The 573,421-nt window shown below is 51.3% G+C and overlaps 8 protein-coding genes across 23 annotated transcripts; 5 read left to right on the top strand and 3 right to left on the bottom strand.

Annotated features, from left to right (window-relative positions):
* The first annotated feature begins 17,719 nt into the window (after positions 1 to 17,719).
* Positions 17,720 to 45,417, top strand: CCDC6 (coiled-coil domain containing 6). 2 transcript variants are annotated; one of them, XM_078875544.1, is made up of 9 exons: positions 17,720 to 18,055; positions 28,081 to 28,230; positions 28,691 to 28,819; positions 29,300 to 29,403; positions 29,746 to 29,909; positions 31,733 to 31,889; positions 39,822 to 39,922; positions 41,282 to 41,403; positions 43,040 to 45,417. In XM_078875544.1, the coding sequence occupies exons 1-9, from the start codon at positions 17,765 to 17,767 to the stop codon at positions 43,157 to 43,159; spliced, it is 1,338 nt and encodes a 445-aa protein (XP_078731670.1). In that variant the 5' UTR covers positions 17,720 to 17,764; the 3' UTR covers positions 43,160 to 45,417. The 2 variants fall into 2 exon arrangements, with proteins under 2 accessions (XP_078731670.1, XP_078731671.1); XM_078875545.1 differs by having other exon boundaries at positions 17,721 to 18,055; positions 41,285 to 41,403.
* A 35,252-nt stretch (positions 45,418 to 80,669) lies between these two features.
* LOC144946615 (myozenin-2-like) lies at positions 80,670 to 104,242 on the top strand. The gene is made up of 6 exons (XM_078875630.1): positions 80,670 to 80,748; positions 92,868 to 92,971; positions 94,978 to 95,126; positions 96,356 to 96,485; positions 103,317 to 103,494; positions 103,653 to 104,242. The coding sequence occupies exons 2-6, from the start codon at positions 92,890 to 92,892 to the stop codon at positions 103,897 to 103,899; spliced, it is 786 nt and encodes a 261-aa protein (XP_078731756.1). The 5' UTR covers positions 80,670 to 80,748; positions 92,868 to 92,889; the 3' UTR covers positions 103,900 to 104,242.
* Positions 104,243 to 112,520: 8,278 nt separating this feature from the next.
* On the bottom strand, positions 112,521 to 152,954 carry RBM22 (RNA binding motif protein 22). Its single transcript, XM_078875555.1, has 11 exons — positions 152,853 to 152,954; positions 136,980 to 137,033; positions 135,873 to 135,902; positions 134,811 to 134,943; positions 129,279 to 129,379; positions 128,485 to 128,657; positions 127,882 to 128,082; positions 126,844 to 127,008; positions 120,412 to 120,509; positions 117,207 to 117,365; positions 112,521 to 115,267 (listed from the first exon to the last, which is right to left on the bottom strand). Exons 1-11 carry the CDS (start codon positions 152,904 to 152,906, stop codon positions 115,131 to 115,133), a joined length of 1,305 nt encoding a protein of 434 aa, XP_078731681.1. The 5' UTR covers positions 152,907 to 152,954; the 3' UTR covers positions 112,521 to 115,130.
* Positions 152,955 to 161,770: 8,816 nt separating this feature from the next.
* Positions 161,771 to 390,905, top strand: LOC144946545 (uncharacterized). 13 transcript variants are annotated; one of them, XM_078875541.1, is made up of 24 exons: positions 161,772 to 162,084; positions 216,186 to 216,309; positions 226,306 to 226,435; positions 295,287 to 296,616; positions 311,124 to 311,302; positions 315,710 to 315,802; positions 319,532 to 319,666; positions 320,269 to 320,382; positions 326,390 to 326,472; positions 333,662 to 333,770; positions 348,586 to 348,735; positions 350,569 to 350,718; positions 356,040 to 356,208; positions 370,270 to 370,566; positions 371,161 to 371,298; positions 371,786 to 372,463; positions 373,547 to 373,721; positions 375,939 to 376,057; positions 381,355 to 381,504; positions 381,709 to 381,831; positions 384,397 to 384,502; positions 385,793 to 387,348; positions 387,963 to 388,062; positions 388,320 to 390,905. In XM_078875541.1, the coding sequence occupies exons 5-24, from the start codon at positions 311,126 to 311,128 to the stop codon at positions 388,378 to 388,380; spliced, it is 4,683 nt and encodes a 1,560-aa protein (XP_078731667.1). In that variant the 5' UTR covers positions 161,772 to 162,084; positions 216,186 to 216,309; positions 226,306 to 226,435; positions 295,287 to 296,616; positions 311,124 to 311,125; the 3' UTR covers positions 388,381 to 390,905. The 13 variants fall into 13 exon arrangements, with proteins under 13 accessions (XP_078731669.1, XP_078731667.1, XP_078731656.1 ...); XM_078875530.1 differs by having other exon boundaries at positions 370,219 to 370,566; XM_078875539.1 differs by having other exon boundaries at positions 370,219 to 370,566; positions 388,232 to 388,346.
* A 6,698-nt stretch (positions 390,906 to 397,603) lies between these two features.
* MRPL1 (mitochondrial ribosomal protein L1) lies at positions 397,604 to 412,998 on the bottom strand. The gene is made up of 9 exons (XM_078875528.1): positions 412,961 to 412,998; positions 411,445 to 411,568; positions 410,120 to 410,381; positions 408,120 to 408,203; positions 406,318 to 406,389; positions 404,846 to 404,960; positions 403,191 to 403,291; positions 402,596 to 402,677; positions 397,604 to 401,434 (listed from the first exon to the last, which is right to left on the bottom strand). Exons 1-9 carry the CDS (start codon positions 412,989 to 412,991, stop codon positions 401,244 to 401,246), a joined length of 1,062 nt encoding a protein of 353 aa, XP_078731654.1. The 5' UTR covers positions 412,992 to 412,998; the 3' UTR covers positions 397,604 to 401,243.
* An 8,586-nt stretch (positions 412,999 to 421,584) lies between these two features.
* LOC144946543 (CCR4-NOT transcription complex subunit 6-like) lies at positions 421,585 to 481,163 on the top strand. Of its 2 annotated transcripts, XM_078875526.1 has the most exons (13): positions 421,585 to 421,704; positions 448,784 to 448,872; positions 449,967 to 450,088; positions 458,763 to 458,949; positions 460,598 to 460,683; positions 461,016 to 461,105; positions 463,234 to 463,308; positions 464,579 to 464,736; positions 467,168 to 467,322; positions 467,949 to 468,103; positions 469,220 to 469,465; positions 470,722 to 470,921; positions 471,622 to 481,163. In XM_078875526.1, the coding sequence occupies exons 3-13, from the start codon at positions 449,977 to 449,979 to the stop codon at positions 471,883 to 471,885; spliced, it is 1,728 nt and encodes a 575-aa protein (XP_078731652.1). In that variant the 5' UTR covers positions 421,585 to 421,704; positions 448,784 to 448,872; positions 449,967 to 449,976; the 3' UTR covers positions 471,886 to 481,163. The 2 variants fall into 2 exon arrangements, with proteins under 2 accessions (XP_078731652.1, XP_078731653.1); XM_078875527.1 differs by lacking the exons at positions 448,784 to 448,872; positions 449,967 to 450,088 and having other exon boundaries at positions 421,604 to 421,704.
* A 17,225-nt stretch (positions 481,164 to 498,388) lies between these two features.
* SEC31A (SEC31 homolog A, COPII component) lies at positions 498,389 to 535,907 on the top strand. Of its 2 annotated transcripts, none has more exons than XM_078875524.1 (28): positions 498,389 to 498,585; positions 502,076 to 502,172; positions 502,323 to 502,446; positions 504,442 to 504,634; positions 505,582 to 505,677; positions 508,416 to 508,556; positions 509,061 to 509,203; positions 510,426 to 510,525; positions 511,662 to 511,823; positions 512,545 to 512,703; positions 513,044 to 513,130; positions 513,448 to 513,588; positions 514,816 to 514,890; positions 515,373 to 515,441; positions 516,609 to 516,750; positions 517,325 to 517,503; positions 519,306 to 519,432; positions 520,750 to 520,895; positions 521,714 to 521,884; positions 522,512 to 522,793; positions 523,443 to 523,518; positions 524,197 to 524,391; positions 525,640 to 525,993; positions 527,968 to 528,029; positions 528,992 to 529,141; positions 529,907 to 530,026; positions 531,466 to 531,537; positions 533,321 to 535,907. In XM_078875524.1, exons 2-28 carry the CDS (start codon positions 502,094 to 502,096, stop codon positions 533,498 to 533,500), a joined length of 3,825 nt encoding a protein of 1,274 aa, XP_078731650.1. In that variant the 5' UTR covers positions 498,389 to 498,585; positions 502,076 to 502,093; the 3' UTR covers positions 533,501 to 535,907. The 2 variants fall into 2 exon arrangements, with proteins under 2 accessions (XP_078731650.1, XP_078731649.1); XM_078875523.1 differs by having other exon boundaries at positions 527,965 to 528,029.
* A 2,134-nt stretch (positions 535,908 to 538,041) lies between these two features.
* On the bottom strand, positions 538,042 to 560,392 carry LOC144946541 (protein Wnt-8b-like). The gene is made up of 6 exons (XM_078875525.1): positions 559,999 to 560,392; positions 556,105 to 556,138; positions 553,087 to 553,264; positions 548,914 to 549,042; positions 546,391 to 546,536; positions 538,042 to 540,281 (listed from the first exon to the last, which is right to left on the bottom strand). The coding sequence occupies exons 1-6, from the start codon at positions 560,088 to 560,090 to the stop codon at positions 539,541 to 539,543; spliced, it is 1,320 nt and encodes a 439-aa protein (XP_078731651.1). The 5' UTR covers positions 560,091 to 560,392; the 3' UTR covers positions 538,042 to 539,540.
* Between the last annotated feature and the right edge of the window lie 13,029 nt (positions 560,393 to 573,421).

Raw genomic sequence — 573,421 nt, 5'->3', positions numbered from 1 at the left:
TGTATATTGTGTAGATAGTGTTTTACGCATAAATTGTAAACCTTTTCACGTGTTTATGGTTGCTTTACATGATAACATGTCACCTGTCCTGTTCATGTAACACTTTAAAATCAGCAAAAGGGTTATATAAATAAAATGTATTATGAAACAAAAGGCAACAAACGATTATGTATATATATATAAGTACATAGTTTAGTCTTTATTCAGTGTCTACTCGGCGCTTCTTGGCTTGTCTCTTGTATTCATTACATGGAGCATCTCGTGTCACTGTCCAGCAATAGTCTGCAAGCATTGATGAACTCCATTTGCCCTGATAGCGTTTCCCCATTGTCGCAATGTCCTGGTGACATCGCTCGCCATGCTCGTCGCTCGCTGCTCTGCAGTTTGGTGGGATAAATCGAGATGAGATGCCTTGAGGTTTTACACCAACTCCCTGTAGTTGTCTGCTTTGTTGTTTCCGAGAAAATGTGTTGAGACTTAACTGGAAGACTTTCCATGCCGTCTTTTCCCTGCCATGCAGTGCACTGTAAAATGCATCATCTCGAAGAAGTTCACGAATTTGAGGACCAACAAAGACACCTTCCTTCATCTTAGCTTCACTTAACCTTGGACATTTTCCACGGAGGTACTTGAAAGCTGCTTGTGTTTTGTCCATGGCTTTGACAAGGTTCTTCATCAGACCCAGGTTGATGTGTAAGGGTGGTAACATAATCTTCCTTTATTCAACAAGTGGTGGATGCTGAACACTTTTCCTCCCAGGCTCCAATGACTGTCGGAGTGGCTTCTCCCTTGCGACTCTTTGGCTGCCCCCATGCAGGCAGCCATTTAAAAAAAAAAAGTAAATCTTAAACATGATTGATCGTAAACATAATTGATGAAATGTGGCAGGGAATGTCGTGGTAACAACGTGTACAACAGTAAAACTGTGTTGTTAAAGAATAACTACGGGAGACAAAAAACTAAACAGACGCAGTTTATTCCATCACATATTTTGTTTATTTAAGTCAGAATGTGTTTGTCATCTGTGTGTATACCAACGGCTGTGTTTGTGTACAATCAGCTGTGCGTGCGATGCGGCTCTCGAACTATTTTGGTCAAACACAAAACACAAAAAAGTGTCTCTTCTTTTTTTAAAAATTGCCGATTCTCTGCTCTGGAGAGTCACCCGATCCCAGATTCGGGGCGCAAACAAAATGTACAATCATGAATTGTACTTGAGGACACAAAACCTGGAAACATCACCAAGGAGATTAAACAGCGAAGACTGCAATGGCTATAGAGCCCATCTTCTAAGAATTTAACAGAACCGCGTCCCTAGCATTGCCCTGAGATGGACGACTTCGGGCAAAAAAGCACCTGCCGAAGAACCGTCGCCGAAGATCTTAGGTTAACCTCACGTGGGGTGAGGCACAGCATGGAGCCAAGGACAGGCACAGATGGAGAGAGCTCATTGTAGCCATATGTCCATCGGGGATGAAGAGGAGTAAGTAAGACTCGGGGCACATGTTTCCTCCCAAACGTGAGCCGTATTTTCACCAAATGTCATCACGAAGCTGCTCACCACATTATTATTACTATTAATAACCGCACACGGCACGGTTCAAAAACAACCCGGGTTTATTCAACTCGATCTCCCGGTTCTGAATCTGGTGTCAATTTTCACGTCGGATATGAGAATCAAACCAAACTAAAATATAACAACAGCAGCATCAACAACAAAAATAATAACCTGTCGCAGACGCTGAGACCCAATAGGAAGAAGGCACGGGTGGTTCACGATCTTGTGATGCCGCCGCCACGAAGCCGTTCGGCAGGCGCCCAAACCCCCGACTTCGCCACCACCAAGCAACGGAGCCAACCCCGCGTCCCCCTCACCTCACCTCACACGAACACACCCGCACGCATTCCCCCCCCCCCATAGAGCTCCGAGGGGAGGTCACCTGGCCGACCGGTTTTTATCCGAGAAACCCCTATCGGGGTTAACTCTCACGGTTTCCGGCGATCAGGGAATTGGACGACCTCCCCCGTGCTACGTTGCGCCGCGGCGCTGCGACCAGCCGTAATATGGTGTGGTCGCGGCATGGGGCATTCGGCCACCGCGGTTGAGGTGCATTTTCCCCCCACACACACCCCCACGGGTCGACGGGGCAAGCAGGGGAGGGACGGGACAGCACGAATAGCGGGACCGCAGGAGCTGTTGCGCATAGTCATGGAGGGTTGGGATAATTACGCTTGAGCGCGCAGGCACCATTGTTAGGGGAGTTTAAGGATAAGGCTATTAGTATAAATAATTGGGAGAGGGGAGGCGCGCGAGGAGCCATGCACAGCTTCCCACGACGGGCCTTTGTGATGGACACCGCCGCATAAACTGCGATAATGGGGGGGGGGCCTGCGTGAGAAAGGGATTGATTGGAATTTGCGCCGCGCAGGTTGAGCATTAATTAGCATATCAAAAGCGCCCGGAACGGCGGTGCGCATGCGAGAGGGTCGCGAGCCTATTGTCCAGAGTCGCATTCCCTTTGAGGTGGGGAGGGTAAATGGGGAGCGCAAAGGGGAAATCGCTCTCTTGCTCCGAGAAGCCAACGTCCAGGACGGCCCCAGCTCTGCCCTCCGGACGTCCGTGCGACGTGTCGAGGCGAGCAGCGAGGAAAACCCACGGAACGTCGAGTGCCTCAAACCGTGAGTAAGGAGGTAAAAGTGTTTCGTGAACGATAAATAGGGAATAGGTTCCGGGTTAGTAGAGTAGGCAGCCTCGTCGATTCATACTGACTCAACAACCAGTCCCACGTAGCAGACAATAAATCATTAATAGCTGATCGTGGCCTCGTGTGATCTCGTGTTATAAGTGTGAACGCGTGTGGTACTGTGTATGCGTAAGCTCGCGGCGTGCGTAATCAGCGTACCCCCGGTGCGCGATCATAACGTGAGCGGCGAGGGTTGAGTGAGTGCCGCGCAGAGCTGTGTGTGGGTGTGCGCGTGCGTAATTAAACATGCCTACTACGCGGACCCGCGGGGGAGGGGAATCCTGGAGCGACGGCTCTCACCCCATGGGTGAAGAACGCAGCAGCGGTTCGCCTAGCAGCGAGGGGGCGAGTAATGAGGTTAACCCGGCCGTTAGGGGTACCGAGGGAGGGATCGCGGGGGCTAGCGACCCTCACATATTGGTGTCAGAAGCGGGACGATCCCCCGCACCCCCAAGGGAAAGAGGCCCCCCAACCCAGATTAAAATCAAATGCACATTTACGGGCAAAGGAATTCCAACATGGAAATCGTTTGCCCGCAGCATCAGGGGGGCGAAAAAGGTTAATGGGTGGTCAGATGAGGAGGCGTTGCAGCAGTTAGAGCTACATTTAGATGGGCGGGCAGCTGACTTTGTGGAAGCTTTGCCCGCAAGCGCACAAAATCAGTGGGAAAAATTAATGTGCGAACTCGAACGACGCTTCGGCGCCTATGACGAGGAGGATGCGCAGACGGCCTTAGAGGCACGCCGCCGCCAACCCGGCGAAGATCTACGAGATTACGCCGAGGATGTGCGCATGTTGACCCAGCTCGCGTACCCAGAGTACGAGGCAAAAATAATTGAGGGCCTCGCCGCCGGTAAAATCCAGCGATATTTGGCACGCACCCCGTGGTGGCAGCCAAATGTAGACGGTGCACGACTCTCCTTTAACACCCTCGTCGAGCGCGCGCGCAAATGCGAGAAACTCTCGGGTGAGCGCGCGCAGCCTCGAGGGAGGGGACGAGAGTGCGCCGTAGCGAGCCTACTCTCCGACGAGGAGGAAGAGCTCGCCATTGCAGTAAGGGGACGGGCAAGGGAGCCCCAGAGACCCAGCGAAACAACTCCGGGGTGGGTAGCTGGGTTACAGACCGGCATGGGAGATATTGCTAGCCAGGTACACCAAGTACGCGAGGAAGCAAATAAAAATGTGAAGACCCTCCAGTCTGAGATGGGTGAACTACGCTCGACAGTAGGGGGACTAGCCGGGAGGGTGTCCCAATTAGAGTCCGATGTGGGGCAACTGCGTACTGGGGGAGGGAGAGGGAGCGGACAGGGGACCCGCTACGGAACCGCCCCCCCTCCCCGGGCATGTTATATGTGCGATCGCCGAGGGCATCTAGTGAGAGACTGTCCTGAAATCACCCGAGCTCGGCAGGCGCGGGGGTTAAACTCCAACGCCTCCTAGTGAGCGGACCAACTAGGGGTGCAATCGACGCGGTCCCGATACAAATAGACGATAATGAGAATAATGGCGAGCGAGTGATCTCCACACAGGTTCCAGCAACAACGCCCACGGAAACGGTGACTCCTGGCGACTGGCTACGGGAGCTGGTGGCGGGGATCACGGGGGCCACGTCGCTGGTGGAAGGGGAGGTTAACGGAGTGCGTACCCGAATCCTGCTAGACACGGGGGCGGTGGCCTCGCTCGTGAGCGCAGCGCACTGCAGCGCGATCGGGGTCGACGTGCGTCACCTGCAGGCACCGGACCGCGCGCTGCACACGGCGAGCGGAGCCGGAATGGGGCTGCTGGGGAGAGCCACCCTAGAGGTCCGCATAGGCAGTCAGGTGTGCACCCAGGAGTTCTACGTGTCGAGTGCGTTGTGTCACGAGTGTATCGCAGGTACCGACCTCTTAGAACGGCTGGGACTCAACGTGCAACCCCGCCAGCGATGCGCCACCATGGAGAGCAACGGCGAGCGGATACCGTTCTTGGGACGAGAACCGACGCGCCCCCGCTTCGCACCTGTGGCCGCTATCCTGGCGACGGCAGTCACCATCGGCCCGCTCACCGAGATGCTGGTGCCGGTGGCAACATTCCCCACCGACCCCGCGCTCCGACCATCAGGAGAGGTAATGCTAACTCCTCACCCGGAGTTGGCAAAACGGTATGGGATAGTGGGATCCGCCACGTTGGTAAACGCAGATGGGGACCGATTGTTTATGCGGATGTTTAACCCCCACAATACCCCAGCGATACTGCGACGGCGCACCCCGATAGCCACCGTACACCCCCTGCACGCACGCCACTCTAACGACTCGGTATTCGCACTCTGGGCGGAGGACCCCGGGCGTTCTGAGGGTGACCAGGACCTGGCCTGGCGAGTCGGCCCGACTCCCCGAGCCGAGGTCGTTCCCCTGCTCGACGCGTTACATGTACCATGGGCGGATGTACCTAAGGGAGAGGCCGATCGGCTGCGCGAGTTACTGCGGGAGTATGCCGACGTATTCAGTGAACACGACTCGGACGTGGGTCGGACCGATCTTGTTAAGCACCAAATTGACACCGGTGCAGCCCGACCCATCAAACTCCCTGCATACCGAGTGGGCGCACCCGAACGCACCCAGATCAAAGAGGCGGTTGAGGACATGCTTCGCGATAACATAATTCAGCCCTCGGCGAGCCCCTGGTCAGCCCCAGTGGTACTAGTAACGAAAAAGGATGGGTCAACCCGGTTCTGCGTCGATTACCGTAAACTGAACGCAGTCACGCTCGGCGACGCCTTCCCCATACCCCGGATCGACGACACTTTTGACAGCCTCGCCGGAGCGCGATATTTTTCCACCCTCGATCTCGCGTCCGGGTACTGGCAGGTGGAGATGGCGGAGGAGGATCGGCCGAAAACCGCATTCACCACCCCGATGGGACTATTCGAGTTTCGAGTACTCCCGTTCGGACTCACCAATGCACCCGCGACGTTCCAGCGGCTGATGGAGTTGGTGATGCGGGGTTTGCAATGGGAACAGTGCCTGATTTACTTGGACGATGTGATCGTGTTCAGTAGATCTTTGTCTGAGCATTGGTCCAGGCTACGAGAGGTGTTCCAGCGACTGCGAGCGGCTCATCTCAAGCTCAAGCCACGTAAGTGTTACATCGCACAACGCGAGGTGGGGTACCTCGGGCATCGCGTCAGCGAGGCAGGCGTGCGTACCGATCCGGAGAAGGTACGCGCCGTAGTGGAGTGGCCACGGCCAAGGAATCTGACGGAGATCAGATCATTTTTGGGGCTCGCCACCTATTATCGTCGATTTGTAAAGGGATTCAGCGAGATTGCACGCCCCCTCACCCAACTCACCTCCCCTAAGCACCCCTATCAGTGGACGGGGGCCTGCCAGACGGCCTTCACCACTCTCAAAGACCACCTCACCCATGCCCCCACCCTCGCTTTCCCCGATTTTACCACCGATTTTATTTTGGACACCGACGCCTGCAGCAGCGGGCTGGGCGCGGTGTTGTCACAGGTACAGGATGGGACAGAACGTGTCATCGCGTACGCCAGCCGGACCTTGAGTGGGGCCGAGCTGAACTATTGCGTGACCCGCCAAGAGTTGTACGCCGTGATTTTCGCATGCAAACAGTTCCGGCCGTATTTGTACGGCAGGAGATGTCGCGTACGCACTGACCATTATGCTTTGCAGTTCCTTCTTACATTCAAGGAGCCGCGGGGGCAGATGGCCCGGTGGTTGGCGCAGTTGCAGGAGTACAACCTGCAAATCGAGTATCGGGCTGGCCGGACGCATGCAAACGCGGACGCCTTGTCGAGGCGACCCACGGTGTACGCCGAGACAAGGGCGGAGGAGGCCTGCCCGTGTTTCACGGGGGGACGCTGCCGGCAGGCAACGGACCCCCGAGCGGCCGCGGCCACTGACCCCCCCCCCAGCGAGAGAGAGTGCAGTGTGCGCCACAGAGGCCCTCACAGGTGGCACCGAGGATCCCGTCGACCGCCCGGCAAGCGCGGGACCCGCGGCTCGGGACCCGATCGGACGGATCCAGGAGGACGTCGGCTGCGCCTTCCCGGGCCTGAACGACGAGCAGCTGAGACAGACCCAGCAGCGAGATCCCGATCTGGCGGCAGTGGAGGCGGCCCTGCGGGAGGAAAAGAGCGCCCTACCAGGACCCTGGAGCGGTTTGTATGCCCGGTTGTGTGTGCAGAACGGAGTGGTACGGGAGTTAACCGAGGCCGGCCAGCCGGGGTGCATCTGTGTTCCTGCCCAGGTGCGACCCCAGCTGCTACGGCTGGTGCATGACCACCCACTCGGGGGCCACGATGGGGAACGACGCACGCGAGAGACCCTGCGTCGCCAGTATCTCTGGCCCAAATTGGCACAAGACGTGGCGGCCTGGGTACAGGGCTGCCGCGCCTGTCAGCAGTGCGGGCCGAAACCGGCACGATACCAGGTACCCCTAAGGCCGTTCCGCGTCAGCCGCACGAATCAGCTGGTCGGGATCGATCTACAGGGGCCATTCCCACGATCCCATCGAGGCAACCGGTATATTCTAGTCGCAGTAGAGTATTTCACCCGCTACCCCGTGGCAGTGGCCATCCCTGATAAAACGGCCTTGGTGGTGGCCCGGGCATTCGTGGAACATTACGTACTCAAGCACGGGATCCCAGAACGAGTCCTCACCGACCAGGGTAGCGAGTTCGAGGCCGAGCTGTTCCAGGCACTGTGCCGAGAATTCGGAATCCAGAAGGACCGAACCACAGCGTACCACCCCCAGGCGAATGGTATGGTAGAACGCATGAATCAGACCCTAGCGGGGAAACTCAAACGTATGGCGGCTGCAAATCAACGGGATTGGGACGAACACCTCCCCTACGCCCTTTTCGCCTACGCCACCACCGTACACACGTCGACGGGGCAAACCCCGTTTTTAATGATGTTCGGCCGTGAGTCTCGTTTACCCGCAGATCTGCTATTCGGCGTCCCTTCCCCCCAGCCGGAGGAGGGAAGCCGCCCCGTGGAACACCTGTTGGAGACCCTGCGAGAAGCCCGAGGCCGAGCATACCCGCAAGGGGAAGCCGCGCATCGGCGGCAGGAACAGGGCACCCGACCCCGCATGGAACCCCCCTTATTCCTGACAGGTGCTAAGGTGTGGCTACACACCCCTCGCATCGGGGCCGGGCAGGTGGGGAAACTGACGACCTACTGGCGGGGACCCTGGACCGTGGTGCGGCAGATATCCCCCTGGACGGTACTAATCTATGGCGGGGAGAGGGATCGAGAGACGGTGGTCAACGTCCGCCGCTTAAAACCGTGGAAAGCGGCCCCGGCGAGAGAGGACCCCGTCACCCGAAGGCCCCGAAATCCCGGAGTACCCGCACCCCTCGTGTTGGGGGGCCTCGCACACTACATGGGCCCCGTCGGGCCCCCGAGACGCCCCGATCCAGTCCGGAGAAGACGCGGACGACGGCCACTAAACCCTTCCGCTGCTGAGTTTGTGCCCCAGCCCACAGGTGCCGGAGGACGGGGAGAGCCGCTGGAGTGGAGGAGGAGACCGCCGCAGGAGCTACAGAGGACGGAACCACCCGCCCCGAGGCCAGCCACCAGGTCCGGACGGATCCCCCGGACCCCGCAACGTTTCCTCGTGGGCGCGGCCCAAGCGAGGTGCTCCAGTCAACCCGGGACGGGGACTGGCACCTCGGGGGGCTATGTGATGCCGCCGCCACGAAGCCGTTCGGCAGGCGCCCAAACCCCCGACTTCGCCACCACCAAGCAACGGAGCCAACCCCGCGTCCCCCTCACCTCACCTCACACGAACACACCCGCACGCATTCCCCCCCCCCCATAGAGCTCCGAGGGGAGGTCACCTGGCCGACCGGTTTTTATCCGAGAAACCCCTATCGGGGTTAACTCTCACGGTTTCCGGCGATCAGGGAATTGGACGACCTCCCCCGTGCTACGTTGCGCCGCGGCGCTGCGACCAGCCGTAATATGGTGTGGTCGCGGCATGGGGCATTCGGCCACCGCGGTTGAGGTGCATTTTCCCCCCACACACACCCCCACGGGTCGACGGGGCAAGCAGGGGAGGGACGGGACAGCACGAATAGCGGGACCGCAGGAGCTGTTGCGCATAGTCATGGAGGGTTGGGATAATTACGCTTGAGCGCGCAGGCACCATTGTTAGGGGAGTTTAAGGATAAGGCTATTAGTATAAATAATTGGGAGAGGGGAGGCGCGCGAGGAGCCATGCACAGCTTCCCACGACGGGCCTTTGTGATGGACACCGCCGCATAAACTGCGATAATGGGGGGGGGGCCTGCGTGAGAAAGGGATTGATTGGAATTTGCGCCGCGCAGGTTGAGCATTAATTAGCATATCAAAAGCGCCCGGAACGGCGGTGCGCATGCGAGAGGGTCGCGAGCCTATTGTCCAGAGTCGCATTCCCTTTGAGGTGGGGAGGGTAAATGGGGAGCGCAAAGGGGAAATCGCTCTCTTGCTCCGAGAAGCCAACGTCCAGGACGGCCCCAGCTCTGCCCTCCGGACGTCCGTGCGACGTGTCGAGGCGAGCAGCGAGGAAAACCCACGGAACGTCGAGTGCCTCAAACCGTGAGTAAGGAGGTAAAAGTGTTTCGTGAACGATAAATAGGGAATAGGTTCCGGGTTAGTAGAGTAGGCAGCCTCGTCGATTCATACTGACTCAACAACCAGTCCCACGTAGCAGACAATAAATCATTAATAGCTGATCGTGGCCTCGTGTGATCTCGTGTTATAAGTGTGAACGCGTGTGGTACTGTGTATGCGTAAGCTCGCGGCGTGCGTAATCAGCGTACCCCCGGTGCGCGATCATAACGTGAGCGGCGAGGGTTGAGTGAGTGCCGCGCAGAGCTGTGTGTGGGTGTGCGCGTGCGTAATTAAACATGCCTACTACGCGGACCCGCGGGGGAGGGGAATCCTGGAGCGACGGCTCTCACCCCATGGGTGAAGAACGCAGCAGCGGTTCGCCTAGCAGCGAGGGGGCGAGTAATGAGGTTAACCCGGCCGTTAGGGGTACCGAGGGAGGGATCGCGGGGGCTAGCGACCCTCACAATCTTTCACAACCTCTCGGAGTGATGCCCACCGCGAGACGCGCGGTTATTGCTCGCGCCCAGAGAGGGCCCGGTCCAAGCATCGAGAGAGGTCAAAGGTCTCGCCCCTTGTGGCCGCCTGTCCACTTCGAGTCTGCACAGTGGCCACACGCCGCTGCGCTCGGTGTTTCTGCTCAGGAGCGGTCACCTCCACTCAACTTGACCTGTTCCTTCTGCTCCCCTTGGGAAAATCGAATCGATGGCATTCCGTTTGTGCCCGGGGCCAGTCTGGCTGCGGCTGTCAGCTGCCATTTTTCTTTCTATCAGCAGCCGCTGTCCAGGGGTCACGTTCAGGCGAGGCCGCGCGCCGTCGCTGTTTCTCTGTCGGCTGTGGTAACCCCCACCCTGCCTCTGTGCCGACGTTGGCAGACCGAGATGGGGCGGCGTTCGCCTCTGCCTGGGTGGTTTGTTGGCGGTTTTCCCATTGTCTCAGAGCTAAGCTGGGTTGGCAAAACGCGAGAATTGGACGGTGGTGGCAGGCAACAGCACCTGAATTAACGTTTGTCCTGCGATTATCTTGTCTCCTTTCGTGTATTATTGATGGGTTTTGTGTTTCACCAAAGCTGCAAACGCACGCTCTTTAATTTCACAAGGAAAAAAAATATTGTATGTGGCCTTGTTATGCTGACTGCTGCGGCACGTATGAGCGCGTATGTGCGCAGACCGATCATCTAAACCGGTCATGGATCTCCGCTAGGTCGACTCAGCCTCAAATGAGTACTGTACCTGCTGCGGTGTGTCAACATCGCCACTGGGGAGACAAAGGTGACCGGACGTGGTGATGACCACCCAGCCCCTCGTGTGCCATGTAGGCCTTCATTGGATGTCCGCGAACAGCACTTGCCCCAAAAGTCTGTTAAGGCCAGAGCTGTCCTCTCTAGGACACGGCGAATCTGGGCGACTGCCCCGGGCCCCGTGGTTTTTTTGGGGGGGGGGCGCTTCAACGTCACGGTGTCAGATGTAATACTTCCCGTTTAGCTTGAAGAGGTCGAGGGGCCCACACGGTGGCATTTGCCCCGGGCCCCGCACCCCCTATGGACGGCCCTCATTCTAATGCCTATATGGGGGTCGTTGTCTTTGTGCAGACCGAGGCCATGTGAAACACAACGTTCTCTTTACAACACCAGTAGGGTATATAATTATACTCTAAAGACAAGTTCATGTTGTCGAGGAAATGTGGGAGAGATGTTATCGACACGGGCTTCCACATTGTGGCCCAACGTCCATTGCTTTCATCTGAATAGATCACATAACTGTGCCGTCGATGTGGTCGTTCATGTTGACAACATTCATGAGCACAGTTGCCCTGTTACAGACAGAGCACTGCTATGTAGAGTATGCTTAAAACATACACTGTTAATTTACAAGCTTAAGGTTGACAATGAACCAGAAAGTCACCGAACAATACAATAAACATTATTTGAAAGGTCACGGTGGCGAGATGTTAACTACCTCGCCTGGCATACAGGAGGTTGTGGGGTCCCTGACGCTTGCTGTATATTTGGAGTTTGCGTGTCTCTCTCCCCGTGGTCACGTGGAGTTTTCTCCAGATCCTCCGGTTTATCCCTCCACATTTAGAAACATGCGTTTAGAGTATTTGGCTGCTATACATTTCCATATAAGCCACTTCATTGGGTTATCATTTGTAGAAAGGTCACTTCTGAATAAGAACTATGCAGCTCAGAGAGCTTTACATGGTAAAATAAAAAATAGTTTAGTTTTAAATGGTTTAGTTTATTTATTCAACCATTTTAATTATTGATGATTGTTTATTATGCGTGTGGGAGGAAATGGAAACACTCGCAGAAAACCCACGCGTGCGAGGAAGCAACACTATCCCTGTGTAGTGAGTTCAACTGAGCCGCAGACGTAGACTTGGAGGCAACACATTTATTTAACTTCAACACACGGGTAACTTCCCCTTAACAGAATAGCAACCTGTGGTGGTGACCACCAGGCTAACTACACTAATTATAACGTAACTAGCTACTACGGACCGGGATCAACAGCTCGGGTCCAGGTCCACGTGTTGGAGACTTGTTATACGTAGAACGTAGACGAAGGTTTCTTTCAGGATGAACAACAACAACCCTGGTCCCTCCCGGGACACGGCTTATATTCTCTTGCGGCCTGGCTGGCTCCGCGCTTAGCCACGACCACCTTCCAGATTTCTCGGGAAGGATCTGGATCACAACCACGTGACCCCCCTAGCCCCCACCTGGGGCCCCTTTGTAGACTTAACTGGTCACGTGTCCACTCGGGTCAACCAGAGTGCCATGGCCTTTAGTAACCTCATTCCTACGGCCGGCACTCCCACACCCTATTCTGTAGGATTGGCAATGCACGCCAGGCGTGGTGCCATCCAGCGCTATCAATCAGCACTCACTAAGCCCCTCTAGGGCCGGTACTGCACCCGGCCCATCGTGGTGTCCGCGATGTCATTACACCGCACGCCGTGCCTCCCTAGGGCCGGCACTGCACAGTGACATCCCGCGATGTTACTACAGCTGTACAGTTGGTAGCAGATGACGGTAAGTCCACTTGCTATACTGCCTTGTATGTATGTGTGTATGTTGAACCTCTTTCACACCATACGTAGCCAACCGTGCGAATCGGAGGTACGGGGGAAGGACAACAAACTAAACACAAAAGGCAATTCTAAAAAAAAATCTATATTTAAAAGTGCATAGTTCCTAATGTCGGAAGGAAGAGCGTTCCAGACGGCCGCAGAAGCGCATCTGAACGTGAGCGATGCAGTGACCGTCTTTGTGCAAATGCTAGCCAAAACCGGCTGCGAGGATGACCAGAGGTCGCGTGATGGTTTATGCTCCGAGACGAGATCAGTGATGTCGTCCACAACACCCACGGGAAGAGATTTCACAACATCTGTGTGATCCACCAACCCTCACCTTCAAAGTGCTGTTCAATCTTTCTGTAACCTATATTGTAATTGCCCTGTGATCAGTCCAAAAATAATCTGCCTGAGCCGACTCACGCTACGGGGAGTTAATGATTTTACATTGATTAATGTTCGTGCAATATTTTCCATTTCTCATGTAATTATGACACGGTGGTTTGTGTCCTGATTTATATTCACTTAATTGCTGCAACTTTATTTTGTTGTAATTTTGGTCACTTTGGTGACTCTAGGTCGGTCACTGCATCGCACTCAGATGCGCTTCTGTGGTCGTCTGGAACGCGCTTCCTTCTGATATTCGGAAGCCACTGGAGCTATGCACTTTTAAATAATCTAGATAGAACTGCATTTTGTGTTTAGTGTGTTCTCCTTCCCCCGCATCTCCGCTTAGCACGGTTGGCTACGTACGGTGCAAAAGAAGTTCAACACACATACAGGGCACTCTTGCAAACGGTTAAACAAAGAAAACTTGACCTCAAACGTGAACTCTGAACACAGCTTTAACTCTTATCCGAGTCAAATGAAAGGGACGAGTTCGCTACGGACAGAGCTGGAGAACCGTCTCCACCACCGAATAGGACTTTTAAACAACTTTTGGCGAGCAACCACACACCACAACAACACACAAGTCACCACTGCACTTGTACCAGGCTCGGTGCACCTTGAGGCGATCACATGAAGTGTCGAAGGCTCACTGCTGGCAGGTCACGCAACAGACCAAGGTGTCACACGTTGACTGAGATGACTGGCAGATGCAGCACCTGCGCTCCCCACTATATCACCTTGCTACGTTTTAGCCGCCCGGTACTCTGATCGTTTTTTTTAGCCTCGCTCCTCTTGCCCTCCGTTGTTGCCGGGGGGCGACTGCCTCCAACTGCTCAGTAGCGTCCTTCACGAGCCTCCTCCTCCTCCTCAACAGAGGGTGATCTTCACACCACTGATACCAACCAGTCTTCGGCAAGTCCACTCAGCTCCACATACTTCTGTACCACATCAGTTAATCTCTTCTCTAGCTCATGCCGCGCCCGTTTTGCCCCCTCTAACAGAAGCTGATTGGGCATGCGGTGGCTGAGAATGTGGGCTACGTGACCCAGCCAATGCATCCTTGCCTGCCGGAGGAGCTCACTGGAACACTCACTTGGATGTTGTGACATAGCGCTGATTGTTGTACAGCAGCTGCAACTGCAGCTGGGCACTTAGCGTACACACCGTTGAGGAGATACACGGTGTGTATGCCGACAGGGCGGAGGAACTGGGGCAAGAGTCACGGTAGACCTCGTGGGGAAGCCCCTGGAACCCTCTGGTGGGTTCCAGAAGAGAGGCGTGGCGAGGGCGGAGCCAAGCCCCGCCGAGGGGAATAAAAGCAGCAGAGAGCGAGAGCTCTGGGCTGCCGGTTCTGGGAGTGGACTCGTCTCGTCGTCGCTGCCGCCTTCGCCCGATCATTGCGTGACCGGACAGTTGTTGGCTGTCCCGGTCGACGCCATTGGTGCAACGCGGACAGGGTCGTGTCTGGGACGGGTCGTACTGCAGCGTGGTCGTGAGAGAGAGGAGGCCCGAATTGGTGGCGTGAACCCGATACTAAAAGGGGAGGACGGTGCCTCCTGCGACTACCTCGTCTCCGACTGAGTGTGTGTGCGACGCACGCCAACCGCACGCACACACAAGCCTCGAGCGAGAACGAAGAAGAGATGCACGACACTACACGTACATACATCTCAGTCGCTCATACCACGACAAGAGGCTACTTTGACACTTGCAGGGCCTCATCATGACAGTAATGTCATCAGCAAATGTCTATCCACTGCTGGATGAAGGCCTCTCGACGACGTTGCCATCCCTCGGGGTACGCTGCTGAAACCACCATCTCGCTGCGTCACGTGAATTGACCTCGCCGTGCTTGTGAATGAGACATTTGGTCTTCGGCTGCGGTTCATTGTTCGCCATGATCAGCCCACTGCTGGATGAGGGCCTCGGGTCGTCTCGACGGTCCACGCGTTCTCTCAAGGACACGAGTTTGTTGGATGGTACTTGCCTGACCTCTCGTGGTAAAACACTTTAGTGCCTGATGGGAATAATGACAAATAAATACAGAATATTACTGTTATTCTTCAGTTGTTATTTGGAGGGACAGATCTGTGGAGGTGTCTGTCTGCTTATTTATGAAGTACGGGACAAATATGATGTGAACACTTTATTCCAACCACAGTTCAAACTAACTGGGTAGTTCATCCCATCATCGCCATAAATCAGGCATGATCAATCCACTGCCGGATGAGGGCCTCCCCAAGCCTTCCGCCACCAGACCCACCCGAGCACATAGGACTGTACCAACCCAATGGATTATGCGGGGTGAAATATTCCCATCAATGCAAATAAAATACAATCTCAATCGATCGCATTTAGGTACCCACCTGTATTACAATTCCTTCAGTAACAGGCGAAGCCGTCATGAAACCCAGTGTATGCGTTAATTGAACTCGACTTTAGCTTTGGCTATCGATTTGTTGATCATTCCAACACACATGTTGTGAAGAAGAGCCGAGGCCCGAAACGTCACCTGTGATGTATTTCACTTTAAGGCCACACACACAGTGTTATTATTGGCACACAAACATAGGGTGTAGTTGACACATTGTAATGATTGATACAGGGTGTGATTATTGAGACTGCGATTATTGATAGTGATTATTGACACACACACTGTCATTATTCCACGTTGCGCAAGCGTAGATAATGGAGGTCATAAATGTGGCAGAAAAAGACCCGAAGTTTCATGTGGAGCGACAGGCCAGGTAGCTGCTACACAGCGTTACGCTGCTGATCAAACGATGCCACGCGACAAACCAGAGCTGGTCATAAGCACCCTACCCTGGTACGGAAACTTATCCACTCTCTACACAACTGCCCCATCAGTGATGGGGTGGAATTTTTTTTATGACGCAATATTTCCCAGGCAGGCGATTAGTTTTGGTGGGAATTATAGTAAGGCCCTACTTCCCTCTTCGTGGCACGCTCCAGGTTCAGCAGCAGAAACTCCAACTCCTCAAAGATCAGCAGTCACCAGATGATCAGCATACGGTGCATAATATCGTTGACCAATAGGTAGCAATCTCTTAATCGAACTCGTGTATCGATCAGCGTCCAATTGTATATGTAGCAGATACCAGTTCCTCTGGTACAGCCATGGGAAGCTTTACGAACTACGTGGTCGAAAAAGACGTTAAATAATAGGGAGCCAGAGGTCATCCCTGTCGCACCCCAAGGTGAACGGGGATTCCCGGCCACGTAGCTTTTTACCCGGGCCTGCCCACCACCACGAAGGTCCTTAATGGTTGTGAGCAGAGTCAGGAATCCCAAAAACACGAAGAACAGCCCTGGCCTACTGAATAATAATATTTATATATATACTGGAGGAATCTGATGAGCTATAAAGCTTGTTTTACAGACGTCCAGGAGGGGCGGGTCAGGTTACAACAACGAACAATACAACAAGGCAATAGGAGTTCAAATTAAATAAAGGTAAGCAAAATAACAGATTAAAGAGGCTTATGATCGTATCATAGGCTGTGACCAGGTAAATAAAGCAGAGACGGAGGTCCCGTTGACATTACTTACACGTCTTCTGTAGCAGACGGACAGAGATTTTTGACACACACGCGGTGTGATTGACACACGGTGTGATTATTGGCAGAGGTGTGGACTCGAGTCATGTGACTTGGACTCGAGTCAGACTCGAGTCATGAATTTGATGACTTGCGACTCGACTTGGACTTGCATAACAATGACTTTGTCCCACCTATGAGATGTGGACTCGAGTCATGTGACTTGGACTCGAGTCAGACTCGAGTCATGAATTTGATGACTTGCGACTCGACTTGGACTTGCATAACAATGACTTTGTCCCACCTCTGATTATTGGCAGTGTGATTATACACACAATTGATAGTGATTATTGACACACGGTGTGATTATTCACCGTGATTGTACACACACAATTTATTGATTTGAAGCTTTCGTGACTGCAGGAATCCATACTCTTTGGTTCTTTCGGTAAAGTCACGTGGGTAGACAAAATTAAAGAAAACACGACGTTTCGGTCGCAACACAAGCGGCCGTCTTCAGGTGAGTTTGTCTGTAGGGGTTCGGCACGGGAGGCGGCCGCTTGTGTTGCGAGCGAAACGTCGTGGGTTTTATTTATTATTGTTCTGCCTACGTGACTTTACCGAAAGAACCAGAGAGTACATAATTTATTATCGATACATTGTGATTATTGACACCCATGGTGTGTTTGACGCAATTATGATTGACACACGGTGTGATTATTGGCAGTGTGATTATTCACACACACCATTGATTATAGATACATTGTGATTATTCATACACACCATTGATTATAGATACATTGTGATTATTCATACACACCATTTATTATAGTGTGATTATTCATACACACCATTGATTATAGATACATTGTGATTATTCATACACACCATTGACTATAGATACATTGTGATTATTCATACACACCATTGATTATAGATACAGTGTGATTATTCATACACACCATTGATTATAGATACATTGTGATTATTGACGCAGTATGACTGTGCTTGACACATCGTTACGTAATTGACACACGGTGATGGATTAATCGATTGCTTTCAATCGATAATCGCTGTGTCGCTCGATCACCGATCGTCCAGCAGTAATCGCCTAAATCAAATCGATAAAAAAAATCGATCGTCTCGACACCCAACGCTTCGTTATTCGCGTCACAAGGCACGCGCCCTCTCCCGCGCGAATCGCGGGCACCGATTCCTGGCACTTCGACACCTAAAATCGCACAGCGGATCGATTCTCGCCCCCGTCAACGCAGCCTCGACGGTGGCGCCCACCCCCCCGGAAGAATCGATTCACGGGATTGTTCGCACAACGCGGCTAAGTCTGCGGCGTTGGTCGGATCGATCCGGAGGTGACGTCACGCGGCGGCTCGGAGACGACATGGCGGACAGCGCGAGCGAGAGCGACACGGACGGCGGCGGTGGCGGCGGCGTTGGAGGAGTCGGAGGAGGTGGAGGAGGAGGAGCAGGCGGCGGCGGAGGTGGTGTAGGAGGTGGTGGAGGAGGAGGAGGGAAGGGCGCCCTCCTCCAGCGCCTCGAGGAGCTCGGCAACCGCATCGCGTCCCTGCAGCAGGAGAACAAGGTGCTGAAGATTGAGCTGGAGACGTACAAGCTCAAGTGCAAGGCGCTGCAGGAGGAGAACAAGGAGCTGCGCAGGGCCAGCGTGACCATCGTGAGTCGCGGGCACGGGTGGCGGCGGTGGTGGTGGCGGCGGTGGCGGCAGGAGACGACGGGAGATGGTGGGGACCGGGGTGGGAGGGGATGAGGTGGAGATGATAGAAGCATGACGGAGGAAGGGAAGATGATGATGGTGGTGGTGATGGTAAGGTGGTGGTGGTGATGGTAAGGTGATGGTGGTGGTGATGGTAAGGTGATGATGATGGTGGTGGTAATGATGGTGGTGGTGGTGATGGTAAGGTGGTGGTGGTGATGGTAAGGTGGTGATGGTAAGGTGGTGGTGGTGATGGTGGTGGTGATGGTAAGGTGATGATGGTGGTGGTGATGGTGGTGGTGATAACGGGGGGGTGTGAGAGAGACGATGGAGACGTGGGATGGGAGAGAAGGGAGGTGAGGATGTTCAGAAAGGGGGAGAGTCGAGACATGGAAGGGAGAGGTAGGAAGAGTGGAGAGATTGGAGGAGTGGAAGGAAAAGTGGGGAGATGGATAAGTGAGATCCTATTTACTATTTTATATTTGTATTTTACTGGGTAAGGCCCACTAAGCTTTTGAGCGTTTTTTCAGAAGCGACCTGGCCACAAATGATAACCCAATGGCGTGGATTATCACGTGGAAGTTTCTAGCAGCCAAATACTCTAAACGCATGTTTCTAAATGTGGAGGGGGGGAAAACAGCAGGCGTCAGATGTATACCAGGCGAGGTAGTTAACATCTCGGATAACTGAGAGGAGGCAGAAGAGAAAAGAGGTTGAAGTGAGCAAAAGGAAAGAGCAGAACTGGGCCCTACCCCTGATTATCATCGTCATCACATCTCAATGTGACTCAGTCATCACCGTTACCCTGGCCTTCGGACGGTTATGCCTCGAGCTCACAGTTCTCGCTCCGTAAGATGGCTCCAGTGTACGCTTGCTTGCCTGCTTTCATACAGATGAGATAATGATTACGATTTATCTAGCGGTATGAATGTTGGCACACTAACCGGTAAGCCAATTATGCGTTAATGAATGGCTATGGACTCCATTGCCTGCTTGGCTGTGTTCATATACTCGCCCTGAGTAGGTCAGCATAATATAAACATTTGTCTGCAGACGTTTCGCTGCCCTTTGCCTCTTGCTAAGGTCACAACTTGTTGGGTTTTTTCACACACTCCAAAGCTCTAGTTCTATCACATGTGAACACCCACACGTTGTGGTTCGATGTTGGTGCCTGGGGCCTTGTCAACCTGCTTCCACCTGGTTCCCCTCCTCCCTGCACATTGTGCACCACGCACAAAGACAACAACCGCTGGTGTTCCACGAAACCACAGGAGGTCACGGGGCGAGACCCCAGGTGTTATTATGGCCCGACTGAGAGAGGGTGGCCTGGCAGAGGAGTGGTCAGCACCTCGCACAGACGTCCATCCCACCCGCAGCCTGCCTCCCAGCAAGGAGCAAGCAGCTCGGCGCGTGACTCTCCCATGTGAAGCGCAAAATCTGTCCGTGGCCACCATGTGTTGCGCAGAAATGTTTATAGGTTTTAAACAAATGCTCGCCACGGTCTGCCGCCTGCCCGCTCCATGCATTTTCAAGCGTGCCACGAATCTGACTCATCATCGACACTGGGCCTCGCTCGCCCACACAAGTGGTTTCGCTCGACAGGGCTCAGCCGACGCTCCCCGTTTTCGGTACGTAGAAGAAGACCCGGCTCGGTGGATCAGTTTCCATCGAAAATTATTCAACTCAATTAGAGCACAGAGATCCATCACATGCCCCACCCTCCCTCCCCCTTCCCCACGTGACAGCATTTCCCTGCCCTAAATTAACCACCGGTAAGACTCCTCTCAGAGTAAAAAAATTGACAGTGCGGAAGCCCTCGTCGCGCTTCGCACAAACGTTATCGCGCTCGGAGCTGCGCGTGCAAAGTGAATAGCCGGACCGGGATTCGGGCAAGTTGCAGCCGTGCCAGTGTGTAAAACCAACAGACAGGCACGACTGTCTGTCCGATTTACACACTGGATTTATCCCGGCCCGTGATTGGATGCCCCCGTGCCGGCTTTACGATGCATGTCGGAACGAGCATGTGCCCGTTTTTTTCTCTGTCGTTGTGCCAGCGGTGGCTGTGGTGAGCGGCGTGTAGTGGAGTGGGTCATTGCGAGCTCATCTCGCCCTGATCTTTTCTCTGCTCGTGCGAGCGGAGCCAGCCGTCTGGCTCGCTGCCGACTCATCATAAATGTCGTAAATTCTGGTGGAGCCCCGGCGGTAATAACTCGTGTCGACATATTTACACCGGTGCTGAATTAAAACTGGCAATGTACTCGTGAAAAATAATCAACCGCTGGCAAAATCTCAGTGTAAAAAATCGAGAGTGCCGCTGATGGATTTGTGGAACTTTAGCAACTTCCAAATGATTAGTGAGGAAACGTGTTTGGTGCGTGTATGACATTGTGCGGAAGTGTAGCTGTCAGCACGCTGCGCAACGAACCCGGTGACCCGAGTTCAATTCCCACCCAAGGCCACCAACACCAGTGACGATTATCTGAACCGGTCCTGGGCCTCGCCTAGGTCGACTTACCTTCAAATGACTAACTGTTGCGCTTTGTAAATATTGCCACTGCAGCGACTGCAATCGGGCATGGTACTGGCCACCCACCCCCTGGTGTGCCATGCTGGCCTTCATAGGTGCTCGTTAACAGCACTTGCCCCAAAAGTCTATTGAGGCCATGGGGGGGATCTTTGTCTTGTCTTTAACGTGAAATAAGTTGGGGTGAGTTAAGGCTAGAGAGAGCGCATGAACACCAAACATTTTGAAGAGTGTTCCTCCCCACACAGCTGGGAGGCATTGTTAGCAGGACACATGGATATTCCTCGGTAGCACAGCCAGTGAACTTGGTGCGTGGCACATGCCTGTAATTCGGCGCTGGAGGCGAGGTTGGTGGATCAAGTGCAGACTAATCTCAATCTGTCCCATCTCTATTTGATAGATTGTTGCCCCCTCGCACGTGTGGGTTTTCTCTGGGTGCTCTGGGTTCCTCCCACATGTATAAACACTTGTTATTAATTGGCTTAAAACATCTTAATCTATGCGCCTCCATGTGTCACGGATTGCGCAGCATCATGTGATGTATTTACATGATTGACGCGACTATATGAAAATTGATTCTTACTAGAGTTATTGATTCGTTATTTGTAACCTGCATTTTTACATCGATAATTTTTGGAAGCTGCCCTATTCTGGGTTATTTAAAGCGGTTGCTAATTCACTATCGATGTTTTTTATTGGAAGATCTTCCTACGGATGGCCGCATGATAAGGATTTCCAGCTTTTAATTTCTACACAGCGCTTAAATGCCTGCAGCACTTGACCATCATAATTAGTATTTGCACAGTGTGCACCGTGATGGAGGATCATGTGCAAATATCATGTAATACAAACTCCCACCCCTTCACGGATATTTTTTGTCAGTCCAATATTTGTTGAACATGCTGATAAGACCCCCAAGATCAAAACTGGTCCAGGGTTTTGCTCTTTAAACCAGCGTGGCCGTTAAGCAAGCGTCCAGTCACCAAATGCACAAAAAAACCCCAACACAGTAAATCTGGTCTGAGCTTAATTCGGATAAATTCCAACTGAGAACTAAAACTATATCAGTGTGACTGGCATGCTATGTACCTCGCTCTCTTGTACAGAGCGATTGGGACCAGAGGTCTCAGAGGTGGCTCTGTGCTAGCCGCCTCCACGGGCCGTTCTCCAACACAAAGGGTCGCACTGCTGTGGGAGAAATATGAATGGCTTCTTTGGACGTGACACTGATAGCCAAGTCAGGATATATACTTTTCTATACTTTGTACTCTCATCATGTTTTTGTATTGGTTGTCGTTGTAACGTTCTGACCCGCCCATACTGGACATCTGTGAAAAAAGAGCTCTGTAGCTCATCGGATTCCTCCAGCCTCAATAAATATTCTGATTCTGATGAGCATAATATTGGGAGTGTGGGCGGAAAAGGAAAAAGAGAACACGAGTGCGCTAGGCCTGGGCCGACGATGCCAGGGTCCACGTTTTTGTCTGCAAGAGCCACGGAGTTTGTGCAGGTCGGTTCCCATCACCCACTGCTCCTCGCAAAGGGGGATGAGGTTGATCACTAGGAAGGTTACTTTTTAACAAAGGTTAACATAGCCTGCGGTTGAAGTCATATTTATCTAAGTTAACTCTGCCTGTGCGTTTAATGCCACTGGGAAGTTAAACTTGAGGTCGCACGGTGGAATGTTTCTCGCGAGCACCTCGGAAATTGCAGCACGGATCAGGGAGTGAGACCAGGCACCGGATTCTGGGATCAGTTTCGGCATGGCCGGGTTGATACGGCATCAGACATCGAATGATGTATGTGTGTATGTTGAACTTCTTTCGCACTGTACGTAGCCAACCGCACTATTTGGAGGTGTGGGGGAAGGACGACAAACTATATACAAAAAGCAGTTCTAAAGAAATGAGTTGTCAATCTCGATTTAAAAATGCATGGCTCAGTGGCTTCCTAAGTTTGGAAGGAACATAATTCCAGGTGGCCACAGAAGTGCATCTGAAAGCGCCCGATCCAGTGACCATCATTTTTGATGGCTAGCCAAAAGCCGCTGCGAGGATGACCGGGGCTCGCGTGACAGTTTATGCTCCTTGACGAGATCAGCAAGGTATTGTTTGTTAATTTGTTGCAAGCACTTTGTGTCATGAGTGCGACCTTATAAAGTATTCGTTTGGCAACCGGAAGCCCGTGCAGCTCAGCGAGCACTGGATCCGTCCATGGTCAGATCTTGCGGTCAGTGGGTCTTCTTCATCGCACATTGATGTGCTGTAAAGAAGCTCATTGATGTGCTATTAAGAAAGGCTCCCCTTCGTCCCCAGCGATTCACAAATCATTGTCCTGGTTTGGATTCAATAATTAATTATTTTTGTCTTTTGTGTATGTTCCTTGTTTGTCCTGTCTCATTTGTACAGTTAGTTTTGTTCACTCCATTAGAATGCTTCATGAGATTATCATTTGCATGTTGTTTGCATAAAATCATAAATGATTGTTGCATCATTACATCCCGAGCCAGTGGCTATATAAATGGTGTAATAAAAATCCGTAATTCCTCTATATCAGCTCTGCACAAGGCCTGTTGCCCGAAACATATCACTACCAATGGTGATAGAGATTTGTATTTTCGGCCTGTGTTTGCTCACCGCTGCCAAAAGAGTCCCTGAAACGTTACATCCGTGATTTATATGGAATTATCTGTGTGACCCAGTGTCGTCGGGGTCATGATAACAACCGTTAAGCCTGTTGCCAAGGCAAGCCATTATTGTATGGTCACAAAACCTGGCAACCTGAAGCACCAACTCAACTCATTATTCTTGCGGCAGTTGCTGGAGTCCTTGTAAGAGGCAGGTGTTGTGAAGCCCTGAAGCGGCAGAAGGGGGGGGGCGGCATCTCTTCGCCTGGAATGACCTCGGGGCCGTTTGACGGTTGTAGACCGCGTCTCTGCAGCGGGCTGATGATTTTTCATTGAAATCTACTTAACAAGGGATAGCGGGCGGCGTGCAGAATCGATACCCGCGCGCATTGTGCGCTGACTCGCGGCGCAAGCCGCTTTAAAAATAGATCTCTGGCAGGTTGGCTGTTGGTTTACAAAGGCATGTTCATACCGGTATTAATCTGAGCCCAGCGGATTATCTTGCTGATCGTTTCCGCAGATATTTGTTGGTGGCAGATTTCGCGAATGGTCAAGTCTGTCCGGTAATACATTAATAAAAATAGATTTATCTTCTGCCTTGTTAAGAGTTTTAGTGCATTCCTCCATTGTGTGTGTGGGCTTTTTCCGTGCACCCTGGTTTCCATCCACACTAAGTACGAATTATTTTAATCTTCCTCCGTTATATTTCTCTTGTTGTTGATGTCTCGTCAACACAAAAACATCTCCATGCTATGACTGTTTTATGCGCACGGCAATACGTATCTTGTAGTCCTGAGAGCTAGAAGTATTCCAAAATTAACCAAAAACTACATTTAATATGTATTAATGTGCAATCATTTCTAAGGTAGCCGAGACCATTAACTCGCTAACCTTGGGAGCCTGGTTTAAGCTCAAGAGTCATCTGTCCACCTCTGAACAATCATCCTTGGGGCTCGGTGAGGCTTTCGTGGGAACAAATTACGGCTCGATTAATTGGAATAACTTCTGCTGCACACCGGGGCAGAGCGGTGGCGTAGTGGTTCATGCAATCCGAGTTCAATTCCCAGCCACAACTGACATTGGTGGCGAGCGATAGCTGAACCGGATTGTAACGTCCCCTTCACCGACCCTCGCTGACCAGCGTGGTGAAGTATGCTCAAACAACCCCCATCACAGGCTCGGCGTGGAGAGGCCTTAGTCCAGCAGTGGATTGACAAAGCTGATGTTAATTCGTTGGGGACAGACACTGCTAATGCTGTAGATGCCAATCAGTAAGCAATTTTGAGTTAAATCTAAAAACTTACCTTTTTAAACTTTTATAGCAGTGGTCGGGAACCTATGGCTCGCGAGCCATATATGGCTCTTCCGGTGACGGCATATGGCTCCCAGACAATTTTGAGTTGAAAAAAATAATAATAAAATTCATAAATAAAAAAAAATCAGTTTGGAACTGATTTTAAAATACTTGTGATATTGCTTAATAATACTGTGTCATTTTAAAGTAAACAGAAATTAGTTTTGAAGATAAATTTCACGGGTCCCGTGACCCGTGGGTCGGGTCGGGAACCAATGGCTCGCGAGCATGTCACGGGTCATTGTAAAGGTGAAGAAATCCATTTGATCAGATAGCCAGGCTGCGTGGACAGAAGAATTTGCATTTGTGGAGAGAGCAGGATCTGCGGTATGTCTAATATGCAATGATAAAATTGCATCGATGAAACGGTCAAATATAAAGCGGCACTTCGATACACACCATGCTTCATTTGCATCGAAATATCCAGCGGGGGACAGCAGGAAAAAGACATGCGAAGAGCTACAGCGGAGAGTGCAGACGAGTCAGCAGCAACTACGTGTGTGGACCAAGCAAGGTGACGGGAATTCCGCTAGCTTTGCAGGTGCTTTGGCAATAGTAAGGAATGGAAAGCCATTCACAGATGGCGAGTATGCCAAAACATTCATGCTTGATGTGGCCAATGAACTGTTTGATGACTTCCCAAATAAAGACAAGATAATCAAACGAATAAAAGACATGCCTCTGTCAGCAAGAACTGTTCACGATCGTAGCATCATGATGGCAAATCAAGTCGAGGAAACAAATAAAGGACATAAACGCCGGGACATACTTTTCTCTCGCGTTAGATGAGTCAACAGATGTTAGCCATCTATCTCAGTTCAGTATAATTGCCAGGTATGCTGCAGGTGACACACTGCGTGAGGAAAGCTTGGCTGTTTTGCCAATGAAAGGGACAACAAGAGGAGAGGATTTATTCACGTCTTTCATGGAGTTTGCTAAAGAAAAAAAACTACCGATGGATACACTTATTTCTGTCTGTACTGATGGTGCACCCTGTATGTTGGGGAAGAACAAAGGATTTGTAGCGCTTCTCCGTGAACATGAAAAGAGAGCCATCCTAAGTTTTCATTGCATCCTGCACCAGGATGCGCTTTGCGCTCAGACGTGTGGCCAGGAGCTTGGTGAGGTGATGTCGCTGGTCATTCGAGTGGTCAACTTTATTGTTGCCCGAGCTTTAAATGATCGCCAGTTTAAAGCTCTGTTAGAAGAAGTTGGGAATCATTATCCCTGTCTGCTTTTACACAGCAACGTGCGTTGGTTGTCAAGGGGGAAGGTGCTCAGCCGTTTTGCAGCTTGCCTGAGTGAAATCCGGACTTTTCTTGAAATGAAAGGCGTCAAGCATCCTGAACTAGACAACACTGACTGGCTCCTGCAGTTTCACTATCTCGTGGACATAATTGGCCATCTGAACCAGCTCAATGTGAAAATGCAAGGTATTGGAAATACAATATCATCCCTTCAACAAGCAGTGTTTGCATTTGAAAGCAAGCTGGAAGTCTTTCTCAGGGACATTGAAACAGGTCGTCTTCTGCACTTTGAAAGACTGTGACAAATTATAGATGCATGCTTAGCAAGTGACTCCACTCAAAATCTGGATCTCCAGCAGCTAGCTGGCTTTACGTCCAATCTCCTGCAGTCATTCAAAGCACGTTTTGGAGAATTTCGTGCGCGCACTGGTCTTTTCAAGTTCATCACTCATCCACATGAGTGTGCAGTGGACAAAGTCGACCTGACATGCATCCCCGGGGTCTCTATCTGAGATTTTGAGCTGGAAGTTGCTGACCTGAAGGCATCAGACATGTGGATGAGTAAGTTCAATTCACTTAATCGAGAGTTGGAAAGTCTTGCGCGACAGCGAGCAGAGCTGGCGAGGGAACACAAGTGGACAGAAATAAAAAATCTTCAACCTGAAGACCAGCTGATTCTTAAAACTTGGAACGAGCTTCCTGTGACATACCACACAATGCAGCATGTGAGTATTGCCGTATTGACCATGTTTGGCTCTACATATGCATGTGAGCAGTCCTTCTCGCATATGAGGAACATTAAGACCAACCTACGCTCACGTTTAACTAATGGAAGCCTCAACGCCTGCATGAAGCTCAACCTCACCACGTATGAACCATACTACAAGGCCATCAGCAAAACCATGCAGCACCAGAAGTCGCATTAAAAGTAAGACATATTTAATTTATTATATGTTAAAAAATACTATATGGCTCTCAATGAAATATATTTAGAAATATTTGGCTTTTATGGCTCTCCCAGTCAAAAAGGTTCCCGACCCCTGTTTTATAGTGTTACTTTTTTCATATGCCTTCGATAGCAATTTATTATAATGCAATTTAGTTTTGTACGGAAATTGCTTTTGTTTTTGCGATTTAGTCTTTTAACAATGTTTTCTTTTATCTGTACAGCACTTTGAATTGCATCTTTTGCACGAAATAGTGCTATAGAAATAAAGACTTGATTGATTGATAAAAAGTGGGCTTTACCTGGTAAGGTAAAAGTAGTTAAGTATTATTTGTATATTTTTTTGTATTGTTCGTTGTTGTAACGTTATGATTCGCCCATACTGGACGGCTTTAAAAAAGAGCTTTACAGCTCATCGGATTCCTTCGGTATAAATATTCTGAAACACATGACCCTGTTGTTTTGTTTTGAAATCCTTTATATTAAGTTCGCGTGCGTGCTTGCTTGCTTGCTTAGGACCGTGCAAATCTTTCGGTCGTTTTTTAACCCACTTCCCGTGATCCAATCGAGCTGACATTTTCTACACAGACTCGTTGTGCCAGACAATTATTGTTCGTGAAAAAAAATTCCCAAAATTTTACACTTTTTAGGCAAAAAAATTTTTATTTTACATATATTCAAATAGAACGCATTCTTTGGCTGAACGTCAGAGTGTAAGAGCCCAGAGCGTAACCCCTCCACAGGCCGTGGCGGAGTAGCGCAGTTGGTAGCGCCCTCGCTTCCCATGCCAAAGGTCGCGGGATCGATCCCCGCGTCCTCCACAGGCGAATATATTTGTAAATCCTTTATATTAAGTTTGCTTGCTTGCTTAGGACTGTGCAAATCTTTCGCTCGTTTTTTAACCCACTTCCCGTGATCCAATCGAGCTGACATTTTCCACACAGACTCGTTGTGTGTGACAATAAATTTTCGTGGAAAAAAAATCCAAAATTTTACACTGTTTAGGGAAAACAAATTAAATATTTAATTACCAATTGCTTAATGGTGGCAGACAATCATCTGACGCATAGGTGGCAGCCATCTCAAGCCAGATGACGAGACGACTCTAGCCGCCACGCATATAAAGGATTTATAGTGAAAAACTTTCTTTTTACGGGTTTACTTGTTACTTCTGCTGGAACCTTCGGATGATATATCCCCGTGAATGAGATGGCACCCACTGGCCATCACCACCGTTTTTCTGAGTCTCCCATTCCCGTTTGTCTCCCCTCCTCCTCCTGTGTCCGCAGCAAGCACGTGCCGAGCAGGAGGAGGAGTTCATCAGCAATACGCTCTTCAAGAAGATCCAAGCGCTCAAGAAGGAGAAGGAGACGCTGGCCATGAACTACGAGCAGGAGGAGGAGTTCCTGACCAACGAGCTCTCGCGCAAACTCATGCAGGTGTGGTGGGGCGCCCCTTCGCTCGGCTGCGTTCCGTCGCCGTGGAGACACGGCTTGCAATTTACCAAGGAGTTCGCGTCAAACTAGCACCCGTATCTAACAGGGAGGGTCCTGGCCCTTAAGCATCTGGGGGTTCGCCAGCATTGGTTCGAGCGAGCCGGACGTTTTTCGCTGGAGCTAAAGCTCGATGGGTGCATGCGTCCCTCTGTGTGCCCATTTGTCACTCTCTATATGCACGTGTTACTCTGTGTGTATCCACATGTCACTGTGTATATGCACGTGTTACTCTGTGTGTATCCATGTTTCACTGTGTATATGCACGTGTCACACCACCCTGTCAGTGTGCCGTGCCGGCCATAATGGGTGCTCGCCAACAGGACTTGCCCTAATAGTCTGTCAAAGACAATACGGGGGATCTTTGCCTGTTGTATGTGTGTGTGAACATGCTGCACACTCGCAGTTGAGGCAGGAGAAGGCCGAACTGGAGCAGACCCTGGAGCAGGAGCAGGAGTTCCAGATCAACAAGCTGATGAAGAAGATCCGCAAGCTGGAGAGCGAGACACTCACCAAGCAGCAGACCCTGGAGCAGGTACCCCCCCACTCCCCGCCTGTATCCCCCCTACCCTCTCCATCCCCCCCCCCCCCCCGCTACCAGAGACTCTGCCCCATTTATACAGCAGCATCTTTCTGTGGTTACCAACCATGGTGCACGCAGTGTTCACCGGCTTAATTTACGAATGGAAAAGATTGGTGAACACCTCCGTGAGCGCCTTTTTACTGCAGCCCTCATCGCTTTGCCTTGGCAGCTCCTGGCTTTGTCTCCTGAATGCACCCAGAGTGAGATTTTGACTACGGTGAAAAATCATCTCGTGTTGCCGCCCCTCACTTTTGGAACGAGCTCACTTCCTGGTATAGCTCATCGGATTTATCCACGATAAATAAAGATTCTACCTGGTAAAATAAAAATAGTTAAATAGTTCTGCGGCAGACACCACACAAGGCGCCCCCCCCCCCCCGCCATGTTGGTTTGACGGCGTTTGCTCTCTCTGTGCGTGTGTGGCTGGAAAAGTTGCGGCGCGAGAAGATCGATCTGGAGAACACGTTGGAGCAGGAGCAGGAGGCCCTGGTGAACCGGCTGTGGAAGCGCATGGATCGCTTGGAGGCTGAGAAGCGGTGAGTGGTCACGCGGTCAGCGTCGTCGTTATCACATCGTCCAGCGAGTCACCGTACCCAGCGATGCGATGGATCATCGCGATGTGGGACTGCGATTCCGTTAAAGTTAAGATCCTTGTTTGTAAAAAAAAATTGGTCTTTTTTTCATTGTACTCCATTAACCTTCGTCATAAATCCTACGTTCGTTAATGCTCACAACCCAGTGGCAGCGCTCGCAGCGAGTGACGGCGCTCACTGCGAGCGACGGGGCTCGCCGTGGCGATGCTCGCGGCGCTCGCCGTGACGATGCTCGCGGCGGCGATGTTCGTGGCGATGCTAGCGACTCCCGCTGCAATCCCCCAGGATCCTGCAGGAGAAGCTGGAGCAGCCCGTGTCAGCTCCGCCGTCCCCGCAGGAGGTCTCCATGGAGACGTCGGAGACCCCCGAGAACCTGATGCGCCACATCCGCTTCCTGCGGCACGAGGTGGACCGCCTCAAGAAACAGCTGAGGGCCAACCAGGTGCAACGTACGTACCACCGACGCCAAACGTTCAGACCAGTGATACAACACCACGGTAGACGTTTTCCCGCCCAGCCCTCTTGTCAGTCCACTGCTGGTTGAGAGTCCCCTCTCCGCGCCATGCAGCTTGTGGCAGTTAGTTTACTGTCACCTCACGTCCCTTTAACCGCATTGTACTCATTTGTGTGTTTATTCGTAACGTTATTGGTGGTGAGATGGTGACTCCCTCACCTGATATGCAGCCGGTCGGGGGTTTTATCCCAAACCTGACGATGCGTGTTTATTTGGAGTTTGCATAATCTCCAGGTCCTCTGCTTTTTCGCTCCACATTTAGAAACATGCATTTAGATTATTTGGCTGCTATAAATTCCCACAAGCTAAACCACTTCCTTGAGCTATCATTTGCGGCCAGGTTATTTCTGAAAAAGAATCTATATAGCTCAGTGGGCCTTATCTTGAAAAATTAAAAATAATTTAGTTTCATCATTTAGTTTATATCGATCTCTGGGTGTCTGGTTGACACCTTAAACCTTATCGCGCACGAGATATAATGACGCATGGAGCGTAGTAAATGGTGCATAACTGCTGAGTGTGCAGGCGGTGCAATCGCACCGGGGCCTATGGGCCGGAGGGGCCCAAGCGCCAGGTCACAAAGTGGGCAGATGGGGGGGGGGGGGGCGGGGGGCGGTTGCCCATTTCATTCCAGGGCCCATGCCAACCACGCTAATATGCCAGTCATGGTGTGTAAGCTACGCAATATGCCAGTCATTCTGTAGTGAGTCCAACTGAGTCGCAGACGTTGTTCCTTTTAGAGGCAACACTTTTATTTGTAACACAAAGGGGCAACTGCCCCTTCGCCAGATACAGCCTAGGGTGGTGACCACCCAGCTAACTACCCTATACAGAGGAGTTACTGCTACGAAGGGTGGGGCCCTCACTCGGGTCCGCGACCACGTGTTGATGCCTTGTAGGACGTAGAGCTTCCAGCTTGAGACGTAGAACTTCCAGCTTGTAGAATGCAGCGACCCAGGTCCTTCTCAGGGACCCGCCTTATATCCCCCCACGGGTTGGGACCGCTCCGCCCCTGGCCCCGTCCGCCTTCTTGAGCCTTCTAGCTCCCCCTCGATCCCTCTCGAGAGCTCTCCCCGGACACGTGATCACCCCCTAGTCCCCCCACCTGGGGGCTTCTCTGTGGACACTCCGGATCACATGTTTGCAGGGTCAACCAGAGTGCCATGGCCCGAGGCAACCCTGTCCTTGGGCTGACACTCTCCCGCTTTCCCTTGTGGGAGACCGCACTGCACGCTATGCGTCGTGCCTGCGCTATCCCAGTGCTCACCAAGCCCCGCTAGGGCTGGTACTACACCCACCACGGGGTGTACGCGATGGAAATGCATCGCACGCCACGGCCCTTCTGGGCCGGCACCATACAGTGACATCCCTGATGTCACTACAATTCTATCCCAGTCACACTATGCCAGCCACACGATGCCAGGCACGCTATGCCAGTGACAAAAAAGATATTTGAGGTTAAGCGCTCCGAACCCCGTGGCCCCGAGTTCATTTCCTGCTCACGGCCAACACCAGTGATGATTGAGCCTCAATTGAGTACCTGGTGCAGTGTGTAAACATCGCCGGGCGTGGTGCTGGCCACCCACCCCTCGCGTACCGTGATGGCCTTCATAGCTGCTCGCTAACAGCACTTACCCCAACAGTCTGTTAAGGTTATACGGGGGATCTTTGCCTTTGTTTAGTACGTGCGTACGTGTGCGTGCATCATGTGCATACGTGCGTGTTCCCGTGTACGTCCGTGTGTACGTCGGCATGCAGACTCGGAGAAGATGGCGCAGTACCTGGAGGAAGAGCGCCACATGCGAGAGGAAAACCTGCGTCTCCAGCGCAAGCTGCAGCGCGAGATGGAACGGCGCGAGGCGCTCTGCCGCCAGCTCTCCGAGAGCGAGTCCAGCCTGGAGATGGACGACGAGAGGTGCAGGGGGGCGAGCGTCGTGTGATGAGCCACCACCCCTGCTAAACAGTTTTCAACTCTAAATCATCACCTTCAAATTGATACACCCCCAAATGTGTTGTTCGTGTGAGGTTCGCTAACTTTTTGCCTTGCCCAACAACAGATAAAATGTCTCCATGTGCGCGTGTGCCGCGCGTGTGCCGCGCGTGTTCCGCGCTCGTTCCGCGTTCGTTCACGCTCGTGCCGTGCTCGTGCCCAGCACGTGCCGCGCTCGTGCGATGTAGAGCAGGCATCTCGCCATGCAGTTACCCGGCTGGCTTTGCTCCGCCCTCCATCATGAATCATCGCACACATCACCTGGAATGTGTGCCCCATTACATCAGACCTCAGAAGCTAAGCTGTGGTTTAGGCTGTTGAGTATTTAAATGGTTTTGTGCAGCTGCATGAGGTAATGCAGGTTACTGTGGGGCTACGTGTCAGTGTAGCCACATCCATTATTCTACTGCTGCTATATGCTTTCACATCTATGCTCCCCATCATCACCAACCCACACTGATTAGCATGGCAATGTATAGTCAAACAACTCCTTACGATCCACATGGCTCAGGGAGACCTTCCTACAGCAGTGGATTGAGCAATGAGGCTGGTCTGGTGAGCCCTGGCTTGAATGCAGTTGAGCAGTGGTGGCCAATACACCAATTACACCGAGCACTGTAATATATTCTAATGGTATTCTTGGTTCTTTCGGTAAAGTCACGTAAATAGAAAAACAAAAAAATCTAAAAAATGTTTTTTTTATAAAATGAAAATAATACAAATAAAATAGTAATAATAAATAGAAAATAATAGAAGCAAAAAACCCACGACGTTTCAGTCGCAACACAAGCAGTCTTTTTTGTTTTTCTATTTACGTGACTTTACCGAAAGAACCAAAATCTATTCTAATGGCTTTCAACGGGCTCCACCATCCTCCAAGAAGTGAGCACCAACATTTACCCGGATGTAACCCTGTAATATACTGCGGACAAATTACTAGTGCCATTTATTGGTAGAAGTTATCATTTTCTTGGTTCTTTCGGTAAAGTCACGTAGAAGGGAAGTAATAAAATAATAAAAATAAAAACATAATAAAACAATTCTCACGACGTTTCGGCCACAACGCAAGCAGCCGTCCTCAGGCGAAGAATGAGAACATTATCAAGCTAGGAGCTTATATAGGTGTTGCGAGGAGGAGCGCCTTAACAAAAGAATGTGCATATGAAGAGGAATTTAGCATACCAATGGACAATGCGTAGGAGGTGGGCGGAGGGGTTTCAAAGTCCCATTATGCCCATGCCATTATGCAGGATCAACAGCACCACGGGGGGGCGCAAGGAACAGCGTTAATAAAGGAAAGGAATGTTAGTGATATGTAGCTGCATTTACCAAACAACCACGTAGAAAACCAAAGTAAAAACTACATAAAAAAAAACTAAAATATAAACTGAAACTTACTATACTCTACAATAAGCTGAGTTACTAACAACAAATAATAAATTACAATTCTACGTCGTAAGAAGTATATAATATACTTCCATCTAAACTTTATTCTCTTAGCATATACAGTACTATATACTGCCATAGATAAACCCAACATTAAATTATATACTGTATTCCTGTAAACCACCCTATACTTTATACATTTTAATATAACACTATGTATTATTCAACTCACCCTAATGTGTATCGAAATGGTTTATTACGTCCTTCCAATGATTGCTAAGCCTGAATCCATCTTCTCGGTTAAAATTGTCTCTGTGTTTGTATATGTGAATCGCCTCATGAACGAATCTCTCATGATAGCCAGATGGCTTGCAGAGAACCTCCGTCTTGGAGAAGTCAATGTCATGTGAGCCCACTGAGTTGTAACAGTGGTCTGCCACGGCTGAGGTGTTTGTCCTACCGTGTTTTAGATCAGCTTTATGTTCACGAATGCGGTCTGAGACGTGTCGTTTGGTTTCCCCAATGTAACTGCTACCACAGAGGCAACTTAGTTTGTAGACGCCAGGGTACTGTATGTCTGGAATCACATCTTTTACAGATGGTACCAGATCACGGATTTTATGTACTGTGTTGAATCGGACCTGGATCTTGTGTTTAATCAGGATTTTGGAGATCTTTTTTGTGACCCCAGCAATGTAGGGTAAGGTGATGGTCTTGAAAGGCTCCTCAACAGGATCTTTCTTGATGGTTGGAGTGATGGCTTTGCGGATTGTGTAGTCGGAGTAACCATTAGCCTTAAGAGCTTGGCGTACGTGTTTGAGTTCACTGGAAATGTGTTCATGGTCGGAGATGCATTGGGCTCTATGATATAGAGTCTTGATGAGGGAATTCTTCTGGGATGGATGGTGGTGGGAATCCGGTTTTAGATAAGCATCCGTGTGGGTGGCTTTCCTGTAGACAGAGTGGCTCATTGAACCATCAGGTCTCCTTTTGATTAGGACATCCAAAAAGGGTAGCTTGCCATCATTTTCGACTTCCATGGTGAATCTGATGGCTGGGTGTATGGAATTGATGTGGTCGAGAAATTGGTCTAGAGCAGGCCGGCCATGTGGCCAGATGACAAAAGTGTCGTCTACGTACCTCTTCCATAAGGTCGGGCGTAGAGTGGCAGTCTGGATGGCGTCCGTCTCAAATTTCTCCATGAAGATGTTGGCTACAACCGGAGATAGGGGGGAGCCCATTGGGGTGCCCTCAATTTGCTTGTAGAAGGTTCCATTCCAGGTGAAGTATGTATTGGTTAAGCAGTGTCTCACCAGGGGGGGTACCCCAGCATTTAGTCCTTGATGAACCAAGTCTTCAATGATTGCGATGGTGTCAGGCACAGGCACCTTGGTGAACAAGGAAACCACATCAAAACTGACAAGCAGGTCGTCTGGGGACAGGGCAATCCCCTTGATTGTCGATACCAGGTCAGTAGAGTTTAGTACTGCAGAGGTGGTTTTTCCAGTGAAAGGCCGTAGGATTTCGGACAAAAAACGAGCCAGTTTGTAAGTGGGGGAGTTGATAGTAGAGACAATGGGACGAAGAGGTGTATCTTTATGTATCTTTGGCAAGCCGTACAATCTTGGTGGCCTGGCTGCAGAAGGTTTCAACGAGAACTGTTTGGTCTGATCAATTAATGCGGTTGAAGCAGAAATGATGTTGTTGGTTTTGGAGACGAGGCTGTTGGTGGGGTCTCTTTTTATTTTTGTATAGCTGCCATCGTTGAGTAGTTCTTGAATTTTGTTGTTGTATTCTATTTTGTCCATGATGACAGTGGCATTGCCTTTGTCGGCTGAGAGGATGACAATGTCATCCCTCTTTTTTAATTGAGCTAATTCAAAACGCTCATCTTTGCTGATGTTGCTAGCTGGCATCTTAGCGTTTTTGAGGGTTACAGAGATTTCAGATCTTGCTACGTCTGCAGCGATGTGACTCAAGCCCTTGAGAGCTACATCTACTCGAGCAATTATATCATTAACTGGTATGTGTCTAGGTGTGACTGCAAAGTTTAGTCCTTTAGCTAAAACGGATTTCAAACCTTCAGAAATAGGACTGTTACTGCGATTAATTACGACTTTGTTAACATCTAGCTTTTCAATGTGTGGGTCCGGTTTCTTGTTTGAGAGGCGGTTGAATTTGGAAATCAAGTTGTCCTTACATTTAGTCGACATAGCGGCAGCTGAAGAGGCAGTCATTTTTTCCACGTGTTCCCAATCCGATGTGGACATTGTTGCACTCAAAGATAAGTGTGATTTGTAGAGTGTCTTGTCTAACTGATCTAGTTCGGTGCGCGTAAGTCTGATTTTCTCTGAGATAAGAGCTAAGCTAGTTCTAGACAGAATTCGTTTCGCATTAGAAGAAGTTACAGCAGCAGATGTTAGTGTAAATGCGTTTGGTATTACCTTAGAGTCGCGGCATCTCTTCAGAAAGGTGAGAGACTCGATTAGCTGAGCCTTCTTATCCCGGAGCTTGTTGAAGGATCTCAAAGTTATGTGGAAACCCTCCCCGTAGAGGCGGTTAAATTTCGATTTAAAGCTTTCGTGACTGCAGGGATCCATCTTCTTGGTTCTTTCGGTAAAGTCACGTAGAAGGGAAGTAATAAAATAATTAACGCTGTTCCTTGCGCCCCCCCGTGGTGCTGTTGATCCTGCATTATGCATGGGCATAATGGGACGTTGAAACCCCTCCGCCCACCTCCTACGCATTGTCCATTGGTATGCTAAATTCCTCTTCATATGCACATTCTTTTGTTAAGGCGCTCCTCCTCGCAACACCTATATAAGCTCCTAGCTTGATAATGTTCTCATTCTTCGCCTGAGGACGGCTGCTTGCGTTGTGGCCGAAACGTCGTGAGAATTGTTTTATTTTATTATGTTTTTATTTTTATTATTTTATTACTTCCCTTCTACGTGACTTTACCGAAAGAACCAAGAAGATGGATCCCTGCAGTCACGAAAGCTTTAAATCGAAATTTAACCGCCTCTACGGGGAGGGTTTCCACATAACTTTGAGATCCTTCAACAAGCTCCGGGATAAGAAGGCTCAGCTAATCGAGTCTCTCACCTTTCTGAAGAGATGCCGCGACTCTAAGGTAATACCAAACGCATTTACACTAACATCTGCTGCTGTAACTTCTTCTAATGCGAAACGAATTCTGTCTAGAACTAGCTTAGCTCTTATCTCAGAGAAAATCAGACTTACGCGCACCGAACTAGATCAGTTAGACAAGACACTCTACAAATCACACTTATCTTTGAGTGCAACAATGTCCACATCGGATTGGGAACACGTGGAAAAAATGACTGCCTCTTCAGCTGCCGCTATGTCGACTAAATGTAAGGACAACTTGATTTCCAAATTCAACCGCCTCTCAAACAAGAAACCGGACCCACACATTGAAAAGCTAGATGTTAACAAAGTCGTAATTAATCGCAGTAACAGTCCTATTTCTGAAGGTTTGAAATCCGTTTTAGCTAAAGGACTAAACTTTGCAGTCACACCTAGACACATACCAGTTAATGATATAATTGCTCGAGTAGATGTAGCTCTCAAGGGCTTGAATCACATCGCTGCAGACGTAGCAAGATCTGAAATCTCTGTAACCCTCAAAAACGCTAAGATGCCAGCTAGCAACATCAGCAAAGATGAGCGTTTTGAATTAGCTCAATTAAAAAAGAGGGATGACATTGTCATCCTCTCAGCCGACAAAGGCAATGCCACTGTCATCATGGACAAAATAGAATACAACAACAAAATTCAAGAACTACTCAACGATGGCAGCTATACAAAAATAAAAAGAGACCCCACCAACAGCCTCGTCTCCAAAACCAACAACATCATTTCTGCTTCAACCGCATTAATTGATCAGACCAAACAGTTCTCGTTGAAACCTTCTGCAGCCAGGCCACCAAGATTGTACGGCTTGCCAAAGATACATAAAGAAGATACACCTCTTCGTCCCATTGTCTCTACTATCAACTCCCCCACTTACAAACTGGCTCGTTTTTTGTCCGAAATCCTACGGCCTTTCACTGGAAAAACCACCTCTGCAGTACTAAACTCTACTGACCTGGTATCGACAATCAAGGGGATTGCCCTGTCCCCAGACGACCTGCTTGTCAGTTTTGATGTGGTTTCCTTGTTCACCAAGGTGCCTGTGCCTGACACCATCGCAATCATTGAAGACTTGGTTCATCAAGGACTAAATGCTGGGGTACCCCCCCTGGTGAGACACTGCTTAACCAATACATACTTCACCTGGAATGGAACCTTCTACAAGCAAATTGAGGGCACCCCAATGGGCTCCCCCCTATCTCCGGTTGTAGCCAACATCTTCATGGAGAAATTTGAGACGGACGCCATCCAGACTGCCACTCTACGCCCGACCTTATGGAAGAGGTACGTAGACGACACTTTTGTCATCTGGCCACATGGCCGGCCTGCTCTAGACCAATTTCTCGACCACATCAATTCCATACACCCAGCCATCAGATTCACCATGGAAGTCGAAAATGATGGCAAGCTACCCTTTTTGGATGTCCTAATCAAAAGGAGACCTGATGGTTCAATGAGCCACTCTGTCTACAGGAAAGCCACCCACACGGATGCTTATCTAAAACCGGATTCCCACCACCATCCATCCCAGAAGAATTCCCTCATCAAGACTCTATATCATAGAGCCCAATGCATCTCCGACCATGAACACATTTCCAGTGAACTCAAACACGTACGCCAAGCTCTTAAGGCTAATGGTTACTCCGACTACACAATCCGCAAAGCCATCACTCCAACCATCAAGAAAGATCCTGTTGAGGAGCCTTTCAAGACCATCACCTTACCCTACATTGCTGGGGTCACAAAAAAGATCTCCAAAATCCTGATTAAACACAAGATCCAGGTCCGATTCAACACAGTACATAAAATCCGTGATCTGGTACCATCTGTAAAAGATGTGATTCCAGACATACAGTACCCTGGCGTCTACAAACTAAGTTGCCTCTGTGGTAGCAGTTACATTGGGGAAACCAAACGACACGTCTCAGACCGCATTCGTGAACATAAAGCTGATCTAAAACACGGTAGGACAAACACCTCAGCCGTGGCAGACCACTGTTACAACTCAGTGGGCTCACATGACATTGACTTCTCCAAGACGGAGGTTCTCTGCAAGCCATCTGGCTATCATGAGAGATTCGTTCATGAGGCGATTCACATATACAAACACAGAGACAATTTTAACCGAGAAGATGGATTCAGGCTTAGCAATCATTGGAAGGACGTAATAAACCATTTCGATACACATTAGGGTGAGTTGAATAATACATAGTGTTATATTAAAATGTATAAAGTATAGGGTGGTTTACAGGAATACAGTATATAATTTAATGTTGGGTTTATCTATGGCAGTATATAGTACTGTATATGCTAAGAGAATAAAGTTTAGATGGAAGTATATTATATACTTCTTACGACGTAGAATTGTAATTTATTATTTGTTGTTAGTAACTCAGCTTATTGTAGAGTATAGTAAGTTTCAGTTTATATTTTAGTTTTTTTTTATGTAGTTTTTACTTTGGTTTTCTACGTGGTTGTTTGGTAAATGCAGCTACATATCACTAACATTCCTTTCCTTTATTAACGCTGTTCCTTGCGCCCCCCCGTGGTGCTGTTGATCCTGCATAATGGCATGGGCATAATGGGACTTTGAAACCCCTCCGCCCACCTCCTACGCATTGTCCATTGGTATGCTAAATTCCTCTTCATATGCACATTCTTTTGTTAAGGTGCTCCTCCTCGCAACACCTATATAAGCTCCTAGCTTGATAATGTTCTCATTCTTCGCCTGAGGACGGCTGCTTGCGTTGTGGCCGAAACGTCGTGAGAATTGTTTTATTATGTTTTTATTTTTATTATTTTATTACTTCCCTTCTACGTGACTTTACCGAAAGAACCAAGAAGATGGATCCCTGCAGTCACGAAAGCTTTAAATCGAAAAATAGAAGTTATCATTGTTTGAATGTGTAAAGTTTTCGTTGGGGATTTTTTTGTTGCCATCAGCCATGACGAAAATTGTTGTCTGCTTATGTCAGTGTTCATTCTGTCCCGGGTTTAACAAACATATTTAGCGATCATCCACCCGTGGATTGCGATCCACGTGTTGGCCAAGTGACACAACACACTGTTGAGGCAAGTGCTGTTAGTGAGCAGCACCTATAAAGGCCTGCATGGCACACAAAGTGGTGGGTGGCCATCACCACATGTGACACACACACGCACAGGGACCCGTAACTGGCACTGCACTGGGGAAGTAGTGGCAAAGCCATTGCCGAGAGATGCCACCTGCTCGCTTGCTCGTTTGTTCGTTACGCGGCTGCCACTAACTACCGCTTAATGCGGTGGTGGCGGTGCTCGCGTGACCACGTCTGACAGACACTTCAACGAGCTGGCCTCGCAGGGCATCCGCCCCCGCACCGTGAGCAGCCCTGTGCCCTATGCGTCGTCGCCCAGCCACAGCCGGCCCATCTCTCCCGGTGAGAAGCGCTCGTCCCCGCGTGCTCGCTCGGTGCCCCCTTTCGTCTGCGGCGTACCGATAGATAACGCACACCCGGTGTGTCAACGCGCGCTCAGAAGTCGCTCGCACCGTGGTTCCCGGCAACTGTAAGATGATAACTCCCTTGCCTGGTATACAGGAGGTCGTGGGTTCGATCCCGACCCTGATGCCTGCTGTCTATTTGTAGTTTGCATGTTCTCCCCGTGGTCAAGTAGATTTTTGTCCAGGTCCTCCGGTTTTCCCCTCCACATGAAAAAACACTCTTTAAGAGTATTTGGCCGCTATAAATTCCCATGTGATGAGCAACTTTGTTGACCTCTCATTTGTGGCCAGGTGGCTTCTGCAAAAGAGCTGCATAGCTCGGTTTAGTTTTATTATCATCAGACATGGCCAAACCACTGATGGATGAAGGCCTCTGCACAGGAGCTGATCTCCTTGCTCCATCTCCTCGGCAGGTGTCCTCTCACATGCATTCTCCTTTTTGCAGATAGTTTTATGAACGTCAAACAAACTAATTGGCAAAGTATTATTGGAATACCAACTGTGTTTCGTGTAACCAGTGCTGTTTGTCACCAATTAAATTATTTCAAGCGTACACATTGACACCATTTCAGCTCACATGTGCGGTGGAAGGGTCAAACACCGTCCCGTGACTGTATACGACATGGAATGGAGCGGTGATGCAGCGGTTAGTGCACCGAGCTATAAATCCGGAGGCTTTGGGTTTGATTCCCGGCCATGGCTAACATCAGTGGTGAGTGGTATCTGAACTGGTCTTGGGTGCCCCCTCCACCAACCTGCACTGACCAGCATGGTGAAGCATGGGCAAGTGATCCTCGTAACAGACACCGCATTGTGGGAAGGAAGCCCTTATTCAGAAGTAGGTTGACAATGTGCCGTGAAATATCCCTGTTGTTTTATACACAGCACTTTCAAAATGTCAAGCACCAATATATAACCCATTGACGCATCTATGACTTTAATAATGCCGAAACAAGTAGAGACACACCCAAGGTTGTGTTCATGACCTGCTGCCTCTGGCTAAACAGTTTCTAAAACTCTCGCAAAAACGTACGTGCCATTGGGATGTTTTTGAAAGTTTTATGGAACTGCCCAATAACAACTACTATTTCTCTGTGCATGCTTGTGCCTGTGTGTACGTGTTTGTACGTGCCTCTGTGTGTGTCGGTATGTGCCTGTGTGTGTCGCTTGTGTGTGTCGGTACGTACCTGTGTGTGTCTGTACGTGCCTGTGTGTGTCTCTTGTGTGTGCCTGTCTGTACGTGTCGGTACGTACCTGTGTGTGTCTGTATGCGTCTGTGTGCTGGTGCCGTGTGGAGCAGGCATCTCGCTGTGCAGCCACCCGGCCGGCTTCACTCCACCCTCCACGCTCAGCCGCTCCACGCCGCCCGCCCACCACCTCCCACCCGGCCTGCACGGCCCAACGGGCCAGGGCATGCCTGTATGTAAACACACACACACGATCGCGCATGTACAGAGCAAGACAGAGACCCCCCCATATAGCCTCCACAGACTGCTGGGCCAAGTGCCTGCTAATGAGCACCTATGAAGGCCAGCACCGCGCATTGTCTCCCGAGTGCTGATGTTTACACATCGCAACAGTGACAGAGTTGACCTCGGGGGTGCCCGGGTCCAGTCAAATATTCATCACAAATATTCTTTGGCCGTGAGCGGAAATCGAACTCGGGTTGCTGGGTTAGAGGCGCAGTATGCCAACCACCGCTTCCCACACGCACAAAGACAAACGCACGTGCATTATAGCAAGGGCGGTTGCACGTTGTTGAATGTACGTGTCAGACACTTTAAGGATGTGGGTCAGCATTCATTCAATGAAGTTGCGCCTTCTGCTCCCATGATGTGGAGCTCCTTGCCCCCAGCCATCTGTGCTATTGGCTCCCAGAGGTTTTTTCCTCTGCCTACTTTCTACACCGCATCTGCGGTACATCTCCTTCATGAATATAAAATTAAAGACAAGTTGTTGTGATTGTGACCATGCAACACAAACTGTGGACTAAAGGAGGAGGAGGAATAGCAAAACTACACAGTCTCTCCTGAAGCCATCATTGGCCTTTAGCTCCTGACCATATTGGCTAAAGCAAAAATAGAAGTACATTTGGATGCTCTATTAAAAAATTGCATTGTAGTGGTGGTGTATTTTTCCTTGGACGTGATACATCACCCAATTAGTGCTGTGATTTAGACGCGACAGTTCATCATTCATCCTTAATAAGGGAGGAGAAAGTCTTACAGAATACCGTGGTGGTGGTGTCAGACGTACTCGGACGGACCTCACTTTTCATCCACGTGGTGGCGATGATGCATTCCGTTTTGTCTGCACGTAAAACCATCGATCTTACTCTCCCAAGAGCCACACCTCATGAATCTATAAATAATTATCTTTAAATTGACATCACGCACATATTACCAGGATGTTGTGAATGTGTAGAAATGCCCAATAATATACACACTTGTTTATAAATGTTTTGCGTAACCCGAACACATTGTTTGAAAACCATCTCCTTAACTCCTGGTGGTGGTGCGTGCTTGCGATGCAACACAAGAATTGCGAAACTCCCATACGCTCCAAGCTGTGAGGTGGTCAGGAAAGGTTTGTGAACCCGAGTGAGTCCTGTGCGTGGAGTTGCTCAGGGTACTCCTCCCACACGCAAAAAGCTATTCGAAAAGGAGCTATCTAAGCATTCCAGGGGAGGTCCCTCCTGAAATTGAGACTGTATCTTGGAAAGAGGAATAGCATTGTTACAGCTATTGTAAAGAGATTGAGCGATGAAATTGGCTCGTTCAGGTGCCAAACAAAATGTTGCATCACAAAACCTTGAAAGATGGCGATGGCTCGGAGAGGCCTTCATCCAGCAGTGGATTTATCATGGCCAATAATGATGATTAATAATAGATTAATAATAGTTCTCATCACAGCTCGTTCAGTATCGTATCAACTAATGAGTGCCAGTTCACTGATCATTACCCTCTCACCTCTTTGTACCCTTCCACCAATAACCCTCGACCCCTGTGAACCCATCCGCCCCCTCCCTTTGACCTCGTGACTCGATGGACCGCAGCGCCCGTCTCCGAAACGCGGGAGCAGCCCCGACCGCTTCAAGCGCCCGACTCCGCCGCCATCGCCCAACACCTCGAGCAGCAGCAGCCAGGCGCCGCCACCCCCGCCGCCCCAGCAGTGAAGCCGCCCCCGGCGAGCTGCACGGCCCTTTCTCCGGCCACCGCAACCACAACTCCCACCGCTCCCGTCGCTCTCGCCGCTGCCGCTCCCAAAACGCCGATTTCCGGAATGGAGTGGCTTCACCAGCGGCTGCGGTGCCGCCACGTTTTGGTTCGGAGTTTCCAGGTTGCGTGCGGTGGGTTAGCGATCGATCTTTCACCGTTTTCCTTTTGCGTTGTTTATTTTTTTGTCGCCGTTATCCGCGTGTGATTTTCTTTGGCCGCTCTCGAACCGTAACCGTTTAGTTTTGGGGCTGGCGAAGTCTCGTGGCAGCGTCCGCGTAGATTATAGCGGCTCGCACCGGTCAGCACCACCGCCCCTGCTTGTAGCGCGAGCAGGTTCCTTCTAGGCAAGCAAGGATGCGGCCTAGTGCCGCCCCCTGTATTGTTCGGCCCGGCTGGAGCCTGACTGTCTAGGCCTTGCTTCGGGCGTTCCCCAACACGTCCCGTCAACCGTCCTATTTGCTGCTTGCACTGTGACACGTGTGTGGCTTGATTTTGTTTTCATTTTCTCTTTTGGCTGTCGAATAAGCATGTCTAACATAATCATTTTTGTACATGGTTTTTTGTTTTAACAGACGTGATAGTCCGTCGGTGAAACATTAGGTGGCGTGGTTTGTGAGCAGCGTTGTGCGTGTTAGCTCTTCATCTCAGCGTGATTCGTGTAATTCCGTTTGACCTGTTGAACGTAAATGTGATCGTGTTAAGCAGCGAAAAACAAAAATTCAATGCTTTATTTGCCTAATCAGTGGAGTGAGTCGTTGAATGTACACTATCTGAGCACTAACCGTCAGACTAGGAAAACCCGCAAAGGGACAGTATGAAGAAAACACGCTCGAGGTTTAAACTTCCCGTAGAGAATCATTGTTTTTGGAAACCCAGTGCTTCTGTGTACTGCATGCCAACCATACAGAGGAGTTGGGCAAGAACCCCTTGAGATGCGACCTCTTGCAAGCGAGACCTGAGAAACCCAACTCACTCTTTTCCCTGATGCTATATTCGTAGATAATTTTTAAAGCGCGGTTATCGGGCTGTGGCACACAATGATCAACAATTTGCGGACGATGTCACAGGGTCTCTCTTGCACACTTTACGGCAGACGGCGCACTTTGGGAACGTTAATCCCTCACCACGCTGTGTGGATGCGGGAACCGGCGGCGCCACTGCTACCGTCCCCGGTGGCGAAGTACGCCCACCGCTAAGCCACCCAGCGGATGCCAAAAATCCTTCCCCCTCTGTCCCGGTTAAACTGTTTAGACTGTCCGGGATTGTGAGCAACCGCTGTGGACAAGGGGATGGTCTGCCCATTTCACTTTCCTGTTTTGTCGAAGAAACGTCCACCTTCGCCGCACTTGGGGGACACAAAAACTCTGGCAGTCGTTCGCACTACAATTGACCTTGCTAGGGTCAGCGGGGGTGACCCAGCGACAAAAATGGGGCATGCGGGGGTGGGGAGGGGGGTCACTGGAACTTGTAACTGGCGCCAAATAAATTGGGGTGTGGAAAATCCTCAAGTCATCGCCGTGGCCCCCCAAAAAGACGAGTGGAGCGTGTTTGTGTTTACGAGCGGCCATCTGGAACGCTTGTAGGTGACTTGTGCAGGTGGCCGCTTCGTAGCAGCTGTGGGAAGGGACCTTGCTTGAAAGTAGAGCTTCTAAAAATCTCGAGGCCTGCCTGCGTCCGATATTTTCACGAAGCGTGCGTTCCGGACAGCTCGCGTTCACTTGTTTACACTGCTGCTGCCGTTATTGTTTACAGAAAAATAACGTGGTTTGGTATTTGAGAAGTGATGGCCGTTTTTTTTCCCGTCTTTCCCTGAATGAAACGTAATGACCCGACACTCTGGCCAATGGTTTAACAGAAGACAGCTCGTCAAATGAGAATAATCTTTCGTTCGAGTCTAGCTGTCGCGAAAGCGGCAACAATTTGTGGTGGACAGCTTAGAGGTTTCTTTTTGTGTGTGCTCGCGATTCTAAAAAACTTTTCTCCCAAGTATTATTACTTGTTAATTCTTTAGTATTAGTACGAAGCAGAGCATTCTCACATAACGGTATTTTTTTAAAGACAGGAATAAATATACAATAGCAAACAGAAACCATGATTTTTCCCTAAGAGTGCAAACGGCCTTTTGTTCAGCTGCAGCAAATGTCGGACGCAGGTGTGACAATAGATTTATCTCGTCTTTTGCGAATGAATGTTGTGATTAAAGCCTTGCACCTAGTTTCCACGATGTCCTGACGCTTTGGTGAAGCCAGTGTTGGTGTTGCGAGCCGTCATTCCCACGCGGCTCTCGGGACGCGCCTCGCCAATGTTGCATAAACCGCCGGGAGTCGAGGCTTTCATTTCGAACGGCGGGGGGACAAAATCGCGGGAGCGCGTTACGGGAACCCCCGGCTTCCAGCGTACGACGCATTGTTACCCGCGGGCCGCGGCAATGGCACAAAGACGGCGGTGGTTGTGTCGACAGACCAAATTGAGGGCGCGCGCCCCACCTCGCGTGCGTGCGTGCATTGCCACACGCCGCACGCATCGCGGTGCAAGCTTTGCTCTGCCCCTCGGGCGTACGGAAGTCTCCCCCGTGACCGCGGGCTGCGGAGCACCTGGCTTAAATCGTGCCGCGCGTCATCTGCGCCGGTACGTCTCGCTCGGACACCGGGAGCCCGGGTTTCTTTGCTTTCGACCCCCGGAGGCGTGGGGTGGCGGCGATTACGAGTGAGCGAGCCTCATCCCGTCGGGAATGCCTCGTTCCACCCAGACGGCGGCTCGTGTTACCTCCTCCGTTAATGATGGTCCCGTGTGCACGCACGCTCCCCCAAGACCTCGTCCGCCACGCTCACTTCATCGCTTTCGTCTCCCGTTTTTTAGCTTTGCGCTTGTTTGCGCCATGTGCTGTTGCCTAAGCCTGCTGTAGCGGCATGCGGGGTCGTGTGTTGGTGGGCCAGCGGGGAGGAGGACGGGTATTTCCCGTTGTTTCTGTCACAGCTCCTGTCGATGAGGTTGAAGGAGAAGGCAGTTGTAAAGAGAGCGAAAATAGATAATTAAAGTTGGTTTATATATCAGAGGCAAAGGGGCCTTTAATCCCGCTGTTACGTTGATTTTTGACAAAGTATGGACAATCTGGCCGAAATGTATTGGCAACTTTGGCTCATTTATGTGAAGTCTGGATAGGAGCTGCCTTTGTGCTAAAAAAAATGATTGGATGAAATATCCTTTACATCAGCGCAATGTGGCATCAAGATTTACTTTAATCCATTTGCCCTTGTTTGAAAAATAGTCGAGTTAATTTAGTGTGTGCGGGTTAATCTCATGAGCCTGAATAAAAAAAAATCGTCAAAATATTTCTACTTTATTTAGTTGTATTGTGTTTGGATTTTCTGCAGATCAAGTCCTTGGCAAGTCGAGCTTGTAACGAACGGTGGAGTCCGAGTGACTAGCAGAGTCTCCGGGAGGAAGTAGCTGGCTGTGTGGGCCATAGAGTTGGAACAATAAGAGTAATTGAGTACGTTTGGTATTGGCGCTTTCAGTCTTATAGCGCAGGGCTTTTACAGAGGAAAGTTCTGTGTTTCACAGGCACAGTCTGAAGATGTTTCATAACCGGGGATGATATGTAATCCCAAATGAGTAATTTCCAGTGTCACTTTCTCTACGTCCATGCCACCATCCACTGGATCACTTTGTTAACCTTAACGATCAATCGTTAGGGTTGTGGAACGTGATGCAGAGTGTTTTGTGCCCACCTGTGCCACCATACTCCCCCTGTCCCACTACCCATGATCCTGGCTGATTTGTCTGCATCTCAGAGCGAGCTGCAGGCAAGAGTCTTAGTCGCCAGCCAGAAGTAAAATTAATTCATTTCATGCACACAAGAGCCTCCAGACATGCAACACACTGTCACATTGATGTCTTGCTTTCTCTTTTTCTTTGATCGTGGCGTTCTTATTGTAGTCGTTTTCTTCTTCAAATAATCAAATATAGCTGACGTGTTGAATACAGCATACCTCGCGATTTCCTGTACAACTAATAATCCCGAATGGCACCCAAAGCAGTTGCTTCAGCGTTGTATGAGACTGAAATCCCCAGCGCCGACTCCCACGTTTTACACGTCTCGCAGTCGAGCACGACATCGGGGAGCTGTTTCCACACAGCCTCGAATACGGAGATGGTACCCTGGGCCAGACTCCATATGAGACCTCTTCAGTAGGCCCTGCTACGGCAGTGGGACACAACTTCCGGTAGCCTCAAGCAGCAGGTCAACCGAACCGAGCCAGGCTACCTTGGTGGGCAGCAGAGGCCAATCTTGAGAGGAGGGCCTACCTTTGGGGGGGGGTGACCCTCTTCCAAATGTCATCCTTAAAATGGGCGCAAGTGCTTGGGGTTGGGGGGGGGCTCTCTTAGAGGGCATCCCAGTGCAGGGCAGGTGGCTATCGCACACGGAGATGAGCATCAACCTGGAGCTGCGGCCCTTCGTCATGCCCACCCTCGCATTCGGCAGAAAGGGATTCTCATCCTGTGACAACACAACCGCAATGGCGATGGTGAACCGCCGGGATTCGCCCCCCAGCCCTCCGGTATCGCTCTCTCAATGACGGGAGGCTTGGCAACTCCTGTGTTGGGCGGAGAGGCACCATGGGCCTGTCACCTAGGCCGGGACAAAGAATGTGGTCGCAATACGCGCTAAGCCAATGGTTGCTCGATCTGGCGGAATGGACGTTGCATGTAGAGGTGTCTGACGGTTTAGTTCGTTTGTCATAGACCTCTTTGTGTCGGAGACCAACCATTGTTCTGCAAGCGATTCCTGTTCCCCGCTGCAGTTGCTACTGATGCTGTCAGGGTACCCTGGACCGGAGAAGGTCTCTACGCCTTTCCTCCGTGGTCCCTCATTCCGAAGGCCGTGGCCAAGATAAGGAGGGAAACAGGGAATCCGTGGTGATGATAGCCCTGCATTAGAACAGGCAGCACTTGAACTAAGAAGAGGCCCTCCGTGGCTCCTCTCAGATCGGGGACAATCTGCTTCTGCACTGTGAGGTTTATTGCCCAAAACGTTTGGCGTTTTCAACTGACTGCCTGGACGTTCAAAGGATAAGATTTACCTGCGAGGGTTTCTCCAAGACTCCCTACTGACGGCAAGGAGAGCCAGCCTCCACAGGCAAGGTTTCTATCAAGCCATTGAAGCTCCGTGTCTTGTTAGTGTGTCAGAGCTGGGCAGGACTCACTTTCACGCGAGATCTCAGCCATTGCCAGTCAATTGCAGGCGGGAGTTTGAGGACAGCAGGTCAGCTGCATCTGTTGAAGTGCGACTGTTGGTAATTTCCGCCTTTGACGATCCTGTACACGGCGTACCAGTGGGTCTGCACTGGTGCGGTCTCGGCTCCCGAGGGCTATGGCTCTGGAGAGGCCTGTGCGACCAGCTTTGGTGGCCCCTTGGGATCTGGCTTGTGTTGGACGCCCTTGTGCGCTCACCATTCGAGCCAATGACCACGCCGTCTGAACGATAATTCCTCTTTACATTAGCTATTTGCCTTGTGTCCATTGCCTCTGCCAGAAGGGTGAGCGAGTTACAGGCTTTTTTGGACTATCTCCCCCTATGTGGATTTCCAGGCTGCCGACCAGGTCATTCTGAGTTGACTGGACAGGCAGAGAGATCTTCACACGTTGGACGTGGCAAGGGCCCTATAATTGTCCATACAAATGTAATAAACGACTTCCACGACGACTCTTGACTGGTGCCTTTTTATTAACATAATTTTTGCACAGCTCCGCTCCTCCGAATATTTCCCCTGCTCACTGCCGTGGACGAGCCGTTCTCTTGGTCCCACTGTCGAGGTTCGCCTCCCTCTCTCTCCGATCCCGCCGCCGTCTGGCGGCGTGCCGGGAGGAGAGGCGAGCTTCGCTGGGGATCCGCCACGTGGTTAATGGCGAGGAGAGGTTGAGCAGCGACGCAGTCCGGACCGAGGCTTCCCGCACCGACCTCGAGTCCTCCCCTGCCTCTGCTGATTTTCCTCTCGGCGGAGCTATGCTCCGCCTCTAGCCACGCCCCCTCGTGGAACCTTCGCCATGGTTCCCGAACGTTCCCACTGACTCCGCTAGGTACCTTTGGCCCAGATATATCCCCGCTTAGGATTGGATCACGGTTACCCGATAGTGGCCGTGCAGTTACCCGTTGTCGCCCGCTAGTTGGCGCTCTCTCAGTACACAAAGGAGACAACCGAACTGGCGAGGATGCCGCCGTTCTGTATGGGAATGCCGTCAGGGGTAATGCGGCCACAGGGTCCGGGTTTCGATTTCTGTTCGACTAAAGAATGTGTTTGTGTTGCATTTGTATGTGTTGGCCAAGAAGGACCCCCCCCCCATGGTCTGGGAGCCCATTCCACGAGAGCGGTAGCGACATTGTGGGCTAGGGCATTCAACGTGGCGTTGGATGCCATTTGCAGGGCAGCGACTTCGAAGTCGCAGCACAAGTTTGTAAGCCACTCCAGGCTGTATACACAGCATTTATTTCCGCTGCTATTTCAGGAGTGGCCTGCCTGTCCCTTCTCTGTTTAACAACTTTGGTATTGTTGGTAATTGTTAAGATTAACGAAGTGACGAATCGACGGTGGCATGGACGCACAGAAAAAAAGGTGTTTGCGTCTTGGTAAAAACTGGTTTCTCTGGTCCACTGGGCTCCCTCTCATATTTTAGTTTCGGCTACTCTTATGATGAGGAGACTTTGTCAGGGGGGTGTATCAAGTTGATGAACTGGTGAGTGATCTGGTCGTTCGGTTCGTGCCCTTACCTTCGTTTTCAGTGGAACATTTTCACTTTACGCTTTGTGGAGTCTTCACTGCACCTTTTTCAGTGTCTGACTACTCTCTTCCCGTCCTCTGCTCCACGTGGTTCCTCGTGTTCGCGGAGTGAGGGAATAACAATGTTAGTGTTTTCCCTCTACATAAAAAAAAATATTGGCTTTGCTGAAAGTAGAGAGGCTCATGGGTAGCGGGCAGGGGAAGTAAGGTGGCAGGGGCGGGCAATATGTACTCGCCCCAAACATCTGCATCACGTTACGTAGCCCAAACTGAATTGCTAATTCTTAATATGAACTAAGTGGATAGTGGCATGGATCAGAGATATTTTTTTTACAAAGGTACAAAACCTTACCTTAAAATGTTGATTATGATGCCGGCACACCTGCTCCTTTCGAATGACATCACGTCCAGTTGGACAGATATCCACGTGTGTCACGGTTAATGCAACAGCAGCAGCAGTATTAAACCGTGCCGGCCTGCCAGATTACAACTGCGGAAGCGCAGCAACGAGCGGCAAACGCGCCACCGCCGCCCGCCAAGTGCCACGACGGCAACGTTCACAAGCGACTCGGGAACGAGAGCGCACGCGATGAAATCAACGCGGTGCCACGTTCCCGCGCACCGTGCATCGGGACTCGCGGAACGCGGTCGCTGTGGCAGAAACGAGGCCTCCTCTGGGTTTGGAGCCGCGTCACCCTGTGCGCGGATGTGTGCGAGCCTCTCTCTGACGGTTTGTGCTGTCAAGCTGACAAATAAAGTGTTTGTTCTCACAGCAGTCCCCGTCGTTCTCGTCAGCCTTTGTTGCCGCGCGCGTGTGAAGCGGGTGTCTCCCTGACTGCGCCGAGTCTCGTCAGATCCTGTCACGTCTCGAGAGAAAACCGGGGTTGATCCCGGTTCGTGCTTGAATGGGATCGTCATAGTCGGCCATGATCTAGCTACTGCTTAATGAAGGCCTCTCTAAGTCTTTGCCATATAATGGGCCTACGATGAAACCATTAGGGCATAAGCACCAGACGCAAACTGATATGATCGCTCCATCTCCACGGGGGATGAACCCTCTGGCATTTTCTCTCCATTAGTCTCTACTGACCATCAACCCTTCCAGCGACGCGTTCCTACCCAACCCCACTATTCTCAAACAGTCGAATATGTCGTCCCTAATGCACGTGAATCCCTCTTGATATTGCCTGGCTAATACCTGGTGTTGGTGTGGCCAGCTCTGGCAGTGCAGCGGTGGATTCTTGAACCTCTTGTGCATATGAGAGAAGCTTTGAGCGTGACCTCTGTCTCTCTCCACCTGCTTTCCCCAGGCACTCCGGCTCGCTCTGGCGTGCCCACCAAGTCAGCTCAGTTGTTGGTGGCGCGCCGGCTCCTCGCCGCGTGGCTGCTGCCTTCCAGCTCTCGTCGGCGATTGTGAGGCGCAATTGGCACCAACGACGTCGACGAAATAAAAACAAAACGTCGAAATCTCCGAGCGTTCGCGGAGTTGTGACGCTGTCCGATTGCAACGGACGCGTGAACGGTTAAGGGACCGTCCATAAATGACGTCACGCGATTTTGGACGAATTTTGACCCCCCCCCCTTCGTCGCACGGCGTCGCAAAAAGTCAGACCCCCACCCCCTCAAATATGACGTCACAAAGCTCTGCCCCCCCATTGTAGTGCGTATTTAATGTGGCGCTGCACTCTGATGTTGTAGGAGAAAACATTAAAACGTCTATTTAAGTAGAACGTGTTGTCTATATTTATTTAAAGTTGCGCATTTTTATGTGACGTCATGTTTCTCAAACTCCCCTCGTCACACATCGTCACAAATGTCTGACCCCCCCCCCCCCAGGTGTCATTTATGGACGGCCTCTAATGCGGCGTGAGAGCAACACCATCGGTGACCTTTCGTGCGGCACTCGCAGCCTCTTTCAGGTGCAGCAGTCGTCGGGGAATTGCCCCCCCCCCCCAAACTATTTACATCAAACATCCCCCGTATAGCCTCACACGAGGGAGTGGGTGACCAGCATCACGCTCGGCCGCATGTCTCCCCAGTGGCGATGTTTACACACCGCACCAGGTACTCATTTTAGGCTGAGTCTACCTAGGAGAATCCCAGATGCGGTTCAGAGAATCGTCACTGGTGTTGGCCGTGAGCGGGAATCTAATTCGGGTCACCGAGTTTGTAGCGCAGCGTGGTGCTAACCACTGCACTACCGCTCCCCACCTCATCCACATCCCTTTACACACCACGTGTTGTGCTCAACCCCTCATCGTGATGTAGTACAGTCCTCGTCAACACGGTTGTCGACACGGTTGTCAAGACGCGGTCGTGAAAAGTTCCGCGTTAACCGAAAAACGTGTTCAGCGAAAACATTTTCCCCATAAATAAAGTAAAGATAACGTTCGGCGAGATACGATGTACGCACAATGAGGTGGCAGGACAAATAACTGACGGTACGCGGTCGTGTACCGTATCATTCCACGTACTCTGTTAGACTGCTCGGCCACGCAGCGCAAGAAAGTAGTTCGTCGTCGACCGCTCAGAAACCGCGTTATAACGGGCGCGTTCCGCGTTATGACGGGCGTTGTTTCCTCCTAGAGCGTGTAGGCCGTGACCTGCTACATTCGCACAGCGCAACCTCGCGCCGTGACATCGTCTCTCATTACAGCCGCGGGCGCCTTCTTCACAGCTCTTGATTGCGTCTCTAACGGCGTGGCTACAATGTGAGAAGCTGATGGCAGTGACTGAAGGGGGACATCTCTCACTCGGGACTTCTTCACAGCCGCCAGAGACAAATCAGACGGCGGTGTTGCAGCCGTTTCTAATGAGAAACAACTTCAAATGTGATCCGCATTAGGCGCATTAGGCAATTCACGTTGAATGAATCATTATATATTTTAAAATGTAACGCAATAAAACAATTTGCGGAAAGTTGTTTTATTTGAAAATTCATTTCTCATCTCCAAGTGCCCCCTAGTGGACGAACCGCGCCTGCCGGAGCCTCCGTTGTGTTTACACCACGTGCACCTTGCTCCTCGTTAGAGGGCACCACTCGCGTTTAATAAATGTACAGGGAGGAGACTTCAATGCACAATAACGTTACAGTGTTTAGAGTCACGCAGTGACATGCACATTGTACCCCCAGTGTTGTTTTATTGGTGAGAACTGCGCTACGAATCCGACGACCCGAGTTCGATTCCTGCTCACGGCGAACACCAGTGATGATTATCTGAAACGGATCTTTGGCCTCCCCTAGGTCGACTTAGCCTCAAAGTGAGCCTTACCGAGTAAAATAAAATACAAATAGTTTAGAGAGTAGTTTAAACAGGTTTAGTAAATGAGCACCTGGTGCGGTGTGTGAACATCGCCACTGGGGAGACAAATGCGGCTGGGCGTGGTGCTGGCCACCCAAGAGCCCATCGTGTGCCATTCCGACCTGCATAGGGGCCGTCCATAAATGACGTCACGCACCTAAGGGGGGGGGGGTCAGACATTTGTGACGATGTGTGACGAGGGGGGGGGGGGGTTGAGACATGTGACGTCACATCAAAATACGCAACTTTAAATAAATATAAACACGTTCTACTTAATTAAATAGACTTTTAAATAAATGTTTTCTCCTACAACATCAGGGTGCAGCGCCACATTAAATACGCACTACAATGACAATAGTTTAAAGCGATTTGAAGCATGATTTATTTTTTGTGGGGGGGGGGGGGCAGAGCTTTGTGACGTCATATTTGAGGGGGGTTTGACTTTTTGTGACGCCGTGTGACGAAGGGGGTGGGGCTCAAAAAACGTCCATAAATCGCGTGACGTCATTTATGGACGGCCCCATAGGTGCGACTCGCGAGCAGCACTTGCCCCCAACAAGGCTGTTCAGGCGATTACGGGGGGGGGGGGGGGGTAATTACAATGATTGTCTCCGTTGTTTTTATGATGTTGCTGTGAAGAGGGCTGTCGCTAGGTGGCAGTCTAACACAACATGACACTCGAGGCGAGGCACGGTCGAACAACAGCACAAGGAAGGAGCTGTACGATGTTTTGGATCTTGTATTTTGGACTCGAAACAAGATATCGAGGCGTATTTCAAAATCAATATAAAATGTATCGAGCCGTTATTTCATGCCGCATCTTAGGGAACTGTTTTTCGGACCGTGCCAATGCTGTATACGGCAAAGAATCTATAAGGTACGAAATCACGGCACGAGCAAGCTTATAGTAATATTGTTTTGCTTGATTTATTATTGTTAAAAGTCCCTTACGCTTTAAAAAAAGATTCTGTAAACATATCTGATTTTTTTGCTCGAATTTATACAAAAAAAGCATTTACATCCAAAATCGCATCACTTATCATCCGTTATCAAGGATGAGTGGCATTTTGAGAAAGGAAACTTCGCCTGCCGTTACAGTTTTAGATAACCGATGTGTTGCATTATTTTAAGCCGCCTTTAAAAACAAGAGAGTACAATGATTACCAGAAATTAAGAAGCTTAGCTTCCCATGAAGTGATCAACGGAGTTGGTACGAAAGAATACCGCGCTATCATATCGTACCGTGCTTGATTAAACAATTTCGTACTGTATTTAAGAACCACAAAAAAACCGTACCTTACTGTAATTTCGTACCGTACCGGACTGTCACCCTTGGCCTTAATCCAGCAGTGGATTGGCCAAATGGCTGTGCGCAGTATGAAACATGAGCGTCAATATTCCACACACTTTTCACGGATAACATCTCAGATTCAATATCAAAACACCGCGGAAAGAAATCAATCCCTTTTCAAATAAACGCAAGATGCCAATATACGCACCGATCCCCCCCCACCGAAGCTTTGCGTTGTGTTGTCATGGGAGGCTCAAGTCGGGCCGTGCCACAGCGATCAGAGAGCGCCGCTGTCCCCCAAATCCGGGACGCGCAAAGCGGCGCTAAAAGGACCCCTTCACGAACACATTTTGACTCGACGGCGCCAGCAACACCGCCATCTCCCGGAGCGCCAAATCACGTCCATAGATGAGCGCTGCACGGGTTGTTGTTGTCGTCTCATTGTGCTCCCCCCCCCCCCTCCTCTAATTCTGACCCCCATCACTTAATTTCCTAGGGGGGTGCATCCACGATTCACGAGTCGGGGATGGATGGGGGTGGGGCGGGCTTGGCTCTCACAAGAGGTTGGGGAATCACTGTTCTCTCTCTATCGAGAGGAGGATGGAGATAGCCCACGGCAGCACCGCAGTGGCGAAGTTCACGGCGTTATCAGCACAGGGTGTGGTGTTGTCGGTCAGGTGGGGCCCCCGATATTTGATTTGTCTCGCACACTTGCACATGGGTTCTTATACATCAAGGCTGCAAAAAAAAAGCAAAGATTCCCCGCTCTGCCTTAACAGACTGTTGGGGCAGGTGCTGTTAAGCGAGCACATATGAAGACCGGCATGGTACACGAGGGGTTGGGTGACCAGCACCACGCCCGGCCACCTTTGTCTCCCCAGTGGTGATGATTTTTACACACCGCACCAGGTACGTATTTGAGGCTGAGTCTACCTAGGGGAGGCCCAGAACCGATTAAAATAATCGTTTCTGATGTTGGCCGTGAGCGAACTCGAGTCGCCGGGTTTGTAGCGCAGCGCGCTAACCACTACACTCTTTCCTAATCACAACGTTACGCTGTACTCCGCCTTCGCAAAATAAGTGTCGTCGTTCTTTTACACTGTTGATGAAAGCAAATCTCATGGTGGTTGTCAAGGGGGCTCCAACACGTAGCTTTGGCCCCACGCCCGTTCCATGACTGCGACACTGGGAACCACAACTCCGTGTCCCGCCAGCCCGCATCGCCACCACCGCCACCCAGCACTGGGCGCATCGTTTACACAGCGCGTGGACAGGCGTCGAAACGAGATCTAGGGCGCTGAGCTCGTGCTGGTGGTGGGAGTGAAGACCCGAACCCGACCGCGTCGTTCCGCCAGGAACCAGGTGCAAGTGGAGTAGCGGCGCGTAGTCTCTCTATATATATGGGCGCCACGGTGGCTATGAGATGTTAACTACCTCGCCTGGTATGCAGGAGGTCGTGGGGTCGATTCCGACCCTGACGCCTGCTGTTGTATATTTGGAGTGGTCGCGTGGATCTATCTCTGGGTCCTCCGGTTTTTCCCTCCACATTTAGAAACGTGGGTTTAGAGTATTTGGCTGCTATGCATTTGCACGTGATGAGCCATTTCGTTGAGCTATCATTTGTGACCAGGTCACTTCTGCAAGAGAGCTATACAGCTCAGTGCGCCTTACCTGGTAAAATTAAAAAAATATATAGTCAAATATATATATAATGCACAAGTGCAGAACCCTACATAGGAGGATTCTGTGAATATACATACCAAGTGTGTGTGTATATACCACACATTGCATCCCATTGCGAGCCCTGCGCATAGGCATAGGCCACGGGTTTTTTTGTTTCCTAGGCGACTGTGGTAACAGACACCGGCAATCTGCGCAAAGCCGGCCGGCAGAGTCCAGCCGGGTCGCCACCGAACAGCATCGCCCGTGCCGAGGTCAACGGAATTGGGCCCCATTCTGACATTGCGTCCAAGCAGGTAGATAGGGCTCCATTAGGGGGTCTGGATTTCCCGGTGGAAGCCTCTTACACGGGACAACGCTCGGACAAATCGCCATTTCATTCGCGATTCTGGCCCACGTCTGGAATTGGGCTCGATCTGCATTCGGGGCGGGAGGAATTGGCCATGCGAAGTGCAGCGGAATCGCCGTTTACAATCCCATTCGAATTAAATGAGCATTTAACATGGTAATCGCCCACAGAGGAATCGTGATGCATGTGGGAATCAACGATGGGTGGGATCGTAGGAATGGAATACGATTCCTGGGTGGATATCTCCTTCATAAATGGAACGGTCGGTGACTCCACCAAACTGCAAGTGCGGTGAGGTGCAAACCATCAGGAGTGTATAACTGACGACTGCCCCATAACAACGCGCGTACTCTGGTGGAACTAGAGGTCTCCACTCAGCTTCCACTCTGGATGCTGTGGAGTAGCTCACGACGTTAAACCTACAATTGTAGCCCTGCTGCGGCTTTGTGTCAAGCACCGTACGCGCTAAGAAGTCGACGTTTGCGATTCCTGCAGCAATCGAGCAGCTCCACTGGTGATGCCGTGGTGGCTGGATGTTAATTTCCTTGCCTGGTATGCAGGCGGTCGTGGGTTCGATCTTGACCCTGACGCCTACTGTATATGTGGAGTTTCCGTGGTTCTCTCTCCCCGTAGTCGTGTCGGTTTTTCTCCAGGTCCTCCGATTTTTTTCCCTCCACATTTATAAACATGCGTGTAGAGTATTTGGCTGCGACGATACATTTTCCGAAGGTCACTTCTTTTGTCGCCAGATCGCTTCTGAAAAAAAAGCGCTAGATAACTCAGTGGGCCATACCTGGCAAAATAAAAATAGTTTTAGAGATCAGGTTGTCTGGTGAGTGAGTCCGTGCTGTTTGTGTGTGTGCGTGTGGGGAAAGGTAGTGTAGCGGTTAGTGCGCTGCGCTACGAACCCGGCGACCCGGGTTCGATTCCCGCTCACGGCCACCAACACCGGTGACGATTATCTGAACCGGTCCTGGGCCTCCCCTGGATCGACTTAGCCTCCAATGAGTACCTGATGCGATGTGTAAACGTGGCCACTGGAGAGACAAAGGCGGTCGGGCGTGGTGCTGGCCACCCACCCCCTCATGTGCCATTCCGGCCTTCATAGGTCCTCGCTAACAGCACTTGCCCCAACAGTTTGTTAAGGCTACACGGGGGCTCTTTGTTTGTGGGCGCGTGTGAAGCGTGCGCACGACGCGTGACCGTCACGAATGCATGCGCGCGCGCGCGCCCCGTCTGTGCGTGAGTCGCGACGCTCCTGGGAATCGTCCAAGTTTAACGTTTAAATTTATCATGAAAACTTTCCCCCAATCTCCCCCTGCCCCCCCTCTTCTGCAGTCATTGGTGACCGGGCTGAGACCATCAACCCATGAATCTGGCTCGTTGAAATCCACATTCCAACCCAGGATCTCAGCACGAGAGTTGCCACCCAGGCGGGTCTGACCCCCACAGAGTGGTCCGCGAATCGGGCATCTGCGTTCGCTTGGTGGGAACTGATTTGTCCCGATGTTAGTGGTTGGTCCCGCACGATCCCTGCAACAGAGGAATTCAAGGAGACTGGAGCAAACGCTCGAGCCTCTGATTGGTTCGGGCACGGGGAGCAAGAGGAGGTTTTGCCGGAACGTTCAAAAGGGAAAATAGCTTGGAGGGTTGCTGTGAGTGTCGGGTTGGAACGATGAGGCCACGTGGGGGTGAGAGAGGATGACGATTGGTGGACGACGGAGTGCGACGAGGGGCAGATACAGGAGGAGGTTACAAGACGGAGCGGGTGGTGGAGTTGGGGGCGTTGTGGGAGAGAGAGAGCGAGGATGACGGTGTGGACCCGTGCCGTGAAAAATAAAGACATTACCTTGTGGATAATTATTAGTATTATCCTTTCAATAATGCCAATAATTTCCATTTCTTTTTGCCAGGCGCCTTCCACTAACGTCTCAAGGCGCCTTATAAGAATAAGGAAAGGGCCAAGAGAGACGGAGAAGCTCATTGGAATCAACCGACGTAAGAAGATGTAGCTTTAAGACGAGACTTAAACGTCTCCTAACTCGCGGATGAACGAATCTCTAATGGCAGGGAATTCCACAACCGCGGCGTATCCACGGCAAGAGGCCGGTATCGTTGCGCGGAACTTTGCGACAGTCCACAACTGCACGGCTTCGATCGCTGTGTACCTGGTGCCGGCTGAGAAATCCGTCTATTGGTCTGCGCTGGGAAAGCAGGCGGCCCCAGTATTCAAGTTTCAAGTTGCATTTATTAGGTATATCCCTGTGAGCTATGTGGCTCTTGAGTCGGGTGCAACCGCAACAAACAAAATATGAACGGAGAACATCTTAAAGCGACGACGCGCAACTGAAACATCCTGGATAAACCAGAAAATCTTCCAAAAAAACGTATTACAACTCTGTGTGCAATAAGACCAATGTGATGCATGTCAAACAATAACAACCATGAGACAATTTAAATTAACCATATGTTTTCGAAATCAGTAAGTTTCGGACGAGACCCGGCTGCTCAGCGCTCGTGTTGCCACGGCCCTCGTGGCTTTGGTGAACTCCCACATAACGAGAGAGGAGACGGAGGGGCCCTGGCACGCGTGCGGAATCCGGGTCGCGCGCCTGGACACACGGTTCCCGCGCCGCACGGACGCCTCCCAAAATATCCTTGGACGCGTGGGCGCGTGGGCACGACCTCCACACGGTGCCGGGGCGAGGTGGGCGCGGGCGGGGGGGCTGCGGGGAGCCCGGGGGAGTTGGGGGCGTGGTGGTCTGGCCACGTTAGGGCCGTCCCTGACAGGCCGTCACTTCCACCTCCGATGATTGCGCGGTCACGGACGGTGGAGGGGACGGCGGTGGGGGCAGTGGAGCACGCGGGTCACGGTGCCGGCGAACGCGCGCGCGTGGCCTCTCTTCCGACAATTTCTCGCGTGACCCGGTTGCCACCTGTCCCGGTCCCCCCTCCCCCCCCCCCCGGAATGGGCACGTCTCCCGGAACGTCGCGTCTCGTTCATAGGCACGCCGGTTGTCGTTAACGGTTCCTATCTCGTCCAGGGTGGGTGGCTCAGTACCCAAAATAACATGGACTCGACACAATGCGTGTGACTCGCCAGCCTTGTGTGTGACAGAGACAGGGCGAAGATCACCCGTGCAGCCTGAACAGACTTTCGGGGCAAGTGCTGTTAGCGAGCACCTATGAAGGCCGGCACGGCACACGAGCGAGTGGGTGGCCAGCACCACGCCCGGCCACCTTTGTCTCCCCAGTGGCGATGTTTACGCACCGCATCAGGTACTCATTTGAGGCTGAGTCGACCTAGGGGAGGCCCAGGACCGGTTCAGATAATCGTCACCGGTGTTGGTGACCGGGAATTGAAATCGGGTCGCCCGGTTCGTAACGGAGCGGTAGCCACGCCCCCACATTGTGACGCCCCACGCCGCGTGCGTCACGTGGCCTCGTGCACAAGTTGGTGTGCTCATCGTCCGTCTGTCGACGTTCATCCACGCCATCGCTTCCTCCACACTGTCGCGGAGAATCTGACTTCGCGAACCCATTTCGGGGCGTACTCAGCAACGCCACGTGCAGTCGCGGTGGCGAGGTGTTATCTCCCTCCAGTGCCATATGAAGCAAGTGCGGGCCCTGTAGTATATGTTATAAAGGGGCTCTAAATAAAAAAAAAACACGTAAAGATTAAAAACATACATTTTCAACTTGCATAGTAAGGTAATTGTATTTTTTTCATTTGCTATACAGGTAGATAATACGACAAATCGCTAACGTTAAACATCCAGTCGTTCATAAAAGTTGAAGGCAGTTTAGTGCTATATTAATAGAGCAAGTGCAGAATCACTGAACTGGAATTGATAGCTTGAAAGCATTTAGGGGCCATCCATTTAGTCCGTACACATGGAGGGGGGAGGGGGGGTTAACTCAAATGCGTTCGCTTGAGTATGGGGGGGTCTACTGACAATGTACGCATAGGAAACGGGGGTGGGGGGTGTGAAGCCTCGATAATAATTTGTCTACATTGGCCTTCAAATGAGTGAGATAGTCCGGCGGTGGACTCTCTGTTTGCTAAAATACGTTAATGATTACTCCTTGATCGTTTCTGCGTGGATTAAATATCGGCCGTTCTATAGTATTCGGAGGGGGGGGGGTGCGTCAGGCGTACGAAAGCAGGTGGGGGGGGGGGTAAAAAGTCCGCGTGCGTACAGGGAGGGGGGAGGGGTCAAGTTTTGATAAAATTTGCGTACCTACTGAATGGATGGCCACTTCGCGCGGGGCCCTTGAAAGTCAGGGGCCCGTAGCACATGATACTTATGCTACTAGGATCATTCGGAACTGTCTCCGTCGTGAGGACATCCACATGGGGTAGAAGCATGTCTCACAGGCACAGGGTCAATGTGTGGTCGCGAGCGGTGTGTAATAACGTTGCTGGAAGAATAAAAAAACAGCGAGGTTTCAACTTCCCTGGCAGTGCCGAGAGATTTCCCCCGGGAGAGCAGAAGCCGCCTTAACAAAGAGGTGCGACCCGGGAGGAAAACCCGGACGGGTGGCGAGTCGAGGTGAGAGGCGAGACTTGGGAAGACTCGAGTCACGTGCACAGTGCCGATTCTCCCAGTAGCTACTACTACTAGCTACTACTACATGTGTAGTCGCTACTACAGCTACGACAGTAGCTACTACTACTCGTGGAGTAGCTACTACTACATGTGTGTCGTAGCTACTACAGCTACTACACACGTGTAGTAGCTACTACAGCTACGACATGTGTAATGCGAGCAAGGACAGGGTGGGTGCTGCCTCCGCAACACTCACGCGGGCCGGAGTATTATGGGAGGTGGAGCCTGGTCGTCGGGGTGAGTGGGGGTGGAGTCAGGGTCACGTGAGGAGGAGGAGGAGTCAGGGTCACGTGAGGAGGAGGATATAGGGTGAGAACCGGAAGGGGATCGGGAGTCGAGAGAGAGTGAAGATAGGAGAAGCCACGCAGGGTGCTGGCGGAGGAGTGGCACCAATTGCCACGTGGTCGGAGTCACGGCACCGTTGGCCAGCGGTGTACGTGGAGCAGCGGAGTGGCTGCAGAGTGTGCGGGGCACACGGAGCAGCAGAGTGGCTGCAGAGTGTGCGGAGTCACACGGAGCAGCGGGGCAGCTGCAGAGTGTGCGGGGCACATGGGCAGCGGTGTGGCTGCAGAGAGAGCGGAGGACTCGAACGGCGTGTGGGGCACGCGACGGAAGAGGTGCGGGTCCGACCGGGGACATCGCGGGGTGCGAGACAAGAACCCAATAAAGGACAGACGAAGACCTACATCGCCTAAGAGTCCTTTATTACATTGGAGTCAGAAGTGAGACGGCATGTCGAAACAGCTCAAAAAAAAGAACATACCTGCACTATCGTCTGCACCATCTTCTGAAGACGACGACGATCTTTCTCCGGCGGTGGCGCTACCGACGATGGAAGGTGGAGGCGACGCATGGACGGGCGACGCGCCGGGAGTGCAAGATGTTACCGGCTCAGCAGGACCGTCTGCTTTGATGGGCGCCGAGGAGGGATGGCGACACGTGGCGGCCCAACTTGAGTCACTGAGGGCTGTTTTGACGCAGTTGTGCACCCTGGTGACGCCGACCACGAGTCCGGGGAGGCCAAGCGGGGAGCATCCGAGTGGGGCCTTGCTGACGCTTCCCGCCCTCTCCAACACGCGGCACGAAGCCGCCATCTTCGGCCTGGTCGGGGAGGAACGGCGGGAAGCCGCCATCTTGCTGCCTCCACTGTGAGAAGCCGCCATCTTGGGCGTGGTCGGGGACGAACGACGGGGAGCCGCCATTTTGGACACGTTGCAGAGTGACGCCATCTTGTCGCTGCCGCATGGATCACCATCGGCGGATGACGGCGGCGTGGGGACCCGCAGCCATTGTCTAATGACTGTGAAAGAGTTCTCCATTGGCGGAGATTGGAGCGCATTCGCCTGCCATTTTCAAGCAGCGGTACGATCCGCAAAAAGGACGGATGCGGAAGCCTTGGAGGTCTTGCCAACGCTCCTTGATGACGAGTCCATCAGGTTCGTCCGCTCCATCAAGGCCGTGAAGAAGACGACGCTAAAGGGGGTGTTTGAAGAAATGGCAGAGGCTTATGAGCCTCCGGACGATGCACATCGCAGGTTCTTGCAGCGGCAACGGGCACCTGAAGAATCGCCGGTGGCATTCCGGGGCACTGTGATGGAGCTAGCTATGGCCGCGTATCCGGAGACGGAGCCCAACTTGCTGGAGCCCCTGATATTGGGTAAAATGTTGGAGTTATCCAGGGATTTGGGCATCCCCATGCCGGTGTGCGGCCATGATAAGTTGACGTCCCGGATGGCGGCTAAGTGCCTGGATGCCCAATTCAACCTTCGCCGGTGGAAACAGGTGACGGCTTGGACGGGGAACCCCACCGTCGAAGGCAGTGCAACAGGGTGGGACCCGAAGAAGGCCGTCTATGTTCGGGACGAGAGGGGTCCTGAGGAGCTGACGGCGGCATCTACCCAGTGGCCCGCTCGAGGGGGAGCGGGGTTGCGCTCCGGGCCGCCGGCGCGGGAGGGCCAAGACAGAGGGGGTGCTGCACGGCGAGCCGACTTGGCGTGTTTCCGCTGCGGCCGTAAGGGCCACTTCGCCAGAGAATGTTGGGCTCGCATTCGGCAGCCGCCCCAGCAGGAGGCCTCGGTCACGGACGCGACGCGGCAGGACCACCCACGACAGGCAAGTCGGTACGCATCAGACACCCGGCAAAGCCTGTCATCTCATGCATCACCATCGCCATGCGGGCCGGGTGCCATTACTAACGGGGGGGCGCTCAGTAATCCGCGTCGCTCTCTGACGCAGTGGCGGAAATTGGCACGACGGGTGGTTGCGGCCGCAACTGGGTCGTCGACCTTGCCGGGTTCGATCCAAGGGCTCGACGTACGCATTTTGGTGGACTCGGGTGCGTCCGCGACTATTATCTCCGACGTAATATTCCATCTCTTGTCCATTCTGCCGGGGCGGGTGCGGCCGGTTTACGACTCTTGCATAGCGGCGAACGGGAGTAGTATGGGCATTGTGGGTCAGGTGGACGCCAGTATATCGGTTGGGGGTGTTTCGGCTTCAGGGACCGTGTTGATTTCCAGGTCCCTCGCGGTACCCTGTTTGTTGGGGACCGATTTCCTGGCCAAGATGCCCATTCAAATAAGGGTGGATCATAATTGTTTCGAATTGCCGGGGGGTCGGCAAATTTCATTCTTGCCGTCACCCTGGGGCCAGTCAGCTCCTGACCGTCAGGTACAGGCGCTGTCCGAGGTATCGGTGGATATTCCGCCTGGCTCGCAGATGTTTATTCCGCTGCGGTATCGGAAACCGGTGCCTGGAATCGAGGGTGCGGCGGGTGTTTTGTTATCACCGTCCACTGCTATAACGGGTGGCTTGACGCTGGTCGGGGCACAGACGATTGTCCGGCCGGGTCAACCTCCGTTTTTACAAGTGTTGAATGGGAGCGCGGATGATGTTGTTGTACCGGCCGGAATGGTTTTGGCTCACGCTACGACTGCTTTCACGAGCCATGATGATCAGGGCCGCCGGGGCCTTGTAGGGGGGGTATCGGCCTCCACGTCACAGGACGATCGATGAGAGTTGACCAACCGTCTGGCCAATTGGCACGATGGTTGGAAACCCTGCAGGAATTTTCGTTCGAAATTCAGTATCGGAAGGGGTCGCGTCACGCGAACGCGGACGCACTCTCCAGATTGCCGCAGGGGTCCCCTTGCGCTTGCGCGTCAGGCACAAATCGGTGCACGCGGGTTCCGCTACCCCCTCAGCTTGTTGTGTCCGCTGTCGAGGTGCCCGAGGCTCCCGTATGCCCGGGACCGGCTGATGGGGTTTTGAACCTGCCGTGTTCGGTTTGGGTTCGCGAGCAATTGCTCGATGAGTCGCTGGGAGCCTTGCGGGGTCGGGCTACGAAGGGGACGGGGGGACCGCTGTCCGGTGGGACGCCAGGAGCCGCTCTCCGGGATGGGTTGCTGATGTGGAGGGAAGGGTTGCACGATCGCTGACGTCTGGTGGTGCCGTCGTCGTTACGGTACGAGTTGGTTCGGACTCTGCATTCCGAGACGTTGTTACATCTCGGGGTGCAGAAAACCTTGTTGACGTTGCAGCGGGACTACTTCTGGCACGGCATGACGACTGATGTCATCGGGCACATTCGGGCGTGCCCTGACTGTGCCCGGCGGAAGCCGCCTAAACACCCATATGTTCCGCCAGTGCAAGTCCATACAGGTGTCTCGGATTAACAAGTTGGTGGCGTTGGATATTTTGGGGCCCTTCCCGCCGTCCGCTCGGGGGAATACATTTTTGCTGGTCGGGGTGGAATATCTTTCCCGCTGGGCGATGGCTTGGCCCTTACCCGACCAGTCGGCGGCGTCTATCATGGACGCGTTCCTGTTCGGATATGTAATGGACAAAGGGGCGCCGGAAAGGTTGCTCACGGACCAAGGGCGAAATTTTTCTTCAAAATTATTGGCCGAGGTGTGTGCTGCACTGGGGACCAAGAAGGTTCGGTTGTCTCCCTACCACCTGCAAACGGATGGGATGGTGGACCCTGTCGGCCATGCTCTGTCACACGGTTAGCGAAAAGCAGGCTGATTGGGATTTGCATATCCCTGGGGTGCTCTCCGCATACTGGATGACGCCTCATGCGTCGACGGGGTACTCACCTTTTTTTTTATGTACGGCCGCGAGAATGTTCCGCTGGTGGACGTGCAGCTGGGTACGGGGGCGAAGGGTCCTGTTAAGCCTCTCCCGGAGTACATTCAGGACGCTGTTCGTCGCGTGGCAGAGGCACGGGAGGGGGCCCGATTGGCTACGGCCAAGACCCAGGGTGGGCGCTGCCTCTCACGCGGGCCGGAGTATTAGGGGAGGTGGAGCCTGGTCGTCGGGGTGAGTGGGGGCAGAGTCAAAGAAGAGATCAGCACACCAGGCCCACCTGGCCCAACCATCCTGCCCGCACAAAAAAGCAGCCTTCCGCCTGGAATGCAGCACCCTCCAGCGCAAGCTTCGAGAAATTCAAAACGAGTGGTGGACCAACCTCGCAGTAAAACTCAGGTTTGCGCTGGTACTGGCGACTACAGGGGATTCTACGAAGCTCTAAAAGCGGTATATGGCCCCTCGTACCAAATCCTGAGCCCCCTGCGGAGTGCAGACGGGAAAGAACGGCTCACCGAAAAGGACTCAATCCTGAACCGCTGGTCTGAGCACTTCTACACGCTCTTCAATGCTAGCCGCTGAGTCCAAGAACCATCGATTGCCCGCATCCCACAACAACCAGTGAAAACCGAACTGGATGTGGCACCAACATTACAAGAGATTGAGGAAGCAATTAAACAGCTGAAGAGAAGGTAAAGCTGCAGGAGTTGATGGCATCCCTCCTGAAGTATGGAAGAACGGAGGCCCAGCACTGCACACCAAACTCCATGAATTATTTGTCCTGCTGCTGGGAGCAGGGTAAACTCCCTCAAGACCTCAAAGATGCAGTCATCATCACCCTGTACAAGAACAAAGGGGAGAAATCAGACTGTTCCAATTATCGTGGCATAACACTTCTGTCCGTCGCCGGCAAAATCCTCGCAAGAGTACTGCTGAATAGACTGGTACCCGTAATAGCTGAAGATCACCTCCCAGAGACCCAGTGTGGCTTCAGAGCCAACCGGGGAACCACAGACATGGTGTTTGTCCTGAGGCAGATTCAGGAGAAGTGCCGGGAGCAAAACAAAGCGCTGTACGTCACCTTTGTGGACCTGACAAAAGCGTTTGACACCGTGAGCAGGCAGGGACTTTGGAAAATCCTGGAAAAGCTAGGCTGCCCACCGAAGTTCCTCATCATGATCGTCCAGCTTCATAAAAACCAGCTTGAACGAGTCAGACATAGCAACGATCTCTCGCAGCCCTTCCCTATTGCAAACGGCGTGAAACAGGGCTGTGTTCTTGCTCCCACGCTGTTCACCATTTTGTTCAGCATGATGCTCCAGCAGGCCACAGAGGACCTCGACGACGCTGATGGCGTATATATCCGTTTTCGTCTCGATGGGAGCGTGTTCAACCTCAGGCGTTTGCAGGCCCACACAAAGACCATGGAGCAACTGATCAGGGAGCTGCTGTTTGCTGACGATGCCGCCCTCCTTGCTCACACAGAGGCAGCTATGCAGCGAATTACGTCCTGTTTCGCGAAAACAGCTCAGATCTTCGGTCTTGAAGTCAGCCTGAGGAAGACTGAAGTTCTTCATCAGCCCGCACCCCATGAGGAGCACCATCCACCAAGCCTCTTCATTGAACAAACAGAACTGAAAGCTGTCCACCAATTCAGCTGCTTGGGATCCGTGATTTCGTCTGACGCCAAGATCGACAACGAAGTCGACAACAGGCTGGCTAAGGCAAACAGTGCATTCGGCAGACTATACAAACGTGTCTGGAACAACAGCAACCTTAAAAGAGACACGATGGTCAACGTCTACAAAGCTGTTGTGCTGACCACTCTCCTGTATGGCGCTGAGTCCTGGGTCATGTACCGTCGTCACCTGAGTCTCCTCGAGCGTTTCCATCAGCGCTGCCTCCGCACAATCTTCAATATTCACTGGAGTGACTTCGTCGCCAACACTGAAGTCCTCGAGTCAGCGGAGGTCATCAGCATCGAGGCCATGGTCCTCAAGATTACAGCTTCGTTGGGCAGGGCACATCGCCAGGATGGAGAACCACCGCTTACCTAAGATTCTGCTGTATGGGGAACTGTCCTCTGGCCATCGCGACATAGGGGCACCACGAAAGCGATACAAAGACTCCCTGAAGAAGTCCATCACTGCTTGCTGCATCGATCACCGTCAGTGGGCAACACAAGCAGCTGATCGCAACTCCTGGCGGCACACAGTCCACCAGGCCACCTCCTTTTTCGAAGATACCCGCAGGGCCCGTATGGTGGACAAAAGGAGAAGGAGGAAGAACCATGATCCCTCAGCACCCATCCCAGATCAGACCTATACTTGCAGCTGTTGTGGCAGGACCTGCTTGTCCCGCATATGCCTCTTCAGCCACCAGCGTGCCTGCAGAAGACGTGGATGTCCTTCCTATATCTTCGTTCGCGAAGCCAAGCCATGATGAGGGGGGGGGGTATTACTATAGTACTATACTGCCTTCAAATTGTATGAACGACTGGGTGTTTAAGGTTAGCGATTTGTTGTATTGTAGGGGTGTCAGGGGAAGGATTCCCACCAATAGATGGGTTAGTGGGAGGGGTGATCGAGGAGATATAAGGAGAGAACGGGCGGGAAGAGGGGGCCTTTGGCGGGAACGAGATGGGGACGGCTGGGGACAGGTGTGAATGGAAGAAAAGGAATAAAGGACGAGACCCCTGCAATCTCGTGTCGGCTCCCCTTTACATTTGGTGGCAGCGGTGGGATCCGAATGGCTACAAAGAAGAATCCTCGCGGGAGGGAGCCGAGGGAGGAGGAAGCAGGGGCCGGGGATCCTTCCCATCCTGGGCAACAAGGGGGCCTGCTGTCAGAAGCAGCAGAAGGGGGCCCGGATCGCCTGGAGGATCGCATGGAGGACCGCATGGCCCGCGTGGAGAGGGCGCTCCAGGAGCTATTGCAGAGGCTCCCTATGGGGGGCCCGCCGGCACCGGGACCCCCACCCCCACGCGTACTATGGGAGGAGAGGCCACGGGACCCGGAGGCCGACCAGCCGGCCGGGCAGGAGCCGCAACCAACCTCGTCACGCCAGCCGCCGCCGCTCCCGCCAAAACCCCCAGGGCTAAACACCCAACATGGAGAGCAGGTGGCCGGACGGCCGCGTCGGCTGGGGCCCGTCGACAAGTTTGTGGCTGAGGAAGAAGATTGGGAGGGGTTTGTCCGCCGATTCGAGGCTGCCTTCCACGCTCTCGAGTGGACAGACGAAGAGGCACTACGAGCGCTGCCATCCGTTCTGGGCAAAGAAGCACTCTCCTCTTACACCTCCCTTCCCTCGCACAGCAAGTCCACGCTACAGGCGGCCTACGAGGCTTTGGGGGAGATCTATTGCCCGGCAGAAGGAGCCTTTAAACGGTTCCAGGATCGCCAGCGAGGGGCTAAAGAATCCCCTTTAGCCTACAGGGGTGCGCTGCTCGTGTTGGCGAGGAGAGCTTTCCCTCGCCTGGCTGAAGAAGCACTCGAGGACCTCGTGGTCGAGCACCTCATCGCCTACGCTTGCCGCGCCGGCGTTGTAATGCCCGTGGTGACGCCGGAGGAACGCACCTCGCTGTGGGCTGCCCGGACCATCCAAGCCCACGAGCAGGTCATGGGCCGGGCGCCACCCGTGGGCCCGGTGGCTGGCGCGGCGGGGGGGAACAGCCGAGCCGTTGCCGCGGCGCTACTGGGTCCAGCGACACTAACCGCCGAACCTGCACCGTCGCCACAGGCTGCCTGTGGGGCAGCTGGGAACGGACCGCCGACGTCTGAGACGGAGTCATCGCTGCGGGAGGTTTACGCGGTGATCCGGGGACTGGCGGAGCAGAGGGACCAGGGACGCGACCAGCCGCCGCGTCGCTGGCAGCCGCCTCTACAACATCGCGCTGAGCCCCCCCGACGGAACGCCCCGTGGGTCTGTCACCGTTGTGGTCGAGAGGGGGTGCCGCACGGAGCCGGAGGCCGCCAACGTCACCTGGAACCCGCCGGGGCCGAACGCCGACAGGATCCAGGCGAGTGACGCCGTCCCACCCGGCCTCTCGGTCAGGCCGAGTAATTACAATCCCGACGCCGCGAACTCACCTGGAGTCTCCTCGGGGTGGGCGCCAGTGGTGTCGTTTCCCGGTCCCCACTGTCCTGGTCGGGGGAAGGGGATAGCGCCGGGGCCTGTGAGTGCATCGCGACCAGAAGTGGCGTCGCGACCCGGAGTGGCGTCGCGAACGGACGTGACGTTGCATCCGGAAGTGACGTCGCGGCCGAAAGTGGTGTTGCGGATCGCGCCGGGAATTGCGCCGGGGCCGTGGACCGCGCCGGGAATCGCGCCGGGGCCGGGGACCGCGTCGGGGATCGCGCCGAGGCCGGGGACCGCGCCGGGAGTCGCGCCGAGGCCGGGAGGGACGTCGCGGGCGGAGGTGACGTCGCGGGCAGAGGTGACGTCGCGGGCGGAGGTGACGTCGCGGGCGGAGGTGACGTCGCGGGCGGACGTGACGTCGCGGGCGGAGGTGACGTCGCGGGCGGAGGTGACGTCGCGGGCGGACGTGACGTCGCGGGCGGAGGTGACGTCGCGGGCGGAAGTGACGTCGATGCCGGGCGTGGCGTCGCGGGCGGGCGTGACGTCGCGGGCGGGCGGGGTTTCGCGGGCGGGCGTGACGTCGCGGGCGGGCGTGGGTTCGCGGGCGGGCGTGACGTCGCCGGCGGGTGTGACGTCACCGGTTACCTGGGACGCCGGCGAGTTGCCAGGGGCAACGGGCCGGGGGCGGAGGCAGCCCACACGATTGACATTGCGCCCTGGAGCAGTTCCACGGCCCGCCTCGCCACCGCTTTGCGGCAGAGCGAGACGGAACCAGGGGGACCACGCCCCCGTGACAAAGGAAAGGGAGGGGAGAAGGGAGGGGCTCACGGGAAGGTCCACCGCCCAGTCCCCACTGCCCCCTACAATGGGGGGGCCCCCCCACACCACAAGGGGGGCCCATCCTACGTCACCAAGGGGGGGCAATTTGCACCACATAGAGAGCCCAGCCCGCAACCCAGGGGTAAGCCCACACTATGTAACAAGGGCGCGTTCACCCTGCTGCGACGCACTCCAACGGGAGGAACCCCATCTTCAGTCCATCCACATCCATCCCCCATCATTTCACCATGCACCACAGGATAACGAGACGCCGCCTGGTCAGTGGCCGGACTCAGCCACACAATGGAGGAAGCTGGCAAGGCGGGTGGTAGCGGCCACGTCAGGAACCTCGGTCCTGGTCGGTGAAATCGCGGGAGTGTCGGCACGTATCTTGGTGGATACGGGGGCATCAGCCACGATCATCTCGAGCACCATGCATGAGATGCTGCCGGATAAAATCCGACCTTTAGTCCCCGTCAAGACAACGTTCATTGCAGCAAATGGAGGCAGCATGGGCTTCCTGGGCCAGGTTGAAGCCCCGATACAGATTGGGCAGCTTTCGGTAGCAGGACCCATCCTTGTCTCCGCAACGTTGCCCGTACCCTGCCTGTTGGGGACGGACTTTCTGAGGCGGATGCCAATGAAAATCGATCTGGCCAATGGGCGGGTGGAAGTCCAGGGAACGCATTTCCATTTCCTAAAGGCGGAGTGGGGCCAGCCGGGGTGTACCCTACGTGCAGGCTCTGGTCAGTAAGTCTGTCTCCATTCCCCCGGCAGCCCAGATGCTGGTTCCGCTGCAATATCGGTCCCCCCTCGTGACAGCCCGACCAGACTCACCCATCCTGGTGTCTCCGGCGTCAGCAGCCATGGATCGCCATGCGCTGGTGGGAGCCGAAACTATTGTACAGAGGAACCAGCATCTGTTCATTCAGGTGCTGAACACCTCCGATAGAACAGCGACGGTGCAGGAGGGAACAGTTCTGGCCCACGTTAGTCCCTTGTCACTAGGAGCCCCAGGGACAGAGCCCGAGCTTGTAGGCAGCATCAGCCAGTCCGAGGACAGAGGGGCCAAATCGTGGATGGACCAGCTGGCGGGGCCTGAGCCGGGATTGCCGCCCGACCAGAAACAGCAGCTGCACTCGTTATTGCAGGAGTTCTTGGACGTGTTCAGCCGGGGACCGTTCGACCTAGGGCGCACAAATCTGTCACAGCACCACATCAACACGGGAGATGCCGCACCCCTGCGCCAAAACACATATAGAATGAGCCCAATGGAAAAAGGGCACATTCAACAAGCGGTGCAGGAGATGCTGCGGGCCGACGTAATTTCTCCATCCTCGAGTCCCTGGGGGGCACCGGTGGTCCTAGTCAAGAAGTCAGATGGGTCACTGAGATTCTGTGTGGACTTCCGACGCCTCAATGCCGTCACGCTGGCCGATGCATATCCCCTACCACGTATCGACGACTCATTGGATGCACTGGCGGGAGCAAAATTTTTCAGTACGCTGGATTTATTGTCCGGGTTCTGGCAGGTCCCACTAGACGCGGACTCCCGGCCTAAAACAGCGTTCCGGACACCACAGGGCCTGTTCGAGTTCAACTGCCTGCCTATGGGCCTCCAGACTGCGCCGGCAACGTTCCAACGCATAATGGAGTTGGCCTTAGCAGGCCTCCAATGGGAAACGTGCCTCATCTACCTGGATGACGTCATTGTTTTCAGCCGATCATTCGAGGAACACATTGACCGATTACGTCAGGTGTTCCTGCGGATCCGGAACGCGAACTTGAAGCTCAAGCCGTCGAAGTGCCACCTTATGCAGTCGTCGGTACGCTACTTGGGCCACGTCGTCAGTGAGTCTGGAGTGGCTACAGACCCGGAAAAGACGGCCTGCGTGAGGGCCTGGGCTGTTCCCACAACGGTTCCGGAGGTACGCCGGTTTGTGGGTTTCGTTTCTTACTACCGCCGGTTTGTGCCCAACTTCGCAACCATTGCCAAGCCCTTGCACGTGTTGACGGCGAAGAACCAGAGGTTTTATTGGGGCCCTCTGGAGGAAGAGGCATTCCAGCAGCTGCGCTCACGTCTGACAGATGCACCACCATTGGCCTTTCCGGATTTTGGCCTCCCCTTTATCCTGGACATGGACGCCAGCGACGTGGGCATCGGCAGTGTTTTGTCGCAAGTCCAGCAGGGTCGGGAGGTGGTTATCGCCTATGGTAGTCGCGTGCTTTCATCAGCGGAGCAGCGCTACTGCGTCACACGTAGGGAACTCCTGGCAGTCGTTCACTTTGTGCAGCAATTCCGACCCAACCTGTATGGTCGCAAATTTACGGTCCGCACTGACCACGCGGCCTTGCAGTATTCGCTCCACATCGACCAGCCTTCGGGCCAGCTGGCCAGATGGATAGAGCGCCTGCAGGAGTACAGGTACCAAGTAGTGCATCGCAAAGGGACCAGACATGCCAACGCAGACGCATTGTCCCGACTGGCGCCCCAGGGCCCTTGTGCATGCACCACAGGCGGGGCACGCTGCAAGGAGGCGAGGCCGGAGGGGACGGTCATCGCTCCCTTACGCACGGCGGAGGGCGCACAGGGTGAGGTCCAGCTGACCGACCACGACCTGGGGCTGACCTTGGACGATTGGAGATGGCTACAGCTGGAGGAAGCCCCACTGCGAACATTACGCGCCTCAGCAGAGGCAGGGGGGGAGGAGTACATCGTATGGGAGGATCTCCTCATGCGATGGGACCCGACAGGGCGCCGGCGATGCCTGGTAGTTCCGGAGTCGCTGCGTCAACAATTGGTTATGGACGTACACGGCCGCCAGCTGCTGCACCTGGCGGGGCGGAAGACACTGTACACATTACAGGGTCGGTACTTTTGGCCAGGTATGACCGCTGACGTGCATCGATGGGTCGCTACCTGCGTCGAATGTGCGCGGCGAAAGCCGCCACCCCGGGTAAGCCGGGCGCCCCTACAGCCCATCACGGTGACCAGGGTCAACGAATTGGTTGCGTTGGACATCCTGGGACCGCTGCCGGTCACGCCACGGGGAAATAAATACCTGTTGGTCGGAGTCGAGTACTGCACGAGGTGGCCGATGGCGTGGGCCCTCCCGGACCAAACGGCACAGACCATCGCCGATGCCTTCGTGGGAGGCTATGTCCTTGATAAGGGGGCACCGGAGCGGTTGCTCACGGATCAGGGCAGGAATTTCTCCTCACAGCTATTGAAGGACGTCTGCTCTATCCTGGGCACTAAAAAGGTCCGAACATCTCCATATCATCCCCAGGCCGATGGGATGGTAGAACGGCTTAACCGCACCATAGCGGCCATGCTGTCCCAAGTGGTGGACGAAAACCATTCCGACTGGGACCTCCACATTCCATCGGTCTTAGCGGCGTACAGGGTGGCCCCACACGCGGCGACGGGGTTCTCGCCGTTTTTCCTGATGTACGGACGGGATCCCGTTCCGCCTATTGAGGTGCAGCTGACGGACATTCCTGCAAGAGCCGACGCATGGCCGAAGGCACTAAAGACCTCCCTCATTTATTTGAGAGAGGCCCGCCAAGCAGCCAAGGCCGCATCGGCCAAGAGCCAAGAGAGTAATGTATGGATACGGGAGAGGACAGTGACAGCCAAGCCCTTTAAAGTCGGGGACCAGGCATGGCTACACTGTCCTCAGGTGCCGGTTGGCCTCTCACCAAAGCTGCACCGACCCTGGAAAGGGCCGGTCGAGGTCATTAAAGCACTCCGACCGCAGTGCGTCCAGGTCCAACTGGGTAAGCGACGATGGTTTGTACACCCCACCCGCCTTAAGCCATACATCTCTCCACCGTCATCTTCACCAACATCACCACCAACATCATCATCATCCCTACCCAGGCCAAGGTCGCCGACCACCACACGCCGACCGGCAGGGGGTTCGGTGCCCTGTGTTCCCTTGTCACCTACAGCACCCCCTGTGAGGCCTGACGGAGCGGCAGCACGAGCGGGGGCCGGAGAGACAGCGGCGCCAGGCAAGGCGACACCGGCACCACCGAACCAGGGACCGCGACGAGAGGGCCTTCGAAGGAGGGGGCCGCCACGGTCATCTGCTGCCTGTGGATGTCCGGGCTGTTGCGGGATGCTGGCTGGAGACCTGGGCAGGCCGCGCAATTGATTCGTTGTGTTATATTGCATTGTATGGTTGTGGGGGGGGGTAAGGGCTGTCGTCACTGTCAGTGGTGGGAGGCATGGGGAGACTTAAATGGTCCATGTGGGAGGCAGAACCGAGGACGGTTATTTTTTCTCCGGGGGGGGGGGGGGGGGGGGTGATGTAGGGGTGTCAGGGGAAGGATTCCCACCAATAGATGGGTTAGTGGGAGGGGTGATCGAGGAGATATAAGGAGAGAACGGGCGGGAAGAGGGGGCCTTTGGCGGGAACGAGATGGGGACGGCTGGGGACAGGTGTGAATGGAAGAAAAGGAATAAAGGACGAGACCCCTGCAATCTCGTGTCGGCTCCCCTTTACAGTATTATCCGGCAATATAGCAAATGAACAAAGTACAATTACTTCACTATGCAAGCAAAAAAATTGTGTTTTAATACTTGTGTGTGTTTTATTTAAGGCCCCTTGATGCTACAGGCCCCGTCCTAGTAAACTATCACGGTACTGGCCGTGAGTTTGCGGTATGATGTGCGCACGCTGGCCCCGCTCAGAGCCACGGAGCGCGGCGTGACGATCGGAGGTCAGGGCCCTGAGGGACGTCCCTCACCCCGAGGCCGGGTCCACAGCCCTGCGGTGACGCCGAGGGTGGCAGCCGGTACACGCGGGGGTCTCAGTGAGTCTCTCTCCCCTCTGGGTGACTCAGTGAGTCTCTCTCCCCTCTGGGGGTCTCAGTGAGTCTCTCTTCCCTCTGGGTGACTCAGTGAGACTCTCTCCCCTCTAGGTGTCTCAGTGGAGACTCTCTTCCCTCTGGGTGTCTCAGTGGAGACTCTCTCCCCTCTGGGTGTCTCAGTGAGACTCTCTCCCCTCTGGGGGTCTCAGTGGAGACTCTCTCCCCTCTGGGTGTCTCAGTGAGACTCTCTCCCCTCTGGGTGTCTCAGTGAGTCTCTCTCCCCTCTGGGTGTCTCAGTGAGACTCTCTCCCCTCTGGGTGTCTCAGTGAAACTCTCTCCCCTCTGGGTGTCTCAGTGAGACTCTCTCCCCTCTGGGTGTCTCAGTGGAGACTCTCTCCCCTCTGGGTGTCTCAGTGAGACTCTCTCCCCTCTGGGGGTCTCAGTGGAGACTCTCTCCCCTCTGGGTGTCTCAGTGAGACTCTCTCCCCTCTGGGTGTCTCAGTGAGTCTCTCTCCCCTCTGGGTTTCTCAGTGAGACTCTCTCCCCTCTGGGTGTCTCAGTGAAACTCTCTCCCCTCTGGATGTCTCAGTGAGTCTTTCTCCCCTCTGGGTGTCTCAGTAGAGACTATCTCCCCTCTGGGTGTCTCAGTGAGACTCTCTCCCCTCTGGGTGTCTCAGTGAGTCTCTCTCCCCTCTGGGGGTCTCAGTGAGACTCTCTCCCCTCTGGGTGTCTCAGTAGAGACTATCTCCCCTCTCAGTGTCTCAGTATGTACCTTGAACTTCTTTCGCACCGTACGTAGTCAGTTCCACTGAGCCTCTGTGGTTCCCCACTTCCCGCGTCTCCACTGCCCATCACACGGGGGCGCCTGCGATCCGTGCCTAAGCCTCCGTGTATCTCCCCGCGTCTCCCCGCGTCTCTCTCTCTGCCGTGCATCTCCCCATGGGCCCCGTGCCTCTGCCTGGCTCACAAAGGGGCCGTGCTGAATCTCAGTCGTCGGTCAGTGCCGTGCTCTCTCGCCGTCCCCTCCTGCGGGTCTGAGCCGCTGCCTCCAGCCGCTGCGTCCAGCCGCTGTCGTCCTCGTCCACGCTTCAGCGCCTGTCGATGATTATCGTGAATATTCGGCGCCTGTCGCTGATTGACAACGATCGTCGTGAACACGTGCCCACACTGGAGGAATGCGATGAGCTGTAACGTTTTTTGCCACAGGCGTCCAGGAGTTTGGCGAAATCCCGTGGGGTGGTTAACGACATCATAAGCTCAGGGTGCGGGGGGGGGGCAATCGGTGGAGTGGGGCCCCAATATTTTATTTGGCGTAGTTTTTTAAATGCGAGTGACTTTAAAATATAATGTGGAACGTAAATTAAAGCATTTTCATTCAAATACATTTAAATTTAAACCGCGTTTTAAATAATTACTGTTCTTGTTTTTACACCGTTGTTGAAAACAAATTTCGTGCTGGTTGTCAGGGGGGTCCCCGACTCGTCGCTTTGTCCGCCAGCTGAGAGAATCCCCACACGAGGGGGGGGGGAGACAACTTGGCTTCTCTGGGCCCACAGCTCGCAGGAGCCACCGCGCCTACAACACCTGGCAAGCCCTGGTCGTGGTGGTGACGATGCTGGTGGTGGTCGCCCCTCATCTACGTTGCAACCAGGCACAAACTTGCTGAGCTCTTGAGAGCCGGTGAGAGATGTGGGCGCATTAAGGGCGGTTATGTCACAGGGGGTGCGGGCGTATGCAGCCGTAGTCATTGCATCTGTGTGAAGAGGTGCTGCCCGCTAACAGCACTTGCCCCAACAGTCTGTTAAAGGATATACGGGGAACATTTGTCTTTGTGTATGCGTCTATGTGGGGAGCGGTAGTGTTGCGGTTAGCGCGCTGCGCGGCGAACCGGGGTTTGATTCCCGCTCACGGTCAACACCCAGTGACGATTATCTGAACCGGCCCTGGGCCTCCCCTATAGGTTGGCTCAGCCTCAAATGAATACCTGGTGCAGTGTGTGAACATCGCTACTGGGGAAACAAAGGCGGCCGGGCATGGTGCTGGCCACCCACCCCCTCGTGTGCCGTTCCGGCCTTCATAGGTGCGACTCGCTAACAGCAGTTGCACCTACAGTCTGTTGAGACGATACGGGGGATCTTTGTTTCGTATCTGGCTGTGTGTATTTGGCTGCGTGTACGTGACTATGTGTGTGTTTGTATCTGGCTGTGTGGCTGCGTGTGTGTGTATCTTGCTGTGTGTGTATCTGGCTATGTGTGTGTGTGTGTATCTGGCTGTGTGGCTATGTGTGTGTGTGTATATCATTCAGGAGGTCCGGTGGACCGGCTCTGGCTCCTTCCACCATGAGGGGTGGACAGTCCTCTACTCGGGGCAGGAGACTGCCAAACAACATGGTGTGGCTCTTCTTCTGAACAAAAGAATGAAGGGGGCGTGGGAGCGTGTCGGTGAGGTGTGGGAAGCTGTAAGCCCCAGGCTACTTTTGGCTCGCCTTCCCATCAACCAGAGGCGAGGAGTGGTGAGACGAACATCCGTGGAGGGATGCAGGCAAAGCCGATGAGTCAGATGCCTTCTATGACCGCCTGTCACAGGTGCTGGCTAAAGTGGCCCCTCGGGATAGATTCATCTTGTTGGGTGACTTCAATGCTCGAGTTGGTCATGATGCTGGCACCAGGTCTGGAGTGATTGGAAGGCATGGGCCAGATGAGCTCAATAACAACAATAGGAGGCTGCTAGATTTTTGTGCAGCCCATGGGCTTGTAATTACCAACACACTGTTCCGGCATCGGCGCATCCACACAACATCATGGATACATGCCGGGTCCAAGCAAGAACATCTGCTGGACTACATAGTGACGGACCAGTGGATGCGAGCCCATGTTCTTGACACCAGGACCTACCGTGGAGCTGATCTACCCTCTGACCATCAACTAGTCATCTGTAAGATGCGCCTGCCATTCTTCCACTCCGGTGGTGGGTGTACACCCAAGACCCCATTCAAACCTAAGGTGGCCTGATCTCAGCTAGCTGATGAAAGTGCAAGCGAGAATTTCATCATCGCTTGCGGCTGGGGTTGGCATCGTCCCCCACTCCTCCAGATGTCGATGGCAAATGGGTGAGGTTTAGGACTGTGACTCAGGCAGCTGCAATGGCTGCTTTGGGTACGCGGTCCAGACCTACCCAGAGACCCTGGCTGACAGAGGAAGTGTTCAAGCTGGCCGAGAAAAAGCGACAGGCCCACTCTCTTCAGCTACAGCATCCCACGTCGGAGAATGAGGATTACCGCAGCCTTCGCTCGGAGGTTCGGAGAGCCGTGAGGCGCTGTAAGGATGGGTGGTGGTCGGGGGTTGCTAAGGAGATGAAGTCTGCCTCAATGGCCCGCGATCACAAATCCCTATTTAATTCCATCAAAAAAGTAACCTGCAGCGCCACACCTATTACCATCATTAGGGGGGAAAACGGTGATCCAATCTCCGACTCCCAGGAACAGGTTTGCAGATTTGCTGAGCATGTCTGTGAAGTCCTGGGGGAGGGGAAATCCCTCCATATGGAAAACATCGTGGGACAAAGTGGGGATGACCCTGCTGAGGCTGTGGTGCCTCAAATATTGGAAGAGGAAGTCACCCCCTGTGAGTGGCTGTCTGAGGTGCCATCTGTTGAGGAAGTACTGAAGGCGATCCAGAGTCTGAGACCAGGAAAGGCACCGGGCAGAGATGTTCTCCTAAGCTAAATTCTGAGGGAGGGTGGCGTTTGTGCACAGACTGCCCTACATGACATCACAACAGTCTGGACCACTGGACGGGTTCCGCAGAACTGGAAGGATGCCCTGGAGGCCCCCCTCTTTAAGAAGGGGGACCGCACAGACTGTAACAACTACAGGGGCATCTCACTCCTCAGTGTGCCGGGAAAGGTCCTGGCAAGGATTATTCAACATCGCCTTGCTAGGCACGCTGAGGAGAGGCTTGCAGAGCCCCAATGCGGTTTCAGGAAAGGGCGGTCCTGCACAGATGCCATATTTTCTGTCCGTCTGCTACAGCAGAGGTGTAGGGAATTCCAACAAGACCGACATCTCTGCTTTATTGACCTGGTCAAGGCCTATGATACCATCAGTGGGCCTTGGCTCTGGGTTGTTCTTCGTGCTTTCGGAGTCCCTGACCCTCTGCTCACGATCATTAAGGACCTTCATGATGGTGAGCGGCCCCCGGTTAAAAATACATACACCTTGGGGTGCAACAGGGATGTCCTCTGGCTCCCACATTATTTAACATCTATTTTGACCACGTATTTCGTGAAGCCTTCAATAGCTGTACCGGAAAAATTTCCATTTGGTACAGATATAATGGGAGGCTTATCGATGTACGGGTGCGGTCAAGGGATGGCTCCATATTGGTCAACCACGTTATGTATGCCGATGATTTGGTAATTGCTGCTCATTCAGAGGAGGAGTTAGAAACGCTGCTGCTGGAACTGGAGCGTGCCACTAAGAGGTGGGGCCTTACCATCAGCCCCACCAAAACTAAGCACCTGCCTGGGTATGTTGTACCATCGGACACTCCACCCCCACAACTCCCAATCGGTGATGGGGCAGTAGTGGAGAGAGTGGAGAATTTCTCATACCTGGGCAGTGTGCTCATGACTGGCTCCGGTTTAACAGCAGAGGTCTCACTCCGAATCAGTCGAGCGGCAATATCTTTTCATCGGTTGCGTGACGCTGTGTGGAAGCTACCTGGTCTATCCATCCGCACGAAGCTTCAGGTCTTCTCGGCCACGGTCACTCCCTCCCTTCTCTACGCTTGCGAAACGTGGACCCCCCTAATGGAGCATCTTCGCCGGTTAGAAACATTTAGGCTGGCCTGCCTATGATCCATCCTGGGTTTAACCAGGCTGGATTGTGTGAGGAGCTAACAAATCCTTGAAAGATCTGGGAAAAGTCCCATCGGCGAGCTCCTGCGGCAGGCAAGGCTGCGTTGGCTGGGTCATGTAGCCCGCATGCCCAGCCACCGCATGCCTAAACAGCTTTTGTTCGGCCGGATTGAGGGGGCTAAACGGACGCGGCACGGGCTAGAGAAGAGATGGAGTGAAGTGGTACAGGAGGATGTGGAGCTTAGTGGACTTGCCGATGACTGGTACCAGCGGTGTCAAGATCGGCCTCTGTGGAGGAGGGTCGTGAAGGACGCCACTGAGCAGTTGGAGGTAGTCGCCCTCCAACAACAACGGAGGGCGGTGGAGCGATGCTCACAACAACGAGCGGAGCGCCGGGTGGATAAAGCACAGCAAGGTGGCACAGTAGGGGGCACAGGTGGTGCATCAGCCAGTCGTCTCAGTCAGTCGACCCGTGGAACCTGGGTCTGCCCCGTGACCTCCTGCCTGCGGGCGTTCGACACTTCACGTGGCCTCAAGGTGCACATGGCCTGGCACAAGCGTTGTGGTGACGTCACCGCCACTTAGTGGCGAATGGCGGTTGTTGTTGTGTGTGTGTCTAGCTGTGTGGCTATGTTTGTGTGTGTATCTGGCTGTGTGTGTGTGTATCTGGCTGTGTGTGTGTGTATCTGGCTGTGTGGCTATGTGTGTGGGGGGTGGGGTAGGGTCGTCTGTGCTTGTCCCTGGCCGCCCACAGCCCAAGGGCACTCACTCACTCCACACTCCCCACTCCGCACTCGCTGGCAGCACGACACCACCTCTCCCCGCCACTCGCGTCCGTCTCCCGGCACCAGCAAGAGGGCCCCGCCACACCGCTCCAGGTACCGCGCGCTCAGAACCAACGCCGCATCTCTAACACGCTTGCACGAACACCTCATGCGCTAACCCCCCGTGCACACAGGTCAGTCGTGTGAATGAGTTCTGAAGTGACCACGAACTCCACTCGGACGGCATCGCTCAAGCTGACACCCCTGGGCTGCCCCACAGCTGCCCCCGGCAGCCCCACAGCTGCCCCCTCCTCTAGCTGCCCCGGCTGCTCCCCCCTAGCTGCCCCTGGGTGCCGCCTGGCTGCCCCCTCCCCTAACTGCCCTCAGCTGCCTCACAGCTGCCCCTCCTAGCTGCCCCCCAAACTTCCCCAGCTGTCCCCCCTTAACTGCCCCCACAAGCTGCCCTCGCTAGATACCCCCTAGCTGCCCCCCTTAACTGTCCCCAGCTGCCCCCACAAGCTGCCCCCCCTCGATACCCCCCTAGCTGCCCCCCCCTTGATGCCCCCGGCTGCCCCACAGCTGCCCCCCGTCGATACCCCCCCTAGCTGCCCCCCTTAACTGCCCCCAGCTGCCCCCACCAGCTGCCCCCCCCCCTCGATAACTGTCTCCGGCTGCCCTCCAGCTGCCCCCGAGTTGTCATGCGAGAAGGAGAAACGCTGCGATCCGTCCTCGTGTGCGGACTATGTGCAATGCGTTGAACTTACCCCCTGTAAAATCATGCGATGGTTGTTGTTGTTGTGGTGTTGTTGTTCGAACATTTATTAAGTTGCCCAGGAGAGTCTCATTGAGTCTCACGAGTCGTTTGCAGGAGGGTCCTGCCGATTGTTTCACAGTCGGCGAGCAATGATCGCCTCCTCTCGTGTAATATGTGTACATTGCGGTGTCGTTTTTTAAATCCGGAAAACGAAATTGGCACCCCCTAACGCCTGCCGGCACACAGAGGACCGACTTTTGCGAATGACCTCACTGCGTCTATGACATCCGCCGTGATCGAAGCAGACGACGACGAGGCGTAGCCTTAACGACGGTTAATACACCCACACGTATTAATCGGGGCGGCCTGCCCGATTCGAACCGCGAACCTCTGCAACGCGCGGGCAACACGCACCCGCCGGGTCGTGTCGCAGAGCGCGTGTGAGTGAGTGAGTCAGTGAGTGAGTGAGTCAGTGAGTGTGTGAGTGTAGTGAGTGAGTGAGTCAGTCAGTGAGTGAGTGAGTCAGTGAGTGAGTCAGTGAGTCAGTCAGTGAGTGAGTCAGTGCGTGAGTGAGTGTGTAAGTGAGTGAGTGTGTGAGTGAGTGTTCATGGACTCCTATGTGAGTGAGTGTGTGAGTGTGTGAGTGAGTCAGTGTTCATGGACTCCAATAGGAGTGAGTGAGTGTGTGAGTGAGTGAGTTTTCATGGACTCCTAAAACACTGGAGTTATTTTCTCGCTAGCGCAGCTGTGTCGGTGACTTTGCAGGCAGGCCACAACACAGTAGCCAGAGAGAGAGAGTGAGTGTGTGTGTGGTCTACACGACTGGTTCCATCACGCGACGAGACACGGAGTGTACGAAGACTCCGCGCAGTGTGTGTGCAGGATACTGAGTCGAGTCAGATTGAGATGCGGCCCAGTTGGGCTCAGCAAGCCGAGGTCATACGAGACCCTCGAGTTTAATTCCCGGCCAGGGTCAATTCATTATCATTCTGATCAACCTGAACAACATTGTCATATGCATTAATCATCATCATTATCATCATCACCATCATCACTGTCACCGTCATGGCCATCATCGCTGTCATCTCTGTCATCACCATCATCAGTCTCTCCGAGGTTGGGGAGTAACTTCACCGCAGTGGTGGCATGACACGAGGATGCACTTGGCCCTGTCATAGTAACGCGAGCTTCTCGCCAATCCCAGGAAAGTCGGTGGTGTTAGCAGCGTTCATTGAAGGTCGACAAGATCATTCCAGAGTAACGTGGAGTTTCCACCATGTGGTGGTGGAAAGCCAACAATGCTGGTGCTGATTAGGAAGAGGGTAGACTGGGCACTCTAGTAATGTGGAGTGTCCACCACTTGCTCAGGGCCAGCAACGGATCTGAGACTCAGACCATTGCTCAAGGGAGACTCTTTAACTTTGTTACGAAAACATTATCTCACAACTTTTTTGACTACAAATATATCTCCACTATGTAACAATTTACCGTGTGCCAAGTTAATAAATGTGATCTAAACACGACAGGAAGGAAATTTAACGTCTCTTAAATCGCCACGGTTGAATAATGAATCGTCATCCCTCAAGCAGCCTCATGGGTCTTGCCGAGTAGCATTTCCCGCCAGAGATTATGTACACCCCGGCAGAACGCGTGCAGGGGAATCGAATCTTCACTCGCCACCAAACCGGTCCAAGGGGGAGCAACACGCCAACCCAGCGTCCTCCACTCTGACACAACCCCTGAAAGGACGACAACAACAACAGCAATTCGGACTTATAGAGGAGCGCTCTTCATCCAGGGATCGCACAATGATCGTGAATGAACACATTGCGGACAAATATCTTACGCTTACGATATGAACACAATGATGAGATATGAACACGATGATGCGATGGAAGGCAAGAGGACACCGTGGAGTGCACGGGGACATCGCGTCCGTGGTTCCCAACAGCCACTGTGACCCTGTGGGGGCGATGGTCTCTTGTCACCCACCGACAAACGTTTCCGCCGATGAAGGTGAATGAGCATAGCCTCTGGTAAAGCTGCACCATGCACGCGGGAGCAGGTTCCACGGGACCATGTTCCACGGGACCAGGGTTCTGTGGGACCAGGTTCCACCGGAACCGCTTAAGGGTGAGGCTCATAAGTTCCAGCACATTGGCTCTCTACTTGCTTGGCTCAATATTTAACTGGGCTTCCATGGGGGGGTTGCATCCCCTCCCGTACATAAAAAAAAGCGGGGAGAACCACCCGGTAGAGGCATGAGGGGCCATCCTATATGCCGCAAGAACACCCGGAACGTGTCGGTCCCAATCGGACTGTGCCTCGTTAACTTGTTGGCGCAACATGGACGTAAGGGTCCTATGTAAACGCTCTACCAATTCTGTCAGTCTGGGGATGGTAGGGCGAAGTTCCAATTATCTTTGTCCCTAACAAATCACATACCTCTTGTAACAATTTAGAAGAAAATTTTCGACCCTGGTCCATGAGGAGACGTTCCGAAGCCCCTTTATCCAATACATAACCATACAGGAACGCATTCGTAATGGACGCCGCCGACTGATCCCGCAGGGGCCATGCCACCGGCCACCGCGACAGGTACTCTACCCCTACCAGCAAAAATTTATTTCCCCTCAGAGTGGTGGGAAATGGCCCGAGGATGTCGAGGGCAACGAGCTCATTTCCATGGGACATCTCAATAGATTGCAACGGTGGTCGGTTCAGCCTCGGCGGGGGCTTCCGGTAAGCACATTGTGGACGTCTTCCAAGATCCTGGGCCAAAAGAAGTCGCGCTTCAACGTAGACAACGTTTTCTGCACCCCTAGGTGCATCACTCGTACATGGGCAGCTCTCGTTACCCTACCCCACAGAGCAGCTGGCTGTACCTCCGTATCCCAGCGCATTAGTAGCCCATCTCGGAGGACCACGGGGGACATACCCCCTGGACCTTTCCTGTTGCTTGGCGTACCAACTCGGCGCCGTATTTTCAGTAAGGAGGCGTCCTTCGCCTGGAGGCACCCCCATTCCTCATGTGTAAGCCCAATAGTATTATCGCGTGCCACCCCCGTTACGGGTGGCGGAGCATCCACCTGCTTACAATGGCCGGTGCCCATCAAACATGCGCACTGGCTCTTCGGCGATAACTGTGACAGAGCGTCCGCATTACAGTGGCGCAACCCTTTCCTATAGGTGACTACGAACGAATAATCTTGCAGAATTTCAAACCATCGCGAGAGTTGTGCAAACGGCTAGTGAACTCGTAGCGCATATTGCATAGCCGCGTGATCTGTGCGTACCATGAACTTCCTACCATAGAGGTACGGGCGGTACTGCTGTACAAAGTGCACGATAGCCAATAACTCGTGGCGTGTAACACAATAGCGCTGCTCTGCGGGGGACAGTACCCAACTAATGTAAGCGACTACGCTCTCCACCGCGTTCTCCACCTGCGACAATACGGCGCCGATCCTGGAATCACTGGCATCCGTATCCAACATAAATGGCAAGGAGAAATCGTGGTATCGACGGTGGGGTGCATTCAAGAGGCTGTCGCGCAGCGCAACAAATGCGGCCTCCTTCCCCTACTGAAACCTCTGGCCTTTTGACATAAGAGCGTGGAGCAGCTTCGCGATCGTCGCAAACCCGGGCATGAAGCGGCGGTAATACGACGCGAACCCTACAAAACTGCCGACCTCACCCACCGACGTGGGAGTTGGCCATTTATGCACACAGGCAGTTTTGTCAGGGTCCGTGGCGATCCCAGACTCATGAACAATGTGACCCAGGTAGCGAACCGACTTTTGCAAAGGTAATATTTCTGCGGCTTGAATTTCAAATAAGCCGCCTGCATTTTGACAAATACCACACGCAACTGCTGCAGATGTTCCCGGAACGTGCTTCCAAGGACAGTCACGTGATCCAAGTAGATCAGACATGAATCCCATTGGAGCCCCGACAGTACCAACTCCATAAGTCGCTGGAACGTGGCCGGAGCTGAGTGAAGCCCCATCGGAAGGCAGTTAAATTGAAACAGCCCTTGCGGTATCCGGAACGCAGTTTTTGGTTTGGAACTTTCATCCAGGGGCAACTGCCAAAACCCTGACAAGAGATCCAGGGTGGAGAAAAACCGTGCGCCCGACAGGGCATCCAACGAATCGTCCATCCATGGGAGAGGATACGCATCCGCCACAGAGACTTCATTTAATTTCTGAAAATCCACACAAAATCGCAAACTCCCGTCCTTCTTTTCAACCAGAATGGGAGCTCCCCACGGACTGGTTGATGGGGAGATTATATTATATCAGCGGCCAACATCTCATCGACCGCCTGACGAGTATGTTCCTTCTCCTTCGGACTAAACCGAAATTAGTTCTGATGAATGGGAACGGCGTTACCCATATCGATATAGTGACGCATCAAGGACGTATGGCCCACATCGAATTTACCCTTACTAAATACATCGGAGAATTCCTGAAGCAATGCCCGCAACTTGCCCCTCTGCTCCCATGACAAATTCGAATTACCCGCACACAACGGATCCATCCATGAATCATCCAACGCCGCATCCCGCTCAACCGCAACCACGACCCGAGTGGTTACATCATCCGTCTCACAACACGCAGCCGTCGCGTGGGCCAACACCGTATCCGCCTTATGACTGCGGTACCTAGTTTAATACTTGCAGGAAGGGCTCCTGATCCCCCCTCACTATCGTCTGGGCCCCTATCAAGGCGAGACCATGAACCGCTCTATTTGAAGGGGTTAAATGAACCCCACCCCCAGTAATTTCCTGGTCGAGCCACTTCCGCAGCCTCAAGGGTATGACCATCTGTACACCCGGGGGAACCCTAACAGTTTCACGCACCAGGGCCCGAACCACAGCGTTCGCCATACACAACCCAGTCACGGGTCATGTGAACTGAAGTCACGGGTCATGTGAAGTGACGTCACGGGTCGTGTGAAGTGACGTCACGGGGCGTGTGAAATGAAGTCACGGGGCGTGTGAAGTGACGTCACGGGTTGTGTAAAGTGACGTCAAGAGGCGTGTAAAGTGATGTCAAGGGGCATGTGAAGTGACGTCATGGGTCATGTGAAGTGACGTCACGGGTCGTGTAAAGTGAAGTCACGGGGCGTGTGAAGTGACGTCACGGGGCGTGTGAAGTGACGCCACGGGGCGTGTGAAGTGAAGTCACGGGGCGTGTGAAGTGACGTCACGGGGCGTGTGAAGTGACGTCACGGGGCGTGTGAAGTGACGTCACGGGGCGTGTGAAGTGACATCACGGGGCGTGTGAGGTGACGTCACGGGGCGTGTGAGGTGACGTCACGGGGCGTGTGAAGTGACATCACGGGGCGTGTGAAGTGACGTCACGGAGCGTGTGAAGTGAAGTCACGCGCCGGACCACGAGCCACAGGTTCTTCACCCCTGGTGAGACGATGGCATCATGGCCACCCCCCACGCTCTATGGCCGTGGTGCAGGAGGGCGCTTGGCGTGGGCCCTGGAGCAAGGAATTCAATGGGGGGGGGCAGCCGCTGGTTGATTTAGAGGAGGGCAGTGGGGGGGGTGGTCATTGATGGGGAGGCGCGGCCCCAAATCTGCGGCGGGGTCACGGCCCGGGGCTGACTCCCTCGTGTCGGCGCAGTGCGAGAGCTCTGGCAGGGAGAGAGGGGTGGGGGGGAGGGGTGAGGGGTGAGGCTATTTTGAGAGATGGGCCACGGCATCTCTCCGTGTCCACTCTGCGCTCTCTCCCCCTGGCACATTCTCCACTCCCCCCCCGCATTGTCTCTCGCAACGCCCTCCCTGCCGGCTTCTCACCTGTGGTGCACCCATCGCTCGCTCGCTCTACATCTCTGTGCGTTCTCCCCGCCTTTACATCTATCTGCGTAAGCAATGTCTGCCCGCTTTTCCGACGTATCTGTTGGTCGTTAACGACCTCGCCTGGTATACAGGAGGGTTTCATCCTGACAATGGCCCCCTCCACATTGACAAACGTACGTTTCCAGTATTTGGATGCTTACACATTTCCACATTATAAGCCACTTCGTTGAGCTATCTTCTGTGGCCAGGTCTTATCTGAGAAAGAGCTATATAGCTCAGGGGGCCTTACCTAGTAAATTAAAAAAAATAGTTTAGTTTAGTCTGCTTTTCTGCATGCCCTCCGCTATCCGCCTCTGTCTTTTGTGCCGAGCTGCGAGACAGAGAGAGCCAAGTTCATGTATTAAGTATAGCCCTGTGAGCCATGCGGCTCTTAAGTCGAGTGCAACCGCAACAAACAAAATATGAACACAGAACATCTTAAAGCAACGACGCGTAACAGAAACATCCTGGAATAAACCAGCAAATATATAAAAAAACGCATTAAAACGCTGTGTGCAAAAATCCCAATGTGGTGAAAGTCAACAATAACCATAAGACAATTTAGATTAACCATATGTTTTCGAATCACCAAAATAAAGCTATAAAAACAATGTAACAACAGTAATCATAGGAACTGTGATTAAAAAATTAACAATAAACGATATACATAACACGTACGACCAAACTTGCAGCCATAGCTGGCAGCATGACACTTCCAGTGTATGATGTGTGAGTGAGTCAGTGGTAGTGTGAGTGAGTGTATGATGTGTGAGTGAGTCAGTGTATGATGTGTGAGTGAGTCAGTGTATGATGTGTGAGTCAGTGGTAGTGTGAGTGAGTGTATGATGTGTGAGTGAGTCAGTGGTAGTGTGAGTGAGTGTATGATGTGTGAGTGAGTGTATGATGAGTGAGTGTATGATGTGTGAGTGAGTGAGTGTATGATGTGTGAGTGAGTGAGTGTGTAATAAAAGACTCGGACGCTTCTCTCTGTCCTGTGTCCTTTATTTGGGTTCGATCTCTTTTCCCTCACGGTACTCCCCTATATACTCTCCACTCTGCAGCCCCAGGCTGCTGTCGCTCACGTAGCCCAAACTCCCTCCTAGCAGCCCCACCGCTGTCACGTCGTGCAGACCCCTGCTGCCGACTCCTCCCTTGCAGACCCGCTGCTCTCTGCAGCCTCCTCACTGCTCCTCCTGCCCCGGGGTCGGTCACCGTTGGCCGACGGTGCCGATCCTCGTGGCTCGGGTGTGTGGCGACCTCGCCACTCTCTCTCACCCTTCGCCCTGCGTGGCCTCTCACTTTTCCCAGTCCCCGATCACTCCCGACTGCTTCCGGTTACCCCCCTTATAGACCCTTACCCTCTCCCCCACGTGACGTAACTCCTCCCCCCATGACATCACTTCCGGGAGGTCGTTTACGCCCGCATTACACCACCCTCCCCCGTAGAGAAAATCCAGCCGACCTCGGCTGAACACAACTCTAATAAGCAATGCGAGCGAACACGACCGAATACGAAAAAGGACACAGAACACACGATAATATACGGAAAGAACAAGAACACAACACAATAATTAACGAAATGTGAGGGATTTCGAGCGGGTGCGGGTCGCCGGGCCGTCCCGGACGGTCGGTGGCCCTCCCGCCGAGCGGGAACGTGGCAGGGTTTTAAGAGCGACAGGCTGAAGTTCGTCTGTCGCTATTGGAGGCCTGGCAACGTCCCGGTCCCCTATTTCCGAAGGCGCAGCATCAGAGGCGTCCCGCGATCGTGTCCGCGGCGGGGTAGGAAGGGCTGCGGGCCTCAAAGGTTCCGCAGCCGTGGTAGGCGCACCCCGAGCTGGGTCTGCTTTCCCCTGCCGCGTCACGGCCGGCTCGTCTGTGAAAGGCACGACAGGCGCTCTAGCAAAGTCAGCAGGCGCAGGCAAGGGCGAGTCGGCAGCAACAGACCCCGGCAAGGCAACCTCAGGAGATGACGCATCCGGTCGAGGGGCCACGTATGGTTTCAACCGAGATGTATGGACGAACCAACGCCGAGAACCAAACCGAACACGCGCCGACTGTGGGTTGGGAACCTCGATGAGGCGAACCGGCCCTTGCCATGGCTTATGTAATTTAGGAGAGGTACCTGGCCGCACCTGTGGACAATGGAGCCAGGCCAGGTCCCCCGTTTTCCAAGGGCATTCCCCTTTTGAACGTCGCGCACACCGCTCGTTCCGAGCCTGGGCTTTGGCCGTAGCCATGCGAGCCTCCACCCGCGCTTCAGTGACTCGGCGAACGGTGTCCTGAATGTAATCAGGAAGAGGCTTGACAGGTCCCCTCGCCTCGGTTCCCAACTGTTCATTAATCGGCGGTACGTTTTCACGACCGTACATTAGAAAAAACGGTGAATATCCTGTAGCCGCATGCGGCGTCATCCGGTACGCTGAAAGCACCCCAGGGATATGCAAATCCCAATCCGATTGTTTTTCACTAACCGTATGGCACATGGCGGACAGGGTCCGATTAAGCCGTTCCACCATACCATCCGTTTGTGGGTGGTAGGGAGATGTCCGTATTTTTTTTGTACCCAGCGCCGCACACACCTCCCCCAACAATTTGGAGGAAAAATTCCGGCCTTGGTCTGTAAGGAGCCTCTCCGGCGCCCCTTTGTCCATAACATACCCAAAAAGAAAGGTGTCCGTGATAGACGCCGCTGACTGGTCAGGCAAAGGCCAGGCCACCGGCCAGCGGGAGAGGTACTCCACCCCTACCAGCAAATATTTATTTTCCCTAGCGGATGGCGAAAAGGGTCCCAAAATATCTAACGCCACCAACTCATTAACTCGAGACACCTGGATGGATTGTATCGGCGGTACATATGGATGTTTAGGCGGCTTACGGCGGGCACAATCGGGACACGCGCGAACGTGCCCGACGACATCCGTCGTCATGCCGTGCCAATAGTAGTCTCGCTGCAGCGTCAATAGCGTCTTCTGCACCCCCAGATGTAAAAGCGTGTCACAATGCAGAGTCCTAATCAATTCGTACCGCAATGATGCCGCTACAACCAGACGCCAGCGTTCCTGCATCCCTTCCCTCCACATCAGCAAGCCATCACGGAGAGCGGTTTCCGGCACGCCGCCCGCACAGAGTCGCCCACTCCCCTTGACAGGCCGCTTACGTAACGTTACCAAGGAATCATCCAACATCTGGTCTCCGAATGGAGGCGTGGGTTCGAACCCCACTTCTGACACCAGTGTAATAAAAGACTCGGACGCTTCTCTCTGTCCTGTGTCCTTTATTTGGGTTCGATCTCTTTTCCCTCACGGTACTCCCCTATATACTCTCCACTCTGCAGCCCCAGGCTGCTGTCGCTCACGTAGCCCAAACTCCCTCCTAGCAGCCCCGCCGCTGTCACGTCGTACAGACCCCTGCTGCCGACTCCTCCCTTGCAGACCCGCTGCTCTCTGCAGCCTCCTCGCTGTTCCTCCTGCCCCGGGGTCGGTCACCGTTGGCCGACGGTGCCGATCCTCGTGGCTCGGGTGTGTGGCGACCTCACCACTCTCTCTCACCCTTCGCCCTGCGTGGCCTCTCACTTTTCCCAGTCCCCGATCACTCCCGACTGCTTCCGGTTACCCCCCTTATAGACCCTTACCCTCTCCCCCACGTGACGTAACTCCTCCCCCCATGACGTCACTTCCGGGAGGTCGTTTACGCCCGCATTACAAGTGTATGATGAGTGAGTGTATGATGTTATGAGTGAGTCAGTGTCGGCTCCCTCTGCTCGCGCCTCTTGCCCACCACAAGCGGCCAGCCGCTGGGAGCGCGCGCCTCAGGCGGCCATCTTTTTTTTCATCACGCCCCCCCCCCCCCCGGCTCCGTCGGCCCCCCCCCCCCGGCTCCCTCGGCCCCCTCACAAACGGCCCCGCCAGCCGCTGCTGGGAGCGCGCGCCTCAGGCGGCCATCTTGCTCGCACTCTGTACAGGGAATGAGCCATGGCCGCCTTGGCCCAATATTGGCCACAAACACGACACTGAGAAGCACTGTCGTTAGTCGTGACACAGATGATTATTATTAACACTTTTTTTTATCAGGTAATGGCCCACTGAGCTAGAGCTGTTTTTCAGAAGCGACTTGGCCGCGAATGACGGCATTTATAGCAGCCCAAATCCTCTAAACGCGTGATGATTCTCAATGTGGAAGGAAAAACAGGAGGTCCCGAAGACAAGTCCGCACCACCACGGGGAGAATAAAATTTAACTGCTGCACATTTTGTTGCCACCAAGACATTCCATAGTGACCTGTTTCCTGTCTTATTTAATCAATTAATTATCTTTTTCAGAAGCGACCTGGCCACAAATGGTCGTCCAACGAAGTGACTTACAAGGTGGAAATGTATAGCGGAACATGCAAACTGCAAATATACAGCAGGCGTCAGGATCGAACACACGACCTCCTGTATACCACACGACCTCCTGTATACCAGGCGAGGTAGTTAACATCTCCTGGCCACTGTAGCGCCCTCACTGGCCCAACCGAGCCGAGTCTTCACGGCACGAGGGGTTTTTTCCCACTGCCTATTGTGAATGTCACCAGAGCCGCGAACAAATTGTGATGAGCAGTGGGGGAGGGGTTGGGCCCTGTTCATCCATACACTACTCATTGGCGAATCTGCGCTCTACTTCGCTAATTCATCAACCCCATAGTATCAATCCAAAGAAACCCAAGGCGTCCATCGAATTGCCTGTTAGCTATCCCAAGAATAGGAATAGGTGACAGAACGACCTTGTTTCCTGCCTCGATTGACAACAATGTCCCTTCCAAAAACATCCTGAAGCAGACGATTAGTGGTGGATATACAGCAAACTGCATTTGCCAATGTGATTTGTAACTTTAATCCTTGGCCGTGTATCGATAGTACAATTTGAATGTGCCATTGTATTGAGGGACTGTGTGTTGTGGTCTTAGTGTGGTCTGGGACTATTCTTGCTCCAAAGCTTGGGAGTCGATGTTACTTATGCAATTTAAACTTATATACTTTATATATTTTACGTATTTATTTTTAGATATTTGCTTTCGATTCCTATACTCTGCACGCCTATCATGTTGTTGTATTGTTTGCAGTTGTAACTTTCTGACCCACCTCTACTGGAGATCTGTGAAAAGAGCTTCATAGCTCATCGTATTTCTCCAGGATAAATAATGATTAGGATGATTCTGTTATAACGCCGGTCTCACAAAGACGCCTGAATAGGTGCGTGCTCTAACAGCACTTACCCCAGCGGTTCTGTGCAGGCTATATGGGGGATCTTCGTCTTTGTTGTATGCATGTTGAAGTTCGTTCGCACTGTACAACAAACTAAACACAAAAAGCAGCAGTTGTAAAGAAATTCGTTTTCCATCTAGACGTAAAAGTGCATACCTCCAGCGGCTTCCTAATTTCGGAAGGAAGAGCGTTCCAGACGGCCGCAGAAGCGCATCTGCACGCGGGCGATGCGGTGACCACCGCCTTTGTCCGATGGCCATAGTCAAACGCCGCCACCTCCTACGCTGCTGCGAGGATGAGCGGAGTTCGCATGATGGTTGATGCTGCATGGCGAGATCAGCGAAGGTGTTGCGGTTCCGTGCGTGCGTTGCGGTGTCCACAGGCAGGCGACCTCGACTCGCAGGATGGACACCGCGTTCGATGACAGCGTCACCAAGGAGAGGAAGAGACAGGCGCAGATGATCGCCCGGGGCCTGCAGGGCGACGGTGAGCAGCCTCTGGGGCCTGGGTTCAACCCCTGGCCTGGTCCTCCTCCTCCTTCTTTGAAAGTTTGGCCGACCCTCTGCTCTCGGCCACGTCACTCTGGGCCACATTACCACCCTGACAGGCACGATGAACTTTACTGTGAGAGATGGCGATACGACCACGCGTGCATATTGCAGCGATTTGTCACGTGAACCCAGTGAACTGCGGTGCGGAGCCCACGAAGCATTCGATTGAACCCATAGGCCATTTTTACACGGAACAACAACATAAAAACATTGCTGAAAAATAGACCTCACATGCGCGTGTAAGTATTATGGTCATAATTCCGTTTAGGCTGTTATTGCGGATTCCTCTCAGCCAACGTTAACGATGAAACCACATCGAGACCACTCGAGCACTTTCACCGCTCGATTGGATCGCACTGTGCACTGCGACCGCATAATGAGAACAGCGGCCTTATTGGGGGCATCAATATCCGGAGCGTGAACATTCATGCCGCTGCAATATTGAAACGGCGGATGAGCTTCGCTCTCGGTGAGACACAGCAGCCTGCCCAGCGTGTGGTGTGGAACTCGCGTCGCAGAGAAGAGAATTCACGCGCCTCGAGACAGCGATAATCGCCTGGGCAGAGGGCGCAGCGGCTCCGACTCTCGGCAGGGGCGCCTTTTGGCTCAGCGTCGAACAGAGACGGTCACCGCATCGCGCGCTTTTAGATGCGCTCCTTGCGGCCGTCTGGAACGGTCTCTCTTCCGATATTAGGAACTATGCACTTTTAAATCATCGTCTAAATTGAAAACCCATTTGTTAAGAACTGCTTTTTTCGTGTTTAGTTTGTTGTCCTTCCCCCGCACCTCCGATTAGCACGGTTGGCTACGTACGGTGCGAAAGGTCAACATACATACACCTGGGTTTATTCGAGTCAACTTAAAATGCACAGAATATTTTAAAGAAAACAAAACACATTTAACCGCAGACTAACTGTAACAATACTTTATTTAAGATGCGAACTAAGTCTCAGTGAAGAATTAGATTTTGCCTACATTATATATATTTTAATTATACGAGGAAGGGGACGCAAGGTGACTCGATGGGCAACCAGAGTCAGCGGAGAGAGGCCGTGGTGACATTGATGCAACACGGCCCAATTAAAAACACTGACCACGGGTTTCGTCAAACGCCGCTCCTCAACTCACTCGAGTGGCCTGCAGACAGAGGTCGTGGTGTGCGGCAATGCCTCACCACTCCCGCGACTTTGCGCAGTGCCCGCGCTATGCGAAGGGACGGATGACGATATCGATGATGAATCCACAACAGCTGCTGCAGCCACATCGGGGTTTGTAACGTGACGCCCTTTCGCCTCCGTGTTTCCAAACGCGGCCCAGTCGAACCACCACCACCGTGGCATCACCAATGCGGATGTGATGGGGACCTCTCCCTCCGTGACCACCTTCCCCCGGTATCCCCTCCCACCCTCCGTGGCCCCCTCCCTCCGTGACTCCCACCCTCCGTGGCCCCCTGCCTCCTGGATTTCTCACATGGATCCTGATCAAGGGCGCTACACGGTACGCAGCAGGTCAGGGGTTCGATCCTAACCCTGACGCCTGCTGTGTATTTGTAGTTTGCGTGTCTCTCCCCCCGTGGTCACGTGGATTTTTCTCCAGGTCCTCCGGTTTTTCCCTACACATTTGTAGAGAAATTGGGCTGCTATAAATGTCCACGTGATGATAAGCCACTTGGTTGAGCTATAATCTGTGGCCAGGTCGCTTCTGAATAAGAAGCTAATGGCTCAGTGTGCCTCACCTGGTAAGATACATTGTTTAGTTTTATTGATATATATGGAAGTGATTTGTTTACCTTTCCTATACTTTGCACTCCTGTGTTGTAACGTTCTGACCCTCCCCGACTTGGAAATCTGTAAAAAAAAAAAGATCTTTACAGATCATTGGATTCCTCCTCCAGTATAAATAAATATTCTGATTTTGATATTCTGACATCTCCGTCTCTAGATGCAGATGAGGACCTGGGCAAGAAGATCAGCGTGCCCAAGGAGATCATGCTGGAGGAGCTGTCGCTGCACTCCAACAGGGGCTCACAGATGTTCCAGCGGAGGCAGAGGAGGGTGGAGAAGTTCACCTACGAGACGATTGCCAGCGAGGTGGGCACAAGAGCAGCTCGCCCCAGCGGGAGCCGAGTGGCACACGAGTGTAGCCCACAGGGAGTAGCCGATCGGAGCGTTGGGTAAAGCGTGGGGACATAAGGGGGCTCCCACCCTCCGAGTCTTCGGAGACAGCCGGCCCGGCGTGGAAGAGTAGGCCCATCGACTCAGTAAGAGGGACTTGTTCAATCACAGAGAGTTATAACCAGGAGGCTACCGTGATATATAAGTGAGTGACCCTGTGCGAATCACGCGCGTAAATCCCAGCACAGCGACGCCTGCGATGGGGAGCCACTCGGAGTGAGTTCTGGCTCGAATGAGAGCGTCAGAGTCATCGGTGTTCCGTCTCCAGTCGACAGCCCTGCAGAGCCAGTGGTGGTAATTCCACGCTCCCATCATTAGGGTGGGTCGACCACAGGGCAACCGCCGTTTGACTTCCCTGTAAAAATGGTACCGATTTTATCGACCGCCGCGGAGGGGTGACGTGCCGAGTCAACCCCCAACCAGGACTTGAACTCGCCACCTTTCCCACTGCGAGCCGCTCGCTCTACCGCTGAACCAACCGGCTGACCTAAGTTGGTGTAGAATGTAGGATGATATCATATTAACGATTATGTTGTCTGCACATTCAAGCCTTTATTTACCCAGGAAAGCGTCGCCGAGTCTCGACGCTCACCTTCAGCAGGGCAATGCTTGGGACGTTTGGCCAATTCCTTCAAAGCGATTTCCCAACTCGGATGAGCATTGAAGCATCCCGCGCTTATCCCCCGCTCACAGCCCTGCAGAGCCGGCGGTGAAGATTCCCCTTCCATGGAACAATGTGGCCGGTTCGCGCCCAAAAGGAAAAAATGTTGCGAAAACCCACAAACCCCTCTGGTTGCGAGCGACTCTGGGTGCAGCGGTGGCTAGGAGATGTTAACTGCCTCGCCTGGTATGCAAGAGGTCGTGGGTTCGATCCCGACCCTGACGCCTGCTGTATATTTGGTAGTTTGCGTGTTCCTCTCCATGTCCTCCGTTTAGAGTATTTGGCTGCTATATATTTCCACACCGTAAGCCGCTTCGTTGGGCGATCATTTGTGGCCAGGTCCCTTCTGAAAAAGAGCTAAAATGAAAAAAAAAATGTAGTTTAAAATAAACAGGCGATGTCCTCCACCCGCTTCATGGACACGGCGTGAGAGAGAGCGGCCGTGGTCACGCCGTGCCGCCCCCCGCGTCCGTGCCGCGTGCAGGCCTGCGTGGACGGCCAGGACGGAGAGCTGGTGGCGGGAGAGCCGCTGGGCTCGGGCCACGTGAACGGGGGCACAGATGGAGGCACCGTGAGCAACCAGGACGGCACCGACCCGGACGCCCTCGCCCCAGGTGAGGCTCGGAGAGTCGCGAGGGTCGCGGCGGTGGCCGACGCCACGCGTCGCCCTCGCTCCCTCCGTTCCACGGGATTCCCATAGAAGGGGCGCAGTCGACAACCGACCAGCTGGGCTTGGTGTTACACCACCACCGCTGCTACCACTGCCACCATCACCACAGTCACTACCACTGCCACCACCGCCACAACAACCGCCAATCACCACTAAGTGGCGGTGACGTCACCACGACGCTTGTGCCAGGCGATGTGCATGTTGAGGCCACGTGAAGTGTCGAACGCCTGCTGGCAGGAGGTCAAGGAACAGACCCAGTTGCCACGGGTCGACTGACCGAGATGACTGGCTGATGCACCACCTGTGCCCCCGACTGTGCCAACTTGCTGTGCTTTCGCCACCCGGCGCTCCGCTTGTTGTTGTGAGCACCGCTCCTCCGCCCTCCGTTGTTGTTGGAGAACGACTGCCTCCAACTGCCCAGTAGCGTCCTTCACGAGCCTCCTCCACAGAGGCCGATCTTGACACCGCTGGTACCAGTCATCGGCAAGTCCACTCAGCTCCACATCCTCCTGTACCACATCACTCCATCTCTTCTCTAGCCCGTGCCACGCCCGTTTAGCCCCCTCTATCTGGCCGAACAAAAGCTGTTTAGGCATGCGGTGGCTGGGCATACGGGCTACATGACCCAGCCAACGGAGCATTGCCTGCCGGAGGAGCTCACCGATGGGACTTTGTCCAGATCTTTAAAGGACTTGTGAGCTCCTCACATAATCCTGCCTGATTAAACCCAGGATGGATCGAAGGCAGGCCAGCCTAAATATGTTATAACCAGCAAAGATGTTCCATTAGGGGGTCCACGTTTGGCAAGCCTAGAGAAGGAAGGGAATGACTGTGGCCGAGAATACCTGAAGCTTCGTGCGGTGCGACAGACCAGGTAGCTTCCACACAGCGTCACGCAACCGATGAAAAGATAATACCGCTCGACTGATTCGGAGTAAGGACTCTGCTGTAATACTCGAGCCGGTCATTAGCACAATGCCCAGGTATGGGAAACTCTCCACTCTCTCCACAACTGTCCCATCACCAATTGGGAGTTGTGGGGGTGGAATGTCCGATGGTACAAAATACCCAGGCAGGTGCTTAGTTTTGGTGGGGCTGATGGTAAGGCCCCACCTCTAAGTGGCAAGCTCCAGGTTCAGCAGCAGCTCCTCCAACTCCTCCTCTGAGTCAGCAGTAATTACCAGATCTTCGACATACGTAACATGGTTGACCAAGAGGGAGCCATCCCTTGACCGCACCCGGGCATCGATCAGCCTCCCATTGTATCTGTACCAGATGGAAATTCCTCCGGTACAGCCATCGAAGGCTTCACGAACTACGTGGTCGAAATAGATGTTAAATAATGTGGGAGCCAGAGGACATCCCTGTCGCACCCCAAGGTGAACAGGGAATGGCTCCAACTCCCGGCCACGTAGTTTTACCCGGGCCTGTTCACCATCGTGAAGGTCCTTAATGATCGTGAGCAGAGGGTGAGGGACTCCGAAAGCACGAAGAACAACCCAGAGCCCGGGCCAACACCTCTGCTGTAGCAGGCGGACAAAATATATGGCATCTATGCAGGACCGCCCTTTCCTGAAACCGCATTGGACTCCGCAAGCCTCTCCCCAGAGTGCCTAGCAAGGCGATGTTGAAAAATCCTTGCCAGGACCTTTCCCGGCACACCGAGGAGTGAGATACCCCTGTAGTTGTTGCAGTCTGTGTGGTCCCCCTTCTTAAAGAGGGCGACCACCAGGGAATCCTTCCAATCCTGCGGAACCCGTCCAGTGGTCCAGACTGTTGTTATGATGTCATGTAGGACAGTCTGTGCACAAACTCCACCCTCCCTCAGCATTTTGCTTGGGAGATCATCTCTGCCCGGTGCCTTTCCTGGTCTCAGAATCTGGATCGTACTTCCTCAACAGATGGCACGTCAGCCAGCCACTCACAGGGGGCGATTTCTTCCAATATTTGAGGCACCGCAGCCTCAGCAGGGTCATCCCCACGATGTTTTCTAGGCTGAGGGATTTCCCCTCCCCCAGGACCTCAGAAATGCTCAGTAAATCCGCAAACCAGTTCCTGGGGGTCGGATAATGGATCACCGTTCTTTCCCCTAATGATGGTAATAGGTGTGGCGCTGCAAGTAATTTTTTTTATGGAGTTAAAGAGCGATTTGTGATCGCGGGCCATTGAGGCAGACTCCATCTCCTCAGAAACCCGCGACCACCACCCATCCTTGCAGCGCCTCACGGCTCTCTGAACCTCCGCCACCACTGCTACCACCAATGCCACCACTGCCACCATCATTGTCACCACCACCGCCACGACTGTCACCACCGCCAACGCTGCTACCACCACCACTACCACCACCACCGCCACCACCATCACCACCTCTATCACCACCGTCTGGCTTTGGGTCTTCCCTTTGCCACACATTTGGCGCATCCTTCAAGGAACCAATCTTAAACTCTCACCCCCACCATGTGATTGATCTACAGAGCAGCACGAATTAGCATGGTTGGCTACATACGGTGCATGAATGTATGTATGTTGAACTTCTTTTGCAGCATATGTAGCCAACCACGCTAATTGTCGGTACGTAAGAAGTTCAACGTACATACACAACCTCAGGTAGTCACGTGACCTCTTCTCCCGGTCAAATGTATCTAGAATTGGGGAGGTAAACGTATCACAATAGGCAACGGTGCCGCAACTTATTGCCCTAGAATCGCCTGAACGAATCACCGCCTCGAGGCCGTCACAGGAGACGATCTCGGGATCTCTGCCCCCGTGCTCCGGTGAGCGAGGAGACGCCGTCACGGAACTTGGCATTTGACGGTCGGCCTTGCAATTAGCCGTGAGCACGACGCTGATGACCGAGGCCGTGATGGAGCTCCGGGCCCCAACGTCCGTCGGCTGAGTGGGCGGGCGGGCGGGCGAGGTCGGGGCCGGGGCCGGGGTCGTTGAGGTCGCATGCAAGGCCACATCGACGTTGTTATGAACGGCCAACGTCACCGAGCGGTCGAGTGTGTGCGAGGGATAACGGAGCGCGCATTCAATATTCGCGCCGTGGCTCTCACAGCGACGGGCAGGCGCTGCTGCTGCGGTTGACAGGCGTGGTCTGTGGTAGGGGCGATGTTGCCGTGCGCGATCTCAATTGAGTAACACAAATCTTAGCAACTATGGACCGTGACGCCAGCGCACAATATGCAATAGCGAATGACGTCACGGGATCTCTAACGTCCACTGTGAGTGAAGCGGCGCATAGCATTTGACGGTGAATGCACAGACAGCACAGTGACATCCAGGGTGGCCCATCAGATTCCAACCGCGAACGTCTGCAACAAGCTAAAATGAAACTATTTTTTGTATTTTACCAGGTAAGGCCCACCGAGCTATGTAGCTCATTTTCAGAAGCGATCCGGCCACAAATGATAGCTCAACCAAGTAGCTTATCGATTTAAAGCTTTCGTGACTGCAGGGATTCATCTTCTTGGTTCTTTTGATAAAGTCACGTAGAAGGGAAATAATAAAATAATAAACATAATAAAATAATTCTCACGACGTTTCGGCCACAACGCAAGCAGCCGTCCTCAGGTGAGGAACATGTCTGTCGGAAAGACAGCGTCTGAATGAAATACCACCAGGCTTGGAGCGTATATTTAAGCTGGGTTGGAGGGGGAAGATCGCCTTGACAAAATAATTTGCATATCAAGAGGAATTTAGCATATTTATGGGAAATGCAGATATGGGATTAGTCATTACTTGTGGAATGCGTAGGAGGTGGGCGGGGGGTTTCAAAGTCATAATATGCCCGTGCATTATGCAGGATTAGCAGCATCAAAGGGAAGGAGTAGTGTTAGCATTAATAAAGGGAAGGAATGTTAATAGTATGGAGCTGCAGCAACTAATATGCTTATAGACTATACATTGTAATATTACACTATGTATTATTCTACCCACCCTACTGTATACCACACTGCTGTATATTCACTATACAATTACGATACTATATATTACCATATACATTGTATTAAACATTACACTTTTATACTATTTATTATTATACAATCTGCTATACACTATACCATTGACCGTCGCGTGAAAGGTACTAAGAGGAAGCAACGAAATATGTCAATGGGAGAGTGGTGGTAGGAGACTTGCAGCGGAGCAAAGAATCCATTCTCTGCGGAGAATAAAATATATATAGTCAATGCCAGTGAGTGGACTGCGGTCTGAAAGTCACCATAAACGGGAACACAATCAGTTAAGATCCGAAATGGTTTATTACGTCCTTCCAATGATTGCTGAGCCAGAATCCATCTTCTCGGTTGAAATTGTCTCTGTGTTTGTACATGTGGATCGCCTCATGAACGAATCTCTCATGGTAGCCAGATGGCTTGCAGAGAACCTCTGTCTTGGAGAAGTCAATGTCATGTCAGCCCACTGAATTGTAACAGTGATCTGCCATGGCTGAGGTGTTTGTCCTACCGTGTTTCAGGTCTGCTTTATGTTCACGGATCCGGTCCGTTTTGATGTGGTTTCCTTATTCACCAAAGTTCCTGTACCTGACACCATCGCAATCATTGAAGACTTGGTTCATCAAGGTCTGAATACTGGGTTACCCCTCCTGGTGAGACACTGCTTAATCAATACATACTTCACCTGGAATGGAACTTTCTACAAACAAACTGAGGGCACCCTAATGGGCTCCCCCTATCTCCGGTTGTAGCCAACGTTTTCATGGAGAAATTTGAGACTGACGCCATCCAGACTGCCACTCTACGCCCGACCTTATGGAAGAGGTACATAGATGACACTTGTGTCATCTGGCCACATGGCCGGCCTGTACTAGACCAATTCCTCGACCACATCAATTCCATACACCCAGCCATCAGATTCACCATGGAAGTCGAAAAAGATGGCAAGCTACCCTTTTTGGATGTCCCAATTAAAAGGAGACCTGATGGTTCAATGTGCCACTCTGTCTACAGGAAAGCCACCCATACGGATGCTTACCTAAAACCGGATTCCCACCACCATCCATCCCAGAAGAATTCCCTCATCAAGACTCTACACCATAGAGCCCAATGCATCTCCGACCAGGAATACATTGCCAGTGAACTCAAGCACGTACGCCAAACTCTTAAGGCTAATGGTTACTCCGACTACACAATCCACAAAGCCATCACTCCAACCATCAAGAAGGATCCTGTTGAGGAGCCTTTCAAAACCATCACCTTACCCTACATTGCTGGGGTCACAAAAAAGATCTCCAAAATCCTGATTAAACACAAGATCCAGGTCTGATTCAACACAGTACATAAAATCCGTGATCTGGTCCCGTCTGTAAAAGATGTGGTTCCAGACATACAGTACCCTGGCGTCTACAAACTAAGTTGCCTCTGTGGTAGCAGTTACATTGGAGAAACCAAACGACATGTCTCGGACCGCATCCGTGAACATAAAGCAGACCTGAAACACGGTAGGACAAACACCTCAGCCACGGCAGATCACTGTTACAATTCAGTGGGCTCACATGATATTGACTTCTCCAAGACAGAGGTTCTCTGCAAGCCACCTGGCTACCATGAGAGATTCGTTCATGAGGCGATCCACATATACAAACACAGAAACAATTTCAACCGAGAAGATGGATTCTGGCTCAGCAATCATTGGAAGGACGTAATAAACCATTTCGGATCTTAACTGATTGTGTTCCCGTTTACGGTGACTTTCAGACCGCAGTCCACTCACTGGCATTGACTATATATCTTTTATTCTCCGCAGAGAATGGATTCTTTGCTCCGCTGCAAGTCCCCTATCACCACTCTCCCATTGACATATTTCGTTGCTTCCTCTTAGTACCTTTCACGCGACGGTCAATGGTACAGTGTATAGCAGATTGTATAATAATAAATAGTATAAAAGTGTAATGTTTAATACAATGTATAAGGTAATATATAGTATCGTAATTGTATAGTGACTATACAGCAGTGTGGTATACAGTAGGGTGGGTAGAATAATACATAGTGTAATATTACAATGTATAGTCTATAAGCATATTAGTTGCTGCAGCTCCATACTATTAACATTCCTTCCCTTTATTAATGCTAACACTACTCCCTCCCTTTGATGCTGCTAATCCTGCATAATGCACGGGCATATTATGACTTTGAAACCCCCCGGCCACCTCCTACGCATTCCACAAGTAATGACTAATCCCATATCTGCATTTCCCATAAATATGCTAAATTCCTATTGATATGCAAATTATTTTGTCAAGGCGCTCTTCCCCCTCCAATCCAGCTTAAATATACGCTCCAAGCCTGGTGGTGTTTCATTCAGACGCTGTCTTTCCGTTAGACATGTTCTTCACCTGAGGACGGCTGCTTGCGTTGTGGCCGAAACGTCGTGAGAATTATTTTATTATGTTTTATTTGTATTATTTTATTATTTCCCTTCTACGTGACTTTACCGAAAGAACCAAGAAGAAGTAGCTTATCATCACGTAGAAATGTATAGCAGTCAAATACTCTAAATGCGTGAAGCTTATTCTAAATGTAGAGGGAAAAAACCTGGATAAAAATCCACGTTGCCACGGTGAGAGAGACATGCAAACTCCAAATATACAACATGCATCAGGATCAGAATCGAACTCACAACCTCCTGTATACCAGGTAAGGTAGTTTACATCTCGCTACCGTAGCGCCCCAAGCGGTTAACGCGCCCTCGACCGCGCCTCTGACGGTTCGGGCGCCGCGCCACTCACTCCGTCGCCTCCTCCCGCGTGCCCCAGGCCACGCGGCTCCCGGGCAGCAGCCGGAGCCGTTCAACATCACGGCCATGCCACGCATCTACCGCTCGCCCTGGGAGCAGGCCATCGGCGACGACCCCGAGCTGCTCGCCTCCGTCCATCCCAGCATGGCCCAGCCGGGGCCGGCAGCCGACAAGGCGAGCTTCAAGAGCTTCAACAGGTAACGGGCGCGGTGGCGGCATGGCCATTGAGTGCGGGGGTGGTGCAATCGCACCGGAGGGAACCCCTCCGTCATCTTTGCCCCCCTCGTGTACCCCGACCGACCGTCTCTCTCTTTTCCCGTCGTCCGGTGGACGTGCGGTCTCCGTGGCGACGCAGGCTGGCCACGCCGTACGGCGGCTTTGAGAACGCGTCACAAGTCACCGTGTTCCACATGCCCAAGCTGGAGCTGCCGCCCCTGGAGCCGTCCTCCGACGGGGGCTTCCTCGGGTCCGATGGGCTCACGGCGCGGCCCACCTTCAACCGCACGCCGCAGGGCTGGAGCGGGCCCAGCGGGGAGCTCAGCCTGGGCATCAACCTGGAGCTTGCCCCCTTCGGAGACGGCTCCGAGTCCGAGGACCTGTAGGGTCGGCGAGCGAGAGCGACGACGACGTCGTCATCATCATGGTCTCACAGTCATCAACCGGCCAGTCGATCCAACCGTGAAGGCCTCCCCCCCCCCGGCCGCCGCCACCTCTCACGGGTCTGGGCTCGTGCCCGACCCTGCGGGGCTCTCTGCTGATGGAGAGAGTCACGTCATTGAGAGGCGAAGTCAGAAAACGGGCGATAACGCCTCCTTCCCCACACATCTGTCCCTCCACATAAACAAAAAAAACACCTTTTTTTCATATCCAATCAGCCGCACAGCCCTCTGGGAGTGCATCATTGTCAGCAGCATTGGTTTAGCATAAGCAAAACTCTGGACCGGTTTTGACACGCAGTCTCATCGGCAGAGCAAAGCTTCCTTGAACCTGATGAGATTTGTAAAAAAATACTTCATATATGTTGTTTTACATCAAGGGATGTATATGGGAAGGAGGCGAATTGTCTGCTCATTTTATTTTATTCATTGTATTTTTGCACGATGAGGCTCGTGATGATTGTCATGATGGCCGCGTGATTCGACATCGATCGCAATCGGTGATCAGATTTAAAAACCCAAAACGAAATAGCAGCGCTAATTAAATTAATTACTCATGACGCTCACAAAAACCCTGAGAAGCCAGAGCAAGCGACACCTTCACCGGCCTCGCAGCTCCGCAGTCCCAGTAAGCAGGCCTTAATTAGATCTCTCATTCTGCTTTAACGAGATCCGATGAATACAGATTCCAACGAGTAATTGAGAGTGTCAGACAATTAATCGTAACTTATTTAAGCAGCTTGTAGAAATGTAATCGGGTTAACTAACGAGAGCCGCCGTATCAGCCGAGCGTGCCGCGGGTTGTATCTGCGAGCGTCTGTACCGCGGGTGATCGTGCGTTATTAAAACCGTGTTGAACAAAATCGGGTCACGCACGCGTTCACAAACACGCAGTCACGCATTTATGTGCCGCATGGATCCCTGTGAGGCTGTTGCACCGCTGGAAGCTGAACGAGCGACGCTTTCCCCTCTCTCTCCCGCTCTCTCTCCTTGCTCTCCCTTTCTCTATCCCTCGCTCTCTCCCCCTTCCTCTCTCCCTGTCTCTCGTATGGGCCGCCGTTTCGAATGTTCCTCCAGATGTCGCGATCCATCGCTCCGAGAATATGTAAGATGATATATTCACAATAACCACCGTAGCCACCACCGCCGCCGCCGCCACCGCCGCCACCGCCCCAGGACCACCGGCCTCCTGCTGGATAGGCCGTTCCACGTCGTCGAGCGCGATCATCTGTGAAGTAAATGGAGTGGCCACTCTAAAGCGACGTTCGTGTTGTGAATCGAGCTGCTGGCCTCCGACGATGATGAGAAGGGGCGTTCGAGTGCCGCCGCTTGTGCCACCGCTCGTGCCCATGGGGACCGCTCGCCGTGGCCACAAGTAGGCGGCCGCTGCCCGGTGGACGTTGCCGATTGGCGGGCGTGAGTCACCCCAGTTTCTACTCCGCGGAGGAAGCTCCCAAAACCTCTGATTAGCACAGTTGGCTACGTATGGTGAAAAAGAAGTTCAACATATAAACATGCATACAGGGCCTCGCATTGACGTTTCTGGAAGTTCTTCGTGACGACAGTAGCCACGCTTCAAATTCACCCCCTAGGGCCACATGTTGACATAAATACAGAGTATGTATATAAATAAACACTCACATCTGAAAACAAAAAGAGAATGTGATTTGCAAACATCAAATCGTGGTAGAATGCGCCGAGGCCAAGGGATGGCAGTAGGGAATGGGATTGGTGAATCCATCTGAGCAGAGCATTGAGTGTTGACTACCTCATATGCAGAGGCTTTCCCCGGCTACTCCGGCTAACTCCCACATGCCACTCAATTACAGATCTCGCCGGACATCAACATGCAGGACACTCCTGCGTCTTAAGACTCAGCCAAGTTGTCTCACTAATGCAATTAAATTCCATTATCTTTCGATTTAAAGCTTTCGTGACTGCAGGGATTCATCTTATTGGTTCTTTCGGTAAAGTCACGTAGAAGGGAAGTAATAAAATAATTTTAGACTCTGTCTTATCGACAGACATGTTCTTCACCTGAGGACGGCTGCTTGCGTTGTGGCCGAAACGTCGTGAGAATTATTTTATCATGTTTTATTTTTATTATTTTATTACTTCCCTTCCATTATCTTATTTACAAAACACACACATTTACATTTACAGAAGGCATGAATGTATGAATTGAAACAGAAGTAGTTATTTTTCCCCACAGCAAGTGGTAAATACAAAAACACGTTCCCCACCGCCATGGATCGCTTCGAGCTAATGGCCTCTGAAGTCACACACGGAGCACGTGACATTACAAAAGGCTGCTGAGCCAATCACGGTGGGTTTCCTGTTTTAAGTTGGAAGGTGGAAATGTTGCTAGTGTGCACCGACACCTCTCATCTTTCCTCTGTTCACAGATTTCCTCAGAGGGTTTTTATTCAAAATCGAGGCCCTCCACACAAGTTCTTTCCCACTTGACCTTCTAGGCCTTTTGGGCCTTTGTTAGCTTCACCGGTTCCTTCACCGGTTCGGCCTGGCAGCGGTCTCTCTGTCTGTCGCGCTGTGTCTTTCAGCCGAGATGGCTTCAGTCCCGTCTAGTATTTTGTGCAGAAAATATAACAAAATCTCAAAATAACAATGTAAAAGCTACGTTTGTAGATATACAGTGCCTCGCTTTTTCCTCAGGATTGCTCACGCGGCTCTCAATTTGTTCAGGCAACAAAACATCGCCTGCCCAAGGCAGCAACAACCACGGACGGACATTTCCAACAACGTTTGCGACGGAGCAATTCCTCTCCCGGCAAAAAAGTAACGAAACCCTTCCCCCAACCAGCGGCAAAAACAAAACGGCCACTCGTAATGCAGGCGGCGTAACGGGGAAATAAAAATATAGACGCCGCGGGCCACAATTGCCCGTGCGACGATACCGTTCCAAACGCTCAGATTAGGCCGCCTCTCAGCGTGACCACACAACCGGCCGGTCACAATAAAAAAAAACACGCCGCTATCACGAGGCGCCTTTCATTTACGAGTGGAGTCGGACGCGGCCCGTTCGGTATCACGTCAAGGCCCACGGAGGAGTGCTTTAAACGGCCGCGCAGCGGCACTTTCTATAATTAAACGCGCGCGCTTCAAATTCCTTGCGTGGAATCGCGATGCTGTTAAAAAAAAAAACTTAGACAAAGCCCCCCCCCTTCCCCCCGGCCGGATGGCTCCGGTGAGCCCCCAATTTAACGGCGTACGTGCCGCTGTCCGTGCACAAAGGCCAAAACGCAAACGGCGAACACCTGTCCGCCATCCGTCCGCGCAACGAGCCGAGGGACACGCAGAGCCCATTCCCTTGCCACCGTCGGTCGCAACCGAGCGTAGACGAGCAGCAGGAGCAGTTCGTTGCAATTAATTGCAACTAATTGGACGCCACGGTGGCTAGGAGATGTTAACTACCTCGCCTGGTACACAAGAGGTCGTGGGTTCGATCCCGACCCTGACACCTTCTGTATATTTGGAGTTTGCACTTCCCCGTGGTCGTGTGGATTTTTCCCAGGGTCCTCCGGTTTTCCCCTCCACATTTAGAAACAACATGCGTTTGGAGTAATTTGGCTGCTATACATTTCCACACGATAAGCCACTTTGTTGAGTTTTAGGCAGGTCGCTTCTGTAAAAGAGCTGCATAGTTCAGTCGGCCTCACCTGGTAAAATAAAAAATATAAAAGTTTCGTTTTAGTTTAATTGGAGAAGCGACAAGTTCAGGATGGTCGTGCGCATGCACACGCACGGATTACGGAACGCTTTCCGACGTGTGTTCGTCCGTGAGTGGAGGCATTTCATTAAGAGGCACGGAAACTGGCAGGACGCCGTCATGGCAAAAGAAAAGTAATTACAGTGGTGCCTCTTTGCTTTCGCCTCGACATATTTTGGGGAACCTTTTGACACAACGTGGCCAGCTTTCCCATCATGAGGAGTCCCTTATAGCAAACACAACGTTAGACTCAAGTTCAACTCACATTGAATCATCTTTACAAGATTTATCATCTGCAACCCCCACCCCCTACATTACAGACGGACAGAACAAACGCAGCAAAGCAAAGCCTATGACCTCACTTGAAAGCACGGGCAAGAGTAGCCACAGCGGTTTTGCACAACGACAGCAGCCGTGGTTGCGCGAATGATTGAACGAGGCGAGGCGGACAGCGGCAGAGGTGGCGACAGTGGGAGATGTGAAAAGACGGAAAGTATTCCCGCGCCACGGAGCTAAAAATTCACGCGGCGATTACGACACGGGGACCCGTCCTTGCAGCGCGACGGGCACAGATGGCCCTGGGTGAGGCAAGAGGTCAGGCAAGAAGTCACCCGCTCGGCACCGACCTCGTTGTCGTCGAGGCGACAGTTCAATTCCGGCCACAGCCGCCGGCCACTTTCTGCGGGGACATTAACCGCAGCGTGCCGCCCCGCTGCAAGGCGCAGGTTAAAAAAGGTGAAAGAATCCCGTGACATCATTCGCAGGAGGTCACCGCGTGTCTCGGCGTCACCCGGTTAATTCAAACCGAGTTGGCTACAATGCCGGCAAAACTCGGGAGCAGATCAAACCGGAACAGCGGTGACGCCGGGCGTAATCAGCAGCGCGCAGATCTGCACCGTAATTAGCAGCGACAGCAGCTGGTGCCGGAGCGAGTTAAAGGCATAGGGGCCATTGGGCAGTAGGAAGGGGCTCTCGGACACCCAGGGCTCATACTTTATTTATGTTTACCAAGAACCCGACCGTAACCATCCTTCGGGAGGTATCCACGAGGACCAAACGCGCAGTGAACCAAGGCATCACTTTCTCGTTTGAGACATACAGGGGAAGGTTGGATCCGCCACCCCGACACCGCGGGGGTGACGATCATGTGCGGCATATTTATAAGGCTGGGGGAAGAAGAGGGAAGAAAAATAAATGCAATGTCCGGGTCTAACCAACTTGCTTTGACAGGTAGAGGATATATCACCGGCTTCCACACCTCCGATTAGCACGGTCCATTACCTACGGTGCGAAAGAAGTTCAACATACATACATACACACTCGTTTTCCCTTGAGAACAACGATCAGCCTGAGTTTGCGGGAGCGCGGTGGCGTCCGAAGTCCATTACCCACCACACGGGCCCCCGTTTGTCCGGCTATTCGTGCCGGGTTACCCATCGTTCACGCCTCACCCACGCATAGGTGCTGGCCAAGTCATCACGTGCGGCTCAGGCTGCAGTGTCCGGTTTACCGTGTGGCGCAGTTACGTGCTTTCAGACGTGTGGGTCATAAGAATAATCAAGTGTCTTTTTTTCTCCTTCGTCAGTTTATCACACCAAGTTAGACATAAATCATTAAAACACCGCGCTGGTGTCAGGTTACTCGGATGGAACCGACTTTTTCATCCGCGCTGGGGCAGGTGACGACTGCATTCAGCCCCGTGTGCACGTCAAACTGTCGCCGGATTTCACAAGCGGCTCACACCCCCTTCTGAATTCTAGAGATAATCGCCTTCAAATTGGCATCCCGAACGTCAGAATCAGAATCACGACTTGGGACTGGAAGGATCCGATGACCTTCAAAGGTAATTTTCAGTGATGTCCTGAAGGGTTCGGGTCAGAAAGTTACAACGACGAGCGATACAAAAACCAACAGGATTGCAAAGTATAGGGAAGCTAAGCAAGTCGCTAAATAATACATAAATAAAATATATAAGTGGAAATTGCATAGTGCATACATTCCTGACGATTTATCAACACAAAATGCAATCTTGGCCAAGGCAGCAAAGCAAAAAAAACAGTCCCAGACCACACCAAGACAACGCAGTCCCTCACTAAAATTGCACGTAAATAAACTGAACTATCGATATATGTGTGATGATCAAAGTTAACGAGGGAGAGTTTGATTTTTATTGCGAATTTGCCTGTTTTGTGGAACTGCCCAATCGTAAACGCACCCTCACTCAACACCCAACGCATCGTTCGCAAACTGTCGGGCTGGCAGAGTGGCTACGCTGCAAGATCCAGCGCTGTGGGAGGCAGCAGCGAGGGTTGTGGATCGCACACATATATGGTGAATATCCCTTGCCGTGGGTGTAGAGGAGCCATAACCCTCGCTCTTCCAGGGAGAACAAAAAAAATTAACCCGTAAAAACAAAGTTTTTCACTATAAATCCTTTATATGCGTGGCGGCTAGAGTCCTCTCGTCCTCTGGCTTGAGATGGCTGCCACCTATGGGTCAGATGATTGCCTGGCAGCATTAAGCAATTGGTAAGTAAATATAATTGTTTTTTTCCTAAAAAGTGTAAAATTTTGCAATTTTTTTCACGAAAATTAATTGCCACGCACAACGAGTCTGTGTGGAAAATGTCAGCTCGATTGGATCACGGGAAGTGGGTTAAAAAAAGACCGAAAGATTTGCACGGTCGTAAGCGCGCAAGCAAACTTAATATAAAGGATTTAAATAAAAAACGACCGAAAGATTTGCACGGTCGTAAGCGCGCAAGCAAGCAAGCAAGCGAACTTAATATAAAGGATTTAAAAAAACGTGGACTCCACCTGTTCCATCTGTACGAAATGTCCCCCCCCCACACACACGCGGGTGTTTCCCCCGGGATGTCTGCTTTCCTTTGAATCTGCTCTGGGCACTTTTTCAATCATCACCTTCGGACTATTGACATTCCTCGTCCTCGAAGACGCTCATGGAACCATGAGCCGCATGTAAAGCATCACCGTGGTAAAGAAATCGTTCTCACAGTCCATTCATTCCCACCAGAGGACCTTCCAACAGATGCAGCACTCTCACCTCTCGTAGGCCTAACAACTATGTTAGCAAAAGTGTTAGCAACGTCGAGCTGTATGGCCGAAACGTCCCCCCCCCCCCATGTTCCGGAAAAAGACGTCATTAGGTAAACTGTGTGGAGCCGAGACACCGCGTTTGGCGAGGTTTTCCTGTACCAAGGACATACCGTACTAACGCCATCTATTGGTAGAAATGAGTTTATAATGTATGCATTATCGGGGATTTCTATTTGCCATCAGTCGTAACGCAAATTGTGTCTGCTTAAGTTAGCGTTTGTTTTGACCTGTCCTGAGATCCACAGCAAAATATTTTGCCGTCCACCCGTGGAAAGCGATCCACGTATTGTCCACCGCTGGGTTACAATTGCTCAGTGGGACGCGAGCTTCCATCACTGCCCATCACTTCTCTCGGATCAATGTTCTTCTTTCGTATGGCTGATGTAGATGCAGCGCAACTACAATTTCACATTCGGGTGTTCAAGCCAGATAACCCCATCAGGAGCAGCAGAGTATCATCGCTGTGATGTCTCCTTCGTATTTGCGGATCGGGCATTGCGTCGTTACATGTTGTATGATGACCACAGTCGCACACTAGAGATTTTTTTTTTCATTTGTGCATCAGGTATCGACATCTGCCATGGTTTGAGGATGCGGTTTAGGGTGGACCCAGTGATCTTTTGGGTTGGGTCTTACACAAAATGTTTGTTAATTATTTTAAACTCCATTCAGCTCTCTCAATTAGGTGCTAAGTCAGCAGCGGTTGTCTTAAGATTGCCCACAACGTGGCAACGTGGAATATATCCAACGGGTGCAACTATAAAACGCGCGCACTCTCTGCTTCACGGCGGACGTTAAAGATCACACGGTGTCATTCTAAGAAGCGCAAGCCACTGTGGACCGGCAGAACGGTCATAATTTGAAGAAAAAAGCTACCCACAAATTTCTTAATTGGGTAATGTAGCAATCGTAGGGCCACGCTGCAAAAACTTGGCAGGACCGCTCCCGAAATAAAGTTAATACGGTGAGGCTTTTCTGGGTAACAGAGCTGAATTAAAGGGAATAAAAAAATGATGATTAACCCCGACTTGAAGAATTAGCCCCATTAGCCTTCTTTCTATGACACATCCAGTGTATACGCTGTTCTGCACAGAATAACGAAGACTTGGAGGCTAACCCACACCAGGGGAAGAAGCAGTGTTTAGGAATTGTTTCTCTACCACTGACCACACACACACACATACCATTACATCAGTAACAAATAAGATGTGCAGTGTTATCATATTAAGAAACGTTTCTGAATGAAAACTGGTTGTAAAAAATTACAACCTGTATGTTTACTGCATTGCCAACTGGGTCGTTTAAATCTATTAGCAGCTGAACAGCATTGACAGCAGGGGGGGGGGGTGAAACATCTATCTTTACTGACCAGGCTACAATTACAAAAGGATAAGATCCGCGTATTTGGTGAATGATAATGAAAATAAATCATCCAAACGTTCCGTACATCTACCTTTGGGGATTTCAGAATGCACTTTACCTTTCTCAAGGAAATGTGCTTTTGTATTTGAGAGTTGGGAGATAGGAGGAAGCAGTAAGTTTGACTTGCAAGAGAAGCACGTTGGGGTTCTGCTGGAAGCAAATTAGGTTTTGACCCGAAAATGTTTCTTGCCTGGCTACGAGCAACATTACCACCGGTGCTCGGCGTGCCATGCCGAGAAATTTCACCGCGTTTTGTTACGCTGCCAAAACGTAGTAAACAAAGTGGCGCACACGATCCGTCAGGGCACGTTTATTTTGAAAGGTGTCGTTTATTACTTAGACGCCAAGAGAACCTGAAAAATAATCTGGAAAATGATGGGGCATCGCACGCAGTTACAAAAAACTACTTTGCGCGGAAAGGTTCTAAAATCAGAGCGAGCGGGACAATGTAAAAACAAAAAAAAAGTATTTTGAATCAAACGTGACACATAACAAGCTTGGCTCACGCTAGGCCTCCCCGAATCGCACCATGGGCAAAAACCACGCGTTTGTGCCAATTGTTTTTGGAGGATAAAAAAAAGACCAAATGGACAGAAAAATCAACGGGATTTGGCCATTTCCGTCAAATATTGGCACAAACTGCCTTTCCACCAACGCGTATACAATTCAGTCAACTGTTCTTACATCGTACAAAAACAACTACGGGAATGCGACGTCTGTTAGTAGTTTTAATCTGGTTATGGGGGAACACAAAATCCGATTGAGAAGAAGCGACGTATTTGGTTTCACCCAAGTTTATTATGGTAAGGATTAGGCCACGGTGTCGCGGTGGAACGGTGGTTAGCACGCTGAACAATGAACTGGGGCGACCAGAGTAAGATTCCCAGCCATGTCCAACGTTCGAAATATCACAAACTCGTGGGCTTTCACCGAACACGCCTGGCAATTAGGATTAAACCCAGGATATATCAGTGGTGCCGACTCTGCGTCTCTCCATGGGCAATGGGCATCACCCTGAGCCACGTGGCCAACCAACGTTCCCTGCGGATCGGCGAGTGCCGTGCAAGCTCACCCGTACGTACAATCGTGGCACGCGCGGCTCGGCACGAATCCAGAGCCAAGCGAGCAACGTCGTGGAGTGCGGATAAAACGCTCGCACTTGTTGTCAGGCGTGTGGCCCGGTTTGATAACGGAACAAAATCATTAAACGCAAATACAAAGTTAAGGCGCTTTATCCCAATATTGGAAGATCCCGACACGAGCTTACAAAGCCAGCATAAAGTAAAGGTCTCTATTGAACATATGCTTCGAATAATAAAAAAAAACACCCAGACATTTTCGTAAATACGTGTTTAAACGAACACGTTACAAACTCTTTTTTGACTTGCTTTACAATATAGCGTGCGTTTTCACGGGCCGCCGCCATCGCACGCCACCCAGCAACGACGACCTGCCTGCTGTCACGTGGGGCCCCTTGCTGCTGATGCTGCAACATGCTTGACGTTTACCTGGGCCGCAGCCTCCTGGCCGCGGAGCAGCACTGGCCAGAGACCACGCAAGCAGCGAAGCAGACAGCTGCAGCTGTAGCCAACTCCGATCAAAACGGTGAACGCAAGCGGAGGAGAGAAAAGCGCTGCGGCATGAGCGATGGGACGGTGGTGCGGGAGTGGTAGTGCAGTGCAACGCTGCTTCACCACAGCCAAACACAGGCTGCGCATACACTCGCACGCTCGCTACGGTGAGAGAGCTCCACTCACAAGATTAAGCCTACAGGTTCAAAGCCCAGTCGGGGGTCAACACGGCGCATCATTTCTGCGGGGTGAATAAAATAAGAACAGTCTGTTCTCCTATAACGCATGGTGTTTACATCACGTGAATTGGATATAATGCGATGAATGTATTAAGGGACCACTTTTTTATAACGCGGGATGCGAATTGGATATAACGCGATCGAGTGAACAGAACTACGCCGCGCGAGTAGGAATAAGTGGTTGTACGGCTGCCGCGGCGTAGCATCACACACGCGAGGAATCCTGGATGCTTCTCGACGCTACACATCTGCAAACGCATCTCACGTGTTATCGCGGACTGTGCTTTACCCCTATATCATTTATTATAATGCGATTTCTCCATAACACGGTGTTCTTCAGGAGCACAACCACCTCGTTAGAGGAGAACAGAGTGTATCACTTTGTGGTAAGTCAACAGTGGTAAAGTATGACCAAATAGTTAAACAACCCGCGGTCCTAATAAAAAAACAGGCCCTGTCATAGGAATGTGGAATATCCACGACTGGCTTAAAGCCACCAATGCAGACGATTGCTGTGTCAGCGCCTACTTCAGAAGAGAGATGCAGACCTTTCACAAATTATTCCAAAATTGAACGAGTGCCAGTTGTGTGCATCGAGTCCAGCTTCAGTTTTATGCATAATCCATTTCCGGAGTTTTCTTAGTTATTGGTGCCGGTGCCGTTAGGAATAAGCTGAATGGTCAGTAAACTTGCAGCCCTTGAAGTTATTTTATCAATAACCACACTTGCAGTGGTAGTTTGGAAAACAGCTGACAGACTGCATTAAAAATGCAAACAGGACTAAATTGCGCACAACTGATGGGGAGACTTTGACTGGACGTTCCATTGCAGCGTCGCTGCCGAGACATCTTACGAAGCAGATCGTGAAGAAGTTGTTGGCATTGGGGGACAGATTTCCGAGACACAGATGCGAGATATGTCCACAAAGATAATATGGGCAGGCGAGCGTGTGCAAGATGGCGGGGAGGGCCGATTGCCGGGACAGGCATTGGAGTGGTCTCCACGAGTTTGCCGACCAGAGCAAACACCGAAAGCAGAATGGGCGGGATATTGTGAGGGCAGATCTTGGAGGCGGCGACGACGGCTGATCTTGTGGAGACAGTCACTGCTGGGATTTCCCCCCTCCGCCCGTGTGGGCCCCCATGCGGTGAGGGTCCTGCGAGGGATAGTGAATGGGCACGGGGCCCCTCATGAACAGCGGCGGAGGAATCGGAGGCAGGAATCCGCCAGGGCCGAACCCTGGGAACACACGGGACACACACGGAGATTCTTCACTTACCCGCTGTACAAAGCTGTCATGCGAGCGCTGGTTAAAGGCCGGCACACGGCACAAGGGGCCGGTATAAACAAACTCGAGCGCCGTGGTGGCGCGACGTTAACTCCCTCGCCTGATATGCAGGAGGTCGTGGGTTCGAGTTTGCATCTCCCAATGGTTATGTGGATTTTTCCCTGGGTCCTCCGGTTTTTCTCTTCACATTTAGAATCAACATGCATTCAGAGTATTTGGCTGCTGTACATTTCCACACGAGCCACTTCGTCGTTGAGCTCTCATTTGTGGCCAGGTCGCTTCTAAACAAAGAGGCATATAGCTCAGTGGGGCTTACCTGGTAAAACAGAGTAAAACACACACATTAGTTTTAATTTCGAATACTTGGACACATATCAACGTGTCTCAAGAGTACTGCCTTCATTAAGCCGAGGGGATCCCTAATGACACAGGCCTGCAAGTCGGAAGGAGTCTACGTTACGTTAACCACCGCGCTTCACCGCTCGCAGAAGCAGGTCATTGTGGCGTGTCAAAGCAAGAAACCTTTTAAAGGATTGTTTAAAAATGGATGTTGCTTAACAACTTTGGTTCTTTTGAAGCCTCCCGACCCTTGCCAAAGAGAAGGCAGATGTCAAGAGTCTCTCAAGGGGTAGAAGAGAGGACACTAACAGTGCTGCGGGTCTCTCGTCTCAACCGCACGAGTGAATCTCAGCGGTCTCTCGTCTTAAATCCAAGTAAACACAAGCAGGCCATTTCGCCTCCTTCCCATGTTTGTCTCCCCACATCAAAAGTAATACAAGTTTTTTTCGACATCCCATTGGCTGCACAGCCTTCTGGGAGTCCACATACATATAGATATTTTTTAAGCAGGAGTAGTTGAATACAGCTCTGGACCGGTTTTCGACAGTGCCACATCGGTGGAGTTGGGTTTACTTAAACGAATGCTGGTTAACTGCCAGGTGCTTATAGGAGAAGACCCCACTCTGTTAGGAACGAGTCCTAGCTCGACGCAAAACAAAAAAATAACACGACAAGAACAACTAACGACGCATCTTTGCATTGAAAGTAATGAATGGACCACAGCGGTCTGTCAGCTGGCGGCTCAACGTAGGGCAACGACCGTATGAGCGGTCTCCCTCGCTCAAGAACCAAACGCATCTCGGTGTTTACGCTGAGGTCTACGAATTGGGACGAATCGATGGGGGAGTGTGGGGGGTCTGCGGGCAGGAATCAGAATCCGGTAAGAGAGATGGAGTGGGGGGGGTGCACTTAGGTGACCAAGTGAGCTGCTCCCCCCTGTCCTCATGCCCGCCACCGTCACCACCACCACCGACCCCCCACCCCCCGGGCATGCGACGCGCCACTAATGGGCACTATTCATAGCTCGCCCAGCGCCAATTAAATAACCCATGGCGTGAGTGCACCATGTGGGCATCTGGCATGCCTGGAACACACGAGGGGATCCTCGCAGCCAATGCATTTTCATAGTTTATATCAGAGGCAACGATCCCGTTTAGTGCCATGGACGGCAGGAAAACTGCTGTTAGCGAGCACCTGTTAGAGGACAAGACGGTAACGCCGAGGGAATGTTGGTGCGCGAAGCACCAGGGCCCGCGCCAAGAACGCTATGGCCCTGAGTGATCGGGCTGGGTGTTCTCGCGGTAATACTGCGATTCCGGTGCTGGGCGGTCGAGTGCTCATACTGGCTGTTGTTTAGTAAGCGCTATGTAGTCTAGCACGATCACATGGCCTAATAGCAGCAGACACAACACATTCACAGCACAACCCAACGGCTCCTTCGTCAGCTGTCCTCGTACACCACCGACCCGGTCACCAACGCCCAGGCCGCGATCGCCTCCCCCCCCACCCCCAAGCGTGCTGAGCGAGCGAGACACGTGGGGGGCTCCTTACCCGGGGGCATGGAGCCCATTGCGGGTGGTGGTGGCAGCCTCATGCCCATGAGGGGGGGCGGTGGGGGCAGGGACACGGCCGGGGGCAGGTTGAAGTAATTCGCCTCCGTCTGCTCCTCGCCAGACTCTCCTCCGCTCATCGGGGGCAGCGGCGGCAGCGCTGTAAAGGCACAGACGCAAAGCGCTCACGCGACAAACAAAGACAAAGATCCCCCCCCATGTAGCCTTCACCAAGCTGTCAGGGGCAAGTGCTGTTAGCGAGTGGGCAGCCGGCACTACGGCATCTTTGTAAATGGACTTTTATTGATTTAGCTCGGCGCGGTTGTATTTTGCAATGCACAGGTGATGCACGTCTCAAACCAAACCAGAAAACCAACTTTGTTTAAGCGAGGCAGCAACTCGACCCCCTTCGTTGCACAATTACCGTGGTCAAAAAATACACAGCGTCTCTTTGCCCACATTGCCCGATGGCCACGCGTGCAACTGCTCATCTCCAGCAGCAGGCTGGGGCCAGCGGTGAAATACTCCCATCATCGCCATGGCAGGGTCCAGCATATATAATGCGAGCCAATTCGCATTATGCAAATTTAACTTATCTGTGACCCCCTCCCGCCCCTTCCCGCATCCCCCGTTCAGTCATTGCGAGCAAGAGGCATCGCACCGTGCGTTATTTATTAAGTTCGGCGCGGTTGTATTTTCGGCCTGCGCCTTTCTGCACCGCTGCCAAGCCCACAAAGCCTAGCCCCTCCGACGTTTCATTGGCCGCTAATTCAGTCGAGCGCCGAGCCGGAGAGGCTGACGCAAACGCGTGACATTTCTGTGGCAAGCCGATCCGCCGTCTCGTCCGCGCAGGTGAAGAGAACCGTGGGCCGCCCTCTAAGCACGTGGGGCTAAGCCCCGGTTAATCGATCCCGCGCAACGCTGGCCGGTCGGGCCGGTTTGGGGGAATATCCAGAGCGAAACAAAAACGGGGGGTGGGGGCCTTTTTTCACTCGCTCCGTGCGTTCAGCAAGCCAAAGGCACAATCGGGCATAATTGGTGGAAAATGTTAAATATATCTCCGAATTAAAATTTAAAGTAGGTTTTCTTTCCAGGCTGCCGGGAACGCAGCAGCTGCGGCTGTTCCGCTGCGGCGCACGCGGATCCTTGAGATGAGCGCGCGCGTGCCAAGCCGCGTGGGCAGCTGCGGGGCCCCCCCAGCCGGGGCTCCGTGCGCCCTGCAGAGATGGCACGGCCGCCGGTGGGGGTCGGGGTGACTTGGGGGGGGGCTCGTGTCAGGTGTGTGCGCACCCCCACATCAAGCCGACGCTCGTACATTTGACGCAAGGGTAGGGGGGACCTAACGACTCTTCCCCCATTCGGTCGATCAGAATAACAGTTTCGTCTGATCCATGCAGTGTTCAACCAACGCGCTCACTCAATGTCCCACCCACGCAAGACAAAGGTTCCCCGTACAGCCTTTAACAGACTCTTGGGACGAGTGTTGTTAGCAAGTAACTGCTATGAAGGCCGACAGGGCATACGAGGGGGTGGTTGGCGAACACCACTCCTGGACACTTTTGTCTCCCCAGTGCTGATGTTTACACACTGCACCATGGACTCATTTAAGACCGAGTCGACCTAGGGGAGGTCCAGGACCGGTTCAAATATTCGCGACTGTTATTGGTCGTGAGTGTGATTCGAACTCGCGTCGTTTGCTGGTTTCGTAGTAGAGTGCACTAACCACACTCACTCACGAACCCACATATCCATTCACCCGCAGACTCCCCACACTCGCAAGGTCACCTCACTTCCCTTTCTGTGTCTTCCCTCGCACCGCTCCACTTTGGAATTCCCTGCCATCATTGTCTCTTTCTCCCCAAGTTCTTATCACAATAATAACCTAACTCAAGAAGAGTGTTTCACTCTGATCTATCAGCACTTTGCTTGAGCCGTTTGTTGCTGGCTGTTTGACGGGTTGTATTTTTGGGCCTTGTGCTCAGCAACTGCTCTGAAGAAAAAACCCTGCATGAATTAAGAACGAGCAGTGATGCAACGTATGAGTTCCAAGGTGGCGAGATGTTATCTCCCTCGCCCGGTTTGCAGGAGGTAATGGGTTCGATCCGGACCCCGACATCTGTATATTTGGAATTTTCATGTTCTCCCTGAAACATGCGTTTAGATTATTTGGCTGCTATGAATTTCCATGTGATAAGTCACCATCTTTCGTGGCCAGTTCACTTCCAAAAAGAGAGCTAATAGCTCAGTGGGCTTTATCTGGTAAAAAAAAAAAGTTTAATTTAGCATAGATCGGAACAAAAGCTGAAAAGTGTACAAAGCAGTGTGGGGAGGCACGTGCAGCAAATTATGCCGAGTCATTGGAAGAGTGACATGTGGATTACAAACGCACACGCACATTAGAGACAACACACTGGCCGTTTACAGAAGAGATTGGGCTTGGGCAGGACACGTCACGGCTGGAGGTGGATGTGAAGGCTAAGTGTCACACGGGCCGTTTCGCAACAGGTTGAAGTCTTATCAAGTTTAAAGTTTGGTGATAAAAGAGGCCCATGAGCCAACCACCTGGATAGTGCCAAATCTCGTCAGGTCTTAGAAGCTAAGCAGGCTTTTGTGCTTGAACATTGTTTGGAAGGACGACCACTTTACACAACTAGTATGATAGGCTGCTGTATGGCTACATCGTGGGCAGGAGAGGACAGTGCAACAATATCCACTGACCAGAGTGAAGTACGGTCAAAGAAACCCCCACGACCAACACAGCATGCGGCGACCCTCATCCAGCAGTGCATTGACAAAGAGCTGCACATGGTCGAGACTAACGACAAAGTGGCAGCCAAAGGAGGGCACAGCTAAATGGAGCGAGCGGCCTCCCCATTGGGTGGAGTTTCACTGAGGGAGTCGACCAGCGGTCGAGGTTGCAGGTGTGGAGGACGCGGGAATGGAACGAGAGCGGAGAGAGAGAGAGATCCGTTGTCGGGCTTCACTCCATTGCACAGCTCCAGCACCGTGCAGCCTTCCTGTCGCATCACGTACCCACTGTGTCACGCTATGCGATGTGCGCTGCTGTTCTGTGCGCCTTCTAATGTGCTTCTGCTTTGTGTAGCTCTAGCGTGTGCCACTGTGCCATGGTGCTGCTATACTTTGTACTGTTAAGTCTGTGTGCACTGTTCGACGCTGCGCCATTTACTGCTGTATGAACAGCGTACCTCCCGGCAGGCCCGGTACAGGCTCTAGCCTGGCTCCCGTATCCGTCATGGTCTTGCCAGCCCTGATCTCCTCCCGTGGTCTCGGTGCTCCCTGCGACCTGCAAGGAGAGATTGGGAAACACACACATCATAGAGACGATGACAATGATGATGTAATTTAATCCATGACATTGTCACTGAACCACAAGATGTTTCTCAGAACAGTCCCGCATTGCGAAGTTTGGCCAAATAATTTGAATGAGCGTTTTTGCTTGCGCGAGAAAGCCCACTTGCTGTGCTGCCATCTTCCTGGTCACCGTGCGGCCCGGTGGAATTTAGTTCCACAAACTACAATTAAACACAGCAGGAAGAACACTCCTCACTCGACGGACATCTGAAAACTCGACAGAAATCGACATTTAACGACTCGTGAAACTTAACAGGCGTGAAGGTCAAGAGGTCATCACAGCCAATACCAACGATGCCATCAGACCACTGCTTCATTCCCGCTGCCCATTCCCACATTAACTGTGGTCAACATCTGCTCTCAGAGGTCTGCTCTTAAAATATTCCACCACATGGTCAGCTTCAGACATCCCGCATCTGGCTGCTGTTGACATGATGCGAGCAGATGTTACGATGAATCATTAAAAAAGGTACATATCACATCGACTCCCAAGACTCCCTTTTCAGGAGGGTCGAGCATCGGGATGTTTGACCGATTGGTCTTGCAATGAGTGCTTTGCGAGCGCGAGGGAAATCTGTGCGCACAATCAACACAAATGACAGAAATAGAAGGAACCCACTTGTTTGCACTGCCAACTGCTGGCCAACACACAGTGACCTCTGGTGCAAACATCCAACGGTCCTGCCTCCAACGTAGTACTTGATCACATACACACACACGGCACCAAATACCCAGTGTTTCCACCTCCTTCAGGATGAATTCTCAACGGCGAGAAATAACCCTCGGATCTCCCTGGGACTGCGCCCGAATCCTTGCCAGGCTGCAAGAGAGTGAGGTCGCGCCACCCTTGGGAGAAGACGGAGGTGGCAGCAGCGGCTGGCGTCACTCGCCGCTGATACGCTCAATGGCGTCGCCACCGGTCACTTTCTTTTGGCGATCGTGGCCGTAAAGTTTTCCGAGGGCCTTCCCGGCGGGACAGAGTAATGAGGGGGGGGAGGGGGTGGCGCTCCTTCAACGGGAAGCAGCGTTTGAGAGAACGAGCTCCGTGGTGGGCGTGCGCGAAAAGTCGTGGAGGGGGTCGTTTAGCGTATTTAAAAGTAACGCACGTTTGCAGGTGGACACGAAGGCTACGTGTCCCACCGGCAATCTGGAAAAAAGGTTAAAATCTGTTCAAGTTTTAAGTTTGGTGATAAAAGTGGCCCATGAGCCAATCACTTGGAATGTGCCCCATCTCATCAGATCTTATAAGCTCAGCAGAATGGAGCCTGGACAGAGCTTGGAAGGATGACCACCAAACACAACTGGTATTATAGGCTGCTGTGTGGCTACGGAGTGAGCAGCAGAGGGCATTGCAGCAAAATCCACTGACCAGTGAGCAGTAAGCTGACAAAAACCCCCACGACACACACGGCATGGGGCGATCCCCATGCAGCAGTCCATTGACAAAGGACTGCACATGTGCATGAAGATGTAGGAAGGTCACCCTTTACAACAACTCAACCTCGGACGGCTCCAATGAGAGCCAAGACAAATATCGTCAGGTGACTGACGCACGGAGAACCACTGCTCCTTGGAGAACACGATGAGGCTATGCGGAGGGCACAGTAAGAGACGGCTCTACAAAAACGCCGCTTGTGTGCCCCGTATTTTTTGGTCGCAGTCTTAATTAGCGCGGGCGACATAGGATGTTACGGTACAGCCCGCGTGGGCATTTCACGAAGCCGCAGCAGAGGGATCAGCAAGCTGTGGGGGATGGAACGCACGGTGTCATCGCAGCTTCCGCTGAGCAATAAACGGTAACCAGCCAGTCGTGTCAAGGATCCCGTGCGCGACCGGGCCATCGGCCGCCGCCGCCACCGGTGGGGAATTCGCAAGCGGCCCGCCGGTGTCGCGCTACACGGGTGGCTTTCGGCCTTTTTAGGAGTGTGCACCCAGCTGATAAGGACGATCTCCCCCGCAGAGCCCGTGACGGATAGCCGTGTCACGGAGCGCTCAAAGTGATTGGGGGAAGCCAAGTCAGCGGCGCGCAAGACGGGCAGAGTGCTGCAGATTCCATGGACCCCTCCCCCCGCACCGCGCGCTAATAGACCCATCGCCACCTGTTGGTCCCTTAGCGCTTGGGTTAGGGTCTCATGTAAATCCATTTGCACATGGTGTACATCTAATACGGTCTCAAAATCCTGCCCATGAAATTTCCTTTATTGTTATGATAATAATAACTATAATGTACAGCCCTTTATAAATACACTGCTGGATGAGGACTTCCCTATGCCGTATCGGTTATGGGGGTTGTTTGGCCATCATTCGTCATGCTGGTCGGTATGGGATGGAAGAGGGGAAGGAAAGCCGCTTGTGATTATGCGATGACAAAGGGCAATGAAACTAACCCGGCCCGTGTACAGGTGTCAGATGGCTTGCTGCATCGCAAGACTGAGAAGTGGTCACAACTTGGGGAGGAACTTCATCCAACAGGCAGATAGATCATGGCTAATGAAGACAATTCGAAGCACGAATCCCAGGTCCAGAAATTAATTTCAATCGGTGAATCGTGTGAGGTTTTAATCCATCGGGTCCTGCCGACTACTCGCAGAGCAACATCTTTATTGTAAGGACCCGCGCCCGACCATTGGACCACACCGAACGAGACTGATACTTTCACTCGTGACCTTTAAACTGCATGTGCGCTCCGACAGCGCCGCCCAGTCAGGCCAACATCACCACGGCATGGCGACAACTTAACAGCCCGATGATTTCCCACTCTCCGGCCGGGGGCGAGCGACGGCAGAGCCGCAGCGTTAGCTCCCCCCCTTGGCACCTCCGTGGAATGAGAAGCGCAAGAAATATGCCCCGCTCAGCGATATCAAAAAATAGGGGCAAGATCCGAACGAATCGGCCTTCCCGAGTCAGCAGGAATCCGAAAATAAGCGGCATTCGGAAGACGCAAGACGGCCGGGGCACATGTTCGCCATACATCACCCGCCGGGTGGAGCTGCGTCTCTTGCAGGGGTCTGTGTGCCGCCCGCCCGCCCACCCGCCCGCCTGCCCGCACACGGGGCGCGCTATTCTGCTGACCAAGGTCGGCAGGTCAGCGCATTCGCATCGTGCGAGGAGCCCGCGTCGCAGCAGTCTCACCAAACCCGGTTTTGGCCGGCGCCGGTGACAACAGAGCTTTAGCCAAATTTGTGCCAACACTGCAGAAGGATTTTCCATCAGGATTCTGGTCACGCACTTCGATGTCTGGTTTTAAGCCAAGACTCGGTCGTGTACGTCCACGTAAGTACATGCACGTGGAGAGAATCATCGGCCACCACGGGTATCCAGTGAGCCACTTGCATGTGGTGGGGGTAGAGTGTGGGTAGATCCACCTCTTCCAACGTGTTCTGGTCAATGTAGAAGAGTAGGCCAAGTTTGCTTTACTGGAAGCTCTTACGCCAGCAGTTGCATAAACAAGCATTTTCAGCACTACACCTTTCTCGACATGTACAGCTCATTGTAAATCCACTGTTGGATGATGGCCCTCACCACACCGTGCGGGTCAGTGGTTATTTGACCATACTTCACCACACCGGTCAGTGCGAGTTGGTAAAGGCGGGGAGCACAGACATTGTAGCACAATACAACAGATGATTATACTGCACTGCCCTCCTTGCTACCTATAACGTAGCCCTGCATATATCAAAGTCAGTTGAGTGTACGTCATTATAAATGCAGATATGCGAATAGATTAACATCACCACAAAATCACTCAACAATCACACCCACCCCACCCCTATACGATTGCTCGAGGCAAGTGCAGTTAAAGAGGCATTAAGAAAGGGTGAAGTGGCCAGCACTGCAAGCAACCGATCTAAAATAAGTAGTAGCTATGTGCTGACTTTTTGCAAAGTCAACCTTAGAGGCACCCATACCAAGCACACACACACCAATTGCCAATGGTGTTGGGTAGGGCTCAGGATGGAAACCAGGTTAGTGGGCTCACAACGCCGGCGGCACTAGACAATGGTCAAGCATTTGACAGCCTAACCACACACACAACCAGCGTACACACTTCACCTATGAAGGCCGCCACGGCACACAAGGGAGTGTGTGGCCAACACCACGCCCAGCCACCTCGTGGCGATGTTTACACATCACACGAGGTACTCCGAGTCGACCTGGGGAGGCCCAGGACCGCTTCAAATAATCGGGTCGCTGGGTTTGTAGCGCAGCACACTAACCGCTACACTATCGCACACCAGATCACAATACACACACACACGTGTTTGTTTCCACTGCTCAGTGTGGGTTGGCCACAACATCACCCCCACTGATGTTAGCCTTGGCTGGAATTTAAACCCAGGTCACAGAGTTCACAGTGGAGTGCGCCAACTGCTGCGCCACCGCTCCCGCTCACTCGGCAAAGAAAAGGATGTAAATGAGCGCCCGCACCGCGGGATGTTGCCTGCTCGTGACGCAGCGGAGCGAACATTTCGCCGAGCGGCATCGTCGCGTATCAACTGCTGACGATTAAACCCTGCAGGAGTATGCCGTCTGTTGCCGGCCACTCGGCGTTTTGGGCCTTGGGGCCTGGACTCAGCAACTATGGTAAAAAACAAATCTAAGAATAATGAACGTGCTATTGACGCTCTCCAGCTGACAGGACGGCTCTGCAGCATCAGCGCTTCATCGATTGCGGCCGCGTATTAAACTGCGGTGCTGCCACAAAGCGGCAGCAAGATGTTAACTACCTCGCCTGGAAAACAGTAGGTCGTGTTCTTAGGTTTTTTCAGTAAAGTCACGTAGGTAAAAACATTAAAAAGTAAAATAAAATAAAATTAAAATCACGACGTTTCGGAGGCAACACAAGCTTCCGTCTTCAGGTGGTACCGTCACAGCCACGACAGCTGTATCAAGTAAATGAGAGATTGCAGGAGTTACCACCTGCAGACGGAAGCTTGTGTTGCCTCCGAAACGTCGTGATTTTTATTTTTATTTTATTTAATTTTACTTTTTAATGTTTTTACCTACGTGACTTTACCGAAAAAACCTAAGAATATGAATCATTGCAGTCACGAAAGCTTAAAATCTAGAACAGTAGGTCGTGGTTTCGATCTCGACCTTGACGCCTGCTGTATATTTGGAGTCTGCACGTTCTCCCCCCGTGGTCACGTGAATTTTTCCCCGGATCCTCTGTTTTTTCCCACCACATTTAGAAACGTGCGCTTAGAGCTTACGAGTATTTGGCTGCTAGAAATGTCCACATGATAAGCCACTTAATTGGGCTATCAATTGTGGCCAGCTCACTTCTGAAAATGAGCTAATAGCTCAGCGGGCTTTACCTGGTAAAATAAAAAAGTTTAGTTTTATAGTTTTAGCACTTCAGGAAGTTGAACGAACGCACGACAATTCCAGCTCGCGGTTTCGCAAGAAAGTCGTCAACATGTAGCGCGTGTTAATTAACAGATGCTAATGGCATGTGGATGCGCAATCTTTCTCGGCCGTTGACGACGTCTGTCGCATCAGTGTTCGCGCGTCTGTAAGCGCGTTCACGTGAAAAGCCCGGGCGGTCTTGTGGAACAGTAGATTAAGATTTGTATCCATCAACCTGAAGGTGAAACAGGAGGAGAAAATGGGCCCAATGGGACTCATTTTCTCTTCCGAATGTGAGACCAGGACCAGGGGCCCATCACCACAGTCACCTGAGCACGACACTAACCAGCCCCCGCAGTCTTCTCCACACAACATTGTGTAAATTCAATTACGCCGACATCCTTTATCTAAGCAGGTAACATCTTTAACTGTCATACACACCAGTTACGGATGACCCTGCGCCAACAATTGTAAATGTGTCGGTTTTAATGCACTGCGTGTCAATTAAACATTTTACTATTTACAAAGAGTGCTTTAAAACACAAGAAAAAGTAACAGAACCTGTTACGTGTTCTATCCTGGCATGTGTTTGTTATAGATCCAGAAAAGACTCGATGAATATCACAATTTTTTTCGGACAGTCCTGCTCGGCACGGTTGTCCAATTCTCTCCGAATTCAGTTCCTGAAGAGGCTCCTACAACACGTGGGGAGAACCGTCGGCCATCGCGCCGCAAAGCACAAACACACGGCAGCAGGACCCCAAAAAATACGCAAGTCAGGAGAGTGACGCAGCCCGAGCGCAAAGGGCCTGCGCGGTGGCGAACTCGAGCGGAGTTCCGCAGAGTCCGGGGACAAGGCCGGGGGGAGATCATGCGACCATGACGTGGCACATGCCGGAGTAGGCGGCGCGACCCACCTGCCCCACTTGATGTTGAGGCGCCGCCCGTTGATGATGAGCTTGTTGAAGGACTTGTCGGCCGCCTGCTCGGCGGAGTGCCGTGTCGTGAACTGTACGAAGGCGCACTGCTGGCGCGGCACCACCGTCACGCTGCGCAGCTCCCCAAACTGGTAGAAGTGGTTCCTGTGCACGACAAAAGCCACCGTGATAACTCAGCACCGACGCCCTCCGTCTCTCAGTGGAGGGGCAGGTGAGCGGAGAACCCACGGCCCCTGCAAATCATTGAATCCTCACCCGGATTTCACCCTGCAATCTTCTTTAGTACGGCCAATGACGAGAGACTCGCTTGGAGTCTATGGAGATATGGCCACTCCATTGCAGAGTCTGAGAGTTGGTGAACTGTGAATAAATCCATCTGAGAGCCGCCTTCATGCCTAATAACCCGGGCAGTGCGAAGGAAAACGGTCCATGGTTTGGAGGTCGGCTCTTTAATGCAAGTCAGGTACTCCAACCACATGAGTGCCCGTTCAGATTGAAAGGTAAAGCCCAATACCTATTGACAAATTATTTTACCCAAAGAGCAAAAGCTGAATGGAAAATGCAGGCCAAATAATAAACATATTGTATCGTGAGGATGAAGACTGTTTATAACTCTTCCTTCTTATTATATTATTTTACATCTATAGAGCACCTTTCTTCAAGTCACCCTAAAAAGATCTTAATGAATGCGAAAGTTCAACACATCAAGGGCAATGGATATGGCTCGAAGGCAGTGATGTCACACTCTCCTCTCAATTAATTGAGAGGAGAATTAATTGAGAGGAGAGTGTGGCAGGCGTAGAGTGGGAGATAGGAGACAGATAATCAGGTGGAGGGGGAGATAGGAAAGGGAGGTGGAGCGGGAGAGAGCAGAGGGAGGCAGATAGATTGTGTGGGACTGGTTGACGGGAGTGCTCGGAGGTGAGAGTGCCGGGCGGAGTAGTGGGCGAGAAGAGAGGAAGGGAGGATGGTGGACCACATGGGGACACGTTGGTGGAGTGGGAGCGAGCGACTGACCGCAGCTGCGTCTCTCCGATGGAGTCGTCGAGGCCGCCCACGTAGAGCGTGGTGATGGTGCGGTCGCTGGGCAGGTCGAGGCGCGGCATGCTGGACGCACGCCGCAGCAGCTTGTCGGCCACGGGGTCGTTGATGCCATAGTAGCGGTCCTTGATGTTCTGGTCAGCCAGGGGGTCGTCCGGATCCGTCGGCTTCTCATGCCTGTGGGGGGAGCATGTGGCGGGCACACGCGCGGCATGAAGAACCACCGTATTCAGCCTGTTAGTGAGCACCTATTAAGGCCGGAACGACATACGAGGGGATGGGTGGTCAACACCACGCACGGCCGCCTATAGCTACCCAGTGCTGGTGTTTACACATTGCACCAAGTACTCGTTTACGGCCGAGTCAACCTAGGGGAGGGCACGGGACCTGCTCAAATGTTCTTGGTCGCGAGTGAGAATCAAACTCGGGTCGCAGGGTTCGTAGTGCGGTGCAATAACCACTGCGCCACCGCTCAATGCACAGGCATGCACTCGATTGCCAACTCAAGAGAAAACTCGTCACTTTTTTTGTTTAAGCCCAACCGCTCTTGCCCGTCGTAGCCACGCGGGCGGCACTCACCGGTAGGGGCACTCCTCCCCGCGCTTGCACTCGCCCTTCACCCAAAAAGAGCAGATGTGCGGGCGGTTGCGCTTGTAGTAGGGCGTGGTGCGCGCCAGTTTGAGCAGCATGTCACTGGGCGCCTGCGCTTTGCCCAGCGAGCCCACGGGCGTCGTGCCGTCAGAGTTCTGGATCTGCCACGCGGGGTCGCAGGGTCACAGAGAAGGGCGGAGGCACTGTCACCGTGTTCCCCGTAACGGCCGTGTGGCGGCGCGTCAGTTCATCGGGTGACGACGAGATCGTTACGCGCAAGATGGACACACCAAGTCGCGTATGTTCCGTCACTTGTGATTTATATATATAACGAGACAGGGTGGCACACACAAGGCAAACAGGGCAAATCGAGCAAATAAAGAAAAACATTCGTTAATAGAGTAGCGAACCTCATTGGTTACAAACCACCTGATTGGAGTAAAACGTTATATTAATGTACAATGCGTTACATTTTACCGTACTTCACCACATGAGTTGTTAAAGGTGGGGAGCATAGAAGCGCAGTACAACAATGTATTTTGATGCAGACCCGCATTAATAATAAACGAACAGCAGAGTCGGAGGTCGCATGGGCCACGGGGCTTGTGGGTCTCGCCCTGAGGGCTACCTCCGATTAGTGCAGTTGGCAACGCACATAATTCAGGTTTTTTGGGTTACATCATGATGTAACTCAAAAAACCTGTATAATGGATGATATTGGTCGTGAAGGCCTATGTGTTAAACTGGCTACGCACAGTGAGAAAGAAGTACAAGATACATACCTCGCGCTCCATGTTCTGCGTGTAGTACTCCTTGTTGACGTCCGACTTGGGCATCTCGTCCTTGAGGGCCAGGGCCGAGTCTCGAACCTGCACAGGCAGACCTGGAAAGAAGCAGCACGCGCGCACGGCGGCACCCATCAGCGTTCGAGATCAACCAAGTATCTGGTGAATTTGTTAAACCAGCTGAGAATTCAAAGAGAGCCAGATGAGTCATTTGCAAGAGTAATCTGGCAAAGTGAACGGTAACTCATGTGCACCGTCTCTGTACAATACAAAGACTTAGGAAGGAACACACATACATAAAGGGAAACCACATCGGAGCTGAAGGGAACCGCTGAGCAGAAACGATAGAAGAGTGGGTGTCTCACCGAGACACCCAGAGGGAGAAAGAAGGAGAGTCTCACTGAGACACCGAGACATGCCGAGTATCTCACTGAGACACACACAGGGGAGAGAGTCTCCACTGAGACACCCAGAGGGGAGAGAGTCTCACTGAGACACCCAGAGGGGAGAGAGTCTCACTGAGACACCCAGAGGGGAGAGAGTCTCACTGAGACACCCAGAGGGGAGAGAGTCTCACTGCGACACCCAGAGGGGAGAGAGTCTCACTGCGACACCCAGAGGGGAGAGAGTCTCACTGAGACACCCAGAGGGGAGAGAGACTCACTGAGACACCCAGAGGGGAGAGAGTCTCACTTAGACATCCATAGGGGACAGAGTCTCACTGAGACATACACAGGGGAGAGAGTCTCCGCTGAGACACCCAGAGGGGAGAGAGTCTCACTGAGACACCCAGAGGGGAGAGAGTCTCCACTGAGACACCCAGAGGGGAGAGAGTCTCACTGAGTCACCCAGAGGGGAGAGAGTCACACCGAGTCACCCAGAGGGGAGAGAGTCTCACCGAGTCACCCAGAGGGGACAGAGTCTCACTGAGACACCCAGAGGGGAGAGAGTCTCACTGAGTCACCCAGAGGGGAGAGAGTCACACCGAGTCACCCAGAGGGGAGAGAGTCTCACCGAGTCACCCAGAGGGGACAGAGTCTCACTGAGACATACACAGGGGAGAAAGTCTCCGCTGAGACACCCAGAGGGGAGAGAGTCTCACTGAGACACCCAGAGGGGAGAGAGTCTCACTGAGACCCCCAGAGGGGAGAGAGTCTCACTGAGACACCCAGAGGGGATAAGTGCCTCACTCCCTGAACCCAGGAAACAGCACCCCCTACTGCTCCTGTAGGGGACAGCAATTCCCACCAAGCAACGATCACCGCTCGCTGCGGTGCCATAATCCTTAACACTCTTACCCAAAGCATAGCCGAGCTACACACCTGCTAAACTTAAAAACACGCGGCCAGCTCCGATTACAAAGAGCTTGGAGCAAAGAGCGTGCGCAACCTAACACCGGCCCCCACACGCTGCTGCAGGGAGCCCTCCGATAAAGCCGGAAATGCTTAACGAGCCGGCAACTCTTCTGGTGAAGCTCCCAGCTCGTTAACCCGAGCGTGTCAGGGCAAATGCACGCCCCGGTTCCTTTTTTTTGTTTTACGGTCGACATTGATTTGCAAATATATGTGGCTCTGGGCGGCTCCGGCGCAAGCACGTTGGATGCGGTGACACTTTTGCGAAACTTCATCGGTGGTCTTCATACAGATAGACTGGCCCCAGCCATATCAATGTGGAACTTCCACCACTTCAAACAGAGACGAGCACCGATGCTTGCTCGTTCGAGCTGGGAGTTCGACGGTGCCGCTCGTTGCAAATTACTTAGACAAGTGGTGCACACGGTGCACGAATGAATAAAGTGAAAGATACCCGCAAGCTAGCAAGGGTTCCTCCACAGTTTGGCGCCAACGATGTTCGGCCTTTGTGAAAATGAGGTTGCGTCTGATTAACCACAGAGCACCCCTTCCACCGTCTGCGAACTCCAGGCAGTGCTTTGCTACACTCAAGAGTCCAGAACAACGGGAAATTTCTTAAGAATCTACAACGCGCCGGTGTTTCCGCAGGATTACTGCTGAATAGTTGTGTTAGGGAAACATTATTAGGCTGCATGTTTTCCACTATGGCATCCTGTTTTGCCTGATACAAGTTAATCATTGTCAAGTTGTTTTTAAATTCTACATACATACATTTATATGCTGTTCCTGTATAAGCAAGGTCCCACTTCTAAATAAAGGACCAATGAGGGTGATGACTTCCCACAAAATGGTACTTCATGTATCTGTGCACTGCAGAATGATTGGCTGCTGAAAGAAAAAGGTGATCCCCAAACAAAATTGGATCAGCGCTCATCTCTATTGGTCGCAGCCGTGCCAGAGACCAGTCTATCTATAAAACAACCACAGATGGAGAAATTGTGGTCTACATCCAGTGTACAATGCACAACCTTCTCTCTCCCTCACTGACCGTGAGAAATCTGCCTCTTTCAAAGCTTTCTCAAGAGGCACGAAGGGCAGGGGGGGGGGCACGTGACTCTGGACTGCTGCCACGTTAGGGGGCGAATCCAATTATAAATTAACAGCGGCCGGCCCTCCCGAAGCAGTCAAAACGGCCGGCTCCTTATCGCCGATGCCAGCAGTGTGCCAAAGCAAATACTGCCGCTACGTGCCCAATCAGGTCAGGATCCGTGTTCCGGCCTAAAACAACGGCGCCACGGTGATGGAGAGTGTTGGCCTGGCCAGTGGCCTGGTATGTGGCCAAGCTCTTAGCTACTGGCCTAGCTAGTGGCTAAAATCGTGGTTCATGGTCCGTCTCGTAGCCTTTGTGGCGTCTTGGCGAGTGAGCGAAGTTAGCGGCTAATGGGCTAACGAGTAGCCTGGCTAGTGACCCAAGTCAGCGGCGAATGGCGTGTCTATTGGCCAAGGTAGTGGCTAGTGGCCTTCAGCAGTGGCTAAGCTAACAGCTAATCGCTTGGTCAGTGGTCAGGCCCAAAGAGTTATAATGTTTCCCTGTTCAAATAAGCAAAAGGGCAATGCGCATCTTTGTGACAGCCCCAAGCCAGTGGTGGAAGTTCCAGAGTCTCTGGGTACAGGGTAATCTATCCACAGGGTAACCATCGCCCCCACTCCCCACAAAGTGGAACTCACTGTTGGCACCAGAAAGCCAATTGGCGAAGTCAACCTCCAACGGAGATTTTAAATTAAAGGCTTTTACGATTTAAAAGTTTTTTTTTACTCATGAATGACAAATCTAAACCTGTATCGGACAATTCGAGACAGCCATGGGGAGATTCTACAAATTAAAAGCTCTTTGTAGTTTGAGTTACATTATATTTAACGGTGTCTCAATCCAATTGAAGACCTACTGGCTGCTGCAATGCACAATGCGTTGGTGCCCTGGTCACGTAGGGGGCGAGCTATTCCACTTGCTGGTTCTACAGATTCTCAAAGGTGCCACCGATGATGGCTGTATTTAAACGCCATCTTAAGTTCGCTCACGCGACGCAGAGTCAGAAGCTAAAGAATAGGTTTTACCCTTTTTGGCAATAAAACAGGTGTTAAGATGTTCAAACACCAAATATAAACCGTTGTCAAGGAATAATGTCTGCATTAACCACACGTATTTGTGAACATGCAAACAAAAAAACATCCTCTGATAAGACATGCATTGTCTTTGAAACTGATTGGTCTACACCAGACACCCTTCTTTAGGGCCTAGTCTCACCAGTGTCAGACCAGAGAATTAAACGGGAAGTGTCAGAAGCATTACAAATTTGGGAAAAGTCTCGCAAAACTCGGCGACTGAATCTTACGGTCGGATAACAGGTCGCAGCCCAAAACTGCCACCGTCCGGAACGGTCAGCACATGTGTCGCCCATGGGCAACAGGTTTAAAACCATCGCTATTACTGCCATCAAACCCATTAATACCACTGCTGGCAAACATCCCAAGAGTTGCTTTTTTTTAATGCACGAACATAAACCCTAATAAGTTATAAAATCCTCACCAGTCACTGAGCGCTTAGAAGCGATCATGAAATCAGGGGCACAACTTTCCCAACGCGCCAGCCGGAATGTAATCATTAATGAGATTTACATCGTTACACGTTGTATTCACATCTATGCATTCCTAAGATTTGCAGAGTGTTTGCCATCCCTTTCCAGGTCTCCAATCCATTTTAACATTTTACAAAGCATTTCAGAGAGCACCGGGACAGTTAGTGCTGTGCTACAATGCTCAACGCACATTCAGGAGGTTGACAATTCGAATTCTGGCCGAGTGTCAACTGCACCCATAATCCCAAAGAAAGCTCACAAAATGAGTACCATATTGCGAGCAATCAACAGAGACAACATCGTACGGACAGAATGGCCTTTTCCATAAGAATGTGGAATTGCCGCTGCTGGCTCAAGGCCATCAATCAAGATAAGTAATCCATGAGAGTTGCTTGCAGTTTATTTATTTAAACCCATGGATGTTGTGTCCTGTGCGACACTGAGGCAATGATGCATGCCAATATGATAGAGGACACGTGACCAAGCGCTTAGAGCAGGGTTCCTCAACTCCAGTGCTCACGATCCCCCATGCTCCACCGCCTTTTAGTCCCTACCAATGTTCTCTACCAGGATTCAATTTAAGTCCCTGCGCACTGTACACACGACGTCATAACGTGTGATGCATACTTCCGCATCTCTAGCACGGCGGGTGCTACGGTTTGTGGTTGGAGAAAGGCCCGCGGAAGCGTATATCATAGAGCTACCTCTGGCATTCCTTTAAGTGCCCTCTGATCCACACAGCAGGAAGGCAGCACTTTCCCACCTGCCCTGCCACCGTGAGTAATGTACGTCGCATGAATGTCAAGGCGATGGATTTCATTCTCAGAGCTGGAATTAATCCCCACATGCAGAGATAACAGTTAGGCTCATGGGCAGTGGGCAGAAGGAACGAGGCAGGGGTGGTGGACACACAGTGCCCGTCCCAAGAACTCTCTCTGCATGACGTCCCATGACCCTAACAGAATTTGATCATTAATTGTTAAGATAAACTAAGTGAGCAGTGGACGGCGGCATGGACGCAGAGAAACCTAATTTAACTCAATGTTTTATGTGTGGTCTATGGTGACTGGGTTGACACCCGGTCACCATAGCTAACTACTAAACTTTTTATTTTACCAGGTAAAGCGCTTTTTGATAAGCGACCTGTCCACAATTAATAGCTCAACGAAGTGGATTATCATGTGGAAATGTATAGCAGCCAAATACTCTAAACGCATGTTTCTAAATGTGGAGAGAAAAACGGGAGGACCCGGAGAAAGGCCAACGTGACCACAGGGAAAACACGCAAATTCCAAATATAATGGTAGCAGGGTCAGGATCAAACCCACAACCTCCTGCACAAGACCAGGCGAGGTAGTTAACATTTCACCACCGCGGCGAGATGTTAACTTACACTTGAGGACCTGGTTTAATCACGGGCGTTGGCTAAAAAAAACCTGGATTGGAAGCAGGATCCTCGGCGGTGCCGGTTCAGCGTCTCGGACCTCTGGCTGGGCCAACTGGCCGCCTGGTTGGCTCGTTAACAAGTGGCTGAGACTCACCGTACTCCAGGTCGAGGAGGCACGTCTGGCACACGTTCTTCATCTTGCTGCATGTCTGGCACACCTCGGTCTTCTTGAAGCGCATGCGTGCGCCGGGGCAGTAGCGGAACACCGTGAATGGGCGGCAGCAGATCTAGAGGGGCAGAGCCGGGCAACGATCATGCAACGATCACGCGACGATTATTCTGTAATCATGTGACGATCACTTGACGATCACGCGATGATCAAGCACCAATCATGTGACAATCACGTGACTATTATTATAATATCTTATGATGATCACATGATGATCATGTTATGATCACGCGACAATCACGCAAGATCGTGCACCAATGATGTGACGATCATGTGACAATCGTGTGACAATCATGTCATGATCACATGACGATCAATCTATAATCATGTGATGATCACGCCATAATCATGTGAAGATCACCACTCGCTAAGAGGACAATGCAGCCGAATACAGTAGGCAACTTCAATACAACTTGGATAAACAAAACAATGTGCAAAGATGCGGCTTCTAAATTTGAAATCTCAAAACTCTGTAGAGAAACGGTGAAAATATTGATTTTGGGGAGGCAATTATAGGGCTCTATTTCAGCCTAAAGATCTCTATTTGAGAGGCTATGGCTTTCTGTGTGAGTTTATGGGTCTCTCTGTTGGTTTACGCTTCTCTGTGCCAGTCTACGGGCCTCTGCAGGGCGTTTTTCGACACCACCGCAATTCGAGACACAGCACAGAAACACATGGCTCTATTTATTATACAGAGAGGGGCACAGTTGGTCACGGGTGGGGCGAAGAGGAAGGTCTCAAGCCTGGACTTGAATGGGGGCAAGAGGCGACAGCACGGACGACTGGAGGAAAGGAGTTCCAGACGGTGTGGGGGTGGCAGAGGTGAATGAGGGACCACCTCCCAGTGGGTACACCGATTTAGATGCACGCCCGAGTTGTGCCCCAGGCTTCGTGAATGAGACATGTGAACTTTATTGGGCTGCACGGCGAGGTTCAAATGCACCGCTTACACCAAGCCCACGAGAACAATGAGCATCACGCACTTACTTTGCATTCCTTCCCATACTTTTCTTTGGTCTGAAAGAGACGCACAGAGAACACCATGGCATTAATTAACTTTGCAATAAAACAATAACTTTGCAATAAAACAATCAAATGACTCGGGGCACGAGCAGTAGAGATGGGAAATGAAGCCACGTAGTGCAAGACGTCACTACCATCTGATTGAGCACTTCAATCGTCCAGCAGTGGCTTGAGAACGGCTCATGACAACCACAACAATAACGAGGCCAAGTGGCTGGAAAGGACAGGTGGATAAGGGAATGCAAGTCACACTGCTGAAATTCTCGGTTCAAATCCCAGTCAGGCAACTGTGACTAAACCTGGTTTGAGTGTAATGGGTTGAATGAAAAAAAGGGCATGTGTCCCAGTATACACTTAGCAAAAATAAATAATGACTAAATTTGAATCATCAATAACCAATAGCAACATCGCCCCATACTGAGAAGCAAATGCCCATTTGCAAGTCAGCGCCGTGTCACCTTCCACTGGGCAGGGACAGCTGTCACAAGGGCCCCCCCCCTCCTCTCTCACCCCATAGGCTAAAAAGGATAAACGACAGCATGATCGCCGAAACTAAAACTGTTAAAATCTAAACTATTTTTACTTTACCAGGTAAAGCCAACTGAGCTATATAGCCCTTTTTCAAAAGTGACCTAGTCACAAATGATAGCTCAACGAAATGTAAATGTATAGCAGCTAAATACTCTGAACGCATGTTTCTAAATGTGGAGGCAAAGACCGGAGGACTCGGAGAAAAATACACACAACTATGGGGAGAGACACATGCAAACTCCAAATATATATGTGTCAGGGTTGGGATCGAACCCCGACGTCCTGAAAACCAGGCGAGGTAGTTAACATCTCGCTACCATGCAGAGATGTTAACTGAAAAGGAGACATGTCAAAACATAAACAAGGAAATATCTCCAAACTCATGTGAACAGGGATACCCTTTAAACTTGAGTTTAGCTGGACACACATCTGTACAGGGCCGATGCGTCAGCTGCACGGTGGGTGGCTCCACGCCGCCTCAGAAGGAGAAGCGAGGCGGTGGATGCGGTCAATTCCCGCGGCACGCTCTCGCCGACTCACCATGCGGATGTACGGGTTTTCTCCGAGACACGTTTGGCACAGAATCGGAAACTCCTGCAACGACAAGAAAACCCATGGGTTGGCCATGCGCGACGGCGTGCTCTTTTGAGGCCTGGGGTGGCGGCATCGTGACATTTCTCCGTGCAGGGCCCCCTGCCCATCATCGTCGAGCCGATCTTTATTTGGCACAATAACAAGTCGTGTTGATTTCACAAAGCTGGAAGTTTAACAGAGGAATGTAATGAGGCACGTGATTGAGGAGCTGGCATTTCAACACGTCTGATTAAATCAAGCCTAATTGAATGTCAGGGTGTCGAGTCTAATGTGCTAATGTTATTTGAATTATTTTTTCGTCCAAGATTGTGCACGAGCGTCACGTTCTCAAGACACAAAGCAAAGGAGAGTTGCCTATTCCAAACTCTCTCAGCAGGCAGCGCAAACACCTCGCGAGGTCGGACGGACGGACAGACGTGACGTCACTAACGTCGCTCAACTCGCCGATCGTCACGAGAGATTTTTAAACTTCGCGGCAAATCACGCACAGCATGGAAAGTAACGGGCGGCGCGTGCGGAGATCCTCTGCAGGGGGAATAGCCGTCGGTGAGACTCAAGGACAAGGCGCTATCCCCAATGCAAAGAAGTACAATGCAGCTGCTGCTCTTGGCCTCTCTGCTGACAACTGAATGTCGCAGCGGTGTGGTGAAGCGTGCGACGCGGAGGAGCGAGCGGAGATCACCGCGTGCGCGAGCGCGTGGGCGGCACAAGGGTCACAGCACAGCTGGAACTATGGCTTCTCACGGTCAATATTCATCAATTTATACTGTTACCACTGAAATAATTGGGGGGGGCAGGGTGGGGGGTGCTGATATTGATAACGTCAATAGCGCGGGCCTCATTAAGCTGCCAGTTCGGCGTTTGCTGGTTAACAGGGTTGCGGGTTTGATTCACGCCGAGACGAGAGAATTGTTTGGCGTTGCGCGAGCCGGTGGGTCAGAAGAGGCTAAAGGCGAAGCAGCCACGTGTGGGACACGCACGCACCTGTGATTCAGTGCTCTCGAAGCAAGGGCTGGTGGATCACATAGACTTGTGTCAAATGGTCCCCGACCCATAACTCCAATGGCTTTCCCGTAATAATAACAATAAACACAATTTATAATGCACGCTTATTTCGTGAATCGGACGTAATGTTCCATCGAGAACTCGGGAGGCAGAATATCAGATTTCACAATCTCTCAAACAACCTGAACAATTAAGAGTCTGAACAGGCGTGAGCCTGAACAGGTGAGAGTGTAGACAGATAAGAGCTTTGAGCTACTGCTTGAAGATGGATGATGCTGCTTGGATGCTGCTGCGTGTGCGTGCGCAGCAGTGGGAGAGAGTTACAGACGGCTGCTGCCGATGCAGCTACGGTGAAGCGCTGCTCAGCCAGGACAGCGCTGGTTCTGGGTATGATGAGCAGGCTGTTAGACGGGCTCCGTAGGACGTGGCGGTGTGCTGTGAATCAGTGATGTGAGAAGGGTAGAGGAGGGGTATGGTGGGAGACTTTAACAAAGAGCTCAATGGCATAGGATGGCGATGTTGTGCTGTGATTCGATGGGGAGCCAGTGGAAGATTTTTAGCGTAGCAATGGAAGCCATGTGGCCGTGCCAAATGCTGATTACGTCTTTGTGTTGAGCACGTGGTTGTCTGTGAGAATGAGGAGTCCAAGGAGATACCGAAATCCAGTGCTGTCACCCATTCAGGTTGCTAGCCGCTGAAGTCATGACGTTTTTTTTTCTTGTTGTTCCATACTGTTCCAGTTCTGTTGTAATGTGCACCGATGCCTACTTTATTCAGGGTGATATTGGCAAGTAAAATACAAATTGATTGATTGACTGTAAGGTTGAGGTACAATTGGCCAGGTTGAGTCGGCCATGAGCGGAGGTTAGTCAATTATAAATGAGTGTCAGAGGTAAGAGTGATTGTTTATCCTGTGACTATTGAATATATGACCAATTGTAGACTGGTAACAGGACACAACCCAGGACAGATCCCTGAGAGCCACTCGCAGTGAATGTGAGGACCGGGGTTGAGGTCTTGCCAGTACTGCGAGGGCGAGGTGCTCGAGGATTTGAGAGAAAGGCCAGTGCCCCTTTTTTAACTATTTCTAGCTAAGCTGAACTTTAAATGCATTAGCTCCGTCTGTCTGCTACATGGGGTCGTGGTAACTTTCGTGAAGACGACACAATATCATTGAAATGTTGGTGTGAAATTGCGCGACTATTAGGGGACTCACGCGTTAATAAAAAAAAACGGCCACCCTTAGTGGCAGAAGACCCCGGGGTGAAGCGGATATAAGCGTGTTAGGGCGTTGATGCAACAAGCCACACGCACCCGCCTCCCCGCGTCGTCACGAAGCGTGACATCACGCATCCTGCGCCATGTAACATCGTGTCGCGGTGCGGCTCGCTAAATTACAACTTGGAGCAAGGACCAATGCATTTCAGAGTGCTCCGTGTCACATGCACGATTCGTCTCCCTCGTTCGTTTGGATGCGTACAGCACTAGCAGGTGCGTCGCCGTGACGCGCCCACAAAGCGACGGAATGTGCGATGGTCTTGGACGAACGTCGCGAGGTGGGGGGGGGGTCATGCGTGCCGCGTCCGTCATCCGAATAGCACGGTGCCAACGGCCAACTCCGTCAATCGGGGCGACGCTCCCGGTGCCACGTTGACGAGGACCGAAGACGCAGCTAACGACCAAGCACGGACTCTACATTGGGGCCAAATCAACAAATACACTCCCTCCAAACGTCTGTCATTCCAAAAATAAACTATTATGAAATATATTTTCTACACATGCCATCAGCCACATGGCTTTCTAGGGAGTACATAATTTCAGCAGCAATGGTTCAATACAAACAAAACCTGGACCGGTATCGACATACGTAGTCTCATCAGCAGGGCTAGGCTTGCGTCAACAAATGCTGATGAACTGCAAATGTTAAAAGGCAAGGGCCATCTTCTGTGAGACATGGGTCCAAGTTGGATGTAGTCAATGGGGAGTCTGTAAGTTACAAACCAGGCGGATAGCTCTATTTAACTACTTAAAATCCACTGACATAACTTACACCACCTTAGTAAATCCACTGCTAGATGCAGGCCTCCCCATGCCGTGTCGGTTTTGGTGACTTGTTTGACCATACATCACCACGCTGGTCTATAAGCGCTGGATTGGTTCAGATATCGGTCAAAACCAATGTTAGCTTCAGCCCAGAATCGACCTAAGGTCAATGGGTTCATGGAGTCGCGAACTGACCACTGCACCACCGCTGCACCACTGTGTAGATTATTTTAGTCCAAGTCATCAGCTCAGCAAGTCAAAGCCATATTCTGCACATTCATTCATTGCAAGTCCATCATCACTATAAACTGCAGAAACTGGGGTTAGTTAGTTATTGTCGAATCAAATTATGAATACATTTGTTATCCGCGCCGTTCTTACAGCGTAAGGTGATCAAGGAAGGAAGATGCCGTGTGGTACAGATGAGAAGACTGCAGCAGTTTCGCAGTAGGTGCCAATGTCTCGAAACATTTTGCTGGTAAAATAACAAATTGGCCCGATTTCGACCATGATGTCATGGGGGTCTTTAACATCCACCACGCAGCATGCAGCTCTTAGTATTCTACGGTTAATGCACACGACTGTAAACAACCATGGCGGCCCTGCCGGATTCGAACCCGCGACTCACGGCACCGAGCGCCAGGCCAAGGCATCGCCGCCACCGACGTCAACCGGCTAAACGAGCCCAGCTGCGAGAGGGCCATCACTCACGGCACAACCGGCATCACGGCGGAAGGCTACGGAGTAGCTGTGCCGCCCCCCCACAGCTAAATTAGGCCACCGCGGGGCCATCTGTGTTGCGCGAATTCTCCGCGCCATACATTAGGACACTGATTTTCTGTCACTGCCAAGGTGCAATCGCGTTTTGAGATTGTCAAGTCCCATTATTTTCAATTTCCCTCGTTTAAACAATGCGGTAAATTCCACAGTGAGGGTCCACAGGGGGGTGGGTGCGGGGTGGAGAAATTGCCGCAACCAGTGATTTTGCTGTGGCGCCGTCGACGATAAAAATATGAAGCCAACGCGCAACTGAGATTGTCATTTACCGACTGATTGCCATTAAGTAATTCTCTGGAGCATGGGGTGCTTTGGAAAATGTTTACACCGACAAAACATATATATGAGTGTGTATCGAGAGACAGAATACGTTGCCGTTTCAGAAAATTACCGTGGAGTAGAAATATCTGCGAGTGGAGCCAAACAATGCACTTGTCACATTGTAACAGGCCTGAGAAAATCGGCCACAGCGGAGATGGAACAATGAAATCAGCTCGTGTACAGGTGCTAGGTGGATTGTTACATGATATTTGGCTTGGGGAAGCCTTAATCTAGCATTGAATTGCTCCTGACTGATGATGATGATGGTTATGACAATGATGATTAGCACATTTCACCAAGAGGCCGTATCGTGCAATTGATATTACGTTTGCTACTTTACTTTTTTGAAAGAAAACAAATCCACTTCTGAAAACTTGTGAAGAAGAGGTCAGCGTGTTTTTTACATTCAAAACTTAATTAGGGGCAAATCAGTCACACTGAGTAAACACAAAGAACATGTTTTACACGAGAAATGCACAAATCCCTCGAGAGGCACCGCTACGAAGGCCGAGGCTATTTTAAGTTTATTTATTTCATTTGCGGTATTTCTCTTTTTTTATATATATGGACGAGTTATTTTCGGCGCAGTCAATAATTTTTGGAATTCAGAATATCACTGCTCTCTATTTGCACTTAGTGTTTAAGCGAGAGTGGCATGTTGAAAGGGAGATGCTGTTTATTGCAAGGAAAGAGTTTCACTGTGAGGGGTAAATAATACAAAAACCAATCTAGATTTGAAGTTTTCGTGACTGCAGGGATCCATATTCTTTGGTTCTTTCGGTAAAGTCACGTAGGAATAAAATTAAATAAATTAAATCACGACGTTTCAATCGCAACACAAGCTATCATCATCAGGTGGGAAAACCACATGACTTTACCGAACGAACCAAAGAATAATACAAAAAACGACGACCGCTATCCTGTCCGCCATTGGGTTCAAGACTTATTTTATAGAGAGAAGATATTAGGCCACTTTTGGCGTTCATAAAAAAAGTGTTTATTTTTTAAAAAATATTTTGCAGCAATCGCAAAGACAAGTCTCACCTGGTCTTAAGGAAAATAAAATAATTATAAATTACCAGAGGTCTGGTGATTGTTTTGCATGTGCGTGTTAGATGGGGAGCAAGTGCCGTGGTTTTGCACGCTGTGCTATGGAACCTGCAGACCCGAGTTCAGTTCCCGCTCACGGCAAATACCGGTGACGATTATCTGAACGGGTTCAATGAGCACTTGGTGCGGTGTGTAAATATCAGAACTGGGGATACAAAGGTGGCTGGGCATGGTGCTGGCTAACAAGCCCTCGTGCCATGCCAGCCAGCCAGCCAGCCAACCAAAGATGCTGGCTAACAGCACATTGCACCAACAATCTGTTAAAGACTATACGGGAAATCATTGCTTTGTGTCTCTGAAAGAGAGGAGTCGGGCCTCTGTAAGCCCTGGACATTAACCCAGAAATCCAATCATGCTGGACGTGCCTTACATCGTGCTCATCAAGAGTGTCAGCACACATGTATTCATCAACTGCTCTCCACAAGAGAGTTCCACAACTTCAGGCGTACATCTTACACTAAAACTGCGGGTAATCATCAAGTGTCTCTTTAATCGGGCAATAGCATGTCAACCAATTAAGGCTGTAATCCACACAGAAAACGGATTGTCGGCCTTCCTTGATAAGGGACAAGTGCTCATAAAATACTGCGGTGGTATCGGACTTGACAAATTGACCTTTCCACAATAATAATAATAATAGCGCCGTAGCATGGCAAGCTATTACCAGGGCGCTGTGGGATGGACACAGTTTGGTGTGCACGTATGTATATGAAACCATTAACCTATTCCATAAAATAAACATTTTCTCAACCTACGGACAATTACTGTTGAATGGCACCAAATACGTATTATTCGTTTTTTCTTCTAATTTTTACTGCAAGGTTTTTTTTTTATGAATGAGCTAACCTGCCCCGCCGGTGACTTAGCCCAAAGTGGTATTCAAGTTCCCAGCCATCACTGCGACGTGAGGATGGGCCCCGATGATACATCGAAAGGGAGAAGAGGTGAGTGATGATCAGCCCTTGTGGATGAGGTTTCACCAAGCCCACTTCATAAACTCCATGCCTATCGCTCTAAATTCCTGTAATAATCGTCCATTTAGAATAAATCAATTGCATTAGTCACCATTAAATTATCTCTGGGGATCAATCCCCCTATTAATATCGAGGCGAGGGGCTTAATGGGATGCCAATAGGTTGGGGTTGAAATATGTCAATTTGTTTTTATTTACCATTTCAATTATAACGAATAGTCAACAAAGACAGCAGAGACCTGCAGAGAGATATTGATTAACGATGATGACTTTTTCAGGTAAATGAACGTGGCTGCATCTCAATTATAACCCTTGCCATATTCTCTCGAGATTATCACGGACCGAAAAGTAATACGCACATCAAAATCCTGAGGTCATTTCGAGAGAAAAAACTGTGCTATCAACAACAGTACAATTCTTCAAGAAGATGATTATGAATGTGCAGCTTTCAAGTGGGTTGAGATGCCTTATAAAAAATCAGATTGACACATTTTTAGCAGCCTATAACAAACCAGAATCATATGTATTTATACTGGAGGAATCCGATGAGCTATAAAGCTCTTTTTCACCGATTTCCTATTTGTGCATGCTGGTCACCAACCACCATTCAGGTTCAACGCCTGCTTAGCTTGCACGATCTGACGAGACGGAGTGGATTATGGATTATCTGGTCACAGCGTTGGGGCTGCAAGGCAACGGAGCACAATCCATCGCTGCCCTGTACGATGCTCTCACGTGATCCCGCGTCAATGCTCCCAACCTTCACCAACCCGCACGGACCGGCATCGTGAAGCATGGCCAATTAACCCCGATGGCCCGCACCGCGTCGAGAAACGTTCATCCAGCAGTGGTGCAACAATACGTGGCCGTACAGGCCCCCCCACCCCCACCAGTCCCCCGACAATTCATTTTAAGTGGAAATTGATTGAATAGCTGATGAGTGGCCAGCTTCACGAGGGGAATTAAGGCTGCTCGTAAACACGTCTGCAGGAGCTCCTCAGCTACCAAGTAGCGGCCATCAGTTGCACAAAGACTGGGCTCTTCAACTGGAGGCACACGGGCAGCACATGGACGCTGACAACTCATGGAGTGCCCCACAAGGGAGATTTGGCTGGCTGAGACTCACAGGGACAAAGGGGGTACACAGACGAGTGAAATGAACACGAGAAAACAAGAGAGCAAGATGAGAGCTCCAGAAGAGATGAAGATTAGCGAGGTGTCATAACATCTGTACGTGTGACACCATGACGTTCAGACATGTGGTCCTGCCAGTACATGCTAAGTTTTGTTCGGTGCACTGAGAGATCGGGAAACCTGCGGCGGAGCATTTAAGCCAACTCGGTTGGCTCCTCACACATGCGCAGTTTTGCACCTGTGAACAGAAGACGACCGTCACACTACGTGAAGCAGAATGAAACGTACAAAGGTACACCTTGCGAAATTGTATCATCAGCAATAACCAGAACTTGCCTGTTTTTTTTTGTCCCCCCCCCCTCTTAAGTTGTTAACTCAATCTTATGAGACTTAATCTCCAAGGTTAGTGCACAAGCAATGCTCGCACCACTCTTTAAAACTGCAGAGGTTGCAAGGCTGCCAAGCAATGTCCATTAAATATTAATGGTTACATGTGAGAGACAGTGGCCTGATTGTGCAGTTCATCATCCAGCAGTGGATTTATCATTGCCGAGCATTTGGCGCTGCTCATCTGCATTGCTGGAATGGTGGCGCGTTGGGTTTGGGCACTGAGTAATCGAGTTCGACTCAAAACCAAGGCTAACAACATCAGTGGCAGGTGATATCTGAACCAATCCTGGCTACCACACACCCCCTCACCTTCACCAACCCAGTGACCAGTGTGGTGAAGTATGGTCAAACAACTCCCATGACTGTCACGTAATAGGGAGGCCTTCATCCAGCAGTGGATTGATAAAGGGCTGTAAATTAGATTACATCTGCATGGGTAACCCAAGTCAGTCTCGTCAATTCCAATTCCTATGCCGTGGACGGGTCTATACGTAGGAATCATTGCGCCATTTGCACAAAGCAAATGCCTCGTTTCATCGACGCCGCAGGGATGATGGGCATGGTAGCAGCACCGAATGGGATTTGAACTCACACATAATCTCACAAGGAGCTGTGGAGCTCTGCCGCAGACACCTCCGATGCAGGATATTTACATTCAGACGTAAAAAAAAAATCATAATTGACTCCATCTGCAAATTAAGAAAAGTGCTTGCTATGTTTAATTGAAATAAATGAGTTATGTTTAAAATTGATTTGCTACTCACCAATCTGTGGAAATGAGAGCGGTGTTGACAGTAATGACTGGAATATCTTACTCGCAACCTGCTATAGGCTCTTTGAAGACATCATCTGTGACATTCCCGTGAGATGAAGAGAGCGTGGATAACATCATAATGATGTACACGCGCAGCACAGTTGTCGATCCACTGCTGGATGATGGCACCTCCCCACACCGTGAGAGTCGTGGGGGTTATTTGAAAATACTTCGCCACGCTAAACAGTGTGGATTGGTGAACACGGTGAGCGAATAAATCAGCAGAGAGGTACGGTACAACGACGGATGTCGCTGCACTGTCCTCTACTGCCCACATTGTTGCCTTGCAACAGCCTACAACATCCATTTTAATACATGTTGACTGCCCATCCAAGCATTATCCAGGTTCAACTTTTCTCAGCTTTTGAAATCTGACGCTATCGGGCATTTCTGGGTGATCTGCTCATAGTCATCCGGAAGATGAATGCATTTAAATAAAATTAATTATAAAAGCGCAATGCACTTAATTTGGGAAAAATTCCAGCTCCGAGAATTAAAACTTCTGTTTAGCCCTACAACGAACCTCACTCTCATATAGAGAGTGAGTGGAGAGTGCTACCCTCTACTGTGTGGACAGAAGGTCACTGTGGTTCTCAGAGGTAGGTATCTGCTTCCGCGGGCAGTCCTCTAATACAAAAGGTCGCACTGCTCTGCGGGAGCTCCAAGTGGATTATTTTTCTGGTGGCGACGCGACGCCAATGGCGCAATCGGAATAACCTTAGGGAACGAGACAAATAAATATACATTGTGCAAAGGCAAATGTCTGGTGGATGAAAACGAGACTCATTTCACCATCCTCCATTATTTCCATGATACCCTTTTCCAGGAGACAATTGCACCCAGAAAATAAATTGAGACAATTGTTACTGGCAAGATTTCAAACTGGAGGGTGGTGTGGGAGGTAAAACGAAACAAAAGCACATTGTTAATTACAAAGATATTCTCAGCCTGGTTGTAATTTCTCAACATTTTCCCGTGCAATTATCTCTATACCACTTCTCTTTCAACTGCGTAACCCCCCGGTCAAGCGTCGGCCGGTTGCTTTGTATAAACGTTTCTAACCGCGACACCCCACGGTTAGAAACACGACAGATCCTGCAAAATGGTCCCCGGTGACCCTTAGTCAGCGCCGTCGCCGTGGTCGGCGCTGCAATGACACGGCGGGGCACCTTCATTGTTTGTATGTAGAACTTTTTTCACACCGTATGTAGCCAACCATGCTAATCGGAGGTGTGGGGAAGAGCAACAAATTAAACATAAAAAGCAGTTAAAGAAATTAGTTTTCCATCTAGATTTAAAAGTGCAAAGCTCTAGTGGCTTCCGAATATTAGAAGGAAGAGCGTTCCAGATGTCCGCAGAAGCGCATCTGAAAGTGCGTGATACGGTGACCGCCTTTTGTACAATGCAGAGCCAAAAAGCCGACCCCCGCAAATGTGATCAACGCGAGCGCGGCACCGATAATAATACGCGCACTTGCACATTTCCGCTGGAGGCAACGCCACTGTATATGCATGCTGTGAAAGCTACGACACGACTGCCCCGATGGCCAATTCACTTTGCTCCACAAGAAGTTTGGCGGACGCTGTCATAGGGCACGCCTGGGTCACACCGAGATCGCACGTCAGCGTCGTCGGGCATGATTTACACCGTGCGCCACCCATGCACGTAGCACATCTCCAGGTGGCAAAACAAAGCAGGACTTGTGATTAAGCACAAGAGCATAATTCAGAGAGGAAGTAATGGCAGGAAAAATACGATTTGCTAACACAATTCAGACTAACAGAGCTCTGGTTCCCAGCCTGTCTGGGCCCGTGGACCACTGTGGACCCTAAACCATTTCTTACGGACCACCATGCAATAATGCTTAGCGGTTTTGTGTAAAACATAGTATCTGTAACAGTTCTGCAGGCTGCTTCCCACGACCTAGCAGACCATAGATCGGGAACCACTGGTATGGACAATATTGTATGTAGAACTTATTTCACACCATGCGTAGCCAACTGCGCTAATCGGAGGTGTGGAAGGACAAGAATATTCGTGAACAAGAGAAAACTAAAATGAAAAGCGAAACATGCTCGAGACTATGCTCTATTTGTATTGTGTGACAACCACTTGCTGGGCTAACAAGGCAACACGGTAAGTTGGTTGCTGACCCATTGATGTCGATTTCTTTTCTACAACTCCATCCTTCCTATTCATGGCTTTTCCCCCCATAAACACGACTGTTCTCCCACAAGCAAACAACCACAATAAGAGATGGGTAAAAAAATCCCACGGAGAACTAAGGTCTTTCCATAGTTTGTGTCTACAATAAATGTTTTGCATTTGCTTTACCCTGTGGAGTGGTGGTGGAGTGGTTTACGCACAACTCTTCTCTTCCCGATGGCACGAGTTCAGTTCCCGACCATGGCTAATACCAGTCAGGGGAGAAAGATATCTGAACTGGTGACCAACATGGTTAACTATGGTCAAACAAGGCCCACGACCGACAGGGCATGAGGACGCCTTCATAAAGCTGTGGAATGACAAAGGGCTGTAAATAATTGTATTTCTTACCACGGGTGGGTGTCTCGTCTTAATCGGTATAAAAATTCAACGCAATTTACAGTGACGTCGTTGCATACTGTGGATAGTTTTCCTTTGAGGACAGTGTTAGTGATGAATGTGTGGAGTTTTTGTGAGTTGTGCTTAAGCACCAATGCCGACTGCAGCAACACAAAAACATGTTATGGTTACAGATGAGAGGTATTCATCTACTCCAGGCTGAAGTGTAGCGTAGAAGGTAAAACCTGGAGTATAGATTTAGGGTGACTCTGAATGTGTGTTTAAAATAATCTATCACACTGCTAATGTTTTTATTAAGAATTATGGCATCGTAAATGTAGTGTAATTAATTATATCCATTACCGCTTGCCAAAAAATATTTATTTCCGCAGAGTATTTGAACGGATAAAAAATATACAGACGCTTAAAATCACCGTGTCCAAGAATAGAGTTGTATTTCCAAGATATGTGCTAATATTTATGGGGACCACCGTATTTAAACAGTTCTTTACAAGATACCACTAAATCATAAATCTTTAAACAAATAAAATTTTACTTATGCTTAATATAGGTTTTTTTGTTGGTTAGATCGCGTAAATATGAATGTGTTGTTAAACCAGATTGTAAATGTTGTGGCTTTGCTCTCCAACACACCGGTGTACTGTACTAGTAATGAATTGCAATCTTCTGTTTACGTGATAAACCTTATTAATTGGCTCTGTCTGTGGTGGCGGGTTCAACAACATTTTTATTTAGGCGATCAAACCCAAAATAACATATTATGGATATTGGTGACGAAAGCCGACGTGTTTTACTTATGCTATCAATGTCACATCATGAGGCCAAGGCATTTACATTTGGCTCTTTCACAATGAGCGGTGGTCCACTTTGCATTAAGAGAAAGATCCTGGAAATTATGCTGAAAAACTACTTCCAACGTCCCTCAACGGGTCTCTCCGTCCTTACAAGACACGACTTCTTCAGGATGCCTGCAAACAAGTGTTAGTCATTCATGAAACCCAAAAATATAGTTCTCAGGACAAGATTGATAACAGTAATTTCCAGCCCTTCGTCAATCCACTGCTGGATGAAGGCCTCCCAATGCCGTGTCGATCATGGGAGCAGTTTGACCATATTTCCACCAAACTGCTCAGTTTGAGTTGATGAGATTTCAGAACCAGTTTTAAGATTACTTGCCAGTGATGTTCGCCAGGGCTGGAAATTTAACTTGGCTTCCTTGGTTCATAGCACTGTGCGCTAACCACTGCATCGCCATTCAACCCTATAGTTGGAATATACGCAATTCATTTTGAAATAGAAATGTAAAACATTTTTGCCTAGTCATTAGTATTTAGGCTGAGCTCATCAACTCGTTATAATTGAGAATGCATTTTCAATCACTGATGGATGAAACTCCAACTCAAACCCAGGCTCTCTGCAGGGCCTGCCCAGCACCCTGACAGGGTGTTAGTCCCCCCCTGTACACACATAGAGCCATCCCTCCCCCTCGTTAAATTCATTCCTGATTTGAAGATATGAATTTGTATGTATCTGCATAGTTTCCAAAATGTTGACAATTTTACAAGAAAAAAAAAAGCCAAGCATTATGAATCAATTAACATTTAAATTGGTAGGGCCACAGCAATAAAGCTGACACAACAAAATATGTTTAATCTCCTGTGTCATTAATTCCATTACGCGGGATATTTCCATGCAAAAATGCCGATGCATAAATCCATGTCTAAGTAGGCACTTTAAATAGCATAACAGTTATGAGCTGAATAACAGTTTTTTGTTTGTGTATTTCCACCAACTATATTGCAACTTTCTATACAACGTGCACGGTGTTAAAGACATAGTTCTGTCTCTTTGAAATTGTAAAGAAAAGTAAGAGGGGGCTTTGGCAGGACAAGTTGCTCGAGACCAGCAGGCAAGAACAACGATGGCGTGGCAGCCACGGGAGGGACGCGTGCCCTGTGAGGACATCCACCGCAGAGATAGAGAGATGAAATCAGCTCATGTGCAGGTGGACTTGTACACCGCAGGTCAATGAGAGCAGGTAAAAGCTTGGGGAGGCCTTCATCCAACAATATACTGATGCCTGCTGCTGATGATATACTGCAACTGTGCTTTCAGTATCAAGGAAAATATAAACATACTTTATGGGATTCCCCAAATACATAAGCCACTCTGTAAATTGGGAAACCAAGTTTAAGTGATATCACAGCCCTTTGTCTGACATCCTTCAAGGATATATCTTTCCAGAACTCTCACTGATCTATTCAGCTCTCTCCTCACCTGTACAGATTATAAAGGACAGATTAGAGTATGATTTGTTACGTGCAAGTCCAATTCGTAGTGACTGGGCTGAGACCATAAAACTCCCTGCACAAGACAATGTGGTTTTAATGACAGGAGGAGGCTGCCTTATTTGAACCCATGAACTCAGTGGTTGGCTCTGCAATCTCACCCACATCATTTCACATTAAAGTAAAGTGAAAAGGACTATTATATAAATCTGCTTAGACTATCGCCATGTGTACACGTGTGTTTTATGTGCAGCCAAATATGGCAGAAGAGTTATGCTTAGTTCAATCATGAAACATTTGGGTGCTACTAAATATATTAGCCTGAAGGTTGTTTTATGCTGTCTAGCATGTGCCAAAACCCTTCCACATTTACATAAACTGTGCTGTATCCTTTCTCCCTCACCAGACCCATTGCTCGTCAGCTGCTCCCTGCCGCGTAACCTTGATCAGTTAAGTATCCCGCGGAGTTGTGAGTCAAAACGTTGATTTATGAACTGCACAGTGACCTATTCAAATCCATCGTTCACAACTCGCACAGAAAAAGCTGGTACGTCGTGTACTGTGTACACACAATAGGGAGTATCTGGGAGCATGGGCATAAAATAAATACCTCTGTACATGACGTGACCAAAGATCGAATTTCATGCTACACTCCCACTGTTGTAGGGGAAGATATGTGACCATAGGTCATTGCGGGTTGAAGAAAACATCAATTCTCAAACTTACGCAGGTGAAAAACATAATTTTGCCTGTTAAGAAACAAGTGGGCTTGGGTAGGACACGTCGTTAGAAGGTATTATGTCGGGCGGGCGAGAATATCAACTGAGATGCAGGGGAGAACATTCTCGAGAATTCCCTCCGCAGAGGGAGCGATGAGTCACTTATGTACATTTACTGGATCGACTATTGTATTGCAGGCATTCATCCAGCAGACGATAGATCATGGCTTATGATGATGCGGTATACGAGTTGAATGCATGGCTTTGGGAGCTCATAATGGCCATGTCAGAGCACTGGGCTGGCACTCGTAAGATCCCAGGACTGGCACCTGGCTAGCTGACCCGACTGAGCCAAAGTGTTGCGTGATGAGGGTTCAGTGGTCTCTGCCTCGTGCACAGTCACCACTGACGGCATTATAAACCCACACCAAGCGATTTATGCAGAAATTGGCTCAGTTCACCTTTGAGGGCCTCAAATCAGCAAATACAAGTGTTGACCTGAAATCTTTATAACTGAACTGTGGCCGAGCAGAAAGATGTCACTATTGTCACAATTAAATATGTCGTAGGCATACGGCAGAAACATTTAAATTTACATTTAATATTTCACATGTCGTCAGCAATGCTTGTCACGCACGACCTTTGAATCGCAAGCATTTGTGGTTAAGAAGTTGGTCATGATTTCTGGGATAGAGATGCCCAACTCGTGTGGTAATGTGGGTAATTCTGATAATGGGAACGACACTTTTTTTTACTCGCGTTACCTGTCCATGGAAACGAGGGTTCATGATTTACACACAGCTCGTCATCACTCCGAATTGCAAAATCCTAGTAGGACCGTCCTGAAAATAGTCTTGAGACTCACTGAGGCTTTTCTAGATAAACAAGCGAACGAAAAGAATACTGGAGGCCAGTCTCAATAGTGTTGTTGAACTTCTTTAGCACCGTACGTAGCCAACCGAACTAATTGTAGGGCATCAACTGCTGCAACTCAAAACGTGTGGCTGCTAAAACGACCAAAAGGGAAAGTGGGTCCACTGCTGAATGTTCAAAACCAGTTGATGAAGTTCCAAATTATTGTGGGCGTGACAGACTTCACCTCCACAGGACCACTCTTGGAATTATTAATTTGCGGAAAGCGAATTAGAATCATCACGTAGAGATGGCTCACGGAGAGAGCAACGAGTGGAGGAAGAGATCCCAGGGGGCGGCAGACTTCACGTGAGTTGGAATACTGCGAGGAGAGACGCAGCATCGGTGCGATACCAGCCGGGAGATAACGCGCTCGCTTCTGCCAGCAGCAGAGAATGGACGCGCCAGCCAAGTCGAATGGCAGGCCGCGAGCGGTGGGGTAAAGTGTGGGTTTACGCCCGCTCCTTTCCGACACGTCTGGTCAACGTGGAAGAGTAGACCAAACACCACCTCTCGTGGAGGTCCTCCCGCCAGCAGCGGTGCGAGCGAGCAGCTGCAGGGCAGCACCTTTAACAAACGTTGACACGCTCAGTGGCCGGCGCACGCAATCTAGGCGAGCCGGGCGTCGGTTTGCGACTTAGGCCCCAACCCACCCCATCCACCACACAACGCCGCGCTGCGGAGGAACGCGCCGGGCGCGCAACGCGACCACGCGGCGCGCAACGCGACCACGCGGCGCGCTAACTATCGCGTCCCCCGCGCTCCTACCGCGTCCTCCCAGTTCTGCCGGTTGTAGGTGTTGGAGCTCAGGGACATCGACATCTTGGCGGAGCTTGCGCGGCCTTGTCCCAGAAACCACGGCGGCTTCACTTTCCCCACAGCGCATGCGCGAAGAAGAGGCGCGCGCCGATTGGTCGAACAGGCGCGTACACGCGCCTCGCCGATTGGTCCACTGCCGCCGGCTTTACTAATGAACTGGGAAATTGAGGCCCCTCCCCCTCCAACCCCCCAGGTGTTGTAGGAAATACAAACAGAGATCCGGACAGGAAACGTTAGGGAGCGTGGGACGATTCCTCGACTCAACACATTGTGGAATCGATTAGTCCATTTTCATCAAATGGTTCGGTCAGTGTCCAACGATTATTTCCAGGTGGTTTTATATAATTTATTTGCGATTGGTTAATCCCGCAGACGGTACAGTATAGATGCTTTACCTGCACGGCATAAACAAAATTTGTTTCTGGAATCGATTCGTGAAATCGCGAGGGAATCGTTATCAGCCTGACACATGGAGAGCACGTGGGCACTTGACTTCGAGACGAGGGATTTCAAACCTTCTTCTGTGTTGTGTATGATATGTACAATGTGTCGGTGCTGTATTGGAGGAGGAAATAGTCGATTTAATTTCCCATCAGCCATTATTTATCCACTGCTGCACCTCCCAAACCGTCTCCAAACCTTACAAGTCTTGCGATGGAACGATCCAATTTGGCTGCACCTGCGCCCGATTTGAATCTCTCTTCCGTGGATGACCTCTCGGACGTGTTTCTCCCCTTTGGCTGCCACTCCGTCGGTTGTCTCGACCAAGAAGTCTATAAATATGGAACGTTGGGCCAACGGTACCAACCACGTGCCAACGTTGGCCCGACGTTGCATGTTTACTGGGAATCTGTGATATTCTTGGGTGTTTCAACCGTGGTAACTGATATGAATTAGTGATGGCGTGAGGGGTTACCAGAGCGACGCTCACAACAACGAGCGGGGCGCCTAAAGCGAAGAGAGATGGCAGTGCGGAGCACAGTTGGTGCATATGTCAGCCATCCCAGTCACTCAACCGATGGCACCTGGGTCTGTTCTGTGACACGCCAGCGGGCTTCCGACACTGAACGTGGCCTCAGTGTGGCACAAGCGCCGTGGTGACGCCACCGCCATTAAGTTAACGGCAGTTTTGTATATATAACCCATCTTAAAAACAAGATGTTCAGGTAGTGCTCACATCCGCTAGCTCTGCGGTGGAAATTCCACATTACTTTGGCAGGAACCAATGGAAAGGTCATTAATACAATATTTAATAATTGCACATGATGACTGCCCGATTCTACAATGCACACACTGAGAAAAAGTATGACAATCATTCGGAATGCGCCCGATCTCAGAAGCTAAGCATGGGCCGGGCTCGCATCGTGCTTGGTTGGACGTATGACCACGCACGCCACGTGGCGTTTTCCAGAGGCGGCTGCGGGGCTTCCGTGTTGCTCAGCAGAGGGCAGTGCAGCAAACACATTGTGCTGTACCGCTATGCTCCCACGTGTGTGGCCCCCAGCCTTCACCAACCCTCACTGCTGACCAGCGTGGTGAAGCACTGTTTGCTAAAATAATCCTCAAGACCCGCCCTCATCCAGTAGTGGATTGTAAATGTTTCTTTTATTTGTGAAATATATCACGTGGACGAACCACTTGAGATGGAACATCTCGTTTGCAAGGGTGTCCAGGGATTTACATGTCCTGTACTCTATATGTAAATAAAGAGCAAGGGTTTAGAACAGTTTAAGCCCGAGACAAAATCAGACTTTTCACAAAAGTGTCGCAGATAACACGAGGGCCGCCAGGCCGTTCGCTCGATTTACTGATGGCACCGATGTATGCGTATTGATGAGGCCGAGTGAACCCTGGCCAGGATATGAACTCAATGAGAGAGATATCATCAGCGTCGTTATGTATAATATGATTTTGCGCCAAAATCGGACAAGTATCGAACAAAGAGGGCCTTTGTCTATGCATGGTGGTCCAGATGTCTTGTGACCTCCAATTACTTGCATATTCATTTCTGTTTTAAATAAACCTTCCTTTAAAATGTTTTACGTTTAACATAATTAAATAAGGGGTCACAAAACATCTGGACTGCTCTATACACATCTGGCATTGTACCAAAATTGGTTTTAAGCGAGCCTGACCCTGCTGAAAAGAAACTGAAAGTCGAAACCGATCCAGGGACTGCTTGAGCTGGAACAATGCTGCTGAAATGATGCACTTCCAGAGGCTGTGTGGTTGGTGGATGTGTAAGCAAGGATTTTGTTTGTGGACTGGCAGATTTATTAAGGAGGAAAATTGCGCACTTAATTCATGACGGAAGCGTGGTGGTAGTAACACAGCTTAACTGGTCTGGGTGCGATTCCCATCCGCTCCGGATATTGGGCTCCCTTCTTTTGCATGGGTTTCCTCCGCGTTATCCCAGTTCCCTCCCACAGCTAAAAAGAGACAAATATCCCGCGTCTAGACTAAACAGGCTATTGGGGCAAGTGCTGGTTAGTGAGCACCTACGAAGGCTGGAACGGCACACGAGGGGTGGGTGGCCAGCACCACGACCGACCGCCTTTGTCTCCCTAGTGGCGATATCTACACATCGCACATAAAACCCCCAATATATAAAATCGAACTGGTGTTAGCCATACATCCTAAAGCATAAAATTGCCTGCAAATCACGAAATTGTGATTACCTTACATTACAAAAAAAAGTTTAGACTCGGGGAGATTTTCTTGCGTAAGCGTCATAATAAGAATAACAATGACCAGTTGAGCTCGAGTCTGACTCGCCAAGCAGGTATTTAGTCACCAAACACGTCTCGTGGAATGTCTTCCTCTTCGACTTGCAGCTCGCAAACATCCTGCCCTCGGTGGCAGCTTGACTCGCCCAAACCAGCGCGGCCAGATTCCTCGAATTCGCGAATTAACGCCGCGTGCTGATTGGCCTCAGCAAGAGGCGAAGATGTGCTGGCGCTCTTTCAGCGGAGCAGCTGAACCACATTGTGAGACGGTGATCACCGGCATCATCCACAGCCCCTCTGGATGAACGTATCACGCTGGACTTAAACGCTCGGGTGAAGATCGCCAATGGAATAAAGGCGTTCGCGTCTTCCTGGGCGAAATAACTGGTAAGTCAAGGATATTATGTAATGGCTGTGTTTCCTTTAGCTACCGAGATTTTGCCTTTGATGTGTTTGGTCATTGTGTGGAATGAGTGTCAGATGAACTCTTTTTTTACGCGTTGCTGAACACAGGCCCAAAGGCTCGTGTGTTTATCGACCAACAACACACAGCACTCTCATAGATGTATTGTACTGTGGTAGATATGAGTTGATGTTTATTCAGTTGAGCAAGGTTATAAGATGTTGGTTGGGGAAAACAGTAAATGGGCTGGAATTCATAAACGAAGACCATTTTCAACGAGTCAAAAAAAGTCAAAATTTTCGTTGTCAACTCGGTGATCTAAGGTCTATTCACTGCTGGATGAAGGCCTCCAGGCCGTCACCACGTATCCACGGTAAACGTGTAATCGGACAGCCGGTGTGTCTTCTTCTAAAATGTGGCGACTGTCCTGTAATGTTAATGTCCCACAAAACTCATTTTCAACCTGAGGAAGCATGCATGAAACGGAGTCTTGACCAGCGTTTGAACTCCGATTGATTGCTGGAACGCTAACCAAAGTGTTCCTACCCAGGCAGGGTTTCAGTAGTTCTTAAAACTCTTTTGCGTGTACTTTAAGTGTATATAATGAAGTTATATAAACGTGCTCATTTGACAGGAAGGACTCTTATGCAAACATTCGGAGCACACCGTAGAAAACCCCACCAACTTTCTTACCAAATTATCAATGCGTTTGTATTGTGGTTGCAGAAATACGCATGGGATCGCGTGACATGCACGTTGGCCCAAAAGTTAGGGCACATTGGGTTACAATTATTTTAACAAATCACATAGGGTGGTTCAATTTATTTCAACAAATGTTAAAACTGACTTCCATTAATGCATGCGTGAATTCTCTTTTGAAATTAATGTAGGAGTTGTTTTAAGAATAGAGATGTAATCTTTAAACGTTCATAAAGTATGTGTTGCTTCAATTCATTCAGTTTCTTGGTTGAGTTTTGTAAACGATGGATTTGAGGTGACCCACAGGAAGAAGAAGAAAAATAGATGTGAATAGAATATTACCTTAAAAAAAGAAGCAATTCAATGTTTTATGCCAGCGTTAAAATACATTAAATAACCCTGTGTATCCTGGCTTTTTGGCCACCCTCTTTAAAGTGGGACAAAGGCGCCGCCCTGCAATTGCTCACTCACGCCACTGCTGGTGGAATGGCGTCCAATGGAGGGAGCCCTTTGCGAACTCCTCTAGAGGGCATTCAGCCCAATCTTCCACGCTTGCCAGACGTGTTGGAAGAGGTGGGAGAATACCCACACTTTAACCCACCATACGCCAACAACCTGCTGCTGATCGACCAACCAAAACTATATAGCATCGCATTTATAACGTAGTCTTCTGCTTCTATACTTCCGCGTTTATTCTCCTGGCCTTGACTGTCCTGGGCTGACCGGCATGGTGAAGTATAGTAAAATAGCCCTCACGACCCGCATGGCCTAGGGATGCCTTCATCCAGCAGTGGATTGACAATGGGATGTGTCTACACATGTGTAGTAGGTTCGAATTAGGTGCACACACACGCAACTTGGAGGCAACACTATTTATTAAACGGTAAATAATATAACACTCTACATGAGGTGGTGACCACCTTCCTCAACTCACTAACACTCTGGAACACGACACAGACTGGACCAGGCAGGCAACGGCCTGCCTGGCCCAGGACGACGACTCGGGACTTGACGACCGAAGATGTCTTCACCTTGGAGTACAGTCCAACAGCCGCCTCGCTCTGCGTTCACACCACGCTTATATTTGGTTTGGCGTGGCTGGCTCCGCCCCGGCGTGGCTGGCTCTCTTCAGGCCACGCCTCCCTTCCCAGGACACGCCTCACTTCCCCCACCTCTGGGAGGGTCCGGATCCCTCCACCACGCGACCCCCCAGGCACCCCCTTGGGGCCCCCAGCCTTCGTACGGGCCGACACAGTAGTGACCTTTCTCTGTCACTACACATGTAATGCCATTGCCATTTGGTACTGTCATTAGTGGGAGCTGTAATAATGTAATTTGTAACGCGACATAGCACATAATTTCAGACAAATGACCGCAGAAGAACTTGGCATCCAGAGGTCATCGGTTCAATTCCATCTCCCGGCGCGGCAGTTGAACTCGCGGTGAAAGTTTCTTAAATCTGCCTCTGTCCGCTCAGCAGTATCAATGGGATCACCACAGTCAGATCGAATGGTAGGCCGCATGTCGTGGGGTAAAGAATCAGATTCGGAATCTTTATTTAGACTTGAAGAATCCGAAAAGCGAAGAAGCTCTTTTTAGAGATATCCAGTAGGGGCGGGTCAGAAAGTAACAACAGAATGTTTTTTTTTTAATAGAAAGGAGTACAACGTGTATCGGAAAGCTAAGCAAGTTACTCAATAAAAAGAAAGTATACAAGTGCAATTGCATCAGTGTACATACATCAATTCGTGCCGAAACTTCAACACCAAATGCAATCTTGTGAAAGGCAGCAACACAAAAAACAACACACATACCCTAAATAAAATTGCACATTAAACTTTAACTATCGATGCATGGGTAAGGTTCAAAGTCACAAATCACACATGTGCTTGTATGCAGCACTAATATTCTGCTTCAGAATATTTTTTAAGGAAGATTTATGTTAAGGGAGGAAACAAGGCTGTTCCAAAAGTTGGTGCTGCAGCGGCAAAGGCTTTCTCACCTATTCCAATTCTTGTTCTTGGGTTTGACAATAAGGTTAATGAATTAGTAGCCGAGTATAGTATAGCACAGATTTGCCAATAAGGATTTTATGAACAGAGCCCAATGTAGACGTATTCTTATTCTCGCTACGAACCCGGCGACCCGAGTTCGATTCCCGCTCACGGCCACCACCGGTGACGATTGTTTGAACCGCTCCTGGGCCTCCCCTAGGTCGACTCAGCCTCAAACGAGTAACTGGTGTGGTGTGTGAACATCGCCACGGAGGTGAAGCCGGGTAGTAACGCTAGCACGTTCCTTCGGAGTGGGCAGGTAGGAACTTGGTTGGACAGCGCATTCGTGCACGACAGACAAATATGCACGACAGACAAATAATCCCTGGTAGGCAGTGTGGAACCTGTTGTTCCTACCTGTATGAGTAGCCGATCTGTAAGTAGCGAACATTAGTCAAAAAGTGATAGAATTAACAATGTGCAGGCGCAATCGAATGGGAAAACAATGTGTTTTCCGAGATAAAAACCCTATTTTGATGTGATTTTTCTTTGAGGTGTGATCCGCATGGGGTTGGAATGTAAGTTTTGAATCAATCAGTAAACCAAAGTGTTTGAAGTACTGGACTACGTTTGTTCAATGATGTTGTTCCTGATATCCTTAATGGGTGAAGGGATTTGTGTTTGAAGACAATAGCATGATCTTGGGTTTTTGGAATTTGAGAGCAATTCTATTGATTACAATTGATATTGAATTAAGCCGAAATCGTGTTGGAGATTGTTTGACTTCGTTTGGAGATTTACCCAATACTAGCAGGACAGTGTCGTCAGAAAAGAGATTTCATTCTGAGTGATTTAAGTTTAGTCCAAGATTGTTTAAATATAAGAACAGAACTGGACCCAACACGGAACCTTTTGGAACACCCTTTGTTATTTTAATATTTGTGGATGGCTGGCGTACGGTGTGAAAAAGTTCAACGTTCATACTATGCCCCTTTTGGCAACGTTCTGAGAGGTAACTCCGAATCCATTTTATTGTACTGTCTGAAAATAGCTCAGTGGGGTTTAAAATGTATTAATTTTATAAAATACAATAAATGTATTATATTTGTATATTTTATTGGTGATTTGCTTACCTTTCGTATACTTTCCACACTTATTGTCTATTGTTTTGTATTGTTTGTTATTGTACTTTTCTGACCCGCCCCTACTCGACATGTATTAAAAAGAGTTTTATAGCTCATCGATTCCTCCAAAATAAATATTATGATTCTGAAATTCTTCTTGACCAAGAGTGGGTACGCCCACCTCTTCCAACGCGTGGGAAGAGTAGACCAAATACACTCTCCAGCTCGCTTAGTGGAGGCGTTTCCGCCGGAAGAAGCGTGACCAAGCACTTGCAACTTGAGCTTCACGATCTCTGCTGCCACTACAGGGGCGCGTTCCATTGCAACGTGGGACTTGTGTTGTCGTGACGTCATCATGCACGGCGGGGTTGGTGACGTCAGGGAAGCGCATGTGGAGCTATGACGTAATGCGGGTGGGAAGTTAGCTGCGTCACGGGGAGGGATCTCGTGCCGATGCCGCACGTCGAGCACGTGCTCCCCACGTGGTGAGGCTACCCCGAGCCGACAGCTCGTGACCGACTGGGTTCGGTCACCACTGATTGATTAAACGGGGTTTTTCTTTGGTTGAAACTGCGTTGTAAAGTATGCATCTCCCGGGCATCTGAAAAATAGCTCCGTAGCGCATTGGATACCTCCAGGATAAAGATTCTGCATCAGCACATGTAAACGCATCAATGTTGTGAAAGGCCATTTCCCGAAACTTAAATAGGTACACCGCAGTTAATTGCGGTGGGGTAAGGTGTGAGTACACGTATGTAAAAACGTGGATTTCGAATAATCGGTCGCATTAGGAAAGCATGTAAAAGAGTAACGGTTATTGTTATAGGCCCGTTTGAAAAAATGTATGGGCCTTGTCAAAAATATACATCTCCGTATTGTATATACTGTTATTTTACCTTTCTTTTATATTCACTTATTTCCAGCTCCTTGTCAATCCACATCTGGGGGTTGTTTTACCATACGTACGGGTCAAAATCTTAATATGTATTTATCCTGAAGAAATCCGATGTCCTATGAAGCTCTTTCACACGTCCAAGGTCGATGGAGGCGTGGCGAAGACCCGGTGATCACCCACCACTGACGTTAGCTGTGCTCAGGAATCTTCGTGCAGAGCCAGTTAAAAACCACTGCGCCACCGCTCATGCCACAAAAATACTTTATTAAATGTCTACGGATCGAAGTGAATTGGGCCCCACGTGGCTCTCTCCACCCGCCGGGCGCTCACCCCGCCCCTCACGTAACTACGCCCCCCTTTAGGCCACGCCCACCCACTTACCCCGCTCCGCCCTCACCCCCCTTCGCCCCACTGCTATTGCCCCTCCAGCCCCCTCCGCTTTCTCGCCTCTCCCACCTTAATATAACCCCCTCCCCATGCTATTGGGGGCACATCTTATATCGGCTTCCTTCTATTGCACCCCCCCCCCCAACTGTTTCTTCTTCTCCCGTATGGGGGATGTTAGATGCAGGGCAACAAGGACAAGTTGAGGTGGCGAAGCCAGGCAGACACAGCCGCGCCTGGGGAAGTCGAGCGGAGCGCCGTCCCACGGCTCCTTGCGCCGTCCCACGGCTCCTTGCGCCGTCCCACGGCTCCTTGCGCCGTCCCACGGCTCCTTGCGCGTGTGCGGATGGGGGGAGGGGGTAGTGTCGTGACAACGTTCAACTCGCCCCACCCCGCCCCCCTAACCCCCTCGTCCACGCCCCGCCCACTTCGCCCGTAGCCCCGCCTCCCGGAGGGGTGAGTGGGGGGGGATTTGTGAGTGGGGGGGGATTTGTGAGTGGGGGGGGGTGGGGGATTTGTGAGTGGGGGGTTGTGAGTGGGGGGGGTGTGAGTGGAGGGGTGAGTGGGGGGTTGTGAGTGGGGGGGGGCGTGGGGGATTTGTGAGTGGGGGGGGTGTGAGTGGGGGGGGGGTTTGCGGGTGGTGGGGATTTGTGGGTGGGGGGGTGTGAAGATCACGTGACGCGTGGCGAGGGTCGGGGCCGCGCGCGCGCGCGTGCTGAGTGGCGGCGCGGACGCAGAGCGGAGCGAGGAGCGCGGCGGCAGCAGCAGCAGCAGTCACCGGCTGCGCGTCCCCCCCCTCACAAACAACAGCAGCAACCACGTCGGTCAAAACACAACACGAACAACAACAGCAATGCCGCTGCCCACGTGAGGGATGTGCCCGTCCGTGGCCGAGACGTGGAGGTGAAGCGGTATTGGGGCTGCTGCGGGTTCTTTACGTGCGGCGTCTCTCTCAGGTGAGCGAGCGAGCGAGACGGGTTGCGAGTGAGCCCCCAGCTGCTCCTGCTGCTGCTGGTGGGTTGTTGTTGTGGTTGTTGTTGTGGTTGTTGTTGTTGTGATCTCGCGAGTTGGCCGCATCGCTGCGAGTGGAGGGGAGCCGCGCGCCGATCGCCTCTCGCCGAGTTTAGATTCCCTAGCGCGCATCGGAGTTGCCCGCGAGAGGCGAGCGCGCGAGTGCGCGCGCCCCTCTCTCGATCACGTGACGCACCCCTCGGCCAATCGCGGCGCGAGCTCCAGCCCGCCCCGCAGCCGATGCGCGCTACCAAATCTGAGGCGCCTCGCGTGGCCCTTTAAACCTCCCCCCCACCCACCCCGTGTCCCTTTAAGAGGGGCCCGAGGCGCCTTTAAAGCGGAGCTCCTTTAACGCGGAACGCGTTCACCAACGCAGCGCACCGCGTACACGAGCACTCTCCGTGGCACGCAAAGAGCAACGCAAGGTTGTAATCGAGCCCCCCCCCCGCGTGTGAAGATAACGCGTCTGGTGCAAGCCGCTAAAGCGGAGGCAGTGAGACACGGGGGGGGGGGTGCTGCTGGTGTTGCGGTCCCTCTGCTGAACACCGCGGAGTTGCCGGCAATGTTCTTGGCGCCGCATTCCTTTTTCATTCGTTCGCGGCGCCGATTTGCGATTTGCAATGAATCGTTGCAAGTTGAACGAGAGCGGCGGGGAGCTTTGAAACTGGCGCCGGGGACCGTCCCCACGTCTCCAGAACGCGCCTCGAGCGAGTTCGCCGTGGCGCTGCGGGGTTGCTAAGACCGCGCAGTGGGTTTCTTGGCTTCTTTTTGATTTCTCATTCAATCGCCGCCGCTGCTGCGAGTGCGGATTACACTGCGGCCACTCGAGTTATGTAAGTTTATTTTTAATTGACAGGTTTTTTTAAATAACATTTTACATCACTCGCCAAGTGTTGACGCCATCTCTCCAAACCGCGCCGGGGTGAGCAGAGGGATTAGCAGAGGGGGTCCATGGTCGCTCCCCGTCGTGTGTCGTAGTTTCAGTAACGCAGCAGCACTCTCATCCGATGCCGAGTACTGCTGCAGTGTGCCCGTGGCGTGCCCCGTGGCCGTGCCCTCTTCTCTGTCGAGATGCACAGCTGATGGCTGTCGGGCTTTTGCTCGTCGTAACCTGCTCAGTGCCACCCAAGCTCCCTGTTGTAGTGCGGTTCTTTGAGTAACAGAGTCGTCGCTCGTTTGGGGGGGTGCTGGGGGCGATTTCGAGAGGGGTTTTCGTGCTCGCGACTGAGCCGGCTCGTGGCAAGCCGCGGGGTGGGAGGCAGCGCTGGGGGGGTGGCTCCAAGCCAGCAGTGGCGAGACCCGTGGTTGATTCTAATCATCACGAGCGCATTGCTAGCAGCTTGCCGCGTCTGTTAACGCGTCTCATTTACGAGCCCCGCGGTTTTGGGGATTTGGATTTAATTTGAGGATGCAGTGTGTTTGAGGAGGGGAGCGGTGGCGCAGTGATTAGCGAACTGCGCTATGAACCAAAGGGGCCCCGAGTTAAATGTTCCCGGCCACGGCTAAACCTCGGTGACGAGTGGTGGTGATGTCTCGAAAACGGTGCTGGGTTCCCCTTACACCCCATTCCACCGAGCCGCGTTGCTCATCGTGATGATGGTATTGTCAAATAAACCACCACCACGCCTGACACGGCATGGGGATGATGCCTTCATCCAGCAGCGGATTTACACAGGGCCCGCAGGTCAACGATGCGATGTGGGTTGCTTGGAGCCAGCCTGGCCGGCCTGCGTGGTTATTAATGACCGCACCGTGTGTGGTGGTGGTGGTTGCGATGATGGGCGCTTATGCAATTCCTCACGCGCCCTTCGCGGGCAGGTTGTGCGTGAAGTGAGGCCGTGATTTGATGGCGCGCTGCAGTGCGTGTGTTGAGACGGAGTTTAATTAGCGTGAGAAAAGAGAGCGAGCGGCTGTGGTGTTGCTTGGGTCTTGCGTTTTAAACGAGACGAATCAAACCACTCTAATCCTAACAACTTAACATCCCCGGTCATACGTCTTAAGTAATCTCAACGTGACACTCCTAATGCCCCTGGCATGTTCCTTGAACACAGTCATCTTCGCCCCAACCCCTATTCTTAGCCACCAGCACCATGAAGCCTCGTCATAATCCTTATAATACCCACCATCACATAACTCTCAATCATAACACCCCCACCTTTATCCACCAGCACGCACCATAGCCTAGCACAGATCCTAAATCATAACATTCATGCACCTGGCTCAAAGGTACATCCGTCTATCTCACACGCAACCCTTTAACTGCCTTAATAGAGTTAAAGGTTAAACTTTATTGTATTTTATGTGGTCTGGACGGGTATGTGCTTCTGACGCAGTTATCAGGCTGGCGTTGCAGTTTATTATCAAAACAGATGTGGGGGAATTGCTTTGGGCTACACACGAGGCTTGCACCTGCAGAGCGACCGCTTTGACCGTGTTACGTCGTGGGGCCCGATCGGAGGAAGACTTGGACAAATTCTTTGTCAACATTTGTCCGCTTCCCCCCCCAGGGGACGCCACTTGGGCCATGCCCTTGAGAGAGAGAGACGCGGTTTGATTGCGGCGGCGCGCTTCGTGCTGAACCGCGGGACTGCGTGTTGCGAATGTCGCACCGTCAAACCACTGCGTTCGTAATCGATCACAAGAGAGTTTTGCCACCCTAGTGCTCGCAATCTTTGTCACGTCTCTCGCTAGAGCGGAACAGCGCATCGGCCGCGCTTCTTAAGATCGTCAAATTGTATTATGATGGCAAACGGCCGTGAGATTTGTCCACCAAGTTTCGTGGTTGGGAGTTTGCGTCGGGGGTAAGGGCAAAATTGTTATTGCTGCACACTCATTGGTACAGTCATAATGCCACAACTGGCAGCAGCCCAGTGTCCCTGGCGTGACGCCAGTAGCATAGTCACCCATACAGTAACAATCGCCCCTGCTGAGAGCTCATACACAAGACACCTCTGTGCCCTGTGCCAGCAGAAATTGCAGTGGCAGTGACTTATTCTGTTTTCATCAATTCAATTAAATTCCCCTTCTTTAAGCCTCCTGTGAGCTCATAGACATTCATGATTTATTGTGCAAGGGAGAATAGGGTGGCGGTATTTACGCATTTGCAGCCGTCCATATTTTTGCAGTTTAGTTGTAGGTATTTTGCAGTTGGCAGAGGTGCGTAATAGCTTAATCCTGCAAACGGCATACCATCTGTAATGTCCATATTTCAGCCGAGCGCTTGGTGTGCTTTGGTAATTACCTGGCAAAGGTAAAACTGGCCCCATCGGCGGTATTGAACCAGACACGCTGTGCAATGGCCAAGTGATGAACACACAGAATGGTTTGGAACCCGGCCACGTGATCCAAAGCGGTCCGTTTTGATGTTGGAAGATCCACTACCGAATTTCTCGTTTCCACAGCCACAGGCAGCCCGGTCGCTGCTGGCCCAGGAGCGGCACCAGCGCCCAGTCTGCATCCCCATGCTCCACGAGCCACAGGGCTACGTGAGCACGACCCCACTTGTCCAGTGTCTTCCCTCCATCTCTTCAGCCGGGGCTGAGGGTCAGGAATCAATCGTTAAAAATAAATATATTGCTTTTATAAGTAGGCGTGGGCTCGGTTTTACTTTCAAGTTTAATATTTACTTTTTATAATTTTCCTCCACGTGTTTTGATTTCTGCTGGGACGTTAAACAGAGCGTGCGGCGTAATGGTGCGCGTATCGCGTCCACGTGGACCCTGGTGACATCACGACAGCCTCCGTTGTCGGCCCAGATCCTTGCCCTATGGCTGGAGTTGAGTTAAGAACCAACCTGATGCGGGACTCGCTGGGACCAGATCTGCCCAGGAGAGCCAGCAGGGGGAACATGGGGGGCTGAGAAATCCAACCAGGAGCCAGCACCTTATCAGCCCAGCTCCCTCTGCCCATAGCAACGGGACCTCGTCCTCCCACTCGAGCTGAGCTGGCCCAGAGCCAAGACTGTCCCTCGTCCTCCCTGGGTGGCCCCATCCCTTTCCATTGCCCCCACTTTCTTCTCTCTCCTTTCTTTTCCTCATACCCCTGTGACCTAGTGAATCAAGCCTTGAATTTGCACACCTACATTGAGCATGAATACCAATCGTGGTGGTACTTGGGACATGTGTTTTTCAAAATGCTACGTCAAAATAAATGTATGGTAGGGTTGCCTAGATCTCTCTGCGGTTTAAGTACGAATGCAAATAAAGTACGTGTACGCTGTTGTGTTTTAAAATCGCACGATTACACAGTTTTCAAAAGGACACACGTTCACAAAACCATTGAAACAATCCCACTCGCTGGCGTTAAGCATAACACTATGCATAATTAAAGTCAGCAAAATGACGCACAGCCTTGCTGCGTTACGCCTGCTCGCCGCGCAGTGGCTTCCAATTCATTTGCTCCATTAATTTACAAAATAAATGTGGTGCCGTATCGCTGCCGAAAATAAATGCATCTGTTTTTTTTCCCTGCGGTCGGCGAGCAATGCGTAATGATAACTCCTCTGCAAATTTATTTTTTTGCTGCTCGGAATAAAACCACGCGCCTATGGTTTTCTTAGCGTTTTACTCGAGTGTGTTTGTAAGTCTATTAAAAGGAACGACAACAAAGGGGCGGGCGGTGCTCTGTTTTAAGCTGCGCAAACGTCTCCAGTAAATGTCCCCGGTTTAACTAGCCGTGTCTGTAGCCATTAACGCTCCGCGGAGTCGCTAACTACCGTTTAACTAAATGGCCTCCGCCTCGCGTAGAACGGAGGGGCGACCTCCCCGCTGACTTTGTTTTCACATTTAGCCCTCCCGGTGAAATTCCGGTGGTTCTAAAAAGGGGCCAATGTCCAAAAGTGTTCGGTTTTCATCTCTCGAACGAGTATTCTGGCAGTTTAACTTTGAATTGACATTGGACGTGCGTGCATGTGTGTGTGTCTGTGAGCTTCATCTGCCAGCGCAGCCAGTGCTGTGTCAGATGCACATTGGTAGGTCGCTCGTCACAATTATTTAAAACAACTGTCACTTTCGTTACGTAAACTGTGCACTGTGTTTGTGGCTAAGTTGGGTAACTGTAGCAACGATCCATATGCCCTTTGTTGTCAACATTTAAACTGTGAATCCTTTCCTGGCCACAGCCAGAGGCCCCCCCCAACATCTTCGATGACATCAGCACATTTGTAGGTGATGTTCGTGTGTGACGGGGGGGGGGAGTCTTAAATGGCCTCGTAAAATTAAAAACGAAACAATTCCCTGCCTAATGCGAAGCCGGTGCTCGTTTATCAGCCGTGTGCTGCTTCCCGCTTGGAGGTGTTCGATGCACAGTGAGGAGTTTGTGCATTCGCTTCGCAGTGAGGAGATCAACTCGGCTCGTTATCCATCTGGATTCGATAAATTGAGTCTCACTTGGTGAGAAATCAACAGTGGTCGTTGCATGGATAGACTGGCCGAACACCCCGAGTGTGTACATTTCCACCACTGGCTCGGAGCCAGCAACAGAGATGAACACCACTCGAAGCTTCTTGTTCCGGGAGGGGGAATGCTTGGAATTGACGTGAGCCATCCGGAGCTAGCGCTGGTCTTGATGTCTGTCACGTTGCTGAGATGTGAATGACCTTATGTGGTTCCAAGTCGAGTGAAACGTGATGTTGACTACAGTCAAGTACAGCATTGACCTTTTCACTGTCAAGTCGGGCCAAAGTCAAAGTGTGTCCTGGCTCAAATGAGTGTGATGTGGAGCTTCATGTCCCTTGGCAGCCCCGAGTTGGCGGTGGAAATTCCACAATCCTATGGCAGAGGCCAGAAGCCTTGGCGGTGCGCCACTGTTGTTCGCTGTCAGCGGTGGATCGAGCGGACGAGGGCTTACAGATCCGTGCGTGATCGTGTTTCGCCGAGCTGATGGCCAGGAAAGTGGGGGTCGTTTAGCAGTAGGGTTCAGATGGGGATAACAACAAGCTGGCCTCATGTTCACTTGCATGGTTGTGTGTGTAATGGATTTCCACTGCGACATTGTCGCGGTTAAAGGTTTTTATTTTTTTTGCTAACGGAATAAAATGGCACCCGGTTGATGTTGGTTTCATCTTCCTGAAAGAGAGGCGCTCCGCGAACGCTTTTTTTTTATGCTCCGTCACGCTCGCCGCGGTGTCTCTCCATAAATAGTTTTTTTTTGTTCCGGGTGTTGGTGCGGCGGCGGTCTTCGTCTCGAGCCCGTGAACGTGGCACGACCGGGGAATAGCGTCGCTTCCGCTTCTCATCCACTTTTAGATAAGGTGTTGCGTCTGTCCTTGAATTCGCCCCGCCATTCTAGTTCCGCCGTTCTGTGATCAGAGAAAACCCGGCTACTCTAAGGAGGTGCTTTGTTTCTCCTCCGTACTTTGCTTTCGTGCGTGCGTGCGGAATCGGCCAGAGTGGAGAAATGGATAAGACAAACAGTCGCAGTCAACGAAACGCGCGACTGCGGGTGCCAACGTCAGCAGTGGCTGACGTGATGAATGCACATCGTTGGCAAAAACTGTTAATCATTCAATTAATGGTGTTGACCGCACCTTGCCGTCGGCGCTTCACAAACCCAGTTTTTTGTGCTTGGCTCGGTGGATCGGATTGTTCACATTTTTCAGTCCTGTCTCTACCTCCCCGCTTCTGTTTGTGTGCTGCATTGACGATCGCAAGCGCCCTGCTGTAGAATATCGTACAGAAAAAGGCGCCTTTGCCCAAATGCAGATCCCTCGTCTCGGTTGCAAAGAAGGCGGCAGATGTCGTCATGTGGGAATGGCTGTTATTCTTATTTATGTTTCGGTGCTGCGACAAAGGGCTCGAGTTATAATATAATCAGAACGTTGCAAGTTCACGTCCCGATTGAGGGTCAACTCCCCCCACCATTCTTACAGGGTTAATTAAAAGAATACCATTTTGCGGGAAAGCCACCATTGATCCTCCCACGAATAAGCTGGCACTCGCCATAGGAACATGAAATTTTCAACAACGCCGTAGGGACACCAATGGACGTGAGGGAAGTGAGTTCGCCACGGGTTCTTCTGCATGCATGACGACACTGAAATAAACATACGCGAGGGTAATATTTAAATGTGGTGTTTTTGACTGCGACAGAATAGCCTCCTGCAAACAACAATCACAATAATAACACGCCCGCTGTACAGTAAACTGGCGACTGCGTGCAAGCCGGTTTGGTAGTGGGGCACGCCAACAACCTGAGGGCCATGTGGCCTCTGCAAACCGGAGTAGCAGGCGCAGGACGGCGTTGTGGCGCTCGAAGGGGCCTGCAGTGGTGAGGTGCTCGTGTCTGCCACACGTCTGTGATGCCACAGGAACACGGCTGCCTTAACCCCCTGTCCCCTCATTAGACTTCGCCAGAGTTTCAATAAAGGCTGTGCCCTTCATGTCATGCGGGATTTGTAGAAAGGTGAGGTGTGAGCAGCAGGCGTGTAATGATCGATTTGTATCCGTTCTTACGATCACGATACACGCATTGATTAGTCCCGTGTTGAGAGAATAGATGCGCTGTGATTCATGCAAAATTCTACACACGTTTTACTTCAGGGCTGATACGGTACAATATGGATTTCTATCGCATTTAAATGGGACCACATCTCAAGATGCGGCACAGGAACGGCAGGAATATTTATGACAGTGTGCGTGGAAGGCAGTAGAGGAGAGGCTGGAGCTCGTGTGGCGAGCACGCAGAGTGAGACGAGAGGCAGGGGTGAATCCATGAAAGATTTTGACGACAAGATGCAGGAGCTGGACAAATTACAAAAAGACTTCGCACAACGACACGATTTCTAGACAAAAGAGATTTTGTTCTACAATCGAATCAAGGCTGACTCGTGACCAATTGATCAAATCGGGGGGGGGGGGCAGTTTCAAGCTAGTGAACCATTATGTACCTGCTGGCCCGAGAGCTCTCATCCATCGTCCGCTTTCAGAATGGACCCCGCCACCACACACGCTCTGCCGTGTCCGCTCTCCGAGGCGTGCGAGAGAAGATGGGGTCCACGGTGCCGCCGGGTGACAGTAGCTGGTGGAAGGAGAATCAGCGACGCCGTCTCTAAAATTGTTACTGCCGCTGACATTTCGGCGGGGCGCGCTGGTCGCCCAGCCGAGCGTTGCCCTCGCAGGGCAAATGGGGGGGGGGGGGCCCTTTGCTGCTGGCGCGAGGGCACTCGGCCGGCATTAAAAGGGCCTTTCACGCGGCGCAGCCTTATGGGAAGCGGTGCTGCCATTTAATAACAACACTCGGCCTCCCGCCGACGGGCGGTTGCGGTCGCGTTGGCTATTGTGCACTGACAAATGATGTGACATTAAATAAGACGCACGGAAAAGCCCCTTTAATCTTTAATCTGTCGGGCCAGTCGAGGTCGGCGAACGCACTCGTTTAATTCCGCGTAACGCTGAGGGTCGGCTGTTTTGGGGCGTTATTGTTGCGTCCCGAGCCTGCGAGAGAGGGCGGCTCGCTTGAGGAGACCTTCATCTAGCAGTGGACAGATCATGGCTGTCATTTACACTTTATTCTAACGGCGCACATCTGATAAGCTGCACTGAAAACTCGCAGTGCACGTTTACGTTACGATGCAATTTGCTTGTGTGATTTAGTTTTAAGCCATTGCATTATTCCAGGAGCATCTAAGAGGGAGGGACAACTGCTCGGTGGTCAGGGGGATATTTTACAAATGTTTCACGGTGTTAATCAACAACAGCATTTTTGAGTTGAGAAGGGGAACCGACTGGGGCAGGGAGAATGGCGGGTTACAGTATCGGGTTGAGATAAGAGAGGCGTTTGGGGGAGGTGGCAGTGCTTGCTGCACGGCAGAGAGGAGGAGGAGGAGGCTCTTGGACTTGAGCCAGGCTTCACCCACGCAGACGCATCGTCCTGCTGCCGTAGCTTGCCTGAAAGTGAAAGGTGCAGCCCTGCAAGTTACGCGGTGGCGAGACGTTATCTCCGTTGACTGGTACGCAGGAAGTCCGTGGGTTTGATCCCGGCCCGTAACGATTATTGTTGTATATGTGGAGTTCGTGTGTTTTCTCTCTCTCTCTCCGTGATGGTCGTGTAGATTTTTCTCTAGGTCCTCCGGTTTTACCCTCCGCATTTAGAATCGTCATGCGTTTAGAATATTCGCACGCGACTATACATTCTCACGTGATTATATAAGCCACTTTTATGTGCTATCATATGTGGCAGGTCAACTGTGAAAAAGAGCTCAAGCTTTACCTCGTGAAATAAAATGGTTAGTTTATGCTATGACTGGTGTAAGGGTCCTCACTAGCAGGAGCGCTAGAAACCCGCTCTGTTCGGTATTTTGGCCTCTGCTTTCTAGCTGTCCAGACGGTTTTTAAAGAGATTGGAGTACCCACACTTGACCCCACCACACTGGTTGATTAACCGTGCCATACCCATATTACACTGCAGGGTGGACAGAGGTGAGAGGATTTTGATATCTTGCGCCATTGTTGCGACTGCCACTCCTGGGGATGGAATCAAACGAGCGACCTCTCCGAATTGCAAGTCCAGCGCACTAACCATGACGCCACCGTGGCGCAGCTTTGCAGAGCCGCTCGTGAACGCTCGCCAGCCGGAGCGGCCTTGTGTCTCTCCGCCGAGCCGGGGCCCACGGTGCGTGCACCGATCAGATCGGCGGCGCTGCGTGCGAGGAGTTGAACGAGTGGAATTGTTCCTGCCGATTGTCAGGCTTTGAGCAAAACCTATTGATGCCATGTAACCAAGTTCCATGTGCCTGGGGTTAATGCCGTGCGTCGGCTCCCGCACGCACAGATGAACACCAAGTCCCCCCCACCCCCCCCCCCCAGTGGGGCAAGTGCTTTTAGCGAGCACCTTTGAAGGCCAGCACAGCACAGAAGGGGGTGGGTGGCCAACGCCATGCCTGGCCACCTTTGTCTCCCTAGTGGCGATGTTTACACACTGCACCAAGTACTAATTTTAGGCTGAGTCGACCTAGGGGAGGCCCGGAACCTGTTTACATAATCGTCACTGGTTTTGGCCGTGAGCGGGAATCGAACTCGGGTCGCCGGGTTCGTATTGCTGCGCGCTAATCGCTAACTGCCGTTCACCACTAAGTAGCAGTGATGTCACCACTAAGTGATGGTACAGTCATCATGTGCAATTATTTAATATTGTATTAATAATATTCCCATTGGTTACTGCCAAAGTAAAGTAGAATTTCCACCACTGGGCTAAGCACTATCTGAATACACATTTGAGCAGGGAGACCAAATGTCTTATTTTTGAGATTGGTTATATGTACACCGTTATTCGTGCTTGTGTCATGCTAGGCGCATTTTGAGGCCACGTGAAGTGTCGATGGCCCACTGGCAGGAGGTCATGGAACAGACCAAGGTGCCTTAAATTGACTGAATGCTATGACTGGCAGACGCACCAAGTGGATTCCCCACTATGCCAACTCTCTGCGCTTTAGCCACCTGGCGCTCTGCTCCTTGTTGTGAGCGTCGCTCCTCTGCCCTCCATTGTTGGTGAAGGGCATCTGCCTCCAACTACCCAACAGCGTCCTTCATGAACCTCCACAAATGCCGATCTTGACACTGCTGGTACTAGTCATCGGCAATTAAAATCCGCACCACATCCTTCTGTACCACATCAGTCCATATTTTCTCTAGTCCGTGCTGTGCCCATTTAGCTCCATTTATCCAGCCGAACAGATGCTGCTTGGGCATGCGTTGGCTGGACATGCGGGCTACATAACCCAGGCACCGCAGCCTCACTTTCTGGAGTAGCTCACTGATGGGACTGTGTCCAGCTCTTTCCAGGATCCATGAACTCGCACAATCCAGTATGGTTAAACCCAGGATGGATCGTAGGCAGGCCAGCCGGAATGTTTCAAACCGGCACAGATGTTCCTTTTAGAGGGCTCCACGTTTGGCACAGACACACAGACACACACACAGACACACACCTGCATATATAAACGTACGCAGCCCCTGACGATCCCCAGAGGTACCCATTACCTCGTGCCTGTGCTCGTTCTCAGATGCTGTGAAAGTTATGTTTTGGAAGTGAGCCCAATATAAATGCATTATTTATGCCAGGAACATAGGGAACTTTCTCATTTTTGCTTTTGCGTTGGGTATGTCACAAAAGCACCGACAACGAATCAGCCTCGGATGCGTTATGTCACAGCAAAGAAAATCCCGTCTTCTTGTGTTGTCCTGGGCAAGTGTTTTCCGCTTAACAATTTACGCTGCAGGAGTGTTTGTGTCATTGATGCTGCTGGTGGCATTGTGAGGGTTTTCCATTATTAATGGGGGTAGAGTTTTAAGGCATCTGGGCAGCCGTGTGTGAAAGTGGCTGGGCGGTAGGTGTGCCGTTTAGCTCAGGCTGTGGTGACGTAACACTTTTGTAGATTACCTTTGACTGCTCTTACTATGAATGTTTCAGATTACACCGATAAAACGTTGGCAAATTGGATTTTAAGAGCGGTCCCAAGATTTAATGTCGATGGCACCGCTAATGCATACGTCCTGCTTAATATTTAACATGAGCATTCGATTCATGAAAACTTGCCAAAAGCACTTTTCATTCTCATGACTTGGGTTCATTTTATTCACAGTCAACAAGCTTTATAGTTGTCTTCCTGCTAGCGTTTGGTGGCCTTAAGTCTCTGGTGCGAACTCCACATTCTTTTGACAGGGCTCACCATGTCCATAGGGCAACCACTGTTCATCTCGCCGACTGGTCCCCATGTTGTTGCCCCCAGGTTGGGGACAACCAGCCGAGCTGGATCCTGAGCCGACTTGAATCCTAACTAGGACCCGCGCGACCTTCGCGAGCCGAGCGCCGTCGCAGCACGGCCGGCTTTCTCCCACCGGGTCGCGGAGTCTCCGTTGTGCAGATTGATAATAATGCGCGGTGGGGCGGAGCCTGCGGCGAGCGACCGCGTGTGGGCGGTGGCTTCATCTCGCAGAGTGCAGCGCCGAGACCGTGGTGCGCCCGCGAGCTGAGAGCGTGCGCACGTGTGCTCGTCGCGAGAAAACGTCCGCTTGCCTAATCGGTGGCCTGTAAACTTGGAGCGAGGGTCGTCGCACACGCACAGAGGCAACTCATCCCGTTGCACAGTCACAACTCATCCCGTCACACACAGTGACAACTCATCCCATTGCACATCATAATTGATTTGTTTCACTCTCTGTTTGCGCTACTCTGTGATTAAGACCTGGTTACGCTCGGCCAGGGTTCTTCAACTTGTGGTCCATGGGCCAGCGGTGGCCTGCCAGGCCACCAGTTTAGGTAGGTGCTTGGTGGAGCTCTGACCCATGGAGAGATGTGACTCAATGGGACATATAGTTTCACAATTTCAAAGGTCATAGAGGGCCTCTTGTCTGAAGCGGTTATTTCGTGATGTCGCTGCAACGGGCAGATTCATCCCATTGTAGTCGGCGTACCGGAAGTTCCACAGCACTGAGGTGGCGCTACTAAAGGTCACCGATGATCTCTACAAGATCCTGGATGACCAGTGCGCCGCAGCGTTGGTTGCCCTCGATCTCTCGGCCGCCTTCGACACCATCAAGCACGAGATACTCATCGGGTGGCTATAGTAAAGGTTCAGTTTATCAGGTACGGCGCTGTGGTAGATTGAGTCATACCTACCCGGTCGGTCACAGTTCATCAAGCTGGGTGACGAACAGTTACCGCCAATGCCGTGCCTGGTTGGCGTACAACAGGAGTCTGTCCTTGGGCCCTTCCTATTTTCAACCTGTGTCATTCATCATACAGGGTTTTTTGGGTAAGATCGCATAAATAAAATTGTGTCGTTTAACCCGCCAATTAGTAAGGTTTGTCACGTAAACAGAACATGCCAATTCGTTACTCGTACGGCACGCCGGGTGTGTTGGAGAGTAAATCCACATTTACACAACATGTGGATTTACTCTCCAACACACCGGTGTGAAAAGGAGTTCAACATGCATACATAGCTTAGTGAGATGAAAGATAAACAAGAGAGAGTGAGAGATTAGAAATCTGTAGGTACTAGAAAGATTAGTGAGATGCAAACCGGATTAACAAGAAAGAAATGAGACCTTTGCAGACGAGAGATACAGATTAGTGGTCACGCACAGCTGTAACGATGTCCCTGCTCCATGTGACGCCATATCATCGTATATGTGGCATGTGATGTCATTTGGCTCTGCCAGCAAACGCTGATTTTATTATGTGGTCTGCCAAAATAATATCGCTGAAGAACCCTGAACCAGGTAATTTTCCTGGGGTGCCGTTGTCTGAAAAGGTATATCTGCCAGCCGACATTCCTTCATTTGTAGGGCTGTTACGGAGGGGCTGTATGTGTAGGGCTGTATGCATGGGATCACACGGGAAACAAGCACAGGGGGCGGGGCTCCGTGAGTGCTAACGGGGAGGTGCCCGCAACGATGTCCGCACCGGGCAGCCTGGGGGGTTGCCCGGAGTTGTGATCCTCTGAGGGGTATAAAGGGGGATGAGCCAGAGAGATCGGGGCTCAGTATTAGGATGAAGGAGGAAGACTGAAGATCGTCTAGCTAGAAGCCCTGGACTCCCCTGGGACGCCGCCCTTGTCAGGGCCGCGCAGGACCGAGCCAGCGGCGTGGTCCCGTGAACCAGAGTTAGTCTCTGGGACTCCGGGTACCGTAGCCCGACTAACCAGTGTCGGGCCAGACAGCCTCCCCTAGCCCATTAGTGGAGGATTCAGAGGCAGGTCAGGGGTAGCTAGCGGAGTATCCCCAGCTATCCGGGTGAGGGGGCCGATACCCCCTCTAGTGCTGTCCTGTTGTGACCACTTGTACAAATAAATATACGTGTGCCTCAACCTCGGTGTCAAGCGTCCTCAACGGTACTTCACATTCATTACTAGTTAAGTGGGGACTGGAGTTGGCATTTACTTGTTCCTATAGGTGTGTGTTAGGCAACTTGAGACTTAATCGACCACGTGTGTCGCATGCAAACGCACACTACATCATTTGCAGTCATGTCATTTTAAACACTGTCAAATCCATCCATAGGCGATAACGGAGTACCACTTGTAGCAGATCAACAGTGGTTGGGCCCATGGAAAGACTGGTATCTGTCATGAGAATGTGGAATGTCGACCACTTGCTCCGATGCAAGGGGGGAGGGGTGGGGGCAGTGGAGAAGAGTGCTGACTTTTTCAGCACGGTTGGCTACGTACGGTGCCAAGGAAGTTGCACATAGATACATACAAGCAGAGGCTGCACACTGGCTGCTGTTTGGCAACCCTTCCCCTCGCACACACCCAGGATGCAGTTAATTACATGCATTATGTAAATTAAGAAGGCGTCGGTCCCATCACCGAAATAGAATAATATTTGGCCCTTCAGCCAAATCTCAGAACAATGCGCCTTGCTAGCTTTGCGTTAAAACCACGCAGACCCTGGACTGGTTTTGCCTTTCATTGACACTCATCAGCAGCCTGTTAAATGAATACTACTGGATAGCTTGTTACAGTCTGCACAGTAGTCATTAATCCCTTCCCTTTCGGATGATGTACATCATCGGAACAGAACGAGAAGAAAAACTAAAATAAAATAATTTTATCGGCACCGAGGCTCCCAAAAGGCCATGTGGGAGGGCGTGTGACACAGTTTGGTGCCAGCTAACGTAGAGTGCGGAAAGGGAAAAGGATTAATTTGACATCAGTATTCCAGCTCGGAGGCCTTATCCAACACATGAGCAAGTTTACTCATCTGCATCGGTGAAGAGAACGTAAGCTAGACGATGTGGTATGATAGAACCTGAAAGGATAATTATTTTTCTGATTTATTATTACACGCATTTTCCAAAGAAAGCCTCACCGACTCTCAAGACTCCTTTTCAGGAGGGTCTTGATGAGTTTTCACAGTAGGCGGGGCGATGTTGCTGCTGTGTGTAATCTCCAATTGAGTAATTTCTAGGTACATTTTCGGCATTGGAATGTTTTGGCCAATATCATGAGACATTGGAAAGTGGAGGAAGTCCGTGCAGAACAGGGGGAGAGCATCCGAACTCCGACACGGACAGATAGGCGCCCGTGTCAGGAATCGAGCCCAGGACCTCTTCCTGCTTGGCACAAGCGTTAGCACTTAGCTGCCGAGCAGGACCTCGGCAAAATAAAAAAAATCGCGGTGCGTGCAAGTTAGTTCTCTAGTCTGGCAACCACGTGGGTTTTCACGTCTCCGGGAGCTTCCGCGGAGGTTAACGTTTTATCTGTGTGCCTTGGCTTTTGATAGCCAAAGTGCGTCGTGGAAAAATGTGAACACTGCCATTTTTGGAAGGTGGTGGGCGCAGCATTGGCACGTTGGGCATGTCGCGTCCGTAAAGCGTGCAGCGATTTAGATAACTCTGATGAAGTGTAGCTACAATCCAGGTGCCTTGAAGTTCAGACTCTGCTTTCATGATTTTAAATGTGCAGTGTCTGACAGCAGGTGCGTTGGTATGACTGTGCTAAGTCTTTTTTAATAAACATGGGCTATATCTAATCGATTTGAAAGGTGAGCATTTGCAGTTTTGACGTTTGATTGCTGCAGTGTGATAGAATACCCCAATGAGTACTTCACAGTTTCGACTAAATACAGTGCAGCAGTACATGTAACCGTATGCGGTGCAGCAGTTGATGCATCGAGATGAAAACCGGGAGTCATGAGTTAGATTCCCTGCGGTAGCTGGCGTCGGCATCGAGTGCTCTCTGAACCCCCACCACAGAGCCACACTGACCAACCGGGTGAAGTATGATCACACAACCACCAGATCACATGGCATGAGGATGCCTTAATCCAGCAGTGGATTGACAAAATAATGTAAAATGTGATTTCGGCGAAAACCTATTGAAATTCACAAGGTAAAATGCTTTAAACTCGAAAAGTTGCGACTTTAAATCCCAGATGGGATTTGACTACTCACTTAGTGGGAAGGCACCAGCTACTCGCCTTCGGAGAGAATGGCTTTGTCATCGGAATGTAGAATTTCCACCACTAGCCGAGGCCTACGGCACTGTCGTCTCATACGAGGCTGAGCCGGTCCTCGCTTTCCCGTCGTTGGGATAAATCGCCACACTATTGTAATTGTTCACGAATGTGGGTATTTGTAATTACAAATTTCACTGGTTGCATGCGTGTATTTGTATGTATTTTGAACTGCTTTTACACCGTACGTAGCCAACCGTGCTAATCGGAGGTGCGGCCGAAGGACAGAAAACTAAACACAAAAAGCATTTCTAAAGAAATGCGTTTTCAATATAGATTTAAAAGTGCATAGCTCCAGTGGCTTGCTAATATCGAAAGGAACAGCGTTCCAGATGTCTGTAGAAGCGCATCTGAACGCGCGCCAAAAGCCGCTGCTGCTAGGATGACCTGGAGTTCGCGTGATGATGGTTTATGTTCCTTGACAAGATCAGCGAGGTATTTGTGTGGTTCATTTGTGGCACGCGTGACGGCGGTGGCACGACTGGGGTTTTGGTGGTGGTGGGGGGCCCACGGCAGGATGCCGCTAAATCAGCGCGCAAGTTGGGGGCGGCGCGAGGTCGAGCTCCCGGGCCTGGCTCGGCGCGTCGGCCACGCCATCTCGGCCGTAGGCGCTGATTTACCGCTCGGCCGTCCAATTAAGGGGAATGCTTCTCTGTGGTCGCTGTGCACCTGCGGGGGGGCGCTACGGCCGCCCTCGCAGCTGCGGGGGCGCGCGGTGCGGCGGCCTGCTCCCTGCCCCCCTCCTTGAGCCCCCGGCACTCACCCCGGGGTGAGGTACAGCGATAGAGCTCACACTGCCATGAGTGTGTTTATATTTCCTCACACACACCTATTGAACTTCCGCTATAGCCCCACGCAGACTGTTGGGGGGCAAGTGCTGTTTGCGAGCACCTGTGAAGGCCGGCATGGCGCACGATGGCGTGGGTGGCCAGCGCCACACCCGTCTGCCTTTTTTTTCCGAGTGGAGATATTTACAAACCGCATCAGGTACTCATTTGAGGCCGAGTCGACGTAGAGGAGGCTTAGGACCGTTAGCGGGAACGGAACTCGGGTCGCCAGGTTCGAAGCGCGGCACACTAACCTCTGCGCCACCACTCTACATGCGCACGCACACACGTACACCCAGACGGATGGGTCGTTTTCAGTGGAAGCATAATGAATGAATAGTGCTTGTTGACTTAACGCCCACGCTTCAAGCTGCATTGCGTTATATGAAGCGTGTGCGTGGCACGAGTGGAATGTTATTTTCAATCAGCGTTTGAGTGGTTGTATTTAGCATTAAGCCGTGCGGGGTTCTCGTGTCTGGCCTGATTTATAGGAGCCGGCATACCGTGTTAAACAAGCGAGATGTACTATTTAAAATTAGAGACGTGCAGCGATTCGCTCCTTCCTTCCTCTGTTCCGCTTCATTTGTTACGGCCTTGTTCGCTCCACTTGCCTAACTAATATTAGCAAAATAATCTGCATAAATTGTAAATAATGGATTCTCACATGCACGATTGCATGTGTGTGTGTCATAAGCTTAAGAATACATTTCCGTCGACGAATCAGCGACTCGCTACATGTCTGAACAGTCTCTACGGCCCAGCGTGCAACTCTCTCCCCTAGGGCCTGCCCGGATCCCTCGCATACAAACTCCACATGGACCAGAGTTCTGCTGGTAGACTCCTTTGAATTATTCCTAATTTATTCGACCATAGAGGGATAAAGTGCCATCTTGACCAAACTACTGGAATTTAAACTCTGGCCAAAAACCAAATCATCCCTAAATGCGCTCGGATCGGAGGAAGCTAAGGAGGTTTTACGTGGGACTAAGCAGAGGGCAGTGCAGAAAATACATTGTTGTGCTGTACTTTTATGCTGCCCACCCTCACCGACCCGGACCAAGCAGTGTGTGGTTAACTGTTGGTAAAATAACACCACCACTATCCTGAAGGCGTGATGAGAGGGCCATGAATTGCCAAGAGAGCCGTGCTCTCGCGTGTGTGCGCGGTTACAAGTGCAGTGCACGCCTGCAAGGTAACTGGCATGAAATAGTGCCCCCCTCTACGCCGTCGTGCAGTATGCGACACGGATTCGATGCAAGTCTGCTTTGTAGTTTATATTGGGGCACGCTGGTTTTAAATGAAAATGGTGCCACACGGTTTAGCTGTGTAAAATCCATGTTCTATTGCATCGTGTGATTGCATTAATACAAGTTTAAAGAACCCAACATTGGATGCACAACCTATATAAAACATGCGACTGAAGAATGCTGAAACTTTTTTAAAGCAAATTTTAGTCCTTAAAAAAAAGGTTAATTTATTTTATGGCCCGAACACAAATTTGGTCAAATTGATCTGGAAGGGTTGAGGGTTTCCACTTGGACCATCCAGGAGCTCGCGTCTGTGTTTGGGCGGCAGTAGATCTGCACCGAGATCTCGTACCGGTGTTGTGCTGAACTTTATTACAATGGACTACTGCATAGTTTTGATGGACTTAGGGGGGACTGAGTTAATAGGTCTGAGATTTCTCTGTGGGAAAGATGGGGACCATAATTAAGGTCACAATATGAAGGTTCATGCCGGCTACATTTTCATCCCTAAGCAGGTTTCTCCGCTGCATGTTGCTCGGTTTGTCTCTTTCTCTCTCGTCTTCAAGCTGCCGCTGCTGACGCGGCGTGAAATCCCGGCTTCGTACAGAATCGTGGTTGCCTGTCTGTGCGGCCTGGTGTGGCTCGTTCCTGCACGCACCACTTTCGCTTTGTTGTTCGTGGTAAACTTTGCCCCAAATGGGCCGTTTCCTCCTTACGTGTTTTGTCTCTCACCATCTGGGCTACTCACGGCGTGTCACTGTGAGTTCCTCGTCTCTCGGCTTGCCGCTTCACCGCCCCCGCGCTTTGGGGAAACGCGCTTCCGAATTCAAGCATAGCCCCGCCGTGCTTCCCGGTGTTCCGAGACCTTTAGTAACCGCACAGTGTAGTGCAGGCATCAACACTTGTCAGAGAAATGTTCTGATTGCCTTCCATTTCCTTGCCACCCAGCGCAACCCCTGAGCCTAATTGCTTGTGATGGGCCGTTGGCTTCGTAACAAGCACACCCGCGTTTGCGGCTCGCCGGAATCGCATTAGACTCCTTAGAATTGGGTTCAACACTGTATTGATGAGCGGTGCTGAATGGCCTCTACTCGGCAAATTTAGGAATCGTTTTAATTGTGCTGATGTTCCTTTCTGATCACTCCTGTGCGTGCGTGTGTGCTTTTTTTTTTAACGCGGCGAGTGTCGAATCCGTTCGCACGCGTTCGCATTTACGCACGAGCACACTCGTGGGATTTACTAGCGCTCGGTTTGTTCTGGCGCTCACGTGCACAGCGCACGCGCGTATCTGCGCGTATATTCGCACGCTCTCGTTTCAAGTAGGCGGTGGGAAGCGAGGTTGCACGTTGTGTGCGGTGGCTCATCATGCGCACGCACACACACGCGTGCATATGCACACACACACACGCGTGTATATGCACGCTCTCGTTTCAAGTAGGCGGTGGGAAGCGAGGTTGCACGTTGTGCGGTGGCTTAGAGGGAAGATGCAATCCGAGGAATAAACCGAGTGAGTTCGTGGAGAGCTCGCCTCGTGCACTCCTACTGGGTGGGGTTGGGGAGGGCCTGGTGGTGGGGGGGGCGCCTTGTTTTGAGTGTTTCTCAATCGTCGCAGGTTGATTTAACGTTGCCGGTGGCTTGTCTAAAGTTGCGTAACATTTGTATGCTCGCAAGCTTTCGAGCATGCAAATGTTTGAGACGTCAAAGGTGCAACTTATTTAAGGCGAATGCACACAATGTGTGTTTTTATATATATTTCTTTACAAAAGTAACCGTAGTTTACATATGGGTGTTTTGTGTGGACTTTCTTTTAAGAGTTCTCCACCATTGCGTACACATGACTGCGCTGGTGTGGGCGTATGTATGTACGGTACGTATATATGTCGAACCTCTTTCGCACCGTACGAGAGCCAACCGTGCTAATTGCAGGTGCAGGTGTGGTGCAGCTGATGAGTAGCTGTGGCATGTGTGTAGGTGAGGAGTAAGTGGGGTGTGCACAGCGCTTCTCCTGTACGTGCAAACCAGGCTGTGCTTCCTGATCCGGCGCCTGCACAAGTTTGAAGCTCCGTTAATGAGGATTAAAAAAAGACATCCACTCGTCCTCGTCTCCGTCATGACGGCTCTTTGCTCCCATCCCGAAACGGTGTCGATGTCGCTCCTCGCTCGCAGCGCCAGCCCCGATCTCGCGCGTGTACATTGAAACATTGCATTTGTTGCGTTAAAGGTATGTGCATTGGGTAACATTCACAGAGGCGAAAGCTTGATGAGGGAAGTTTCTGGAGGTGGTCAGGGATGTTGGGAAAGAGGCTAAGAGGCAGAGAAAGGAAATATTCTGCCTGACGACTTGACAGAAGGACGAAAGCCACGCAGTGACATGAAAAAGAAAACTCCCGTTGGTTGGCCCTGAGCCAGTGGTGGAAATTCCACATGTCTTTGGAAAGGGTGAATATCTCCATGAGACCAGCCCCTGCCGACTTCCTCCGACAGAGTTGTGCTCAGCCTTGAGAAGACGAAGAACCAAGTTGGTCCTGCACTGAAATATTAAATCGCAACAATCTGATTGTGGGTTGAAGCACTCTAACCGCTGCGTCGCCCCGCCAGGGAGACCGAATCAATGGAAGCCAAAATGCAAATGCGACGCGAAACAAAACGCGGCGCTCCGCGCACTTTCTCTGGCGCCCGCTGGGGTCCCTCCTGCTGGGCTGTGGTTCGCGTGCCGGCTAAGGTCACCCGACACCCTGTACACGAAGCGGCTCGGAGCCGCGGCTCGGAGCCGGCCGGGCGCGTTGGCTGCTCGCGGCGAGAGCAAGAGGAGGAGGGCTCTCGCCGATTCCTCACGCGCCCCGTCGTGCGGCCGCTGTTGCTGCTGCAACGCCGTGGCGCGCACTGTATACCACGGTGTGCTTCGCGGTGTAAACATATGAATAAATCATCGCCATTGTCAGCCCCAAAGCCGGTTCTACGTCCTCGCTGCGCGATTGAGCCCAGAGGTGATAGGGGGTGGTGATGGCGGGGTTGTAGGGGTGTGGGGTTGCAGTTTGGCCCCCTGCAGGAATCCATCGAGGGACAATTTATTAATTACCGGGGCAATCTTTTCAAATTTAGCACGGGGCCGCCTGCTGTTATTGTGAATGGCGTGCGTAGTGCGATCCTGCGTGCCCTCGCGAGCTAGCAGATGGTGCCCTCTCTGTAATGTTCCTTTGGAGGGTCGTCGGGGGGGACCTGTGCTGGGTTTGAACCGGTGACCCTGGACCCGGAGGCGATCGTGCCGACTTTTAACCCAGCCACCCCGAAGTGTTGGCGGAGAAATAAAAAACATAGCGGATCACGCCCCTGGGAAACATAGGACCACCAGAACATTTGAGGGCTTTATGCCACTTGCCGCTTCGATTCGGTGATAACCATGTTCCTGTACAGATAGTCATTCATGTATCGGTGAATGATTGCCTCCCGGTGGGAGAGAGAGGCTGGTACAGCGCACAGCACAATGAACCTGGCAAACTCGGTTAATTTCCCAGCCATGGCCGGCGTCGGTGGTCAGCAATATCTAAATCGGTCCAGGGTCCTCCTTCACCGACCTGCACTGACCAGCGTGGGCGCTGAGCCGGCAACTGCCCTGACCGACATGTGGGAGACGCTGTGGATTAACCTGGGGTTGTAGATGGAGTGTTCCCATTGCCGCAGGTGTATGGATTACATCCCCGTTGCTGCTTAGGTTCCGACATGCTGTACACTGCCACCAAACACAGATTTTGTATTAAAAGTAAATTTTTCGAATTTTCTAGGGATTCCGAATATCAGGCAGGATGTATTTCCACCGGCAGCATTGGCTGTTTAGCATCGGTTTGCTCTTCAGAGGGCAGTGTTTTCCTTCGCAGAACTCCCGATAACAAGGGAGCCTCACGTCACGTGGTCTGATAACCTTCGCTGGTTTGTCTTTTCCTTTACGGCGAGACTTCTCGTTCTCGAGCTGCGCGGATGTGAGAAGAGTCGTCGTGTGAGCTCTGCTGAATCGTCTTCAGAGCTGGTCTACTCCAAATTAGGTGCAAATCCCAAATCTCCACCGTGATTTTATTGCACATTTATTGGCGGTGTGGCAGAGGCTGTCGACTCCCCCCCCTCTTGTGAGAGAAGCCCGATTTGTATACAGAGGTCCTCACCCCACGGTCTCTGTAGCGGTGGCTCGCTGCTCTCGCGAATGCACCTCTCCCCCCTTGAGACGAGCAGCCAGCTCGTGTGTATCCCGTAAACCTTACTTGCTCTGGCAGGGTAGAAGTAATAATAATAATGATTAAAAACAAATTCGAGGCATGCTCTTCCCACTCTTGTGTATCTTAATTGCACCGAGTTATTTTGAGGCTTGAGATGTAAATGCTGGGCATTCTGGGAGAGGAGGAGGCATGCATCTCATTCACTGGAATGTCCGCCCCCTAGAGGGAAAGGACACTTGACAAATTAGCCACTTAAGGGACTATTTTTTGCCTCGGTCCTAAAGTCTTTGCGTGACCTTTAGTGCGATGCTGCCCCAGGTCAACTGGGGTCATTATCAAAGCGTGGTATTAGCCGTAATGACCGCTCATTGGGAGAGGCCATGGGAGGGGCAGGGGGGGAGGGAGGGATATAGGAACTTCTCAAAGTGGAGGGTGGTCCTGAATTGTCAGGTTTGCTTTTTAAGTGGGAGCCCCATTATTTAATAATAAAAGCATGCAATGTATTTCATGTGGAGAAATATCAATGAAATTCAAAATTTTTGAGGATCTCAAGGGGGGCCACATGCGATTGCCCCCCCCACCCATCGCACCCGACTTGGATCCGCCACTGATGGACCATCGCTTATGGTTAACCTCTTAACGGAAATGATACTTTAGCTGGATTGTATCACTATATCTCACTTACGCTTTCTCTGTAAATGCGCATTAAAATAAGCAACAGATTTGTTAAGAACGGAATGTGGATTGCATGAAGGGCTGCTACTTATAGAGGGCGCCGATCCATCCTCGGCATACAAAGACAAAGATATCCCGTATAGCCTTAAAAGACTGTTGGGGAAAGTGCCGTTCGCGAGCACCTCTGAAGGCCGGTACGGCACACGAGGTTTGGGTGGTCAGTGCCACGCCCGATCGCCTTTGTCTCCCCCAGTGGTGATGTTCACACATTGCACCAGGTGCTCATTTGAGGCTGAGTCGACCTGGGAGCGACCCAGGACCGGTTCAAATAATTGTCAGTGGTGTTGGCAGTGAGCGGGAATCAAACTTGAGTCGCGAGTTTGTAGCATGGCGCGCTAACCGCTGCACTACTGCTCCTGACACAGACACACAGCCACTGTTGGTTTGTCATCCCGGGATTGTATATTGCTACATTTTAATATATACAGACATAGAACACACGCCGCGTAACTGGTGTTGACCAAGCATCCCAAAGCTGAAAAAATACCTGCAAATTACTCATTTAGGATTTAAACTTGGCAACATTTCCCCCAACTGCGTTATCTTGGTAGGACCCTCCTGAAACAAGTCTTGAGACTCTGTGAGGTTTACGCAAGTAAACAAGTTAAATAAATAAAATAACTCTCCCTGCACCCCACCTTACCGCGATTTGATAAATTATCCTAATTTTGGGTCACGATTGCATTCATGAATCAATTATTTAATTTTGTCCCGTTTTGATCAATTCCATCTGTTCCGGAAGCCCGAAAATCCAGCATTTGCATAAAACGAGCAGCAAGTGTTTCGTGTGCAGGAGAAACGGATGAGCTAGAGAAAGCCCTCCAGCACAGAGAGGAAGGGCACACAGAGCTGGCGCCACAGTGACGAGATGTTAACTACCTCGCCTGGTATACAGGAGGTCATGGGTTTGATCCCAACTATGACGCCTGTTGTGTATTTGGAGTTTGCGTGTTCTCCCCGTGGTCATGTGGATTTTTCTCCGGGTCTTCTGTTTTTTCGCTCCACCTTTATGAACGTGCTTTTAAAGTATTTTGGCTCCGAAAATTTGTGACCAGGTCACTTCTGAAAACGAGCTCTATAGCTCAGTGGGCCTTACCTGGTCAAACAAAAATTAAAATTTTTGTTGTTTAGTTTATAGCTTACACACACGGAGCCCCAAACCTATCTTTCTGTACTGCCGCTATCCTCTGCCCATCTCGCATTTGTGGGTTTCGGAGATCTACGTGATCCACCAACCCTTGTCCTCCACAGTGTGGGATTGTAGGCGAGTGTCACCATCCTCAATAGCATACGTACATCAGTAACGTCCGAATGTTAAATTTTAGCATCGTCTGTTTAAACGAGCATTGGGGCGGTGCTCTTCTCCTGTTTTATTGCCCTTAGCCAGTGGTGGAAATTCTACATTTTAATGCCGGGTTAGGTCTCTCCAACGTACAACTGCTGTTGACTTCCCCTCAAAGTGGTACAGATTGTATCTACCCCGAAGGGGTGATGGGGTATGTGAAACTTAACCCCCAACCTGGATGTGAAATCGCAACCTTCATATGTGGAAATTCCATATTCCCGCGGCAGGGCCCTCTGTGTTGATGGCATGTGCGTGCTGTTTACGTAAAGCAGCGCATGCACCTGTGCGAACGCCAGAGTACGGTGATGGTGAAAGCGCAGTCGCCGCGTAGCGTAGGGGGTACGGGTTAAATACATGCGGCTTGACAGTCGGATGCGAATAATGCTTTTCTCACAGCTGAGTGCAAATGTGAGCGGGGTTCATTGTGTCGGCGCAGGGGGGGGGGCAGGGGGGCCTCCGTGTGGCCCCTCTGCCCATGCGTGCCCACCACAAAAATCTGTGCAGCAAGCAAGTCTCACCGGGGAAGGGCGGGGCGGGGGAGAACGACAAAGCAAAATCGATGAACACACTTACTGAATTGGACAGGGGCAATCGATACTCGCTTTAATGAGTGGATACTGCATGTCCAGTCCGGGGGACAAGGGTGTTTACTCAGCTGGAAATCTTAGCGCGCCTAATGCCGACTTCTCGGCAGGGAAATTGATGCTTATTTATTTGGTGCGTCTCATTTATTTATGTGCGCCCGTCTCCGTCCCCGTCCATTCACTTGGGCTGCAGGGGCGGGTGACGCCGCTCGCTCGCCCCACCGCCCCCGTCTCCCGCCGAGGCCGAATTGGGGTCTGTCCGCGGCGTCGATGCCGGGTCCAGGTGCTGGCCACACAACGCACGGGACGGGAGCGCCTTGCGATGCTTCAAGGAAGATGCAATCCCCCCCCCCCCAAAACAAAAAAACACCCGAGCAAACAAAAACAGCGTTTATCTTGTAGATTACGCAACTTAGGCTGTCGTGTGTCTCGGCACTGCGGGGGCCGTGTTGGGCGTTTTGAAGATGTTGTTAACGAGGAGAGGAAGAAAGACCGCTTGCGAGGTGCAGTCGGGCTTGCCCGCCGTCTCGCGAGGTCAAGGGTGTTGACTTCATTGAATGTGCGGCAGTGACATCACCGGGCGTGACGAGTGAAGCGCAGCTGGGAGCTTGCGGCCTGGGCCCGTGGCTCTCACTGCGTCTGGTGTGGCGGACTCCCCCCCCCGACCCCTCCCCCCACCAAGCAATACCACTGATCCCCCTTGACCCTCGACAGCCCAAAAACACGAGTGCGAGTACGGCATTAGTTTAATGTTGTGTAGTCGTGTGTTCCGTGGAAGCGAGGCATTAGTTTAATGTTGTGTATTCGTGTATTCTGTGTGTATGTTTGTTGATCTTTCAATACCGTACGTAGCCAACCGTGCTTATCGGAGGTGACACCGATGTTCTTCGTGAGCTTTCAAAATTTCTCTCGCACGGTATTTACGCCGCAGCCTGCGTCCTCCTGAAAGGCGAGGGGGGCGAGGTGGGTCTCGCCCCACATGTTGTGATGTGCTAGCCCACGTGTATTTTTACACGACGAGAGCTGTTTGGTGTTTGTGCGTGGTGTCCTCATCATAAACAAACGCATCCGATCCTGGACCCGGCATCGGCAGAGAACCATGTTTCTATCTCTCTTTTACCAGTGTCGTCTTTTTTTTTTAAACAGTTGCTGGGCACAGGCCCAAAGGCCTCCAACACGCCCAAGCAGCCAGCAACAGGCAGCACCGTCGCATTTTTTTTTTCGTGATAAAATCGGAGGCGTAACACTGAGCAAGGTTTATGCGAGCTTGGGACAGGAGTAGATGGGAGGCAAACCTTGCCCCCAGAGTGCAGCAAACAGGTGCCAGCGATCGGGACAATGAGCACGCTATTGCCGTGCGTGAGCGTTTCCCCCTTCCCCCCCATCTGCCCCCTGTTAAACCCCCTACTGGGGGGCCCCATCTCGAAGCCGAGTGGAATGGCTCCTCTTTCTCAACCACTGGCCAGATACACTTTCGCCCAGAGAAGACGCAGCGCGGCCGCCGCCGTTGCCCCTCCGTTCGTTGATTCGCTCGGTGAAGCGGCGATAACCACGGTGGCATAGATGTTTACTACCTCGCATGATATGCAGGAGGTTGTGGGTTCGATCCCGACCCTGACGCCCATATTTTTGGAGTTTGCGTATCTCTCTCGCCTTGGTCGCATGGCTTCTTCTCCGGATCCTCCGATTTTTTTTCCCCCAACAATTAGAATCAACATGCGTTTAGAGTGTTCGCTGCTGTAAATTTCCGCATGAAAAGCCACTGATTTGTGATAGCCAGGTCGCTTCAAAAAAAGAGCTGTGCAGCTCAGTGGCACCTTATCTGGTAAAATAAGAATTAGTGTGGAGTTTAAAAAAAAACCAGCGCGCGTGCTTGGAGGTGGCGGAGCAGAGAGTGGACGACGAGAGGGAGCTCGGGCACTGAGATGTCGTGGTTCCGCCAAATCAGCTACTGGCTACGGAGGGAAGAGGTGGGACGAAATAAGAGGTGGTAACTTGCACCGTGCTGATTTATTTAATGGTAATCATTGAGGGGCATGTGTATATATATACACCGTGGCTTTATAGCCACGAGAACGGCATTTTATTTGTGGTGACCGTGGTTTACGCCAGCCCATATCCTGGTGGTTTTGAGCGAGCAAGCTTTACTCGCGTGATACTTGGGAATTGGGACTAGCTCGTACCGCGGCAATATCAGTTCGATGTGAAGCATAGGTACGACGGATAATGTAGATCGGCCTATGTTCTCGAGATGGTGTAGGAATGTGTTTCTGCCCTGCTTTGTGATTCTTTCAATTGTCACAGTTCAGTGTCATGATTGTATTTCAGAATGAATTGTTTATTTTTCTCCCGTTGTGGTGATTGCAAGGTTCATTTATTGTTTGTCCCCAAACCGTCTTTGCGTGTCTCGGCGACTAACAGCGGTTCCGCGCCCTTTCCGTGTTTGCCAGGCTTCTCCATTCAAATTCAAATTGAGTTGTTACACGCTGCACGTTCCTGGTGATGGCTAAACATGTCCCACCTGATGAACAAGAGTGTTAATTCAAATTTCGCGCACCTCTGCTTAGCTCGGTTGGCTACGTATGATGCGAAAGAGGTTCTACCTACATACATGTTGGTTGTGGTGGATACTGTGTGGTAGATTGCTCGCTTACGCCACTTCAGGTGGAAGGGCCTCCACTAGAGGGAGCTCTAAACAGACCCTCTCTAGGGGTATTTGACCTTCTCTTCCACGTTGGCCGGATATCTCATAGGAGGTGGGGGTTGTGGGGGCGGGGTAACCATGCTTTGTATTTGAGCCTCGTGGCCGACTCGGGGAGCCAGCGCCACCAATGTGTCGGAACACGGAGTCGGCTCTGCTGTGAATTCCCCGCGTTTAGTGCGCTATTCTCTCACTAAGGACCGGTGAAGCAGCAAGGTTTCCTCGCCATGCCACCATCACTCGGACGTCCCCCCAGTGGACAAACCCAAACCGGAACACGTGACTGGCCAGATCTCACATCCCATATATATAAAGCGTATAAGTAGGGAGCTAATGCATCTGAACCTATTGTCAATGTGTTGTGTTTCTGATTTGTATATATATCGCAGCAGGTGATAATAAAGTGTGCACAGAAGCACGGAGAGAAATGCACGCTTGGGATTACAGAGAATGGAATAACGAGTGGATCACTGAGAGCGTACTCATGTTAGAAACATCGTATTGGCTGCTAAGGGAAGACTTTTGACCTCCACACGACGTTTCACGGCTGGACGGAATGGTGGCCGGTGGTCGAGACAAACGACGGTGAGAGGGGGATGTCCACCTCGGAGATGGAGCTGTGAAATCAGCTCTCGCGTGCAGGGGCCCGGGTACATTGTTGCATCATGTGACTGCGGTAAATGGGGATGGCGCGGGGGGAAACCGATATCCAGCAGTGGACACACGGCTTGCGACGTGCGTGCGCTGCTTTTGTTGATAGAGCAATACTGTGGTGATATGCACTGTTGGGAAGCAACGCGTTGTTCATGTCGCGATTCTGGAAGCAGTGCGGGTGATCGCGCCACGGTAGATAAGATAGGAGGCTCGCATTCACGATAAAGAACAACCCGGACAGCAGTGCCCGCACCGGAACACGTCGTCATGCGCCGTGTGATGTACTCATTCAAACGCGCACGTGTCATGCTGGGTTCGTTTTTTTAAGCTTGGTAACCATTTCAACATATGAGCATGTGAATATCTAACTGGGCTTTAGCGGCCCTGCCGTGGCGGCCCAGCCTCCCCGGCGGGGGTACCTCCATTCAGGCGGGGGGGGGGGGGTGACGTGGGCCCGCTGGTAACCCAGCGGTGGCGCTGCTTTGTTGCAGAGATTTGCAGTTCGAATCCGGCAGCCGTCCCTGGTTATTACTGTGGGGGTATTAACTATTTAACCCTTTCCCATTCTGACTCTAAGCTGCCGGGTAGGTCCCATTCACTGCTGAATCTCGGAACGTGCAAGCGGTTAGCGTTATTTTTAGAGACGTAGCGCTGCTGTTTTTAAATAAATCGTACTCGGTACAGAGAACTGTAGCGACACGACCGTTCTTTATGATCCCTGGTGCCAAACTGTGCCACGTGCCTTCCCGCATGGCCTTGTGGGAGCCTCAGTACCAATACAATTATTTCATTTTATTTTTTATTCAGTTTTTGTTCTGATGACGTACACTAACATCATTGGAACAGAATCGTAAAAAAAACTGATGACGTAAACATGTCATCAGAATGGGGAAAGGGTTAATATGATGCACCGTCTGCTCTGCAGAATCGACGTTAAAGATCCCCAGGTATCATTCGACATGAGTAGGCCATTGTGTGCCGGTTCCTGTGTCCACAAAGAGGTGAGATAGTTGCAGATTAAATGTATAGATTGGTGAGAAATGAGATAAATGCGAGCCGCGTCCCTGACTCCGCAGTTACTCCATGCATCTCCAGTGCCGTTGTTGGCGCCCCCTTCTAGCTCGACACCTGACCACACAGCGAGCGGCGTCTGCGCGTGACCCTGCAGCCACTGTGACGGTTGCTCCGAAGCCATCGTTAGCGAGCGTTGGGTCACGGGGAGTTTGGCGGTGGGGGGTTGTGAGAGGTGAGAGGAAAAGACACGGCACTGAGACGAGTGGTGCGAGCGAGGCGGCGGAGAGACTGTATGGAGATGTACGGGGTGAGAGAGTAGCTGTTGAAGAGAGAGATTTACGGCCTCGGACAGGAAGTGAGGGTGAAAGAGGAGCGGCGTAAGAGAGGTGGACAGCTTGAAGAACATGCATTTTTATTGCATGAAGTAATGCTCTCTGATGCAACGATCTCCACGGTCTAACGGTCTGTTCCTGCTGGTCTTTGAACACCCTTAGGTCAAGGTGTCACAGCATGGTTTTATAAACGTATATGTTTTAACCCGAACGCCATGGTTGCATTTGTTTTTTTGCGATTGTACAATTGTAGGTCATTTTGCGGCGGTCCCTTGTACTCGTTTCACAAGCCTTGCCTTCAGTTGCAAGGGAACAATTGTGGTGGTGAAATTAGTCCAATTCCCATACAACAGACTTTTGCCTTGGAACAATGCATAATGAAATGTGCAATTTGTCGCATTCTAAAAGTTGATTCCGATTAAGCCATCGGCGTCATGCTCATAACAGTGCGAGCTCTCGTGCCAAAAAATGACCGATGGAAGCGGATACCAAAGAGCTACCTCAGATCCCTTCAAGTGACCGCTGATCCACACAGAGGAGAGGGATGCACTTCCCCACCTGCTGTGGCCACTGAGAGCATGTTTGTGACGTGACGGTCAACATGATCCATTCATTTCTCTCAACTGGAACCAAGCCAGTACCATAAATTGATGTCGGATCCTTTTGTTAGTTCAGTTGTGAGCAGGCTTGAACCATCAACTCCAGTACACTTGAGAAGAAAGTTTAATCGCTGGCTCAGTGCCTGACACCTGGATTTGAACCCTGGATCTTGGCCCTGTCAGCCCGGCGCTCTCTGACCTCTGAGCCACCCGGAGACCTTGGCCAGACCGTTGTAAACTCTGTTGCGCCGTCTCGTTACGAGCTGTCGGAACAAGCCGGCAAGGGCCGCATTAGAGGGGACCGCATGCTGGCGAGCATATAACCGTATAACCGAGGCACGGCTTGTAAACATTCCTGGGCCCCGAGGCCAAAGCCATTTCATGATCGCGCTGCAATAACAAGACGGCGTCTCCATCGCGTCACTGCCCGTTTCCCGCCGTCGGACACTTGTGGAAAAGAGTTTTGTAGCTGACCGTATTCCTGCAGGCTAAATAAAGATTCTGATTCTGGTTAGTTGCGCACACCGAACGTGTGGGGGAGATGCGGCCGTGGCTCGCCGCCTCGACATTCTTTGCTATTATTAGCAGCCTTTTATTTTACTTTCATTTTTTTCCTGTTGAGCTGTTAATTAAATATTCTACATCTCCTGGGTGTGAAGTCCCACCGCTGTGGCAAGAGAAGCTAATTTTATCACCGTTGAGCACTTGGAAAACGGAGCGCTCTCTATCCGCACGGCCACCCTTCCCCCAACAGCGACGGAAGTGACTTGGCCAACGCATTTGTAATAGGTCGCAGGGAATACTGGGTAGAGGAGGGGTTAGTTGAACACCACGTGGGCTTTTGCGACCAATATTATTCGTAATAAAGGTAATTTTTTGGGGTTAGATCACGGAAATGTCAATGTGTCGTGAACCCACAACCACCCGACATGGCCAATTAGTAAAAGATTGTTACGTAACCAAAACGTGCCAATTGGTTACTACTTGAGCACACCGGTTGTGTGTTGGAGAGTAAACCCGCAACATTTACAATTTGAGTACGATGTTTCGCTGGCGATTTACAACCAGCGTCATGAGCACTGGCGGAGCCAGTGGGGGGGGGGGGTGGCACGTGCCCCCCCAATGATCCAATCGAAATCCCCAATTTCGATCAGATCATTGAGGTTTATTAGTAATAAATCGGCATTTTGCGACCCCCACTGCCACTGTGTAGCATATTATTACGCGCCAGGGACTCTGAGATGATAGGACGATAGTCTGAGTCCATAATTGGCAATAAGTAACGGCAAAGCAGTTATAAGTGACTCACATAATTGTGTGCAGTTACCTTTCCAGTATACGGCTTCCTTGAAAGCATTCACCTTCAGCGAGCGCGATGCCGATCACACAACGCGGTTCGAATTCGACCCTCATTCGATGGCTGCGCCATGCCGCACACGCGTCGAATAAAAAGCAAGGGACAAGTCCTTACTTACAACTCCTATAATTTTTCATTGCTGGAGGGGTTGCCCCCCCCTACCTGAACATCCTGGCTCCCCCATTGGTTATGAGGCAAATTGCCATAATTGAAGCAGGTTGTAACCGCGTGCCATGCGTGCAGTGCGTCATAAAATATGTAAATATTTCGCTCGTTTCCATCGCGCGTCCGAAGTGAGTCGATCCCACGTGTGTTTGCGGTTTCTAAGCTGGTCGACTTGACGAGACAAATACAACCCCCACCCATGGCCCGCTTTCAAATTTGTTATATTGATGAGTGGCTGTGTTGGCAAATCCTGCATGTAAATTGCAGAGCGTCGACACTGAGGTGGACGAGATTTGTACCGTAATTTTTAATGCTCGACTTCGGATGAGGATTAAGGTTTACGGAGAAACTTTACAATAGCAGAAGTAGTTTTATAACCCCCCCCCCCCTTCGGTAGGAGACCCATCAAAGCATTTTTGGATATCTTCTCTCCGTTTGGGAATCCTGTAGCTGGCAGGCGTGCCAAATGAACTGTGCGTGCATTACTCAGGACTCAAGTAACATCCATCTAACGATTTATCTACACCGCGGTTTGAAGAAACTGCTTCGATTCAATCCGAGAAGCAATTATGATAATCATATTTTGTCTCGTTTTAGCGTCTCGTTTGTATTGTCCATCCGTTATTTCAGTTGCTGCATGCAGAGTACCTTATTTGTGCCATTGGTCTTTGTGTGAAACGTTTATACTTTTTAAAATCTAATTTGCATAGACGTTAAATGATTAATTATCCAACACTCCTGCCAGCCCACTTTATTTCGGTGCTGATGTTACAAATGTTATGCTGAGTCAACCTAGGGGAGGGGGGCTCAGAACCGGGTTCAGATATCACCCGTCGCTGATGTTGGCCTTGGCCAGGAATCGATCCCAGGTCGCCAGGTTCGTAGCGCGGTGCGCCAAACTCCCGCATCGCCGCCCCCCCCCCTTACTTAGACGTACGTAGTGACACACGGACGCACGCACACACGCACGCACGTAAACATACACTCGCAGACCCTCGCACCGTAACAGATTCACACACACACAACGTGGCCGTCGTGGACCGATGAAAGCAGCATTGGCGCGCGGCTACACACCGGGCAGTCCGTACCACTGGTGGTAATGTATCTCCGTGGCTCTCCTGCCGTGCACTGTAAGCTCGTTGGAATTTGAGATTGCTCGAACAGAATGCACTTAGCGTGATTAAGCCGTATAATACGTGTGTTTTTAAACGGTATCAACGGTATAAATGGTACATTCAGCAATTCTGCCGACGCCACCGGCGTGCCTCCCTCCTAAACCCCCGGCCAAATGAGGAGCTCGCCGATTAATTGGATGAGAGGTGCCGTCGAGGCGATTCAGTCAAACGGCGCTCGTTTTGCGCGCGCTGGCAACGGTGGCGGCGGCGGCAGCGGCGGTAGCGGCGTAACGACGGGGGGTGCGACGGCACACCCGGTGAGACGGCTTCGCGTCTTGCTCGTCTGTCGCGTGCGGCGCTTTTGACGGCTCGAAACGCTGACGGCGGCGGCGAGGAAATGCGAAAAGTGGGGGCTCTGCGAAGCCCGTAATTGCAGGGCGCCCCGCGTGCCTGCTCTTTAATTGATGGTTGTGGAATTAAGAGGAGCGCGCCTGCGCTCATTAGATGGTGAATGATAAGCCAATGAAATTAGGCGCGGGCTTGATGGACTGGGCGTGCGTGCGTGCCTGTGCTTCATCGCCTGAAACAAACAGGCACGCTCGACGCTTTGGCGTCGGAATTAACTCGCGGAAAGAAAAAAAACGCCCGCGATGTGGTAATAATTATTATTATTTAGCCACCGCAGGCAGAACAAAAAGGGAAGGTGGGGGGGACATGAAATGACTGTCGGAGATTTTAATTCTCTCGAGTCGACGCTCCCGTCAACACGTTTTGTCATCGTGGCCGGGCGAATAAAGCTCGCGCGCGTGGCGCGGTAGGCACGCAGCGCCCGCGCAGTTAGACGACGGTGCTTGTCGGGTATTGTCGGAGTATTGTAACGATCAAAGTGGAGGGTGTGACGGTCGTCTGTCGTGCGGGGAGGAGGGGAGACACCCACGCGATCCAACGTGTATTGGGTTCTGTTTGTAATTGGCACGTGCTCGTGGGCAGCCCTCGTCTCCATCCACCGCTGGATGCGCGGCCTCCCCCGCGCCGTGCGGGTCGCTGGGGGTTGGTTTTGATCGTGCTTCGCCACGCCGATCGGTGCGGATGGGTGAAAGTGTTGAGCGCAGATTGGTGGGGAGTGAGTAGGAGGTTACAGCGCAGCAATGGGTGTTGCGGCTGCGCTTGTCCACCGTGCTGACAGCGTAGCCCCCGTGCGGCAGCCGTTGGTGGCCGATCTGGGTCGTCAACCCCCCCTCCACCTGGGAGCCGCTTTAATCACGGGGGGCTGCCACCACCTCGATCGGCCGTTCATTCATCAGGCGTCGTCGGCGAAGGACCGTTGCGCCAAACGCGCGACCTCTTGCGACAGCATTCGCATAAACTGCTCTTGGCGCCGTACACCGGCGTCTCGGGTGATTTTGTTTGATCCACGGATCGCGGCGGGGGGGGGGCGCCGTTCCTTTGAGGTATGCGGTCCGCTTCGAACGTCGGCCGCCAACTGAAGTGTGCAATGAGCCGGAGTTTGCGCATCGAGGTGGTGCGCCGGTGTCCACGAAGTGACAGCCGGATCTCGGCACTGAGCCACCCGGCCGCCCCTCAGTGTTTCTTTTTACTGAATTAACTGAGAGGGGACAAGGAGACTGCACGCCAAGATCGGTTTTAAGGCGCTGGAGGAGAGTCTCCACAAAGTCACCGTCGTTTGCCACACTCAAGTATTTGCCCGCACGCTTTCTACCCGTTTACGAGGTCGAGTTGATCGGCGAAATTAATTTGCGAGGCGAATGTGCCGTGCTGGGCGACTGAGGGGCGCATCGCAGCAACACCGGCGCTCCGCCGTGAGCATCCCGCGAATGACGACAACGACGGCGGAGTTTCCCGGCCTTGCAATTTCACCGCCGCCAAATACGCGCCGTGCAGTGGAGGGTCTCTGGGAAGGCCCCCCCCCGAACCGGCAGAACGTCGCCGCAGCCCGGGCGGGGACCGTCGTCGCCTTTTTAATGGACAGCCACAAGTGGGAGCCGACGCAATCATTGGCCGTGGTGTCGCTCGATGGGTCGGGCTCGTGCACAGGGACACGCGGAATTGGAAACCCGTTCGTTAATTCCACTTCTTCCCCGCGGCCCGGAGCGGCCAGTGCGTCACTAGCTGTTTTTTTTTACTTCCTTTGACACGCGGCCCCTTTGCGTGTGGTTATGTCACTGTCTGTCACTCCCTTGTCATGCAACTGGGAATAACAAAACAAAAAAATACATGCCTCCAAAAATAGCCTCGCACAATGCCTCGCTCGCTCGCAGCACGCGGACGGACGAGTGGACGAGAGACAAATAAAGTGGGACAGATGGATGTCCCTAACTTGTGAAAGCGCCCCCATTCTCCGACATCCCCCCCCCACCCACCGTGCCTTTGCAGGGCTTCCCAGTGGCGCTGCCTGGGCACTGTGTGTGCGCTGTGTGGGCGCTGTGTGGGTGCTGTGTGGGCGCTGCCTGGGTGCTGTGGGCGCTGTGTGGGTGCTGTGTGGGCGCTGTGTGTGTGCTGTGGGCACTGTGTGGGTGCTGTGTGGGCGCTGTGTGTGCGCTGTGTGGGTGCTGTGTGGGTGCTGCCTGGGCACTGTGTGTGCGCTGTGTGTGTGCTGTGTGGGTGCTGTGTGGGCGCTGTGGGCGCTGTGTGCGCTGTGGGCGCGCTGTGTGGGCGCTGTGGGCGCGCTGTGTGCGCGCTGTGTGGGCGCTGTGGGCGCGCTGTGTGGGCGCTGTGTGTGCGCTGTGTGGGCGCTGTGTCGGCGCTGTGTGGGCGCTGTGTGTGCGCTGCGTGGGCGCTGTGTGCGCGCTGTGTGCGCGCTGTGTGTGCGCTGTGTGTGCGCTGTGTGTGCGCTGTGTGTGGGTGCTGTGTGTGTGCTGCCTGGGCGCTGTGTGTGCGCTGTGTGTCTGCGCTGTGTGTGCGCTGTGTGTGGGTGCTGTGTGTGTGCTGCCTGGGCGCTGTGTGTGCGCTGTGTGGGCGCTGTGTCAGCACTGTGTGTGCGCTGTGTGGGCGCTGTGTGTGCGCTGTGTGTGTGCGCGCTGTGTGTGCGCTGTGTGGGCGCTGTGTGTGCGCTGTGTGTGTGCGCTGTGTGGGCGCTGTGTGGGCTCTGTGTCAGCGCTGTGTGTGCGCTGTGTGGGCGCTGTGTCGGCGCTGTGTCGGCGCTGTGTGGGCGCTGTGTGCGCGCTGTGTGTGCGCTGTGTCAGCGCTGTGTGTGCGCTGTGTGGGCGCTGTGTGTGCGCTGTGTGTGCGCTGTGTGTGTGCGCTGTGTGGGCGCTGTGTGGGCCCCGTGTGGGCGCTGTGTGTGCGCTGTGTGTGCGCTGTGTGGGTGCTGTGTGTGTGCTGCCTGGGCGCTGTGTGTGCGCTGTGTGTGCGCTGTGTGTGCGCTGTGTGGGCGCTGTGTGGGCGCTGTGTGTGCTGTGTGGGTGCTGTGTGTGTGCTGCCTGGGCGCTGTGTGTGCGCTGTGTGGGCGCTGCCTGGGCGCTGCCTGTGTGCGCTGTGTGGGCGCTGCCTGGGCGCTGCCTGTGTGCTGTGTGTGCGCTGTGTGTGCGCTGTGTGGGCGCTGTGTGGGTGCTGTGTGGGCGCTGTGGGCGCTGTGTGGGCGCTGTGTGTGCGCTGTGTGGGCGCTGTGTGGGCGCTGTGTGGGCGCTGTGTGGGCGCTGTGTGGGCGCTGTGTGTGCGCTGTGTGGGCGCTGTGTGGGCTGTGTGGGCTCTGTGGGCGCTGTGTGTGAGTGCTGTGTGGGCGCTGTTTGTGGGCGCTGTGTGTGTGCACTGTGTGTGCGCTGTGTGTGGGCGCTGTGGGCGCTGTGTGTGGGCGCTGTGTGTGGGCGCTGTGTGTGGGCGCTGTGTGTGGGCGCTGTGTGTGGGCGCTGTGTGTGGGCGCTGTGTGTGGGCGCTGTGTGTGGGCGCTGCCTGGGCGCTGTGTGTGCTGTGTGTGTGCTGTGTGTGCGCTGTGTGTGCGCTGTGTGTGCGCTGTGTGTGCGCTGTGTGGGTGCTGTGTGGGTGCTGTGTGGGCGCTGTGGGCGCTGTGGGCGCTGTGTGTGCGCTGTGTGGGCGCTGTGTGGGCGCTGTGTGGGCGCTGTGTGGGCGCTGTGTGGGCGCTGTGTGGGCGCTGTGTGTGCGCTGTGTGTGCGCTGTGTGTGCGCTGTGTGTGCGCTGTGTGTGCGCTGTGTGGGCGCTGTGTGGGCGCTGTGGGCGCTGTGTGTGTGCTGTGTGGACGCTGTGTGTGCGCTGTGTGTGCGCTGTGTGTGCGCTGTGTGTGCGCTGTGTGTGCGCTGTGTGTGCGCTGTGTGGGCGCTGTGTGGGCGCTGTGTGGGCGCTGTGTGTGCGCTGTGTGTGCGCTGTGTGTGCGCTGTGTGTGCGCTGTGTGTGCGCTGTGTGGGCGCTGTGTGTGCGCTGTGTGTGCGCTGTGTGGGCGCTGTGTGTGCGCTGTGTGTGCGCTGTGTGTGCGCTGTGTGTGCGCTGTGTGGGCGCTGTGTGTGCGCTGTGTGGGCGCTGTGTGGGCGCTGTGTGTGCGCTGTGTGTGTGCGCTGTGTGTGTGCGCTGTGTGGGCGCTGTGTGGGCGCTGTGTGGGCGCTGTGTGGGTGCTGTGTGTGTGCTGCCTGGGCACTGTGTGGGCGCTGCGTATGTGCTGTGTGGGCGCTGCGTGTGCGCTGCGTGTGTGCTGTGTCGGCGCTGCGTGTGCGCTGTGTGGGCGCTGTGTGGGCGCTGTGTGTGCTGTGTGTGTGCTGTGTGTGTGCTGTGTGTGTGCTGTGTGGGTGCTGTGTGTGCGCTGTGTGTGCGCTGTGTGTGCGCTGTGTGTGCGCTGTGTGTGCGCTGTGTGTGCGCTGTGTGTGCGCTGTGTGGGCGCTGTGTGGGCGCTGTGTGCGTGCTGTGTGTGCGCTGTGTGGGCGCTGTGTGGGCGCTGTGTGGGCGCTGTGTGGGCGCTGTGTGGGCGCTGTGTGGGCGCTGTGTGGGTGCTGTGTGGGCGCTGTGTGTGCGCTGTGTGTGCGCTGTGTGTGCGCTGTGTGTGCGCTGTGTGGGCGCTGTGTGGGCGCTGTGTGGGCGCTGTGTGGGCGCTGTGTGTGTGCTGTGTGGGTGCTGTGTGTGTGCTGTGTGTGTGCTGTGTGTGTGCTGTGTGTGTGCTGTGTGGGTGCTGTGTGGGTGCTGTGGGTGCTGTGTGTGTGCTGTGACTGTGCTGTGTGGGCGCTGTGACTGTCGTGTAGGTGTGGGCACGGATCAAGTGTTTTGGGTAATGATAAGAACAATGATTTAGTTTTTAAAAGGGTTTGCCCTCCTATCCCTGACGCACGTATACTTGGAGTTTGCGTGTTCTCCCCGTGGTCATGTGGATTTTTTCCGGGTCCTTTGGTATTTCCCTCCACGTTTAGAAACAACACGCGTTCAGAGTATTTGGTTGCTATAAATTTACACGTGATAAGCCACTTCGTTGATTTATCATTTGTGGCCAGGTCACTTCTTAAAAAGGGTTATATAGCTCAAAATGTGCCTTACCTGACGAAATAAAAATAGTTTAGTTTAGTCAGGCTGAGGCGTCTCAGAGCCATTAACACGTGATAAGAGACTTAAATCGCGTCTCGCCTGAAACATCGAAAGGGTTGCCCCCAGGGGTACTTGTCCCCTTGGGAAGAAGGTGAGTGGCTTGCAATCGAGCACGAGTCTGGCGGTAGGGGGCGGTGATTGCTGCTACGCGTGCGTCATCCCAATTGAGTAGCTGAAGAATCGTGACGGTATTGTGTGGTCCCTGCATGGGCACTCTGCGACTGCTTGTAGCCACCGTGTGAGTATGTTAGAAGTTATTGGAGTTGTTTATGGGCACTGGACCCAGCGTGACCGTCGTGTGTTCGTCGTGCTTGTGTTGTATGTATGGGTGTTAAACTTCTTTCGCGCCGTACGTAGTCAACCGTGCTAATTGGAGGTGTGGTTGTGTGGGCATCGTGGGTATCATTCATACATCACATTTGTACACTGCACTATGCGGGTATCGTGTGCGTTCATCGCACGTGTGTGCTGCGTGGGTATTGCGTGCGTACATGTGTGTGCACCGTGTGGTCACCGCGCGGGCAGCGCGCAGGTGTGCGCGGTGGGCAGCACCCCGACACCGTGTGGGCATTGCGTGCGTGTACACTGTTGTTTGCACCGTGGCGTACTCTGCGTGGGCATCGCGCGGACACTGCGAGCCGTCGGGGTGGCGCGGCGCCAGCGAAGGCAGCGTGGGCGCCGCTGCGTTTGTGCGCGAACTGATGACGAAGCGTTTGCGCCCGAGCGATCTGGTTTTTTCCAGATTTCATTTTTGCTCCCCACCACCCCCCCCCCCTTTGTCTGAGAGAATGCTTTGCTGGCATAAAACACAAAAAAAGGTGCGATGCAGGAATGCGGGAAGGTTACCACGAGCGAAGGAGCGAGCGCCGCGAGAGGCTGGCGCTGCGCTAAAGTGGAGCGGGCGCGGAGGGCGCGTGCTGAGAAATGCACAAACCCCTTGCGCTCGCACAAAAACCAACTCGGGACTTCCCGAGGGGGCGGGCGGATTCGTGGCTCCCCGGGGCTCGCCGCGGCGTCCTCGCCAACGCGGTTGCGCTGTGTACAATGCTGCCTCCTAAGAAGTCCCCCCCCCCACCCCCCCACCACTGCCGTGCTCAATGAGCATCTCTCCTGCTCGTGGTCACGGGGCGCCGGCTCGTGTTGACAGGGGCCTGGTCACTCTCAATGGGCAAGCAACCGTCGACTTCCCACAGAGTGGCGAAATGATTTATTCACACCACAAGGGATGATGAGTCGAGGTGACTCCCAGGACGGTATTTAAACTCGCGGGCTCACAGGTTATGAGGCAAGTACACCGCTAAATTTATTTATTAATTTTATTATTATGCCTGCACTTGTTTGCCCAGAAATCCCTCGCCTAGTCTCCAGGAACTTCTTCAGTCGTCTCGTGCCAAGTGCTTGCAGTCGAGCGCCACGTTGCTGCCGTACGTACGCCCAATCGTGTCGTTTGCAGTAAATCTTGTCAGTAGTGGGATGTTTTAGCAATACCACTTTACATTGTCTGGTCGAGTTTAGCTCCGGGAAGAAACTGGAGAATCTGGAGAAACGCCGCTGGAGTTGGGAATTCGAGCCCAGGCTCTGGTTTTGCTGCGAGACGCGAGCATTGCGAGAGCGCTTGCCACCCTGCTGCGAGAGGAAGGGATTTAATCTTGCCACCTCGCGCAATAGTGGCACGAGTGCTGTGTCTGACCAAAGCACATGGCATGGCGTATCTGTTCCCCTCCTCGCTGTTGTTTAGGATTCTGCCATGTCCACCGGCTTGCAGCTGGTCGGTATTAACTGTGCGGTGGCGCAGCGGTCGTGCGCTGAGCTATGAACCCTGGTGGCTGACCTGAGTTTGATTTCCAAGCACGGTTCACGTCAGTGGCAAGCCATTTCTGAACTTGTCCTCGGATGCTCCCTTCACCAAACCGCCCTGACCAGCGTGGTGAAGTATGGTCAAAACAAATGCACAAACTGACACCATGTTCGGAGATCCAGATGTGACTTTTTTTTTGTCCAATTTTATTTTTGTGCTTCATTGCTTTTTTTATTTATTTGTTTTGCTTTCGTCTTTTTGGTGAAGCCCGGTCACTCTTGCAAAGGACTTTCTTGAGACTGACTCATCCTGGTCCCTTGAGTTCTCCTCTGATTCCACAAAATAAACTTGAAACTGAGCAGTGGATGGACAAAGGATTGTAGATTATTATTGCGTATATAATGTGGAAATCGGTTGGTGTGCAGGTGATGGATGGATTGTTGGATCGCAAGGCTATTTGGTTGTGAGAGGTGCTGGCTGCTTGTGGAGGCCTTAAACCAGCAGTGCCTGTTTATGCAGGGGAACGCTTTGACGCATGTGTGTGTGTTTAGTTTCATGTGCGCTACGAACCCGGCGACCAGAGTTCGATTATACCTAACAGGCAACATCGGTGATGATTATCTGAACCATTCCTGGGCCTTTTTGAGGTTGACTCTGCCTCAAATAAGTGCCTGGTATGGTGTGTAAGCATCGCTGTACCGGCCTTCGTAGGTGCTCTCTAACAGCACTTTCCCCAGCAGTCTGTTAAGGCTGCGGGGGGGGGGGCGATCTTTGTCTTGGCTTCACGTGCCATGGTGGCATCGAGGTGCACACTGAGAAATCAACGCTTGTCAACGACTTGCGGAGCCCCACGGCGGCCGATTTGGAGAGGGGCCTGAACTTGCCCACGTGACCGTCCTCCAGGCCCGACCTCTCGCGGGCTGACCTTGTTGACGTCCAGCACTGCAATTTTTAACTCGACTCTTTTTTATTTTACCAGGTAAGGCCCATTGAGCAATATCGTGCTCTATCAGAAGCGACCTGGCGATCACAAACGAGAGCTCAACGAAGTGGCTCATTGCGTGGAAATTTCTAGCAGCGCGATGTTGATTCTAAATGTGGATGGGAAAAAATTGGGGAACCCAGAGAAAAATCCACATGACCAGGGGCAGAGAGAGAGAGACATTCAAACTCCAAATATACAGCAGGCGTCAGGGTCGGGATCAAACCCACAACCTCTTTGTGTATACCAGGCGAGGTGGTTAACTTCTCGCCACCGTGATGCCCATGACAGCAGCGGCTGCACCACTGTGCTGCCGCGCTCGTGGCAAGTGCGCTTCTCGCAATCCTCTCAGGCTTTGCAGCCAACGTCGCCGCGTGACGGAGTACTCGCATTTTAATAATTCAGGATTATCAGATCCGCGCACGTTACGTAAACGCACATGATGTGAAACGAAACGGATTTGCTGTACTGTGGAGGCAAAAAGAAAATCGTCAGCAGCTGGCCCAGGCTTTTGACTGAAAAAGAATTGTGGTCAGCAACCTCTCTCTTTTAATTCCGAATTCAATTCAATTGATTGTCCTTAATTTGACCATGGTGAGCCTCTGCCTTATACACACGATCATTTTCGGCGTGAGAGCTGGGGCAGGCAGTGGTTATGTAAAGACGGTCATTATTACTGCGGGATAATTATGAATCCGGACAGGGGGCACGGCGGTTAGAGCCATCGACTCGGACTCAGGAGTTGAAATATCGGCCGTGGTGTCAGCTCATCTCCATTATCTCTCTCCGGGATTGATAAACGTTGTACCACTTTGGGGGAAGTCGACCGTAGTTGTCCTGTGGAGAGATCGGCCTCTTGCCGTGAGAATGTAAAGTTTCCACCGCTGGTGTAGGCACTTCGATTTGATTCACAGCATTATCAAAGCAGTATTAATAATCCCGGGCCAATGATTTTATTTCCGTTTTTCTTGTGGATAAATTCTGATTGTTGACGCTGGCAGGCATCGGTCTACGCTTGCAATCGGTTTCAACAGATCTCAAATGACAGCTTCAGAACAAGGGTGGTAGCTTTGTAAATAACTCTTCAACTTAGTTGTGGTCACTTTAATATAATCTGTTAAAGGTGAATTTCGTTTGCTTTCACAAGTCCTATGAAAGTGAACGTCCTTTGTTTGAATGTATCTCAGTGAGTCTGGAGGGACCCCCTTCCTTCTTCACCCAGCCCTCCGTGCCATCAACTCCCTGCCTCTATTCACATCCAGACTCAAGACCTTCCTTCCCTCACCCTGCCTGCGTCCGGCTGTCAATGTCTACTAAGGAAACACGCTCATTGCATCCGTGCGTACAGCATCTTGAGAACCTGGGTGTACATTGAGGCTGCGTAGCTGTACTTTGTGTTCGTTGTTCTGATGTGTGGTGCGTCTTGTAGGGGGCAAGGCGGTGGGTGGGGGTCACGTGTGTAGTGGTGCGTCTTGTAGGGGGTGAGGCGGTGGGTGGGTGTCACGTGTGTAGTGGTGCATCTTGTAGGGGGCGAGGCGGTGGGTGGGTGTCACGTGTGTAGTGGTGCATCTCGTAGGGGGCGAGGCGGTGGGTGGGGGTCACGTGTGTCGTGTTGCCTCTTGTAGGGAGCGAGGCGGTGGGTGGGGGTCACGTGTGTCGTGGTGCGTCTTGTAGGGGGCGAGGCAGTGTGTGGGGGTCACGTGTGTCGTGGTGCCTCTTGTAGGGGGCGAGGCAGTGTGTGGGGGTCACGTGTGTCGTGGTGCCTCTTGTAGGGGGCGAGGCGGTGGGTGGGGGTCACGTGTGTCGTGGTGCGTCTTGTAGGGAGCGAGGCGGTGGGTGGGGGTCACGTGTGTAGTGGTGCTTCTTGTAGGGGGGGTCACGTGTGTCGTGGTGCCTCTTGTAGGGGGCGAGGCGGTGGGTGGGGGTCACGTGTGGCGTGGTGCTTCTTGTAGGGGGCGAGGCGGTGGGTGGGGGTCACGTGTGTAGTGGCTTTCTCTTTCCTGACGCGGGTTGTACAGTTTTTAGGGGTCGTTGATCGCAGTGTGTTTACGCTCGTGCTAAACCTTTGGACTTCATCAGCGGCGGGCGACCTGGCATTTGGCAGGCGGGTGTCCACAAGAGCCGAGCGCCCCATTTGTTGAAGGAGATCCTCGGATCTACGCACCTCTTGAGCCCCGCAATGAAACCACGCGGCCCATTTTGATTTGCTCGCCACAACGGCAAGCGGCTCTCGATCTCGTGTGCGACTCATCTGGTTATTGCGCCAGCCGAATGGCTGCGTGTGCGTTTTTCACGTCGGTCTCTGCACCCTGAATTTTCTGGGTGATATTTTCCAGCCGTGATGGCACGCCTCTCACCCATAGCGCTTGGGATATAGGGTCGGTGGATAACGGGGAGACCTTTGTGAGTGTGCGAGACGCTCGTCTCTAGGGCAATAGAGGTGGTTGTTAGAAAGCAGTACAGAAAGTAGGATGATGGGTTCAGATATGTGTGTGTGTTTATTCTCATCAATCTCCTTGCTTGTGTGGGTTTTCTCCTGTCACACTGGTTTCCTCCCAAAAGGTGCATGAGAAGGAATTGGACAAACGACCCCGGTGACCCGAGCTAAATTCCCGTTCACGGCAAACTCCAGTGACGATTATCTAAACCGGTCCTAGGCCTTCCCTAGGTTGACTCGGCCTCAACCGAGTACCTCGTGCAGTGTGTAAACATTGCCACTAAGGGAGACAAAGGTGGCCGGGCGTGGTTCTGACCACCTACCCCCTCGTGTGCCATTGCCGGCCTTCATAGGCGCTACTGGCTAACAGCACTTGCTCCTCCAGTTCGTTAGAGGCAACACGGGGGGGGGGGTCGGCTCGATCCGTCGTCCGTCCAGCCGGCGATCGAGTGATTGCTCTCGCCCAGGAGAATGTGGAATTTCAACGCTGGCTTGGCGCCACCAATGGAGATGGGGCACTGCCTCACATTCGTTGCAGCAGGGAGACGATTTGTTCTTGACTTTTATATTTTTGTCTCTTTCCACGCAATTTCTACAACATCCATGAACGTGATCTTGCCTGAGCCGCATGCTCAGAATCAGAATATTTTTACTGGAGGAATCCGATGAGCTACACAGCTCTTTTTCACAGATGTCGCAGGAGGGGCGGTTTAGAACGTGACAACAACAAACACGATAAGAGTGCAAAGTGCAGGGAAGGTCAACAAATCGCGGGCTCACGGGCCGCGTATGCACACCAGGCCGGCGTCAGTGCAACGTTCGTCACCCATCGGTCAAATTGATCGTTCTAACCGTCAGCTCGGGAATTTTGCCAAATTAAGTGGAGAATTTATTTTTGTTGGTTCGGCACAGCGGTGACCGGGCAGAGTCATGATCTCAGCATTGGCGACTCGGCATACTGACCCCTACACTCGTGACCTCTGAACCACCCAGCTACCAAGCGAGGTTTGTTTTTTCATTATACAAGTGCAGTTGATCGAGAACACACACATTCAATAATTAACATCATCGAGTCAATTTGGTAGCTTTTATGTTCCCGTATTAAAACGGTAAGATGACGTTTACCATTTCGAAAGTGACATGATGATGAGTGCAATATATTTATTGAGAATATTGACATCAACTGCACGATCTCAGAAGCAACCCGAGCGTGGCGGGATCGAGAAAACCCCTCTCGTCCGCCCTGTCCACGCAAAGACAAACTCATTACTGTCTAAGTGCCACCGTACAGTGGCCCACTCAAGCAAATGAGCTGCAAGCATCAGTCATGTGACGGCGCTGTTACTCGTCCATCGCGAGCCCAGCCGCTGTTCGAGAAAACAACCAAACCATGGCCAGAAACTGCCCCGGATCGAGAAAGGCACAGATGGGGCTCCTCGCAACGGCATTTGAAAAATAAGCGGCCCTGCAGAAAGAGGAGCTTCCTCCTTTCTTGCGGCTGCACATTCCGGTGCCTCCAGACACTTTCCTTTCCCTCCGCTGCTTTTTTTACTTCGCTGCAAGAGCCCGAACTACAGCCAAATTGAGTTCAAATACCCATTTTGTGGTGCATTAATCACCGACGGGGATGAGGCAAGCCGGGCCGTGCTGGGGACAAACGTATTCGATGCTGTGGATTTATGCCCGCGCCGGGCACGGCCTCACGGCCTCAAACCGAACGGCGCGGAGTTGCTGGCCCTGCACACCCACGGGGCGTGGCGCCGGGGGCAGTGGGGGGGGTATTTCACGCAAGCCCCGTCCCCTTATCTTCATCCCCATATCTTCATCCCCTTCGCTTCGTCCCGTTAGTTTTGTCCCCTTAGTTTCCTTCTCTTCGCCTCATCCCCTTCACCTTTGCCGCCTTGCGACGCATCCACAAAAGCCGCAACGCTCGCGTTGCCCTCTCGTGGCCGCTCTGGGGAGCGGCTGCGACACAGTCCGCGTGCACCTGCGGGCCGTAGCCCCCCCGGCAGTGGCTACAATGGGGAGATTGTTGTCGGTGCCGTGTGAGAGCTGCGGGCAAACGGGCGGGGGGCGGGGGCGCCTGGAGTTCCACTCGGCTTGCCTCGTTCCCTGTCCTGATCACATAGCGACCACCGCGACGGTTGAACGGTTGAACCCCTGCGCTGGGAGTTACACGACCCTGGAATGCACTACCGCACTAAAACACATGTTGTGAGGAAAGAACACTGTAACGCTGTGATATAATAATAGTTAAGCCCTTGAAATCCACGGCTTGCGTCATTGCGTAATCCCAGGACTGGCATCAGACGTGATCTCTTATGCACGCCGACCTACGTCACCATCGTTGGCCGTGGTCAGTCCACTGCTGGATGGCGGAAGGCCTCTCCCAAGCCACCGCTGCCTCCCCTTCACGGTCCCACGATGTAAGCAATCCACTCGGCAGCTGCGCCCGTAAATCCATTTACCGACTTGTATAAAGTAACACCGACAATAGCGATCACTTTAGTGAACCAAGAAGTGCAAACCAAAACTAAACCTGATATGTGAAGCAGCAGCAGCAGCAGCTGGCTAATGATGTTGGAGTAATGAGGCTCTCGCGCACTCTCGGCACAGGTGACTGATAGCCGCGTGCCGCTGTCAAGCGAGGGAGTCGTGCGCGTCACCCGCGTGGCCGCATCGTGTGCCGTGCCCTGGCTGCGTTCCGTTTGCCAAATGAGCCGGCCGCGCTCGCGTCCGCCGCTGCCATGTGCCCTGAGCAGATTACAAACAAATTCTGCTGGTGGGTGATGCGTTGGGCCGTTAGGTTCCTCCGAGGGTCCGGCGTGGCATGCTGGGGAGAAACCCGACGTGATGGGTGGAGAGAGGCCTGCTGGAGCTTTATCATCGTCCGGTTCGGCCATCAACCCGAACCGCGATATATCCCTGTGGTGGTTACATGCAGCGATACGCACAGAGAATCGCCGCGACGTTTTGAAGCCTTGTCCGGCGCAACGGCCGCACCCTTCGTGTTGGACATGGCTCTTGTGGCTCGTGCGAGCGCTGCTGCTGCTCGATGGTCGGCGAGCGTGGAGGCGCCACCTTGAACATTTCCATCAACGACTGTCGGGCGGCCATCCACAAACGAACCACACGATACCTCGCTGATCTCGTCACGGAGCATGAACTATCGCGTGAACTCCGGTCATCCTCGCAGCAGCAGCGGCTTTTGTGGTTCGCCATCGAACAAAGATGGTCACCGCATCGCGCGCTTTCAGATGCGCTTCAGCGGCCGACTGCAACGCTCTTCCTTCCGACATTCGGAAGCCACTGGAGCTATGTACATTAAAATGTTCTAGATTTAAAACTAATTTATTTATAACTGCTTCTTGTGTTTAGTTTGTTCTTCCACTGCACTTGAGATTAGCACGGTTGATTACATACAGTGCGAAGCCAACCATACATACTCCTCTCAGCTCAACCAAGCATGGAGCATCCGAGCCAGTGGGGGAGGGGAGGGGCGGGGGAAATTCCACATTCTTGTGGCCGGGAACCAGGCTTGCCGTGCAACAATCACCTTTGATGGGAAGGGGAAGGCGTAGCCCTGCAAGTGCTTGCTCGTGCCACCCAACACAGCCGATTTAGTAAGGTTTGTCACATAAACAGAACATGCTGATTCGTTAACTAGTTCAGCACACTGGTGTGTTGGTAGAGCAAACCCACGACCTATAATTCCAGTATAACGTTTGGCCGGTGTAATTACAACCGTCCTCATCAGGCGACAGCCAGAATTGTGGAGAAATCCTCTTATTTCGATCTCCTGTTTGTTACATGTCTGTTGACAGGCTGGGGGGGGACGTTCCTTCTCGGTGGATTTTCCAGGTGAAATATTTTAATAAATGAAATGGCATAACAGAGAGAAGCCCCCTCCACAAGAGGGTATTTTGGGCCACCCTTCTCGGGTTGGCCATGCATCTTGGAACAAGGTGGGGGGGGGTGGGCATGGAGGGAATACCCACGCTCCACACCTACGCTCTACCCCCACGCTCCACCCCCACTCTCTACCCCCACGCTCCACCCCCACGCTCTACCCCCATGCTCCACCCCCACGCTCTACCCCCATGCTCCACCCCCACGCTCTACCCCCATGCTCCACCCCCAGTCTCTACCCCCACGCTCCACCCCCACGCTCTACCCCCATGCTCCACCCCCACGCTCTACCCCCATGCTCCACCCCCACGCTCTACCCCCATGCTCCACCCCCACTCTCTACCCCCACGCTCCACCCCCACGCTCTACCCCCATGCTCCACCCCCACGCTCTACCCCCATGCTCCACCCCCACGCTCTACCCCCATGCTCCACCCCCACGCTCTACCCCCATGCTCCACCCCCACTCTCTACCCCCACGCTCCACCCCCACGCTCTACCCCCATGCTCCACCCCCACGCTCTACCCCCATGCTCCACCCCCACTCTCTACCCCCACGCTCCACCCCCACGCTCTACCCCCATGCTCCACCCCCACTCTCTACCCCCACGTTCTACCCCCGCGCTCCACCCCCACTCTCTACCCCCACGCTCCACCCCCACGCTCTACCCCCACGTTCTACCCCCGCGCTCCACCCCCACTCTCTACCCCCACGCTCCACCCCCGCACTCTACCCCCACGCTCCACCCCCACGCTCTACCCCCATGCTCCACCCCCACGCTCTACCCCCATGCTCCACCCCCACGCTCCACCCCCACGTTCTACCCCCGCGCTCTACCCCCGTGCTTTCCCCCGCGCTCCACCCCCGTGCTCCACCTCCACGCTCCACCCCCACGCTCCACCCCCCATGCTCCACCCCCATGCTCCACCCCCACGCTCCACTCCCACGCTCCACCCCCACGCTCTCCCCCCGCGCTCCACCCCCACGCTCCACCCCCACGCTCCACCCCCACGCTCCACCCCCACGCTCCACCCCCACGCTCTCCCCCCGCGCTCCACCCCCACGCTCCACCCCCACGCTCCACCCCCACGCTCCACCCCCACGCTCCACCCCCGCGCTCCACCCCCACGCTCTACCCCCACGCTCTACCCCCACGCTTCACCCCCACGCTCTACCCCCACGCTCCACCCCCACGCTCCACCCCAACGCTCCACCCCCACACTCCATCCCCACGCTCCACCCCCGCGCTTTCCCCCGTGCTCCACCCCCACGCTCCACCCCCACGCTCCACCCCCACGCTCCACCCCCACGCTCCACCCCCACGCTCCACCCCCACGCTCTACCCCCACGCTCCACCCCCACGCTCCACCCCCACGCTCCACCCCCACGCTCCACCCCCACGCTCCACCCCCACGCTCCACCCCCACGCTCCACCCCCACGCTCTACCCCCACGCTCTACTCCCGCGCTCTACCCCCGCGCTCTACCCCCGCACTCTACCCCCGCGCTCTACCCCCACCGCATGCGTCGTGGCAGCAGCATCTACTCTAGACATGGGGTGGGGGGTATGGGTGGGGGGCTGATGCAACTGGCAGAAAAAAGAAATGCGTACGTCCTTGGTCGAGAGACTGCCAATACGGATTGTGTTGCGAATTGTATCGCACGTGAAGCAATGGAGCCCGCGTCGGTTTCTCCCAAACCGAGGGCGATTTTATCCCAACAGGACTCTTAATGGGGCCGAGTAAACGACGGCGTCGGCCGGCGAGTGAGGTGGGCGCCCTGTTTGCGCTCGCTAGATTATTGACGAGCCATTCCTACTAGCGTGGCGTGCGTTGCTTCACTTGACAATTATCCTCGTAAAATATACACAGGCCATGCGTGCGCTCGACACGAGTGCAGCGGTGGGGTCTAATAATAGCCCTCGGTGCTGTGACCCAACAATAGATTGAGGACCGGCTGGGCTGTGCAGGAGCGAGAGAGAGAGTGCGAGCGAGAGAAAAAAAAAATATTCCTGCGAAATTTCCATCGTCCGCGGAGACGATCCACCGGCCCCTTTTCTCGCTGTGAGGGTCCCACAGAGCCTAGCAGCGTAACCGCAGTGAACGCAATTAACCAACAATAATGGCCATGTAGCAAAGGGGTCCTGGCTCAATGGCGGCACGGATTTGTCTACAGTTTCACCTTGTGACCTCTTACAAGGGCAGCGCCGTAATCATGGCCACTGTATTTTTCCAAAGACGCTCCGGTAGGCCGCGCGCGGTTAACGCATCATCGGCTTTTAAGGGCGCCCTGTTGTAAAACTATTAGCGGAGAACTGCCCTCTGCACCCCAGTAGTGTCAAGCAGCCTGTGCCGTTTTATCTGTTACCCCTTGATTATGTGGGTGAAGGTGTGAGCGCGTGGTGATTGACTGCCTTGCTGCGTGCGTGCGTGTGGGGAACTGGGGAGTGGTGGCGTGCGCGGTGGTTATCGCGCTGCGCTACAAACACGACGGCCCCAGTTCGATGGCCAACACCAGTTGAGATTATCTGAACATGTTCTTGGCCTCCCCTAAGTCGACTCCGCCTAAAACGAGTACCTGGTGCGATGTGTAAATGTCGCCAGTTGGGAGACAAAGGCGGTAGGGCATGGTGCTGGCCACACACACCCCCTCGTGTGCCCTGGAAGGCCTTCATAGGTACTCGCTCACAGCACTTGCCCCAAAGATCTGTTCGGGCTATACAGGGGATCTTTGTCTTGTGTGGGGAAGTGGATCTGCCCCCTGTGCTCGCGTGAGTATCCACCCAGGTTCACGTCGGGTGGCACGGGGGGTGGCACGAGTGGCGTGACGACACTTGTGCCACACTGCAAGATGAAGAGGGGGCCTGGATTTGATTGACTCGGGCCCTCGATGTTTGTACATTCTTCCCTTGGTCTGCATTGGGCTTCCTCTGGGTTCTCGGGTTTCCTCCCATAGCTAGGGCAAATATGCAAATGTTGAAAGATTACCTGCAAATTACTGGATTGCGAGTGTGCATAGCACCATCGCTCCTTACTGCAGAACTATTCCTGAAAATTAGTCTTGAGGCTCATTGAGGCTGTTGTGGATAAGCAAGCGATCTAATCATAATAATCATGATAATAAATAATAAAATAACGAATACGTACATGCATCTCTATGTTGTAACACTTACCGAGCCATATTTTACGTGAGCTCTGGCTATGAAAACATTCATAGGTCTGTTTAATCAATCCCAGCCTGGGATTGAAGCCCCCATTAGGGTGACTTCTTATCTCCAACCACAACAGCGGGACACGGTGCCAAAGCACAAAGCCTTGGCTCGTTCCACCACACTGGCCAAGGCGCGTGCACGAGGGCCTTTGAAGAAACCGGATTCCCTGCACTCCTTCCAACCGACTCTTTCCTCCGCAGCAAAAACAGAGTTCGGTGCACGTTCGCCCCCTTTCTTCTTTGAAGGGCAGACGACAGGCAGAATAGTGCATCCCCTGCGATTGCCTGCTCGTGCCACTACTGGCGGAAGGGGCCTCCACTAGAGGGAGCCCTAAAGGGTATTGGGTCGACTCGTCCACGGTCCGCAGTTAATTATCGTGCCCCAACGCCGCAGTCGCACGTGTGTCCGGTTATCAGGCACGTGGTGATGATGAGGTGAGGTGGTTGCCCGGTGTGTAGCCCTGGTGAGGTCCTCCACGGTGCGTTGCTCCCACATGAGCCGACAGGCCAAGGGGATGCTCTGTGATCTCGTCATGGAGAATAAACCATCACGCGAACTCCGGTCATTTGCGGTGGCTTTTTGTTGGTCATAGAACTAAGACGGTCACCGCAACGCGCGCTTTCAGATGCGCTTCTGCGGCCGTCTGGAAATGCTCTTCCTTCTGATATTAGGAAGCCACTGGAGCTTTGCTCTTTTAAATCATCCATATTGAAAACTCATTACTTTAGAACTGCTCGTGTTTAGATTGTTGTCCTTCCACCGCACTCCAATTAGCACGTATAACTATGTACGGTGCCAAAGACGTTCATCATACATGCGTACATGATCTGCGTCTCACCAGAAGTCACATGGGTGTCAGTGTCGATGGAATGGCCCCACTGCCGCGGGTTGACCCTTGGAGCGGCCCACTCCCGTTCGGAGGGTGATGTAAGCAAGGCCAGGTCAACGGCAGTGAAGTGTTGAGCGGCTGTCGTCGACGAGCGTCGTGATGTCCCTGGTTCTCGTGGCGAGCTGCGATCACCACATTTCCAAGTCGTGTGGCCGTCTGCGGGGTGTTTTTCCCACTTGTTTCGTTATGGCTCGGAAGCTTTGACTCTGCCACGTTGGGAAGAGGTGTGGGAGGAGTAACCCACTGTTAACCCTGCCACGCTTGACTTGCCGACGGCTAAACTGTGGTGAAACCCGTTTATGCCGCTTGGTAGAAAGTTGCACAACGGTTTAAACTGCCGTAGATTCGGCAACCCTTTGGATTGGAAACCGGTGATATTTTCATTTTAATATCAATGCAGCAATGGCCGCCATGAATCCCCCCCCCCATATGCTGAGTGCCACCACGTCGTACCGTGCATCACCGCGTGACCTAGCCCGGGCCTGCAAGCCCCAGCCCCATCATCATCCATCCGCGAGGTCCATAAAACGAGTACCACTTTTGTGCGAAGTCAACGTTGGTTGTCCTACAGTGGGTCTCGCAACTGTCATAGAAACGAGGAATTTCCGCCACGTTATCGGGGCTGTAAACTGGAGAGATGATCACCGACTCTATGCTTCCCTTGAGCAGGAGGAATCACTTGGACGTGATTTTAACCCTTTCCCGTTCTGAGACGTCTGCATGTTGCAGGGTGGTTGGCCCGTTCACCACTGAATCTTGGAACGCGCAAGCGGTTAGCGTTTATTTTATTTGGAGAGGCGTAGCGCCGTTGTTTTTAAAGACAATGTACTCACCACATAGAACTGTAGCGACACGACAGCACTCTGTGATAGCTGGCATCAAACTGTGCCACACGCCCTCCTGCATGGCCCTTTACTTCCGATTGTGTTTGGATTCGATTGGATTCCGTTGGGATGACGTGAGCGTTCGTAATCGGATTAGAATCGGAAGAAAACTGACGACGCACACGTACGTACGTACGTCATTGGAACGGGGAAGGGGTTAAACTGGCGGTAGACAGAACCGTAATGTGCAGCCGAGTTGCACAACTCAAAAGCGGCGCTCGGTTTGTCCCGCGAGCCGCCTTTTGTGCCGCCGTAACAGACGTGGGGGGGGGGTAGAGGGTGCGGGGGGGATGGGGCCACCCGACTCTCTGCGGGCCCCCAGGGCCACTCCGGCACAGCCCAGGCCGCGCTTATTTACCGCGGCGCGTGCAGGAAATTGCGCGCTTGTTTTACTCGCCCGCTGGGGCAGTAAGATCCTGCATTTTATTTGCCCGAGACTAAAATTTCATTGCCCGAGAATTTTGACGAGCCGTGAAACAGGACGGTTGCACGCGTGCTGACTGCATAATAATTTGTTGTTGTGGTGTTGTTTTAATTTGTGCGTGTTTGTGTACTCGATGACCTACAAATGTGTTTATTCGGGCGGAAGTTTATCTCCAGTCTTAATACTGGCGATGGAAACGGGGATTTGAACGAGCGGTACAGGAGAGTTCTGCTTCTCCGAGTAATGTGGAGGACGCCTACCCCGGGTTCCAGTTGCCTGCGCTAACTATCCGGAGCTTCGCTTGGTTACCGGGGGTTTGGACCCCAGGTAAACCTGGATAACTGGCGTTTTCGCTCGTCTTACTCCAGTTTATCCGGGGGTGTTTACCCCTGATTACTGGGAGAGCGACATGGCATGTGTGCGACGTCATCAGGAATGGGTGTTGTGTCAGTGGCGACTGGCATGGGTGGAAGGCGACAGACAGCCTTGTCACGGCTGCACACTGCACTCACACTGCTGCACTCCTCCTCCAGAGGGGATGGGGTGCAGCGGTGAGCACGGCTGCATGGCTTCATTGTGCATGCATACTGCTGCACAACCCCAGAGGTGGAGGGAGTGCAGCAGCGGGCAGAGCTGCACACTGCCGCACACCTCCTCTATGGGGCACGCCACCTCCTGCACACCACCTCCACAATGGGTTTGTTCTGCTGTAGTTAAGTTGAGGAATTCTTTGTCTATATTATTCGGGTCGAGGCGAGGTATTGCTTGGATAGGTGACCACTGCACATCAGGTCGCTATAGGCTGCTGTGGAGCTACGTGCTCGGCAGCAGAGGGGAGAGCGGCGGAATCCATCGCGCCACTGTACTTCTTTGTTCCCGCATCCCCATGGCTCCCTTGCCTTCACCAACCCACGCTGACCGCTCGTCGTGATTTTTCGTCAAAAACATCCCACGCCCTGCATCGCATGGCGAGGTCCTCCCTCCGCAGTGGAGTGACTGAAGGGGCTGTACGCGCGATTTTCTCTGGCCAGGTGGCACTGTGGTCACGAGTTCAAGGCCATTTTTGCCCCTGCTATGGGAATGAGGAATCTTCACCAGATGTTTCTTTAACAGCTGTGTTGCTCCTTTCCCTGCAGAACTCACTGGGTGGCTGTGACGGGAATCAAACCCTCGCCTCCTCGACCAAGCGGATCCACCTCTTCCAGGAGTCGAACCGAGTTTCTACGCTGTGGGGCTCGTGCGCCGCCTGTTAATAGAGAGGTGAGCACGAATACATTCGCTTGAGTCGAGTTATTGTGATTTATCATCATCATTATGCTCGTTATCCACCAAAGCCTCGCAGAGTCTCAAGACGCTCTTTCAGGAGGCTCCTGCCAAGTTTTCTCAGCAGGGGCGGGGTCGCTGCCGAGCGTAAACGCCATTTGAGTAAATTGCCAACAGTTCTTCAGCTTTGGGATGTTTGGTCAATACCGGTTACATTCCATGGATTTTTTGTTGTTTTTAATCTGTGGGAGGAAACCGGAGAACCTTGGAGTAAACCCACGCAGAACAGGCTGTAGAGAAAGTATGGATTCCACGCAGAAATGCACCCGAGTCTGGAATCGAACCTAGGTTCAACTCGGGCCCCTTGTTGCTGTGAGGACTACGCCGCCGACTCCCTGCCATGCTTGTTGAGTTTGCACGGTGGAGGCTTGCATGGCCGGTCACCATGTTTACACGCGGCAGTCGCACACAAAGACAAAGACCCCCCACCGTAACAAGTGCTGTTAGCGAGCACCGATGAAGGCCGGCACAGCACACGAGGGGGTGGGTTCCAAACACCACGCCCGACCGCCTTTGTCTCCCCAGTGGCAATGTTTTTACACATCGCAGCAGGTGATTATTTGAGGCTGAGTCGACCTAGGGGAGGCCTAAGACCAGTTCAGATAATTGTCACTGGCTGTGTTGGCCGTGAGCAGAAATCGATCTTTGGTCGCTGGGTTTGTAGCGCAGCGCGCTATAACAACTGCACTGCTACTCCCCACACACACGCGTACATGTACACACGCACACACCGTGCGTTCGACTTTTTCATATTTACCCCCCCCCCCCCCCCTAAGGTGGAAGTGAAGCTGGCAAATGAGCTCTATGCAGCGTTGTGAAAAATGCGCAAGAGCCCGCGGCTTACAGGGAGGAGGGGGTTTGGAGGAATCGATACTGCCCTCTGTGGATGTGTGTGGTGGTGGGATCCTCGGTGTGAACTCCAGCAGGGTCTAGCTATTCGCAGGCGGGGTTGGTGGGTCACGCAAAGATCACGGTGCATTACATTCCCAAACCACGAGGCAGCCAGGAAGTGGCAGTAAAGCAAGTGGGTTTGTGAATCTGTCGGGCAACCTTTGGGTGTTAATAATAAGAACAATCCCTTAAAATATATGATGGTTCATGGGAGGTGGCAGTGGTTTAGGAAGGCCTTTGTCCAGCTGTAGATTTGAACGTGGCTGTTGAGAGTGATGATCAGACACGATGGGGTTTCTCCAGGCATGCCCAGGTTTGCTCTCAAACACAAAACACTCGTGAAGGAGAAATTGGGCAAACGTTTAAAAAATTACCATCCTGCTGAAAATTGGTCTCCGTCGCTGGGTTGATTGCGCGCATTCCTCTGTCCATTGCATCACCTCTTCACCCCCCCTGCCCCCACAAGTCAATTAAATCCACGTATAGCAAACATTTCTCTTGAAAAGCGTGAGCCCCAGGTCTCTTCCAAAAGGAGATTCAGTGTCTCAATGGTCTTATCGCCCACTCGTGTGCTGGACGTTACGTTGTTATGTATGTTGAACTTCTTTTCCACCATACGCAGCCAACTGTGCATATCGGGAGGCGCTCAGGAGAAGCGAGCGCCCATCTCCCTGCTCACGCGGGGGGGGGGGAGGGGGGGGCTTTGTCGTCTCGCCTCCATTGGCGGCAAGGAGCCAGCAGGCGCGCGCTTTCACAACAAAGTTATTTTAACAGCCGTTGTTCCCGTTCGGCTCCTAAAATATTTGTCTTGAAAATATTTTTCATATTTTGGAGCTGAAACATTTCAATATGCCAGTCCGTTGAACCTCTCCCGTGCAGGCATCCGACTTCTTGCGCACAAAGTTACTGTGCTGCCGGTACGACGGGGGTGTTTTTCTGTGTCCCGCCACATGGAGTTGGGGTTGGTGGATCACGCAGCGGTAGAGCTGTCGAGTGTCCTCTTGGGCTCGTTCACTCCTTTTGGCTGCCATTCCGTCGTTAATTTGGAGTCCGCTGGCCTCGCACAATGAGCAACCATTCGCAATTACCGCTGAGCTACGTGACCGGGAATCAAACTGATGTTGCCGAGATGTCAGCGGCTGATGTGGTGGCACGGTGGTAACACTCGTGCCTCGTGGGGTAAGAAGAACCTAGGTTCGATGCCCGACTCGGGGCTCCCTTTCTGTGTTGATTTTGTAGTGTTTTCTCTCACTGTTCTGCATGGGTTTCCTCTGGGGTTTCTGGTTTCCGAGCAGAAACCATGCAACGGGTATGGGACAAGACGTCCCAATGCTGAAAAATTACCGGAAAATTAGCTTTCAACACGTAGGCTTTAGCGACCAATATTATTCATTGCTCGATGAAGCTGGATGTAATTGCCAGAGAAATATCCTACTGACATTGTAAATGTTATGGCTTTACTCTCCAACACACCGGTGGGCTGACATGGTAACTAATTGTTTTGTTTACGGGACGAGCCTTACTAATTGGCTGCGTCGGGTTGTGTTGGGTTAACGACACATTTTTTTACATAAAAAACGTTCCTTTATTATGAATGTCTGAAAAATACTCAATTGGGACTACATTCAGCAGCAACATCGATCGCATCCTTCATATGAAAGCTTGTCAGGACCCTCCTGAAAATGAGTCTTGAGATACTTGGCGAGGCTTTAACCGGGCGAGCAAGGTGGCGGGAGCGGGCGACCGTGAGCACGGTACTCGTCCGTTTCTCCTCCCCCACGACCGGCCGGGGCCGCTGAGCTTCGCCGCGAATTGATCGGACGTGTTTGCGCATCATCCTCGGCTGATGAACGACTCCTGAAGTTCATTGCAAATAAATCACTGGAACGCGTCGCGTCAATTCCACCCCGGGAGTGCGCTCGTTCGCTCGTTCGCTCGTTCGCTCGTTCGCCGCCGCCGTGGCTGCGGCCGCGGCCGCTGCGCCTCGCTCGGCGGAACGTGTCCTCGTTATTTATGTAATATCAATACGCTGACAAAAAGCCCCAAAATGACTTATACATTCCGGCCGCTATCTGCCCGCCGTTCTAAATAATGAACCAGCCCGCTGATTGAGCTGTGCGCGTGGCTTAATTTATTATTTTAAAAATCTATTTTGCCATAGCGGCGCACGGGCTTAGAGGTTTCATGGGAGCAATGGTCGGTGTTGCGGCGGCGGGCGGTTGTGGCGAGCTGGTGGCGATGCCCGCGTGGGGTTTAAGATCGGGCGGCTTGTGCGCGTGTCACGTGTTACCTAACCGCCGCTTGTTTACGTTGCTCGTGGAGCACGGCGCTCGCACGTTGGCCCTCTGAGCCAGTTTAGCACCAACGTGAGGCTGCCGACGTCAAAAATAAACACCTCGTCCAGGACCCTACTGTCAAACCTCCCGGTTTCAACCTTCCACGCCGCCAATGGTCGACCATCAACTGAAACGGGACCGGGGCATGGCCGATGCGGTCACCGCATGGCGCATCAAAGATTCGGCGAGTGCGGCCACCGATCCTAAACCATCGACCACATAGTAAACACTCCGCTGCTGATATCTTCACTCATTTAATGGACAAGATCTGCTCACATTAGCATCGCTGCTGCATTGGCAGTAGTGCGGCATTGTCATTGTTGCTGCATTGGCAGTGGTGCACTGCCCATGTCCCTGGTTGCCGCTGATACACTTGCACCACGCCCATCCCCAAACCTTTATACACATTTTGCCTTCAGAGGTTAACTACTTTGCCTGATGACAACCGCTTGTGTTGCGATCGAAACGGCGTAGTTTTTTGGTATTTTCTTTGAACCTATCTACGTGACTTTACCAAAAGACCCAAATAATAATAATAATAATATCTCCTCTGTTTCTGAACAGACAATGGAGTGGATAACAAATCTAAAATGACACCTTTAATCTGCTGTTAAGAATTCGTACGAAAGAAGAAGATGGATAGATTCCGTCGTGCTCTGGTGGATTGTTCATATGGTGGTCGCTGACACGCTCCGGGTGAGGTACATATGAAACTCGTTCCTGTGCCCGGGCAGAGGAGGGCTTCCAGAAAGCTCAGGGTCTGGGGAAGCTCACACGTAATTTGGGGAGAGGATTCTTAGCCTGCCACTGGACAGCGTCCAAGGCATTTGGGAGGCAGTTGGCGGCACCATAGTGGCACCGGGAGATAACCCGGACCCTCTCAGCTCTGCTCTCCAGAAGACGGGGGGGGGGGGGGGGAGATGGGGATGTGGCCCGGAGGGGAAGAGACGAGCATTTTCACGAAGATTCTAGTGCTGGTGGTTGCACATCTGCAGAGCATGTTGCACACCAGCGTGTGTTCATATTCGGACGACATTCTGACGATCGCGTTCCGAGGGGGAAATGGCTCCATGGAATCTGCGCATGGTGCTGATGAACGCTCTGTCTGCAGCAGGCCACCGGTCGAGCCGCTGGCCTCTTGCTCTCAATGTCGGCCATTACGTTGGCGAGGAGGGGTGAGCCTCCCTTCGGGGTGTCCTCGGACGACACGGGCGGCGGTGCTGCAGACCTCGTGTCCCCAAGGTGCTTTCAGATTTCCATGTGAACCAGGAGATCGTGCTCTCATCCTTGTACCCTCCTCCTTTTTCGTACCCCGGTCAAGGCCAAGGCTCCATAGCCCTGGCTGATCTTGTCTTCGCAGCAGCGGCTTATGGCTGGCCATCGAACAAAGACAGTCACCGCATAGTGCGCTTTCAGGTACACTTCTCAGTTTAACACGTAGGCTTTCACGACCAATATTATTCATAATAAAGGTTTTTGGGTTAGATCGCGTTATTTATTAATGTGTCGCAACCCTCCACCACCCGACACGGCCAATGAGTAATAAATGTGTCACATTGACAAAGACAAATAGTTCACTCCTTTAGCCCACCGGTGTGTTGATGAGTGAATCCACAAGATTTGCAATACGAGTAGTACGACGTTTCATTGGAAATTACATCCAGCATCTTCAGGCGATTTGCCAGAATAGTGAAGCCATCCACTTGCTTCCGGTTTTAAATGGTGCAGGATGACGTCATCGTTGTTGAACTCCATCAGGATTCGAGATCAGAGGCGGAGTTGTATACAATTATGTAATAGATCAGTAATCAGCCACTTAGCATGTGACTCACCTGTAAGGAATTGCAATATGTGTTGTGTATTACTTAATAATACGCTTCCAGGCTGCGCTGAGTCTTCAGTTATCACAGCGATTTAAATTATTTGAATTCTTCTCAATTTCAATTGATTCTGTAACTAATCTTGGCCAGTAATAATTAGTTCTGCATAACACTTAAACGTTATCAAAATCAATTTATTGTCCTTTTTAGCAAGCATGCTCTGCCACTGCTGACAGCTGTGTTTGAGAGAATTAAATGTTCCTTTGGTGTTCTTTTAGTCTTACGCTAATGTTACGTCCTGTCTGTCCAATATAACACTTGCCGCATAAGCAATTTATCCGATATACACCTTCTGTTGATAACTTCGGCAATTCATCTCTAGTACAAGACACGAGTTTTTGAATTTGGTGTACCGTACCAATTCTCACTTATTATGAGGTGCATTTCTGCGGCCGTCTGGAGCGCTCTTCTTTCTAGATTGAAAACTCATTTCTTTAGAACTGCTTTGTGTGTTTAGTTAGTTGTCCTTCCTCCCGCACCTCCAACTAGCACGGTTGGCCACGTACGGTGCAAAACAGGTTCAACATACATACAACCATAGACTGAATCCGGTGAGAGCGGTAGCTTTTTAAGGTCCAGGCTTTGGAGTGTCCTGGAGGGGGATAGGCTGTAGGGGCAGACATGGAGGCAGGTGCAATCCTGCGTTCAACCTGGGCCTTTGGCCTGTGGGGCCCAGGGGTCTGCTTGAAAGAGATCTTACAGGGTGGCAGTGTAGAAGCCACCTCCATCCTCTCAGCAGCCATTACCACTTGGATGCCTTGGTGTCGTAAGAAGGCGCGTTTGGGATGGCTGTCCCTTTCGGCAACCGTCCCTCAGTAAGTACCGTAATGGAGAGGCAAATTCATTTTTCCTTCATTTTGGCGAGGCTCTGGTATGTGTTAACGTGCACCCCAGCCAGAGCTTGTCTGTTAGTGACTGCCTATGAAAATACAGGTTTAGCCCAAGTTAGTAAAACCCAGTCCTACCCAAGCGCGTCATCTGCTGTAAAGTGGATGTTAAAGATACCCCACAAGCGCTCGCCCATTCACCGATCCTCTCCGCTCTCATCTCACCGCTGCCTTGCCTGAGCCATCCACTCGGCTAACCAAAGCTCTCCGTTGATCCTGGTCACTTCCACCAAATAGTCAACCTCACGGTTAAAACATTCAAGATCATCACAATAATACACACAGGGTGTTATTTATTAGTCTCGTAAAATATGGCTTATCTATGGAATAAGGCGGCGGTTGATGCAGGTGAAACTCTTCTTCTTGGTTCTTTCGGTAAAGTCACGTAGAAGGGAAGTAATAAAATAATACAAATAAAACATAATAAAATAATTCTCACGACGTTTCGGCCACAATGCAAGCAGCCGTCCTCAGGTGAAGAATAGGTCTGTCGAGAAGACAGAGTCTGAATGACAACCCCAGGCTTGGAGCGTCTTTTTAAGCTGGGTTGGAGGGGGGGAAGAGCGCCTTGACAGGTGAAACTGATGCGCCATCGGCATCCCAGCATGGAAGGAATATGTAAATTTGAGTGGCTGACACCACCGTGGTATTTTATGAGCAATTTTGTCTTTTCAAGAAAGACACATCATTCCAATCTGAATAACAGTGCTGATTAATGACATAGTACGCCCCAGTTTATCGACATTTCCTAGTTCTACGAAAGTTCACCGACGTCGTTTGGAATTTCCATCGGACATCGTGGAACTCTTGCTCCTCTGCTCAGCCTCCATGCAAAGGGATGTCATCTTGTCTCCTCTGCTACTCCCGGGGACCTCCTCGTGATCCCAGCTGCTCACACTCCCTTGCCCTGTTCAAGCTCAGCTTTAATTCACAGCTGCCCTCCCCCCGCCATCTGTGGTCGGCTGAACGTTGTCTTCAGTTCACATCGCGTCTGATCTCCACTGCACTGTAGCCGTGCGTTGTACCCATCTTTGCTTCAGATACTAAATCTTGCCTCTTCGACCCCCCACAGCCACAGTTGACACCAAGGTGTATGAACTTGCTTCCCGCGTTTAAGTGCATATTCAATTCCCCTACGTTCACGCGTGACTTGAACACGTCCACTTTCATGGGAGCGCTTTAATGTGGCCGCAAAACGGCCTTCGTTACGCGCCCGTTAAAAAAAAAAAAGATTTACTGGAAGTGTTGACGCATTCAAAAAGTGTGCGGCATCAAGAACATTCCCCGGAGTTCTTCGTGCGTGCCCGCTCTCACTCTCCTGTGCACGTCACCCAGCTCGTTATTTACGGAGTACGATGGCGCAGTGGGTTCACGCGCTGTGCTACGATCTCAGTAAAACATTCGTTCGGTTCCCTGGCCGTGAACAATAACATGGGTAGCGCTAGGCATGTGGAGCTGTCCCATGACTACCACCCCTCCCCCCTCGTTTTATCCGAGTACCTGGTATGATGCGTAAACACGCAGGGAGGACAACGGCATCCGGACGTGTTCCTGGTCACACCACTCCCTCCTGTGCTGTGCTGCCCTTAGCATGTGCTTACAAACCGCATTGTTCCCGATGTCTGTAAGACTTTAACGGGGAAATCTTTGTCTTTATTTTGCCCTGTCTCTTTGTGTTGCTGTGCGTATTTCTTCCCCGTCCCCTGTGTCCTGTGGTTTGTCTCCATCCTCTGTGATCTGCACATTCGTGTGACCTGGACCTAACTCTGTGTGTGTGTATGCTCTGTCCTGGGAGTGGTAGTGCAGCGGTCAGCACACTGCGCTACGAACCCGGCGACACGGGTTCGATTACCGCTCGCGGCCAACACCAGTGGTGATTATTTGTCCCGGTCCTGGTACTCCCCTAGGTCGACTCGGCATAAAATCAGGCAAGGGCATTGGTGTTGGCCACCTACCCCGTCATGTGCCGTTCCGGCCTTCATAGGTGCTCGCTAACACAACTCGCCCCAAGAGTCTGTGAAGGCCGTACGGGGGATTTTTGTCTTGCCTGTCCTGGGTACTGCGTGTTGTCTGCCCCGTGTCCTCTCTGCCCTCTGTGTCACGCCTCCTGTGTGCCCTGCATCTCATTTGCTCCTGTTGTGTGCGACGTATGAACACGTGCGTTTCCGACTGCCCCCTGTCCTCAGTTCACCAATGACATTGGCATACAATGGGCTGTGGGGAGTGAAGAGATGGCTTGTTCGCGCAGGGAAGAGAGGTGGTTGGGCTGCGATGTTGCTCTGCTCACCGCATGGCACCAGGAAAATGGGATTTGGGCTTTGGCTGAAGGCAGAGAGAGAGGCGAGCTGAAATCCAGAGCCCATGTGGCCGCCCTTGAGCCAGCCCCATCTTCCTTGATCGACTGCCAAATTGTGCACTCGTGTTTACGCTTTGATGGTCTTAGAGTCATCGTGTTCTCTCAACGCGGGGCCCGTTTGCGCAGTGTTGACACTTGGATTGCTTTGGCTTGCCCCGTGTAGTTTAAAGATGCATGTAGTTAAAAACGAATGCCTCTTTGGTACACGCACGCACATCGGCTGCGTGTGTCCTAGCCCATGTGACACGAGCTTGAATCTGTTTGTAAATGGAAATAAAGAGTGCCTGCGCTCTGGTACAGCGATCGAGTGATGTTCACGGATTGATGTATTAAAATGCACAAGAGTGATGTCACCAGAGTGCCATAATGATGCGCTCGGCAATAAATTCCACGTCTGTTTTCTCATTAACAAAGCTTCAAATTTGTTGTACTGCCCAGAACGCGTCGTCAAGCTGAGAGCTAATTGCTTTGTGGGTTGCATCTTCTTTTAAATAACGGCATTGATTGATCTTTGATTTATAATAACGAATGTTAATTCCTTTTCAACCAGTTAAAAAAGAACATTGATCGAGGGCGAGGCAAAGGAGTGTTCGTGTGAGCAAGAGCCTCTAATATTTCCCCCGCAATCATTCCAAGGGCCGGGGTCTAATTATAAACCGCTCCGTTTTGCCTCTTGAAAAATGACCTCCCCTTGACCCCACGAACACCCCAACATTTTTGTGCCATACTTGAGGGATTGCGTTAAGCACGCAAGCAGAGCAGCACCACCAACACCACTACCACCACCACCTGAATTGCTACGCAACTCACTAGAGTTGTCCACGTATAACCGAGAGCCGCTGCCCATGACAGATGCGTTTCTACCTTTCGTGGTCTTCACGATCTCTCGTGGTCTTCACGATCTCTCGTGGAGAGTCCTTTCTGTCTGTCTCCCACCATCCCACCAACTGTCCCGCAGTGTCCCACCAACTGATCCACCTGCTTCCTCTTCCGCTGTTCTCTTGTCTCCTTGCAGAAATCACCCTCATCTCATCTCCATACACTTCCACCTTTGCATCACACCTCTCTGTAGACGTTCTTTCTCGGCTACATCGTCATTCCTCGTCTCGTCGTCGTACTGCCTCGACCGTTCCCATATGTACCCATGTACACGCTTTCATGGCCGCCTGTAACCCAAGTGGTGTTTGCCCGGGTTTCGCGCCGCATGTTGAGCATGCATTCATTCTCCCAGACTCTCACCGCCACGCAACTCATGCTGGAATCTTCCCGGAGATGAAAATATGGCCCCACGCAGCCCAACCCGCAAAACCGCGCTCAACTCCATCCGTTTGTTTCCGTAACACCCACACCTCAAATCCACTTTTCACTTTTCATTACCCCCACCCCTTCCCCGCACAGACCTTTTTCTGATAATATAATACATATATCGCAGGCAGTTTGACAGGGATGCTTGCTTTCGCTGATGTGTTGTGGGTAGGGGAGGGTGGCGAGCTGCCCCGATCTCACGAGGAGTTTTGATCGCTAAGAGAGGGGAGGTGGGAGGCTCCGTCTTGATGTTGTCTCTACCGCTCCTGTGTTTCCAGCCGCTGCGAAGGGAACAGCGCTGCTGACGTGCGGAAGGCGGTGCGCGCCCTGGCCCTGTCGACACGATGCCGTGAAGCGGCAGCAGCAGCAGCAGCCGCCAATTCGTCTTCTCAAGGCGGTTATCGATAGGTCAGTGGCCCTGTAGAGACGTGCCCCCCCATCGACGCGCTTATCGAGTTGAGCGGATTGACAGCGGCACCTGCCGGGGCCCCCGCGAATGAATCTCGCGAAACGTGACGGAAACTTCTCCCCTTATAAATATAATGGTGCCGTTTATATATTTTTTTTTCTATCCTAAATGGCTTACGGGGGCTTAAACGGTAATTTACGACGGGCCGCTGAGTTATGGGTTTTAATCCTTTAAAATGTGGCACGGTGGTGCGTGACTGTATCCTTATTTACCGTGGCATGCTGACAAGCCGCAGCCGCCCGCGATTGAGCGCCTTCACCTTGTAACCGCGCGGGGTCGCCTGGGTTCACGCTGCCGACTTGTACCGGACCGTCGCCTCGCTCGCGAGCCTAACACTGCAAGTTCGCGCCGCGGTCAGGGTGGGGGTCGACTCAGCCCATCCACCTTTTGGGGGATGATGTAAATGAAATGTGTACCGCTCAATGCTTGGAGATCAATGCAAAGATCCCCCATATAGCCTGTAACAGACTGTTGGGACAAGTGCTGTTAGCGAGCACCTATGAAGGCCGACACGGTACACGAGGGAGTGGGTGGCCGGCACCACGCCCGACCGCCGTTGTCTTCCGAGTGGCGATGTTTATACACCACACCAGGTACTCATTTAAGGCTGAGTCGACCTAAGGAAGGCCCAGGACCGGTTCAGATAATCGTCACTGGTGTTGGCCGTGAACGGGAATCGAACCCGGGTCTCGCCGGGTTAACCGCTACACAACCGCTTCACTGCTTGGAGATAACGCGCACACACACACATAAGGGGAGTGATAAACTGTGTACATATATATTTAAAACCTACTTGCTGTACTACCATCTACGAGGACTCAATAAGGTGAGTCTCACAGGCGGTTCCATCTGTACGATCCACCAACCCCTCCTCCACTAAGTCACAGGATTACCTCCGTGCAACGCCAAGCCCCCGGTGTGCTTTCTAAACACGTGCCTTTGCCAAGCCGTGCTCTTTCATGCTGTCGTCTTCAAATTTGTATCACGAAAGCCTCCCAGTCAATCTTGGCTCAGTGGGAGGTCGCACATCCTCCTCCTCCTCTGCCCCCATCATCTGGAACTTTCTTTCCTCAACCGTCCATGCTGCCCACTCCTTGCCCCGGTGTTCTCTCTTTTTCTCTCCTTCTATAAAACAATTACACCCACGGTTTCTGTCCGGCGTCTTGAGATGTGGTGGCATTCAGATGCCGCGTGAATTCGCATTGTGCCGTGTTGCCATTCCTGTGTTCGCAATGCTGCCCTGAGAGTTGACAGCTGCGATGCCGGCCATCGCCTGTCTGTGGCCGATTTAAATTAAGTGCTGCTCAACAGTCGACGTCGCCCATGGAGCGACTGGCCCCCGCCATAGGCACGTGGCAACGAGCAATGCACAGTGCTGCATTCAGCACACGTGCGCTCTGCCTTGGTTTTGTGACTTAAGGTTTAAATGTGTTGCACTCGCCGGCTGTGCTATTGCCTCTAATGAATCTGCCGCCTCGTCACAGCGCATTCCTTCCGTGTACCCCCAGTTGACGGGACTGGTCTGCCTCAAATGATGCACTTCTACTGTTTAAAATCAATCCGTGCCATATAACCACTTTTTCTCTGTTTGCTACTCTATCTGTTAATGTGAAGCGTATGTACGTATATATGTTGAACCTCTTGCGCACCATATGTATCCAACCGTGCTAATCAGAGGTGCGGTTGTCAGTTCAGATCAGTTTAGATCTCTTCATGTGAACTTTTCTGCAGAGATTTAGAGACACCGCACTGGGAAGTTGGATCTCCAACGACAGCTCTGGCAAACCCGCTGACCTCTCCTCTCAAGAAGGGCCACTGCCCACAACACCAGCTGCTTCTATATGCCGTGTTAATGTCTAATAGACATATTTTATCTTTATTTGAATCTTGATTTGAAGCTGTATTTGATTTACTTTAATGTATAGCAGCAATCAGGTTGGTTGATGAACCAGCATCTGCTGATTCTATTAACTTTTCTCACGAACTATTTTTTAGTTTACAATGTATAAGGCCCACTGAGCTATATAGCTCTTTTTCAGAAGCGACCTGGTCACAAATGAAATCGCGCTATCACGGGGTGCGCGTTCCGCGTTGTGTGCCAAGTGTTCCCTAATTGGAAAAACCGCGTTCCAGCGAGTGCGCGTTGCGGTGCGAACACCGCGCGTTAATCGAGGACTTGCCGTCTCTTCGTCTTGGTCAGGCGGTAGCGTTGGTGTGCAGTGCCTCATGCTGCTCGTCGCTCGCGGCTAACGAGTCGGCGCCGGGGGGCCGCGACGTTTTCTCCGTCAGCCGGAGAGAATGAATGGGCGCACTTCGCACGCCCTCCCCCATCCCCACCCCCCACGGCACCCGTCAGGGAGTCGAGGGCCCGGGTGGAGCTGGCCTCCACCTGCGCCCGCTCGCCAGCGCCGCACCTCCCCCATCTGTTCGGGGGTCCAAGTCGGAGTTGTTGTAAAAAAAAATGAAAGTACGTGGTAATGAATTTGTGGCTTGGGCCCGAGCAATTAACCGTCTCGTGTTTAACAATTACGTTAACACGGTGCCTTTTGGGGCCCGTGTTCTTATTCATCTGATTGATGTTTTTTGTTTCTTAATATTTTATTCAGACCCAATATCTAACAGGGAAGAGGGGTCCTTTCCTATAAACATTGTGCTCTTCACCAGCGTTGATTCAAGCAAGCCTGGCTCCTGCTAATGAGACTGAATGTTGGAACGAGTCCAGAGTTTTCTTGTATTGAACCAATGCTGCGGGTATGATGCACTCCTAGAAGGCCATGCGGCTGATGGGATGTGTTAAAAAATACTTATTGTAGTGGAGGGCCAGATATGCGAAGGAAGCGTACCGCCTGCTTATTTATTCAGCGTGCTTAAGCGTAATTTATTTGCAGGTGCTGATAATTTGCTGCCTTGTGAACATGTTGAAGTAGTCGTTTATTTATGCCACGCGGTTGTAAACATTGCTTTACGTACACACCATGACGTGCATCTCTCAACGAGTGAAGTCAGTGGAGCTTTCTGTTATTGGGCACAGGGCGGTGGGCACGGGGCGGTGGGCACGGGGAGGTGGGCACGGGGAGGTGGGCACGGGGAGGTGGGTACGGGGAGGCGGGCACGGGGCGGCGGGCACGGGGAGGTGGGCACGGGGCGGTGGGCACGGGGCGGTGGGCACGGGGAGGTGGGCACGGGGCGGTGGGCACGGGGAGGTGGGCACGGGGAGGTGGGCACGGGGAGGTGGGCACGGGGCGGCGGGTACGGGGAGGCGGGCACGGGGCGGCGGGCACGGGGAGGCGGGCACGGGGCGGTGGGCACGGGGCGTTGGGCACGGGGAGGTGGGCACGGGGCGGTGGGCACGGGGAGGTGGGCACGGGGAGGTGGGCACGGGGAGGTGGGCACGGGGCGGTGGGCACGGGGAGGTGGGCACGGGGCGGTGGGCACGGGGCGGTGGGCACGGGGAGGTGGGCACGGGGCGGTGGGCACGGGGAGGTGGGCACGGGGCGGTGGGCACGGGGAGGTGGGCACGGGGCGGTGGGCACGGGGCGGTGGGCACGGGGCGGTGGGCACGGGGCGGTGGGCACGGGGCGGTGGGCACGGGGCGGTGGGCACGGGGCGGTGGGCACGGGGCGGTGGGCACGGGGCGGTGGGCACGGGGCGGTGGGCACGGGGCGGTGGGCACGGGGCGGTGGGCACGGGGCGGTGGGCACGGGGCGGTGGGCACGGGGCGGTGGGCACGGGGCGGTGGGCACGGGGCGGTGGGCACGGGGCGGTGGGCACGGGGCGGTGGGCACGGGGCGTGCGCCATTTCATTCCTTGCTGCGGGACCCGCGCCAAACCACTCTGTCTCTGCATTGCCGATCGCCGCCGCTACTGTCGCCATAACCTAGTGGCAAACATCGCGCCGAGTGGCCACCGCGATAGCCACCACGACCCCACGACGAGCGACACGGCTATCGGCATTGCGCGGCTCGGTGACCCGTCAACGCGCGTTCTCCCGTCACGTCACTCGACGCGTCCGTGAACCGTGTCCCTGTCCCCCCCCCCCGGCTGTGGTTCTCCGTTTACGAAGCGGGCGGCGGCGACGGCGTTGTTTAAATTTCCGCGCGTTAGGTAATCCGGCGCGGCGTCCCGTAAATGCCGCGATGGGCGCTCCTGCACGCGACTTGATCCGGGGGCCGCGGTTTTAACGGGCGTGGCGCGACGTCCAAATTGCGCATTTTCTGCTCGCGCTAAGCTCTTTGCGGTTCACCTGCGCGCGTGGTGTTTCTAAGTTTATGCGTCAGCATTTTATTAATAGATGCGGAACCAAACAAGGGGAGAGAGAGAGAAAAAAACAATGGCGGAGAAATTATCGTCGGGCGGGTCGGTAATGAAACACTCTGTCGGCTGCAGTGCTGACGAGCGCATTCGGGGCGCATCTTCTTCTTCACAAGTTGCGTTTTAATCCCTCCGCGTGGTGAACTGCGCGTGCGTTGTGGATGCGCCAGACTGCTTCTGTAAGGAAATAAATAACATTCACCTCTCCCAACCCCTCCCCTCATCGTCCCCCTCCGCCCCCTCCCTCCTCCTTCTTTCTTGCTATGTTCGTTATCTTCTCCCTTACCTCCCCCACACCCAATATAAACTTTCACTTTGCTCGAGGCTCCCCCCCCCCCACCTGGGTGGGGCAGGGGGAGCCCAATCCGCCCCTCTTCACCAAAGCCTGCCCGCCGCGTCCGTCCATCTCTCGGGGCTTTTGCTTGAGGGATTTGTGCCCCCCCACCACCCCTGATGTGCATTTTGTGAGCACGTCGGGATTGTTGTACGGTGGTCTTCGAAAAACGTGTCTTTAAAACAACCACGCTGGCTCTCTGGTGCCGCGCGTCTTGACGCTTCCCTGGTAATGCGGAATTTCTTAAGTGCTTTGAGACGTCACCACGGCGTGGCAGTGCAGCAAGCGGGTTCATGATCCATCTTCCTGTGAATTTTTGGAGTCCCGTTATATATGTGTTATTTTATTGTCTTCGGGTACTCTTAACTACGTGCACAAACAACGCAATTATAGAGGAATATTTTCAAACATTCCGATACAGATACAGGTAACCCAGCAACTCGTGGGCAAAGAACAGACATTGAGATCAACCACGCGATGTGTTTTCAGCACCGGCAGAGATTTTGAAACCCCTCTAATGGTGCCTGGCCGATGATGACATTGCTTATTTTAGGACCGTAACGTGTTCCTGAATCGCTCGCGTCATTAGCGCCATAGCAACTTCATTCCGCAATGCGCGCGCCCTTGTGTGTGTTTTTTTTTGTGCAGCAACAACGTTGTGGTGGCGGCAGAGACGCGCACCAGGCTCGCGAGCCAGGTTTACGTTCCGCGCTCCTCGGCGTTACACACGCCCCCAGCATTACACGTGCCCCCCCACGTTCCACGTTCCGTATGCGTGTGTCTCTCGGCTCCCCCCCGTAGCCCCGGCCGGCCAGAGATGCTTCGGGTGGCCGGCGTCTTTCACTTCCTGCAGGTCCATGTTCTGGTTCCCTGCTCGCTACGGACAGCGGCGGGTTACTGACCGTGAGAGGCGCGCGCCGGCAAGATTTGCAGCGGGCTGTGTGCTTTGGGTAACGCCAGCATGGCAGCGCGTGCCAGGGGGGGGCCGCTGGGCTACGCGTGGCCGTGGCGTCTCTGCGACGCCTCGTCTGTGCCGCTCGTCTGTCGTGTTTGCACGCTTCTCCGCTCCTCTGTATAATTCGCAGCCCCCTTGGAAATGCAATGCTGGATAAAGGCCTCTCCACACTGTCAGGCTGGTTGACCATACTTCACCGTGCTGGTCGGTGCAGGTTTGTGAAGGGAGGGAAAGGAGGGGTTTAGGGCCAGTAAAGTTATCACTCGCCACTGTTGTTAGCCATGACCGGGAATTGACAGTACGTTCGTGCGTGAGCAGTGCGGCCTGCAACCACTGCGCCACCGAATCTGTGTAATGACCGCATATCGCTGCAAGCAGCTTGGAACCCAAGTGGTCATGGCACTCGACTCAGATTCTTATTGCTGTCCGGTGATTAATGCAGGGAATTACGAGAGTACGCCATCTGATGTAAAGAATATATTAAAAGACCACGTGATGTCATCATTCACACAGTCGACCTCTGTGCACCATCGTCATGGACACAATCTCAGGTAGGGTAATTGCAATCATCCCTGTTGGGGTCAATAGAATGCGTACCGCAGTGTTGGATAAGCAGCATGTGGTCCTTATGTCTGGCTTTCGCCATGGGAATGTGGAATTTTCACCACTGGCTTAGAAACACGAATAAAGATTGTGTGCCAGCCCATTGTTCGTTAAGATGTCACGACGGCTTCCTCTGTCCGCCTTGTGGAGGAGAATGGATCTCATTGAACCCTCGCTTGGTTAAACTGTCATCGATTTGGTTTACGTCTACACGAGTCGATGAACGTGCGTGCGCGTGACCTTTACTGATGGCGCTCGTGTCACCATTAGTGATGGTGATTCTCGATTGCCTTGATGACGGTGAGAGGAGTGACGCTCGCACTCCTCAAGAATGCGAACGTCTCAACCCCTAATTTCTAGGTTTTTTTGGGTGAGATTGTGTAATTATAAATGTGGCGTTAAACCCGCCACCACCCAACATTTACAATCTGAGTACGACGTTTTGCCAGTAATTACAGCTCGCTTCATCAGCCTGAGGTTGTGGATTTGCTCTCCAACACACCGGTGTGCTGTACTAGTAACGATTTGCCATTTTTTGTTTACGTGACAAACCTTACTAATTGGCTGTATCGGGCGGTGACGGGTTTAACGCCACATTAATATTTACACGCGATCTAACAAAAAAAAAACGTATGGATGATATTGGTCGCGAAAGCCTACGTGTTAAACAGTCTCGACCCCTGTTCCCTCACTGGAGCGTGACGAGGGCTCACTATCGCGGCAGGGGGGAGATCTTTTTACCGTGACCCCCTGACCCTTGAAGGCCATCGCAGAGCCAGTTGTACAATCGGAGCAACCACCCAATACCGCCGCCGTCGCTACCTCATGGCTTTTTTCGCCAGAGCCGACCGTTCGATTTTATTCCCACAGCCGCCCGGTAATTTACTCTCCACGCCGCTAACACCGCGGTCACTTCGTCCGACGATGTAGCAGTGGACATCAAAGACGACCCTGTAACATCATTCTTGAAGAGTAAGGCGGTTGTGCGCCAGCGACGATACCTGCATCGGTGCGCTGGAGAGGCGGCGGGGAAGCAAAATTGGCGCCGCACACAAATCTCAGGAAACGGCGGCAACGGCCGTGCCCGCATCACCATCGTCGGCTTGCGTTGCTGCCTCCTCGCGGCGGTGGGCTTGTCTCTCTTCTTGCACGGAGAAACGCGCGGTCGATAAACGACAAACTCGCAAGCTCCGGGCGCAGGCGAGGGGGGCGGGGGCGGGGGGTCATCGCCGGACACGTTTATCGCGCAGGCCCGAGAGTTAACCAACGCCACACTTTCATTAGGCAATTATTCAGTGGCAGGGGGCACGTGAGCCAGCACAAGTAGGCCCTCTCGGTGCGTTCATCTGACAAAAATGCAGTCTTTCACTCAAAATGTGCTGCCAGGCTTTCCACAGTGAGCTTCCAAATAATTGTTCCAAATTGAATGAAGTATCCACACATTATGACTGGGGGCCCCCACCCCCTGCTACCCCACCCCAACCCCCTCCGCACCTCGCAAAAAAACACCCACCCCTCTTCCATTGTGGAAGGCTGGCAACCTAGTAATTTGCGAATGTGTGTGTGTGAGAGAGAAAAAATAGTCGGTTGGCTTCTGTCCAAGCCATGGTCAGCACTTCATGCGCACAAGGGAGCCAGTATTAACCCTTCAGTAGGCCGTAACGCACGCATACTGCGCGTTAATTCACAACCCCGTGTCGAGCCTGACACTTAGGAACTGCGCTGGCGTGGAGGAAGAATCGAGCGTCGTCCGGGACTGTCGCTGAAGCTGGTGGGCAGGGTTCGTGAGCTCCGGGCACTCGTGGGCAACTCGCGCGTCGCTAACGGCGAATTGGCAGTCGGGGGGCAGAGCTGCGTGGATCCAGGGAGAGTTAAACGCCGTGTACATAATAATGTTTAGTCACGAGAGAGACGCCGCGGTACACTTGCTGGGATATCTAATAAGCCTTGGGCTGACCTTGGAAAATCAGCAACGCATTCCTTCACAGCCGCATTTACATCCTCGCAAACGCGTCCTATTGTGGCACGACAAGCGGGAGAGTATTCCGCATTGCTGGGCTATCGTCAAAAGGTTTCATCGAAGAATTGGTTTTACCTTTTCTGGCAAGTATGTGTGGTTAATGCAGACATGATTCTTTGCTAAAGATTTCTGTTTGGTGTTTTAACATCTTAACACCTCCTGTTTTATTGCCATAAAGGGTAAAACCAATTTTGATATTTTGATACTGCCAAGAAAGGTCCCATGATCAAAGCTTTCATCGTTGTACATTTCCAAAAATGTTGATTTATTGTCATGTTGGAAAGGATTCTGTTTATTTAAATAAAATAAAAATTCCATTCATTCCTTACGTCTTTGGGCGCCGTGATGGTGGTGACATGGTCCCAGCGGCATCGCGATCGCCACTTATTGCAGAGGTTCGCGGTTTGACTCGACCAGGCTGCTCTGGTTATTACTGCGGGCGTATCGATCGTGAATACTCCACGCCGTCTGCTTCAGTGCACGTGAAAGGTCGGCCATTTGCCGGGCGTCATGGTCCAAATTTGCTCCATTTTTAAAATGACACCCGCGGATTACTTGACTGGGATTGCGAAAACATCTGAAACTTTTTTTTTACCTCTGAGCTACATCACTCTTTTTCATGAGCTACCTGTCCACAAATGATAGCTCAACAAAGTAACATAATCACGTGGAAGTTTATAGCAGCTAAATACTCGAAAAGGATGTTTACATTTGTGGAGGAAAAGTAAACGTAGCACCCGGGAAAGAAATCCACACTGCCACGGGGAGAACATCCAAGCTTCAAACATAAATGCATTAGGATCTGGATCAGGATCGAACCCGCAACCTCCTGTATACGAGACACGGTAGTGGATATCTCGCTTCCGTGGCACTAAGAGCAACATCAACCATTTATTGTTGCTGTGTTGCACATAGCAACATAACCCCGTCCTGGTGGGCTATACCCAACTGAAGCGGAGCCCCTCATTCGCAGTAGCCCTGCAATATAAGAATGTCACGAACATAAAATATACTCAAACGTTGATTAATTTCACGGCAGTTCTGGTTGTGAATCCTGGTCACTTGAGCCCTCAGCCTGGTTAAGCCGAGTCAACGCCATCTCCCTCCCACCTCGCCCGCTCCTCGGCCTCGCTGACCAGCCGCGTTGCTGCGGCGTGCGCTCCGTCCCGTGCGCTCCGTCCCGTGCGCTCCGTCCCGTGCGATCCGTCCCGTGCGCTCCGTCCCGTGCGCTCCGTCCCGTGCGCTCCGTCCGGAATCCGGGTCTCCCGTTGGCGCGCGCGTCCCCTGCCTCGAGTCCCCTCCACGGCACCTCGCGGGGATGGGTTGGCTCAGTCCGCTGGTTGTGTTCACGTTCCCAGAGACTTATGGCAGCGTTCTTCATTTAACGGTGGCCTGAAGTCCAAATTCTTTACGTCCTCTACACGTGCAGCCCAGTGGATCAGGGGGCCTCTCCTCCGCATGCCGGGTTTGTCCTGCCGGTTATTGATCTCTACTGCACTTTGTCACTCCGGGTTGGCAAAAGTGAGGGGGCATAGGCGTGCAGCGTGGAAGTTGATTGCAACAATGGATTTTGTTGAACCGTCCTGTGCCGTTCACAACGTAGCCCCGCTCAGCCGGTGACACTTATGACGTACGCACGTTGAACTTTGCACCGTACGCAGCCAACGGTGCTAATTGGAGATGCGTTGGTCACCCACGCAAGCACGCTGCAAGCTCAACGCTGCTGAGCTTCTGATATCTGATTGGATTAGGCACATTGTGGGTGGTTTTTCATAGGCATGTATGTCATGGTTATTAGTGGATATAAGTGATTCTGGTACTACCGATGCAAGTATAGAATCATACCAGTATTGAATCGTGGGTAAAATTAGTCTATTATTGAATGGATGGTGACAATTTGGCACATCGCAGAGAGACGGAGTGAACTATTATACGCAGGGCAAACAATGATGGGGTGTTTTTTTATTTGAAGTCGTTTGTGGAAAAGTCAACCTTGGTTGTGCTCAAGGTCACGTGAATGCGTGGCGAACGGGCACAAAAGCAGCGCGCTGTCTCTTTCAGTTACAGTGCCACAAACGTCGCTCGGAACGTCGCGTTTCCAGAACCCCGTGCTGCGTAACCCGACGCGCGGACATCAACCCTGTCCAACGTTTGTTTTTATTTTCTCCCCAAAAAAACACGAAACTAAAATAAAACGCGCACAAAATTCCGAGGCGGAATTTGAGTAGATTTGCCGACGCTGCAAACTTCCTCCCCCTCCCTCCCCCCAAACCAACAGAAGTTATCTTATTATTGGTTGTGGTTAGCAAAAAAACAACAACAAAGGAGGCTTAAGAACGGTGACACGATGTCCCTGTTGACAGACGGCGCTTTGGTGTCGGCGCCAGGGCCGCGACGTCGAGCGCGTGCGAGCCGTGGCTTGCGAGGTTTACGTCTCGTTGCGCGGCTCCTGCCTCCTCATGGCTGCCTTCAACAGCAGTAGGTCACAGTGTCCCTCAAAGTCGCGGCGAGATCGTAACGGTGCGACGCGAAGCCCTCGTTAAACTCTCGCTTTTGTCTTGCGCTCTGTCCGCTGGGGGAACGCCCGCCCGCCGCTCGACGAGAAACATCCGCTGCGACAGGAGGTGTCGGCGAAGGAGAAATGGGACGCCCGTCCCACGTTTGAGTCGAGCAAGGGGAGCGCTCGTCTGTTGGTTTGGGTTATGGTTGTGACGTTAATGGGCGCAAAGTGCCTGGGGTCTTAAAAGCTGGTTGATTTGCGTGAATTCTCGTGCTGACGTCTCGGCGTTGTAGGATTATTATGAAGCAAGGAGGTGCCACTTTGTGGAGGAGGCTGTCCAATTAAAAATATTTGTTTTGCCGGCTTCCCATTTTCGTCTGAGTTTACCTAGTGGAGACCCAAGACTGTCTGCGTGTATCCCAGTAATTGAACTGGAATCCCCGTACAGTGCAGGAAACGCACGCACACATGCGCATGCTCACACGTGCACACAGACACACAAGTGCACACAGACACAAGTGCACACAGACACACGAGCGCACGCGCACACAGACACGTGCACGCAGGACCCATCTGCCCTGGGCTGTTTTGTATAATCTGCGATCATTTCATGTCATCCCTACGGTGCAGAGCAGGCAGACTGTAAGGTTAAAAACTGAATAGTAATAATAAAAGCAAATGAATGCATGAGTTGGTTTGGGAGGGAAAAACATCTCTGCCTCAGGAGTGTACACGATGCATTTTGATAGCATTTAATCACTTCAAAGCCTAATTCCTGCGATGCACGGTGGGTGCGTTCACTGCATTATGTAACCCTCCCATTGCCCGCATCCTTATCAAGGCCCCCTTTTGTGGGAAGCGTTGTCTTGTTTACTTCGGCAGCTTGCGGGTGGCTATATCTCGTGTGTGTGTCGGTCAGCGCGCTGCGCTCCGAACCCCGGCAACGCGAGTTCGATTTGCGCTCACTGCCTTCACCAGTGACGATTGTCTGAACCACTTCTGGGACTCCCCTAGGTCGACTCAGCCTGAAATAAGTAATTGGCGTGGTGTGTCAACATCTCCACTAGGGAGACAATAGCGGCCGGACGTGGAGCTGGCCACCCACCTTCTCATGTGCTGTTCCGGCCTTCATAGGTGCTCGCTAACAGCACTTGCCCCAACAGTCTGCTAAGGCTACACGGGGGATCTTTGTATTTTTTCGCGTGAAACAGAGCGGCAATAGTACACTGCACAGTGAACCCCAATTAATTTGAGAGCTGGTGCTGGGGCCCTTCTCTAGATTAACTTGGCCGTAAATGACGACCCGGGATGGTGGTGTGGAAACGTCCACAACTTGGGAGATGAAGGTGGCCGGCTGTGGGTACCGGACCACACCGCTCACCACACCGCTCACCACACCACTCACCACACCACTCGCCTCACTGCTCACTTCGTGTGCCTTGGCCGGCTTTAATTGGGGCTCTCTAACAAGCACTTGGAATCAGAACATTTATTTTTTATCAGAATCAGACTATTCATACCGAAGGAATCCTATAGGCTATAAAGCTCATTTTCTCAAATGTCCAGTAGGGGCGGGTAAGAACGTTCCAACAACAACAGTAGAACAACACGATAGGAGTGCAAAGTAGAAGAAAGGGGTAACCAAATCACCCAAACACTTACAAATACAACACAAAACCATCCCCATCCTACCAGGCACAGCCCACGGAGGTATCAACTTATTTTTCAGAAGCAACCTGGCCACAACTGATAGCTCAACAAAGTGGCTTATCATTTGAACATTTATAGCAGCTAAATAATCTCAATGCATGTTTCTAAAAAGTCAATGTAGGCTACCTTTGCCTGTGTGGTACATATACGTTTCAAGTTTCATGTATTAGGTATATCCCTGTGAGCCATGTGGCTCTTGAGTCGGGTGCAACCGCAACAAACAAAATATGAACAGAGAACATCTTAAAGCGATGACGCGCAACAGAAACATCCTGGATAAACCAGCAAATCTTCCAGAATAAAACCACCGTATTACAATGCTGTGTGCAAATATCCCAGTGTGATGCAAGTCAAACAATAACAACCATAAGACAATTTAGATTAAAGTTTTCAGGCCAACTCCGCACTTCCGCAAGAAACATGGCTTAACCTTATGTTTTCAAAATCACCAAAATAAAGCTATAAAAACAATGTAACAACAGTAATCATAGGAACTGTGATTCAAATTTAACAATAAACGATATACATGACATGTACGACCAAACTTGCAGCCATAGCTGGCAGCATGACACTTTCAGTGTGTGATGAGTGAGTCAGTGTATGATGCGTGAGTGAGTCAGTGGTAGTGTGAGTGAGTGTATGATGTGTGAGTGAGTCAGCGTATGAGTGAGTGTATGATGTGTGAGTGAGTCGGCGTATGATGAGTGAATCAGTGTATGATGAGTGAATGGGTCAGTGGTTGTGTGAGTGAGTGAGTCAGTATAAGATGAGTGAGTGTATCACGGCCTCTTCCATGCCATCGCGGCCTCCCCCACGCCATCACGGCCTCCTCCACGCTATCACGGCCTCCCCCACGCCATCACGGCCTCCTCCACGCCATCACGGCCTCCTCCACGCCATCACGGCCTCCTCCACGCTATCACAGCCTCATGTAGTGGGTTCAACTGAGTCACAGACGTACTCTATGGAGGCAACACATTTATTGAGACCAACACAAAGGGGTAACAACCTATGGTGGTGGACCACAGGCTAACTACACTAATTACACTGGGAGTAGCTACAATGGACAAGACCCCAGATCGTAGATCTTCAGGATAACAACAGCAACGCTCAACCCCGGTCCCTCTGGGGACCCGGTTTATATCCCCACGGGTCATGACTGGCTCCGCCCTTAGCCACAACCACCTCAAACCCTCGAGCAGGATCTCGCCCCCACTTGGGGCCCCTGTGTAGACTTTACCCGTCACTTGCCTTCCAGGGTCAACCAGAGTGCCATGGCCTTCATTAACCCCATTCATGGCCGGCTACCCTCACACCTCCTCCTATAGGGGACAGCACTGCAAGCCGAGCGTGGTGCCACTCAGCGCCCTCTATCAGCGCTTACCGAGCCCCTCTCGGGCTGGTACTACACCCACATGTACGGGGTGTCCGCGATGTCAGTGCATCGCACGCCGTGCTTCGTTAGGGCCGGCATCACACAGTGACATCCGCGATGTCACTACACAAACAAAGTGTGGATCAGTGGTGCAGTGGTTCACACAATCCACCATGATCCTGGTGACTTGGGTTACCTAGCAGATGAGGGCCAATCGCATGTGGACTTGGCTCAAACGGCACTTAGAATCATATCATGTTGCGTGTAATCACATTATTAGCATTGGAGAGACGAAGGTGGCTGAGCAAACTTGGCCCTGGCCATTTCCCAACCTCGTGGTCCAAGCTGCTCTTAATCGGGCGTCTGTGAAGCCACGTGCCCCCTCTAGTCTCTGAGGTGAAATAGAGGCCCCCCGTCTTTAGGAAACAATTGTAGTGGTTGTTGCCCTCTGTTTAACCACGTGAGAACCTATTGAGACTCGTTCTCTCTCTCTCTGGCAGAGAGATAATAAAGTAGTTAAGAGGACCAATTACTAATTGTGATTCCCATTTTTAGCTGCGGGTGATTCACAGATGCGAGTGTACAGCTGCTGCATTGACGCACGGTGCCGCACCACCGTTGCCAGCAATGATGTCATGGCATCCTTGAAGTTGCGTCGCCTGGCCACGCCGATTCGCGTTCGCTCGAGGGCCCTGCCGGGTTGCTCCATCGCAGGAAGGAAAGCGACCTCGTCGGGGGCTCCACGTTATGGCAAAACGCCGCGACAGGAGAATCCCTCGCTCGGCATCGCGATTTGAATCTCAACGTAGCCATCGAAATACGGGGGGGGGGGGGGGTGACTGATCGAGCTGGCCGGGGTCCGCCACTGTAAACGCGGCGGTCGACCCCCCCCACCACCACACCACCACCGCGCCTTCACCAGCCCAGGGCGTCCTGAATGAGCGAGTCATCACTTCCCCGGGCTGCATGCAGCCCGCCCCGCCGGCCGTGCTGTGTCGGCATTACGTAACCGTCGCAGTGTGCCTCGCTGCGCTGTCTCTCCCTCGCTTGCTCGCTCGCTCGCGCGCTCGCTCGCGCTCTCTCTCTCGCTCGCTCTCCCCGACGTGCGACGTGATGAAGGCTTGGCAAAGCGGCGTGCGTCGCCAGCTCCGCTCTCCGTCTCGAGGAAGCTTCACCGCGGCTCTCACAGGAAGGCTGTGTGAAAGTGGATTTTCTACACCATGTGAAAGCTGTTTATTTGAATTATTTTGGTACCAAAGTGGGTAATGCACACTGATTGAAATGCGTCTTCTTTAAGCATATCTGTAAGCTGCTTTCCATTGCCAAGTTCACTTATCTGAAAATGCTCCCAAGCCACCCTCGCTTGCATCTTTATTTCGTGACTTCAATCCTTTGTCTGCCTTCAAAAGATTCCCTAAGTATACACAATCTCTCGTACGATCCTTCTAGCTGTATCCATCCAACAAATATCTTAATTTCGTTAGCCAGCTTGTTGTAGTTTCCACAACATGTAGGCTTACCTGACCATTATTGTGATTCGGAAATTTATTTACAGGCCATTCTTGGGCTATCATCTATCCAAAGCCCAAAATGAGAGGATACATTCTCAATTCTGGCAGCCGCCTGATGATGTTGGTTGTAACTAGTGGCAAAACGTCGGACTACCCATGCGCTAAATGTGTGTGGATCGCTCTCCAGCGACACAGCGGTGGCGCTGCAGAGGCAGCGATGCAGAGGCAGCGATACATCGGCCTGTTGGTTTCACAAGACCCCTTCATTTGGCTGCGTCTGACCCAAACATCAAGGATGAGCTTGTTGTTCGGGACTTGTTTTACTCATTTATGTTGAGCCAAACTGGGAAAGAAATGAAAAGTAAAACTGGAGAAATCTTCCCTCATCTCACTCCACTCGCCTCCACGCACTCTCTCCGCCTTCTGTCGAAGCCCCCAGTCGACCTTCGCTCGGTGGGAGGTCGCTCATTCTCCCCTTCTGCCTGCGTGGTCTGGAACTCTTTACCCCTCACCGTCTGTGCTCTTGACTCCCTGCCCCTGATAAAGTCGAGGCTCAGGACCTTCCTTTTACTTCCCCCCGCCGCTTACAAATTACTTCCTCTCTAAGCTTACACAATGAATGTGCCGGCCGTTTCTCTTCGCGTCCTGAAGTGCGACCGCACTTGGGACGCTATATAAATCCGTAGTATCTTGCCGTACATTGCGTATCCCTTCCCCGTCATTTCGAATGTGGTTTATTTACTTTATTGGATTTAATTGTGTTGCCATTGGGCCAGTAAATGGATGCGGTTTTAATTAATCGTTGCAACTCGCCCTCCGCTGAGAGCCAAGCGCCAGCCGCCTCCCCCCCCCCGGAAGAGCCCCAGAGCGGATGCTCCGCGGCAGGCTGGGCAGCGAGCGTCCTCGGGCGGCAGGGATCTTCCCCTCTTGCGCCGCATCCCCGCGACTAACTCTCCCGACCCAGCTGTGGGGGGAGCAATTCCCCCCCCCCTCCAGCTGTTGCCCCCCCCCCCTCCCGGCTTTTCTAACAATCCGGCGCTCCCTGTTGGCCGTCGGTCCCCATGGCAGTGGGAAAGAAGGTGGAGAGAAAGCCAGAATGGCGTTTATTCATTCGCAGCAGATGACAACAAATCGCACAGAGTGAAAGGCATTGAGGTGCCTCTTGGAATATCCACGGCGCGTGGTTTAGGCCGAACTGGATTGGGGGGGAAAAAACTTCTACAGTCGCCGCATCGGCAACTGTGGAAGGTCATCACGGGCAGTGCCGACGCTGCCACTGCTTCCTTCCATTTGCCAGATCCCGGCGTGTCTCCCACCCCCGGCTAACCCTCTTTGTCTTCCCAATGCGATGATGCCTCAACACTTTCCCACCTCCCAGTCTTCCATCACCCCCCATTCCCTCACCCCCCTAGTTATGACCAGGCCTCCCAAAAACTCCTCCTTAACACTCACGCCTGGTCTGTCGTCACGAGAATTGCACCGCCACTTTTAATAACTTAATTCTTCGTCTCAAACCACGATCGTGTGTACAATTTTACAAATCGCTGTAAGAACGCTCTGGAAAAAGGCGCGATGCAAATTTCGACAAGATAATAAGAATAATGGGTGGGGCCGTGAGCAGGATGCGTGAGAGACGATTATCGCGTGGTCCTCCTCCATAAGCACACCTGAGAGCCGGAGGGTGGCATCATCCGGTCGGGGCGGATCCTGGAGGTGGCTGCGTCGCCTGTGCAGCAGCTGCGGGATCCTGCGGATAGTAGATGGCGTTGGCCCGGTGGCATCCGATGGCTTTAGTCACGATGCCATCTAAGATCTTAGATCTCGATGGGTCCGCTGTTATAGTTTCCTCCGACCGAACTTGGATGTCTACCCGTTGATCGCATGTGAGTCGGTATCTTCGCTCAGGTATTACAAACCGCTGTATTTTAAGGCACCAACCTTGCCATTGGGTCCACAGAGCAAGTGTCTCGAATAGTAAGTTCATGGCAGTGGTTGTCGATGGAACTCCGTTTAAATAAGTATACAAAACGTGGATCAGGTCACCATCCAGTCATCGTCAACCATGATCAATCTACCGCTGATTGGATGCCTCTCAAAGCCGTGTTCATCATTCGTGATCCTGCAATGCAAAAATCCACCCAGTTCCTGTACCAAAAGTGTTGACTATGTAAAATACAGTGATGAAGCTGCTTACTGATTTCAGCAAGGTACAGTCCTAAACTGTACCTTGCTGAAACTATATTTATACATCTCACCACCGTGGCACCCCTGCTTGCCCTGCTCGCCTTAATGCCACACGTAGTGTTTTCAGGACGGTGCAAAACAGCCTTGCTCTACAAACTGGTGCAGCCATAAAGGGAGGAACTGGCTACAACCGAATTGAGCGTCCAACACGCAAACATCGTCTCCTGTCAATACGCATAAATGTCAACTTGAGAAAAGGCAAGCGATCGGTCTTTGTCTGAAGACTCGAATGCTCTTAGTGCATTATGTGACCAAAGGATATGGCCCAGTTCGAGGGCAAAAGAAGTGGCCTTAAAAAGCTGCATCGGTTAATTTGTGCCGTCTCCCGTAATTGAGCGTAGACTGGCACAGACGCAGATTTACGTGCGAGGCCTCTCGCACCGCGAACGGTGTGCATCTTGAATTCTCCTTTGACGAGCAGCAATCGGTCATCCCAAGCAGGGCTAGGGCCCTGGCTCGAGGAGATCCTGGACAGATAGGTCAGGAAGTGCCGAGGTGGCGAGATGTTAACTACCTCGCCTGGTATACAGGAGGTCGCGGGTTCGATCTTGACCCTGACGTCTGTATATTTGGAGTTTGTGTGTTCTCCCCGTGGTATGTGGATTATTTCTCTGGATCCTCTTGTTCTGCCCACAGTTGCTGCATTTGAATTAAGATCCTCAGACCTATTTCTACAATTGAGTTTTCTGGGTTTAATATGGCATCTTGAGATTATTGTACATGTTTTTATTCATTGAGCCTTCTCTTTACATACTTTTTTTACAACATTGGTCTTAGTAAATTTTGGTTTTATCTTAAACTAGTGTCAATTGGCCTTGAACCTCGTGTGGAAAGTGCTTGAACAGTATAGCTTATTCAATTTAGTCATCATCTTGCACCAATAATGAGCTTGTATGTATGCACTCAATCTGCCATGCCGCCTCAGCCCGGCTTGTGAGCATGCCACGGCATTCCTGCCGGGCGGCAAGTCGCCAGAGTCCAGCATAGGCCAGGTTGGATCAACTTGCCCGTGAGGTCATCACGGAAAATAAGTTTTACAGCATCGCCCCACAGTAAATCCAGTAAACATTTCACAGTGCTTTAGGTGCGCATGCCAAACCCACTTGCTGATATTTATGTTCCGATGGCTCGTTTTGTTTAGCGAAGTCTTTTCTGTGTCCTTGATTCATAGCGTGGTGCCGCCCATTCAGAATTTAGAGGCAGGCTTGTATTTAATGCTATAAACGGGAAATTGTGCCCTGGCCGTACTGCACAATTTGTGTTCTCAGAGCACATCAATTCGTAATACTTAACAGCATTGGGTCAAGACGTCATTGCGGCCAAACCTGCCGGTGCCGCCACCACACTTCATCGCTGACGCGCTCTCCCCCTCCGCCAGATTCCCACAGCCACCGCTGCTGCACACCTCCACCATCTTTCCCCGACATTCTCCCGACCGCAGCGTTAGACAAGGCGCAAGCGATCGTGGTGGAAGGTCAGAGGTATACGAGTGACCTCGCTTGCTCACGGTCGCTCTCGTTGCTAATTGCAGCGGGCAGGGTGAGGGCGGGACACACACCTCTGTCGAGGATAGGCGCTCGATGTGAACAACGGGAATGAGATGTCACCGGTTGTTAACGCAATTCCATGCACAACAACAACCGCCAATCACCACTAAGTGGCGGTGACGTCACCACGGTGCTTGTGCCAGGCTATGCGCACTTTAAGGCCATGGGAAGTGTCAAACGCCTGCTGGCAGGAGGTCACGGGACAGACCCAGGTGCCATGGGTTGACTTACTGAGATGACTGGCCGATGCACCACCTGTGCCCCCTACTGGGCCAACTTGCTGTGCTTTAGCCACCCAGCACTCCGCTTGTTGTTGTGAGCACACACACACTTAACACGCACGTGTATGTCAAAGGGGCTTCATTACGCCCATTCCATGAAGGATGCCCAGCCTTAACGTGTTGTATGTGCACAGCCATTTTTAAATCCTTTATATTAAGTTCGCTTGCTTGCTTGCGTGCTTGCTTGCGTGCTTACGACCGTGCAAATCTTTCGGTCGTTTTTTAACCCACTTCCCATGATCCAATCGAGCTGACATTTTACACTTTTTAGGCAAAAAAAAAATATTTTACATATATTCAAATAGAACGCACAGTGTAAGAGCCCAGAGCGTAACCCCTCCACAGGCCGTGGCGGAGTAGCGCAGTTGGTAGCGCCCTCGCTTCCCATGCCAAAGGTCGCGGGATCGATCCCCGCGTCCTCCACAGGCGAATATATTTTTAAATCCTTTATATTAAGTTCGCTGCCACGCATATAAAGGATTTATAGTGAAAAACTTCGTTTTTACGGGTTATACTTATTAGATGTTCACTCCACTGCTGGAGGAGGGCCTCCCCGTGCAACACGGGTCACAGGGATTACTTTTTTGCATACTTCACCATCCTGGTCGGTGCGGGTTTGGGAAACATGGGGAGCATAGATTTTGGAGCGAAGCATTTTGGTGCACTGCCCTCTGCTGCCAGCCACGTAGCCGCACAAAACCCTTTGATTTGTCACGGTGCTCACCCAGACAACCACCGTCCGGGCTCAAGCCTGCTTAGCTTCTGAGATGGGACAAGATCCGGCACATTCCGGGTCTTCTTGGTATGGCCGATGTAGGCATAAAGCAATGACTATAATTTTACATTGAGGTTGCTGAGTCAGATGGTTGTGTCAAGGATAGCGGAGCGGTGAATCATCGCTGCGATGCCTCCTCCGTGTTTGTGACTCGAACGTTTGGTAATTGTACCTTCCATGGTTCTGTTCTGGGTGATGACCACGGACTCTGCACACTGCTGGATAATTTTTGTTATTTTCCATTTGGACATCGTCGTCATCAAGTATCCGCGTTTGTTGCTGCCGCCATGCTTTGTGCGGATGCGGTCATAAACACAGTGTCAAACGTAGCGTCCGATCGCATACTTGCTTGCGCCAATACGTGCGCTGGGCATGCCTCCTGGACAAAGCGAGGCCACATTGATGGGTGTCCGCGACGGCCGTGCGCCGCTCGCCGCGGCAGACATTGCAGAAAAAATATATTTTTGCTGAAGAGTTGTGAAATCCCGATGAGGATTTGACACTCAATCACGCGAACCATTAATTGGGAAAGTCGTAAAGAATGCGATAAACCTGATGGACAAGCGGCCGCATTGGCTAGCTGCTTAGATAGCACGACTGGCAGAACAGCGCGCGCATAGCCACGAGCTTGCGCCGCCTTGACACCTCCTGGACTCTGCGCAAGAAGTAGGAGCAGTCGTCGGAACGTGACCTCGTAGGTCCCCTCCCGGGAGCCCTTTTAGATGTATTGTCTCCCTGGCAAGGAAAGCAAAGACAACTTCCATAACGTTGGGGCGATGTTTAACGACATTGGGGGCGGCACTCGTTCAAGTCTTCGCACGCAGGTGCGGCAGGCAAATGGACGTGTGACTTGTAAGGGGTGTTTAAGTGGCATCTTCTCGCATGCCTGGCCAAATATCTCAAAGATTGACCTCAGAAAAGTCTTGACACTCCACATAGGATTTCCATGTAAATTTTGTATTATTAATACTTAGTAATCGTAAGTAATTTGGAGGTGGCCCATTTTCTACTGCTGCCCCCCCCCCCAACCATTGTCTGAAAAGCTCTTCCCCAGCCATCTGTGCTGTGAACTCCCTGCGCCCTTCCAGTCCAGGCTCAAGAATTTTCTCTCCTCTGCCCATGACCCACTGCCTCTCACAGTGTCCTCTGCACAACATTTTGGGACGTGGTCACATTTAGCCGCTGTGTAAATTGACGCTTTATTTGTTTTTGCGTCATATCCGAATTAAAGACTCGAGCTGTGACGCTGGCACCCCGGTGGCCGACTGTCGCTCACATTGGCACGTACTCGTAAACAACCCGCTTTACACAACGCTGCTTGACGACGCTTCTGAAGGGATCACAGAGCAGCTGCTCTCGTTTCGATCGCAACGCAGGCAATCGATTGATATTTGTATTATTTTGTAGTCACCTTATTTTTATTATTTTATTGTTATAATTTTTTCTATCTACATGACTTTACCGAAAGAACCATAGAAAATTAACTTTTTATTTTACCAGGTAAGGCCCACTGAGCTATGTAGCTCTTTTTCAGAAGCGACCTGGCCACAAAAGATAGCTCAGCGGAGTAGCTTGTCACGTGGAAATTTAGAGCAGCCAAATATTCTAAACGCGCGATGTTGATTCTAAATGTGAAGGGAAAACCCGGAGGACCCGGAGAAAAATCCACACGACCACAGGGAGAGAGACACGCAAACTTCAAATATACAGCAGGCGTCAGGATGGAGCCTACGCCCTCCTCCATACCAGGCAAGGCAGTTAACATCTCACCACAGCGGCGCCCATGGTAACGGGCAGCGGCCCCATTCCATGTATTAGGCAGCGCCTCGTCCCAACGCACGCGGTCACCTGAGCCACATGAAGTGTGCGGTGGAGGCTCGCGGCCCGGTGCTTGGGACTGGTGTCCACGCTGAGCCGGCACCGCCGAGATCCGGGGGGGTCGAGCCCTCGACGCTCCGTTCAGGCTAAGAGGATTTCCGCACTGCACAGCGAGAGCCTGACGGTCCAAACGCAGTTGTGGACGATTATGGGATTGCGGCTTTGTGTGGACCAGCACTTGTGATGGTTATCTGAACCGGTTCAGGACCTCCCCGCGGTCGACTCGGCCTCAAATGTGTACCTGGTGCACTGTGTCAATATCGCTACTAGGGAGACAAAGGCGGCCCGGTCGTGTTGCCGGCCACCCATCCACCTCGTGTACCGTGCTGGCCGTCATAGATAATCTCTAACAGAACTTGGTTCCTACAGTATGTTAAGGCTATGGGGGGGGGGATCTTTGTCTTTGATGAGTAATGAACCCCACACTCGCTAGGAACAGCGCTGCCCCATTGAGGGCTAAGGTAGCTTATTAAACATAGAGCAGAGGGGAGGAGACCCGTGATGGTTCCTGGGGAAATGTGTCTGCCGACTGAAAGTCAGTGCGACTCCCTGCTGGGACGACGTGCATGGGGTGGTGCACGGCCCTCTCTGTTGCTGGCCTCAAGTCAATGGTGGGAATTCCACATTCACGTGACGGGGACCAGTCTGTCCAATGCGTAACGACTGCTGACTTCCCAAAATAGGTGCTCGGTTTATATTTGCCAATGGTCAAAAAGCTGGACGTGAATTCCTGCTCCAAGTGAGCGTTTGGGTGGTGCGCATCTCCTGTTCATTGCCCTGGAGAGCCAGTGGTGGAGATTCTACATTCCTTTGGTAGCGGGAAAGTCTCTCTCCATAGGACATCCACAGGTGATTTCCCCGGAGAGTGGGTACCTATTTTACACACTTTCTTTTAACTCACTCTGTCTGTTGTCGTTGTTGTATCCTCAAATCTTGTAACTCAATTTTAACCCACTTTCCAATGTGGAATCGACTGCAAACTCGTTATACATGTCATACTGATGACAATACTATATTCTATCATAAAAAATAAAAATTACATATTTTTTAACATTATTTTTTATTTATTATGTTTCGGCTTGGGTCTTATTGTCCACGGTCAACTGACGTTGGCTGTAATTTGCCACGGTCCCTTACGTTATGGCAAGCTTCGGGGCCACTTCCTGGAGTCGTGGAGTTCTGCCATTACTAGAACAAAAGTTTTTTAAAATATTACTTATTTATCGACCCTGGCTGGTATGATGGGCTGAGTCAACTCCCCCCCCCCCCCCCCCCCCAACAATACAGTATTTGAACTCGAAAGCTTCCGACCGTTGTGCTCGAGCGCTGAGTCGCGTGGCCGCTCGTAGAGCGTCATCATCCCAAGCTTCGTCGTCGCAGTTCACGTGCGGCCTGGCCAGCGGGCCTGCGTCCGGCTACGAGAAAGCTCGATACTTGGGGTGCGAGCCTTCGATGCTGCCCCTAAACTACAAAACTATTTTTGTTTTACTCTGCAAGGCCCACTGAGCTATAGAGCTCTTTTTCAGAAGCAATCTGGCTGCACATGATAGCCCAATGCATTGGCTTATCACGTGGACATTTATGGCAGCAAAATACCTAAACGCCGCATGTTGATTATAAATGTGGAGGGAAAAACCAGAGGACCCGGAGACAAATCCACGTGACCATGGGGAGAACATACCAACTCCAAATATACAGGCGTTCAGAGTCGTGATCAAACTCATGACCTCCTGCACACCAGGCGAGGTAGTTAACATCTCGCCACCACGGCGCCAACCGATGGGCGACCGTCTTCCTCCAGGTGCCGTGATCCATCGCCCCTAGCCAGGCCTCGTGGATAATAGGCATGGCGCGCATCATCGAGCGCGATGATCCATCGCGAGCAGCACCCGCACGAGAGAGGGGCCGTCTCAGTGGGCGAACCAACCCACGTGTGGTTCCAGATCCGTTTTCGACATTCAACCGCAGGGCAAGAGCCAGAACATTTTGGGCGAAGAGAGAGCTGCGTTCCCGGTGTCGGACCAGATCCACCATGTTGGCGTTAAGAGAAAAAAGGTGAAAAGTAAAAAAAGCAAAGAGTTAAAGTGTCGCGTTGCGCGGTAAATTTCTTTGGTCGGGTTTAATGACTCTCTCAAGACCCTGCGCGCCATTACGGCAATGTCGTCGTACGTTGGTTAGGGCAGACGTTTTGTTATTCCAGAGCGTCCGGCTTAAATTAAGCGGCCGGTTAAACTGTCGCTTCTGATGTTCGCGGGCGAGAACGTGGGGCACAGCGCGGGCGCGAGTCGACCTGACGGCGCGTCCACCGCCACCAGCCTAGAGGGGGGGGGGCGCTGTGGCGAGGCGGCGTCTCCTGGTGGATCTTTATTTTTTCATCTCTTCTTCTTCTTCTTCCTTTTCCACATCCCCTTTTCATTTTTCAACTTGACGGGAAGATGCAACGTGGGAAAACATCGAACGGCACGGAAGCCTGCGGAGTCACGGCGAGCACACGCGTGTCTTTGTGCAACGAAAACAAAGTGGCACCCTGAGACATGCGACTGGAGGCGTCGTGTGTTTCTGCTCACCGATTGCCCGTGGCTTGAGAAGTAACGGTAAAGGTGCAGCCCTGCAATTTCTTGGTCCACCCACTGTTGGTAGAAGGGCCTCTACTACAGTAGGCTTGAGAGGCCCTCTACTCATCCACGCTGGCCAGATGTCATCGAAGACGTGGGTGTACCCACATTTCACCCCACCACATATGAAGTCTGCTGATTGGCTAACCGTAGTCAACCCATGCGTTCCGCTGGGTGGACAGGCGGTTTGGGGAAGATTTCAGAAACTTCCACCATTGTCTCCGCAGTCGTTCTAGTCGATCATCGTTGGAGGTGAAATGTTAAGATGTGATCATTGGTAAAAAAACAAACGTCATTGAAAATTTTCTTCGCTTTGTTGTCTCTATCTCGTTTCACTTTTCAGAATGGCCTGTGCCCTCAACGCTATCCCAGTCCATACCGTTTCGTTCCTCTGCAGCTCTCTGCAGGGCCGTTATTTTGTGGAGTAATCCCGGGCTTGCGTTGCAGGTGCGAGCTTTTACTTGGCGTTAATTTGCTCGAAGTGAGTTATCGTGCCGGCGTGTCTCGAGACGAGAGGGGATCGCGTGATTAACGTCCGTTCTCCTCTCGGGCCGACGAGCGATTGTCAGCCGTCTCGATGGGAGCGTGCGGGTGAAAGGCGGGGGGCGGTGAAATTTGTCCGCTTTGAAGGCAGGTCCGCGTCATTTACCGTGAATCTTTAAACGCGCGCCATTTATCGCGCGCTAGCCGCATGCTCCGCTAAAAAAGATTAAGCCAAGGGTTGGGTGGGGGGGGGGAGACGTGTGCACGTGCATCCTCCGCTGCGGAATTTACCGTTGCGTCTTGCGCGCGTGTGTACGTGCGGTGGCGGAGTGTTGGCCTGTACATGCCGGGTACTCCGCAACTGCCGCTTCTCAGAGGATCAGACGCACGCTTGCCGACACCTTCCACGGCGGTTCCCCTTCCTGCGCTCCGATGTTCCCGCACAGGGGTGAGTGGTGGCGAGCGTGGGAACGAATTGGTTTCCCACACCGGCGCACTAACGTTGAACGGACGTTTACATGTCGACCACTGTGTGTGCAGCCGTAGCCGTGAGTGCCATGTCGGTTGTTTGACCGTACTTCACCATGAAGATGGTATCGAACCGGCCACTTCTGGATTGCAGATCCGGTGTTGCCGACCGTTCCACCGCCACTGTGGCAGCTCGTGGGAGTACAACGCAACGATGTGAGCTTTGCTGCACCATCTTCTGCTGCCCACCACGGTGGCGGGCGCAGCAGCAGCAGCAGCCTACGACACCTTTTATTGTGCACGGCACCATCATCCAAGGCTCGCGCTTTGCTCAGGCGGTGCGATCGGATCGGTGCATTTCGCGCGGATCGGTGCATTCCGCGTGGATGCGCTCACCGGGGCTTGTGCATGAGGAAGCTCTTACCCCCTCCGCGCGTACGAGCGACTCCGCCGAGACTTTTAATTGTTCTAAGCGTCTCTCTCCCTGCTGTCTCGCAGCCGTTAGAGGCACTCGCGGGGTGAAGGAAATGCCATTGTGTGTACAATTTGAATGAAGTCATCGCCGAGCCGTGCGTGCCAGCTCGGAGCGATTGTACTCGCCCCAGTAGGAAATTTTAATAACGCGCGCTGCTCGTAACGCGCTCCATTGTCCCGTCTTGTTATTGTAAACACCGGTTTCCTAAATGTTGCATTATTGCCTATGTTATACGTTTCCAGTCACGAGTCAATTTGACTCGAGAAAATCTCAATTGACTCCGTCGTACTTTAAGCAGACTGCATTTCGAACAAACGCAACAGCACGTTCTCGAGGGCCTTTGCACCGAACGACAACTTGGCTGGCTCCAGCGCGGAAACGTCCCAACGAACCCAGCCACACCCCTCGTTTAACGGCCTTCTCCCTGATGCAGTCGTCTGGATCGGCCACCTCGGTGGGAAGTTCTCGTTGCTGCTCGCAGTGACGACGTCGCAATTTACCACCTCCATTCCAGACCGAAACGGGGAGGGTTTCTCCACAATGCCGGTTGTCGGCTGACGAGGCTGGTTGTAATTTTACTGGAGAAACGTCACGGGACTCTAATTGTGTAAATGTTGTGGGTTTTACTCTTCAACACACCGGTGTGCTGAACGAGTCACTAATTGGCATGTTTTGTTTACGTGACGAACCTTACTTATTGGCTGTTGTTGCGTGGTGGTGGCGAGTTTAACTTCACATTTATATTTACGCGATTAACACAAAAGAAGATTTTCTTTGCTGCTGTACACCCCAGCTTCAGGCTGTGTATTGTTACTCTGTGGGCAGCAGAGGGTGGCGCAGCAGAAATCTACCGTTGTACTACACTTCCGTGATTCCCACATTTGTAAATATAACATGATTAAATAAATAGTGTTGCCCGCCTTCACCGACCCGCATCGATCAGCGCCGCGAAGTAGAGTCGAGCGATCCGCACGCAGTGGGGACGCCATTATCCAGCAGTGGATTGGCAAAAGTTCTGTGCGCATGTATGCAATGTAAATATACGCATAGGGAAGCCACACTGAGTCTTAAGAAGAGCCTTTATCAGGAGGGTCCTGCTATATTGGGACGTTTGGCCAACACCAGTGACATTGTGTGTTTCTATATCATAGAACCCAGAGGAAAGCAACACCGAGCAGGGGGGAGAACGTGCAGACGCCACGCAGAAAGCCGCCCGAGTCGGGAATGGAACCGTCCAGGTTCTTCTAGCTGCGAGTCGCAAATGTTACCATTGCGACACCCTCACGTCCTTGTTTTAACCTTAATTTCACTTTATTTGTGGACAAATTTATATAGAAATGTGTTTTTAAACCCGCCACCACCCGACACAGCCAATTAGTAAGGTTTGTCACGGAAATGAAACATGCCAATTCGTTACCAGTTACTCTCCAACACACCTAGGCCGCTGTCGGTAGCCTAAAAGAGGCCTAGAAATAGGGTTTCGTTCCACCAAGTGGGGCACTACCTACTTTTTTTATATTTAACATCAGAAATATATAGAGATTCCTTAGGAAAAAGTTATCCGCACACAACCTTGCAGTTTTTGAGAAAAATTATGCTAAAGGTGCCCATTTTGAAAAAAAGGGAAACCATAGGGAATTTTGCACTTTCAAACCTGTTTATCATATAAACCCAAAAATGCAGAATTACCACTTGAAGTACAAAATAAACCAGTTTGAAATGTGTGATATACCTGAAGTTGCTATCTATGCACAGTAAAGATGATAAGATTATCAAGCAAACTTCTACTGTAGCATTAACATCCCAATTACTTCTCATTATGTTGTTCCAATTCGAAGGTAATATTTGGGGTAAAATCTGAATAACAAATAGAATTAAGCCAAAATATAATATATTAAAAAAACACTTTCAAAATAACACATTTAATGGTGAATTGTCAATTCGCATACACGAGCAGTAACTGCACTACATTTACATATTCACAAGAATGATTATTGTAAACAAGATTTAGTTTTTGATTGATTTATATTAAATATATATGTCCTATATTAATTTTATTATCATATACACATCACTAAATATCAAGATCACTGTCCTCACTATCAGATTCACATGACACAATATCCTCAGTTAATCTCACATTGTCACAATGAACACATTTACATAGGTCAGTGCAGGCCAGGCCAGCCTTGTGGCATGAGCACCTTCCACCTGTATAAGTACCAGACTTACACCCACAGTGGAGTGACTCCAAAATCTGTTGAGGAGCTGGATCTTTAGTCATCCATGATATGATGAGATCACCATCCTTGACAATCCATCCAAAGCCGTCTGGACTGGGAGCATTTATAAAAGGATCCAATGCTCTCCTGTGGATTGCAGCTTGGTAGTTAGCACGCTTGAAGTGCTCTGTAAGTACATCTTTTGTTGGAGGTAATGCCTGTTCGGAAGAGGCCTGGACACAGAACCTATTGTATCTGGCCAAATTAACATCTGATACCTTTTCTCCATACAGCTCACACACAAAACGTTCTATGGTCACAAATGTGGTGCTGTCCATTTCAAATTGCCTCCCAAGAGCAACAAATACACTGATGTACTCCAGACACTATATTTAGTGGTTTCTCTTTTCCTTTCCCATAAAAGGAACTAGTTGAGTCACAGCCAGTGAATGTGTGTAGTCCTATCAGTGCCGCTGTTAGTGAAGGACCCAAAGCAGAACCAATAGCCTGGAGATCGAACATTCTTTGCCTGTCTTTTGTTCCTTTCAGAAAGTACATCTTTGCTGAGGGAAGCTTAGCCTTTATTGAAAGTGAAATGATAGCAACGTCAGTGTCAGGACTCTGTATGATTATCTTATTATAAAGTTCACTCCAGGCATGTTTTGCATGAAGTAGGAGCCTCGTGTCAGCTTCTTCATGGTCACAAGTCAAAGATTCTACCTCTTTGACAGACATAATGCCATCTTTAAGAGTGAGTTGATGACATACATTTCTGTGTGCCACAAAGATAGCTATGTCTTTTCCAGCTGCTTGTAAAGGCACAGTTCTCCATGTCTCAAAGAGAAAGTCTGTCAAGGCTTGTTTATTTTCACCACTGGCTAGAAACTTGGTCCACTGACTTGGAGTCTTCTGCTTGATGCTGTATATTTGCAGTAATTGTTGTCCAGCAATAGCACGTCTTGATCGTTCAGCATTTTTGATGCTCACTGCCGGGTAGCAATCAATGACAAAATCGACCCTTGGACAACTGAACTTTCTACCCATCCTAATCATAAGTTGAAGAAGATCATCAGCAAGCTCACCGAATGTGTCTGGTATATTCTTGAGACTCCTGATCAATGCCATGCCATCTATCAGTAGGGCACCATTATCACCAACAGTCTTGTTCACATGACAGTCCTTGTTCTTTGATTCTAAACAAGCTAGAAGAGCAGCCTTATTAGTTTTGGCTAATGAACCATCAGTGCTTGCTAATGGGGATGAGATATTGCCAAGTGAATATGTCAGAATCTCTTTCAAGTTTACAGACCGGGATTGACTTATCACTAACAGTCATGCAAAGAGTCTCCTGTCATTTTTTAGAATGACTTGATTTCCATCTTTTGTCTTGGATGATTTCTTAATTTGATCCCCAAACGTAGTGAGCTTCAAGGACTTTATTGGAGAGAATAAGTATGTTTTTGATGACTGGACTCGATCTTGGATGAAATTTTTCAGAGCTGTTTCACCTTTATCACAAGCACTTTGTATGTCATCTCTGACAGTCTTTGTAGCAACAACACCAGAGCTAACACATACAAGATCTTCACGAGGCAGGAAGGGATTGATCATAGACTCAACCGCTGAAACCAAAGATATAACAGCAGCATTGTCTTTTGCAATTGTTGTTGCATTCAACTCTTTATGATCCCTCTCTTCATGTTGCATTCCAGCCATCATTTCACACTGCCTTGTGATTGCAGAACGTTCAGGATGAGACAGTATCCATCGCTGGACGGCACCTCTGTTCAATGTTATCCCAGTTATGCCGTCTTTGAATCACGGTTGCAGGTTTGTTCTATTGCTTGGTCACAAGCTATGGATGAGAACCTGTTAGCATCCTTACACTGCACTGTCCAGTTTCCTTTTGCAGTAACTTCTTCATAGCAGTGTGAATGAGTCTTTGGAAGATTGATCATCTCGACCCAATATGCTGATAGGTACCTTGCATAATTTTGGCGGTCATATGCAAAATACCATGCCAGCATACGTCTCACTGTTGCTAAGTGAAGGCTCTAGTCAGAGTCTCTGGTTGCTCTAATGAAACTCAGTAACAGTTGAACCATTTCAATGTATGAGCTCCAAAGTCCAAAGGTGGGATTAACAGAGTTCATCTCATGTACATATCTATCATAGCAGGACAGCATATCTGATAATATGTCAGACACTGAGTTAGATGAAAATCCTGCCTCAGACTGAAGAAATGACCTCAACCGCAACATATGCATTGCCTCAAATAGGAGTTTGTGTGCACGAATGCTACGGTTGTAGTGATGTCCACTAATGACTCCATTTATTGAACCAACAGCTACCACAGTTGATTCAATCAGCATATCCTGTAGTCCTGCTTCTTTGAAACGTTTGCCTATCACTGCCATAAAGGACATGGCTGTGTGGAACTCACCTAGTCTTGGGATGATACGCTGCATCGAGCTTGATCGCCGCTATCAGATGAAGCTGCGCTGCTTACGTCCTCCATGTTTACATGTGCGTAGTGATATTGGCCTGATTTTGGCTCTGACCTACTTACATTTTCGATGCTGATTGGTTGAAAATCTAGCTCAACAGTTTTATATGTATCAATACGCAGTCAATAGAGTGCGCCAATAAATTACACTTTTCTCATTAACTGCAGGATAATGCGTGGAGAACTTTTTGCTTGGATACCTTTTATTAACGTTGAACATATTGAGCAAAAGAAAAAGTAGTGCCCGTTTGTCGGAACGAAACTGAACGATACAGCTCACGTACAGCGGCCTAACCCACTTCATTTTAATTTCCCCCACGTTTACAGCACACCGGTGTGCTGAACTAGTAACTAATTGGCACGTTTTGTTTACATGACAAAACCTTACTAATTGGCTGTGTCGGGTGGCGGTGGGTTTAACGACACATTTATATATTTACGTGATCTAACCTAAATTTAGTTTTATTATGGCTAATATTGGTCGCGAAAGCCTTCCGTGTGAAACTGATGTATGAACTTCATCGCGCACTGGCTTCTTCCGTCGTACGTAACGTACGTCCAGGTCTGCTTGATCGCGCCCCCTTCCTTTTCCTCAGGGATTACGCACACTTGGGAGCAAGATGGGTTTGGCAGGGGCTGCTGCCATCCAACGTGTTAGAGGAACACGGCTGACGCGTACGCTTGTATGCGCACTTGTGCGTGTCAGCCGGCCTTCATGGTCTCCTCAATATGCGCGGGAGTTACCCCAGGCTGCTGGATTCCTCCCACGCCCGCGCACGCACACGCACGGCACTCGGTCGAAAGGAATTGGCCAAACAATCCCAATGCAGCGCCGTCCTGACAAATGAGTCTTCAGACTGAGCGAGGCGTTTCCTGGTTAATTATCTGACGATATTATCCCATTCCAGTGCTCTCAGCTGGTTAAGTAAAGGACAATGCGTTGATTTGACGAGCGATTGCTGAACGAAAAAGACCCTCATTGATTGGGGGCAATCGCTTCTGGGAAGCTCGCTGTGCTTATCGCCCCCTGGAGCATGGATTCTGGGAAAGCTGATGCCGCCACCCTTGCCCTTCCTCAGCCCGTTGTCGAGGGCATGGTCGCGGGTATGTGGTGCCCGTGCGTGTGGCAGGCGTGCGTGTGGCAGGCGTGCGTGTGGCAGGCGTGCGTGTGGCAGGCGTGCGTGTGGCAGGCGTGCGTGTGGCAGGCGTGCGTGTGGCAGGCGTGCGTGTGGCACGCGTGCGTGTGGCAGGCGTGCGTGTGGCAGGCGTGCGTGTGGCAGGCGTGCGTGTGGCAGGCGTGCGTGTGGCAGGCGTGCGTGTGGCAGGCGTGCGTGTGGCACGCGTGCGTGTGGCAGGCGTGCGTGTGGCAGGCGTGCGTGTGGCAGGCGTGCGTGTGGCAGGCGTGCGTGTGGCACGCGTGCGTGTGGCAGGCGTGCGTGTGGCACGCGTGCGTGTGGCACGCGTGCGTGTGGCAGGCGTGCGTGTGGCACGCGTGCGTGTGGCACGCGTGCGTGTGGCAGGCGTGCGTGTGGCACGCGTGCGTGTGGCACGCGTGCGTGTGGCAGGCGTGCGTGTGGCACGCGTGCGTGTGGCACGCGTGCGTGTGGCAGGCGTGCGTGTGGCAGGCGTGTGTGTGACACGCGTGTGTGTGGCTGGCGACATCCCACATGGGTGGGGCCCGCTGGTAACCGGCCACTCCGCCATGTGGCACGACGCCGAGTCACCTTGAGGAGGGGACCGTGCCCGTTTCGCTCGGAGGATTTTTATGCCCATGTAAATTTGATTGATCTTGCCCGCTGATGTTTGAGGAAGACCCGAGAGTGGCTCAGGAGGCGGCTCCTAATGGCCATGTCAGAACACCGAGCCAGCACCGCTGGGATCATGCTCGGTTCTGTGTGGGAGTTCTGCACTCGGCCGAGCGAGGTGGTCCGGGCACCGTGTTGGGACTTTATCTCGGCCCAGCTCTGAAAGCTAAAAGGTTATAAATATATCAGATGATTGACATGGGACAAGCCATTCCAAATGTTTGGAGGAGCTTTTATCGCAAGGCCGGTTCTTGCAGGGAGCCTTGTTGGGGCGAGGGGCGACGATTACAGCGTCTCGGAGTGGTGCAACGGGGCCCCTGGGATGTTGTACCACTTCTGTCGTTGGTGGCGCTACGATGGGGAGGTCACCAAAGTGAACATTCCAACTCTGGCAAAACGTTCACATTTCGTTGGCAGCAACGGCATGAGAGTTGGCAAAAACACTTTGAGCCTTCCCCCAACCCTAGCCGCGACCCTCCTGCCCGTTTTGGGCAGCACGTGGTGTTCCCGAACGGTGGCTGAAGGTGACTTTTGGTGGCCTTTGCGGCCGTTCCTCGCGATGGAAGATGCCGGCGGCGGACGGGGGCGGGTGGTTTGTTGACGTTGAAGCCTCCCGGACGCTCGCGATCGCTGGGTGCGAATACCACGCGAGTCTGCGCAAATAAAATGGCGTCTTGAGGCGCCCGCCCGCACATTGAGATTCTGCGCGAATCCACGTTGCGCATCGTCCTGTTCTCAGAATAAAGTGTCATTCGTATACTGGTCATCAACACACTCATTCCCGGTTAGGTTCAGTTGAACTCCATCTCTGTGCCGCCAGATACCCAGAAACACATTGCACTGTGAATGTTTAAATGTGTTCTACTTGTGGGGGCAGGTATTTGAAAACTCATCTCTTTAAAACTCTTTTTTGCATTTAGTTTGTTGTCCTCCCGCACCTCCGATTAGCACGGTTGGCTACGTATGGTGCAAAAAGTTCAACATAAATCCATCCAGGTAGTGCTGGTAGTGTTGCACAATCGCAAATAATAATTTGTATTGCGAATTTTCTGTGAAAACTGTTTTTTGAACGGAAGTTTGCGCACAGGTGCAGGGTGGATCGTTGCATCACAGAGTCGTGAGACGTCGTGGCAGTGTGCGGCTTGTGGAGGAGGCCGTCATCCAGCAGTGGATTGACCAAGGTGCTGACGATGATAATAATAAACAGAAGTTAACAAATGTATGCTGTAAGCCAGTGGGCATATGTTGCGATGAGAAGACGGTGCGAATGATGATGACGATGTTTATGAAGCAAGTTGAGTGGGGGTTTTGTGAAGGTGCTGTTGTGAGCCAAATAGTCTGCAGGAATTTGAGGCTTAACAAAAAATAATCAAAGCAACAACGCCGTTTAAACGCCGCCTGTCCATTCATGGAGAAATTGCCTGGGTAATTGTCACGTAGAGAACCGCATGAATAAGCAACAATTTGATCTCTTGTGATTGAGTTTTTTACCCCCCCTTGTTTTGATTCTCATCGCCCGCAAATTCGCGCAACCTCACTGGGACTTGAAATTAAAATCGAGTAATTTCTACAACCCACAACAACACATGCGTCATCTCCAATCCCTCGCCCATTGCAAGCCATGCACGTATGTATGTTGAACTTCTTTTGCACCGTACGTGGCCCACCATGCTAATCGGAGGTGTGGAGGAAGGATATCAAACTAAACACAAAAATCAGTTCTAAAGAAATAAGTGTTTAATCTAGATGGGTTAAAAGTGCACCACAGCTCCAGTGGCTTCCTAATAGCGGAAGGAAAAGCGTTGCAGACGGCCGCAGAAGCGCATCTGAATGCGCGCGATGCGGTGATCGTCTTTGTACAATGGCTAGCCAACAGCTGCTGCTGCTGCTGCGTCGCACGTTGGTTTATGCTCCTTTGACGAGATCAACAAGGTATTGTGGTTCATTTGTGTCAAGCACTTTGTGTGTAATGAGTGCGACCTTGTAAGCCATGGCGTAGAGCGTCTCTGTGATTAAACACTCCTGAGTACTCAAAAAATAACCCAGGGTCTCCCTTGCGATCGAGGCAACGAGTCCTCTGTCTCAACAGGGCTTGCATTTCTTTTCCTGGTTACATAAGGGACGCTACTACCGCTGCTGCTGATAGAGCATTAGGGAGACCCAATGTCTGTCGCTGGACTTGAACTTGTGGCTAATAGGATTTTTATCTAGAAACAAACATTGTTTCAACATTCGATTACGCCTGCAATTTGTTGAAGCTATCATTCTACCACTGTTTGACTATGGTGATGCTGCTTACAGAGCAGCGCCTACTGGATCGCTAAACAGATTAAACCCACTTCATCATTCTGCTCTTTGATTTGCACTGGATGTACCGTACAGGACCCACTGTTGTGACCCACTGCAACAGCCCCGAGTCTCCTGCGCATCTCCCTTATATACAGACCAAGGCCACGCCCCCCTTCCTGAACCTTCTCGCTGACTTTGCTCCACCGGCAGATTTGTCCTTAGCCACCAGTCCCTTCGCACTCACAGCTGACTCCCCTGTCATTACCTCCCGAGGCCACTAGTGCATTCACACTGTAGGCTGACTCCCCTGTCATTACCTCCTGTGGCCACTAGTCCCTACGCACTCACAGCTGACTCCCCTGTCATTACCTCCCGAGGCCACCTGTCCCTTCGCACTCACAGCTGACTCCCCTGTCATTACCTTCCGAAGCCACTAGTGCATTCGTACTGCAGGCTGACTCCCCTGTCATTACCTCCCGTGGCCACTAGTCCACTCACTCCGCATGTAGACTCTACTGTCATGACAAATGTATGGAGAGTTAAATTTGAATGTTCCTCAGTGGGCTGTGCCTGGTAGGATGGGGATGGTTTAGTTTTATTTATATGAGTTTGGGTGATTTGTTTGCCTTTCTTGTACTTTGCACGACTATCGTGTTTTTGTATTGTTTGTTGTAACTTTCTTACCCGCGCCTACTGGACATTTGTGAAAAAGCTTTATAGCTCATCAGATTCCTCCACTATAAATAAATATTCTGATTCTAAATTCTCCATTGCCATGACAGACACCAAATTCCTCAGGAGAACCACTACTGTTGACTTAACGCAAAGTAGTACTGATTTTATCAGACCTGAAAGTATAACGGGTTAAAGTTGACCTTGAACTCCCTCACTACCCCCAACCAGGAGATAGTGTTTGCACTAAACACAAGTGCACTAACCACAGTACAATGCAGCCACAGCTGAATCGGCATCTTCACCGTCTTCATCGCTATCGTCGGTTTGCTTTATACCCCGGCGGTTCAGCGATATGAACACAGCTGCTACTTGCGCCTCAAATGATTACATTTCTCCCTTCTCACATGAATGCCGCTCTGTGCTCGTCTCCATTTGTGGCCCTGAGCCGGTGATATTATAAACTCCACATTCCCATGGTGGGGGGGCCCATGTCGGCCTGTAGGAGTGGTTGCTTATCCATCTTGGACACTCGCGCGAACGAGATGTTCCATCTGAAGGGAGGAATTATCCGGATGAAATATTTTGGTAAATGTAAGTAAATATTCGATTGGGCAGGATTTGAATTCCTCCACCTTCGGGTGGCAACCCGGGGCAGTGGCCTCCGCAGCACCGCTCAGCCACCGTCACGATGGGGGCGTTCGGTCTGGTGCCTCGAATCACCACCGCATCGCCCGGGCCCCCCCGTCACCTTCTGGCGACAGCATCTTCCCCCGCAGGCACGGGTCACCGGGCTCCGGCACTGGCGGGTTGCACGTAGCTTGCCAGCCCGGGGGGGGGCTGGCTGACGGATTGTGGTGGCGCTTCTCATGTCGTGCTGATGCTTGACAAGTGCGTCCCAAATTGCCTCGCTCGCGACGCTCATTAGTTTGATTTATCCCGGCCCTTAATCCTCGCGGCTGGTGGCGGAAAGGGAGGCTTAAGGACGAGCGAAATTAAGCGATCGGACGGCCGCCGCTGAGCTTAACCTTTTTGCGGGAGCTGCGCGCACCCCCCGCGTGCTTTTACTTGGCCTGCGAGCGTCGTTCAAGAACGAATCGTGCGGTTATACATTTAGTCGCTAAACGTTTATTGCCCATGAAGTACGAATAAAATTTTATTTGTTTTTTTGTTTTGGCACGGGCTGCCCTGGCTCACCCAGGGATGCGGTCGGCGCGAGGTCTGCGTGACTGGCCAGTTCGTGCGTGCACGTGTGCATGCATGCGCACGCGGGGACAGAGACTAAAAAAAAAACCTCGCACAATCACCCGCGCATTTACGTCATCACTTCAGGCACGGCAGCACAGCGCCGTTCCTTCTCTGGGCGGGCGACAGAGTCGCCTGCCGTCGTCGGCGGTCGTGTTCTCGAGCATTGGCGGTCACCCGAGCGCAATTCCCGATGCCGATCGCCGCACTGCAAGAGCGCCTTGCGCCCGGAGGTGCCTGCGATGGTGCAGGGCGTCCCGGCGCCTCGTGCCAGACCTGCAGGCGACGCGCGTCGGAATGCTTGGCGCTCTCTTCTGCTTTTTCGTTCTTTGAGAGATAACGGAGCGAGAGGGGGGCGGGCGGTGCCGCGCGGCTGCGCTCTTGTTGCCTGAGCGCCGCTCCGTGTTTTTTCTGGCACTGGTCAGGAACCACATCTTCACTCCCCTCCCCACCGCCCCCCCTCCCTATCTGTAGGCCTCAGTGCTTGCAGGTGCGTAGAGCCTTTTGCCAAGTTGTGAAGAGAAACTAACATCTCGCAGTTCCGTGCCTGAACCCCAGAGGGAAGGCTTGTGAGCTGCTAGTCGGATGGTTCGTTCTGTACAGGGATGAGAAATGTCAACGATTATGACAAAAAAATAATTTGAAACAAAAAAACAAATCTTGAAAAAAGCGCTCGCAGAGAGGTGCGTAACTCGGAATTGCACTGTGGCGGGGGAGAGGAATGCACGCGCGTTGGAGGAGAAGGAACATTGGGCTTGGCGCAACACGTCGCCAGGAGGAACGGCGGGCGGGCGATCGGGAGTGGCGGCCGGCCAACTGAACGCCCGAGGGACACGTCCACCGCGGAGATGGAGCGATGATATCAACTCGTTTGCCAGCGGCTATATGTGGATTATTGTTGCGTCGCAAGACCGTAAGAAGGTGGTGATGGTTTGGGGAGGACTTAATCCAGCAGATTATGCCTTGTAATGATGATGATGAGGAACGCTTTAGAGAATAATCTCATGGTAAAAGTCTTGAGTATCGCCCCGCTCGTGAGCTTTGGGGCAACACGTCTTGCCTCAATTGGCGGTGGCTCTGAGCCAGCGGTGAAGAATACCACATTTCTATGGTGGCGTCCAATACATTCATAGGACAACCATTGCTGACTCCACAAAGCGGTGCATCTTTTATCGACCACAAACGAATGATGGGTTGAGTTGACCGCTGACTGGAGCACTAACTCGCGTCCGTCAGACCGAGTCAAATTGCTGTAATCTTAGCAAGCGATGTGTGTAAAGTGATGCATCGACTCTCACGGCTCCTCGAGGCTCGTGGGTATGCACGTTAAGTCAAGCCAAATCACCGTTTTTCAGCGTATGCAAATTGTATGCAGATCCTGCGCCAGCGTTCCCACGAGGCTAACGGCGCAAACAGGACTGTGCCAGCGAACCAGAATGTCAGAATCGGGATCTTTATTTGTCCCGGAGAAATCCAGTGAGAGCTATATGAAGCGCTTTTTCACAGATGTCCGGTCGGGGTGGGACAGAAAGTTACAACGACAAACAATACCAAGAAACGATAGGAGTGCAGAGTATAGAAAAGGTAAGCAAATCACAAAAAATAAAGTAATTAATGATATATAGGTAAAGCCCACTGAGCTGTTCAGTTGTTTTTCAGGAGCGACCTGGCCACACACATTATTGCTCAACGAAGTGGCTCATCACGTGCAGATTTATAGCACGGATAATTACAACACAAGCAAGCGATGCCCGGAAGATCGTCTCGGATTTAAACATCTCACGTACTTAGCCGCAATTTCCATTCCAGATGTACTCCTCGTTGAGCGTCTTTCGCTGGAATAGATTAATGGAAGCATTTTCCCCATAAACAAACAACTTTGGGCTTCTGACGCTCTTCCCCTCCCCTTCCACTACTCTCCCATCCCCCATTACTCAGTTAAATATCGAACACATGCTGGCGCACGCACGTACGCACCTGGTCCGCACCTGAGCATTGCCCAATGCGAAAAATGTGTCACGCCAGCCCAGGCGAGTGATGGCAACCAAATGTTCACAGCAGCCACCACCCCCACCACCTCTCCCACCACCTCTCTCACCACCTCTCCCACTACCACCACCACCTCTCCCACTTGCACCACCACTACCACTTGCACCACCACTACCACTACCACCTCTCCCACTTGCACCACCACTACCACCAACACCTCTTCCACCAACACCTCTCCCACCACCACCAACCACCACCACTACCCCTCCCGCCACCGCCGTCGCTGTATTTCGTCTTTGGCACCGAGCTGCTGCTCCTCCATGCGCCATTGTTTATAACGCGTTTGTTTGGGGCCCTCTCGAGCATCCGGTGTGCGCCCTGGTGTCTTCAAAACATCCTAAAACAAACACGGCTTCGTGCACCCACTCAGGAGAGGGGGAGGGGGTAAGCGTCGCCAAATGAGGGCACGTTTTGCTAGAGCGATCACGGTGGTTGGACGTCCCCGAAGTGCCGAACGTCATTGGAGAGCGAGGGGGGGCACCGACGAATGGCATTGGAATCCACTCCTTTGTTTGACCACGGGACAAAATTCTGCCTTCTCTCACCGCGTCCGTTTTGTTTTCACGACAATCGGAGGAAGTTTCTCGCTCGCTCTCTTTTGTGTTCGACAGCGGCGGCGTGAGACCGTCCAGATACCAGGAACCTGGGTTGTAGTGCAAGCCCGGTGGCAGTCACCAAAGAGCCGGGTTGTGTTCATCCACTTGTGGACTTCACATTGAGACACCTGCAGACACAGAGGCTTTGTGTTGTGAACTTTTAAGTATTTTACTCAACTAATTTTATTTTACCATGTAAGGCTCTCTGAGCTACATAGTATCTTTTTTTCAGAAGCGTTGGCTATCATAAATGATAGCTCAACGAATCGGCTCATCGTGTGGGAGGCAGAGCGATGGAATCCACTCGTGTCCAGCTGCCGGGGCGATCGTCGCATTGCAGAATTCTGAGGGATGGTGACGACTTGGGGGAGGCATCCATCCAGCAGTGGATTGTTAATGCCTGGTGATGGTCAATTTTATTGACCTTTAACCTACCAACAGTCTCGTCTGTCCTGTGGTGGTAGCTTTAACGGTCGGATGTTTTCACAAAGACACGAGAGAGGCAGGCGCCACGGGCCTTTTGTGGACACAAATATCGTAAAAATTACTCAGCAGCCTTCCCTGCAGGGGTCCTGGGTGGTTCAGGGTAGTAATGTGGAGAATGATGATGATATCAGTTCTTCAATTCAAGTCGAATGCTCAATTAGCACGTATTAATTTGTGCATATAAGGATAGACAATCGATCGTGTTTACAAGGTGCATGCAAATGCCTGTTGAATGGTGCTCTGCCTTGGCTGCGATGATGAAGATGCACACACACCGCACGTCCTCTCCCCATCTAACGCAACGGAGGAGGCAGGCCAACAGAGCGACGGGTGATATACAAACGACCGAGTGATACAAATGACCGAGTGCAAGTGAGACAAAAGGGAAATGGATTCTGGAATCGAATCACGGTCCTGCATCGTGGCAATCCCATTGAATGGCATTGGGGGGAGGGGGGGGGTGGGTGAGGGGTGTTGAGTCGTTATACGTCTAGCGTAGTTAATGCCCGCGTCTGAGCACTGAGCCAGCCCGGGCCCCCCCTTGTGTCTGGTTTTGAGTCTCAGACGGCCGCTAGAGAATGAAGCAAATTCCTGCGTGTGCTCACGGTTTGAGTTTGATTGTCTAGGCTTGCCAGCCGCTGGCTGGGGTGAAGAAACCGCTCAGGATATTTTGCCCCCCCCCGTTTGTAAACACACCGACTGTGTAACCGTAGCCACGCCATTCTTCGTGTGTCCCCTTTGCGGCTGCTATGGCCTAACCGTGGTCCCCCTGAGATTGCGGCCACGTTTAGACACTGAAGCCCAATTAAGGACGATGATGTAAGAGGGACACAATTTCTACACCATATTCAGTGTCGACACTGGGTGGAGCGGTGGCAGTGCAGCCCGGTGGTGAGCGTGCTGCGCCATGAATCCGGCGACCCGAGTTCTATCCCCAGCCCACGGCTTGTATTGCCGGCAAGTGATATCAGAACCCGGTCCCTCCTTAATTTATTTTGGGTGTCGAGGTGTTAACTACTTCGCCTGGTATACAGGAGGTTTGCGTTCCATCCCAACGCCTGCTGCTGTATATTTGGAGTTTGCGTGTCTCTCTCTCTCCCCGTGGTCGTGTGGATTTTTCTCTGGGTTCTCCGGTTTTTCCCTCCACATTTAGAATCAAATTGCGTGTAGAGTATTTGGCTGCTTTAGATTTCCACGTGATAATCCACTTCGTTGACCTATCATGTGTGGCCAGGTCGCTTCTGAAAAAGAGCTTTCTAGCTCATTGGGCCTTACCTTACTTTGTTTTTGTATTCATGTATGGCTCAACGATGAACCCATCGGCGTCATCATGACTCCTTTTTGGGAAGTGCCTTGTTAGCTGGGAGGCTGAGCGGTATTTCCTAGCAAGTGAACCTTTCCACATTCTGTTTCAACTCTATAAGCGCTCTGATCCTGCATTAGCGCGGTGCGGCATCAAGCGGATGATAACGAAGACGCGCCGCGTGTTGTCCGGCAGGGCTGCAGTCCTCTGTGAGTTGGATTTGGGTTGACGCTGCCAAGCCCTGGCCCTGTTTAACTCTGTGCTCTTTGATTGCTAATCGCCCGGAAGGTTTGTGATTGCGTGCATAAACACAGCAGCATGATTAGTGTGTCTCGGAGGACTTCCAAACTCCGTATCGTTGCGCGCTCACTGGCCCGCCCAAAACCCACACACCCACAAAAAAACAAAGACGAAGATTCCCCATATAGCCTTAACACACTGTTGAGGCAAGTGCTGTTAGTGAGCACCAAACGAGGGGGTGGGTGGCCAACACCACGCCTGGCCACCTTCGTCTCCCCAGCGGCGATGTTTACACACCGCACCAGGTACTCATTTGAGGCTGAGTCGACTTAGGGGAGGCTGAGTCGACGTAGGGGAGGCCCAGCGCACTAACCGCTACACTACCACTCCTTACACACACACACACACCTACACACACCTACACCTACACACATCTACACACACCTACACACACCTACACACACCTACACACACCTACACACACCTACACACACACCTACACACACACCTACACACACACACCTACACACACACACCTACACACACACACACACCTACACACACACACACACCTACACACACACACACCTACACACACACCTACACACACACCCCCAGGGGTGCTAGAGAAGGGGCTGCAGTGACGGATCGTCACTGCCCGCCCGTCCCGTTTAATCGCCGGGGTGGCGCGTTCCGCCAAATCGCCGGGGTGTGGCGTGCGTCTGTCTCGCGTGGTGCCTGGTGATTTCGTGCCGCTTGCAGACCACCCGCCCCCTCCTCCCAGCCACCATGCCACGTTTGCAATGGACGCATCTCTCACGCAGTCGCTTTTAGCCCTTCCCCGTTCCGAAAAGACTGCAAGTTGCGGGGTGGGGTCCCGTTCACCGCTGAATCTCGGAACGCGCAAGCGGTTAGCATTAATTTTATTTAAAGATGCGTTGCGACGTTGTTGTTAAAGACATTATTCTCACTGCAGAGAACTGGAGTGACATGACGGCACTTTACGATAGGCTGGGCACAAAACTGTGCCACACGTCCTCCTCGCATGGCCTTGTGGGAGCCTCGGTACGTCTTCTGACTTGAAGATGTATCAATGAAGTTATTAAAATTTTTTATATACCTTTTTTTACGTACACGTATGTCATCGGAATGGAATTGGAAGAAAAGCTGATGACGTTGCAGGTTAAACGGCCAGGGCAGGCGCCATGTGTCCATTGGCCCTTGAATTCGAGAGTCGAGGGCCGCCTGCTGAGACTCATCGCGTTGTTTTTCAACGGAGGCTTGAGAACTCGAGTTGTAAAATGAGCATGATTTCAGTTGCTATCATTTGAAAGTTAGTACTAATACTGTCTCCAATTAGCATTGAAGCGTTGAGGTAATATATTTTTGCAGCTTCGTTTGACAGTTGAGTAATAATATTTTTTAATGAAGAAATCCTCGTTGATGTTATTGATATTTTCAGGAGGGGTTCATTGCTTTAGATGTTAGATATTTTGTTTGAGGATAGAGTGCCCGGAGAAAACCCCACACTCAGTCGGGGATGAAACTCCAACTCGACCACAAGTGTGGCAGCTACCTTGTGGCTCTCCTTGTTTCCTGCGGGGCTCCTCACTCAGCCAAGCTGCTGACGCACATTTGTGCTGACAGCACTTGACTCCCATCAGAAAAAGTTGTGAAGTTCAAATCCAGGTCGTCGCGGTTTGACCCAGCCCATCATCCTCCCCAAGGGTGATAAAGTGAGTAGTAGAATTTCCCTGCTCAAACAAGCGCGTGGCATCTTCGTCACCATCCCAGAGCCAGGGGTTGAAATTCCACATTTCTGCGACTGGAGCCAGACTTTCCACGGGAAAGCTGTTGTCGATTTCCTATGAAGTGGTACTCATTTTATTCTACACATTTGAGCTGATGCCAAGGGCAGGGCTAAGTCCATCTCCAACCATCAGATTTTGTACTGGACCTCCCGATGTAGTTGGCCCACTTTGACCTTAGCAGCACACGGACACGTGAGCTCTTCTCCCGACTTTCAACCCGTGGCCCACCTAGCCCACCTGCAACTCGGCTGTCTGCTGTTTACCCGGTCCCTGTGGCCTCCTTCTCCCTCCGCGACTGCCCTTGGCCACATAGAGGCAGGAAAAAAATTGTGGTGGGGGGGGGGGAAGGAGCCCCCAAACAATGGTGCTTTTGATGTCCCCATAAAGCCCCTTTGACTCAAGTTCAGCCGTTTCTGTAGAAAGAGGCTGCACGCTGCTTTCCCAGGGAGAGATGGGGCGGTTTTTTCTCTCCTCTCTCTCTCTGTCTTTGTTTTTTTGGCCATAACAAGGGACGCCCCGCTCGGAGCTGATGCTGGGCGAACACAATGGCCGGCCCACCTACCGCCAGGGCGCTTTTTCTCGGAGCACGCCTCCGCACCCCGCTCTGCCAATGTTTTGATTTCCGGGCCGGAGCCCGCTTGTCCGTATTTAAGCGAGAGAAGCCCAGATGCCGCTTCGCCGGGAATCGGTCGTCGTTTTCCCGTTCACACCGCGGAGGCGTCTGGCGGAGACGCGCCTCCTAAAGCGCGCAGTGGGGGCACAAGTTGTTTATTTATTTTTACTACTCTCTCGCTCAACTCCGAGCGAGTGCGTGCTGCGCGCGAGCGAGGAGCGCCCTCCTTGACAGCGCGCTCGCCCTCCCGTCCGGCCCCCGCGGCAGTCGGAGATAAATCTGCCGGAGCTCCGAGTCGCTCGCTTGGGCTTCCCGCCGCTCGCCCTGCCCGCTACTCCAGCCCTCGGGCCGTGGAATCTTTCTCCGGCTTCCCCGCGTGTGTCCGCTGCTCGCCCCAGGTGTTAAAAGTCGAGCCGTGCTCTCTCCACTGCTGTAGTCTGGTGAGTGAGTATGTGTTTCTGTGTGTGTGTGGGCAAGCGTTGGCGCAGTTGGTATGCGCAGTCCGCTACAAGCACGGCTTAATTCCCGGTCACGCGCAGCAGCGTCGATGGTGAGTTTTATCTCAGCGTGTTGGCGATCTCTCTCCTGTGGGTTGACTCAACCTTAAATGAGTTCCTGTTGTCGTGTGGGACCGTCGGCGCTAGGGAGACGAGGTCGGTGCAGAGCGGTGGCCTCCACACTCGCCCCGGTTTGAGTCGTGCTGGGCTTAGGAGGCGCTCCTCAACATCACTTGGCCTGTGCCGTCACTTTAAGTTGAATGGAGGAGCTGTGAGTGTGTGACATTAGTTGGACAGTTTTTTTTTTATTGTTTCTCAGAAATGCAACACGGAACTTAAGCCTCATCTCCCCACGTGTGTGAGTATTTTCTCGGTACCTGTGGGGAGCAGTGACGCAGTGGTTAGCGCACTGCGCTACGAACATGATGACCAGAGTTTTATTCCTGCTCGCGACCAATAACAGTGGAGAATATTGAAACCTCCCTTAGGTCGACTCAGCCTTGCATGAGTACCTGGTGCAGTGTGTAAACACCAGAACAGGGGAGACAAAGGCTGTCAGGCGTGGTGATGGCAACTCACCTCCTCATGCACCGTGCCGCTCTTCATAGGTGCTCCTCGCTAACAGCACTTACCCCAACAGTCTGTAAAGGCTCTGTGGGGAGATTCGTCTGAGTTCCTGTGTTCCCTTCCAGCACAAAAAAGAACAGATTAAATCAAGAATTTGTCAAAACCAAAGGCAAGGACCTCCTTGAAAATTAGTCTTGAGACTCGATGAGCGCTGTCCTAGGGAAACAAAGTTGTGACCATATTAGCATCGTCACCGCACCTCCGATTAGCACGGTTGGCTACGTACGGCGTGAAAGAAGTTCAGCGTACGTACGAAAATTACAACTGTTTTTGTGATGTGGTTGTCATGGCATGAGTGATGCGATCGCCAGTAGGCAAGCACGGTCTATTTTTAAGGCTGTTGTTGCACCGTGTTGTTGTTGTTGTGCAATTAAGGCAGGAAACACTTTGCGTTGCGTGACTGCTGCTTGCAGCGTGGAGCTTCCATTCCAGAACGGCCGTTCACAGCCACCGCTGGGGTGAGCACGGTCACTCGCTCACCGCCTCTTTAAAACTAATACTAAACCATTTTTTATTTTACCCAGGTAGAATCCCATTGAACTCTGTTGCTTTTTTTCAGAAGCGATCTGGCCACAAATGATGGGGCAACGAAGTGGCGTGGTTCGTGTGGAAATGCACAGCAGCCAAATATTCTGAACGCACTTTTCTTAACGTGGACTAGAAGAAGAATCCACGTGACCACGGGAAAACATGCAAATATACAGCAGGTGTCAGGATCAAAACTACGACATCGCACATACCAGGCGGGGTAGTTAACATTTCACCCCTGCCCCCCCACCAGTCTTAAGTAGGATAAACAGTTCGGATTATGAACAGTTTTATTCAAAATCAGATGGGTCAGCGTATCTCTCCTCAGTGCGAAATCGCAGCAATGTGATCAAGTTCATTAATTCTATTTGCAGCCGGAGTAGATACATTTTGCGGTAAAACCAAGGAGTTAAACCAGGCTTGGATTGAGCAGCGGTTCGTAATTATACTTTTTTATGTAAACGAATAAATTCAGCCGGTGCACAACAACACACACACAAAAAAACACTTTTTAAATCGATGTTTCTCAGTTAAACTTCTTCGTACGGCCGATGTCGATGTGGAGCGGTTATCGTACGGGTCAGAGACGTGGTTCGGCAACCACAAATAACAATTCGTAAGAAAGTCCAAATGTTTAAAGAGCCGCAGTGCACTGTGGTGGTGAATACCAGACTGCGGTCCTCGGTAAACAATCTCACGGAGCGGTCCCTTAAAGCAGCGGTCCCCAACCTTTTTGGCACCAGGGACCGGTTTCGTGGAAGACAATTTTTTCACGGACCAGGGGGGGGGGGGGTCATCATTGGGTCTTTCTCCCTTTTCAAAGAAGCTCTCCAGCGACGTTTGTTTTTTTACTAATTCTGGCTCGGGGTTAGCAGCTTGTGGGCTTACCAACACTGTGACTGAGACAAGTGCGCATTGCGGGACAGAGGCGTGGACGGAAGTGGTGAATAATAAAATAATGGGGGCGGGCCACGCGCGGACTCACCGCACTCACCTCCTGCTGCTGTGCGACCCGCTGGGGTTGGGGACCCCCCTGCCTTGGAGAGCCGCAGGTTACCGACCCCTGGTCCGAGAGTCGGGGCTTTCACAAAGTAGCACGACAAGGAGTGTGGAGACAGAGGCAGAGGGCAAATTGGACGTTTGGAATGGGAGCGAGGATCGGATGAAAGCGATGTTCATGCAGCCAGAATTACACGGCTGTGCAGCGCTAAACGCACCTCCGATTAGCACGGTCGGCTATGTCACAGTGCGAAACAAGTTCATCATGCATACTTGGGACAAGCGTGGGATGGAGGAGAACAGGTCTATTAAAAACTCCTAAAGCTAAGTTATTATTTTATTTTACCAGGTAAATCCCACTGAGCTATGCCGCTCTTTTTTCAGAAGCGACCTGACCACAAATGATAGCTCAACAAAGTGGCTTATCACGTGGACATTTATAGCAGCCAAATACTCTAAACCACCAGGTGAGGTGGGGGGGGAGACCAAAAGCCACACGCTGGACAATCTCACTCCAATTAGATCTCACCTGGGTAGGTCAGACCTTGAGAGATCAGGTCCTGGCTGCAACATCTGCAGCGTCTAGCAGGAGGAAGGAAGCGATGGCGGGTTGTCGCGGCAACGGTACCATTGGCCGTAATGACCTCTTGACCTCATGTTTATTTAAATGACGGTCATGTGGGCAGACTGAGCTCCATCATCGATATGTGGAATATCCTCTGCCAAATGACGTTACCTCGGCTCATTGTTACAGGGTGTTTTGTTGTCGTTTGTAGCACTTCTGTTCGCCGTCAGTGGGTGGCCAAGTGGTTCGCACACCGTGCCATGAACCCGGTGACTTGAGTTCTATTCCTGGCCAGGGCCCAATGGCGGTGGTGGAGTGAAATCCGAATCACTTCTGAGAACCCCCCCACCTCTCCATTCACCAATCCGCACTGACTTAGCGTGGTGAAGTATGGTCAAACAACCCCCTGTGACTGACACGACATGGAGAGGCGGCCTTCCTTTCCAGCAGTGGAGTGAAAAAGTGCTGCAGATGTAAAACGAAAATCGTTAATTTGCGTTGCGTTTTCACGTGAGCGCTGCCATTCATTCACTTGCCAGCATTGTTTTCCCTTCAGTGCATTCACCAACATGAAACGTCCTCTCAATGGTAATGTAGAAAGAACCAAGAAGAAGGTAATGTAGAGAGTCAAGGCGGGCCGCTGCTCGTCTCCGGTTTGCAGCCCTGAATGAGTGCTGCACATTCCACATTTGTTTTGCCGGAGCGAGTTTATCCCTCGCAGGACACAACCACGAGATTTGAGCTGTTGACCTGATGATCGACATCATCGCCATCATCACGGTCTATCGTCACTTGTTTCCACTTCCCTCTGTCTTGTGCCAATATGCTCAAGCTGCTGCACATCGTTCTGGCACCAATCTCTTGTCGTCATCAAGCCATTCTCCGTTAGGTCTTATTCTTTTTCCGGTTCCTTCCAATTTTTCTGAACAACAACAACAACACACTTTAAATTTTCCTGTTGTTGTTCATCCTACATGTGTGTCCGAATCGTGCCAGTTTCCTTCTCATCACTGCCTGCATCGTGTCTCTTCTTCTACGTGCAAACTGTTTCTTACGTCCACCAACCGTTGATGCTGGATTGCAATCTCCAACGAAACGTCGTTGCCCATTTAAACGTGGTGAGATTCCTCTACAGACAACAACACCGGTGGTGGTGGTTGTGCTGCAGTGGCAGGAGTAGATCTAGCCACATGTGATGCAAGTGACACTTATTTATTGGCTGTCAGGTTGGAGGAGTGTTTGCAACGTGTTTTTTTACACCCCTACCGATCCCAAAACCCCAATTATGAATCGGCACAACCACTGTGGATCTCCCCAGCAAAGTGGCACTCGTCAATGGGCTTTCACCTGGCTTAAATAAAGGGGCCTCTCTTTTCTTCATAGAGTCCCCACCTCCTTGTTGGGCTCTACACCCAATCAGGTGGGTTCGCTTTGCTGCCTCCGAGACTCGTGAACAATAGGTGCTGGAGGGGGGGCAGTGTTGAATGCAGCGGAAGTGCCGCGAACCAAAGCCCTCCGTGCGCGGGACGCGGCGCTGGCGAGTGAATGAAGACAAGTGCATCGCAGCGCCGCAGAGGAATTGCCCCGAGTGCTTTAAACAAAGACGTGAATTTGTTCTCCCAAATGAGTGAGTGAGTGAATGAAGGGTGTGGTAGTTTCAGAGCCTTTCCAGAGCTCTGCACCACTGACTCACTCCCTTAGTCATACATTGATTTGGACCGTGTGCCATTAGTTTCCACGTCATTCAAGAGGAGCGTACTTAGCTGCTGCTGCTGCCGTCACCATCACGAGCTGCGTTCTTCCTGCTGCTGCACGAAAGTATCCCCCACACCAGCGTCGTATCTCGCAGTCGTGCGTTTGCCACTTCCCGCCTGACTCCCACACGTGCGCTGATTCGATTGGTGCTCTTGCGCCGAGGCGTCCTTTGGCTGCCATTCCACCACCAGTGGTGTCCGTCGTGCAGCAGTCCTCGCCATCACGTGTCCTGCTTCCTGGGCGGGTAGGCGGGTGGTGAGCCAGGGTCTGCGGGTTGAGTGGCCAGGCTAGGCGGGTGAGGGTCGGTCGCCGCGTGGGCAGATAGATGGATCGGTACTTAGGTGGGTAGGTAAGTAGCCAATTAAGCCATCTAATAACCCTGAGAGACAATGTGCCTGCTTGCAAATGAGACCTGCAAAATGAACGCTTTACTTTACATCTCTGTAATTAGAGCACAGCGTTTCAGCCGTGATATTGGAATTGCTCTAGTAATCAGTACCGCCTAAGTAATGGACTCTTAAAGGTGTTCTTCAGCGGTGCAGCTCAGACGGTGGTGGATTTTGCGTGCAGACAGCGACAGCTTCGGTTGCCCCCCCCCCCCCCCCCGGTGCCGAGGGCCTCCTCTGCCACTGCGGCGAGACGGATGTCGGCGCTCTCGGCACGATGGGAGTGCTTCTCGGGGAAAGCGATGCGCACACCCTGGGTGCCGCACGTCAGTCGCTCAAGCCTGCCCGTGACAGTTTCTCCCGGGGAGGTTATTCACCCTTTCCCATTCCGATGACGTATTGCACCGGGTACTCATTTGAGGCCGAGTCGACATCGGGGAGGCACAAGGCCGCTTTAGATATTCATCACTGGTGTGGGCCATGAGCGGGAGTTAAATTCGGTTTGCTGGGTTCGTAGCGTAGCGCGCTAAACGCTACGCTACCGCTTTCCACAAGTCACAGCACACTCCCCTAATCACTCTCTCACCCACTCACCCTCTCACCCACTCACCCTCTCACTCACCCACTCACTCACCCACCCTCTCACCCACCCTCTCACTCACCCTCTCACCCTCTCACTCACCCTCTCACTCACCCTCTCACTCACCCACTCACTCTCTCACTCACCCTCTCACTCACCCTCTCACTCACCCTCTCACTCACCCTCTCACTCACCCTCTCACTCACCCTCTCACTCACCCTCTCACTCACCCTCACCGACCCATCACCGACCCATCACCGACCCATCACCCATACGCACATTCACACACAAACACTCATCCTCTCACTCACACCAACTCAACCACCCACTCACCACAGGTTACAACACTTCTATTTTCTGCTTCGCACTGCTCTACTTTAGAATTCACTCCCATCGCTTTTTTACTTTCTCACCAAGCTCTTTTGACCTCACTCAATCTCAAGAGACACATTCACTCTCATCCACTCTGACTCTGAAAGTGCTGTTTGCTGCTGGCCGTTTGACGTGTTGGACCCTGCTAAAGACACAATATGCTTCAGAGACCCTCACTGACAGCGTTGCCTCGACGTGCCATGAAGAAGTGGCCTTGTCCTAAACGTCGCCTCTCAACTCTGTTTCCTCTCGTGGCACCACGGTGGCTAGGAGATGTTAACTACCTGGCCTGGTACACAGGAAGTCGTAGGTTCGATCCAGACCCTGACGCCGGAGATATTTGGAGTTTGCATGTTTTTTCTGACACGTTGATTTTTTTCTGGGCCCCTACGGTTTTTCCCTCCACGTTTAGAATCAATATACGTTTAGATAATTATTTGGCTGCTATAAATTTCCAGATGATAGGCCACTTCGTTGAGCCATCGTTTGCGGCCAGGTCGCTCCTGAAAAAGCTATACAGCTCAAGTGGACCTTAGCTGGTAAAATAAAAAAGAAAGTTTAGTTTAAATAGTTTATATTCTTTGGGTCTTTCGGTAAAGCCACGTAGATAGATCAAATAATAATAATAATAAAATATCAGACCCAAAGAATATGAATTCCTGCAGTCCCGAAAGCTTTAAGTCAAGATTTAAATCGTTTAGTTTATCGACGGACGTGTTGAGTGTTCTTGCTCATTGCCTAGAGCGGCAGTGTTGCTCAACTCCAGTCTTCACGACCCCCCAACTTTCCTCCGCCTTTTGGTGATTGCCAATCTTTTCCCTTGGCGTGGAAACTCACGGCCGCTGCTGCAGGCTGCCTGCATGCACCCCCGGTGGTTGGTGATCATGAGGTCGGGGATGGGGGGGGACGGTTGAGAAACACCGGCCTAATACTCGGGGATTTTAAATCGTTCAAAACGCGAGGCCACGGTTTGAGCGCCACGGTTCTGTGTGCGGTTGTAAGATGTGCTTTAGGGCGATGGAAGCCCAGTGTGATTGTTCAAAGAAAATGTAATATTTTATTTAGTCGTCCATTGTGTTCCCGCGGCGCTCTTGGTCTCGTGTCGTGTGAACTGAAGGAACGTCCTGCAGCAGATGCTCGAGGTCAGCGTTTTGACCTCGTCGTGTCAGCAAGTGGCTCGGATGGCACAGCAGGGAGAGCTCCTGGGGTCACTTCAGGCGGCCTCTCGAAGCCAGCGCCGCCGCATCTTCCAACCCCGGGCATCGCGCGATTCGCCATCCGTAGCCCACACGATTTGGTGAATCGGCACGAATTCTGGGTCGCGGTTTGATTCATTAATTGATTTTATTTATTTAGTTTTATTCTCGTTTGTTCTGTGACTTTCGAGTTCTATCCCTGGGCAATGCATCAGCCTGAACGGTACATTTTTCGCGTGTACGTCCTGCGTAATTCGCATCGTTACATGGAACGCGGTGTCCACGTTTGAACGTGCCGCGTGCGGACGAGCCATCGCCCGCCCGACAAGGGTTTCCTCCAGGCCGCGTCCGTCAGGAACGTTTGGCCGGCGGGCGTCTGCGGCTGGCGCGCGTGGACTCTGTGTCAACAAGATAGAGGGCGTGGGGGGCGGGGGGATTATTGGTGCGTGCAGGTGCCTCGCGCCGCCGCCACGCCCTGCATTTTCATCATCGCTGCCACACGGCGGGCACCGCACACTTTGGTTTTTGTTCGGGGGAAGCGTTTCACGCACAAGTCATGCGCAGTGCTCCCTTTCTTGCGGCGACTTGCGGACTTGCGTGCGTTTGCACGTGGCTGCTTTGAGCGCTGCTGCTACTGCTGAAGTGCAAATGAACAGGGCAGTCGTTTATTCTGCTGGCTGGGAGCGCGATGAAGCCAGAAGAGTTTCCCTTTTTAGTCACCGCGGATTGAAAATAATTTTAAGCATTGCAAACGTTGGGCTTTTACAGTGGCGATGAAGAGACATCTCGTCCAGTCTCATCATCTGGCCAACAGACCTCGACATTGGCATTTTAGCTCCTGAACATCTTGCCGTGCGCAAATATAGAATAGAATCATCATCACAATCGGCCTTGGTCTGTCCCCTGTTGGATGAAGGCCCCCCTCCTCCATGCTGCTGCCATTTCTTGTGACCTCGAGAGGGACCCTTTCAGCAAGTCAAGCGGTGGGGGGGGGATGGTGTGTTCGGAATTAAACTCGGGTCGCTGGGTTCGCGAATGCGGCGCCGCCGACGCCGCCCATAACGAGCGGTGCGTTTATATTTGAGTCGCCGTCGGCAATAGCGGTAACAACTGTAGTGCGGACGGCGTCAACGTGGAATATTTTCTACGAGCAGGTTCCGGAACGAGAACTCTCAGCTGCTCTGCACAGTTAATGAGATGGAATGTGGCGCGCGTAGAGGCACGCGACTGGAGAGAGTGGGGGGCGACGAGAGGGGGGGAGAAAGTGATGACGCAGGCGCCCGTTGCGTTCACCGCCCTCGTGGGACGACTGCGCTCGGCTGCCCCTCCCTCGCACCCGCGTCTCGCGTTCGACTCCTGTACAGGTGGCGGCTGCCAGGATGAGCTGCGGGTGGTTGTGGTCCTGTTGGCTGCGGCTGGCTGTTGTGGTGGTTGTACTGGTTTGTGCAGAGCGGTGGCGCAGAGGTTAACGCGTTGCGCTACGAATCCGGTGACCCGAGGTTCGATTCCCGCTCACGGCCAACACCACTGACGATTAGCTGAACCTCTAGGTTGACTCGGCCTCAAATGAGTACCCAGCGCAGGGTGTAAAGATCAGCATTGGGGAGACAAAGGTGGCCAGGCGTGGTTCTGGTCACCCACCCCCTCATGTGCTCTGCCAGCCTTCACAAGTGCTTGTTAGCGGCACTTGCCCCTGCAATCTGTTAAGGCTATACGGGGATCTTTGTCTCTATCTTTGCTGATCGTGATGGTCGTGGTGGTGGCACAGTAGGGGGTACAGCTGGTGCATCTACCAGTCATCTCAGCCAACCCATGGCACCTGGGTCTGTCCCGTCACCTCCTGTCAGCGAGCCTTGGACACTTCACGTGGCCTCAAAGTGCACCTAGCCTGGCACAGCGCCGTGGTGACGTTACCGTCACTTCTTGGCGAATGGCGGGTCTTGGTATTGGTGGTGGTAATGGTCGTGGTGGTAGTGCATGTCTGATCCCAGAGGTTTGGGAGTTGATTCTTGTGGAATCGTGGCAATATTTGTGAAACTCCCCTCCCTGTGATCTGCTGAGAGGTGGACAGGAGATGGCAGTGCAGCAAAGTCTGTTCATGAGCCGATTTGTGCATGATATTAAATGTTATTTGTGTTGTCGAAATTGGGGATTATTTCGATCAGATCATTGGGGGAGCACGTACCACCCCCCCCCCCCCACTGGCTCTGCCAGTGCGTCACCGGGGACCGCGAGCAAACTCCGCCTCGACCGCATTGTTCCCTTCTGATGGGATTGTGTCAGGTTGTTTGTAAACAAGCTACATTGCTCTGTAAGTAGTAATAATAATAATATTGCTCGTAACATCGAGGAGGCTTTGTTAGTCCATTACTGCTGGATGACGGCTTCGCCCCCCCCCCACGCGGCATAGGGGAGAGGCTGGTGTACCGCGGCTTGAGCCCCCCCCCCCCCATGCCATCATCGCGGCGCTACTCAGAGCGACAAACGCAGGACATGCATGGGTTATCTTGAATATCAATGTTTCTGTGGGTTATCAATTTTTTTCAGTAATTTAAATCCGATCAAACGTCAACTCTGGCAAATTATCCCATCGTTGCTGATGAAATGGGAACCGCTTTGTTGAAAGTCATCGGTGGCTGTCATACACACGGACTGCGACCTGCCGCCCAGGGAATGAGGAATTTCCACCACTGGGCTCAGAGCCGGCAGAGGTCAGCTGTCTGCCTTGCTGCTCATTCAAGCACAGATACACTTTGGGCGTTTGGCTGCGATCAAGAACAACAACAAGAATAATTTCCACTTCTGCAGAACCTTTTTGCCCGGAGGTCACAAGGTGCTGTACATTAAAAAAACAAATGCAGGCTTACACCGATCAGGAGGAGTTTTTGAACGTGGGGACAGGACGGGGGTATGGGGCGGGAGTCCTGGACGTGTATGTGTCTAGTGGGGAACGGTAGCGTAGCGGTTAGCGCGCTGCGCTATGAACCTGGCAACCCGGGTTCGATTCCCGCTCACGGCCAACACCAGTGACGATTATCTGCACCGGTCCTGTGTCTCCCCTAGGTCGACTCAGCTTCAAATGAGTACCTGGTGTGGTGTGTAAGTATCGCCACTGGGGAGACAAAGGCGGTCGGGCGTGGTGCTGGCCACCCACCCCTCGTATACCGTTCCGGCCTTCATAGGTGCTCGCTAACAGCAGTTGCCTCCGACAGTCTGTTAAGGCTATACGGGGGATATTTGTCTTGTGGCTGGACTGCCTCGTGATGAACGGGAATCGGCTTTTCTGTTCAGATGTCTCGACTAAATATGGGTCATTAAGCAGAGTCCATAAATTACTGGCTTGCCGCTCACTCTGCACGTCAAGAGATGCCCCTTCACTTTCCTGGGGCTTAAAATAGACCAACTAAATATGAACATTACCCATCTTCATGGCCTATGATGGCACGATGATAGTGATGCATTCATTGTTGCATGTTCCTTGCTATTTTTAAACAATCCCCGTCGTTAAGTGATGATTGTAGAAATGTAATGGCCTTCTGGGAGTGCATTAATTCAACAGCATTGGTTTCTTCACGAGCAAAAAGTCTGGACAAGTTTCGACATCAGTGTCTTGTCGGCAGTCAGGCTCGCTTGAACCCCAATGCTGGTGAGCTGCTAGATTTGTATCGGCAAGAACCCTGTTCGATATGGGTTCACGCTCAATCCTAAACCGGATAACGCACAACACAAAATAACATTGGTGCCTTTGTCGAGAATTTCAAGAACAAAATAAATAAGTAGACAATGCGCCCGCCTCCTTCGCAAATCTGTCCCCCGAAAACAATAGTATTTGTTTTTACACATCCCATCAGCCACGCGGCCTCCTGGGAGTGCATTCATTAAGCAGCGTTGGTTCTCGAAAAACAAACCAGCTGCACACGTCGCCGGATGCCCTCACATTCTAACAGTGCGCGGTAAACCATTGAACGGTCGCGGCCATCTACAAATCAATTTGTTTGCGGTCTGCAGTGGAGCTTGCGTTTGATGACACGGCCGTTCCGTGTTGCCGTGCGCAGTGGATACACGGCGGGTAGGTGGCGGCTGGGCAGTGTGTTTACTCTCTCTCGACAACGATTTGCGACCACATGGGCCTTTATTTTTGGCAGATTAGACGTTCTGATTACGCAAAGGGCAGCTCGTTGTCATCTGCATTCTTATCTCCACCGTTACACTGGGGTAGTAAGCACAGAACCCACTGTTGGTTTGGGGGGGTGGTTGGTGTTCTCCCCGTGGTGGCGTGGATTTTTCTCCGGGTCCTCCGGTTTTTCCCTCCATATTTAGAATCTGCGTGTATTTAGAGTGCTTGGCTACTTTAAATGTCCACTTCGTTGAGAAGTCATTTGTGATAGCCAGGTTGCTACTGAAATAGAGCCATATTGCTCAGTGGGCCTTACCTGGTAACAGAAAACAAATGGTGTTAATAGAATGGGTTGACAGTTGTGTATTTAGCTATGTGTATATTGTGTGTTGTGTTCAGTCGACCTGTAATCGTGTCGTAACTGGTTATTCTTTGTTCGCGGCAACAAAGGAGTTAGAATGCATGAGCGCTTCAATACTCGAACTCTGCTAATGGCTCGTTGCGATTGTAAAATGTTTACAGTTATTCTAATGGAAGTCGTATCTAACTAAAATGTTGCGTTTCATGCATATATTTACGAATTTCCTTTTGCCATTTTTAATTGCAGGCCCTGCCGCTTGCTTATCGCAGTTTCCTGTTTGCAAAATGATAATTGCAATCATAAAATCTGAAGCGGTGGCGCGGGGCAAAGATTGCCTAAACGGCAAGAAGAGAATCCAAGAAATAAATTGAGAAAAAGTCACCCTCAGTCGAGTGGCTTTTATTTAAGTAGTCCTTCCTTACACGAGAAATCCCTGGGGAGAGCCCGGCATTGGCAGGTTTATATTATTTTTAATGTCTTTTGGTGACGAAACCTGAGTGTCCAGAGAAAACCCCACACATCCGAGGGAGCTAACATTTAAATGCCTCACGGATGAGTCGGACACTTAGCTGTTCTAACGTTTCACATCCATTGTGAAGCAAAACTGAAAAGAACTGCAATGTCAATAAAGATGCGGGCAAGAGAGAGAGAGGGAGACCTAAGTTAGCCATCGTGGTGCAGTGGAGGTGCGGAGGTGCGAGTTAACGGGCTTGTTTTGAATTGAGCAAGAATTGCTCTGACTGCGTGCTCAGGTCTGGTCAGGTCGTCGTTTTAAGAGACAAGTCTCCGCTTGCTCGCACTTCGTGCCGCCCGTCGCGTCTCAAAATAAAAGCCTCGCGTCATTTTACTTTCCGGGCAAGACTCCTCGGGGGTCAGTCGCGACTCGCCAAGAGGTCGGCACAAATGGGCGCGCGCTCGCGAAACATTCCGAGCCTCCCAAATGAAGTCGGTCGGCGCGCTAATCCTGCCGTGTGCGTGGCCCGCGGCCGCACGGCAGAGGGGCTGTAATTTCATAGGGCGCAGAGGGCAGCCCCCGGGGGCGGGGGGGGCTGTGGGAAAGGGCAACATGGGCCCTCGCCCGCCGGGAAAGGACAAAAAACGCGAAGCCGCACGGAGCCAGTTCCTTCCATTGTGGGACTGCCGTGCGCGCGCACGCGCCGGCGTCTTCGCAGAGCGCTGTTCCCACTCGCGCGTGCAACCTTAGCGATTGTGTTCCACGGTTCCTGCGGCAGTTGCGGTTTTGGCAGCAGCGGTGGTGGCGGTGGCGGCAGCAGCGGGCAGCGGTGGCTTTCTTTCTTGTTTTGTTTTCGTTAAACACAAACGCACGGCGCGTTCTTCCGGGACAGCGGTGGGAAGGGCGAGAGAGGGTTGGCTGGTGCACCATCGCCGATGGCCGCTCATGGGCCCCATTGTTAGCGGCGGCCACGGGTGAGATTCGGCGGGCGGGCGGCTGTGAAGAGAAGCGCCGCCAAGATTCCACGGTGCGTCTGCTGCGCCGGGACCTGGCGGGGGGTGATGGTAAAACCGCCTCTTGGTTCCAGCAACAGTCCTCGCCGTTTTCGCAGTCCCCCATTAGCTAATGGAAACAAACAGCCGTTAGGATGTCAACTTCATTAATATTATTTAGTTGTCTCACTTTGCATCCTAGATTCTGCACTTTGGCAGCTGGTATGAAACAGCCCTTCCTACGTGCACAGGCGCACACACCCGCCGTGAGGGAAATGAGCTGAAAGGGGCATCGCTGGTTATCAAGGGCCATCAGGCTTCCATGTTCCACAGCACGGAGACTGCAAGCTCGTCAGCTGTGTAGACGAGCTCCCGAGTTGTCCCTTCGCGTGCCCCATCAGCCAATGCAGCTCACAGTGACGGGGCGTGAGCACATTCAGGACAACGCTGAGTGTTTACAAGAAACACACGACTTGGCCGAGCCTTACTCGCGATGGATTATTAAACTGTGGTTGGCTGTTCACGATTCAATTTGTGGCCCATCGAAACTGATGTTTGTTGACATTGCGTTTGTTTGTGCACCCGTCGGTGAATGAAGCGTGACATCAAAACCCCTCTGTGCTCCTGGATTTAACCATTGGAGGGTTGATGGGAAGCGTTTTCTAATGAAGGGGTTGAGCAGTGTTGGTTCTGTGCGATCGCTCAATCATTAGCATTGGCCCCTCGAGTGACGCGGTTGTAAGCGAGCTGTTTAGTTTTTATTCGTTTCGTCCGTTGGGAAATACGTGTGCAGTCGGTCACGTTTGTATGCATTTCTAACTGCACCTTGATGGGCTCCGAGGCTCCGAGGGCTCGCCGCTATAAATGTTACTTCTGGTTGTGATTCCCGGAAAATCAAATCACTTGCTGCAATAGATTTTTCATGAATAGCCGTAAAGATGTATCTACACGAGTGCTTTTCCCTCCCCCCTCCACCCAAAAATGTCACAGTTAAGAACGTTTAATGTCTTGCCGCGCTCACGATAACGTGGGCGGCGTGCGTACTCTCACGCCCTGGAATTTCAGCGCAGGAATAATTTGCATTGTTGAATGATTAAAAAAGATGATGATGGAATAACTGTGTGCTATTGATGGGTTTAAAGAGCTGCTGACGCCCGGGGCATTTGGGATTCTCCTAGCGTTGTCCTCTTCCCAAGCTTTCATAACCTCTCTCAGCTCAAGGAATCCGTTAAGGCTTATCTATTACATCTTTGATAGAGCTGTTTGGTGCCGGCTGCTTGATAACATTTCTGTTCTTTGTGCAACCGTGTTTAAAATATATATACAGTGAGGGAAAAAAGTATTTGATCCCCTGCTGATTTTGTACGTTTGCCCACTGACAAAGAAATGATCAGTCTATAATTTTAATGGTAGGTTTATTTGAACAGTGAGAGACAGAATAACAACAAAATCCAGAAAACGCATGTCAAAAATGTTATAAATTGATTTGCATTTTAATGAGGGAAATACGTATTTGACCCCTCTGCAAAACAAGACTTAGTACTTGGTGACAAAACCCTTGTTGGCAATCACAGAGGTCAGACGTTTCTTGTAGTTGGCCACCAGGTCTGCACACATCTCAGGAGGGATTTTGTCCCACTCCTCTTTGCAGATCTTCTCCAAGTCATTAAGGTTTCGAGGCTAACGTTTGGCAACTCGAACCTTCAGCTCCCTCCACAGTTTTTCTATGGGATTAAGGTCTGGAGACTGGCTAGGCCACTCCAGGACCTTCATGTGCTTCTTCTTGAGCCACTCCTTTGTTGCCTTGGCCGTGTGTTTTGGGTCATTGTCATGCTGGAATACCCATCCACGACCCACTTTCAATGCCCTGGCTGAGGGAAGGAGGTTCTCACCCAAGATTTGACGGTACATGGCCCCGTCCATCGTCCCTTTGATGCGGTGAAGTTGTCCTGTCCCCTTAGCAGAAAAACATCCCCAAAGCATAATGTTTCCACCTCCATGTTTGACGGTGGGGATGGTGTTCTTGGGGTCATAGGCAGCATTCTTCCTCCTCCAAACACGGCGAGTTGAGTTGATGCCAAAGAGCTCAATTTTGGTCTCATCTGACCACAACACTTTCACCCAGTTGTCCTCTCAATCATTCAGATGTTCATTGGCAAACTTCAGACGGGCATGTATATGTGCTTTCTTGAGCAGGGGCACCTTGCGGGCGCTGCAAGATTTCAGTCCTTCACGGCGTAGTGTGTTACCAACTGTTTTCTTGGTGACTATGGTCCCAGCTGCCTTGAGATCATTGACAAGATCCTCCCGTGTAGTTCTGGGCTGATTCCTCACCATTCTCATGATCATTGCAACTCCACGAGGTGAGATCTTGCATGGAGCCCCAGGCCGAGGGAGATTGACAGTTCTTTTGTGTTTCTTCCATTTGCGAATAATCGCACCAACTGTTGTCACCTTCTCACCAAGCTGCTTGGCGATGGTCTTGTAGCCCATTCCAGCCTTGTGTAGGTCTACATTCTTGTCCCTGACATCCTTGGAGAGCTCTTTGGTCTTGGCCATGGTGGAGAGTTTGGAATCGGATTGATTGATTGCTTCTGTGAACAGGTCTTTTATACAGGTAACAAGCTGAGATTAGGAGCACTCCCTTTAAGAGTGTGCTCCTAATCTCAGCTCGTTACCTGTATAAAAGACACCTGGGAGCCAGAAATATTTATGATTGAGAGGGGGTCAAATACATATTTCCCTCATTGAAATGCAAATCAATTTATAAAAAATTTTACATGCGTTTTTCTGGATTTTGTTGTCGTTATTCTGTCTCTCACTGTTCAAATAAACCTACCATTAAAATTATAGTCTGATCATTTCTTTGTCAGTGGTCAAACGTACAAAATCAGCAGGGGATCAAATACTTTTTCCTTCACTGTATAAAGGAGTACATTATATATATATTATCCAGAGGTCACTGCAGCCGTTGATGCAACCACATATAGCAGTTATTTTATGCTCAATGGCACGGTTGTTGAAGTTGACTTCTGACCTCTGACGATCACACTCAGTGTCCACCACTCTGGTTGAAGAAACTCCTCCCTGGGTCACCACCATGGGGGTGCCACTCCAAATGCTCTTCTTGGCAACACGCACCAGCTTACCTCTCATCTCAACAACCTCTTAACCCCCTCCCATTGCCATCACGTACATGTACGTACGTGTAGGCTCTCGCAAGGCCATGCGGGAGGGTGTGTTGCACGGTTTGGCGCTCAGCTATCGTAGAGTGCGGTCGTGTCGCGACAGTTCTCTGCGGTGAGTACAATGTCTTTAAAAACAATGCTTCTCTAAATACAAATTAACACTCAACCGCTTGCGCGTTCCGAGATGCAGTGGTCAACGAGACACCCACCCTGCAACTTGCAGACGTCTCGGAATGGGAAAGGATTCATATTATTACATCTTGAACGCCTCTGGTCCAAACTGCAGAGTCGCTTGCCTTCGAACCTGCCGTGAAATTCCCTGCGTGCAAGATGCGGGACTCGAACAGGCAGGAAACTCTGCTGATTCTAGAGACAGACAGAACAAAGTGGGCGTGTTGCGGCTGCCTCGTTACCGCAGTCAGATTATGATGATGATGTTGTTGTCGATGCTGCGGCTACTGCTCGTCGTGGTGAAACAGCCTCAGGGCCCAAGGGGGTGGGTGAGGAAATGGCTCTTGCCGAACCCCCATGAACTGGAACGCCACTCGCGGGCTCGTTTCCGAAACCCGGGATATAAATCTGCATTCAGAAGCGCTGAAAGAAGCGTTGCTGTTTTAATAATGAAAATGTAGCGGACTTGCTGCAAGGGTAAGTTCTGCTTTGGCAGCGTTTTTGTGAAGGCGGTGGTGGGGCGTAGGGGTGGGGGCCGGTGGCTGATGCAGCTTGGGTTGGGGGGGAGGTGGGGGGACGGTATTGGGAGGGGTCAGGGAGGGGGGGCAGGGAGGGGGGGGCGGAGGTTTGTTCGGGAACTGCAGTTCAGCGCTGTGTGAATGAAGCGAGCGTGTACATCGGATGGTAATGCAAATTAGTGAGTAAGTGAGCAGCAGGCTTTTGGCTCCAGCCGTAGGTGGAAGTGTAAGATGTTTATCGCAGGCCCCCGTGGCCAAGCGATGAATACGTTCTTTATGCCCCGCTTGTCACAGATTTATACGCCGTGAAACCGATCTTTCACCGTGTCTGTCTCACAACAAAAAAGAATCGCAGTATATTATTCTGCGGGGCGCATTAAAATCACTCGCATTGGTCTGCATGGGCAAGTTTGACCAAGTGTTATTGCGTTATCCTGCCATGTTTGAGGTGCAGCGAAACCCACAGATTTACTGTGGGAATGCACAGGTCACGTCCATTTTTTTCGATGTGTAATGTTATATTTATTTTTTCCACCAAATTACGATTACAATATTTGGCCGAAGCGTCATTGGACGAGAGAAAAAGGATTCACCATTGGTAAGAGGTCACTTGGGAAGACCTCTTATCCACACTGTGGCATACATTTCTATATGGCCTCGCAAAGAATGTTCACCACATTCTCGGCAATAACATCTACGCTCATAATCCTCACAGCTGCAACGTGACAAACCAATTGAATGTGTCGTTTTTTTCATGCAGTAATTTGTAACTTGGCAGATACCATCAACTTTCACTCTACTTGAGAACTGGGTTTAATTACGAGTGGCTAAACACGCGGATTTGAACCCTGGATTTCAGCGGTGCCAGGTCAATGCTTTGGTCATGGCCATGATGCACCCCCACCGCGTGAGCCCTCCCAAGCACTTTTGTGGGAAAGCACATTAATCACATGGGCTGGGCCTGTCATCGTCAGCCAAAACAGCTTCCCACCTGCTCCCCACAAAACCCTATTATTTGGGTAATAAATCCTCCCGAGACATTGCCGTTTTATTTGACATTGTACAGTTAATGCGTCATTTGTTTTAGTTTTTTTTGCTTCCCTTAACCCATTTATAAGCAAGGGGGGGGCGGGGCACGCTATCCGCTGTCTTGGATGATCGTGCCTATCACACGGTAAAAAACAACAAAAACGGCTGGGTGCCTCCTTTCTCCTCTTCCTTGGGGGGAAGCTTTGGAGCCCCAACCATGCCTCCCAGGACAAGGCGGATTTGCGAGCCAGTGTGGCACTCTAACCGCCGATTTCCACAGTCATGGCATTAACCCGGTGTCGACGCACACGTCGAGTGTCGCACGGATCGCTATTCCCCAAAATCACCGCACTGCTGTCTCCAACAACAAAAAAGAATGCTCCCGAAGCAAAAGCTGTTTTTTTTTCTCTTCTCTGTGGCTGCCACGCTTCCTCTGGTAGGGCCGTCGCTCAGGACCCCTGCGACTTTAAGCGATTTCCAGGCACCCCCCCCCCCGCTGCTACCCTCTAGTGTTTACCTTGGCCGCCAAGGGGAGTGTCAGAAGCAGAGGAAAACTTCCACTGGCCCAGGATGAAAGTGCGGGTGGCCTGCCCACAGTGCCGGAGTGTGGAGTTTCCACCGGCAGCTCATGGCCACCGATGGACTTTTGAGCAGCGAGATGGTTTTTACCTGGCTGTGGTGAGCACGGGTAGCACATTGCCCCGTGATTCCCGTGACTTACGATACACGGATAGTATTCGGTTGGGAAATTTGAGTGTCACTGGGACAAACGTGCAGGGAAAGATACCTGGGGTGACACACGCAATTATGCACCCATCCCAAACTCTCTGCGTGCACGAGTGTCTTCGGCTGGCTCATCGGGAAAAACAAACTTGATCAGCAGTCATGCATAGTAGCGTCACAATATTTTAAATAAATGTAAGAGTATTTCACTGCAAGTGACTAATCTACACGTCATGCATCACAGCTGCGCTGCAGTGTTTTGTCATGGCAGCTCTGATGGGTAAAGACCAGCTTCGTCCTTGTCTGCCATGTACCCTCGTACTCCTTGCACGGTTGGTTACATACGGTGCAAAAGAAGTTCAGCATACACACGTACAATATAAAGTTGTTGCTTGTGGAGCATTTTTGATAAAAGTGGAGTAAATCAGTTGAAAATACACCTTCCCATGTTTGTGTCTACATAAAAATAAAAAAAGTATATTTTTACACACGTCATGGGCACATGTCCTTCAGGGCGTGCATTTATTTAATAACATTGGTTTCAATACGAGCAAACTCTGGACCGGTTTTAACATTCTGTGCTTGGGTGGAAGCAGGAATTGATTTGTGCTGAGATCTGGTTCTGAACTTTTGTTCAACTTTTACAGCAGTGAACTGCACGGTTTGGATAATGGACCCATTGCCGACTGAGAAGTTGCATCTGGCTTTGCTCACCTCGTGGCTCTCCGCTGGCTCACTCTGAGCATGCGAGTGACCCCGGCTGCCCGCGCGTGCGTTCTGCGGCCAGGTGCCCGTGGAGGGAATCGTTTCCAACTGCGGCCTCCCTCCCTCTGTTACTGCACCTTGAGGCCCGGTGTCTGCCGCGTCTCAGAGTATATATGTATGTATGTACGTTGAACTCCTTTCGCACCACACATAGCCAACCATGCTTATTGGAGGTGCGGCAGAAGGACAACAAACTAAACGTAAAAAGCAGATCTAAAGAAATTATTTTCAATGTAGATGATTTAAAAGCACTATAGCTCCAGTGGCTTCCTAATATCGGAAGGAAGAGCGTTCCAGAAGCGCATCTGAAAGCGCGCGATTGAAGCCGGCATGGGTTCAGTGTGAAATCCCCGTGCACAACGGAGCGATCGTTCACCCAGACTACGTCGAGTCGCCGCGTCGTTACCCGCCGCTTCTGGACTTTTGCCGAAACGCGTTGGGCGGCAATCGGGGCGAGTCGTGAGTTTGAACGAGCGCCACTAATTGCCCTCTTGTCGTCCCCCCGTGTCACTGGAAATGGGGATCGGTACGCGTGCACGGGCCCCGACCGCGTGGGTCTCATTAGCGTCTGGCATGGCTGCATTTAAAGTAGAGTTAATCAAGTGGCTAAGGAAATTAAGCTGCGCCAGTGTTAGAGCACTGAGCCAATGTCATTAGGACCCGACGTTCAAATCTCAAACTCCCCAACTGAAGAGAAGTGATCTGTAATGGATTTTACATTCGCACTGAACCCAAGTCGAGCCCAGCTCAGAGGGATCATTTAGCCGATAGCTTTGGAGTGAGCCAAAGAGAAAGCGGAATTGAGTTGCTGTGTAGGGTGGGCCCTCGAAGGATAACACAGGAAGGGGTACAAATTAATGCAAAGGTCATTCCCCACTGGGACTTGTGGCCCCTTGTGTCATTGGGGTTATGTCCAGAAAGGATGGACTGTGTGCCCCGTGCTGTGTGCCAGGATGCTGATGAGACATTGGTGACAAATACAAACACTGTGTGAAATAACAGCAGAAATGAAAGCCATGCACTGAAGCTGGCTTTAGGGGCCCACGGTTGTGGCGAGATGTTAATCCCTCGCCTGGTATGTTGGAGGTCATGGGTTCGATCCCAACCCTGAAACCTATATATTTGGAGTGTTTGCATGTTCTCCTCGTGATCGCGTAGATTTTTCTCCGGGTCCTCCGTTTTTTCCCCCCACATTTAGAATCAACGAGCGTTTAGATTATTTGGCTGCTATAGATTTCCACGCGATGGACCACTTACGTTGAGCCATCATTTGTGGCCAGGTCGCTACTGAAAGAGCTATAGAGCTCAGTGGAACTTAACGTGGTAAAATAAAACATAGTTTGATTACCGTATTACCCAGCTATGCAAGCATGTGGCTCGCTAGTAGCTCACCTAAACTTCATGACAGCTCTTGTGGGTGCTCGCCTCGGCTGCAATGTACGTGCCATGTAGAACTAGTTTTAAGCTGCAGAAAATCATAATATGTATTTATACTGGGGCAATGTGATGAGCTATTAAGCTCTTTTCACAGATGTCCAGTCGGAGTGGGTATGGGAGCAATATCACGGTGACATCACCGGCCGAGCGTCATTACAATTCCTGACCGAAATGCGTTACCGTTTTTGGTTCTTATTGACAACAGTTCGGAATCATTCGGCTCAATGGTCCGAGACGTACGGAATTGCTCGCTACGAGATCCACGAGGAGGAGCCACTTTTGGGTTGCGTGTTGCTCTCGGCGTAAATTGCGTATCGCTTTGGCGTTCATCGCAATCACCAGCAACTGAGGTTCATATATATTGATGTAAAAAGTGCTCGTCGCTAAACAAAGCCTGATGGTGCGCTGACGCACGTCAGTTGCACGGGGGGGGGGGGGGGGGAAGAGCGATGCCGGCGTGTTTTCTATTGCGACACAGACGGTGAGAGGCGTTATGCTTTGAAAACGCAGAGCTTTTCAAAGCTTTTCAAAGGTGGAATTTCAGCCGGAATCCGGTCAGCAAAAAACGCACAACAGGCCGCACACGGGTGGTAGCACCCGTTGAACGGGCGAGCAGGGCGAGCGGCACGCTCCGCTCGCTCTCCGATGTCTGATCTGGATGACCACAGTCGCACACCGGAGGGTTTTTAATTTCCATTGGTGCATCAGGTATCTGCATCTGCCATGGTTTTTGCGTAGGCGGTTTGTGGTGGACCACGTGCTTGCCAATGAGACTCGCTGAAGTCAAAGGCAGCCTGAGGTGTGGCCCTGTTTGACGGCGACGCAGCCGCGAGATGCGAATCTGCACGGTATCAAGACTGTTGCTTTGTTCCGGGTGGGTTTCACGTTCCGTGACCCCAACGGGAATTGTACGGATGAACTCTGTGACCAGTGGGCGGCAGTATGGACACAGAGAATCCTGATGGTATCGACACTTGTTCGTATTGGACTGCTGGCCTCGTTTTTTTTCTCACTGAATATTTTGGACATGGGAGTACGCTGCATTGGCCAGAGGTTTGCTTTGTGATGCTGATTTGGCAGTGGTGCATGTCGCCTGTTCTGCGCGTGTTCCTCTTTCGGGGAAGCGTTGTTGACGAAGCGTGTTGAGTTTTTGTGTTTGCCGCAGAGGGGACGAAACTCACTTACAGCAACCGCGACCCCATGCAGAAACGTCATGTCTTCTGATTACGCAAACGGGCGGGGGGGAGGCGGGGGTGCCCATGTATCTCTGGCGAACGTTAAGCCGCCGTAACAATCGCTTCTGCGCAGCACCGGGCGGATCCGCGTGCCGGCTCTGCTCCCCATGGCATCCGCTCTTGTCGAATTATCTGTGTTGGTGGCGAGGGGGGTGTGGGAGGGTGGGGGGGTGACAGGCTTATCACGACGGAACGCGCGGAAGCGCCGGGCTCGTTGATTTCTAAAGACCGGCGCGGCGATTGCCACGCGCGCTCCCCGCCGTCTCCGTGCGCACCGCCCTCTCGCTCTGTTGTCTCAGCCACGCCAAACTTTACGAGACTCAGGGGGGCCGGGTGGAGGACGGATGTCTCCCGTGGCCCACGTCCGATGGCTGTCCCCCTCGCGCGCCTCGCCCCAGGTGCTGCCGGGCAGTGGCGGCGTGGCGGCGGCGGTGCCTCGTAAATGTGCCGCTGGGCCGTGGGACGGAGCGGTGACCCCCCCCCCCACCACCGGTTATAAACGTTATCATAATCGGGTTGTTCTTCGTGTCGTCCCCGGGGTCTTGTTGTCGGACCGTCGTGGGAGCGGGCGTCTGGCACGCGAGGGCAGCCCGTCGCCGCTTCACGAGCGCAGTCGGCCGCGTGCGAGTCGATGCTGCAGAATGCTCTCATGGGCTTAAAGCTCGGACAGCTGGAGCGGGCACTGAGCCCGACCCTGTTAAATTCCTGGTTCAGGTCACCTGGGATTGAACCGGGTTCTCTACCGTAATGATTGTTTGGTCTCTGGTACGCCGCCAATGACTGCGCTGATAATCTTCCTTATTCGGCCAGGAATGATTGAAAATCCTAAACCAGTCCTGCATTGGGATGTTTGGCCAATTCCGGTTGAATGAGTTGTTTTGCATGAGAAAAACAAAGCAAGGGGCTGGCACTCACAGTTCCGTACATATTGTTCAGCAGCCCACTGGCACTTCTTTCTGGCCACGTTACAGCCCAACAGGTTTAGGGTGTCGCTCACTTGCGCGTCACTCGCAATCTGCGCGATCCACCCACCCTGCCTCTGGATCTGAGCACAACGGTTGACTGCACTTCGGACACCGCACCGCGTGTCGCGATGTCGTGCCGAGCGAGCGAGTCCGGTTGAAACGAGTCGAAAAGTCGTTCTGTGCTGCCATCCTCTCGCACCGTGGTACCGCACAAAGGCGTCCGTTGTGGTGCGTGACACGTTGCTGTGCTTGACAGAGGATGGTGCATGACGCGTTACTGTGCGTGACAGACGATGGTGCGTGACACGTTACCGTGCGTGATGCGGTGCATGACTAGAGACCTCGGGCCCGTGACCCTAAACCCACCCCCACCACGCTCCACTGCTCGGGTTTCCGATCGACCGGCCACACTGACCCCAACGTTCGCTGAACCGCGAAATTGTTTTGAAGGCGGTAGCGGAGGCGGCGGCGGCGACGGTGCTGACGGATGGAGCGTCCCGCCTGGTGAGGACGTGGGCGCGGATGCGCGGTGTCACACGGTCGGCGGACCAACCGGCGTTCCCGCTGAAACCAAATCCCGCTAGCACGGTCGCCTCGTCTGCGCTTTTTTTTTACCGAAACCGGAGAGAGCGAACGCCGCGCATATCGGATCGCGCACGCCGCGCAGCGGGTAACACGTTTGAGATGCGCTTACGTAAGGCGGTTAACCTTTTGAGATATCCGGAACGTGCCGACAGCCGTCTCGCCGTTGTCACCGTCTTATCTGTTGAGGACAGCACACACACACCTCTCGATGAGAGGTTGACGGCGGTTACTCGGTCGACATATACTGGTCCCCCCCGGACCTATGAATGTGGAGTTTCGCCCGCTGGCTGAGAGCGTCTCGACGATGCTCGTTGTCGGCGCCGTGGGGGTGTAGCGCGGGTACGTCGTGCAGATTCACGCCGCCTGCGTCTCCGCTCGATGGGGTCGCCATGCCTCATTGACGACTCCCACCGATAGCAGAACGCGGTTTTACGTTCACGAATTGATTAGCGTTTGTGTTGCGGCGAGTTCTCGCCTGCTGTTTGTTACCCGGTGGCCGTTTTCATCAGTTGCACCTTGTAAAGAGTTTGTTGTTTTAATAACTGTGCTCATGAATGCAGCATCAAATATGCATGCACACGTTTGATTAAAGTTTTGATTACTCCGTTAAGATAATTGCCGAGGAATCCGAGCGTGGAATTTTAACCGAGCATCCAGCTGTTCCCCAACATGGAAGAAAACTCACGACGCGAACGTTGAAAGACGCTTTGATGAATCTGATTGGATGAAACACGCACAACAGGGATCTTCGTGTGAATTTAGGTTTTTTTTAACGGTGCCATTATTTCCCTTCCTGCCCTTGTTTCTCCTCATCCTCCCCCAGGGTTCTGCCCAACGGCGTGTCCGCACTGCATCATGGGAAAGGAAACCACCTCGCCGCAATTAGGGGCGGCCGCAGCAACGGGGCAGAGTTTGGAAGCGTGAAACGCACCAGCGACTCGGAACAAAGGCCCTCGGTTGTGACCCCGTTGATTTGACGAGGGCTGATGGATTCATTAAGAAGCCAAGAAGACCGGTAGGCTGAGCAAGAGGAGGAGGCCCCTGCAAAAGGGAATGTGGGGAAACGGCTGACTTACAATGCGTGCGTTTCTCCACTTTTCAGTTTGAGTGTTATTTTTTGTTCTTATCGGGCGAAGGCTCGTGCATCTCGACGGTCAAAGAAAATTTGCGTGGAAAATTTGCGCGAAAGAAAATACACACGAGGAAAGTGCCGAGAAAAATTGGCTTCGGAAGTAAAGCGCAAAAGAACAAAACAATACTTTTGCAAGTTCCCCTGGCGTGTGCAGCCAGACCACCTCTGAATGTCAAGGCGTAGTTTTTTTTCTCCCCTCTGTGAAGTCCTGCGACGTTGGGACACGGCCAAGATCGCCGAGGCAGTTGATAGCTGCGCACCGACCGTGAGCACCGTTGCATTGTGGCGTCCACTCTCGCACAGGGCAGCCGAGGTCCGCATGCGCGAAAATAGATTTTGGCCGAAAGCAGGCAGAGACATTGACTTTCCGTTACCGCGCCATCTCGCCGGCCGCCGCGTTTAGACGCGCAGGATGGCAATGGACGCGGGATAAACCGGGACCCGTGCGTCCGTCCATCCTTCGGCAACGCCCGTCCCTCCGGCCGACCCGCCGATTGACGAGCAACGCGAGTGAAACTGAGCGACCCGCGCGGTCGAAACGCGCCAACGACATGGGCGCACGCCGGCCCTGACGGCGCCCAACTCGCCGCTTCTCCCCCCCCACCACACGAGACTTGTTCCAGGCACGCGAGCACGCGGGCACGCGGGCGCTTGCTGCCGCAGACCCCGGTCTCCTCTCCGTCTCCGGTTGTAGCCACGTGGGGCCGCTCTGCCACGCTCAGCAGCAGCGGCGGTGGCGGCTGCAGCGATGCCGTTTTAAGCCGAGTGACGCGGTCGTCGGGATTCCTGTGGATTTTCTGCGCTATTTTAAAGCGTCACAAAAGGAGCCGATCTTCGCGCTCATCGCCTCCTCTCCCGAGGGCCACAAGAACCCGGAGAGCTTTGTTTTTTTCCCCTTTTTCCCTACCACGCACCCCCGCCGTCGTCACAACCCCATCGCCAGCCGGCACAGCATTGCGCCCGGCGACGCCCGCTCCCCTCGTTTAAACCCGTGGCACCGGTCTCCACGAATCGCATCAAGGTGAGTGCCTTACGGAGGGAGGGGAGGGAGGGAGGGAGGGAGGGAAGGGAGGGAGCAGATGCACCCTCGTACCGAGTGGCACGGGCCACGGCGAGCGTCGCCCGCCTATGCTGCTCGCTAGAGGAGTGCGACGCTGCTTTGCCGCGGCACGCCACAGGGAACGTAGCATTCCAACGTCGCTGTGTGGTGTGTATGTTGAACTTCTTTCGCACCGTATGTAAGCCAACCGGGCCTTTCGGAGGTGCGGGAAAACCGTGCTAATCAGAGGCAAACCGCAACGGAACCCTTTTCTCCAGAACTTCAGAGGCACAAGTTGGTGGATTGTGTAGATTTGCAGAACTCTCACAGTGTCTAAAGGGCTGTGAAGTGGCCATAAGATAGCAGTACAGCAAGTTCGTGATCACGTGCGTAGAGCTTTTAGTGTCGTCCCCTTGTAAGGCTGTGCTGTCTTCAGTTGGTCTGGTTTTCTTCCGCATTGAAGGCAGACTCCTTACACTGGATTTTGATAGATGCATCAATGCCTCAGGCAGGTTCTCCTTGATAAATAAAATAGATATCCACTTTGGGAAGTCAACCATGGTTTGTCCTATGGATATACTGGCCCTCGTCACGGGAATGTAGAATTTCCACCGCTTTCTCTGGACATCTGTGACACAGAGCTTTAAAGTTCATGGGATTCTTCCGTCTAAATGAATATTCTGATTCTAATTGCTCTCTTTAGCAGGGGGAGATTGTAATGCGTTAACGATCTCTGTCTCGCGAGATTCACGTGGCCAAAGTAAAACACCCGGACACGGCAAAGTGTTCCCCATCGGGCGGTCGCTGTCGCAGCTGCGTGCCAATGCTGGTGCTCGTTAACAAACGGGACGAGGCAAACAGGGTCCTTGAGCCGAGTGTCACTCGCCAGGCTCGTGCAGGGCAAGGCACACTCTGGGTAGTTCCCGGAGGAGGAGATGTCCAATCGACTTGTTCGATTAGGCCTCTGGCCAGCGTGCGCGATCGCCATCAACCCCTCCCCGAGCCATTTTCCACGCAGCTGATTGTAACCGATTGTTCACGTGGTGGTCATCAATACGCTTCCGGGTAAAGTGCAAATGAACTCCAGATAGTGGCAGGTGGAATGTGTGGAGAAGTGAACTCCACTTTGCAGCCCTGAAAATTTCTGCAACATTCCCCCTCCCGCACCTGGAGGTTCAAGTTGTACCTTACCCGGAGCGTGCCGGTGAGCACCTATGAAAAAACTGATTTTAGCGTTAAGTACCGAGATCTCGTTTCACGCAGCTGCCCAGGTTTGTACGAAGTTAAGCTTTGGGGGGGGGGGGGGTGGGGAGTGTTAAAGAGCCCGTGACATTGTTGTGCAAGTGTAGACCATTGGGCGTTAGTCGTAGGCTAAGTTCAATGTAAAATACATATTACGTAATGTTTCTTCTTGGTTCCGGCATGGACCAGCATGGGACCCAAATTGTGAATTTTAACTCATTGTTGTTGTAAAGCAAAGGCTTGAGCGTATATGTATCAAATGCCATCTTTCTAGAACATCGCTGGAATTCACATGGGTGACTTCATTTAATCGGTGATCTCCACGTGTGTGGTATGTGTGTGGTATGTGTGTGGACATGTGTGTGGACATGTGTTCGTTTTGTGTGTGGGTTTTGAGCGTATGTGGCACATGGCTGTGTGTATGTCTTCACAGATGTATGTATGTATGTGCTCTGTGTGTTTTCTTGGAAGGTTAGATATTTCTGTGTGTGATGGATGGGTTTCTCATGGGTTTGTATATGAACGGATGTTGCGGGTGTGTCTTTGTGCATGTGTGTGTGTAGCGTAGCGGTTAGCGCGCTGCGCTACAAACCCAGCAACCCGAATTCGATTCCCGCTCACAGCCAATACCAGTGACGATTATCTGAACTGGTCCTGGGCCTCCCCTAGGTCGACTCAGCCTCAAATGAGTACCTGGTGATGTGTGTAAACATCGCCACTTGGGATATACCAGCGGCTGAGCGTGGTGCTGGCGACCCACTCCCTCGTGTGCCGTGCCGGCCTTCATAGGTGCTCGCTAACAGCACTTGCCCAAGTCTGTTAATGCCATATTAGGAGGTATTTGTGTGTACATGTGTTAATGCATGGACACGCGTGCATTTTTAATGTGTTTGCGCATGTGAGCATGGATTGGTATGTGGGTTTGCTGATATACGCGTGTATATATATGTGTGTGTTAGAGATTGTGTATTGCACGTGTGTATGAATGCACTGGCGTGTGTTCTTATGCTCATTGGATGGTTGTGTGTGGGTGTGTGGTGCGTGTGTTTGTGCGTATGTATTTGTGGATGGATAGGGTGTATGCATATGTGATGGATAGCATGGGTGGGTGTGCTCGTATGTATATGTGTGTGATGGATAGTGCATATGTGTGTTTGTGACTGTATATGTATGTGTAGATGGGTGTATGTGTATGTTTGTGTGTTGATAGATCGGTGTGTGTACATGCGCGTTTGTGTGGATTGGTGCATAGCATCGTGGTTTACGCACTGCGTTACGAACCCGGCGACCAAAGTTCAACTCCCGTTCACGACCAATAACAGTGGGGAATATTTCCACCGGTCCACGGCCTCCCCTACGTCAACTCTGCTTTAAATGAGTACCTGGTATGGTGTGTAAACATCGCCACCGGGGAGACAAAGGCGGCCGGGTATTATACTGGCCACCCACCTGCTCGTGTTGCGTGCTGCCCTTTAACGGTGCTCGCTAACATCACTTGCCCCAACAGTCCGTTAAGGCTATGCGGGGGATCTTTGTCTATGTGTTGGGAAGTGCATACGCTTGCATTCGTAGGGTAGATATGTCTGTGTGGATTGATGGGGGATCTTTTTCTTTGTTTGATGGGCTGTACGCGAGTTTGTGTGCCCAGGCGTGCACGCGCGTGTGTGCGTGTGTGTGTGTTGCGTGTGTGCGTGTGTGTGTGTTGCGTGTGTGTTGCGTATGTGCGTGTGTGTGTGTTGCGTGTGTGCGTGTGTGTGTGTTGCGTGTGTGCGTGTGTGCGTGTGCGTGTGTGCGTGTGCGTGTGTGCGTGTGTGTGTGTTGCGTGTGTGCGTGTGCGTGTGTGCGTGTGTGCGTGTGTGCGTGTATGTGTGTTGCGTGTGTGCGTGTGTGTGTGTTGCGTGTGTGTGTGTTGCGTGTGTGTGTGTGTGCGTGTGTGTGCGTGTGTGTGTGTGTGTGTTGCGTGTGTGCGTGTGTGCGTGTGTGCGTGTGTGTGTGTGTTGCGTGTGTGCGTGTTGCGTGTGTGCGTGTTGCGTGTGTTGCGTGTGTGCGTGTGTGTGTTGCGTGTGTGCGTGTGTGTGCGTGTGTGTGTGTTGCGTGTGTGCGTGTGTGTGTGTGCGTGTGTGCGTGTGTGTGTGTTGCGTGTGCCGGAGGCCCCGGGGGGTCAGGCTTTTATGACGTCTCCTGGCCAAACCCCATTTGGCGGAGCCAGGAGATTGAATTTTCACCCTCGGGGCTCCTCCAGAAACAACGAAAAACCATTGCGGATGGCCACGTGGAATGTTCGAACGCTCACTGCCGAGGAGAGGCTGCCACTCCTCTGTCGGGAGCTGGACCGGTACCGCCTGGATCTCTGTGGCATTCAGGAGGTCCGGTGGACCGGTTCTGGCTCCTGCAACCATGAGGGGTGGACAGTCCTCTACTCGGGGCAGGAGACTGCCAAACAACAGGGTGTGGCTCTTCTTCTGAACAAAAGAATGAAAGGGGCGTGGGAGCGTGGCGGTGAGGTGTGGGAAGCTGTAAGCCCCAGGATACTTTGGGCTCGCCTTCCCATCAACCAGAGGCGAGGAGTGGTGGTCGTGGTTACTTACGCCCCCACCGAAGACGAACATCCGTGGAGGGATGCAGGCAAAGCCGATGAGTCAGACGCTTTCTATGACCTCCTGTCACAGGTGCTGGCTAAAGTGGCCACTCGGGACAGAGTCATCTTGTTGGGTGACTTCAATGCCCGAGTTGGTCATGATGCTGGCACCTGGTCTGGAGTGATTGGAAGGCATGGGCCAGATCAGCTCAATAATAACGGTAGGAGGCTGCTAGATTTTTGTGCAGCCCATGGGTTTGTAATTACCAACACGCTCTTCCGGCATCGGCGCATCCACACAACATCATGGATACATGCCGGGTCCAAGCAAGAACATCTGCTGGACTACATAGTGACGGACCAGCGGATGCGAGCCCATGTCCTTGACACCAGGACCTACCGTGGAGCTGATCTGACCTCTGACCATCGACTAGTCATCTGTAAGATGCGCCTGCCATTCTTCCACTCCGGTGGTGGGTGTACACCCAGGACCCCATTCCAACCAAAAGTGGCCTGGTCTCAGCTAGCTGATGAAAGTTGCAAACGAGAAATTTCATCATTGCTTGCAGCTGGGGTTGGCATCGTCCCCCACTCCACCTGATGTCGAGGGTAAATGGGCGAGGTTTAAGACTGTGACTCATGCAGCTGCAATGGCTGCTTTGGGTACGCGGTCCAGACCTCCCCAGAAACCCTGGCTGACGGAGGAGGTGTTCAGGTTAATTGAGAAAAAGCGACAGGCGCACTCTCATCGCCTACAGCATCCCACGTCAGAGAATGAGGAGGTTTACCGCAGCCTTCGCTCGGAGGTTCGGAGAGCCGTGAGGCGCTGTAAGGATGGGTGGTGGTCGCGGGTTGCTGAGGAGATGGAGTCTGCCTCAGTGGCCCGCGATCACAAATCACTATTTAACTCCATCAAAAAAGTAACCTGCAGCGCCACACCTATTACCATCATTAGAGGAAAAAACGGTGATCCAATCTCCGACCCCCAGGAACAGGTTTGCAGATTTGCTGAGCATTTCTGTGAGGTCCTGGGGGAGGGAAAATCTCTCAGCCAGGAAAACATCATGGCACAAAGTGGGGATAACCCTGCTGAGGCTGCGGTGCCTCAAATATTGGAAGAGGTCACCCCCTGTGAGTGGCTGGCTGAGGTGCCAGCTGTTGAGGAAGTACTGAGGGCGATCCGGAGTCTGAGACCAGGGAAGGCACCGGGCAGAGATGATCTCCCAAGCGAAATGCTGAGGGAGGGTGGCGTTTGTGCACAGGCTGCCCTACATGACATCATAACAAGTCTGGACCACTAGACGGGTTCCGCAGGACTGGAAGGATGCCCTGGTGGTCCCCCTCTTTAAGAAGGGGGACCGTACCGACTGTAACAACTACAGGGGCATCTCACTCCTCAGTGTGCCGGGTAAGGTCCTGGCAAGGATTATTCAACATCGCCTTGCTAGGCACGCTGAGGAGAGGCTTGCGGAGCCCCAATGCGGTTTCAGGAAAGGGCGGTCCTGCACAGATGCCATATTTTCTGTCCGTCTGCTACAGCAGAGGTGTAGGGAATTCCAACAAGACCGACATCTCTGCTTTATTGACCTGGTCAAGGCCTATGATACCATCAGTGGGCCTTGGCTCTGGGTTGTTCTTCGTGCTTTCGGAGTCCCTGACCCTCTGCTCACGATTATTAAGGACCTTCATGATGGTGAGCGGGCCCGGGTAAAACTACGTGGCCGGGAGTCGGAGCCTTTCCCTGTACACCTTGGGGTGCGACAGGGATGTCCTCTGGCTCCCACATTATTTAACATCTATTTCGACTGCGTAGTTCGTGAAGCCTTCAATAGCTGTACCGGGGGAATTTCCATTTGGTACAGATATAATGGGAGGCTGATCGACGCCCGGGTGCGATCAAGGGATGGCTCCCTATTGGTCAACCACGTTATGTATGCCGATGATTTGGTAATAGCTGCTCATTCAGAAGAGGAGTTGGAGACGCTGCTGCTGAGACTGGAGCGTGCCACTAAGAGGTGGGGCCTTACCATCAGCCCCACCAAAACTAAGCACCTGCCTGGGTATTTTGTACCATCGGACACTCCACCCCCACAACTCCCAATTGGTGATGGGGCAGTTGTGGAGAGAGTGGAGAGTTTCCCATACCTGGGCAGTGTGCTTATGACCGGCTCCAGTTTATCAGCAGAGGTCTCACTCCGAATCAGTCGAGCGGCAATATCTTTTCATCGGTTGCGTAACGCTGTGTGGAAGCTACCTGGTCTGTCGCTCCGCACGAAGCTTCAGGTCTTTTCGGCCACGGTCATTCCCTCCCTTCTCTACGCTTGCGAAACGTGGACCCCCCTAGTAGAGCATCTTCGCCGGTTGGAAACATTTAGGCTGGCCTGCCTACGATCCATCCTGGGTTTAACCAGGCTGGATTGTGTGAGGAGCTCACAAGTCCTTGAAAGATCTGGGCAAAGTCCCATCAGTGAGCTCCTCCGGCAGGCAAGGCTGCGTTGGCTGGGTCATGTAGCCCGCATGCCCAGCCACCGCATGCCTAAGCAGCTTTTGTTCGGCCGGATCGAGGGGGCTAAACGGGCGCGGCACGGGCTAGAGAAGAGATGGAGTGATGTGGTACAGGAGGACGTGGAGCTGAGTGGACTTGCCGATGACTGGTACCAGCGGTGTCAAGATCGGCCTCAGTGGAGGAGGCTCGTGAAGGACGCTACTGGGCAGTTGGAGGCAGTCGCCCTCCAACAACAACGGAGGGCGGAGGAGCGACGCTCACAACAACGAGCAGAGCGCCGGGTGGCTAAAGCACAGCAAGTTGGCACAGTAGGGGGCACAGGTGGTGCATTAGTCAGTCATCTCGGTCATCTCGGTCAGTCGACCCGTGGCACCTGGGTCTGCCCCGTGACCTCCTGCCAGCGGGCGTTCGACACTTCACGTGGCCTCAAGGTGCACATGGCCTGGCACAAGCGTCGTGGTGACGTCACCGCCACTTAGTGGCGAATGGCGGTTGTTGTTGTTGTTGCGTGTGTGCGTGTGTGCGTGTGCGTGTGTGCGTGTGTTGCGTGTGTGTGTGTGCGTGTGTGCGTGTGTGTGTGTGCGTGTGTGCGTGTGTGTGTGTTGCGTGTGTGCGTGTGTGTGTGTGCGTGTGTGCGTGTGTGTGTGTTGCGTGTGTGCGTGTGTGTGTGTGTGTTGCGTGTGTTGCGTGTGTTGCGTGTGTTGCGTGTGTGTGTGTGTTGCGTGTGTTGCGTGTGTGCGTGTGTGTGTGTTGCGTGTGTGCGTGTGCGTGTGTGTGTGTTGCGTGTGTGCGTGTGTGTGTGTTGCGTGTGTGTTGCGTGTGTTGCGTGTGTGCGTGTGTGTGTTGCGTGTGTGCGTGTGTGTGTGCGTGTGCGTGTGTGCGTGTGTGTGTGTGTGTGCGTGTGTGTTGCGTGTGTGCGTGCGTGTGTGTGTGTTGCGTGTGTGCGTGTGTGTGTGTTGCGTGTGTGCGTGTGTGTGTGTTGCGTGTGTTGCGTGTGTGCGTGTGTGTGTGGTGCGTGTGTGTGGTGCGTGTGTGTGCGTGTGTGTGTGTGTGGTGCGTGTGTGCGTGTGTGTGTGTTGCGTGTGTGCGTGTGTGTGTGTTGTGTGTGTTGCGTGTGTTGCGTGTGTGCGTGTTGCGTGTGTTGCGTGTGTGCGTGTTGCGTGTGTTGCGTGTGTGTTGCGTGTGTGCGTGTGCGCGTGTGCGCGTGTGCGTGCGTGTGTGCGTGTGTGCGTGTGTGTGCGTGTGTGTGCGTGCGTGTGTGCGCGTGTGTGTGCGTGCGTGTGTGCGCGTGTGTGCGTGTGTGTGCGTGTGTGTGTGTGCGTGTGTGTGTGTGTGCGTGTGTGTGTGTTGCGTGTGTGCGTGTGTGTGTGTTGCGTGTGTTGCGTGTGTGTGCGTGTGTGCGTGTGTGTTGCGTGTGTGTGTGTTGCGTGTGTGCGTGTGTGTGTTGCGTGTGTGTGTTGCGTGTGTGTGTGTGTTGCGTGTGTGCGTGCGTGTGTGCGTGTGTGTGTGTTGCGTGTGTGCGTGTGTGTGTGTTGCGTGTGTGCGTGTGTGCGTGTGTGTGTGCGTGTGTTGCGTGTGTGCGTGTGTGTGTGTTGCGTGTGTGTGTGTGCGTGTGTGCGTGCGTGTGTGCGTGTGTTGCATGTGTGCGTGTGTGCGTGTGCGTGTGTGTGTGTTGCGTGTGTGTTGCGTGTGTGCGTGTTGCGTGTGTGCGTGGTGCGTGTGTTGCGTGTGTGCGTGTGTGCGTGTGTGCGTGTGTGTGTGTTGCGTGTGTGTGTGTGCGTGTGTGCGTGTGTGTGTGCGTGCGTGTGTGTTGCGTGTCTGTGCACGCGTGGAGACTCGTTAGTGCCGGGGCTGTTAAGCAAATGCGCCCTGCGCAGCGTGGATGCGCGTGGCTATAAATACAATCCCTGGGATCAACCTCGGCTCCGCAATCGCTGCGTTCCACCACACACAAACACGGCAACACGCTCCTCCTGCCTTGCATAACGATGCATTGTATCGCACAACTCAGCCAATATCCTCGTCGTCGTCGTCGTCATCATCATCAGCCGTGCTCAATCCACTGCTGGATGTGAAGTCCTTCCCCCCAAGCCACCGCCACCTCTCGTGATCCTGCGGTGCGACAATCCATCCGCGTATTAACTGATTTAAATGCTCCATCTTCTCTTTGGACGTCGTCTTGAAAGTGTGTTCAGCTTTCCGACTGTCCCCTTCGTTACGATAATCGTGCTTTTAAGATGTAAATGTTGGGTATCAGACGTGCACTCTGGCACTCCCGCATTCTCACTGAATCGGTGTTCGTATTAAATCAGAGCTGTGCGTGGTATGTTGTCGGTACGCATCCGTAATCCGGAATGGAGTTGGTGGATCATGCGGAGATCGTGTGCGATATTTACCTCTAAGGGCAACGAGAGGTGGTAATTACAGCAAACAGGTCCCCGACGCATCTGTGCGGCGTTTGAGAGCTCAATGCTCAACGATACTTCTTTGGGTATCACGATTGGATTGATGCATTGCTTGACGAACCACCCGCACCTCCGATTTGCGCGGTTGGCTACGTACGGTGTTAAAGAAGTTCTAAATACAGTACACACATGCCTTCAAATTATCAAGGCTCAGTGTGTTTTGTGAATTCAGAATGTTTCATGGGTTCACTACATTCCTGCAGCCACTAGAGGTGCTAATCCTGAACCACAACATTGAATACAATTCTGGTGCTGAATCGTGACAATTCATGATACAGGGAGTGGGGGGAGGGTGGAGGTGGAGGGGTGATTTGTAAAAATCCTCGTCCATATTTCAGCGAGTAGCATTGTAACGCCATCCTTTACACACATCATATTGTATATCCATTTGACGTTGCTGTGGAAGAACGATTGACTGGCAAATCGATAGGTCGCGAGGTTCAAATCTCCTTCGGGGGTTGACTCGGCCCACTGCCTGCTCCCCCCGGGAATATTACTTCCACTTTGGTGGAAAAGTCAGTAGCGGTCATCTAGTGATGTGGCTGGCCCCCTCCATAGAAACGCGGAATTGCTATCGCATGCTCGCCTCCGATTTAGCATGGTTGGCTACGTACGGCGCGAAATAAATTCCTACATACATACACTGGGGCTGCCATCTCGACGTTCTGATTTGTGAACGGAGGCTCCCTGACGTCGACAGATAAACGCACACGAAGCGGTTACTTACCGCGGGGCATCAAAACCAAGGGCATCGTGTTGCTAACTGTAATTGCCGACCTGGGTTTTAACTGCCGGGGCCGCTCGCAAGCCGGGCCAGAGGGGTGACCGCGGCGATTTTTTTTTGTCTGCGCTGAAGGGAGTGCTGAGCGTCGCGAGAGCTTGCGGTCCTCCGCGGGTCAAGGAGACGGCGGTAAATCTTCGGCAACGCGGATTTCGTCGAGACGTCGTGGGGGGGGGGGCGTTGTCTTTCGTTCCTCGCGTCAGATTCAGATGCGGTGACGGTGGCGGCGTCTCCTTGACCCCCCACCTCTCCACCTCTCCCCCACACCCCACCTCTCCCCTCCCCACCTCTCCCCCAACGTGTCGTCGTCGTCTTCTTCTTAGTCCACGATCGATCAATCCGCCGCTGGCTGGAAGACTCCCCAAGCCGTCGCCACTGCCTCGTCTCACCGCAATTTTTGAAGTCTCTCAAAGGACAGAAAGCATCAACACTCTTCTCGTGCGTGCTACCCATACGTTGGTTCGGCGTTCAGACAGAAATAGCCTCGGTGAATGCGCATGACGTCTTCCGATGAACACGTACCGTGCGAAAGAAGTTTTACGTACACACATGTACAGAGAGATGTGGCCCAGTGGAGTAAACCTTGGGCAAGATGTTGGGGGAGCACGGCTCTTGCGTTGGTGGGTCTCGCTAATTACATCGTACGCGGCGAGACGCTCGCTGCTCCGCTGGGCTATGTTGTGGCCAGCAGCTGGCAGTACAGCAAGCTGGTTCGTCGTAGGCAGTCTGTGGGACATTTTTTTCATGTTTATGTACCCTCTGCACGTAAGACATTTTGGCAGGAAGTTGGCCAAATATGCTCCCGCGTGAACTTCCTGAAGATTACTTTTTTGAGCGACCAACCGGAGCGGAAGAGGATCGCCGCTCAAACGAACGCTGGGCCGTGCTCGTCGCCATCGATGACCTCGATCCAGTGGCGGAAATTCCACGTTCCTATGGTGGGGGGGGGGATATGTTCTTTCATAAGAAGACCAATATTATACAAATCGTAATGATTTTAGGGATGGGTTTTGGTCATATAACGTGATATAAATCGGTTTAATGGAACACAGTTTTGATCAATAGATTTAAAAATGAAGAAACATTCTTGGGGTGCACGACACGGTTGCGTTTTTTAGAATTGTAACCTTTACGCTTAAGATCAATCATTAATTATATCTATTTTTAGCCAGGTAAAAACCAAGTAGAGACCCTAGGGATCTCTCTTTAGCTCGCGCGCGCTCCCTCGCTCTCCATCGTGCTGTAACCTGGTTTTACTCGAGCGGTTGAATCACAGGTGGAGGCATTTGAACCTGTTGGTTCTCCTTCGCGTGAAAAGGCCGAGCGCGGGGTCACACCAACGCCATTGTGAGCCGTCGACCCAACGAAGGCAGCGTCCTCGTAACCAAAACATCGCGTCCAGAGGATTCGTTGGGGAGGTGGGGGGGGAAAATCCCAAACAACGTTGAAAAATTGAATCGGAACTGAATCGCGTCCTGCGGCGGTCGCGTTGCCGCCGTCACTTTATTTTCACCGTTGTGGCCGTTAGCGTGAAGTCCACCGAGGTTGTGAGCGAGTGGCGCGCCGTCTCGGTGAAACACAATCCCAGGGTGCCCCGATGAGCGCGGGATCTGCTCAACAAAGCGTGGGGTGTGTGCGTGCGTGTGTGTGTGTGCGTGCGTGTGCGTGCGTGTGTGTGCGGGTGTGTGCGTGTGTGTGCGGGTGTGTGCGTGTGTGTGCGTGTAATGGACGTGCCCATCTGCTGTGCCGCGGGAGCCTTCTTCCGTCGTTGCTATTTCGAGAACCTGCATTTTTCGTCGACGCGCAAGCAACGCACGGACGGACATGTGCGTCAGTGTGTACGTCCCTCAGTGTGTGCATCCGTCAGTCCGTCCCTCGAACTTCTCGTGGTGCCAGTGCTTGTGTGGTCAGCTCGGGTTGGTGCCCCCCTCATCGCTCGTGGCGCCGTGCCGTCCGCATGCCCCCCCCCCCGCCCCCCTGCCACCGTGAGTTTCTGCGCTCACTCTCTTCTGTGTCGCTCGCTCGCTTCTCCGTGCCAATCGCTCTCCATTACGCTTTGCCACCATGTCTTTCTGTGTCGCTCTCTCTCGCCGTGTCGCTCTCTCTCCATGCCACTTGTTCTCCCACTGCGTCGCTCTCTCTGTCGCTCTCTCTATGTTTAGCTCTTCATCTCTCCGTCACTTTCTTTCTGTCGCTCTATGTTGCGCTCTCCCTCTCTCGGCATGATTCTCCCTCTCACTCTGTGTCACTTTGTCTCTGTGTCACTTTCTCTCTCGCCCGGCACGCGCGCTCGTGAGCCGTGTGCTGGTGTGCGTTTACTCGCCCGGTGCTCACAGCCGCTGCTGTACGTACGTGGAGAGCGGCGGCGCAGTGATTGGCGCGCTGTGCTATTCACCTGGCGACCCGAGTTCAATTCCCGCTCGGTGACGACGAATATCTGAACTGGTCACGTGCATCTCCTAGGTCGACTCGGCCGTAAATGAGTACCTGGTGCTCATTTCCTTCCTGTGAAAACTCGTGATAGTTCGGCGATGAATGCCAAGATGAGGGATTGACCTAGGGTGTGTTGTTGTAGGTGGAACAGAGAGTGGATGTGGTGTTTTAGGAGGTGTGTAAACATCCGCGATTTGGGGAGACAAAGGCGGCCGGGCGTGGTGTTGGCCACCTACCCCTCGTGTGCCGTGCCGGCCTTCGTTGGGTGCTCACAAACATCATTGCCCCAGCAGTCTGATGAAGGCTACACGGGGGGTGTATGTGTGTACATTGTACGTGTACAGCCTGATGTCAATCTACTGTCGGCCATTGGCGATCATTTGACCGTACTTCACCACTTTGGTGAGTATGGGTTGGTAAAGGAAGTGTCCAGGACCAGTTCGGATATCACTCGCCAGTGACGATTGCAGCTCCTGGACATGAAACCCAAACCTGTGTAGAGATGGATGTGAAGGTACATGCAGGCATGTAGATCATATAGACAGATAGACCCACGGAAAATGTTATGAACTTGTAGCTTCAAGAGAGGATATTTAGTATATACGATTGAAAATATAATATTGAATGAGAACACTTGTTTCCACATGGCAGTGTGGGGAGTGGTAGTGTTAGTGCGCTGCACTGCGAACCCGGCGGCCCTAGTTCGATTCCTGCTCCCAGCCAACACCGGTGACGATTACCTGAACCGGTCTTGTGCTTCCCCTAGGTCGACTCAGCCTCAATTGATTACCTTGTGCTCGTCCATTGTCACGTTGTATTCCGCTCTATTGTACTGTTGTGTGTGTGTATGGGCGTGTGAGCAAGGAGCAGAGGTGCAGTAAACGTGCACTGTGCTACCAACCTGGCGACCCGACTTAGATTCACCGTCACGGCCAGTGTCGGTGATATCTGAACTGGCCATGGACCTCTCCTAGGTCGACTTAGCCTTATTTCGCTATCCCGTGCGGTGTGTAAACATCACCACAGGGAGACAAAGGCGGCCAGGCATGGTACTGGTCACCAACCCCCTTCGTGTGCCGTGCTGGCTTTAAAAGGCGCCACTCGCTAACAGAACTGGCCCCAACAGTCTGCTAAGGCTACACGGGGGAGTTTTGTCTTTGAATAGGGGTGGCACAGCTGTTCCTGCACGACACTACGATCCCATTGATAACATCAGTGCCAGTCTCTATTTACACCTGCCCTGATCCTCCCATCATTCTACTCAGCCTTAAACGAGCAAATATAAAAATTAGCCATGGGGAGAACAAGGCCGTGGGGGGCCAAGGTGCTGGCCGCACCACTATCTCGCACGCCGAGCCCACCTTAGTCGGTGTTCGCGAGCGAGTATGGTCCGTGAGACTAAATGGGGGGGGGGGGTTCTGTTGCGTGTGCCGGGCCGTCGTGGCACATTGTGGCACATTGTGGCGATGACGACGGCGTTATGGAGCCGTATTGTGCAGCGTCGAGGTACGCCATGTTCCTCTGTGCAGCTTGAGATGGCCTCAGCGATCTGCCCACTGAACACTGAAAAATGCCAAAGATTAATTTCCCACCATTGCCCGGTTAACGTTTTGGAAAGTTACCGACATATTATGCGGTGAGATGTTAACTACCTCGCCTGATATAAAGGAGGTCGTGGGTTCGATCCCACGACCTCCTTTAGAATCAATATGCATTTAGAGAATTTGGCTGCTATAAATTTCCAAGTGCGAAGCCACTTCGTTGAGCTGCCATTTGTGGTCGGGTCGCTTCCAAAACGTACGTATGTTGAACTTCTTTCGCACCGTACATAGCCAACCGTGCTAATCGGAGGTGCTCTATACGCAGGCGTTATGGCATTGTGTGCGTGACTGTCTCACAGTCGGTTGGATTTGACGTTCACTGCCGTGAATAGAAAAAAAACCTGTTTTGCTAATGTGCACGTGTCCCTGTCTTTCTGGCCACATAAGTAATTAATCTGAATGGGGTCTCGCTTCATCAAAATGTTGCGTAAGAATTTGAAATATTCAAGTGCCCTGTTTTTAATCGGTGTAAGGTACCTGCCATATCATGCGGCCCTAAGCCAGCAGTTGAAATTCCATATTCCTATGGTGGGAGCAAGTATATTCATAGGATAACCGTTGTTGGCGTCCCCACAAAGTGTTAGCCAGTTTAACAATCCCAGAGGGTTTATGGGCTGTGTCAACCCCCAACCCAACCGGGATTTGAACTCTCAACCTTCTGAGTGCGAGCTGCTTGCTCCACCACTGAGCCACCTGGCCGGATCTGTTTTGAATTATTCTGCATTGCTCCGCGCCGCGTTGCCCTGCGCCGCGTTGCCCTGCGCCGCGTTGCTCCGCGCCGCGTTGCCCTGCGCCGCGTTGCCCTGCGCCGCGTTGCCCTGCGCCGCGTTGCCCTGCGCCGCGTTGCCCTGCCCCATTACAATATCTCGCCGTTTGTGTGTAGGCATGTCGTGGATGCGGAGCCTCTTTCAGCCGGGCGGCGGGCGGCCTGGCGGGGGGCGCCCCGCGGGCTCCACCCTGCGCAGGGGCCACCTCCTGGGCAGCGTGACGTCGCTGGCGGCCGCCAAGGGCCTCCTCAACGAGCCCGGCCAGAACAGCTGCTTCCTCAACAGCGCCATCCAGGTGAGGAGGAGCGAGGCGCCTCGGCTTTCCCAGGCTGGTTACCCCTGCTGCTGCAGCCCCACGTCTCGGGTCTCCGTGGCAGGAAGCCGTCGTCACAATAATCCAGTCGGGTGCCGTCGTCACAAATTTCCGAAAGACCGATAATTTTTGGTGCAACTACTCTGCTTACTATTTAAACCGCCCTCCTGTCCCGAACGATACCTGGCCATCACGCAGGGGGGGGGGGGGTGGCCTTGTCTCTTCAACGTGGCCAGTGATCGTCACCCATTATTTGGGCGATTTGTTTACCTTTCTCGTATTTGGCACTCCTATTGTTGTAACATCCTTATGGATTTCTCCAGTATAAATAAATATTCTGATTCCGATTGTCCACTCATATATCGCGTGTGTCAGACTTGGGTCATCAGTGTTGTCTTAAAGTGTATCCTTAGGCGGCTGTAAGGGTACATGGGGCGCCTCAAAGGCGAGATGTTAACTACCTCGCCTGGTATGCAGGAGGTTGCTCAAAACGCGTCGCACTTTCGAGGCAGAGTCACAGAAATGGGGGGAAAAATCGGAATCTCAATTAAATAGCGTGAACCTCAGACTGGACGTGCGCCTCGCTCGTCTGTTGGCTGTGATTTTGTCCCTCTGAAAGTCGGGCCAAAATGATCAGAGGCCCTCGCCGGCCACGCGTTTTAAATGCAGCATCCTCCACTCCAGTCTGCTGCCCCGTCTTGATGGGAGGTCTCTCCTTCTCCCCTGCTGTTAGCGCTGTCTAATCAGCTCCACACTGCCAACCCTGTCCCCCCTGTTTGAAGTCCCCTGTCGGGATTCACCGCTCGTTGACGTGGAGACGAGACAGTTTTTATCATGCCGTATGTTTATTGTTCGTTTTCTGACATTACGAATCACCAGTCGGGTGCCAGCTGTCGTGTGTCGCGAAGTGATGAGACGCGTACTCCCGTGGTTCCCGTAGCCAGCAGGGTGTCGCAATCACGGTGGGGACTCGTGTCGGAAAGCAAACTCCACCGGCAACACACGGTGTTTGCTTGCTGCCCGCACGCAATTTCCCGTTTCATTCGGCTCGCTCGTCTTCGATAAGGAGGCATTGGATGTGAAACTAGAAAGGCGTGTGGACACTTCGCGCCATCGCCAGCGCTCCTTCACGGCCCCCAGAGGATGTTCGTCGCATCGCTACCACTGGATGGAGCCTTCGCAGCTGGACGTTGCAAATTGATTGACCGATCATATAATTGCCGTCGTTCTTGACCCCACCTGAGCACATCGACTCGTTTGCACTTGAGAAGCCCGCTTGAATTTCGGGAGGATGGAACACGAATTCACGCCGGGCCCTCTCTCATTATGAGCCTGAAGCTTTCTAGGCCCAGCATCAAGCCCTTCACCAGGAATAGATATTCATTAGCAAAATAGAAGAGGTTTATAAAGAATAGATATTCAGGAGCCTTGTCCAATTATACGGCCACGCAGGAGGTATTGTATAAAAATGGAAATATCGACGAGGGACGAGATGATTAATTAGGTTGTACGACAACGACCTTCGACCTTGCTAAAGCAAGCCCGCTGTCGCTGATGTTGCAAACTGATGCGTCTATTTATGCGATAACTCATCTGTTTATGGCTTCACCGCGTTCTTCATGACATCCCCGGCGCTCTGCTTTCTCGTGGCACCGATGCCTTTGGGCAAGTTTTCGTGCACAAAGGTTCCCCCGGGGGGTTTAGCAGCAGTGGGAGGATTAACTTGGAGACCGGTGCGGTATTCGAGCGGTCGTCGCGCTCGCCGCCGAGCCAGCTTGCTCTCGAGCGAAGAGATTGATTCACGCGGCGGCCTGCTGAGGTGCCCAGGGAAGGGACACGGCACGTGGACCCCTGTGCGGAGGTCTTCAGAGACCTTGCGATGATTAATTTTTATATATTGCTGTGGAAATAGTGTAATTCTATTAAAGTAACAGAGTACATTTTGTACTAACACGCACTGATCTGTGTAACTATTTTTAAATAAGTTTAAAATCAGCAACTGAATTTGGTGATATACAAGAAAATAATAATGCTTGCTAGCTATAATGCCATAATGATAACAATAATACTGCTGCCACTGTTTTCCATATTGTATATTGAGAGGGCTGGTGGCACACTATAATGTAGGTTTTTAGGTTAGTTATGTCGTCACATCTACCCCTCGATGTAAGGATGTAACAGGAGGATTTCTCCACAAATCTGGCTCTTGCCTGTGAAGCTGGTTGTAATTCCAGGCAAAACGTCGTACTCAGATTGTAAATGTTGTGGCTTGGCTCTCCAACACACCGGTGTGCTGTACTAGTGACGAATTGGCACGTTCTGTTTACGTGACAAACCTTACTAGTTGGCTGTGTCGGGTGGTGGCAGGTTTAACGACGCATTTATATTGACGCGATCTAACCCAAAACCTCTATTGTGGATGATATTGGTCGCGGAAGCCTTTGTGTTAAACCAGTGGCACGGTAGTTCACTGACAGCGCTGTAAACCCGGCGACCCGCGGTCGATTCTCTGTCACGGCCAACGTCAGCGACGCGCGGAACCTGAACTGCTCCGGGGGGCCTCTCCACCAACTCGCACCGACCGTAGATCTCCATAGAGTCGGAGAAGACTCATCCGACTGAAATGGAACCCATACACCTACGACGATAATTTTAAGTGAGGCATAAAAGCTCGGCTCTGAAAGTGATTTTCAAAGACGAGTGGTGTCGATGAGAGGGCTATGCGTGGTCAGTGGGTTGCACGCAGCACCCAGGTAAATTTGAGTGACTTGTCTCGTTTGTGTGTGTGTTGAACTTCATTCGCACCGTACTTAGCCAACCCTGCTCATCGGAGGTTTGCTGGGGAGTCGGTCAGTCACGTGTATAGGTTCACGTGAGAGTTGGTGAGTGAGCCAGTGGGTGGCTGCAGGAGTCGCCTCGCGGTGAATGTCTGAAATTCCAACGGCGAGTGATCAAAGCGGGCAGTGGCATTTAATATGCGGTCCGTGGTTTGAATTATAGGTTCAGAGAGAAGGTTATAGACTTTTACAGATGGACACATGGACTCATGCAGACACCCATAGACTTGTATATAAACCCATAGACTTGTATGGAAACCTACAGACTTGTATGGAAACCCATAGACTTGTATGGAAACCAACAGACTTGTATGGAAACCCACAGACTTAAATAGGAAAATAAATTAGCTGACAGTCTCTCCATCACATATCTGCTTCCTCTATGAAAGAAAATAAGATTATTTTTCACACAATCCATCAACCGCATGGAGTTCTCGGAGTGCATAATTTTAGCAGTGTTGATAACAGTATGATAAAACTCTGGACCGGTTTCGACATATAGTGTCTAAACTAAACTAAAACTAAAATCTAAACGAAGTTTACTTATCGTGTTGAAATTTCTATCAGCCAAGTACTCTAAACGCATGTTTCTAAATGTGGAGGGAAAAACCGGACAGACCCGAGAAAAATCCAGGCAGAACATGCAAACTCCAAATATATACGGGCGTCAGGGTTGTGATTGAACCCACGACCTCCTGTATACCAGGCCAGGTAGTTATCTCGCCACTGTTGGCTCCCACTGCTTGAGCTGTTTTTGGTGCAAGCTCCTACAATACTCTCAACGCAAATCCTCTCTTGTCAGCAGTCAGTCCTCCTTAGAATGGTTCAATACAAGCAGAATCTGGACCGTTTTTTTTCGGCACACGGTGCCCCACCGTAGACGTGTGAAAGATCGAATCGGGCAGTGGCCGCCACCACCGTGGCCAATGGTTTGGCGACCGCAGTCGCACCGCGGGCCCTTGGTAACTGTCAGCCGGCGAAGGATTAGATAGCAACATCTGCCGATGGGCGAGTATGACCAATCAATAAATCTTTCTTTTACGTGTCAATAATCGCCCTCAACAAAGTGAGGCATCGGTGTGCACGTGACAGCAGATTGCGAGCGGTACAGGGGGCATAGAGCAGCAAACGGGAATAAAGAAAGAAATCCGTCACGACCTCGGCGGTTAACGCCGACTGGGCAAAGTAAATCGCAACCGCGCGTGGAAATAAAGTGCAACTGTGCGCAAATAATAGCATAAGAAAGGTAAGTAGTAAATACAAGTAATAATAAGTAAAGAATCGGGGGGTTTTTTCCCTTCTTAAATTTTAGATTTTCTAGGAAGGCAAGTCCGCATGGGTGTCAGACCAAGGAGATCACCAGTGTGATCGGTGCCTCCGAGCGGTTTGACGTGTATATATAAATATATAAAAAGACCCGCGGCACAAACTCGCGGTAGATAATCATTCTGCTTGCTGTGGGTATTCTCGGCGGATACAGCCGTTTGCACGCCGTGTCGGCGAGGCAGTGACGCGTGTGTGTGGCGGTGCGTGGCGGTGCGTGGCGGTGCAGGTGCTGTGGCAGTTGGACGTGTTCCGGAGGAGCTTCCGCCAGCTGTCCGGACACAAGTGCCTCGGAGACTCCTGCATATTCTGCGCTCTCAAGGTGAGGCTCGGTGAATTCCCCCTTCTAACTTCATCGGAATTCATCACCGGACTTGCTTCAAATGGACCGCTGGTTTTATTGATTTAAATTTCTATCTTCGATCCAATTCCATACTATTATATTTCACGCATGTCCAGCTTTAACACCTCATCCGAGATCCAAACATCGCAACCTCCAGACTTTGACATCAGCAGGCCGATGCGCACCCCCCCCCCCCCCCCCTTCGTAAAATGTTAAATTAAAGCGGCAAGCGACAATAGCGCATTTGTGGCCATGCAACCCCAACTATGTACACTGGGTAGCAAACCCGTAGAGATGCATAGACATACATTAAAGACAAGGCACAGCAGTGTGATTGTAGCTATGCAACCCAAACTATGGACCCATTTAGTAAACCCACTGTAGTCTGCGCTCCTTCAACGCAGGAGGAGGAACAGCACAACGGCACGAAATCTCTCTCTATCGTGAAGCCCTCTCATCATGGCCGGCAAACATCGACGTTGGCATTCACCTCCTGAGCATCTTGCTGCTGCTACCGTGCACAATATCATAATAAGAATATAGTTCATGTTCATGGCGACCACTGCCATGCTCTTTGTGAAGAGTTGAATGCCATCTGGGGCCCATGCCTAGAAATCTAAAGACAAAGATCCCCCATGAATCCTTAATAGACGGTTAGGGCAAGTGCTGTTAGTGAGCACCTATGAAGGCCGGAACGGCACACGAGAGGGTGGGTGGCCATCACCACGTCCAGCCGCCTTTGTCTCTCCAGTGGCGATGTTTTTACACATCGCACTAGGTACTCTATTGAGGCTGAGTCGACCTAGGGGAGGAGGCCCAGGACCGATTAGGATAATTGTCACTGGTGTTGGCCATGAGCGGGAATCGAATTCGGCTCGCCGGGTTCGTGGCGCGGCGTGCTAACCGTTGCACTCCCGTTCGCTCCCCACACACACAAAAACACACATGCGGGCTGTCCCGAAGAGTCGCCATACCACCGCACAGCCCCGTCACGTGACCCCCAAGCCACCGTCTTCATCGTTAAATGCCCAGGCCCACAGCCAGGCATCGATTTGTCAGTCTCCCTCAGCGGGGACAGATTTGTGGGTTCATGGACCCGGTTAGCAGTCTCCGAGTGTCAGCTCTTAATAAGTCCGTCTATTATGAAACCCGCTATTTAACATAATTGACCAAAGCCGAATTTTCATTCGTCCTAATCGCCATTAAAATACAAAACGAAATCTTTTTTTTTATTTTACCTGGTAAGGCCCACTGAGCTGTATCGCTCTTTTTCAGAAGCGACCCGACTACAAATGATAGCTCAACGAAGCGGCTTACCACGTGGAAACTTCTAGCAGCCAAGTACTCTAAACGCATGTTTCTAAATATGGAGGGAAAAACCGGACAGCCTAGAGAAAAATCCACGTGACCATAGGCAGAACATGCAAACTCCAAATATACAGGCGTCAGGGTTGAAATCGAACCCACGACCTCCTGTGTACCAGGCGAGGTAGTTAACATCTCGCTACGGTGGTGCCCACTGCTTGAGCTGTCGAGATTTTTGGTGCCAGCTCCTACAAACACACACGTGTGTGTGTGTGTGTATGCACAGAATGGACGGACGAATACATTTATGGAGGGGGGCTGAGGGAGTGGGTGGGAGAGAGGTGGGGCGGGGACAACGGCCATTGTGAGTTTCATCCTTTGTTGGCCTTTGACCTCTTGAAATGAGCACCCATCACCGGGCGGAAAGAACCTATCAGTCTTCCCGTAAAAGAACCGCCGTCGCCTCCCCCAACCCCCGCAAGAAAGCAAAAAAACAACCCCGTTCCCAAAACAGTTTTAAGAGGTACGGCATTGGAGAGTCGGCACGCCGAACCGCGCCGTTACTCACTCGCGATTGAGGCGCCGCGGGGCGAGCGCCGTTCATCGCTCGCGTCCCCCGCGCTGCCCCGAGCTCGGCGGCTCGTGCCGTTCGTGCGTGCCCGGCGCCGAGCAAACTCCTCGGACGACCCCAACCCCCCCCCCCCCACTCGCAGCCTCCTCCGTTAATTCGGCCACGCGGGGAGTTGGATTTCGCCGTCGCCCGGAATTGGTCGGCATCGTTCGGATTCGAGTGTCCCTCGGAGATTGTGCACAACCCAACGTGGGGTCGCGGTCATATCACTTGGTGGCACTTCCCCGATTCCATGGCAGCGATCAGTCTTGTCAGTGGGTGAAGATGCACTGGTGAGTTTGTACACAGTGGTACCGATTGTACTGCCTCGGAGGCAAGAATAAGGAATAGTGGTCAAGAATAGCGACCGAGTGGCAGTGAAGGGATGGAGGGCTTCAGAGAGGATGTCTGCCGAGCAGTTGGAACGATGAAATCAGCTCGTGTGCAGGTGCTTGGCTGGATGGCTTGAGGAGACATTCATCCAGTACTGGATTGATCATGGGTGGTTATGATGATGATGACCCTCGAGATATGATGGGTCTGAGTCAACACCCGACCGGAGTTTGAACTCTCGCGATCTTGCGATCACTCTGCCGCGGTGCCCGTCAGATATTTACAGAATTTGTCAAGCCCTCTCGCACGGGAGGGCACACTGTGTGTGTGTGTGCTTCCCCACACGGGGTGATTGATTTAGCAGGGGAAAATGATGGCTCTGAGCTGCGGAGGGACGCGGGGCAAGACGTGTGAGTTAATGCACCTGCCGCTGCTGCTATCAATGGCACCAAGGACACCCGAAGTGTCGACACGGCAGCCAGGGCCGCGCTTTGTTCACGTCTTGGCTGAAATGCGGCACGCTCTGTAGCCTTGGTGCACTCCAGAGGATATTGCTCTGAGCTCCGGGTCATCGATGCGAGTGCCCATGCTGAGTGCTCAACTTCCCTCTGCCAGAGCCAGCCAGCCACGGGGGTCTTTGCCTCCGGTTTTTCCGCACGCTTGGGGCGCGTCTCTCCTGTGTTTTCTCCGTCCTTGGATTTCTGCAAACATCTCCGCCTCGTTACCTCCTTGTTCCCTCTGTTAGTCTTTATCTCTCTACCTCTCCTCCTCCCTGTGTCTCCATGGCTATCACACTGTCTCTTTGTGGGTTTATCTATATTGTGTCTGTGTTTAACAGCGCTTGCCACAACAGTCTGGTAAAGGCTGTATGGGGGAGCTTTGTCTTGGTCCATCTATGGGTCCGTCTGTTGTCGTCTTTCTCAGCTTGTCTCAAAATTTGTCTGACCATCCACATACCAGTCTCTTTTTCCATCTGCCTGTCTGCCTGCCTTCCTTTCCCACGGCGTAGACGTCGTCTCTCTGTACATTTTCCTGTCTCTGTCTGTCACTTGCCTTGCTCACCTTGTTTGTAAGTTGCGCAACATTACATAAGAATTCTGCACCCATTCCCGTTATCGTGAAAGCGCGTCGTGTGAACACGCGTTGACCGAGGACTGGTACAGCAAGAAGTATGCCTCGGTCTTCCTAGTGCTGATGTTCGTGACAATGCGCCGGCCACGCAGTTCAGATCGAGTTGTCCTGAGGCCCTAAACCTTGTTCCATTCACATTTGCCATCGTCGGTGGTGCGCGTGGGTCAGGGGTCAAACTCGGATAGTCACTAACCGCTGAAACACTGCTCTCCCCACCCACCACTCTCGCACACACGTATGCACACACACACACGCTCACACGTATGCACACACACGTACACACTAACAAACACGCGCAATGCCACACACACACGCGTGTGCTCCCCCAGTCCATGTTCAGCCAGTTTGAGTACAGCGAGAAGAAGGCGCTGCACTCGGACGCGCTGCGCTCGGCGCTCGCCGAGACGTTCAAGGACGAGGACCGCTTCCAGCTGGGCCTCATGGAGGACGCGGCCGAGTGCTTTGTGAGTCCCCACTCGCTCCCCCCGCCTCGCTCCCCCCGCCTCGCTCCCCCCGCCTCGCTCCCCCTGACTTGACGAGAGAGACGGCAGAGCACCCGGGAGGTCACACCGGGTCATCAGCGACGGCCACCGCTCCCGTGCCGACATGCGCGTGGGTGGCCGAGCTGGGCCACGGCCCCATCGCCTGTCCTGCGCAGTGCTCTCCGTCGGCCACTCGATCTGGTCAGAGGGCAATCCTTCACTTCCTCCTCGCTCCACAATGTGCAGCACCGTCCGCAGTTGTCCGCATTTACACTCCGGGCTGACCCCCCGGACGGCCCACCGGGCCTCGTTGTTGGCCGTGCAGCGACGTTGAACATGGTTCAGTAGAGACCATGCAAGGCTCTGTGTCTTTGCATCTCAATTGCTGACCCATCACCCATGTCTCCCCCGTGTCCAGCGTAGACTCGTGTCACTGGACACAGGGATCCGGGCGATGCGACCGAGACGCTCGGAGTGGGTGGACGATGCAGGGTTGTCGGCGAAGACCTCAGTGCATGTGGCAGTGAAGTGACTCTGACGCGAGGCCTATGGGTGTGCGGCGCCGTGTGCCCTCCCTCCCGCAGGAGAACCTGCTGCTGAGAATCCACTTCCACCTGGTGGGCGACGTGCGGGAAGACCTGTGCACCGCGCGCCACTGCGTCACGCATCAGAAGTTCGCCATGAACATGTTTGAGCAGGTGAGTGCGGGGGAGAGGGGACCTCCTTCTGTGTTGGGGCCTTTGCGTGAAAGTTTTGGCGCAGCGTGGAACTTTTGCCCCCTATTAGTGTGATGCCAAGCTAAACTAAATGAAACTATTTTTATTTCACCAGGTAACTGTTTTTATTTCACCCAAGTAATGCACATTGAGCTATTAGTTATTTTTCTAAAGTGACCTGGCCACAAATGATGGTTCAACGAAGTCGCTTATCACGTTTTAGCCAAATACTCTAAAACGCGTGTTGATTCTAAACATTGAGGGAAAAACCAGGAGGCAAAGGTGGTGTGGTGCTGGTCACCCACCCCTCGGGTGCCGTGCCGGCCTTCATAGTTGCTCGCTAACAGCACTTGCCCGAACAGTCTGTTAAGGCTATACGGGAGATACACACACGCACACGCGCTGGCTTGATATGGGGGTTTAATCACCATCATCATCATCGTCCATGATCAATCTACTGCTGGATAAAGGCCTCCCCCCAGGCCCTTGTCTCCCCCCCCCATCCCCTGGTGGGGCCCACAGGGCAAATATTACGGTTGTATTATATTACGCCCGTCATGATTGTTGTTGTCGTGCGTTGTGTCACTCGGCACGTGGACTGCACTACCACAACAGCCCGCGGGTCATCCAAAGCCCTTCTGGAGGATTGCAACTTACTAGTAAAATAAATAATAATACCTGCAGCTTTTGAGAAGAAAAAAAACGTAATGGAAAGAGGTCTCGGTCAGACAGATGGGAGTCACCGCTAGCGGTTTTCTTTATTTAATTAATTATTCCTCGGTTTGTTGTTTTTTCTTCATAAATGAGTAATTATCATGAGCAGCATCATGTCAGCCGCTTGGGACAAGGACTCTTCAATTTGGGATCTCCCCTTGGGAGCGATGCCAGGAACCCACACTCATTTATGACAATGACAGAGATTATCTGTAGTGAGCACCTATGAAGGGCCGGCATGGCACACGAGGGGGTAGGTGGCCAGCACCGCTCCCGCTCGCCTTTTTCTCTCCAGTGGCGATGTCTACACACTGTACCGGGTACTCATTTGAGGCTGAGTTGTAGCACAGCGTGCTAACCACTACGCCACCGCTCCCCACACTGGATGTTACTCTCACCTCGTCGCACGCCACACAGGATCAGGCTATTGTGAGTTGGTCCACAGATGCCAGAGTTTGAAAATCCCATATAGGCTGGCTTGGGGGTGGCATCAGCAGGCTCACAATGTGTGTGTCGGAGCACTCAGCCAGCAACATCCTAAGATTCAGGGGTCATGTCACCCTTGACAAAGACAGTTTCACCTGCGTAGCGTGTGGTGCCACGGTCCAACTTTGCAACATTTTAAATATTCCTGGCAATTACTCAATTGGAATATACGTGGAAATCATCATCCCCTTACTGGAAAATCCTTGGTAGGACCCTGGTGCTTTCCTGGGTAAACAAGCTGAATAATAACAATAATATACAATAATATTTTACGTGTATTTATATACCGTCTAAATTTGACCGCATCCCAAAGACGCAGTACAGAAGCAGCAGGTCTACATTGGTGAATAATTGTCAAACAACCCCCCCATTAGCAAAACAACGTGGGTTAGGCCTTCATCCAGCAGTGGATTGACAGTCGGTTTACATTGTGAAAGACGAGGCAGGATTATTGTTGCCTTGAGGAATTTCCACAGACAACACCTCTGGCGAGATGTTAACTCCCTCGCCTGGTACGCAGGGTGTCATAGGTTCGGTCCCGACCGTGATGCCTGTATTTTTGGAGTTTGCATGTTCTCCCTCTGGTCGCATGGATTTTTCTTCGGATTTTTTGGTTTTTCCCTCCACATTTATAATCAACACACTGTTATAAAATTCCACATGATGATAAGCCACTTCATTGGGCTATTATTTGTGGCCAGGTCTCTTCTGAAATATAGCTATATAGCTCGGTGGCCTTACCTGGTAAAATAAAAAGTTTAGTCTGTTATCTGCAAGCCTCTGACCCTTTCTTTCAGCCATGACCCCATGTGGTCTCGGTCACGTTTGGCTTCCAGCCGTCATAGTACCTCGGTCATCTCGAGACTTGCATGGCCGCTCCCCCCCCCACCTCAATCTCTCCTCAGTGGGATGGCCATCACCTCCTCGTGCGGCTCTAAAATCTCATCGCGGCATTTCCCGTCCCCCTACAAAGCGAGCGGGAGGGCGGGCCGGCGGGAGGGCGGGTGGGCGGGCGGGCGGATGGGCGACCACGCCCCCGTGCGCTTTCATTCCCGCTGAGCGCGCTTAGGCAACACTGCGGTTATTTCACCTCGGGCGCCTGTGCAAAACCAAAAATAAAAAAATCGAGTGCGCGGGGAAATAACAAAACAACATAAAACAACATGGCGCCCGCCCAGTCATGTTGGCACAATTGATCGTGGCTCTTGGATGTAAAGTGCCAATCGAAAAAACCTTTCGTCCTGCTTTCTAGAATGCCGAGCAAAGCAAAAAAAAACAACAACTCCACACAGTAACACACGTCGGCGTTGTAAAGGTCAAATTATATCCACGGTTGGGTAACGGGGACGTCTGGTGGGCGCGCCGCCGCCGCCGTGTGCCCGCGCGCTCACGGCGGGCGGCTCGTAACCGCATTAAGTGCACTTGACGGGGCTTCACTGCGCGTGCCCTTTTAAAATGCTCGGCCGCTCAGCATCCCGCGCGGTCGCTCGGGAGTTGTCTTTTTTTTATTTTAGGCCAGAAAACTTGCTTTCGTCAAACCCGAGGCGTTCGTGCGGTGTTCGGCGTTGTGCTCGCCGTGACTTCTCATGGGTCACGAGATCGGCCTTCAGAGGTCACACGGCTTAGTTGTGGCATTGCGTCCGGCTTGCTGATGAGAGCTTAAAAAAGTGAAATGTGTGAGCCTGTTTCCCATGCTGGCAAAGTTGAGCAGCTCTTGGCAGCGAGTAAATCTGTACGATTTAAATCGTGTTTTGGTCGTAACTCGGTCAGAGTCCGCCAAGACAACCCAGAGAATTGAATTGTTTGCCTGGCTACGTGTGGATCTCGTGCAAACTGGCTCAACCGAGCGGCCCACCGACCCACCCAACCCACCTCCACCCCCCAACCCATCGTTCGCGTAACTTGCCCGCGCGACTTGAGGCGCCGGTTCCTGATCGGCGTAAACCAATCGTGTTTTTTCGGGGTCGGCCACCGTGGGGAGTGCTCGCTTGACGGGGGATACGGGCCCCACGCTCACGCTCGGCACGTGGACAACACTCGGGGCACTAAAATCTGAAGCGAGTGCGGAAGCGGCCGTTCCAGCAGCGCCCCGCGGTCAGAGCGCGTGCGTGTGTGTGCACCACGTCTCCGGCTGAAGCGAAAATCCATAACTCCTGGGAATATTTGGGAACGCTCGGCGATGCGGGCTTTGGCGGTTGGTCTCGTGCCGGTGGGCCGGGTGGGGGGTGGGGGAAGCCGATGCTCACTTGTGCACGTGCCCATTGGAGTTTGTCACCAGATTTCCATTACGGTAATTGCCCCCGTCGCCACCCCCGCCCCCCCCCCCCCCCGCTAACGTGGCCGAGTGCCGTGCACTTAATTTAATTTAACGGCACGTGACCCGACGCAACCTTTTGGGACGCGTCGCAGCCCGTGCCGCCAGACTGGGGATGCCACCCCACTCGACGCCCCCCCCCCCCACTTCTCTGCCGTTAGTTGGGCTGCTCCCGCCGTCGCTGCTGCCGGGCGTGTAGACAGAACCCGTGTGCGGAGTGGCGCTCGTTTAGCAATCGCTCTCCGGGCCACGGCGCGCCGTCGCACTGCTGCCCGCCGATGCCTCCATGTGAGCTTGCGGAGCCAAGCGCCGGATTTGCCGCCCACTGCCTCTCCCCCCCCCCAGCCCCCCGTCCCCCTCCCCCTCCCCACGCCCCCTGCACGGTGTTCCATTTGACTGGCCAGCGATATCACGCTGCGTGTGAATGAACACGCCATCGAGTCCCCGCTTGTGCCAGTCCTGACCGTGGTATGACGAGTGCTGGCTGGCACAGAAGAGGGGGGGGGGGGGTCTAGTGCCAGCATACCGAATTCCCACGGCCGAAGCGTTAGCTTGGAATCTCGGTTTTAGTAATTAAATCAGGTTCCCGAAATTGTCTGAGCTTGGTCACAGAACATCCGATCACGTTAAATTATATTCATCAGTTTATTCCAGCTCTGGAAATAAAGATTGAGAAGAGGGCAACCCTTCCGTGACACCGTCTTCCTGGACCCATAGTCTGACACAGGGTGATCTACTCTTCAATTGCTTTATTTTTATTCCAATCCTGGAACGTTAGTCAGCTCTTGGCCCCCACCACCTTAGGACTATCAACAGAGGATGATAGGTTAGAGCTCATTTGATAAAGGAGACACTTTTACTCTCCGACTGTACATTGTGTGTATTTCACAACTACCGTGGTGGTACGTGCCTTGCTGAGACGGTGCTGTTGATGTGCGTCCCACTAGCGTGACAGCGTTGATGCGTTTAACGCTCCTACGATGATGACGACGTCCGTTACACGCTTAACGTGATGGCGGAGTTGCGTGCTGTAGTCACGTGGGCAAAGCAAATCGCTTTAAGCTACATCTACGACTGCTCTAGGCGAAACAAAAACACGCGTGGCTGTGTTCTCGAGCGCTTCCCCGAAGGCATGGGAAATGATAGGCCATCAAAATCCAGTCAAATCCAAGATTGAGACCGTGACATCAGCGGAAATGCATTTGGTCGGCTTAAAAATTTTTCTTGAGGGAGGAAACCCATTGATAGCTGCTCGTCTCTAACACCAGGCATCATGGCTGCATTCGTTCAATAGGCTACACCCTCGCTGATGATTTGCTTGAAGTGGAAACCGGTCCAGGGTCTTTTCGCTCTTTCAAACAATTATTGCCATCAGACTAAAAAATAAATTCATAAACATTTTGTTTTACCAGGTAAAGCCCACTGAGCTATAGAACTGTTTTTCAGAAGCGACCTGCCCACAAATGATAGCTCAACTAAGTCACTTATCACGTGGATATGTATTTCAGCCAAATACTCTAAATGCGCGTTGATTCTAAATGTGGAGGGAAAACCCAGAGGACCCGCTGAAAAATCCACACGACCATGGGGAGAGAGACATGCAACCTTCAAATATACAGGGGTCAGGGTCGGAATCGAATCCATGACCTCCTGCATACCAGGCGAGGTAGTTGACATCTCACCACTGCGGCGCCCAGACATTGGCTCCAATGTTCCTATCGATAAGACTTTGACACTATCCACCGAGACTGCTCGATTACGTAGAGCACACGCAGGCCCTGCCTTGTCCAGAATACAAACTGTGGCCGGTACAGCGGCTGCCGTACGAACGCAAGTGCTGTACGCAGGTCGGGTACGACCATGACGCGTGGACGCACTTCCTCACTCGGGACACCGCGCCGCATGCACAGGGCACGTCTGGCTAACGTGACCGAAGCGCTCATGAGAGGTCTTGCCTCGTGAAACACATGGGAATGGAATCGGAAGGAAAACTGATGACGTACACGTAGGTGTCCACCGCGTACGTCATCGGAGTTGGAGAGGGTTAATTACGTCAGGAGTAACGGTGAGCGTCGCTGCGATGATGCCTCCTTCATATTTGTGGATTGGGCATTGAGTCATTGTGTGCTTCCACCGTCCGTTCTGGGTGGCCACAGTCACCGTGCACTCTCGGAGAGTTTTTATTTTCCAAAAAAGAGAAATTCGAAGCCTCGATTTGAAGATGGGCAGGAGGTCACCCACACGGGTGACTCGGGGGAGTTAGAGAGAGAACCATGGGCGACCGTCTCTCACCGGGGAAAATTTGACGGAGATCCTTGGTGGCCGGAGCGGGAGATCATGTCGTGGGGACTACGCCCCCCCCCCCGCTCCCTGCCCCTTAAGATGACCGTTGTGGACATAAAGTTCACGTCATGCCAACACGACAGGGCTGGGTTGCGCTGATATGCGACCGTGTTGCCGTCTGTGCCTGTGCAGTGCGTGTGCAGCCGCTGCGGGGCCACGTCGGACCCGCTCCCCTTCGTGCAGATGATCCAGTACGTGTCCACCACGGCCCTCTGGTGAGTGACGATGCTGCGAGCGGTGGAGGCGGGTGGGCGGGCGGGCGAGTCGATGCTGCGAGCGGTGGGGGCGGGCGGGCGGGCGGGCGGGCGAGTCGATGCTGCCACGGCCTCAACATCTATGCCTGGAAGGCATCCTTCTTGGCCTTGCCACATCCTCCATCCTGGCACTGATCGTGTTCGTACCAGGCTCCTGGACACAGGGCTTTGCACATATGACTCTTCATCACAAGTCCACCGTGTTATAATAATAGCACCATATTTATCCAGGAATTCCTAGACCAGAGGAGTATTTTAGGCAGTGCCTTGTTGAGTATTTCAAAGTGTAGAAGGAGAACCTGCTGATGGTGTGATGCTCACAGCATTCATAGAGAATATGCCATAAACCCACTTGCTACACTAACACCGTAGAGTCTCGAACACGTGATCATGTCCACAATAGAGGTTTTTTTTTGTGTTAGATCGCGTAAATATATAAATGTGTCGTTAAACCCGTCACCACCCGACACAGCCAACTAGTAAGGGTTGTCACGTAAACAGAACGTGGCCAATTCGTTACTAGTACAGCACACCGGTGTGTTGGAGAGCCAAGCCACAATCTGAGGACAACGTTTCACCAGTAATTATAACCGGCTTCATCAGGTGACAGCCAGATTTGTGGAGAAATCCTCCTGTCTCGTTCTTGAGTGAAGGGGGGGGGATTAATGAATGCATGTAAATGACAATGGGTATCCATTGCCGTTTGGGTTATGTATATGGTAATTAACGTACATTCTTCATGCACATTCTGCAAGGCCATTGTTATTGTACATCCTGTAGATTGTGTGAACTAAAATAGCCGTACCAACGGTAATCCCTATGGCAGAATGGTGACCTGTATAGCCATGGATTTAAACAATGTGGTATTTGATAATTCTCTTCCAAGCAGCACTAAGTCTGTAGCTATCCAAACGGTGACAATTATTTGTATTTCTCTCATGACAGCATTCGCATAAACTACTCTTGCTGTCGTACACTGGCGTCTCAGTGATCACTGGAGACACCGGCGTCTAGGTGATCACTCGGGTCTCAGTGATCACTGGAGACACTGGCGTCTAGGTGATCACTCGGGTCTCAGTGATCACTGGAGACACCGGCGTCTAGGTGATCACTCGGGTCTCAGTGATCACTGGAGACACCGGCGTCTTGGTGATCACTGGAGACACTGGCGTCTAGGTGATCACTCGGGTCTCAGTGATCACTGGAGACACTGGCGTCTAGGTGATCACTCGCGTCTCAGTGATCACTGGAGACACTGGCGTCTAGGTGATCACTCACGTCTCAGTGATCACTGGAGACACTGGCGTCTTGGTGATCACTGGAGACACTGGCGTCTAGGTGATCACTCACGTCTCAGTGATCACTGGAGACACTGGCGTCTAGGTGATCACTCGGGTCTCAGTGATCACTGGAGACACTGGCATCTAGGTGATCACTCGGGTCTCAGTGATCACTGGAGACACTGGCGTCTAGGTGATCACTCACGTCTCAGTGATCACTGGAGACACTGGCGTCTTGGTGATCACTGGAGACACTGGCGTCTAGGTGATCACTCGGGTCTCAGTGATCACTGGAGACACTGGCGTCTTGGTGATCACTCGCGTCTCAGTGATCACTGGAGACACTGGCGTCTAGGTGATCACTCGGGTCTCAGTGATCACTGGAGACACCGGCGTCTTGGTGATCACTCGCGTCTCAGTGATCACTGGAGACACTGGCGTCTAGGTGATCACTCGCGTCTCAGTGATCACTGGAGACACTGGCATCTAGGTGATCACTCGCGTCTCAGTGATCACTGGAGACACTGGCGTCTAGGTGATCACTCGCGTCTCAGTGATCACTGGAGACACCGGCGTCTAGGTGATCACTCGCGTCTCAGTGATCACTGGAGACACCGGCGTCTAGGTGATCACTCGCGTCTCAGTGATCACTGGAGACACCGGCGTCTAGGTGATCACTCGCGTCTCAGTGATCACTGGAGACACCGGCGTCTAGGTGATCACTCGCGTCTCAGTGATCACTGGAGACACTGGCGTCTAGGTGATCACTCGCGTCTCAGTGATCACTGGAGACACCGGCGTCTAGGTGATCACTCGCGTCTCAGTGATCACTGGAGACACTGGCGTCTAGGTGATCACTCGCGTCTCAGTGATCACTGGAGACACTGGCGTCTAGGTGATCACTCGCGTCTCAGTGATCACTGGAGACACTGGCGTCTAGGTGATCACTCGCGTCTCAGTGATCACTGGAGACACTGGCATCTAGGTGATCACTCGCGTCTCAGTGATCACTGGAGACACCGGCGTCTAGGTGATCACTCGCGTCTCAGTGATCACTGGAGACACCGGCGTCTAGGTGATCACTCGCGTCTCAGTGATCACTGGAGACACCGGCGTCTAGGTGATCACTCGCGTCTCAGTGATCACTGGAGACACCGGCGTCTAGGTGATCACTCGCGTCTCAGTGATCACTGGAGACACCGGCGTCTAGGTGATCACTCGCGTCTCAGTGATCACTGGAGACACCGGCGTCTAGGTGATCACTCGCGTCTCAGTGATCACTGGAGACACCGGCGTCTAGGTGATCACTCGCGTCTCAGTGATCACTGGAGACACCGGCGTCTAGGTGATCACTCGCGTCTCAGTGATCACTGGAGACACTGGCATCTAGGTGATCACTCGCGTCTCAGTGATCACTGGAGACACTGGCGTCTAGGTGATCACTCGGGTCTCAGTGATCACTGGAGACACTTGCGTCTAGGTGATCACTCGCGTCTCAGTGATCACTGGAGACACTGGCGTCTAGGTGATCACTCGGGTCTCAGTGATCACTGGAGACACTGGCGTCTAGGTGATCACTTGGGAGGGGGTGGGGTGGCTGGGCGACCATGGGGTGCGGCGCCATTCCTTTGAGGGTCACGGTCTACTTTGAACGTCGACCGCCAACGGAAGTGCACAATACATTTTTCAGAAGCACTCCCAATCGGCTTCTGTCCACCTCTTTATTGCATCTTTTTGATCCTGGCCCAAACTTCCGTGACTGCCCCAAGTGTCCAGTCAGAGATGCCTACTTGCCCGTTACACCGGGAGTCCGAACGAGGGACGCGGGCGTTAGAGAGCCACGTGCAAGTTAGAGACGTCATGTTGACGGTCCAGGAAACCCGAGCGGGCTCGCGCCGGTACGCGGCGTCGCCGGAATGGACGACGGCCCGGCGTTCCGAGACCGGCGATGGGAGCGGCAGCCACAGGCGAGGGACGTGCCCCGGTGCGGGGCGGAGATGGAGCAATCAAATCGGCTCGTGTGCAGGAGCAAGAGAGATTGTGGCCGTCGTCACGCACGTCCGATTAGCCCGATTGGTCACATACGGTGCCGGAGAAGTTCAACGTACGTACATGACTGGGTGACGGAGATGAAGATGAGGTTAGGCACGGGTACCCTTTGAGAGGAGCGCTGTGTGGCGCACGCACAGCGCTAACCGCGCTTAACCGCAGCCCTGAATGATGCCGGCGCGGGCTGTGGGTGTGCGTTACGCCATTTAGGCGTGCCAGCATTGGTAATTGCAGTGCGAAGCGCCCCTTAATCCGCCTGGGCTATAATTCACGCGTCGTGTTAGTCGTGTGCAAAATAATGAATTGCCCTTAAATCAGCGTGGCCCCGACAGCACGCGCAATTTAAAGTTGTCTCTCGAATGTCTTCATTAGATAGCGTGCACGTCCCCGCGCATAACGCTTTCATCCGCAGTGACCTTAACTGTCATGCATCATTAATGAGTCAATTTTTACAAAAATATTATTAATGTCAAGTCACGTTACGCAACGCGTACGCACGCTCTCTCTCTGGCTGGCGCTGCCTGGCGCTGCGGTGTTTGCGCTTGCTGCCTCCGCCGCCACGGTGACGAGGCGACGCGCGTCACCACACCCTCATCGCTGCTGCCACCGCTCCTCCTGCTGCTGCTGCAGTCGTCTCTTCCATTGCCTCGCCGCTACTTCTCTTCCCTTCTTTCTCGGCCCCCCACTCCGGAGTTGGTTTTATCTCTCGTCAGCTGTTCTCGTCACCGTGACCTGCCCGTTTCCACTCGATTCTGTTTGCTTTAACAGCAGCAGCGGCAGTGGTGCGACCCCTGCCCTTTTCCTTCTCTGTGCATCTGTGGACGGTTGAATCTGTGCTCGGTGTTGTGACATGTCAGAGGATAGTGTCGCAGCCTTCCTTGAGCGGCCAGGTTTGTGGGAGGTTGACATCCGGAAAGCTTACCAGCTGAACGTCCCAAAGTTACCCTGTGGCCGCTCAGGAGTTTGTCCCAAGCGAGCAGCGGTTTGCTGCACGGTGGGCGTGTTTCCCCGGACGCTCGCGCTCCGTAGCTTAGCGGCACTCCACGGTAACTTTGTTATTATCTCAAAAAAGATGCAACCCAAACAACACCGATTTCGTTTTTACGACATACGTTTATGTCATCGGAACGGAGTTGGAAGAACAACTAAAACCAAATAACTTTTTACCAAGGCTCCCACAAGGCCATGCGGGAGGGCGTGTGGCACAGTTTTGCAACAGCTATCGTCGAGTGCGATTGTGTCGCTCCAGTTCTCTGCGGTGCTACGCCTCTCTAAAGAAAATTCACGCTAACCGCTGCGTGTTCTGAGATTCAGCGGTGAACGGGATAACCCCATCCTGCTACTCGCAGACGTCTCGGAACGGGAAAGGGTGAATTGCCATCTGTAAACGATGAGAAAACCTCTCATCGTCGCAACAGAAACATGTCCCTTGCCCACATTATTGGTGGTGGTCGAGGACACAAATTCCTGCAATGCAGTTTTTTTCTGAGCGAGTGGTTTTGCATAATGCACATGGGGGCTGCTTGTCCCGAGCTGCCACGAGTGAATGACATGAGGTTCCGTTGACGCAAGTTGCGATGGAGCCGGATTAAACAATCCGGCATTTGCCATGCCACACCGTCTCTAGAGCAAGTAGCGGAAGTCTTTGTGAGATATAAATGTGTGTGTGTATATAGTGAATGTATTCTATGGTATCGATCGTGAGTGAGGATTCAGACTTGTGCTAGGCAGCCCAGGATGCACGACGCGGCGCCGTGGCTGCAGCGTAAAGAGCTGGCGTGTGGTCATTCGGCCACCTCAAGATTTCTTTGACAGACACCGATTTAAAGAGACCACCGGCCGATAGCTTGATCTCCACGATCGCTCTCTCGTCATTTTTTATGCCCGGTTTTAACGACTCGCGCGTCTCTCAGCCTTGGCAGTCGATGTTTACACGCTCGCGGCTTAACGGCAGCGGAATGCCGCGGAAGTTTTGCTTAATTGGTACCTTTAGTGGACGTGAACGAGGGGGCCGCTTTCGTGTGTCTCGGAAAGTAAATGGCCATCGATTTCAGAGAAACCAAATTCAGTGGTTTTGCAGGTTTTTGTTGCCTTAATGCACCGCTTGGCAGATGCCAGCAATGATGATGATAATGATGGCAATGCATTAGTGTCGGGCAGCCGAGTGGTAGTCATGGGGCAGCTGAAGTGCCCTGGTGGTCGGCACTCAACTGCCGCTGGGCGATTCTCGGGTAGAGCTCCCGGTTGTGAATTCCCACAAACCGCCCGGTGATTTCCTGCGCAGGATTCTCCGGGAGCGCAACGTCGATTGCAAAGTGACCGTTGACAAGGCGTAGATATACGTGGATATTTACTCTTAAGCGTAGGCCATGGCTGCCCGTCACGTCGCCCTGGTTTAATGCACGGCGTCCTGGAGTGCGGAAAATTTTCCACGCTGTGCAAAATTAGTTTCCCGTGTGTCTATTATAAATGCGTTATTAATGCTCCAGCAATGAATATTGTAATGATGCGGAGACCCCCAAGCTTCCTTCATAATTCAACAAAAGTTATTCGGAGATTCTGCGTTCGCAGTGGTGCACACACGCAGTTAACCAAAAAAACAACTCGACGAGTTCTGTGTCAAATAACACTGCGGCCTTAAAAGTACGAATTTTTAGCGGGTCACGTTTCGGGCACTTGGCCCTTTCTTGTGTGCTCATGAGGAAGGGCCATCGTCTGAAACGTTGCCTGTCAGGAATGTTATTGAGGCGCCACGGTGGCGAGGTCTTTACTCCGTCGCCCGGTTTCCAGGACGTTGTGGGTTCGATCCCGACCCTGACGCCTGCTGTATATTTGGAGTTTGCGTGTCTCTCTCCCCGTGTCACGTGGAGTTTTTTCCGGGTCCTCCGGTTTTTCCCTCCACATTTAGAAACGTGCGTTTAGAGAATTTGGCACTATAAATGTCCACATGATGAGCATCTTTGTTGAGATATCATTTATGGCCGGGTCACTTCTGAAAAAGAGCTGTATAGCACAGTGTGCCTTACCTGGTAAAATAAAAATTGTTTAGTTCATAGATTAGTTTAGTGTTGAGTTTTTGTGGCATTCTTTCATCGTTAGTATCGCCGATTCCTTCACAACCGTTGTGATTGACAACTGATCTTGGCCGCCTTGTGGCCAGGAGGTTGGAGCCATCGACGGTCAAGAGGTCAAATCTGGGGCACAGATACACTTAGCCCATCACCCCTCCATGCTCGGTAAAAAGTACCACTTGGTGAGATGTCCATAGCAGTTGATCTGCTCACAGATTGGATTTCGTTCTGGCAATTCTGTAATTTCGGCATCTTTCAGGCACCCACCTCACAAGAGCACTGAAACACTGTTGTTGTGTGGTTGCTGTTCTTGTGGAAACTGCTGTTGCTGAGGCTGCTGTAATCCTGCCTGTTGCTGAGCTTGCTGTGAATGTGGCTGTTGTGCTTGTGGGGATCGGTAGCGTCGCGGTTATCTCGCTGCGCTGCGAACCCGGCGACCCGACTTCGATTCCCGCTCGGCGGCCACCAACGCCAGTGAAGATTATCTGAACTGGTCATGGGCCTCCCCTAGGTCGACGCAGCCTCAAATGATTACCTGGTGCAGTGTGTAAACATCATCAATAGGGAGACAAAGGTGGTCGGGCGTGGTGCGGGCCGCTCACCCACCCACTTCCGCGTGTGCCGTGCCGGCCTTCATAGCTGACAGCACTTGCCCCCCGACGGTCTGTTTGGCTATACGTGGGGGGGATCTTTGTCTTGGCGCTGGGTGTAATCGTGGCTGCTGCCATGCTTGCGCGTGTGGCACCACAGTGAGCAGGTGCACAGCATGATGGAGCGCCAGCAGGATCACTTCCACCCGGACATGTTCGGGGACGTCCTGCGGCAGGCGAGCACCGCCGGGGACTTCAGAGCCTGCCCCGTGAGTCTTGCTCGCACGCACGCTCACACGCATGCTCACACGCACGCTCGCACACACGCTCGCACGCACGCATGCTCGCACGCATGCTCGCACGCTCACACGCATGCTCACACGCACGCTCACACGCACGCTCACACGCACGCTCCCACGCACGCACGCTCATGCACAATCGCACGCACGCATGCTCACAGTCGACTCGCTCACCCGCGCTCGCAGTTACTCGCACGTGTGCATGGTCGCTCCCTCATTCTTAAGCGACAAAGACAAATATCCCCCGTGTAGCCTTAACAGGCTGTTGGGGGGGAAAGTGCTGTTAACGAGCACCTTTTGAAGGTGGCCGGCACCACGCACAGCCACCTTTGTCTCTCCCCCCAGTGCTGATGCTTGCATACACATCGCACAAGGTACTTATTGAACGTTGAGTCGACCTGGGGGATCCCCAGCACCAGTTAAAATATTCGCCAGTGTTATTGGGGATCGCGCAGTGTGTTAACCATGACACTCCCGCTGCCCGCACGTAGTTATTCACACCCACAACTTCACACTTGCACACACAAATCAAAGCAGAGGGCACAAGCAATATTTGCCCCATTCTAATATGCACCATGGACGTTAACTGTGGCAGGGAATCGAAGCGGGATCTCCGGGTTCAGAGGACAGTGCACAGCCAGCCACTGCACAACGTCTGTCTCCACGTCCCACGTGTGGCTCTGTGTGGAGAGCGGTGGCCCAGTGGTTAGCGCACTGTGCCACGAACCCAGCGACCCGAGTTCAATTCCCGCTCAACGGCCACCAACGCCAGTGATGATTGTGTGGACCGGCCTCGGGCCTCCCCTAGGTCGACTCAACCTTAAATGAGTATCTTGTACAATGTGCAAACATCATTACTGGGGAGACGAAGGTGGCTGGGCATGGTACTGGCCTCCCCACCTCTTTACGTGCCGTGCCAGTCTTCAAAGAATGTCTCTGACAGCACTTGTCCCAACAGTCTCTTCAAGGCTACACGGGGCATCTTTGTCTTTAAATATCGGTGGCACAGCTGTTCCTCCACGGCACTCCAATCCCATGGATAACATCAGTGCCAGTCTCTATCTTCACCTGCCCTGATCCTCCCATAGTTCAAATCAGCCTTAACCAAGCACCTATATATATAAAAAAAAATCAGCAGTGGAGAGACAAAGACAGCGTGCTCACTAACGAGCATGGTGTGCGAGGCTAAATGAAGGGGGGGGGATGTTCTGGCGCATTGTGACGATGACGGTGGCGCTACGGAGCCACGGAGCCGTATTGTGTCGAGTTATCCGGGGTGGGGGATCTTTGTCCTTTGATTGCCATTAAGCTGCAATGCTGTTTGTCAACGGTGAGTCGGCGCTTGTCGGTGTGATCTCTTCCCTCGCGTGCGGTTGTTTTCCCCACTCTCTACGGTTTCCTCCCACACGCACACTCCCCCCCCCCCCCCCCAGTGAGAGTCGTTGTATGTCCCCGTTGGCATTCGTTGCATCGCAAACAAACCCCGAGCTGGCTGTGCTACGGCTGGTATGCGTGCGCACGCACGCACACACGGAGCACGCACGCACGCACACACGGAGCACGCACGCACACATACATACGCGCGAGCGCGGTTTCGCGCTCAGCGTGGGTGTCCCAGAAAAACGCAGCCGAGGCGCCAATTGTGAGCCTCACAAAAAAAATTAGTTCACAGGGAAAGGAATTACGCACGGTATGCAACTTCGACGTCGTCAATTATTCAGCGTCCCATCTTCGCAGAAGCAATCTGACAGAGGAGCCCGGGAGGAAGAGGACCTGTTTCAGATGTTTGGGACCGCGCACGATTTTGGCGCATCGAGGAGTATATTTCTACGTGTCTGGGAATGTGCACTTTTGGGTACTTTTCTTGCCCTCGGAGGTGATCCAATATCTGTTTCCAGTAACAATATCGGGACGAGAGCGGTGAGCCTGTGTGCGTTTGTCTGATTTGCCTTTTTCTTTGCTCTTTCACTTGGTAACGATTTCCATCAAAGTCATACGACGTTTTATATTGGTAGTCACACATTGGCCAAAGCACTGTGCCAGTGCCGTCGCGGTTACGGTTACCAGACTGGAACGGTGAACCGGCCCGGTGGCACGGTTAGTCGAGTGACCTGCTCGCAAGTTCAACTCCTGATTGGGTGGGGTTGACTCGACTCATCATTCCACGTTGTCAGAAAGTCAACAGTGGTCCTACGGAAGAGACTTGCCACTGCCATACTAACGTAGAATTCACACCACTGGACTGTAAACGGGAGAGATGAGCACCGTCTGAATATTCACGTGAGTAGGAAATCACTTCGACTTTGGTTTTGCACTGGGCGCCTCAATGCCACGAGATGAGACCTGGACAATCCGCCGAGCCCACTCCCGAGAGCTCTGGGTCGTAGGCATTTGCCACCGCTGGGGAGCTGAGGTACATACTGAGGGCCTGATCAGACTTGCCCACTAAGTCAAGACCAGGTCTCCCAAGGCGAAAGTTTAAGGACACGGGCAACATACACGCCTCGTGGCCAAGAATGAGAATTAATCCAAAGCACAAACGCATGACATTTAATCCTCACAGTCGTTCCCGCGTGCGTGCATGCATGCATACGCGTGTGTTTCTTTTAACTCCATATTTCTGTTGCTGTGCCACATGAATGCCACTGTTGGGGCAGTATCTCAAAGGGCTCTCATCCGCCTAATTAGAGGACATTGATTGATCGATCGGCACGTGGCATCGATATGCAAGTCCTAGTTACGTTGAAGCCAAGGGCAGGGGCAAGGTCTGAATTTTACTGGGCTTGGGGCCATCGTGAGGCCACGGAGTGGAATTACGCGGCCGCCCCATGTGCATTCAAGTAAAAGTTTACTTGTGTAACTCGTGTAACTCGTGGGGTTTTTGTTATGTTTCACGATAGACCTTTTGGGATTCACGTTTGGCTGTGTCGGGTTGTTGGAGGGTTTCACGACACATGTTTGGTCGGGTCATTAAATGGCCGAACCAATAAAATAAATTATGAAATCAAGTCAAAGTGTGTCTCTCCCTCCGCTAATGAGCAGTGACCTCTCTTGGCGGATCTGAACTAGTCCACGTTACCATGGCAGAGGGCCAGTGAGGAAAAATCACGTAGGGAGGCAGCTACACAAAATATAAACCGAAAAACAAAATGACAGCTTGCAGTGTTGGAAGTTTGTACAAATATTTTCAGTTCTGCTTTCTCAAACCAAAGTTTATGGTAATTATAGACGTTGGCACATGTGTGTTTCTGTGTGTGCGCGTGTGAGTGTGTGTGAGTGTGTGCGCATGGTGGGAGCGGTAGTCCAGCGGTTAGCGCATTGCGCTACAAACCCGGCGACCCGAGTTCGATTGCCGCTCACGGCCAACACCAGTGACAATTATCTGGACCAGTCCCGGGCCTTCCCTAGGTCGACTCAGCCTCAAATGAGTACCTGGTGCGGTGTGTAAAAACATCGCCACTGGGGAGACAAAGGTGGCTGGCCACCCCCACCTCCTTTTTGTACCGTGCCATCCTTCATAGGTGGTCGCTAACAGCACTTGCCCCAAAAGTCTGTTAAGGCTGTATGGGAGATCTTTGTCTCTGTGCCCGTGTGTGTGTGTGTGAACTCTGGCTCATCAAGTCGTAGTTGTCCCGTAGAGGCAACGGATCGTTGTTGGCACACGCATTTGAACCGCCCTGTCCCTGCGTTCAACTCAATTGATGGTCCATGTTGCCTTATTAATAGCTGGGAGATTTAAAATAAGCGGATGTGAGTATGAATGGGCTAGAGCATGGGGGCGCCCGTGCGGTCTTAAAAATTCATATCTGTCACGAGCGGGGCTGACGTTAATGCGAATTGGATCAGCGCTGGTGCGTTCCAAGGTACTCATCCATTCCGCGATCGCATAAAGCGGAGAGCGATTGAGACCCAGGCCATCGCAGATGAATCTCTACATCGCGTCCCCTTTGTAAGGGGGACAATGAACATAGTGCAATCGTTATGTTTACTATTGTGATTTTAGCTCCAAGGCAATGTAACACTGTAGTTTTATCGTGCGTGCCTACGTACAACGAGCTTGGCATCCTGTGGCGACAACATCGCGAAGCCAGTCTCGAATTGCGAGTTCCCGCCGCCGTCTCGCACAGAGGGACACGGTGCAGGCTCGGCCTTGCGGGCACGCCGGGGTATTGACGTGAAGATGTTTATCCTGTCAGAAGCCCCTGTGAGCGCGGACGCCAGGGACATGGTGAGGCTTGGGGCACGAAGATAGATTGTTGATTCCCCCTCCCCCCCCGCGTGGGTTTCGTTGCTGTGCTTGGCCGTGCCTCGCTCGGGGCCTCGTGTTGTTGCGAGGTTTCGCATGCGGTGCTCTGTCGCATCGCTTGATGCTGTCCAGGTGCTGCAGATTTAAGCTCCCCTACATTCATCCGTTTGTTCTTTCCGTTTAATAACAATAACACATTTTGAATGCGATTGACGATGTGGGCGTGTTCCGCGAATCCAGAGCGTGTCCGTGTATGTTTAACGTAGACGATGGAAATGGCTCCGTTCTCGTCACGCCATGAGAATCGTGGTGAGAGGCAGGGCTCGCTGAGAGGAAGTCGGCTCGGAGGGCCGGGTAGGACACGTCTCGTAAGAAGAGAGGAAAAAGCAAATGGGAGAAGGAAGGCGACGAACATGGAAGCACCAGGGCAGAGTGCGGGGAGGCAGATGAAGAGAGAGAGGAGGCAGCTTTGAGTGGTGAGGCCAGGACGTGAGGGAGCGTGAAGGGGAGGGGATGACCCAGGACAGGGATGGGATGAGCGTGAGCAGCAGGGAGACAGCAGAGCCCACGTGAGTGGAGAAAATGCCAGGAAGAGGAAGAAGTCACGACCGGGGAAGCATCGTCTGAGAAGTCGTATGGCTAGCGGAGCATGATCTCACCTCGTCAGGGAGTGAACTCCGAAGATGGCACCGTGTGACTGCTTCTCGAGTTAGGCCTATGCTCCCGTGCGCGAGAGGGCGGCAGTCCGTCGACTTCACAGTGGTCAACCACCCCCCGGCAGTCGCCTCGCCCCCACCTCCCGCCTTGCCATTAAACTCATACATTTAATTTTCGCACTTACCACAGCGCTGTGCCAAATGAATTGTAAATAAGTTTCACGGGAATAGTTTTTTATCAATAAGAGGGATTTCTTTGGGGTAAGATCGTGTAAATGTCAATGTGTCGCCTAATGTGTCAACCTCAGCCAATTAGTCAGGTTTGTCATGTAAACAGAACGTGCCAATTAGTTACTAGTTCAGCACACCGGTGTGTTGGAGAGGAAACCCACTGCAACATTTACAAGTCGTGTACGATTTTTGGCCTCATCAGGCGACAGCCAGAATCGTGGAGAAATCCTCCTGCTTTTTGTTTGCGTGTCCGTGAGGGGCCCGGCTACCACCATCCATCTCGCTGTTGCTGGAGAGCGCTTGTTCTGATTGCACGTGGCTGCCTTGAGTACAATCTACAATTGTTGTACACAACGCGTGAACCACCTGGAGTTTTGTTTTATCCTCTTCCCATTGGGATATTGTTGCTGATGTCTCCTGAGACGACAAATGGGCAGTCTCGACGGGAAGCTGATGGGAAAACCTGCCTCTGGTGGTGTCTGTGGACGAGTAGAGTGGTGGACTAGTCTCTGGTGGTGTCTGTGGACGAGTAGAGTGGTGGACTAGAGTCTGGTGGTGTCTGTGGACGAGTAGAGTGGTGGACTAGAGTCTGGTGGTGTCTGTGTGGACGAGTAGAGTGGTGGACTAGTCTCTGGTGGTGTCTGTGGACGAGTAGAGTGGTGGACTAGAGTCTGGTGGTGTCTGTGTGGACGAGTAGAGTGGTGGACTAGAGTCTGGTGGTGTGTGTGGACGAGTAGAGTGGTGGACTAGAGTCTGGTGGTGTCTGTGTGGACGAGTAGAGTGGTGGACTAGTCTCTGGTGGTGTGTGTGGACGAGTAGAGTGGTGGACTAGTCTCTGGTGGTGTCTGTGGACGAGTAGAGTGGTGGACTAGAGTCTGGTGGTGTCTGTGTGGACGAGTAGAGTGGTGGACTAGTCTCTGGTGGTGTGTGTGGACGAGTAGAGTGGTGGACTAGTCTCTGGTGGTGTCTGTGGACGAGTAGAGTGGTGGACTAGAGTCTGGTGGTGTCTGTGTGGACGAGTAGAGTGGTGGACTAGTCTCTGGTGGTGTGTGTGGACGAGTAGAGTGGTGGACTAGAGTCTGGTGGTGTCTGTGTGGACGAGTAGAGTGGTGGACTAGAGTCTGGTGGTGTGTGTGGACGAGTAGAGTGGTGGACTAGAGTCTGGTGGTGTCTGTGTGGACGAGTAGAGTGGTGGACTAGTCTCTGGTGGTGTGTGTGGACGAGTAGAGTGGTGGACTAGTCTCTGGTGGTGTCTGTGGACGAGTAGAGTGGTGGACTAGAGTCTGGTGGTGTCTGTGTGGACGAGTAGAGTGGTGGACTAGTCTCTGGTGGTGTGTGTGGACGAGTAGAGTGGTGGACTAGTCTCTGGTGGTGTCTGTGTGGACGAGTAGAGTGGTGGACTATTCTCTGGTGGTGTCTGTGGACGAGTAGAGTGGTGGACTAGTCTCTGGTGGTGTCTGTGTGGACGAGTAGAGTGGTGGACTAGAGTCTGGTGGTGTCTGTGTGGACGAGTAGAGTGGTGGACGAGTGTCTGGTGGTGTCTGTGTGGACGAGTAGAGTGGTGGACTAGTCTCTGGTGGTGTCTGTGTGGACGAGTAGAGTGGTGGACTAGAGTCTGGTGGTGTCTGTGGACGAGTAGAGTGGTGGACTAGAGTCTGGTGGTGTCTGTGTGGACGAGTAGAGTGGTGGACTAGTCTCTGGTGGTGTGTGTGGACGAGTAGAGTGGTGGACTAGTCTCTGGTGGTGTCTGTGGACGAGTAGAGTGGTGGACTAGAGTCTGGTGGTGTCTGTGTGGACGAGTAGAGTGGTGGACTAGTCTCTGGTGGTGTGTGTGGACGAGTAGAGTGGTGGACTAGTCTCTGGTGGTGTCTGTGGACGAGTAGAGTGGTGGACTAGAGTCTGGTGGTGTCTGTGTGGACGAGTAGAGTGGTGGACTATTCTCTGGTGGTGTGTGTGGACGAGTAGAGTGGTGGACTAGTCTCTGGTGGTGTCTGTGTGGACGAGTAGAGTGGTGGACTAGTCTCTGGTGGTGTCTGTGGACGAGTAGAGTGGTGGACTAGTCTCTGGTGGTGTCTGTGTGGACGAGTAGAGTGGTGGACTAGAGTCTGGTGGTGTCTGTGTGGACGAGTAGAGTGGTGGACTAGTCTCTGGTGGTGTCTGTGGACGAGTAGAGTGGTGGACTAGTCTCTGGTGGTGTCTGTGTGGACGAGTAGAGTGGTGGACTAGAGTCTGGTGGTGTCTGTGTGGACGAGTAGAGTGGTGGACTAGTCTCTGGTGGTGTCTGTGGACGAGTAGAGTGGTGGACTAGTCTCTGGTGGTGTCTGTGTGGACGAGTAGAGTGGTGGACTAGAGTCTGGTGGTGTCTGTGTGGACGAGTAGAGTGGTGGACGAGTGTCTGGTGGTGTCTGTGTGGACGAGTAGAGTGGTGGACTAGTCTCTGGTGGTGTCTGTGGACGAGTAGAGTGGTGGACTAGAGTCTGGTGGTGTCTGTGTGGACGAGTAGAGTGGTGGAGTAGAGTCTGGTGGTGTCTGTGTGGACGAGTAGAGTGGTGGACTAGAGTCTGGTGGTGTCTGTGTGGACGAGTAGAGTGGTGGACTAGAGTCTGGTGGTGTCTGTGTGGACGAGTAGAGTGGTGGACGAGTGTCTGGTGGTGTCTGTGTGGATGAGTAGAGTGGTGGACTAGAGTCTGGTGGTGTCTTTGTGGACGAGTAGAGTGGTGGACTAGAGTCTGGTGGTGTCTGTGTGGACGAGTAGAGTGGTGGACTAGCGTCTGGTGGTGTCTGTGTGGACGAGTACAGGGGTGGACTAGCGTCTGGTGGTGTCTGTGTGGACGAGTAGAGTGGTGGACTAGCGTCTGGTGGTGTCTGTGTGGACGAGTACAGGGGTGGACTAGCGTCTGGTGGTGTCTGTGTGGACGAGTAGAGTGGTGGACTAGAGTCTGGTGGTGTCTGTGTGGACGAGTAGAGTGGTGGACTAGTCTCTGGTGGTGTCTGTGGACGAGTAGAGTGGTGGACTAGTCTCTGGTGGTGTCTGTGGACGAGTAGAGTGGTGGACTAGTCTCTGGTGGTGTCTGTGTGGACGAGTAGAGTGGTGGACTAGAGTCTGGTGGTGTCTGTGTGGACGAGTAGAGTGGTGGACGAGTGTCTGGTGGTGTTTGTGTGGACGAGTAGAGTGGTGGACGAGTGTCTGGTGGTGTCTGTGTGGACGAGTAGAGTGGTGGACTAGAGTCTGGTGGTGTCTGTGTGGACGAGTAGAGTGGTGGACTAGTCTCTGGTGGTGTTTGTGTGGACGAGTAGAGTGGTGGACGAGTGTCTGGTGGTGTCTGTGTGGACGAGTAGAGTGGTGGACTAGAGTCTGGTGGTGTCTGTGTGGACGAGTAGAGTGGTGGACTAGCGTCTGGTGGTGTCTGTGTGGACGAGTAGAGTGGTGGACTGTCTCTGGTGGTGTCTGTGTGGACGAGTAGAGTGGTGGACTAGAGTCTGGTGGTGTCTGTGTGGATGAGTAGAGTGGTGGACTAGCGTCTGGTGGTGTCTGTGTGGATGAGTAGAGTGGTGGACTAGCCTCTGGTGGTGTCTGTGTGGACGAGTAGTGGTGGACTAGCGTCTGGTGGTGTCTGTGTGGATGAGTAGAGTGGTGGACGAGTGTCTGGTGGTGTCTGTGTGGACGAGTAGAGTGGTGGACTGTCTCTGGTGGTGTCTGTGTGGACGAGTAGAGTGGTGGACGAGTGTCTGGTGGTGTCTGTGTGGACGAGTAGAGTGGTGGACTAGTCTCTGGTGGTGTCTGTGTGGAGTAGTGGTGGACTAGCGTCTGGTGGTGTCTGTGTGGACGAGTCGAGTGGTGGACTAGTCTCTGGTGGTGTCTGTGTGGACGAGTAGAGTGGTGGACTAGAGTCTGGTGGTGTATGTGTGGACGAGTCGAGTGGTGGACTAGAGTCTGGTGGTGTCTGTGGACGAGTAGAGTGGTGGACGAGTGTCTGGTGGTGTCTGTGTGGACGAGTCGAGTGGTGGACTAGTCTCTGGTGGTGTCTGTGTGGACGAGTAGAGTGGTGGACTAGAGTCTGGTGGTGTCTGTGTGGACGAGTAGAGTGGTGGACGAGTGTCTGGTGGTGTCTCTGTGGACGAGTAGAGTGGTGGACGAGTGTCTGGTGGTGTCTGTGTGGACGAGTCGAGTGGTGGACTAGAGTCTGGTGGTGTCTGTGTGGACGAGTAGAGTGGTGGACTGTGTCTGGAGGTGTCTGTGTGGACGAGTATAGTGGTGGACTAGCGTCTGGTGGTATCTGTGTGGACGAGTAGAGTGGTGGACTAGCATCTGGTGGTGTCTGTGTGGACGTGTACAGGGGTGGACTAGAGTCTGGTGGTGTCTGTGTGGACGAGTAGAGACTGTAGAGTGGTGGACTAGTGTCTGTTTCTGTAGGCGAGTAGACCGCAGCGTTCTCTCAGCGTTGTGTAGCTGGCCACAGTGGGATCCGTGCCAGAGCCCTGGCACGGATCCCACTGTAAGTGTCGAGTCAAGGTTGCGGCAGAGGAGGCTGCTGCTGCTGCCGTGAGCATCCCGTACGCCGGCTCTCGCGGCAGTCGCGACTCGTCACACACCGACCAGGCAGGTTTGATTGAGGTCACGGTACCCACGCTCTGCCCCACCACAGCGCAGCCGCGTGGCGATTGTGTATCGTGTAGTGGCCAGTCCGGTGCCACGCTGGCCCCGTTTTAGCACTTGGGCCGACCGTGGAATTTTTGCGGCCACCCGTGCCGTTTTCTCTTCAATGCTTGCGAAAGAAGGCAATGATGGTGCCTTGACGCCACGGTCAAATTCGCAAATACAAACGTTCATAACTTCTATCATGAACCGGTGATCTATACGCACGCACGCACGCACGTTTGTACATCCATTTCTTCTTCAGAGCTGCTTTTTGTGTTCAGTTTGGTGTCCTTCCCCCGCACCTCTGATTAGCACGGTTGGCTACGTGCGGCGCGAAACAATGTTTCCACACACATGCGTAGACGGGAACTCATTGATTACAATGTACAATTACACTCCTAATGACCCCTGGCACCCACACATTCTCCAACTCCCTCCCCACAGCCATCCATGCAGCCCCCCCCCGTTCCTATCCAGGTCCCCCAGCGCCTTCCCTTGTTTTATTATTCATGGCCACCTCTCCCTCTCGAATAAAAGTGTCCCGCCGTTGAGCTGTCATTTGTGGCTACGTTGCTTCTGATAAATAAGCGAATACCTCGGTGATCTTGACCCTGGTAAGATTCCAAAGCAATAGTTTTAATTGTGTATATTTGTAAGTTATTTGTTTACCTTTCCTATACTCTGCGCTCCCGTCGTATTTTTGTATTGTTTGTCGTTGTCACATTCTGCCGTGCTCTTATTGGACAACTGTGAAAAAAATCGCTTTACAGCACCTCGGATTCCTCCTGCACTCTATAAATAGATCCGATTCGCATTCGGAGACGCGGGCGTGGGTCCGCACGCCGCCGTGTAAATTCCACGGCGTACTCTGCTGCTGCTGCAGCGTCGTCGCCGCCGCGGCGCGGGCAGCTCTGCGCACGGCCAATTGGTCAAAGCTAGCGCCGGGCTGCTACGACGGGAGAGACCGCCGTGCTCGCGCTGGCTCGCCCCCTCTCCCGCTTGCGCCCGCGAGTGCAACGCGGATCCGCCAGCGTGCGGCGTTTCAACACCGCCACCCCCCGCCCCGCTCCGCTTTGAAAAATGCGCGCGCGGGTGTCTGATATTAATTGAACGCGCTGCGTATAACTTAAAAATCCGGCCCATTGATTTTCCTGTAAGCCCGTTACGAGCGCGGCTGCTGACTCGGGGCTTTGAGAGGTGATGTGTGCTAAATGAACACGTAGTCAAAGTGATTTTCCCTCCCCCCCCCCTCTGTGTCTCGCCCGCACATTCGCATCATTCGTACGCCCTAATTCGAATTAAATCGCCACCGTAAATCACCGTGCCCACTGCCGTAAAGATGTAATAACTTGTCACTATTACTTAGCTGCGGTCCGCTATTAATGCATCCTTAAATGGTGTGCGGGCGCCCCGGCGCTGTAAATATTGTTGTTGTCGTCGTCGTCTTCTTCGCACGGTGTAGTATCGCCGCTCGGCGTTGCCGTTGTCCCCGACAACAGCGGCGGAGGTTCCGGCGTCCCCGGACGGCGCGCCGAGCGTTCGTTTGCTCGCTTGGCGCCGCGCGCTCGCCGCTTCATTTAATTACCTCCACGCTGCTTCGGTCGCGACAGCGGCGGACCCCCCCACCGCCCCCGCCTCGCTTAATGCGACTCAGAAAATTGGCTGTTTTATTGATATCTACCAGAGAAAATACATTGCACGTGTTGTCGTCGTGTTTGTAGTTGTGTAGTGACATCGCTGGATGTCAACGTGCTGGGTGCAGTGCCGGCCCTAGAGAGGCACGGCGTGCGGTGTAATGACATCGCGGATACCACAGCGGTGTGGGTGTAGAGGGCACCACGCTGTACGTGCAGTGCCGACCCTACAGGACAGGGTGTGAGCGGGTGCCAACCAAAGGATGAGGTTACGTGAGGCCATGACACTCTGGTTGACCACAGAGGACACGTGACCAGTTAAGTCTACAAAGGGGCCCCAAGTTTGGGGCTAGGGGTGGTCACGTGGTTGGGATCCAGATCCTTCCCGAGGATTCTGGAAGGTGGGCGTGGCCAAGGGCGGAGCCGGCCACGCCGCAGAGAATCTCAGCCGGGTCCCGAGAGGGACCAGGGTGGTTGTTGTTCATCCTGAAAGAAACCCCGAGTCTCCGTTCTACGTTCAACGAGTCTCCAACACTTGGACCCGGGCCGTAGCTGTTGCTCCCAGTCCGTAGTAGCAGCTACGTTGTAACTAGTGTAGTTAGCCTGGTGGTCACCACTATAGATTGTTATTCTGTTAAGGGAAAGTTACCCCGTGTGTTGGAACTGAATAAATGTGTCGCCTACACGTCTTTGACTCAGTTGAACCCAATACAGTTGTATTATCGATGTAGGGCTCCATTTTATACACTGCATTTCAGCGGCATTTCCATATCCGCCTCCGTGTCGCGCTTAGAACGGGGCGACGGGACCCATTGCTGCGTCAGCGCGCAGGTCGGCGTCTCTCGCTGCTCTGCGTGACTCGCTTCGCTCCGGCCGTTTGTCCGCGGGCCTTTGATCCGACGTCACCCCCCCCCCCCCTCCGGAGGAGAGCTGACCGCAGTCGCCTCGTCGCGTGGGGGCAGCCTGCTTCAATCACCCCCCCCCGGGCCCTGCTTTGTGACACGTGCTCTGTGAACCCCCCGGGGAATAGCCCAGCCAAGTCCGTCCAGCGTGTTCCACTGCCCTCGTAATACGTGTGTCCGTGTGTGCGTGTGTGAGTGTGTGTGCGCGCACACCGTTAGCTGATCTACAAATACAGGAGACCATTTATTATTGTGGGGGTCACGTCCTTGAAAAGTTCCACAAAAGCCAAAACCACGATCTTCAATACCCCCTAAGGCTTACCTTAATAAAGGGGTGAGGTCCACGGCAACCAAGAATAGACATCACAATTGAAAAAGTACTCTACTGTATGCCAAATGAATAACAAAATAATTGAAATAATACTTAAAAACCCAATACATAAAAATATTCCTGACAATAAATAGAAGCAGAAATACCCGTTTTGGATGATGATCGAAAGCGGGTGTGTGTATTTGTCCGCGAGTGGGGAGCGGTGGTGCTTCAGTTAGCGCACTGCACTGCGAACCCAGCGACCCGAGTTCGGTTCCCGCTCACGATGAACACCAGGTGACGATTATATCTGAACCAGTCGACTCGACCTTAAATGAGTGCCTGGTGCGATGTGTAAACGTCGCCACTTGGGAGACAAAGGGTGTGGTGCTAGCCACCCACCTCGTGTGCCGTGCCGGCCTTCATAGATGTTCGCTAACGGCACTTGCCCCAACAGTATCAGCCAATGATACACTACTTCCGGGTACAGTATACCCACGAATGGCCAAAACGAAACCCCCACGATAGCTAGATTTATTTGTGTACAGAGGTTGCCTGCGACAGACTGAAACCGCAAACGATAAACCCACGACATTCAAGGGTCTCCTGTAATACAATTCGTTTCATTTCCTTGTGCCGGGTTTTGTGATTCGTGATTGATTTTTGTTTCTATATTTTTTTGTTTATTATTCCTCTGCACAGATGCACTTTTTAATTCTATTTCAAGAGACGCATTGGGCTCTCGTCTTTCCAATTGCATTGCAAGATACGCGAGAGTCTCACTGGGCTCGCATCCGATTTGAGTAAGAGATCAAATGACCAAAGCACGTGTGCCTTAAGCGGGAGTTGCTGCGTTTAGCCGCACGGTGCTCCGGACCCGGCAACCCGAGTTCGATTCCCACACGCAGCCAAAATCGTTGGCGAATGTCTGAATTGGCCCTGTGCCTCCCCTATGTTGACAGTGGTGACCATTCCAAATTCCCAGTTCCAGCTCAGTTTCTGCATAAACACAATGACTGTTGAGTGTATTTTACTCACTCTGGAATGATGTTGGACCAGATAAAGAGCATTATTATTACTATTCACAACGTGAGTTTACAAACATCTGAATACATTTCCACCCTTTCCGTAACCTCCCGCCGTAAGCTTGACCCGAGCTAGACAGAGAAAGTGCAAGGTCTCAAAATCCCCAGGACTTGCACATCGGTTCCAAAGACCGAATACATCTTCCGTGCTGCTCGCGACCACACGTGTGCCCCAAGCTGAAGTGGAGCAATGGTGGTGGAAATTCAAAATTGTTACAATTGGGGGCCCATCTATCCATACAGTAGCTTCGTAGCACGTGTTTGTGTGTGTGGCACAAGCGCCGTGGTGATGGCACTTCCACTTGATGGCGAATGGCGATTGTTGTTGCTGTTGTCCATCGCGATCTTTGCATGCCCACATCTCCATCGCTCCGTAACTGAAACCACAGCAGGCTCTGCCTCCCCCCTCAGCAGCAGCAGAAGTCGCCATGTGCGCCTCGCGTCGGTGAAATGCTCCGTACCAAACGTCGGGAGCCGCTGACGCTCACTCGATGGCCGATCGTTCGGAGCAGGTGAAGCAGGCGGGGTCGCGTGCCGCCGATCGATCCCGACGCCCGTGACCCCCCCCCCCATCCCCAAACAGCTCAATCGGCGCCGCTAGCAGACGTGGACCGTAGGACCCCATGTGACCCCGCGTCACCCCGCATCACCCCGACCCCCCGCCCACGTGCTCGCGGCCCATGGCACTTCTCGTGTTCTCGTTCCATTTCGAGGCGCCGCGAAAATTTTCGTGCTCAACATTGGCACACCATGGTGGGCGCTTTCCATTTGGTAAAATGAAAACATTTCTTATTTCCCAGTGAAGCGTGAGTAAATAACTTCCTTAACCCTTCCGTGTCCCCTTTTTTACGGCAGACAGACGCCGCTCGGGGGCGCGAACGGCGAATTGTACCTCCACAGATTTGGCACAAACGGTCAAATCCGCGATGGGGATAACGCCGCAATGGCCAAAGTTTGAGAGTATGTCTTCAAAGTCCAGTTTCACTGACTGGCAACGATTGTGTATTTCTCCACCCACCCCACCCACCCCAACCCAACCCACCTAACCTACCTACCCAACATACCCTGTGATGCGATTGCAGAGCAACTGCGGCGAGCGGCAGGTGCGTCTGCGCAAGGTGCTGATGAACTCCCCGGAGATCGTGACACTTGGACTCGTGTGGGACTCGGAGAACTCTGACCTCTCCGAAGACGTCATCCGCAGCCTGGGCACGCGGCTGCAGCTGTCCGAAGTGAGTGCCAGCAGCGGTACCAGCAGCATCAGTAGTGGCAGCAGCAGCATCAGGAGCAGCATCATGATCAGCAGTATGCAGAAGCAGCAGTAGGAGCGCCATCAAACATCATCAGTAGCAGCAGTCGCAGCACGATCAACGTCATCAGTAGCAGCTGCAACAGCACCAGCAATAGCAGCGACATTGGCATCAGTAGCAGCACCACACCATCAACCTCATCAGCAGCACAGTTGTAAAAGCAGTGGAACTTATTGTTTGCAGACTCCATTGTTACAGTTAGAAACATGTTTCCCTGTTATGCAGCGAGGAGGAAAATAAAGAAGAAGAATATTATAATTATTATAATTATAATAATTGAGGACATTAGGTATTTGGGCCATTCTTGCAGCAGTGCGGGCTAACGGTACTGTTTCACAGAGCAGTGTACCCTGCCAATATTGGGCAACGTTGCTGCGTGGTCTCACCCAGTTAAGTAATTTGCGAGTAATATTTCAAAGTTGAACCAGAAAACGCAGCAACGTGCAGAACGCCTGACAGCAGCGTGTGCAGCATGGCACACGACACCAGCAGACACGTGACACCAACAGACACGTGACCAACGGTGCAACGCAAGACGGCAGTGCAACCACACAGGCAGCAGACCAAATGGCAAAACTAAATCGGCAGCAGGCAGTCGACCAGGCAGCTTGACGTCCCACCGAATAGCAGACCAAGCGGCGGCTGGCAGCTTTTTAACCGCATATCAGCAGAGCGGCTGTGAGCGGGGGGGGGGGACAGTCTGGACCTTGAGTTGAGGCAGCGGGGACGACAAGTGAGACTGGTGGTGGTTGCCAGCCGCTGTACCTTCTGAGTGGGCACTGTGTCCTGTGGTTGCCTCGGCACGCTCGGACCGCGGTGTGCCACTACCGGGATAATCGCCGCCTTTGCGTGCGCGTACGTAGCTCCATCTTCCCGTGTAATTAAATATTGATACGAAATGCGGAATGTTTTTTTTTACTACAGTCGCGCATTTCTGGGGAAAGTCCCTCCCCTCCGCCACCGCGCCCCCGCGTGACGTGAGATTACAGCGCCGGTGTTTATTGCAGTGAAATTGTGATTCCCCTCGAGAGCTATTTCAACCCACTGCTGCTTACCCACACTCATGGAGCTGCAGTCATTCAAAACAGGAGGTATAAATGAGGTTATCGGAAATTCATCGTCTAAGGTTTCCGTCGAGCCATCTGTGCCGCGGGTTCAGACTTGCGCTACTCTCATTTTCGCGTGGGTTTTCTTCCGTGGCATTCGAGATCCTTCCCACGCAAGAAACATACACTTTAAAAGGAATTGGCCAAACATTCCAAGGAGGGGGGCGGGGGGAGTCATCCTGGGATGTTACCCTGGACGCTCAGCGTGGCTTTCACTGGACCAACGTTCGGGAATCGCGGACATCATTTCACAACGTTGGGTTGTCGCCGTTATCTGTTTTAATAACCCATCCTCGTCTGGCTCCATTAACGAAATGAGCCAGGCCGGGTTTTTCACGGCGCTGGCATCAGCCGTGGCCAAGGCATTCACTTTAATGCGGCTGTCACAGCGCGCGAGGACTGTCGATCGCCAGGCCGACCGCCGTTGAGCAAGTGTCCCGGAAGCCCGGGCCCCACGTCATCCGTGCTGATTGCAGAGTGCCCTTTAATTCATCCCTGGCGTTTTAAAAGCCAGCGCTCATTTGTTAATTCCCTTTTCTCTGTCCCCCTCTCTTTCTCCTTTATGCCGTTTCTCCCTGTGCCTGCCCCCTCGCCCCCCCACCCTCACCCCCCCCCCCCCGAACTTCACTCTCCGTCCCGGCCGCGGCAGCTGTTTTACCGCGTGACGGACGACAAGGCGAAACGCACGGAGCTGTGGCTGGTCGGCATGGTGTGCTACTATGGCCACCACTACTCCACCTTCTTCTACCACACGCGCCTGCGCAAGTGGATCTACTTCGACGACGCGGAGGTCAAAGAGGTAACGCCGGCACCGCTGTTGCCACCCCCGCGGATAGTTTTCATTTCGGGAAAGCTCACCTCCGTGCGGTCAATTAGAAAACCGGTGGTCCGGTTTGCCGGTGAGTTGCTGATTGCAGCCGTCCGGAACGCTCTTCCTTCAGATATTAGGAAGCCACTGGAGCTATGCACTATTATGTCTAGATTAAAAACTCATTTCTTTAGAACTGCTTTTTGTGTTTAGTTTGTTGTCCTTCCCCCGCACCTCTGATTAGCACGGTTGGCTACATACTTTACGAAATAGGTTCAACATGCATGCGTTGACCTCGGGGAGGCCGAGGCCAAAAGCCTGTCGCAGCGGTGGTGAGTGGATCGGTAACGTTTCTCCGCTCACGTGGGCTTTGGTGGGGGGACAGCCGTACCAGCCGTGCGATTCTCAGGTGTGATGAAACGATTCACACAGTCGGGAATCTATTAACCCCCTGCTCTCTGGGGTCTGAAGCACAGCTGGTTGGTACACACGTGCAGGCGTCCACGCACGCGCACGATACATGCATCATGCTTTACGCACAGCTGGCATGCGTACCAAGTATATTCGTATGTGCATTAAGTACAATGCAAGTAAGTTTTATTCTTCCAGGTGAGGCCCGCTGAGCTATACAGCTCTTTATCAGAAGCGACCTGGCCACAAATCATAGCTCACCGAAGTGGCTTATAGCAACCGAATACGCTAAATGTATTTGTCGATTCTTAACGTGGAGGGATAAATCCTAGAACCAGGAGAGAAATCCACGCGACCACAGGGAGAACATGAAAATTCAAAAATTTGCAGGTGTCAAGTTTGGGATTAAACCCACGACATCCTGCATACCAGGCGAGGGAGTTAACATTTTGCCAAACATTGTTAAGTGCAGTGCTGTGCCCTGAAATATTAAACACTAGCTTTACTACCCGGCTTCGCCTGGGACTTGGATTCACCACGCCCGGCCGCCTTTGTCTCCCCAGTGGCAATGTTCACACACCACGCCAGTTACTCGTTTGAGGCTGAGTCGACCTAGGGGTTGGCCGTGAGCAGGAATCGAACTCGGGTCGCCGGGTTCGTAGCGCGGCACGCTAACCACTACACCACAATACGTTACGCTTCCACATGCGCAGGTCACGTGACAGATGTGACGTCACAGCTCACTTGCCGTGCACAAAATAGATGCATTATTGACCCCCCCCCCCCCAAAAAAAAACACACACAAAAGTGTATTTTAATCATTTTTGCATGGTGTACATTCTGGAAAGTACCCACATGGCAAATTTCAAGTTTGTTGCATGTCGGGAAGTACGCTAAACATTTTGAACAAACACATATTCACAACTTTGCCTTTTGGAGATTATCCATTCATTATTAAAACAAGAAATTATAAAGCCCAATCAGTAACACACCGACACTGCATTACCATATGCATATGTACAACACACACACAGCAGCAGCAGCTGTTGCAATTCACCATTAAGTAATGATGACATCACCTGGGCACTTGTGCCAGCTTAGTGTACAGCTTGAGGGCACGAGACGCGCTGGCAGGAGGACATGGGACAGATCCAGATGTTCTGAGTTAACGGACTTGAGCCCCCGCCGTGCTGGCTTTGCTGTGTCCGAGGCACCAGACGCTGCGGTGAGCGGTCCTCCCGTGCCTCCCTCCTCCCGCTGCTGTCGCTGGAGGGCTGGTGCCGCCAGCTGCCCCAGTAGCTTCAGGAGCCCCCGTGCACGATGCACGCACGCATGTTTTAAGTGCATCGCTAATAATTATATCATAAGTATTTCTAATCCCACGTGATCGGAGTCGTCTCCCACGTGATTGGATTCGTCTCCCACGTGATCAGATTCGTCTCCCACGTGAGAAGCCACAAAAATAAGAACCAGAATTGAAGCAAGCAGCTGCTGGGCACTCCGTCTGTCGCAGCGACGGGAGGTTCCAGGGCGCAAGTCGCGCAATACGCTCGTGGACGCACACGTAAACACCTACACATACACACACACACACACGTGCACGCACGCGCACGCACGCACACACACGCACCCACACGCGCACACACGCACCCACACACACACGTACGCACGCACACACGCACACACACACGCACACACATACACACGCACACACACACGCGCCACAATTCCAATTATCCCTCAATTTGATTATCTACGGATCGAAATTGATTCTCGTGGAACACAATAATCCATGGCTCAAAAGTTCAACGCAAATCCATTGATTATAAACTCGGTTCAGGGACCTAGTGTGTACCTCTTGCGTGAGCTTTACACATGTATGTGTGTGTGTATACAAGTGTATGGAGGCGGCTCGTGAAGGATGCTGCTATTAAGCAGTTGGAGGCAGTCGCCCTCCAACAAGAACGGAGGGCAGTGGAGCGACGCTCACAATAACGAGCGGAGCGCCCGGCGGCTAAACTACAGCGAGTTGGCACAGTAGGGGGTACGGCCGGTGCATCTACTGGACATCTCAGTCAGCCAACCCATGGCACCTGGGTCTGTCTCAAGACATCCTGTCAGCGAGTTTTGGACACTTCACGTGGCCTCAAAGTGCACCTGGCCTGGCACAGGCACAGTGGTGACGTCACCGTCACTGAGTGGTGAATGGCGGATTTTGGTACATCCATACTTGGGTCGAGTGGTGGCGCAGTGCTTAGCGCGCTGCACTACAAACTCGGCAATCAGAGTTCAATTCCCGCTCACGGCCAACATCAGTGACGATTATCTGAACCGGTCCTGGGCTGTCCCTAGGTTGACTCGGCCTCAAATGAGTACCTGGTGCGGTGTGCAGTAAACTTTGCCACTCGGCGGCCGGGCGTGGTGTTGGCCACCCACCACCTCGTGTGCCGTGCTATATTTCATAGGTGCTACTCGCTAACAGCACTTGCATCAACAGTCTGTTAAGGTTATACGGGCGATCTTTATCTTTGTGCATCAATAATAATGATGTTGTCCTTTATCCAGGAAATCCTTACAGAGTCTCTAGATTCTTGTTCGGGAGGGCTCTGCTTGTGATGTTGGGCCTATTCCGGACGTCATATTTATAGTGACATGTTAACGTTCGTTTAACATTCACGCGAGAGCTTGTGCTTGGGAAATACTCGGTTGCGAGTGAATTGATGTAGTGCGTTCATGATTATGTATTCGTGAACACAGCGAATGCTTTGATGTACGCGTCCAATCAATGCGTTGGTCTGCACCATGTACGGGCGAGAACGACGCGGATCCCCCGTTGAGATTGACGAGAGCCCAGAGCCGAAGCCCCTCTCGAGCGGTTGTGGGAACACGGCGCGAGGCGCCTGCGCGTGCGACGTCGTGAAGCATTGGCGGAGCGTGAACGCAACGCCCTGGCAAGACGCCGGATTCCACTCGAAATCCTCTCCCCTCCAGCCCCCCGGGGACTCCAGACTCTGCGCTGCGAGGCCGCCCCCCCCCTCCACCGCGGCGTTGCGTGCCCGCGACGGGCTGTGGCGGTGCGACGTCGTTTACCGCTTGGCGGCATGCGCGGGATGTTGCGTGGTGTGCGCGGCGATAGCGAGCAGCGCCGACACGTGCCGTGATGCGCGATGGCTGTACGTCAACGTCGCGCTCGCCGGCGGGCGTGCAAGTGGGAGAGTGAAGCGAGGCGCAGGTATGGCGTGGAGCGATGTTCCGATGCAGCGCGATGTGATTGTGTGGCGACGCGAATGCAGGGTGACGTGCAGAGTGACAGGTCAGTGGTGCTGCTTGTGATGGTTTTGGCATCGTCGTCGCATTGATAATGTATCTTGAACTTCTTTCGCACTGTACATAGCCAACCGTACTAATTGGAGATATGGGGGAAGGACAACAAACTAAACACAAAAAGCAGTTCTAAAGAAATGAGTTTTCAATCTAGATGATGATTTAAATGTGCACAGCTCCATTGGCTTCCTAATATCGGAAGGAAGAGCGTTCCAGACGGCCGCAGAAGCGCAACTGAAAGCGCGCGATGCGGTGACCATCTTTGTTCGATGGCAATAGCCAAAATCCGCTGCTTACTGCAAGGATGAACGGAGTCCACGTGTTGGTTTATGCTCCTTGATGAGATCAGCGAGGTATCGTGGTTCAATTGTGGCAAGCACTTTGTGTGCAATGAGCGCGACCTTACAATGTATTCGTTCGGCATCCGGAAGCCAATGCAGCTCGGCAAGCACCGGACGGACGCAGTCAGAACCGTCGCGTAACGATTCGAGCGCAGTGCAGACGGCGTGGGATGAGCACCGTTGTCACGCGAGAGCAGCTTTTGCATTGCGCGCCATTGAGTTACGTCATTCCGCAGGTTGATGTGATCAGTTAAATGAGGCACGGTGCCATGCTGGTGCGGTGCGATGTTGTTGTTCACACGTATTTATGTATGTATGTTGAACTTCTTTCGCGCACCGTACGTAGCCAACCGTGCTAATCAAAGGTGTTGGGTACAGAGACTGTGAAAGTGGTCAGAAGCAAACAGCACCATGAGAGGCGTAGTAGTAGAAGTGTTACATCTCTCTTTTGCCCGTCTGGGTGTATTGCAGTAAATCTGAAATTTACAAGCAAAAAGCAAACTGCACCGCGATATTCATTGCATTGATGCGTGTGCAATTTGTAAGGGCGCGGCGACACAGACCTATTTCATTTAAAGGTTATAATCCCTTGTTCATCACGACGTCCTTTTTACTTTGATGTCTCAACAGCGTTACGGAGATCGCGTGACGTGACGGTTCTGCCTTTGTAGTGAGGGTTGTAAGTTGTAGCCGAGGAGGGGGGAGGAGGCGCCTCGCCCCTCCATGTGGAGTGACGTCACCCACTAATTATTATTAATGGGGGGGTGGGTGCATTTGGAGGACGTCACTTGTTTATGCTTATTAATGAGGGGGGCTGGTCGACGTGGAGTGACGTCACGCGCGGGACACACAGACATTCTTGGCTCATTATCGTAGTCAATTTGGCAAGATGATTTAGAGCTTGGGAAAACAGACAAAGTTGAGCGGCGCAAAGGAAGACGCAGAAAGGGAAGCATTGTAAACTTCAGGGTTGTGAGCGAGGGAGTGTGATGTCGTGACCTGCAGCGGACGAACACACGGTATGGGTGAGACGAAGCGGTCAGTCTGGGTGGAGGAATCGGTGAGTGACGTTCATGGGGAACAGTAACCATGGTAGCAGCGATAGAAGAGAGATAAAGAGATGGCGACTGAACGTTGGCGAGTGAGACACTGAAGTGAACTGGCGAGAGTGCTGGGTCATCGGCCGCCCTGACTGCGTCACTCCGAGCACTGGCTGACGTGAACTGCCTGCTGCAGGTCGGCTCCAAGTGGAAGGAGGTGGTGTCCAAGTGCATCAGGAACCACTACCAGCCCCTGCTGCTGCTCTACGCAGACCCCAAGGGCTGCCCCGTGTCCACGTCCGAGGCCCCCACCGAGACCATGTGGCTGGGGCCCAGCCGGCAGCGCTTCGGCAGCGTGGACTCTGGTGCGGGCACCGTGCACGCCGACACGCACAGACTTGCCGACACGCACAGACTTGCCGACACGCGCAGACTTGCCGACACGCACAGACTTGCCGACACGCTCAGACTTTCCGACACGCTCAGACTTGCCGACACGCTCAGACTTGCCGACACGCACAGACTTGCCGACACGCTCAGACTTGCCGACACGCTCAGACTTGCCGACACGCTCAGACTTGCCGACACATACAGACTTGCCGACACGCACAGACTTGCCGACACGCTCAGACTTGCCGACACGCACAGACTTGCCGACACGCACAGACTTGCCGACACGCACAGACTTGCCGACACGCACAGACTTGCCGACACGCTCAGACTTGCCGACACGCACAGACTTGCCGACACGCTCAGACTGGCCGACACGCACAGACTTGCCGACACGCTCAGACTTTCCGACACGCTCAGACTTGCCGACACGCTCAGACTTGCCGACACGCACAGACTTGCCGACACGCACAGACTTGCCGACACGCACAGACTTGCCGACACGCACAGACTTGCCGACACGCTCAGACTTGCCGACACGCACAGACTTGCCGACACGCACAGACTTGCCGACACGCTCAGACTTGCCGACACGCTCAGACTTGCCGACACGCACAGACTTGCCGACACGCACAGACTTGCCGACACGCACAGACTTGCCGACACGCACAGACTTGCCGACACGCTCAGACTTGCCGACACGCACAGACTTGCCGACACGCTCAGACTTGCCGACACGCACAGACTTGCCGACACGCTCAGACTTGCCGACACGCACAGACTTGCCGACACGCTCAGACTTGCCGACACGCACAGACTTGCCGACACGCACAGACTTGCCGACACGCACAGACTTGCCGACACGCTCAGACTTGCCGACACGCTCAGACTTGCCGACACGCTCAGACTTGCCGACACGCTCAGACTTGCCGACACGCACAGACTTGCCGACACGCACAGACTTGCCGACACGCACAGACTTGCCGACACGCGCAGATGTACCAACATGCTGAGACTTACCGACACGCTGAGACTTACCGACACGCTCAGACTTACCGACACGCGCAGACGTACTGGCACCCTCGGGCATACTTTTTACACATCCCATCAGCCACGTGGCCTTCTGGGAGTGCACAATTTCAGCAGCATTGCTTGAGCGCAGGAAAAAATACGCGCTCTCCGTACATTTCAATATCCATATGTACAACGCAGCAGCAGCTGCTGTTGCAATTCACCGTTAAGTAATGATGACATCACCTGGGCACTTGTGCCAGCTTAGTGTACAGCTTGAGGGCACGGGACGCGCTGGCAGGAGGACGTGGGACAGATCCAGATGTTCTGAGTTAACGGACTTGAGCCCCCGCCGTGCTGGCTTTGCTGTGTCCGAGGCACCAGACGCTGCGGTGAGCGGTCCTCCTGTGCCTCCCTCCTCCCGCTGCTGTCGCTGGAGGGCTGGTGCCGCCAGCTGCCCCAGTAGCTTCAGGAGCCCCCGTGCACGATGCACGCACGCATGTTTTAAGTGTATCGCTAATAATTATATCATAAGTATATACACATCACATGGACAAAAAACCCATGTAATTACATAATTCAGTAATATTATGTAATTGTATTATATATTATAAGACACTTATATGATGTATAATACAATTATTGAATATATAATTATAAAAATGTATATATATATGCACATACATATGAATATATACCGACGTATGTGTATGTAACCCGCACCTCCGATTAGTAAGGTTGGCTGCGTGCAACACTTGCAGAACTGTATTTTTCAGTGTTACGGATCAGAGTCGTCTCCCACATGATCAGATTCATCTCCCACGTGAGAAGCCACAAAAATAAGAACCAGAATTGAAGCAAGCAGCTGCTGGGCACTCCGTCCGTCGCAGCGACGGGAGGTGCCAGGGCGCGTGTCGCGCAATACGCTCGCGGACGCACACGTAAACACCTACACATACACACACACACACACGCCCGTGCCACAATTCCAATTATCCCTCAAATGGATTATCCACGGATCAAAATTGATCCTCGTGAAACACAATAATCCATGTGGATTTGAAGCTTTCGTGACTGCAGGAATCCATACTCTTTGGTTCTTCAGGTAAAGTCACGTAGGTAGAAAATAATAGATCACGACGTTTCAATCGCAACACAAGCGACTGTTATCACGTGAGACAATCACAGCAGGCAAACTGCTGAAGCAGGCGAGAGAGCTGCCGTGACAAGAGGCTATATAGGTCGGGCACGTGGGCGGGGCTAGAGATGGGAGAGCGAGGGGGGGCAGCAAGATCGGTGGCGGCCTGAGAGCTCGCCAGGGGGAGAGAGGGGGGGGGGCAGAGCAAGATCGGCGGCAGGGGGCGAGTGGGACAAGGGGGGAGAGGGAGCTGCCGCGGCAGCAGTAAGTGATCGGCGGCAGGGGGGGAGAGAGGGGGGGGGGGGATCAAATCCGTGATTTGATCCCATCTGTGAAGAATATGATTCCTGATATGCAATACCCTGGTGTCTACAAACTAAGTTGTGGCTGCGGCAGCAGTTACATTGAGGAAACGAAACGACATGTCTCGGACCGTGTCCGCGAACACAAGCAGATCTGAAACAGGGCAGGATCAATACCTTTGCCGTGGCGGATCACTGTTTTAACGCGGTGGGCTCACACGAAATTGTTTCTTCCGAGACCAAGGTACTCTGCAAACCTTTGGGCTACCTTCAAAGAGTTGTCCATGAAGCCATCCAGATATATAAACACAGACACAATTTCAACCGAGAAGAGGGATACAAATTGAGCAGTCATTGGAAGGACGTTATTAACCGTTTTTTGAAGTCGTAACTGGTGGTGATGTCCCCCTTCCTGCCTGCCGATGTTAACAGCTATTCTCGACTCTGAGCCACATTCACTAACACAGCCTCTCTCTCTCTCTCCCCCTACCAACGATTATCTTTGCCCCCCCCCTCTCTCCCCCCCTGCCGCTGATCACTTATTGCTGTCGCGGCAGCTCCCTCTCCCCCCTTGTCCCACTCGCCCCCTGCCGCCGATCTTGCTCTGCCCCCCCCCCTCTCTCCCCCTGGCGAGCTCTCAGGCCGCCACCGATCTTGCTGCCCCCCCCCCTCGCTCTCCCATCTCTAGCCCCGCCCACGTGCCCGACCTATATAGCCTCTTGTCACGGCAGCTCTCTCGCCTGCTTCAGCAGTTTGCCTGCTGTGATTGTCTCACCTGATAACGGTCCCTTGTGTTGCGATCGAAACGTCGTGATCTATTATTTTCTACCTACGTGACTTTACAGTAATCCACGGCTCAAAAGTTGAACGCAAATCCATTGATTATCAACTCGGTTCAGGGACCAAGTGTGTACCTCTTGCATGAGCGTTTAGACGTATCGACACACTCAGACTTACCGACACGCACAGACGTACCGACACGCGCAGACTTACCGACACGCACAGACGTACAGACACTCACAGACGTACCGACACGCTCAGACTTACCGACACGCACAGACGTACCGACACGCTCAGACGTACCGACACGCTCAGACTTACCGACACGCACAGACGTACCGACACGCTCAGACGTACCGACACGCGCAGACTTACAGACACGCTCAGACGTACCGACACGCTCAGACGTACCGACACGCGCAGACTTACCGACACGCTCAGACGTACCGACACGCGCAGACTTACCGACACGCACAGACGTACCGACACGCTCAGACGTACCGACACGCGCAGACTTACCGACACGCGCAGACGTACCGACACGCTCAGACGTACCGACACGCGCAGACTTACCGACACGCGCAGACGTACCGACACGCGCAGACTTACCGACACGCTCAGACTTACCGACACGCTCAGACTTACCGACACGCTCAGACTTACCGACACGCTCAGACTTACCGACACGCGCAGACTTACCGACACGCGCAGACGTACCGACACGCTCAGACTTACCGACACGCGCAGACGTACCGACACGCGCAGACTTACCGACACGCGCAGACGTACCGACACGCTCAGACTTACCGACACGCGCAGACTTACCGACACGCGCAGACGTACCGACACGCTCAGACTTACCGACACGCTCAGACTTACCGACACGCGCAGACGTACCGACACGCTCAGACTTACCGACACGCACAGACGTACCGACACGCTCAGACTTACCGACACGCGCAGACGTACCGACACGCTCAGACTTACCGACACGCGCAGACGTACCGACACGCTCAGACTTACTGACACGCGCAGACGTACCGACACGCGCAGACTTACCGACACGCGCAGACGTACCGACACGCTCAGACTTACCGACACGCACAGACGTACCGACACGCTCAGACTTACCGACACGCGCAGACGTACCGACACGCGCAGACGTACCGACACGCTCAGACTTACCGACACGCGCAGACGTACCGACACGCTCAGACTTACCGACACGCGCAGACTTACCGACACGCGCAGACTTACCGACACGCGCAGACTTACCGACACGCGCAGACGTACCGACACGCTCAGACTTACCGACACGCGCAGACTTACCGACACGCGCAGACGTACCGACACGCTCAGACTTACCGACACGCGCAGACTTACCGACACGCGCAGACTTACCGACACGCTCAGACTTACCGACACGCTCAGACTTACCGACACGCGCAGACTTACCGACACGCGCAGACTTACCGACACGTGCAGACGTACCGACACGCTCAGACTTACCGACACGCGCAGACTTACCGACACGCTCAGACTTACCGACACGCTCAGACTTACCGACACGCTCAGACGTACCGACACGCGCAGACGTACCGACACGCGCAGACTTACCGACACGCTCAGACTTACCGACACGCTCAGACTTACCGACACGCGCAGACTTACCGACACGCTCAGACTTACCGACACGTGCAGACTTACCGACACGCGCAGACTTACCGACACGCTCAGACTTACCGACACGCGCAGACTTACCGACACACTCAGACTTACCGACACGCGCAGACTTACCGACACGCGCAGACTTACCGACACGCGCAGACTTACCGACACGCTCAGACTTACCGACACGCGCAGACTTACCGACACGCGCAGACTTACCGACACGCTCAGACTTACCGACACGCGCAGACTTACCGACACGCGCAGACTTACCGACACGCTCAGACTTACCGACACGCGCAGACTTACCGACACGCTCAGACTTACCGACACGCGCAGACTTACCGACACGCTCAGACTTACCGACACGCGCAGACTTACCGACACGCGCAGACTTACCGACACGCGCAGACTTACCGACACGCGCAGACTTACCGACACGCGCAGACTTACCGACACGCTCAGACTTACCGACACGCTCAGACTTACCGACACTCTCAGACTTACCGACACGCGCAGACTTACCGACACGCGCAGACTTACCGACACGCGCAGACTTACCGACACGCGCAGACTTACCGACACGCGCAGACTTACCGACACGCGCAGACGTACCGACACGCTCAGACTTACCGACACGCGCAGACTTACCGACACGCGCAGACTTACCGACACGCGCAGACTTACCGACACGCTCAGACGTACCGACACGCTCAGACTTACCGACACGCGCAGACGTACCGACACGCGCAGACTTACCGACACGCGCAGACGTACCGACACGCTCAGACTTACCGACACGCGCAGACTTACCGACACGCGCAGACGTACCGACACGCTCAGACTTACCGACACGCTCAGACTTAACGACACGCGCAGACGTACCGACACGCTCAGACTTACCGACACGCACAGACGTACCGACACGCTCAGACTTACCGACACGCGCAGACGTACCGACACGCTCAGACTTACCGACACGCGCAGACGTACCGACACGCTCAGACTTACTGACACGCGCAGACGTACCGACACGCGCAGACTTACCGACACGCGCAGACGTACCGACACGCTCAGACTTACCGACACGCATAGACGTACCGACACGCTCAGACTTACCGACACGCGCAGACGTACCGACACGCGCAGACGTACCGACACGCTCAGACTTACCGACACGCGCAGACGTACCGACACGCTCAGACTTACCGACACGCGCAGACTTACCGACACGCGCAGACTTACCGACACGCGCAGACTTACCGACACGCGCAGACGTACCGACACGCTCAGACTTACCGACACGCGCAGACTTACCGACACGCGCAGACGTACCGACACGCTCAGACTTACCGACACGCGCAGACTTACCGACACGCGCAGACTTACCGACACGCTCAGACTTACCGACACGCTCAGACTTACCGATACGCGCAGACTTACCGACACGCGCAGACTTACCGACACGTGCAGACGTACCGACACGCTCAGACTTACCGACACGCGCAGACTTACCGACACGCTCAGACTTACCGACACGCTCAGACTTACCGACACGCTCAGACGTACCGACACGCGCAGACGTACCGACACGCGCAGACTTACCGACACGCTCAGACTTACCGACACGCTCAGACTTACCGACACGCGCAGACTTACCGACACGCTCAGACTTACCGACACGTGCAGACTTACCGACACGCGCAGACTTACCGACACGCTCAGACTTACCGACACGCGCAGACTTACCGACACACTCAGACTTACCGACACGCGCAGACTTACCGACACGCGCAGACTTACCGACACGCGCAGACTTACCGACACGCTCAGACTTACCGACACGCGCAGACTTACCGACACGCGCAGACTTACCGACACGCTCAGACTTACCGACACGCGCAGACTTACCGACACGCGCAGACTTACCGACACGCTCAGACTTACCGACACGCGCAGACTTACCGACACGCTCAGACTTACCGACACGCGCAGACTTACCGACACGCTCAGACTTACCGACACGCTCAGACTTACCGACACGCGCAGACTTACCGACACGCTCAGACTTACCGACACGCTCAGACTTACCGACACGCGCAGACTTACCGACACGCGCAGACTTACCGACACGCGCAGACTTACCGACACGCTCAGACTTACCGACACGCGCAGACTTACCGACACGCGCAGACTTACCGACACGCGCAGACGTACCGACACGCTCAGACTTACCGACACGCTCAGACTTACCGACACGCGCAGACTTACCGACACGCGCAGACTTACCGACACGCGCAGACTTTCCGACACGCGCAGACTTACCGACACGCGCAGACTTACCGACACGCTCAGACTTACCGACACGCTCAGACTTACCGACACGCGCAGACTTACCGACACGCTCAGACGTACCGACACGCGCAGACTTACCGACACGCGCAGACTTACCGACACGCGCAGACTTACCGACACGCTCAGACTTACCGACACGCTCAGACTTACCGACACGCGCAGACTTACCGACACGCTCAGACTTACCGACACGCTCAGACGTACCGACACACGCAGACTTACCGACACGCTCAGACTTACCGACACGCGCAGACTTACCGACACGCTCAGACTTACCGACACGCGCAGACTTACCGACACGCTCAGACTTACCGACACGCTCAGACTTACTGACACGCGCAGACTTACCGACACGCTCAGACTTACCGACACGCGCAGACTTACCGACACGCTCAGACGTACCGACACGCGCAGACGTACCGACACGCTCAGACTTACCGACACGCTCAGACTTACCGACAGGCGCAGACTTACCGACACGCTCAGACTTACCGACACGCGCAGACTTACCGACACGCTCAGACTTACCGACACGCTCAGACTTACCGACACGCGCAGACTTACCGACACGCTCAGACTTACCGACACGCTCAGACTTACCGACACGCGCAGACTTACCGACACGCTCAGACTTATCGACACGCGCAGACTTACCGACACGCTCAGACTTACCGACACGCTCAGACTTACCGACACGCTCAGACTTACCGACACGCTCAGACTTACCGACACGCGCAGACTTACCGACACGCGCAGACTTACCGACACCGCGCAGACTTACCGACACGCGCAGACTTACCGACACGCGCAGACTTACCGACACGCTCAGACTTACCGACACGCGCAGACTTACCGACACGCGCAGACTTACCGACACGCGCAGACTTACCGACACGCTCAGACTTACCGACACGCGCAGACTTACCGACACGCGCAGACTTACCGACACGCTCAGACTTACCGACACGCTCAGACTTACCGACACGCGCAGACTTACCGACACGCGCAGACTTACCGACACGCGCAGACTTACCGACACGCGCAGACTTACCGACACGCTCAGACTTACCGACACGCGCAGACTTACCGACACGCTCAGACTTACCGACACGCTCAGACTTACCGACACGCGCAGACTTACCGACACGCGCAGACTTACCGACACGCGCAGACTTACCGACACGCTCAGACTTACCGACACGCGCAGACTTACCGACACGCGCAGACTTACCGACACGCGCAGACTTACCGACACGCGCAGACTTACCGACACGCTCAGACTTACCGACACGCTCAGACTTACCGACACGCTCAGACTTACCGACACGCTCAGACTTACCGACACGCGCAGACTTACCGACACGCTCAGACTTACCGACACGCTCAGACTTACCGACACGCGCAGACTTACCGACACGCGCAGACTTACCGACACGCGCAGACTTACCGACACGCGCAGACTTACCGACACGCGCAGACTTACCGACACGCTCAGACTTACCGACACGCGCAGACTTACCGACACGCGCAGACTTACCGACACGCTCAGACTTACCGACACGCGCACACTTACCGACACGCTCAGACTTACCGACACGCTCAGACTTACCGACACGCTCAGACTTACCGACACGCGCAGACTTACCGACACGCTCAGACTTACCGACACGTGCAGACTTACCGACACGCGCAGACTTACCGACACGCTCAGACTTACCGACACGCGCAGACTTACCGACACACTCAGACTACACTCAGACTTACCGACACGCGCAGACTTACCGACACGCGCAGACTTACCGACACGCGCAGACTTACCGACACGCTCAGACTTACCGACACGCGCAGACTTACCGACACGCGCAGACTTACCGACACGCTCAGACTTACCGACACGCGCAGACTTACCGACACGCGCAGACTTACCGACACGCTCAGACTTACCGACACGCGCAGACTTACCGACACGCTCAGACTTACCGACACGCGCAGACTTACGACACGCTCAGACTTACCGACACGCGCAGACTTACCGACACGCGCAGACTTACCGACACGCGCAGAGCTTACCGACACGCGCAGACTTACCGACACGCGCAGACTTACCGACACGCTCAGACTTACCGACACGCTCAGACTTACCGACACACTCAGACTTACCGACACGCGCAGACTTACCGACACGCGCAGACTTACCGACACGCGCAGACTTACCGACACGCGCAGACTTACCGACACGCGCAGACTTACCGACACGCGCAGACGTACCGACACGCTCAGACTTACCGACACGCGCAGACTTACCGACACGCGCAGACTTACCGACACGCGCAGACTTACCGACACGCTCAGACGTACCGACACGCTCAGACTTACCGACACGCGCAGACGTACCGACACGCGCAGACTTACCGACACGCGCAGACGTACCGACACGCTCAGACTTACCGACACGCGCAGACTTACCGACACGCGCAGACGTACCGACACGCTCAGACTTACCGACACGCTCAGACTTACGACACGCGCAGACGTACCGACACGCTCAGACTTACCGACACGCTCAGACGTACCGACACGCTCAGACTTACCGACACGCGCAGACGTACCGACACGCCTCAGACTTACCGACACGCGCAGACGTACCGGACACGCTCAGACTTACTGACACGCGCAGACGTACCGACACGCGCAGACTTACCGACACGCGCAGACGTACCGACACGCTCAGACTTACCGACACGCACAGACGTACCGACACGCTCAGACTTACCGACACGCGCAGACGTACCGACACGCGCAGACGTACCGACACGCTCAGACTTACCGACACGCGCAGACGTACCGACACGCTCAGACTTACCGACACGCGCAGACTTACCGACACGCGCAGACTTACCGACACGGGCAGACTTACCGACACGCGCAGACGTACCGACACGCTCAGACTTACCGACACGCGCAGACTTACCGACACGCGCAGACGTACCGACACGCTCAGACTTACCGACACGCGCAGACTTACCGACACGCGCAGACTTACCGACACGCTCAGACTTACCGACACGCTCAGACTTACCGACACGCGCAGACTTACCGACACGCGCAGACTTACCGACACGTGCAGAGCATACCGACACGCTCAGACTTACCGACACGCGCAGACTTACCGACACGCTCAGACTTACCGACACGCTCAGACTTACCGACACGCTCAGACTTACCGACACGCGCAGACGTACCGACACGCGCAGACTTACCGACACGCTCAGACTTACCGACACGCTCAGGACTTACCGACACGCGCAGACTTACCGACACGCTCAGACTTACCGACACGTCAGACTTACCGACACGTGCAGACTTACCGACACGCTCAGACTTACCGACACGCGCAGACTTACCGACACGCTCAGACTTACCGACACGCGCAGACTTACCGACACGCGCAGACTTACCGACACGCGCAGACTTACCGACACGCGCAGAGCTTACCGACACGCGCAGACTTACCGACACGCGCAGACTTACCGACACGCTCAGACTTACCGACACGCGCAGACTTACCGACACGCGCAGAACTTACCGACACGCGCAGACTTACCGACACGCTCAGACTTACCGACACGCGCAGACTTACCGACACGCTCAGACTTACCGACACGCTCAGACTTACCGACACGCGCAGACTTACCGACACGCTCAGACTTACCGACACGCTCAGACTTACCGACACGCGCAGACTTACCGACCACGCGCAGACTTACCGACACGCGCAGGACTTACCGACACGCTCAGACTTACCGACACGCGCAGACTTACCGACACGCGCAGACTTACCGACACGCGCAGACTTACCGACACGCTCAGACTTACCGACACGCTCAGACTTACCGACACGCGCAGACTTACCGACACGCGCAGACTTACCGACACGCGCAGACTTTCCGACACGCGCAGACTTACCGACACGCGCAGACTTACCGACACGCTCAGACTTACCTGACACGCTCAGACTTACCGACACACTCAGACTTACCAACACGCGCAGACTTACCGACACGCGCAGACTTACCGACACGCGCAGACTTACCGACACGCGCAGACTTACGAACGGCAGACTTACCGACAACGCGCAGACGTACCGACACGCTCAGACTTACCGACACGCGCAGACTTACCGACAACGCGCAGACTTACCGACACGCGCAGACTTACCGACACGCTCAGACTTACCGACACGCTTAGAGACTTACCGACACGCGCAGACTTACCGACACGCGCAGACTTACCGACACGCGCAGACTTACCGACACGCGCAGACTTACCGACACTCTCAGACTTACCGACATGCGCAGACGTACCGACACGCGCAGACTTACCGACACGCTCAGACTTACCGACACGCGCAGACTTACCGACACGCGCAGACTTACCGACACGCGCAGACTTACCGACACGCTCAGACTTACCGACACGCGCAGACTTACCGACACGCTCAGACTTACCGACACGCGCAGACTTACCGACACGCTCAGACGTACCGACACGCGCAGACTTACCGACATGCGCAGACTTACCGACACGCGCAGACTTACCGACACGCGCAGACTTACCGACACGCGCAGACTTACCGACACGCTCAGACTTACCGACACGCGCAGACTTACCGACACGCGCAGACTTACCGACACGCTCAGACTTACCAACACGCGCAGGCTTACCGACACGCTCAGACTTACCGACACGCTCAGACTTACCGACACGCGCAGACTTACCGACACGCTCAGACGTACCGACACGCGCAGACTTACCGACACGCGCAGACTTACCGACACGCGCAGACTTACCGACACGCTCAGACTTACCGACACGCTCAGACTTACCGACACGCGCAGACTTACCGACACGCTCAGACTTACCGACACGCTCAGACGTACCGACACGCGCAGACTTACCGACACGCTCAGACTTACCGACACGCGCAGACTTACCGACACGCTCAGACTTACCGACACGCGCAGACTTACCGACACGCTCAGACTTACCGACACGCTCAGACTTACCTGACACGCGCAGACTTACCGACACGCTCAGACTTACCGACACGCGCAGACTTACCGACACGCTCAGACGTACCGACACGCGCAGACGTACCGACACGCTCAGACTTACCGACACGCTCAGACTTACCGACACGCGCAGACTTACCGACACGCTCAGACTTACCGACACGCGCAGACTTACCGACACGCTCAGACTTACCGACACGCTCAGACTTACCGACACGCGCAGACTTACCGACACGCTCAGACTTACCGACACGCTCAGACTTACCGACACGCGCAGACTTACCGACACGCTCAGACTTATCGACACGCGCAGACTTACCGACACGCTCAGACTTACCGACACGCTCAGACTTACCGACACGCTCAGACTTACCGACACGCTCAGACTTACCGACACGCGCAGACTTACCGACACGCGCAGACTTACCGACACGCGCAGACTTACCGACACGCGCAGACTTACCGACACGCGCAGACTTACCGACACGCTCAGACTTACCGACACGCGCAGACTTACCGACACGCGCAGACTTACCGACACGCGCAGACTTACCGACACGCTCAGACTTACCGACACGCGCAGACTTACCGACACGCGCAGACTTACCGACACGCTCAGACTTACCGACACGCTCAGACTTACCGACACGCGCAGACTTACCGACACGCGCAGACTTACCGACACGCGCAGACTTACCGACACGCGCAGACTTACCGACACGCTCAGACTTACCGACACGCGCAGACTTACCGACACGCTCAGACTTACCGACACGCTCAGACTTACCGACACGCGCAGACTTACCGACACGCGCAGACTTACCGACACGCGCAGACTTACCGACACGCTCAGACTTACCGACACGCGCAGACTTACCGACACGCGCAGACTTACCGACACGCGCAGACTTACCGACACGCGCAGACTTACCGACACGCTCAGACTTACCGACACGCTCAGACTTACCGACACGCTCAGACTTACCGACACGCTCAGACTTACCGACACGCGCAGACTTACCGACACGCTCAGACTTACCGACACGCTCAGACTTACCGACACGCGCAGACTTACCGACACGCGCAGACTTACCGACACGCGCAGACTTACCGACACGCGCAGACTTACCGACACGCGCAGACTTACCGACACGCTCAGACTTACCGACACGCGCAGACTTACCGACACGCGCAGACTTACCGACACGCTCAGACTTACCGACACGCGCACACTTACCGACACGCTCAGACTTACCGACACGCTCAGACTTACCGACACGCTCAGACGTACCGACACGCTCAGACTTACCGACACGCGCAGACTTACCGACACGCTCAGACTTACCGACACGCTCAGACGTACCGACACGCTCAGACTTACCGACACGCTCAGACGTACCGACACGCTCAGACTTACCGACACGCTCAGACGTACCGACACGCTCAGACTTACCGACACGCGCAGACTTACCGACACGCTCAAACTTACCGACACGCTCAGATGTACTGACACCCTCGGACATACTTTTTACACATCCCATCAGCCACGTGGCCTTCTGAGAGTGCACAGTTTCAGCAGCATTGCTTGAGCGCGGGAAAAAATACGGACTCTCTGTACTCGTTACGTAAGGCGTGCCTTGTGTGTACCCTGATGGACAGACGCGATAGTTTCCAAGCTTAGCAATCGGTGGCCCGTCTCTTGCGAGGCAGCGCCGCCCCCGTGCCGGGTCATCTCCGTGCCGGCGGCGAGCTCCTCCACCGAGCGGCTCCGCCGCGCTGAGCCCCTCCGCGTTTGCGACCGTCCAGGTCGAGAGCCGTCCATCTCCAGCGACTCCAAGACGGACTCCTCCAATGAGTGCCTGCTGCAGCCGCACTCGGACTCGTCCGACTCGCAGACCACGGTCATCCACAACGCGGGGCACGACGTGCCGCACGCCGTCGCTGGCGTCGCTGCCGTGAGCGCCGCCGCCGCCGCCGGGAGCGGCAGCGGCAGCAGCAAGGCCGCCGGTAAAACCCGAGCACTGTTACCCATCGGCACTGTGTCCCGACGGGATTCTGCACCATGGATGCTCCTCAACCATCAGCACACTAAACCATCGGCACTCTCAACCATCGACACTCTAAACCAGCGACACTCTAAACCATCGACACTCTAAACCATCGACACTCTAAACCATCGACACTCTAAACCATCGGCACTCTAAACCATCGACACTCTAAACCATCGACACTCTAAACCATCGACACTCTAAACCATCGGCACTCTAAACCATCGGCACTCTAAACCATCGGCACTCTAAACCATCGGCACTCTAAACCATAGGCACTCTAAACCATCGGCACTCTAAACCATCGACACTCTAAATCATCGACACTCTAAACCAGCGACACTCTAAACCATCGGCACTCTAAACCATCGGCACACTAAACCATCGGCACTCTAAACCATCGACCTAAACCATCGTCACTCTAAACCATCGACCTCAACTATTGGCACGCTAAACCATCGGCGCGACGCTCTGACGCGTCGGCGTTGTGAACTTACCGTACGGTACCAGCTGCTCAGGCGCACCGTGGGGTCTCTGCTGTGGCCGGGTGCAGAATCCCCATCGCACGAGCGGAACCGGCAGCAGCGCAACAGCAAGGGGGGCAGCGCCGAGAAGAAGCGCAGCCAGAGCAGGCCGGCGCGCGTCGGCAGAGACGGTGACCCGGCGCCACAGTCCGGCTACCACAGTGACGGTACGGGGGGTGCGGGGGGGGGGGGGTGCGGGGGGGGTGATGGCGGGGGGTGGGGTGACGGGGGGGCGGACGGAGAGAGGTGGCCACTGCCGTAGACGGGAGATTCGGGGTGATGTCACCCATGACGTGACGAAGGTTATCTCGCGGTGGATTGCAAGTTTGGCCTGTGCTGGTGAACCCTACTGTGGGAGTGGGGAATTTGCAGCATTGGTTTAGGGGGACACCGATGGAGATGAGCAATACCTCGGTGTGGGTTGAGCAGGGAGATTCTTTGACTCAACTGTTGAGTGGTTCGTGTATAATGACCACCAGAGTCAAAGTCGGTCCGCAAACTCAAACGAGTATGGGGCAGTGGCCTCCTGCATGTGCCATACCGTTAGTGTCAAGCTCAGCCGCTCGCAACAGGTGATATTTTCTCCATTTCGCTCTCGGCTTCGCTCACCGCTCCGTCCTCATCCTACCACCTCTCCCGTTCTCCCGCAATCAGGGGAGGCTCTGAAGGAGAAGTCGCGTTCCCGGCAGAAGTCGGACGACGCCAAACAGAAGCCAAAGCAGGAAACCAAGCAGCAGCAGCAGCAGCCGCAGGAGCCACCCCGCAAAGACAGCGGCGGCCACCGCTCCGGTACCGCGGCAGATCCGGCGTCGGCCCTGCCAACCGCCGCGCCCTCCACGCCAAAGCCTCCCGCGGGCTGCGCCGACAAAGAACCGCGGCGGCGCGGAAGCGGCGGCGGCGACGCCAAGACGGAGTCGCGGTCTGGGTCGGCGGAGGCCAAGCCCCAGCGCGGCGTGCGGGGCTGGCGGCCCAACCGTGAGGCGCTCAACGTGGACAGCGTGTTCTGCGAGCGGCGCGAGAAGCGCGGCGGCGCAGCGGCGCCGCCCGCGGGCAGTCCCGCACGGCCCGGCGGCGGCGGCGGCGGAGCCGTCGGCGCCGCAAGCAGCGGCAGCAGCAGCAGCGGAGCGAGCAGTGGAGCGAGCAGCGGAGCGAGCAGCGGCGGCGGCGGTAGCGGAGTCTCGGTCGGAGGGGGCGGCGGCGGCGGAGGAGGAGGAAGTGGCGCGGGCGGTGGAGGGGGTCCAGCTGACGGCGCTGTGGTTGGGAAGACGGAGCAGCCGGACAGAGCGAGGAAGGCTCCGCACGCCGACGGCAAGCTCCCGAAAGCGGGGGAAAGTACGTTTTCAAGGATGCGCGCGCGTGGCGGTGAGCGCGCTTCACTACGAACCCGGCGACCCGAGTTCGATTCCCGCTCACGGACAACAGCGGTGTGGTGATTATCTGACCCGGTCCTGAGCCTTCCCCAGATTGAGTACCTCTCACGACCAATAACAGTGGTGAATATTGGTCCTGGGTCTCCCCTAGGTTGACTCTGCCTGGTGTGCTGTGTAAACATCACTGGGTAGATAAAGGCGGCGTGGTGCCGACCACCCCACCCCCCTCGTGTGCCGTGCCGGGCTTCATAGGCGTTCGCTAATAGCACTTGCCCCAACGGTCTGTTAAGGCTATAGGGGGAATCTTTGTCTTTGTTCGAAGACGACGATCCCGGTGTAACCTGCGGCGGGAGCAGGTTCTGTTTGCGAGAGGGAGGCATGGTGGTGGGGGCGGGGTAGCGGATGGCACAGTGATTAGCGGCATAGTGATTAGCGCCAATGCAGTACGAACCCCGGTGAACTGCACGGCTCGCATCGGTGGCGAGGAGACAACGGTGACCCTGGCTTAATGCCCGGCCAGGCATACATACATCGAGCTACCATTTGCAGCGATTGGTGTTTGAACTCGGTCTCCCGTGTGCCGCCCACTCGCCTTCAGAGGCGCTCGCTGACACAATTGGCCTCAAGGTTCTATGTCCGCTGACGGCGTTCGATAGCAAGGCTCCATGTGCACCGTTTTCATTGGAAATGTTGCCAGTAGAGTGACAAGAGAGTGCAGTGCAGCGTCACATTTCCCATTCAGACATCAATCGTGCGCCCTCCTTGTGACGTGGCAGAGACGCGGGGGAGGGAGCGGTGATGATGCTCGCTCGCTGCTCGCTCAACACTCTTACAATACCCCTAATGAAGCTGTCGCTGCTATGCGCGTTGCAATCGCAGCGGGCGTGAGCTGTGTTGGTTTATGCATGCACCGCTGCTGCTGCGTGTTACTAAAAGAGTGTGCGTGCATGTTACCAAAAGAACATGTGCGTGCGAGGGGGTGAACGCTCGCTCGCTCACTCGTATGACCGCGTGCGACCAACGCCGTGCCCGCCCGCGTGCGCAGAGAGTGCCGAGGAGGAGCGGGACTGGCTCAACGGGCCTCTGCTGCGGATCGAGTCCGGCTACGACAGCGGCGACCGCTGCAGCAACAGCTCGGCCAGCCTGGACTTCTCCCCGCTGGCGGAGCTGGCGCTGGGCGGGTCGCACGGGGACGCGCACGCCGCCACCGACGCCCTCAGGTGCGCCCCCCCCCCCCCCTCGTGCACTCGGTTTGTGATGGCGGTCGCCGGGGCCGCAGGCCCGCAGTGCCATGCGGCCAGCAACAAACGGCGGTCTCGAAAGGTGAATCGAGCAAGGTTACTAGAAACTAAAACCGTAAACTATTTTTTATTCTACCAGGTAAGGCCCATTGAGCTAGGTAGCTCTTTTTCAGTGGCGACCTGGCCACAAAGGATATCTCAATGAAGTGGCTTATAGTGTATAGCAGCCCAATACTCTAAACGTGTGATGTTGATTATAAATGTGGAAGAAAAAAACGGAGAACCCAGAGAACAATCCACGCGACCATGGGAGAACATGCAAACTCCAAATCTACTGGCCTTAGGGTAAGGGTCGAATTCATGACCTCCTGTATACCAGGCGAGGTAGTTAACATCTCGCCACCGTGGCACCCTACGATGCGAACATGGAGAGAGAGGAGACGCTGGACGGGGGATCCAAAGTGGAGCCGTCCGAGTGAAGAAAGCGGAAAAAGAAGTGAGGTGACGTGCAGGGTGGATGAGACGAAGCGGCCTGCTCAGACAGTCCTCAACTTGGGTGGAGGAATTAAGGAGTGAGATTCATGGGAACGATCACCGTGGTAGTCGTTAGAGAAGAGTCATAAGGAGGTGGCTTGCAGTTGCAATGGCGGCAGGGGTGGGGAGGACGTCTTCTACCATACGGTGGGGAGTTGATGGACCGGCATTTCTACATTTGTGTCGAGGTTGGCGAGCGAGCCAACGGGGGGACGGCTTCAGGAGTTCACCTCGAGGAGAATGTCTGAAATTGCACCGTCGGAGAATGCTCTTAAGTGAGCAGCGGCGTAACTCTGCGGTGCGCGGTCAGGGATTGGTGACTGCCGTCGCTCTGCGAGCCGTCATCAATCGTCTCTTGGCGTAGCAGACGAGCCGCGCGCCTGCCGTGCGATGCAGTCCATTGCGGAGCATGGTAGTGGTGGTGGTGGGGTGAATCGGGGACGTAGCCTTAATCTCGCACGCACGCACGCACGCACGCTAGCTCACGCCGGTGCAGAGGGACCCCGCGATGTCGACGTTCTCGCCGGGGGGGTGGATCCACCGAGTCGCAGCCTTAATTCACACACTCGGTGCATCGGGGGACCATGCACTGCACGCATAGACAAAGTGGATCTCTTGGATGTCGGTGGAACGCACGCGCACCGGGGCGCGCAAGTCCCACCTTCATGTGCTTTTCACAAAGGGGGTACGCAGGGACTCAACCTTAATACGAAGACAAAAATCCCCCGTATAGCCTTAACAGTGTGTTGGGGCAAGTGCTGTTAGCGAGCGCCTCAGAAGACCGGCACAGCACACGACAGGGTGGGTAGCCAGCACCATGGCCGACTGCCTATTTCTCCCCAGCGGCGATGTTTGCACACCACACCAGGTACTAATTTGAGGCTGAATCGACTTGGGGGAGGCCCGGGACCGGTTCAGATCATCACATGTTTAGGCCATGTGCGGGAATCGAACTCGCAGCGCACTAACCACAACACTCTACCGCTCCCCGTAACCGTAACACACGGACACACACACACACACACGCGCAAACATTGGCCCAGTGCATAGGAACACGCACCGCCTTGACAACGCGTGCGCTGGCAGGGACACGCGCTCGGCGGTGCCCACCGGTGATTGCTCCGCATCGCGCGCTCCCCACGCGTGCATGTGTCCCAGATCCCCCGTCCGGAGGAGATGCAGCGGAAAAGTTTTTTTCCATTATTATTTTTTCTCGTTGTTGTTGTGGTTGGCATCGAAACGGCCACAGAGGCAGAAAATTGCGGCAACTCGGACGAATTTTGTGCCAGATGTTGACGCAAATTGAGTTTGATGCCAACACGCGAATCAATCGCCCCCCTCCCCCCCATGCATTCTGAGCGAGCTCCCGGTTGGAATAAAAGTTGCACGAGATAAGTTGAGCGGGCTCAGCCAGGACACGTCACGGCGGTCGAGCTTAAGGATGGAGTGGCAGCCACAGGGGAGGTGGGGGGGGGGTGCAACGGAAATGGAGCTGTGCACTTAGAATGTGTATGCTTAGTAACGTAAAATATATACGTTAATGTTTGTTTTTATATTAAGAAAATAAAGGTGGAAATACCGAATCGTGACCCCCCCCCCCCCCCCCCGTGACACCTCCATGTGAGACTTTGACCGTGGCTTGGCTGCTTCCTCCTCCCACAGGCCGGGCCCGCGGGCTCGGGGCGACGCCACCGGCGACCACGGCGGGGACAGCGTCGCCTCGTCCGACCCGGACTCACCGCACCTCCTATCGCGGCACGCCTGGCCCACGCCACAGCCCAGTAAGTCGGCGCCACACTGTGCCTCACCGTGCCACACCGCGCCACACCGTGCCACACCACGTCACACCACGTCACACCACGTCACACTATGCCATAGCGTGCCACACCGTGCCACAACGTGCCTCACCGTGCCTCACCGTGCCACACCGTGCCACACCACGTCACACCACGTCACGCTATGCCATAGCGTGCCACACCGTGCCACACCGTGCCATGTGGTGCCACACTGTGCCACATAGCACCACACTGCCACACCGTGCCACATGGTGCCACACTGCACCACACTGCCACACCGTGCCACACTGCCCCACCGTGCCACACTGCCACACCGTGCCAGATGGTGCCACACTGCCACACCATGCCAAACGATGCCACACCATGCCACAATGCTACACCAGGCCAGCGACACGGAGCGGCACACCACACGCTGCCGGATTGTGCTGCGAATCTCGTGAAATCGCGGCTCGCCAAACTACACCACGGCGTACGTCACCAGGCCTAAGTTCTAGAGCACCGCACCACCCTGCAGCACCACCCTGCAGCACCGCACGGAGCCAGACTGCGCTACACCGTGCCGCACCGTGACGGCGTGCCACACCATACCACCCTATACGATGCTGCCCTCCCTATACTGTGCTACAAAGTCCCATGCAGCGCTAAAATCCAGCACATCACTCAAGGCTCTTCTCCCCTGCACTGTGCCAGACCCTGCCACGTTTAGCTCTCCGCTACGCCTGATGGAATTACGTTTGTTGCGGTACTTCCACATCAGCCATGAGAAAACAAAAACACATCTAGCCACGCAGCGTCAATCATGCTATGCCATATGTATGTTTGCACGCTGAACTTCTTTCGCACTGTACGTAGCCAGCCGTGCTAATCGGAGGTGCGGGGGAAGGACAAAAAACAGACCCACAAAAACATACAGAGACCCATACTCAGAGACCCTGAGACACCCATAGAGACCAATAGAGACTGACAGAGACCCACAGAGAAACACATTGAGACTCAGACACCCATAGAGACCTATTCAGACTCACAGAGACACCCATAGAGATGTCATGCCATCCCGTGCCACCCTGCACCCCGCGTTACTCTACGGTACGCCCCCCATGCCCACACCATCCCGCATTGTACAAAATCGTAAAGCACCGCCGCAAGCGACGCTGCGCCACGCTGACCACGTGGCACGACACTGTCACCCCACAGCAGACCGCTTCATGACACGCAGACTCCACAAATTCAGTTTCCCTTTCAACTAAACTGAAACTCAACAATTTTTTATTATTACCAGGTAAGGGCCACTGCGCCGTGTAGCACTTTTTTAGAAGTGACCTGGCCCCAAATGATAGCTCAACGAAGTCGCTTATCACGTGGAAATTTACAGCCGCCAAATTTTCTTAAATGAGTGATGTTCATTCTAAATATGGAGGGAATAACCGGAGGACCCGGAGAAAAATCCACGTTACCACGAGGAGAGAGACACGCAAACTCCAAATATACAGCAGGTGTCAGGGTATGAATCAAACCCATGACCTCCTGTATGCCAGGCGAGGTAGTTAACATCTCGCCACCGTAGCGCCATTCTGGACCGTCTAGACGAGTGCTGTTTGTGAGCGCCTCTTTTAGGCACACGCGACGCATGGGTGGGGGGGGGACGATGTGGGCAGCAGCGTAAAATGTTCAGCCACCTTTCCCTCCCCCCGGTGCTGACGTTTGACCGCGACCACCACAATTTCGATTTGCTAAACGAAGCCATTATGTGGTAATGCCGTCTTTTAACCCCAACCATCGGATTGAAACTAACGCCCAACCAAGGTAATTTAATAACAACAATTGCCACTGAGCTGCAAGAGCCCTGCATTAAATACATCAATGGAAGTGAGGAGGATCATTCACCGGAGAGAAAGCTTCCAGGGATGACTCGCTCATTATTTATTTTTATCTGCAGCGGGTGTTAAAATAACATTACATTGGCAAGGATCACATCGAATCGAATCAAACTTTTCCATTCAGCACAGCTGCTGGAGTTGGAGGTCACCCTTGCGGAATGTCTAAATACAAATTCCGGCGTGTGTGTGTGCGTGCGCACGCTTGTGTGTATGTGCATATGCGTACGCGCGTGCATGTGCATGTTCGCGCGTGTGCATGTACGCGCGTGTACATGTACGCGCGTGTGCATGTACGTGCACACACAGTGTATATTGTGGGGAGCGGTAATGAAACGGTTAGCGCGCCGTGCTATGAACCGAGCAACCCGGGTTCAATTCCTGCTCTCGGTCAACACCAGTCATGATTATCTGAACCGGTTCTGGGCCTCCCCAAGGTCCACTCAGCCTCAAATGAGTACCTGGTGCGGTGTGTAAACATCTCCACTTTGCAGACAAAGGCAGCTGGGCGTAGTGTTTGCCACCTTCATCGGTGCTCGTGAACAACGCTTACCCCAACAGTCTGTGAAGTCTATACAGGGGGCATCTTTGTCTTGGGAAGCAATGCTAGCTTTGGTACGGTTTGGCCAGCGAGAGCTTTGGTGTCAGAGATCCATCAGACTGTTTGAAATTAAACTCGGACGGGGTCTTGGCGAACAGGGTTTGTGAAGGGTACGGGCGAGACGTTTGGGACGTGGGGGAATAAACGCGGAGGTTTTCTTGAGCCTGGCTTCTGTCCGTCATCGGACGTCTCGCTGTGTTTTGTTACGAGAAATGCGTGGCCCTAGTAGTCGCCGCGATCGCCGAGCCAATGGTTGACTTCCCGCAGCCGCCGGTGATACCTTACGGGGAGTTACCCAAAGCGTGCCGGTGGCTGGACATCAGGCCATTATATCTCGGAAGCATAAGCCAATTTAGAACATCAACTTAAGGATAAAAAGTAGCAGTTGATTAAAAATATCTGTTACTGCGCCAGTACTGCTGTCCAAGGCTTTTATTGCAAAAGCAATAACAAATCTCGGTGGACTCTGATCTTGGAAAGCGAGGATATTAAATATGTAAAAACCGGGCGAGGAATTTTTTGATTCGGACTCAAATGGATAAGGAAGTGGCCCAGAGCAGGTTGTGGAACATCTGTGGTCATATTTCAACGGGCCGGTACCTTCTGTAGGACGGTCACAGTTGACTCCCCACAATGACTTCTGTTAAGTGGCACTCGTTTTATTCTTCCCCTGGAGGGGGGGGGGGGGTGGGATTAGAGGCCGATCCGGTCTGGGAATTGATGCTCGCAGCGCAACGTAACCTTAACATTTTAATTCACAATTACAACGTTATTCTAAGTTACCACCATGCACTTCTTAGCCTAATTCGACTGATTTCCGTGGCCTTGCCCCCCCCCCCCCCCCGGGCTGTGCCAATGTCGGACAGGTCAGAGGTTAAAATAGCTCGCCGGCGTCTGTGAGCGGGGCGGAGCAGACGCCGTCAATAACCGCCTGGGTGCCCCCCTACCCCATGCCCGCCCTCCCCCGTTGATCCTCGTGGGCCTCAGGGAGGCCTCAGGGAGACCCCCTCACCCCACTCTCGGTGTCCTCCCCAACCACTTCCTGTCTCTGTGGCACTCCACATTCCTGGCTCACTATTCACGCTCGTGCACGCACACATATACAAGTCTTTATGCGTGTGTGTCTGGCCTTTTTTTTGTCCATATATAGGGGGAAGGCTGTCTATATGTGGAGACAGACTTGCCAAGTCTCTGGTGGGGTCTTCAGACGGTAGATTAACATACCAGACTCTGATGTGGCGCTTTGGACAACAGACTGACTAAACACATGGTTTTAAAGACAATCATTCCAGCAGAGACCGGTTTCACGCAGAGTTTGATCCCTGACCATGATGCTTAACACCGGTAGTATTTAAACCTGAGCCCCTGGTTCTCGGATCCCCCTGATAGATTGATTAAAACCTAAAACGAGTCCTCTATTATAGTGCGGGGGTCAGCGCCTTGCTGATGCTCATGGAGAAAGGGCACGGGGTGAAACGACATGAGTCGACAAGATCGAGGGACGGCTTTCACGCCGCACGTGCGGGGAAATTCACTCGGGTTGCCTCTTAAATACCCACTGTGAGCTAATGAACGGTGTGAGTGGGGTTTGCATTGAGGTAGAACAAAAACCGGCAGCAGCAGTGCCCCGCCTTCATTGGTGAATGAAATTAGTTTTTTTTTACGTTTGCGGTTATCCAGCTCGGAGAGACGAGTGTGTGGCTAGCACCACCCAGCGGCCACACACACACTAGCTCACACACGGCCACACACACACGCTGGCTCACACACACACACAGCGGCCACACACACACGGACACACACACACACACGGACACACACACACACAGCGGCCACACACACACACACGGACACACACACACACTCTGGTTCACACACACACTCTGGCTCACACACACACGCTGGCTCACACACACACACACACACGGCCACACACGCGCACACACACACACACGCTGGCTCACACACACACACATCATCCCAACAGGCACGCTCAAAGTGTCTTCTCTCGCCTTGCAAGCGAGCAATGGGGGGAGGCTCCCATCATCACTCTCGGTCCTAAACCAGTGGTGGAAATCCCATAGGACAACTGGGCCTTGTATACGATCATGTGGCTGCTACAAATGTCCACGTGATAAGCCACTTCGTTGAGGTATCACTTGTGGCCTGGTTGCTTCGGAAAAAGGAGCTGCATTGCTCAGTGGGCCTTACTGGATAAATACTTTTTTTTTGTTTTAGTTGATGTGCGTACATATATACCTGGTACGCATGCAAGCTGTGTGTAGTTCAGTGGGCTTTACCTGGTGAGATCAAAATAGTTTAGTTGTATTTTGTGTATTTATCGTCATTTCTTTACCTATCCTATACTTGGCACCCCTATTGTTTATTTATTTTGTTGTAACTTTCTGACCCGCTCCGACTGGACATCAGTGAAAAAGAGCTTCGTAGCTCATTGGATTTCTCCAGGATAAATAAAGATTTTGATTCTCGTGTAGGATATGATGCTGTACAGCATCAGCACTCCGGGGGCAGGATAGCCGGGCGGTGATGCTGACGATACCACTCCTTCATGTGATGCTGCCACCCTTAATGGGTGCTCGCTGACAACCCTTGCCCCAGCATGTCTGTGTGGCTACGCGGGGGGAGCTTTGTCTTTGTGCGCACAATCGTTCCAGTGGACGAAATTTGATAACGGCCTTGTATGGGATGTTCAGCAACGTCTACCGGACGGTGAGAGACGATCGTCGTCGCACGTTGACCGCCGCTCATGGCAGCTGTGTCGCCGTCTGGTGTCTCCCCGTGGGTAGAGTCGCCCACGGTCCCGTGGACGACGTCTCAGATACGGAGGGCTGCCATTGGCGCAAAGGATGATGGGAAATCGACAGCGGAGGACATCGCAGCTGCGGAAATGACGTTTAACCCCAAGCCGTCGAAATTCATGGACCTTGACAACCTGAGTACGTCTTTTGTCGGTGCAAACACCTTACGATCTCCATTCGTAATTTATTTGTGGGTTAGCCTACGTAAATTAGTGATCTGACAATAAATTTGGCCAATGCCCTCCGCCACCCGACATATGCAGACAAGCGTTTAACGCGCCAATTAACGACGCGCATCTTATTGAACGGCAACGTTGATTTATCGTTGTTCATTTTCGTCAGGCCTACCAGCAGACAGCCATGAGGAGTCTGCAGAGGAAGGCGGCAGTCCGACCGAAACGACCGGTCAGCTGGAAGCGTCGGAAGGCCTCGGCATCACTGTCTACCAGTACGTGGACCCTGCCTGTGAGTATACCATGCGACAAGTCGCGGCGACGTCACCGCGGCGCTTGTGCCAGGCTCGGTGCACTTTGAGGCCGTCACGTGGGAGTGCGGAAGGCTCTCGCTTGCTGGCAGGCGGTCATGTGACGGATCCGGGTGCCGTGGCTTGACTGCCTGAGATGACCGCACGCACCCGCACGGCGTTTACCTTGTGCGTGCCGTGCGAGTCGCCAAACGGCACGACCGCTTCCGTCGAGCCTCTGGCATGGCAACTCGCCGCACAAATTGTGTTTGGTGCTACACGATGTAGGCTGCATCGTGAGCATGACGTTTTGGCGCCTCGTTTGTTGTAACTTCCTAGCATGGTGCAGTAGAACAGACTTGTTTTCTTGTTAAGGCGAGCCATATTCCTACAGGGCTACGCTCTGGGATGGCGGGGAGAGCCGTGCGGCAAAATGCATTGTTGTGCTGTGATTCTATGCTGCCCACCTTCACTAACACGCACCGAATAGTGCGGTCAAGTACGGTCAAGTGCAGTCAAATAACCTCCACGGCCTGCGGGGGGGGAGGCCTTCATCCAGCAGCGGAGTGACAAAAAGCGGCAAACACGCGTCCCCTGCTCAAGCGAAGATTGGGAAGCGCTTGACTGCTGCTGGTAGTCCCGGGCCGGCGTTGGAAATTCCACATTTCAGTGGTTGGGGAGAAGTCTCTCGACAACCCAACCGACGTTGGCTTAGTGCACAGTGGTGCCAATTTATTTTACCTCGAACAAACGGGAGGATTGGAATCGTTTGCCAGTTGTGACCCAGCTGCCGTATCTGCAGCAGCGAACGCTCGAGATATCAACTGCGTCGCCTGGTGTACAGGAGGTCGTGGGTTCGATCCTAACCCTGACGCCTGCTGTATATTTGGAGTTTGCATGTCTCTCTCCCCGTGGTCGTGTGCATTTTTCTCTGGGCGTTTAAATTTTTCCCTCCACATTTAGAAACATGTATTTAGGGTATTTGGCTGCTATAAATGTCCACATGAAAGCCACTTCGTTGAACTATCATTTGTGGCCAGGTCGCTTCTGAAAAAGAGCTCGAGAGCTCAGTGGGCCTTGCCTGTAAAATAAAAAATAGTTGAGTAGTTTTTAGTTGAATATGTTGTCGGCTCTCTGTGGGTTGTTCTTTTGGTGGTCACCGACATGCTCCGGATCTGATACCGACGCAAAGAGTGGTGGTGAACATCTTGGGAAACCGGATTTAATGCAAGTTCAAAGTTCGGGTTTATTCATTCGAAATCATAATCAGAATATTGATCCTGGAGAAATCCATACTTGGTATCTGAACCGAAGCATGTCGGTTACCACATACAAATACCAGCTTTCACGTGAGTGCAAAAGTCTAGTATTATTGGGGAGGGGTGGGTGCAATAATCTGGAGATGCACGTGTGTATCACCACTTGCCCCAACAGGCTCCGATTTTTTCCGCACCTCCGATTAGCACGGTTGGCTACGTACGGCGCAAAAGAAGTTCAACATAGATACAGTAAACCCTTGTTAATTTGATACATATGGGGCTTGGTGTTTACAAATTATCCAATGTTCTGAATTATGTCCAATGGTGTACTCCCCAGTGCCGCCTACCCCAATTAAAAAGAAAAATCCAAATTTGTTTTCCAAACTCTTAAACGCACCATTCGCATTGACACACCTGCATCGATTCTGTCCAAAACCTTCGATTTGTCTCGCAGACTAAGGGCTTTATACTTCAGTCCCTTTCTATTACTTGTTGATGTCGGTGTAGACGACTTGTCTGAGAGGGTTGGCTTGCACAGAGTGCACAATCAAGGTGAAGTTCAAAGCGACAAGGTCTGCGCTGACACTCACCACGCGCACCGCCACCAGATTGATCGTTGTTTTGGTCGTGGTGCGCGACGTTGCTCCACGTGCATGCCGAAATTGGACTATTCGGTATAGCAAATCGGCTCATGGCGAATTACTAATACACCGTATACATACCGAAAGCACAGGCGTGCCAAATTATCCCCAATTGCGAATTGTCAATACCAAAATAACGAGGTTTTACTGTACTTATATTCAAGGCTATAAAGAGGATTTGTGTCCATGTTTGTGTGTGTGTGTTTTGTGCAGTGTGTGTGTATGTTTGTGATTGTGTTTTATGCGTGTCTTTGTCTTTTGTTTATGTTTATGTGTGTTTTTTTGCAGTGTTGGCATAATGGTCAGCACTTTCACGTGTCACTATCCTACCAATTCGAATTAAATTTCACACCACGCGCATCCATTGGCAGTGAGTGCAGACCTCCGCTTGATCCACTCAGCCTTAAAAAAATGTAAGCTCACCAGCACTGAGGAGACAAAGGCGGCCGGGCGTTCGTAGCCCTGTCCCCACCGCGCCCTGTGTGCCGTGCCAACCGCATTAACAGCTACTCGCTCACCAACGCTTGTGCCCCAAACCGGTCTTCTAACCCACGCCGACGAGGATGTTCTTGTGTGTGTGTGCGCGTGCGTGTGCGCGTGTATGTGCGAACGCGCGCGTGTGTACGTGTGTGTGCGCGTTCTAACTCGCATGGCCGTGCCGCGCCAGCTAACCACCCCCTCGCCGCCCCTAACACTCGGGGCCGCGCCACGGACACTGCGCGGGACCCCCTCCTCTCCTGGCCAGACGGCCGGCCCGCTCACCCTGCCCCCAGGTAGTACCCTCCTCCACCTGCTGGATTTTCCTGCCTACCCACCCACCCATCCTCCCACCTACCCATCCACCCACCCACCCATCCACCCACCTACCCATCCTCCCACCCATCCACCCACCTACCCATCCACCCACCTTCCCATCCACCTACCTACCAACCACCACATTAATCCACCCACAAATCCACTTACCAATCCGCCCACCAACCCGCCCACCAACCCGCTCACCAAACTACCCTTTCCACCTACCCACCCTCTCACCCGTCCAACCTATCCACCATCTCCCATCGCATGTGAGTACCCAGCTGCTTGCTTTGCCGGCATGGAGCTCTCGAACACTTGGTCATGGTCACAAGTTGGACAAAGACGTCGGATAAAACCCCCACGACCGGCACAACATGGGGAGGCCCTCATCCAGCAGTGGATTGGCAAAGGGCTGTTCAAGTACACTTGTACAACTTCACCGTTTCTATTCCATTGCCCGAAGGAGAAGTGAGGCGTCAAAGTGAGTTCCTGCTCAAATCAACACTGAGGTTGTGCTCCGCTCTCGCCTGCAGCCCTGAGCCAGTGGTGGATATTCCACATTCCTATGGTGGGAACGAGCCTATCCACAGAACAACCAGTTGTTGACTCCTCCACAGAGTGGTACTAAATTTTATCGACCCCCCAGAGGGATTATGGGCTGGGTGAAACTCAAAACCGGAATTTGAACTTGCGGCCTTGCAATTTGCGAGCCGCTCGCTCCAGCGCCGAGTCACCCTTGGCCGGATGCCAGAAGGAAATCCGCTGTCGAATTCGTGCCCGTGAGGAATTACATGTTTATGCACAAGGGAACTTGCCGTGGCAGTAAAAGTCACGGGCATGCCCCCATCGTCCTGACGTTGGCATGCCGAGGGTGAAGCCAGAGAGACGACGTGAGCGTAACCACATCTGCCACCGGTCCACCCTCCACTGGAACACATGATCGGAAACGGAACTGTGCGGCGCATTTAGTCTGTCTCGTCTCGAACCTTTTGCCACGCACTACTCCTGCGGGGCAACTCCCGAGGACAAAGGTGCCCGCAGGAATGTGCGCTCGCGAAAGGCTCGAGAGAAGAGATGCTCGACGCCGCGCCCCAATGCGGCTCGCAAACCCCTACGTCCCGTGCGTCACGTCCATTCTTCCCAGTGATTGATAGCCAATCAACACCCCTCGCTTTTTCAACCAATGGAGCAAATGGAAATCTGTTAACCGAGCTGCCACGCGCACCTGCCTGCCCCCCCCCCCCCCCCCGTGCCGCCCCTCTCCGCAGCTGGATGGCGGATCATCCGCTGCTACAGCCGCAAGGTGCAGATGTAGCAGTGCAGCGTGGCCCCCCCCTCCCCATGACGGACGGCCCCCCCGTGTCGCACGCCGGGGCCGCCTCTGCCGCCGCTCGCCTCTCCCAAGCGACGCAGACGTGTGGGCCGGGGCCCTGCGACGAGTGCGGCCACGTGCGGGGCGCAGGCGCCGTCTACAGCGCTCACTACCTCCTCTACGGCCCCCCGGCCGAGCACCACCCGCTCCCTCCCTCCTCCTGCTCCTCTTCCTCCTACTCCTCGTCCTCCTCCTACGCCAGGATCTCCTCGTCGAGCGACCACCTCTCCGGCGATCGCCTCTCTCCGTGCGGCGGCGGCGGAGAAGGAGGGGAGCGGCCGCCCCTGGCGCGGACCAAAAGCGACCTCACCGCCAACCGGCGGCAGGCGCTGAAGGAGCTGGCGCCGGGCGGCTTCCGGACGGACGGCTGCCTGTCGCTCAGCGCGTCGAGCGTGTACCAGCCGCGCTGGGCCGACGCTGGCGCCCACCTGCGGCAGAGGCACATCACCTTCTCGCTCCCGGTGACCGAGCCGGCGGGCGGCGCCGGCGACGATCTGCGGCGCTTCCCGTTCGCGGCGGCGGCGCCGCGGCCCGCGGACTTCGGCGCGGGGGCGCGCGGGTCGGACGCGGTGGAGTCGCTCGTCTCGCCACGGAGAGCCAAGCTGGGCCCCCGCGGGGCGCCGCTGCGGCTCTCCTACGAGTCGGTGCACTACCTGGTCGGCTGCCCGCAGAACCTGCCGGGCAAGTGGCGCGCGGAGCGCGGCCGCGGCGGCATCGGCGACGGCGGCGCGTGGGTCTACGTCAAGGATCCGCCGACCCCCCCGACGTCTCCTCTCCCTCCCCTCCCTCCCGCCCTTCCCGTGCTGGCGTCGCGGCCGCCGCTGGGTGAGCGCCCGCGGAGCCTGACGGAGGCGGCCGTGCCCAGCGTGCGCTCGCTCATCGAGCAGTTCCAGGACGCTTGCTGGGGTGGCCCCGTCTCTCCGCAGCTGCCAATGCAGCGCCTGGGATTTCTGCGCCAGCAGCAGCAGCAGCCGCCACAGCAGCAGCCGAGCATGGGCGGTGATGGCGAGCGCAGGACTTTGGAAACGGTGTCGCGCGCGGGAAGCGTTGGCAGTGTTGGCTGCGGAGGCGGCGGTGGCGGCTGCTGCTGCGAGGGCGGCGCGCACGCGCGGCGGACTCACTGCGGCGGAGCCCTGGCCGACGCCGCCACGCAGTGCGAGCAGCCCGGGGAGCCCGGCCTCGACGACCGGCGGCTCGGCACGGTCGCGGCGGCGAGCGAGGGCTCCCCGTGGCTGCCGTGGCACCAGCAGCAGCAGCGCCAGCGGCGGCCGCAGCAGCGGCGGGAGTCGGCGGGGGCGGAAGGGAGGGACGGCGCGGAGGCCGAGGTGTCGGACCTGGAGTCGCTGTACCGCGCCAGCCTGCAGGCCGGACACGGCGCGGCACCGCGAGGGGCGGCCGGCAGGACGGCCGTGGCGCAGGACGGAGCGCGGCATCCGTCCCCCACCTCCGCAGGTCAGCGCTGCGCTCGCTCGCGCCAGGGGGGGTGGGGGGGGCGAGGGCGACACGGGCTCTCTCTGCCCTAAGGCGTCTTTGAAGGAAAAGGCTATGATGGGTCTTCTTGCGCTGAAAGTGTCGAGCGATCGATGAAAGAAACTCCCTTGCCTCTGTATATTTGTGAGTGCAATTTAGGGTGGCTAGGATATTAGATGACAGGAAAGAGGCAAACTGCAGAGCCACCACACGTCTCCCTCTCCGTTTCATCGCGTCTCCGTGTGTGTTGGCCTGCTCACCGTGAGCTGCCAGGCAGCCTTCCACATTTCACGTAGCCTCATAGTGCACCTGGCCTGGCACACTTGCCCCTTCCCGGTTGGTGTTGACCACTCACCCCTTCGTGTGCCGTGCCGACCTTCATCGGTGCTACTCGCTAACAGCACTTGCCCCATCAGTCTGTTAAGGCTGTCCGGGGGATCTTTGTCTCCATTTCCCTCTCGTGCCACTCAGGACAGGGCCTCGTATACTGTTGACCCGGCTGTTTGTAAAGGAGGCTCCGCTGTACGGGAGGTGACCGGTGATTTCCGGTGCCGTGCTGCGCCTTAACGTGCCACCCTGTGCCGCCCCCGTTCCAGCGAGTCCCGGTTGGCGCAAGCAACACTCGGGCCCGGCATACAGCGTGGCGCTGCGGGCCCGGTCTCGCACCCCGGCTCCTGCCGCCGAAACTCTCGCCGGGTACGCAGCACACCGCTCGCAAACGCACGCTCGCAAACGCACACTCGCAAACGCTCGCTCCGAAACACGTCCTCTTATTCATCACATTTAGCGTGTTCCCCCTGCATAGTCATGGAACATGTGCACGGTAGGCCCTTTGAGGCCTAATTTACCTCGCCCTCTCCCACAGTCCTCCGCGTCCGTGATTCAGACGCCTCAGTAACCCTACCCCTGGTGCCGCCTGCCGCTGCCTCCCGTTCCGCGTTGCCTGCGCGCAGCGTGCAGGACGCCGTGGGGGCCACCGCCGCCGCCGTGGAGGAGCCGTCCTTCGTGATTTAAGGCGCCGGCAGAGGCGCAGCAGCGACAAGCGAGCGGCGGCGACCGCCACCCCGGCTGCCAACTCGCCGACCGCCCCCCCCCACCACCATCACCGCCGCCCCCTCGCGCGACCCCCCTCGCCGAGGGGCGGCTGCTCCCAGCCGGGCTGCAGTCGCCGTGAAGAATGTGGAGTGGGGGTTGCCCAGAGATGCACGCTTGCATGCCGACTTAAAGCGCCACAAAGCGGTGAACTGGATTCACAGCTGCAGCCCCCCATTTCTGCTAGACCATTCACCGCCAATCATTTCAAGTTGATTAATGGGTTTTAATTGTTCTACGATTTTTTTTTTCTCTTAAGATAGAAGTTGTAATCACAATGAACAGCGTGGCTTTCGTAGTCTTAGGCGTGGCTTTGTACACTTAGCAGTTCCGCACACTCCCCACTGATCGCACAGTCAATGGTTTGATTTCCGTGTGCTAATTAACGCGCAGCGAAACCGAGCTAGATTCCCGTGCCACGGCTAACATCGGTGGCAAGTGATACCTGTACAGTTTCGGAGCCTCCCAATTCACCAACCTGCACTGACCAGCGTGGTGAAGTATGGCACAACAGCCTGACGTGGTGTGGGGGAGGCCTTCATCTAGCAGTGGATTGACAAAGCACTTATCAAAGTGTATATCAGTAACCACGATGGAGACGTTACAGATCCCAGGACATTATCCACAAGTGAAAATTTCTCGCCATGGCCCGTTAATATTATTTTCCAAATGTCACAATAAGGAGTTCTTCCCTTCAATATACGTACAGTTGGCTGTAAGTTGCTTAAGGCCCCCGGTTAAGTGATTCACTGTTCATCGCCGAAGCATGGCAAATGCCGCTCACGTCGTGTAATATATATGCGTGCCCTTCGCCGTTCTTAGGACCGTAGTTGCGTGGACTCCTCGTGCGAATTCCACCATCGTCTCTGCCCCCCCACCCCCAACGTCGAATCGCAACGCCAAATCGGGATAGGCTGGTTCAATCCCGGTGGCATTCCCACATGGTGGTAAAGGTCGCTGTTGTTATTTTTTTCCCGATTTGCCACGTCGGTTGCCATCGTCGTCAGCCTCACTTTCATCCCCGTCGCCCCCTTCGGTTTTTCCCCCCCTCCAAACGCGTGATCCTTGCGAAGCCCCCCTCTCTCGTGTGTCGCACTTGGGAGGGGACCGCCTTTAGCCCGAATCGTCGCGGTCCGCTGTCGCCGAGAATCCAGTTCGCCGCTCCGAGTGGCTGCCGCGGTGATGATGCCTGTTGTTGTTCCCTTCGTTCACTTACTCCCTCCCCCCAAGCCGCCCCCGGTTCCTGAATGCCTTCTCAAAGACCGAAGCATTTTACGCATGGCAGCCCGCACGCAAGAAAACTCCTCCCCAACCCTCCCCCCTTTTAAATGAGCAGATGACTGCAGCAGCAACAACAGAAACAACAACAATAATAATAGAGATAATACTGTAAATGAAATGAATTAATCGTCACCTTGCACTACACTAATAGGCGTGTGAATATAACGCGCGCGCGTACTTACACCTTCAATGGGGCATTGCATTGCACAGAAAGCGTGGTTTCACTGCAGGTCTCTCTAGTCTTTCACGGCTGCATCTGTCGTGCACGAATGTTTCTACGTTTGTATGCAACACAAAGTATCGTTTGCGAGCGAGCTCGAGGTGTAGTGCATGCGGGTAATGGCATTTGATCCGAAAACCTAAGATTTGGTGCTGGCATTAATATTATTACTGTTAGTATCATATTATATTTAACGTACAAAAATAATGTAAAAAAATGGAAAGTTTAAAGAAATGTACAATAGCATGTCTATTAAACTAGATATAACTTTTTATCAGTACTTTATGGAATCACGCGGTTAATCAACCTTCCTTTATACTGTTTCTTGCTAACGTCACCTGAAAAAAAAACTACCTTTTGTAAAACTCACTAAATAAACTATTTACAGACGAATCACTCCTGTAAATAGACGTAACCCACACGTGTACATACTATATATATATCCCACGCTGTTGTATTATTTTAGAGGCTTAAAAGAGAGCAGGTTAACTGCATATTTTTGGTATTTCTCGTGAAAGGCTCTTTGTAACGAAGCTGCTTGGACTGAATCGTCGTTTTAAGTTCACAGCTGTATATTGGAAAGATTAAACTTTTTTTTATCCGAATGCAAAGTGTTTCCCCCACCCACCCTCTTTTACGTCTATATTTTTTATTTAGTTATTTATTTTATTTTTCGTTCACGGAAGTCGTCCAGTTTTTTTTGTTTGGAAAGAAAATGTTTGACTGTTCATAAAATAAAATAAAACGAGAATTAAAAAAAAGATTTATCCCAGACACCGACGGTAACACCGCGATGAGGATGTACAGTCGAGCACAAAACACACGCACACACGCACGCGCGTCTCCTCCTCCTCCTCCCGAGTGGTACTTGCTGTACAACTCCCATCCAGAAAACACGTAAAGCAGTTTTATGATGCCTTTTATTAAAGGTTATGTTGCAAATCTTGGTGTGTGTGTGTTGTGTCATTTGAGTGGTCCCTGGCCAGACTGTGTACTTTTCACCACGGTGGTGAGATGTTTCACTACCTCGCCTGGTGTACAGGATGTCGTGGGTTCGTTCCTGACTCTGACGCCTCTATATTTGGAGTTAACACGTTCCCCTGGTCGTGTGGATGTTTCTCCGCATCTTCAGGGGTTTCCCTCCACGTTTAAAAACACGCGTTTAGACTATTTGGCTGCTGGAGATTCCCACACGTTGTGCCACTTCGTTGAGCCATCATTTGTGGCCAGGTCGCTTCTGAAAGAGAGCTGCACAGCTCAGTGGGGCTTGCCTGGTGAGATAACAAAAAGAATGTTTAGTAGTGAACGATGCCATTGCACTTGCACGCTAGATTCACGTTTAGTTTCACCAGGAGAGAACTCTTGAGTTGCAGGAGAGTAGCGGCTTGGTGGCCATAAGGTTCACGTGGTTTTTTATCCACCAATTATATCATGATTGCCCCGTGGTGTCGTCTTGTCACTAGGAATAATCCATCTCACAGAGAAGCACCCAACGCCCTGTGTGAGAGCTCACAAAAGCATATATAGCAGAACTACTTTTGGACAAATCAAGTGGTCGTTGATGCACACCCTCTAGGAAGCAGCACCACTTTCCCCACCCACTGTGCAATGTTCATTGTTAAGACGCGTGTTCAACATTATCGCATGACGGTAAACTTGATATTTTTTTGATTTGCACAGCTGGAATTTGGCTAAATTACGTGCAACATTTTTTTTTTTTACACAATGCCTTTTGCGTGCGCTCGTTGGGGACCGATCTTAAGGCCATCGGCCGACTGCGCTTGAGAACTCGGTCAGCTCGTGGGTGGATGACCACATGCGAGCCCAGGCGGTGCGAGCTCGGTGCTCCGACCTCTGGGCCACGTGGCCTGCCCTGGTCATATCACAGATCCCTTGAGAGCCTGGTGCACACCAATCTTTCCCTGACCGTGCCCGACCTCTTTGAGATGACCGACCTTACCCGAGCGGCCGTGCACATGTCTAACCAACTACCAGGCGACTCGCACACCCTAAATCTGATATCTTTATATTTCGTGCTGAATTTCCGACACGCCAACCCCCACCCTCCGCCTGTCAGGGACGTGCGGGAATGAGGGGAATATTTTCCAGGGCTCTCAACCCCTGCCTGGAATTGAGCCCTGCTCGTGAGAATGCAGTGATACCGTCTTAAATCCCAGAGTGCCGTGTTACGAATGAGATTTCCAGCAAATTGAGGGGGAGGGGGGGGCGGGAGACCTTCGATTACTCATTGCCAAACATTGGCCCATGGGCCTGGGAATCGGGCCAGTATAGCGCAATGTGCCAACAACTGTGCCACCACTACACCCGATGGTGCTTGGCTACTGTAGGTGTGATATGGAGTTGCTCCATTTTGAGACTGGTCCCCACCATGTGAATGTGGAATGTGCAATACGGGTACTGGCTTGGGGCCTGGCACTACCAGAAGATATAAAAACTGATTCAATTGGTATGTGGGTATCAAACTCTCGGACTGTAAAAGATCTTCATAGCTCGTCGGATTCCTCCAGTCTGCATAAAGATTCTGATAATCATGTCATTAACTCTGGCTTATAACAAAGAGGTAGAAATTTGACTAACGTTTGGCCTGCCAGAGTGCAGGTAACCAGGTGAGACGGGGACACGCGTTTCATTTTCACGAGTGACTTCGGTCACCAGAACGACAATCAAAACCAAGTTGAGCGAGGGCAGAGAGGCTGATGAAGTTTTAAGTCGCATTGCGAACACGTTGCTCTGAATACGGTTCGGGGGTTGTGGTCCCATGACCTTCGTGGCGGGAGATCGAAGCCAGCGATTAACAAATGTCAGGATTCTTTAACGGGAAGTTTGTAACTCCTTGTGAACTCAATTCGGCTTTTCAAGCTTCATCATCATCAGGGTTGAAGTCGCATCGTTGAAAGCGAAGCGCGTGAGCCCAAAAGGCCTTGTTGCGTGACTTCTCATGCCAGTACTAGTAATGTGACCTCACGAATATACTTTTATTTATTTGACCAGGCGCAAGGCCCATTGAGCTGTACAGCTCTTTTTAAGAAGCGACCTGGCCACAAATGACAGCTCAACCCAGTAAGTGGCTCATCACGTGGAAATTTGTAGCAGCCAAATACTCTAAGACGCATGTTTCTAAATGTGGAGGAAAAAACCGGAGGATTCGGAGAAAAATGTACGTGACCACAGGGAGAGACGCGCACACTCCAAATATACAAGCATCAGGGTCGGGATCGAACCTACGAGCTCCTGTGCACCCGGGGAGGTCGTTAGAAACACTCGGGGTCGGTGATCCGGGTCCTATTGACAGTATCCATACAATTGGTGGTCACAACACTCGCCGGAGGTCCGCAATGTGCAGGACGTCTTGTTAGGCCCTAAGTTATTGTGTTGGTTGAAAAAAAAATGCGTAGGCGCAGCCCTGCAAGTGCTTGAACGCAGCCCTGCGGGTAGGAGGAGCCCCTGCGAATGGGAGCTCGAGACTGGATCAGGGGACGGCAACCAAAATAACAAGGAGCCATTTTTTCTAAATGCGAAAAAACCCGGAATATTTCAAGAGCAGCAATGCATGTGAATGTGAGACGGTCCATAATAAATAACGTCACGAAGCAGCCGCGGGTTTGACTTCTGCTCTAGAGGGGAAGGAAAACCTGCGGCTCGACTCTTCCACATTGGTCTAGAAAGGGCTGGGTGTACCCACACTCGAGCCCACTCATGTGCAGCTTGCTGATCTGTAGCGGGCACGAGGAGACAGGTCAGGGTGCCAGTTCGTTTATTCCACCTCCATCCACAGCTCCCTCCGTCATCCACAGCTCCCTCCTCCATCCACAGCTCCCTACTTCATCCACAGCTCCCTCCTTCATCCACAGCTCCCTCCTCCACCCACAGCTCCCTCCCCCATCCACAGCTCCCTCCCCCATCCACAGCTCCCTCCACCATCCACAGCTCCCTCCACCATCCACAGCTCCCTCCCCCATCCACAGCTCCCTCCACCATCCACAGCTCCCTCCACCATCCACAGCTCCCTCCCCCATCCACAGCTCCCTCCTTCATCCACAGCTCCCTCCACCATCCACAGCTCCCTCCACCATCCACAGCTCCCTCCACCATCCACAGCTCCCTCCACCATCCACAGCTCCCTCCTTCATCCACAGCTCCCTCCACCATCCACAGCTCCCTCCACCATCCACAGCTCCCTCCACCATCCATAGCTCCCTCCACCATCCACAGCTCCCTCCACCATCCACAGCTCCCTCCACCATCCATAGCTCCCTCCACCATCCACAGCTCCCTCCACCATCCACAGCTCCCTCCACCACCCACAGCACCCTCCTTCATCCACTGCTCCCTCCACCATCCACTGCTCCCTCCACCATCCACAGCTCCCTCCACCATCCACAGCTCCCTCCTCCACCCACAGCTCCCTCCCCCATCCACAGCTCCCTCCCCCATCCACAGCTCCCTCCACCATCCACAGCTCCCTCCACCATCCACAGCTCCCTCCCCCATCCACAGCTCCCTCCACCATCCACAGCTCCCTCCACCATCCACAGCTCCCTCCCCCATCCACAGCTCCCTCCTTCATCCACAGCTCCCTCCACCATCCACAGCTCCCTCCACCATCCACAGCTCCCTCCACCATCCACAGCTCCCTCCACCATCCACAGCTCCCTCCTTCATCCACAGCTCCCTCCACCATCCACAGCTCCCTCCACCATCCACAGCTCCCTCCACCATCCATAGCTCCCTCCACCATCCACAGCTCCCTCCACCATCCACAGCTCCCTCCACCATCCATAGCTCCCTCCACCATCCACAGCTCCCTCCACCATCCACAGCTCCCTCCACCACCCACAGCACCCTCCTTCATCCACTGCTCCCTCCACCATCCACTGCTCCCTCCACCATCCACAGCTCCCTCCACCATCCACAGCTCCCTCCTCCACCCACAGCTCCCTCCCCCATCCACAGCTCCCTCCCCCATCCACAGCTCCCTCCACCATCCACAGCTCCCTCCACCATCCACAGCTCCCTCCCCCATCCACAGCTCCCTCCACCATCCACAGCTCCCTCCACCATCCACAGCTCCCTCCCCCATCCACAGCTCCCTCCTTCATCCACAGCTCCCTCCACCATCCACAGCTCCCTCCACCATCCACAGCTCCCTCCACCATCCACAGCTCCCTCCACCATCCACAGCTCCCTCCTTCATCCACAGCTCCCTCCACCATCCACAGCTCCCTCCACCATCCACAGCTCCCTCCACCATCCATAGCTCCCTCCACCATCCACAGCTCCCTCCACCATCCACAGCTCCCTCCACCATCCATAGCTCCCTCCACCATCCACAGCTCCCTCCACCATCCACAGCTCCCTCCACCACCCACAGCACCCTCCTTCATCCACTGCTCCCTCCTACATCCACTGCTCCCTCCACCATCCACAGCTCCCTCCACCATCCACAGCTCCCTCCACCATCCATAGCTCCCTCCACCATCCACAGCTCCCTCCACCATCCACAGCTCCCTCCACCACCCACAGCACCCTCCTTCATCCACTGCTCCCTCCTACATCCACTGCTCCCTCCTTCATCCACAGCTCCCTCCACCATCCACAGCTCCCTCCACCATCCACAGCTCCCTCCACCATCCATAGCTCCCTCCACCATCCACAGCTCCCTCCTTCATCCACAGCTCCCTCCACCATCCATAGCTCCCTCCACCATCCACAGCTCCCTCCTTCATCCACAGCTCCCTCCACCATCCACAGCTCCCTCCACCATCCACAGCTCCCTCCACCATCCATAGCTCCCTCCTTCATCCACAGCTCCCTCCACCATCCACAGCTCCCTCCTTCATCCACTGCTCCCTCCTACATCCACTGCTCCCTCCTTCATCCACAGCTCCTTCCACCATCCACAGCTCCCTCCACCATCCACAGCTCCCTCCACCATCCACAGCTCCCTCCACCACCCACAGCACCCTCCTTCATCCACTGCTCCCTCCTTCATCCACAGCTCCCTCCTACATCCACAGCTCCCTCCTTCATCCACAGCTCCCTCCACCATCCACAGCTCCCTCCTTCATCCACAGCTCCCTCCACCATCCACAGCTCCCTCCTTCATCCACAGCTCCCTCCACCATCCACAGCTCCCTCCACCATCCACAGCTCCCTCCTTCATCCACAGCTCCCTCCACCATCCACAGCTCCCTCCTTCATCCACAGCTCCCTCCACCATCCACAGCTCCCTCCACCACCCACAGCACCCTCCTTCATCCACAGCTCCCTCCACCATCCACAGCTCCCTCCACCACCCACAGCACCCTCCTTCATCCACAGCTCCCTCCACCATCCACAGCTCCCTCCACCACCCACAGCACCCTCCTTCATCCACAGCTCCCTCCACCACCCACAGCACCCTCCTTCATCCACAGCTCCTTCCACCATCCACAGCTCCCTCCTTCATCCACAGCTCCCTCCTTCATCCACAGCTCCCTCCACCACCCACAGCACCCTCCTTCATCCACAGCTCCCTCCACCATCCACAGCTCCATCCTCCGCACTCTCCTTTCCCCCCTCCCGCAACGTGCCCTGTTATCCCCACAGACCCCTCTCCCTCCCCCAGCAGCGTGACAAACCTGGGGGCAGGCAGGGGGTACGCCTCCCCCTCCCCCGGTGGCCAAAGCTACGAGTTGTGGCCCCCTTGACAACCACCATGAGATTTGTTTTCAACAAGTGTAAAAATAACAAAAACATATTTAAAACGCGGTTTAAAGTTATGTTTCTGAAAATGCTTAATGGTGCGTGATGAGGCTAGAGGAGCCGTGATGGCCTGGGTGCAACCGTGCGAGACAAATCAAATATTGGGGCCTCACCTGACCGATCGCCACACCCCCTGAGCTAAGTGTCGTGAACGACGCCACTGCCCTCCCCTCCATCCCCGTCACCTAATTCTCAGCCACCGATCACATATCGTCACATCTCGGCCCGTATCTCAGCTCCAGCCACTAACCACATGTCGAGTGACTTGGTCGTCTGCAATGTGGTGCAGGAATACGGAGGGAGGCTGGGTGACTGCCGTACGACTGTGGACAAGATGACACTCGTTGAATGCCATCACGTGGCACTAAGGTTCAATATCGATGCTTCACACCCCTATCCAGGTCTCAAATCTCGCAGGGAATGTTTCTCAAGTCAACAGCTGAAGTTGGTGGCACGTGACAGGTAACCAGTCATCGCCCAGCGGAATACTGGATGCGGTGTGCCGGGTGCAGATATATTCTTCCAGGACAAAGCCAGCTTGAGATCGAGTCCTTCTTGTATCCAATCACCTGATATCATTGATCATGTAGTCGGTCGTGATCCATCCGCTGCTGGATGAAGGCCTCCCCAAGGCCCGTAGGCCACGACTCGTGGGCCTGCGATGCAGCGATCCCACCTCGCACAGGGGTCAGCAACCTGCCGCTCTCTGGCTGCCCCCTTGCGGGCAGCCGGTAAAAAAAAAACTTTCACCTTAAACATAGTTTAACGTAGAGACAATGAATTGATTGTGGCAGTGAGTGGGTCACTATGGAATGTCTCGGTGACAACAAAATGTACAACAGTCAAACTGTATTGTTTAAGCGTAACAAAGGTGGGAGGGGGGGGGAGAACTAAATAGAGACAGTTTATTCCATAGCCTATGTTGTTTATCTAAGTCAGAATGTGTGTTGTGCTGTGCTACCTGCTGCTGCGTTTGTGTGCAAGTAGCTCTGGGTGTGGACGCGGCTCTCGAACGATTTTGGCCAAAGACAAAAGCCCAAAAAAGTCTCAATATTCTTCTTCTTTGAAAGGTCGCTGCCGACCACTGACCTGGCATCGCCGATTTAACAGCCGTTCCATCTCCGCGATGGACGCAATCTCAGATGCAATCCTTTGCAACGATTCCAATGCGGATTCGATTATTTTTGCTGCTGTAAATGTCCACGTGTTAAGCCACTTCGTTGAGCTATTGTTTGTAGCCAGGTCGCTTCTGAAAAAGCTAGATAGCTCAGTGGGCTTTACCTGGCAAGGTAAACGTAGTTGTTATATTTGCATATAATTTATTAGAGTGCTTTGTTTACCTTTACTGTCCTTTGCACTCCTATCGTGTTGTTGTTTGTTGTCACGTTCAGGCCCGCCCCGACTGGACATCTGTGAAACTGAGCTGTGTAGCTCATCGCATTCCTCCTGCAGGCTCAACACATTCTGATTCTCTTCGCAATTGCAGCAGCAGCAGTTCACGATGTCCAGAAGCCAGACGCCAATGGTCGGGGTCTGCTGCTGCTGCTGGCCACCACGAGTGGGGGCTTCTGGGGAGAGTTCGTGTCGTTTGGCTGCTCCTCCCCCTCTGGTGAAGCAGCGCAGACTCCACTGGGTTTACGATTTGGGTTCATAGCTCGGCTTGCATGGCCACAGCCTCTGTGGCTGGTCACCAGTGTATCTCTATGGGTCTCTGGCTCTCCTACATGGCGCCAATTACACGACCGTGGTTTGTCTTTAATGTATCTCAATGTATCTCAATGTGTCTCTATGGGTCTCTGTGGGTCTACGAAATGGTCCACAGATGGGGTTGCGGACCCACAATCGCACAACTGTGGCTTGCCTTCAATTGTCCATTCACGAAGATGTGGCGCATCGGCCTGCATGACGGTGCTCCGACGTGGTCGACGGTTCCACCGGGTGGATTTGCGGCAGCGATGTCAAAGCCAGGAGGGAGGCGCGATGTTTGGGCCTACGGACACTTCTTACGAGATAGCAGTGGCCGGGGGGATATGCTTCTTACGGGGCTTGGAGGGGAGGGGGGTTGACCAGTTCTGTGGGTGTTGCGTGCGAGAGATTTGTGGATTGGTCATCATCAGCAGCCATGATCTATCCACTGTTGCAACCCCCCCTCCCCACATCACCGCCATCCCTCGCAGCCTTCGGGTGCAAGCGAGACACAGTCAATATTCGTTCAAAAGCAACATTCGTTTAAACCCCTCAACCGAATTGTAAACTATAAACTATTTAATTTATTATTTTCCCAGGTAAGGCCCACTGAGCTATATAGCTCTTTTTCAGAAGCTGCCCGGCCACAAACGATACGCTCAATGAAGTGGCTTATCACGTGGGCATTTATTGCAGCCAAACACTCTCAACTGGTCATGTTGATTCTGCATGTGGAGGGAAAAACCGGAGGACCCGGAGAAAAATCCACGCGCCCACGGGGAGAGACACCCAAACTCCAAATATACAGCAGCAGGGTTCAGGGTCGTGAACTCGTGATCGAACCCACAACCTCCTTTAACAGCAGGCGTGGGAGTTAACTTCTCGCCACCGTGGCGCCCCCTTGTGCGAGGTTGATGATTTTACACGGGAGACAAATATAGAATTCCGTTGCCCTTGACAATGATAAAAAGTGAGATCGACTCCATAGACGTTCACTTAATGGACGTGAACACAAGATGAGCGTTAACGACGCAACGGGAACGAACGACGCGACCCCTGGAGGGCAACGGTCGCATCAGACGGAGTCCACGACAACGGCCAGCGCCGGTCGCGTTCACGACGAGGACTCCCCCCCCCCCCTCTCTCGCCGGTTGCTTTTCTCCGGGAACTCGCGTCTCCTTCCGCAGGCCGGATGCCGCATTTTTCAGCGCAGCCGAAACCGGTCCTCGTGGTTGCATCGCAAATTGGGAAGCGGTCATTCTGCAGGACCCACTTCATTATTATAACGACGCTTGTTCAGCCAGGAAAAGCCCGAGTCTCGAGGCACTTTTTCAGGAGGGTCCTGCCAAGTTGTCGCAATCGAGGCCGACAATCTGCCACTCGCTTCTCAACTCAGTCTGTATGTACGTCGAACTTCTTTGGCATCGTATGTAGCCAACCGTGCTAGTCGGAGGCACGGGGAAAGGACAACAAACTAAGCAACCGTATTAAACGCACAGTTTAATCTCCGACCGCCAAGTGAGGGAAGTAAGACCGCGGAATATTACGCACCCTTCGCTTCACAGTGAAATTAATTCAAAGCAGAGTCGGCCAGTAACTTGCAGTGTCGTTTTTTGTTCGAACGTTGGGACTGTGACGGCTGCACACAATGGCCGACTCTGCTTCGAGACGAATTCGTGGGACCTTGTAAAGCTTCGCTGCGAAGGGCGCGCGGCAATCGGCGGTTTAACTTCCCGCACCGGCGAACAGCGATTAAACTGTGCGGTGACCACGGTCGCAGCGGTCAAAGCGTTGAGCGCCGAACCCATCTCCCTTGTTCACTGGGCGAGGGTCGGTCACCGTGAACACGCACGCAGCACCGTCGTCAGAGGAGGCCCGATCAGAATGCCCAGTCGGCAACGTGACGGCGAGCCATCGACTCGCGTCGATTCTCACGCTCGAGATGCAAGCATCAAGAGGCATCAAGAGCAATTAAGAGGCTTGCGCAGGACGCGTCACAGGAGAGGATGACGATGACGATGGTGGCCGGTGGTCGAGACTAACCATGGAATGGCAGCCAACGGAAGAAAACTCGCCCGAGAGGAACGACCACCATGGAGATGGAAGCGATGAGGTCGGCTCGTGTGCAATGAGGCGCCGCGGTGGTGAGATGTTAACTCCCTCGCCTGGTACACAGGAGGTCGTGGGTTTGATGCTAATGCCTGTATATTTGGAGTTTGCGTGTTCTCCCCGTAGATTTTTCTCCGGGTCATCCGGTTTATTCCTCTACATTAATAATCAACATGCGTTGAACTCGCTCCTCGCCGATTAACGCCGTTGTTTATGTACGGAGCAAAAGAAGTTTAACATACATACATAGAAAGAGTATTTGCCTGCTATAAATGTCCACGTTACAAGCCACTTTGTTGAGCTATAAGGTCGCTTCTGAAAAAGGAGCTACATAGCTCAGTGGGCCTTACCTGGTAAAAAATAAATTTGTTTAGGTTATCACGAGTGCACAGAAGCTAAATGAATTGTGACATCGCGAGACCGCGAGCGATGGCGACGGTCTGAGCAGACCTTCATCCAGCAGTAGACACAGGATGACGACGACGACGTGATTGGTTATTAGAAGCCACAGAGTCACGAAAGGGGTTTACACGCTCCCGCAGGGTCACGGAAACCCTCCGTGGAACTGTGACGCTGGGCCGCGATGGTCCACCGAATCTCGGGAAGGGGCGCGTGTGCGCGTGTGGATTGTTGCGATGCCGCGAGCGACGCGAGAGCCGTGAAGTCGGTTGGCTCGGAGTGGAGGAGCAGCTGCAGCAGCCCGGGAAGCGGACGCCGCTCCGCGTCACTCCTTCGCGTTGGCGGTGGCGGCCTCCTCTGCCGGCGCTGCCAGCGCTGCCGGCGCCACCGGCGCTGTCGGCGCCCGCTGCTTGGCCTCTCTCTTGGATTTGGGCGGCGGCGGCAGGAACGGCTCGAAGTGGAAGGGCAGCTCCTCGCTGGTGGCCGTGTTGATGTGGGCGTCCGTCACGAAGCCGCCTGCTCGCGAGAGACGCGCGCACAGCCGGGAGTCCTCGGTGGGTACGGCTCGCGGGAAGACAAACGCGGAGCCACGCAGCGGCGACCCAAACGCGGCCGCCGTCTCAAGACGCCGCACGGGAAGAGCTGGGCGCATTTTATAGAGAGAGAGGTCGGCGAGTGAAGACCCGACCAAGGAGCGGCCCCGGGTTCTCTCTGCAGCCCCGACGACAGTGGGGGCAATGCAGGATTTTCAGGTAGGGGGGCAACCCCTCCAGCAATGAGAAATGATAGAGGAGTTGTGAGTAAGGACTTGTCCCTTGCTTTTTATTCGACGCGTGTGCGGCGATGGCGCAGCCATCGATCGAGGGTCCAATTCAAGCCGTGTGTGATCGGCATCGCGCCCGCTGAAGGTGAAGTCGTGTGCTGTATACGCAACTGCGCACAATTCTGTGAGTCACTTATAACTGCTTTGCCGTTACTTATTGCCAATTATGGACTCAGACTATTGTCCTATCATCTCATAGAGACCCTGGCACACAGTAATATGCTACACAGTGGCAGTGGGGGTCGCAAAATGCCGATTTATTACTAATAAACCCCAATGATCCGATCGAAATCCCTAATTTCGATCGGATCATTGGGGGGGCACGTGCCACCCCACCCCCCCCACTGGCTCCGCTAGTGAGTGGGGGACCGCTCCCAACGACAACGGCACGTGATGGAGGAAGGAGGTGTGTGGGATATTTTCCTCCATCGATGGAACGATCAGGGGACTCCACCGATGCGGTGAGGTACAAACCACCAGGCACTAATCACGACTGCCCCATTACAACGAGCGCAATCTTGTGGAGCAAGTGGACTCCACTCAGCTATCACCCTGGATGCTGTGGAATGGCCCACAACATTAAAAATACAATTGTAGCCTGCTGCTTTTTTCAAACACCATACAAAATAATGTCTGTTTTGCAAATCTATGGATATCTGTGTGAGTCGCGGGGACTCTGTGAACCTATGAGTCTCCGTGTAAGTCTACAGGCCTCTAATCCTATGGGTCTCCATGTAAGTCTACAGGCCTCTAAACCTATGGGTCTCCATGTAAGTCTACAGGCCTCTCGACCGATGGGTCTCCGTGCGAGTCTACGGGCCTCTCTGTGCACGAGCGGGGACGCGGCGTCATACCAGAGCTGGCGGTGCGGCGCGAGCACACGTCGGCGAGCAGCGTCTCCAGGTTCACCAGCAGCTGCTCGTCCGTCATGTCCATCTGCGGGGTGGGGGGGGGGGAGCCACATAGAGAGGGACGGAGAGACAGGCGAGACAAATCGACCTCCCTTTCATCAATGCCTGGCAATGACCAGCGTGGTGAAGTATGGTCCAATCCCTCCCGCCCTGCCCCCCTCATGACCGACACACCTCGACCACGGCCCCCAGCTCTGGACCAACCCCATGGCATCGGCAGGGGGTGCAAGCTCGTGAGAGGCTTTGGGGAGGCCTTCATGCAGCGGTGGATTGACCACGGCTGCTGCTCGTGCTGTTGCTGACGATCAAATCGATCGGAGACGTGATTGCATTTGCTACGCAAATTGAATCACATTGTTTACCTGTGCCGATGTTGCTATTATTGTTTACAGTGCCGTTGTTGTTATGGCTGTTTACAGTGCCAATGTTGTTGTTGTTTACAGTGCCGATGTTGTTATTTACCGTGCTGATGTTGTTACTGTTGTTTACAGTGCCGATGTTGTTGTTGTTTACAGTGCCGATGTTGTTATTGATTTACCGTGCCGATGCGCGTGACGCAGCTGCCGTTGGGCAGCACGCTGTACTCGTGGCACGTCGTGAAGTACTCCAGCATCTTGGGGATGTCCGCCGCCACGGAGCCTGCTCGGGGTGGGGGAGGGCGGACAGCGTGAGCCAGGGGACGTAGCGACGAGGCACCGACGCCGGAACCGCGCTGGGCCCGCCGACGATGCCGAAGCGGCGTGGGGAACCCTGCGGCTCGCGACCCTTCGCTCGGCGTGGCCGTCGCCGCACGAGGCCTGCCACTTCGCAACAGCCGGTAAAAAACAAGCACATTCGCCCGTCACCGCGAGCGTCTTAGCCGCACTGATCGCGTACTGGAGGGGGGAATGTATTCGGCCTGGCGACAGCGGCGTCTATGTCGAAGGTGTGCGTTCTTTCTCCCTATCTAAAAGGTATACACACAACCACCACCACCATGGCTGTATACAGAGGGACCCATAGTTGGTTTTAGATTCTCGAGATGAAAGCAGGAGGACACAAAACAGATCCGTCAATGCATTACGAGTGCTGGTACGAGGACCATGATTACGATAATGGAAACGTATTAAAATACACGGGAATTTGAACCCGCAATCTTACGATTGTGACGCGAGTGGTACTACTCGGCCAGACTGCCATGATAGTTACCGGTACATTCAGGACCGGTCCTATAGCTCCTGTGGCTCCGAGGACTGCACTGGCTGCCAGCGTGACCTATAAAGCCCTTGAAGGACCAGGAGAGCGGTGGTGCAGCGGTTAGCGTAGCGCGCTACGAACCCGGGGACCCGAGTTTAATTGCCGGCGAACACCAGTGACGATTATCTGAACCGGTCCTGGGGCCTTCCCTAGGTCGACTCAAATGGGTACCTGGTGCGATGTGTAAACATCGCCACTCGGGAAACAAAAAAGGCCGGGCGGGCGTGGTGCTGGCCACCCACTGCCCTCGTGTGCTGTGACGGCCTTCAGAGGTGCTCGCTAGCAGCACTTGCCCCAACAGTCTGGTCAGGCTATACGGGGTCTTTGCGTTTGTCTTTTTGGAGGACCAGGGACCCCCCCCCCCCTACTGCTCCCTCATGACCGCTTCACTCTGCGACGTCCCCTGGGTGTGACTACAACCAATCTGGGGCCTGCGCATTACGCGGCTCCCATCCTGTGGAATTCCCTTCCCCGTCGGACAAGGGACTGGCCTGGCCATCCAGAGTTGTAAAGCGTGACCTCTTTAGTCTGGCATTTATAAAGGAAAGCCTGAATCGACTTACCACTTTAACTGCATGGTGTTAAAAGTTTTCATGGAAGAGAATAATTCATGTACAGGGGTCTTGGTTTTTAGACAGCTGCTTTAAAAAATGTAAAGTTCACCTGACTGATGGAACGATGTCAACGTTTCACCACGGGCGTTTTCACCGCGGACGTTTAACCGCGGACGCTTCACCACAAATGTTTAACCGCGGACATTTCACTATGGACGCTTCACCACGGACATTTCACCATGGACGTTTCACCGCGGACGCTTCACCACGGACGTTTCACCGCGTGGGTTTCACCGCGTGGGTTTCACCGCAGACATTTCACCGTGGATGTTTCACCACGGACACTTCACCGCGTGGGTTTTACCGCGGACATATCATCGTGGACGCTTCACCGTGGACGCACCGTTCCTGGCCCTGGGGAAGTTGTTGCGGAGAACGTTCCTGAGCGGCACGAGCTTGGGCAGCGCGCCGGGGACGCTCACGTAGAAGCTCACCTGGTCCACCTGGTCCTGCAGCACCTGGGAGGGGGCGCGAGTTTACAGTTTTCGAGTTGATTTTGTTTACCCCGCTGGGAGAAGTAAAGAGACCAGGATGAGTCTCATTCTCCAAGCGTGACCTGGTTCCCCAAAATGATAAAAGCCGAGCGAATTAAACCGAATTCGGCACTCAATCAAATATAAATCGGAGCCAACACAACTGTCGATACGAGCAAATTGAAAATACCGGGGGAAAATAAGTCAATTTTAAATAAGAAATTCCCCGTAACGTAAGTTGGCTCGGGCAAATAATCTTTTAGACCGATCACACCTCAATGGCGATGAAGTTACAGAGACACGAAACAGACATGGGGCGAACATTGTGCCGGTATGTGAACAGCATCCGGGCAGCACTGCTCAGAGCCAGCTTGGTGTGAACAGCGCATCCCCAATTAGCCCCGTTGGCTACGCACGGTGCGAAAGAAAACTATAAACTATTAAAAACTATTAACTATTTATTTTTATATGGGACCTTTCTTGCCAGTATCAAAATATAAGAATAGGTTTGACCCTTTCTGGCAATAAAACAGTTGTTGTGTTAAGATGTGAAAACACCAAACAGAATCCTTTTGCAAAGAATCCTGTCACCGCATTAACCACACGTACTTGTGGTGAACATGCAAACAAAACAGTGTTAGACCAGAGGACGCCTAAAGGCGAACAGCACAAAGACAATTAATATATTTTATTCATTTTCATTCATATTTAGCGACTTGCTTAGCTTTCCTATAATTTGCACTCCTATCGGTTTTTGTATTGTTTGTTGCTGTAACTTTCTGACCCACCCCTACTCGGGAGCCATGGTGGAGAGATGCTAATGACCTCGCCTGGTATACAGGAGGTCGTGGGTTCGATCCCAATCGTGACGCTTAGTGGAAAATTTGGAGTTTGCGTGTCTCTCTCTCTCCGTGGTCGCGTGGATTTTTCTCCAGGTCCTCCAGTTTTCCCTCCACATTTAGAAACATGTGTTTAAGAGTATTTAGCTGCTATAAATGTCCACGTGACATCAGCCGCTTTATTGACCCATCATCTGTGGCCAGGTCACTTCTGAAAAGAGCTACACAGCTCAGTGGACCTTGCCTGGTAAAATACAAAATAGTTTTAGTTTATCTGTGAGAAAGAGCTTCATAGCTTGTCAGATTCTTACAGTTGAATTAAAGATTATGATTATAATAATTATTTAATTCATAACACACGTTTCACAACCGAGGGAGATGAGCCTCCTCTGTGGCCGGCCTGACGCATGCACCGGCCCTGCCCGACGCCCGTGTCAAGGGTGGCATCGGACGGGACAGAGCCCCCCCCACCTCCACCTCCCGCGCCCCCCGCCCCCTCACACCTGCTGCACGAGCTCGTCTCCGCCGGCCAGCCTCGCCCCGTGTTGCAGGGCCGTCTGGGTCTCCTCGGGCGTCTGCTCGGACACGCGGAGACAGGAAGGTGAATCCCACGGCCACGGAAGCGCGACTTGCGCTGCGGAACTCGGAGCAGAGCCATCACCGCCGCCTTTCCTGCCTTTACCCCTTGACCTTGGCTCCCACATTTCCAACTCTTTAACCACCGTCCAATTATGGATGTCACGTCACTACCTCTCCATCAATCCTTCTAAAACTGTAAACCTTTTCCTCCCTTCTTCCCGCTCCCCTCCGCCCTGTCCTACCATCTCACTTCCTCCATTCTCCCCCACTCCTCCTGCCTCCTTTGCTCGCAACCTCGGGGTCATCTTCTACGCCTCCCTCTCCAACCACACCTCTGCCACTTCCCACGCCCACCACTATTCAATGTTCGCAACATCCATGCTCTCGTCTCACTCTCTGCCGCTAAACTCCCGGCTCGCGCCCTTCGTTTGCACTCAGATTGACTCCTGCACCTCTCTTCTTCTCGGCCTTCCTGACCACGCCTTCACTCCTCTCCAACAGCAGACACAAAACGCCTCGGCCCGGATCATTTTTAACCTCCCCGCACGATTGCCACACTTCTGCTCTACTTTGTACAAATTCCACTGTCCCCCTGTCTACTTATCGCTGTCCGTTTAAATTCATCACTCGAGTCCATTACTCCCTCCACGGCCTTGCCCCACCACCAGATCTCGCTTCTCTCGTCTCTCGACTGCTCTGTCCCATCCCGCCCTCGATGCTCCCAATCTCCACCGTCCCTCCCTGTGCCTCCCTCGCCCTGCTGCGCCCAGTCTCGCTCCGTCTCCCTTCTCGCTCCCCTTCACCAACTCCCACTGCAGCACACGGAGCAACCATCTTCACCATCACAACAACCATCTTCACCATCACAACAACCATCTTCACCATCACAACAACAACCTGCATCTTCACCATCACAACAACCTGCATCTTCACCATCGCAAACACACAACAACCATCTTCACCATCACAACAACAACAACCATCTTCACCATCACAACAACCATCTTCACCATCGCAACAACAACAACCTGCAGCTTCACCATCACAACAACCATCTTCACCATCACAACAACAACCATCTTCACCATCACAACAACAACCTGCAGCTTCACCATCACAACAACCATCTTCACCATCACAACAACAACCATCTTCACCATCACAACAACCTGCAGCTTCCGCTCCTCCCCTTGAAAAAACCCCCGTCTCTTCTCCCCTAGCCCATCCTCCTGCTACTCCCTGCCTGGCCCACCAACTACGACCAGGCCTAGCCCAACTCCTATCACTACCCCTATCACTACTCCTATCACGATCACTATCCCAAACCCTATCTAGTGTTCTCCTGTCACCATAACTACACCACTACTTTTAATAACAACCTCACTCCTTATTTTAACCACTATCATCTAATGTACAATTTTATATTTGTCGTTGTAAAGTTCCTTGGATTAAGGCGCGATATAAATCGACGTACAATAAGATAAGGTGCTCCACCACACTCACCACCATCTCACTATCACCATCACTACCTCGCTATCGTCACGTCACCATCATCACCGTCTCTCGCGCAATTACACGCTCCACCATGCCCAACAGCATGACTGCCTCACCACCACCATCGATCATCATCTGTCTCACGCACGTCCCTCGGCATCACTATCTCATCACAATCACGACGATCGTCATCGCAGAGTTGCAAGCGAGTGAGGGCCTCTTCAATACGTACCGACGTGAAGACGAGAACGCCATTGGGAGGAGCAACGAGGGGGTTCGGGTACTGGAAGTAGCTCCGGAACGCCTCCACTTTTTTCTGTGCGAGGCACAGACACACGGCACCGTCACACACAACACCGTCACCGTGACACACGGCACCGTCACCGTCACACACGGCACCATCACGCACAACACCGGCACACACAACACCGTCACCGTGACACACGGCACCGTCACCGTCACACACGGCACCATCACGCACAACACCGCCACCGACACACACAACACCGCCACCGACACACACAACCCCGTCACCGTGACACACGGCACCGTCACCGTCACACACGGCACCATCACACACGGCACCGTCACACACGGCACCATCACACACGTCACCTTTATACACGGCACCTTCACACGTCACCTTTATACACGGCACCTTCACACACGGTAGTTACCATCACACACGACATTATCAATGTCACATACGGCACCGTCCCCATCACACACGGTACAGTCACCATCACACACAGCACCGTCAGTCACACACGACATCATCAATGTCACACGAAACTGTCACCATCACACATGGCACCCAGTGGCGTGCGGACCGCACCGGGTGACACCATCAGAGGGGGTGACAACAAAATGACTGTCTAGAACATCTTTGCGCAGTGTTTCAGTAAAAATGTATTATTTTTTATAAAAACATCTCAGTAGTTAGTTATAACAGCAAAAATATATTTCGTAAGCCCAGCTTACATGTACTGTATCAATATACCTACAAGGCTAAAACTCTGTGCTAATTTACTTTTTTAACCTTCTAATGCACTCCGGTCAGAGCTGTCATTGTTACCCAAATTACAGTGACGCTAAAACAACAGCACGTGCTGTTGTTTTAGTTGCTGCTCGTGTTTTTATAGTCGCTGATTTTGTCAAATTTTCTTGAGTTTTAGCTACAATATTGTGGTAATTAGTATTTGTGAACCTATATCAATAACTTTTTTGATAATGAAACAGTAATTAAAGGAAAAGGAGAAAAATCTAAAAAGGCTTCTGCTCGGTTACTAATAATGTTGTAACTAATAATGTTGTAATTCAATGTAGAAAGCTTTTACAAAACACATTTTTTGCTAGTATTCATATAATCTAAGAAATATTACATTTAAGCAATTTACAACTATATCACATATTATTCTATGATTAAAATTGATAATAAACTTACATGTAGAACAATTATTGATGATATAACTCTTTGATAACTAAATAAAGAAATTGACAATTTAAAACACGAAGTGGGGGGAAATGCTATGTTTCTTGATACATGTTTAGAAATATTAAATCTTAAATTCATTTTATTTTGGTCTTGGCTCCCATCACTGTCTTACAAATATATATCTGATTTTAATGTAATCCTTAAAAGTTGGCAAAGGAGGTCCCATAATGTTCTTAAATGTTACGTTTTTTTAGTTTCTTACTGAATTTTCACTTTAACCACCTGAAACATGTAAAAGTAAATACATTTAGGCTGTACGTATGATATTGTAATTTAAAGGTGTAATTTTTATTTTGCTAGTTGTTTATGTCACTACTATTTCCATTGCATTCAGTGATATACGGGAATTACGATTTACGAGTAACATTAGTACAAAACACATGACTAAGGATTCTGTGTGGTCTGGTACGGGAGGAGGTCCATGGGGGGGTGACACCGTGAGTTACCGCACTGAGTGACGCCACTGATGGCACCGTCACAGTCACACACGGCATGGTCACCGTGACACACGGCACAGCACCGTCACACACGGCACCGTCACCATCACACATGGCAATTTCACACCCCACCACGCCCATCAGCATTACTCACCACCAGCACCATCTCTGTCTCACACACACCCCTCAACATCGCCGTCACCAGTCTCGCGCATGCCCATCGATCGGCATCACCATCACCGAGTCACCAATACTGCCGTCGCACTCACACCACACCACACGCACGCCGCCGCCACCTACGTTCTTGTCAAGGGAGAGGTTCAGCCCCAGGCGCACGTGCACGCCCTGCGCGGGGTCCGCGTAGTCGAGCAGCGCGTAGCGGCGCAGCGCAGCGAGGGCGGCACGCGCGTCCTGCCGGGGACGCGCGTACATGCGCAGCAGGAAGACGTCGTCCACGGGCAACGAGCTGCGCCCCGCGCCCCACAGCTCACGCTTGTTCCGCCGCCGCACGCGCTTCTCCTCCTCCTCTGCCTGGCGCTTCTTGAGCCGCGCGTCGCGCTGCCTGCAGAGCCGGCAGCAGACGCGTGCAGGCGTGGGTGCGTGCGTGGGTGCGTGTGCGTGCAGGGAGCAAGGTTTGGATTAGTGGTCGAGGTTAGGATTCGGGGTTGTGGGTTCGAGTTGTTGTTAAGGGTTGTGGTTTATGTTACGGATAGGGTTGGTGTTAGGATTGGGATTTCATCCCTCTTAGGAATCACTAGTACAGTACAATCATCATTGCCGACTGTTGTCTTATAATAATATAGTCAAAATTTGTATTTTGTATTATTATATTTCAATAAGAGCCCAGTACAGAGCACAAACTGCGACACAGGGAGGGGGTACAGAAACTCCACGGTATCATTTTTATTATTTTAAATTGGCTGCTAAGCACAATTGGCCGATGGCCACTAATCATGCCATTTGCTTTTTCTATTTTCCAACCTTAAGAGTGTTAGAATTTGTTTACAGTAATTATATCCTTGCGTATGGTGGAAATATTTTGGAGAGCCAAATGCTGGCATCGAGGTGAGCTCACCACAAGAGAGCTTCAAGAGAGTGTAGTTTGCTATTCCTCTCTTGAATGAGCGCAGACTACAGTGGTTTACTATGTAGTCCATAGTTTGGGTTGCACGGCCACATTCCTACCACTGTGGATTGGCATTAATTTTCTATTTACGGAGGAGATGTGCACATCGGCCTGTGGCTCTGATGTGGTTCATGGCTACACCAGTGTCTTCGAGGAGGATTATTAAAGCCAGGAGGTATGTGTGTGTGTGATGTTGATGCGCTTCTGCAGCCATCTGGAATGCTCTTCCTTCCGATATTCAGAAGCCACTGGAGCTATGCACTTTTCAATCATCTAAATTGAAAACTAATTTCTTTAGAACTGCTTTTTGTGCTTAGATTGTTGTCCTTCCTCCGCACCTCCGATTAGCACGGTTGGCTACGTACGGCGCGAAAGAAGTTCAACATACATACGTACATGTTTGGGTCTTAATTGAGGGTTTACAGCAATGCAATACAACTCAAATTCCAGTGAGACACGTGTTAGCCGTATAGAGTGTACAGGTTGAGTGCGACTCTACGTTTGGTCCTGTGTGATGGCAGCTGCGGACGTGCGAGCCAGGCGACACGGCGCAGCCTGAGCCCGCGACGGCGCCAGCAGCTCCCCCTGCAGCGGCAGCAGCCGCAATCCGCCAGTCTGCAGCGCTGCACGCAGGAGACAGACGCACGGTGGTCACGAAGCTGCCCTGCAAACGTGGCTCTTCGAGGAAGATGCGGACAAAATAACAAACTGACATCAACTTATCGACACGAGCCTGGGGTGCGTGTCCCAGTGTGTCTGTCGACAGTGGGAAAGTGTGTTGAGAAGAGTGTCCACGGAAGCGGATAACACAGAGCTACATCAAAGATCCCTTGAAGCGACCTCTGGTCCACACAGTAGGGAGCAGCACTTCCCAAGGGGTGTCGATCATAAAATCCGTCAGTCAGTCAGTATCGCCGTCACAATGTTCCTGGCGATGTCTCGTGGTGTACCTGGGATTATGCAGGACACGACGCCCGCGTGTTACATCAGTACAACACAGCGGGTATCCGAGCAGCCAATTTACCAGTCGACTTAGGGGAGACGGCCTAAGGCCAGGTTCAGATCGTTAAAAGAGGGGAGACCGTGACCAAGGATTGAACCCAGGTGTCGCGGGTAGAATGGTGAAGTGATCTCATATAACTGTGCCACACTGCTCCCGCATTGCACACAGTCTGCACATATGCATGCAAATCACCAGCCATGATCGATCCACCGTTGGATGAAGGCCTTCTCAAGCTAAGAAAGCAGTTAAAAACGCGAGGTATTTTTTTATTTTACCAGGTAAGGCCCGTTAAGCTATATAGCTCATTTTCAAAAGCGATATGGCCACAAATGATAGCTCCACGAAGTAGCTTATCATGTGGAGATGCATAGCAGCCAGTTACTCTAAACGCGTGATGTTCATTCGAAATGTGGAGGGGAAATAACCGGAGGACCCGGAGAAAAATCCACGCGACCACGAGGAGAGAGACACACAAACTCCAAGTACACAGCAGCAGGCGTCGGTGTCGACCCCGTCGACCTCCTGTATACCGGGCGAGGTAGTTAACATCTCGCCACCGTGGCTACCGCCACTTCTCATGATCCTGCGATGCAATCAAACCACCGAGCACCTGCACACGAAATCATCGCTCCATCTCCTCGGTGCACGTCCTCCAGGACACGTCCCAACTCCTTGGTTGCCACTCCGCTATTATTGTGGACCGTCAAAATACCCGGCATAGCCGCGCCTTTCTTATGGTCAAATAACACCCCCCCCCCCTCAACGCAGCGTGAAGAGGCCTCCATCCAGCAGGGGACTGCCGCACGGACTGCAAGCTGCGAGTGTCGCACGGCTAGCAGTCCCAAGGCCTACACCGCATAGGTCACCGGGACGGTGGCAATCGCGCATTACAGTTTGGTACGCTGCCGCACGACGCTGTAAGCAGGCGGCGGGCCCGTGTTGTTTGTTTCGCGTTCGTCTGTTTGTTTGTTGGTTCGTTTTTGTTCACGCGATCCGCACGCGGACTGCTGACCTCGGATCACGTTGCGCATGTAGGCCGCCATGCTGGCGCGTGACGTCAAAGCTTTGCGATGACGTCACGCGCGAGGGGTTCCGCGGGGTTCCCCCTTCCCCCCCGGGTTGGGCTGTACCATTGTGGCGATGTCACGGCCCCCCCCCCGGGTTGGGGTGTACCATTGTGGCGATGTCACGGGGCCTCCCCTCCCCCGGGTTGGGCTGTACCATTGTGGCGATGTCACGGGGCATCCCCCCCACCCCTAGGGTTGGGGTGTACCATTGTGGCGATGTCACGGGGCCTCCCCCCCCCCGGGTTGGGGTGTACCATTGTGGCGATGTCTCGGAGCCCCCCCCCCCCCCGGGTTGGGGTGTACCATTGTGGCGATGTCACGGGGCCTCCCCCTCCCCCCCGGGTTGGGGTGTACCATTGTGGCGATGTCACGGGGCCTCCCCCCCCCCCGGGTTGGGGTGTACCATTGTGGCGATGTCTCGGAGCCTCTCCCCCCCCGGGTTGGGGTGTACCATTGTGGCGATGTCACGGCCCCCCCCCCCTCCGGGTTGGGCTGTACCATTGCGGCGATGTCACAGGGGGGATGTTGGAGGCTTAATAATTACCCCTAATGAAGATACCAAAAGTAGTTTTATTTTAAGGTATGAGCGTGGAGACCGCACATCCGCATCTCGGATATTTAGCCGTTGCCTATGTACGGTGCGAAAGAAGTACATCTGTTTTGAACCCTCTTTCCACTTGGCGTAACCACTGCTCTACGAAGCCAGCTGCCACGCGGCCACCATCTCCCAGTCGCCGTGTTTCTATCGCGACTGCCTTGCGTCACTGACCCCGTCAACTTACTCGGTTGGCGCCTCCGCCTGCGTTGAGGGCCAGCCGAGAGGCAGTGGCTCTCAACCCAGGGGAGGGGGTCCGTGGCAATGTCCCGGGGGTTACGTGAAGTGATTTGTAAACACGTGAAATTAGGGGCCGTCCATAAATGACGTCATGCACCTCGGGGGGGGGGGGGTCAGACGTTTGTGACGATGTGTGACGAGGGGGGGGTGAGAAATGTGACGTCACATCAAAATGCGCAACTTTAAATAAATATAGACAACACGTTCTACGTAATTAAATAGACTTTTTAATAAATGTTTTCTCCTACAACATCAGAGTGCAGCGACACATTAAATACGCACTACAATGACAATAGTTTAAAGCGATTTGAAGCATGTTTTATGTTTTTTGGGGAGGGGCAGAGCTTTGTGACGTCATATTTGAGGGGGGGTCTGACTTTTTGTGACGCCGTGTGACGATGGGGGGTAAAAAATCGTCCAAAATATTGTGCGCGAGAATCGTCGGTGACTAAGGGGCCGATCAGGCTCCCATTGTATCTGTACCAGATATAAATTCCTCTGGTTCAGCCATGGAAAACTTCTCAAACTGCGTGGTCGAAATATATGTAAAATAATGTGAGAGTCAGAGAATATCCCTGTCGCACCCAAAGGTGAAAAGTGAATGGGTCTGATTCCCGGCCATGCAACTTTACTTGGGCCTGCCCACCACCATGAAGGTCCTTAATGATTCTGAACAAAGAGTTAGGGACCCCGAAAGCACGAAGAAAAACACAGAGCCCTGGGCCTACTGATGGTATCATAGGCTTTTACCAGGTCAATAAAGCAGAGATGTAGGTCCGTTAAAATGCCTTACACCTCTGCTGTAACAGACATACAGAGAATATGGCAACTGTGCAGAACCGCCCTGGACTATGCAAGCCTCTCTCTCCTCAGCGTGCCTGGCAAGGCGATGTTGAATAATCCTTGCCAGGACATATCCTGGCACACTGAGGAGGGAGATGCCCTTTTAATTGTTACAATCCGTACGACCCCCCTCTTAAAGAGGGGGACCACAAGGACATCATCCAATCTCTGCGAATCCCGTCCTGTCATCCAGGCAGTTGTGATGATGTCATATAGGGTGGTCTGCACATAGATGCCATCCACCCTCAGCAGTTTGCTTGGGAGATTATCATTGCCCGGTGATTTTTCTGGTCTCATACTTTTGATCACCCCTCCTACTTCCTCAACAGATGGCACCTCAGCCAGCCAATCACGGGGTGGTTACTTTTTCCAATATTGAGGCACGGCAGTTCCAGCATGGTTGTTTCCACCTTGCCCCATGGTGTTATCTAAGCTGAGGGATTTCCCCTTCCCCAAGAACTCACAGAAATGATCTGCAAATCTGCACACCTGTTCCTGGGGGTTGGAGATCGGATCGTCCTTTTGTCCCTTCAAGATGGTGATAGGTGTGGCACTGCAAGTTACTTTTTTGATGAAATTAAAGAGTGATCGCGGGCTACCGAGGCAGATTCCATCTTATCAACACTCATCTCTGCAGCGCCGCACAGCTCTCCTTACCTCCGAGCGAAGGCTGCGGTAAGCCTCCTCATTCTCCGACTTGGGATGTTGTAGACGGTGGGAGTGGGCCTGTCGCTTTCTCTGAACTCGCTGGAACACCTTTATCAACCATGGTCTCTGGGGAGGTGTGGACTGCGTACCCAATGTAACCATTGCAACAGAATGAGCCACAGTCCGTAATCTCACCCATTTCCCCTCGCCATCAGGAGGAGGGGGGACGATCCCAACCCCAGCTGCAAGCGATGATGAAATTCTCACTTGCAACATTCGTCAGCTAGCTGAGACCAGGCTATTGTGAGTTGTATTATGGTCCTATGTGGACGTCCACCGCCGCAGTGGAAGAATGACAAGCTTGTCATCTTACAGATGGCAGATCAGCTCCACGGTAGTTCCTGGTGTCAAGTACATGGCCCCCCATCAGCTGTTCTATCACTATGTAGTCCAGCAGATGTTTTTCCTTGAACTCGTTATTTTTAGCTGATTTGGCCCATGCCTTACAATCACTCCGGCCCAGTTGTTTGCGTCATGACCCACTCGGGCATTAAAGTCACCCAATAGGGTGTCTCGAGTGGCTACTTTAGCCAGCACCCCGTCATCAACACGCATTCATCAGTGTGGTGAACAATCTACAATTGACATGGCATAGGAAAGCCGTCATATTAACTGTTGAGAGAAGTAAGTTAGCTTGGGCACGACACATCCCGAGAATGATTGATGGCAGGCGGACAAGAGTGGTGATGGAATAACAGCCAAAGGACAGAACGCGCCTGAGAGGACAACCCCCACAGAGATGTAGCGATGAGTTTGGCCCATGTGCAAGGGGGGGGAGGGACGCATTGTGGGATAGCGACGGTGTAGGTAGGCTTTCATCCAGCAGCGGATCATGTAAGCATAGTTAAGCATGCGCACGTAATATTGTGATGTGGTTGAACTCAGCATAAATTCCGCTCAAGAAGTCTGGCACTCGACTGCATTAAATGAAGGCTAACATTTTATTACAAAGAATAATTGCAGTATTGAGTGGCACGTGTTAGTGTTTAAAAGCTGGCAGAGCGTGAATAGCAAATGCCGGCTACACCACGGCGCTAATCACAGCTGTCGAGCCTGCTTGGGCATCGGGTGATGTTTGTGCTCATGAAAAGTTGACATTTTCCAAATGTAGTGAGTCCAACTGAGTCGCAGACGTTGTTCCTTTTAGAGGCAACACTTTTATTTGTAACACAAACGGGTAACTGCCCCTTCACCAGATACAGCCTAGGGTGGTGACCACCCAGCTAACTACCCTATACAGAGGAGTTACTGCTACGAAGGGTGGGGCCCTCACTCGGGTTCGCGACCACATGGTTGCCTCGTAGGACGTAGAGCTTCCAGCTTGTAGCTGTTGAGCTTCCAGCTTGTAGAATGCAGCGACCCTGGTCCCTCTCAGGGACCCGCCTTATATCCCCCCACGGGTCGGGGCCGCTCCGCCCCTGGCCCCGTCCGCCTTCTTGAGCCTTCTAGCTCCCCCTCGATCCCTCTCGAGAGCTCTCCCCGGACACGTGATCACCCCCTAGTCCCCCCACCTGGGGGCCTCTCTGTGGACACTCCGGATCACGTGTCTGCAGGGTCAACCAGAGTGCCATGGCCCGAGGCAACCCTGTCCTTGGGCTGACACTCTCCCGCTTTCCCTTGTGGGAGACCGCACTGCACGCTATGCGTCGTGCCTGCGCTATCCCAGCGCTCACTAAGCTCCGCTAGGGCTGGTACTACACCCACCACGGGGTGTACGCGATGGCAATGCATCGCACGTCACGGCCCTTCCAGGCCGGCACCATACAGTGACAACCCCGATGTCACGACACAAACAATAGGTCCTGGATATAGAGTTAACAGAGCATTATATCAGACAAAGCCTCCGCTACTTCGAGATTTTAGCTCCACTTTAAAAAAGACACTTGAGCAATAAAGCATATTCGACAGCAAAGCGTGTATAAAGGGCCAGCTCTCGTTCAACAATGACTCTGTGTGATTGTTATTGCAAATTGTAATATACACGTGGGGTGCAGCGGTGTCGTAGTGGTTAGCACACTGTGCTACGAACCCAGCTCAGCTGAGTTCGAATCCTGGCTGTGGCAAACATAATTTACGATTGACATCTCAAGCTATCCTGGGTAACACCCCCTTCACTTGCAATCCGAACGGGTCCTGCGATGTGACGATCCATCTGGCACCTGCACAAGAGGCGATTTCATCGCTCCGTCTCCTAGATCTCAGGTGTACGACATCGTCGTTCAATTAATCCCAACTATCGACATATCCTGTCGAAGCACAGTTGTCTTAACAGTCCATTTGTCTCTAATGTGTGTAATTCCTTGGTCTGTAATATATTTATAACAAAACATTTAATACACAAGATAGCTGGACAACGATGTATCCGTTCGGTTCCCAAACCACTGCATTTAACTGATATCGCCGGGGGTCTTCAGAGATATCCAGATGGTGGTGGTTCGAGCACTCAACTCAGCCCCGTTTTTTTGTGCGGGGTCAATACAATGAGCACCACTTCTTGGATGGGAATCGACAGCAGTTGTCTGATAGAGAGACCGGTCCCTGCCATGGTAATGTGAAATGTGTGCATTTGGCTGAACGGCTGCCAATGCAGATGAGCAACACTGCCCTGACATTTCCCGACTTTTAAACAATGCTGAATCATACCCATAGATAATCGATTGGTTACGCGTTTCTTTTTGGTGTGTGAGCGTCATAAAATCTCGATGACCTCTTGCGAGATTACATAAGGGACATTGATTGCTGCTGGCAACACTCGTCACGAACACGGCACTTCTCAGCACATCGGTCCCACTCGGCGCGCCGTTCACTTGGCTCTCAAGCCAACACGGAAAGGGAGCCACTCAGTTGAACAATCCTCGACCGCGACAATCAACGCGCAAACGAAACGATGACATTTGCGTACACGACTGGCGACGTGTGAAGGAGACATGCTAAGTTCACATTGAGATGATAAATTTGAACAGGGCATTTAAATGTGTTCATCGCACAGCTGTCCTCTGATGACTTTGTGAGCATGTGGGATCCATTTCCTCATTGGTGGAAACAACACGTGAGTTTTATCAATGTCCTGCTACAATGACTGCTTTTTTTAATGTGCCCCTCTACATTAATCTGCTACTGTTTGTATGTTCTTGTGGTCGCGTGGATTTTTCTCCGGATCCTCTGGTATTTCTCTCTACATTTAGAAACACACATTTAGAGTATTTGGCTGCTTTACATTTAAGCACGATAAGCCACTTCGTTGAGCTATGATTTGTGGCCATGTCGCTTCTGAAAAAGAGCTTCATAACTGGTAAGAATTCTTTTTTTAATATAAATGTGTAGGAATGTTATAAATATTATAAGAATATAAGAATATACAAATTAGTTTAGTTCATAGTTTACTTTATATTGTCCATTCAGCAATAGCAGGGGTGGGTTATGTGGCCTATTATGGGATACGTATGGTAGTTGTAAATAGGTAATACTATACGTCGGTAAAATCTAGATTTGAAGCTTTCGTGACTGCAGGAATCCATACTCTTTGGTTCTTTCGGTAAAGTCACGTAGGTAGAAAAATAATAGATCACGACGTTTCGATCGCAACACAAGCAATCGTCATCAGGTGGGACAACCACAGCAAAAAACAACTGCTGAAGTAGGTGAGAGATCTTCCATGACACGAGGTTATATAGGCCTCGCAGTAGGGGGGAGAGAGAAGGGGGGGGAGGTGGGGTAGAAAGTGGACCCCGCAGCAGCACCCGGGTCACTGGAGTAGAGATCGGACAGAGATGCACAGAGAGAAAGAGAAAGACACAGAGAGTCGGAAATAACAGCTGACATAGTCAGGTAGGATGGAAACATCACAGTCAGTTAAGACTTTACCTGGTTAATAACGTCCTTCCAATGATTGCTCAGTTTGTACCCATCTTCTCGGTTGAAGTTGTGTCTGTGTTTATGTGTATATCTGGATGGCTGTGTATATCTGGATGGCTTCATGAACAAATCTATGATAATAGCCGGTGGGTTTGCAGAGTACCTTCGTCTTGGAAAAGTTAAGTTCGTGTGAGCCCATTGCGTTTTAACAATGATCAGCAACGGCAGAGGTATTGGTCCTACGGTGTTTCAGATCTGCCTTGTGTTTGCAAACGCGGTCCGAGACATGTCGTTTCGTTTCCCCACTGTAACTGCTGCCGCAGCCACAACTTAGTTTGTAGACACCAGGGTATTGCATATCAGGAATCACATCCTTTACAGATGGGATCAAATCACAGATTGTGTACTGTGTTGAAACGAACCTGGATCTTGTGTTTGTTTAGGATTTTGGAAATCTTTTTGGTAACCCCTGCTATGTATGGCAAAGTGATGGTATTGGTTGGATCCTCAGATGGTTGTCTCCCCAGCCATGGGAAGACAACCATCTGGGAAAACGAAACGACATGTCTCGGACCGCGTTAGCAAACACAAGGCAGATCTGAAACACGGTAGGACCAATACCTCTGCCGTTGCTGATCATTGTTTTAACGCAGTGGGCTCACACGAAATTGACTTTTCCAAGACGAAGGTACTCTGCAAACCCACCGGCTATTATCAGAGATTTGTTAATGAAGCCATCCAGATATATAAACACAGACACAACTTCACCTGAGAAGATGGGTACAAACTGAGCAATCATTGGAAGGACGTTATTAACCAGATAAAGTCTTAACTGACTGTGATGTTTCCATCCTACCTGACTATGTCAGCTGTTATTTCCGACTCTCTGTCTTTTTTTCTCTCTCTCTGTGCATCTCTCTCCGATCTCCACTCCAGTGACCCGGGTGCAGCTGCGGGGTCCACTTTCTGCCCCGCCTCCTCCCCCCCCCCTTCTCTCCCCCCCCTACTGCCGAGGCCTACTATACACTACACTATACACTACACTATATAACCTCGTGCCACGGCAGATCTCTCGCCTACTTCAGAAGTTCTGTCTTGCTGTGGTTGTCCCACCTGATTACGATTGCTTGTGTTGCGATCGAAATGTCGTGATCTATTATTTTTCGACCTCTGTGACTTTACCGAAAGATCCACAGAGTATGTAGGTAGGTAGTTAATGAGTATGCAGGTATTTAGGCAGGCAGATAGGCAAACATATAGTTGACAATATAGGTAAGTAGGTAGGTATCACTTCAGATTGTCAACATTGTTGAAGATTCTTTATTACAAGATATGTACGGCATGGATTGTGAAGGATGGTGGCATAGCAGTGGACTCTCCATGAAGTTGAACAAAAAAATACATCGGTCCATTCGTCAATAACACTGCGGCTTTAAAATTAATAAAACTAGGCGACGTTTCGGGGAATGGGCCTCATAGCACGTCCATGTGTATTTGGTTACGTTCTTAAAATCTCCACCATCACTGCACACTTGATGGTGGTACTATACTGATATCATTTTAGTGTCTGCATACAATTATATGTACTGCGTTGACATTTACTATGAAGAAGGCCCATTGCCCGAAACATCGCCTATTGTATATTTATATATTTATACAATAGTATATTTATACAAAAGGCGATGTTTCGGGCAATGGGCCTTCTTCATTTTTCAGGCAGTTATTGCCGAATGTATTGACATTGTTTAGAGTATTGCCTATCCTGTAATTGATACTGTCTGTAAGCTTGAACTCACTCACTGGGCTCACACATTAGCTACTGGAGTACATTATCACCATCCGAGCGCTCTTAACATTTAATTAGATTTTGAAGTCACTTAATTTTGACTCTTTTCTTATCGGCTCGTGTCCGTGCCATCATCCTCCCATTTAGCGTCAAGGTTTGCTTCGGAGCCATCGGCCTTGATCAATCCACTGCTAGATGACGAAGGCCCTTTTCGCTTGCTTCAGTGGTAAATAGTTTAATCGTTTTAGTACAAGTGAATCTAAGTATCGATGATTATCGTTTCCCCACATGTTATTGTACGCATGTATCGTCAGCTATTGAATTTATCAATCGGAATCGACGAATCGATCCAATCCACTGTTTACCACGGGGTTTGTTTACAAAGGGGCGGGTCATTTGCATACGCCTCCTCGTCAGCCAATCAGCGATCACCCGCCCCCTTACGCGCGCCTCAGCCAATGTGCGACCGAGCCTCGCGTCCCGCCTTCGACCAATAGCCGCGCGTCGTCACGCGGGGCTCGGCCAATCGGAGTGCGGGATGCTGGCAGGTAGTCCCGCAGCCCAGCGACAGCAACCGCCATATTGCGAGAGGCTGCGTGCCGCTCCGCGTCCTCACGGCTCCCGCTCGCTTGGAGCGCGCCTCCGCCTGCGTGTGGATGCAGGTAAGGGACCAGCGGAACGCGCAGGGAAGCCCCGGTTGCAACATGGCTTTGAGAACATGACGATTTTTCCCCCCTCAGAAACCACCAACCTCCCCCCCCACCACCCCTCCCCCCGCCGCTCTGGGCTCCTGTGTTAGGTGATAGGGGCTAGGCGAGGCGCAGGATGAGGCTGCGGCCTGGTGGAGGAGATGGACGGAGAGAGGCGCGGGTCTCCCGTCGTGGTGGTCGTCCCCAGCCGTTTATTCAGTTGACCACGGTGGTGTCGATTGCTTGGCACGGCGTCGTGTGTCTGAAGGCCATCCTGGATCCCCGTGTTGAAATGATGAACGCCCTTTGATGAATAATACATTGTTGGTGGTGGTGCTGCTTTTGGGTGAACTTGGGCCCGATTCTGTTTGCCGATATTAATAGTATTAATAGTGCTGTCCACTGTGTGATTATTGTTTTTGGCAACGTCTCTGGCTTATGTAGCTGGAGCTGAGTTCGGTTGCTGTTGCGAAGGGTTTCCCACATCGTTCATTTGAGAAGGGAGACACTGTGACCTAACCTGAATGACCTGCATGTTCCGATCACTGTTGGCTCAACCCATGATATATTTGTGGTCGATAAAATAAGCAACACTTTCATATAACTATCCAACATTTTGGCATCCCACAGACTTACATGCCACCCTGTTGCTCATTTGAGCGTGGAGACTCGGGTACCTGAATCTAACGTGTTCAATATAACCGGTGTGTTTTGGCTATAAGTATAGCAGCATGCCTTCTCGTGTAAAGTACTTCAGTTATATTCCGCTGACGGTTAGCTCTGCCGTCGTTGTATATTATCATCGTTGCTCCAGGATCGGTAAGATTAGCACCACGTGGCGAGGCGACTCCACCTCTTTGTGGGAAGACGCGTTGAGTCGGTTGCCTTGCTCCCAAACGCCGTTTTTTTCAATTAAAGGCACTGCGTTTCATGGAACACGTGTGGGGCTTGTGTAAATGTTTGTCCGCGTTTTGTGTAGGATATATATTTAAGAATCTTGTGTTTAAAAAAAAACTGTTCAAATCGCATATAATGAGGGATGGTAACCGCGTGGGGAGACCTTCATCAATGACCACGAATAGCGTTGAACCAGCACGTATTCAAGCAAAATAAGCTTTTCGTTTCATGATAATTAATTTTGGCGCCTTCCATGTCTACGAGACGCCAATATCTTACCTTTTTAAGAGGCGTGATATCAAGGGAACCATTGTTTCGTTTCGCGCCTGCACGCCAAGGAAAATTACACAAAAAAAACTGACCCAGCACGTTTTAATTCTATAGTCCCCCATCAACATAATCAGATGAATACAACTCTTTGTTTCGCGTCCCAAGAAAGACCGCTATCGCACGACTGCTTGGGTGATGTAAGACCCGGGAGTTGCTTTGCCGTTGGTAAATATCTCAAACGCTTGAGCAAAAGGGGCCCTATTTGGAAAGGGGCACCCGGTCGTGATACTGGTGATGGGGCCGCTGTGCAATCTCAAGTCAACAAAAGTCAATATATCTCTATGATCGAGGGGGGGGGAAGGCGGTGCACTTTTTATGGCACTGAGCCAGTGCTAGAAACTCAAATTTGCTGTGGCAGGGTCCTTGTTCTTCACAGGATGACCATCGTTAAATTTCCACAAATTGATACTGTACTTTTTTTACACCAGGAGAATGGCAGGCTACGTTGGCAACTGCCTCAGAGAGGAAAATTCAGCCTTTGTGATTGCGAGTCAAACATTTTAACCAGTGTCACCACTTTGAAATGTATTGATGTTTAACTTCTTTCACGGGGTTGGGACAACGGACTAAAAACAAAAAGCAGCTCTAAAGAAATTACTTTTTTAATTTTAAAGTGCATAGCTCATGTAGCTTCCTAATATTCGAAGGAAAAGCGCGATGCAGTGAGTCTTTTCTCTATGGTTGACCGTAGTTTGTGTGATGGTTTATGTTCCTTCACAAAATCGGCAAGGTATTGTGGTTCATTTATGGCAAGCACTTTTTCTGTAATGAGCACGACCTTATAAAATGTGTAATGATAAACATGTTTGACAACTTGGCTAGCGGTCGTGGCCTGAGGTGTCGTCATTTATAAACTGAAATGGAGATGATAACTTGCTTAACCACCACCATACACTGTCCCCCTCCACTGAGTACTCTGGAACAATAGGCTGCATAAGCCTGCAAAGTTAATTATAAAAGCAAATTTTACCTAGAAAAGCTAGTGTCTGCTTTATATCTAGAGACAATGATAATAAAATATTACTGTCTCCAAAAAAAATCATACTAGTTCTTAGAGATGAATTTAAGAACTCTCACTTTGTAGGTCAAGCTGTGTGTAGCTAAAGTGACACCAAGGACTTGAAGTGTTCATGTGGGTGAGAGGTAGTCCTGTGGTCTTACGACCGTTAGAGATGATAATTATCCAACTAATGTAGGTGGTGACGTGGCCCAGCTGTAGTGCATTCACCCGCTCATTGCAGAGGTTCAAGGTTTGAATCAAACAACCGTTCTGGTCATTACTGCAGGTGTATTGTAAACGTGCATATGTTTACAATACACCTGCAGTCATGGGCCTTAAATATCCAGTGGTATCATCTGCAAGAGTATGCCATTGTAGTGCTGGTGTCATGATCCAAATGAGAAAATTACCCTGAAATTACTCAAATGAGATTTTAAATAGTAGCCATTGTCCCCGACTGAAAAAATTGGTAGTACCCTCCTGAAAACGAGTCATGAGTCTCACATTTCCTAGGTAAACAAATATAATAATCGTAACGATACACTGTTTAACCACCGCCATGCTAATGTACTAAACATAATGGTGGTTGCTCAAGTATGACTAAGTTTAGATAAGAGAGTTAAACGAGTGCAGTAATCTACCTATCCACCACAAACTCACCATGTCAGTGAGTAGTGTGTGATGGGGATATCACCAAAACAGTTCAGAGATGATGATGGTGTAACTACTGTTGTGATGAACCATAATAGTATCTTATCTGCACTTGACAAAAGTGGATAGGTGAAGCCATGGTTAACGGGTTTAAGCGAGGCAGATGAGACTCGCATGAAACTGGCCTCTTTCCCACAACTTGCTATCTGTAGTTTCCATAACCTAAAAAATAGTGCTGTGGCTCGAGGCGGAGCTGTGAAATAACTATCAACTGTCTATATTATTGCATTCATTAAAACTACTCCCAAAGTATTGTAAAATTAATTCCCATATGTGGTGAGTCAACAGTGTGTGTCCTATGTAGTCATTGAACCCTGTCAGAAATATTGATTTTTTTTATTGCTTAGAGATGAGCACAGCTCCTCCTTTGTTTCGGCAGAGACATTTTGACAGAAAACTATACTCTGGAGATGTTAACATTCCATGCAATGAAGCTGTGACCCTCCTTTGGAGGACCATTTATCAAAACAACCAATTACCGATTGTTTTATAGCATATAAGGCAATGTTTGTAAATGGTTATGATGGTGTTGGTAAATACTTTTCAATCTTTGCATTTACACTTCTGCCAAGTCCCTGAAATGGATATCTTGTCACATTTGTTTTATATCTTAAATTAAAGGTTTAGTGCAGCAACATTCATCATTGATATATAATTACAAAAGGGTATCAATACTTATATGGCTGTAGTCAAATGTGACCAAAATACACACCATGTGCAGTAGTGGTGGGTTTGAATGCAGCAGAACATGTACACTGTATTTGAAAGCGAAATTACGTCCCGGTTTGGCTTTCACTGACATGTATCATGATGACGCAATAAGAGCTTTATTAATAGACCTTTAGCATAGATCAATGTCAGTGTGAGGCCCACACAGTTTTATCATATTCACAGATGGCGAATAACGTAAAGGTCATTTCATATCGAAGGGCCCATTTAAACTCCATTTAACCTACATTTCCTTCACTTAATGCTGTATTGTTGGCATAGCCACCTGACAAGTATGACGGAGTTTTCGCTAGTGTCGAGGAACAGGTTTCTCAATTTCTAGTTTACTCAGCCCATCATCCTTCTGCGTTGATAAATGAGAATTACTGTGGGAATTTGACAGTAGGTGACCTGTAGAGACATAATTGATTAGAAATGTCAAATTTCTGGCAGAATATAAAGCACTAGGAGTATATAAAACAAAAGGATAATAAAGCAAATTCACTCAAACATTTGAGTGATTGGTGCCTCGTAAAAATCGGTCGTGTGTAAAAGAGGGCTATTATCAACCCAGCCCATCATCTATGGGATTGTTACCACCTGCTGCAGCTTCTTATTGGTGGTGACTCTATAGACTTGTGCCTGTCATAAAACTGTGGAATTTCCACAAGGACCATCAACGGATAAACACCTACGCATGTGAGGCAGTGCACTAACTTTTGTATTGTTGTGTTTATTGTTCTCCCCCCCTTAAGAGATTGAAAGTGATTGGTTGTAGTTAGTGTGCATGTAGACAGGCAAGAAAGCTCTTAATCTGATTTGAGCGAATGATTTAACATGCTGGTGTAGCAGAGCAAATTAGATTGCTTGTGTAAATCTCGTGTTTTTGCATGTGCCACGTAATTTCTGTCTCCATGTGATGATTTATGCAAGTGGATTAATCACGACATTTTCATCGAGTGTGAATTTGTAAAGAAACCTTCAGCTAAAAAGCTAGAGATGGTCAGATGGTTCAGGGGTCACGAGGCCAGCACTGCCGAAGGCCTGGGTTCGAGTCCGGTTTTCAGCCACCTGTAATTTAAACTGGATTCACAAATACTGTATGCAGGTCAATGCCCTCAGCCTAGTTACCAATAATTACACAAACAACATTACATTCAAATTTAGTTTTCACTTAATTCGGCATAATTTAGTTCTTATAATTATTTTTCTGTTTGGTTGACGTGACACAAAAACCCTGTAGAACATGTATAAAGGTGCATAAACTGTGCATTAAAGAGGCCTATTCCAGTGAATTAATAAGTGGTTTTGTGATAATCTTATGGGGCTCTACTCTGACACAAGGTGATGTACTGCTCACTGCATTTATGAATGAAAATATCTTAATCTCATAAAATGATGCCAGCAGCACAAATGGAATACAACACCTCCCTGCTTTTCACTATTCATCGTTATTCGTGGTTTCTGGGCTTTGAGAGAGCCCTCTTCGAGCACTGAGCTAAGAGGGTACGTGACATGAGCGGTGGGGTAAGTGATGAATAAAGCTGTGCAGGGCATCTGTAGATGCACCATTGTAGCAGTTAAGTGGCATGCAACCCTCTGCAAAGCGATGCCTTACGTTGCCACTGATGTTAGGTAATATGAATCCATATCTGTGCTTTATCAGAGGTATTTAGTTCTAATTGGGCAGCTTTTCCCAGTTTACTTTTTGCTACTGGTACCATGTCATGCAATAAAGAGTTTTTTCTTAACTTTTATGGTGAGCCATGTAACATGTGAGAATATTTGTTCCCATTAGAAGACAACATAGAACCACATTTATAATCCTTTCATTCAAGAAGCTCTTGTTCACACTTATATGTTCTGCAAAAAGCATTCATCACAATTTCCATCAAATAAAATTATACAGTCCTCACATAAGGCATTTGCCAAATTAAGTGACAATCCAAGATTATTTTAATATTCATAAAAGTCATTAGAAACTGTGCATAAACCTTCAACTTACCATCCTTGAGAACCTAATTTGATTTATAGCTATTTGAAACCTGGATTTGAACTCAGGATCTTAGTTGTGCCAGCTCAGTGCTTTGAAACAGTTTACCCCTCTCAAACAGCTTTCTTAATTGCGGCAGCCTTTTCTCACCACCTTTGTGAAATGGACTTGCTGATCTAAGAAGCTTGTCCTTGCTGTATGGAGTGTGTCGTGTGCCTGTCTCACCTTGGCTAACCCATATGGCGAGTGCATGTGGCCTTAGCATTGTACCCAGGGTGCACATTGTGTACATATGAAGGAAAATAAAAATTGTTCGTGGTATTTTAATACAAAATGTATCTTAAGATATTGTGCAGATAAAATCACGTAAAATGTAACATTACGAAGTAATGTAACACTGCATTGTTAAATTATTTGTGTGGTAAGTTCTATTTTCAAGGGCATGCGATGCATGTGGAATGCTGTCGAATCTTGTTTCTTTTTTCATATTTGTGAGTTGATGCCACAAAGGGCAAAGGTTTAATGGGGTGGTACACTACTTGAAGAGTAATCGAGAGTTATTTTTATCACCTTGCTTAACAAACAAGCCTTGGGTCGTGGCCATAAATGGCTCTTAACTGGCAGGGGAAATTCCACATTCCTATGGCAGGTGAGTGGCTCTCAAAATGGTCAACTGCTATTGACTTTCAATACAACAGTACACACGTCCTACACTGGCTGAATAATGGATCAAGGCAACCACCCCCGACTCGCATTTAAACTTGCTTGCCTCATATTTGCGAGTAACATTTTCCAACCACAGTGCTGCACAATTATAGAGTAATAGGTCAACTAGTCAGTGCATGCCGATAGTTTGGCCTTGCCGAGGAAGTGGACACCCATTTGCCCGGGTGAGCCAGCATTACTAAGTGAACCAGATCCATTTGTCTTGTATGATATTTTTACCCAACATATGTGACTATAACAGGACCTAATGTGGTAACTGGGAAAGTAAAATTGCATGCATGGACCTTATTCTTTACATTTGCTGTAAGGGCACGTGGGTCTGCGTGTGTACATAAGGCAGAACCTGTTCACATTTGGATGTCTCGCCGTGGCTTACTTATTCGGGTAGAAGGGGCATGCTTCAACTTGCCTAATCGTTTCACATAATTTGGCTTGGAAAGTACCACACACAGCATTAGCCCTCACATATAGAGATGTATAAGGACATTTGAAATTATGTATACACACATATATATAGATGTGTGTTGTCTGTAATTTTATCTGGCCACGTGATCATGTGGTGAGAGCAATTTGAAGTGTTGCAAATTCAAATCCCGGTCCAGTGTTTAATACGCCTATCCCTTCTAAGTCACTAAGATATGACAGCGTTATGGTAATTATCACTAGTAATCATATGAAGAAACTGGACCCTGCTGTAAAAATGTGGAATATCCACCACTGGTTAAAGCTGCCAGTGGAGGAGCAACACCCCTTTAACTCATATGAGCGGGTAGACACCTTCAATTAATTCTGACTACGTGATATACATTTCCAGGTACCGTTTGCCTTTTAATTAAGCAATGGACTAAACCTCATGTGAATTTTACACCTCAGAAATTACAGAACAAATTTAAATGAACCTTTGCTCATTCTAGAGCAGTTTGCCGTACTTATAAACATGCTTTCCTGTCTTGTCTTAACGTTGCTTGCCAATGCCTGAACTAGAATGCACTGTACACTGTTAGTTTGAAAGCGTTAGATAGGCGACATGCCTTGTTTGCATTGCCAGTTTAGACCTGCTTATAATATACTTACATCCTCAACCAGATGGGATGGGTGGATTTAACTGGAACATGCTGTAAATATATGGAAAAAGCAGCTGACACCTTTCAGCCTGTATCCCCCCACTCACCTATGAAAGTGATCAATTAGCATATCATAAGTCTGTTTTCGGAAAAGTCTTGGCTGTAACAATGCGTCTTGACTTTCAGTTTAACAAGCGGTTAAAAATGTGGTGATATTTTTTTACTGTACATGTTTACAAATTCTTGTGTTGGCCTGGAAACACTACATATTTGTTTGTACAGCATCCTGCTCTCATTATCCCTAGGCCACGTTGCATCACAGTACTTAACCTCAGAAACACTGCTCACCAGCTAAATACGCTGCCACATTGCCTGGTCCTGGCAAGTTGTGAAGGCAGCGTAAGCTGGTAATTGAATCCTTGAGTTTCACTCCATATTTAAGCTCTGCGTATTGCACAGGATCTTACTCAGAGCAATGTTGAAACATGGTCTGTTATGTATTCTTGGTTCTTTCGGTAAAGTCACGTAAATAGAAAAAAATATAAAAATAAAATAAAAATAATAAGATAAAATTATAATTAAAATAATAAAATAAAATACAAATAATTAATGGAAAATAATAAAAGCAAAAAACCCACGACCTTTCAATCGCAACACAAGCGGCCTTCATCAGGCGGAGAGAAAAGTATGTTATACACATGGTTTCATGGCCTGCAAGACTTGTTTAATCATCCTCTGTATGAGGTAGGATTCTTCCCTGCAACCGCTGAGCTGAGTACACAAACCATAGGGCTACATGCTAATATGAATATGCAGAGTTTTAAAATGGGTATTACATTACAACAGTAGTCCCATGGAAAGACTGAACCCTCACCATTGAAACAGGCACACCAACGGAGATGAGCTCTGCCTCCCTGCGCCATTTCAACAGGTACGCATGTTGACAACCTATCTCAGAGTGAAGCTGGACTATATGTTAACCTTCCATGACTACCTGTAAAAGATAGCCACTAAGACCAAAACAAGGGTCAACCTGGTCCAAAAACTGCCAAGCACAAGCTGGGGAGCATTGGCATCAGTGCTACAGACATCAACGATGACCCTTCTGTAGTCCGTAGCCAAATACTGTGCACCAGTATGGACCAGAAGTAGTCACTCGACTTGTTGATGTCCCACTGAACACTGCAATGTGGTGTATCACTGGAACCCTCAAGTCGACCCCAACACCATGGTTGCCAGTGCTGTCACACACCTCTCTCACTCATCCGCTGCAAAGCTGCAACCCTCCGGGAAGTCTTGCGAATCGAGGAAAACGGTCTTCTCATTCATCAGGACCTCAACATCCTTCATCATCGCTTAAAGTCACGCAAGCCCGTTTAGACCCATGTGCTTAACCTTAAACAATGTTAATTCAACCTCTATGAAGCCTGGAGAGCTCAATGGAGTTCAAAAGAAAACGCAAACAAACACCTTGCGAAAGACCCAACGGAGAAGATCCCCGTGTTTTGATATTCCACGAAGCTCAGCGTCCACCCTAAATCTCATCCACACAAACCATGGCAGATACGGATACCTGATGTATAAATGGCAAATGGAAAAGTCTCTAGTGTGCGACTGTGGTCATCCAGAACAGACCATGCAACACATAACGACGCAATGCCCGATCCACAAGTAAAAAGGAGACATCACAGTGATATACTCCGCTGCTCCTGACCCGGTTATTTGGCTTGACCACCTGAATGTGAAATTGTAGTTGTTGCTCTTGGGTCATCCCTGACGAGTGTGCAGGTTCGCCAACTTGAGAATCCCTTTAGGCATTGCTGGATGCACGTGACTTTTATTTTTAACTAGCTTGTTTGCCCGTCCTAGGACGGAAGCTGTAATATTTAGGAAAAAATTGAGCAGAGTATAATTGTATCTTGTGTAAATTGAATGGTAGTGAATCTTGCACAAAAGTATGTCATCAAACACTTTACTGTATTTCACTGTAGCACTGTAATGGCAGTGAATCTGGCACAAAACGAAGTCATACAACACTTCACTGAAGTTCACTGTAGCACTATTAATGGCAGTGATTCTTGCAAAAAACACCTCACTTCATGTCACTGTAGCACTGTATATAACTCACCTTAAATTTGTTCAAATGCAGTGCTCTGATACCATCCTCTTCTGCTTTCGGTCGCTGGGGTTGAAATAAATTGGAAATCGATACAATATCTGGAAAATCATTGAGAAATGTCTATTTTATCTAAATGTAGAAGCATAAATTAGACTTACCTGTTGTCTGAAGTGCTGAAGAAATAAACTAAGACACCAAATCCACTTTGGTGCTGCGTAGAATTATTGATTAGATTCACTTTCAATAAAGAAACGTCAAACTTAAAGCGAATTTGCGAAAAAATAATTTATTTTCGCTCGACCTTCACGTGAGTGTAAAAATCTACCCGCTCATGAATATTAATGACGGGGGGGGGGGGGGTGCGGCATGTGGAGTGACATCACGAGCATTACACACACACATTATGGTAGTAATTAGCAAACAGCACCCCTCACGGCTTGAATGCAGTTGTCTGACAATTGTGGTGTTATATTGACTTGCCAGTGTGTCTCTACTATTTTAAATCAACACATTTGTTTTATTCTTTCTTTTTTATATTTGGCCCCAAATATATATCTGCAGTGTTGGCATTCAGGCAGAGAGAGATGCAACTTAAAGTTTTAATCCTCCAGAACTTCAATGTGCTGAACTGCATGACAAAGGACATTTATTGACGTAATTTCAAAAATGGATGCAGTGGCATCTGTCCAGTGTCCATCGTGGTCCCACGGGCTGTGGGACTCCAGGCGTGGGAATAGAAAAAGGGATCAGGGGACTCCATTCCATTCCTTGTGCCAGGGCCCATGCGAACCTCACCGCCCCATTGCATATGTGCTAAAACTTGAGAATGTATTCCTTCATTTCAGCAGCGCTGGCTCAGTACTATGTTACATATTGCTGTGAGTTGTAAAGGGGAAAATGGAGAGATATGAAGCAAGATGGGTGGACTGCTAGAACAGACCTTAGGTCAGTTCTTGGCTGGAGGACTTGCAGAATCTAGCAGAAAGAAGCACCTCCAAGAAGTGGTGGCATCAACATCGTTGAGTGTCAGTTTTTCTGACCTTGGTGTTGTGCATGGTTGGTGGCTCTTGCCCTTAACTTTACATTCTCGTGCTGGTTTAACACGCTCCACTTTGCAAATGATACGAGTTACATGTCATATTTTAACAAGTGAATATAACATATTCAACTGTGTGGCCCATAACCTGATGGATAACATGTTTATCTATTTCAGAAATTTTAAACAAATTCCCCTATGCACTTATTTTCATGAAACTGTGGCCTAGTCTTACAAGCAAATTAATAAAAGCGAGGCCCTGTGATGAGCATGTCATTCCACACCTCCGATTAGCATGGTTGCCTATGTACGGTGTAAAAGACGTTCAACATGCATAATACATTATTTGCATTTCATGGAGTCTAAAATTAGGGAAAAAACTTTATTCCATGTAAACTAAACTATTCACTTTTTATTTTATCAGGTTAGGCCCACTGAACTATATAGCTATTTTTCAGAAGTGACCTGTCCACAAATCATAGCTCAACGAAGTGGTCCATCATGTGGAAATTTAAGCACTTGTTTCTAAATGTGGAGGGAAAAACCGGAGGACCTGGAGAAAAATCCATGCGACCACGGGGAGAACATCCAAACTCCAAATATACAGCAGGTGTCAGGGTCTGGAATGAACCCACGAACTCCTGTATACCAGGCAAAGTAGTTAACATCTCGTCACTGCAGCAATTTGGACATTCACGCAATTCACAAGTCAGCTGTGTTCTGTTCTTAGTATGCAATTTTCAGAGAATGTATGAAAGACAGTACTATATAACCACTGGTAAAAGTCAACGTGTCTCCCTTCTCAAAGTTCATTGTGCAGCACTTGTATATTCAATGGCTGAAAGACGATATTGCAATGGAGGGGGCCAGTCTGCCCACAGGATGACCACTGTTGACTTCACAGTGATGGTTACTGCATCTATCCCAGAGGAATGCTGGACAGTTTGCTTTGATGTGAACTTGCAACCTTCCGATTGTGAAACGAGTACGCTAACCACAGCTCGTATGCATGAATTATTGTCAAACTAGTATGTCACTTTAACAGTGTTTATGCTATACAATGATCCCTCGTTTATCGCGGTTTATAGGGACCGGAACCCCTCGCGATAGGTGAAAATCCGCGAAGTAGGATTGGCCCCCTAGGAATTTCCGTATATGTGTGTGTGGGTACCAGAATGTTTAAAATATGTATATTTATACTTTATATATATATATATTTACTTAAATCTATTTAATTGTAAAACCTTAATATTATACATTCACGCTCTCTCTCTCATACGATATGTATTATGGTGTTCTACACTCACCAATGACAGTAGTATCCTGAGACTTGACTCCAGTAATGACGACGATGACGATGACAATGACGACGATGACAGACCTGTGCAGTTCGATGAATGTGATGATGGATGATGATGATGGTGTTACTGCACAGGTATAATGAGGCCTTTAAATCAGTTCGAAAAATCCGCGATGCACTGAGGCCGCGAATCTTGAACCGTGAAGTGGCGAGGTATTACTGTATATAATATAGAAACATAGATCGGAACTATCCTTCAAGCCGTCACTGCCTCAGAGCCATAAACACAATTTTGAGCGCTGTGGAGAGCTGTCTGTAAGCCATTTTGCCCATGTGCAAGACATCTGCAGCATAACAATATTCCACCAAATTGGCCAATGTCTCTGCAGCCTTTTCACATTTCTGTGAACAATGGAAACTGGATCCACTGCTCCTTAAACTTAGTGCAAAAGCTTCCATACCAAACCTCATACCAGCTCTGGTCATGTGGAGAGCAATTGTCTGGCGAGGGAAACTGCCCTATGTTGTGTGGTGTCGGTGCATGCATCACACATTGGCTGCACTGTTGCTAGCATGGAACTGCTGCATGGGGATGGCACCAGTCATGAGAATCATTTTCACTGTCCTCATGAGGCATGCATACCAGGCAGTTGTCCCCAGGAGACCGATTGTGGCAATCCGGACCATGTGAATCCCACGGCAGTATTTTAAGAGCGTGCTTTTTTATATTTCCCAGAATAATAAAACCGCATGCTCCTATTATGACCTACCATCTAGACATATTTGTGAGTATTAAATGCAGAGTGAGGTCTTACTGTGAAGGTGAATGAAGAAAGGCCTGGTCTTGCAATTTTGTCTACAAGCAAAAGTGATAGGTCAATAAAGAGTCCAATGTTGAAATATCTTGCTAAATGCCCCTTGAATTGAAGAGGTTCTATTCATGCTCGGACATGGGCACTGTGTGTAGAACTTACCATTGAGTTATATGAAATGATCAAGTAAACGACCTTTGGCTGTATGCAAATAACACGAGTGACATTTTCTTATTATTTATTGCTTTATGTTGCAATCCTAGATTTCACGTTTCTTTAGTTTTTTCTCTTGTGGCAAGCTTTAAAAAAAGTATTACAAATATTATCACTCCCTTATATCCCATATGGCCGTGTCTAATACTTCTCCAGGGTCGTTAAAATAAGTATCACTTGTCTGTGTAAACTGGCAATCGCAATAGGAGTGCCATTTCTATCACTGGGATCAGAAATAAGCTCCATTCCAAGCAACGTTATCATTGTATATTTTGGGTATCAGAACTTAGTGTGGCCAAGTTAAATATGAATCCAAATTTACTTAGGTCAGCTTCGTTGTACGATCATTGGTGGCCAGTTTGAGGCAGTCATACTGGCTACACAATCGAGCGTCAGTCGTCAGTGCTTCCAAGCTTTTATTAATTGGTCCTGAATTGACGACGGAGTAATGATGTGCCATTGTCATGGTTATGTAGCATACCTGCTGGGCATCAACGACTACAAAATAATATTGTGGAAAGATGCCAATTAAAAAGAACCTGGCATTAGCTACTGTGCAGTCATGCATTAATCTAAAGGGCCAATGTTTGCAGGAAAACACATTTTGCGAAGAGCTCACAATTTGCAAGTGGGAATTAAATAGGATTCAAATTTACAATCCGCACCAATGACAAGTGCAGGTCAGGTAAGCGATTCTGTTGCCGTCAGGATCACAATGCAGTGAACTGTACGCACAGACACACTTCACACAGCACGTGGAACTGTACTTCAGTGGGCACAATCATTCCATTAGCAGTGCTACAAATGTCGTGTCCTGGAATGACCCTAAACAACCACTGCCAAGCTTTAGAAAGTAAGTGGTAAAAGCCTTTAGGAAGAAATAATCATTTGTTTAAACAAATGCTGGTGTTTAATAACATGAAGGTTGCACATTTAGCAATACTATAGTCTGTAAAAGTGCATTGTTATTATGGACAGTGAACGCATTTTTTCCCTTTGGAAGCGGAAATTACCTCCATTGGAACAACGAAATTGCAGCAGTGTTTTAGGCGGTTTACACAAGTGATGTAATTAATTATTTAGTACTCTGGTTCATTACGTAATAGGCTAACTTACACTCTTGAAAATGCCACCGTTTTGTGAAGATACAAACAGGTTGTTTACGTAGGTTTTCTCCGTACACTTCCATTTGATCGCACATGCTAAAAATGGTCAAAAAGGAATTGGTCCAACATAGACAGGAGCCTGCTAAAACAGTATTGCGATGCATTGAGGTTTTTTGGGTATGTACATACTTGTTATTTATGCAGCTTTGCTTAAACTGACAGCAAGTAAACTTGTCTTGCTCTTAGGCCATATGACAACAGCAGTGTGTCAGTGGTGCGTGACTTCTGGAGAGGAGCTGCAGCTTAAAGTGCTCTTAAGTCTGATTGAATCGTGGTGTACACGTTCACACTTTATCCACTGCTTCAAGCTCCCCCACTGCCTTTTGGTCAAAGAGGAATAGCTCCCAATTAAATCAAATGTCCTTTGACTAAACAATCGCCCATTGAGATGAACTCACTCAAGGGAGACGCTGGTTTGAGGCTTGCACAGGGACATGTGTGTTTTTAATATTGTACATAATCGTTGTTTTCAGTACAATACCGCCTGCTCTTGTGAGAAGTGTGACACGATTTGTAATGTCCACTTCACAGATCGCAGTGTACTTTGGTAATAACGTCCTGCAGATGTTAGCAGATAATCTGAGTAGGACATGAACTGTCCACTCTTGGCACAGCGAAGACTTGAACTGTTATAGACTCTTGGCACAATGGAGAGTGCAGATTGCTGGGCCATCTATTCAGCAGAGTTAACATTGCTTTGAGTCGGCTTCTGTTGTATGGAAGCTGCAGATAGTGAAAATGTTGTGGCAATTTAGAATGTGAGCTATCACCATGGCACACGCTTTGTACATGCACCCAATAAAAGCAATAATTAAAGTAAATGACCATGGGAAGTGTTGTTGGGTCCTTACTGACATGTTGCATTGTCCGGTGCTGGCAAATCGAACATGTTGTTTGGCAGTGGTGGTGGTGTGCCAGGATGCTGCACGGCATGCCACAGCCTTTTGTCGTTGTGACTCGCGCCAGGAACGCATGGCGCTCTTTCAGTTCTGAAGACATTAAATAACAGGAAAATCGAGATTTGGATCCGTGCCAAATAGAAGAACATTAAAAAAGAGAATAATGAGGAAGTCTGTCTGGACTGGGTTCATGACGAGAGAAGTCTGATATATCAATTCAGAGCAGGCAAAACACATCTGGCCTAGGTAAATTGTCAAGAGGTGAGGGCTTGCTGTTGAAGGAAGAATGTTAGGTCGAAAGGCCTTAAGTTAGAAACTAGAAGCCATTGCTTGACTTGTTAAAGAAATGAGGGATATATCACAAAATGAATAGTTGAATGCATAATTAAAGGTCACGTTCTCTGCCTCCAATATGAGTCAGAAAACTTGACGAAGACAGAGACTCCTGCAGCCATCGACGTCTTGGTAGGAAAATGCACGGTTTCACACAGTTCATGGAGAAGCACAATAAAATGAGTATTTAGGCGTGTATGAAAAACATGACGCCACCATTTGCCCCCAGGTGTGGGTGAGAGCTGAGGTTGTGAAAATACCAAGCACACTAATGTAATCGGTAGCCACACACGTGCGCCCAGGCCAGACTTTGGGTTCCAAACACTCAATAAAGTTCACATACACATTTTTTTTATTGAAGAGAATTCACACCTGGATGTTGTCCAGCATTCCAACATTTTTTTGGACCCCGTGATACGGTAAATACAGAACCCAGAAACGTACTGGTTGATTAATAATTAAATTATTAGTGTGGAGGAGTGTTCCACCCCTCTCCCATAGGTGGGAGGGGCAGAGCCCCATCCCCCACCACTTGACCCCGCATCCATTATTTCTGCAGTGTTTTGAGTTTGGGCATAGGCTAAAACATGATTATTCGTTTTCGTAGCTCTTACTCGTATTTTCCCATTGGCAAGTATGTTAGGAATAGGATTTTTCACCGGGCAGGACGGCCAAATCAAGGCCATAGCTATGGAGTCAACATTGACGGGAATCAAATCTTCCAGGGGGTCTGGGGGTCCCCCCCCCCAGAAAAAAAAATCTAAATTTTAAAACTAATTTCCTGCTAAAAATAAAACAAAAAATTCACTAACACATGGGATGGACTTTTTTTTATTTTTTACAATGATGCCTAATAGTGTATTGTATTACATTGCTCTGTTTTTTACCTTTTTCTTGTTTCATTGTATGTAATGGCAGAGATTATGGATTAATAAAGTACAACCATAACCACAACCATATAAACAGAAATGTATGCATTGTTATATGAAGGGAAGCCCAGATATTGTGGCCAAGGTTTAGAAAATTGTTGTTTTTCACATATTTACAAGTAAACTTGGGTGGGCAGCCGGGACGTTTACTCTGCTCTGCTTTCCCCTCCTATATTCTCCTCTCCAGCCGTCTCTCCTCCTCTCCACTGGTCCTATATTCTTCTCTCTTCTCCAGTCATCTCTTTTCCTCTCCCCTGCTCTGCAATAGTTTCTGCTCCTTTCCTCTGCTCTCATCTCATCTCTCCAGGCAATGACGAGTGTTTTGACTTGCCATTCTTCAAGCAAAGGATCCAATGGCCTGTTTGCGCTTATCGTTGACACCGATAAAAGCCTGGCATATTCCTTCAAGGCCCAGTCTGTCCAGTTTATCCTGGTGCACGTGACACATGGCCACATAATTCAGCCTTGTTTGCCTCATCGAAGATCTAAGCCATGTCTTAAGCTTCCTCGGGGCACTAAAACTCCTCTCAGCCCCGACAGAGGAGGCAGGGATGACCAGCAGAGAAGTCTTACTAAAGCTTCCACCTTACTGAAGGAGACCTCTCACCTCTGGCACCATTTCCCTAATAATGCTAGCAACATGTTAGCTCGTTTGATCTGTGTTATTAGCCCCAGACATGGCCAGCTGCACCTGCAGTAGTCTTGAATTCAATTCAGGAGACTCGTCTACCACTTTGTCCATTTTCAAGCTGCTGCAGCTTGTGGAAGCCAGCTTGATCAAACCTCTCTATGAATTGTGTATTCAATGTGTCCAAGGCCTTATAGAATTGGGCTCTGTACAAACACTCTGCGATCCGGATGGATATGGGCTGCAGCCTTACCGGTGTAATGCTTTGTTGGTTTGCGGATATGAGGCATCTTAATAGGTTGTAGGTTCAACTTTGTTGCCATAGCAGTTGCTTTTTCGAACAAGACATTAAAGTGCTCCTCCGCTTGTCCTGCATGCTTGTTTTGACATGGTCCACAGCCTCCAGTATGCCTGAAATAGTCTGTTTCCTAAGCTGCAGGGAGGTGTTCAGGCACTCCAAATCCCCCATCAGGTCTTCAGCCATTACAAGGCCGAGCACAGTTCCCTTTTAGAAATGTTCCATGAAGACCATTGGCCTTAGTTGAAGTATCAGATGAGCTGCATGATGCCATTTCTTTAAGGGCTGTCAGCACTGACTCATACTGGCTGAGAACTGAGCAGATGGCAGGGGTGCGAACAGTCCACCTGGTGGGACAGAAAGGTTTCAACGAGGTGAAACCATGCTCTGATTTAGCGATTTCCTGGAAAATCACCTTGAACTTGCCAGATTGATTAAAGAAGCCCCCCAATTAATGCGCCAGACCCATTAATGATCTTACTAGAGGAGAGGCTACACAGGCAGCCTGTGTAACTAAGTTCACGCAGTGTGGACCACAGTGACAATACATAGCCAGTGGTTGTTTTTTCCTTAAAATGGCTTGCACCCCCTGCAATCGTCCAGCCATATTTGCGGCACCGTCATAGGTTTGTCCTCGAAGTTGGGACAGAGGAAGGCCGAGACGTATCATCACATCACATGCAATCTTGGCTATATTTTGCCTTGTCGTTGATGACACTTCGTAGAGTCCCAGGAATTATTACTTTGGTTGGAGATCTGCATCTACAAAGCGCAAACATATTGGCTCCTGCTCAACTCCTGATCTATCCTGGGTGCCATTAATGGTAAGTGCGTACTGGACCACTGGCATTGATGTTATTTCTGGCACAATTTATTGGACGATTGTATTGCCCACCAGCTTCAAAATGTCGCTTTAAATTTGGGGACTGGTGAAATCAAAGTGACCTTTCAGCCAGGTGGTCAGCTCTGCCATTGCCCTCTGCCTTGTACTTTAGCAGCTGGTTGATATTCCCACTCTCCTTATCATCGCCTCGAAATGCCAGACCTTGACGTGCCCGAGTACTTCACACCCCCAACAATCTTCATAAGATTTCTCCTAGCTTGTTGCTGCTGTCTTTCAAGCTCACGTGAAAGTTGCACATTAACAGGGTTTGGCTCCTGAATCTGAGTCATTGCAGCTAATTTGTGACACTTGTCTTTATGTGCACTAAATTTCTCCAGTGCCTTCTTCCAATTTTGAAAGCCAGTCTTTAGTAAAGCTGAATCTGCTTTTGAGGCAAGCTTAGACTTTCGTGTTGCAAAGTATTTAGCACAATAGAAACAGAGGACCCCCTTTAAGCAGGGGTTGTCATGGAGCCAATTATACTCTTTAAACCATTTCTCCTGAAAGTAGTCTCCTATTTTATAGGGTTTGACTAGGTTTGACATTAACATTTGGCTGATTTGGGCGAGGTCCAAGCTCCTCCACTCCCTCTCCTGCACCTTCATCTTCACTTGCCTGTCTGCTCTCTCTCTCTCTGTCATTGTCTCAAACTCACTCTCCCGGTTTGATTGTATTATCTGTAATACACGTGAGAAACCATACTTAGAATATCTCAGCTTGAATTAACATTAGGATTAGACTGTTGTGATGTCCATTATTCGGTCTTAGCCATCAATATTTGCTCTTTTTCTCACTCACCTCCATGTCACCTGCTCTCCCTGCCCTGTCGGCATCTTCATGCTCTCCCTCTTTACTCTGAATGCACCAGTGGTGTGTGTTTCTTGCCATGATGTTCAGGAATGGATTAATAACCATTTCTGATCTGAATGGCAATTATTATTTTTTCGAGAAACATTGACTCATCTCTTGTACTACTGTAAACTTCCATCATCTTACTGGTACTCATTTTCTCACTGCTCTCAACTTACTGTTCTTCTTTTCTGAGGCTGCCCAAAAAACTGACGAATGTCACTGCCACCCTTCCTCTTGCTCATGATGACACTCACGGTGAATGAAAGCTGACTAATAAAACTGCTTGCACTTTAATCAAAGAAACATTAATAATGCTATTTATCATAAGCAAGTGCAGCTATACACTATACTATACGAATATGCAATAAATGAAAGTTACTACTGTGGACAAATATTACACATGCAGCGCATGTGTAATAAAGACATTAACGTTAGGTGAATACGCCCGTGAGCGCCGTTGTTGGTCACTTGGTGAATGTGTGGCTAATTAACTTTCCAAGTAACTTATTTAGCTATTAAAGCTAACGTTAGTGATGGTTGATTGTTTAGCAATCGCAAATCGGCCCCGTTTTCACAAAATGATTGTTTACACTCGACAGTGATATAGCCATTCATAATACTGATATTATTACATTCTAGTTTTCCTATTTTTTATTAATTTGAAAGTAATGAAATGGAGAGACAGTACAGTGTTTGACATTGATTGTACCTCCCCACAGCAGTCGAGCAACGGCTTCTGCTGGTGTACGGCAACAACACTTGGACAAACCACACGCAGAACTGCAGTATACCGTAATACTAGAACTGGGAGTAGTAATAATTGAAATTTGTTAAGTGTAGTTATGATTATGATTACATTTGCTAATGATTATTTTCGGACGGCATTATTTTGTATATTTTTTTATATCAATATATTGGGGGGGACATTTTTAGCATATTTGAATATTGGGGGGGGGGGGGGATGACAGAGGAGGTCATCAGACAAGTCCAAGAAAGGACCCTGTTGAGTGGTCTGGGTGGTCAAATGTTTGACATACTGAACCTTCTGGAGGGGGCCATGGTAAGAGTGAACATGGCTAGCTGTACCATTAACGTGGGCAATTTCCAGGGCACCTCGAGGAGCTCTGGTGGAAGCCTTTAACAAGGGGCTGTTCCTTGTCGCCCAAAAGGTCCAGACTTTGGCAATCCAAGCATTCCATGAGGAGGTTGGCATGCTGGGACCTGCCTGCCAACATTCAGGACTCTGGTCAAGGCTAGGCTCCATAAGTTGAACCCCGAAAGAGCATTGCGATTTTACCTGGAGAAGTCAAAGGATTGGAGTTGTGTTCATGCTGGTACTAGCTTTACTACCCGGCTTCGCCCGGGACTTGGATTCTTGTCTTGGATTATACACGGCCTACGCGGAGGGTGGGGAGGGGGGGATGCGTGACGTCAGCAGGCACACTGCGTAACGCTTCCGCATGCGGGTGACATGCAGATGCGACGTCACCGCTCACTTGCCGTGCAATATATTATATCCATTATTGTGCCCCCCCCCCCCAAATACACGAGTCTATTTTTATACTTTCTGCATTGTGTACAGTCTGGAAACTACCCACATGCCAAATTTCAAGTTTGTTGCATGTTGGGAAGTATGCTAAACAATTCGAACAGACACACATTCACAATTTTCCCTTTTATATATAGATGGGCAGCAGAAGAGAGGTGAGGCATTGCCTATGCAGAGTGATTACCTGGGTGTGGGAGTGCATCCTATAAGCATATGAGTTGAAATGGTATGGTAGAGTGGAGAGGTGTAATCCCGAGTTGACCAGAGTTATGGCGGTATCATGGGCCATCAGGACAGGCGTGCTCCTGGCCAACATCTGCAAGGCGGCTGGGTGTATCTCCCCGCATACAGTGTGTTCACAGTGTGTTCACAAGGTGCTATATGAATGCTGTCCTCTCGGCACCTGTGCCCAATAACCTTTTCCCTGCCTCTGGCTAAACTATTGTCATGGGTGCATTAGTATCTATCGGAGCGTGTCCGTGACCAATATACGAAGAAACAGCGTTTGAATATTTCTGTTACACACGATGTTTATAGAATCAGAATCTTTATTTATCCTGGAGAAATCTGATGAGCTATGATGCTTTTTTTCACAGATTTCCAGCAGTTATAGTTGGTCACCGTCACACTGCATCCCTTCCGCCATCACTGCTGAAAGCTTTTGTCTTGAGGGAAACGTGAATGTGCATATGGTGTGGTGTTCGGTTAATTAATTGCACAGTTGTGTACTTCGTGGTTGTGTTGAGTTGCTATTGTTAATTTGTTTGGTTATTTTCAGACCTATATTACTCCCAGATGAAAAAATTGTCACGTGCCCTTCATGATTTGTTTGGTTATATATCACTGGGGAAATAGCGTTGGAGGGATCACGTGGGAAGTGGCAGAGCCCCAGCGCTAATATTTAAATTATTCATAAATGTGTTTCTGGGTACCCAGTGCAGGACTGTTGAGTTGTACGTGATTTGAGCATATCTGTGACCAACTATGAACACTGGGTTGTACGCGAGTACTAAACCCCTGTAATTCATATTGCGGTTTCCATAGCAAGGAATTGTTTTACTGGCTTGTGTTTTTAACATTTAAATAGTTTATATACATATTTAATGTAATATTTTATTAACAACTAGGTAGCTCAGAGACTAAATAATTACACATCCGCAGCAAATATCACATAGACCAGGATTCACATGTAGGCACCTACCCATGGTGAAATTCGGCTCAATCAGAACCAGAATATTTATCCTGGAGAAGATTTTTTTCACAGATGTCCACTAGGGGCACGTTTCAATCCACTGCTGGTTGATGGTCTCCCCGAACAGTGTGTCATGGGGTTATTTGACCTCGTTTCACAATATTTGTCAGTGTGAGTTGGTGGAGGGGGGCCCAGGACCATCTGTGAAAAAGAGCTTCACAAGTCATCGCATTCTTCCAGTCTAAATAAAGATTCTGATCAAATAAATACAGATTCTGAGATATTACCCTCCCATTGATGTCCGCTGTGGCAGATAATTGAGCTGGTCGCCAGGTTCATAGTGCACAATGGTGCAATAGATAGATTTAATAAACTAAAATAAATCAAACATTTTCCCAAGTCTGCTTTTTATATTTCTGGCATGTGTACCTTATTAAGACATTATTTTAACTAATACCGCTAACCATGACCTATTAATAACTGTAAAAAACAGGATTCACCATTGACCATACGATGTATCAGCACATAGAAAATAAGTTGTAAAATAATTCCAAATAGTTGCTGCTGCCCTCATGATTTTCTTTGTACAGAGGCAATTGCCCTCACCTGGTTCAACAAAAGACATCAGTCACATGAAGCCAACACAAAGCTTGGCATGTTTACATTTAAAAGCCACGTTACATAAAGTAGGGCTTTTGCGTTTTATGACTAATAATGTCATTTAAATGACAGGTGATGTATAAAGTATTTAACTGCAATCCGATGTTATGTTTGCACACATTAATTTTACGTTGATTATAAGTTTCTTAAGTAGGTCAGCTTTATATAACTGCTCTCGGCTAGCATAAATGTTGACAAGTTAACATGTTGCTTGGTTCTGTCAATCATTTTCCATTTTTCACATGGTAGACATCAATTTTCCGGCTTCTAACATTATCCGGCAGTCCTGGGCCAATCCGGCAGAACCGCTCCAAAAAGGCTGTAACCAGTCTGGCGATCGGCGCCATGTGCGTAACAAAAAAGTAGCTATTCTTGATTAGTGTTAAATATTTTATACAGTACATGATAGACTACATACAACTTAAACAATGAAAATACTGCATGTATATACATCACCCCATGCAGAATCTTCGAGATTGGTGTAACTTTTTAAAGTAGGATATTTATTTTTGTCTATTTGTATGTTTATGCCAATGTCATATAGTAAACACTTTTAAAAAACGAATAAACCTAAAAACATAATGTTGTACAAGAATGTGCAAAACTAAGCTATTTTAAATAATTATGTGATTATCCAGCGTTTTTGAAAATTTGGTACCACTGAATAATCGATGAGCTTCTGTATTAAATGCTTCACAGGATTGTGCTACTTTAAGCAGCAGTCCTGTGCAAATGTTCACCGTCATAATTCAATGCATTTATAATTCAGTTTGATTTAAGTGTAAAAAAAATTTGGCTACTTCCAAAAAAAAGTTGGGACAAGTCCTGGGAAAAAAGTCTTGCACAGCTCTTATGAGATTTTGGGTGTGCTGCTTGTGAGATTTCTGAATGGATTCACCATCTCGTGGCATGATGACGATAGTACAGTGGGAAACACCTGGAGGAAAAGACCAAATAATCAAATAATAATTAATAAACATTTGCCTCTTTTTACTATCCTGTTTGCATTTTATCTCCTCTGTCTTGTGTTTGTTGCAAAACCAGGTATACATGATTCAATGAGTGATTCAATAGATTTTTCTTGAGCGTCGTGAGTGTTTAGCAATTTATTGTGGCATACCTAGTAAGTGGTGAAACGTTCTGTCTGGCATACCGACTTAGTCTTGCAATTCCATACATTGTCACTGGGCTTTTTACTCTAGGTTTTTAAAATATATCCAAATCGTGCCATCAAGTTCATGTCAGATGTCCTTCTCGAAGCCCCTCAGGAAACTTCTAGAATATTTCAGGCGGCAGCAGGGTGGGCATGAATGCCCTTGGATGATTACAGCACAAACCCACTGCTCGTGATTACGCTGTGTAAAGAGTGTAAAGTTTCTACACATTTTACCGGCATTTAATGATCCACAACCCTTCCCTATTCAAGAATGGAATGTTTTTTGTTTAGTTTGTATACGATCTCATTTTGTCTCATCTGTTCTATTTGCACGCAACTTGCATAAATAATAACAAAATGTCTTCCATGCCTAATTTGATGCATTATCATGAGCATAAACTTATATTTTAAGCTATGAATAAACTCATTTTATTTTAATTGCTAGACTGGGCTACACTGACTTAAGTAATGCACCACATTTTAAATAGTTGTTTCATTATTGTGATGGTTCTGAGAACATCGAGTCACTGTATTAGAAAACTAGTTTAATTACAGGTGATCTCCAAAATTCACACCTATGGTGTTGAATCAGTACAGGCTCGGTGCTGATGCAGACATTAATCCCCTGAGCCTCAGCCATATGGTGGGTGTGTTTACCTCGGCTGTGAGAACACACCTGGCCCATGAGTGTGTGGGTGTGCAATCAGCATCAGATTACTTGTTCACTCGCACAACATGAGCTTTGTGAATACCTTCGTTAATTAGAATGCACATCGGCTGCTTTTGATTCCAGTAGCTTGTTTCAGTTCTGCGCAGCAGTGTTTATAAAGAACATGTTATTTTAGTTGTGGTAAGTGACTTGCGGAAAATACTACAGCAAGGAAGCCATCCAGTGGATTGCCTGCCTGCCATTCAAATTCAAATGACAAGCATGTAATGGCCGAAAATGAAATTTTTCTCCACAGTGTCACTCCAACTCTAGCCAATCTGAGCTGGGCTCAGACTACTCCGACATTATCAGCCATATAGGATTGAGACTGGAGATGATGCTTAGAACAAATATTTTTTACAAACTCCTAAAAACAATTCCTTCAGAAAAGTGAGGAATCTCATCACAAATAAAGAACGAGATAAACGGATAAATAACTAATATTGGTTGTGTTAATATATCGTAAATAGTTTTTTTATGCGTTTAAACAAACCACCTGGATACAGGGTTTTGACGGATTATGCCACCGACTGACATAGAAAGTGCTTGTATGTGGCAGTACGGCAAGTAGGTTTTCGTCTCATTTGCACAGAGCTTGAAAGAAAACCTCATGTGCCTGGCTTTTTCCTGGATGCTCTGGTTTCTTCCAACACAAAACAAAAATATTACACATTAAAGAATTTGGCAAACATTCCAAAGCTTGGTTCTCCTGAAAAACGGGTCTTTGAGACCTGATGAGATTTTTGTAGGTAAACAAAGAAGTGGTTATTGCGAGTGGCTTGGCACGCCAGTAAATCTGTGGGAGACGTGCAGATTCATATACGACCACAGTGGTGCTATAAAAGTCAACTAATTTGTTGTGATCTAGCCATTCTTCATTCACTTTCATGGAGACGTATTAACACATTTTTTTTTGCATATTTCTGTTCCATGAAAATTTACCCTAGTCCATGCCTTTGGTTTAGATTTATTCAATAGAAATATTCATTACGATGCTATCAGCTTTGACCGTTTAGTGGAGTTAAGAGTCAGACTTATTTCCTGCTCAAATTGCCTGAGGCAATGCTCATCGCTACTTTTCAGTTCTGCACCAGTGGTGAAAATTACATCTACCTATGATGGGGGTGAGCCTATCCGCAACAGTGGTGTGCATAAGGGCAGATGGACTGAGTCAACCCACAACAAGAAATAGAACTCCCAACCTGATTGCCAGCTGCTTACTCTGCCGCTGAACCACCTGGGACTAATATGGTAATAACAATATAGCTGTCTTTGCCGATGTCTTTCTTGGTAATCTATTTGTCAAGTTATATGCATCACTATTTTCCCAACTCTAGCTCTTCACTGAGTAAAACATGTTATCATGTGCATCGCTTACCTGTCTGCACATTTTTTTCAGTTCAGGTGCTCTGCATCTGCCTCTCTTTCTCTGTTCTCTTGGCAGCCATGTCCCCAGGGCTTGTTTACAGTGAAGCGATCTACGGTATATTGCACAGTTTGGAGTGGCACGTTATACAGTTGTTTACCACGAAATGGACAGTTCCAGTGGCGCGGCTGTATGGGAAGCAGGCTGACGGCGTTTAATTGAACCCAAACGCATAGCTGGAGAGCTGGGAAGGCCGATTGTGTTGGCAAGTGCCCTTTGCAAATCGTGACGAGGTGTCTCAATGTCAAATCAAACGCTCTTCTCTTCTGCCAGTTGAGACGTAGGTGGCAGGCTGGTGTTGACCTTGATCATGTTGGTCAGAAGGTGGTGATGTTCGCATTGCGGCACCATTGAGATAAAGAGCACTGTAATTGTAATGTCATGGTCCATTGCTGCTCGTGCTCTTACTGGGCAGTGTCAGATTATAGTGATGTAACACTTAAGCATTGTACGTCCATTTATGTAGCTAAACAGCCTTGTATGACGTAATGCCCTTGTGTTCGCTCCTGCTCATATGGGCAGTGTCATAATGTCAATCCACTGGTGATCAGGGCCTGAATTAGTAATCCTTATTTATTACATGGATGGTTTGATGCATGTATTGGGAGAGTTACAATACATTTTAATCAACGAAGCGATGCTGATGCTAATTGGTTTTGGAGCTGAATGTTGGTATGTGCATATGGATATGTGCTGCAAGAGCAGTGCATTTTATGTAGTGGGCTCATGGTCGCACAGCTGACAGGAAAGCATTATTGATCATCCTGCCTTATCTGGTTAATATCACGGGTCCCATCAACTGATGGATAGGCATTTCCCATCCTGGCTTATTCCAGTACCTTCTCTGACCCCTGCTCGTTGACCCTTAGCGCCCCTCACCCATCTCCATCTTATCCCATTCACTCTTAGGCTTCTATTCCATTCTCTCAGGTCATGTCCTCAGGCTTGTGTCACGGCAATGCACCCCAAAAAACATTTTAAGGCAGTGCCTGGTATTTTTCAGTGTATGTCCGTGTGCTGCTGTTGTCATTGGTAAAGAAAAGTTTGTTCCGGAATAATTTTTATTGTAATGACATTGCTGGTATGTCTATTATTGACCTTTTTGACCTTGGGAAGGCCATAGCGATTTGCCTTTAAAAAATGTCTTTCCCCAAAAAAGACTTGGGACCCATGTCTCCCATAGGTGCTGACTCATTACCCATGAATGGGAATTTATCCTCAAATTCTGGATCATAATTATAGAATATGCAAAACCCTCTTATAAAAACAACTCGTATAACATATTTTTTGTAAATGAGCTCCATCCCCTTGGTTAGGCACCAATTTGCATGCTTATAATAATGTTGATGCACTATTAATGTCTTGCTGAATTGCTAAAACTCGCACTTAAATAGACTGGCATTGCGTGTTGTCACTTTTTCTTAATGTAACCTTTCCATGCATCATGTCTCCCCCCCCCACAGACTCAAGGTATAAATCCGTGGAAGCGCTCGGTCTCTGTGGCAGTATTTCACACGTCCTTTGAGTGAGAAAACTGGCCAAGTGGAGAAAGGTACAAGTTGTATAGCCCAAGGCCACATCTACAACACATTCTTACCTCCAGTTCACATAAGGCAAATCCCAGGCCACTTCCCTTGCCAACTATGAATGTCTACTTGCATGTAAAATGTTGGGTGGTAGAGAAGGGAAGTTTTGCTGGATTGCTTTTTTGATGTATTCTTCATTGCATGTCGTTCATATCAACGGCCTAATATTATGAACACTTGTGTCTAAATAGCAGAGTATTTGGCTGCTATAAATTTACACGTGATGAGCCACTCTGTCGAGCTATCAATTGTAGCCAGGTCTCTTCTGAAAAGTAGCTAAATAGCTCAGTGGGCATTACCTGGTAAAATAAAAATAGTAAAATAGTATAGTCGAAAAGCCAATGAATTGCCTAACTGGGATGACAAATTTGGTAGCATTCATCTGCACTGACAGCTTGCAATCAAATTCAATCAGATTGCATTTAGTTGACATTGTTCTGTCATTATATATTATATGTTTTTATGTTTTAGATATTTTTTTATTTTACCAAGGAAAGTCCACTGAGCTATAAGCTCTTTTTCACAGGCAACTTGGCCACAAATCATAGCTCAACGAAGAGGCTTATGATGTGGAAATTTACAGCAGCCAAATAATCTAAACGCTTGATTCTAAATGTGGAGGGAAAGACCGGAGGATCCGGAGAAAAATTAACGCGTCCACCCAGAGAACGTGTAAACTCCAAATATACAGGCGTCAGGGTCGAGATCGAACCCACTACCTCCTGTATACCAGGCAAGGCAGTTCATATCTTGCCACCGTGGCACCCCTGTCATTAAAATACAATTTTAAGATTCTCTTCCATTGCCTTTCATGATCCAAGATCTGAATCACTATCCTTTCTCTATGAATCCGTCATTGTCCCATAAAATTCTTTCCTTTTCCTCATTCGGCCAGCCTTCTCATTTGGTGGTCGAAGCACCGATTAATAGACCACACAATTGCTTGTTATAGCTTTAGTGTATTTGCATGCATCTTTGGTGTATTGTGCACTGTAGGTATGTAGGCATGTATTATACTCGTCATGAACAGGCCTTATTTTGTGTTAATCCTTCCTTCCAGACCGCCAGGGATGCCAAAGGAGAAATATGAGCCACCAGACCCACGAAGGATGCACACAATAATGTCTCCGGACGACCAGGCAAACGGGAAAAAATCCCAGTGGGCTGAGCTTGAAATCAGCGGTGAGTCCCTTGAATGCACCACTGTCACCAGTCTCCACTGTGGGCTGTTTCCTAGCACTGCCTTAATAAGTTGCATTTGGGATTTCTATAGCATCTCAATGTGAGGATGCTGCACAAATAGCAGTGCCTTGGGAGCAAGGGAAAGAGTGAAGCCTGAGGCAGCAGATAGGGAAGTAACCCACCCCCTCAGCCAGGGGGGTGAGACTGGCTGGCTCCATTTCCAAGCAATTCAGTTGCCTTATCAGAATGTGCAGGAAAAAGTGTTGTGTTTCTCTGCTTAAATGACCAGTGAGCTAGCGCTGATCTTCGTTGGCAACTCAGCCATTCGTTGTCTTAGCAAGATGGTCATTAGTCTCTGTTGGGTGACTCGACCAAACCCACCCGTCTGTATCTTGTGGCCAGCCTTAGCCTTCACAAAACCTGATTTGTAAGGATAGTCATCCATGTGTGCATACTTGATCAGTTGCATTTTATCAATTCTTACAATTGTTGATCCTCCACATAGTTGCCTTGCCCATTACTGTGTAAAACGCCCTGCGTCCCGCTTTACCAGTCCTTGCGTGAAGGCCAGGTTGCCTCTCCCTTGATTGCTGTAAGTCACTGGCTTCTCATAGTTACATAGAGGATGTGTGTGTGATTGAAAAAATAATCAGATTTTTACCACGAAATTTTTTTGTTTCTTTATAGTTTTGTGTCTTTTGTACAAATGTATAAAAAATTTGGGCTTAAATATTACATTTGCATATATTAAAAATATCATATCAATACATTATAAATAATTCATTCTTAAACACACGAATGTATGCATGCATAACAGGCATATTTATTAAATGTTTGAATACTTTAAGCAACCCTTAATGGACCAATGCATAAATGTGGACAGAAAAGATAGCCGAGCGCTACGTAATGCACCACAGATATGTGCTAACAGCACATAAGGACATGAACAAAACTTTTATCTGGATGTGCCATGAGAGATGCGCTGTCTAAACTGACAGAAGTCTGTATTGATGTTGTAACGTGACTGCTCCAGCTGTAAATGGAATCCTCATTACACGTGGTACTTTAGACTCAAATCTTTGCTCAAGCAAAGCCACATATTCACTTTAAAATTGCATTACTTGTATCATCGTCTACTTGCTCTGAAACAGGTAGCCACCATCGCCAGAGAGGATGACGCAATTGATAGTGGCACGTGTCACGTGACCACGCGATCCCTCCCATATCTTAGCTGTTATTGTTTTTTTTTATAATTACACTACAAGGATAGATTGCTATTATTACCATGCAGGTGATATTTATCATTTTTCATTAGCACTTATCGAGTAAACGCCAAATTAATTTTAAAACATCACTGACTGAAACGTTTCTGGCTTTGTAATAAAAAGTCGCATTTTGATTCTACAAAAATGGCTTCAAGTTGGTGACTCCATGCTCATAACCTTAAATCAGTGGCAGAATTGCAGGGGCCATTAGATCTATAGTGCTATCAGAACTGACTTTATACAAAATAGAAGTTATTTCTACAACAACCCCAGAGAGATGATGTTGATTACAACACCAATCATTTTAACATGACATAGAATGTAATATTGGTCTTAGGCATGATTATCACTCACATCACCATGCCCCATATTGGTTCTTTCACCCCTGATAAAAATGTTCCCTGCTTTCTGCCATAGCCTCCAGCCCTGTGTTGCTGCGAACTGGCCGCGAACTCTCTCGGATTGTTATTAATGCAAATTGGCGCAAAGCACGTGCCCAACAAATGCTCATCCCACCGTGGAGCATGCAAACCTTAATGGCGCAGTGATGATAGCAGCGCAGGGTGAATTCTTGGTCATGTTCATCATTTGCAAATGTAGAAATGAAAATGTGTTGTTCCCTTGTATGGTTACGTCTTCTTATGCTCCTGCCCAACAAAATTAAAAGATTCTGGAAAATACATAATGACAATAATCCTAAGATTCATATGGCGCTTGCTTTAAATGCTTCAGTTTTAGCTGTCCCTACGTGGCACAAGATGACTTGGCACGAGCATGCAAATAGGCATTCTGCCACTAGGGACTGCTGATTTCTGTATGCAATACCAATTGAGTAAGTTGCAAGTATTTTTTTTTGTGGAAAATATGGGCTGTGACATGACACACAACGACCTACTCATTTTGATTGACGTCTGAGGATCTTTATGAATAGATGTCACATTTATGGTTGATATACATGCAGTCATAACCAGAGCGACCTACCGGATTCGAATTGTGAATTTTCTGCAAGAAGTGACCAGAGAATCTGAAAGCAGGATCCCTTGTGGGGAAAAAAAACAACTGCTGAGAGTTTGGTTTTGTCAAGCAAACAAATATTTACTGCCAGGCTTCTTCCCGGAAAAGGGATTCTGCTCGGGTGATTATTTTATGAGTAGTTGAAGGTTGATTAATCACATTTAATTAATATTTTTCTATGCATTCAAGCATACGGACACGTCAAGGCTATAACTGATGAAATCTGAACACAACACTCACAGTTTGCATTTAATTTTTTAAATCAAGAATAACTATGCAATTTGCAAGTGCTTGTGAAAACATCACTGGATGATGATATTTTATGTATTGTTTATGAAAAAATAACACCACTATACGGTGATAAAATGCAATGAGTTTAATTTTACAATGGTTTATATGCAATATAATGAGCTTTGCCTGTAAAGCCGTATGCACTCAGATTTTTGAAACATAAATACTGAGCACAGGATTTAACCATTAATCCATGTGTGCGACAAACAAGCCAACCTGGGGTTTTCTCAGTTTGCACAAGTTCCATCTATAAAGCATGGGCTTCGTGGTGGGCAGCGGGGGACAGTGCAGTAAAATCCTTTGTTGTACTATACTTCACGCTCCCTCATCTATGTTCTCTGCCTCCAACCCACAATGATCAGCGTGGTGATGTATGGTAACATTACCGCCATGACCCACAAGGCATGGGTAGTGTATTGACAATGCAATGCAGGATGTGCCACGGTGGCAAGATGTTAACTATCTGGTATGCAGGAGGTTGTGGGTTCGATCCTGTCCCTGATGCCTGCTGTAAATTTTGAGTTTGCATGTTTTTCTCCTCGTGGTTGTTGGGATTTTTCTCTGGGTCCTCCGGTTTTCCCCTCCATATTTAGACTCAACATGCGTTTAGAGTATTTGCCTGCTATCAATTTTCAAATGGTACGCCACTTCGTTGAGCTATTATTTGTGGCCAGGTCTCTGAAAAAGAGCTTGTAGCCCAGTAGGTACAAATAGTTTAGTTTTTAGACAATAGAGTGGCGCCTGTACATTGTAGCTTGTGGTTTGCACGTGGATAGAGGGCCTGTCAAATTAGCCATGGATAGGTGTAATATATGATGGAGTGGGCAAAAACCTGAGCTCCAGGACCCCACCCCCCTCTGTGCCGCCCCCCCTTTACCGCATTTAGATGTTGCCACCGTATCGGTGACACTCGGAAGGTTCTTGCTGTCTATTCTTAACATTGTTTGTCAGTGTCAGGAGGTTCAGATCTCTTTGGGTGTTATTGTTAAGTTCCAACCTGCCTCAATCTCCTGCCATATGTTCTCATAATGATGGTGTTCTGTTAAGTGGAGTGTTGGCTTCATTCAAACAGGAGCTTTGATTTTCAGTTCTTTGTAACAAATAACATCATTATATGGAGAGATTGGACTCCAAAATGAAAATTCCGAATTTATTCCCCTGGTTTAGGGCCATCACTGGAGCTGAATACTGCCTTATTATTTTTTTTAGCAGGGAGGCACATTTTCTTTTTGATTTTGCATTTATCAGTTAATTCATAGCGTGTGAAGTTAAATCCTTTGCAGCCGATTTAAATCCCCATCGAATATGAAAAATAATCCAGATAATAAACAGCAGTGCATGCTGAGGTGTAAAGTTTAGATCTAGTGACATTTTGGGAAATATACCCACAATGACCACCAGAGCTTCACCTTGTAGGTAAAGTACTTAGTTTTTCCATATTGTTGCCGACGTCCACAGGTCTATCATGCAAGAGGCAGTGGAGAGCAAAATGTGTCATATCGGCAAGCCGTCCAGCAAAAGATGCGCTGAGCATGACTCCCCATCAGCCTCCGATTCAAAGGACTTGTTTGATCAGGGACGAGTCATACACTCGGAACTCGCACAGGAAGTCTTGTCCTCACTGAGGAAATGGACCCGCCAGAGGCTACGCTTTTCTGAGCAAGAGCCTCAGGACACCAGGGTCAATAACACCCTCTTCGCAATGGAAAAGCTAGTCAAGCATCCCTCGCTGCCCCTTCTGCAATTCCTGCAGCAGAAGATCCAAACGTAGTGGGCAAGGGCTCCTTCCTAAAGGTTATGCGGAAAATGGTGGTGCGCCACACTAGACTGCGGAGACACAGTTTTCTCCAGGTCCTTATTTTGATGCACTTAGGTCTCCCAGTTCTTGCCAGGACACCCTGCTGATCACCCCACACTGGCCTCGGAGCCGCTGGTGGTTTGTCATCCATGAACTTCTGTGTTAACTGCATGGACATTACCAGTCCGGGATAATCTGTTACAACAACGGGGCCTGCTGTTGCTAGACGTTAGCCATTTTCAGCTGCCTGCATGGATGTTCAGAGGGTGAGACACTTAGTTCTGAAGTCGAGGCTCCCATCCATGGGCAGTCTACTTCAGCCAGTGGAGCATGTTAATGTCCTGATGTGTTCAGGCGGTTCTGGACCCACTTATGTGTACCTTCCAAGGCTGTAGCAGACTAACTCCATTAGGAGTTTGAAGGTGGTCACGCAACTGCTTTGGTCAATGTGCGCTTATTGGCAGTTTCACGTTCATATGAACAGTATGTCTGTTGGCTCTGCTCTCGTGCTTCCCAGGCTTCTTAGAGCTTTGTCCCTGGAGAGGCGGCACCAGCCAGATTCCATCTCACCTTGGCACCTTTGGTTGGTTCTAGATGCACTCACGTGACAGCCATTCCATTCATGCCCTTGGCCACAACGTTAGAGCTCTTCTTGATGCCCAATACTCTTCTCCGTAGCCACCATATTGGCTACATGTGTTGCGTGGTAGAAAAGGACGCTGAAGCCGGTCGTGTAGGGGCTGACGCCAAACGTTTATTTAGGGCTTACGCCTAACTCGGGGGAAGGGGTTAACACGAGGGTTATTAACTAAGCTCCCCAGGGGAATGGTACTGGGAGTTCCCTACACCCCACCAGGCTATCGGGCTCTTCCCACAGCACTGACCGAGGGTTCATCCAACTCGGCCAGCCGGGAAAAGTAGACCCTTAGCCTGGCTCTCAATCCCTCTATCCCGGAGCCCCCTACTTCCTAACCATTCACTCCTCTGACTCTTGGCGAAGACCCCGTCCACGTCACGGGTCCCCCCTCAAATACCCCGGGGGCCATGACGTCACTTTACCCTGACGGCATTCCCCCGAGGCGAGTGTGACCTGACGTCAGCACTCCACTCCTCAACACATGGATAGGGCAGCTCTAGGTGCTGCTGGTTTTACCCTCCCTTCGTAGTCTTCCAACTGGCCATGGTCATACTGAGAATATTGCCTCCTTTCCTTTACAAGGTGGTGTCTACATTCAATCTACATCAGCAATTACAAGTTCTGACATTGTACCCACCACTATTTCTGTCCGAAAGAGAGGGCACTGCACACATTGGACATGGCCGGAATGCAAGTGTTTTACCGAGAATGGACCGCAGATTGGTGGTCTGGTCCTATTCAACAACTCTTTGTATTGTTTGGGAAGGTGTTCAGGGGAAAATTTGGCCTCCCTAGGTGAGGTCTGTCTGGCTCCAAGAGACTTACCCACTGCTAAACGGTGAAGCACCCCCATGAAATTCTCGGGTACATTCCACCTAATCGGTCGCCACGTCCTGGGCCAGGGCCTCCAATCCCGTTGGATGTGTAGTGACTGAATGTCACTGTGTGGTGCCGGGCTTGCCAGGCCACGGCAGATAATGTCATTATGTGCAGCCCAGCTACTGGGCATAGTGCCAGCCCTAGCGGGGCTTGGGTGAGCCCTGGTTAGCGCAGAGGCACCACGTACAGTGTGCGGTGCGGGCTCCCGGTGAGGGAACGGGAGAGAGTGTCAGCCAGCCAGGGTTACGTTGGGGCATAATACGCTGGTTGACCTGCCGACACCTGACCGTATGATATTGGAGGGGGGCCACTGGTGGACGGGGGCCGCTGAGTGGTCACGTGGTCTCGAGGAGCTCTCGGGAGCCTTCAGGAAAGAGCTCGAGAGATCTAGAAGGTGGGCGGAGCGAGGGGCGGAGCCAGCCCCAGCCCGGGCCGATATAACGAGGCCCCGTGTGGGGCTTGGGGTTCTTGACTGTTGGTGAGTGAAGATCCACGTCGGGTTGAAGAAGCCTCTATCCACGCGGTTCGGAACCCAGCTCGTGGTCCAGACCGAGATAGCGGGACCGTGTCTAGTTCTGCCGTAGCGTGGTTAGATGGGCGTTCAACACCCGAGTGTAGGTTACATTATGTTGTGTTGAGTTGATGTAATAGTGTTGCTCCCAAGACAACATCTGCGACTCGGTTGGACTCACTACAGATATAATATGCATGGTGGAGACATGGAAGTTGCCTCGTACCTTTGCCAGACATTATAAACTGGACACCGTCACCTTGCAGTTCTGTCGGCGGCTGTTTAGCAGAGGCCTGTCCCTCCTCTCGCATTCCAGCTTTGCAGCATTTGCTCAATGAAAGAATGAACGAAAGTCCTCTGGACTGTGCCTCTTGCGTATAAAGTTTTGTTTCTTTACCTTGGAAAAACTTTTTTTTCGAGTCAATGCTACCATCCACAGGACTGCCCACCCATCCATTCCTGCGACGGGCTTCTTTTCCTATCTGTGGCAATGAAGTTAGCATTCACATGGAATGTTAACATTTGCGTTGACTGAACATTCTACCCCAATGCCTTTTTTATTCGTATTTTTTAAGGCTTGAAAAATAGATATGAAACATCAACTCAAGGTGTATAAATATTAATATGTTAAGTCTTCTCCATTTGTTTCGTAAGAGACAAGTTCCACAAAATATACTGTTATCTGAATTGTTTTCATATTCCTTTAATGTTGAATATACTTTGACTGCCAAGATGTATTATAAGATTTGTTATAATTTTTTGTATTGTAACTTTCTGACCCGCCCATACTAGACAGCTGTGAAAAAGAGATTAATAGCTCATCCAGGATTAATTACGTTTTTGATTCTGAATATTTAAGGGAACTTGCTGACAGTATCATGTTGCAATGTTGGATGGAAGGCATGTTTAGAGGATTTGTTTTTCTACTTTTCCCTGCAAAGTTCTTCACGATGTTTCCCTCAGAGTATCAGGGACCCTCCTCTGTTTTCACCCTCCAAGCCTTTTCCACTTGTGGTTTCAGAGGAGGAATTTTCTCTTAATTCTATACTGCCGGCCACTGATCCGATGTTTTTTTTAAGCATTCAGCAATTCCCCTTGGGCCGTGCTGCAGATAACCCCGATCATCGTCACACTTCCCAGCCCTCTACCCATAACCCTCTTCTTTCTGCATCACGGGACGAGTTGCAGTTACTGCTAGAGCCATCCCAGTTAAGAGTTAAAAATGTACACCTTTTTCACATTGCTCGAGCCTCAAACAAACAAACCATGTTCTTTCTTCTCTCTTGGAGTTTGGTTTCTCATCCACGTTGATATTTGTTAAAATGTATGATAGTCAACATGCAGCTTAATGAAATATTGTTGTTAATGCCTTTACCAACATGGTGCCTAAACGTTCACCGAGACGCTGTAAGTGTGTTTTGGAAATGTTGAGTGCCGACTCGCACATGTTGTTTTACGTGTCTTGGCATTGATCATCGGGAGATTACCACAGTCGGTACAATTATCCATTTTGATAAATTGGAGAGAAGACGTAGGCTATTAATTTGCAATGGTCCGAATCTACACACATCACGTCAGGGTGGGGGGCCTCTGCTTCTGTTCTGTTCAATGTCAGACTTCTCCCTTCTACTCCCCTCTTCTTCACATGGCCTTTGTGTCCGTGGAAAAGAGGGTGTTAAGTTCGTTGTGCTTTGCTATCAGTAGTAAGGCATATGGTTAGGGAGTGGGGAAGTGTGACTGGCCAGGGAGGGCATTTAGTGCCCACCCTCAACCTTATCAGCAGCACGTTCCGTGGCCCAAGGGGAACTGCTGAATGTTAAGAATAACATTGAACCGGTGACTGGCAGTATGGACTAGACAAACAAGTTTTTACCAAGGTACACAATCTCGTTTTTCATATTTACAATTCCCTGTCTTAAAATTGCGCTGTACTAAAAATGAGTTAAGGTCTGTAGGTAGAGAGCAGGTAGGTGACATAGTTTCGGGCAGGCACTTAGTACCTACCTTAAAAGCCTTCTTTACGCACATTCGTGGCCCTTGGGGAAGGTGCTAAATGGATGTAAAGTCTTGTCACGGTGGGATTGACTCAACAACATTTGACCAAGGTACAAAACCATTTTTATTACGTAACACTGGAATGCATCATTTGTATTTAATTTCCTTTCTCTTAGCCACTGACAGAAATGTCCATTGGAGGAATTTACCCAAATTAAGTGCGGACCAAAGAGGATAAGTTGGACTGCTTTCTTAAAATAGTCTCTTTCCCTCCCCCCACCCAGGGAGAGTCAAGAGTTTGAGCACTTCTCTTTGGTCGCTGACGCACCTTACCGCCCTGCACCTTAACGACAACAACCTTTCGCGAATCCCGCCCGACATCGCCCGCCTGCATAATCTGCTCTACCTGGACCTGTCGGCCAACAAGCTGCGCAGCCTGCCCGCCGAGATCGGCACCATGGTCTCTCTCAGGTGAGCGTGCCACCCTCGCAACTGTGTGCCTTTTCACCGGCTGGTGATTTTTGATCGTCAGTGTCGCCGTCCAGTGGACTCTGCTTTATTCTTAACATTTTGCCTTTTTGGCCACGAAATGTGTGTGGCCAAAAATGTTACAAATAAATGTTAATAATAAAAAGAAGAGTCCAGTGGATCGTGACACCAACCATCAAAAAAACAGTTTTGACTAAGGTACAAAACCTAATTCTCAGTCCCAGTTGTAATGTCACAAAGCAATAAAACATCCTTCCTCAACACCCTCATTCAGCAGAGCATCACGCGATGTTGGGCGTCTTCCCTGGTGTGACTGCACAGAACGGCTTTGCCAGGCATGTTATTGCACACCTGTAATGCAGTATTTTGGAAACGAGTGTTGGTGAATTTTTTTATGTTTGTGCAACTGCCAAACCCACGCAGCTAAGTGGCCAGGAGATGAGGCTTTTCTGGGCAAATAAATATATATTTGATAATAAGACAATCATTTCCAGACTTTTATCCATCCACATCTCATGCCACTTATAGGGGTTGTTTGACCACAGTAAACTGTTGGTCACAATAGGTTAATAATGAGGGGTGCCTAGTTTAGATATAATGTGCTACTGATGTAGGCCACGGCTGGGATCAAACTCAGGTGCCCAGATTTATAATGTAATGCTTCAACCATTTTTCTACCCGAATATATTGCATACTATGTATGTTATGTTTCAGAGGCTGATCTAGGCTGAATTAATTGAAACCCACATTTATTTTGTGCATTCATTAGTTACTGCAGTGAGCCCATCGAATTTGAACTTTTGAGAATCTGGATTAAGCATGATTAAAACCCAAGACCTCGGTGGTGCTTGCTCATTGCTCTGTCCTGGGGAGCTCATGGAAAGCGGGCTTATTGCCCGCTAGATCATTGCTCTGCCTATCTGTTTCTGGTTTCGTTCATGTTTCTGGTCTCGTTCATGATTCCATAATGTAATGTAGACACTATTGTGAGCCATTGAAGGTTCCATGTTTTTCTTTGATTGGCCCATGAGAATTAAGAAGTGTTAATCTGGAATGCTGTTGTAGGAAACACCATATTAATGAATTCAGACACCTCTGCAGTGCTCTCATCTTGTATGAGTGGCTGTTATCTGGGCATTACTGTTTCCTCTGACATACACACACATGCAAATACTTGCAAAAGGAATTGGTAAAATATCGCCAGCAGAGGTTTTTTAAGGCTTACATGAATTGTTCCAGGATAAAACTAATTACGGTGTAAGATCCTCATTTTGTTTATTAAATTCTTGGTGAGACGAAAGTTACTTTCAGGAGGTTCCTGCATGGCAGATGTTTTGCCAATTACATTTAAAACCAGTGTTTTGCATGTGGGTGGAAACCAGGCTATCGAGACAATCCATGCACATGAAGTGATAATGTAAAATCCACACAGATTTGTCAGGAATCCACTTGTAAATTGATATTTCTTGGCCACATTTTGGAGCACACGTAATAACCGCATGATTCACCATCCTCGCCTACAGAGCACTGGATTTACAAGCGTGAGCCACCACACATGGAGATTTTTTTGATGAGACTCAAACTTAGAGCATCCTTCACTGAATTGTGTGGAATTTGCATCTGCTTTCAGGGAACTACATTTAAACCACAACCTTCTCCGGAATTTGCCTTTCGAGCTGGGGAAGCTCTTTCAGCTGCAGAAGCTGGGCCTTAAAGGTGAGCGCCAGTCAGGGACGACTCATTTGTGCAGACTGTGACTCGTGCTGGCAACAAGGCTGGGCCCCAGAGCCAAGTTCTCTCCCACCCTGAGCCACCCAGGAACCGAGGAGACTATAAGTGTGATGCATATAACAAGACTTGAAATAATTCCACATCTGAACTGATAGCCAATGCAGCCTCAAGAGCAAGGATGGGGGGTGATAGGTCCGATTATACAAGTACAGCGCATCTTTTTTCTGCGACGGTTTTCTTAATTGTTTATTCTTTAAATAACTTGCAGGCACACACCAGGGACGGCACGGTATAATGCTTGTGACTATGCTGTGCAGGCAATCCTCTTCCCCCCGACATTATGCAAGTTTATCACGAGTCGGACGGCACTCGCAAACTGCTCGCCTTCATGCTGGACAACCTGGCAGGTTGGTGGTTTTTATTTTTAAGTTTTTTACTCTTGCTTTTTATTTAAAGCACCTAAACCTGAAGTTTCAAGCTGTTTTAATTGTTTGGCAGAGTAGAGTAAGCATTTTCAAAGTTCAGAATGGAGTATGGCAATAAAATATTACGTAGATAATTATACACAGTGAATCTCGACTGTTTTAAGATAGCCAATAGTACCGAGTACCGCAGAGGCTGTGCTGCATTTTTCTCGAAAGCCAGATAGCTTAAGATAAAATAGAAGCACGTTCTGAGATGAAATTTATGATTTTAAGATCATCTTAAGGGTGTTGTTGAGAGGGGAGAGGGGAGAGATGGGGCGTTAATTGTTTGTGTCATCTGTAGCGCCGCCTTTATGACCAAGGCACACGAGAGCGGTGCTCCATTCAGAACGGATGGATGGCTTTGTAATGGAAAGGTTTAATATGTGAGTTACTTGTTTTGCATTGAAGTTCCCCAAAAGGTGGAGGGCAAAGGTGGGTAGGCCATCGGTGCCATCACCAGAGGAAGTGTTTAGCATGGAGAGCATGGTTAGGACTTCAAATTCCGACATGGGGAGGAAATTAAATTGCTGACTATGGGGGGTGAGGAGAGGGGCCGGTAGGTCAAGAGGTGGGTGGATGGTGGTATCACAAGGCGCTGGATATCGGTGTTGTTAAAGATGTGGCCTGCAGATGCAAAGTGAGAGTTAAACCAATTTATTATTGCAGTTTGACCAGAAAGGTAACAGCCATTGAGCAACATCTTTGGCGGTACTCCATATTCGGGCGTTTTAGCTTCAAGGGTCTTCATGGCTTTCCAGAAAAGATGTGAGGTCATTTTTTGATCCAAGAGGGTATCCTGAAAATGATAGTAGTTGCTTTGCTAGATTAATTTAGTGCAGTATTTCCTTAGGACTCTATATTTGTTCCAGTTTGAGTCCAAACCCGTTTGCTTAGCAAATTTCCAAGCTGTGCTTAAGGAGTGGGTGAGCTGGTCAATTTTTGGGTTGAAGCAAGGGGGGGGGGGGTGTGCTTGTCAACAATAGAAAGGAAGGTCTTTGAAAAGAAACTTACAGATATAAAGCAATTTGTAATGTCGTGTATGACGACCTGGTGGTCAAATAATTTTAAAGAGAATTTAAATATGATCTAATGTTGAACTTAAGAGTTTCATATGTTGAATGCCAAATATCATTGAGTGGTCACTCAGATGATTTCCCAGCACACTCACTTTTACAAACTTTTCTGTATTATTTTGACGTAAAGACATAAATGGTTGATGAGTGATGAAGGCTTTTTAAGACACGTAAAGCGAACAGGTGAGCTGAGATGGGCTGAATTAATCTCTGAAGGCAAGAGCCTCAATCGGAGGATTGACCCAGTTTAAGTAACCTGTGATAATCAGCTCCCCTTCAGATACAGCGGAAATGGCATTCCAAAGAACTTGCAGCAATTTATAACCATGACTTTTTGGTGGCCGGTTAGAGCCCAAAACTATGATATGTTGGTTGCGGAGGAAAGATCTCATCAGTTAATCTGATCCATGGTTGAATGGAGAGAGGAAACATGCAATGTCACGACGTATGTAGATAAGGTCTGTCGAGTCTGAAGGAGTTGGTTCCCTGAATTTTTTTTATATTTGGTGTTTAAACATCTTACACCTGTTTTATTTCCCAAAAGGGTAAAACCTATTCTTGTTTGTGTATATTGAAGGAGCTGAAGTTATCAAGTTATTATTTCTTGACACGTTTCAGAGATGCAGACAGTGTCTGGTTGGATGTTGTCTATTTAAAGCTTGAGATGGTCCAGTTTTTATAGAGGTCATTCAATCCTGCCTATGTATGCTTAAATAGCTGTGTTGTGATCATGTTTTTGGCTTTGTGCATGTGTTCTTAAATAGCTGGTCAGCGATTGCTATTTTTTGCCAATGTTCCGGGTCTTTAGAATCAGCTGTGTGAGGAGTGTACGAGCTGTCTGCTTGTGCGCTTGTTTTATCCATGAACAGTTGTGACGTTTTTCTTTCTTTGTATGTAAGCTTGCACACTTGGGTTTCCATACGTAGCTTTGGCGGTCGTGGTGGCGGTGCCTGGTGATGAGAGCCATGTGCTTTGTCTGCCCATGTGTCCTTCAGCTTCTGTGCAGCCGGACCAGCCGCCCCCTCGGCCGTGGATCCAGCTCGCAAACCCAGACCGAGCGCGGCCACCCGGTGAGGACTCGCGATTCTTTCTCCGCCAACAGACAATACGATTCGAAGCAATACCCACTTAGGTTCTCAGTTCGTGAAAAATGTTATTGATTCACGATTTGCATGAATAGAGTGGCTTATAAGGATGGTGCTAGTACTGGGATTTGGATTAGGGTCATAGCTCAGGATGCTCTCTTATATTTGTGTCTTGCCTTAGGCAGCTTGGATGGTCTTGGTTAAATATTGGAAGCTAAGCAGGGCGGAGCCCTGATAGTGCTTGGGCAGAAGATAGTTGCAATAGGTCATGTGGGCATTTGAGGGCAGTGCAGTGAAATCCACTGTTCTGCACTCTTCCCAGCACTACCCATATTGTTTGGCGTGTTTTACTATGGCTACATAACCCACATGACCTGCATGGCAATGGGCAGCCTTCTATCTAGTCCAGCAGTGACTAAACTGGCTGTGCACATACACATGGACATGCGGGTCATCTAAATGCCTTTGTGTACTGAAAGCTATTTTATAAGACTACAATGAAATGATTTAGCAATTTTTTCCACGTCTTGATGGGTCACTAAGCTCATGTAACTGTTCATCTAAACTTGCTGGAGCCTTCAGTTGTGCAGCTTTGGCCACCAATTATATTATTTAAAACACCTGACTATATATAGCCTGTGCCTCACATCCCAGTGCAAATATGAAGTGACTTACACAGATTGCACATGCTCACTGAATGGCATTTAATGCTTGTAATAAAACATCTTCTTATACTTGGCAATTTGTTCAACTGCAAAATGCACCCACGCAACATAGGTGTGGGTGGTAATGCCTTCAACCAGCAGTGGGTTTACAAGGAGATATAATTAATCATTATTATGCATACTAATAATGAGTTGATACGATTGGGTTGTGCTCTGAACACGTATGCGAAGTAATTTGTCTGAGCACGACTGACCAAATGTGTTTACGTGTTTGTTCGTGGGAGTGGTGGTATTTTGGTTCGCGCACTGCACTAGTAACCCAGCCACTAGAGTATGAGGGCCACTTACGGCTAACATCGCTGATGAATATATGAACAGGGCCTTGCTTAGATCAACTCATCCTTAAATGAGTACCTGATGCAGTGTGTAAACATCAGCATTGGGGAATCAAAGGCAGCATGGCATACTGCTTGCCACACCACACCCTTGTATGCCACTCTCCCAGCCTTTCTAGGTGCTTGCCGAAAGCACTCAGCCCAACAGTCTGTAAAATACCATATGCGGGTTCTGTGTGTGTGTGTGCGGCACAGCCATAATCACGGTCATGTGTTACAACGTACTGTGCGACAAGTACGCCACGCGGCAACTGTACGGCTACTGCCCGACGTGGGCGCTTGCGTGGGAGTACCGCAAGAAGGGCATCATGCAGGAGATCATGCAGTACAGCGCCGACATCATTAGCCTGCAGGTGAGTGAGGCGAGAGACGAGGGAGGGAGAACGTGGATGCGCGTAGATGAGGTGGCCGGGGGAGGTGTGGAAGGGCAACACATGGTTGGAAAGGGTGGGAAAACATAGAAAAGTACAATTGTGTGCATGTTGAGCTTCTTTCGCACTGTACATAGCCAACCGTCCATATCGCAGATGCGGGGGAAGGACAACAAACTATGAATGAACGTTGAGTTCAGGAGAAGGGCAGTATTGTATTGGGAAGGGCAGTAGAGAACTGGGAAGGGGTAAGTATGGGAAAGGATAATGTAGTATAAGTAAAGGTTGTGTGTAGATAAGGAAATTGCTGTAAAATAAAGGATAGTTGCATAAAGGGAAAAGGCATTTTAGTTGAGGAAAATTGTTTAGTCAAGTCTTGGGTAGTTGAGTGTAGGGGAAGACCAGTTCAGTCCAAGCAAGAGTAGTTGAGTAGAGCAGAGATAGGTTATTGGACAGGGAGGGTGGCGATTATATAAAACACTAGGATGTCAAGGAGGGGTAGGCAAGGGCAGCATTTGATTGTTTATGGGTGGGAAGAAAGCATAGGGATGGACAGAAGCGGCCAGGTATGGCAGGACAAAGTGGGGAAAGGGAGATGAGACATGTCTGGCTCACAATCTGGATTTAGTGACCCCTGAGTCCATGTCACACCCAAGGGAGTGACATTTAATTTTTGATTTGAAACTTTCGTGACTGCAGGAATCCATACTCTTTGGTTCTTTCTGTAAAGTCACGTAGGTAGAAATAATAATGGATCACGACGTTTCAATCGCAACACAAGCAACTGTTATCAGGTGTGAAACAAACACAGCAGGAGGACTGCTGTCGTAGGAGACAGAGCTGCTGCAACAAGAGTTTATATAGGATTTTGGTGGGCCCAACCCAAGGGTAAGTGGGCGGAGCTAGAGAAGAAATTTGTATGTGAATGTGAGAGATTAGCATGTCAATGTCAGAGAGCCGTGCAACAGGAACAAAAAAACCCTAAGAGCAAGAGGTACACATGATGAGAGGGATACAGAGAGAGAGAGAGACACACACACAGAGAGTCGGAAATAACAGCTGACAGGTAGGTAGGGTGGAAACATCACAGTCAGTTAAGACTTTACTTGGTTAATAACGTCCTTCCAATGATTGCTCAGTTTGTACCCATCTTCTCGGTTGAAGTTGTCTGTTTTTTTTATCTGGATGGCTTCATGAACAAATCTCTGATGATAGCCAGTGGGTTTGCAGAGTACCTTCATCTTGGAAAAATCTATTTCGTCTGAGCCCACAGCATTATAACAATGATCAGCAACGGCAGAGGTATTGGTCCTACCGTGTTTCAGCCTTGTGTTCGCGAACTCGGTCCGAAACGTGTCGTTTCGTTTCCCTAATGTAACTGCTGCCGCAGCCATAACTTAGTTTGTAGACACCAGGGTATTGCATGTCAATACCCGGATCAAATCACGGATTTTGTGTACTGTGTTGAAATGAACCTGGATCTTGTGTTTTGTTTATGATTTTGGAGCTCTTTTTGGTAACCCCTGCTATGTATGGCAAAGTAAGAAGATGGGTACAAACTGAGCAATCATTGGAAGGACGTTATTTACCAAGTAAAGTCTTAACTGACTGTGATGTTTCCATCCTACCTATGTCAGCTGTTATATCCAACTCTGTGTGTGTCTCTCTCTCTGTCTCCCTGTCATCATGTGTACCTCTTGCTCTTAGGGGTTTTTTGTTCCTGTTGCCCAGCTCTGACATTGACACGCTAATCTTCTCATTGGCACGCCTCCGGTGACTGGGCTGTCTCCCATTGACATGCTAATCTCTCACATTTACATTTACGTACAAATTTCTTCTCTAGCCCCGCCCACTTACCTTTGGGTTGAGCCCACCAAAATCCTATATAAACTCTTGTTGCAGCAGCTCTTTCTCCTACGACAGCAGTCCTCCTGCTGTGTTTGTTTCACACCTGATGATGGTTGCTTGTGTTGCGATCGAAACGTCGTGATCTATTTTTTCTTTACCTATGTGACTTTACCGAAAGAACCAAAGAGTATGTATGACATCTAATTGTCTAAAATATGCACTTTTGCACAATGTAAATAGCGTGACCTGCTAGTCAACCAACCAACGAGCAGACGGATACAGTGCACATCAATCATATTATATATTTAAGACCAGGTGAGCAATCCTCTGAGAGGATGGCATGTGTATTTTGCAAAATAGAACCTGTGTAGGTCAAATACCAAGATGTGTGATGTTGCAATCCATCAGTTTGTATGCTAAAGAAGACTATTTAGTTAAGTTGGTAGGCAGGGCAAAACGTCGAGTGCCAAAAGGATCTTGTATGCAGTCCGTGCAGCTTTGATTTGTTTAACACCGGTGACAATTTAACATCTCTCACCCCTGGCCACCGCGTGCGTGCGTGCAGGAGGTAGAGACGGACCAGTACTGGAACTTCTTCCTTCCAGAGCTCAAGTTACAGGGCTACAGCGGCATCTTCAGCTCCAAGTCGCGCGCGCGCACTATGTCCGAGCAGGAGCGCAAATTCGTCGATGGCTGCGCCGTCTTCTTCAAGAGCGACAAGTGAGTGAATGCGAGTAGCAGTGCCCGCCCAGCGTCTACTCATCCTCTTGCTTAAGGCCGTGACACATGAGGGGGCAATTTTAAGGGGGTCATTACCAATAATGCATTTACCAACGATGGAAACGCAGTATTGCGAAAGCATGAAGTGATGGAGTTCCGTCCATGTATTGAAAACAAAGTTTGAAGGTTGATTAACAATGATTGGTCTCCAGAGCACACATTCTTGGTTGATCCTGTGACCTCTGTGAGCTGAATAAATGTTGCCTTCCTAGTTACCCAGCTGTAAGATTTATGAGGATTTGGGCGACTACATATGTAAATAGAAAACGGTTTTGGCGGCTATTCGTGATGACTGGCGACTGATTAACATATAATTATTGTCAAAACACGTCATGTGAATATATTAAGGCATCGTTGAACATATTCAAATACGTCCCATGAGCTTAGGAATACTTTCATGACACCTACTAAATGTGTAGTATTGGCATCAGGCCTTAACATGCTGATGTGTAGGATATGTCACATTTTGATCTGCAAGTGTGGGTTCCCTTTTCCCTCGTGTACTTTTCCCTATCCTTTTCCCCATCTGTTCCTGCCTCCCCCCCCCCCACCACCACCCCATTAAGGTTCACACTGATCAAAGAGCACCTGGTGGAGTTTAACCAGCTGGCAATGGCCAACTCGGAGGGCTCAGAGGCTATGCTGAACCGTGTCATGACCAAGGACAACATCGGGGTGGCTGTGTTGCTAGAGGTCAAGGATGTGAACTTCCAAGGCTCCTGTGAGTTGCATGTGTGTGTGTAATACACTGTCTTTATCTCCCTTGTGGAGCGGTGGTGTAGCAGTTAACCCTTTCCTGTTCAGAAACGTCTGCGAGTTTCAGGGTGGTTGTCCCGTTCACTGCTGAATCTCGGAATGCATAAGGGATTCGGCGTTCATTTTGTTTAAAAGCACAGCGCCATTGTTTTTAACGATACGACTGCACTATGATAGCTGGTGCCAAACTGCCGCACGCCCTCCCGCATGGCCTTGTGGAAGCCTCGGTACATCTTCGTTCCGATAAAGTACACGTACATCATCGGAATGGGGAAAGGTTAAGAGCGCTGTGCTAAAAACCAGGCCACCACTGAGTTCAATTCCTGCTCTTAGCCAACATCGGTAACAAATATCTGAATGGTCCTGAATCTCCCTTAAGTCGACTCGGCAATAAATGAATACCTGGTGTGGTGTGTGAACATCAGCACTGGGAAGAAACATGTGGCCGGGCGTGGTGTTGGCCACCTACTGCCTCATGTGCCGTGTCGGCTTTCGTAGGTGCTCGCTTAACAACTCTTGCCCCAACAGGTTGTTAAGATTATAAGGGGATCTTTGTTTTTGCGTAGGAAGTCGTGGGCGGCATGTATGTATGTTGAAGTTCTTTTGCACCATTCTTCACCAACCGTACTAATCGGCAGGTGCGGATGGATATATGGGATGATGGATAGAGAGGCCGAGTGTTCGCACTGATGTGTAGGAAGGCGTGGGCTCGTGCTAACGTTGGGATTAGGTTGAGAGCTAGGGGCCTCTGTTTATTATTAATTCGTTATTAATTAGTTGACGGCTCTTGCTAATGGACCAGATCAACTTCATTACTTGGTACTAAAGCAGTTAAGTGTTATGCTGGCCACACCACCTTATCTCATGTGCCCTTCTGGTCTGAATGGGTGCTCACAGCAATTGATCCTTGTATTCTGTATTAGAATAAGCAGGGGGGATATTTTCATCTTGTGATTTTCTCAGTGGTACAAACACAAGTGCTGCTTCCTGTGCTTGTCGAAGTACTTCATGGAAGACGTGGTATAAATAAATTATGGTGTAATCACGATGTTGATGAAATTGTTTGCGGTACCTCTTCCAGCGTTGCTCACAGGTAACGACATCAAGCAGACCCTGCTCGTGGCCAACGCGCACATCCACTGGGACCCCGAGTTCTCGGACGTCAAGCTGATCCAGACCATGATGTTCCTGTCGGAGCTCCGCAGCATCGCCGAGGAGGCGAGCCGCGCGCTCGCCAAGTCCAGCGGCGGCGGCCCCTCCACCAAGGGCGATTGCAGCACCATCCCGCTGCTGCTGTGCGCCGACCTGAACTCGCTGCCCGACTCCGGTAACGAGCTCCAGCTTTGGTTACCACTGTTTTTATTTTTATTCGTAGGAGGTCGTGGGTTCAATCCAAACCCTTGATGCCTGCTGTATATTTGGACTTTGCATGGTCTAGAGGTCCTCTTGTTTTTTCCTTCCACAATTAGAAACATTCTAGATTTGAAGCTTTCGTGACTGCAGGAATCCATACTCTTTGGTTCCTTCGGTAAAGTCACGTAGGTATAAAATAAAATGAATCGCTTGATTTGAGTGATTTCTTTTATACCTACGTGACTTTACCGAAATAACCAAAAAGTATAGAAACATTAGTTTCGAGTAATTTGGCTGCTTATTTAAAACTGTTCATCCGAAAACACTTTATAAATGTAATCTTTGTTAAGCATGGTGAATCGTGCATCCAACTCTTATTCACTCCTTCTTTCTGGCCTCTATTTACTATGAGAAGGGCCAGTGCCCAAAGCGTCGCATATTATATATTTTTTCTTTTTAATGCCACACTGTTATTGATGAGGGAGTTTACTGGGTGATATGCATGTGTGCTATGGATACATTAGTCCCTGCCCTGATAATATATTCTTTTTTTACTGCTGCTTCAGGACTCGATGGATATGAGCTCTTACCCAATGCTCACGTAACTGACTTTCGAGTATAACAGTTCATCGACATTTCCCACAAACATGCAATTTCTTAATCTCGCTTTGTGCTTTGAATAACGAAGTAACTCATGCACGTGATATTCCCTGTAATTGAAATTCTTGTCGACTTTCCGTGAATTGGGTAGTAATGATTTTGACCCATGAGGCATCGTGGGCTGAGATCGATGACCCCCAACTGATTTGAACTCTCGCCCCATCTTGCTGCATTTCGAGCACTCTTAACAATGGCACCATCCTGCCGCACACACTAAACTAGAAACTTTTTTTTACTTTACCAGGTAAGGCCCACTATTTTCAGAAGTGTCTTGGCCTCAAATGATAGCTTAAAGAAGTGATATCATGTGGAAATATAGCAGCCAAATACTCACAATGTTTCTAAATGAGGATGGAAAAACCGGAGGACCCGGAGTCAAATCTACGTGATCACGGGTTGAACAAGTAAACTCCAAATATACAGGCGTCAGGGTTGGGATCGAACCTACAGCCTCCTGTATACCAGGTTAGGTAGTTAACATCTCACCACTGTAGCACCCACAGCACTAGCACCTCAAAGGTAATGAGGCCCATGTGTCCGTGCGTGTGTACCGTGGCCGTCTCTCCGCAGGCGTGGTGGAGTACCTGAGCTCGGGCGGCGTCCCTGAGAACCACAAGGACCTGAAGGAGCTCGCCTACAACAAGTGTCTCATGAACTTTAGCTGCAACGGCAAGGGCTCACCCAACGGTTTCATCACGCACTCCTTCAAGATGCGCAGCGCCTACGAGAACGGCATCATGCCCTACACCAACTACACCTACGACTTCAAGGTACGCACGCAAAGCCGTTGAGTAGTTGTTGCTGCCCTGCGTCGTTTGTTGTGTTGTGCGGTGGCAGGACCGTAGCGTGTAACATTAGGCGAATTTCACACCGAGCGAAGCCCGACCTGTTTCTGCAATAGAAACAGTTTATTAAAAAACTTTATTTCAGATGTGGTTGGGAGAGTGATCCGACAGATGGCGGTGCTCCACAGAAAATAGTTTTTAGATACATATCTATGACCGAATAATTGTAAAATTACCCAAAGTTTAATTACAATAAAGGAAGGTTAAATATATTTAATTGCAAAAATGCAACCCCCCCCCCCCCGACTGGATTGCATCACAGCAGGGTCACCCGGGGTTGCACATGCGCACACCACTTTCCTTTATTGCTCTTGGGCGAGTGACGTGCTCCCGTGGCAGAGCACTTGAGTTTTCTTCCTTTTGAATTCTATATTTTTTCTCTCTTATATTTTTGTAAGACTTGGGGCGCTTTGGCACTCATTAAAAAAAAACATTTCGCATGTCAGCCGTACCAATTTATTTACAGAAGACATTGCGCAATGTTCAGTGGTGTTGTAAACATTGGCGCCCCAAGTCACATGGGGAGCGACTAAAAATGATATCCTTAAAATTTGAAAATGCACGGGTGGAGCTCGGCGTCGTATCATGGGGTTCATGTCGCTCTCCTGTGCCGCACCATCCCCAGGGCGTCATCGACTACATCTTCTACTCGAAGCTGCACCTGAACCTGCTGGGCGTGCTGGGCCCGCTGGACACGCACTGGCTGGACGAGAACAACGTGACCGGCTGCCCGCACCCCAGCATCCCCTCTGACCACTTCTCCCTGCTCGTAGAGCTTGAGCTGCTGCCGCCGCTGACGCCGTCGCAGCTGTCTGCGATGGCGCCGCCGCCGCACGCCTCCCCGTCGCCGCTGCCCAACGGCATCCACTTCACGGGGGGGCGCAGGTAGTGCACGGGGGCGCCGGCCACTGGTGCCACCGCCGCCTCCTCCTCCTCCTCCTCGGTCACCGCTCTGTATGCCCCCCCCCCTTCAACGACGCGATGACTCCGCTGCCCCAGTGGCGCGAGCGCCCCCCGTGCCTCACGCCGTCGTGGCACAGCCGGCGCTTGCCCCCCTATTTTAAATGTTTCCTCCTCGGTTCTTGTTTGGCCCTTATTTTTTTTCATTCATTCATTGACTCTGTGTAATAGTAATAATATATGTAAAGGGCGGATGTTGTTATTTTTTTGTTCGTATTTCCTTTCTGTTTTTCTTAGCTCGCCACAATGACGTAAGCGTTCTTGCGCAGGCTGGACTAAAAACATGATTGCGCCATCACGCTCCACAGGGTTGTGCACGGAAGCGTTTTCAACAGGCCGGTTTCTCTTCTCACCTCCGCGTGTGCGCTTGTGCATTTCCTGAAATAATTTTCTCGTTTTGTTTCTCCAGGAAGTTGCGTGTAGTTTTATCGGATCTTATATAAACATTTCGCTTTCATTGGCAGATGAATCAACAGCTCGGTGTGCATTACAAGCACAGTGGCATGGGCTAACCAGGGAACTAGCTGAAGTAATAAAAGATTTTTTAATTATTTTAGTTTATTTCTTTAATTTTTTTACGTGATACGATTAAGTGAGTTCCTTTGGATTGATACTTTAAAATTAAATAAATATATATGGATAATATTAATGTGCAAAAGGTTGAACTCCAGACTGGGAATATGAAATGTGCTAACGAATGCATGTTTGTTGATTTGGTTAATTTCCTGCAATTTTATCCAAGTCTCAGGGCGAAAGCATGTTGAATGTGTGGTTACGTGGTGTGTACTTCCTCAAGTTTGACAGCAGATTGTACATGAACCTGACAGCCAGCCGCTCACTGTACTACTGTACATGCCCGTCGTCTTGTCAATGCAAAAGCCTACACAGCACAAGTTTTTACTGCATTTGTTGGTGGTTTTTAAAAGAAAAAGTTTTCGTAAAAAAAAACAAGAAAAGCCAAAAAAAAGTAACGAAGACGAACTTGTTTTTGTGTAAAGGTATATTTTTTCAAAAATTTGGTTTTTTTTTTGCATTTGTATTCCTAACATTTTGGCAGCTAGCACACAGTCGGTCATGTTTAAAACAATATCGGTCGCACGTACACGAGAAAATATAATTAGTGGATTGATTGACTAACGAGTAAAATGATGACAAAATAGTTGCAACCAACCAAAGTTTTTAGAATGATTACGTTTGCGCAAAAAACAAACAAATTGTAAGCGTCTTTTGAGGCGTCGGTGTTTTTGTCCAAGTCCAGCTTGCACAGGAATAGTTTTTTTTCAGGCGCATGTGGAGAGTCTGTAAAAGGGAAGAGAAAGGAGAGCTGGGGAAAAAAATAGAACGTCAGGATTGAACAAGAAAAAATGATACCCGCTGACCTTCCAGGCGTGCTTTGAGTTGGGCGCGATTCGCGAGTGTAAACACCTGTAAAATCCGTTATCCCCTCACGTGTTGTAGTCTCCCCCTGGCGACGGTCAATTCTTGGTGCCTGCGAGCAACAGCACAGGCGGTGTTTGGTCAGCCCTCGTGCCCCAGCCTTGCCATTTTAACTCTCTACGTTTTCTCTCGGTAACCAAACCACCAATTCCTTTGCTGCCTTGGCTTTTGGTGACGCTTTGAAGCGACGCACGCACGCCCACTTGCTCTCGCCCCCCCCCCCCCCCGCTTTCTCGTTCTCAGGCATACTTGCGTTTCAGTACCCACTTTCACACGAACGTTCAGTAGTTCACACATTAACACGTTAGAAATGTACAGCCATTCAGTACTCATTAACATGTACGCAAGCAGTGCACACATACATACATTCATACGCATTCAGACATGCATACATTTGTTAATGTGTGCGTACAGGTTTTTATACAGTCGTTTGCACTCCAATATGGACACCTGCAATGTTTTAACCTGCACAGACACCCTCATTAAATATGCCAGCACGTATTCCTGTATGCGTTACCTCTTAGAGACGCGCACGCACTCGCTCACCAAACACGTACGTACATGTGCAACGGATAACTTTCAAACGTTCACCCAACTTAGGTCAGAGATCGTGTCTATTAAAAAAGAAGCTAAACATTAACGATGATAACGATTACACGCTTAGACTTGCGGGTTTGCTATGACAATGCTTTCTATTGCCGAACAAGGTGTCTGCTCTTTTGGTCGGGAGAGGCCAAGGCAAACTCGTGGAATTATTTAATGTATTTAATGGACACAAACTGCACTCGAGTGTGGGGGTTCGTCCCAGGCACTCTGAAAGGACTGCCATGTGTCATGAATGCACTTATGAGCAGCGCTGGCATTCGCGGAGTTGACCAAATCCTCTCCTTTACTATTGTTGTTGTTTTTCATTATTATTTTCGTTTACCCCAAACCATATCTCCACAACCAAAATGTAAAAAGTAGAATTTTTGTCCTTTTTAAAAAAACAAAGAAACAGAAAATAAACCTGTTTTTTCTCTGGAAATGTACATAGATCTCACTAACTCAAGCCTTTGCAGCCCTAAGAGATATGCTATATATATCGTCAGGAGTATTGGGAGGTTTTATAAAGGGGGTGTTTATTTTTGTTTTGTTTTAACGGGGATCCAAATGGTTTTTAAACAATGCTGTTAATATGTAACGTTATTTGAATCAACTTTGAACATTCGGTGTGTAAGTATAAATAATAATACTTTAAGAAAAAAACTAAAACAATAAATAGAAGGCTATTGGATAGGATTACCTTTTCTCTCTCGTTGAAAAATACCCGCAAGCTCTCTCTGCTGTTTTTAGTGCACTGTTTGGCGGTCTTGTCACACGCAAAGAGCGTCCCCCGGTAGAAGAGCGTCGCCGTCGTTGGGGTCCTCGCGTAGATTTATAGCGGCGTGGCGTCCCGCCCGTGGATGAGCAGTTTACGCCAGAAGTGTGGCGAAAAGTGGTTACGCGTCTAGTTCCCGGCCGTGGCCTACTTAAGTTCCGTCCCACCCACCTTGTCCAGGATCTTGACGGGTGCACGTCGCAATTTGGGCGATCGCGCGTCGAGTTGCACATTGACGTTCCCGTTGCTCTGCCGTCGCCGTGCGTTCTTGCCACCTGTTCCTCATGCTTGTTTCTACGAACCAACTGTGCCTAACCCCTTATTCCCAGCGCAACTTTTACATCCCATAGCCGAACCTTGACGTGCCCAAAACTGGATTTCGACGTGCAATCGTCTCAGACCTTGACGTGTTAGTCGCTTCTCGATGCGATGGCTGGATTCTACGAGTGCCAGATCTCATCGTGGAGCAGCTGGATCGTGAGCACATGGCCAGATGCAGCAAATGCTCCAGCTGGATCTCGAATGTTACCAATTACATGGCCAGATCCGAACCATGTTGTAGCCAGATCTCAACATTCTATATCTGAATCTCGACATGCCACAATCATATCTGTCCAGATTCTGACATCCCCGTAAGCTGGATCTTGGCAGGTGGTGACCAGAAATTAAAGGACTATTGCGGAACTCCATGGTTAACGGGTTTTCTTCCATGCAACTTTTGGCCGAGACTGCTCGCCCCATACCTTCCCACCCTCGCTCAGACGTTGGTGAAGCTACAGTGTCTCGGCATTTCCAGGCGCCACTGTCACCCACGGGCATCTCGGTCGTGAATGAGCATAGCTAGCATGCGGGGAGTGTGGGGCGGGGGGGGGACCCCTTTAGGTCTCCTCACCGGTGCACAGGACCGCCCTCCAAATTGTGGCTTTTTCACAAACGGCTCGTTTTTAAGGGGGAAAAATATCTTCGCTTTTAAAGCACTGACTTTGGTGGGCATTCGTCGCAAGCGTTGGAGGCCGAGAACGTTATTTTTATTTGAGAAAACCACAATGGTCACCTTTTTTAAAAGTACTGTTGATGACGATGATAGTAATGTATGAAATTATGTTTTATACATTTGTTGAACTATAGATAAGAGATGTAGAATTTGTATGCAAGGGTTCCGTTGAACCTAATTATCAAATGCTATGCGTATTTAAGACTCGGAGGATGCCTCAGGCTGTGGTGCTTGCCATGGGCTCTCCTGAGAGAGTCCTTGTGCTGTCCTATACTTGTTAGGCATGTAACGATCTACAGCCCCACCATCAATTCGCCAATTTGTCACGATTCAAGGGACGCCATTTGGATTCAAGAGTGGTGCACCGTCTCATTTTCACCTCCATGGTGTTGTTCCGTCTCCTTTGTTTCGGTACCGTTGCGTGTTACAGGATATAATTTGCGTTGTAAATAATCGCCGCGGCGACGATTCATTGCGCGTCGCGAGTCCGATAGCCGATTTAAATCTATGAGTCGTTACATGCCTAATAGCTATACTAACATCAATGCGCTTTGTGTCATTTTTCTTTCTGCCCATTCAAAAAATATATAGTGATTTAATTAAAATATTGAATATATGAAATACCTATGTGCCCTACTGTAAAAATGATGTGTGATAAAACTAATGTCTATATTGTGTGTATATATGTGTGTATACGGTGTACATGTGTGTGTGCGCCTGTGTTTGCTTTGAACGCAGGCTACATGTATTGCGCACAGCTATATACACACACACTGTGTGCGTGTACTTTATGCGTACACAATGTGCGTGTATAATGTAGATATATATACGGTGCTTTACATATGCACACACAAGCATAGATTGGCACTTTTTTCAGTTGATATTTGATAAAAACTGGTTTACAATGGAGAAAAAAAACCTCTTGCAATAACGATCACCCATTAGTCACACGTGTTGACTTAAGCATTAAGAGCTGCTTAAAACTAGCCCGTTTCAAATTTACCGGTGGTGTGCGTGTGTACAGTGTATGCAAAGGGCGGTCATCAACGTTTTGGCAAATGAGATGTGCAGAACACCTTTCTCATGTCGGGCTTATTTTAGAGCCTCGTCTTTAATCGTCGTCCTTCCCTTGAAGAACGTCATGTACCTCAATAGGGTGTCGCCTCTTTAGATGCCTTTCCGTTGAACCACGATAGTTGTCGATAGCGGTGGGGGGAGGGTGGGGCTAATCAGTAGGAAAAAAGTTAAGTGAAAGTTGTTAATCTTGGACATACATTTAGAGGTGCTGACCCCCTCGTTCCCAAAACTTGAGTGAGCGCCCTCCGGCAGACAGATGCACGTCTGTGTATATATCCGTGTGCGTGTGTACGTGTGTACACCTCGTAGGGCGTGATTATCTGCGATATTTACCCGCTTTAAAAAAAAAAGATGCACTTGTGTTAACTGAAGCGCTTTTTTTGTAACCGAGGAAGCGACGAAAATCATACACTGCCTTCAGGCAGAGAGAGCTTGTTTGGTATTTTCCCCCCTCTTTGAGACATCATCATCGTCATTGCCTTTGTGGGACGAGACAATTGTGGGCAGTGACGTGTTCATGTCGGGGATTGTTTGGGTTCCGTCCTCACTCGAGCATCCGCGTGTCATCCCGCTGAGCGTTATTGAACTGTCGTGCATTGTGCATAACCCTTGCTCAGCTGACGTGACACGGTAGTGATGAGGACACGTGCGTGCGCGAGTTTCTTTATATTTTTCTTTTCCCTGCGTTATCAAGCACCCCCTGTCGCAAATGTACAGGATATTTTGCCACTTGTTTCTTGATCTGGAGATTAATGTTAAAAATGTTGAAGGTGATTTTGTTTCTCTCCAGTCGTTACTTGTAACCCAGCCTTTAATTAAAGAGCATTCCTGAATGTTTGAAGAAAAAAACCAATAAACTAAAGGACAAAAAAAATAAGCAAAAGGTTGAGATTTGGTAACAAGAGAACCCATAACCAGCTAGAATCATGTCCGACAATATACTGGCCGATTCTGTGACTGGCTGCGCCTGGGGAGTTCGATTCGGTGTCGTCGGGGGTGTGGAGCGTGGTTCGTCATTGAGGCTGTGCGAGTCGTTGCGGAGGAAGAGGGGTGTGGGGCTGGAGTCGGGGTGGGTTTGGCAGTGCGCGGGTTGGGCTGGGCGCTCGGAGGGGAGGGCTCGGGTATTGGGGTTGGGCATAGTGTACAGATATTATCCTGTTCTTTTCGCAGTCGTCGTGGTCGTTTTTATTTCGTTCGTGTTGCGTGCTACCCGGAGCGGATAACGGTGCACACCGCCGCCCCCCCTCGCCCGGGGATGTGGTGGCGGTGCTTCATTATTCTCAACGCCTTGTGGTTATTTCCCCCCCCCCCCACCAATGTTTTGTCACGGTGCGTAGGAGTGACGGGGTGGAGGTATGCGCAGCGCATCGGAGGCGGTCGTCGTCTCCACGTATTTCAGAAATGATTCCCTGAATCGTTTTGCCACTGTGGATGTCGTTCACTTTGGAGATGCGTGTTTAGATTTCAGATCCTAAAACAGATATCGGTGTTTAGGAAAGTTGGGAATTCTCCTATTTCATTGGCAGGAGGGCTTCCTCTTGATTTTTGACCAGCAGCATTTACTCTTGGCCGGTAATTGTTTTTAATCTCACTTGCAGTAAAAATGTATTAGTTGGAGTTCAGAGTCACTGTTTAACGCAAGTAATATGAGCGGAGGTAAACAAAGAACATCACAGATTATTTGTTTAATGTAGAGGCGAAAGATCTAAAGTTGAACGCTGCATAGATTACACACTGCCCTGCCTCATTCAGAAAATGGGTGTCATGTCTCTGCGCAAGAACGCGCTCCGGAGAGTAAAAATAGGGCTTTCCACTTGAACAACTACTGATTGCTTCAGTTTGATGTGAGAGTTTCCATCTTTTGAGTGAATCCTCTGTTCCCTGATAAAAAAAAGTGACTGTGAATTTGTCATTTTACTGTAATAAGTTGTATGCTAAAGCGAATCTGAGATTTTGTTTATCATTTAGGCTGAGCTGAGCCAGTGTTGGAAATTCCACATTCATAAAGCAAAGGGTGGTTGGTACATCGGAAAGCCACTGTTCACTTCACTTCTCAGTGTAATGTGTCCTAGTCTCGGAGGAATGATGGAATAAGTAAATTCATAACTATGGTTTGAGCTATGAGCTTTATTACTCGTATCAACTCTTTATTTATGAGCATAATAATTATTTAGTCTCCCTGTGCTGCTATAGCTTTTACAGTTCATTGTATAATCTCAGAGGCGTTGACCTAGGCACTCATTAGATTAATTATTGGTGTTCACCATCAGATGTGTGTAGGCTGTCCCATGCATTTCCGTTCCAATGGCAAATTAATTCCAGAGAATCGATTTACCAGAGACGTGAAGACGACGATCAACGTTTCCCATCGACAACTCGTGTACGCTCCATCACCCTTGCTGCATCGTGGCTCCGCTGCTAGATTTGGTTCATCTCCCAACTGTGGCCGCGGGTGTGTGGGCGATCGCGCTGCTGTGTCACCGGCGCTGCCCTGGGGTCTGTTGGCGGGCCACGGACCCCAGGATTGTCTAGAAAGTGCCCTGCGATCGCCACTCACAACCGACCACGTTTAAACCATCACGGCGCTGTCTCGCCCTCAGTCACATGTTATCCGTACAACCGTTTAAAACTAAATGTTTTGTACGTATTTTTTTTCGAAGGATTTTTTTCCCCCAACACTTTTGTTTTTTCAATATTTTGTTATTGTTATTCCCACTTGTTTCTGTAGGTTCTCCAGGCACAAGCTTGTTGTGCTCTGGGAGGGCCTGCAGTCTTGGTTTAACTCCACACTGCGCTGGGAATCGACCCAGAAGCGGCATTACTACAGGCCTCCTTAGCCTGGCACTCTCACAAGGTCTCTGTTGCCACAGTATGTAGTCTGTACTACATCAGTGCAGTTATGCGAGCAGTTCACTTTATGCCGGCAATGTTATTTAGTTGGGCGTGACCGAGTCGATGACAAAAACCAAATGGTTTTCCTCTTGTGCAGTCATCGGTGACCGGGTTGAAACCATCAAACTTACTGCACTTGAGAATTTGGTTTAATCTCAGGTGAGAGCCAGGGATTTGAACCCAGGTTCTCAGCGGTGCTGGCTCAATGCTCCCACACAGATTTAGCATCAGACCTTTTGAGCCATCCGGCCATCTCAACTTGCAATTAATATTTAAAAAAGTGACATTGTTTTTACATTTTATTTGTTTAGGACAATGTTTGTTACAAATTTGTGTTCAATTTTTTTGTTGGTTTCGTAAATGGTGTGACGCACAGGTTCAATAGGCAGCAGTGTGTTTGGCCAAACGAGCTAGACGAAAACGAAGTAAAACAAATAAAGCACGATACGGGGAAATAAACTATTGGTGCAATAAAATCACCAGCAAGTGGCAAAGCAAAAAAAATTGTCTTTTTGTCGCGGAAAACAAGTCAGTGTAGTAACATATTTTAACTAAGAGAGAAAAAAAATATGTATTTTCTATTTTAAAAGAAAAATGCGTGCAACCATCGGCAATTTTATTCTGAGCTCTGTGGTCTGTCACTCATCGCTGTTGTTTTGCTACGGTCGATATTTCCCGGGCTTCGGTGCAGCCTGGGTTTAAATGGCATCACCGCGCCCCACGTTTGTTTATCATGCACAGTATTTTACATTGGTGCTTGTCTCATCATAATGGGGGCCGTTAGAAATCCGCGGAAGCCCAAACCTGCAACAGACCCAACATGCTTGTGTACCACTAGCTTTTGGAGCAACAAATAAAGCAACCTTGCCAGTTTTATTATAGGCAAGTGTGTAGTCGTTTTGTTTTAAACGCTCAGTTTCCGCATTTGCTGCGGCGAATTTCAGCTGGGTTTTCGCTGTTGAGAAAACCCAAAAGGCTTCCAGGGATGTTCTACCTGCCCATTTCATATCCTGCCTAGTGTAGAAAATCAAGCCATTGCTATTGTATATTGCATCGAGCAAAGTGATAACACGTCTCCCAGACTGTTAAGAGAATTAAAATACCAACGGAGAGTAATACAAGGGGTAACAAAAAAAGGAAAATCTAACCTTTTTGTGAGTACGAACAGATGTCACACAGCGCTCTGTGCGGCGTTCCCATCTTGATGGTCACCAGGGCACCAGATCTGCGTACATTCTCCGCGCGTAATTTTAACGAGATGCCTGCGTATGATAAAAGGATGCTAACGATGTTAATCGTGCGAAAACTTTGAAATGGCCCAAGGAGTTGAAGGTTAGATTTTTTTGTTAAATTTTCTGTGGTGCAGTTTTTACTTCTGAAAATGTTTTGCCTTTAATGTACATTTTGACCAGTTTTTTTTCCCTCCTAATAAACATTGTGTGTTCTCTACCGTTCCGTTTATCCCTTGCGTCCGTGCCATCTCGCCTTCCGTCCGGTTTTCTCCGCAAGCTTGCCATGTTTTTGTGTGCAATTCTATTTCTGCGCCAATCTATTTTGTTTGAGGGGGGGAGGGGAGCTGCCATTTTATTTGAAGTCTTGAAAAAGAATGAAGGGAAAATAAAATGGAAAAGTAATACGTTTGTAATCTCGTAATTGATTGGGACACTTGAATTCACTTTGAGGAAGCCTTGTCCCAGTGAAAGCAAGCACGTGTGGATTTGACTGTCGAATGCTTTTTTTTACTTGTTCATTCATGATGTGGACAAACGGGTTGTATTAAAACCTCTACAATATTTCTCACTAATACAATTTATTGTGTGCTTTAACCCATTCGTGGTTTACTTCTCTTTGCAAACTTATGCTCACCAGATTGTGGCGAAAGATGCAGCAACTGTGGAGGTCCACTGGACACTTTCCACCTCCGATTAGCACGGTTGGCTCCGTACGGTGCACAAGAAGTTCTACATACAACTTGGATGAGCAATATAAATAAATACGGGGCAGTCATAAATGTTGACATTTTTGTGAGTAGCAACAGCTTATTTATAGTATCACCATATCCTTGGTTGCACCCTAACCTTGTGGGATAGGCCATGTGCACTCTCCCAAAGGAAGCAGCTCAACATCCGTGCTTCTCTGGGTGCAGAGTTTTGCGAATCACGTTCAGTAAGAAATGATAATGTTTTAAACAAATGTCAATTCCACATTGCTATGGCAGTGGACTATCTCCAACGAACAACCACTGTTGACCTCCCACAAGTGTACTCAATGTCATCAACACGCTAGTACCTGCGATGGTGGTGGTTGTTTTGGATACTTGTGATTGCAGACTTTAAGGACCCTGACTTGGGATTGACCTCGTCTTATTACTCGCAGCTATTTACCCGCGGTACACCTCCGATTAATACGGTTGGGTACGTACTGAGCGAAAGAAGTTCGGCGTACATACACCATGGGAAGGGCGGTGGTAAAAGGCAAGGATATTGTGTGGGGAAAGGGAAGAGGGAATGACAACAGAACAAGGAAAGTAAAAACGGGAGCAATTGGTTAGGATAGATCGGGAGGAAGAGGATACATGAGAACCTCTGCTGCTGCATGGAGCAGCGTCTGTTTTCACAGTGGGCGGGGTGAGGTATTCTGAGGAGGGGTGGCCACATGCAAACCACGTGGTTTACGTGAGTCTTGAGCTGGTTTGGATGTATAGAACGAGCAAAGTCACATTGTGCTTGGGACCGTGGCAGGGTGCTTACAATCCGGACTGATGCCATGGTAAGTAAAGACAAATGTGAGGACGCATTCACGTGTGATCAGCGAGTGAGACGCAGCTCGCTTCGAGACGTCGTTAATGGGACCTCAAGACGTGCGTCTTGCGTGAGCCACTGACGCATTGCAATACAAACCCATTGCCACCTGTTGAACTAGTTAGCCTACTGCTTGAAACACTTGCCGATTAACCATTTTTGTACATCCTTGACTGGTTCGTTCTTGTAACGTTTGCTTGGTAGTTTCTGAAGGAAACTGCAACATAAATGCTGCAGTCTGCTATTATTGTGGACGCTAACGACCCTGTGGGATGAGTCGCAAAGAGTAGACACATTGTGCATCACCGCCGACGTCCACTATTTCTCTTAAGTATCGGGTCATTGCTCATCTCCATTGGAGGATTTGAACCCTCGATGAGAATTCCACATTCTCATGGTGGGGGACTTGGATGGCCACTTGGCTTCCACTGGTATCTGTTGGCTTCCACTGGTATCTAAGAACTACCTACACATAAAAGTTTGAAACATCTATGAGATGGACTCGTGGTCTTAAAGATCAGAACCATTTATTAAGGCCCATGGTACCTTTGCCATGTATGTTTTGAACGTCTTTCGCACTGTACGTAGCCGAACGTGCTCATTGGAGGTGCGGGGGAAGGATAAACTGAACACGTGTTCAGAAAGGGTTCACACCGGCGACCTCTGTTCGATTCCCGGCCACGGCTCGCATCGGTGGCGAGTTACAGTATATCAAAACAGATCCTGGGCTCCTTCACGAACCCGCAGGGACCAGCGTGGTGAAGTCGTGGATGTTCAATCAACCCCAACGAGAAGAGGCCTTCATCTCGCGGTGGATTGGCAAAGGGCTGTAGATTACATTTCCATTGTTCAGCAACGCTGTTGGTTTGTTCTTACTGTATGTGAACGTCATTCGCACCCTACGTTGCCAACCGTGCTTATCGGAGTGTGCAATTGGCCTGAGAAGCGAGCAGCAACTCGTCTTTAATGATGTCCGTTTGCCATTGGATTAACGAGTTCCGACGGCTTGGGACGCAACTCTCAAAACATTGCCACGGACTGTGCCGTTCGCTGTCTGACGCCGGTTTCAACTTGGCGAGTGAGAATGAAACGTTGAAAAGGCACAGCCACCAGACTTTCGAGGGTGTCGGTACAAGTCCATGACAATTACTCAGGAAGGCCCCACGGAGTCTCAAAGACTTGCAGGAAGGTCCTGCTACATGGGGGATATTGGGACAATTACACCAATAGTGAGTGAGTTTAACACGCAGTGGCCTTTCACGACCGATATAAAAGGTTTTTCTTGGTTAGATCACGTAAATATAAATGCGTCGTTAAAACCCACCACCACCCGACATGGCCAATTAGTGAGGCTTGTCGCGTAAACAGAACGTGACAATTCGTGATCACTTCAGCCCACCGATGTGTTGGACAGGAGACCCACAAGTATGTAAATTGAAACGTAGTCACGCGAGGGAAACATCACTCCTCAAATTGCTGTGAGGCAGCTCCCGCTGGTCAGCAGCTGTCCAGCCCGGTTGGTATCGGCGATGTCGGCAGGAATGCCTCGGCACCAACAGCGACGAGGCTCCCGTAGCCAAGACGAGAGTTGGACGGCCAGTGAACACCCACCCCACCTCGGGGGTGATGCCCCTCCGGATTGGCACGGTTGGCTCCGTGCGGTGCCGAAAGCAGCGCAACACACGGTTACATCCAGCCCTTGATGCGTATGGGGGCAGAATACTCCCCCGTTCAAGGCACATGCGGCATGGCATGGATAGTCCACCTATGCGTACGTCCACACTCCCTCAAGAACAGAAACAAGGTCACGGCGGGATCCACAGTGTCGAAGGAATGGGATGGCGCAATAACGACGAGACTCGAGACTGTTGGAGATACAGTCAAGACGAGAGAGTCCCGCAGAGGCTGCACTGTAGTTGTCTCGGAAGCCAGACGGTTTAGGATGGAAGAGGGCATGTTCTGAGATGAAAATGTGTGATTTTGAGATCTTCTCAAAGATCTTTATGAGAGGATTTAGATCGGGCGGTAACGGTAATGGTTCGGCACGGGAGGTTTTCCGTTCAGGAAGGGATGGATCCATCCAGGACGGAAAGGTTGAAGATGCGAGCTTTCGGTTTTGCAGTGAAATTCCCGGCAAGGTGGAGGGCGAAGGCGGAGCAGGCCATGGGGCACCACCACCACCATCAGAGGAAGTTTTGGCGTGCGTGGACAGCAAGGTTAGGACTTCAAATCCCATTGGTTATGGATGCCCGGTAGGGCAGCAAGCGGCCGTCAGAGCCCACCCCGGGCCTCTCAACTCGCGCGATCGCGTGCGCAGTTTGGGCAAGCGGTGGTGGAGCAAGGTGGAAGTTGTGTGCCGTCGAAAGAATAAGGTTGGGGCGTCACCGCGGTGGCGAGATGTTAACTACCTCGCCTGGTATACAGGAGGTCGTGGGTTCGATCCCGAACCTGACGCCTGCTGTATATTTGGAGTGTGTGTGTTCTTAATTCTAGATTTGAAGCTTTCGTGACTGCAATGATTCATATTCTCAGGTTTTTTCGGTAAAGTCACGTAGGTAAAACATTAAAAGTAATGAAAGTAAAATAAAACAAAACAAAAATAAAAATAAAATTCACGACGTTTCGGAGGCAACACAAGTCTCCGTCATCAGGTGGGACCGTCACAGCCAGATTAGCTGCATCAAGTGAAGCAATGATTCAAAATGTAATCCCTTATAAGCAAGTTGAAGGGGGGGAGGAGAGGGGGGGGGGGAGTTCATCAGAATGTGGTAGCCAATGAATGGAACGTATCGGGAGGGAGGGGGGTGGGAGGGGGAGGGAGCCAACAAAACATTTGGCGACGGCTTGGACGCGGCTGCTGCGCACGCCAACACAATGGGCAGAAAGGGGGGAGGGGAGGTCTGATACACATGATAGAACAAAGGAACGAAAATGCCCATGTTTATACCAATGCAGGCTGAAAAATGAAGAGAGTACTGTTAAAAATAACTGGGGATGTTAACACTCGGTGAAGTAAATTAAAATAGTGCCTGTCAGATAAGATGGTCCAAAAAGTGTAATTAAGTCTTTTTTGCGTGGTTAATAACATCTTTCCAGTGATTACTGAGTTTGTACCCATCATCACGGTTGAAATTATGTCTGTGTTTGTATATTTGTATGGCTTCGTGTACAAACCTTTGATGGTAGCCAGGAGGCTTGCAGAGAAGGTTCTTTGATGGTAGCCAGGAGGCTTGCAGAGAAGGTTCTCTGCAAGCCTCCTGGCTACCATCAAAGGTTTGTACACGAAGCCATACAAATATACAAACACAGACATAATTTCAACCGTGATGATGGGTACAAACTCAGTAATCACTGGAAAGATGTTATTAACCACGCAAAAAAGACTTAATTACACTTTTTGGACCATCTTATCTGACAGGCACTATTTTAATTTACTTCACCGAGTGTTAACATCCCCAGTTATTTTTAACAGTACTCTCTTCATTTTTCAGCCTGCATTGGTATAAACATGGGCATTTTCGTTCCTTTGTTCTATCATGTGTATCAGACCTCCCCTCCCCCCTTTCTGCCCATTGTGTTGGCGTGCGCAGCAGCCGCGTCCAAGCCGTCGCCAAATGTTTTGTTGGCTCCCTCCCCCTCCCCACCCCCCTCCCTCCCGATACGTTCCATTCATTGGCTACCACATTCTGATGAACTCCCCCCCCCCCTCTCCTCCCCCCCTTCAACTTGCTTATAAGGGATTACATTTTGAATCATTGCTTCACTTGATGCAGCTAATCTGGCTGTGACGGTCCCACCTGATGACGGAGACTTGTGTTGCCTCCGAAACGTCGTGAATTTTATTTTTATTTTTGTTTTGTTTTATTTTACTTTCATTACTTTTAATGTTTTACCTACGTGACTTTACCGAAAAAACCTGAGAATATGTGTGTGTTCTCCCCGTGGTCGCGTGGATTTTTCTCCGGGTCCTCCGGTTTTTTTGTTCCACGTTTACAATCAACATGCATTTAGATTATTTGGCTGCTTTAAATGTCCACGTGATGAGCCACTTCGTTGAGCTATCATTTGTAGCCAGGTCCCCTCTGAAAAGGAGTTCCATAGCTCCGTGAGCCCTGAGCTGGTAAAATAAAAATTGCAAAACATTTTTATTTCAAAATAGAAAAAGTCTCTTGAGACTCTGAGTCTGACCAGCCTAAAACTACGGCAATTGATTGGTCGTTAGAATCAGGAATACAGAGCTGTTTAGTTCCCTCGTTGCGCAACTGGTAGCTCTGGTGCGGACAAAGCAGTTGCGGACGATCCCGACGCTGACGCCTGCTGCTGTATATTTGGAGCTTGCGTCTCTCGCTCTCCGTGGCCGCGTGGAGTTTTCTCCCGGTCCTCCGGTTTTTACACGCTTTTATTTAACTCACTCTGTCTGTCTGTTGTTGTCGTATCCTCAAATCTTGTAACTCAATTTTAACCCACTTCCCAATGTGGTATCGACTGCAAACTTGGTATACTTATGTCATACTGACGACAAGACTATGTTCTAGCATTAAAAAAAATTAAACCATCTTTTTTATATGCTATGTTTCGGCTTGGGTCTAATTGTCCACGCTCAACTGACGCTGGCTGTAAATCACCACGACCCCTTACGTTCTGGCAAGCTTCGGGGCCACTTCCTGGAGTCGTGGAGTTCTTCCATTACTAGTAGGGTACATTTCATTAAAGTGTGTTTTAAAAAAATGTGTTCCCTTCCACATTTACAATCAACATCAGGCGTTTCGAGTTTATCGCTGCAATGTATTTTCCACATGATATACGCCGCTTCGTTGAACTATCGTTTGTGGCCAGGTCGCTTCTGAAAAAGTGCAATATAGCTGAGTTGTCCTTACCTGTTAAAATGGTGTTCAACTGGCGGGGTCGGTGCGGTGGTGGTGCCGTCGCTGCTGCCGGGTCACTTCGGGCTGAGGCGACCACGAGGGGCCAGGGGCACAATTGAGGACTCGGTGAGCCTTGTACGTGAATGGTCGCAGGTCCCCTCTGTTTGGAGGAACTTTGGTTCCAGCACGCTCCACGGCGTTAGCACCTTGGAGAATCATGGTGCCAGGCCACGGTGGCCCGCATCCAATGGCTCGTCTCCGGCCAACGGTGTCGTGTGGAATAGACCCCCAAGAAGGGGGACCATCTCCTTCCCGCTCTTCCAGTCATGATACATCCAATGGGCATTGTTTGACCATACTTCACCACGCCGATCAGTGCGGGCTGATGAAGGCAGGGAGCATAGATGTACGGAACAATAGATGCACAATGTACTTGGCTTCACTGCCCCTAGACAGCTGCGCCGCCGCGCACTTTCCGCGACGAAGTCCCCCGCGCAGATTGCGAGCGGCGCCTGCAATCGAGAGAACCTCTGCATTGCAAGGGCAGACGAGAGCGGTGACTCGGGTGACCACAGCCTGGCTTTATTTCCACAAGCAGGCGACACGCGGCATCTCGAGGCAGGCGGGCGGGCAGACACGGGCGAGAGGCACTGTGCAGCAGGGTCCCGGGTCCAGATCTCCCCCCCCCCCCCCCCCTGTGGGGTCGCGCTGCTGGTGTCACCTCCGATTAGCACGGTTGGCTACGTACGGTGCGAAAGAAGTTCAACATTCATACACCATCTTAGAATCGCGATCAGATCCAGAATAACGCTGCTGGCGAACGGAGTGGAACAACGCTGACGTTCAGAATGAACGCCTCATTCAAGACCCAAACTCCTCGAAGACGCCGGCGGTGTCACCGTCAACCGCGTCAGAACATCACCGGGCCGATGCGCCGCATCTCCTTCGTAAATGTAAAATGAATGACACAAGCCACAGTAGTGCGACTGCAGCCATGCAATCCAAACTATGGCCCACAAAGTAAGCCCATAGACAGACACAGAGATGCATAGAGACGCATGGAGATCCATGGAGATACATTGAAGACGAGGCACAGTAGTGCAGTTGTGGCCACGCAGCCCACACGACGGACCGTGCAGCAAACCCACCGTGGTCTTCAATGGAGAAATTGCAAAACTGCATGAACTCTCTCGCACCTCGACATTGGCTCCTGAACATATTGCTGCACCTAGTGCGGGATTCTCCCAGTAGCACAAGTAGCTGCATACACTACGGGCTCCGCACTTTCAAGGGCCCCGCGCTAAATGCTTTCAAGCTATCAATTCCGGTTCATTGATCCTGCACTTGCTCTATTACTATAGTACTATACTGCCTTAAACTTTTACGAACGACTGGGTGTTTAAGGTTAGTGATTTTTCGTGTTATCTGGCAGTATAGCAAATGAAAAAATACAATTTACTATGCAAGTAAAAAAAAATGGTGTTTTAATATTGACTTGTTTATTTGTTTATGGCCCCTTTATAATAGATGCTACAGGCCCCGCACGAGCTTAATCCGGCACTGCTGGCTGCCAATCATCCTCAAGAATACAATCGGCGTCCAAACCATCCAGGGTCAACTCGGGGGCTTGCATCTCCCGTGCCGATAGAGGGCGACACTCGCAGCAACGCATCGCGGAATCACGCGGCTCCTCCTGTCGGGTGGCGACTGCATTTCTCCAGGGGCTTCAGAGAGACACGGGGCGGCGTGGCTGCCCTGGGAGCGAGGGGCAGAGCAGCAGAGCTCGTTTTCACGGGAGGAGAGAGATGGGTCAGGAGGGTCTGTAGGTCGGACATGGAAAGAAGTCACGTCACAGAGAGACTCGCAGGCAAAGGAGGAGAGGAAAGAGCTCGAGTCTGGACCTGAAACAGGGGGAGGAAGGGTGCTGGCAGTGTGGACGGTGGGGGAGACGGAGTTCCGAACACAGAGGGCAGTAGTAGCAGCAGCAGAGGAGGAGGAGGATGAGAAAGAGCGATCTCCCATTGGGCCGAGCTCCTCTGGGGTTTGGGCAGAGGGTACCTCGGCTGCTGGAGCGGAGGAAATGGGGAGGGCGAGGGGAGCGAGATGAGAGGGAAGAGTTCGGAGAGTGGCTTATTGATGTTTGCCCAAGCGCGCCAGGGTGGCGAGATGTTAACTACCTCGTCTGGTATACAGGAAGGTCGTGGGTTCGACCCTGACTCTGACTCAGGTATATTTGGAGTTTGCGTGTCTCTCTCCCAGTGGTCGCGTGGATTTTTCTCCGGGTCCTCCGGTTTTTTCCCTCCACATTTGTAATCAACATGCGTTTAGATGATTTGCCTGTTATAAATGTTCACGTCATAATAAGCCAATTGTGGGCCAGGTCGTTTCTGCAGAATATCTATGTAGCTCAGTGGGCCTTGCCTGGTAAAATAAAAATAGTATGTGGTTTATGATTAAAGTTATATTATTCAAACGAACTTCCTTTTTTATTAATGTAATATTCAAGTTGCTGCGCGCCAGAGACCCCATAACCAGAAAGGCTCTTCCCCCATAAACCCGGCACAGCAGTTGAAACAATGGGGCATGTTTTTTTGTTTACTAATTCCCATACCACCTTTGTCGAGCCCAGGGGGTCGGCAATACGAGACGGCGGTCCTGGATAAATAACGGTCATGAAGCAGTCCTTAAAAGAGGCGCATGCGGCTTCGGAGCCGCAGGTTGCTGACCCCTGGACTCTGGGCAGCAATTATAAATGGGTACACCACAGATAGACCATTGCCATTTAGCGTGTGGTGGGGTAAAGTGTGGGCCACTTAGCACCTCTTTCAAGAAGTCTAGCCAGCTAGAGATCTCCCCTCTTAGAGGGAGTTTTGGCCCGCGTGGAAGAAAGGGGCTCTCTAGAGCTCCCTCTCGTGGAGGACCTTTTGCCAGCAGGGGTATGAGCAGAGAATTGCAGGGCTGCACCTTTGCTGTGTACGGATACAAAATAATCACCGGCGTGTTGTGTACAATATTCGTAATTAAATAATAAGAGGACAAAAAGACTCCGTCACGTCTCGGTTTTAGCAACGCTGCTGCAATAATGTGCACTGCCAGAAGGCCAGTGGCTGATTCATTCATCACGCCTCGTCAGTGAAGGCCCTCAAACTCATACGAGACCAAGCGAGCTTCAGACCCGGCCGATGCTGTGCACGCCAACTACTAAACCTCAGACAGAGCACATCGAAGGTGGCTTCCAACAGAAGTTGATCACCCGCGCAGCATTTGTTGATCTATCAGCACCGCACCTTGAGTCACAAACTGCATCTCATGGACTGGCGACCTAGACCTTAGCCAGACCATTCGTAGCCTCCTAGAGAAGAGACGCTTTTCCGTGGAACTAAACGGACAGAAAAGTAGATGGTAAGGCAGTGTGCTCGCCCCACTTTTATTCAATATCTACACCAATGCTCAGCCACTTCCTGCTGAATGTCAGCGGTTCATCCACGCTGACGATCTCTGTATCACTACACAGAAGATGAATGTTGAGGACACAGAGAAGATCCTGGAGAGGGCACTGGACGAGATGTCAAGATACTACCTACATAATCATCTCAAACCCAACCCGAGTGAAACCCAAATCTGTTCCCTGCACCTGAAAACTGGGATGCAGAGCGACACCTGAATGTAACCGGGGAAAACCCCAGCCTCGAAAACCAGTCACCCGGTGTACCTTGCCGGATCGTAAACTTGGTTACAAAAAGCACACTTTAAATCACAAATCCAAGGTCAACATTTTCTGCCAAAGCTCGCAAATTCAAAGTGGGGAGCACATCCGTCCACTCTACGCACTTTGTTTCCCTGTGGCTGAATATGCGTGCTCCACCTGGGGACGCTTAACCCACAGTAAACATGTCAACACCGCCCGAAACGACACATGCAGAATCGTAACAGGTGCCTGAGAGCCACCCATGTTTTTTCCTATATGCACTTTCTGGCATAGCGCCCCCTAACATCGGGAGGAGAGTAGCAGGTGACCACGACCGGCAAGTCCTAGAGTGGGACGTTCGCCATCCGTTACGTGGCCATCGGCCAGCACCACCGTCATCGTCTCTCATCGAGAAATAGCTTCTTGTGCTCCACTGTACCACTGCACCACATCACCGGAATCTGCCACGGAACTTCCCTCTGGCAAAAAAGAATGGGAAAAATCTAGCGACACAGCTGCTCAATGGAGCCCGGCGAGGAATCACCCCCTAGCGAGGAGTGTGGAGGCTGCTCGCCTCTGTCTCCATCGTCCCCTCCGTATCATTACCCCCTGGCTGTCTGGTGGGGTCCGGACTTTCGTCCCCCATCTGCTCCCTATCCTGTACCCCCGTGAGTGCTGCGGATCGTGTGTGCATGCTCCCCCTGCGCTGAGGTTGGCCGCGGAGCGCAAGTTGCCGCCGCCGTGCGCGCGAGATAAACAGTACAGCAATGCGCAGCCGATTACGCGCTCGAGCCGCGGGGTTGGGGGTCAGGGGCCCACCACCGCGCCGCACTTACGCAAGTAACGAGCACACGCAAGCGGGGCACACGCGACACAACGACTCAAGTTGCCGCCGCCGTGCGCGCGAGATATACCGTACAACAATGCGCAGCCGATTACGCGCTCGAGCCGCGGGGTTGGGGATCAGGGGCCCACCACCGCGCCGCACTTTACGCAGGTAACGAGCACGCGCGCGATAGCACAAAGCTAACAACTTCAATGCGCACAGCGGTTTCGCACTCGCGAGCGGGGCACACGCCGACACAACGACTCGTCCCCTCCCGCACTCGCGCGTGTACGTCAACACAAGTATCGTACAAGGACGATTCTCCTCTCACACGGCTGCGTAGGCACGCAAACACACAAAAGTACTCTCCCTCCTCCTCTTCTCGCTCCCCCCGGCCGTGCGATCACAGCGCGCTCCGGCGCCGCGGCTCGCGGGTTCACCGTGTGCGGCTTGCGGGTTTTACCGAGCGCGGCGTGCACACACGCGAGCGACGCCCACGCTCGAGCGAGAGCACGTAAAACCCCCCTCTTGCGCGGCCGCGCGTTTATACAAATACACTGTGCGCTCCCCGGGCGTTAACACACACACCTCCGTACCCGCACCATCGTACAGAGACCACGGCCTTTACGCATACAACGACAACACACCCGCGAATGCAGTGCACGCTAATACCACGTGCAAAAATACCCAACAACATGGTTTTATTACTACGCTCCAGATTTTATTAGCCCTTGTTAACCAACCGAGCCACCCGTGTGTGTGTGCGGGCCAGCAAGGCGCTTCTAACCCACACTCTGGTGGCGTGCAGCCCTATTCTATGCTGCGCTCTCTGTTAAACCGCTTTCCTCTCGTCCTTACCCCGAACTAACCCTCTCCTACGGATCCTACTCTCCGCTCTGAGGTGTTGTAAGGCGCGTAATACGATACCGTCTGTAGACCTTGGTGACCTTGCGGCGCTCAGATCGTCCTGCAGACAATTTAGCGGCTCGCCCGATGACTCCTTCGTCGCTGACTCCGTGTCAAAACTCCAGAAGAAGAGAGTTCCCTACTGCCCCTGCGTTTTCTTTTAAACTATTCACATCAAAGGCTAGGCGCCCCCGTCCCGACCGCCTTGGTCTCTCGACCAATCCTGAGCCTAGGATTTCCCGCTCTTTTGCGATCCCACCGGCCTTTGACCTTTCGACCAATCAGTCGCCCCGGGTCCTGATCCCAGCTATCTGCCCTGCTGACCCGTGTTTGTGTTTGTATGCGTTTCTAACTGCGGGGCTCTCTGAGCTCGCCGTGGTCGTGCGATCTCAAATCCGCCCACGGCGCCGCAGTGTTACTTGGCCTGGGAAGGGTCCTGTCCAATTCCCTGGCCCTGAGAAACCGTGGGGTAACCCCCCGAGGGGGCCCTCGGGTAAAAACTCAGGGTAGGTGACCCGACCACGAGGCCCTACGTGGGTGCGGGTGCGTGCTTATGTGGAGGGGGTGATGGGGGGCAGTGCGGTGGTGGAAGCCGGGCGGCTCCCTGGCTCGGCAGAGCGGCCCCGTCGCTGTGGCACCACAGGAGCTCGCGCCTGGTTCCCAATTCAAAATGGCTCACGTGGCGGAGCCTAAACAGACTGAGAGTGGCTTTCAGCAGATGCAAGGGAAATTTGATATTGGTCGCACTACGCTTTTGAGTCATCACATTGATACGGGTGACGCCGCTCCCATCCGGCAGAATCCCTACCGGCTAAGCCCTAGGGGAAAAAAATACGTTTGGCTGGCGGTTGACGAAATGTTAGACGCGTACATAATACACCGTCCACCAGCCCATAGGGAGCCACAATTGTCCTTGTTAAAATCACGATGGTAGCTTCCGCTTTTGTGTTGACTTCCGTAAGCTTAATAAGGTCTCTGTTGCTGAAGCGTACCCTCTACCTCGAATGGATGACTCACTGGATGCTCTAGCAGGAGCGCAGTTTTCTTCCACTCTTGATCTCCTATCCGGGTTCTGGCAATTGCCGCTAGACGAAGCCTCTAAGCCCAAAACAGCTTTTCGTACACCACAAGGCTTGTTCGAATTAAAACGGCTTCCGATGGGTCTTCATTCCACGCCGGCTACGTTCCAGCGATTAATGGAACTGGTTCTGGCTGGTCTCCAGTGGGACTCATGTTTGATATATCTCGACGATGTTATCGTTTTCAGCCATACGTTTAACGAACACCTGAAACGGCTACGTGCTGTCTTTCTAAGAATGCGTGCGGCCAACCTGAAATTTACACCACAGAAGTGTCACTTCCTCCAGAAATCGGTTCGGTATCTTGGTCACATAGTAAGTGAATTGGGTAGTGTGACTGATCCAGACAAAACCGCGTGTGTTCGAACTTGGCTGACTCCCACGTCGGTGGGGGAGGTGCGCAGTTTCATAGGATTCGTGTCCTATTACCGCCGTTTTGTCGCCAGGTTCGCCACCATCACTAAACCTCTTCATGTCTTAATGGCAAAGGGTCATAAATTCCATTGGGGGGAGGAGGAGGAGGCCGCATTTGTTGCGCTCCGGGATGGCTTGGTGAACGCCCCTCCCCTCCGCTACCCCGACTTTTCCTTGCCGTTCGTCCTTGATACAGACACTAGTAACACCGGAATTGGAGTTGTTCTGCCCCAAGTTGTCAATGGCGTCGAGAGTGTTGTTGCATACGGAAGCAGAGTGCTGTCTCCGGCTAACAACTGTATTGTGTCTCATGCCAGGAACTGTTAGCTCTTGTGGTTTTTGTGCAACAGTATCGCCCCTATTTGTACGGTGGACACTTTGAGGTACACTCTGACCACACAGGGCTACAGTACGCGCTGCCTTTTGATCAGCCGTCTGGCCAACTTCCACGCTGGTTGGAGGTCCTCTAGGACTACTCTTTTAAGGTTACATATCGCAAAGGCTCCCTTCACACGAACGCTGACGCCCTGTCGCGATTACCAACGAGCGGCGGGTGCGCGTGCTTTCGGGCTCCGGGCGCTGTGAGCCGCCCAACGAGTTCTCGCCCCCTCCCCTTGCAGTGTCGGCCGAGGTTGTAACATCTGAGGTGGCCGAGGGTCCGGTGGTGCGTAACGCCGTCATTGGGTTGGATCACGAAGAATGGGGGCGCCTCCAGGTTGAGGATTCTTCCCTGCTCAAATTGTGACGCCGTGTCAGAGAGACTGATGTGGGCGAGGATCGCCGGGGTGTCGCCTCTGTCATCCTTAGAGGCAGATTACTCATGCATTGGGACGGAGGGTTGCGCAATTATAACATTGTGGTGCCCACTGCCCTGCGGGGCAAGGTCATTTAGGCGGTACAGGAGCGCCTGTTGCACCTGGGTGTGCATAAGACGTTGGCCACACTTAAGTTGGACTTTTGGCCTGGCATGGCTGAGGATGTCGCTAATTTGTTGAAGGGGTGTGTGCAGTGCGCACGGCGGAAGTCACCAGCAAAACCTTGTTGTCCACCGTTGCAATCGATTCAAGTTTCCCGCGTAAATGAACTAGTTGCTCTGGACACCATTGGTCCATTTCCCACTACCCCTCGTGGGATTAAGTACTTGCTGGTGGGAGTCGAGTATTTTTCACGATGGCCTGTGGCCTGGCCTCTCCCCAACCAGTCGGCGGTGACCATCACTGAGGCATCCTCAATGGCTACGTAATGGACAAGGTTCCTCCTGAACGTCTTCTGACCGATCAGGGTAACAATATTTTTTCAAAATTGTTGCGAGAGGTGTGCGATTTGTTGGGAACAAAGAAAGTATGCACGTCACCGTACCACCCGCAAATGGATGGCATGATTGAGCGGCTGCACAGGACTCTGAGCTCCATGTTGAACCATCAGGTCAGCGAGTCCCAACTCGACTGGGATTTGCATATTCCCGGAGTCATATCTGCATGTAGAATGGCCCCTCACGCATCCACTGGCTACTCACCGTTTTTTTATGTACAGAAGAGAACACGACCTCCCGATTGATGTCCAGTTCCGAGCCGCACCCAACAAGGCTAAATCTAAAATTTCTGACTCCGTGCGCTTTACACTTCAAAAGCTTTCCGAAGCGCGGGAGGCTTCCAGGGGAAATTGCAATTCATGCCAATTGCCAAATGAGCGGCTGAAGGGTTCCCGTACTTCTGCACATGGGCGCCAGGGGACAGAGCCTGGTTGCACTGTCCACAGGTACCGGTGTATACGTCTAAACCCTGGAGGGGGCCGGTTGATGTGATTCAGGTCGTTTGACCATAGTGTGTCCAGATCTGCTTGGGGCGGCGGAGTTGGTTTGTACATCCCTCACGCCTCAAGCCTTTCATCGCTCCGCGTGAGTTTGTTCCATCTCCACACCGCAGGGGCCGAGTGTCAGATGTGTCCGGCGAGCTGAAGTGTGTTCCCACTGAGGTTGGTCCTCAGCGAAGTCGTGTGATCCCGTCCTCAGGTGCCGTGCACCTAACGTCCCCCGAGCCTCTGGACTCGGGAGAGGAGAACCCGTCCACCCGGCCGATTGCTCTTCCTGAGGAGCCGGGTTCGACGGGACATTTGCATATTCCTCCTGGGACCTCCAGGGAGAGTGAGCCCACCTGCCGAGTGCGACAACCAACTGACTCGATCAAAGACTCTTCGGTTTTCGTGATCCCCATACACACACGCTCCCATACCGTCAGTTGGTTGTCGCACTCGGCAGGCCGTATCGGTCATTGGCTGAACCTCGCCTGTATTGTGCTGGCGGGTATTGTCACACGGGGAGGGTGGGAGATGTTGGTGATGGACGGGGTTCCGAGCGTTCGCGTTTTACTGCTTTTTTTTCGTGGTTCTTGTTCTGTACTTCCACCCTTTTTCCCGTTCGTTACTGTACATTTGTAGATAGTGTATGTATTGTATAGGTGGGCTTGGGTATGTATTTGTTATTGTTGAGGTACACATAGGGGTTTTACTCGCTTTGTTCACTTTATATTGCTCATCACCTTGTTCATTTTAAAAGGGGGAGTTGGCAGCCGGGACGGCTGAGAGCTAGGAAGGGGGGGGGGATGTAGTGAAATCGTGGATGTCACTGTGTAATGCTGGCCCTAGAGAGGCACGGCGTGCGGTGTAGCGACATCGCGGGCACCACGTGGTGTGGGTGCAGTACCGGCCCTGGAGGGGCTCGGTGAGCACTGACTGGCAGCGCTGGATGGCACCACGCTCTGCGTGCAGTGCCGACCCCTACAGGATAGGGTGTGAGAGTGTCGGCCACAGGGAATGGGGTTACTATAGGCAGGCCGTGGCACTCTGGTTGACCTCAGAGGACACGTGACCCCAGGTGGGGGCTAGGGGTGGTCACGTGTCAGGGCCGAGATCCTGCTTGAGGATTCCAGAAGGTGGTCGTGGCTAAGGGCGGAGCCAGCCACGCCACAGAGAATAAAAGCCGGCTCCCCGAGAGGGACCGGCTGCTGTTGTTCATCCTGAAGAATCTAAGTTCTATGTTCTATGAGTCTCCAACACGTGGACCAGGACCCAAGCTGTGGTCCGATCCGTTTTAGCTAGTTACGGTGTAATTAGTGTAGTTAGCCCGGTGGTCACCACCACAGGTTGTTATCTAGTAAAGGGGCAGTTACCCCTTGTGTTGGTGTTAATAAATGTGTTGGCTCCAAAGAGTACATCTGCGACTCAGTTGAATCCACTACATATGTATCTCTTGAGTCTCTGTGCGCCTCTACGCATCTCTATGAGTTTATTGTGTAGTCCGTGGTTTGAGTTGCATGGCCACAAATCGTGCTACTGTGGTTTGTCTTTGTATGCATGTTGCACTTCTTTTGCACCGTACGTAGTAGCCAGCCGTACTCATCGGAGGTGCGGGAAATGTATCTCTTTAATATATCCTCTATGAGTCTCTTTGGGTCTATATTAGTCTCTTTGGGTCTCTACAAGTTTCTATGTATCTCTACGAGTCTATTTGGGTCTCTATGTATCTCTATGAGTCTCTATGTATCTCTATAAGTCTCTATGTATCTCTATGAGTCTCTATGCATCTCTATGTATCTCTATGAGTCTTTATGTATCTCTGTATCTCTATGAGTCTCTGTGTATCTCTATGAGTCTCTATGTATCTCTACGAGTCTAGTTGGGTCTCTATGAGTTTCTATGTATCTCTACGAGTCTATTTGGGTCTCTATGTATCTCTATGAGTCTCTATGCATCTCTATGTATCTCTATGAGTCTCTATGTATCTCTATGAGTCTCTATGTATCTCTATGAGTCTCTATGTATCTCTGTATCTCTATGAGTCTCTGTGTATCTCTATGAGTCTCTATGTATCTCTACGAGTCTAGTTGGGTCTCTATGAGTCTCTATGAATCTCTATGAGTCTCTATGTATCTCTATGAGTCTCTGTATCTCTGTGGCTTGCAGTTGCATGGCCACAATGGCACCAACTCTCATGGATGGGGGGAGCTGGCGCCGAGTTTTGGTGGGGTCACCGAAACCCCGGCGCCTTCCGTTGAGCGGGGCGTGGGTGGTCGTCGGGGGGTGCGCCTTTAAGGCCGCGCGGTGCGTGCCGGGATGCGGTTGCCACGTTGCCTAGGGCCCAGCTGACGGGGTCGCCCCTCGTCACCTCCTCCTCCTCTTCCTCTCCTTGTCACCCCTCGTCCTCTTCCTCATCACCACCACCACCCTCATCCTCGTCGTCGTGGTCGCTGTGGATGAGCTGACGAGCGGGCAGGGAGTCTCTCCTCCGTGCGGGTGAGTGGCTCCGCCCGCGGTGCCGGGCGAGCTCCCTGTGGCCGCCCGGGCCTCTCGGGGCAAGGCCCGGCTCGACGGGGAAGTGGCGGCGATGTTGATCTCAATTACTACCACAATTACAACAACAACAATAGTATTTTAGCGTGTAGAGGGTCGTTATTATTGTGGGCGCCGGTGACGCCCAGATGCGTGGCAGCGTTTGGTGAGTAGTCGCGGCGCGTTGTGGTGTGACTTCATCCAGCAGTCGATCGGTCGCGGCTGATGGTTATTGATGGCTGGCTGGGCTTTTACATTCGTGGCATCCTGTGGATGGACTGTCCACCATCTTAGGAACGTAGAGTGCCTGCCAGCCAGGAGGAAGATTCGAGAGCGGAGTGGCTGAGGTGTGCGAGTTGTCGCCTGTCACAAGTCGTGGTGCTCCAGATGGACTTTTCCCCGTCACGAGAATGTGGCAGTTTTACCACACTGGATGAATGCAGCCAGGGAGGATGAACACCGGCCAAAGGCCATTCATAGATAGAGAGACTTTGACTTCATCGTGTTCATTATTAATGTGTCGGTACAAATGAAATGGGCTGAACGTGGTGGTCCTCATGGAAAGAACGGTGTTGTGTTAAGGAAACGGATTTACCGAGGCACCCTGCTCCTGATTGCCGCGCTGTTTGGGGGTCACCGCTCTGTGTAGCTAACATCTCGCCACGGCGGTGGCGAGATGTTAACTACATCGCCAGGTATACAGAAGGTCGCGTCGTGGGTTCGATCCCGACCCTGACGCCTGTATACTCGGAGCTTGCATGCCTCTCTCTTCGTGGATTTTCTCCGGTTTCCCCCCTCCACATTTAGAATCAACACGACGCGTTTGGAGTCTGTGGCTGCTCTACATTGCCACGAGATGATGATGAGCCACTTCGTTGAGCTATCAATTGTGGCCAAGTCGCTCCTGAAAACGAGATGCATAGCTCAGTAGGGCCTTACCTAGTAAAATAAACATTGTTTAGTTGTAGTGTATTGCATTAACAACGCACGTGTTAGTTTCAATAGCGTATTGTTTACTTTGTTCAAACATTGCTGAATGTAGTGTGTATTTTTAGTTCCAGATATTTATTTTATAAATCTGTTTTCATGAAGCCAAAACTCTACGTTCTTGGTATTGCATTGCTCCTATCACTATGAACTATGGATTGGGTATTACGATTACCTTTATGCAATGTAATACTCATATTACTGTGCTTTGCAGCGCTGTTTCATTATCGTGGGTGTAATGATAGTAGTACTTGCAGCACTGTTTAATTAACAGTGCAGGTCACTTACACTCACGAGACACTGACATGTGGTTTCCAAAGTGCGAATTGCGGCGAGTGACTTGAACTTAAAGGCGTAGTTTTAAATACCTCAACAAGATTACCATTTTTATTTCACCTACGTGTAACGTTGTATAGGATTTGCACTTGTGAAAAAGCTGCTTTTTTCAATTTGACCCAGTATGTTTGTACAGCTGTTCCTAACCCTTGTAACTTTACCATTCAATACATCCTTAACTATAACCAACGAAATAACTAACACCTTTCACAACTGTTCCAAACTTCAAACCTACCCTCGACACTCGTCCTAAATGGAGTGTGAATTCCTTGCCGTGGTATGCGTGTGCGTTTTTCTCCGTTCGCCTTTCCAACAGTTTTGTGAGTGCAGTGTGCTGACGTGGTCTGTTGGAAGCGGACCCTGGCAGTGGCAGCTCAATCAATTCCGTACAACTGATTGTCAAAGCAATACCATTTGGACTTTTATACAGCAATGCATTATCATTGCTGAATATTTCAAGAGGCGGCTGTTACAGCAGCCGTCTTGGTTAGCACACGATCCCTTGTATGTATGTTGAACTTCTTTCGCACTGTACGTAGACAACCACACTAATCAGAGGTGCGGGAAAGGATGAAAAACAAGTTCTAAAGAAAGTAGTTTTTAATTTAGATTTAAAAGTGCAAAGCTCCGGTGGCTTCCTAATGTCGGATTTAACTCTCCAGATTTAAGTTGAGAAAAAGTTAAATAGAAATGTACGGGAAAAGTAGGCATTCAGTGAGTGGTGGTTTAATTAGGCATATATGCATGCTTACAAAGGGTGGAATATTAAGCACACAATAATAATTTCGGCTTGTCACGTGCAGTGTATTCGCTCGCTCTGGAAGAGAGAGAACGACATTAGGAGGTGAACACTTCCCATTGTCTGTTTGAAGCAGGGGAACAGACTGACCTGGCCTGTAAACATGCACACACACGTGCCACTAATGATGAAATGTCATTCTGTTTTGTTGGAAAGTAATATATTCACTGTTGACTACAACTGAGTTCAAGTCAATGAAACAATGAATCACTAGGTACAGCCGTGACCTGTAGGGTCATTATAATTATATGTCTATGCATACGCGCTGGAAAGACTTACTGTGAAATGTCATGGTCCACGTACTCCACCCCAAGACCTCGCCTCCCGAGCGGTGAATCACAGATCCGGGTTTTCTCGCAAGCTAGCGCGAGCACACCCAGTGTTTTTTAAAAGTGGCGTTTTTGTAATGCACCCCATGACAAGTTTGCCTCTTCACCTTAACGTGTACAGTATAGGCAGTTAGACACACCTATCAATGGACAACCCATTATTTTAATATACTGATGTACTTTTACGTGTTTATTTTTATATATTTGTTAATCTATGTTATCCGTTAAAGTTTTTTATGCACGTTAAATATTTCTGTAAAATCAGGCCTGGTGGTTACAGCGCTTGTATCAATTTGACGGTTGTGAGTTCAAATCGTGGGTAGGGGACAACCTAAACTGTTATCCCTCCAGGACCCAAAAGTGGTCTTCCTAGGGGTCGACTGGATCCATAGTGCCATCCACATGCAACTTCAGAAAGAGGCGCCATCTGCTTTGTGTTGAGTTCAAAATGAAGCCACACGTGTGACTCTGCTTTGCACGTCTAGTGCAGGAGAAGGCGACCCAAAACATGCTCAACCACATGTGGCCTTTGCTCAGGAATTGCACAGACTTGCCAGAGCCACTCTTGGAATTTCTGCTCAGGGCGTTGATGAAAAGTCTGTTGAAATCAAAATGCACACAAGTCCACGTATCGGTGGCAGCAGCGTGCATTGTCGCCGTAGGAGGGGCTGCTGTGATACTCCACTGTTTGACCAGTTGTGCAAACAGTCGTGCAGCCATTTGTGAGTTAAAATGAGTGAAATTTCAAGTTTCGTGCCTCCTTTGCCTCACTTAAAGGGATCTCAGAGGTAGATCTGTGATCTCTGCTTCTGTGGGCTGTTCTCCTGCGTAATATATTCGAATGGCCACATCGTCTCAATGACACACGATGGCGCTCGCACAATTGGGATGCAGTTGGAGGTCAAAGTTTAACAGATAAAGGATTCTAATGCAAATTCAGGGTGAAGTGCCCTTAGTTGGGGTATGTTACTCAGGTCGGTGTGTGCATTTTAATGTTTTTCAGTTTTCTCCATTCTCCACAATGAAGCTGAAGGAGATCGACAGGACGGCCAACCAGGCGTGGAGCCCTGCGGCCCAGCACCCCATCTACCTGGCCACAGGTAAACACGCTCGCACCTCATCGCTACGCAAAGTTCCCAGACCGTGAGAGCTGGCTTTGCGTTTGGTGGAAATGCCGTGGTCGCGCGCGCGTTTGGTTTGACGCTGCCGGCATTGCGCTGACGCCGCGGTGCCGCGCTTGCCGCGTGCAGGAACCTCGGCACAGCAGCTCGACGCCACTTTCAGCACCAATGCAGCTCTTGAGATCTTTGAGCTGGACCTGGCGGACTCGTCCACGGATCTGAAGCTGCGCGGAACGCTCACCACGGAGAACAGGTATCGCACAGCGACGGCAGTACCCCGGGAGCGGACTCTCTGCCTTCTCTTCCGTCGGTCGTCGCATGGCGGCTGATGATGAGGCTGGGCGAACTTCTAACACGCCTTCCTTTCTCTCGTCATGGTGATTGCTTCCTGTAGACTGCATGTTTCTCCTTTAAGTCCCCTTCCTTACACTGGGAATATACCTCTTGGATGGATGGCCTCACTTCTTGATCGTTCCACGTGGCAGTGAAAGGACATTGACGGTAATTTGTTCGCTTCCATGTCCAAACCAAAAAAGGACTCCCTTTTTGTTGATTATGTTTGGATGTATGTTGAACTTATTTCACACCGTACGTAGCCAAACGTGCTAATAATGGCTAGCCGTCTAGATCAGAACCCAGAATGTTATTTAATTTTATATTTTTAATTGCTTAATCTGTGAGTTTCAGCCACCTCCTTATTTGCCCGATATGTGTCCCGACACCCGGCTTCCTGGAACGTACAAGCTTCAATGTGGTTCTGTGCTCTGCACTTTTTAACAGCTCTTCAGTGAAACCCACTTGAGTTGGAGGATGGGTGTGTGTGTGCCCAGCCCTGAGAAGGCTCTTCATTGACTGGCATGTGCACGGATGTGTAAGGCCATCGGCAGAGTCACTTTGACACGTGCCACTTCTGAATTGGTCAAAATTCATACCGGCAAAAAAAATTTGAAATTTAATTTTAGACTTCACACTTGAAGGCGTAAATGTAATAAAAAGTCTTAAGTGTCTCCCTGCTTAATAATGGGGTTGTCTAAATCTATTTTGGCGGCTTTAAACTATGAATACATGCATCTAGGTTCATCTGATCTCATAAGCTAAGTAGGTTCGAGGCTGGTCAGTACCTGTTTGGAAATATTGGGTGTTGTTGGCGTGGACTGCGACTGACCAGGAGCTTGCAGTGCAGTAATGCATTTGATCCATCTTTGTGGGAGCTGTGTGTGTGGTATGTCGCTGTTCATGCAATGGGTTTCTCCGGGTACTCCGGTCTCCTCCCACATGAAGCCAAGCACAAATTGAATTGACCAAAAATGTCCCAATGCAGGACCCTCCTAACAAAGAGTGCCGAGGCCCGTTGACAATTTCCTGAGTAAGTAAGCTAATTGAAACGGGGCGGAGCAGGGGCGGCACAGTTTTGCGTGCGCTGCGCTACGAACCTGGCAAACGGAGTTCGATGTCTGGCCACTCCAACATCAGTGGTGAGAAATATCTCAACCGGTTTTGTTCCCCCCCCATCACCCACTTGCACTGACCAGCGTGGTGAAGTATAGTCAAGTAACACGTTCTACCCACCCGGCTTGTGTAGGCTCTCGTCCACCAGTGGATAGTTGCTCGCTCACAGCATTTTCCCTGACAGTCTGTTGAGGCTATACGGGGGATCTTTGTAATTTTTGTTGAACTCTGCTTACGATGGAGTTGCGTTACGACGACCCCATCGTAAGTCGAAAATATCGTAAGTCGAAGATGGCCTAGCCTACCCAGGAGTCTTAAAGAATGGTGATAATTTAGCAAAACAAAGCAATTTACAATACCGTACTGTATAAACTATATACTGTGTGTATTTATTAATTACAATACTGTATTGCACAGTAAAATGTACAGTAAAAAAACAAGGTAAATTCTTAGCCTACGTATATGAACTGCAATTTAATAGAAAGTTTTTTCAGGAAACAATCCTATCTGCTATAAAAACTTTTAACATGCATTGAACGTATCGTATCGTGGTAATCCTAAAATTAAATCGTTAAAGCTACGTATCATACATGCATTGAATGTATCATAACGTATCATATTGTCCTGTACTCGCCAAGATTCTGTCTGTCGTCTGTATACTTGAACGATGTTAGATTGTTGATGGCAATTTTGTCGTATCGCTATCGCCATCGTAAGATCGAAATATCGTAAGTCTGACCATCGTAACTCGGGGACTACCTGTAAATTACGTGTGTGCGCACGCGCGACGTATGCGCAGGTACCACAAGCTGGTGTGGGGGGCACCCCTGCCGGGCGAGGAGGGCGCCGGCGTGGTGGTGGGCGGCAGCGACAACGGTGCGCTCATCCTCTACGCGGCCGACAAGGTGCTGAGCGGCGACGCCGACGCAATCATCGGGGAGAACGACCGGCACACGGGGCCCGTGCGTGCCCTCGACTTCAACCCCTTCCAGGTAGCGTGGCCGGAGAGCGCCCTCGGTGCTAGCGGACGGTTGTTCTCAACGTGCTTGTTTGTCCACAGTTATGTTCTGCCCGTGGACAAACGCACTAGAATGAGCCAGATCTTGACAGAGCTCGGCAGAGTTGAATAATTAACAAATGAACACCTTGCGAAAGACTCGATCTCTGGCTTCGATCGTCATCAAAGGGAATGGGCACAAACCATGTATGTATGTTGAACTTTTTTCACACCGTACGTAGCCAACCGTGCTAATCGGAGGTGAGGGGAAAGGACAACAAACTAAACACGAGCAGTTCTCAAGAAATGAGTTTTCAATCTAGATTTAAAGGTGCATAGCTCTAGTGGCTTCCTAATATCGGAAGGAAGAGCGTTCCAGACTGCCACAGAAACGCATCTGAAAACGTGCGATGCGATGACCATCTTTGTTCGATGGTTAGCCAAGTAAAACAAAAACCCCAAACACTGCGTCTGTACAGACCATGGCTAAAAACTCTCCGGTGTGCGACTGGTCACCCAGAACAGACCATGGAACACGACTCGGTGCCCAATTCACAAACACGAAGGAGGCATTGCCGCAGCCATTCGCCACTCCACTACTGCTGATGCAAATGTTCTGGCTCAACCCCCTCAATGTAAAATGATTATTGTTTGCTCTGCATCTACAGCAATTGTACAAAGAAGAAGTTGTGTTGAGCCTGGATAGTGCTTGAATGAGTGACCACCATGCATAACCACGCTTTGTTATCCCCAGTTACAATCCAGCTTGTGACCAAATTGACACCAGAATGTGCCCAATTTTATAATATTTCGGAAACTTGGCGGGGTTGTGTTTGGCCAAGCATAGAGCAGTGCCGGAAAAATACATTCTTGTCCTGTTCCGTGATCTCATGTCTTTGCTGTTCGCCTTCGAACTGTACGGACCGCGTATTTTCTTTGCAGGCCAACCTCCTGGCCTCTGGCGCAAATGACTCTGAAATCTACATCTGGGACCTCAACAACTTTGGCACTCCCATGACCCCTGGCTCCAAGTCACAGGTGAGGCGTGTTCTCTGGCACCTTACTAAAACGTCGTGTATAAAGAAGGGTGACACGTGAAGGATATATTTTGCGACTCTCTCTTTGGAACATTTATGCTTAATCATTGATGCTTCCCCCTTGAATTGAAAATCACGTGTAAATGTATAAATCTTCTATGTTTATTGTGATTGGTGATGTCTGCGCTATTCCTGCAGGGAAATTCAAATAAGAAATTGGTTGAGGGCCTTTTAATTAATTGTCTGCCATGGTTGCATTTTAGATGTTTAATAATGCACTCTTTGGTGTCACAAAACTCTATTCCATAGCTCTGTTAAACTTCTATTGTACAACTTTTCCTATAATCAAATGCTTTGCATGAATGATCAAAACAATTCACTAATATTTTTTTGTAAATATAAAAATAATTGCTGCATCCTTAAACTACATATGCAGAGTTTAGTATAACACCAAATGCATTTCAAATAATACTAATGCGCATTTGTAAATGCTTGTTCCTGAAATTATTTGCTTTGGTGATGTAATAATTGACGATCTTTCTCTTTCTCGCCGACGCTCGTTCATAGATGCGAGAGGTAAGACGCGGACGCTTTTTTCTCGTGATTATTTTCTGCTTTTCCTCCTTGTTACTAACATCCCGAGGCCTGTCGTTCCCCTGTCTTCTTGTGTACACGACGCCTTTGGCAGTGGGCGCTCACCTCTGCTGCTTAAAAATGACCGTATTAATTGTGCGTGGCGAGGTTTGCGGAGCGTTGTCATGAGTTATGCACTGCTCGACACTGCTGGCGACCTGTGTTCTGTCCGTGACTATGCACATCGCCCGCTGAAGAAGTAAATTATATATTGCCCCGTCATTCAATTTGACTTATTCAGCTGTGTGGCAATGTGGTTTACAGCGTGCAGCTCTCAATCACAAGGTTGTGAGTTATAATCCTGGTTAGGGCCTGACTCAGCCCTTCATCCCCTTGAGGTCAATTAAACAGGTTCTGCTTTGTGGGATGTCATCTGTCTTTCGTTCTGTGGATAGACTCCCACGCCATAGCGATGCAATTTCGGCCAATTGCTTGGAGCTGTAAACCTGTTTGACTTATTTCACCCGCATGGGCACCCTTCAGTATCAACACGGATGGGACATAGGTGGCCTAGGCTGCGTGGTAGTGGCGCCACTGCCTCTTGTGTCCTTGTGTGTTGTGCTCGCACGACTCGGTACTAACATCACTTGCCCTGACAGTTTGCAAGGTTCAATGGAAGACTTTTGTCTTTATGTGTCCATATGGATTTTAACTGTTTCTTTAAGGGGCTCAGATGGTCTAATTTAGGAACTAATCCTGAACTGTATAATTAATAATAATAAACAATTTATAACGGGAATATGTTTCGCGAATCGGACTTAATGTTCGATCGGGAACTCGGAGGTGGGTAGCCAGACTTTGTCATCACTTGTCAATGTGAATATATATTTTTCACGTTTTTCCTTCGTACATGATGTGTACGGGGTATGAATGTGTTTTGTGTGCCATGCTCAATGGCGGAGCCAAGATTTTCAGTTGGGGGGGCAACCCCTCCAGCAATGCAAAATGATAGAGGAGTTGTTAGTAAGTAAGGACTTGTCCCTTGCTTTTTATTCGACGCGTGTGCGGCGATGGTGCAGCCATCGATCGAGGGTTGAATTCGAACCGCGTTGTGTGATCGGCATCGCGCTCGCTGAAGGTGTTTGCCTTCAGGGAAGTCGTGTGCTGTATACACAACTGCGCACAATTCTGAGTCACTTAGAACTGCTTTGCCGTTACTTATTTCCAATTATGGACTCAGACTATTGTCCCATCATCTCATAGTCCCTGGCACGTAATAATATGCTACACAGTGGCAGTGGGGGTCGCAAAATGCCGATTTATTACTAATAAACCCCAATGATCTGATCGAAATTAGGGATTTCTATCGGATCATTGGGGGGGGGCACGTGCCACCCCCCCCCCACTGGCTCCGCCAGTGTTCATGCTACTTTGATGAAAGTTGTAAGTGCTAAGCGCTCACAAAATAAAAAAAAAGATTTAAGATTTAAACGTTTACTTATTACACCTGAAACCTTTGGCTGGCAGATCATGTAGAAAGCCGTTATGGGCATTCTGCATTACTGGAGAGAGATGTCGTTCACCCTCAAGGCTCATCGTCCTGCCATGCCCAGTTGAGAACTGTCGGGGTGCTACGATGGGGTGAAGTTCACATTCGCTTCGTTCCAGGCCAAAATCTGTCAAGCAAGGTCTGCTCTTACAGTAGTCCCCAATCTGGCTCGGGGTCTTAACCCTTTGTTGCCGATGTTTCAGTGCCGTGCCCGTGCCTGTCTTGGTGGGAAATACCGACCTGGTCTTCAGCCCCTCCTAGGTCTCCTTGGCTTTTGAACGAGTCTGGTGTGTGGTGTGTAAACAGCGGTACCGGGTAGACCAGGGGATGGCAACCTGCGGCTCCGTAGCCGCATGCGGTTCTTTAAGGACTACTTCACGATGTTATTTATTAAGCACCACCATCTCCTATTGACATGGATTGCGGCTCTTTAAATATGGAGCTTCTTAACCGAATTCGAAAATAATGGCTCCTCTTGTTCTGGCCTTCATAGGTGCTCTACGATAGTTTCACGGAGGAGGTGGGGGGAATTATTGTCATTGTGCGTGTGTGTGGACTGTGCGCAAGCTGGACTGTAGATCCTCAATGTGTGTGTGTGTCTGTGTGCGCGCGTGTAGCCGGCCGAGGATGTGGTGTGCGTGGCGTGGAACCGGCAGGTGCAGCACATCCTGGCGTCAGCCAGCCCCAGCGGCAAGGCGGTGGTATGGGACCTGCGCAAGAACGAGCCCATCATCAAAGTCAGCGACCACAGCAACCGCGTGAGTGAGGGTGGCGGAGCAAGCCCGGGGCTTCCTCTGGGTGTGCGGTTGATATCGGCGTGCTGATGCCCTCGTGGGGTTGTTTTGGTGCTCGATCGCTAGCGCGTGTTAATGTGGAATTGCCGAGTTGAAGTCTTGAGTGGAGATGGCAGTTTTGCTATCATTCAAGAAAAGCTATTGGGAGCACCTCCCAATAGCTTTTCTTGAATAGCTCGATACTTTCATACTTGAATAGTAACGGCGTTGGCAAGGAAACCTCGCCAAACTCGCACTGTACATCACGGTGAATTGCAAATAACCCCATAAACCGCACGGTGATGGGATGCAGTGGATTTACAAATGGACTGTACATCTACATTGAGTCAGCAGCCATCATGATGATGATGAAATCCTCTGGCGTGCAGGCGCTATGTAGATTATTGTGCGGCTCGTCTGCCTGCCCATGCACCGCACTCACGCCACCGGCTTTCGCTCCTTATCCCCCCCACCTCCCCCGTGCCGCAGATGCGCTGCTCGGGCATGGCGTGGCACCCGGATGTGGCGACGCAACTCGTGGTGTCCTCCGAGGACGACCGCATGCCGGTCATCCAAATGTGGGATCTGCGCTTCGCCACGTCGCCCCTCAAGGTGCTCGAGAGCCACTCCAGGTACGCGACGGCACGCGCCCCGCCGCCCTCACTGGCACCCGCTGCCCGTTCAGCCGAGTCAATCTCCCGCCACGTGTAAATGTGTGTCCGGAGGTCTCCCCTTCTTCCGTCACCCTCTTCCGCACAAACGTCTTCCACTCCTTTGGTCTTGACAATCGCTTCACGTAGGCATGTGCATTTCTCCTTTAACTCTGCCTTGGTGTCGTCAATCCTCCTCGCTCCTGCCACGTGGCATCGCAAGGTCACCCATGGCCTCCCTTCCTTGTTACACATCCAAAGCAGATAATTCGAACAAAGGCGGTCACTTCATCGCGCGCTTGCAGATGCCCTTCTGCGGCCGTCTCGAACGCTCTTTCTTCCGATATTAGGAAGGCACTGGAGCTGTGGTGCACTTTTAAATCATCATCCAGATTGAACACTCATTTCTTTAGAACTGCTTTTTGTGTTTAGTTTATTGTCCTTCCCCGCACCTCCAATTAGCATGGCTGGCTACGTACGGTGGGAAAAAAGTTCTACATACGTACAACTCTGCGTCTTTGCATCCCATTGCGCAAAGTGTCCTGCTGGCAGAGCTTCGTAGGTTTTGTCGTCTGGTGATGGGATTTCCTCAAGTCCATGTCTACGTTGAGGGCTACTCGTGTGACTGGGTTGTGCCTGCAGCTAATGCAGTGAAACCCCTGGCTAGCTGCATCCCGGCCAGACGGATTTCACATTTGCATACTATATTATTTAGATTCGACGATGGAATGCAACGTATACTCAAATGCACTAGAACGCATTTAATTAGATGTTATTTGTAAAATGTATCTATTTAGTGCACTTGCGGTAATACGTTAGTGGCCTGGAGGGGCAATGGGGGAGGGGCGTTGGGGGGATGGTGGGGGCTGACTGACATACTCCTGTCCAGCACACAACACACCTGCGTTGTGTTTTATACTCCGCACACACTACACATGCGAAAAGATGTCTTGCATAGGTACACGGGTACTGTGCGGTACACGGGGGGATGTTGTTGGCTTTCACGTTGATTTTGATTGAAATCGCGGCTAGTGGGATTTTTCATCTCGCTCCCTACTGTTAGTCCGGCTAGCCCGGGGGTTTAGCTGTGCACGCTGGTTCCCGATGCTTTGACAGTGCCACCCATCTTGGCCTGGCCTTCGCTTCCAGCCGCCCCCTCGGTCGTTTGTACAAGCGCAGCAGCGTGTGTCGTGTCCGCACGCAGGGGAATTCTGGCCATCGCGTGGTGCCAGGCGGACCCGGAGCTGCTGCTCAGCTGCGCCAAAGACAACCGCATCCTGTGCTGGAACCCCAACACCGGCGAGGTGAGCAACCACACATTCACCGCCACTTCACCGGAGCCACTCTCAGCTGACTGGTTTGGTGGTGCTGTAGTGGTGTAGCGACTGATATTAATAGGGGTGAGTGTGAGTAAACTAAAACTAAACTTAAACACAATGTTAGGCAGATGGGATAGATAGGAACTGGATGGAAATATGTCAATAATTAGCAGAGAAGTACCAGGTGGGGAAGCACAATAGGGGCAGGTAATTGGGAGGGATATAAAAAGGAGAAGGTGGGAGGGGTTCTGAGGTTTGGAACGGGAAGGTGGGAAGGTGCGGTGGAGGTGAGCTGCTGGCAGAGGGCCAGGATGGTGGCGTGTTGCTGACACACGTGAAGTTGCACACTCTTACAGCTTCCAGTTGATTCGCTTTGGGAGAGCATTCCTCTGCGGCCTCTCTTTCATGCAACTGCTTCCTCCAGCTGACATGTCTGAGAACGCGTCCATTGAGGAGATGAAGCAATGATATTAACTCGCATCTAGCAGCTAGATGGATTGTTGCATCGAACACGTGAGCTGATTTCACCCAGTCTTTCACCATTATATCAAATTTATTTGGATCATGACCGATGACTTTGTCACACTGCGCTGGCTGGGTCATGTAGCCTACATTCCCAGCCACCGCATGCTCAAGGAGCTTCTGTTCGGCCGGATAGATGGGGCTAAACGGGCGCAGCAGCTGCAGAATATATAGCCTGATGTGGTACAGAAGGTTGTGGAGTTGATTGAACTTCCCAGTGACTGGTACCAGCAGTGTCAAGATCGGCTTCTGTGGAGGAGGTTCGTGAAGGATGCTGTTGGGGAGTTGGAAGCAGTCGCTCTCCAACAACAACGGGGGGCAAAGGAGCAACGCTCTCAACAACGAGCAGAGTGCCTGGCAGCTAAAGCGCAGAGAATTGGCACAGTGGGGAGCACAGTTGGTGCATCTGCCAACCATTTCAGTCAACCCACGGCACCTGGGTCTGTTCCGTGACGACCTGCCAGCGAGCCTCCGACACTTCACGTGGCCTCAAAGCGCACCTGGCGTGGCACGAGCGCCCTGGTCACGTCGCCGCCACTTAGCGGCGAACGGCGGTTGTTGGCGTTGTCGTCGTTGACCCCTGCCGTGTCTCAACGCAGGTGGTGTACGAGCTGCCCACCAGCACGCAGTGGTGCTTCGACATCCAGTGGTGTCCGCGCAACCCCGCCCTGCTGTCGGCCGCCTCCTTCGACGGCCGCATCGGCATCTACTCGGTGATGGGCGGCAGCATGGCCGCCCAGACACAGAGCCAGGCAGACAAGGTAAACCTCGGTCGCTCAGCCGGTGGGCACAATTTATCGCCTGCTGCTTTGGAGTGTCGGCGCCAAAGCGGGGTTGGTCTTGGATAGCGTTTGGATGGGCACAAAGCGGGCGTAACAGGTGTTGTGAGCTGCGGAGTTGTACCTGTGAAACTAATTATAATGCAATGGATTTAAAATGAAAGTACATTTTTACATTTCTATTATTGAATTTGTAACCACTTCCATATTTGTCTGCTTTATTAGATTCGAAAATATATTCACGATTGCCACTAGTTTGGTTATTCGTGCCTGATATTTTAAAATTCTGTATTGTTTTCTGTCTCGCCGTCCCTGCCTTGACTACTTGCGTCCCGCTTGTGTCCGGCTCATCGCTCTGATGCGGCCTGAACGGGCCACCACCTCCGCCATCCCACTTAATCACAGGCGGCCGCTCCGCGCCCAGGATTTCGGCGATGCCAGCAGACCATGCAACGTATAATGACGCAATGCCCGATCCACATACGGAGGAGACATGACAGCGATACATTCCGCTGCTCCTGACGTGAATGTGAAATTGTAGTTGTCGTTCTGCATCAGCCGTACCGAAAGAAGACGTCGAAGCGATACCAGCTGAACACTCCGATCTCCAAAGCCACCCGGCGAGTCGCCACCCCCGTTTATCTGTAAACCTTCAACTAACCGCCTCCGTCTTCCCTGTCCGTGAACACGCGCACGAAACCAGATCTCGTCGTCGTTTGGGAACCTGGATCCGTTTGGCACGGGGCAACCGCTGCCGCCGCTGCAGCTGCCGCCGCAGTCTCCGACGACGCAGAGCACCTTCATCCCGCCGCTCAAGAGGCCCCCGCGTTGGATCCGCCGCCCTGTTGGTGCCTGCTTCGCCGTGAGTTTCTCCGCTGCTTCTCCGGGCGCCACTGCCCCTGCGAATGAGCGATCGTTCACGTTCGATTTTGTTCTTCCGCATTACGACTGCACGTGGTACGTGTGTACATTGAGCTTCTTTCGCACCGTAACATGCCAATGGGAGAGGTGCGGGGTAACACCTTCGCGAATACTATCGGACGGTGTGCGACGAGGGCGTTGGCTAACAACGGGCGCTTTTGGGAAGGTCTTCCCCAGCGGGTGGATTGACAGCCTCGGTTGAAAGAGGTGGCCGGGTGATGCGACGGTGCTCACGTGGCCTCCTGAATGTTCGTTTGTGTTCTCTTCCTCTCCCCTCGCAGTTTGGGGGAAAGCTCGTCACGTTCGGCAGCGAGAAGGCGGCTCCGGCCGGGAGCGTGGCTGGGCCACGGCAGGTGTTTGTCAGCCAGGTGAGATGGGGGCTTTGTGGTCCAGCCAGACAGTGGCTTTACCTGGTCAAGGTGTGGATAACGGAGAGCAAATCGAGATGAGTGTACGCAGGAGAGAGGAATTAATGGTCAGAAGGAAGTAAAATGCATTTTTCCTATGTTCGTGTTGGCACCTTGTCGTCCATGACAGTGGCATCGTTCATCAGATGCCTTTTGCTGATGGGTTGATGGCAGATCACGTCAGCATGGGATATGCACAGCTCGCCAGTGACGCCACGCTCGTTTTCGTTTTCACGGATGCCCCCCCCCCTCCTGGCTGTCCCCGGCCGCGTGCGCAGGTGGTGACCGAGACGGCTCTGCTGCGCCGCTCCGACGAGCTGCAGGGGGCGCTGCGCTCCGGCCGCTGCCTCGACTACTGCGTGGCGCGCGCCGCCGCAGCGCACAACGACTTTGAGAGGAGCGTCTGGAATTTCCTCAAGGTGCTCGCCGGAGCCCCGCCGCCGGCTTCCTTTGGGGTTTGGCCAAACGTCGCTTGATAGGACCCCCCCCCCACCCCCAGAGTTTGGGGAAATTATTGACGAGTGTTCGGGCCGACTTCCTTCTTGTATTGTAGGAAAACTGCGCTCGTTAAAAATTATGCAGTGTTTTGAGATGCAGTTTGCATGAATGATGCTCGATAAAACAAGTTTGTTGTAATGGGGATTGGCAGTGTAAATTTAGAATCTGTTTTCTTGTTTATATTGGTTAAAAGCCGGGCAGCATAGTTGATTTTGGAACAAATTATTCGGTGATGCTGCATTGGAAGTGGTGCTCGCAAGCACAATGAACAGAAATATTCAACACTTTATTCAAGAACACCATGGCCTTTAAAGAACAGAAAATATGTAATCGACATTTCAGGCAATTTCCAATTCTTCATAGCGCACCGCATCCTATGAAGAAGGCCCATTTCCCGAAATGTCGCATATTATATCTTGCTACTTTCATGCTCACGGTGTTATTAACGAATGTGATTTTTTTTATTTTGGAACTAAGTTTTCAGTGTGTGGTACCTATCATGGCATATTAATTAAAAAACATAGGTTCTGGCTAATGAACACAGTCTGAAAAGTATTCAAAGTAGTATGGAGTTATTGCATTCAGAATAACATTGCTTGCTGGGAAATGCATTCTAGAGACAGAGAGAGATGTGTGGTTCAGAGAAGAATCTCACGAGAGATGATTGACTGAGAACCCTTTCCCGTTTCGAGACGTCTGCAAGTTGCAGAGTGGGTCCCATTCATCGCCGAATCTCGGAACGGCGCAAGCGTCTCACACATTTTACTTGGGAGAGGCGGCGTAGCGCCGCTGTTTTTAAAGACGTTGTACTCACCGCGGAGAACCGCAGCGACACGACCGCACTCTATGAAAGCTGGCGCCAAACTGCCACCAGCCCTCCCCGCCTGTCCCTTTTACTTCCTGAATCAGAAGAAAAACTGAACGGGAAAGAGGTGAAGTACAGGAAGCGGGCTTGAGGGGGGGGACGTCACCAGAAGGCTTTGGTGTCGGGTGGACTCGACTGGTGACCACGTGGCAACCGAAGGAGAGAGTGCTCCCGATAGGACGACCGACTTTGGCTCGCGACTTGGATATTGGTGGTAAAGCGCACAGCCGGATTGGTGGGTGAATCCCAACAGTGATGTTTGTGTTTTGTTGTTGTTGTTCAGGTGAACTTTGAGCAGGAGCCACGCACGCACTGCCTGAAGCTGCTGGGGTACAGTGCGGATGAGCTCAACGCCAAGGTGCACAGTCCACACCTACGCCTGGCACTTCACTCCAACATTGTTCATCAATAGAGTAGAAGCCGCACATGAGCACAGTTCTGGTACAAGCAACATATCCTTAAATTACACTGGTATAAGCAACACATACTTACCTTCCACTGGTATATCAACACATTATAATCACATTCGACTGATATAAGCGACACATCACATTAGACTGGTATAAGCAACACGTGCTGATACTAAATTGGCGCGGGGAAGGCAAAGATCAACTTCTGATGCATAGCACGCCACTCTAATACTCTAAATAGATGCACTCCTGGGCTTGCTCCCAAGAGGTTGTGCTCATACCCAGCTTCACCGTGGCACTGATCTCATTCCGTGAGAGCCCATTGCGTTCCTTTGTCTCTTGTGTGTTGGAGGTACAGTCAAATATAAATATATATGTGAATGTGCGAGGGCTGTACTGAAGGGGTTCACCCGATGGTGGCTTGTGACAGATTTCGGCGATCCTGAGAGAGGAGACGAGCCCCGATCCTGACCAGAATGCAATGGAAGGTAGCGTCAAGGTACGTACCGAGTGGCCCCCCCCCCCCCCCCCCCCCCCCCCCCCCCGAGGTAATCGGCTCCAGTCACACACGACCCATCACAGGGAGACCTATGCATAATGCATCAACTTGTGTCTGTGTTGCTGTAACTTGTACATGAACAGCGCTTTGTCAGTCCACGGTCACTCAGAATCTGAATAAGTATTTAGACTGGAGGAATCCGGTGAGCTATAAAGCTCTTTTGTGGACAGATATCCAGGTCGGAACGTTACAACAATAAACAAAACACAAACACGAGAGGAATGCAAAAGTATGGGAAAGGTAAACAAATCACTTCAACAAAAAATATACAAATAAAACTAAACTCTTATTTTATCTTACCGGGCACAGCCGACTGAGCTATTAGCTTCTGTTTCAGAAGTAGCCTGGCCACAAATGAAGTGGGGGGGGGACCCTCATCTATCCACTGCTGGATGTGTGCCCTGCACACCCTGTGGGACATGGCGATTTATTTCACCATACTTTACCATGCTGGTTAATGCGGTTTGGTGAATGCGGGGAGCATAGACGTGGGGGTATCGAAGTACAGTATAACAATGGATTTGGGTGCACCGACCTGTACGAGCCATTATGTAGCCATCCACACCCTCCTGATAACCAATTTGTGTACGGTCATCACCCAGGCTCAAGCCTGCTTAGCTTCTCATACATCTGACGAGTTCGGGCGCGTGAGAATGTCATGGGGATGTTTATCACAGGTGTTTGTTTCTCAGAGAGGCCTATTGAAGGTCACAGGTTGATGCAGGTATGTCTATTGACCTTTCGCACCATACTCAGCCAACCGTGCTAATCGGAGGTGCGGGGGAAGGACAACAAACTAAACACATTAAGCAGTTCTAAAGAAATGCATTTTCAATCTAGATGATTTAAAAGTGCATATCCCCAGTGATTTCCGAATATCGGAAGGAAGAGTTCCAGATGGCCGCAGAAGCGCATCTCAAAGCGCGCGAAGCGGTAACAGTCTTTGTTCGATGGTTAGCCAATAAGGCACGTGAACGAACCGGAGCATCTTCATTGGCTGGCACGCATCGCCCTCCGCGACCAGCGGGTGCGATGCTGCAGTGCGCTGAGCGCATCGGGCTGGCGAGGTGGGCGAGGCTGACGAGTGTGCGCGGTGCCGCCTTGCAGAGCGTGGACGATGAGGAGGACGAGGCCCTCGACAAGGAGGACGAGGTGGAGAGCTTTCCCCCAGGCATTCCAGCTGCGCCCCAAGAGGCCACCGCCACCACCACCACCAGCGATGGCTCCTTCAAAGTCTCCACCACGGCCGGTGGGTGGCACAGACGCGTGCCAGCGCCAATTGCGTTGACCGAAACCGGTTGGCTGAGGTTATCGCAAGCGGTTGCCTGTGACTAAACTTTCAAAGGCAGTAATCGAAGTAGGTTTTTGCTCGATTGAGTGTGTGGCGGTGCTCCTCTCCTCTTTACAGCTGTGCACTAACGATGTGAATTGTGCATTCTTGTGGTGGGTTTGGCACTATTTGGACACACGTGTAAGGTGGACAATGACAGGGAAATTAAAAGCGTGTTGTTTGGGGAAACACGGAAGGAACCGGAAAGAGAGGAAGATCAGACGACGACATCAGAAATTGGTGCCAGAAAGACGTTCGCTAACCTGGGCATATTGGCACAAGACAGAGGAAAGTGGAAACAAATGACGAAATGTGCAGTGGACCATCCTCCGGGCTGTATCGGCCCATGGATCGAGATGATAATGATGGTGGTGGTGGGGTTGCTTCCATGCATACGACCTCCTAACAAAACAATGGGTGTGATTTTTTTTCCGGCCCGAGTACGATGCACTTTGTCGCCGATCACGTTTAACGCTGCGGTGCTTTCGCGCAGACGTGGACGGCCTCATCAGTCAGGCGCTGCTGCTGGGAAACTTTGAGCGAGCGGTGGAGCTGTGCCTGCACGACGGGCGCATGGCGGACGCCGTCATCCTGTCCATCTCCGGCGGCTCCGAGCTGCTCGCCAGCACCCAGAAGAAATACTTTGCACGCAGCCAGAACAAGATCTCTCGGGTGAGAGCGAAGCTTGCGTCCATCCGTTATTTTGTGTCGTGTTTTTGATGGCCGTGAGGTTGCCTCTCCCCCCCCCCCCCCCCCGCTGAGCTGGCATCGCTGAAATCCTTCTGCATTTGAATCCAGGCAGACAACTGCCTGTGACTTACCCAGAGTTTAATGGTCTCAGTCCGGTCACTCGTGACGAGACAAAAACATCAATCACATTGTATTTGGTTCTGCGCTTAATTTCGCTCAATCTTAGCTCTTAAGAATTCTAAATATGGGTTAAACTCGCATGCGACGAACCTTATGCTTAGTAGCAGGGCGGATGGGACTTGTGCTGCCCCCTGGCGTGAGGGTGAACGATGATCTGATTCTCATGGCGGTACCCCGGGGTACCAAATAATACAAAATGGCCGAGGCAATGAAATATTTTATTTTTGGGACACAATTTTTTTCTGGGGTGTATGTAACTCCGCGGCTGGGGTACCAATCAATCCGAAATCAGTGCCACTCCGCGATGTCGAAACGCAGAGAGGACGATTGCGCTGAAACCCTGAACGCTCGCGGTACGCGCCGTAGTGGTGCATCGTGTACAGCTGGTCGAGATGAGTCGATTGCCGCATCGCCGACCATCAACAGACTAAAGATGACTGCATCACGGACATTGTGCGAGAGCCGGGCTACTCTGGTGGGAATTCAGAAGTGGCTCTCCTCTGACCGTTTTATTGCATGGGGTGGGGGGGGCGCAAAAGTTCCGAGTGGATTTTTCATCTTCTGATGTGACACCCTTAATATAATCGGGAAAAAATGGTCGGAAAATGCATGGAGACGCACCAAGTTTTTGATGACTACATGTCGTGTCATTTAATCCCAATACTCTTAGTGGACGCTAGATGGCATCCCTTCATCGCACTTTGTAAGGCGTGGCTCAGCCTGGGCACGTGAGATTCCCTTGGGGGGCCGTGTGTAGGTCCGCGATTCAAGAATCGAATCCTCGTTGTCTCACTCGTTTGCGTGGTGTCTCTACGTGTGTCTCATACAGTTTAGCATGAGTCTGAATGTAAGGTTGGCAAATTTGTGCGTATCATTTTCACGAGTATATAAAAATATTGTTACCCATGCTCATCATGACAGTTTAAGCGTTGATTTGAATATATCGCATTGCTGGGCCCCTACTCAAAGCATGGCCACTGGAGCAAAGCATTGTGTTTTTGTGTTTGTTATGTGCACAGCGATGAACGTTAACCTGGTTTGATTGCTGTGCATGCACAGTGTCGGTGACATTACGCTTCTGAACTGGTGTGCTGGACCTCTCCTAGGTGGACTTAAGCCTAAAATGTGTACTTGGTCCTGTGTGTCCTCGTTCGTTGGAACTTTGGGGAGAAAGGAGGTGGCCGCTTGTGCTCCAAAGTGATCACACTGCCACGGTGGCTAGGAGATGTTAACTACCTCGCCCAGTATACAGGAGGTCGTGGCTTCGATGCTGACCATGACGCCTGTATATTTGGAGTTTTCATGTTCTCCTTGTGGTCACGTGGATTTTTCTCCGGGTTTTACCTCCATTTAGAATCAAACACGCATTTAGACCATTTGGCTGCTATACATTTCGACATGATAAGCCACTTCTCGTTGAGCTATCATTTGTGGCGAGGTCACTTCTTAAAAAGAAACTCTACAGCTCGGTGAGCCTTACCTGGAAAAAAAAAACATGTTTTAACAGTTTACTTTATGCCTTGACCTAAATAGGTGCTTGCTGACAACACCCAACAGGCTACAGAGCTAAGTGGGGTGCTGTGTGTGTGCGTGTGTGCGCGTAGCTGGTGTCTGCGGTGGTGTCGCGCGACTGGGAGGACATTGCTCGCTCATGCGACCTTGACAACTGGAAGGAGGCCTTGGCTGCTCTGCTCACCTATGCCAAACCGCACGAGTTCCCGGCCTTGTGTGGTCAGTGCCAAGTTTGCCGTCGTTATTGTTCATTCCGTTTCTGTGATTTGTAATGCCTTCCAACTGAGGCTTTAACTACGTATGTATGTATGTTGAACTTCTTTCGCAACATACGTTGCCAGCCGTGCTAAGCAGAGGTGCGGGTAAGTTTTCAATCTCGATTTAAAAGTGCACTGCTCTAGTGGCTTCATAGAAATCGGACAGAAGAGCGTTCCAGACGGCCGCAGAAGCGCATCTGAAAGCGCGCGATGCGGTGATGGTCATTGCTCGATGGTTAGCTGGGCTTGCGTATGGAGCAGAAGGGTGACGAGGCGATGTAGATGCAAAACAGCAATTGCAATTTCACATTCAGGCGGTCAAGCCAGGTAACCGTGTCCGCAGCAGCGGAGTGCATCTCAAAAATATAATCCACTGTAAATTAAAGTTTAGTTAAAAATGGTGTTGCGATTTAGAGGCTTGCCCTATAGAAAATTAAATGGTTTAATCAAAGTGTTGCCCAAAACGTGGCGATAAATCAAACCGGCGTTAAAGACATAATGCTTTTTGGCCGAGGCTATAACGTCGCATACCATATGCGTTGCCTCGCCTTTCCACCAAATCGTCACGTATGGCGTCATCTTCTTTAGACACTGGGGAGGCAATATCGTCAATGCTAATTAAACACTCCCAAGGACGGCTCATGTTGGTAAGGATTGCAGAATCCATGCCTGCGATATTTTTTCATTTTGCACACTTTTCAGCTTTTATTCCGTTTTAATTGTTGCGGTCCGTACGTCGTTGCTCAGTGGTGCCCAATCTTTCTCTACCCACCGGCGACTTTCAACCCTCAAAACATGTTGATGGACCACCACGCATTTCTCAAAACTCTGAATCGTAGCATCTGCTGCTGTTCCGCGGACGTCTTCCCGTGGCCTCGCGGGAAGCACCAGTGGCCCGCAGAGCACAGCTTGGGAACCACTGCCATGGTTATTACACCACCTCATGTGTGCGTGCGTGTGTGCGTGCGTGTGTGTGCGTGCGGGAAGTGGTAGTGTAGCGGTCGGCGTGCTTTGTGCGACGAACCCGGCGACCCGAGTTGTATTCACGCACGTGGCCAGCACAAGTGACGATTATCTTAACTGTTTCTGCACCTCCCCTAGGTCTACTCGGCCTCAAATAAGTACCTGGTGCGGTGTGTTTACATTGCCGCTGGGTGTTGGCCAACCACCCCCGCGTGCCCCGTGCCGGCTTTCGTAGGTGCTCGCTAACAGCACTTGCCCCAACAGTCCATTAAGGCTATGCGGTGGGGGGGGGTCTTTGTCTTTGTGCGTGCGACAGACACGCTGGGCTCGCGTATGGAGCAGGAAGGCGACGAGACGCTGTGCGCCCAGGCCTGCCTGTGCTACATCTGCGCCGGCAACGTGGAGAAGCTGGTGGCGTGCTGGGACCGGACCCACGACACCAGCTCTGGGCTGGCCCTTCAGGTGCCCGGCGCCCCCCCCTCCTGCCCCCGTGCTCCCGACAATATCCACTAACAGGCTGCAGCGGCCAATATCACAAGGGCGTCTATGGTGGTCAACCACCAAGCACTCTACAGGCTCTCAAATCCCCGCTTGGCTGCGAAGATCTCACGAGATCGGACGCATTCTGCGTGATTTGGCCTCGGGCTACATTGTAGACAGCGGAGGACCGTGCAACAAAAGTGCTTGTGCTGTACTTGTGTGAGCCCACATCTTGGGGTTGCCGGCTGTGACCAACTCGCACTGACCAGCGTGGGGAGGTCCTCATCCAGCATTGTATTGACTATAAAGCACACATACTTGTTGGTCGTTTATTTGACTTGAATTTCGCCGGCCTTCTGAAGGTTTCTGCCTACAAAATATGTAGGGTGTGTAGGCATATATGCCTACAAAATACATTCGTTTTTTGGGGGGGGGAGGGGGGGTGTTGACAATTGTTGTAAACCTGTTGGATCAACTTTTTACTCCCACATCTGGGGGGGGAGGGGTCCATTTTCTACAACTTTTTTTATTCAGGCTCTTATCATTTATCTGACGTACAAACGGAACGCCTGGCTTTTATAATCAAATTTGCTTCCACACACAAAATAAAATACTAATGAAAATGGCACAACAGTTTTTTTGGGCAACTCCTATGCCACTGCATACAACACTGCAGAGTATAACAGAAAACTCAACTGCTCGCATCTTTAAGCGATCCATCCCCCACCCCGTGTCGCCCGGCACATGTCGTTAAGCGTGCGCGGCGGTGTGTCCTGGTCTGCGTGCGTGGCGTCACCCAGGACCTGATCGAGAAGGTGATGGTGATGCGGCAGTCGATGGAGGCGTGCGGCACTCGCGAGGCGGCCACGGGACAGGCGCTCGCCGACAAGCTGGCGCACTACGCGGGCCTGCTGGCGGCGCAGGGCAGCCTCGCCGCTGCCATGAGCTACCTGCCCGAGAGCGCCACCGAGGTGCGTGAGCCGCCGCTCGCTCCGCCGCTCGACCCCTCGCAAAGGTCACGAGCCCCACGCGGGGCAGTTGTGTCGCCCGGTTGTACGAGCTGTGCCCGTTTCGCCTTGAACCACCGATTTTATTCCAATTGAGATGTTTCGACGTCGTGTCGGGAGCTGAACGTATTGGCGGTACACCGGTGCAGTGTAACACACCGGTCCTCGTAAAACAGTCTTGACAATGTCGCTGTTGCCCTTTAGTGAGCTGCAGACTTTCCATCAGGAATCGTCCGACCAATTCTAGGGCATGGGTCAAATCTACCTTTGGAACACGGAGCCAATGGCCATCAGGGTTGGGTTTCCATACACGACAGACCGTGAAGCTTCGTGTTCAGCTGCTTTAAACATTTGTTTTCCGACTGCTTCGACATCACGAGAACTAATTTTGACCGGGGGTTGCGAATTGTTGGAAAATAAGTAATGATTGAGAAAAACGTGCTTTTTTTTTATACTGCGCACCGGTGTGACGCCAATACTTTCACATGTGAGGAGTTATATCGTCCGCTTATTGACTTCGTGCACGAGCAGATGAGAACTTCCTCGAATGTGATTGCCGCGTGTGCCCATCTGCCGTGTCGTCGACATCAGAGCCAAGTGGTGGCGCTGCGGGACCGGCTGTACCACGCCCAGCAGGAGGTGGCCGGTGCCCAGGCGGCGCCGCCATTCCCTTACACCCGTGCCGAGCTGACCAAGCCACAGCAACAGCAGCAGCATGTCCAGCCTGGGGTTCAACAGCCGCAGCAGCAGCAGCAACTGCAGCAGCTGCAGCAGCCACAGCTGCAGCAACAGCATCATCATCAGCAGCACCAGCAGCAGCATCAGCAGCAGCACCAGCCGCAGCCAGCTATGAAACACCACTACCATCCGCAGGTAGGGAGGTCGCTCCATACCTATAACATAGTTTAGTTTTTCTCCAGCCCTCGCACGAACGGGAACATCACACAGCCGATGCGGCTGCCTCCTACGAAACTAACGGACAGTTAAGTGTTGCCCAGAGTGCGGCTGCGGTCACCAATCTCTAACCAGAAAAGTTTAAAGAAGTTTATTTACCGAGTGAATTCCGTTCAGTCTTGCAGATATTTTTTTGCGTGCGACTTGGCCAGTAGACAACAGCGGCAGCAAAGTGTTACATATGACAAGTCATCGACCACATAGTCACACCACCGCCCAATTTGGATCATTCCCTGGCAGCATTTCAGACTTTCAGCAGGTTAACCCTGCAGCCATTCATTCGCTCACGCACCAATATCAACATGAACATATATAAAAACGTTGCTGATCAACTGTCCGCCATATGGGGAGTTTACCCAAGTCACTCTTGAAAATAAGGTTATCCGGGTTTCTTGAGTTCTCAACGGATACAAAGCAAGAAGGCTCACAATGGTCGAGAGCATATTGCGTTCCCGCTGCATTCCCGCAGTTTTTGCCTGTGTGTGGCCGGCGCAGCATTGTGGTGGGGAGCAAGTGAGCCGAGCTGAGAGTGCCTCCTCTGTCTCTGTCTCTCTCGCTTTGCATGCAGGTGCAACCGTCTGGCCAAGGCTACGCTGGCCATTTGGCCCCACATGCTGGCCCAGGAATGCCAGGAATGCAGGCCGGTAAGCTCTTTTGTCTACTGCATTGGCTCCTAGCAGAACGTTGCAAGAGCTGGCTGACACCTTGATGGTGTTGTATCAGATAGCAGTGATAAGAGAAATGACTGGTGCCAGAGGTGATGTCACTTAAAACATTGTTGCATTTAATTAACTTGCTATGGGGAGGGGTCTGTGTGGAAAGTCATAGGTTACTCCGTGCCATAGGAATTTTGTAATTTCTACCACGGACTCAGTGTTGCAAATACAAAATAAGCACCACGTTCTTTTGAGAAGGGAGACAGTGCTTCTTAGTTTCTACGAACTACACAACTCGAGTTTCAACTCCAGTATTTGTCCCGCGATTGCGTTTGTTAGATATTGTTTTATTATTTGCAGGATGGAGTCTCGTATCTTCCGGGCCGTTTTGCTTCACGGGTTGGCCTGGGGTTTACTGCTTCGGACTTTTAATGGAGCGGAAAAATACGTTCCCGAATATATGTTCAAAATAATATTATCAACGGGCGGAACATTTTATCTTGCATTCAATTAAACTTTTAACAATTAAAGTCACGTTTTGTTAGCAGCCCGGTATTGCCCTTGGACTAGCAAGTACTTAATGGGTACTTGTACTTGTTGACGTAACTCTCGCTGGTAGCATGACTGTGTGTCCAGTCCGTTCACTGGAGGTTTCCCCCACTCCAGGTCCCGGCATGGCCTCCGTGGCCCCAAATCCGCCGGGCCCAGGCTTGTTCACTCCGATTTCCGCGCCACTGCCGGCCGCGGGGCCCATGCAGCCGCCGCCACTGTCATCTGCCGTGGGGCCTGGGGCAGGGCCCAACGCGTACTCGCGTGCCGCCGGGCCCAACCAGGCGTACCCGCCACACCCCACCATAACCGGTGAAGTGTTGCGTCGTGCACAGCGCTCCCTCTCTCTGTGACTTCCTGGCACTGTCTTCGTTAGCCTCTTTATCGATCTTGCACTCTCTCTGTCTGTCTGGTTACTGTATGTATGTATGTTGAACTTCTTTCGCACCATACGTAGGCAACTGTTAATGGAGGTGCGGGGGAAGGACAACAAACAAAACACAAAAAGCAGAAATAAGTTTTCAATCGAGATGATGATTTAAAAGTGCACAGCTCCAGTGGCTTCCTAATATCAGAAGGAAGAGCGTTCCAGACGGCCTGCAGAAGTGCATCTGAAAGCGCGCGATGCAGTGACCGTCTTTAAGCTTTTTGTCTTTCCGTCTTTGTACCTTTGCCTCGAATTGTCGCTCACAGAATGTTTCTTCCTCGCTCTGTCTGCCTGCTTCTTTCTGGCTGTCAAATGCTCTCGTGTGGTCTCTCTGCACCTCTCAAAGTCGCTGACACAGCCCCTTGTTATTAATCTCGGTCATTATATGCCTATGACCAAATCACTGCGAAGCAAGTCTGACCCTTGCCTCTGTTGTAGGGATGAAACGACGAGTTGAAAAACTCAATTAAAATTGATCCTTATGCTGGTGGTAAATGCATTGAGTCACGTGTATGAGAGCCGATTGATTACATTATTTACAGTATGATACTGTACTCGTACCGCAAGGGAAAACCAGTTGATTCCAGAATCGGATCGTGACCGCTCATTGACGATGTTATCAAATTGTGGGGCGGGTCGGTCGTTCCATCCCGAGCATTTTGCATGCTGCCTGTTACGAAACCAGCCGGAATGTGCCCGATCTCATCAGAACTCGCAAGCTAAGCGGACTTGAGCATGGATATTTCTTGGACGGGGCGACCTCCGCGCACGCCAGGTTATTGCAGGTGGCTCTAGAGCCGTGCGGCTACGTGTAGGGCAACGGAGGGCAGTTGAGCAAAATCCATTGCTGTACTGTACTTCTATGCTCTCGCATCTATGCTGGCCCACCTTTACCAAACCGCACTGACCACATAACCCCGACCGACCCCGCCACAGCATGGGGTGGGGGCGGCAGTGGATTGAGAGAAGGGCCACCCGTCTACCCGTTTGCACGCTAACCCCCGCACTCCTCTGCGTCCCCTGACCCCCCCCCTCCACCCCCCTCTTGTCCGTCGCGTGCGCGTCCCATACTCCCCTCTTTGGGCTCGTCCCTCCCCCCTTCCCCCCGACGCCGCTCGCGCAAACCTCCCCAGGCTTCCAGCAGCCGATGCAGCAGCAACCGCTGCCGGCGCCAATGCCGGGGCCATCACCGCACGGCATCCCCCACTTCCCCGGCCCGTCGTACCACCCGGCCCCCGCGCCGGCACCCCCCCTCGGCCCCCCGTCCTCCTACCCCCCGGCCGTGCCGTCGGACCCCCATGCCGGTGGCGCGATGCACGCCCACCACCTGCCCGCCGGTGCCGCTCCCGGCGCCGCGGCAGGCCCCCAGCAGCAGCACGGCTTCCCTGGGCACCCAGGCCAGATTTTCACTCCAGGAGCTCCCTACTCTAGCATGGCCCCTGTTCCACCTCCTCCTGCTGCTGCTGCCGCTACTTCGCAGCACACAGGTATGGCTGCCGAGTCGTCGAGTGCTTTTGCTACTAACGCACGGTAACCGCCAGAGCGTGCTGTTGCAGGCTCTTGTCAAGTGCAAGCCTGCAGTGCTGCCGGGTTTGGCGTCGCATTGCTCCGCCAACCGCCGTTCATTGCTATATAAATCTAATAAAGCAGGGCTCTTGAACTGGTGGCCAGCGGCACGCTTCTGACCCACAAAGACTCTTTAAGAGTGTTTACTACCGAATGGTTTGTTGATTTGTTGGAATATTTCACCTGGAAAAGCCCTTGAAATGGGAGACGTCTGATTTGCAAGGGTGCATGACAAGCACGTAATTACACAAATAGAGACGTTGTAAATCTGACTGGCCCACGGAGACATATGACTGACTGAAGCAATGACAGGGATGATACAGATTATTGAGACAAAATAGTGATTAAACAAGAGATTATTATTATGCTCGTTTATATAGGAAAGCCTCACCGAGTCTCAAGACTTGTTCAGGAGGTTCCCGCAAAGTTTTGACAGCCGGGGAGCGATGTTGCTGTGCACCATCCCAATTGAGTGATTTGCTGGTCATTTTTCAGGTTTGGGATGTTTCTTTGGTCAAAACAAGATCCGTTGTATGTTTTTATTTATTTACGCTATGTGAGGATATGCGAGAACCCGGAGGAAACCCACACACAATGGGGAGAACATACAAACCCATGCAGAACAGGGGGAGAACATACAAACCATGCAGAACAGGGGGAGAACATACAAACCATGCAGAACAGAGGGAGAACATACAAACCCCCGCACAGAAAGGCACCTGAATCAGGGATCGAACCCAGGTCCTTCTTCCTGTGGCGTGCGAGTGTTTCCACCGTGCCACCCTGCCACCCACAGAGATGAGAGAGCCATTGATAAGAGATCAAGATTAGTGAGATGAAAGTAAGATCAACAAGAGAGGTGAGAGACCAGGAGGCCAGAAGTACATGTTAGTGGTCACTTGTACAGACGTTGACTTCGCTATGTCGTTTGACATAACCTATGTACACGTGACGTATTATATCATTTGGCTCATGGCGGAGTTGTAATGGAACTTGCTATAAAACAGCAAATGTATATTTTCAATTGACTGATGTAAAACAGTAAGACTTGCAGTATTATTTTATTGAATGTCATAAAATATAAAGCCCAAAGGTTAGCATTGTTAGGTTGTTTTGTTTAATCACAGCTGGTGATGGTAAAATTTTATTATAGTGGTGATGGGGGTGGTGGGTGCATTGCTGTAGTCATTGTTATAGTGGTGGTGGGTGTCTTGGTGTTTGGTAGTGTGGTGTTGGAGACCAAGATAATTGTGCTGCTGTTGATGGAATTTGTTAACATCCACAGTTTAAAAATCACGCTACGGTGATAAATGTGTGGGCCACAGAGCATTGTGAGATAAACCCATTCCCTACGTATTTGTCAGTCACTTTGAGATGCTGTAGCATCGTAAGTACCCTTGCACCATTCAAGCTCAGCAGGGTGTGTGTGGACACGTTTCCCATTTTTGGCTACCAGCTCTTAAAGGTCCAAGGTGTAAGTGCTTTAAGGTTTCATCCACAAGACTATTAGAGGAATCGTAAATGCTCTCTGGCCACACTAACCTAATGGCAGTTCTCTCTTGCTAATGCTGCCTTAGTGTTTCAGTCCCATTGATGATGATGATGATGTCATCATTGAAAATGTTCACGGTTCCAATGGAAGCGGTGGTGTCGAGAGGAGAGACCGAGGCAGCTGGGCTGAGTGCTGGCCTCGCCACACGCTCAAGGGGCAGTGCCACCCTTCTGTGCGCCCGCGCTTTCTCACCGCGCTTACGTTCTCTATTGCCTTGCACTCTGTTAGGATAAACAGTGGGACCTGTGTCTCCGCTGGTGTGGTTTTATAACTCCCTTTTTGAGGATGAGGACTTGCGTTGTTTTTCCACTGGTCCGCGTGCGCTTTCCTCCCCAACTAGCAGGCGTACAGGACGGCTGGAACGATCCTCCGCCCTGCGTGAGGCAAGGCGGCCGCCGCAACAAGGTGTGTGTGTGTGTGTGGGGGGCCCCTTTTTTAATTGATTTGGTTTCATGAATGGGCAGGTGATGCGTGGAAATAATCTCGGGCAGGTGGCTAGGGCTAACCAGGGCTTAGGCCCTCCACCCCCCCCCCCTCAAACCGCAGAGCATGCGGTAGACTGACGAAGTTGGTGAACCCGTCCCCCTCGGGGCTTGTGCTCTGCTTGTGGTAACCGTGCGCTCCCCTCCTTTTGTACGTTGGTTTTCACGAAAAATTCAAACGTTGTTGAAACGAAGAATATATTTGTCCGCCACCTATGCATCCCTCATGGGTAGTTTCACGAAGGGGAAACTTGATACGGTCTGTTCTTCTATGACGCGGTAGTAGTTACGTTTCTGAAGAACACCGCACTATCAAAAAATTTCGTGATAATAAATAGATAATATAGGGTAAAGCACAGTCCACAATAACGCGTGAGATGCGTACTCAGGCTGAGGAGTGTGGGTTGCGTCTAGAAGCATCCAGCAGCATCCCGCTTTGTGTGATGCTGCGCCGAGGCAGCGGTACGACTTCAATTGCGTCATATCCAATTTGCATCCGCATTATAAAAAATGTGTTCCCTAATACATTCACCGCGTTATATCCAATTCGCGTTATGAAAACACGCGTTATAGAACAGACTGGACTATTATAATAGTGTATGCTATGAAAGTAATTTGCTACAGCTGAGAAAACATAATTTGGAGCTTTCGTGACTGCAGGAATTACTCTTTGATTCTTTCGGTAAAGTCACGTATAAAGAGAGAAAATAAGTATTTAATGTATTATTTCTCTTTATACGTGACTTTACCGAAATAACCAAAGAGTACAGCTGAGAAGTTACATTGACGAGTTAGCTTTTTAACTCTTTTTTTTCTTCCGATGTTTCACATTTGACGTTTCGAGCATTCGCCGTCTGTGCCCCCCGTGGTTTTTTTGTGCCGCAGCTGCCGGAGAACTACGTGCCGCCGGCGCCCATCACAGCACCCGTGTTCGGCGTGGCCCCACTGGAGCCCCAGGGCGGCGCGGCCCAGGCGTCTCACGCCCACGAGCCGAGCCAGGGCCCGCCAGGGGCCCCCACTGAGGCCTCTGTGCAGGTAGGGCACCAGCGCTTGCCGGCTTGGCAGTCGCCGTCAACTCTAAACATTTACGTAATGAAGCTGTAAATCAAGTAATATAGCTTGTCATTGCATGCGATTGTCATGGAAAATACATTGCTGAAGGCAAAACTTTTACGCGTCGATGTGAAGTTACTTCATTAAGAGGCTGACGAGTATACAATGAAGCAGGCTTCGTGGTGTTTTTGGGTAGCTACCAAGTTGTCAGGTGGAGCGGTGTCTACGTTGAGTCAAGGGGCGCTTGAGTGTTATTTGCTTCTGAAATTTTGCAGAGTTATACCGATATAATGAGAGTGTTTTTTAACGCTTTTTCCAGATGTGAATCTGGCCCAAGAGTACCTCCTTGCTCAAATCTTCAAGGGGTTATGGCTCACGTCCACTGCTGCCCTTGAGTTAATGGAAATTCTGTACACCGATGTGTATGTTTATAAGGATCACTCTGCAATCACAATGACTCGCTCCCCCGGATTGGTGATGGGCATACGAGTGGAAAACGCTCAAATGTCTGCACCTGACGTGTCACGTGCCCACCCGCTCTACTGTCCATGTCCTGGCCACCTCGCAGTTCTTTGTTATCCCTTCATGGCCCTGCATTCGGCCACCGCGCTATCAGCGGCAGTGCTTGCTGGCTCCGCGATCTCGAAACGGGCGTTGCATTTGACGGCAAGAACCGGTGAACGTGCTGGTGAGAGACCGTCTTAACGGCGAACAAATATCACTGCCCGCACCCTCCCTTGTGCGCAGCCGCTGCAGTCGCTGCCTGCGGAGAAGATCGTGAAGAAACCCATCCCCGAGGAGCACGGGGTGCTCAAGGTGGTGTTTGACGGCCTCGTGCAGCGCTGCCTGTCCGCTTCCACCGACCCCGTGAGTTCCGCACGTTCCTGCACACCTCGTGGGGCGCTCTCCCGCACGCCCGCACCGCCCAGCATGCGTGCGCTCGCATGCGTCATGTGCGCGGGCACTGGCAAACCTGCGCGTGTTATCGCCCTTTTGCCGTTCCAAGACGTCTGCGAGTTGCAGGGTGGGGTCCCGTTCACCGCTGAATCTCGGAACGCGCAAGTGGTCGGCGTTCATTTTATTTAGAGAGGCTCACCGCAGAGAACTGTAGCAACACGACCACATTCTAGGATAGCTGGGCACCAAACTGTGTCACACGCCCTCCCGCACGGCCTTGTGGGAGCCTCGGTACATCTTCGACCTGTAGACGTACAGATAAAGTTATTTTATTTTGTAAGAAAAACTGATGACGTACACGTACGTCAGTAGAGTGGGAAAGGGTTAACAAGAGCTGAACAAAACGTTACTCTTGGTCTGCTGCTGCAGAGGTGTGTTGACTTGTTTTGGAATGAGATGCTTATAACGCCAACATAATGTATTGAATTGCCTGCGTGATAATTGTAATGATTTGCAACCTTTTATCGGTCCACTGATGGATGAAGGCCTCCCCCGTGCCTTGTCGGTCATGTGGTTGTTTGATCATACTTCACTGTGCTGGTCAGTGCGGGTTGGTTACATGGGGTAGGGGAACAAAGGACCAATTCAGATGTCACTGATCTTTGCAGGCCGGTATTCAAACTCGGATCGCCGGGTTAATCAAGGTGGTGTTTGAAGTGCAGTACTCTAACCACTCCACCCAACTTGATTTTTGTATGTATGTACTGTATGTTGAACGTCTATCGCACCGTACGTTGCTAACCGTGCTAATTGGAGGTGTGGAAGGACAACAAACTTAACACAAAAGCAATTGTAAAGAAATGAGCTTTCAATTTAGATTTAGAAGTGCATAGCTCCATTGGCTTTCGATTATTTTTCGGAAGGAAGAGCATTCCAGACGGCCACAGAACCACATTTATTGATCAGGTAAAGCCCCACTAAGCTATTCGGACTTTTACAGGTGATCATAGCTCATTAAAGTGGCTTAGAAAATACGTGGGGATTTATAGCAGCAGCTAAATAATCTAAACGCACGTTTTTTAAATGTGGAGGCCAAACACAGAGGAACCCGGAGATAAATCAACACGACCAGTACGGGGAGAGAGAACATGCGAACTCCAAACATGCAACGGGCATCGTCAGGGTCACAAAGAGTTAATGCCAATGGCTAACTGCTCAAATGGGTGTGTGGCTGAGCTCATCTGAACCGGTGGTTACTTGTACAGTTTCTACATTTGGCGGCCACTGTTCATTTCCAACAAAGTGGTGCTCGTGGTTCTCAGCTCTGGGGGGGACGATGGCCCGGGAGTCGGATTCCAGCCTAATTGGTTGCGTCTGACGCGCAATGCCACGACGACTTTTGCCCACAGCAAACGAAGAGGAAGCTGGACGACGCGACGAAGCGGCTGGAGTACTTGTACGACAAACTCCGAGAACAGACGGTGCGTGTTCCCAACCCCCGCTGTGTGTGTGTGTCTGTGCACGCGAGTTGGGGAGCGGGAGTGTCGCAGTTAGCGCGCTGCGCTACAAACTCGGCGGTCCGTGTTCGATTCCTGCTCACGGCTGACACCAGTGACTATTATCGGAACCTGTCCTGGGCCTCGCCGAGGTCGACTCGGGCTCAAATGAGTACCTGGTGCGGTACGTAAATATCCCTACTAGGGAGACAAAGGCGGCCGAGCGTAGTGCTGGCCATTCACCCCCTCTTGTGCTGTGCCGGCTTTCATAGGTGCTCGCTTAACAGCACTTGCCCCAACATTCTGTTAAGGCTACATGGGGGTTTTTGTCTTTGTGCGAGTTGGAAGCTGCAGTTGTAGGATACATCACCAGCCCATCATCTTCTCCACTCGTGAATTATTTCTCCCCGAGCTGTAACTATCTCTTTACGGTCTCGCAAACAATCAACCTTGCACCTGCACATGAGCTCATTTCATATCACCATCTCCCCAGTGAACGTTCTCTAGGGCACGTAGATAGAAAATAAAATAATAAAATAAAAATTATAATAATGCATTTAAAATAATAAAATAAAAAATCCCACGACGTTTCAATCGCGACACGAGCGGTCTTCATCAGGCAGAGAGAAAAGAGGGGGGGAAGCCTGCACATGCAGCTGCTTGTGTACGGGTTTCCCAAGTGAGTGGGCGGGGGACGAGAGCTGGGAGGAGGAGAGCTGCGTGGTGCAACCGAAGCGTCGTGGGTTTTTTGCTTTAATTATTTTTTATTTTTATTTTCTATCTACGTGACTTTACCGAAAGAACCAAGAACATTAATTCCTGCAGTCACGAAAGTTTTAAGTCAAAAGTTCTCAAGGGCGTGTTCCCTCCTTTGGCCGCCAGTCAATTGTTCGTCTTGACCCCCCCCCCCCCTCAGACCTTCATCCCGTACGGTGCGTGAAATTCCACGTGCTTACGGCAGGGACTTTTCTTTCCATAGAGCAATTATTTTCTACAAAGGGGTTGAAACCCCACGGGGATGTGGTTGTGGTGGTGAAGTCATCGGCGACTGGGGCGCTGAGGCTGTGGTCAGGCTGCACTTGAGAATGGTGGGCGGCTGCCTGGATTCGAACCAAGGTTTTCTCAACGGTGGCCGCTCAGCGCTCCGACCTCCTTGAAACGGCCGGCCACCTCTAACAATCCTCCATTCTACAAACTAAAATCTCTAGCCAGGGGAGGCAGGGTGATGGGGGTCGTGGAGTCTCGTGCAGATGCCAGATGTTACTCCTGTGTGTGTGTGTGTTTATACTATTCAAAAATAAACTATTTTATTTCACCAAGTAAGGCCCACTGAGCTACTATAAAGCTCTTTTTCAGAAATGACCTGACCGCAAATGATAGCCCTATGAAGTGGCTTATTGTGTGGAAATTTATCGCTGCCAAATACTGTAAATGCACGTTTCTAAATATTGAGGGAAAAACTGAAGGACCCGGATAAAAATCCACGTGACCACGGAGAGACACGCAAACTCCAATTACACAACAGGCATCAGTCGGGATCGAACCCACGACCTCCTCGCCACCGCAGCGCCCAGATTTAGGGGGCTATACGGACACGACACAGACTGGAGAAGAAATGGACTGATTTGGTACGGGAGGATGTGGAGCTGAGTGAACTTGCCGAAGACTGTATTTCAGGCGAGGTAGTTAACATCTCGCCACCGTGGCGCCCGCGTATTCTAATACGTCCATCTTTGCCCCCCCCCATCCCCGCGTGGTCTCGCCACAGCTGTCCCCGCACATCCTGGCGGGCCTGCACGAGATCGCGCGGCGCGTGGAGGCGCGCGACTACCCGCAGGGCCTGGCCGTGCACACGCAGGTGGTGAGCAGCAGCAACTTCAGCGAGATCTCCGCCTTCATGCCCGTGCTCAAGGTCGTCGTGACCATCGCCGGCAAGCTCAACATTTAGGCGGCCTTGGGGGGGACGCCAGAGGATCGGGGGCCCCCCCCCCCACGGCCTCGCCCACCAGGCCGGGTCTCAACGCTCTCCCCGATCCTAGCCGGGAGGTCGCTGCCGCTCGCTCCCATCTGTGGCCAGAACAACGTAGCCCGACCGTCTCGGTATCTGCTCAACGTGCGTGTGACCGGCGTGCGGTAGTCTTTACGGCTGTCGTAGTTTGTGCGTGCCTGTGTGCGTGCCTGTGTGCGTGCCTGTGTGCGTGCCTGTGTGCGTGCCTGTGTGCGTGCCTGTGTGCGTGCCTGTGTGCGTGCGGTTGGTTTTGCAACAGTTTAGCCATGTCGGTGTCTGCTCTCACCGCCTGCTTGGAACGAGTTATCTGCGAAGGTCTGACCAGTTTGCGGCCAGCTCATTTGGTTTTTTAATCTCCTCCACACCAGTCCCGGACCTGCTCAAGTTCCACGTGGCCAGTTTCAGTGCCTCTAACCAGCTCGACGAGCAGTGTAGGCCATCACCATTACGGTGGGGCTAGCAGCTGTGTGATCAAGGCCAACATCTTTGCATTCAAGTTACCAAACTTTCACGTGTACATTAAAAAAAAGAAACGCTTATATTTATGAAATCTACCATTGCGGGTAAACGGACGGTGTTCTTGATTCCACCCTCGTGCACGGCAGCGTTTGGTGTAATGGCAGTCAGCGGTTGGAGCAGACAGGCACCACCTCACCTGGTGGAAAATAATGTTGGTCATTTTAGTTCTTTTTTCTCTGCACGAGTAGTTGCCTTGCCCGGCTGTCACCTTGTGAGTGCCGCTTGTCTGGCTGCGGTCTGTCTCGTGGCCAGCTTGGCAGAGATCCACGTGGCTGGCTGCTGATGAGAGCAGCCTCTGTTCATCGCTCCCTCCCTCCCTGCCTCCCTCCCTCCCTCCCCTCCCTGCCTCCCTCCCCTCCCTGCCTCCCTCCCGTCACACCCAGTTGCTTTCTCCCCAATTGCCCAGCATTCCTCGTCGTCACTCCCCGACTCCAGTGTGCAATTAGGTGGTGGTAGACAAAAACCCAATTGCACTCCACATACACACACACACATACACACACACATACACACACACATACACACATACACATACACACATACACACACATACACACACAAAGACAAAGACCCCACGTATAGCCTCAACAGACTGTTGGGGCAAGTGCTGTTAGCGAGTAGCACATCTGAAGGCCGACACTGCGGACGAGGGGGCGGGTGGCCAGCACCACGCCCGGCCGCATGCGTCTCCTGAGTGGCGATATTTACACATCGCACTAGGTACTAACATAAGGCTGAGTCGACTTAGGGGGAGGCCATGTCTATTCAGATAATCACCAATGTTAGCCATGGTGCCCTGGTAACTAGCCACCGCAGCACTGCGGTGGTTAGGAGATGTTAACTCCCTCGCCTGGTATGCAGGAGGTCGTGGGTTCGATCCCGACTCTTGACACTTTTATATTTGGAGTTTGCATGTCTCTCCCCAGTGGTCGCATAGATTTTTCTCCGGGTCCTCCGGATTTTCCCTCCACATTTAGAAACATGCGTTTAAGAGTATTTGGCTATTATAATTTTTCACACGATAAGCCAATTTGTTGAGCTATCATTTGTAACCCGGGTCACTTCTTAAAAAGAGCTATACAGCTCTGTGGGCCTTACCTGCAAAAATAAAAGTAGGAATAAAACGTGGGTCGCTGAGTTCGTAGCGCAGTGCACCAACCACTACACTCTTGCACCCCACACACACGCACTCAACAGCGTGCATGCACGTGTGTACGCTGGCACAGGTGTTAACATGTGTTTTCACGTGTACACAGATAGGCACACTCGCGCATGCACACGCATGTGTACGCACACGTGCACCCACACACGGACATCACAAGATGATTTTATGTCTACTCAGTAGCTGTGTGTCCAGCAACCGTAAGCCAAATTTTATTTACCTCCAAATACCTTGGTTTATTGGTTGACGAATGAAGATGTGATAGAAATATAATAAAACGATTGTGAACATTTAGAATAAATGCTTTTGACAGCGTTGAGAAAATAAAACTGTAGTCGATCACGTAAATGTCGAGATGGTCTAAATTAGGGCGACGTTGCCGCTGTGCCGTCGGCATTTGCGGCTGTCGGGGACGGCTGGCGGCAAGCGTCCACTCAGGCCCCGGTCGGCGTGGGTTTTTATTCAGCGACAGCTTTTGAAATGAAGTTTCCTTGGGGTAAAGCGCGGTGGTGGTGGCGGCGGCGGCGGCGTGGCGGCAGTGTTAATTAGCATAAGCAGCGTGGACCAAGGTCTCTTAGGGACCGCCGATTGTACTGCTCGTCTTGCGCAATATTAGCACTGTGCTGTGTTTTATGAGATGATGAACATGGACAGGAAAAAACAACGTGACGGGGCTGCCTTGCGTTCTGTTTTCTTGGTGCGTTGCGAGTCTGTCCGTCCGTCCCAGAGCTCCTCTTCGGCAAGGGAAGTCCCACAATTCAGCCTCGGGTGCCTGTGTTGTTTATTTAATGTCAAGCCCGCGGCTCTGTCGGCAGGTCACTTGCAGGCTCCCTCGTGCCGTATTGATCGTGGGGGGGTTGATTGACCATGCAGCATCGCGCTGGCGAGTGCGGCTTGGTAAAGGCCAGGACCCAAGAACCGGTTCGGATATCGCTCGCCACTGATGCAAACGGTGGCCGGGAATCCAAACTCTGTTCGCTCGGGTCCGTAGCTCCGAATAGCTCGGTCGGCACTCGCCCCACGTGTTTAACACGAGCACATTTGACGCTCGTGCCAAATGCCCCAAAAGTTAAATGAAAGAATCAAAACATTCCACTGCTACATCTCGGTCGAGGTTATTGGCATGCGGTCCTCATCTGGTTTAAGGCTCGAGAAATGAAGGTAACCCCCATGGAGGACAAAGTCGTTTGATAAATAAGAAATGGCACTGCTCGGCACGTGCAAAGGCCTGTCCAGTAATAGTTGACGTTGGGCAATTCCGTACAATCTTGTGCATTTATTTTTCTTGATCAGGTTAGTCATCCAAATTCGGCATCCTGTATGTGTATCACTGTGACTCCTATTAAACCAAGTGACTCCATATTAATCTTTTATCAGTTAGCAGCTGGCACATGTTCGTTAGGGATAGGTTACCATGCACTGATTGGGTAATATATTCCTTGGCAATGACCTCCAACATAGAATGGGTTTTCACATTAAATACGACTGCTCAAGTCCAGGTAATACCCGACTTGTTCTAAGGCGGCGTTCTTCATTGCAAGGCCCGCGGGCCACTGGCGGCCCCTGGTGGCCTTCATTGCGGCCCCCGACACACAGAATGACGACACCTCTTGCAGGCGGTGTGGCGGCTCTCACACTGACGATGTCTTATCGGCGAAAGTGGCCCCCTCCAAAAATGAGTGAAGGAATCCCCGGAGTCCTGGTCAACGTCGAGAGGTCATCAAAGTGGATGCTGTTGATCCCACCACACCACATCACCACGTCACCAGCGCTTCTACGGGATCGGCGCCTGCTCTGGTCGACCTCCGTAGTGGTCGGCCGCTGTTGTGGTCGATCCCCTGACTCCCTAGCTGCCATGCTTTCACTTGTCGCCAAAGCCGCTGCCGTCTGACTTGAGATCTTCCCATTGGTCCCTGACCACTGAGGGTCACTCCATTGCCTGTCTCGGTGATCTGTCGTCCTCCACCCTGCACACGTGCCCCACCCAGCACCACCACCTCTCCTGATTGCACCGTCCAAGTAATTGGAGTCATAGGGTACGTTTGTATTAAAGAAATCAGAGACAAGAGTTTTAAACTGCAAAAATATTGTACTTCAAAAAACATCACTGCAACAACCACAACTAGTAAACTATACAGTAGTGAATGAATAAAAACATATTTAAAGCTTTTGTACGGGAAAGACCTTACATGAGAATGAGGTTAAAAGGCTGTCGGTCCGGTCAGTAACCGTTCAATGTAAACTTATGGGACAGGAAAAGTACAGCATAAATTATTAAACCGACAATCTATGAATTGCTAACCACCACAGAATAATAATACTGGAGCAAATTGAAAAGTCACTCTTACACTCGCACATCAATCATATACGTTTGGTGTGAAAGGCACAAAGTTAATGGCTACACGTGAAACAAAAGCACTGAGACTTGCATGCGCTATTTAGAACCATCCTTCCTGTTGACCAATCGCTGGCTCGGTCCCCTTGGGACGTCTGCCACGTCAAGCGTTGACGTCGCAGCGTCTCAAAAGGACATGGGCGTCTCTTGTGTTGGCGACCCTGAACCAGCGATTTCAATTCCACACATCCGGAGCCAAAGGACAGTGTCAACGTTCGCTAACCACCGTGCTCATAGTGGTACGCGCCGATTCGCAAAGGGATCCTAAAGCCACAAGTTCGAATATATGCAGAGTGCTTCAAAAACATGTGAACACTTTTGAGAACTTGCGACAATAACGCAATAAATCTGCCTCCAGGCTCTGGAGACCACCTGGAGAAAATTCCAGGCTCGTGTTGACAACGATGGCGAACAAGTGGAGACTCTTGACTTTTTAAAGCGATTAACATACATTTGTTATCATGTTACAGTGTCTTATCCGTTGTTTTCCCATTAAAATCGATAGTCCCATATAATTTAGACTTAAAACTTACATATTCTTGGTTCTTTGGGTAAAGTCACAAAGATGGAAAACAAATCAAAATTAAATGCAAAAAACGTCACTGCAACAACCACAACTAGTACACTTTACAGTAGTGAATGAATCAAAAATGTTTAAAGCTTTCCTACGTTGTCTATCTACGTGACTTTACCGAAAGAACCACGAATATGAGTCCCATATAAGTTAACATTTTATTGAAGCACCCTGTTTATTTGCACTACCAGCTGTTGATTTGTCCAGGTAGTGCTTTCGTAAGAGTGCTTAACCTCAGAATTGGAGGGTTACAATTTGAAATTCTGGTTGGAGTTCAACCCGACCCATTTTCACCATGGGCTTGATGAAATGAGTTATCACTGTGGGATGCCATTGGTAGTTGTTGCATCTACAGACTAGCGCCTACCATGGGAATGTGGGTTTCTTTCACCAATGCCTCGTTGAGACAAGTTGTTTGAACACTTGCCAAGGCGAACAAAACATTTGACACGGCCCATGTTAAAGGTAGAGCAATAGCCATGAAGGTGGCAATTGACGAGGCACATGCGGAGTTTGCCTGGTGGCTGTTTTCCCAGCCAATTCCGTGCCCGTAATTAAAATGCCAATATCACATTTTCACTGAGTGTCAAATGCCCGTTGGCGATTTTGGCCCTGTTCCGACTGATGGATGTCGGGTCCTGTTTTTCTTATAAGACAATTTCAATAAAAAACATGTTTTAACTCAAAAGTTGGACGATGATGCTGCTTGCCCACGCGAAAATGTGTTATTTTCTTAGAATTTACAATTGGCTTCTCAAAAGGCAGCGATGCCTCTTTGTGAGTATTCACGAAGGCAGTTGTTTGAACACGCCGCACAAGTTAACAACAGCCCAGAGTTCAACTCCTGACATCAGTTCCTCACGACCAAATCTGGTATGGGGTTTTCAAGGTTGACTTGGCTTAAAATGAGTACTCGGTGCAGTGTGACCACCCTACTCGTTCATGTGTCATAATGGCAAGACTTTGAAAAATAATACAACTAAAGCAAAAACAAAGGCAACATTTAAAAACACACGATATCAACCACTGGTGGCTTCCTACAAAGTAACGCTCAGTTTGATTAACCTCGATTAGAACGATGAGCGTGGAGTCCACGGCGGAATGATAATGTGTCTACACGTTCCCAGCAACTCGCCCGAATTGAGCTGCTGGTGGGACTTGGCATTCAACAGTCATCCATCCGTGCTGTGGAGAATGTGTCCTCCCATCACGGATAAAGTGGAATCTCCACCACGGGCTCAAGGACCAACAAAACGTACATCGCTCCAGTGCTTGTTGTGAGTGGCATCATTGTAACTTCCTGACGTATCGGTTCATTGCCTGGCCTTTCTCATGAAGTCTTGTTTGCTACGGCCTGCGAGGCCGCGTTGGGCTTCCTGTTGCGACCCCTCTGCTGCTGCTGCTGCCGTGCGCGTAGCCTCTTCTTTCCGGGCGCCCTGCCCACAGCCTCGGGCCGCCCGCACCGGAACTTGCTGTGCACGCTGGTGCACTGCTGGCACGACACGCGGCAGCACCACGTGAAGGAGCAGTTGCAGGGGCTGGTGACCCTGACGCGCCGCTCCAGCACGCGCAGCCCGCACGCCGTGCACAGCCGCTCGCAGCTGTCGTCTGCGCCGGCGCTGTCGGCGCCATCGGCGCCGCCGCTCCCGCGCCGGCACTCGCGTCCCAGCGTGCCCGGCGCGCCCAGCGATTCGTTGCGCCGGCAGTAGTCGGGGGAGTCCTCCAGGAAGGCCAGGCCGTCGGGCTCCAGCAGGCGCAGGGCATCCTGGGCGGCGGCGGCGACGGCGGCGGCGTGCGACGAGCGGTGCGACGCCACCGGGCCGGCTCGCGCTCCATTACCAACGCCGGCCTCGCGGGGGCCGGCGGCTCCGGCGGCTCCGTGCGTGGCGACGACGGCGCTGGCGCTGTTGGCGGCACGGAGGAGGTCGAGGCGCGCGGCGCGGCGGTAGCGCTCCTTGAGGTGGGCGCCGACGCGGCTCAGCTCGGAGAGCTGCTGCCAGCACGTCTGCAGGGTGCAGCTGCCCGACACGCCGTGGCACTTGCACACGTGGCCCATGGTGGCCCGCACGGCCTGTGTGTGCGCACGCACGCACGCACAATTCTCGTCAAGGAGCATAAAAGCATCACATTGCATTTCCTGTTATTAGTTTTCTGACGTCCTTGAGCTATTTCAAGAACTTTCTACGAACAACCAAATCACTTTAGTATTCGGGAAGTGCTTTTTGAAATCAACAAGTACAATCATTGTTAAAAACAAGAAGGGTACAGCTCAGCAAGGTACAATCACCCTTTAGTGAGTTTTTAACAATGGGTTCCCACCCCCACCGCGTGACCGTTTGTTTATCTCTGGTGGGATCCTGGCATTCAAACCCTGGCCCTCAGCTGTGCCAGCCGGGCACCCTGTCGGGAGTGTGGCGTTCCCTCCACCCCACCCCCTGTGATGTTTCCTCCGTTGGCCTCCTGATGGGGCGGGGATATCATAGCTCATCCCGTGGTGTCGTGGGGGTCAGGCCAGGGTGAGCGACGGTGGCCTTTTACCTGCCCATCAAACCGTGCCACTGTTTCCTCACCGCTTAGCCTCTTCTGCCAGTCCATCTGGCCAGGGGTGGCAGGGTGGGGGGTCTCACAGAGTGCAGACACCAGATGTGACTCCTGCGTGTGTGTGTGTTATTAAAGTATACAAACTTAAACTTATTTTATTTTATCAGGTAAGGCCAACTGAGCTATGTAGCTCTTTTTTAGAAGCGACCTGGCCGTAAATGATATCCCAACGAAGAGCCTTTTGGTGCGGAAGTGTATAGCAGCCAAAGACTCCAAACGCACGTTCTAAATGTGGAAGAAAACACTGGAGGACCCGGAGAAATATCCACGTGACCACGGGGAGAGAGAGAGGGAGAGACACGCAAACTCCAAATATACAGCAGGCGTCAGGGTTGGCATCAATCAAACCCACGACCCCCTGTATACCAGGCGAGGTAGTTAACGTCTCACCACCATTATCGGTTTATCCACTGCTGGATGAAATCCTCCCTAAGCCGTCGCCATGCTGACGGTCTCCCGATGTCACGCGGCGTGTGTATTACTTATGTCGTGGTTAGCACAGATTTAGATTCCTAGCCACCTGCGACGAGCGATATCACAAGAGGTCGTGGGCCTCCCCTAGATCGACTCGGCCTTAAATGAGTACTTGGTGGGGTGTGTCAACAACTGCACTGAGACCACACAGGCGGACGGGCAAGATGCTGGCCACATCACCCTGTTGCTTGCTGATCTGGCCTTACTTGGTGCGCACTAACAGCCCTTATTCTATAAGTCTATAAAACTTACAATGGGACATTTTATTTTCAATCTTTTCAGCAATGTTAACGCCAGAATCCATTATTGGAGACCAGGGCTCATAGAGGCAGATCAAAGTAGCTATGAAATTAAAAAAAGTGATTGTTATTACTTGAGGCTTATAGACACAGACACACGAAGGCACCGATCGAACACAATATATGGATTAACGTCAAGAAGCAAAGGTCAGAGAGACAGATGAGCGACCAACGGCATTTGTGAAGTCCATCATTCCAGTCCAGTCTTGCAAATGAGACCGTACAATCTGCCGATTTCTCACCTGGTCTCAACAAAATTAACTTGAAACTTGAATGCCCGAGGTTGACAAGGCAGAATTAAGATGAAGTTAAAATACAGTGCGCCACGGTGGCTAGGAGATGTTAACTACCTCGCCTGGTACACAGGAGGTGGTGGGCAGAGGTGTGGACTCGAGTCATGTGACTTGGACTCGAGTCAGACTCGAGTCATGAATTTGATGACTTGCGACTCGACTTGGACTTGCATAACAATGACTTTGTCCCACCTATGAGATGTGGACTCGAGTCATGTGACTTGGACTCGAGTCAGACTCGAGTCATGAATTTGATGACTTGCGACTCGACTTGGACTTGCATAACAATGACTTTGTCCCACCTCTGGTGGTGGGTATATTTGGAGTTTGCGTGTTCTCCCCATAGTGGCGTGGATTTTTCTCCGGGTCCTCCGGTTTTCCCTTCCACATTTAGAAACACGCGTTTAGAGTATTTGGCTGCTATAAATCTCAACGTGATAAGCCGCTTCGTTGAGCTATCATTTGTGGGCAGGTCGCTTCTGAATAAAGAGCTACATAGCTCAGTGGGCCTTACCTGGTAGAATAAAATAAATGGTTAAAGAGTAACGATTTAAATCGAATCGTTAAAGAGTAGTTATATGCGATTGAAGTGTTGATGCCAGACTTGGACTGGATTCTGAAAGAAACCGACGCCCTCCCAGTTTGACACAGATCTTCCCCCCGGCCCAGAGTTCATTCCAAGCGACGGCTTTAGTCAGCGGCCTGCGGAGAGAGTGACTTCTTGAACTCCCGGCCGCAGCGGAGTCTGCGCTCCAAGCCTCCGTTTGTTTACATTAAAACCCACGTGCAGTTTTGTTTGTTTCCAATTAAAAACAAAAACATTCTCGAAAATAACTTTTTACGCCTAGACCCCCCAACCCCCCCAAACCCCCTCCCCCACCCTCCAAATGCGACTACAGCTGCAACTCAGCAGGGTACAAATTGAATCTTAGCTCCTAATTAAAAATGTTTTTTTTTATTTTCCGTCCTGTTGGAAAGACTTCCCATTGAGACCCAAACATCCCCCCCACCCAGAGTTTGCGTGAATAGTGGTGAGAGGGTTGATGCAGAGGTGAGGATGTGTGGCTGAAGCGAGTGTGAGTAGCAGGTGTGCATGTCTTTGTGTGTCTGTGTGCGTGTGGGGAGCGGTGGTGTAGCGGTTAGCGCGCCGCGCTACGAACCCGGCTCGATTCCCGCTCACGGCCAACACCAGGGACGATTATTTGAACCGGTCCTGGGCCATTTCCTAGGTCGACTCAGCCTCAAATGAGTACCCGGTGCAGTGTGTAAACATCACCACTGGGGAGACAAAGGTGGCCGGGCGTGGTGTTGGCCGCTCACTCCCTCGTGTGCCGTGCCGGCCTTCATAGGTGCTCGCCAACAGCACTTGCCCCGACAATCTGCTACAGGCTATACGGGGGATCTTTGCTTGTGTCCTTGTTGGGCTTCTATCGCGCCATACGTAGCCAACCGCGTATGTGGGATTTGGGCCTGAAACATAATGAACGTAGAGTGTTGTGGGATGCTGTGACCATGAATAAAGCCATGTAAAATGAAAGTACAGTCGTCCCTCGGTTAACAGTGACATTGGTTAGCGGTTATTCGGTTAACGCTTCGCCTCCCGCACGACCCCATGGTTTCGACGAACGTTCAAATTCGGAGGCAACGTGTTCACGTGATGCACGCGGGCGCCGATTTGGACCAATCCGAGCGCTCGTAAATGGGGCTGAGCCATGGCCTAAGCCAATCGGCGACGCCCATTTATGAGCGTTGAGACCTCTACTGCCTTTGTTAACGCTGGCTTAACTTGTAGCAGGCTTTCACAACCAATATTATGCATAATAGTGCAGTGTTTTGGGTTAGATCGCGTAAATATAAATGTGTTGTAAAACCCACCACCACCCGACACAGCCAACCAGTCAGGATTGTCACGTAAACAGAACGCGCCAATTTGTTACGAGTTCAGCACAGTGGTGTGTTGTGTAGTAGTGTATAGTGTAGTGTAGTAGTGTATAGTGTAGTAGTGTATAGTGTAGTAGTGTATAGTGTAGTAGTGTATAGTGTAGTAGTGTATAGTGTAGTAGTGTATAGTGTAGTAGTGTATAGTGTAGTGTAGTAGTGTATAGTGTAGTAGTGTATAGTGTAGTAGTGTATAGTGTAGTGTAGTAGTGTATAGTGTAGTAGTGTATAGTGTAGTGTAGTAGTGTATAGTGTAGTAGTGTATAGTGTAGTGTAGTAGTGTATAGTGTAGTAGTGTATAGTGTAGTGTAGTAGTGTATAGTGTAGTAGTGTATAGTGTAGTAGTGTATAGTGTAGTAGTGTATAGTGTAGTAGTGTATAGTGTAGTAGTGTATAGTGTAGTAGTGTATAGTGTAGTAGTGTATAGTGTAGTGTATAGTGTAGTGTAGTAGTGTATAGTGTAGTGTATAGTGTAGTGTAGTAGTGTATAGTGTAGTAGTGTATAGTGTAGTGTAGTAGTGTATAGTGTAGTAGTGTATAGTGTAGTGTAGTAGTGTATAGTGTAGTAGTGTATAGTGTAGTGTAGTAGTGTATAGTGTAGTAGTGTATAGTGTAGTGTAGTAGTGTATAGTGTAGTAGTGTATAGTGTAGTGTAGTAGTGTATAGTGTAGTAGTGTATAGTGTAGTAGTGTATAGTGTAGTAGTGTATAGTGTAGTAGTGTATAGTGTAGTGTAGTAGTGTAGTAGTGTATAGTGTAGTAGTGTATAGTGTAGTGTAGTAGTGTATAGTGTAGTAGTGTATAGTGTAGTGTAGTAGTGTATAGTGTAGTAGTGTATAGTGTAGTGTAGTAGTGTATAGTGTAGTAGTGTATAGTGTAGTGTAGTAGTGTATAGTGTAGTAGTGTATAGTGTAGTGTATAGTATAGTAGTGTATAGTGTAGTAGTGTATAGTGTAGTGTAGTAGTGTATAGTGTAGTAGTGTATAGTGTAGTAGTGTATCGTGTAGTAGTGTACAGTGTAGTGTAGTAGTGTATAGTGTAGTAGTGTATAGTGTAGTAGTGTATAGTGTAGTAGTGTATAGTGTAATAGTGTATAGTGTAGTAGTGTATAGTGTAGTGTAGTAGTGTAGTAGTGTATAGTGTAGTAGTGTATAGTGTAGTGTAGTAGTGTATAGTGTAGTAGTGTTTAGTGTAGTGTAGTAGTGTAGTAGTGTATAGTGTAGTGTAGTAGTCTATAGTGTAGTAGTGTATAGTGTAGAGTGTAGTAGTGGATAGTGTAATAGTGTATAGTGTAGTAGTGTATAGTGTAGTGTAGTAGTGTATAGTGTAGTAGTGTATAGTGTAGTAGTGTATAGTGTAGTGTAGTAGTGTATAGTGTAGTAGTGTATAGTGTAGTGTAGTAGTGTATAGTGTAATAGTGCATAGTGTAGTAGTGTACAGTGTAGTGTAGTAGTGTATAGTGTAGTGTAGTAGTGTATAGTGTAGTAGTGTATAGTGTAGTAGTGTATAGTGTAATAGTGTATAGTGTAGTAGTGTATAGTGTAGTAGTGTATAGTGTAGTGTAGTAGTGTATAGTGTAGTAGTGTATAGTGTAGTGTAGTAGTGTATAGTGTAGTAGTGTATAGTGTAGTAGTGTACAGTGTAGTGTAGTAGTGTATAGTGTAGTAGTGTATAGTGTAGTGTAGTAGTGTATAGTGTAATAGTGTATAGTGTAGTAGTGTATAGTAGTGTATAGTGTAGTAGTGTACAGTGTAGTATAGTAGTGTATAGTGTAGTAGTGTATAGTGTAGTGTAGTAGTGTATAGTTTAGTAGTGTATAGTGTAGTAGTGTATAGTAGTGTATAGTGTAGTAGTGTATAGTGTAGTAGTGTATAGTGTAGTGTAGTAGTGTATAGTGTAGTAGTGTATAGTGTAGTGTAGTAGTGTATAGTGTAGTAGTGTATAGTGTAGTGTAGTAGTGTATAGTGTAGTAGTGTACAGTGTAGTGTAGTAGTGTATAGTGTAATAATGTATAGTGTAGTAGTGTATAGTGTAGTGTAGTAGTGTATTGTGTAGTAGTGTATAGTGTAGTAGTGTATAGTGTAGTGTAGTAGTGTATAGTGTAGTAGTGTATAGTGTAGTAGTGTATAGTGTAGTGTAGTAGTGTATAGTGTAATAGTATATAGTGTAGTAGTGTATAGTGTAGTAGTGTATAGTGTAGTGTAGTAGTGTATAGTGTAGTAGTGAATTTCTTTTGCACCGTATGTAGCCAGAGATGCGGAGGAAGGACAACAAACTAAACACACAAAGCAGTTCTAACGAAGTGAGTTGTCAATCTCGACGATGATTTAAAAGTGCGTAGCTCCAGCGGCCTCCTAGTATCGGAAGGAGAGAGCGTTCCAGACGGCCGCAGAAGCGCATCCGAAAGCGCCGTGCGATGTTCGACGGACATAGCCAAAAGCCGCCGCTGCCGCGAGGATGACCGCGGTTTGGCGCGAACAGGGGCGAGCGTGTTGAGGCAGCGGCAAGGCTGCGGCGAGCGGGCAAGCGGGAGTCTCGCCCGCCACGACGGACAGTCGGTCGTGGCGGAGTCTCACCGCGTGGCCGGCCTCGAAGTTGTGCCGGTTGACGGCCGCGCGGGGGTCGAGCTCCGCTGCCTCGACGGAGTCGGCGAGCTGCTGGGCGACGCGCTGCCCGTACAGCACGTTGTCGCTGCAGCCGCCCCACACCCAGCCCTCGCCTCCTGGGGCACGGCAGGAGCACGCGTGCGTCAGCACCGCTTCACCGCACTCACCACACTCACCACACCACACTCACCACACTCACCACCCTAACTACACTCACCGCCCTCACCACACTCACCACCCTCGCCGCACTCACCACACCACACTCACCTTCCTCACCACACTCACCACACTCACTGCCCTCACCACACTCACCACACTCACCGCACTCACCACACTCACCGCCCTCACCGCTCTCACCACACTCACCACACTCACCACACTCACCACACTCACCGCCCTCACCACACTCACCGCCCTCACCGCTCTCACCACACTCACCACACTCACCGCACTCACCACACTCACCGCCCTCACCGCTCTCACCACACTCACCACACTCACCACACTCACCGCCCTCACCACACTCACTGCCCTCACTGCTCTCACCACACTCACCACACTCACCACACTCACCGCACTCACCACACTCACCGCCCTCACCACACTCACCGCCCTCACCACACTCACCACACTCACCGCCCTCACCACACTCACCGCACTCACCACACTCACCACATTCAAGTCCCTCACTGCATTCACCGCCCTCACCACACTCACCACACTCACCCGACTCACCGCCCTCACCGCACTCACCGCCCTCACCGCACTCACCGCACTCACCGCACTCACTGCACTCACCACACTCACCACCCTTACCACACTCACCACCCTCACCGCTCTCACCACACTCACCACACTCACCACACTCACCACACTCACCGCCCTCACCACACTCACCGCCTTCACCACACTCACCACACTCACCGTCCTCACCGCACTCACCACCCTCACCACACTCACCGCACTCACCGCACTCACCACACTCAAGTCCCTCACTGAATTCACCGCCCTCACCACACTCACCCCACCCACCGCCCTCACCGCCCTCACCACACCCACCACACTCACCCCACTCACCGCCCTCACCGCCCTCACCGCCCTCACCGCACTCACCGCACTCACTGCCCTCACCACACTCACCACACTCACCGCACTCACCAAACTCACCGCCCTCACCGCCCTCACCACACTCACCGCCCTCACCACACTCACCACACTCACCACACTCACCGCACTCACCACACTCACCACACTCACTCGCTCACCACACTCACCGCCCTCACCACACTCACCGCCCTCACCGCACTGGCCACACTCACCACACTCACCGCACTCACCACACTCACCGCCCTCACCACACTCACCGCCCTCACCGCCCTCACCACACTCACCGCACTCACCGCACTCACCGCCCTCACCACACTCACCACACTCACCTCGCTCACCACACTCACCGCCCTAACCACACTCACCACACTCACCGCCCTCCCGCACTCACCACACTCACCACACTCACCGCCCTCACCACCCTCACCGCCCTCACCGCCCTCACCACGCTCACCGCCCTCACCACCCTCACCGCCCTCACCACACTCACCGCTCTCACCACACCACACTCACCACACTCACCGCTCTCACCACACTCACCACACTCACCACACTCACCACACTCACCGCTCTCACCACACTCACCGCCCTCACCACCCTCACCGCCCTCACCGCCCTCACCACGCTCACCGCCCTCACCACCCTCACCGCCCTCACCACACTCACCACTCTCACCACACTCACCACACTCACCGCTCTCACCACACTCACCACACTCACCACACTCACCGCTCTCACCACACTCACCGCCCTCACCACCCTCACCGCCCTCACCGCCCTCACCACGCTCACCGCCCTCACCACCCTCACCGCCCTCACTACACTCACCGCTCTCACCACACTCACCACACTCACCGCTCTCACCACACTCACCGCCCTCACCGCGCTCACCGCCCTCACCACGCTCACCGCCCTCACCACACTCACCGCACTCACCACACTCACCGCCCTCACCACACTCACCGCCCTCACCACACTCACCCCACTCACCACACTCACCGCTCTCACCACACTCACCGCCCTCACCGCGCTCACCACCCTCACCGCGCTCACCGCCCTCACCACACTCACCGCCCTCACCACACTCACCGCCCTCACCACACTCACCGCCCTCACCACACTCACCGCCCTCACCACGCTCACCGCCCTCACCACGCTCACCGCCCTCACCACACTCACCGCCCTCACCACACTCACCGCCCTCACCACACTCACCACACTCACCGCCCACACCATGCTCACCGCCCTCACCACACTCACCGCCCTCACCACACTCACCGCCCTCACCACACTCACCGCCCTCACCATGCTCACCGCCCTCACCACACTCACCACACTCACCGCTCTCACCGCCCTCACCGCCTTCACCACACTCACCGCCCTCACCGCGCTCGCCGTTCTTGCTGTCGTCACAGCCGCACTCGCTGGCGAAGTCGCCGGCGCTGCAGTTGCGCGCGAGCGTGTGCACCACCCCCGCCGCGCTCACGGCGTGGACGAACGCGGCCTCGCGGGTCGCTGCACGCACACACGAGGCACAGGGGCAAAGGTCACCCGTGTAGCCTTCAACAAGACTTGGGGCAAGGGCTCTTCGCTAGCCAGGGCCGGCCACGTCACGCGCGGCCGCCTTTGCATCCCCGGTGATGTTTACGCACCGTACTCATTCAAGGCTGGGTCCACCTAGGAGAGATTCCCAGGACCGGGTTCAACTATTCACCACTGCCATTGGTCGTGAGGGTGAATCGACCTCGGGTCGCGCAGGGCACTAACTGCTGCACTACCGGTCCCCGCTGCATGTAAAGACAAATTCACACTCACTCGGTGGACCAGGTTGAGTCTCATTTGCAAGAGAGTGACCGAGGTTGACCAAATAAAAAACGAAACTTAAACAAATATAATTTACAGCAAAGCGAATAGAAATCAGGGCAAAAGCAACCGTGTCACGCGAGAAATGAAAAATAACGCACACACGAAATCAGTCAAGTAGTAAGCCTCTCCCCTGAGAGCAGATCATATTTAGACCAATGACAATTGAGCTACAAAAACATTAAATAGAGGTCGATCATTATGGTAACATGTAAAGAGACCAGGAGGAGACGTGTCAAACACAAGGACATACGTGAAACGTGTCCAATGTGATTAACAACACGTGTACGGACACGTCTATTCACACACGCGTGCTAATTCGCATGTGGTCATTCACACGCAAACACAATCTTCATTCACAAAAAAAACGAAATTCCTCCGCGTGTAGCCTTAACAGGCTGTTGGGGCAAGTGCAGTTAGCGAGCACCTATGAAGCCCGACACGATGCAGGATGGGGTGGGCGGCCAGCACCACGCCCAGCCGCCTTTGTCTCCCCAATGCTGATGTTTACACTCCACACCAGGTACTCATTGAAGGCTGAGTCAACCTAGTGGAGGCCCAGTACCAGTTCAGGTATTCGTCACTGACGTCGGGCATTAGCAGAAGTCATACGCGGGTCGCTGGGTTCGTAGCGCAGCGAGCGACACCACTCCGCAACCATGCCCCTCTGTTCATTCACATAACACGCAACACGCGGACAGACTGTAGGGGCAAGTGCTGTTAGCGAGCACCTATGAAGGCCGGCACGGCACACGAGGGATGGGTGGCCAGCACCACGCCCATGCCGCCTTTGTCTCCCCAGTGGCGATGTATACACACCGCACCAAGTACCCATTTGTGGCTGAGTCGACCTAGGAGAGGCCCAGGACCGGTTCAGATAATCGTCACAGTTGTTGGCCGTGAGCAGGAATCTAACTCTGGTCGCCAGGTTCGTAGCGCAGCGCGCTAACCGCTACACCACCGCTCCCCACCATACACACAACACACTCATTCACACACTCGCATGTGTGAATCCACGCACGCAGACACACGCGTTCATTCACACGATGACGCCCGCGGGAAGTCCACTCGGCCTCCAACACGTCTCTGTGCTACATCAACGTTGCGTGCCCCAGGCCACGAGACTTTCATTTTCCCACCAATCTGAGCCGTCAGGAGCCATCTCCCAGCTTACGTTGAGCTATCGGGCAGCGCTCGTCTGTGCTGGTGGCCCTGGGGGAGTTGCTGGAAATTCCACATTCCTATGACGGACACCTGTTTCTTCACAGAACGACCACGTTGTAGTAAACAAAAGTAAAAGAAAAACTGTCTCATTTTGTGTTGAACTGGGACCCCAAAAGCAAAAATACAGGGTCCATGCCATGTAGGATAGGAGGTTCACCAGCATTGATTAAAGCAAGCCTGACTCTGCTGATGGTGCAGAGTCTTGCTTGTCTTGAATCAATGCTGCTGATATTACGCACTCCCAGAAGGCCGTGCGGCTGATGGATTGTGTAATTCTTTACATTTTTACGTGGAGATGGACAATGTGGAGACATTGTCTCTTTATTCATCATCTTAAATAATACATATTGGTGTGTTTATTCAGTTACTCGATGTAAGTACCCGTTTAATCCTTCAGCCAATGAGATTGTCAGATTAATATTTCCTAGGAGTGGCGGGTGACTCAGAGAATTCATAACAGCCATTAGTGATGAGGATGTAGGTGTGTGTACGAATGAGTGATTGAGTGTGTGCGTGATTAAATGAGCAAGTGTGTTTATGAGTGTATATGTGTGTAATGTGTGTGATGAGTGGATGAGTGTATAGTATGTTTGCATGCTACTGGGTAGTCGGAGGCAGTCATACTCCAGCAACATGCGGAGGGCAGAGGAGCGACGCTCACAACAAACAGCGGAGCGCCGGGCGAATATTCAGCAAGTTGGCACAGTAGGGGATACGGCTGGTGCATCGACCGGTCATCTCAGTCAGCCAACCCATAGCACCTGGGTCTGTCCCGAGACCAGTGGCGGCTCCTGCAAAATCTCTCAGGGGGGGCAAATGTCTGGATGATTGATAAGGATAAGGTCCACCCATGCAAAGGATAAATTAACAGCTTAAGCATGTAAAGGCAACTTCACTTCTTTAATATTAATGAAAAATAAAGTGACTCTTACAATACATCTTGTTTGTTTCTATACTCACTATTAATACAATACACTCAAGTTTCTTTTATTAAAGATTCCACTAGGTGGCGACAAATTATATTGTTGGATGAAACGTGCTTACGTATGATGACGTAAGCACGTATGATGACGTAAGCACGTTAGTGCGAGCCCTCCCGGAAGCCATAGAGAATGCATTGCAGCGCCCCCGTTCGAAAAAAAACATCTTTGAATGTAAGTCTATGGGACCACTTGGGGCGATTCTCAGCTGGAGGGAAATCGCCCAAAAAGAGGCGGTACTCCACAGAACGTAGCATGACGCTGATTGGACTATATCCAGAGGCACAGTGACGGCTAGCGTGACTCTGTGGTTGAATGACATTGGTGATGCGTCGCCCAATCGCCCTAATGAAGAAACCGCCCCTACCCGAGACCCTCCTTTCAGCGAGCTTTCGACACGTCACGTAGCCTCAAAGTGCACGTGGCCTGGCACAGGCGCGGTGGTGACGTCACCGTCACTTAGTGGCGAATGGCGGCTGTGCTGTATTGGATGTTTACATGAGGAGCGATAGTGGCGCGGTTAGCCAACACAGGCGACGATTGTCTGAACCGGTCCTGGGACCTCGAGGTCCTCTCAGCCTCAACTGAGTACCTGGTGTGATGCGAAAACATCTCCACTGGGGAGACAAAGGCGGCCGGGCGTGGTTTCTGGCCACCCACCCTCTCGTATGATGTTCTGACCTTCATAGGTGCTCGCTAACAGCACTTGCCCCAACAGTCTGTTAAGGCTACACGGGGGATCTTTGTCTTTGCATCGGCAAGCGAGTGCGTGTGTGTACACGCGTGGGGAGTGGTCGTGTGGTGGCTTAGCGCACTGCCCTACGAACCCGGCGAACCGACTTCGATTCCCGCTCACGGCCAACATGAGTGAAGAATATTACAACCTGTCCTGGGCCTCCCGTAGGTTGACTCAGCATTAAAAACGAGAGCTCGCTCCACTAAATGTTGGCACCGCCGTGTTCCGCCTCTTGGCATCTCCATCCGGCCATCTCTGTCCTCAATGACACCGACGAGTTTAAGTGCGATTGTAATTGTACAATAGAATTGTTTTTATTACGAGTTTTTTTTATATTCAAACCTGTAATTGTGGAATGTTTTGATGTTGGCTGCCAGCCGAGCCGCCTTTGAAAAAAAAAACGCTTTTTAACTCAATGAAGGCTTTACTTGGGAAATCAACTTCTGAAATATGTTCAATGAGAGTAACCTAGTGCGCAGTTGAGTGATCATCACCACTGGGGAGACAAAGGCGGCCGGGGGGCGTGGTGCTGGCCTCCCGCCCCCACCGTGCGCCGTGTTGGCCTTCATAGGTGCCACTCGCTGACAACACTCGCCCCCACTGCCTGTCCAAGGCCATAGGAGAGGGGTTGGTGGGTGGACAGGAGGGGAGTGGGTGGGTGGATAGGAGAGTGGCTGGTGGGTGTGTTCTGTGTACTCTGTGTGCTCTGTGTACTCTGTGTGCTCTGTGTGCTCTAGGTGCGTGAGAGTTCCGTACCGGCCCGCGTGGCCGCGTGCTGCACCGAGAGGCGGCCGCCTCCGTCTCCTCCTCCCCCTCCTCCTCCACCGCCGGCGGCGCGGCCGCAGTCCCAGCGCTCCCAGGCGAACTGCGCGGCGCACTCGTGCAGGCCGAGGCGCGCGCCCGCGGTCACGCTCTGCACCACGGAGGGCTGCACCTGGCGAGACGAAAGACAAAGATATCAAATCTCCCCCCCTCCCGCCGCCGCCGCCGCGTGTCGCCTGCAACAGCCTGCCGGGGCAAGTGCCGTCAGCGAGTTGCAGCGTCTCTGAAGGCCGGCACGGTGGCACACGGTGGGGGGGTGGGTGGCCAGCACCACGCGCGGGTACTCGATTTGAGGCTGAGTCGAACTAGGGGAGGCCCGGCACCGATTCAGATAATCGTCACTGGTGTTGGTCGTGAACCCGGGTTGCCAGGTTCGCATATCTGTCAACCCCTTATCAGTGCCTACCTGGACTTAAAGCTTTCGTGACTGCAGGAATTCATATTCTTTGGGTCTTTCGGTAAAGTCACGTAGATAGAAAAAATAATAACACTAAAATAATAAAAATGAAGTGAATAAAAAATATTTGATTCACTTTATCTTATTATATTTTTTTCTATCTACGTGACTTTACCAAAAGACCCAAAGAACACAGTGCCTACCTTATTACAGACCAATTCAGACCTGATTGGTCACCCCGTGCCCCTTATACATCTCAACGTTCATCCTACAAAGTCCCATCGCAAGAGAGAAACACAAACAGCTGTGCACCGTGTGGACCTGAAAACTCAATTTCCCCGTACAAGAATACGGGGAAAACCGCATGGGTTGACAGCGATGGGTTCCCAGTGCAGCACGCTAACCCCCACACTACCGCTCCCCAAATCACCGATTCCTTTCACCAACAGCCCGGCGTCTCTGAGCTCATCGGTTCATTTACCCTCCACCTCACCAGCGCGGCATCACCACCATAGCCCCCCCCCCATCCCCCGCCCGGGCCGCGTTACAGACAAGGGAATGATTATGTAGAGAAAGAAGGTCGTTTGTGAGAATTGCACAGCGAGAGATAAAACATCGTAATGATTCTGTTGCGATGGAATGTTGACGTCGTATACGAAGGATGTGAGTTATATTTCCGCCACTTGATGTTGTCTGCCTTTGCTGCAGGGTTTAAACAACGAGCTTTATTTGAGGTTTGGGTTTGGCTTAGGGGAGGCACACACTATTTGGCTCTTGATCAATGGGAGATTTAAAAAATAATAACCCCAAACATTCAGTTAGCGCCTGCCAAGGCATGCAGCGTGGAGCGGTGTCGTGATCAACCCAGGTGAACTGGCGCATACAATTCAGAATGTATCTTGACACTGGAGGAATCCGATGAGCTATGAAGATCTTTTTCACAGACGTCCAGTAATTCGTGTGATCTGTCCTCTTCCGAAAAAAAAGCCATCGCCTATACATTATGGAAATAGGCAACGTTTCAGGCATTGAGCCTTTCCACAGAATAGGTCAGAGAACGTAGAGAGTGGATCACAGTTGGAGTCCATGGGGCCTGATAAGAAATGTAATTATTTAAATGTTTCCTGATTCATGGTTTTGTTACTGTCGAATGTGTTGAGTAGTTTGTTTAATGACGATGATGCCCATGCACCACAGCCAACAGCAGCAACATCGCCAAATAACTTGTTGAATAGAAATTACTCATTATTTTATCAGCGTTATGTTTTCGTTTATGAGTTCACGCTAATTTACATTCGTTCTGAACGTTTCGTCTATTCAAGAGTGCTTTTGTCAGATAACGGCGCATATTATACACGTTACTGTACCTTTTTTTTTTGCGCGATATTAAAGGTGTACAAGCGATCAGGGAGGCACGGTGTCAGCCGCACAGTCCCAGGGTTACACGACTCTGGCTTGCCGCGTGGGCCACTTCTCCCCGCAGTGCAGGCCTCGGTCGGCAGGGGTGCAGTGCGGCTCTTTGCTTTTACTTCCATGGTAAACTGGACTTCCATGGTAAACTGAACTTCCATGGTAAACTGGACTTCCGTGGTGAACTGGACTCCCATTGAAGTCTAATTTACCATAGAAGTCCAGTTTACCATGGAAGTCTCTGGTAAATTAGACTTCATTGGGAGTCCAGTTCACCACGGAAGTCCAGTTTACCATGGGAGTCCAGTTTACCATGGGCAGGGGTTGGGCAGCCTGCGGCTCAGGAGCCGCGTGCGACTCATGACGGACTGCTGCTTCACGGCGTTATTCGTTCGGGACTCCCGAGTCGGATTCACGTCGCATTGCGGCTCTTGAAATATTTGAACAATTTTTTTTACCGAATTAAAAAAAAAGTTTCTTCTTGTTGTTGTTTTAGTTTTTCGACCATGCCCTTGGCTCTCGTTATCGACCCTAATCCGATGATCGAGGTTCCCAGTTCCTGTTGCAGGCGATGTTTGCATTGGTACTCGACCGTGATAGGCATTCGTCCAGCAGTGGAATTGATCGTACACACGTGGACGGCGATGATGGGATTCGTTGACGCGATGTGAGTTTGTGACCCAAATATGAGTGATAGTCTGTTGTTGAACAGGTCCACCGGAGTTGAGATGGAGTACACTTGCCAATACCATCTGGTAAGACAGCAGCGTATGTTTGATTCTACTTTTTGTGTTTAGTTTGTTGTCCTTCCCCCGCACGGTTGGCTACGTACGGCGCGAAAGAAGTTCAACAAACGTACGTTCTGCTGACGAGCCAGATTTTTGCTGATGAGTCCCCAAAAGGTCAAAACTGATGCATAGTTCTCTCGCTTAAACGCCACTTTGTATCGTTTGGTCTGGAAAGCCAATAAAGACGCGGAGTGATGGACCAACACAGCCCTTGTATCAACGTGGGGACACGTGGTGTACACGGTACATCACACCCTCTTCACCCACGTGGCATTGAGCGGCGTCACAAAACATACCACCACGCACAGCGAGACATCGTAATAGTAGGAGTGATGAAGTAATGGCGAGATCTCTTACCTTGGAGCCAGAAGTGAGTAGATTGTTTATGGGCCTGCAATAAAGAACAATGGGGGGGTGGGGCACGAAGCAGTGTTTATTATGGATGACGCATTGGCTGCCGCTGCTCCGCACGCGTGTGTGAACAAGCATCAGGGGCACTTCGTGTAAACATCTCCAAGCGGAGCGGCGACCGTCTGTCTGCGTTACTGCTGCCTGAGCGAGCCGGGCGGGACGGGCAGCAGCAGCAGCGGGCTGTCGAACAATCGCAGCGGGAAGCGGCCAAGGCGAATGTTGCGCACTCGTTATGAGTATCATCATCCCTCCCCTCCCCTCCTCTCCCACACAAATGTTACGCGGATCGTGCCCTCCACGGGATTGTCCAAGGCCATGTCGTGAGGCGATGTGCAGCGAGCGGTGCACACGGAGGAGGACTGCTCTAAGTCGCGGTGGATACGGGCAAAGCCAACACCACAGGTCACCCCGTTATCCAAAGAGGGGAGGGGGGCGCAAAACTAAAACAAATGATTTAGAATATTGATACTGGCGGAATCCGATTAGCTATGAAGCTCTTTTTCACAGAAAAAAAGTTCTTGCGGATAAACCCGCCGATTGTAGGATGAATTTAGCCATGCCGAAAAAACCCGCGACTATTAGAAAGTCAATTAACTGTGAACTGTGGGTAAAATCGCGGATAATAGGTGGGCGGCGGACAATGGCTCCCACGACTCCCACAGCTGCCCAGTGCCGGATTCTCCCAGTAGCACAAGTAGTAGCTACTGCATATATATATATGCAGTAGCTACTGCATATATATGTAGTAGCTACTGCATATATATGTAGTAGCTACTGCATATATATGTAGTAGCTACTACATATATATGCAGTAGCTACTACGGGGCCCGTAGCAGCAGTAGCTACGGGCCCCGCGCTTTCAAACTATCAATTCCGGTTCAGTGATTCTGCACTTGCTCTATTACTATAGTACTATACTACCTTCAACTTTTATGAACGACTGGGTGTTTAAGGTTAGCGATTTGTTGTATTATCGGGCTGTATAGAAAATGAAAAAAATACAATTACTTTACTATGCAAGTTACAAATGTGTGCTTTAATATTAGTTTTTTTAGGGACCCTTTATAACATTTGCTGCAGGCCCCGAACTAGCTTAATCTATCACTGCAGCTGCCGTAGATACTCGGAGTCGCGGGTAACATGGCCGTGGATACGAGGACTTCTCTCCCTCTATCCATTCGGATCGTTGGCAGCCGCAGCAGCAGCAACGCGTCCTCGTCGTGCAAGAGAACGGCCCGCGGAGGTGGATACTGCAGAGTGACCCCTGACATCGCTTCCTTCATCGCGACAGTCTCCTCCACGACACCTCGTGGGGGGGGGGCATCACTTTCGCACCCGCTCTGCATATGAGAGGAGCAATGCTCGTTCTGTGACAGAGCGTTGCCAGCTGTAACTCGGCCGTGAATGTGCGCGCTGTATAAGATTTGGGCACTGCTATACGATTACATCGTTGCATTTTCGCGATCGCTTTTAAATCGCTTACAAATGTCCATTACACACTCATGCCTGTCAACCCCCTATCAGTGCCGACCTTATTACAGACCAATTCAGACCTTATTGGTCCCCACGTGCTCCTTATACATCTCAACGTTCATCCTACAAAGTCTCATCACAAGGGGAGAAACACAAACAAATATAAAAATGTGTGCCCGTATTGAAACGGCTGTGTGCCGCATGGACGTGAAAACTCAATTTCCCTGTCCAAGACTACGGGGTAAACCGCGTGGATTGACAGCCACGTGCACTCATGTACACAGCGTGGTCCAGATGTCTTGGGACCCCCCCATTTAATCCTCTAAAATGTAATATTGTTTCATACAAGGTTTATTTAAAACAGACGTGAATATGCAAAAGAAAACAGTGTTAGAGGCCAACTGATTGGGGTTCACAAGACATCTGGACGACTCATGTACAATATAATGTGTGTGTATAATGTGTGTGTATAACGTGTGTGTATAACGTGTGTGTGTATAATTTACAACGTAATAAAATAAAATAGGACTTGGTAAATCCAATGCTATTTGAAGGCATCTCTCCCTCGCCGTTCAGTTACATAACGGCTCTGTTGCCATACTTCACCACGCTGGTCAGTGAGGGTTGATGGGGGCCGGTGGGTTCACGATAGGTTCCAGATATCACCAGCCACTGGTGTGGGTCCGAGCTCACAGCGCAACGCACTTTAACGACGATGCCACAGAGGTGTTCATCATAATACTGTACATTTACGCACAATACAAAGATCCCCCGTATAGTCCGCCTAGACTGTTGAGGCAAGTACTGGTTAAGCCTGTTAGCGAGCACCTATGAAGGCCGGCGCGGCACACGAGGGGGTGGGTGGCCAGAACCACCGCCCGGTGTTGGCCGTGAGCGGGAATCGAACCCGGGAACTCGGGAACTGGGGTCGCCAGGTTCGTAGCGCGATGCGCTAACCGCTACACCACCGTAATCACCACCACCAACACCATCATCATACACACATCGATACAGTCACACTCATCGTGATAGTAAGAGAGTACAACACACAGACGCAACGTGTATAATACCTGTAGGTACACGTGCATTGCACACGATGCTGCATTGTACAACGCCACCGTAGAGCCAAATGCGTTTATAAAACATCGTAGAACATCGCTCTTGGGGAAATTACAGAAAGCAAGATTACAGATGTAACTCTCTCCTCTCCAAGATGTGGAGCTATCCATTTCAAAATATTTACTGAGGCTTACTATGAATCCGTGGGCTATCTCTAAATGTATCACCCTCTGACTACTGGTCTAAGACGACACGCCACCATGCCTCGCGTCCTCCACTTTGTGAATCCACTGCTCGATGAAGGCTCCCCACGCCATGTCGGTCACGTGGGGGGTTGTTTGACCATACTTCTCCTCCCTGGTCAGTCCGGGGTGGGTATGGCCACAACTCAGCAATCGGGTCAGAATCTCGCGCTTGCGTGGCCTGGAATGTAACTCGGGTTTCCCTGGCGGCAGCGTCACACGCGCGCAGTGCCCTAACCATTGCGCCACTACTCCACTCACACGTAAACACATTAAAAGGTAGAAACATTTTCCACTTTTTTTCAAAATTGATTTACTTCTATCGTCACCACCACCTCCATCATCATCCCCATTACTACCATCGTCATCATCACCACCATCATCACCATCATTTCAAGTTTCATGTATTAGGTATAGCCCTGTGAGCCATGCGGCTCTTGAGTCGGGTGCAACCGCAACAAACAAAATATGAACACAGAACATCTTAAAGCGACGACGCGCAACAGAAACACAGTGGATAAACCAGCACCATCGCCTCCACCATCACCATGCCCACGACCATCATCATCACCACCACTGTCATCATCGCCACCACAATTATCACCAGCATCACTTCCACCAAATATCGCCACCACCACCACAGGCACCACCACCACTTTTAACATCTCCATCATCGTCACCTCTACCACCGCCACCATCGCCACCGCCATTTCAACATCACCACCAAAGACAAACTTGGGGCAAGTGCTGTTAGCGAGCACCTATGAAGGCGGGCACGGCACACGAGGGGTGGGTGGCCAGCAAACGCCCGACCGCCATTGTCTCCCCCGTGGCGATGTTCACACGCGGCGCCAGGCACTCATTTGAGGCTGAGTCGATCGAGGGGACCGATTCACATCATCGTCGCTGGTGTTGGCCGTAAGCGGGATTCGAACTCGGCTCGCCGGGTGCGTAGCGCAGCGCGCTATAGCCAACTACACTACCGCTCCCCAAACCAACCATCCGTACCACCATCATCATCGTCGTCGTCATCATCACGACGCGACCAGTTGAAGGTTCCACTTACCAGGCAGGAGCTCCACACGCCCAGGTCAGCACCGCCAGCGAGCAAACCCTCACCACCTTGGCCAGCGTGACGGACATCACGGCATGACTCATGCTCGCTTGATCGATATTATTGAGATTATCCCCCTTCGAGCGATATCCAAGAGCCTGCACCAAGACGCACAGCGCCAACTGTATGTCCGAGAGAGGCCGTGCTATGAGAGACGAGAGTAGAGAGTGAGAGACAGGGCAGGCAGGAGCAGCCTTGGCTGGATGTTCTCACGACGGCACGGGGGGAATGCGCAGGCCGATGGAGCCACCTCTGGTGACAGATCATCAATGGGGGTCCATGGCGCGGTGCCCTGCCAGACGAGTGGCGACGTGGGTCTCCACGGGAGGTCTCCTGGCCACGCCCGCCCGCCCGTCCTGACACCAAAAGGGGCACCCGTGCCCCAGACCCATCCATCCCTGTGGGCAGTCGTCATCTCGACGGAGACCTCCGCGATAACTTCGTGGCTTAGCCTCGTCGACGGAGCTCCGTGCGCAGCTGCCCAGGGATCCGCAGGCGCTCTTCAAACTCCCGATTCCCAAACCACGTTCCCGTCGTGATCGTCACCTCGATCATCAGCGGCGGCGGCCGTGGTCAATCCACCGCTGGATTAAAGACTTCCACAAGCCGCCACCCGCATTTGCAATGCACACTGGCACTGTCGTTTGAGGTCGGGGAGAGAGAAGGGAGGGCAAGGGACTGGTTCAGACATCACTCACCACTGGTGGCAGCCGTGGCCTGGAATTGGACCCCTGATTACCCGTGCCAATGCTCACCCCCTTCTCTATGTTTGGTTAAACGCTCCATGTCTTTATCATTTACTTTTAGGAGTGGCCGATGAAAACAAATGATTTGTATTAACCGAGCTGCGTAGGCGTCACCGTGCTTCACAAAAGGCAACGAGCGGCCAGTACCGCCGCCAGTGCCACGTGCTCGCTGCCAGCGCTTCGCACCGCGCTGCGAGGCTGGCAACCTCAGTTCGAGTCCTTCCCGGCCACGGCTATCATCAGTGGCGAGTGACAACTGAAGCGACACTGTCCGTCTCTCCACCCCCTTCCCCACTGCTCTCCAACTCTCACTACAAATGAAAAAAAACATTCGTCAACTCTCGGCGCCTTGTTTGTTTAAATGTTTGTTGGACTTCTTTCGCACCGTACGTAGCCACCCGTGCGAATCGGAGGTGCGGTGGAAAGGACAAACACAAGAAGCAGTTCTACAGAAGCGAGTTCTCAATCTCGATGTTCAAAAGTGCGTAGCTCCAGCGGCTTCCTGATGTCGGAAGGGAAGAGCGTTCCAGACGGCCGCAGAAGCGCATCTGAAAGCGCCGCGCGATGCTGCGAGGATGAGCGGAGTTCCCGTGTTTGTGGTTCATGCTCCGTGACAAGAGCTGACACATAGCTGTCAATTATGACTCATGCGCAGCATCGCGAGGGGTGGCGACGGCTTGGGGAGGCCCTCATCCAGCAGTGGGTCGCTCGTGGCTGTTCGTGAATATTAATGAGCAGCCGCAATGAGCCGACGCTGCGCGGGGAGAGCTTCGCCCAGCAGTGGGTTGACCAAGGGGACTCTAAAGTGATTTTGCATTCACTACGAACACGGGTCTCTGAGTTCGATTCCCGACAACGTCTAACATCAATGGCGAGCGATATCTGAATCGACCTTAACCCTCCCCCTTTCCACCAGACCACTCTGACCGGCCTGGTGAAGTATGGTCAATCCCCTCCCCCTCCCCTCGTCGTACAGTATTGTCCGGCAAACGACATCGCAGTGGGTCTCACGCACGAGGCACACGAAGAAATGCCGGTCTCCACTTGGTGGTCCGTGAGCCAGTCATGGAAATTCCACATTCACGTGGCGGTGGCCAGGACATCCGCTCAGAAACCACTGTTTCGATTCCCACGGTATTGTGTTGGGAGTAATAGCGAAGGATGATTTGCTTGACTGCTTACAAGTTAACGTACAATTTTCTGCGTGGCCTCTGCCTTCCCCCAACATTCAACGTCTTAGCAATTGGGCTAACAACAATTGTTGTTACCGATTGTTCCGAGTCCATTCTCTTTGAGACCCATTGTTGATCGCCGGTATTTTATTTGCTCCTCTGTGTGTCCCACTGATGAAGTGTCCACAGTATAGCAGACGGCAGCCGAGCTGAATCAGATTAATACATCACCGAAGGAGACGTTCCCACCGTAATCCAGCCTTATTTGGTTTTGGCTAGCAATCAGATTACAATAACTCGTCCTGTGATTTCTTTTTTAAACGAAACACTTCGTCAGTAACACTGCACTCAAAGAAAGCACGTTCCCACAGTAATAGACGACGTTTCGGACAACGGCCCTACTTCGTAGCGAAGCGCTGTATGTATGTTGTTCTTCGTTCGCATCGCACATAGCCAGCCGTGCTAATCGAAGGTGTGTATATATATGATGACTATATAAGTGAGGTTTGTTGTTTGTTAACAGACTTTTAAAGCATCGCAGGCCACTGTGATGGAGGGGAGTTGAGGACGGGGAAAGGCCGAGAGAGAGAGAGAGTTGCGGATCAAAGCGGCGAGTGACATTGGGGAGAGAGAGTGGCATCGCCGTGGAGAAGACGTGTCCATACGACAGCACATTGGGTTGATGCTGCAGCTGCTGCTGCTGCGTGGAAGTGATGGCACAACATCACAACTCAACCTCGCCGTCAATAACAAAACATGTCATATTGCCGACGTGCTATGGCGAAGGTCCATTGCCTGAAACGTCACCTATCATATCGATGTCGCAGTCTAATTGGCCAATGTGTTGGCTGTCCCACGTTACCGTCTATGACAGAATTTGAGAACCGCTGGTAACCTGTCCGTAAAACACATTCCACGCGTTTTACAACTCGGCAGCCGAGTGCTAAGCAATGTGAATAATGATGGGCGGGGGGGGGGGCTTCAGGCGGACTTTGCATTTGAAAGCCGCGCTGCCCCCCCCGGCTCACCGATTCACACCCAGCACTGAAGCCAGACAAGTTCACATGAGGCTCCCCAACTCCCCAATACACATCCTCGAGACTCCCCTTGCCCGCACGCTCTGCTGCTGCTGCTGACACCGCTGGTTCACATGTCGGCTCACGACACTTTAGTGATTTGTGTCAGCAAAAGGGAGCGACTTTTTTCAGCGAATAATTTGTTTGTTAAACGCAACAATAGAACAACATCGCACCTCGTGTTTTGAAACTCGCTCCCACCGCTGGGTGAGCATCGAAGAGGTGCGATACGCCTGGCCCCCCAGGTGAAGGCGTTGCAGCCTTAAACAAAATTGTTTTGGCTGTATGGGATAGAGTGTTTCCCCCTCGCACGCGTCGGGTTTTCTTTTATCTGCGTGCTCCGGTTGCCTCTCACATGTAAACACTCATTGCTTGGCCGACAACATCTCGCCCCTGCCTCACCTGGTATACCCAGGAGGTCGTGGGATCGAGCCCGACCCTGACGCCTGCTGCTGTATATTTGGAGTTTGCGTGTCTCTCTCCCTGTGGTCGCGTGGATTTTTTCTCTGGGTCCTCTGGGTTTTCCCTCCACATTTAGAATCAACGTACGTTTAGAGTATTTGGTTGCTATAAATTACCACGCGATAAGCCACTTCATTGAGCTGTCGTGTGGGGCGAGTTCGCTTCTGAAAAAATTAACCCGTAAAAACAAAGTTTTTCACTATAAATCCTTTATATGCGTGGCGGCTAGAGTCCTCTCGTCCTCTGGCTTGAGATGGCTGCCACCTATGGGTCAGATGATTGCCTGCCACCATTAAGCAATTGGTAATTAAATATAATTTTTCTTTTCCTAAAAAGTGTAAAATTTTGGAATTTTTTTTTCACGAAAATAAATTGTCACGCACAACGAGTCTGTGTGCAAAATGTCAGCTCGATTGGATCACGGGAAGTGGGTTAAAAACGACCGAAAGATTTGCACGGTCGTAAGTGTGCAAGCAAGCAAGCAAGTGAACTTAATATAAAGGATTTAAAAAGAGCTACATAGCTTAGTGGGCCTTACCTGGTAGAATAAACAAAATAGTTTAGTTTTTAGTTGAATATATATAGAGGACCGCAGAGCTTGGGCATTTGCAGGCGCCGGCCCATCACGCGACTGCCTTTCGGCTTGTCTGTGGTCCCTCTTCACGCGTCTTGAGTCGTTTTCTGTCTTCGACAGTATGAGTGTATGTTGAACTTCTTTCGCGCCGTACGTAGTCAACCGTGCTAATCAAAGGTGCGGGGGAAGGACAACAAACTATACACAAAAAGCAGCTGTAAAGAAATGAGTTTAAAATTTAGATCATTTTAATGTGCATTGCTCTGGTGGCTTCCTAATATCGGAAGGAAGAGCGTTCCAGACGGCCGCAGAAGCGCATCTGAAAGCGCGCGACGTGGTGATCGTGGGCGAATACTTAGTGACCGGATCCTGTGCGTGTTGCAAGTTTAATTCATTATTTTTCATGGCCAATCTCTCTGTTCTCTCTAGTCACGTGCAATGCAACACTGCCCTTGCAGTGTCACCAACTGATTTCCCCCAGGATGTTACGTCCGTGAGATTCCCACGTGAGAGGTGTGGCTATCGCCTGCAGCACGCATCGTTGTCCACGGCACCGCTGAACGAAGGCCCTCCCCACGCCCCGCCATCGTGCGATGTAACAATCCATCCAGCACCTACACCACAACCCACCGGCATTGATCCATCTCCTCTGTGGAGGGTCATACACCGCGGGTACGTTCCCTCTCTTGGCTGCCACTCCCTACTCGCTCTTCTCGACTGCGGGGTTCAGGAGTTCACTTCGCTAAGACGGAGACGGCCGAGTCGCTTCCCTGGCAAAGCCGCACAGAGCTGCGCTCACACTCCGCCGAGCGGTGGAGGAGGCAGGGGCCACACGGTCACTCAGACGACGTCTCACGCCCAGCGATGAAGAGGCGACCAACTGCGCCGCATGCCATCGTCGGTCATGAGAGCTGAGCCTTCCACTCCCTGCGAACTGCCTCAGTGTCGAGCCCGCGAGACCACGTGGTGACCCGGCTAGGCGAAGTGACCGTCACTCTCCTGAAACTAAACCTGCTGCTGATGCACGTTCCTTCACTGCGGCGCGACTAATTAAGTCTGACGGGTGTGAAAGTGCCGCTGTGCGGGCTCGCATTAGCGGCGCGGTGTTGGGAGCTGCCTGCTGCGGTTCGTCTGCTTCTTCTGCTGCCGGGCTTGTGCGCTCCCCCACACGCGCACCAGGCGAGCCTGGGAACGAGTCCCCGCCCGCGTTCCGTGGAATCGGGAGAATGAAACCCCCCCACGCTCGAGACGCCAGCTCTCTCCCGCAGACGCGTCGGCCCCGGGGGAGCGGTCGTGGCGAAATTATTTTGGAGGAACCGAGGGCAAAATGCCAGGGTCAGGTACCCTCCCCCCTCCTCCTCCTCTGAGAGGCCCCCACAACTCTTCCTGAGCCCCCCCCCCCCCCCCCTTATATCTGAGGCTCAGAGCAGGTTGGTCCACCTGCCCCCCTCTTTATGCGGCCTGTGTCCTCTAGTGCAGTGATTCTTCTCGACCTGGGGCGCACGCGGCACCCCCTGGGGAGTGCGAGATGCCCTTTGTGGGGGGTGCGAGACACGGACAGAGTCTTGGTGAAGATACATAATCACACAAAGCGAGCACGGCCGCGTAAGTACAAACTGCTTTGTTTCATCAAACCAAAGTATTTATTAAAAAAAAAATTACGATTGACAATTACAGAAATTAAAATGTAACTTCCCAAAATCAACAGTCTGCTAGTACCAATACAGCCGCCACTCGCTACGAAGTGACGGTGACGTCACCACGGCGCCAGTGCCAGGCCAGGTGCACTTTGAGGCCACCACGTGAAGGGTCGACGGGTCGCTGACAGAAGATCCCGGGTCAGACCCAGCAGGTACCATTGGTTGACTGAGATGACTCGCAGATGCACCAGCTGTGTCCCCGACTGTGCCAGCTTGCTGCATTTTAGCTGCCCGGCGCTCCGCTCGTTGTTGTGAGCGTTGCTCCTCTGCCCTCCATTGTTCCTGGAGGGCCACTACCTCCAACTGTCCAGTAGCGGTCCTTCACGAGCTTCATAGAGGCCGATCTTGACACCGCTGGAACCAGTCTTCAGAAAGTTCACTCAGCTCCACATCCTCCCGAGCCGCATCATCATCTCTTGTGCAGCCCGTCTCGCGCCGGCTTAGCGCCCTCGATCCGGGCGCCGCGGTGGCTGTGAGATCTTGACTACCTCGCCTGGTGCACAGGAGGTCGTGGGTTCGATCCCGGCCCTGACGCCTGTATATTTAGAGTTTACGTGTTCTCCCCTGTGGATTTTTCTCCGGGTCCTCCGGCTTTTCCCTCCACATTTAGAATCAACAACATGCATTTGGAGTATTTGGCTGCTATAAATCTCCACGTGATAAGCCATTTCATTGAGATATCATTTGTGACCAGGTCGCTTCTGAAAAAGAGCTACATAGCTCAGTGGGTCTTACCTGGTAAAATACAAATTGTTTAGTTTAAGTAGTGTGCCAATAGAGGGGTCGTCACAGGCAGTGGAGAAAGTGATGGTTTTGGGTCCAGACGTATACAGGGGCAGAAGAGTGGCAGCACAACTGGCTGGGAGAAGGGCCCTCCAGGATATAGGATCAGCAGAGGAGAATGAGCGAACATTTCAGCTTCACTTGCTGCCAAATGCGGTCAGCATGAAGTGTTGAAGGGGACACGAGACAGAGCAGTGGCACCTGGGCAGGAAGTCCCGCAGTGGTTAGGTGACGTGACTCGCGTAGCTCACAGTCCCAGCTCACAGAAGCATAGACGTACAGTACAACAATAAATTTGATGCACAGCCCTCTGTTGCCCACTCAACACTCACCAGACTCTCACAATTCAACAGACATTCAGCAGCAGACACTCACCACTCACCAGACTCATAACTCACGAGACACTCACCAACAGACACTCACCAGCAGACACTCACAACTCACCAGACTCACAACTCACCATACACTCACCATGCACCACACACTCAGTGATGGTGGATTAACACCAAACCAGAGGTGAAGCTTCTACCACTTTTTCATATTTAGTCACAAATGATAGCTCGACGAAATGGCTAATCACGTGTACATTTCTAGCAGCCAAAGCAACCCACGCAATCACGGAGCAAGAGGCAGGCAAACTTCGAATATACAGCAGGTGTCAGGGTCGGGATCGAACCCACGGCCTCCTGCATATCAGGCGAGGTAGTTAACATCTCCTAGCCACCGTGGCAACTAGTCGATCAAAGCCATTTCTCTCTTCACCTAAGCGAAATTTCTCACCGCCCGCCCGCTGAGCAAAGCGTCGCTGATTAGGCGAGAGCCACGGGGTGCAGGAGAGGGATTTGGGGATCCCAGGCTCAACGTCCATCTCAGCAGCCACCAGGGGGAGATGTGGCGTCACCCTGCACTAGTATCGATATATTGCAGTGTCTCAATGCGGGCCGCTTTGCAACAATTGAACCTTGTGGCGGGACCCCGGGGTCCCATAAGCCCCCGGCTCTCGCATAAACATGATATTATAATTCTAGATTTCAAGCTTTCGTGACTGCAAGGATTCATATTCTTAGGTTTTTTCGGTAAAGTCACGTAGGTAAAACATTAAAATTAATAAAAGTAAAATAAAATTATAAATCACGACGTTTCGGAGGCAACACAAGCTTCCGTCTTCAGGTGGAACCGTCACAGCCACGACAGCTGTATCAAGTAAATGAGAGATTTCAGGAGCTACCACTCCGTTTATATAATGGTTGGAGAGGGGGGGAAGGGCCAAATACAGCACACTCCCTATTCATATGGTAAGGTGAGGCTTAAGAGGGTGAGCCCTTGTTATGGAGAGGCACGGTTTGTGACTCAACCTGGCCTACCTAACAATAGTGTGAAAAGGAGAAACAACTAAACATTGTAAACCTGTAATAGTTGTCTCTCAAATAAGATTGGCCAAATAAGTGAAGTTAAATCCTTTTTGCATGGTTAATCACATCTTTCCAATGATTACTCAGTTTGTAACCATCATCACGGTTGAAATTATGTCAAGACCATCACCTTACCCTACATTGCTGGGGTCACAAAAAAGATCTCCAAAATCCTGATTAAACACAAGATCCAGGTCCGATTCAACACAGTACATAAAATCCGTGATCTGGTACCGTCTGTAAAAGATGTGGTTCCAGACATACAGTACCCTGGCGTCTACAAACTAAGTTGCCTCTGTGGTAGCAGTTACATTGGGGAAACCAAACGACATGTCTCGGACCGCATCCATGAACATAAAGCTGACCTGAAACACGGTAGGACAAACACCTCAGCCGTGGCAGATCACTGTTACAACTCAGTGGGCTCACATGACATTGACTTCTCTGCAAGCCATCTGGCTATCATGAGAGATTCGTTCATGAGGCGATCCACATATACAAACACAGAGACAATTTTAACCGAGAAGATGGATTCTGGCTTAGCAATCATTGGAAGGACGTAATAAACCATTTCGATACACATTAGGGTAGGTAGAATAATACATAGTGTTATATTAAAATGTATAAGGTGGTTTATAGCAATGCAGTATATAATTTAATGTTGGGTTTACCTATGGCAGTATATAGTACGGTATATGCTCGTGTGATGTAAGAGAATAAAGTTTAGATGGAAGCATATTATATAACTTTTACGACGTAGAATTGTAATGTATTACTTGCTGTTAGTAACTCAGCTTATTGTAGAGTATAGTAAGTATACTGATGGTGCTATGCAGTTTATACTTTAGTTTATTATGTAGTTTATACTTTAGTTTTCTACGTAGTTGTTTAGTAACTGCAGCTACATATCATTAACATTCCTTTCCTTTGTTAATGCTACTCCCTGCACCCCCCCTTGGTGCTGCTGATCCTGCATAATGCATGGGCATAATATGACTTTGAAACCCCCCCGCCCACCTCCTACGCATTTTCCATGAATATGCTAAATTCCTCTTCATATGCACATTCTTTTTTTGTTAAGGCGCTCTTCCACCTCCAACCCAGCTTATATATAAGCTCCTAGCTTGGTAGTGTCTCATTCTTCACCTGAAGACGGCTGCTTGCGTTGTAGCCGAAACGTCGTGAGAATTATTTTATTTTATTATGTTTTATTTTTATTATTTTATTACTTCCCTTCTACGTGACTTTACCGAAAGAACCAAGAAGATGCAGTACCTCTATTTAAATACGCTATCTAAAAAAATATTTACACCCCTCTGTCAATCATCGTGTTTCTCAGTGTGGATTTGTGAACATACTATGTAAACAGTACATAAAATAGTACGCGTTTTCAATGCGCTCTTCATATTGTAAAAATCGTTTATACCAATGTTACTTGACGGAGTAGTGGGTCGCCGCTCCACTTATCCGCTTTGTTACGAGTGGTATGTGGCGACTATGGCTTAACCGCAAAAAAAAACTATCTACCCAGATGCATACGGACAAGAGTAATATTGTCAAGCAGGAGGAATTAACGGTGCAACGCATCTCATCTGTTAAATATCTGCAGGTAATAGGATTGTCATCGATTGATCCTGACTACAGACATTGGTAGGTCACAAATAATAATGAAGATAAGAGAGCAGTTTCACTGTATTATGCAAACCATAATAATCGTTTTTTTTAACCCTTTTTCTGGCAACAAAACTGAAACCGTTTTATAAGGAATCATGTTTACATTAAGTCATGTTTACATTAAAGCTGTCTCTGGTGTGGACCAATCAATTTCAAGGACAATGCATACATTATCAGTGTGTTTTTTGTTTGCATTCTGACTGCAGGTATTGTGGTTAATGTAAACATGATTTAATGTAGACATGATTCCTTGTAAAAATATTTCAGTTTTGCTGCCAGAAAAAAAGGGTAAAAACCCTATATTATTAAATGTTGCTACTGGCAAAGGAGGCCTCATGATGTATTATGCAGGCCGTGATGACGAATAGAGGACTTAAGTCGTGTGGGCAGTTTGAGCAGCTTTGGATGAGACTGATGCTGATCCTGCCCACACCCGAGCATGCAGTGCATTCGCTTGTTCGGCTCCTCTGCGCATTCCTCCTCGCTGCTGCTGCTGCGTTTGGACACGACACGATATGACAGAACGAACCGCGCCAGGCGGGTCGCGGCGTTCATGTGCGCGGTGGGACGGAGTCGGCCAAAATAAATACGTTAATTTTATGATTTTGACTTCCGTTTATTTGGGACCCCGGGGTCCCGCCATAAGGTTCAATTATAAAGATGTACATACGGTTGAACAGTGGTTGAAGCAAAAAGTGGGGTTCTTATGAAACATGGTGGTGTAGTTACGATGACAGGAGGACGGGTGGGAGTTAGTTATAGGGGTTGGGGTAGTGATAGGGGTTGGGGTAGTGATAGGGGTTGGGGTAGTGATAGGGGTTGGGGTAGTGATAGGGGTTGGGGTAGTGATAGGGGTAGTGATAGGGGTTGGGGTAGTGATTGTGTTTGGGGTAGTGATAGGGGTTGGGTAGTGACAGGGGTTGGGGTAGTGATAGGGGTTGGGGTAGTGATAGGGGTTGGGGTAGTGATAGGGGTTGGGGTAGTGATAGGGGTTGGGGTAGTGATAGGGGTTGGGGTAGTGATAGGGGTTGGGGTAGTGATAGGGGTTGGGGTAGTGATAGGGGTTGGGGTAGTGATAGAGGTTGGGGTAGTGATAGGGGTTGGGGTAGTGATAGGGGTTGGGGTAGTGATAGGGGTTGGGGTAGTGATAGGGGTTGGGGTAGTGATAGGGGTTGGGGTAGTGATAGGGGTTGGGGTAGTGATAGAGGTTGGGGTAGTGATAGGGGTTGGGGTAGTGATAGGGGTTGGGGTAGTGATAGGGGTTGGGGTAGTGATAGGGGTTGGGGTAGTGATAGAGGTTGGGGTAGTGATAGGGGTTGGGGTAGTGATAGGGAGTAGCAGGAGGATGGGCTAGGGGAGAAGAGACGGGGGTTGTTTCAAGGGGATGAACGGAAGCTGCAGGTTGTTGTGATGGTGAAGATGGTTGTTGTGATGGTGGAGATGGTTGTTGTTGTTGTGATGGTGAAGATGGTTGTTGTTGTGATGGTGAAGATGGTTGTTGTTGTGATGGTGAAGATGGTTGTTGTGATGCTGGAGATGGTTGTTGTTGTTGTTGTGATGGTGAAGATGGTTGTTGTTGTGATGGTGAAGATGGTTGTTGTTGTGATGGTGAAGATGATTGTTGTTGTGATTGTGATGGTGAAGATGGTTGTTGTTGTGATGGTGAAGATGGTTGTTGTTGTGATGGTGAAGCTGCAGGTTGTTGTTGTTGTGATGGTGAAGATGGTTGTTGTTGTTGTGATGGTGAAGATGCAGGTTGTTGTGATGGTGAAGATGGTTGTTGTTGTGATGGTGAAGATGGTTGTTGTTGTTGTGATGGTGAAGATGGTTGTTGTTGTGATGGTGAAGATGGTTGTTGTTGTGATGGTGAAGATGGTTGTTGTTGTGATGGTGAAGATGGTTGTTGTGATGGTGAAGATGGTTGTTGTTGTTGTGATGGTGAAGATGCAGGTTGTTGTGATGGTGAAGATGGTTGTTGTTGTGATGGTGAAGATGGTTGTTGTTGTGATGGTGAAAATGGTTGTTGTTGTGATGGTGAAGATGGTTGCTCCGTGTGCTGCAGTGGGAGTTGGTGAAGGGGAGCGAGAAGGGAGACGGAGCGAGACTGGGCGCAGCAGGGCGAGGGAGGCACAGCGAGGGACGGTGGAGACTGGGAGCGTCGAGGGCGGGATGGGACAGAGCAGTCGAGAGAAGCGAGATGTGGTGGTGGGGCAAGGCCGTGGAGGGATTTGTAGACGACAGTGGCTGGTACGGCACCCGTGTCGGAATCACTTTGTGGACTGGGGAAATATTGTAAATCATAACAACAACCACCACCACCACCAGAGTGCATGGCTATGTTGTGGAGATGGGAGCCACGGTGGCGAGATGTTAACGTCACTCGGGTGGACGTCACTCGGTGGACGTCACTCGAGTGGACGTCACTCGGGATGGACATCAACTTCGCAGCAGTCGGCCGTCGTGTGCCGGCGTCACGCTCCAACCCCTCTGTCTTGCCTCACGGCAGATGTGGAGCGTGCATTCACAGGAAGTTCCTGTTTTTTTATGCTAATGTTGGTCACGTGACCAGGAAGTGACGATGTTAGATTTCCACTGTACCACGCGGGCGTCAGCCATTACACAGATAAGTCAAGATGGCGGCACGCATCGCATCTCAGTGAGACCACAGCCGCACTTGTCCATTGTGGGAGCTTAAGAAGCATTATCTGTAAGTTGTTTATATTCCTATAATATTGGAAATGCTGTTGTAATGTTGGAATGACCGTTATAGCAATGTAAATGCCTTTATGGTGCCATTAAGTTGTTGTAGTAAATACGAGGCCTAGTTAGTAACGAAGCCTGTGACTTTCCTTATTGTGGATGTTACTTGTGATTTAGTAGGTCGAGTCAGACTTGTGCCTATGTTGCGATCCTGAGAGTGATGACGAAGCATCTCATCCACAGTTTAGTGTTAAGTGTAATGCTGTACATTTGGGGTGCAGTGGGATGAATACACTATGTGCCTGTATGCAACGCACCAGCTTGTGCCTTTGTCTAGTTGTTCAGGGTAATGTGGGGGCCTGGTCCTTCCAGGATCTATTGTTATCTAAGACAATGTTCTGATGCTGTGGTGTTCATTGTGTGGGTGTTTCCGGATTATAACAGATGCTGTATCTGTGTTTTCTCACCAGTTTTACCTGTTACAATCAATAAATGACGATCGGAGTTGGACGGTCATCCTGGCTCCGAGGGTTTATTGAACACACTACTCGACTAGCGGTGCAACGCAGCGCACAGCGAGGCCGAGATACCCTCAACCCCTCGCCTGTCCGCGCGTCGGGCGTCTTCTCGCACCGGGGCGCAGCCCGCCGCGCCAGGCGCAGGGCGGGGTGGCGGCGGCGGCGGCGTGGGGAGGTCTCATCCAGCGGTGGATAGACGGCGACTTGTGATGATGATGATGAGGGTTTACATTTTATATATATAAATGGGCTACTACAGCAGCACGCAATTGCAATTGTCCTATCTTGGTTTGAAGCTTTCGTGACTGCAGAAATCCATACTCTTTGGTTCTTTCGGTAAAGTCACGTGGGTAGAAAATAAAATAAATCGCGACGTTTCGGGCGCGACACAAGCGTCCACCATCAAACAGTCTGCCTCAGCAGCGGCCCACGCTTTCACACCTGATGATGGACGCTTGTGTTGCGCCCGAAACGTCCTGTGATTTATTTTATTTTATACCAACGTGACTTTACTGACAGAATCAAAGAGTATGCAATTGTCATTTTCATGGTGCCACG

Source organism: Lampetra fluviatilis, chromosome 41 (genome assembly GCF_964198595.1).
Source record: "Lampetra fluviatilis chromosome 41, kcLamFluv1.1, whole genome shotgun sequence".
NCBI classification, from domain to species: Eukaryota; Metazoa; Chordata; class Hyperoartia; order Petromyzontiformes; family Petromyzontidae; genus Lampetra; species Lampetra fluviatilis.
The sequence above is the reverse complement of the archived record's forward strand: the minus strand, read 5'-3'. Positions and strand labels throughout refer to the sequence as shown.

Excerpts from the sequence above, each read along its gene's own strand:
- CCDC6 (XM_078875544.1), top strand. The coding sequence starts at position 17,765 with ATGGCGGACAGCGCGAGCGAGAGCGACACGGACGGCGGCGGTGGCGGC. Across the intron at positions 29,404-29,745 it reads CGCTTGGAGGCTGAGAAGCG|GATCCTGCAGGAGAAGCTGG; the intron begins GTGAGTGGTCAC and ends GCAATCCCCCAG. Across the intron at positions 31,890-39,821 it reads CTGGAGATGGACGACGAGAG|ACACTTCAACGAGCTGGCCT; the intron begins GTGCAGGGGGGC and ends CACGTCTGACAG.
- LOC144946615 (XM_078875630.1), top strand. The coding sequence starts at position 92,890 with ATGGACACCGCGTTCGATGACAGCGTCACCAAGGAGAGGAAGAGACAG. Across the intron at positions 95,127-96,355 it reads ACGAGACGATTGCCAGCGAG|GCCTGCGTGGACGGCCAGGA; the intron begins GTGGGCACAAGA and ends TGCCGCGTGCAG. Across the intron at positions 96,486-103,316 it reads CCCGGACGCCCTCGCCCCAG|GCCACGCGGCTCCCGGGCAG; the intron begins GTGAGGCTCGGA and ends CGCGTGCCCCAG.
- RBM22 (XM_078875555.1), bottom strand. The coding sequence starts at position 152,906 with ATGTCGATGTCCCTGAGCTCCAACACCTACAACCGGCAGAACTGGGAG. Across the intron at positions 129,380-134,810 it reads CCTCCTCGACCTGGAGTACG|GTCTGCCTGTGCAGGTTCGA; the intron begins GTGAGTCTCAGC and ends GCTTCTTTCCAG. Across the intron at positions 128,083-128,484 it reads GGGGAGGAGTGCCCCTACCG|GCATGAGAAGCCGACGGATC; the intron begins GTGAGTGCCGCC and ends CTCCCCCCACAG.
- LOC144946545 (XM_078875536.1), top strand. The coding sequence starts at position 311,126 with ATGTCGTGGATGCGGAGCCTCTTTCAGCCGGGCGGCGGGCGGCCTGGC. Across the intron at positions 333,771-348,585 it reads GGGACTTCAGAGCCTGCCCC|AGCAACTGCGGCGAGCGGCA; the intron begins GTGAGTCTTGCT and ends ATGCGATTGCAG. Across the intron at positions 371,299-371,785 it reads GTCCGGCTACCACAGTGACG|GGGAGGCTCTGAAGGAGAAG; the intron begins GTACGGGGGGTG and ends TCCCGCAATCAG.
- MRPL1 (XM_078875528.1), bottom strand. The coding sequence starts at position 412,991 with ATGGCGGCCTACATGCGCAACGTGATCCGAG. Across the intron at positions 410,382-411,444 it reads GCCATCACACAGGACCAAAC|GCAGCGCGACGCGCGGCTCA; the intron begins GTAGAGTCGCAC and ends CCGGCTCTGCAG. Across the intron at positions 403,292-404,845 it reads CTTCCCCAGGGCCAGGAACG|GCTCCGTGGCGGCGGACATC; the intron begins GTGCGTCCACGG and ends CACCCCGAGCAG.
- LOC144946543 (XM_078875526.1), top strand. The coding sequence starts at position 449,977 with ATGCCAAAGGAGAAATATGAGCCACCAGACCCACGAAGGATGCACACA. Across the intron at positions 467,323-467,948 it reads GTCTTCTTCAAGAGCGACAA|GTTCACACTGATCAAAGAGC; the intron begins GTGAGTGAATGC and ends CACCCCATTAAG. Across the intron at positions 468,104-469,219 it reads TGTGAACTTCCAAGGCTCCT|CGTTGCTCACAGGTAACGAC; the intron begins GTGAGTTGCATG and ends TACCTCTTCCAG.
- SEC31A (XM_078875523.1), top strand. The coding sequence starts at position 502,094 with ATGAAGCTGAAGGAGATCGACAGGACGGCCAACCAGGCGTGGAGCCCT. Across the intron at positions 517,504-519,305 it reads GCCAGAACAAGATCTCTCGG|CTGGTGTCTGCGGTGGTGTC; the intron begins GTGAGAGCGAAG and ends GTGTGCGCGTAG. Across the intron at positions 529,142-529,906 it reads CCACTGAGGCCTCTGTGCAG|CCGCTGCAGTCGCTGCCTGC; the intron begins GTAGGGCACCAG and ends CCTTGTGCGCAG.
- LOC144946541 (XM_078875525.1), bottom strand. The coding sequence starts at position 560,090 with ATGAGTCATGCCGTGATGTCCGTCACGCTGGCCAAGGTGGTGAGGGTT. Across the intron at positions 549,043-553,086 it reads GCACGCGGCCACGCGGGCCG|CGACCCGCGAGGCCGCGTTC; the intron begins GTACGGAACTCT and ends GTGTGCGTGCAG. Across the intron at positions 546,537-548,913 it reads CAGCAAGAACGGCGAGCGCG|GAGGCGAGGGCTGGGTGTGG; the intron begins GTGAGGGCGGTG and ends GCCGTGCCCCAG.